Source organism: Schistocerca gregaria, chromosome 3 (assembly GCF_023897955.1).
Source record: "Schistocerca gregaria isolate iqSchGreg1 chromosome 3, iqSchGreg1.2, whole genome shotgun sequence".
NCBI classification, from domain to species: domain Eukaryota; kingdom Metazoa; phylum Arthropoda; class Insecta; order Orthoptera; family Acrididae; genus Schistocerca; species Schistocerca gregaria.
In genome coordinates this window covers 187,507-699,491 of record NC_064922.1, presented here as the reverse complement: position 1 = coordinate 699,491, position 511,985 = coordinate 187,507, and the positions used below count along the sequence as shown (strand labels likewise).

Sequence of the window (511,985 nt, the reverse complement as noted above, 5' to 3'; positions counted from 1 at the left end):
TGATCTGAGTCGCTCTTCAGCAAGTAGAGCTACATAATATGTGCTACTGTTTTTACATGAACATTAACACTAGTCATGTTTGCAATAGAAACAATAATTAGGTCCAATACATTTAAAATTTTATGCCTACAGCAAGCAACACTACAGCCAGAATGTACTGCTTGTTCAAAATGAAAATTCATCAACATACTTGCACTACACACTGAAATTCCTTACATCCATTCTCTCTTGCTGCAATAATGCTTAAACTCATAGACAAAGACAATTGTACATTGTTGTGGGGAACTAGAAGAGCTAATAAATGTAACTAAGTAATATCTGTATTCATTTGAGTTTGTTTCACCAAGATCCAGATTATGTTGTCACTTTTGTCCCCTTGTTCTTTCATTATCTGATTGTAGTTTTCAATTTTGGCCAGTTGATATAAGTCTGTCTTGTAACTCCTTCATGTTCATTGTTATTGGCAATAACTTTATTAGCTCGTATTATCTTTGATGCCAATACAAAACTTGATAAACAAGTCAATGCAATCTGTGCCAGCACTTAATTATTAAAAAAACCTCTTTCAAATTTTGTTTACATTCAGTGCTATTCATTTTGTTCTAAGGCTTGTGTTTAGTATAAATAACCAGTAGTGCAACTGTAGGCCTTATCAGTTTCAACATTAAAATGGTAATGTGTAAGTATTCAGAGCATTTGCCTCAACTTGATCCCATAGATTGCCACTTTACTGATGTGGGATTTCATAAACTAGAAAGAGCATCTCTCTTGAAATATTTACAAATGGAATACTGTTGAAACATGTATGTACATTTCGACACAGTTATACAATTGAAAATGTTGACAGATGCTCCTAAAATTTCTTTTGCAACTTGAATACTGAAACATGTTCTAGGAACTACTTTAAAATATTAAAATTCTACAAGAGGCTCTACACTGGAAGACACTCTATTTCATTTTTATATTATTGCAGAGGGGCAGGAGCAAGATGAGGTACTTCCAGGGAATGACTGGCAAGTAGAAGTAATTACCAATATTGCAGGTTCTAGTACTGACCATGGTCTTATTATCATCCAGTTGGAAACATTCACACAATGTTAGCCACAACAGAAGCACTTCCACTACAATGGTTGTGACAAGTATGCTCCTAAACCCTGTTGTTCTCATCTACTTTCACGTGGTTTACATTGTTCATTGATAAACAATAGCATCCTAGCAGACACTGTAGAAATAAACTTGGTCCAAACAAGTACAGTATAACCGATGTCAATAAAATGAGAAGTTTATTTTACTTCACACAGTCACACCAGGAATCCTCAATACACATTTATGAAAGAAATTAAGATTACAACTTATAAAACCTTGAGCTGTTATCCAAAGCCACTGAAAGAAAACTTTGTTTGAGTAGTGACAAGTTAGCAAGAACCAATACCTCATTTCTGCTTCAGAAGAATGTATCTAACAAGAAGCAAAATTTCATCCACTCATTTATTACATGGGAAAGTGTGGCTCCATATGTGTTTGCACTGTCCACTGGTCGTTTCCAAAGGGGAAACACAAGTCAGGGAGCAATTTTCCATAAGAGGTGAAATTAATGAGTTAAAGAGGCACAACATATTTTGGGGGGAAAGAAGGGAGGCTGGAGAGATGTGTTACAAGGTTATGGCAGGCCCAATGTATAACGTTTCTATTTTGATGTAGAGTTCACATCAAGATGTAATTTTTCATGAACAACACTGTGTGAACAAAGAAGAGCTCTCATGCATACTAAACATCAATGACCCGCTGCCTACTGGAATAATGAAGGTTTCTTTATGGACCGCATTTTGATCACTTGCGAGAAGCAATCACTAGTTTATTGTGGGCTGTAATGATTTCAAATGTAATATCTCATTTCACCTCATACAATTTGTAACTTTGGCATTCTGCTGTGATTACTGCATTGCTGAACAAATCAAAGAAGTCAACAACAGTGAGCCAAGATATGGGACTTCATTTTATTTATTTATTTATTTTTTTGTATAATACCCACCACTCTGCCTGTGTCATGTTAATAGAAACTGACAGTCTTAGCAACCGCAATGGTTCAATTTTCACTTTCATAAAAAGAAAACCAGACTGTCTGTGGGTTTGGTGTTTAGCAGGAGGCAAAACCTTGTTAGTGGTCTGACTGTGAGACTTGAAAGCATTCCACTCCCCACACTACATCGCTGCGTTTGTATATATTAAAAACAAAGATTCCAAGACTTACCAAGCGGGAAAGTGCCGGCAGACAGGCACATGAACAAAACACACAAACACACACACAGAATCACGAGCTTTCGCAACTGGCAGTTGCTTCGTCAGGAAAGAGGGAAGGAGAGGGAAAAATGAAAGGATGTTGGTTTTAAGGGAGAGGGTAAGGAGTCATTCCAATCCCGGGAGCGGAAAGACTTCCCTTAGGGGAAAAAAAGGACAGGTGTACACTCGCACACACACACACACATATCCATCTGCACATACACAGACACAAGCAGGGGTAAGGAGTCATTCCAATCCCGGGAGCAGAAAGACTTCCCTTAGGGGAAAAAAAGGACAGGTGTGTGTACACACACACACACACACACACACACACACACGCCTGTCTGCCGGCGCTTTCCCGCTTTGTAAGTCTTGGAATCTTTGTTTTTAATATATTTTTCCCATGTGGAAGTTTCTTTCTATTTTATATATATATAAAACATGCCCCCTCTCAATCTCTCTTTGCATCTTACCTACATTGATATCACTATATAAAATCTTGCATGATATATCTAAACCTTCTACTCTTGTTTTAAAAAGTAAAGTTCATGTACATATCAAGAGCTGCAAATATTGGAACTTCACTTTATTCAAAATTGAACATGAATGCCCAAAAATAGAGAAATAAAGTACTTACCCACACAATTTTATTGTCTCTGAGCAAAGTATATTATATCTTTATAACACGCATCAGTTGTACAGTGCATGCTGAATGCTGGTTGAGTTTAGTAATCAATTGTGTCTCATGGGCTTGACTATTGTCTAAAGTAGTGATGGAAGGAATTGACACTGTGAATGTTGCATAGAGGGCTATGTGAGTATCTTTTCTGAGTAGCACATTGCAAATCATCCCAGATATGCTCAATGTTCAAACCTGGGGAGTTTGGTGGCCAGTGGAAGTGTTTAACCTTAGAAGAGTGTTCCAGGAGCCACTCTGTAGCAATTCAGAACATGCCAAGTGTATCATTGTCTTGCTGGAATTGGCCAAGTCCATCGGAATCCCCAATGGACAGGATGCTTATGTATGTGTCAACTTTCAGGGTCATACCTAGCCATGTCACTCCAAATGCACGCCTCCTACACCATTACAGAGCCTCCACCAGCTTCAACAATCCCCTGCTGACATGCAGTGTGTGGTGTCACTGCCAGACAGCACACTTGCTAGGTGGTAGCCTTTAAATCGGCCGCGGTCTGGTAGTATACGTCGGAACCACGTGTCGCCACTATCAGTGATTGCAGACCAAGCGCCGCCACACGGCAGGTCTAGAGAGACTTCCTAGCACTTGCCCGAGTTGTACAGCCAACTTTGCTAGCGATGGTTCACTGACTTCTATGCTCCCATTTGCCGAGACGATAGTTAGCATAGCCTTCAGCTACGTTATTTGCTACGACCAAGCAAGGTGCCAGTATCCGTACTATTGATATTGTGAATCATGTACCATAAAGAGCGAAGTTCTCCATTAATGGATTAAAGTTAAGTATTCCACCAGCTACGTCCATTTTTCTCAATTCTAATTCTCTTGTCATGTTCCAGACATCATTCCAGCCTGCGTGAGCTGAGACGCGTGCATTTCGGCCTCCTTTAGGTATACGGATTGGCTCTCCTGCCAAACACAACACAGTGTCCATTCAAGAGGATGTCTCCATGCATGTACGTGTCCATCTGCACGACACACTTTGAAACGAGACTCGTCCAACCAGGCAACATGTTTCCAGTCCAGTATCGGCGTTGATGGACCCAAGTGAGGCAAAAAGCTTTGTGTCATGCAGTCATCAAGGGTACACAAGTGGACCTTCAGCTACAAAAGTTCATATCAATGATGGTTCATACTCTTACACTTGTTGGTGGCCCAACATTGAAGTATGCAGCAATTTGCAGAAGGGTTGCACTTCTGTCACTTTGAACGATTCTCTTCAGTTGTTGCTCCTGTTTTTGGAGGATATTTTTTCGGCTGTAACGATGTTGGAGATCTAATGTTTTACCAGATTCCTGATATTCACTGTATGCTCATATGGGAAAATAACCACTTCATTATTACCTTGGAGATGCTTTGTCCCATTGCTCGTACACCCACTATAACACCACATTCAAATTTACGTAAATCTTGATAAGCTGCCATTGTAGCAGCACTAAGCAATCTAGCATCTGTGCCAGACACATGTTGTCTTATATAGGCATTGCCGACTGCAGTGCCATATTCTGTATGTTTACATATCCCTGTATTTGAATACGCATGCCTGTGCCAGATTTGTTGGCAATTCAGAGTATGTACATATCCTGTGAGAAGATAATGATATATTACCAATCCACATACTATGATGGAAGAGGTACATGATAGGGAATGTGTTGTGTTGTTTGGCGGTTGATGGTATTCTGGTATCATTTCCCCCCCCAAACCCCCCCCCCCCCCCAAAAAAAAAAAAAAAAAGCCAGTTACCTTGATATGCTCTGGCTGTTACTATGACTGGCTGACTGCCGAGATACAGTCTTTTTCCAGTAATATGGTGCACTGGCACATTGGGCTCAGGCTGTGGCAGATGTTGCGGACCAGGTGTTACGAGGTATGCTGAATTGGCAGGGGTGGTCCTATTCCCTCGTGTTCTAGGCCACCAGGCATTAGAAAGGTGGGCTTGTTTCTATCAGCATATACAAAGGACAGAGTCGACCAAGCAGCTGTCAACCACATCAAAAATTTAATGAACAAAATCATTTCTGCCTTTGCCACAGGTGATGCAGATATAATGTGCTGAATGTGGATAGATCCTGATAACAGACAGGAAATTGTGCCCACCACCACTGGTGCACACATGCTGAAACTGATTAAACTCCATAAAATCTTCGTGACACCATGTCACATAAGCCAAACATGGTGTGAATACCTTAGGTCTAATTAGTTCGGATGCTGTAACTTTTGAGACAATCTGTATATCCTCTGTCCATAGCAGGTTAAAAACCTTATTGTGCTGTCAGAGCCTTTGATATGTTCTCAGAAAGAGGCAAAACCACCACACATTTCAACTCACCTACTGTCCAGTTTGTGTTGTGTTTGCTCCACTGACAACATGTACATTTTTATGCCTCAGTAGTCTTCTGCAAGGGTCCCACTGCATGCATCTTGCCATCACAATATTTGGCTGAAAACTAGTACTCATGGGTCTGCAGCGATTCCTGTTGTGTTTGAGACTGACTGTCAATGGCAACTTACAACGTTCACCTCTATGACTAACAACAAGTGTGGGTCTTAATGTGGCCACTTTTATTATTATGCCACATTATGTGGTTGCAAGTGGTACAGAATTCCTTGCAGACACGCTGGACAGTCTTAACTGACACACCAACAAATTGGGCAGCTTAATTCATTGGCACATCCAAAGACATTAGCTTTAATCTGTGGTTTCAATCCATTGTACTACACTGACTCCTTATAGTCGACTGGCACATACACATTTCTTCAATGATGTGGCTTATGTCAGCAGTGAAGGCTCAGATGACTGGCAGGTATCAGTTCCACTCCATGTACAACACTTCAAAGGGACCTGTGTCCTCTTTTAAGATGGCAAACTTATAAGGCTGTTAACACAATTTTTAAAGTACACTCTAAGGAAAGAAGAAAGTTGCACAACACAGATATTATCTAAAGGGTTGTAACGACTAGATTTGATGTTCATGTGCACAGAAACAAATGATTGCAATTTCAGAACACTTGGATGAGTTGGTCAACAGGAAGAGCATCACAAACTGAGGGAGTCATTAATGCATTGACAACCTGTAGCCCATATGAAAGCAGTAATTCGGTTTGATATTTGTTGATACAGTTGTTGGATGTGCTCCTGGGGGATATCATGCCAAATTCTGTCTAAATTGTGGACTGGAGCACTGAAATCTCAATATGTTTGCAGGGCCCTGCCCATAGCACTCCATTCTCAATTGGGCGTGGCAGGTCTCGGAAAGCATAAAGACAAGCAGTAGAAGCTCTTTTCATTACCACACTGACATGTGAACAGTTTACAGACTTAGTCTTTCCAAAATGCTTCCACCCTTTCCCTAAACGCCAATGACTGTGCACATTTCGACATCATCTTGTCTCCTACTTACAGTGACAACTGCACTCTTTTCTGTGGCTCCCAACATGCCTTATATACCCTTGACTGCTAGTGGTGCCTTCTGTGAGTGGTCACTGCATGTCGATTTTGGTCACATTAATGTGATGGACTGGACCATGTATCTACACAATAAAGAAAAACCCAGTGTAGCACATCAACTGTATTCTATCACACAATATGCAAGTTTTTTCCACAGAAACTGAAAATTTCTTGATTCATTCCCCTGTTGAAAAAGAGTGATAAGTTTAAAACAGCAAACTACAAACTTGTCTCACTTCTCCCAACTTTCTCTAAGGTTTTAGCGATACTAATGATGTATACAGTCACACATTATCTTAATTGTGGAATCTGATAAACAGTAATCAGCATGGATTTCTAGCTGGGAGAAGCGCCGAAACAGCTGTACTGGAATACACAAAAGATATAAATAGTAAATTGGAAGAGGCATAAGTGTTTTCGGGATAAATCTAGATCAGTCAAAAGCCTTTGACACTGTTGACCACAGCATACTTTTGAAACATTTGAAGCTATAAGTATCAAAGAACTGGAAAAAATGTGGCATGAGTTGTATCTGGAAAAAGAAGATGCAGGTGGTTGAAAGTACAGCACCAAAAGATGTGTATTATTCCCCTTGCTGTTCCCCATTTACATTAATTATACTCAGGTGTCAGAGAGAAAAGCTAGAATCATGTTACTTGCTGATGATACTAGTTTAATTGTTTGTTATATGAAGCAGTCATTGCACAGTACTGTGGACCATCTCCTACAAGATACACAAAAATGGCTCAGCACAAACAAGCTAACACTGAAAAAAAAAAAAAAAAAAAAAAAACACTAATTATGTGCAAAATGGAAGAATAAGTGAACATGACGACCTACATCCCACTATGGAGGGAAACAACTTGAAACAGTACAGTGTGCAAAATTCCTGGGTATGCACATTGATGAGAAGATAAACTGGAAATGCCGTGTGGTGAGCTTAGCACTAAAACTAAATTCAGCATGTTTTGTACTTAGAATTATTCTAAGAGTTTGTAGTAACGACTGCACCAGATTAGTATATTTTCAGTCAATTGTGGCCTATGGGATAGTATCCTGGGGAAAAAGAAATTGTCGCCTAAATGAGATTTTCAAATTACAAAAATGCGCTATTCAGGTAATGACCCAGAACCCACATCAAACACGTTGTAGGCCCCATTTTAAAGCATTGAAAATTTTAGCAATTCCATCATTATACATTCTGAAATGTCTGTTGGTGATCAAAAGAAAGCAGGACAAAATTAAAACCAATACAGATTACCATACACGGCAATGTAAAGATCTCCACTTACATGCTGGAACACGGACCCTAAGTCAGAAGCATGTATGTAATCAAGGCATCAAACTTTTTAATGCACTACCAAAACATATCAAAGAGCTGGAAAATTGGGATAAATTTAAAACTGTTATAAAGAACCACATGCTTGACAAATGTTATGCTGTAATAAGTGAATAGCTCTGCAAAACTGTATAAGGATTTAATTTCATGTGACAAATGAAATTTCATCAATGAATATGTCTGGCAAACCCATAAGAAGATCAATAACCACATGCTTAACAAATGTCACAACAGTATAAGTGAATAGCTCTGCTCAACTGTACAAAAATATATGATGTGACAAATGGAATCACAACATAAAGGAATAGATCTCTCCACCACATAATTTCTTGTGTTATAAAAACAGTTATTTGTTGTATATTGTATTAAACATAAGATAAATTCATATGAATGTAGCACAAACGTGATCATTGGGATTTTGTGGTCTTTAGTCCTGAGACTGGTTTGATGCAGCTCTCCATGCTGCTCTATCCTGTGCAAGCTTCATCATCTCCCAGTAACTACTGCAACCTACATCCTTCTGAATCTGCTTACTGTATTCATCTATTGGTCTCCCTCTACGTTTTTTACCTTCCATGCTGCCCTCCAATACTAAATTGGTGATCCCTTGATGCCTCAGAACATGTCTTACCAACCGATCCCATCTTCTAGTCAAGTTGTGCCACAAACTCCTCTTCTCCCTGATCCTATTCAATACCTCCTCATTAGTTATGTGATCTACCCATCTAATCTTCAGCATTCTTCTGTAGCACTACATTTCGAAAGCATCTATTCTCTTCTTGTCCAAACTATTTATTGACCATGTTTCACTTCCATACATGGCTACACCCCATACAAATACTTTCAGAAATGTCTTCCTGACACTTAAATCTATACTCGATGTGAACAAATTTCTCTCCTTCAGAAACGCTTTTCTTGCCATTGCCAGACTACACTTTATATCCTCTCTACATTGACCATCATCAGTTATTTTGCTCCCCAAATAGCAAAACTCCTTTAGTACTTTGAGGGTCTAATTCCCTCAGCATCACCCGACTTAATTCGACTACATTCCATTATCCTCGTTTTGCTTTTGTTGATGTTCATCTTATATCCTCCTTTCAAGACACTGTCCATTCCATTCAACTGCTCTTCCAAGTCCTTTGCTGTCTCTGACAGAATTACAATGTCATCGGCGAACCTCAAAGTTTTTTATTTCTTCTCCATGGCTTTTAATACCTAGTCCGAACTTTTGTTTCCTTCACTGCTTGCACAATATACAGATTGCATAACATCAGGGAGATTGTAAAACCCTGTCTCACTCCCTTCCCAACCACTGCTTCCCTTTCATGTCCCTGGACTCTTATAACTGCCATTCGCTTTCTGTACAAATTGTAAATAGCTTTTTGCTCCCTGTATTTCACCCCCCCTCCCCCACCTTCAGAATTTGAAAGAGAGTATTCTAGTCAACATTGTCAAAAGCTTTCTCTAAGTCTACAAATGCTAGAAACGTAGGTTTGCCTTTCCTTAATCTAGTTTCTTAGATAAGTCATACGGTCAGTATTGCCTCATGTGTTCCAATATTTCTACGAAATCCAAACTGATCTTCCCCGAGGTCGGCTTCTACTAGTTTTTCCGTTCATCTGTAAAGAATTTGCGTTAGTAGTTGGCAGCTGTGACTTATTAAACTGACAGTTCAGTAATTTTCACATCTGTCAACACCTACTTTCTTTGGGATTGGAATTATTCTTGAAGTCTGAGGGTATTTCGCCTGTCTCATATGTTTTGCTCACCAAATGGTAGAGTTTTGTCAGGGCTGGCTCTTACAAGGGCGTCAGTAGTTCTAATGGAATCTTGTCTACTCTGGGGGCCTTGTTTCGACTCAGGTCTTTCAGTACTCTATCAAACTCTTCACGCAGTATCGTATCTCCCATTTCATCTTCATCTACATCCTCTTCCACTTCCATAATATTGTCCTCAAGTACATCGCCCTTGTATAGACCCTCTATATACTCCTTCCACCTTTCAGCTTTCCCTTCTTTGCTTAGAACTGGGTTTCCATCTGAGCTCTTGATATTCATACAAGTGTTTCTCTTTAATTTTCCTGTAGGCAGTATCAATCTTACCCCTGGTGAGACAAGCCTCTACATCCTTACATTTGTCCTCTATCCATCCCTGCTTAGCCATTTTGCATGTCCTGTCGATCTCATTTTTTAGACATTTGTATTCCTTTTTGCCTCCTTCACTTACTGTATTTTTATATTTTCTCCTTTCATCAGTTAGGTTCAATATTTCTTCTGTTACCCAAGGATTTCTAGCAGCCCTCATCTTTTTTCCTACTTTATCCTCTGCTGCCTTCACTACTTCATTCCTCAAAGCTACCCATTCTTCTTCTACTGTATTACTTTCCCCCATTCCTGTCAATTGTTCCCTTATGCTCTCCTTGAAACTCTCTACAACCTCTGGTTGTTTCAGTTTATCCAGGTCCCATCTCCTTAAATTCCCACCTCTTTGAAGTTTCTTCAGTTTTAATCTACAGTTCATAACCAATAGATTGTGGTCAGAGTCAACATCTGTCCCTGGAAATTTCTTACAATTTAAAACCTTGTTCCTAAATCTCTGTCTTACCATTATATAATCTATCTGAAACCTGTCAGTATCTCCAGGCTTCTTTCATGTGTGCAACCTTCTTCTATGCTTATTGAACCAATTGTTAGCTATGATTAAGTTATGCTCTGTGCAAAATTCTACCAGACGGCTTCTTCTTTCATTTCTTTCCCCCGATCCATATTCACCTACCACGTTTCCTTCTCTCCCTTTTCCTACTACCGAATTGCAGTTACCAATGACTATTAAATTTTCGTCTCCTTTCACTATCTGAATAATTTCTTTTATTTCATCATACATTTCTTCATCATCTCTAGAGCTAGCTGGCATAAAAACTTCTACTACTGTGGTATGCATGGGCTTCGTGTCTATATTGGCCACAATAATGCATTCACTATGCTGTTTGTAGTAGCTTACCCCCACTCCTTTTTTTATTCATTATTAAACCTACTCCTGCGTTACCCCTATTTTATTTTGTATTTATAACCCTGTATTCGCCTGACCAAAAGTCTTGTCCCTCCTCCCACCAAACTTCACTAATTCCCACTATAACCTATCCATTTCCTTTTTTAAATTTTCTAACCTACCTGACTGATTAAGGGATCTGACATTCCACTCTTCGATCCGTAGAACGTCAGTTTTCTTTCTCCTCATAACAACATCCTCCTGATTAGTCCCCACCCGGAGATCCGAATGGGGGACTATTTTACCTCCGGAATATTTTACCCAAGAGGACGCCATCATCATTTAACCATACAGTAAAGTTGCATGCCCTCGGGAAAAATTACGGCTGTAGTTTCCCCTCACTTTCAGCCGTTTGCAGTACAAGCACAGCAGGGCCATTTTGGTTAGTAATACAAGGCCAGATCAGTCAATCATCCAGACTGTTTCCCTTGCAACTACTGAAAAAGCTGCTGCCTCTCTTCAGGATCCGCACATTTGTCTGGCCTCTCAACCGATACCCCTCCGTTGTGGTTGCACCTACGGTATGGCTATCTGTATCGCTGAGGCACGCAGGCCTCCCCACCAACGGCAAGATCCATGGTTCATGGTTTATTGGGATGAGGATAAACAAAAGTTGCAGCTGCGAGTGGATGAGTGTGTTATGCATTGCAAGGCAAAACACAGTCAACTGGGCACGGTATAGCAAGAGCCAACGCTGCAGCACACTACTGGAACAGAAACCTTTCATCATTTGCCACTATGGGAGTGTTTAAAGTACGTGAGCTTAAGTCCTAAACGAACATAGTGTGGATGTGTAAGCCCTCAGTCTCCGTGCACTAAATTCTTCTCGTCTCAGTATCACAACCTTCGCCATGGGCGTAATTGTGGAATGCAGTAAGGGGTTCGCTGTTCGAACACAAGAAACGGCAGCCTGCCCTGAGTTACAAGGGGTGTGCCCGCTTGCAGGCGGAAATTCACGGCGACCATCAGCTGCACTGTTTTGCTGCTTTACCTACAACTCAGACTGTTGTGGTCATGACATTTCTTATACCAACTAAGTGTTGCAACAATGTATTTGTATGATTTCAGCTGTTACAACTGCGACTCTTTGGCATCACGGTAATAGGGTACGGCATTTTTTCGCTTGTTTAAGTGCACAGTTTTATTTTTCGCTATCGATTTGCTGTAGTACCTTAGAACATATTCTGAGGTCAAACAGAACGACCTCAACGCCATCCAGGATGTATTTCGAGAATACAGACAGTGCAAAACCCAATTCATTTAATAAGCACAGTTTTGCTAGTGAGCGAAATGCGTTTCGGAGATGAGTAAACACCGTTTTCCCCTGTCTGCCTTGATCCGTGGTTTTCAGATTGTCGTTGGAGTCGGGTTGCACGTAATCGATGTTTTCGGAATCCATGCTGCATAGAAGAGGGGGGGGGGGGGGGTCATTCAGTCTGAGGTACCTCGTTATGCCTGAGTTCAGAATTATAAATTTTCTGCTTGACCAAGATTTCGTGCCACCGTGAAGACCAGCCTAGACTTCAGTGTGGCTCTAATGCCACTCTTGATTCCTTGTGGATGGCTTGGAAGCTAATGCTGATAATCTCTGAGAACTGTACACAGCCGTATGCGTGCATACAAGGTGCATTGATAAAAAATAAAACATTTATTAACTGTCGGCTGCTACTTAGATAATCAGCACGTGATTACCGACGCAAAAGGTAACACAGAGTTTGACAGTAAGAGTACAAAAAATATCTCGTGACCAAAGACGCTAGCGTAGTTATGGCGATTAGCTTCTTAAAAGTTTGCACAAGAACAGATGGAAATTGTGCTCGAATATGTGATAACACAAATAAAGCAATATACTGAGTTTCTGAAGCGAGTTTTACTGCTTTGTAACTGGCAACAGGATCGCGTTTACGTGTATGTTTATCTGGGCATGACAACCAATTACAATAAATCCTCCTCCTCTCCCCCCCCCCCCCCCCCATAAGCATAAAAAAGCTAATGTCGGGCTTGGTAGTCTAGCGATAATGAGCGTGCAGGAACAGTAGAAGTCGCGAGTTTGAATCTCAGTGCCTCTCTTTTTTGTATTTTTAAGTGTAGTGTGCCATGTTTTTGTCTAAATATACCACTTAAGCTTTTATAACTGGAGCTACCATATGCTCTGAAACTAATAATACTTTGTCTTTTTTTTTTTATTCCGTTCCTTAATCGGAAAAAAACAGAACCCTTGTTTTTCGTCTGTCTGTTGCACATCCTTTGCTTCAGGAACTTGGAGATGTATCAAATTGAAATTTTTTTCACATACTGAGGTTGTGTTCCCTTCACGGTGTAAAATGTACAGACCTATAGGGCACTTTCTGTTGACCTACACTAATGAAAATTGGCAAGAAGCAAGGTAAAGGAAAAGTCTGAAAACTGGCAATTTGTAATTATATCACACGGAAATTGTTATCCAACATCGAACTTGAAATTACAACAATCAGTAGTTCTGCGTTCATGTTGACTGGATCGCAATACTAAACGTCAGATATCGCGCAAGGAATGTCAGTATTGCGTTTCGGAATTTAGCCGTCATCAGATATCCATATGCGATTACTGCATGTGCATATGTCGTTCAAAGTAGCACGTGAAGCAAAAATTCGCAGAATAGACGCAATCAGCCTCAATGCTACTAATTACTCTAATAATACTACTTAAACATCTTCAACATTTCGCGGCCCTGTCAGCAACTGTATAAATATTAATTTTAATAATTAACAGTTTCAGTTGCACCGTTTATCTAGAATTTACCTATGTTTCAGTCGATATAACCCAACCTTCCTCACAATAACAGTATCTACTGTTTGTCCATAGTGGACATCGTCAAGTATTCATAAATTATCGTCAGACTGTAAAACTTATCTGGCACTGCGTCGGCCCCAGGTCGCGGCAGCCACGAGTGCTGTACTGGAACTCCACTATGGACAAACAGTAGACACTGTTATTCTGAAGAATGTTGGGTTATCCCGACTGAAACTTGGGTAAAGTCTATGTAAGCGGTGCAACTGAGGCTGTTCATTATTAAAATGAAAATAATAATACTGGTCGCCTGCTTCCTGCATGACCTTGTCATATTTACACTATTAAAATGAAAACATTCTCTCCAGACAAGTTTTAACATTTTTCTCTGACCAATTTTGAGGTATCAAGTCTAAGTGCAGACCTAAGACGTAAAAAAAAAAAGTAATGACTTCTGTATTTCTAAACGTCTGAACAAAAATCGTAAGTACTTAACATCAAAATGTTGTGTAATGAACTGCTTGTAGATGGAGAAAGGAAGCCCAGTGGCAGACATGTTTCATTAAGATCACTGATTTTATTTTCATAAAGCGAAACCCATTTGGTGACAAAAATATGCATTTTCTTGGAGTTGCGTGACACATTCCTGAAAGCAGTGATGGTATGCGTTATGTCTATTATCTACCGGTATTGTGTGATTTTTTTCTTTCAAGAAATACTTGACGTCATAGTGTACAAACTGCCTGCGATTGCCACAATTTTTTTTTCTTATCGTCCATTCTTTCAAATATATAAACTACTTTCGAAGTGCCAGAAGATACTATAATAAATAAAATTTGTATCAAACGCCGCACTGTACAATGTACTTGCTGTGAGACAGTCACGGTTCCCGAAACAAATCGCCTGGGGCCGAGGAGGGGCACCACAGTCCTAGGTCCGTGGTACTACGCCACACACACAGGCCAAGTCAGAGGACAGAGCCCGCACATTAGTGGCAAACTATTGGCTTTGGATCGGCAGGCCCGATCCGTTAGAGATGCCTGCAATTTTGGCCCGACGCGGAAGTCCAATCATGTGGCCAGCTATTCACGTGCACAGAAACCACGTCGATGAAATGAGACCGCGGTGATCACACACGCAACAGGTAACTGGAGCAAATACTCTGAGAGTAGTCAGCAACTCACCGTAAGGATGATCGCTCAGGCACATAGAAAAGACCATCACACTCTATAACTAAATTTTTGGCTGCAGCCTTTGCAGAAATCGAAAGTTACTGTGACTTTTTTTGTACCGCCAGTACATTTTTCCAGTCGCGGAAGCCGTCAGGCGCTGACGCCACCCTGCAACACACCTCTGCCAGGCGGGCTGCATTGTGCACAGCCCCTGTAAATCATTAACTGCACAGTCCAGCGAGCTAAGAAAGTTGCAGCTCGGTCCGCAGAGGTCCTTCGTGCACACGAGACACTATAGCAGGTGGTGCACACAACCGCGACAGGGTCACTGCTGCTGCGTCCACCGTGACTCGTGCGGCCACTCGAGTGTAAGTGTGCTTCCAGTCGCAGCCGACAATTGGTGCCCTCCGCTACAAACACAGAGAGAATCTTCTCCAACACAAAATCCTCATGTACAAGAAATTAAAGATGTCATTAGGTTATTACTTCTGATACTCTCCTATAACTATTTCCAGTTTAACGCTGAAATTCTTTTACGACCGGAAGCGTTTGCTGTACCCATTTGTATAACAAGTACGCTTGCTAAGAATTTTGTTAAACTTCACAAAAGGCAGTACTTTAAGAAATTGTTGTGACCTGAGCAATTTTCCAGTCTTTAGGTACGGATCTTTCTGTGAGCGGTTGTATATAATTTCTAAATATGGAGCTATTGTATCAGCATACTCAGAGGAACCTGACTGGTATCTAATCTGAACCGGAAGCCTTGCCTTTATCAAGTGATTTAAGCTACTTTGCTACACCGAGGATATTTACTTCAATGCTACTCATCTTGGCACTTTCTGTTGACTGCACTTCGGGAATAATTGCTTCGTATTCCTTGATGAAGGAGTTTCGCAAAACCATGTTTCTTAATTCTACTTTAGTGGCACTGTCATCAGTGACTTCACCGTTATTTTCGCGCAGTGAAGGTACTGACTGCATCTTGACACCGGTGTACTTTATGTATGACCAGAATCTCTTCGGGTTTTTCGCCAGATTTCGAAACAGAGTTTTGTTGCAGAAATTATTAAGAGCATCTCGCACTGAAGTAGCTGCTATATTTAGAACTTCGCCAGTCTTGCGGATTTTGGATTCTTTCAGATTTGGCATGCCTTTTCGTTGCTTCTGCAACAGCGATTTGACCCGTTTTGTCCATGGGGGATCAGTATATCACATATTAATTTATGTGGTATGTATATATATATATATATATATATATATATATATATATATATATATATATATATATATATATATATATATATATAATCGGAAGGAGTGGAGGCTGTCTCTTTAAAAAGCGTTAAGAGCGTTATTAGCTTTTTTTAAATAGATGTATTTTGAGTTTCTTTTAGATGGTTGTAGGCGTTACAGTATTCAGTGTAGCAGCAACTGCCTTGTGGTCGCCAATCCCTGTATTCGTCATGATACTACATATTCCTCCAGGAATATTTGCTGCTAAGAGGTCAAGTACGCTTTCGTAACCATTTATGCTTCGAGTGGGCTCACGAACTAATTGTTCAAAATAATTTTTTAAGAAAGCATTCAGTACAATAACAGATGACGTTTTATGCCTGCCGCCAGCTTTAAACGCATAAATTTTCCAGCATATCGAGGGTAGATTGAAATTACCACCGACTATAATTGTGTGAGTGGGCTACCTATTTGAAATGAGACTCACGTTTTCTTTGAACTGTTCTGCAACTATATCCTCTCAGTCGGGGGCCGGTAAAACGATCCAGTTTAATCCGATAGACAAGTATAGCCTCTACCCATACTATTACGCAGGAACTATCTACTTCAGTTTCACTACAAGGAAAACTACTTCTGACAGCAATAAATACTCCAGCACCATCTGTGTTTAATCTATCCCTTCTGAACGTTGTTAGGTCGTTTGAAAAAATTTTGGCTTATTTCCGGCTTTAGCCAGCTTTCCGTACCTATAACTGTTTGAGCTTCAGTGCTTTCTATTAGGGCCTGGAGATCTGGTTCTTTCCCAACACAGCTAAGATAATTTACAACACCGATCGTTTCTTCAACCACCTTACTGTGTGTTCCCTGACTCCTTTTAGACGGGAGCCATTGCTATGGTTTCCTGAGACCCTCTAACCTAAAAATGCACCCCCGCCGCCCCCGCTACCCGTGTAGTGGACTCCTCACCTATTAAGCGGAATCCGGAAACCTACCACCCTGTGGCTCAGGTCAAGGAATCTGAGGCCTACGCAGTCACATAACCGCCTGAGCCTATGATTCATACCTTCCACTCGGCTCTGCACCGAAGTTCCACAGTCGGTTCTGTCGATGGTGGTGCAGATGGTGAGCTCCGCCTTAATCTCGCAAGCGAGACTGGCAGTCTTTACCATATCCGCTAACCAAAACCAGAGAGAATCTCCTCCAATCCAAAGCGACATACGCCATTGGCACCGAGTTGGGCCACCACCTGCAGTTGGGTGCACCCTGTACTCTTCATGGCATCCGGAAGCAATCAAGAGTGACTCCCCCAGCTTGTGCACACTGCCGTCCTTCCCCTCCTTGGCAGCCATGTTACTAAGGGGGCCCAATTACGCGCCTATTATTGGAGTTCCGAACTACCGGCAAACTCACCTTCTGTGAACGCCCAGAATTTGCGTTCCAAGAATCTTCCTCTGGACGCCCTACGATCGGCCCCTCGCAAAGCCTTTGGCTGCCTGCCAGACTTTGGAATGGTCCCTCAGTCGACCACAGGTGAGGGATCAACCTCAGCGCTGTAGACCAACATAAATTTAGGCTAATGGCATCAGTGCTGCTCAGAAATCTGTAGTCTGAGAAGACAATTCCAAATGCAAGGGGAAAAGACACAAGAATGCTGTAAGTAAATATCAGAAACTTATCTATTATAAAGAACGTTCCTAGATGTTGAAAGCTACCAAAATTGTAAATTCCACTTACGATGTTTTAAAAGAATAAACTGATATGGTAAACTAAACGAAGTGTGCTTTTCTTCATGGTTACGTGACGTTACGTATATATCTGTTTTGTATTTTTATTCGTCCATGCCTTTCGTTTAAGCGCTCACTCAAGGTTAACAGGTCTCTGCTGCCAAGTCATTATCACTTCCATCGATGAAGGGTGAAAAACAAAGGAAAGAGTATTCAGTTTCTTTTGCCAGATGGCGCATTTAGGGAGTGGGGATGCATGGCAGAAGCGCATTCTTACGCAACTTTGGTAAAAATAAACGTACGTTTATACCGTAAGCGCGTTGCGTACGTTGATTAGGACTCTATAATCATACAAATATACTGAAAAGGACAACCAAATCAGCATCCACTGAAACGTGGATAATAGCACGAGAAGATTTGTTTTTACTTTTTAGACATTACTGCAGACTCTAGAAAATTCGAAGCTCAAGGGACCGTTACAATCAAGTATGCATAATTCGAAGTTCAAAGGAACTAAGAAAAAGTTCGAATAATTAAGAGAAAAAGTTCGAATAATTAATTCTATTTAACTCCACTTTATTCTAGATGAAATGAGGGAAAATCGAAATAAAATTTCGACTTTTTTTTTGTATTCCCAATTTTTCTTACATGTTATTTGCTTTAGTATTTGAAACGGAAGGCACACACAAATGTTCGAAAATACGTAAATTCAGCTTCATTCATTTTTCAATGCTGAATAAACTCAGGAATGGATGAATTTTATGAAGTAAATTTTTTATAAACGACCTTATGCCTTTGGAGCTGGCGTGTCACTCCTTATTTGTATCTGAGACTTCGGTTCCCAGACTAACCGTTAATGATTGAGCGCTCCGTTAAGCTATAACCTCTGACAAATACCTTTTGTACCCTGCATTGAGTAAGCCAATTCCATAAGCTTTCAGCAAGATGCGCGACTAGCCTCGCCGGTCTGCTTGCTTTCGCCTTTTAATACTTATCAGCAACATTATCTTTCCGCTCGATCATCGTTTGCAGCATGGATGGTGGAATCCCGAAACAATTCGTTACCTGCTACTTCTTATTGCATTTCACAGCGTCGAAACTCGTTTCTGTTTTAGGAAAGTTGAAAACTTCCCGGATGTTATTCTGACGTGAAAACGCCTACTTTCTCCTTTGTCGAAGTTTCTTCTGTGGCAAAGTGGCGTCATATTTGAATCACTAATAACAACGAGACCGACAGTGCGCAAACAAAGGTTAAGTCCACGCCGTCTGTACGTGGTTGTCGTTTATTGCCTGTGTTGTCAGCGTGCCGGTGTAGGCAAATGCGCGTCATTGTTACAAATCAGCTTTGTGTAAAGTTATAAACTGGTGTAGCTGTAAGCTAGGATTCTGATTTGGGTGTCATTGCGATGAACAGCTTAGGGAGCTGCGCTAGGATTCATAGAAAATAAAAATACTAGCGGGATATAAACGAAAATCTATATTGAATTTAAACCTACGACACAAAGGAAGAGTTCGTCTCATAGGAGTTGTAAATATGCTCTAAATTACAGAAAACGCGAGAAAAGCCCTCCCAGAAGCCTAAAAAGCGCTGAGCGAATGCGACAGCTCCCGCAGAGTCGGAAAAAAGGGAAGCAACGGCGCAACCCGATATCGTAGTCAAGGGCTATATCGTACACCGGCCACTGCAAGTGGGACCACTGTGAGTAACCGTGTGACCACTGTATTACAGATATTAATTATCAATATGTAATTTAATATGAAACACCTGTTACGATTTTATCCCGACGTTTTCACGAAAAATCTACGGTGCGGACCTGAACTGCACACATAGAAATTTATTTGCAACTGATTAATATGCTTTGGTATTTCGTGCATTGTTAAAACAAGTGATGAAACAAATAGAATTATCCGGTGTAGGCTAGGCGTTGAATTGTAATTATAGAATGTTTGTGGGTCGTTCTGCTATGACGCTCGCCTAAATTAGTGAAGAAGTTTCTTCGGTTTCCTAGAGGCATTTGGGATCAGGTTGAAACAAACGATTAACAAGCGTCTACTGCATACAGTCGCAAAGGCTGATTTCAAATGTGTTTGATAACTGTAAAGCTACTTCAGCTGGGTTAGGAGGACAGCTACCAGTCGGAGGTAAACACTTCCCCCTCAGAGCGTTCTAATGTTGCCGGTTACACTACGCCACTCAGCGTCTGATGTAATCACAGCCGATAACAGGAAGTGCTGTACTGTGACACGACCACCAGACCGAGTACAGAGCAGGAAACGGCCGGGGTCCCCGGTGGTCTCGTGGTAAGGGGTCTGGAACGTTCCAGCGCCTGGGCTGGGGCTATTCGCCCCAGCCGGGCCAGGGTTCGATCCCCGGTCGGCGCTGGAATTTTCAGACTTCCGAACACTAACCTCCACCTCTGCCCTGGCATGTGGCGCATGCCGGGCACCCCCGTAGGGTCCGTGCTTCGGATCCCACGTCGAGCTCACTCCCACACTACAAAATATACCTCATTATGCTTTTGCAATCACTTATTTAAAATTTTAATACCCACAATTTCTTCACCAGACTAATTGTCACTAAGTGTATTTTCAAAACGAACACAGGCTCTTCATTTTTTTTTTCTTCGAGTTATTCAAGTGTCAAAATGAGATTATGATGTGACACAGGTCACTAATGGGATAAACTCTTTCTTTGTATGAAAGAGGATAATTCTCCTGGTTTTATGTGAGCTGAATGCTAAATTAAACAGATACAATTTAAAATAACGAATTTCTTGACGGCTTTATTGACAGGTCTACATGTTTCATATAATATTTCTGTTGGTATTACATGACAGCCTCTCAGGCTCAGCTTTATATGAAAGTATCTTGCATGTCAGAAAAGAAATTATATTACTACCAGTACAGATTCAGTTGGTCTATTATTGTTGTACTATTGTATCATTGACGTTGCATTGCCAGAGAGAGACTGCTACTATGGCTGTTTTCTTTTGCTATTAAATTCCGTGCCATATCTCCACTCTAAGTGCTAAAAAGCGTGGATAAAACTTTTAGCAATACTATTTTCCTGTTCACCACATCGCTGCTAGGTGTCGCTACTGGTTCCCCACACAGTCAGTTGTCTGTAGCGCAGGGCTTCGCTACCAGAGGGCTCTAGCGTAGCTGGTGACGACTCACTATGCCGGGATTTGCTGCTTCACTCCTGAACGTCTACGCCAGCAGAAATAACCGCTAAATCCTTACACTAAACGAGAAGCGTAATAGCACCAATACCAAATAAGGGGTCAGTGAGAATATTGTCAAACCACCACTATGATAACTCCTAGCTGAAAATACTGATACAAACTATTTACAGAGGAATCGAGCACCTTACAGAAGCTGATCTAGAGGAAAATACATTTGGAGGGAACAGAACCCATATTTATAACATCTTTAGTTACAGAAAAAACTTTTGACAATGTTGACCAGAATATACAGTTTGAATTTAAGATGCAACCAGGAATAAAATATAGCCATCAAAACGTTACTTAGAACGCCACCAGAAACAAGACAGTAGCTGTACTAGTTGAACGACATAAAAGAAAGTAAATACGTGACAAGTGAGTGAGACAGCGTTCTAGTCCATTCCCTGGTGTTATTCATTCTATATACAGGGTGTTTCACAAGTCATTCTTCACATTACTAGGGGCTGTAGAGGGGAATTAACTGATCAATTCTTACATAGGAATCTGCTTCTGAAAACGTCATCTAGCGACACTACAGACCGTCAAAGTTATAGGCACCGGCGCCTACAAAAATAGAGGGATCCCACGAAGATGTTACAAACTTTCTAAGATGATGCAGATGGATAAATGTATAAATTTGAGATTTTGTCCTTGTACCGGAAAATTATAACAGAAAACTTTTCTGTTACCTCTTACAGTATGTACCATTATCGTTGTTGCTAAGATGTAGGACAGGAAACTTTCAGAGTGGGTGGTACGGAACGGAAGAAGCAAACTATGTGCAGTACACATAGGCTGTAAAATGCATACATCATTACCATGAGCACTTGTTCATCTTCGCTAGCGTGAAACCCATCTCCAATGTTGAACAAGTGCTTATGGCTCCAGGAGCATGTAGTTTAGAGTTCATGTTTACTGCACATTTTTTCTTGTTGTGGTCTATACTGCCGCCTCTGAAAGTTGCCTACCCTACAGTCCTAGCAACAACAGTACCAGTACTTGTATTCCACTTTCAGAAGTAGGATAACAGTTTTCACTTACAACTTTCGGTACAGGGGCTCTTACCTCAAATCGATACATTTGTCTATTTCCATCATCCTAGAAAATTTGTAACACCATCACGGATCATCCTGTATATACATACATTTACCGGAGCTGGCGCCTGTAACTTTGATGCTGCACGTCGTCGTTGCGTGACGTTTGCAGGCATGAGTTTCTACGTAAAACTGCAAGCTCAAAAAATGTGTGACATGATTTGTAAAACACCTTTATAAAGACAGCAACAAACAAAAAGGATGAGGAATTCTCGAAAGTAATGAAACGTGAAGAAGAAGAAATAGAAGTTGTTCCCTAATTGAACTCTCACTTTGCAATGGAGTGTGCTCTGATTTGAAATTTCCTGGCATTTATTCGCCCTGAAGAGGATCGCTGAAACGATGGTCGAAATGTCGGTAGTTTGGTTTTTCAGTGTTTATCATGGCATGGCCTAGTACCCAAAATGATTTTCTTCAAGTTTGTTGTAGGAACTATATCCCTTCTCTCCGATATTTTCAGAACGATAGAATAATTTTTTCCTAAAACCTCAACTGAATTAGTGCTTCAAATGATATAAATGGTATTATGCTTTATGGTATGGAGACAGAAATGGTACTTGGCTTTAATGATAACAATATACAGGAAAATTCAGTAATGTTTCTGCAAAGTGCCATAACACCGAAATCCTGAAATATAATCGGATATTTCGAATGTCGTACGACACCAGTTATACAGTTTACTGGACAGATACCAAGTTTTTTGAAATTCTAGCACTTTTAGAAGGAACTAAACGACAATATTTTTAAATTGGACCCACGTACGGAAACGTATACTCTCCGTGCTACAGTCGTTTGAATACATGCTAGCTAGGTGGGTATGCAGCAGGGTAGTCATCGTGGGAGGCGGAGGGGGTGGGGTGGGGGAGGAGCTTTCGTCGGATGTCATTCACCGTCTGTCCTGCCACTCTGACATGGCTCGTCCGTCACTCACGTGTCTCTCAGTATTAGAGCAACATTGCGGAGAGCACTTTTGCCGGATACACCGACATGATCCTTCTATATGGCGAGGCTCGTCGCCTTTATCAAGTTCATTCTCCGCAGCGTCCGGCTTCATAGCATACGCTTTTCGCCACAACTGCGCAACGACTTTGAGAAAATGGTGCGTTCACCGTCAGCAGGGGTGACTGCAGTGCTTCAAAGAGACGCAGCGCACCCGAGTTGTAAAAGTCCGTATTTTAAAGAACAGTGTTTCTGAAAACTTATCAAGTTTCCTTTTAATGAGTGGAATTGTGGCACTATTGTTGTACTGGGTCACACCTAATCACTTACTTGTACAAGTGGTCGCGTTACCAACGTGTTTTCCGATGGCTGTAGCGAGGAAACAGTGCGTTGCAGCAGATGGGCAAGAATACAGAATACGAGTAGTATGTACTCGGTCCCCCTTTACACGATAAGTCTGTAACAGGGATGTCGGAACATCCTGCATGTTTACGGTATATTGTACAGTTGTTGTCCCACGATAATTGAAATCTGCGAAAACATTTCATAATTTCTGAGAGCTCATCAGGCGTGACTACCGTTTCCGCAGTATAAAACCCAGGGGGCGTTTTGCCTACGGCGGCTCTGACGCCCACGAGAACAAATGTAGTTAGAGAGCGCAACACAGCTACTTTGATGGATATTTTCCTCTAATGCTGCCAGATGTGTATATTTTTAGAGGTATCTTGACCCGCACCAGCCTTAAGCGGAAAGCCAAATATCCCAACTTCTGGCCACTGCTAACATTCTGAAATACACTATCCGATCAAAAGTATCCAGACAGCTAGTAGTGGACTTCAATATGCGGTATGACCACTTTTTGTCATTACGAGGGGTTAACCTCTGCTGGGAACGCTTTCAGTGTCGACGATATTTTATGCACCACACATGTTGAGAGTTTCATCTGTGTGTACGTACCAGGCAATAAACTGGCCAGCAACATCGCCGCCTCTCTCCCCTATTTAGGAGCAATGCGGGCAACCCCTTACAACCACGTCTGGATTTTGTCGATGTAATGAATCAATTGAAATGAACATGGTACGACATCCGTCAGGAGGACATCCACCAACTTTATCAATCAAGGTCAAGCCGAATAGCTGATTGCTTAAGGGCCAGAGATGGACCAACGTGCTATGACTTTCTCCTGAATGAATCACCCAATTTTCCTGGAAGGGTTATCATTAGTTTGCCTCTACACGTACATCACATCTACCGATTTTATTCACACTGGGGTAATTTCTTGGTGGTACGGTTTAGAGTGTAAATATACAGGGTGTATCAAAAAGAATCAACCGATTTTTTAAAAAAAGTAACTATTATGTAATTCGACATATGTGCGTGTATGGCGTACTGCTGGAAAGAGCAAACCCTCGGGTTTCACATGGTTACCGCATGGCAGCAGCACTGTCCGTCCATTTCAGTCCTAGTAAAACTGGTGTCGCGACGACAGAACGCGTTTTGCGTTCTGCATTTTGTGCAGTGTGGGCAGTAATAAGTGTTCGGCGTGACTTTCGTACAAGGTGCTGTGCGGATCCTCCTACAGCACAGAGCATTAAACGATGGCATCAACGATTAAGAGAAACAGAATGTTTGCGGAAAGGCAAATCGCCGGGCCGTCCCCGAGTGCCTGACACAGACGTCGAACGCATCCGCCACAGTTTCACGAGGGGTCCGCAGAAATCCGTTCGCCGTGCAGCTCGGCAGCTCAGCACGCCCCCGATGTCCGTCTGGCGTCTATGCGTCGACGTTTATGCATCAGATAATATTAAAGTCAGCTACTGCGAGCTCTTCGTGATGGTGATAACATCGTGTGAAGTTCCGTAATTTCACTCTTGGCTAGGTGGAGGATGGCTATTTTCTCCCACAGTAAGTGTTTAGTGACGAGGCAACATTCCATTTATATGGAGTGGTGAACTGCCATAATGTGACAATATGAAGTACGGGACAACCACATGAAGCTGTACAACATAAAATAGACTCTCCTAAATTTAATGTGTTTTGTGCAGTTTAGAGGGAGAAGGTGTATGATTAATTTTTCTTTGCCGAAAACACGGTTACAGGAAGCATATATCTCGATATGCTTGAAAACTTTCTTTTCCCACAGTTTGATTCGAACGACTTTATTTACCAATGGGATGGGGCACCGCGAGAGTGGCATCTGGAAGTGTGGGAATTTCTAAATCAAACGATTTCTGAACGATGGGTAAGTGACACTGGACTAAATGACTCAGCCTTAGATTACTGGCCTCCAAGGTCACCGTACCCGACTATATGTGATTATATATGTACGGTTTTGTAACAGACTCTTTATGTACCTACGTTACCTCCAGAACCAACAGCAACAAATGAACTGAGACATCGGATAACAGCACCTGTGTTAACTGTTACTCCAGACAAGCTTGCTGCAGTGTTGGTACAATTTGAACACCGCATTGACACATTCCGTGCATCTCAAGGATGCATATTGAACACCAATGAAAAGGATGAAAAAACTTTTTCAGTTTCTGTTCATCAAAATCAAAATTATTTGTATATGTTTCTTAGTTTCCGAAATATAGACGGGCCAGAGTTTATTATTGTTTTTCATACACCCGATATAGATAGCGCACTTTAAAACCTCCCAATAATTAGGCCACTACCAAGACGAGAGTTGGCAAGTATTCACACATGCGTCTTTGCATGTGTTGGATAAAAAATAGTAGCACAGTGCCGTAACATGAAGGATGAGAGTCATTTGGTACGCACGCTTTCTGTTGCTGATAGATGGTGGGTTGAAGTAGTAAAGTAAGCGGCATAGGTCGTGTTTGAGTAAGTTGCTGTGTGTACTACTTCAAAGTTGGAGAGGCCAGCTCAAGTGCCTTAATAGCATGTTTGGGAAACACGAAAAACGTGCTTGGGTCAAGGCTGGAAGGACACGTGGTCGGAGCGCGCAACAATCTTTCCTTCCAGCGCTGCATTCCACCAACTTTCACGACAGTGCACGACGCCAAACGACGAGCCCTGTGCAGGAGCACCGAGTACGTGGCAGCGGGACATACTGGGACATCCACCGTATTCATCCGGCAGAGTCCCTCCAATTATGGCTTGATCGCCCAAATGAACGAAGTATTTCGTGGCACGCCTTACACCAAATGATAAGACACCATATGGCGGTTCTAGCGAGACATCATCACAGATGGATGCACTGACAGTGTATGACATCTTTCATGTGGGTGTGGAAAATGATCGAGACGCGAGACGGAAATGTAATAAAGTGAATTTTAGTCAGTGAAGTCTGACATGAATTATAACCGAACTGCCACTACTTTTCATCCACCTCCATGTATATTACCATAACCGTTTATTTTTACTCATAAAAATTTTTCAGTAATCTTGTATGAAATGTTTTCACAATTTTGGTTTGTTTTCTAGATGTATAGCAATTCGGTAAGAAAGATGGAAGAGCTTGATTTTTACTTACAATACTGCCCTGGCTGCACATTTTTCTGGGTTCGGAACTGATGCCCTTAGCGTGAATTTAGTTTGGCTTGCACCACAGCACATTTACTTGATATAAAATACGACGAAATACAGTTCTATTACCGTCTCGTAACTGTTGGACCTGGTGGTCTACCGGCATAGCGCGTGCCTGCAAATCGAGAATCGCGGGATCGAATCGCAGATGAACCAATAAATTTTTCAGTCTGCTTTTAATCCAGCCTTCACCTCTCAATGATATGAGGAGTCGGTAGAAACAACATGTGGTGCGGATTCCACGCTAAACTGCCGATTCCCTTTCCCCGGTTGGACAACTGGTGTACGTTAATGATAAGCAAGTCGCCAAAGTGCCGTCCAATTGAAATACTTAAACGAGGGCACTGAAATACGCCAAAGTTATTAGTATTATTACACTGTCCAGTCGCATTAATCTGACCATGTGTTAAAATCCCGAATAAACGCACTTTGCAGCATGAGACGTACAGGAATAGAGTGAATGAGGCAATGACAGGGATAAGAAGCCATTCCGACTCCACTACCTGTCCAGCTGCGTTAGAATTTTATCGATTGAGGATCCGTGGCACAAACTACTCGATCGAGGTGACCTCTCAGATTCTCGATTGGGTTTAAAGGCGGAAAATTTGGCGGTGAGGGCAGTACGGTAAATTAATCCTAGAGCTTTCAGAACCACGCACATACACTGCGAGCTATGTTACACGTGCATCTACTGGTGGATATGGTCCCCAGGGATAGGTGCGTACTAGGGTTGATCCATTGTGCCTTTCAGAATAACGAGATCACCCGGGGAGCGCCGCGAAAACATTGCCCACACCATAACGGTCTCTCAGGGTTGCAGGGCGTTGGCTTTCAGACGTTACACGCCGATGGAAATCTGTCCGATGGAGCATAAAATGTGATTAATATGGAGAGGCCACCTGTAGCACTCAGTGGACTTTCAGTTGTGGTACCGGCGTGCAAATGCAAGCTTTCGACGCCCATGAAGAGCAGTCAGCATGGGTGCAGGGACCATGTGCCTACTGCGGAAGCCCGTACGTTGTTGAGGAAACATTAGTGGCAGCCCTTTGTTCGCCTGGGCGGTCAGCTGCACTAAAGTGGCACGTCTGTTCGCCAGAACACACATCTACTCGACTACTTCGATGTTACACGTTCGGTATCCTACTCTATGGAGCTGAGTCATGAACTGTATCAGGCAAAAAACTCGAGGCATTTGGAAAGGGGTCGTATGGAAAAATATTAAGGATACCATCGACAGATATAGTCAAAAATATGGCGGTACGAAGACGCAGAAATTCTCAACAGCATCCAGAGAGCAAAACTCCATTATTTTGGTAGCGCAATTCCGCAACAATAAATAAAACCCGTTGAAATTAATAATTCAAGGAAACATTAATGGCCGGCCAGTGTGGACGAGCGGTCCTAGGCGCTTCAGTCTGGAAACGCGCGACCGCTATGGTCGCAGGTTCGAATCCTGCCCCGGGCATAGGTGTGTGATGTCCTTAGGTTAGTTAGGTTTAAGTAGTTCTAAGTTCGAGGGGACTGATCACCTCAGATGTTAAGTCCCGTTGTGCTCAGAGCCACTCGAACCATTTTTTTCTTTTTTTTAAAAGATTAATGGCATGCGTGACCCACGACGCACAGGATTATCCTGGCTTAATAACTCAAGCCAGCAGCTTCGGTTCAGCACTGAATCGATGTTCTGAAAAACCATGGACGGACAACAGGTCATGCTACCGATCGGCAGCAGTATTGGAGGACGAGGCAATACAGACAATGCTTAAAAATTACATAAATGCTCACCATTAAATTTACTACTCCTCCACTCATATAATGGCGCTAGCTGCAAATAAAATTAATCTGCAGTTGCCATACAGTTAAAATGTTTTAAACGTAGTGCTGTTAACAGCACTCATATCACCACTTTTTTGATCAATGTACGTATTTTCTCAGACATCCACCGTACGAGGACGCACTGAAATGTAATGTCGACAGATGTTTCATGTGAAAACTCGCAACGCTTTTTAAATAAAACAAATTTCATTAACATTCTGCATCTGTATTCTTCACGTCTATAAATTTATCTCTCAACACACTCATCCCGGGACCAGAACAATTTCCCCAACTAGATACTATTTTGTTGATACCGTCACAATATATTGTTTGACTATGTTAACAGAGCCACAACCTTACCTCTGCTTGCACCACTTGAAACAATTGAAGTGCTAGAAGTTTTTCTTAGTTTTGCACAAAGACGAAAATGGAGACTCTGTGTAGGATGATCGACGGCAGTGAACCAAGGACGTCGGTTTGCTGCAGATGTCGCAGCGCTCGTGTGTAGTTTGGCACTGCCGTGCTTAAGAAGAGTGTGTCCACATGCGGACGAAGTCTTCGAATCCGTGCTTTTAGTTTTGTGAGCTCTTTCTCACCCCCCAACATAGTCACGTCACACACCGCTATGTTACGCGGTACAAAGCAGAGGGCTGCAGATATCCATAGTAAAGATGTACAATGTTACTGACTACATCAAATAAAACAGACCGAGTTATGCTGGTGATATATGGTGACAATTCGTATTGATATTTACAATGGAAAGAGATTGACCAGTGGCCAACAGACAACTAAAACGCAAGTTGCCAGATGGATAATAACTGCAATGCCGCCCACGCTGTCACGGTAAGTAGCAGGTTTGGTCTCCCGATACATGCCTGTTTCCCGAAAGTCAAAGAGCAATTTCAAGATTTGCGAGATTACGTCGCAAGTATGACGAATTATGAGAAACACTGCACTGTGTAAGGGAAGCTACTAGAAGCCCTATAACCATGGCACTAGTTCAGGGATTCAGCTGCGCGAAGAGATTTTGAAACTGACTGAAGTTTTTTAGAAAATTGATAGTAAACCTGTTTCCGACAAATGAATCCGGGTGATCAGTTGCGAAGAAGGGGAGAAAATGTGTGAAAATAAATCTCTTCTTATGGAGGGACATTTCAGAGCAACTGTACAGCATTGCATATTGATATCTGAAGCGCGGAAGACTAGCTTTTCTACCAGGCGAAAGTCGAAATAATTGTGAAATATTTTATTCTGGACCGAGTAATGTCATAACTGGGTGGTCATTTAAAACTGCATTGGTTTACTTCGAAATGGCTGCAAATTAAGCTATGCAAACAGTGTTACCCTAGACATCTATTTCCAGTTGTAATTTTCATTTCAAGCAATGTCTCTGGAAGACATACAATAACTGGAATTAGTGGAGAAATACAGGGATGAAGAAGTAGTTCGATTGTCTTGCCGAATGTATGCTGCAGAGCACATCTTCCACCGGACTGCCTTGATGACGCATGGAAGGTAACAGCGTAGCAAATGCCCATTGGCGAAAATATCATGAATTCGTAGACTATATGGTCAGTCCATAGATGGAAAATCCTAGTACACCATCTGAAATGTGGAATTGGTGAAAACAGACAGTCAACAGAAATTGTTTCGAAATAAATTCACTCTTAACTTGGCTTCAGTTTCGTTAGGTAATACCTCGATACTTAACACAACTGTATAAAAGTTATTTGCGTTCAGAAAATTTATTTCGAAGTGATTTTGGTCAGCTATCTACTGTCATCAATTCGATGCCAAGGACCATGAATGCTGTCGAAGTTTGGCATAGCAAACGATACTCAATAAGACAAAGGTATCTGAACCTACAATTTCTGATCAATACGCTAAAGGAGAAGGTAATAAAATCAATACCTGAAATTTAAAAAAAAAATAATCCGGTGGTCAGTGAAAGAGATAAAAGATACATATGTGTTGAAAAAGAGTTTAAAGATATTTTAAGAATACATAATGACTCGGTGGATTTAACACACTTAAGATTTACGTCATTCCTACGAAAAGTTCGTAAAATAAGACAGGAAGTAATGTTCTAGAATGGAAAAGGTAAAAAAAAATAATTTTTAAAACACAGCTATGTACTATGTGCATAGACAGTCTTAAGCCTAGATAAAATGTGGAGCGGCGTTCTTATTACAGAACGACAGGCAGAGCCTCCCCATTGTCGCGGCTTCCTTTGCAGGTCGCAGAACCGGCAGCTAAAATGTATGTGGCCAGAAACACAGCGTTGACTCACGGGTCGCCGAGTCCACGGCCGCAGAAGCCCATGACACCCTTCAAGAGGCAGCGAGTCATTTCGTACAGTAGTTATTTGAGAGTGAATTTATTCCTCGCTCCTCATGAGACGTCATCAAACTGATCTTCCTGCTTCTGGAGTGTCTACAGCGACGTTACATCTTATTTTAGTTCTGCTCTCCGTTCCACACCTTCAAGGACCCACTTCTTTTCTGTGGCATTCGAACACTTGTACTTCTTCGATGTCATTTTCGCGACGGATTTATGTACTGTGCTTATGCGTTATTGAGAAAACACGGAAATTTTTCGAAGTGTATAGGGGTGAAAAGATTATCTTAATAACGGATAAAACCATTCCAGATATCGAGTATTACGTACCGGGCGACACTTCGTTACAAAACGTTTACGGGGCTATCTGTTATGCCAATCGCTTCCGTTTATGAAATGTACTGCACACAGGAGGTTTCTTCGATAAACAGAAGTTCTTACATGGGTCTTGACAACATGATCGAATCACAGAGGTTCAAATAGTCAGGTGCGACTGCGTGTAACTGCTTAGGCAGATTTTTGGTCCCTGCAAATAATTGTGACGCAACTAAGGACATTATAGCGACACGAACGTCAGCCGGGTAAATAAGCCGCACACTAAGTGGACATCCAGCGGACGCAGGTAAACACTTCCTGTTACACCACGCCACTGCTGCCTCGGTGTAAACACGGAGGACAGCAAGAAGTGCTCTACGACCACTAGCTATACTCCAGAGAAGGAAACGGCCGGGGTCCTCGGTGGTCTAGTGGACAGTCGGCCTTTGGCTGTGGAGCGGTGCGGTACGTCCCGGCCGCTCCGTGTTGCTTTTCCGGGTGTGTTGTTGTTTACCGCGCCGGCGCGCTATTGTTACGTATTGCCGTCACGTTCCTGACACACGATGGCTCTTTCGTTTCGGAAAGCCACGATCAAGCTGCAGTTCGACACTACGTACTCTAGACCCAAGGCCCACGAAGTAGAGCGTTTTTTACGCGATGTGGTACATGTTGATCCTAACGAGCTGATCGGTATCCACTTATCTATTGTCTCCAGCGTCGTATATCTTAAGTTCACTGACGACGAAGCATGTGACAAACTTCTCAGACGCTCGACGGCAGGTTATCGGTTCTGCCACTCAGACGGAAACGTGGGTGTGGTGACGCTTGAACGTGCTGGATTGGGAATCCAAAATGTGCGCGTGTTTGAGCTCCCTTTTGAAGTTCCAGCAGATTTGGTCACCCTTGCTCTTCGACCCTATGGAACAGTTCTCGGTCACACGGCCGAAAAATGGAAGACCTTCGACACCTACCCTGTCCTTAACGGGGTGCGACAAGTCCGTATTGACCTGCATCGCCATATTCCTTCGTATCTCACGATCGCTGGTTGCAGGGCAATAATTATTTACGACGGTCAGCCAAGAACCTGCTCCGGTTGTGGCCAGACGGGACACATGCGTACCGAATGCCTGCAACGCCGTCTCGTGCAGACACCCTCGACCGACCAGATTCGTCCGTCGACACCGACCTCTCTGCCGATTACGTATGTTGCGGCGGCGAGACGGGAGACGCCAGCTGTATATGACGACCCCACTGTATTGGTGCGAGCTTTGGAGGACCCTGCAGTAGCTTCTACGGAGCCCCAAGCGTCTTTCAGTGCTGATGCTACTGATGTCCTTTCGTCGGACCCCGGCGCACCGTCACAACGGCTAGCCGACGGTGCGATGGAAGTTGAAGCACAGGATGCAGCGTCCTCCCCTTGCCCTACGTCGGAAACAGAGGCGCGGCAGCGTAAGCAGAAATCACCCAAGCGTCATAAGAAGCGGCGCAAGACAACCGACGACGTAGAACAGCCCGAGGCGACACCGCTGAATGACGAGGTGCCTCAACCTCTCCACCGCACCGAGACAGGCGACCCTACCGTCTCACACAGTTCGACGTCTTCTCCCACTACCGCTGGGTCTGGACCACATGGGGATGCGGGAGATCACCGCAGCTCCGACATCGGGGATGCACCCTTGCCTCCGTCTGCCTCTCGAGATCCAGTGGTGTCAACGTCCCTGGGGGACTGGGCGCAGGAGATGGAGTTGCAGGATGCGTTTCAGAACCAAGACGATGCACCGATGCCGATGGCAGCGTCTACGCGGCCGGCGACAGACGCCTAGGGCGGCATGAGCACCTCTCGTCGCTGCCTAGCACTTCGCAAGACCGGCGCTCCACGTCACGACTACTGCCCTCCTGTCATACCATGGTCACCTCCCGAGACTTGATGGACCAGGCATACCGCCTCGCCACCATCAACGTCAATGGCATTACATCTGATGTCAAGACCCATATGCTGAAGGATACGTTACGCGCTGCGGATCTGGACGTTGTTTTCCTTCAATAAGTCCGATCAGGACTCTGTCTCGATGCCTACGGATATGACGCCTACACTATGCCTGCAGATGTGGGCGGCGGAGGTACGGCGATTCTACTGCGGGAAGGGATAATGGCCACTGATGTCTCCTATTTACCGTCGGCCCGGGGGGTCGCACTCACGATTGGTACAGTACGTCTGGTGAACTTATATGCTCCTTCAGGCACCGGCAAAAGGAGAGAACGGCGCACCTTTTTTGCCGAAGATATAGCCCCGCTCTTCCAGGGCAATACCGACCACTTGGTAGTAGGCGGCGATTTTAATTGTGTGCTCCGCCCATCCGACCAGGAGCCACACTATACCACCTGCCCGGCACTCCAGGCACTTGTACAGGACTTGGCCTTGTTGGACACCTGGATCATCCAACACACCTACTTTACTAGTCACTCCGCGAGCCGTTTGGATCGAGTCTACGTCACCCGCGGCCTACGATCGGCCGTTGTCGACGCTGTGATGTGGCCGGCAGCGTTCACGGATCACCTCGCATATGTGTGTACTCTCACCCTTCCCCGCCAGCGCGTCCGCCGAAGTAGGGGTCCGTGGCGCCTCAAAGTGGCCCTTCTTGATGAGATAAATTGCAGACGCGCAGTCGAGTCCACATGGAGCAATTGCCACCGGCGTTTACCCGCCTACCGTTCTGTACTTCAATGGTGGTTACGGTGTGCAAAACCCGCACTGTGCCGAACATTAGTCAGCTATGGACGCGACCGAGCGCGCTGGTATACTGCGACTACTGATTTTTACTATACTGCGCTCCGCGAACTGGCTGTACAACCGCCGTCGCCAGAGCGACAATCAGCAGTACAACGCGTCAAGGCACAATTGCTTCGTATCAACGCCGTACGTCTTGCGGGTGTGCGGGTGCGAGCGAGGACAACTGATGATGTTCGTGGTGAACGACCTTCCCTCCACCATATCATTCAAGAACGCCGAAGACGCAAGAGGCAGCTCATTACCGAGGTTGAGACGGAGGACGGGCGACGCACAAATGGATATCGTCCGAACGTTCACACAGTCATATTAACTTCTTTGCATGGCCGTATAGCAAACAGTATCTGTGATGACGAACAATTAGCGAGAGGCGTTTTATTAAGAATTACTCTCAGATGTGATTAAGTCGAATGGCACAGATAAAGCATTTGCCAAAGCGGTACGGCATAAGGTGGGACGAGGCAGTCTGAATTACATTTTATAGATGTATTTCTCACAAATCTAAGAGCCTCTCGCGGTCGTCGTCGTCGTCGTCGTCGTCGTCGTCGCCGCTGCTTCTGCAGAAGTAGCAAATGGCCATCGTAGCAAATGCGGCGAGGGACACCCTGCCAGCGATTCCGAATGCGCAAAGTGTGTGGTCTTGTTTTTTCTGTCTATGTTTTGTCGGTCTCGTAAGAGGTTGAATGTAACGAATGGGTGGGAAAGAGTAAGGGGCAGCGGCTGTGTGGAACGAAAACACAATTCCTCAGGGGGTGTGAGCGTTTAGAGATGAGTCGTATATAAGTTATACTTGGTCGTCAGTGACCGTGTGCCCTAATGGATAAGGCGTCGGACTTCGGATCCGAAAATTGCAGGTTCGAATCCTGTTACAGTCGTGTTTTTTACAGTTCTGAAAAAGAAACATACCGTTTTAATGTAGCAATTGTGCAGTACGAAACCGTCTGAATTTTGCTGTTGACCATTTTGTGCTTGTAGATGGTCTTGAGCTTGAAACACACACAACAAGAACGGTGTTAACTAGCGAAATGGTCGGCAGAGTGCCCTCACCGCGAGGTTTGACTGGCACTTGCACATCTAAAACAACGTCGGAAAGTAACTCGTTCGGCTTTTGAGTCACGTCAAGTATGTGTGTTAATTTTGAGGACGCTAGCTCTGCAGATTGTCATGCAATTCCTTTACCTCTCAGAAATGATTATGAAATAAAAGTTAAGTACATGACGAGTGTGATGTTAGGAAAACATTAGGCAGCATGGAGAGATTCTGTATGGAACCAACCAACCCAAACGAGTGCTGTTTCATCTGCTACCCTGCAGGTATCCAACAACGCAGCACGGCTAGCTCAGTCGGTAGAGCATGAGACTCTTAATCACAGGTTCGTGGGTTCGCGCCCTACTCTGGGCGGAACGAAATTTTTCTCCGCTGCAGATGTAGATTACCGATTTTCTGATTAACGTGATGTAATGGAAAAAGCCACTTTAAAATTTGCCTACGTCTCCATCAGTCGCAAGAAAACTGTATTTGAAGGTGAAGGTGTTTTTGTAGACATGTGTGAAAGTCATGTTCTGAAGTGCAGGTGGTTTTGTTTGGAGAGAACATCGGCTACGTGTCAGATGTGTAGCCAAGCAATAATGGGTCGCCATAGCTGCAAATATTAGTCGAAAATATGAAGTGTTGTCAGCTGAAGTCTGATGATTCAGACGACCGTACTGACGAAGTACGCAAAATTCCGCTAGGCCGCGCCTCTTTAGCTCAGTGGTAGAGCACTGGTCTAGTAAACCTGGAGTCGTGAGTTCCATCCTCACAGGAGGAAGACGAATTTTGGAAATCAGTTGCGCGTCATGGCCGTATAGCAAACAGTATCTGTGATGACGAACAATTAGCGAGAGGCGTTTTATTAAGAATTACTCTCAGATGTGATTAAGGCGAATGGCGCAGATAAAGCATTTGCCAAAGCGGTACGGCATAAGGTGGGACGATGAAGTCTGAATTACATTTTATAGATGTATTTCTCACAAATCTCTGAGCCTCTCGCGGCCGTCGTCGTCGTCGTCGTCGCCGCCGCCGCTTCTGCAGAAGTAGCAAATGGCCATCGTAGCAAATATGTTGAGGGACACCCTGCCATCGATTCCGAATGCGCAAAGTGTGTGGTCTTGTTTTCTTGTCTATTTTTGGTCGGTCTCGTAAGAGGTTGAATGTAACGAATGGGTGGGAAAGAGTAAGGGGCAGCGGCTGTGTGGAACGAAAACACAATTCCTCACGGGGTGTGAGCGTTTCGAGATGAGTCGTATATAAGTTATACTTGGTCGTCAGTGACTCTGTGGCCTAATGGATAAGGCGTCGAACTTCGGATCAGAAGATTGCAGGTTAGAATCCTGTCACGGTCGTGTTTTTCCAGTTCTGAAAAAGAAACATACCGTTTTAATGTAGCTATTGTGCAGTACGAAACCGTTGTGAATGTTGCTGTTGATCATTTTGTGCTTGGAGATGGTCTTGAGCTTGAAACACACACAACAAGAGCGGTGTTAACTAGCGAAATGGGCGGCAGAGTGCCCTCACCGCGAGGTTTGACTGGCACTTGCACATCTAAAACAACGTCGGAAAGTAACTCGTTCGGCTTTTGAGTCACGTCAAGTATGTGTTTTAATTTTTACGCCGCTAGCTCTGCAGATTGTCATGCAATTCCTTTACCTCTCAGAAATGATTATGAAATAAAAGTGAAGTACGTGACGAGTGTGACGTTAGGAAAACATTAGGCAGCATGGAGAGATTCTGTATGGGACCAACCAACCCAAACGAGTACTGCGTGATCTGCTACCCAGCATGTACAAAACGATGCAGCACGGCTAGCTTAGTCGGTAGAGCATGAGACTCTTAATCACCCGGTCGTGGGTTCGAGCCCTACGTTGGGTGGAACGGAATTTTTTTCCGCTGCTGATGTAAATTACCGATTTTCTGATTAACGTGATGTAATGGAAATAGCACCTTTAAAATTTGCCTACGTCTCTATCAGTCGGAAGAAAACTGTATTTGAAGGTGAAGGTGATTTTGTAGACATGTGTGAAAGTCATGTTCTGAAGTGCAGGTGGTTTTGTTTGGAGAGAACATCGGCTACGTGTCAAATGTGTAGCCAAGCAGTAATGGGTCGCCATAGCTGCAAATATTAGTCGAAAATATGAAGTGTTGTCAGCTGAAGTCTGATGATTCAGACGACCGTCTGGACGAAGTACGCAAAAGTTCCGCTAGGCCGCACCTCTTTAGATAAGTGGTAGAGCACTGGTCTAGTAAACCAGGAGTCGTGAGTTCCATCCTCACAGGAGGAAGACGAATTTTGGAAATCAGTTGCGCGTCATGGCCGTATAGCAAACAGTATCTCTGATGAGGAACAATTGGCGAGAGGCGTTTTATTAAGAATTACTCTCAAATGTGATTAAGGCGAATGGCGCAGATAAAGCATTTGCCAAAGCGGTACGGCATAAGGTGGGACGTGGCAGTCTGAATTACATTTTATAGATGTATTTCTCACAAATCTAAGAGCCTCTCGCGGTCGTCGTCGTCGTCGCCGCTGCTTCTGCAGAATTAGCAAATGGCCATCGTAGCAAATGTGGCGAGGGACACCCTGCCAGCGATTCCGAATGCGCAAAGTGTGTGGTCTTGTTTTCCTGTCTATGTTTTGTCGGTCTCGTAAGAGGTTGAATGTAACGAATGGGTGGGAAAGAGTAAGGGGCAGCGGCTGTGTGGAACGAAAACACAATTCCTCAGGGGGTGTGAGCGTTTAGAGATGAGTCGTATATAAGTTATACTTGGTCGTCAGAGACCGTGTGGCCTAATGGATAAGGCGTCGGACTTCGGATCCGAAAATTGCAGGTTCGAATCCTGTTACAGTCGTGTTTTTTACAGTTCTGAAAAAGAAACATACCGTTTTAATGTAGCAATTGTGCAGTACGAAACCGTCTGAATTTTGCTGTTGACCATTTTGTGCTTGGAGATGGTCTTGAGCTTGAAACACACACAACAAGAACGGTGTTAACTAGCGAAATGGTCGGCAGAGTGCCCTCACAGCGAGGTTTGACTGGCACTTGCACATCTAAAACAACGTCGGAAAGTAACTCGTTCGGCTTTTGAGTCACGTCAAGTATGTGTTTTAATTTTTACGCCGCTAGCTCTGCAGATTGTCATGCAATTCCTTTACCTCTCAGAAATGATTATGAAATAAAAGTGAAGTACGTGACGAGTGTGACGTTAGGAAAACATTAGGCAGCATGGAGAGATTCTGTATGGGACCAACCAACCCAAACGAGTACTGCGTGATCTGCTACCCAGCTGGTACAAAACGATGCAGCACGGCTAGCTTAGTCGGTAGAGCATGAGACTCTTAATCACCCGGTCGTGGGTTCGAGCCCTACGTTGGGCGGAACGGAATTTTTTTCCGCTGCAGATGTAAATTACCGATTTTCTGATTAACGTGATGTAATGGAAATAGCACCTTTAAAATTTGCCTACGTCTCAATCAGTCGGAAGAAAACTGTATTTGAAGGTGAAGGTGATTTTGTAGACATGTGTGAAAGTCATGTTCTGAAGTGCAGGTGGTTTTGTTTGGAGAGAACATCGGCTACGTGTCAAATGTGTAGCCAAGCAGTAATGGGTCGCCATAGCTGCAAATATTAGTCGAAAATATGAAGTGTTGTCAGCTGAAGTCTGATGATTCTGACGACCGTACGGTCGAAGTACGCAAAAGTTCCGCTAGGCCGCACCTCTTTAGATAAGTGGTAGAGCACTGGTCTAGTAAACCTGGAGTCGTGAGTTCCATCCTCACAGGAGGAAGACGAATTTTGGAAATCAGTTGCGCGTCATGGCCGTATAGCAAACAGTATCTCTGATGAGGAACAATTGGCGAGAGGCGTTTTATTAAGAATTACTCTCAAATGTGATTAAGGCGAATGGCGCAGATAAAGCATTTGCCAAAGCGGTACGGCATAAGGTGGGACGAGGCATTCTGAATTACATTTTATAGATGTATTTCTCACAGATCTAAGAGCCTCTCGCGGTCGTCGTCGTCGTCGTCGTCGTCGTCGTCGTCGTCGTCGCCGCTGCTTCTGCAGAAGTAGCAAATGGCCATCGTAGCAAATGCGGCGAGGGACACCCTGCCATCGATTCCGAATGCGCAAAGTGTGTGGTCTTGTTTTCCTGTCTATGTTTGGTCGGTCTCGTAAGAGGTTGAATGTAACGAATGGGTGGGAAAGAGTAAGGGGCAGCGGCTGTGTGGAACGAAAACACAATTCCTCAGGGGGTGTGAGCGTTTCGAGATGAATCGTATATAAGTTATACTTGGTCGTCAGTGACCGTGTGCCGTAATGGATAAGGCGTCCGACTTCGGATCCGAAGATTGCAGGTTCGAATCCTGTCACGGTCGTGTTTTTCCAGTTCTGAAAAGGAAACATACCGTTTTAATGTAGCTATTGTGCAGTACGAAACCGTCAGAATGTTGCTGTTGACCATTTTGTGCTTGTAGATGGTCTTGAGCTTGAAACACACACAACAAGACCGGTGTTAACTAGCGAAATGGTCGGCAGAGTGCCCTCACCGCGACGTTTGACTGGCACTTGCACATCTAAAACAACGTCGGAAAGTAACTCGTTCGGCTTTTGAGTCACGTCAAGTATGTGTGTTAATTTTGACGCCGCTAGCTCTGCAGATTGTCATGCAATTCCTTTACCTCTCAGAAATGATTATGAAATAAAAGTTAAGTACATGACGAGATTGACGTTAGGAAAACATTAGGCAGCATGGAGAGATTCTGTATGGGACCAACCAACCCAAACGAGTGCTGTTTCATCTGCTACCCAGCAGGTATCCAACAAGGCAGCACGGCTAGCTCAGTCGGTAGAGCATGAGACTCTTAATCACAGGGTCGTGGGTTCGCGCCCTACTCTGGGCGGAACGAAATTTTTCTCCGCTGCAGATGTAAATTACCGATTTCCTGATTAACGTGATGTAATGGAAATAGCAACTTTAAAATTTGCCTACGTCTCCATCAGTCGCAAGAAAACTGTATTTGAAGGTGAAGGTGATTTTGTAGACATGTGTGAAAGTCATGTTCTGAAGTGCAGGTGGTTTTGTTTGGAGAGAACATCGGCTATGTGTCAGATGTGTAGCCAAGCAGTAATGGGTCGCCATAGCTGCAAATATTAGTCGAAAATATGAAGTGTTGTCTGCTGAAGTCTGATGATTCAGACGACCGTACGGACGAAGTACGCAAAAGTTCCGCTAGGCCGCGCCTCTTTAGCTCAGTGGTAGAGCACTGGTCTAGTAACCCAGGAGTCGTGAGTTCCATCCTCACAGGAGGAAGACGAATTTTGGAAATCAGTTGCGCGTCATGGCCGTATAGCAAACAGTATCTGTGATGACGAACAATTAGCGAGAGGCATTTTATTAAGAATTACTCTCAGATGTGATTAAGGCGAATGGCGCAGGTAAAGTATTTGCCAAAGCGGTACGGCATAAGGTGGGACGAGGCAGTCTGAATTACATTTTATAGATGTATTTCTCACAAATCTCTGAGCCTCCTGCGGTCGTCGTCGTCGCCGCCGCCGCTTCTGCAGAAGTAGCAAATGGCCATCGTAGCAAATGCGGCGAGGGACACTCTGCCATCGATTCCGAATGCGCAAAGTGTGTGGTCTTGTTTTCCTGTCTATGTTTGGTCGGTCTCGTAAGAGGTCGAATGTAACGAATGGGTGGGAAGGAGTAAGGGGAAGCGGCTGTGTGGAACGAAAACACAATTCCTCAGGGGGTGTGAGCGTTTCGAGATGAGTCGTATATAAGATATAATTGGCCGTCAGTGACCGTGTGGCCTAATGGATGAGGCGTCGGACTTCGGATCCGAAGATTGCAGGTTCGAATCCTGTCATGGTCGTTTTTTTTCAGTTCTGAAAAAGAAACATACCGTTTTAATGTAGCAATTGTGCAGTACGAAACCGTCTGAATGTTGCTGTTGACCATTTTGTGCTTGTAGATGGTCTTGAGCTTGAAACACACACAACAAGACCGGTGTTAACTAGCGAAATAGTCGGCAGAGTGCCCTCACGGCGACGTTTATCTGGCACTTGCACATTTAAAACAACGTCGGAAAGTAACTCGTTCGGCTTTTGAGTCACGTCAAGTATGTGTGTTAATTTTGACGACGCTAGCTCTGCAGATTGTCGTGCAATTCCTTTACGTCTCAGAAATGATTATGAAATAAAAGTGAAGTACGTGACGAGTGTGACGTTAGGAAAACATTAGGCAGCATGGAGAGATTCTGTATGGGACCAACCAACCCAAACGAGTACTGTGTGATCTGCTACCCAGCAGGTATCCAACGAGGCAGCACGGCTAGCTCAGTCGGTAGAGCATGAGACTCTTAATCACAGGTTCGTGGGCTCGCGCCCTACGCTGGACGCAACGGAATTTTTTTCCGCTGCAAATGTAAATTACCGATTTTCTGATTAACGTGATGTAATGGAAATAGCAACTTTAAAATTTGCCTACGTCTCCATCAGTCGCAAGAAAACTGTATTTGAAGGTGAAGGTGATTTTGTAGACATGTGTGAAAGTCATGTTCTGAAGTGCAGGTGGTTTTGTTTGGAGAGAACATCGGCTACGTGTCAGATGTGTAGCCAAGCAGTAATGGGTCGCCATAGCTGCAAATATTAGTCGAAAATATGAAGTGTTGTCAGCTGAAGTCTGATGATTCAGACGACCGTACGGACGAAGTACGCAAAAGTTCCGCTAGGCCGCGCCTCTTTAGATAAGTGGTAGAGCACTGGTCTAGTAACCCAGGAGTCGTGAGTTCCATCCTCGCAGGAGGAAGACGAATTTTGGAAATCAGTTGCGCGTCATGGCCGTATAACAAACATTATCTGTGATGACGAACAATTAGCGAGAGGCGTTTTGCTAAGAATTACTCTCAGATGTGATTAAGGCGAATGGCGCAGATAAAGCATTTGCCAAAGCGGTACGGCATAAGGTGGGACGAGGCAGTCTGAATTACATTTTATAGATGTATTTCTCACAAATCTCTGAGCCTCCCGCGGTCGTCGTCGTCGTCGTCGTCATCGTCGCCGCCGCCGCCGCTTCTGCAGGAGTAGCAAATGGCCATCGTAGCAAATGCGGTGAGGGACACCCTGCCATCGATTCCGAATGCGCAAAGTGTGTGGTCTTGTTTTCTTGTCTATTTTTGGTCGGTCTCGTAAGAGGTTGAATGTAACGAATGGGTGGGAAAGAGTAAGGGGCAGCGGCTGTGTGGAACGAAAACACAATTCCTCAGGGGGTGTGAGCGTTTCGAGATGAGTCGTATATAAGATAGACTTGGTCGTCAGTGACCGTGTGGCCTAATGGATAAGGCGTCGGACTTCGGATCCGAAGATTGCAGGTTCGAATCCTGTCATGGTCGTGTTTTTCCAGTTCTGAAAAAGAAACATACCGTTTTAATGTAGCAATTGTGCAGTACGAAACCGTCTGAATGTTGCTGTTGACCATTTTGTGCTTGTAGATGGTCTTGAGCTTGAAACACACACAACAAGACCGGTGTTAACTAGCGAAATGTTCGGCAGAGTGCCCTCACCGCGACGTTTAACTGGCACTTGCACATCTAAAACAACGTCGGAAAGTAACTCGTTCGGCTTTTGAGTCACGTCAAGTATGTGTGTTAATTTTGACGACGCTAGCTCTGCAGATTGTCGTGCAATTCCTTTACGTCTCAGAAATGATTATGAAATAAAAGTGAAGTACGTTAGGAATGTGACGTTAGGAAAACATTAGGCAGCATGGAGGGATTCAGTATGGGACCAACCAACCCAAACGAGTACTGTGTGATCTGCTACCCAGCAGGTATCCAACGAGGCAGCACAGCTAGCTCAGTCGGTAGAGCATGAGACTCTTAATCACAGGGTCGTGGGTACTAGCCCTACGCTGGGCGGAACGGAATTTATCTCCGCTGCAGATGTAAATTACCGATTTTCTGATTAACGTGATGTAATGGAAATAGCAACTTTAAAATTTGCCTACGTCTCCATCAGTCGCAAGAAAACTGTATTTGAAGGTGAAGGTGATTTTGTAGACATGTGTGAAAGTCATGTTCTGAAGTGCAGGTGATTTTGTTTGGAGAGAACATCGGCTACGTGTCAGATGTGTAGCCAAGCAGTAATGGGTCGCCATAGCTGCAAATATTAGTCGAAAATATGAAGTGTTGTCAGCTGAAGTCTGATGATTCAGACGACCGTACGGACGAAGTACGCAAAAGTTCCGCTAGGCCGCGCCTCTTTAGATAAGTGGTAGAGCACTGGTCTAGTAAACCAGGAGTCGTGAGTTCAATCCTCACAGGAGGAAGACGAATTTTGGAAATCAGTTGCGCGTCATGGCCGTATAGCAAACAGTATCTGTGATGACGAACAGTTAGCGAGAGGCGTTTTATTAAGAATTACTCTCAGATGTGATTAAGGCAAATGGCGCAGATAAAGTATTTGCCAAAGCAGTACGGCATAAGTTGGGACGAGGCAGTCTGAATTACATTTTATAGATGTATTTCTCACAAATCTCTAAGCCTTCTGCGGGCGTCGTCGTCGTCGTCGCCGCCGCCGCCGCTTCTGAAGAAGTAGCAAGTGTCCATCGTAGCAAATGCGGTGAGGGACACCCTGCCATCGATTCCAAATGTGCAAAGTGTGTGGTCTTGTTTTCCTGTCTACGTTTGGTCGGTCTCGTAATAGGTTGAATGTAACGAATGGGTGGGAAAGAGTAAGGGGCAGCGGCTGTGTGGAACGAAAACACAATTCCTCAGGGGGTGTGAGCGTTTCGAGATGAGTCGTATAAAAGTTACACTTGGTCGTCAGCGACCGTGTGGCCTAATGGATAAGGCGTCGGACTTCGGATCCGAAGATTGCAGGTTCGAATCCTGTCACGGTCGTGTTTTTCCAGTTCTGAAAAAGAAACATACCGTTTTAATGTAGCAATTGTGCAGTACGAAACCGTCTGAATGTTGCTGTTGACCATTTTGTGCTTGGAGATGGTCTTGAGCTTGAAACACACACAACAAGACCGGTGTTAACTAGCGATATGGTCGGCAGAGTGCACTCACCACGAGGTTTGACTGGCACTTGCACATCTAAATCAACGTCGGAAAGTAACTCGTTCGGCTTTTGAGTCACGTCAAGTATGTGTGTTAATTTTGACGCCGTTAGCTCTGCAGATTGTCATGCAATTCCTTTACCTCTCAGAAATGATTATGAAATAAAAGTGAAGTACGTGACGAGTGTGACGTTAGGAAAACATTAGGCAGCATGGAGAGATTCTGTATGGGACCAACCAACCCAAACGAGTACTGTGTGATCTGCTACCCAGCAGGTATCCAACGAGGCAGCACGGCTAGCTCAGTCGGTAGAGCATGAGACTCTTAATCACAGGTTCGTGGGTTCGCGTCCTACGCTGGGCGCAACGGAATTTTTTTCCGCTGCAAATGTTAATTACCGATTTTCTGATTAACGTCATGTAATGGAAATAGCAACTTTAAAATTTGCCTACGCCTCCATCAGTCGCAAGAAAACTGTATTTGAAGGTGAAGGTGATTTTGTAGACATGTGTGAAAGTCATGTTCTGAAGTGCAGGTGGTTTTGTTTGGAGAGAACATCGGCTACGTGTCAGATGTGTAGCCAAGCAGTAATGGGTCGCCATAGCTGCAAATATTAGTCGAAAATATGAAGTGTTGTCAGCTGAAGTCTGATGATTCAGACGACCGTACGGACGAAGTACGCAAAAGTTCCGCTAGGCCGCGCCTCTTTAGATAAGTGGTAGAGCACTGGTCTAGTAACCCAGGAGTCGTGAGTTCCATCCTCACAGGAGGAAGACGAATTTTGGAAATCAGTTGCGCGTCATGGCCGTATAACAAACATTATCTGTGATGACGAACAATTAGCGAGAGGCGTTTTACTAAGAATTACTCTCAGATGTGATTAAGGCGAATGGCGCAGATAAAGCATTTGCCAAAGCGGTACGGCATAAGGTGGGACGAGGCAGTCTGAATTACAGTTTATAGATGTATTTCTCACAAATCTCTGAGCCTCCCGCGGTCGTCGTCATCGTCGTCGTCGTCGTCGTCGTCGTCGTCGTCGTCGCCGCTTCTGCAGATGTAGCAAATGGCCATCGTAGCAAATGCGGTGAGGGACACCCTGCCATCGATTCCGAATGCGCAAAGTGTGTGGTCTTGTTTTCTTGTCTATTTTTGGTCGGTCTCGTAAGAGGTTGAATGTAACGAATGGGTGGGAAAGAGTAAGGGGCAGCGGCTGTGTGGAACGAAAACACAATTCCTCAGGGGGTGTGAGCGTTTCGAGATGAGACGTATATAAGTTAGACCTGGTCGTCAGTGACCGTGTGGCCTAATGGATAAGGCGTCGGACTTCGGATCCGAAGATTGCAGGTTCGAATGCTGTCATGGTCGTGTTTTTCCAGTTCTGAAAAAGAAACATACCGTTTTAATGTAGCAATTGTGCAGTACGAAACCGTCTGAATGTTGCTGTTGACCATTTTGTGCTTGTAGATGGTCTTGAGCTTGAAACACACACAAGAAGACCGGTGTTAACTAGCGAAATGGTCGACAGAGTGCCCTCACCGCGAGGTTTAACTGGCACTTGCACATCTAAAACAACGTCGGAAAGTAACTCGTTCGGCTTTTGAGTCACGTCAGGTATGTGTGTTAATTTTGACGACGCTAGCTCTGCAGATTGTCGTTCAATTCCTTTACGTCTCAGAAATGATTATGAAATAAAAGTGAAGTACGTGACGAGTGTGACGTTAGGAAAACATTAGCATGGAGAGATTCTGTATGGGACCAACCAACCCAAACGAGTACTGTGTGATCTGCTACCCAGCAGGTATCCAACGAGGCAGCACGTCTAGCTCAGTCGGTAGAGCATGGGGCTCTTAATCACAGGGTCGTGGTTTCGCGCCCTACGCTGGGCGGAACGGAATATTTTTCCGCTGCAGATGTAAATTACCGATTTTCTGATTAACGTGATGTAATGGAAATAGCAACTTTAAAATTTGCCTACGTCTCCATCAGTCGCAAGAAAACTGTATTTGAAGGTGAAGGTGATTTTGTAGACATGTGTGAAAGTCATGTTCTGAAGTGCAGGTGGTTGTGTTTGGAGAGAACATCGGCTACGTGTGAGATGTGTAGCCAAGCAGTAATGGGTCGCCATAGCTGCAAATATTACTCGAAAATATGAAGTGTTGTCAGCTGAAGTCTGATGATTCAGACGACCGTACGGACGAAGTACGCAAAAGTTCCGCTAGGCCGCGCCTCTTTAGATAAGTGGTAGAGCACTGGTCTAGTAAACCAGGAGTCGTGAGTTCCATCCTCACAGGAGGAAGACGAATATTGGAAAACAGTTGCGCGTCATGGCCGTATAGCAAACAGTATCTGTGATGACGAACAGTTAGCGAGAGGCGTTTTATTAAGAATTACTCTCAGATGTGATTAAGGCGAATGGCGCAGATAAAGCTATTCCCAAAGCGGTACGGCATAAGTTGGGACGAGGCAGTCTGAATTACATTTTATAGTTGTATTTCTCACAAATCTCTAAGCCTTCTGCGGGCGTCGTCGTCGTCGCCGCCGCCGCCGCTTCTGAAGAAGTAGCAAGTGGCCATCGTAGCAAATGCGGTGAGGGACACCCTGCCATCGATTCCAAATGTGCAAAGTGTGTGGTCTTGTTTTCCTGTCTACGTTTGGTCGGTCTCCTAAGAGGTTGAATGTAACGAATGGGTGGGAAAGAGTAAGGGGCAGCGGCTGTGTGGAACGAAAACACAATTCCTCAGGGGGTGTGAGCGTTTCGAGATGAGTCGTATATAAGATAGACTTGGTCGTCAGTGACCGTGTGGCCTATTGGATAAGGCGTCGGACTTCGGATCCGAAGATTGCAGGTTCGAATGCTGTCATGGTCGTGTTTTTCCAGTTCTGAAAAAGAAACATACCGTTTTAATGTAGCAATTGTGCAGTACGAAACCGTCTGAATGTTGCTGTTGACCATTTTGTGCTTGTAGATGGTCTTGAGCTTGAAACACACACAACAAGACCGGTGTTAACTAGCGAAATGTTCGGCAGAGTGCCCTCACCGCGACGTTTAACTGGCACTTGCACATCTAAAACAACGTCGGAAAGTAACTCGTTCGGCTTTTGAGTCACGTCAAGTATGTGTGTTAATTTTGACGACGCTAGCTCTGCAGATTGTCGTGCAATTCCTTTACGTCTCAGAAATGATTATGAAATAAAAGTGAAGTACGTTAGGAATGTGACGTTAGGAAAACATTAGGCAGCATGGAGAGATTCTGTATGGGACCAACCAACCCAAACGAGTACTGTGTGATCTGCTACCCAGCAGGTATCCAACGAGGCAGCACGGCTAGCTCAGTCGGTAGAGCATGAGACTCTTAATCACAGGGTCGTGGGTTCGCGCCCTACGCTGGGCGGAACGGAATATTTTTCCGCTGCAGATGTAAATTACCGATTTTCTGATTAACGTGATGTAATGGAAATAGCAACTTTAAAATTTGCCTACTTCTCCATCAGTCGCAAGAAAACTGTATTTGAAGGTGAAGGTGATTTTGTAGACATGTGTGAAAGTCATGTTCTGAAGTGCAGGTGGTTGTGTTTGGAGAGAACATCGGCTACGTGTGAGATGTGTAGCCAAGCAGTAATGGGTCGCCATAGCTGCAAATATTACTCGAAAATATGAAGTGTTGTCAGCTGAAGTCTGATGATTCCGACGACCGTACGGACGAAGTACGCAAAAGTTCCGCTAGGCCGCGCCTCTTTAGATAAGTGGTAGAGCACTGGTCTAGTAAACCAGGAGTCGTGAGTTCCATCCTCACAGGAGGAAGACGAATATTGGAAAACAGTTGCGCGTCATGGCCGTATAGCAAACAGTATCTGTGATGACGAACAGTTAGCGAGAGGCGTTTTATTAAGAATTACTCTCAGATGTGATTAAGGCGAATGGCGCAGATAAAGCATTTGCCAAAGCGGTACGGCATAAGTTGGGACGAGGCAGTCTGAATTACACTTTATAGATGTATTTCCCACAAATCTCTAAGCCTTCTGCGGGCGTCGTCGTCGTCGTCGTCGTCGTCCTCGTCGCCGCCGCCGCCGCCGCCGCCGCCGCCGCCGCCGCCGCTTCTGAAGAAGTAGCAAGTGGCCATCGTAGCAAATGCGGTGAGGGACACCCTACCATCGATTCCAAATGTGCAAAGTGTGTGGTCTTGTTTTCCTGTCTACGTTTGGTCGGTCTCGTAAGAGGTTGAATGTAACGAATGGGTGGGAAAGAGTAAGGGGCAGCGGCTGTGTGGAACGAAAACACAATTCCTCAGGGGGTGTGAGCGTTTCTACTTCCGCTTTTCTTCTGGCTGATCTGCTTCAGCTTGGTGGTGCAGGGTTTACTTGTAAGCATTTCCTACATCTCTCTGGGGGGTAGGTTTGTGTTGAACATCTTTATTTGTTTGTGTGTCATGGGTGTGGGCGGGCATGAATCAGTTTCCATCTTGGGTGCAGATTCCGTCGTATTTCGGATTGTTTTCTTTTTACATTTTTACCTTTCAAGGATGGCAATGGGTCGCGCATAGCGTTCCCTTGGCTGAGGCGGTGCTCCAAGGTGTTGTATCAGTGGGTTGGTCGAAGTTTCAGTCCTGGCATAAAATCGTCGTGCAAGCTGCTTATGTCTCTGCGGTACCTCCAATTCTTCGGCTGCTTCATGAATGTATCGGTGAGGAAACTGCGGGGGAACGTGGAAAACACGGCGAAGTATCTTATTCTGGAGCGATTGAAGCCGCTGAAGATGTGTCTTTGCTGCATTGCCCCATACCTCACAGGCATAGTCAAAGATGGGGCGAATGTACATCCTGAATATCAACAGTCCGTTGGCTATCGATAAGTCCGAGCCTTCGTTGATGAAGGGGAAAAGTGCCCCTATCCTTCGTGACACGTTAGCGCGGACGTCGTCGATGTGGCGCTTCCATGTAAGTTGTTTGTCCATGGTCACTCCTAGGTATTTAACAGAGTCCGTCCACTGCAGTTCGGTTCCATAAAGTCGGAGGTTCCGAAGATGTCGAAGTCGGCGAGGGCCAGGTCTCCTCTTGGTGAAGATGATGGTTTGCGTCTTCTGTGGGTTGAACCGGATGCGCCACTTTCCTGCCCATTCCTCCAGGGCATAGCAGGCACTCTGCAGTCGTGGGACAAGGACTTCAAGCCATTTCTCCCTCGTGTATATCATGGTGTCATCGGCGTAAATGGCTTTGTCGACTCTTGGTGGTGTCGGAAGGTCCGATGTAAAGACGGAGTACAGGACTGGTCCGAGGACTGAGCCCTGTGGGACCCCTGCACGGATAGGTCTAGCCGTGGAAAGTGCATCCCCTACTCTGACCGCAAAGGTGCGTTGGTGGAGGTAGGCGGCAACGAGCTTGACGTACGCCCTGGGGAATCCGAAGGCGCTAAGCTTCCAAATGAGGCCCTGATGCCATACACTATCGAACGCCTTCATCACGTCCAGAAGAACAGCACCACAGAACTCTCCATTGTTGAAGGCTGACGTAATATATTCTGTTGCCCTAAGAATCTGCTGTGTCGTGGAATGACCAGATCGGAAGCCAAACTGCTCCGGTGGCAGAACTTGGAGGCGGTCCATGATGGTGTGGAGCCTCTTCAACAGGAGCCTTTCGAAGAGCTTACTGAGGTGTGGTAGCAAGCTTATCGGTCTGTAACTGGTGGGTAGTCGTCGGTTCTTCCCAGGTTTCGGGACAGCCACCACTATAGAATGTTTCCACGCTGCTGGGTACTTGCCTGTAGCAAAAATCCAATTAAAGATCGTTGCCAAGTGCACAATCGCGGTCCACAGGAGTTGTTTTAAAGTCCTTCCCGTGATGTCGTCGCAGCCAGGTGCTTTGCTGGCAGGTAAGGCCCGGATGCCAGCGTCGATTTCAGCAGGCGTTACTGGAGGGATGAGGTCGTCATCGTTGTCGGCGTCGTCGTCGGCTGCACGAAGTATGGTAGTAACTTCGTTTTCAATGTCTGCAACCCGCTGGGGGTCAACTCCGTCGTCCAGCGGTCGAAAGTTCGTTTCGAAAACGTCCGCCAGCATATTGGCCTTGTCTTCCGACTTGTACACAGTGCGGTCATCATTTGTCAACGGCGGTATCCGGCTTCGTCTATTTGTGAAGAACCTGATGGAGTTAAAGTTCATCGGGTCGGGCGTAAACGATCGCAGCTTCGCAGCCCATCGCTGGTTCCGGTGTTCAATTATGGCTGCCCGTATGTCTCGTCTAAGTTGGTTGATGCGTTGTTTCAGTGCTGCGTCGCGCGTGAGGCGCCACTCACGGCAGAGTCTATTCCTGGTGCGTATGGAGTCCAATATGTGCGGTGGCAGATCCGGTGGTGGACGATGAGGTGGCCTTGGAGGTGGTGTGGCCAGTTCCAGGGCGTCCGTGATGGAAGTGGCGAACCGTTCTACGGAGGTCTCGTCGATTTCGTCTGGGTCATGGATGACGTCAAGAGAGAAGGCAACAGAATCACGAAATTGGTCCCAGTTCGTGTGCTTCAGGTTGAGGCGTCCTGCAGAAAGTTCCGGCGCAACCTGAAGCTGGAATAATACCGGCAGATGGTCGGAGTTCAGTCCATGGATCACTTCCGCAGTCATGTATTGGGGAATTCCCTTAGTAATTGCCACATCTAAGATGTCCGGTGCGCCATTGGACGGGTAGCAAGTTGGCTCTTCAGGGCCACAGACGTGTGCCTGGGCTTCTTCAACAGCCTGCAGGAGAAGACGCCCGCTCATGTTCGTGTGTAGCGAGTTCCATGCAGCGTGCTTGGAATTCAGGTCCCCAGCTATAAGGAACTTTCCCGGCATCCGTAATAGCGTTCTGGCGTCGTCGAGGTCGAGTAGGCGACGAGGGCTGCGGTACACCGCAACAAATGTCACAGGTCCAGTCCTTGTTTCCACTACGATCGCTGTTGCTTCGATGGTCCTTGTGGTAGGCGCCTGCACTTCGTAATGTTTGATGGAGCGACGTATGTAGATGGCAGTGCCACCCCCATGGGTAAGGCGGTCCGTGCGATAGCAGCAGTAATTGGCCACGTTGCTTCTGATCCCCGGTTTAAGAAAAGTCTCATTGACAAGACAGATGTCGATATTATGATCACTGAGGAATTGCTGGAGTTCTGCGACGGCATGAGTGAGATTGTCTGCATTGTACTCGAGGATACGAAGGTCGTCGAGAGGAAGGTGTCTAGGCATGGTGGACGTTGCCTTCTCTGAGTGCCTGGATGGCTCTGCTGACCGACACTTCAACAGTGGCGGTGATGGTGGCTGGTAGTTGGGCCAGCGTCTTGGTGACCTCTGCCAGTGACGCCGCGATGGTCGTCAAAAGTGTAAATAGGTCCTTCAGCTCAGTCTGTGATGTTGATGGTGCTGGATGAGTCGGCTGGCTTGAAGGTGGCGGTGCTGCTGGTCCTGGTAGGGCAGTCGACGTGGTCGAGGGTGGTTGTGTCTGCTTCATGGCATCCGTAGCAGTCTGCTGCGAGTGAAGTCGAGCTGCCCTCCGCTCTATCAGCGAGGGCCACGCTTTGGTCACAGCAGGCGTCGGGGGTGCTGGTGGTGGCAGTTGCTGCCAGCGTCTGTGGTTCCTGGGAGGCCTCGGCGGAGCAGGTGGAAGACCTCGCTGACGTCGGCTCTCTTCTTTGTGTTTAACACAGGTGCGGTAGTTAGCTGGGTGGTTACCGCCACAAAGGCCACAGGTAGCGGGTTGTTCGCGGCTCCTGGTGCATTGTCGGCTGTCGTGGTTCCCGCCGCACTTGACGCAGAGCCAAGGCATGGTGCAGAGGCGGGCAACGTGGCGGAAGCCCTGACACCGGAAACATTGAACCGGCCCCCTTGACTTCCTGAGCTTCTCAACTTTGATGTCCAAGTCATACAGCCTGGTCAGCTCAAATATTTTCCTGTGAGCTGGCGTGTCGGGCAGGACAACGACTCTGTGTCCCGTCTTTTCATTAGTGCCCGGCATGCGATGGTGGTCAACGACTGAAGCTGCAAACCCTGCATCTTCAAGGGCGATTTTTAATTCATCATTCGGCAGCGACGGCGGAATGCGTCTGATGAGCGTCTTCAAAGTTGGAGGGCGAACAGCTTGGAACGTGTACATCGGGACGCCCCTCCTCCCAAGCTCGTCGTGGACTTTCACATAGTCATCGATTGAGTTCAGTTGCAACTTCAGCGTGTCGCCGTTTCCGGCTTGACGCACGGTGAACGGCTGTGTACACGTGGAATGGAGCCAGTTTCGGAAGTCCGTATATGATTCCTTGTAGACTAGCACAATCGGCGGGATTCGTCGCTGTGGACCAGGCGGCGGTGCGAGGCTTCCTGCATTCTGGCCCGGCGATGGCGGAGCGTCGTCCTGTTGCTGGTGCGATGCGTTGGCAGCATGCTGTTGCTCTTCCCTCTGATTCTGCTGCTCGGCGAGGGAACGGCCAGCTTCTTCTAGGGTCGCCCCCTCCCCCTGCAGAGGCTGGTAGCGGTTGCTCACGTCCAGCTCTCGCGCTACAACCGTAAGGTTTTTCGCGCGGGCTTGTTTCTTCGGCGGCGGCTGCTTGAAGCCCTCTGTAGTTGTGTCACGGCGCGTTGCGTGACGCTCTAAAGATCGGTCTCGTCGGCTTCTTCTGTACAGCGCGGACACCCTCCTTTCCACTCTGTCGTCCTCCGCTGTAGCGGCACTCGAATCCGAACCGTATTCCATATCAGCGTCCATGTATGTATCCGCGGTCGAGGTACTACTTCTTCCCTGTCCCGCGGGTTGAGTCGTCATAGATGCGCCGGCTGATGGTGGGGCGGCCGGCAGGGCAGGCCCTGCCGGACCGCGGCCGGCCGGCGCGGTTGCGGTTGCCGCATCGTTCGCGAAGCGCGCGAGCGCACTCTCCACGTCTGTTCGCTGCGACATCTCAGTCGCGACTGTGAGCGTTTCGAGATGAGTCGTATAAAAGTTAGACTTGGTCGTCAGCGACCGTGTGGCCTAATGGATAAGGCGTCGGACTTCGGATCCGAAGATTGCAGGTTCGAATCCTGTCATGGTCGTGTTTTTCCAGTTCTGAAAAAGAAACATATCGTTTTAATGTAGCAATTGTGCAGCACGAAACCGTCTGAATGTTGCTGTTGACCATTTTGTGCTTGGAGATGATCTTGAGCTTGAAACACACACAACAAGACCGGTGTTAACTAGCGAAAGGGTCGGCAGAGTGCCCTCACCGGGAGGTTTGACTGGCACTTGCACATCTAATCAACGTCGGAAAGTAACTCGTTCGGCTTTTGAGTCACGTCAAGTATGTGTGTTAATTTTGACGACGCTAGCTCTGCAGATTGTCATGCAATTCCTTTACGTCTCAGAAATGATTATGAAATAAAAGTGAAGTACGTGAGGAGTGTGACGTTAGGAAAACATTAGGCAGCATGGAGAGATTCTGTATGGGACCAACCAACCCAAACTAGTACTGTGTGATCTGCTACCCAGCAGGTATCCAACGAGGCAGCACGTCTAACTCAGTCGGTAGAGCATGAGACTCTTAATCACAGGGTCGTGGGTTCGCGCCCTACGCTGGGCGGAACGGAATATTTTTCCGCTGCAGATGTAAATTACCGATTTTCTGATTAACGTGATGTAATGGAAATAGCAACTTTAAAATTTGCCTACGTCTCCATCAGTCGCAAGAAAACTGTATTTGAAGGTGAAGGTGATTATGTAGACATGTGTGAAAGTCATGTTCTGAAGTGCAGGTGGTTTTGTTTGGAGAGAACATCGGCTACGTGTGAGATGTGTAGCCAAGCAGTAATGGGTCGCCATAGCTGCAAATATTAGTCGAAAATATGAAGTGTTGTCAGCTGAAGTCTGATGATTCAGACGACCGTACGGACGAAGTACGCAAAAGTTCCGCTAGGCCGCGCCTCTTTAGATAAGTGGTAGAGCACTGGTCTAGTAACCCAGGAGTAGTGAGTTCCATCCTCACAGGAGGAAGACGAATTTTGGAAATCAGTTGTGCGTCATGGCCGTATAACAAACATTATCTGTGATGACGAACAATTAGCGAGAAGCGTTTTACTAAGAATTACTCTCAGATGTGATTAAGGCGAATGGCGCAGATAAAGCATTTGCCAAAACGGTACGGCATAAGGTGGGACGAGGCAGTCTGAATTATATTTTATAGATGTATTTCTCACAAATCTCTGAGCCTCCCGCGGTCGTCGTCGTCTTCGCCGCCGCCGCCGCTTCTGCAGAAGTAGCAAATGGCCATCGTAGCAAATGCGGCGAGGGACACCCTGCCATCGATTCCGAATGCGCAAAGTGTGTGGTCTTGTTTTCTTGTCTATTTTTGGTCGGTCTCGTAAGAGGTTGAATGTAACGAATGGGTGGGAAAGATTAAGGGGCAGCGGCTGTGTGGAACGAAAACACAATTCCTCAGGGGGTGTGAGCGTTTCGAGATGAGTCGTATATAAGTTAGACTTGGTCGTCAGTGACTGTGTGGCCTAATGGATAAGGCGTCGGACTTCGGATCCGAAGATTGCAGGTTCGAATCCTGTCATGGTCGTGTTTTTCCAGTTCTGAAAAAGAAACATACCGTTTTAATGTAGCAATTGTGCAGTACGAAACCGTCTGAATGTTGCTGTTGACCATTTTGTGCTTGTAGATGGTCTTGAGCTTGAAACACACACAACAAGACCGGTGTTAACTAGCGAAATGGTCGGCAGGGTGCCCTCACGGCGACGTTTAACTTTCACTTGCACATCTAAAACAACGTCGGAAAGTAACTCGTTCGGCTTTTGAGTCACGTCAAGTATGTGTGTTAATTTTGACGACGCTAGCTCTGCAGATTGTCGTAGCAATTCCCTTACGTCTCAGAAATGATTATGAAATAAAAGTGAAGTACGTGAGGAGTGTGACGTTAGGAAAACATTAGGCAGCATGGAGAGATTCTGTATGGGACCAACCAACCCAAACGAGTACTGTGTGATCTGCTACTCAGCAGGTATCCAACGAGGCAGCACGTCTAGCTCAGTCGGTAGAGCATGAGACTCTTAATCACAGGGTCGTGGGTTCGCGCCCTACGCTGGGCGGAACGGAATATTTTTCCGCTGCAGATGTAAATTACCGATTTTCTGATTAACGTGATGTAATGGAAATAGCAACTTTAAAATTTGCCTACGTCTCCATCAGTCGCAAGAAAACTGTATTTGAAGGTGAAGGTGATTATGTAGACATGTGTGAAAGTCATGTTCTGAAGTGCAGGTGGTTTTGTTTGGAGAGAACATCGGCTACGTGTGAGATGTGTAGCCAAGCAGTAATGGGTCGCCATAGCTGCAAGTATTAGTCGAAAATATGAAGTGTTGTCAGCTGAAGTCTGATGATTCAGACGACCGTACGGACGAAGTACGCAAAAGTTCCGCTAGGCCGCGCCTCTTTAGATAAGTGGTAGAGCACTGGTCTAGTAACCCAGGAGTCGTGAGTTCCATCCACACAGGAGGAAGACGAATTTTGGAAATCAGTTGCGCGTCATGGCCGTATAACAAACATTATCTGCGATGACGAACAATTAGCGAGAGGCGTTTTACTAAGAATTACTCTCAGATGTGATTAAGGCGAATGGCGCAGATAAAGCATTTGCCAAAGCGGTACGGCATAAGGTGGGACGAGGCAGTCTGAATTACATTTTATAGGTGTATTTCTCACAAATCTCTGAGCCTCCCCCGGTCGTCGTCGCCGCCGCCGCTTCTGCAGAAGTAGCAAATGGCCATCGTAGCAAATGCGGTGAGGGACACCCTGCCATCGATTCCGAATGCGCAAAGTGTGTGGTCTTGTTTTCTTGTCTATTTTTGGTCGGTCTCGTAAGAGGTTGAATGTAACGAATGGGTGGGAAAGAGTAAGGGGCAGCGGCTGTGTGGTACGAAAACACAATTCCTCAGGGGGTGTGAGCGTTTCGAGATGAGTCGTATATAAGTTAGACTTGGTCGTCAGTGACCTTGTGGCCTAATGGATAAGGCGTCGGACTTCGGATCCGAAGAATGCAGGTTCGGATCCTATAATGGTCGTGTTTTTCCAGTTCTGAAAAAGAAACATACCGTCTTAAAGTAGCAATTGTGCAGTACGAAACCGTCTGAATGTTGCTGTTGACCATTTTGTGCTTGGAGATGGTCTTGAGCTTGAAACACACACAACAAGCCCGGTGTTAACTAGCGATATGGTCGGCAGAGTGCCCTCACCGCGACGTTTAACTGGCACTTGCACATCTAAAACAACGTCGGAAAGTAACTCGTTTGGCTTTTGAGTCATGTCAAGTATGTGTGTTAATTTTGCGTCGCTAGCTCTGCAGATTGTCATGCAATTCCTTTACCTCTCAGAAATGATTATGAAATAAAAGTGAAGTACGTGACGAGTGTGACGTTAGGAAACCATTAGGCAGCATGGAGAGATTCAGTATGGGACCAACCAACCCAAACGAGTACTGTGTGATCTGCTACCCAGCAGGTATCCAACGAGGAAGCACGGCTAGCTCAGTCGGTAGAGCATGAGACTCTTAATCACAGGGTCGTGGGTTCTAGCCCTACGCTGGGCGGAACGGAATTTATCTCCGCTGCAGATGTAAATTACCGATTTTCTGATTAACGTGATGTAATGGAAATAGCAACTTTAAAATTTGCCTACGTCTCCATCAGTCGCAAGAAAACTGTATTTGAAGGTGAAGGTGATTTTGTAGACATGTGTGAAAGTCATGTTCTGAAGTGCAGGTGGTTGTGTTTGGAGAGAACATCGGCTACGTGTGAGATGTGTAGCCAAGCAGTAATGGGTCGCCATAGCTGCAAATATTAGTCGAAAATATGAAGTGTTGTCAGCTGAAGTCTGATGATTCAGACGACCGTACGGACGAAGTACGCAAAAGTTCCGCTAGGCCGCGCCTCTTTAGATAAGTGGTAGAGCACTGGTCTAGTAAACCAGGAGTCGTGAGTTCCATCCTCACAGGAGGAAGACGAATTTTGGAAATCAGTTGCGCGTCATGGCCGTATAGCAAACAGTATCTGTGATGACGAACAGTTAGCAAGAGGCGTTTTATTAAGAATTACTCTCAGATGTGATTAAGGCGAATGGCGCAGATAAAGCATTTGCCAAAGCGGTACGGCATAAGTTGGGACGAGGCAGTCTGAATTACATTTTATAGATGTATTTCTCACAAACGTTCAAGCCTTCTGCGGGCGTCGTCGTCGTCGTGGTCTTCGTCGCCGCCGCCGCCGCTTCTGAAGAAGTAGCAAGTGGCCATCGTAGCAAATGCGGTGAGGGACACCCTGCCATCGATTCCGAATGCGCAAAGTGTGTGGTCTTGTTTCCTTGTCTATTTTTGGTCGGTCTCGTAAGAGGTTGAATGTAACGAATGGGTGGGAAAGAGTAAGGGGCAGCGGCTGTGTGGAACGAAAACACAATTCCTCAGGGGGTGTGAGCGTTTCGAGATGAGTCGTATATAAGTTAGACTTGGTCGTCAGTGACCGTGTGGCCTAATGGATAAGGCGTCGGACTTCGGATCCGAAGATTGCAGGTTCGAATCCTGTGATAGTCGTGTTTTTCCAGTTCTGAAAAAGAAACATACCGTTGTAATGTAGCAATTGTGCAGTACGAAACCGTCTGAATGTTGCTGTTGACCATTTTGTGCTTGTAGATGGTCTTGAGCTTGAAACACACACACAACAAGCCCGGTGTTAACTAGAGAAATGGTCGACAGAGTGCCCTCACCGCGAGGTTTAACTGGCACTTGCACATCTAAAACAACGTCGGAAAGTAACTCGTTCGGCTTTTGAGTCACGTCAAGTATGTGTGTTAATTTTGACGACGCTAGCTCTGCAGATTGTCGTGCAACTCCTTTACGTCTCAGAAATGATTATGAAATAAAAGTGAAGTACGTGACGAGTGTGACGTTAGGAAAACATTAGGCAGCATGGAGAGATTCTGTATGGGACCAACCAACCCAAACGAGTACTGTGTGATCTGCTACCCAGCAGGTATCCAACGAGGCAGCACGTCTAACTCAGTCGGTAGAGCATGAGACTCTTAATCACAGGGTCGTGGGTTCGCGCCCTACGCTGGGCGGAACGGAATATTTTTCCGCTGCAGATGTAAATTACCGATTTTCTGATTAACGTGATGTAATGGAAATAGCAACTTTAAAATTTGCCTACGTCTCCATCAGTCGCAAGAAAACTGTATTTGAAGGTGAAGGTGATTTTGTAGACATGTGTGAAAGTCATGTTCTGAAGTGCAGGTGGTTTTGTTTGGAGAGAACATCGGCTACGTGTCAGATGTGTAGCCAAGCAGTAATGGACCGCCATAGCTGCAAATATTACTCGAAAATATGAAGTGTTGTCAGCTGAAGTCTGATGATTCTGACGACCGTACGGACGAAGTTCGCAAAAGTTCCGCTAGGCCGCGACTCTTTAGCTCAGTGGTAGAGCACTGGTCTAGTAAACCAGGAGTCGTGAGTTCCATCCTCACAGGAGGAAGACGAATTTTGGAAATCAGTTGCGCGTCATGGCCGTATAGCAAACAGTATCTGTGATGACGAACAATTAGCGAGAGGCGTATTATTAAGAATTACTCTCAGATGTGATTAAGGCGAATGGCGCAGATAAAGCATTTGCCAAAGCGGTACTGGATAAGGTGGAAGAGGCAGTCTGAATTACATTTTATAGATGTATTTCTCACAAATCTCTGAGCCTCTCGCGGTCGTCGTCGTCGTTGTCGTCGTCGCCGCCGCCGCTTCTGCAGCAGTAGCAAATGGCCATCGTAGCAAATGCGGCGAAGGACACCCTGCCATCGATTCCGAATGCGCAAAGTATGTGGTCTTGTTTTCCTGTCTATGTTGGGTCGGTCTCGTAAGAGGTTGAATGTAAGGAATGGGTGGGAAAGAGTAAGGGGCAGCGGCTGTGTGGAACGAAAACACAATTCCTCAGGGGGTGTGAGCGTTTCGAGATGAGTCGTATATAAGTTATACTTGGTCGTCAGTGACCGTGTGGCCTAATAGATAAGGCGTCGGACTTCGGATCCAAAGATTGCAGGTTCGAATCCTGTCACGGTCGTGTTTTTCCAGTCCTGAAAAACAAACATACCGTTTTAATGTAGCAATTGTGTAGTACGGAACCGTCTGAATGTTGCTGTTGACCATTTTGTGCTTGGAGATGGTCTTGAGCTTGAAACACACACAACAAGACCGGTGTTAACTAGCGAAATGGTCGGCAGAGTGCCCTCACCGCGAGGTTTGTCTGGCACTTGCACATCTAAAACAACGTCGGAAAGTAACTCGTTCGGCTTTTGAGTCACGTCCAGTATGTGTGTTGATTTTGACGCCGCTAGCTCTGCAGATTGTCATGCAATTCCTTTACCTCTCAGAAATGATTATGAAATAAAAGTGAAGTACGTGACGAGTGTGACGTTAGGAAAACATTAGGCAGCATGGAGAGATTCTGTATGGGACCAACCAACCCAAACGAGTACTGTGTGATCTGCTACCCAGGAGGTACCCAACGAGGCAGCACGGCTAGCTCAGTTGGTAGAGCATGAGTCTCTTAATCACAGGGTCGTGGGTTCGAGCCCTACGCTGGGCGGAACGGAATTTATCTCCGCTGCAGATGTAAATTACCGATTTTCTGATTAACGTGATGTAATGGAAATAGCAACTTTAAAATTTGCCTACGTCTCAATCAGTCGCAAGAACACTGTATTTGAAGGTGAAGGTGATTTTGTAGACATGTGTGAAAGTCATGTTCTGAAGTGCAGGTGGTTTTGTTTGGAGAGAACATCGGCTACATGTCAGATGTGTAGCCAAGCAGTAATGGGTCGCCATAGCTGCAAATATTTGTCAAGAATATGAAGTGTTGTCAGCTGAAGTCTGATGATTCAGACGACCGTACGGACGAAGTACGCAAAAGTTCCGCTACGCCGCCCCTCTTTAGCTCAGTGGTAGAGCACTGGTCTAATAAACCAGGAGTCGTGAGTTCCATCCTCACAGGAGGAAAACGAATTTTGGAAATCAGTTGCGCGTCATGGCCGTATAGCAAACAGTATCTGTGATGACGAACAATTAGCGAGAGGCGTTTTATTAAGAATTACTCTCAGATGTGATTAAGGCGAATGGAGCTGATAAAGCATTTGCCAAAGCGGTACGGCATAAGGTGGGACGAGGCAGTGTGAATTACATTTTATAGATGTATTTCTCACAAATCTCTGAGCCTGTCGTCGTCGTCGTCGTCGTCGCTTCTGCAGAAGTAGCAAATGGCCATCGTAGCAAATGCGGCGAGGGACACCCTGCCATCGATTCCGATTGCGCAAAGTGTGTGGTCTTGTTTTCCTGTCTATGTTTGGTCGGTCTCGTAAGAGGTTAAATGTAACGAATGAGTGGGAAAGAGTAAGGGTCTGCGGCTGTGTGGAACGAAAACACAATTCCTCAGGGGGTGTGAGCGTTTCGAGATGAGTCGTATATAAGTTATACTTGGTCGTCAGTGACCGTGTGGCCTAATGGGCAGTCGGCCTTTGGCTGTGGAGCGGTGCGGTACGTCCCGGCCGCTCCGTGTCGCGTTTCCGGGTGTGTTGTTGTTTACCGAGCCGACGCGCTAGTGTTACGTATTGCCGTCACGTTCCTGACACACGATGGCCCTTTCGTATAGGAAAGCCACGATCAAGCTGCAGTTCGACACTACGTACTCTAGACCCAAGACCCACGAAGTAGAGCGTTTTTTACGCGATGTGGTACATGTTGATCCTAACGAGCTGATCGGTATCCACTTATCTATTGTCTCCAGCGTCGTATATCTTAAGTTCACTGACGACGAAGCATGTGACAAACTTCTCAGACGCTCGACGGCAGGTTATCGGTTCTGCCACTCAGACGGAAACGTGGGTGTGGTGACGCTTCAACGTGCTGGATTGGGAATCCAAAATGTGCGCGTGTTTGAGCTCCCTTTTGAAGTTCCAGCGGATTTGGTCACACTTGCTCTTCGACCCTATGGAACAGTTCTCGGCCACACGGCCGAAAAATGGACGACCTTCGACACCTACCCTGTCCTTAACGGGGTGCGACAAGTCCGTATTGACCTGCATCGCCATATTCCTTCGTATCTCACGATCGCTGGTTGCAGGGCAATAATTATTTACGACGGTCAGCCGAGAACCTGCTCCGGTTGTGGCCAGACGGGACACATGCGTACCGAATGCCTGCAACGCCGTCTCGCGCAGACACCCTCGACCGACCAGATTCGCCCGTCGACACCGACCTCTCTGCCGATTACGTACGTTGCGGCGGCGAGACGGGAGACGCCAGCTGTATATGACGACCCCACTGTATTGGTGCGAGCTTTGGAGGACCCTGCAGTAGCTTCCACGGAGCCCCAAGCGTCTTTTAGTGCTGATGCTACTGATGTCCTTTCGTCGGACCCCGGCGCACCGTCACAACGGCTCGCCGACGGTGAGATGGAAGTTGAAGCACAGGATGCAGCGTCCTCCCCTTGCCCTACGTCGGAAACAGAGGCGCGGCAGCGTAAGCAGAAATCACCCAAGAGTCATAAGAAGCGGCGCAAGACAACCGACGACGTAGAACAGCCCGAGGCGACACCGCTGGATGACGAGGTGCCTCAACCGCTCCACCGCGCAGACACAGGCGACCCTACCGTCTCACACGGTTCGACGTCTTCTCCCACTACCGCTGGGTCTGGACCACATGGGGATGCGGGAGATCACCGCAGCTCCGACACCGGGGATGCTCCCTTGCCTCCGTCTGCCTCTCGAGATCCAGTGGTGTCAACGTCCCTGGGCGACTGGGCGCAGGAGATGGAGTTGCAGGATGCGTTTCAGAACCAAGACGATGCACCGATGCCGATGGCAGCGTCTACGCGGCCGGCGACAGACGCCTAGGACGGCATGAGCACCTCTCGTCGCTGCCTAGCACTTCGCAAGAACGGCGCTCCACGTCACGACTACTGCCCTCCTGTCATACCATGGTCACCTCCCGAGACTTGATGGACCAGGCATACCGCCTCGCCACGATCAACGGCAATGGCAGTACATCTGATGTCAAGACCCGTATGCTGAAGGATACGTTACGCGCTGCGGATCTGGACGTTGTTTTCCTTCAAGAAGTCCGATCAGGACTCTGTCTCGATGCCTACGGATATGACGCCTACACTATGCCTGCAGATGTGATCGGCGGATGTACGGCGATTCTACTGCGGCAAGGGATAATGGCCACTGATGTCTCCTATTTACCGTCGGCCCGGGGGGTCGCACTCACGATTGGTACAGTACGTCTGGTGAACTTATATGCTCCTTCAGGCACCGGCAAAAGGAGAGAACGGCGCACCTTTTTTGCCGAAGATATAGCCCCTCTCTTCCAGGGCAATACCGACCACTTGGTAGTAGGCGGCGATTTTAATTGTGTGCTCCGCCCATCCGACCAGGAGCCACACTATACCACCTGCCCGGCACTCCAGGCACTTGTACAGGACTTGGCCTTGTTGGACACCTGGATCATCCAACACGGCGACCGTCGAGCACACACCTACTTTACTAGTCACTCCGCGAGCCGTTTGGATCGAGTCTACGTCACCCGCGGCCTACGATCGGCCGTTGTCGACGCTGAGATGTGGCTGGCAGAGTTCACGGATCACCTCGCATATGTGTGTACTCTCACCCTTCCCCGCCAGCGCGTCCGCCGAAGTAGGGGTCCGTGGCGCCTCAATGTGGCCCTTCTTGATGAGATAAATTGCAGACGAGCAGTCGAGTCCACATGGAGCAATTGTCACCGGCGTTTACCCGCCTACCGTTCTGTACTTCAATGGTGGTTACGGTGTGCAAAACCCACACTGTGCCGAACATTAGTCAGCTATGGACGCGACCGTTCTCGCTGGTATACTGCGACTACTGATTTTTACTATACTGCGCTACGCGAACTGGCTGTACAACCGCCGTCGCCATAGCGACTATCAGCAGTACAACGCGTCAAGGCACAATTGCTTCGTATCAACGCCGTACGTCTTGCGGGTGTGCGGGTGCGAGCGAGGACGACTGATGATGTTCGTGGTGAACGACCTTCCCTCCACCATATCATTCAAGAACGCCGAAGACGCAAGAGGCAGCTCATTACCGAGGTTGAGACGGAGGACGGGCGACGCGTTGACGCACAAATGGATATCGTCCGAGCGTTCACACAGTCATATAAACTTCTTTACGAGAGGGAGTCCCACATGAATGTAGGGGTCAGGGAAGTCCTATCTGACCTACCAGTCTCTCGGAACCTACAAGATGATGCTACGCTCTTGTCGGCGGTGACTTTGGAAGAACTGCGAGAGGCTCTGTTGCGTGGCTCTCCCAACAAAACGCCTGGCCCTGACGGCCTCCCTCTTGAATTTTACAAGCGGTTCTTTGATCTCATGGGCCCAATGTGGGTCAGGATGTACAGTGAACTCCTGGACGCCGATTTTCAGGTACCATCTGACTTTACTGAGGGTCTCTTGATCCCTGTGCCCAAACCCGGCGGAGGCCGTCGCCCTCTTGATTTTCGCCCGTTGACAATGCTAAACACTGACTATAAGCTGTTGACACGCATGCTCCGTGAGAGGCTCACACCTACGGTAATGTCGGCCATTCACACTGATCAAACCTGCCTCAGGGGCGACACTAATGTGTTTACGACTTTAAGCACCTATAGAGATGTGGTGGCGCTCATGCAAACTGGCCGCCTCCAAGGCGCTCTTGTTGCGCTGGACTTCGACCATGCTTTCGACCGCGTTAACCATGGTTTCCTGCGTACTGTTATGGAACACATCGGTGTCCCGCGTCTGACGACGTCTGTTGTGCTTCGATTGATCCATGGGGCTGTCACGAGGATTATGATCAACGGCTGTCGGTCCGCCCCCATCCGTGTTAACAGGTCCGTCCGGCAGGGTTGTCCTCTTTCTGCCATGCTCTTCGCCGTTGCCCTCGAACCAGCTCTTCACGGACTACGGCGACGCTTAGAAGGACTTACCCTCCGTTCCGTAACCTTTCGATGTGGTGCATACGCTGACGATGTGATGTTCTTAGCACGGTCTGGTGATGAAATACACACGGCGTTTTCCTGGCTCCACCAGTATGGGGCGGTGGCAGGCAGTGTGCTAAACCTTCGGAAATCACGCTACATGGAGGTAGGACGAGGAATGCCTGCAGGTCTGGCCGTACCTCTGACAAAGGTCCCGATGCTCAAGTGTTTAGGGATATCACTCCATCGACAAATACAACGCACGGCGGCTTTTACGTATCGTATGGTCTTACGACGACTCCGTTTAGAGGCTCGTCTCAATAAATTCAGATCATTGAACATTTTGCAACGCGCCCAATACGTTAATGTGTACATGGCTTCTCACCTTAACCATTACGCCCATGTACTGCCGATAACGGACACGATGGCTTCCAGGATACAGGCAGTGTTTGGACACGTGGTGAACGATGGTGCTGTTTTCAAGATCCGTTTTGTTACGCTTACTTTACCCTTCGACAAAGGCGGTGTTGGACTCACTCACGTCAAACACAGAGCGCTGGCACTGTATCTCTGTTCCATGAGGCGACTCTGGCTTTCACCAACAGCCAGTCTCCCCGGCCTAATGATTGAAGAAGTGGCCCCACGTACACTGTACCCACCGGTACCAGTTGGACATTTATCGCCCTCGCTGTCACACATTAGAACGTTTTTCGTAGAGCATAGCTATGTGTTGCGGGTTATATCGGAGACACGGAATCCGACAGCGAAGACTTATTATAGTGCTCTCCAGCACTGGACTCCGGATAACGACATTGTACGGCGCCACCCTACGGTCGACTGGCCACGAGTATGGCGAGCCATCCACGCGCCGTTCCTGTCTACTTTCGTGTGGTCGAGGTGGTATGTGGTCGTTAACGAGAAACTTCCAACCCGACAACGGCTGCATGCCATTCACCTAATTGACGACCCTGTGTGCCCCCATTGCACGACGTTAGACACGGACGAACATAGACTGAAATGTGGCCCCGCGCGTGAGTGCTGGAAACTGATCCGGCAGATCCTGGCTTTCCTGCTCCGCCGCCCCTACGTTTCGATTTTACCCCAAGAACTCTTTCATCCCAACGCTGTCTATTTCCCTATGACCCGGATGAATTCGGTTAATTGGGTACGAGGAATGGCGATACACTACATATACCGCGATGGAGACAAAGACGTCCTCGATTTATGGTACTATATGATCGACGAGTTTCTGGTCTTAACGAACAGACAGGATTACCGGAACATTTTTGCGAACTATTTGGGTTCGTCATTCATGGACCCACCACCCAGCTGGGGTGTGCCGGGTGTGAGAAGACATTAACTTGTAGATGTGATCTTTCCACGATTCCCCTATGGTAACAGAAACAGTCTCTGACAGTGTGCAGCGGCCCCGGGCGCTCCAACGATTGGTGGCTGGTGATGTCCAATGCAATGACGACCGCCCGTTCCTGGCCGCCCGCCTAGCAATGTGACCGCGGCGAGCAAGATGGCCCTTTTTAGTTCACTTTATTGGCAACTTTTTGCGCATGGCTGCCTTGTTTTTTTTATGCATTCTCAAAAAAAAAATGTAGTTAGTAGTTTGTGAAATAAGCATTGTAGGCTGTGATTATATTTTTGTTGAGCTTAATAGTTAGTGTGTGTAGAAACACTATTTTCTTTAAGTATTAGTTGACATATTTCTGTACATGGTATTTGCATAAGTGCCTTAGTACAACTTCAGTTTTGTGGCTTTGTCATGGCATTTCCATGAAAGTAACCAAAAAGATGGGAGGTTATTTTATGCACAGACTGATTTTTCTTTTCTTTTTTGTAATATTTTTATAAAAAAAAACAAGTGGTCGTTCGGTAGCGTTTTCGCTTCCCACGCCTGGGTTCCCGGATTCGATTCCCGGCGGGGTCAGGGATATTCTCAAATAAAAAAAAGTAAAAAAAAATTAAATAAAAAAAAAATGGATAAGGCGTCGGACTTCGGATCCGAAGATTGCAGGTTCAAATCCTGTCACGGTCGTGTTTTTCCAGTTCTGAGAAACAAACATACCGTTTTAATGTAGCAATTGTGCAGTACGAAACCGTCTGAATGTTGCTGTTGACCATTTTGTGCTTGGAGATGGTCTTGAGCTTGAAACACACACAACAAGACCGGTGTTAACTAGCGAAATGGTCGGCAGAGTGCCCTCACCGCGAGGTTTGACTGGCACTTGCACATCTAAAACAACGTCGGAAAGTAACTCGTTCGGCTTTTGAGTCACGTCAGGTATGTGTGTTAATTTTGGCGACGCTAGCTCTGCAGATTGTCATGCAATTCCTTTACCTCTCAGAAATGATTATGAAATAAAAGTGAAGTACGTGACGAGTGTGACGTTAGGAAAACATTAGGCAGCATGGAGAGATTCTGTATGGGACCAACCAACCCAAACGAGTACTGTGTGATCTGCTACCCAGGAGGTACCCAACGAGGCAGCACGGCTAGCTCAGTCAGTAGAGCATGAGACTATTAATCATAGGTTCGTGGGTTCGAGCCCTACGCTGGGCGGAACGGAATTTTTCTCCGCTGCAGATGTAAATTACCGATTTTCTGATTAACGTGATGTAATGGAAATAGCAACTTTAAAATTTGCCTACGTCTCAATCAGTCGCAAGAAAACTGTATTTGAAGGTGAAGGTGATTTTGTAGACATGTGAAAGTCATGTTCTGAAGTGCAGGTGATTTTGTTTGGAGAGAACATCGGCTACGTGTCAGATGTGTAGCCAAGCAGTAATGGGTCGCCATAGCTGCTAATATTAGTCAAAAATATGAAGTGTTGTCAGCTGAAGTCTGATGATTCAGACGACCGTGCGGCGAAGTACGCAAAAGTTCCGCTAGGCCGCGCCTCTTTAGCTCAGTGGTAGAGCACTGGTCTAGTAAACCAGGAGTCGTGAGTTCCATCCTTACAGGAGGAAGACGAATTTTGGAAATCAGTTGCGCGTCATGGCCGTATAGCAAACAGTATCTGTGATGGCGAACAATTAGCGAGAGGCGTTTTATTAAGAATTACTCTCAGATGTGATTAAGGCGAATGGCGCTGATAAAGCATTTGCCAAAGCGGTACGGCACATTCTTCGGCGGACCTCGGAAGAGTTCCGCCTTTCGATACCTTGCAGAGTACTGCTACGTATCGAAGTGTTAGGGCTTCGCAGAAGTCGCAGTCGCAGTCGCAGTCGCAGTCGCAGTCGCAGTTCCGGAACCGCCAGCAGCAGCAGCAGCAGCAGCAGCAGCAGCAGTTTCCAGTGCCGCCAGTTTTGCAGTAGCAGTCGTCGCCGGACCCAGCCGCAGCTTCCGGACCCAGCCGCCGCCGCCGCCGCCGCCGCCGCAGCTTCCGGCCCCCGCCGCCGCCGCCGCCGCCGCCGCCGCCGCAGCTTCCGGCCCCCGCCGCCGCCGCCGCCGCCGCCGCCGCCAGGACCCAGTGCTTCGTCTTCCTCTCCTGCTTTCGTTGTCGTCGCTTTTCTCGTCTTCGTCTTTGCCTTCATCCTTTCGCTCCTCGACGTCTCTCATCTGTCATCTGTAATCTGTTCCTGACTTTGTCCCTTGTCTGTCCCCATTCTTCTTTTCTGTGTTTCCAGTTTTCCTTACTGCCATCATGACCACCCCCACCACCACCGCCACTACCACCGCCATCGTCTATACGACGCCCTCCCTCGCTGCCACTACTCTTACTTGGTGTGCTCAGTCGCCCCCGTCCTACTATATCCCGCCCCTCCTCACCCTTCCCACCCCAGCTCCCTTTGTCGCCCCATCCCCTGCTCCTTCTCCCCAAGCCTCCACACACGACCCCTTTCCCCCACTCCCCCACACCACTCATGCGGCCCCTGCCAGGGTTGTATCTCGTCGGGCTACGACCCATGCCGCACCATCGCCGGCGCCAGCACCACCACCTGCAGCAGCGCCACAACCAGCAGCAGCACCAACAGCAGCACCAACAGCAGCACCAGCACCAGCACCGACACCGGGACCTGCCGCTTCCCGTCATCTCCCCGTCACTCCTGTGCCCCACACCTCCTCCCATCCTGTCCCCGCTGTTAAGCGTCCCAGTGGCACCCCCGCCTCCTCTGCACCCAAGAAGTCCCAGCATCTTCCCCCTCCCCCACCCCTAGATGCCATGGATGTCTCCCCTCCAGCCCCCTCTACTTCCTCTTCTAACTCCCCCTCCTACAGGTATCTCCTCTCCCGTCCTGATCCCTCTCTCCTGGAGGCCCGCAACCTGACCTTGCTCCTCCGCCAATACTTCCCTGCAGCCCCCATCTCCCTTCTTACCCCCCGTAGGGACTCTGTCTTGATCACCTCCCCAAGCCCTACCCTACACTCCGACATCCTCTCCCGAATTCCTCTCACCCGATTTGGACCTAATGCCTCCCTTGCCCCTGCTCCTTCCCCTTCCTCCCCCCGTCAACCCCAACCCCCACGTCGCCCGCCGACCCTCACCGCCGTGATCACTCGGCTTAGCCCGACGATCACGGAGGAAGAGGTGCTGGCGGAGTTGAAGGCCCACCCGTACCTGGAGGTGCGAGCTGTTCGCCGCATTTTCAACTCTGCGGGCCCCACTCGCCTTATGCGAGTTTTCTCCGAACACGCTCCCTCCATCGACCATCTCCTTAAGGAGGGTGCCCTCCTCTTCCACCGCCGGTATAAGGTTGACCCCTCCCGCTCCCCACCACAATCCATTCGCTGCCAGAGGTGTCTGCGTTATAACGCACACCCAACATCAGAGTGCCGCGAGGCCCCAGTCTGCCCGCATTGTAAGCAAGCGCACTTCCTCCGGCAGTGCCCCAACCTTCAGTCTCCTCCCTCCTGCAATACCTGCAACCTCCAACACCCTACCTACTCCCAGAAATGCAAGGCTCGACCTCCTCCATCCGCTCCTGAACTCACTGTTCCTCTCCGCCCTTTGGATGACCCCACCCCTCCTGGCAATTCCCTCCGTCCTCCCCCCACCGCAGAGGACATCATCAGGTTCGTCACAATAGTGCTCCAGAACGTCCATCCCTTTCAGCGTCCCCACACCCTCCACCAGATTTCCCTCGCTGCCCGTTCCGTGTTCCACCTCAACACCTACGCCACCTATTCCCACAACCAGGCCCATTTCACCTTCTCCCGTCTCGACACCCTCGTTTAAATTCCCATTATGGCACGACAGCACCGTATCCTGTTCAATAACATCCGCTCCCTTCCCACCAACAAGCACCTCCTTATGCATACCCTTACGACCCACCGTGTGGATGCCTTCCTTCTGAACGAAACCTTTCTTCAGCCCCACCACACCGTCCACACCTCGCCCTACCTCCTTCACCGGTCTGACAATCCACTCCAGATAGCGCGTGGCGGAGTTGCCATTGGCCACCACCGCCAGATCCCTGTCCGGCTCCAACCCCTCCTTCCTGACCCCACGGAACACTTGATCCTTAGTCTCTTCTTCCCCGGCCTTACCCTTACCTGTGCCACCATCTATGTCCGCCCCGCTGCACCTATTCCTTTCGACTTCCTTTCCCACATCGACCGTACCTTCTCCTCCTACGTGATCGCCGCCGACCTTAACATCCATAGTCGTTCTGCCGCCCAGTTACGGCGGTGGCATCGGTTCCTTGCCACCCTCCAAGGCGACGTCCTTCCAATTCCCCAACACACCCGCCCTGAATCCAATACCACTCCCGATGTCGTCCTAGCCTCCCCCACCCTGCTTGGCCGCATAGCGGTGGACGTCCTTGATCCCATTGGCAGTGACCATCTCCCTGTCCTCCTCACTGTATCAGACGGTCGTCGCCCCCGTCCCGACCCGCGCCATGACCCTCCCCCGAAATATGTCCATGACTACTCCCGTGCCAACTGGAATGCCTACCGGGACTCCCTTGCTCTCCAGATCGATAGCCACCCCCTCACCTACCACCAACCTGATGACGTTACCCGTGCTGCCTCCTTTCTCCAGCAGACCTTGTCTGAGGCCGTGGAGGCCCACGTCCCTACCATTGCCATCCATCCGCACCGCCCCACCTTACCCCCACAGGCCGTCCTTCTCCTGCGTGAATCCCGCCGGCTCTACCGTGCCTTCCTTCACACACGTGACCAGGACACACTACGACGCCACCGGCAACTACAGCGACACATCAGGAACTTACTCACGGCAAAGAAACGCCGGGACTGGCGACAGACATGCACCCGTCTTAATGCCACCTTACCTATCAACTCGTCCAAGTACTGGTCAGCCTTCCGCCGCCTTACCGGATCTAAACCCTCTCCCTACTACCCTCTCCTTCATGATGACCACCCCTTCCCTGATGCCCTTAGTAAGGCCAACCATTTCGCCTCCTACCTCTCCGATATCCTTACCATCCCTGACGATCCCCAGTTCGATTATTCCCTCTTTCCTGATGTCCGTGATCGAACTGATACCTCTGTCCCCCCGCTTGCTCCTGGCTTCCAGTACTTGGACAACATCACACACACAGAACTAAATACCCCAATCACCACTCAAGATATCATTGCTACACTTCGCCCTAAACGCAACACTGCTCCCGGTCACGATCGTGTTACTTACCGTCACCTCCGTGAAGCTCCTGCCTCCTTCCTCTCCACATTGGCCAGGCTCTACAATGTGGTCCTGTCCACCGGCTACTACCCCGACCTGTGGAAAACCTCCCGGATCCTGATGTTCCTCAAGCCCGACAAACCGCCTTCCGCTGTCTCCTCCTACCGTCCCATCAGCCTTACCTCGGTCTTCAGCAAGGTCCTGGAATCCATTCTTACCCGCCGCCTACACAAGCACCTTCACCAACACCGCCTCCTCCCCCCTACCCAATGTGGCTTTCGGCCGTCCTTCTCAGCCGATGACCTCCTCCTTCACCTCACTCACCTCCTCTCCGAACAACTCAATTCCCGTCGTTCCGCCATCTTCCTTTCCCTCGACCTCGAACGCGCATATGACCGTGTGTGGCATTCCGGTCTCCTTTTCAAGCTCCAAACCTTTGCTCTTCCTCTCAACTATGTCCGTCTGGTCGCTTCCTTCCTTTCCCACCGTCCTTCCTATGTCACCATCCACAACACTGATTCCTACACCTTCTACCCCTCCGCCGGTGTGCCCCAAGGTTCCGTCCTTTCCCCTCTTCTCTACCTCCTTTACACGGCAGACATGCCTCCACCTGCACCTCCCCTACACCTTCTCCAGTACGCCGATGACACTGCCTTCCTTGCCCTCGCTCCCACCCTGCAACGCTCCCAGCACCTTCTCCAATCCTATCTTGACCGGTTCACCACTTGGTGTAACCAGTGGTTGCTCAAGGTCAATCCTTCCAAGACCCAGGCGATCATTGTAGGCAAAACCACTCGTTCCTTCCGTCTCCTTGATTTCTATCTTACTATTTATGGCCGTCCCATCACCCTCACACCTACTCTCAAGTACCTTGGTGTCACCCTCGACCGTCGCCTCTCCTGGAACCCACATCTCCGGACGATCCAAGCCAAGGCACGCTCCCGCCTCCGCCTCCTTAAGCTCCTTTCTGGCCGTACATGGGGTCTGGACCCTTCCACCATCCTCTACACCTACAAGTCCCTCATCCGTCCTATCCTTTGCTATGCTCATCCCGCCTGGATCTCTGCCCCTCCTACCTTCTACAAGTCCATTCAGATCCTAGAACGCCATGCGCTCCGCCTCGCCTATCGCATCCGTCTCCCTTCCCCCACGCGGATCCTCTATGACCTGATTCCCTTCCCGCACCTCCTCCTTTTCCTCGAACGGTTACGGATCCTCTACACCTCCCGCAAGCTTGATCCTCCACACCCTCTTGTCTCTCCCATCCTCTCCCACCCCAACCCGCTGCCGCGCCTGCATTCCTATATCCCACCTGCTCTCCATCTTTACACCCTCCACACCCTCTCCCTCGGTGGCTTCCGTCAACTCCCCCTCCCTGATGATGCCCTCCTCCCCTCCATCTACCCCTCCTACCAACTTTGAGCCTTACCTTCCCTCTCCTCTCCTTTTCCTGTGGGCACCCTCTCTCCCTTCTCTCCCTCCCTCCCCTCCCCTTTCTCCTTGGGCTTCCACTCCCCCTACCCTCCCCCTTCTCCTCCATCCCTCTCCTCCACTGGCATCTTCCCCTCCCCCTCTCTCTCCTCTTCCCCACACCTTTTCCCCTTGGCAGGCCACGACTCTGCTGTCTTCCATCAGTTACTTTCATCGTCCTACGCCGAAGACCATCGCATGTGTTTGTGCCTCGACTCTCCTGCAGTGTGTTTGTGTTTCGTCGTTTGTGCTCCGCTGGTTCACGTGTGGCCATCTGCCATCTGCGTTTGTGCACCGTGTTTCTCCGCTTTTATCCATTGTGCTACGCACGTGACCGACTCCGTTTTAACTCTGTTTTGTCTACTGTTTGTACCCCGCCGTCTTGATTGTTTTTATATCTCACTCATCTCTGTTCTGTATACTCTGAGGCCGAAGAGCGGCATACTTGGTCCGCTGCCGGCCTACCTGTTTGTCACAGGTATTAAAATCACAATAAAGGAAAAAAAAAAAAAAAGCGGTACGGCATAAGGTGGGACGAGGCATTCTGAATTACATTTTATAGATGTATTTCTCACAAATCTCTGAGCCTCCCGCGGTCGTCGTCGTCGTCGTCGTCGTCGCCGCCGCCGCTTCTGCAGAATTAGCAAATGGCCATCGTACCAAATGCGGCGAGGGACACCCTGTCATCGATTCCGATTGCGCAAAGTGTGTGGTCTTGTTTTCCTGTCTATGTTTGGTCGGTCTCGTAAGAGGTTGAATGTAACGAATGGGTGGGAAAGAGTAAGGGGCAGCGGCTGTGTGGAACGAAAACACAATGCCTCAGGGGGTGTGAGCGTTTCGAGATGAATCGTATATAAGTTATACTTGGTCGTCAGTGACCGTGTGTCCTAATGGATAAGGCGTCGGACTTCGGATCCGAAGATTGCAGGTTCGAATCCTGTCACGGTCGTGTTTTTCCAGTTCTGAGAAACAAACATACCGTTTTAATGTAGCAATTGTGCAGTACGAAACCGTCTGAATGTTGCTGTTGACCATTTTGTGCTTGGAGATGGCCTTGAGCTTGAAACACACACAACAAGACCGGTGTTAACTAGCGAAATGGTCGGCAGAGTGCCCTCACCGCGAGGTTTGACTGGCACTTGCACATCTAAAACAACGTCGGAAAGTAACTCGTCGGCTTTTGAGTCACGTCAAGTATGTGTGTTAATTTTGACGCCGCTAGCTCTGCAGATTGTCATGCAATTCCTTTACCTCTCAGAAATGATTATGAAATAAAAGTGAAGTACGTGACAAGTGTGACGTTAGGAAAACATTAGGCAGCATGGAGAGATTCTGTATGGGACCAACCAACCCAAACGAGTACAGTGTGATCTGCTACCCAGCACGTACCCAACGAGGCAGCACGGCTAGCTCAGTCGGTAGAGCATGAGACTCTTAATCACAGGATCGTGGGTTCGAGCCCTTCGCTGGGCGGAACGGAATTTTTCTCCGCTGCAGATGTAAGTTACCGATTTTCTGATTAACGTGATGTAATGGAAATAGCAACTTTAAAATTTGCCTACGTCTCATTCAGTCGCAAGAAAACTGTATTTGAAGGTGAAGGTGATTTTGTAGACATGTGTGAAAGTCATGTTCTGAAGTGCAGGTGATTTTGTTTGGAGAGAACATCGGCTACGTGTCAGATGTGTAGCCAAGCAGTAATGGGTCGCCATAGCCGCAAATATTAGTGAAAAATATGAAGTGTTGTCAGCTGAAGTCTGAAGACTCAGACGACCGTACGGACGAAGTACGCAAAAGTTCCGCTAGGCCGCGCCTCTTTAGTTCAGTGGTAGAGCACTGGTCTAGTAAACCAGGAGTCGTGAGTTCCATCCTCACAGGAGGAAGACGAATTTTGGAAATCAGTTGCGCGTCATGGCCGTATAGCAAACAGTATCTGTGATGGCGAACAATTAGCGAGAGGCGTTTTATTAAGAATTACTCTCAGATGTGATTAAGGCGAATGGCGCTGATAAAGCATTTGCCAAAGCGGTACGGCATAAGGTGGGACGAGGCATTCTGAATTACATTTTATAGATGTATTTTTCACAAATCTCTGAGCCTCCCACGGTCGTCGTCGTCGTCGTCGCCGCCGCTTCTGCAGAATTAGCAAATGGCCATCGTAGCAAATGCGGCGAAGGACACCCTGTCATCGATTCCGATTGCGCAAAGTGTGTGGTCTTGTCTTCCTGTCTATGTTTGGTCGGTCTCGTAAGAGGTTGAATGTAACGAATGGGTGGGAAAGAGTAAGGGGCAGCGGCTGTGTGGAACGAAAACACAATTCCTCAGGGGTGTGAGCGTTTCGAGATGAATCGTATATAAGTAATGCTTGGTCGTCAGTGACCGTGTGGCCTAATGGATAAGGCGTCGGACTTCGGATCCGAAGATTGTAGGTTCGAATCCTGTCACGGTCCTGTTTTTCCAGTTCTGAGAAACAAACATGCCGATTTAATGTAGCAATTGTGCAGCACGAAACCGTCTGAATGTTGCTGTTGACCATTTTGTGCTTGTAGATGGTCTTGAGCTTGAAACACACACAACAAGACCGGAGTTAACTAGCGAAATGGTCGGCAGAGAGAACTCACCGCGAGGTTTGACTGGCACTTGCACATCTAAAACAACGTCGGAAAGTAACTCGTTCGGCTTTTGAGTCACGTCAAGTATGTGTGTTAATTTTGACGCCGCTAGCTCTGCAGATTGTCATGCAATTCCTTTACCTCTCAGAAATGATTATGAAATAAAAGTGAAGTACGTGACAAGTGTGACGTTAGGAAAACATTAGGCAGCATGGAGAGATTCTGTATGGCACCAACCAACCCAAACGAGTACTGTGTGATCTGCTACCCAGCACGTACCCAACGAGGCAGCACGGCTAGCTCAGTCGGTAGAGCATGAGATTCTTAATCACAGGGTCATGGGTTCGAGCCCTTCGCTGGGCGGAACGGAATTTTTCTCCACTCCAGATGTAAATTACCGATTTTCTGATTAACGTGATGTAATGGAAATAGCAACTTTAAAATTTGCCTACGTCTCAATCAGTCGCAAGAAAACTGTATTTGAAGGTGAAGGTGATTTTGTAGACATGTGTGAAAGTCATGTTCTCAAGTGCAGGTGATTTTGTTTGGAGAGAACATCGGCTACGTGTCAGATGTGTAGCCAAGCAGTAATGGGTCGCCATAGCTGCAAATATTAGTGAAAAATATGAAGTGTTGTCAGCTGAAGTCTGAAGATTCAGACGACCGTACGGACGAAGTACGCAAAAGTTCCGCTAGGCCGCGCCTCTTTAGCTCAGTGGTAGAGCACTGGTCTAGTAAACCAGGAGTCGTGAGTTCCATCCTCACAGGAGGAAGACGAATTTTGGAAATCAGTTGCGCGTCATGGCCGTATAGCAAACAGTATCTGTGATGGCGAACAATTAGCGTGAGGCGTTTTATTAAGAATTACTCTCAGATGTGATTAAGGCGAATGGCGCTGATAAAGCATTTGCCAAAGCGGTACGGCATCAGCATTCTTCGGCGGACCTCGGAAGAGTTCCGCCCTTCGATACCTTGCAGAGTACTGCTACGTATCGAAGTGTTAGGGCTTCGCAGAAGTCGCAGTCGCAGTCGCAGTCGCAGTCGCAGTTCCGGAACCGCCAGCAGCAGCAGCAGCAGCAGCAGCAGTTTCCAGTGCCGCCAGTTTTGCAGTAGCAGTCGTCGCCGGACCCAGCCGCAGCTTCCGGACCCAGCCGCCGCCGCCGCCGCCACCGCCGCAGCTTCCGGCCCCCGCCGCCGCCGCCGCCGCCGCCGCCGCCGCAGCTTCCGGCCCCCGCCGCCGCCGCCGCCGCCGCCGCCGCCAGGACCCAGTGCTTCGTCTTCCTCTCCTGCTTTCGTTGTCGTCGCTATTCTCGTCTTCGTCTTTGCCTTCATCCTTTCGCTCCTCGACGTCTCTCATCTGTCATCTGTAATCTGTTCCTGACTTTGTCCCTTGTCTGTCCCCATTCTTCTTTTCTGTGTATCCAGTTTTCCTTACTGCCATCATGACCACCCCCACCACCACCGCCACTACCACCGCCATCGTCTATACGACGCCCTCCCTCGCTGCCACTACTCTTACTTGGTGTGCTCAGTCGCCCCCGTCCTACTATATCCCGCCCCTCCTCACCCTTCCCACCCCAGCTCCCTTTGTCGCCCCATCCCCTGCTCCTTCTCCCCAAGCCTCCACACACGACCCCTTTCCCCCACTCCCCCACACCACTCATGCGGCCCCTGCCAGGGTTGTGTCTCGTCGGGCTACGACCCATGCCGCACCATCGCCGGCGCCAGCACCACCACCTGCAGCAGCGCCACAACCAGCAGCAGCACCAACAGCAGCACCAACAGCAGCACCAGCACCAGCACCGACACCGGGACCTGCCGCTTCCCGTCATCTCCCCGTCACTCCTGTGCCCCACACCTCCTCCCATCCTGTCCCCGCTGTTAAGCGTCCCAGTGGCACCCCCGCCTCCTCTGCACCCAAGAAGTCCCAGCATCTTCCCCCTCCCCCACCCCTAGATGCCATGGATGTCTCCCCTCCAGCCCCCTCTACTTCCTCTTCTAACTCCCCCTCCTACAAGTATCTCCTCTCCCGTCCTGATCCCTCTCTCCTGGAGGCCCGCAACCTGACCTTGCTCCTCCGCCAATACTTCCCTGCAGCCCCCATCTCCCTTCTTACCCCCCGTAGGGACTCTGTCTTGATCACCTCCCCAAGCCCTACCCTACACTCCGACATCCTCTCCCGAATTCCTCTCACCCGATTTGGACCCAATGCCTCCCTTGCCCCTGCTCCTTCCCCTTCCTCCCCCCGTCAACCCCAACCCCCACGTCGCCCGCCGACCCTCACCGCCGTGATCACTCGGCTTAGCCCGACGATCACGGAGGAAGAGGTGCTGGCGGAGTTGAAGGCCCACCCGTACCTGGAGGTGCGAGCTGTTCGCCGCATTTTCAACTCTGCGGGCCCCACTCGCCTTATGCGAGTTTTCTCCGAACACGCTCCCTCCATCGACCATCTCCTTAAGGAGGGTGCCCTCCTCTTCCACCGCCGGTATAAGGTTGACCCCTCCCGCTCCCCACCACAATCCATTCGCTGCCAGAGGTGTCTGCGTTATAACGCACACCCAACATCAGAGTGCCGCGAGGCCCCAGTCTGCCCGCATTGTAAGCAAGCGCACTTCCTCCGGCAGTGCCCCAACCTTCAGTCTCCTCCCTCCTGCAATACCTGCAACCTCCAACACCCTACCTACTCCCAGAAATGCAAGGCTCGACCTCCTCCATCCGCTCCTGAACTCACTGTTCCTCTCCGCCCTTTGGATGACCCCACCCCTCCTGGCAATTCCCTCCGTCCTCCCCCCACCGCAGAGGACATCATCAGGTTCGTCACAATAGTGCTCCAGAACGTCCATCCCTTTCAGCGTCCCCACACCCTCCACCAGATTTCCCTCGCTGCCCGTTCCGTGTTCCACCTCAACACCTACGCCACCTATTCCCACAACCAGGCCCATTTCACCTTCTCCCGTCTCGACACCCTCGTTTAAATTCCCATTATGGCACGACAGCACCGTATCCTGTTCAATAACATCCGCTCCCTTCCCACCAACAAGCACCTCCTTATGCATACCCTTACGACCCACCGTGTGGATGCCTTCCTTCTGAACGAAACCTTTCTTCAGCCCCACCACACCGTCCACACCTCGCCCTACCTCCTTCACCGGTCTGACAATCCACTCCAGATAGCGCGTGGCGGAGTTGCCATTGGCCACCACCGCCAGATCCCTGTCCGGCTCCAACCCCTCCTTCCTGACCCCACAGAACACTTGATCCTTAGTCTCTTCTTCCCCGGCCTTACCCTTACCTGTGCCACCATCTATGTCCGCCCCGCTGCACCTATTCCTTTCGACTTCCTTTCCCACATCGACCGTACCTTCTCCTCCTACGTGATCGCCGCCGACCTTAACATCCATAGTCGTTCTGCCGCCCAGTTACGGCGGTGGCATCGGTTCCTTGCCACCCTCCAAGGCGACGTCCTTCCAATTCCCCAACACACCCGCCCTGAATCCAATACCACTCCCGATGTCGTCCTAGCCTCCCCCACCCTGCTTGGCCGCATAGCGGTGGACGTCCTTGATCCCATTGGCAGTGACCATCTCCCTGTCCTCCTCACTGTATCAGACGGTCGTCGCCCCCGTCCCGACCCGCGCCATGACCCTCCCCCGAAATATGTCCATGACTACTCCCGTGCCAACTGGAATGCCTACCGGGACTCCCTTGCTCTCCAGGTCGATAGCCACCCCCTCACCTACCACCAACCTGATGACGTTACCCGTGCTGCCTCCTTTCTCCAGCAGACCTTGTCTGAGGCCGTGGAGGCCCACGTCCCTACCATTGCCATCCATCCGCACCGCCCCACCTTACCCCCACAGGCCGTCCTTCTCCTGCGTGAATCCCGCCGGCTCTACCGTGCCTTCCTTCACACACGTGACCAGGACACACTACGACGCCACCGGCAACTACAGCGACACATCAGGAACTTACTCACGGCAAAGAAACGCCGGGACTGGCGACAGACATGCACCCGTCTTAATGCCACCTTACCTATCAACTCGTCCAAGTACTGGTCAGCCTTCCGCCGCCTTACCGGATCTAAACCCTCTCCCTACTACCCTCTCCTTCATGATGACCACCCCTTCCCTGATGCCCTTAGTAAGGCCAACCATTTCGCCTCCTACCTCTCCGATATCCTTACCATCCCTGACGATCCCCAGTTCGATTATTCCCTCTTTCCTGATGTCCGTGATCGAACTGATACCTCTGTCCCCCCGCTTGCTCCTGGCTTCCAGTACTTGGACAACATCACACACACAGAACTAAATACCCCAATCACCACTCAAGATATCATTGCTACACTTCGCCCTAAACGCAACACTGCTCCCGGTCACGATCGTGTTACTTACCGTCACCTCCGTGAAGCTCCTGCCTCCTTCCTCTCCACATTGGCCAGGCTCTACAATGTGGTCCTGTCCACCGGCTACTACCCCGACCTGTGGAAAACCTCCCGGATCCTGATGTTCCTCAAGCCCGACAAACCGCCTTCCGCTGTCTCCTCCTACCGTCCCATCAGCCTTACCTCGGTCTTCAGCAAGGTCCTGGAATCCATTCTTACCCGCCGCCTACACAAGCACCTTCACCAACACCGCCTCCTCCCCCCTACCCAATGTGGCTTTCGGCCGTCCTTCTCAGCCGATGACCTCCTCCTTCACCTCACTCACCTCCTCTCCGAACAACTCAATTCCCGTCGTTCCGCCATCTTCCTTTCCCTCGACCTCGAACGCGCATATGACCGTGTGTGGCATTCCGGTCTCCTTTTCAAGCTCCAAACCTTTGCTCTTCCTCTCAACTATGTCCGTCTGGTCGCTTCCTTCCTTTCCCACCGTCCTTCCTATGTCACCATCCACAACACTGATTCCTACACCTTCTACCCCTCCGCCGGTGTGCCCCAAGGTTCCGTCCTTTCCCCTCTTCTCTACCTCCTTTACACGGCAGACATGCCTCCACCTGCACCTCCCCTACACCTTCTCCAGTACGCCGATGACACTGCCTTCCTTGCCCTCGCTCCCACCCTGCAACGCTCCCAGCACCTTCTCCAATCCTATCTTGACCGGTTCACCACTTGGTGTAACCAGTGGTTGCTCAAGGTCAATCCTTCCAAGACCCAGGCGATCATTGTAGGCAAAACCACTCGTTCCTTCCGTCTCCTTGATTTCTATCTTACTATTTATGGCCGTCCCATCACCCTCACACCTACTCTCAAGTACCTTGGTGTCACCCTCGACCGTCGCCTCTCCTGGAACCCACATCTCCGGACGATCCAAGCCAAGGCACGCTCCCGCCTCCGCCTCCTTAAGCTCCTTTCTGGCCGTACATGGGGTCTGGACCCTTCCACCATCCTCTACACCTACAAGTCCCTCATCCGTCCTATCCTTTGCTATGCTCATCCCGCCTGGATCTCTGCCCCTCCTACCTTCTACAAGTCCATTCAGATCCTAGAACGCCATGCGCTCCGCCTCGCCTATCGCATCCGTCTCCCTTCCCCCACGCGGATCCTCTATGACCTGATTCCCTTCCCGCACCTCCTCCTTTTCCTCGAACGGTTACGGATCCTCTACACCTCCCGCAAGCTTGATCCTCCACACCCTCTTGTCTCTCCCATCCTCTCCCACCCCAACCCGCTGCCGCGCCTGCATTCCTATATCCCACCTGCTCTCCATCTTTACACCCTCCACACCCTCTCCCTCGGTGGCTTCCGTCAACTCCCCCTCCCTGATGATGCCCTCCTCCCCTCCATCTACCCCTCCTACCAACTTTGAGCCTTACCTTCCCTCTCCTCTCCTTTTCCTGTGGGCACCCTCTCTCCCTTCTCTCCCTCCCTCCCCTCCCCTTTCTCCTTGGGCTTCCACTCCCCCTACCCTCCCCCTTCTCCTCCATCCCTCTCCTCCACTGGCATCTTCCCCTCCCCCTCTCTCTCCTCTTCCCCACACCTTTTCCCCTTGGCAGGCCACGACTCTGCTGTCTTCCATCAGTTACTTTCATCGTCCTACGCCGAAGACCATCGCATGTGTTTGTGCCTCGACTCTCCTGCAGTGTGTTTGTGTTTCGTCGTTTGTGCTCCGCTGGTTCACGTGTGGCCATCTGCCATCTGCGTTTGTGCACCGTGTTTCTCCGCTTTTATCCATTGTGCTACGCACGTGACCGACTCCGTTTTAACTCTGTTTTGTCTACTGTTTGTACCCCGCCGTCTTGATTGTTTTTATATCTCACTCATCTCTGTTCTGTGTATACTCTGAGGCCGAAGAGCGGCATACTTGGTCCGCTGCCGGCCTACCTGTTTGTCACAGGTATTAAAATCACAATAAAGGAAAAAAAAAAAAAAAAAAAAAAAAAAAAAGGTACGGCATAAGGTGGGACGAGGTAGTCTGAATTACATTTTATAGATGTATTTCTCACAAATCGCTGAGCCTCTCGCGGTCGTCGTCGTCGTCGTCGTTGCCGTCGCCGCTGCCGCCGCTTCTGCAGAAGTAGCAAATGGCCATCGTAGCAAATGCGGCGAGGGACACCCTGCCATCGATTCCGATTGCGCAAAGTGTGTGGTCTTGTTTTCCTGTCTATGTTTGGTCGGTCTCGTAAGAGGTTGAATGTAACGAATGGGAGGGAAAGAGTAAGGGGCAGCGGCTGTGTGGAACGAAAACACAATTCCTCAGGGGGTGTGAGCGTTTAGAGATAAGTTGTATATAATTTACACTTGGTTGTCAGTGACCGTGTGGCCTAATGGATAAGGCGTCGGACTTCGGATCCGAAGATTGCAGGTTTGAATCCTGTCACGGCCGTGTTTTTCCAGTTCTGAAAAACAAACATACCGTTTTAATGTAGCAATTGTGCAGTACGAAACCGTCTGAATGTTGCTGTTGACCATTTTGTGCTTGGAGATGGTCTTGAGCTTGAAACACACCCAAGAAGACCGGTGTTAACTAGCGAAATGGTCGGCAGAGTGCCCTCACCGCGCGGATTGACTGGCACTTGCACATCTAAAACAACGTCGGAAAGTAACTCGTTCGGCTTTTGAGTCACGTCAAGTATGTGTGTTAATTTTGACGCCGCTAGCTCTGCAGATTGTCATGCAATTCCTTTACCTCTCAGAAATGATTATGAAATAAAAGTGAAGTACGTGACGAGTGTGAGGTTAGGAAAACATTAGGCAGCATGGAGAGATTCTGTATGGGACCAACCAACCCAAACGAGTACTGTGTGATCTGCTACCCAGGAGGTACCTAACGAGGCAGCACGGCTAGCTCAGTCGGTAGAGCATGAGACTCTTAATCATAGGGTCGTGGGTTCGAGCCCTACCCTGGGCGGAACGGAATTTTTCTCCACTCCAGATGTAAATTACCGATTTTCTGATTAACGTGATGTAATGGAAATAGCAACTTTAAAATTTGCCTACGTCTCAATCAGTCGCAAGAAAACTGTATTTGAAGGTGAAGGTGATTTTGTAGACATGTGTGAAAGTCATGTTCTCAAGTGCAGGTGATTTTGTTTGGAAAGAACGTTGGCTACGTGTCAGATGTGTAGCCAAGCAGTAATGGGTCGCCATAGCTGCAAATATTAGTGAAAAATATGAAGTGTTGTCAGCTGAAGTCTGAAGATTCAGACGACCGTACGGACGAAGTACGCAAAAGTTCCGCTAGGCCGCGCCTCTTTAGCTCAGTGGTAGAGCACTGGTCTAGTAAACCAGGAGTCGTGAGTTCCATCCTCACAGGAGGAAGACGAATTTTGGAAATCAGTTGCGCGTCATGGCCGTATAGCAAACAGTATCTGTGATGGCGAACAATTAGCGTGAGGCGTTTTATTAAGAATTACTCTCAGATGTGATTAAGGCGAATGGCGCTGATAAAGCATTTGCCAAAGCGGTACGGCATAAGGTGGGACGAGGTAGTCTGAATTACATTTTATAGATGTATTTCTCACAAATCGCTGAGCCTCTCGCGGTCGTCGTCGTTGCCGTCGCCGCTGCCGCCGCTTCTGCAGAAGTAGCAAATGGCCATCGTAGCAAATGCGGCGAGGGACACCCTGCCATCGATTCCGATTGCGCAAAGTCTGTGGTCTTGTTTTCCTGTCTATGTTTGGTCGGTCTCGTAAGAGGTTGAATGTAACGAATGGGAGGGAAAGAGTAAGGGGCAGCGGCTGTGTGGAACGAAAACACAATTCCTCAGGGGGTGTGAGCGTTTCGAGATAAGTTGTATATATTTTACACCTTGTTGTCAGTGACCGTGTGGCCTAATGGATAAGGCGTCGGACTTCGGATCCGAAGATTGCAGGTTTGAATCCTGTCACGGCCGTGTTTTTCCAGTTCTGAAAAACAAACATACCGTTTTAATGTAGCAATTGTGCAGTACGAAACCGTCTGAATGTTGCTGTTGACCATTTTGTGCTTGGAGATGGTCTTGAGCTTGAAACACACCCAAGAAGACCGGTGTTAACTAGCGAAATGGTCGGCAGAGTGCCCTCACCGCGCGGATTGACTGGCACTTGCACATCTAAAACAACGTCGGAAAGTAACTCGTTCGGCTTTTGAGTCACGTCAAGTATGTGTGTTAATTTTGACGCCGCTAGCTCTGCAGATTGTCATGCAATTCCTTTACCTCTCAGAAATGATTATGAAATAAAAGTGAAGTACGTGACGAGTGTCGTTAGGAAAACATTAGGCAGCATGAAGAGATTCTGTATGGGACCAACCAACCCAAACGAGTACTGTGTGATCTGCTACCCAGGAGGTACCCAACGAGGCAGCACGGCTAGCTCAGTCGGTAGAGCATGAGACTCTTAATCACAGGGTCGTGGGTTCGAGCCCTTCGCTGGGCGGAACGGAATTTTTCTCCACTGCAGATGTAAATTACCGATTTTCTGATTAACGTGATGTAATGGAAATAGCAACTTTAAAATTTGCCTACGTCTCAATCAGTCGCAAGAAAACTGTATTTGAAGGTGAAGGTGATTTTGTAGACATGTGTGAAAGTCATGTTCTGAAGTGCAGGTGATTTTGTTTGGAGAGAACATCGGCTACGTGTCAGATGTGTAGCCAAGCAGTAATGGACCGCCATAGCTGCAAATATTAGTTAAAAATATGAAGTGTTGTCAGCTGAAGTCTGAAGATTCAGACGACCGTACGGACGAAGTACGCAAAAGTTCCGCTAGGCCGCGCCTCTTTAGCTCAGTGGTAGAGCACTGGTCTAGTAAACCAGGAGTCGTGAGTTCCATCCTCACAGGAGGAAGACGAATTTTGGAAATCAGTTGCGCGTCATGGCCGTATAGCAAACAGAATCTGTGATGGCGAACAATTAGCGTGAGGCGTTTTATTAAGAATTACTCTCAGATGTGATTAAGGCGAATGGCGCTGATAAAGCATTTGCCAAAGCGGTACGGCATAAGGTGGGACGAGGCATTCTGAATTACATTTTATAGATGTATTTCTCACAAATCTCTGAGCCTCCCGCGGTCGTCGTCGTCGTCGTCGTCGTCGTCGCCGCCGCCGCCGCTTCTGCAGAATTAGCAAATGGCCATCGTAGCAAATGCGGCGAGGAACACCCTGATATCGATTCCGATTGCGCAAAGTGTGTGGTCTTGTTTTCCTGTCTATGTTTGGTCGGTCTCGTAAGAGGTTGAATGTAACGAATGGGTGGGAAAGAGTAAGGGGCAGCGGCTGTGTGGAACGAAAACACAATTCCTCAGGGGGTGTGAGCGTTTCGAGATGAATCGTATATAAGTTATACTTGGTCGTCAGTGACCGTGTGTCCTAATGGATAAGGCGTCGGTCTTCGGATCCGAAGATTGCAGGTTCGAATCCTGTCACGGTCGTGTTTTTCCAGTTCTGAGAAACAAACATACCGTTTTAATGTAGCAATTGTGCAGTACGAAACCGTCTGAATGTTGCTGTTGACCATTTTGTGCTTGGTGATGGTCTTGAGCTTGAAACACACACAACAAGACCGGTGTTAACTAGCGAAATGGTCGGCAGAGTGCCCTCACCGCGAGGTTTGACTGGCACTTGCACATCTAAAACAACGTCGGAAAGTAACTCGTTCGGCTTTTGAGTCACGTCAAGTATGTGTGTTAATTTTGACGCCGCTAGCTCTGCAGATTGTCATGCAATTCCTTTACCTCTCAGAAATGATTATGAAATAAAAGTGAAGTACGTGACGAGTGTGACGTTAGGAAAACATTAGGCAGCATGGAGAGATTCTGTATGGCACCAACCAACCCAAACGAGTACTGTGTGATCTGCTACCCAGCACGTACCCAACGAGGCAGCACGGCTAGCTCAGTCGGTAGAGTATGAGACTCTTAATCACAGGGTCGTGGGTTTGAGCCCTTCGCTGGGCGGAACGGAATTTTTCTCCGCTGCAGATGTAAGTTACCGATTTTCTGATTAACGTGATGTAATGGAAATAGCAACTTTAAAATTTGCCTACGTCTCATTCAGTCGCAAGAAAACTGTATTTGAAGGTGAAGGTGATTTTGTAGACATGTGTGAAAGTCATGTTCTGAAGTGCGGGTGATTTTGTTTGGAGAGAACATCGGCTACGTGTCAGATGCGTAGCCAAGCAGTAATGGGTCGCCATAGCTGCAAATATTAGTGAAAAGTATGAAGTGTTGTCAGCTGAAGTCTGAAGATTCAGACGACCGTACGGACGAAGTACGCAAAAGTTCCGCTAGGCCGCGCCTCTTTAGCTCAGTGGTAGAGCACTGGTCTAGTAAACCTGGAGTCGTGAGTTCCATCCTCACAGGAGGAAGACGAATTTTGGAAATCAGTTGCGCGTCATGGCCGTATAGCAAACAGTATCTGTGATGGCAAACAATTAGCTAGAGGCGTTTTATTAAGAATTACTCTCAGATGTGATTAAGGCGAATGACGCTGATAAAGCATTTACCAAAGCGGTACGGCATAAGGTGGGACGAGGCATTCTGAATTACATTTTATAGATGTATTTCTCACAAATCTCTGAGCCTCTCGCGGTCGTCGTCGTCGTCGTCGTCGTCGCCGCCGCCGCTTCTGCAGAATTAGCAAATGGCCATCGTAGCAAATGCGGCGAGGGACACCCTGCCATCGATTCCGATTGCGCAAAGTGTGTGGTCTTGTTTTCCTGTCTATGTTTGGTCGGTCTCGTAAGAGGTTGAATGTAACGAATGGGTGGGAAAGAGTAAGGGGCAGCGGCTGTGTGGAACGAAAACACAATTCCTCAGGGGGTGTGAGCGTTTCGAGATGAATCGTATATAAGTTATACTTGGTCGTCAGTGACCGTGTGGCCTAATGGATAAGGCGTCGGACTTCGGATCCGAAAATTGCAGGTTTGAATCCTGTCACGGCCGTGTTTTTCCAGTTCTGAGAAACAAACATACCGTTTTAATGTAGCAATTGTGCAGTACGAAACCGTCTGAATGTTGCTGTTGACCATTTTGTGCTTGAAGATGGTCTTGAGCTTGAAACACACACAAGAAGACCGGTATTAACTAGCGAAATGGTCGGCAGAGTGCCCTCACCGCGAGGTTTGACTGGCACTTGCACATCTAAAACAACGTCGGAAAGTAACTCGTTCGGCTTTTGAGTCACGTCAAGTATGTGTGTTAATTTTGACGCCGCTAGCTCTGCAGATTGTCATGCAATTCCTTTACCTCTCAGAAATGATTATGACATAAAAGTGAAGTACGTGACGAGTGTCGTTAGGAAAACATTAGGCAGCATGGAGAGATTCTGTATGGGACCAACCAACCCAAACGAGTACTGTGTGATCTGCTACCCAGGAGGTACCCAACGAGGCAGCACGGCTAGCTCAGTCGGTAGAGCATGAGACTCTTAATCACAGGGTCGTGGGTTCGAGCCCTTCGCTGGGCGGAACGGAATTTTTCTCCACTGCAGATGTAAATTACCGATTTTCTGATTAACGTGATGTAATGGAAATAGCAACTTTAAAATTTGCCTACGTCTCAATCAGTCGCAAGAAAACTGTATTTGAAGGTGAAGGTGATTTTGTAGACATGTGTGAAAGTCATGTTCTGAAGTGCAGGTGATTTTGTTTGGAGAGAACATCGGCTACGTGTCAGATGTGTATCCAAGCAGTAATGGGTCGCCATAGCTGCAAATATTAGTGAAAAATATGAAGTGTTGTCAGCTGAAGTCTGAAGATTCAGACGACTGTACGGACGAAGAACGCAAAAGTTCCGCTAGGCCGCGCCTCCTTAGCTCAGTGGTAGAGCACTGGTCTAGTAAACCAGGAGTCGTGAGTTCCATCCTCACAGGAGGAAGACGAATTTTGGAAATCAGTTGCGCGTCATGGCCGTATAGCAAACAGTATCTGTGATGGCGAACAATTAGCGATAGGCGTTTTATTAAGAATTACTCTCAGATGTGATTAAGGCGAATGGCGCTGATAAAGCATTTGCCAAAGCGGTACGGCATAAGGTGGGACGAGGCATTCTGAATTACATTTTATAGATGTATTTCTCACAAATCTCTGAGCCTCCCGCGGTCGTCGTCTTCGTCGTCGTCGTCGTCGTCGTCGTCGCCGCCGCCGCTTCTGCAGAATTAGCAAATGGCCATCGTAGCAAATGCGGCGAGGGACACCCTGCCATCGATTCCGATTGCGCAAAGTGTGTGGTCTTGTTTTCCTGTCTATGTTTGGTCGGTCTCGTAAGAGGTTGAATGTAACGAATGGGTGGGAAAGAGTAAGGGGCAGCGGCTGTGTGGAACGAAAACACAATTCCTCAGGGGGTGTGAGCGTTTCGAGATGAATCGTATATAAGTTATACTTGGTCGTCAGTGACCGTGTGGCCTAATGGATAAGGCGTCGGACTTCGGATCCGAAGATTGCAGGTTCGAATCCTGTCACGGTCGTGTTTTTCTAGTTCTGAGAAACAAACATACCGTTTTAATGTAGCAATTGTGCAGTACGAAACTGTCTGAATGTTGCTGTTGACCATTTTGTGCTTGGAGATGGTCTTGAGCTTGAAACACACACAAGAAGACCGGTGTTAACTAGCGAAATGGTCGGCAGAGTGCCCTCACCGCGAGGTTTGACTGGCACTTGCACATCTAAAACAACGTCAGAAAGTAACTCGTTCGGCTTTTGAGTCACGTCAAGTATGTGTGTTAATTTTGACGCCGCTAGCTCTGCAGATTGTCATGCAATTCCTTTACCTCTCAGAAATGATTATGAAATAAAAGTGAAGTACGTGACGAGTGTCGTTAGGAAAACATTAGGCAGCATGGAGAGATTCTGTATGGGACCAACCAACCCAAACGAGTACTGTGTGATCTGCTACCCAGGAGGTACCCAACGGTGCAGCACGGGTAGCTCAGTCGGTAGAGCATGAGACTCTTAATCACAGGGTCGTGGGTTCGAGCCCTTCGCTGGGCGGAACGGAATTTTTCTCCACTGCAGATGTAAATTACCGATTTTCTGATTAACGTGATGTAATGGAAATAGCAACTTTAAAATTTGCCTACGTCTCAATCAGTCGCAAGAAAACTGTATTTGAAGGTGAAGGTGATTTTGTAGACATGTGTGAAAGTCATGTTCTGAAGTGCAGGTGATTTTGTTTGGAGAGAACATCGGCTACGTGTCAGATGTGTATCCAAGCAGTAATGGGTCGCCATAGCTGCAAATATTAGTGAAAAATATGAAGTGTTGTCAGCTGAAGTCTGAAGATTCAGACGACCGTACGGACGAAGTACGCAAAAGTTCCGCTAGGCCGCGCCTCTTTAGCTCAGTGGTAGAGCACTGGTCTAGTAAACCAGGAGTCGTGAGTTCCATCCTCACAGGAGGAAGACGAATTTTGGAAATCAGTTGCGCGTCATGGCCGTATAGCAAACAGTATCTGTGATGGCGAACAATTAGCGAGAGGCGTTTTATTAAGAATTACTCTCAGATGTGATTAAGGCGAATGGCGCTGATAAAGCATTTGCCAAAGCGGTACGGCATAAGGTGGGACGAGGCATTCTGAATTACATTTTATAGATGTATTTCTCACAAATCTCTGAGCCTCCCGCGGTCGTCGTCTTCGTCGTCGTCGTCGTCGTCGTCGTCGTCGTCGTCGCCGCCGCCGCTTCTGCAGAATTAGCAAATGGCCATCGTAGCAAATGCGGCGAGGGACACCCTGCCATCGATTCCGATTGCGCAAAGTGTGTGGTCTTGTTTTCCTGTCTATGTTTGGTCGGTCTCGTTGAATGTAACGAATGGGTGGGAAAGAGTAAGGGGCAGCGGCTGTGTGGAACGAAAACACAATTCCTCAGGGGGTGTGAGCGTTTCGAGATGAATCGTATATAAGTTATACTTGGTCGTCAGTGACCGTGTGGCCTAATGGATAAGGCGTCGGACTTAGGATCCGAAGATTGCAGGTTCGAATCCTGTCACGGTCGTGTTTTTCCAGTTCTGAGAAACAAACATACCGTTTTAATGTAGCAATTGTGCAGTACCCAAACCGTCTGAATGTTGCTGTTGACCATTTTGTGCTTGGAGATGGTCTTGAGCTTGAAACACACACAAGAAGACCGGTGTTAACTAGCGAAATGGTCGGCAGAGTGCCCTCACCGCGAGGTTTGACTGGCACTTGCACATCTAAAACAACGTCGGAAAGTAACTCGTTCGGCTTTTGAGTCACGTCAAGTATGTGTGTTAATTTTGACGCTGCTAGCTCTGCAGATTGTCATGCAATTCCTTTACCTCTCAGAAATGATTATGAAATAAAAGTGAAGTACGTGACGAGTGTCGTTAGGAAAACATTAGGCAGCATGGAGAGATTCTGTATGGGACCAACCAACCCAAACGAGTACTGTGTGATCTGCTACCCAGGAGGTACCCAACGAGGCAGCACGGCTAGCTCAGTCGGTAGAGCATTAGACTCTTAATCACAGGGTCGTGGGTTCGAGCTCTTCGCTGGGCGGAACGGAATTTTTCTCCACTGCAGATGTAAATTACCGATTTTCTGATTAACGTGATGTAATGGAAATAGCAACTTTAAAATTTGCCTACGTCTCAATCAGTCGCAAGAAAACTGTATTTGAAGGTGAAGGTGATTTTGTAGACATGTGTGAAAGTCATGTTCTGAAGTGCAGGTGATTTTGTTTGGAGAGAACATCGGCTACGTGTCAGATGTGTATCCAAGCAGTAATGGGTCGCCATAGCTGCAAATATTAGTGAAAAATATGAAGTGTTGTCAGCTGAAGTCTGAAGATTCAGACGACCGTACGGACGAAGTACGCAAAAGTTCCGCTAGGCCGCGCCTCTTTAGCTCAGTGGTAGAGCACTGGTCTAGTAAACCAGGAGTCGTGAGTTCCATCCTCACAGGAGGAAGACGGATTTTGGAAATCAGTTGCGCGTCATGGCCGTATAGCAAACAGTATCTGTGATGGCGAACAATTAGCTAGAGGCGTTTTATTAAGAATTACTCTCAGATGTGATTAAGGCGAATGGCGCTGATAAAGCATTTGCCAAAGCGGTACGGCATAAGGTGGGACGAGGCATTCTGAATTACATTTTATAGATGTATTTCTCACAAATCTCTGAGCCTCCCGCGGTCGTCGTCTTCGTCGTCGTCGTCGTCGTCGTCGCCGCCGCCGCTTCTGCAGAATTAGCAAATGGCCATCGTAGCAAATGCGGCGAGGGACACCCTGCCATCGATTCCGATTGCGCAAAGTGTGTGGTCTTGTTTTCCTGTCTATGTTTGGTCGGTCTCGTAAGAGGTTGAATGTAACGAATGGGTGGGAAAGAGTAAGGGGCAGCGGCTGTGTGGAACGAAAACACAATTCCTCAGGGGGTGTGAGCGTTTCGAGATGAATCGTATATAAGTTATACTTGGTCGTCAGTGACCGTGTGGCCTAATGGATAAGGCGTCGGACTTCGGATCCGAAGATTGCAGGTTTGAATCCTGTCACGGCCGTGTTTTTCCAGTTCTGAAAAACAAACATACCGTTTTAATGTAGCAATTGTGCAGTACGAAACCGTCTGAATGTTGCTGTTGACCATTTTGTGCTTGGAGATGGTCTTGAGCTTGAAACACACCCAAGAAGACCGGTGTTAACTAGCGAAATGGTCGGCAGAGTGCCCTCACCGCGAGGTTTGACTGGCACTTGCACATCTAAAACAACGTCGGAAAGTAACTCGTTCGGCTTTTGAGTCACGTCAAGTATGAGTGTTAATTTTGACGCCGCTAGCTCTGCAGATTGTCATGCAATTCCTTTACCTCTCAGAAATGATTATGAAATAAAAGTGAAGTACGTGACGAGTGTGACGTTAGGAAAACATTAGGCAGCATGGAGAGATTCTGTATGGCACCAACCAACCCAAACGAGTACTGTGTGATCTGCTACCCAGCACGTACCCAACGAGGCAGCACGGCTAGCTCAGTCGGTAGAGTATGAGACTCTTAATCACAGGGTCGTGGGTTTGAGCCCTTCGCTGGGCGGAACGGAATTTTTCTCCGCTGCAGATGTAAGTTACCGATTTTCTGATTAACGTGATGTAATGGAAATAGCAACTTTAAAATTTGCCTACGTCTCATTCAGTCGCAAGAAAACTGTATTTGAAGGTGAAGGTGATTTTGTAGACATGTGTGAAAGTCATGTTCTGAAGTGCAGGTGATTTTGTTTGGAGAGAACATCGGCTACGTGTCAGATGCGTAGCCAAGCAGTAATGGGTCGCCATAGCTGCAAATATTAGTGAAAAGTATGAAGTGTTGTCAGCTGAAGTCTGAAGATTCAGACGACCGTACGGACGAAGTACGCAAAAGTTCCGCTAGGCCGCGCCTCTTTAGCTCAGTGGTAGAGCACTGGTCTAGTAAACCTGGAGTCGTGAGTTCCATCCTCACAGGAGGAAGACGAATTTTGGAAATCAGTTGCGCGTCATGGCCGTATAGCAAACAGTATCTGTGATGGCAAACAATTAGCTAGAGGCGTTTTATTAAGAATTACTCTCAGATGTGATTAAGGCGAATGACGCTGATAAAGCATTTACCAAAGCGGTACGGCATAAGGTGGGACGAGGCATTCTGAATTACATTTTATAGATGTATTTCTCACAAATCTCTGAGCCTCTCGCGGTCGTCGTCGTCGTCGTCGTCGTCGTCGTCGTCGTCGTCGCCGCCGCCGCTTCTGCAGAATTAGCAAATGGCCATCGTAGCAAATGCGGCGAGGGACACCCTGCCATCGATTCCGATTGCGCAAAGTGTGTGGTCTTGTTTTCCTGTCTATGTTTGGTCGGTCTCGTAAGAGGTTGAATGTAACGAATGGGTGGGAAAGAGTAAGGGGCAGCGGCTGTGTGGAACGAAAACACAATTCCTCAGGGGGTGTGAGCGTTTCGAGATGAATCGTATATAAGTTATACTTGGTCGTCAGTGACCGTGTGGCCTAATGGATAAGGCGTCGGACTTCGGATCCGAAAATTGCAGGTTTGAATCCTGTCACGGCCGTGTTTTTCCAGTTCTGAGAAACAAACATACCGTTTTAATGTAGCAATTGTGCAGTACGAAACCGTCTGAATGTTGCTGTTGACCATTTTGTGCTTGAAGATGGTCTTGAGCTTGAAACACACACAAGAAGACCGGTATTAACTAGCGAAATGGTCGGCAGAGTGCCCTCACCGCGAGGTTTGACTGGCACTTGCACATCTAAAACAACGTCGGAAAGTAACTCGTTCGGCTTTTGAGTCACGTCAAGTATGTGTGTTAATTTTGACGCCGCTAGCTCTGCAGATTGTCATGCAATTCCTTTACCTCTCAGAAATGATTATGAAATAAAAGTGAAGTACGTGACGAGTGTCGTTAGGAAAACATTAGGCAGCATGGAGAGATTCTGTATGGGACCAACCAACCCAAACGAGTACTGTGTGATCTGCTACCCAGGAGGTACCCAACGAGGCAGCACGGCTAGCTCAGTCGGTAGAGCATGAGTCTCTTAATCACAGGGTCGTGGGTTCGAGCCCTTCGCTGGGCGGAACGGAATTTTTCTCCACTGCAGATGTAAATTACCGATTTTCTGATTAACGTGATGTAATGGAAATAGCAACTTTAAAATTTGCCTACGTCTCAATCAGTCGCAAGAAAACTGTATTTGAAGGTGAAGGTGATTTTGTAGACATGTGTGAAAGTCATGTTCTGAAGTGCAGGTGATTTTGTTTGGAGAGAACATCGGCTACGTGTCAGATGTGTATCCAAGCAGTAATGGGTCGCCATAGCTGCAAATATTAGTGAAAAATATGAAGTGTTGTCAGCTGAAGTCTGAAGATTCAGACGACTGTACGGACGAAGAACGCAAAAGTTCCGCTAGGCCGCGCCTCCTTAGCTCAGTGGTAGAGCACTGGTCTAGTAAACCAGGAGTCGTGAGTTCCATCCTCACAGGAGGAAGACGAATTTTGGAAATCAGTTGCGCGTCATGGCCGTATAGCAAACAGTATCTGTGATGGCGAACAATTAGCGATAGGCGTTTTATTAAGAATTACTCTCAGATGTGATTAAGGCGAATGGCGCTGATAAAGCATTTGCCAAAGCGGTACGGCATAAGGTGGGACGAGGCATTCTGAATTACATTTTATAGATGTATTTCTCACAAATCTCTGAGCCTCCCGCGGTCGTCGTCTTCGTCGTCGTCGTCGTCGTCGTCGTCGCCGCCGCCGCTTCTGCAGAATTAGCAAATGGCCATCGTAGCAAATGCGGCGAGGGACACCCTGCCATCGATTCCGATTGCGCAAAGTGTGTGGTCTTGTTTTCCTGTCTATGTTTGGTCGGTCTCGTAAGAGGTTGAATGTAACGAATGGGTGGGAAAGAGTAAGGGGCAGCGGCTGTGTGGAACGAAAACACAATTCCTCAGGGGGTGTGAGCGTTTCGAGATGAATCGTATATAAGTTATACTTGGTCGTCAGTGACCGTGTGGCCTAATGGATAAGGCGTCGGACTTCGGATCCGAAGATTGCAGGTTCGAATCCTGTCACGGTCGTGTTTTTCCAGTTCTGAGAAACAAACATACCGTTTTAATGTAGCAATTGTGCAGTACGAAACTGTCTGAATGTTGCTGTTGACCATTTTGTGCTTGGAGATGGTCTTGAGCTTGAAACACACACAAGAAGACCGGTGTTAACTAGCGAAATGGTCGGCAGAGTGCCCTCACCGCGAGGTTTGACTGGCACTTGCACATCTAAAACAACGTCAGAAAGTAACTCGTTCGGCTTTTGAGTCACGTCAAGTATGTGTGTTAATTTTGACGCCGCTAGCTCTGCAGATTGTCATGCAATTCCTTTACCTCTCAGAAATGATTATGAAATAAAAGTGAAGTACGTGACGAGTGTCGTTAGGAAAACATTAGGCAGCATGGAGAGATTCTGTATGGGACCAACCAACCCAAACGAGTACTGTGTGATCTGCTACCCAGGAGGTACCCAACGGTGCAGCACGGGTAGCTCAGTCGGTAGAGCATGAGACTCTTAATCACAGGGTCGTGGGTTCGAGCCCTTCGCTGGGCGGAACGGAATTTTTCTCCACTGCAGATGTAAATTACCGATTTTCTGATTAACGTGATGTAATGGAAATAGCAACTTTAAAATTTGCCTACGTCTCAATCAGTCGCAAGAAAACTGTATTTGAAGGTGAAGGTGATTTTGTAGACATGTGTGAAAGTCATGTTCTGAAGTGCAGGTGATTTTGTTTGGAGAGAACATCGGCTACGTGTCAGATGTGTATCCAAGCAGTAATGGGTCGCCATAGCTGCAAATATTAGTGAAAAATATGAAGTGTTGTCAGCTGAAGTCTGAAGATTCAGACGACCGTACGGACGAAGTACGCAAAAGTTCCGCTAGGCCGCGCCTCTTTAGCTCAGTGGTAGAGCACTGGTCTAGTAAACCAGGAGTCGTGAGTTCCATCCTCACAGGAGGAAGACGAATTTTGGAAATCAGTTGCGCGTCATGGCCGTATAGCAAACAGTATCTGTGATGGCGAACAATTAGCGAGAGGCGTTTTATTAAGAATTACTCTCAGATGTGATTAAGGCGAATGGCGCTGATAAAGCATTTGCCAAAGCGGTACGGCATAAGGTGGGACGAGGCATTCTGAATTACATTTTATAGATGTATTTCTCACAAATCTCTGAGCCTCCCGCGGTCGTCGTCTTCGTCGTCGTCGTCGTCGTCGTCGTCGTCGTCGTCGCCGCCGCCGCTTCTGCAGAATTAGCAAATGGCCATCGTAGCAAATGCGGCGAGGGACACCCTGCCATCGATTCCGATTGCGCAAAGTGTGTGGTCTTGTTTTCCTGTCTATGTTTGGTCGGTCTCGTTGAATGTAACGAATGGGTGGGAAAGAGTAAGGGGCAGCGGCTGTGTGGAACGAAAACACAATTCCTCAGGGGGTGTGAGCGTTTCGAGATGAATCGTATATAAGTTATACTTGGTCGTCAGTGACCGTGTGGCCTAATGGATAAGGCGTCGGACTTCGGATCCGAAGATTGCAGGTTCGAATCCTGTCACGGTCGTGTTTTTCCAGTTCTGAGAAACAAACATACCGTTTTAATGTAGCAATTGTGCAGTACCCAAACCGTCTGAATGTTGCTGTTGACCATTTTGTGCTTGGAGATGGTCTTGAGCTTGAAACACACACAAGAAGACCGGTGTTAACTAGCGAAATGGTCGGCAGAGTGCCCTCACCGCGAGGTTTGACTGGCACTTGCACATCTAAAACAACGTCGGAAAGTAACTCGTTCGGCTTTTGAGTCACGTCAAGTATGTGTGTTAATTTTGACGCTGCTAGCTCTGCAGATTGTCATGCAATTCCTTTACCTCTCAGAAATGATTATGAAATAAAAGTGAAGTACGTGACGAGTGTCGTTAGGAAAACATTAGGCAGCATGGAGAGATTCTGTATGGGACCAACCAACCCAAACGAGTACTGTGTGATCTGCTACCCAGGAGGTACCCAACGAGGCAGCACGGCTAGCTCAGTCGGTAGAGCATTAGACTCTTAATCACAGGGTCGTGGGTTCGAGCTCTTCGCTGGGCGGAACGGAATTTTTCTCCACTGCAGATGTAAATTACCGATTTTCTGATTAACGTGATGTAATGGAAATAGCAACTTTAAAATTTGCCTACGTCTCAATCAGTCGCAAGAAAACTGTATTTGAAGGTGAAGGTGATTTTGTAGACATGTGTGAAAGTCATGTTCTGAAGTGCAGGTGATTTTGTTTGGAGAGAACATCGGCTACGTGTCAGATGTGTATCCAAGCAGTAATGGGTCGCCATAGCTGCAAATATTAGTGAAAAATATGAAGTGTTGTCAGCTGAAGTCTGAAGATTCAGACGACCGTACGGACGAAGTACGCAAAAGTTCCGCTAGGCCGCGCCTCTTTAGCTCAGTGGTAGAGCACTGGTCTAGTAAACCAGGAGTCGTGAGTTCCATCCTCACAGGAGGAAGACGGATTTTGGAAATCAGTTGCGCGTCATGGCCGTATAGCAAACAGTATCTGTGATGGCGAACAATTAGCTAGAGGCGTTTTATTAAGAATTACTCTCAGATGTGATTAAGGCGAATGGCGCTGATAAAGCATTTGCCAAAGCGGTACGGCATAAGGTGGGACGAGGCATTCTGAATTACATTTTATAGATGTATTTCTCACAAATCTCTGAGCCTCCCGCGGTCGTCGTCTTCGTCGTCGTCGTCGTCGTCGTCGTCGCCGCCGCCGCTTCTGCAGAATTAGCAAATGGCCATCGTAGCAAATGCGGCGAGGGACACCCTGCCATCGATTCCGATTGCGCAAAGTGTGTGGTCTTGTTTTCCTGTCTATGTTTGGTCGGTCTCGTAAGAGGTTGAATGTAACGAATGGGTGGGAAAGAGTAAGGGGCAGCGGCTGTGTGGAACGAAAACACAATTCCTCAGGGGGTGTGAGCGTTTCGAGATGAATCGTATATAAGTTATACTTGGTCGTCAGTGACCGTGTGGCCTAATGGATAAGGCGTCGGACTTCGGATCCGAAGATTGCAGGTTTGAATCCTGTCACGGCCGTGTTTTTCCAGTTCTGAAAAACAAACATACCGTTTTAATGTAGCAATTGTGCAGTACGAAACCGTCTGAATGTTGCTGTTGACCATTTTGTGCTTGGAGATGGTCTTGAGCTTGAAACACACCCAAGAAGACCGGTGTTAACTAGCGAAATGGTCGGCAGAGTGCCCTCACCGCGAGGTTTGACTGGCACTTGCACATCTAAAACAACGTCGGAAAGTAACTCGTTCGGCTTTTGAGTCACGTCAAGTATGAGTGTTAATTTTGACGCCGCTAGGTCTGCAGATTGTCATGCAATTCCTTTACCTCTCAGAAATGATTATGAAATAAAAGAGAAGTACGTGACGAGTGTCGTTAGGAAAACATTAGGCAGCATGGAGAGATTCTGTATGGGACCAACCAACCCAAACGAGTACTGTGTGATCTGCTACCCAGGAGGTATGCAACGAGGCAGCACGGGTAGCTCAGTCGGTAGAGCATGAGACTCTTAATCACAGGGTCGTGGGTTCGAGCCCTTCGCTGGGCGGAACGGAATTTTTCTCCACTGCAGATGTAAATTACCGATTTTCTGATTAACGTGATGTAATGGAAATAGCAACTTTAAAATTTGCCTACGTCTCAATCAGTCGCAAGAAAACTGTATTTGAAGGTGAAGGTGATTTTGTAGACATGTGTGAAAGTCATGTTCTGAAGTGCAGGTGATTTTGTTTGGAGAGAACATCGGCTACGTGTCAGATGTGTATCCAAGCAGTAATGGGTCGCCATAGCTGCAAATATTAGTGAAAAATATGAAGTGTTGTCAGCTGAAGTCTGAAGATTCAGACGACCGTACGGACGAAGTACGCAAAAGTTCCGCTAGGCCGCGCCTCTTTAGCTCAGTGGTAGAGCACTGGTCTAGTAAACCAGGAGTCGTGAGTTCCATCCTCACAGGAGGAAGACGGATTTTGGAAATCAGTTGCGCGTCATGGCCGTATAGCAAACAGTATCTGTGATGGCGAACAATTAGCGAGAGGCGTTTTATTAAGAATTACTCTCAGATGTGATTAAGGCGAATGGCGCTGATAAAGCATTTGCCAAAGCGGTACGGCATAAGGTGGGACGAGGCATTCTGAATTACATTTTATAGATGTATTTCTCACAAATCTCTGAGCCTCCCGCGGTCGTCGTCTTCGTCGTCGTCGTCGTCGTCGTCGTCGCCGCCGCCGCTTCTGCAGAATTAGCAAATGGCCATCGTAGCAAATGCGGCGAGGGACACCCTGCCATCGATTCCGATTGCGCAAAGTGTGTGGTCTTGTTTCCCTGTCTATGTTTGGTCGGTCTCGTAAGAGGTTGAATGTAACGAATGGGTGGGAAAGAGTAAGGGGCAGCGGCTGTGTGGAACAAAAACACAATTCCTCAGGGGGTGTGAGCGTTTCGAGATGAATCGTATATAAGTTATACTTGGTCGTCAGTGACCGTGTAGCCTAATGGATAAGGCGTCGGACTTCGGATCCGAAGATTGCAGGTTCGAATCCTGTCACGGTCGTGTTTTTCCAGTTCTGAGAAACAAACATACCGTTTTAATGTAGCAATTGTGCAGTACGAAACCGTCTGAATGTTGCTGTTGACCATTTTGTGCTTGAAGATGGTCTTGAGCTTGAAACACACACAAGAAGACCGGTGTTAACTAGCGAAATGGTCGGCAGAGTGCCCTCACCGCGAGGTTTGACTGGCACTTGCACATCTAAAACAACGTCGGAAAGTAACTCGTTCGGCTTTTGAGTCACGTCAAGTATGTGTGTTAATTTTGACGCCGCTAGCTCTGCAGATTGTCATGCAATTCCTTTACCTCTCAGAAATGATTATGAAATAAAAGAGAAGTACGTGACGAGTGTCGTTAGGAAAACATTAGGCAGCATGGAGAGATTCTGTATGGGACCAACCAACCCAAACGAGTACTGTGTGATCTGCTACCCAGGAGGTACCCAACGAGGCAGCACGGCTAGCTCAGTCGGTAGAGCATGAGTCTCTTAATCACAGGGTCGTGGGTTCGAGCCCTTCGCTGGGCGGAACGGAATTTTTCTCCACTGCAGATGTAAATTACCGATTTTCTGATTAACGTGATGTAATGGAAATAGCAACTTTAAAATTTGCCTACGTCTCAATCAGTCGCAAGAAAACTGTATTTGAAGGTGAAGGTGATTTTGTAGACATGTGTGAAAGTCATGTTCTGAAGTGCAGGTGATTTTGTTTGGAGAGAACATCGGCTACGTGTCAGATGTGTAGCCAAGCAGTAATGGGTCGCCATAGCTGCAAATATTAGTGAAAAATATGAAGTGTTGTCAGCTGAAGTCTGAAGATTCAGACGACCGTACGGACGAAGTACGCAAAAGTTCCGCTAGGCCGCGCCTCTTTAGCTCAGTGGTAGAGCACTGGTCTAGTAAACCAGGAGTCGTGAGTTCCATCCTCACAGGAGGAAGACGAATTTTGGAAATCAGTTGCGCGTCATGGCCGTATAGCAAACAGTATCTGTGATGGCGAACAATTAGCGAGAGGCGTTTTATTAAGAATTACTCTCAGATGTGATTAAGGCGAATGGCGCTGATAAAGCATTTGCCAAAGCGGTACGGCATAAGGTGGGACGAGGCATTCTGAATTACATTTTATAGATGTATTTCTCACAAATCTCTGAGCCTCCCGCGGTCGTCGTCTTCGTCGTCGTCGTCGTCGTCGCCGCCGCCGCTTCTGCAGAATTAGCAAATGGCCATCGTAGCAAATGCGGCGAGGGACACCCTGCCATCGATTCCGATTGCGCAAAGTGTGTGGTCTTGTTTTCCTGTCTATGTTTGGTTGGTCTCGTAAGAGGTTGAATGTAACGAATGGGTGGGAAAGAGTAAGGGGCAGCGGCTGTGTGGAACGAAAACACAATTCCTCAGGGGGTGTGAGCGTTTCGAGATGAATCGTATATAAGTTATACTTGGTCGTCAGTGACCGTGTGGCCTAATGGATAAGGCGTCGGACTTAGGATCCGAAGATTGCAGGTTCGAATCCTGTCACGGTCGTGTTTTTCCAGTTCTGAGAAACAAACATACCGTTTTAATGTAGCAATTGTGCAGTACCCAATCCGTCTGAATGGTGCTGTTGACCATTTTGTGCTTGGAGATGGTCTTGAGCTTGAAACACACACAAGAAGACCGGTGTTAACTAGCGAAATGGTCGGCAGAGTGCCCTCACCGCGAGGTTTGACTGGCACTTGCACATCTAAAACAACGTCGGAAAGTAACTCGTTCGGCTTTTGAGTCAAGTCAAGTATGTGTGTTAATTTTGACGCCGCTAGCTCTGCAGATTGTCATGCAATTCCTTTACCTCTCAGAAATGATTATGAAATAAAAGTGAAGTACGTGACGAGTGTCGTTAGGAAAACATTAGGCAGCATGGAGAGATTCTGTATGGGACCAACCAACCCAAACGAGTACTGTGTGATCTGCTACCCAGGAGGTACCCAACGAGGCAGCACGGCTAGCTCAGTCGGTAGAGCATGAGACTCTTAATCACAGGGTCGTGGGTTCGAGCCCTTCGCTGGGCGGAACGGAATTTTTCTCCACTGCAGATGTAAATTACCGATTTTCTGATTAACGTGATGTAATGGAAATAGCAACTTTAAAATTTGCCTACGTCTCAATCAGTCGCAAGAAAACTGTATTTGAAGGTGAAGGTGATTTTGTAGACATGTGTGAAAGTCATGTTCTGAAGTGCAGGTGATTTTGTTTGGAGAGAACATCGGCTACGTGTCAGATGTGTATCCAAGCAGTAATGGGTCGCCATAGCTGCAAATATTAGTGAAAAATATGAAGTGTTGTCAGCTGAAGTCTGAAGATTCAGACGACCGTACGGACGAAGTACGCAAAAGTTCCGCTAGGCCGCGCCTCTTTAGCTCAGTGGTAGAGCACTGGTCTAGTAAACCAGGAGTCGTGAGTTCCATCCTCACAGGAGGAAGACGAATTTTGGAAATCAGTTGCGCGTCATGGCCGTATAGCAAACAGTATCTGTGATGGCGAACAATTAGCGAGAGGCTTTTTATTAAGAATTACTCTCAGATGTGATTAAGGCGAATGGCGCTGAGAAAGCATTTGCCAAAGCGGTACGGCATAAGGTGGGACCAGGCATTCTGAATTACATTTTATAGATGTATTTCTCACAAATCTCTGAGCCTCCCGCGGTCGTCGTCTTCGTCGTCGTCGTCGTCGTCGTCGTCGTCGCCGCCGCCGCCGCTTCTGCAGAATTAGCAAATGGCCATCGTAGCAAATGCGGCGAGGGACACCCTGCCATCGATTCCGATTGCGCAAAGTGTGTGGCCTTGTTTTCCTGTCTATGTTTGTTCGGTCTCGTAAGAGGTTGAATGTAACGAATGGGTGGGAAAGAGTAAGGGCAGCGGCTGTGTGGAACGAAAACACAATTCCTCAGGGGGTGTGAGCGTTTCGAGATGAATCGTATATAAGTTATACTTGGTCGTCAGTGACCGTGTGGCCTAATGGATAAGGCGTCGGACTTCGGATCCGAAGATTGCAGGTTTGAATCCTGTCACGGTCGTGTTTTTCCAGTTCTGAAAAACAAACATACCGTTTTAATGTAGCAATTGTGCAGTACGAAACCGTCTGAATGTTGCTGTTGACCATTTTGTGCTTGGAGATGGTCTTGAGCTTGAAACACACACAAGAAGACCGGTGTTAACTAGCGAAATGGTCGGCAGAGTGCCCTCACCGCGAGGTTTGACTGGCACTTGCACATCTAAAACAACGTCGGAAAGTAACTCGTTCGGCTTTTGAGTCACGTCAAGTATGAGTGTTAATTTTGACGCCGCTAGCTCTGCAGATTGTCATGCAATTCCTTTACCTCTCAGAAATGATTATGAAATAAAAGAGAAGTACGTGACGAGTGTCGTTAGGAAAACATTAGGCAGCATGGAGAGATTCTGTATGGGACCAACCAACCCAAACGAGTACTGTGTGATCTGCTACCCAGGAGGTATCCAACGAGGCAGCACGGGTAGCTCAGTCGGTAGAGCATGAGACTCTTAATCACAGGGTCGTGGGTTCGAGCCCTTCGCTGGGCGGAACGGAATTTTTCTCCACTGCAGATGTAAATTACCGATTTTCTGATTAACGTGATGTAATGGAAATAGCAACTTTAAAATTTGCCTACGTCTCAATCAGTCGCAAGAAAACTGTATTTGAAGGTGAAGGTGATTTTGTAGACATGTGTGAAAGTCATGTTCTGAAGTGCAGGTGATTTTGTTTGGAGAGAACATCGGCTACGTGTCAGATGTGTATCCAAGCAGTAATGGGTCGCCATAGCTGCAAATATTAGTCAAAAATATGAAGTGTTGTCAGCTGAAGTCTGAAGATTCAGACGACCGTACGGACGAAGTACGCAAAAGTTCCGCTAGGCCGCGCCTCTTTAGCTCAGTGGTAGAGCACTGGTCTAGTAAACCAGGAGTCGTGAGTTCCATCCTCACAGGAGGAAGACGAATTTTGGAAATCAGTTGCGCGTCATGGCCGTATAGCAAACAGTATCTGTGATGGCGAACAGTTAGCGAGAGGCGTTTTATTAAGAATTACTCTCAGATGTGATTAAGGCGAATGGCGCTGATAAAGCATTTGCCAAAGCGGTACGGCATAAGGTGGGACGAGGCATTCTGAATTACATTTTATAGATGTATTTCTCACAAATCTCTGAGCCTCCCGCGGTCGTCGTCTTCGTCGTCGTCGTCGTCGTCGCCGCCGCCGCTTCTGCAGAATTAGCAAATGGCCATCGTAGCAAATGCGGCGAGGGACACCCTGCCATCGATTCCGATTGCGCAAAGTGTGTGGTCTTGTTTTCCTGTCTATGTTTGGTCGGTCTCGTAAGAGGTTGAATGTAACGAATGGGTGGGAAAGAGTAAGGGGCAGCGGCTGTGTGGAACGAAAACACAATTCCTCAGGGGGTGTGAGCGTTTCGAGATGAATCGTATATAAGTTATACTTGGTCGTCAGTGACCGTGTGGCCTAATGGATAAGGCGTCGGACTTCGGATCCGAAGATTGCAGGTTCGAATCCTGTCACGGTCGTGTTTTTCCAGTTCTGAGAAACAAACATACCGTTTTAATGTAGCAATTGTGCAGTACGAAACCGTCTGAATGTTGCAGTTGACCATTTTGTGCTTGAAGATGGTCTTGAGCTTGAAACACACACAAGAAGACCGGTGTTAACTAGCGAAATATTCGGCAGAGTGCCCTCACCGCGAGGTTTGACTGGCACTTGCACATCTAAAACAACGTCGGAAAGTAACTCGTTCGGCTTTTGAGTCACGTCAAGTATGTGTGTTAATTTTGACGCCGCTAGCTCTGCAGATTGTCATGCAATTCCTTTACCTCTCAGAAATGATTATGAAATAAAAGTGAAGTACGTGACGAGTGTCGTTAGGAAAACATTAGGCAGCATGGAGAGATTCTGTATGGGACCAACCAACCCAAACGAGTACTGTGTGATCTGCTACCTAGGAGGTACCCAACGAGGCAGCACGGCTAGCGCAGTCGGTAGAGCATGAGACTCTTAATCACAGGGTCGTGGGTTCGAGCCCTTCGCTGGGCGGAACGGAATTTTTCTCCACTGCAGATGTAAATTACCGATTTTCTGATTAACGTGATGTAATGGAAATAGCAACTTTAAAATTTGCCTACGTCTCAATCAGTCGCAAGAAAACTGTATTTGAAGGTGAAGGTGATTTTGTAGACATGTGTGAAAGTCATGTTCTGAAGTGCAGGTGATTTTGTTTGGAGAGAACATCGGCTACGTGTCAGATGTGTATCCAAGCAGTAATGGGTCGCCATAGCTGCAAATATTAGTGAAAAATATGAAGTGTTGTCAGCTGAAGTCTGAAGATTCAGACGACCGTACGGACGAAGTACGCAAAAGTTCCGCTAGGCCGCGCCTCTTTAGCTCAGTGGTAGAGCACTGGTCTAGTAAACCAGGAGTCGTGAGTTCCATCCTCACAGGAGGAAGACGAATTTTGGAAATCAGTTGCGCGTCATGGCCGTATAGCAAACAGTATCTGTGATGGCGAACAATTAGCGAGAGGCGTTTTATTAAGAATTACTCTCAGATGTGATTAAGGCGAATGGCGCTGATAAAGCATTTGCCAAAGCGGTACAGCATAAGGTGGGACGAGGCATTCTGAATTACATTTTATAGATGTATTTCTCACAAATCTCTGAGCCTCCCGCGGTCGTCGTCTTCGTCGTCGTCGTCGTCGTCGTCGCCGCCGCCGCTTCTGCAGAATTAGCAAATGGCCATCGTAGCAAATGCGGCGAGGGACACACTGCCATCGATTCCGATTGCGCAAAGTGTGTGGTCTTGTTTTCCTGTTTGGTCGGTCTCGTAAGAGGTTGAATGTAACGAATGGGTGGGAAAGAGTAAGGGGCAGCGGCTGTGTGGAACGAAAACACAATTCCTCAGGGGGTGTGAGCGTTTCGAGATGAATCGTATATAAGTTATACTTGGTCGTCAGTGACCGGGTGGTCTAATGGATAAGGCGTCGGACTTCGGATCCGAAGATTGCAGTTGCGAATCCTGTCACGGTCGTGTTTTTCCAGTTCTGAGATACAAACATACCGTTTTAATGTAGCAATTGTGCAGTACGAAACCGTCTGAATGTTGCTGTTGACCATTTTGTGCTTGAAGATGGTCTTGAGCTTGAAACACACACAAGAAGACCGGTGTTAACTAGCGAAATGGTCTTCAGAGTGCCCTCACCGCGAGGTTTGACTGGCACTTGCACATCTAAAACAACGTCGGAAAGTAACTCGTTCGGCTTTTGAGTCACGTCAAGTATGTGTGTTAATTTTGACGCCGCTAGCTCTGCAGATTGTCATGCAATTCCTTTACCTCTCAGAAATGATTATGAAATAAAAGTGAAGTACGTGACGAGTGTCGTTAGGAAAACATTAGGCAGCATGGAGAGATTCTGTATGGGACCAACCAACCCAAACGAGTACTGTGTGATCTGCTACCCAGGAGGTACCCAACGAGGCAGCACGGCTAGCTCGGTCGGTAGAGCATGAGACTCTTAATCACAGGGTCGTGGGTTCGAGCCCTTCGCTGGGCGGAACGGAATTTTTCTCCACTGCAGATGTAAATTACCGATTTTCTGATTAACGTAATGTAATGGAAACAGCAACTTTAAAATTTGCCTACGTCTCAATCAGTCGCAAGAAAACTGTATTTGAAGGTGAAGGTGATTTTGTAGACATGTGTGAAAGTCATGTTCTGAAGTGCAGGTGATTTTGTTTGGAGAGAACATCGGCTACGTGTCAGATGTGTATCCAAGCAGTAATGGGTCGCCATAGCTGCAAATATTAGTGAAAAATATGAAGTGTTGTCAGCTGAAGTCTGAAGATTCAGACGACCGTACGGACGAAGTACGCAAAAGTTCCGCTAGGCCGCGCCTCTTTAGCTCAGTGGTAGAGCACTGGTCTAGTAAACCAGGAGTCGTGAGTTCCATCCTCACAGGAGGAAGACGAATTTTGGAAATCAGTTGCGCGTCATGGCCGTATAGCAAACAGTATCTGTGATGGCGAACAATTAGCAAGAGGCGTTTTATTAAGAATTACTCTCAGATGTGATTAAGGCGAATGGCGCTGATAAAGCATTTGCCAAAGCGGTACGGCATAAGGTGGGACGAGGCATTCTGAATTACATTTTATAGATGTATTTCTCACAAATCTCTGAGCCTCCCGCGGTCGTCGTCTTCGTCGTCGTCGTCGTCGTCGTCGCCGCCGCCGCTTCTGCAGAATTAGCAAATGGCCATCGTAGCAAATGCGGCGAGGGACACCCTGCCATCGATTCCGATTGCGCAAAGTGTGTGGTCTTGTTTTCCTGTCTATGTTTGGTCGGTCTCGTAAGAGGTTGAATGTAACGAATGGGTGGGAAAGAGTAAGGGGCAGCGGCTGTGTGGAACGAAAACACAATTCCTCAGGGGGTGTGAGCGTTTCGAGATGAATCGTATATAAGTTATACTTGGTCGTCAGTGACCGTGTGGCCTAATGGATAAGGCGTCGGACTTCGGATCCGAAGATTGCAGGTTCGAGTCCGGTCACGGTCGTGTTTTTCCAGTTCTGAGAAACAAACATACCGTTTTAATGTAGCAATTGTGCAGTACGAAACCGTCTGAATGTTGCTGTTGACCATTTTGTGCTTGAAGATGGTCTTGAGCTTGAAACACACACAAGAAGACCGGTGTTAACTAGCGAAATGGTCGGCAGAGTGCCCTCACCGCGAGGTTTGACTGGCACTTGCACATCTAAAACAACGTCGGAAAGTAACTCGTTCGGCTTTTGAGTCACGTCAAGTATGTGTGTTAATTTTGACGCCGCTAGCTCTGCAGATTGTCATGCAATTCCTTTACCTCTCAGAAATGATTATGAAATAAAGGTGAAGTACGTGACGAGTGTCGTTAGGAAAACATTAGGCAGCATGGAGAGATTCTGTATGGGACCAACCAACCCAAACGAGTACTGTGTGATCTGCTACCCAGGAGGTACCCAACGAGGCAGCACGGCTAGCTCGGTCGGTAGAGCATGAGACTCTTAATCACAGGGTCGTGGGTTCGAGCCCTTCGCTGGGCGGAACGGAATTTTTCTCCACTGCAGATGTAAATTACCGATTTTCTGATTAACGTGATGTAATGGAAATAGCAACTTTAAAATTTGCCTACGTCTCAATCAGTCGCAAGAAAACTGTATTTGAAGGTGAAGGTGATTTTGTAGACATGTGTGAAAGTCATGTTCTGAAGTGCAGGTGATTTTGTTTGGAGAGAACATCGGCTACGTGTCAGATGTGTATCCAAGCAGTAATGGGTCGCCATAGCTGCAAATATTAGTGAAAAATATGAAGTGTTGTCAGCTGAAGTCTGAAGATTCAGACGACCGTACGGACGAAGTACGCAAAAGTTCCGCTAGGCCGCGCCTCTTTAGCTCAGTGGTAGAGCACTGGTCTAGTAAACCAGGAGTCGTGAGTTCCATCCTCACAGGAGGAAGACGAATTTTGGAAATCAGTTGCGCGTCATGGCCGTATAGCAAACAGTATCTGTGATGGCGAACAATTAGCGAGAGGCGTTTTATTAAGAATTACTCTCAGATGTGATTAAGGCGAATGGCGCTGATAAAGCATTTGCCAAAGCGGTACGGCATAAGGTGGGACGAGGCATTCTGAATTACATTTTATAGATGTATTTCTCACAAATCTCTGAGCCTCCCGCGGTCGTCGTCTTCGTCGTCGTCGTCGTCGTCGTCGCCGCCGCCGCTTCTGCAGAATTAGCAAATGGCCATCGTAGCAAATGCGGCGAGGGACACCCTGCCATCGATTCCGATTGCGCAAAGTGTGTGGTCTTGTTTTCCTGTCTATGTTTGGTCGGTCTCGTAAGAGGTTGAATGTAACGAATGGGTGGGAAAGAGTAAGGGGCAGCGGCTGTGTGGAACGAAAACACAATTCCTCAGGGGGTGTGAGCGTTTCGAGATGAATCGTATATAAGTTATACTTGGTCGTCAGTGACCGTGTGGCCTAATGGATAAGGCGTCGGACTTCGGATCCGAAGATTGCAGGTTCGAGTCCGGTCACGGTCGTGTTTTTCCAGTTCTGAGAAACAAACATACCGTTTTAATGTAGCAATTGTGCAGTACGAAACCGTCTGAATGTTGCTGTTGACCATTTTGTGCTTGAAGATGGTCTTGAGCTTGAAACACACACAAGAAGACCGGTGTTAACTAGCGAAATGGTCGGCAGAGTGCCCTCACCGCGAGGTTTGACTGGCACTTGCACATCTAAAACAACGTCGGAAAGTAACTCGTTCGGCTTTTGAGTCACGTCAAGTATGTGTGTTAATTTTGACGCCGCTAGCTCTGCAGATTGTCATGCAATTCCTTTGCCTCTCAGAAATGATTATGAAATAAAGGTGAAGTACGTGACGAGTGTCGTTAGGAAAACATTAGGCAGCATGGAGAGATTCTGTATGGGACCAACCAACCCAAACGAGTACTCTGTGATCTGCTACCCAAGAGGTACCTAACGAGGCAGCACGGATAGCTCAGTCGGTAGAGCATGAGACTCTTAATCACAGGGTCGTGGGTTCGAGCCCTTCGCTGGGCGGAACGGAATTTTTCTCCACTGCAGATGTAAATTACCGATTTTCTGATTAACGTGATGTAATGGAAATAGCAACTTTAAAATTTGCCTACGTCTCAATCAGTCGCAAGAAAACTGTATTTGAAGGTGAAGGTGATTTTGTAGACATGTGTGAAAGTCATGTTCTGAAGTGCAGGTGATTTTGTTTGGAGAGAACATCGGCTACGTGTCAGATGTGTATCCAAGCAGTAATGGGTCGCCATAGCTGCAAATATTAGTGAAAAATATGAAGTGTTGTCAGCTGAAGTCTGAAGATTCAGACGACCGTACGGACGAAGTACGCAAAAGTTCCGCTAGGCCGCGCCTCTTTAGCTCAGTGGTAGAGCACTGGTCTAGTAAACCAGGAGTCGTGAGTTCCATCCTCACAGGAGGAAGACGAATTTTGGAAATCAGTTGCGCGTCATGGCCGTATAGCAAACAGTATCTGTGATGGCGAACAATTAGCGAGAGGCGTTTTATTAAGAATTACTCTCAGATGTGATTAAGGCGAATGGCGCTGATAAAGCATTTGCCAAAGCGGTACGGCATAAGGTGGGACGAGGCATTCTGAATTACATTTTATAGATGTATTTCTCACAAATCTCTGAGCCTCCCGCGGTCGTCGTCTTCGTCGTCGTCGTCGTCGTCGTCGCCGCCGCCGCTTCTGCAGAATTAGCAAATGGCCATCGTAGCAAATGCGACGAGGGACACCCTGCCATCGATTCCGATTGCGCAAAGTGTGTGGTCTTGTTTTCCTGTCTATGTTTGGTCGGTCTCGTAAGAGGTTGAATGTAACGAATGGGTGGGAAAGAGTAAGGGGCAGCGGCTGTGTGGAACGAAAACACAATTCCTCAGGGGGTGTGAGCGTTTCGAGATGAATCGTATATAAGTTATACTTGGTCGTCAGTGACCGTGTGGCCTAATGGATAAGGCGTCGGACTTCGGATCCGAAGATTGCAGGTTCGAGTCCGGTCACGGTCGTGTTTTTCCAGTTCTGAGAAACAAACATACCGTTTTAATGTAGCAATTGTGCAGTACGAAACCGTCTGAATGTTGCTGTTGACCATTTTGTGCTTGAAGATGGTCTTGAGCTTGAAACACACACAAGAAGACCGGTGTTAACTAGCGAAATGGTCGGCAGAGTGCCCTCACCGCGAGGTTTGACTGGCACTTGCACATCTAAAACAACGTCGGAAAGTAACTCGTTCGGCTTTTGAGTCACGTCAAGTATGTGTGTTAATTTTGACGCCGCTAGCTCTGCAGATTGTCATGCAATTCCTTTACCTCTCAGAAATGATTATGAAATAAAGGTGAAGTACGTGACGAGTGTCGTTAGGAAAACATTAGGCAGCATGGAGAGATTCTGTATGGGACCAACCAACCCAAACGAGTACTGTGTGATCTGCTACCCAGGAGGTACCCAACGAGGCAGCACGGCTAGCTCAGTCGGTAGAGCATGAGACTCTTAATCACAGGGTCGTGGGTTCGAGCCCTTCGCTGATCGGAACGGAATTTTTCTCCACTGCAGATGTAAATTACCGATTTTCTGATTAACGTGATGTAATGGAAATAGCAACTTTAAAATTTGCCTACGTCTCAATCAGTCGCAAGAAAACTGTATTTGAAGGTGAAGGTGATTTTGTAGACATGTGTGAAAGTCATGTTCTGAAGTGCAGGTGATTTTGTTTGGAGAGAACATCGGCTACGTGTCAGATGTGTATCCAAGCAGTAATGGGTCGCCATAGCTGCAAATATTAGTGAAAAATATGAAGTGTTGTCAGCTGAAGTCTGAAGATTCAGACGACCGTACGGACGAAGTACGCAAAAGTTCCGCTAGGCCGCGCCTCTTTAGCTCAGTGGTAGAGCACTGGTCTAGTAAACCAGGAGTCGTGAGTTCCATCCTCACAGGAGGAAGACGAATTTTGGAAATCAGTTGCGCGTCATGGCCGTATAGCAAACAGTATCTGTGATGGCGAACAATTAGCGAGAGGCGTTTTATTAAGAATTACTCTCAGATGTGATTAAGGCGAATGGCGCTGATAAAGCATTTGCCAAAGCGGTACGGCATAAGGTGGGACGAGGCATTCTGAATTACATTTTATAGATGTATTTCTCACAAATCTCTGAGCCTCCCGCGGTCGTCGTCTTCGTCGTCGTCGTCGTCGTCGTCGTCGCCGCCGCCGCTTCTGCAGAATTAGCAAATGGCCATCGTACAAATGCGGCGAGGGACACCCTGCCATCGATTCCGATTGCGCAAAGTGTGTGGTCTTGTTTTCCTGTCTATGTTTGGTCGGTCTCGTAAGAGGTTGAATGTAACGAATGGGTGGGAAAGAGTAAGGGGCAGCGGCTGTGTGGAACGAAAACACAATTCCTCAGGGGGTGTGAGCGTTTCGAGATGAATCGTATATAAGTTATACTTGGTCGTCAGTGACCGTGTGGCCTAATGGATAAGGCGTCGGACTTCGGATCCGAAGATTGCATGTTCGAGTCCTGTCACGGTCGTGTTTTTCCAGTTCTGAGAAACAAACATACCGTTTTAATGTAGCAATTGTGCAGTACGAAACCGTCTGAATGTTGCTGTTGACCATTTTGTGCTTGAAGATGGTCTTGAGCTTGAAACACACACAAGAAGACCGGTGTTAACTAGCGAAATGGTCGGCAGAGTGCCCTCACCGCGAGGTTTGACTGGCACTTGCACATCTAAAACAACGTCGGAAAGTAACTCGTTCGGCTTTTGAGTCACGTCAAGTATGTGTGTTAATTTTGACGCCGCTAGCTCTGCAGATTGTCATGCAATTCCTTTACCTCTCAGAAATGATTATGAAATAAAAGTGAAGTACGTGACGAGTGTCGTTAGGAAAACATTAGGCAGCATGGAGAGATTCTGTATGGGACCAACCAACCCAAACGAGTACTGTGTGATCTGCTACCCAAGAGGTACCCAACGAGGCAGCACGGCTAGCTCAGTCGGTAGAGCATGAGACTCTTAATCACAGGGTCGTGGGTTCGAGCCCTTCGCTGGGCGGAACGGAATTTTTCTCCACTGCAGATGTAAATTACCGATTTTCTGATTAACGTGATGTAATGGAAATAGCAACTTTAAAATTTGCCTACGTCTCAATCAGTCGCAAGAAAACTGTATTTGAAGGTGAAGGTGATTTTGTAGACATGTGTGAAAGTCATGTTCTGAAGTGCAGGTGATTTTGTTTGGAGAGAACATCGGCTACGTGTCAGATGTGTATCCAAGCAGTAATGGGTCGCCATAGCTGCAAATATTAGTGAAAAATATGAAGTGTTGTCAGCTGAAGTCTGAAGATTCAGACGACCGTACGGACGAAGTACGCAAAAGTTCCGCTAGGCCGCGCCTCTTTAGCTCAGTGGTAGAGCACTGGTCTAGTAAACCAGGAGTCGTGAGTTCCATCCTCACAGGAGGAAGACGAATTTTGGAAATCAGTTGCGCGTCATGGCCGTATAGCAAACAGTATCTGTGATGGCGAACAATTAGCGAGAGGCGTTTTATTAAGAATTACTCTCAGATGTGATTAAGGCGAATGGCGCTGATAAAGCATTTGCCAAAGCGGTACGGCACAAGGTGGGACGAGGCATTCTGAATTACATTTTATAGATGTATTTCTCACAAATCTATGAGCCTCCCGCGGTCGTCGTCTTCGTCGTCGTCGTCGTCGTCGTCGTCGTCGTCGTCGTCGCCGCCGCCGCTTCTGCAGAATTAGCAAATGGCCATCGTACAAATGCGGCGAGGGACACCCTGCCATCGATTCCGATTGCGCAAAGTGTGTGGTCTTGTTTTCCTGTCTATGTTTGGTCGGTCTCGTAAGAGGTTGAATGTAACGAATGGGTGGGAAAGAGTAAGGGGCAGCGGCTGTGTGGAACGAAAACACAATTCCTCAGGGGGTGTGAGCGTTTCGAGATGAATCGTATATAAGTTATACTTGGTCGTCAGTGACCGTGTGGCCTAATGGATAAGGCGTCGGACTTCGGATCCGAAGATTGCAGGTTCGAATCCTGTCACGGTCGTGTTTTTCCAGTTCTGAGAAACAAACATACCGTTTTAATGTAGCAATTGTGCAGTACGAAACCGTCTGAATGTTGCTGTTGACCATTTTGTGCTTGAAGATGGTCTTGAGCTTGAAACACACACAAGAAGACCGGTGTTATCTAGCGAAATGGTCGGCAGAGTGCCCTCACCGCGAGGTTTGACTGGCACTTGCACATCTAAAACAACGTCGGAAAGTAACTCGTTCGGCTTTTGAGTCACGTCAAGTATGTGTGTTAATTTTGACGCCGCTAGCTCTGCAGATTGTCATGCAATTCCTTTACCTCTCAGAAATGATTATGAAATAAAAGTGAAGTACGTGACGAGTGTCGTTAGGAAAACATTAGGCAGCATGGAGAGATTCTGTATGGGACCAACCAACCCAAACGAGTACTGTGTGATCTGCTACCCAGGAGGTACCCAACGAGGCAGCACGGCTAGCTCAGTCGGTAGAGCATGAGACTCTTAATCACAGGGTCGTGGGTTCGAGCCCTTCGCTGGGCGGAACGGAATTTTTCTCCACTGCAGATGTAAATTACCGATTTTCTGATTAACGTGATGTAATGGAAATAGCAACTTTAAAATTTGCCTACGTCTCAATCAGTCGCAAGAAAACTGTATTTGAAGGTGAAGGTGATTTTGTAGACATGTGTGAAAGTCATGTTCTGAAGTGCAGGTGATTTTGTTTGGAGAGAACATCGGCTACGTGTCAGATGTGTATCCAAGCAGTAATGGGTCGCCATAGCTGCAAATATTAGTGAAAAATATGAAGTGTTGTCTGCTGAAGTCTGAAGATTCAGACGACCGTACGGACGAAGTACGCAAAAGTTCCGCTAGGCCGCGCCTCTTTAGCTCAGTGGTAGAGCACTGGTCTAGTAAACCAGGAGTCGTGAGTTCCATCCTCACAGGAGGAAGACGAATTTTGGAAATCAGTTGCGCGTCATGGCCGTATAGCAAACAGTATCTGTGATGGCGAACAATTAGCGAGAGGCGTTTTATTAAGAATTACTCTCAGATGTGATTAAGGCGAATGGCGCTGATAAAGCATTTGCCAAAGCGGTACGGCATAAGGTGGGACGAGGCATTCTGAATTACATTTTATAGATGTATTTCTCACAAATCTCTGAGCCTCCCGCGGTCGTCGTCTTCGTCGTCGTCGTCGTCGTCGTCGTCGTCGCCACCGCCACCGCCGCTTCTGCAGAATTAGCAAATGGCCATCGTACAAATGCGGCGAGGGACACCCTGCCATCGATTCCGATTGCGCAAAGTGTGTGGTCTTGTTTTCCTGTCTATGTTTGGTCGGTCTCGTAAGAGGTTGAATGTAACGAATGGGTGGGAAAGAGTAAGGGGCAGCGGCTGTGTGGAACGAAAACACAATTCCTCAGGGGGTGTGAGCGTTTCGAGATAAATCGTATATAAGTTATACTTGGTCGTCAGTGACCGTGTGGCCTAATGGATAAGGCGTCGGACTTCGGATCCGAAGATTGCAGGTTCGAATCCTGTCACGGTCGTGTTTTTCCAGTTCTGAGAAACAAACATACCGTTTTAATGTAGCAATTGTGCAGTACGAAACCGTCTGAATGTTGCTGTTGACCATTTTGTGCTTGAAGATGGTCTTGAGCTTGAAACACACACAAGAAGACCGGTGTTAACTAGCGAAATGGTCGGCAGAGTGCCCTCACCGCGAGGTTTGACTGGCACTTGCACATCTAAAACAACGTCGGAAAGTAACTCGTTCGGCTTTTGAGTCACGTCAAGTATGTGTGTTAATTTTGACGCCGCTAGCTCTGCAGATTGTCATGCAATTCCTTTACCTCTCAGAAATGATTATGAAATAAAAGTGAAGTACGTGACGAGTGTCGTTAGGAAAACATTAGGCAGCATGGAGAGATTCTGTATGGGACCAACCAACCCAAACGAGTACTGTGTGATCTGCTACCCAGGAGGTACCCAACGAGGCAGCACGGCTAGCTCAGTCGGTAGAGCATGAGACTCTTAATCACAGGGTCGTGGGTTCGAGCCCTTCGCTGGGCGGAACGGAATTTTTCTCCACTGCAGATGTAAATTACCGATTTTCTGATTAACGTGATGTAATGGAAATAGCAACTTTAAAATTTGCCTACGTCTCAATCAGTCGCAAGAAAACTGTATTTGAAGGTGAAGGTGATTTTGTATACATGTGTGAAAGTCATGTTCTGAAGTGCAGGTGATTTTGTTTGGAGAGAACATCGGCTACGTGTCAGATGTGTATCCAAGCAGTAATGGGTCGCCATAGCTGCAAATATTAGTGAAAAATATGAAGTGTTGTCAGCTGAAGTCTGAAGATTCAGACGACCGTACGGACGAAGTACGCAAAAGTTCCGCTAGGCCGCGCCTCTTTAGCTCAGTGGTAGAGCACTGGTCTAGTAAACCAGGAGTCGTGAGTTCCATCCTCACAGGAGGAAGACGAATTTTGGAAATCAGTTGCGCGTCATGGCCGTGTAGCAAACAGTATCTGTGATGGCGAACAATTAGCGAGAGGCGTTTTATTAAGAATTACTCTCAGATGTGATTAAGGCGAATGGCGCTGATAAAGCATTTGCCAAAGCGGTACGGCATAAGGTGGGACGAGGCATTCTGAATTACATTTTATAGATGTATTTCTCACAAATCTCTGAGCCTCCCGCGGTCGTCGTCTTCGTCGTCGTCGTCGTCGTCGTCGCCGCCGCCGCTTCTGCAGAATTAGCAAATGGCCATCGTAGCAAATGCGGCGAGGGACACCCTGCCATCGATTCCGATTGCGCAAAGTGTGTGGTCTTGTTTTCCTGTCTATGTTTGGTCGGTCTCGTAAGAGGTTGAATGTAACGAATGGGTGGGAAAGAGTAAGGGGCAGCGGCTGTGTGGAACGAAAACACAATTCCTCAGGGGGTGTGAGCGTTTCGAGATGAATCGTATATAAGTTATACTTGGTCGTCAGTGACCGTGTTGCCTAATGGATAAGGCGTCGGACTTCGGATCCGAAGATTGCAGGTTCGAATCCTGTCACGGTCGTGTTTTTCCAGTTCTGAGAAACAAACATACCGTTTTAATGTAGCAATTGTGCAGTACGAAACCGTCTGAATGTTGCTGTTGACCATTTTGTGCTTGAAGATGGTCTTGAGCTTGAAACACACACAAGAAGACCGGTGTTAACTAGCGAAATGGTCGGCAGAGTGCCCTCACCGCGAGGTTTGACTGGCACTTGCACATCTAAAACAACGTCGGAAAGTAACTCGTTCGGCTTTTGAGTCACGTCAAGTATGTGTGTTAATTTTGACGCCGCTAGCTCTGCAGATTGTCATGCAATTCCTTTACCTCTCAGAAATGATTATGAAATAAAAGAGAAGTACGTGACGAGTGTCGTTAGGAAAACATTAGGCAGCATGGAGAGATTCTGTATGGGACCAACCAACCCAAACGAGTACTGTGTGATCTGCTACCCAGGAGGTACCCAACGAGGCAGCACGGGTAGCTCAGTCGGTAGAGCATGAGACTCTTAATCACAGGTTCGTGGGTTCGAGCCCTTCGCTGGGCGGAACGGAATTTTTCTCCACTGCAGATGTAAATTACCGATTTTCTGATTAACGTGATGTAATGGAAATAGCAACTTTAAAATTTGCCTACGTCTCAATCAGTCGCAAGAAAACTGTATTTGAAGGTGAAGGTGATTTTGTAGACATGTGTGAAAGTCATGTTCTGAAGTGCAGGTGATTTTGTTTGGAGAGAACATCGGCTACGTGTCAGATGTGTATCCAAGCAGTAATGGGTCGCCATAGCTGCAAATATTAGTGAAAAATATGAAGTGTTGTCAGCTGAAGTCTGAAGATTCAGACGACCGTACGGACGAAGTACGCAAAAGTTCCGCTAGGCCGCGCCTCTTTAGCTCAGTGGTAGAGCACTGGTCTAGTAAACCAGGAGTCGTGAGTTCCATCCTCACAGGAGGAAGACGAATTTTGGAAATCAGTTGCGCGTCATGGGCATATAGCAAACAGTATCTGTGATGGCGAACAATTAGCGAGAGGCGTTTTATTAAGAATTACTCTCAGATGTGATTAAGGCGAATGGCGCTGATAAAGCATTTGCCAAAGCGGTACGGCATAAGGTGGGACGAGGCATTCTGAATTACATTTTATAGATGTATTTCTCACAAATCTCTGAGCCTCCCGCGGTCGTCGTCTTCGTCGTCGTCGTCGTCGTCGTCGTCGCCGCCGCCGCTTCTGCAGAATTAGCAAATGGCCATCGTACAAATGCGGCGAGGGACACCCTGCCATCGATTCCGATTGCGCAAAGTGTGTGGTCTTGTTTTCCTGTCTATGTTTGGTCGGTCTCGTAAGAGGTTGAATGTAACGAATGGGTGGGAAAGAGTAAGGGGCAGCGGCTGTGTGGAACGAAAACACAATTCCTCAGGGGGTGTGAGCGTTTCGAGATGAATCGTATATAAGTTATACTTGGTCGTCAGTGACCGTGTGGCCTAATGGATAAGGCGTCGGACTTCGGATCCGAAGATTGCATGTTCGAGTCCTGTCACGGTCGTGTTTTTCCAGTTCTGAGAAACAAACATACCGTTTTAATGTAGCAATTGTGCAGTACGAAACCGTCTGAATGTTGCTGTTGACCATTTTGTGCTTGAAGATGGTCTTGAGCTTGAAACACACACAAGAAGACCGGTGTTAACTAGCGAAATGGTCGGCAGAGTGCCCTCACCGCGAGGTTTGACTGGCACTTGCACATCTAAAACAACGTCGGAAAGTAACTCGTTCGGCTTTTGAGTCACGTCAAGTATGTGTGTTAATTTTGACGCCGCTAGCTCTGCAGATTGTCATGCAATTCCTTTACCTCTCAGAAATGATTATGAAATAAAAGTGAAGTACGTGACGAGTGTCGTTAGGAAAACATTAGGCAGCATGGAGAGATTCTGTATGGGACCAACCAACCCAAACGAGTACTGTGTGATCTGCTACCCAAGAGGTACCCAACGAGGCAGCACGGCTAGCTCAGTCGGTAGAGCATGAGACTCTTAATCTCAGGGTCGTGGGTTCGAGCCCTTCGCTGGGCGGAACGGAATTTTTCTCCACTGCAGATGTAAATTACCGATTTTCTGATTAACGTGATGTAATGGAAATAGCAACTTTAAAATTTGCCTACGTCTCAATCAGTCGCAAGAAAACTGTATTTGAAGGTGAAGGTGATTTTGTAGACATGTGTGAAAGTCATGTTCTGAAGTGCAGGTGATTTTGTTTGGAGAGAACATCGGCTACGTGTCAGATGTGTATCCAAGCAGTAATGGGTCGCCATAGCTGCAAATATTAGTGAAAAATATGAAGTGTTGTCAGCTGAAGTCTGAAGATTCAGACGACCGTACGGACGAAGTACGCAAAAGTTCCGCTAGGCCGCGCATCTTTAGCTCAGTGGTAGAGCACTGGTCTAGTAAACCAGGAGTCGTGAGTTCCATCCTCACAGGAGGAAGACGAATTTTGGAAATCAGTTGCGCGTCATGGGCATATAGCAAACAGTATCTGTGATGGCGAACAATTAGCGAGAGGCGTTTTATTAAGAATTACTCTCAGATGTGATTAAGGCGAATGGCGCTGATAAAGCATTTGCCAAAGCGGTACGGCATAAGGTGGGACGAGGCATTCTGAATTACATTTTATAGATGTATTTCTCACAAATCTCTGAGCCTCCCGCGGTCGTCGTCTTCGTCGTCGTCGTCGTCGTCGTCGTCGCCGCCGCCGCTTCTGCAGAATTAGCAAATGGCCATCGTACAAATGCGGCGAGGGACACCCTGCCATCGATTCCGATTGCGCAAAGTGTGTGGTCTTGTTTTCCTGTCTATGTTTGGTCGGTCTCGTAAGAGGTTGAATGTAACGAATGGGTGGGAAAGAGTAAGGGGCAGCGGCTGTGTGGAACGAAAACACAATTCCTCAGGGGGTGTGAGCGTTTCGAGATGAATCGTATATAAGTTATACTTGGTCGTCAGTGACCGTGTGGCCTAATGGATAAGGCGTCGGACTTCGGATCCGAAGATTGCAGGTTCGAGTCCTGTCACGGTCGTGTTTTTCCAGTTCTGAGAAACAAACATACCGTTTTAATGTAGCAATTGTGCAGTACGAAACCGTCTGAATGTTGCTGTTGACCATTTTGTGCTTGAAGATGGTCTTGAGCTTGAAACACACACAAGAAGACCGGTGTTAACTAGCGAAATGGTCGGCAGAGTGCCCTCACCGCGAGGTTTGACTGGCACTTGCACATCTAAAACAACGTCGGAAAGTAACTCGTTCGGCTTTTGAGTCACGTCAAGTATGTGTGTTAATTTTGACGCCGCTAGCTCTGCAGATTGTCATGCAATTCCTTTACCTCTCAGAAATGATTATGAAATAAAAGTGAAGTACGTGACGAGTGTCGTTAGGAAAACATTAGGCAGCATGGAGAGATTCTGTATGGGACCAACCAACCCAAACGAGTACTGTGTGATCTGCTACCCAAGAGGTACCCAACGAGGCAGCACGGCTAGCTCAGTCGGTAGAGCATGAGACTCTTAATCACAGGGTCGTGGGTTCGAGCCCTTCGCTGGGCGGAACGGAATTTTTCTCCACTGCAGATGTAAATTACCGATTTTCTGATTAACGTGATGTAATGGAAATAGCAACTTTAAAATTTGCCTACGTCTCAATCAGTCGCAAGAAAACTGTATTTGAAGGTGAAGGTGATTTTGTAGACATGTGTGAAAGTCATGTTCTGAAGTGCAGGTGATTTTGTTTGGAGAGAACATCGGCTACGTGTCAGATGTGTATCCAAGCAGTAATGGGTCGCCATAGCTGCAAATATTAGTGAAAAATATGAAGTGTTGTCAGCTGAAGTCTGAAGATTCAGACGACCGTACGGACGAAGTACGCAAAAGTTCCGCTAGGCCGCGCCTCTTTAGCTCAGTGGTAGAGCACTGGTCTAGTAAACCAGGAGTCGTGAGTTCCATCCTCACAGGAGGAAGACGAATTTTGGAAATCAGTTGCGCGTCATGGCCGTATAGCAAACAGTATCTGTGATGGCGAACAATTAGCGAGAGGCGTTTTATTAAGAATTACTCTCAGATGTGATTAAGGCGAATGGCGCTGATAAAGCATTTGCCAAAGCGGTACGGCATAAGGTGGGACGAGGCATTCTGAATTACATTTTATAGATGTATTTCTCACAAATCTATGAGCCTCCCGCGGTCGTCGTCTTCGTCGTCGTCGTCGTCGTCGTCGTCGTCGTCGCCGCCGCCGCTTCTGCAGAATTAGCAAATGGCCATCGTACAAATGCGGCGAGGGACACCCTGCCATCGATTCCGATTGCGCAAAGTGTGTGGTCTTGTTTTCCTGTCTATGTTTGGTCGGTCTCGTAAGAGGTTGAATGTAACGAATGGGTGGGAAAGAGTAAGGGGCAGCGGCTGTGTGGAACGAAAACACAATTCCTCAGGGGGTGTGAGCGTTTCGAGATGAATCGTATATAAGTTATACTTGGTCGTCAGTGACCGTGTGGCCTAATGGATAAGGCGTCGGACTTCGGATCCGAAGATTGCAGGTTCGAATCCTGTCACGGTCGTGTTTTTCCAGTTCTGAGAAACAAACATACCGTTTTAATGTAGCAATTGTGCAGTACGAAACCGTCTGAATGTTGCTGTTGACCATTTTGTGCTTGAAGATGGTCTTGAGCTTGAAACACACACAAGAAGACCGGTGTTAACTAGCGAAATGGTCGGCAGAGTGCCCTCACCGCGAGGTTTGACTGGCACTTGCACATCTAAAACAACGTCGGAAAGTAACTCGTTCGGCTTTTGAGTCACGTCAAGTATGTGTGTTAATTTTGACGCCGCTAGCTCTGCAGATTGTCATGCAATTCCTTTACCTCTCAGAAATGATTATGAAATAAAAGTGAAGTACATGACGAGTGTCGTTAGGAAAACATTAGGCAGCATGGAGAGATTCTGTATGGGACCAACCAACCCAAACGAGTACTGTGTGATCTGCTACCCAAGAGGTACCCAACGAGGCAGCACGGCTAGCTCAGTCGGTAGAGCATGAGACTCTTAATCACAGGGTCGTGGGTTCGAGCCCTTCGCTGGGCGGAACGGAATTTTTCTCCACTGCAGATGTAAATTACCGATTTTCTGATTAACGTGATGTAATGGAAATAGCAACTTTAAAATTTGCCTACGTCTCAATCAGTCGCAAGAAAACTGTATTTGAAGGTGAAGGTGATTTTGTAGACATGTGTGAAAGTCATGTTCTGAAGTGCAGGTGATTTTGTTTGGAGAGAACATCGGCTACGTGTCAGATGTGTATCCAAGCAGTAATGGGTCGCCATAGCTGCAAATATTAGTGAAAAATATGAAGTGTTGTCAGCTGAAGTCTGAAGATTCAGACGACCGTACGGACGAAGTACGCAAAAGTTCCGCTAGGCCGCGCCTCTTTAGCTCAGTGGTAGAGCACTGGTCTAGTAAACCAGGAGTCGTGAGTTCCATCCTCACAGGAGGAAGACGAATTTTGGAAATCAGTTGCGCGTCATGGCCGTATAGCAAACAGTATCTGTGATGGCGAACAATTAGCGAGAGGCGTTTTATTAAGAATTACTCTCAGATGTGATTAAGGCGAATGGCGCTGATAAAGCATTTGCCAAAGCGGTACGGCATAAGGTGGGACGAGGCATTCTGAATTACATTTTATAGATGTATTTCTCACAAATCTATGAGCCTCCCGCGGTCGTCGTCTTCGTCGTCGTCGTCGTCGTCGCCGCCGCCGCTTCTGCAGAATTAGCAAATGGCCATCGTACAAATGCGGCGAGGGACACCCTGCCATCGATTCCGATTGCGCAAAGTGTGTGGTCTTGTTTTCCTGTCTATGTTTGGTCGGTCTCGTAAGAGGTTGAATGTAACGAATGGGTGGGAAAGAGTAAGGGGCAGCGGCTGTGTGGAACGAAAACACAATTCCTCAGGGGGTGTGAGCGTTTCGAGATGAATCGTATATAAGTTATACTTGGTCGTCAGTGACCGTGTGGCCTAATGGATAAGGCGTCGGACTTCGGATCCGAAGATTGCAGGTTCGAATCCTGTCACGGTCGTGTTTTTCCAGTTCTGAGAAACAAACATACCGTTTTAATGTAGCAATTGTGCAGTACGAAACCGTCTGAATGTTGCTGTTGACCATTTTGTGCTTGAAGATGGTCTTGAGCTTGAAACACACACAAGAAGACCGGTGTTAACTAGCGAAATGGTCGGCAGAGTGCCCTCACCGCGAGGTTTGACTGGCACTTGCACATCTAAAACAACGTCGGAAAGTAACTCGTTCGGCTTTTGAGTCACGTCAAGTATGTGTGTTAATTTTGACGCCGCTAGCTCTGCAGATTGTCATGCAATTCCTTTACCTCTCAGAAATGATTATGAAATAAAAGTGAAGTACGTGACGAGTGTCGTTAGGAAAACATTAGGCAGCATGGAGAGATTCTGTATGGGACCAACCAACCCAAACGAGTACTGTGTGATCTGCTACCCAGGAGGTACCCAACGAGGCAGCACGGCTAGCTCAGTCGGTAGAGCATGAGACTCTTAATCACAGGGTCGTGGGTTCGAGCCCTTCGCTGGGCGGAACGGAATTTTTCTCCACTGCAGATGTAAATTACCGATTTTCTGATTAACGTGATGTAATGGAAATAGCAACTTTAAAATTTGCCTACGTCTCAATCAGTCGCAAGAAAACTGTATTTGAAGGTGAAGGTGATTTTGTAGACATGTGTGAAAGTCATGTTCTGAAGTGCAGGTGATTTTGTTTGGAGAGAACATCGGCTACGTGTCAGATGTGTATCCAAGCAGTAATGGGTCGCCATAGCTGCAAATATTAGTGAAAAATATGAAGTGTTGTCTGCTGAAGTCTGAAGATTCAGACGACCGTACGGACGAAGTACGCAAAAGTTCCGCTAGGCCGCGCCTCTTTAGCTCAGTGGTAGAGCACTGGTCTAGTAAACCAGGAGTCGTGAGTTCCATCCTCACAGGAGGAAGACGAATTTTGGAAATCAGTTGCGCGTCATGGCCGTATAGCAAACAGTATCTGTGATGGCGAACAATTAGCGAGAGGCGTTTTATTAAGAATTACTCTCAGATGTGATTAAGGCGAATGGCGCTGATAAAGCATTTGCCAAAGCGGTACGGCATAAGGTGGGACGAGGCATTCTGAATTACATTTTATAGATGTATTTCTCACAAATCTCTGAGCCTCCCGCGGTCGTCGTCTTCGTCGTCGTCGTCGTCGTCGTCGTCGTCGCCACCGCCACCGCCGCTTCTGCAGAATTAGCAAATGGCCATCGTACAAATGCGGCGAGGGACACCCTGCCATCGATTCCGATTGCGCAAAGTGTGTGGTCTTGTTTTCCTGTCTATGTTTGGTCGGTCTCGTAAGAGGTTGAATGTAACGAATGGGTGGGAAAGAGTAAGGGGCAGCGGCTGTGTGGAACGAAAACACAATTCCTCAGGGGGTGTGAGCGTTTCGAGATGAATCGTATATAAGTTATACTTGGTCGTCAGTGACCGTGTGGCCTAATGGATAAGGCGTCGGACTTCGGATCCGAAGATTGCAGGTTCGAATCCTGTCACGGTCGTGTTTTTCCAGTTCTGAGAAACAAACATACCGTTTTAATGTAGCAATTGTGCAGTACGAAACCGTCTGAATGTTGCTGTTGACCATTTTGTGCTTGAAGATGGTCTTGAGCTTGAAACACACACAAGAAGACCGGTGTTAACTAGCGAAATGGTCGGCAGAGTGCCCTCACCGCGAGGTTTGACTGGCACTTGCACATCTAAAACAACGTCGGAAAGTAACTCGTTCGGCTTTTGAGTCACGTCAAGTATGTGTGTTAATTTTGACGCCGCTAGCTCTGCAGATTGTCATGCAATTCCTTTACCTCTCAGAAATGATTATGAAATAAAAGTGAAGTACGTGACGAGTGTCGTTAGGAAAACATTAGGCAGCATGGAGAGATTCTGTATGGGACCAACCAACCCAAACGAGTACTGTGTGCTCTGCTACCCAGGAGGTACCCAACGAGGCAGCACGGCTAGCTCAGTCGGTAGAGCATGAGACTCTTAATCACAGGGTCGTGGGTTCGAGCCCTTCGCTGGGCGGAACGGAATTTTTCTCCACTGCAGATGTAAATTACCGATTTTCTGATTAACGTGATGTAATGGAAATAGCAACTTTAAAATTTGCCTACGTCTCAATCAGTCGCAAGAAAACTGTATTTGAAGGTGAAGGTGATTTTGTAGACATGTGTGAAAGTCATGTTCTGAAGTGCAGGTGATTTTGTTTGGAGAGAACATCGGCTACGTGTCAGATGTGTATCCAAGCAGTAATGGGTCGCCATAGCTGCAAATATTAGTGAAAAATATGAAGTGTTGTCTGCTGAAGTCTGAAGATTCAGACGACCGTACGGACGAAGTACGCAAAAGTTCCGCTAGGCCGCGCCTCTTTAGCTCAGTGGTAGAGCACTGGTCTAGTAAACCAGGAGTCGTGAGTTCCATCCTCACAGGAGGAAGACGAATTTTGGAAATCAGTTGCGCGTCATGGCCGTATAGCAAACAGTATCTGTGATGGCGAACAATTAGCGAGAGGCGTTTTATTAAGAATTACTCTCAGATGTGATTAAGGCGAATGGCGCTGATAAAGCATTTGCCAAAGCGGTACGGCATAAGGTGGGACGAGGCATTCTGAATTACATTTTATAGATGTATTTCTCACAAATCTCTGAGCCTCCCGCGGTCGTCGTCTTCGTCGTCGTCGTCGTCGTCGTCGTCGTCGCCACCGCCACCGCCGCTTCTGCAGAATTAGCAAATGGCCATCGTACAAATGCGGCGAGGGACACCCTGCCATCGATTCCGATTGCGCAAAGTGTGTGGTCTTGTTTTCCTGTCTATGTTTGGTCGGTCTCGTAAGAGGTTGAATGTAACGAATGGGTGGGAAAGAGTAAGGGGCAGCGGCTGTGTGGAACGAAAACACAATTCCTCAGGGGGTGTGAGCGTTTCGAGATGAATCGTATATAAGTTATACTTGGTCGTCAGTGACCGTGTGGCCTAATGGATAAGGCGTCGGACTTCGGATCCGAAGATTGCAGGTTCGAATCCTGTCACGGTCGTGTTTTTCCAGTTCTGAGAAACAAACATACCGTTTTAATGTAGCAATTGTGCAGTACGAAACCGTCTGAATGTTGCTGTTGACCATTTTGTGCTTGAAGATGGTCTTGAGCTTGAAACACACACAAGAAGACCGGTGTTAACTAGCGAAATGGTCGGCAGAGTGCCCTCACCGCGAGGTTTGACTGGCACTTGCACATCTAAAACAACGTCGGAAAGTAACTCGTTCGGCTTTTGAGTCACGTCAAGTATGTGTGTTAATTTTGACGCCGCTAGCTCTGCAGATTGTCATGCAATTCCTTTACCTCTCAGAAATGATTATGAAATAAAAGTGAAGTACGTGACGAGTGTCGTTAGGAAAACATTAGGCAGCATGGAGAGATTCTGTATGGGACCAACCAACCCAAACGAGTACTGTGTGCTCTGCTACCCAGGAGGTACCCAACGAGGCAGCACGGCTAGCTCAGTCGGTAGAGCATGAGACTCTTAATCACAGGGTCGTGGGTTCGAGCCCTTCGCTGGGCGGAACGGAATTTTTCTCCACTGCAGATGTAAATTACCGATTTTCTGATTAACGTGATGTAATGGAAATAGCAACTTTAAAATTTGCCTACGTCTCAATCAGTCGCAAGAAAACTGTATTTGAAGGTGAAGGTGATTTTGTAGACATGTGTGAAAGTCATGTTCTGAAGTGCAGGTGATTTTGTTTGGAGAGAACATCGGCTACGTGTCAGATGTGTATCCAAGCAGTAATGGGTCGCCATAGCTGCAAATATTAGTGAAAAATATGAAGTGTTGTCAGCTGAAGTCTGAAGATTCAGACGACCGTACGGACGAAGTACGCAAAAGTTCCGCTAGGCCGCGCCTCTTTAGCTCAGTGGTAGAGCACTGGTCTAGTAAACCAGGAGTCGTGAGTTCCATCCTCACAGGAGGAAGACGAATTTTGGAAATCAGTTGCGCGTCATGGCCGTGTAGCAAACAGTATCTGTGATGGCGAACAATTAGCGAGAGGCGTTTTATTAAGAATTACTCTCAGATGTGATTAAGGCGAATGGCGCTGATAAAGCATTTGCCAAAGCGGTACGGCATAAGGTGGGACGAGGCATTCTGAATTACATTTTATAGATGTATTTCTCACAAATCTCTGAGCCTCCCGCGGTCGTCGTCTTCGTCGTCGTCGTCGTCGTCGCCGCCGCCGCTTCTGCAGAATTAGCAAATGGCCATCGTAGCAAATGCGGCGAGGGACACCCTGCCATCGATTCCGATTGCGCAAAGTGTGTGGTCTTGTTTTCCTGTCTATGTTTGGTCGGTCTCGTAAGAGGTTGAATGTAACGAATGGGTGGGAAAGAGTAAGGGGCAGCGGCTGTGTGGAACGAAAACACAATTCCTCAGGGGGTGTGAGCGTTTCGAGATGAATCGTATATAAGTTATACTTGGTCGTCAGTGACCGTGTTGCCTAATGGATAAGGCGTCGGACTTCGGATCCGAAGATTGCAGGTTCGAATCCTGTCACGGTCGTGTTTTTCCAGTTCTGAGAAACAAACATACCGTTTTAATGTAGCAATTGTGCAGTACGAAACCGTCTGAATGTTGCTGTTGACCATTTTGTGCTTGAAGATGGTCTTGAGCTTGAAACACACACAAGAAGACCGGTGTTAACTAGCGAAATATTCGGCAGAGTGCCCTCACCGCGAGGTTTGACTGGCACTTGCACATCTAAAACAACGTCGGAAAGTAACTCGTTCGGCTTTTGAGTCACGTCAAGTATGTGTGTTAATTTTGACGCCGCTAGCTCTGCAGATTGTCATGCAATTCCTTTACCTCTCAGAAATGATTATGAAATAAAAGTGAAGTACGTGACGAGTGTCGTTAGGAAAACATTAGGCAGCATGGAGAGATTCTGTATGGGACCAACCAACCCAAACGAGTACTGTGTGATCTGCTACCCAGGAGGTACCCAACGAGGCAGCACGGCTAGCTCAGTCGGTAGAGCATGAGACTCTTAATCACAGGGTCGTGGGTTCGAGCCCTTCGCTGGGCGGAACGGAATTTTTCTCCACTGCAGATGTAAATTACCGATTTTCTGATTAACGTGATGTAATGGAAATAGCAACTTTAAAATTTGCCTACGTCTCAATCAGTCGCAAGAAAACTGTATTTGAAGGTGAAGGTGATTTTGTAGACATGTGTGAAAGTCATGTTCTGAAGTGCAGGTGATTTTGTTTGGAGAGAACATCGGCTACGTGTCAGATGTGTATCCAAGCAGTAATGGGTCGCCATAGCTGCAAATATTAGTGAAAAATATGAAGTGTTGTCAGCTGAAGTCTGAAGATTCAGACGACCGTACGGACGAAGTACGCAAAAGTTCCGCTAGGCCGCGCCTCTTTAGCTCAGTGGTAGAGCACTGGTCTAGTAAACCAGGAGTCGTGAGTTCCATCCTCACAGGAGGAAGACGAATTTTGGAAATCAGTTGCGCGTCATGGCCGTATAGCAAACAGTATCTGTGATGGCGAACAATTAGCGAGAGGCGTTTTATTAAGAATTACTCTCAGATGTGATTAAGGCGAATGGCGCTGATAAAGCATTTGCCAAAGCGGTACAGCATAAGGTGGGACGAGGCATTCTGAATTACATTTTATAGATGTATTTCTCACAAATCTCTGAGCCTCCCGCGGTCGTCGTCTTCGTCGTCGTCGTCGTCGTCGCCACCGCCACCGCCGCTTCTGCAGAATTAGCAAATGGCCATCGTAGCAAATGCGGCGAGGGACACACTGCCATCGATTCCGATTGCGCAAAGTGTGTGGTCTTGTTTTCCTGTCTTTGTTTGGTCGGTCTCGTAAGAGGTTGAATGTAACGAATGGGTGGGAAAGAGTAAGGGGCAGCGGCTGTGTGGAACGAAAACACAATTCCTCAGGGGGTGTGAGCGTTTCGAGATGAATCGTATATAAGTTATACTTGGTCGTCAGTGACCGGGTGGTCTAATGGATAAGGCGTCGGACTTCGGATCCGAAGATTGCAGTTGCGAATCCTGTCACGGTCGTGTTTTTCCAGTTCTGAGATACAAACATACCGTTTTAATGTAGCAATTGTGCAGTACGAAACCGTCTGAATGTTGCTGTTGACCATTTTGTGCTTGAAGATGGTCTTGAGCTTGAAACACACACAAGAAGACCGGTGTTAACTAGCGAAATGGTCGGCAGAGTGCCCTCACCGCGAGGTTTGACTGGCACTTGCACATCTAAAACAACGTCGGAAAGTAACTCGTTCGGCTTTTGAGTCACGTCAAGTATGTGTGTTAATTTTGACGCCGCTAGCTCTGCAGATTGTCATGCAATTCCTTTACCTCTCAGAAATGATTATGAAATAAAAGTGAAGTACGTGACGAGTGTCGTTAGGAAAACATTAGGCAGCATGGAGAGATTCTGTATGGGACCAACCAACCCAAACGAGTACTGTGTGATCTGCTACCCAGGAGGTACCCAACGAGGCAGCACGGCTAGCTCGGTCGGTAGAGCATGAGACTCTTAATCACAGGGTCGTGGGTTCGAGCCCTTCGCTGGGCGGAACGGAATTTTTCTCCACTGCAGATGTAAATTACCGATTTTCTGATTAACGTAATGTAATGGAAACAGCAACTTTAAAATTTGCCTACGTCTCAATCAGTCGCAAGAAAACTGTATTTGAAGGTGAAGGTGATTTTGTAGACATGTGTGAAAGTCATGTTCTGAAGTGCAGGTGATTTTGTTTGGAGAGAACATCGGCTACGTGTCAGATGTGTATCCAAGCAGTAATGGGTCGCCATAGCTGCAAATATTAGTGAAAAATATGAAGTGTTGTCAGCTGAAGTCTGAAGATTCAGACGACCGTACGGACGAAGTACGCAAAAGTTCCGCTAGGCCGCGCCTCTTTAGCTCAGTGGTAGAGCACTGGTCTAGTAAACCAGGAGTCGTGAGTTCCATCCTCACAGGAGGAAGACGAATTTTGGAAATCAGTTGCGCGTCATGGCCGTATAGCAAACAGTATCTGTGATGGCGAACAATTAGCGAGAGGCGTTTTATTAAGAATTACTCTCAGATGTGATTAAGGCGAATGGCGCTGATAAAGCATTTGCCAAAGCGGTACGGCATAAGGTGGGACGAGGCATTCTGAATTACATTTTATAGATGTATTTCTCACAAATCTCTGAGCCTCCCGCGGTCGTCGTCTTCGTCGTCGTCGTCGTCGTCGTCGTCGCCGCCGCCGCTTCTGCAGAATTAGCAAATGGCCATCGTAGCAAATGCGGCGAGGGACACCCTGCCATCGATTCCGATTGCGCAAAGTGTGTGGTCTTGTTTTCCTGTCTATGTTTGGTCGGTCTCGTAAGAGGTTGAATGTAACGAATGGGTGGGAAAGAGTAAGGGGCAGCGGCTGTGTGGAACGAAAACACAATTCCTCAGGGGGTGTGAGCGTTTCGAGATGAATCGTATATAAGTTATACTTGGTCGTCAGTGACCGTGTGGCCTAATGGATAAGGCGTCGGACTTCGGATCCGAAGATTGCAGGTTCGAGTCCGGTCACGGTCGTGTTTTTCCAGTTCTGAGAAACAAACATACCGTTTTAATGTAGCAATTGTGCAGTACGAAACCGTCTGAATGTTGCTGTTGACCATTTTGTGCTTGAAGATGGTCTTGAGCTTGAAACACACACAAGAAGACCGGTGTTAACTAGCGAAATGGTCGGCAGAGTGCCCTCACCGCGAGGTTTGACTGGCACTTGCACATCTAAAACAACGTCGGAAAGTAACTCGTTCGGCTTTTGAGTCACGTCAAGTATGTGTGTTAATTTTGACGCCGCTAGCTCTGCAGATTGTCATGCAATTCCTTTACCTCTCAGAAATGATTATGAAATAAAGGTGAAGTACGTGACGAGTGTCGTTAGGAAAACATTAGGCAGCATGGAGAGATTCTGTATGGGACCAACCAACCCAAACGAGTACTGTGTGATCTGCTACCCAGGAGGTACCCAACGAGGCAGCACGGCTAGCTCGGTCGGTAGAGCATGAGACTCTTAATCACAGGGTCGTGGGTTCGAGCCCTTCGCTGGGCGGAACGGAATTTTTCGCCACTGCAGATGTAAATTACCGATTTTCTGATTAACGTGATGTAATGGAAATAGCAACTTTAAAATTTGCCTACGTCTCAATCAGTCGCAAGAAAACTGTATTTGAAGGTGAAGGTGATTTTGTAGACATGTGTGAAAGTCATGTTCTGAAGTGCAGGTGATTTTGTTTGGAGAGAACATCGGCTACGTGTCAGATGTGTATCCAAGCAGTAATGGGTCGCCATAGCTGCAAATATTAGTGAAAAATATGAAGTGTTGTCAGCTGAAGTCTGAAGATTCAGACGACCGTACGGACGAAGTACGCAAAAGTTCCGCTAGGCCGCGCCTCTTTAGCTCAGTGGTAGAGCACTGGTCTAGTAAACCAGGAGTCGTGAGTTCCATCCTCACAGGAGGAAGACGAATTTTGGAAATCAGTTGCGCGTCATGGCCGTATAGCAAACAGTATCTGTGATGGCGAACAATTAGCGAGAGGCGTTTTATTAAGAATTACTCTCAGATGTGATTAAGGCGAATGGCGCTGATAAAGCATTTGCCAAAGCGGTACGGCATAAGGTGGGACGAGGCATTCTGAATTACATTTTATAGATGTATTTCTCACAAATCTCTGAGCCTCCCGCGGTCGTCGTCTTCGTCGTCGTCGTCGTCGTCGCCGCCGCCGCTTCTGCAGAATTAGCAAATGGCCATCGTAGCAAATGCGGCGAGGGACACCCTGCCATCGATTCCGATTGCGCAAAGTGTGTGGTCTTGTTTTCCTGTCTATGTTTGGTCGGTCTCGTAAGAGGTTGAATGTAACGAATGGGTGGGAAAGAGTAAGGGGCAGCGGCTGTGTGGAACGAAAACACAATTCCTCAGGGGGTGTGAGCGTTTCGAGATGAATCGTATATAAGTTATACTTGGTCGTCAGTGACCGTGTGGCCTAATGGATAAGGCGTCGGACTTCGGATCCGAAGATTGCAGGTTCGAGTCCGGTCACGGTCGTGTTTTTCCAGTTCTGAGAAACAAACATACCGTTTTAATGTAGCAATTGTGCAGTACGAAACCGTCTGAATGTTGCTGTTGACCATTTTGTGCTTGAAGATGGTCTAGAGCTTGAAACACACACAAGAAGACCGGTGTTAACTAGCGAAATGGTCGGCAGAGTGCCCTCACCGCGAGGTTTGACTGGCACTTGCACATCTAAAACAACGTCGGAAAGTAACTCGTTCGGCTTTTGAGTCACGTCAAGTATGTGTGTTAATTTTGACGCCGCTAGCTCTGCAGATTGTCATGCAATTCCTTTGCCTCTCAGAAATGATTATGAAATAAAGGTGAAGTACGTGACGAGTGTCGTTAGGAAAACATTAGGCAGCATGGAGAGATTCTGTATGGGACCAACCAACCCAAACGAGTACTCTGTGATCTGCTACCCAGGAGGTACCCAACGAGGCAGCACGGCTAGCTCAGTCGGTAGAGCATGAGACTCTTAATCACAGGGTCGTGGGTTCGAGCCCTTCGCTGGGCGGAACGGAATTTTTCTCCACTGCAGATGTAAATTACCGATTTTCTGATTAACGTGATGTAATGGAAATAGCAACTTTAAAATTTGCCTACGTCTCAATCAGTCGCAAGAAAACTGTATTTGAAGGTGAAGGTGATTTTGTAGACATGTGTGAAAGTCATGTTCTGAAGTGCAGGTGATTTTGTTTGGAGAGAACATCGGCTACGTGTCAGATGTGTATCCAAGCAGTAATGGGTCGCCATAGCTGCAAATATTAGTGAAAAATATGAAGTGTTGTCAGCTGAAGTCTGAAGATTCAGACGACCGTACGGACGAAGTACGCAAAAGTTCCGCTAGGCCGCGCCTCTTTAGCTCAGTGGTAGAGCACTGGTCTAGTAAACCAGGAGTCGTGAGTTCCATCCTCACAGGAGGAAGACGAATTTTGGAAATCAGTTGCGCGTCATGGCCGTATAGCAAACAGTATCTGTGATGGCGAACAATTAGCGAGAGGCGTTTTATTAAGAATTACTCTCAGATGTGATTAAGGCGAATGGCGCTGATAAAGCATTTGCCAAAGCGGTACGGCATAAGGTGGGACGAGGCATTCTGAATTACATTTTATAGATGTATTTCTCACAAATCTCTGAGCCTCCCGCGGTCGTCGTCTTCGTCGTCGTCGTCGTCGTCGCCGCCGCCGCTTCTGCAGAATTAGCAAATGGCCATCGTAGCAAATGCGGCGAGGGACACCCTGCCATCGATTCCGATTGCGCAAAGTGTGTGGTCTTGTTTTCCTGTCTATGTTTGGTCGGTCTCGTAAGAGGTTGAATGTAACGAATGGGTGGGAAAGAGTAAGGGGCAGCGGCTGTGTGGAACGAAAACACAATTCCTCAGGGGGTGTGAGCGTTTCGAGATGAATCGTATATAAGTTATACTTGGTCGTCAGTGACCGTGTGGCCTAATGGATAAGGCGTCGGACTTCGGATCCGAAGATTGCAGGTTCGAGTCCGGTCACGGTCGTGTTTTTCCAGTTCTGAGAAACAAACATACCGTTTTAATGTAGCAATTGTGCAGTACGAAACCGTCTGAATGTTGCTGTTGACCATTTTGTGCTTGAAGATGGTCTTGAGCTTGAAACACACACAAGAAGACCGGTGTTAACTAGCGAAATGGTCGGCAGAGTGCCCTCACCGCGAGGTTTGACTGGCACTTGCACATCTAAAACAACGTCGGAAAGTAACTCGTTCGGCTTTTGAGTCACGTCAAGTATGTGTGTTAATTTTGACGCCGCTAGCTCTGCAGATTGTCATGCAATTCCTTTGCCTCTCAGAAATGATTATGAAATAAAGGTGAAGTACGTGACGAGTGTCGTTAGGAAAACATTAGGCAGCATGGAGAGATTCTGTATGGGACCAACCAACCCAAACGAGTACTCTGTAATCTGCTACCCAGGAGGTACCCAACGAGGCAGCACGGCTAGCTCAGTCGGTAGAGCATGAGACTCTTAATCACAGGGTCGTGGGTTCGAGCCCTTCGCTGGGCGGAACGGAATTTTTCTCCACTGCAGATGTAAATTACCGATTTTCTGATTAACGTGATGTAATGGAAATAGCAACTTTAAAATTTGCCTACGTCTCAATCAGTCGCAAGAAAACTGTATTTGAAGGTGAAGGTGATTTTGTAGACATGTGTGAAAGTCATGTTCTGAAGTGCAGGTGATTTTGTTTGGAGAGAACATCGGCTACGTGTCAGATGTGTATCCAAGCAGTAATGGGTCGCCATAGCTGCAAATATTAGTGAAAAATATGAAGTGTTGTCAGCTGAAGTCTGAAGATTCAGACGACCGTACGGACGAAGTACGCAAAAGTTCCGCTAGGCCGCGCCTCTTTAGCTCAGTGGTAGAGCACTGGTCTAGTAAACCAGGAGTCGTGAGTTCCATCCTCACAGGAGGAAGACGAATTTTGGAAATCAGTTGCGCGTCATGGCCGTATAGCAAACAGTATCTGTGATGGCGAACAATTAGCGAGAGGCGTTTTATTAAGAATTACTCTCAGATGTGATTAAGGCGAATGGCGCTGATAAAGCATTTGCCAAAGCGGTACGGCATAAGGTGGGACGAGGCATTCTGAATTACATTTTATAGATGTATTTCTCACAAATCTCTGAGCCTCCCGCGGTCGTCGTCTTCGTCGTCGTCGTCGTCGTCGTCGCCGCCGCCGCTTCTGCAGAATTAGCAAATGGCCATCGTAGCAAATGCGGCGAGGGACACCCTGCCATCGATTCCGATTGCGCAAAGTGTGTGGTCTTGTTTTCCTGTCTATGTTTGGTCGGTCTCGTAAGAGGTTGAATGTAACGAATGGGTGGGAAAGAGTAAGGGGCAGCGGCTGTGTGGAACGAAAACACAATTCCTCAGGGGGTGTGAGCGTTTCGAGATGAATCGTATATAAGTTATACTTGGTCGTCAGTGACCGTGTGGCCTAATGGATAAGGCGTCGGACTTCGGATCCGAAGATTGCAGGTTCGAGTCCGGTCACGGTCGTGTTTTTCCAGTTCTGAGAAACAAACATACCGTTTTAATGTAGCAATTGTGCAGTACGAAACCGTCTGAATGTTGCTGTTGACCATTTTGTGCTTGAAGATGGTCTTGAGCTTGAAACACACACAAGAAGACCGGTGTTAACTAGCGAAATGGTCGGCAGAGTGCCCTCACCGCGAGGTTTGACTGGCACTTGCACATCTAAAACAACGTCGGAAAGTAACTCGTTCGGCTTTTGAGTCACGTCAAGTATGTGTGTTAATTTTGACGCCGCTAGCTCTGCAGATTGTCATGCAATTCCTTTGCCTCTCAGAAATGATTATGAAATAAAGGTGAAGTACGTGACGAGTGTCGTTAGGAAAACATTAGGCAGCATGGAGAGATTCTGTATGGGACCAACCAACCCAAACGAGTACTCTGTGATCTGCTACCCAGGAGGTACCCAACGAGGCAGCACGGCTAGCTCAGTCGGTAGAGCATGAGACTCTTAATCACAGGGTCGTGGGTTCGAGCCCTTCGCTGGGCGGAACGGAATTTTTCTCCACTGCAGATGTAAATTACCGATTTTCTGATTAACGTGATGTAATGGAAATAGCAACTTTAAAATTTGCCTACGTCTAAATCAGTCGCAAGAAAACTGTATTTGAAGGTGAAGGTGATTTTGTAGACATGTGTGAAAGTCATGTTCTGAAGTGCAGGTGATTTTGTTTGGAGAGAACATCGGCTACGTGTCAGATGTGTATCCAAGCAGTAATGGGTCGCCATAGCTGCAAATATTAGTGAAAAATATGAAGTGTTGTCAGCTGAAGTCTGAAGATTCAGACGACCGTACGGACGAAGTACGCAAAAGTTCCGCTAGGCCGCGCCTCTTTAGCTCAGTGGTAGAGCACTGGTCTAGTAAACCAGGAGTCGTGAGTTCCATCCTCACAGGAGGAAGACGAATTTTGGAAATCAGTTGCGCGTCATGGCCGTATAGCAAACAGTATCTGTGATGGCGAACAATTAGCGAGAGGCGTTTTATTAAGAATTACTCTCAGATGTGATTAAGGCGAATGGCGCTGATAAAGCATTTGCCAAAGCGGTACGGCATAAGGTGGGACGAGGCATTCTGAATTACATTTTATAGATGTATTTCTCACAAATCTCTGAGCCTCCCGCGGTCGTCGTCTTCGTCGTCGTCGTCGTCGTCGTCGCCGCCGCCGCTTCTGCAGAATTAGCAAATGGCCATCGTAGCAAATGCGGCGAGGGACACCCTGCCATCGATTCCGATTGCGCAAAGTGTGTGGTCTTGTTTTCCTGTCTATGTTTGGTCGGTCTCGTAAGAGGTTGAATGTAACGAATGGGTGGGAAAGAGTAAGGGGCAGCGGCTGTGTGGAACGAAAACACAATTCCTCAGGGGGTGTGAGCGTTTCGAGATGAATCGTATATAAGTTATACTTGGTCGTCAGTGACCGTGTGGCCTAATGGATAAGGCGTCGGACTTCGGATCCGAAGATTGCAGGTTCGAGTCCGGTCACGGTCGTGTTTTTCCAGTTCTGAGAAACAAACATACCGTTTTAATGTAGCAATTGTGCAGTACGAAACCGTCTGAATGTTGCTGTTGACCATTTTGTGCTTGAAGATGGTCTTGAGCTTGAAACACACACAAGAAGACCGGTGTTAACTAGCGAAATGGTCGGCAGAGTGCCCTCACCGCGAGGTTTGACTGGCACTTGCACATCTAAAACAACGTCGGAAAGTAACTCGTTCGGCTTTTGAGTCACGTCAAGTATGTGTGTTAATTTTGACGCCGCTAGCTCTGCAGATTGTCATGCAATTCCTTTACCTCTCAGAAATGATTATGAAATAAAGGTGAAGTACGTGACGAGTGTCGTTAGGAAAACATTAGGCAGCATGGAGAGATTCTGTATGGGACCAACCAACCCAAACGAGTACTCTGTGATCTGCTACCCAGGAGGTACCCAAAGAGGCAGCACGGCTAGCTCAGTCGGTAGAGCATGAGACTCTTAATCACAGGGTCGTGGGTTCGAGCCCTTCGCTGGGCGGAACGGAATTTTTCTCCACTGCAGATGTAAATTACCGATTTTCTGATTAACGTGATGTAATGGAAATAGCAACTTTAAAATTTGCCTACGTCTCAATCAGTCGCAAGAAAACTGTATTTGAAGGTGAAGGTGATTTTGTAGACATGTGTGAAAGTCATGTTCTGAAGTGCAGGTGATTTTGTTTGGAGAGAACATCGGCTACGTGTCAGATGTGTATCCAAGCAGTAATGAGTCGCCATAGCTGCAAATATTAGTGAAAAATATGAAGTGGTGTCAGCTGAAGTCTGAAGATTCAAACGACCGTACGGACGAAGTACGCAAAAGTTCCGCTAGGCCGCGCCTCTTTAGCTCAGTGGTAGAGCACTGGTCTAGTAAACCAGGAGTCGTGAGTTCCATCCTCACAGGAGGAAGACGAATTTTGGAAATCAGTTGCGCGTCATGGCCGTATAGCAAACAGTATCTGTGATGGCGAACAATTAGCGAGAGGCGTTTTATTAAGAATTACTCTCAGATGTGATTAAGGCGAATGGCGCTGATAAAGCATTTGCCAAAGCGGTACGGCATAAGGTGGGACGAGGCATTCTGAATTACATTTTATAGATGTATTTCTCACAAATCTCTGAGCCTCCCGCGGTCGTCGTCTTCGTCGTCGTCGTCGTCGTCGTCGTTGCCGCCGCCGCTTCTGCAGAATTAGCAAAGGGCCATCGTAGCAAATGCGGCGAGGGACACCCTGCCATCGATTCCGATTGCGCAAAGTGTGTGGTCTTGTTTTCCTGTCTATGTTTGGTCGGTCTCGTAAGAGGTTGAATGTAACGAATGGGTGGGAAAGAGTAAGGGGCAGCGGCTGTGTGGAACGAAAACACAATTCCTCAGGGGGTGTGAGCGTTTCGAGATGAATCGTATATAAGTTATACTTGGTCGTCAGTGACCGTGTGGCCTAATGGATAAGGCGTCGGACTTCGGATCCGAAGATTGCATGTTCGAATCCTGTCACGGTCGTGTTTTTCCAGTTCTGAGAAACAAACATACCGTTTTAATGTAGCAATTGTGCAGTACGAAACCGTCTGAATGTTGCTGTTGACCATTTTGTGCTTGAAGATGGTCTTGAGCTTGAAACACACACAAGAAGACCGGTGTTAACTAGCGAAATGGTCGGCAGAGTGCCCTCACCGGGAGGTTTGACTGGCACTTGCACATCTAAAACAACGTCGGAAAGTAACACGTTCGGCTTTTGAGTCACGTCAAGTATGTGTGTTAATTTTGACGCCGCTAGCTCTGCAGATTGTCATGCAATTCCTTTACCTCTCAGAAATGATTATGAAATAAAAGTGAAGTACGTGACGAGTGTCGTTAGGAAAACATTAGGCAGCATGGAGAGATTCTGTATGGGACCAACCAACCCAAACGAGTACTGTGTGATCTGCTACCCAGGAGGTACCCAACGAGGCAGCACGGCTAGCTCAGTCGGTAGAGCATGAGACTCTTAATCACAGGGTTGTGGGTTCGAGCCCTTCGCTGGGCGGAACGGAATTTTTCTCCACTGCAGATGTAAATTACCGATTTTCTGATTAACGTGATGTAATGGAAATAGCAACTTTAAAATTTGCCTACGTCTCAATCAGTCGCAAGAAAACTGTATTTGAAGGTGAAGGTGATTTTGTAGACATGTGTGAAAGTCATGTTCTGAAGTGCAGGTGATTTTGTTTGGAGAGAACATCGGCTACGTGTCAGATGTGTATCCAAGCAGTAATGGGTCGCCATAGCTGCAAATATTAGTGAAAAATAAGAAGTGTTGTCAGCTGAAGTCTGAAGATTCAGACGACCGTACGGACGAAGTACGCAAAAGTTCCGCTAGGCCGCGCCTCTTTAGCTCAGTGGTAGAGCACTGGTCTAGTAAACCAGGAGTCGTGAGTTCCATCCTCACAGGAGGAAGACGAATTTTGGAAATCAGTTGCGCGTCATGGCCGTATAGCAAACAGTATCTGTGATGGCGAACAATTAGCGAGAGGCGTTTTATTAAGAATTACTCTCAGATGTGATTAAGGCGAATGACGCTGATAAAGCATTTGCTTAAGCGGTACGGCATAAGGTGGGACGACGCATTCTGAATTACATTTTATAGATGTATTTCTCACAAATCTCTGAGCCTCCCGCGGTCGTCGTCTTCGTCGTCGTCGTCGTCGTCGCCGCCGCCGCTTCTGCAGAATTAGCAAATGGCCATCGTAGCAAATGCGGCGAGGGACACCCTGCCATCGATTCCGATTGCGCAAAGTGTGTGGTCTTGTTTTCCTGTCTATGTTTGGTCGGTCTCGTAAGAGGTTGAATGTAACGAATGGGTGGGAAAGAGTAAGGGGCAGCGGCTGTGTGGAACGAAAACACAATTCCTCAGGGGGTGTGAGCGTTTCGAGATGAATCGTATATAAGTTATACTTGGTCGTCAGTGACCGTGTGGCCTAATGGATAAGGCGTCGGACTTCGGATCCGAAGATTGCAGGTTCGAATCCTGTCACGGTCGTGTTTTTCCAGTTCTGAGAAACAAACATACCGTTTTAATGTAGCAATTGTGCAGTACGAAAGCGTCTGAATGTTGCTGTTGACCATTTTGTGCTTGAAGATGGTCTTGAGCTTGAAACACACACAAGAAGACCGGTGTTAACTAGCGAAATGGTCGGCAGAGTGCCCTCATCGCGAGGTTTGACTGGCACTTGCACATCTAAAACAACGTCGGAAAGTAACTCGTTCGGCTTTTGAGTCACGTCAAGTATGTGTGTTAATTTTGACGCCGCTAGCTCTGCAGATTGTCATGCAATTCCTTTACCTCTCAGAAATGATTATGAAATAAAAGTGAAGTACGTGACGAGTGTCGTTAGGAAAACATTAGGCAGCATGGAGAGATTCTGTATGGGACCAACCAACCCAAACGAGTACTCTGTGATCTGCTACCCAGGAGGTACCCAAAGAGGCAGCACGGCTAGCTCAGTCGGTAGAGCATGAGACTCTTAATCACAGGGTCGTGGGTTCGAGCCCTTCGCTGGGCGGAACGGAATTTTTCTCCACTGCAGATGTAAATTACCGATTTTCTGATTAACGTGATGTAATGGAAATAGCAACTTTAAAATTTGCCTACGTCTCAATCAGTCGCAAGAAAACTGTATTTGAAGGTGAAGGTGATTTTGTAGACATGTGTGAAAGTCATGTTCTGAAGTGCAGGTGATTTTGTTTGGAGAGAACATCGGCTACGTGTCAGATGTGTATCCAAGCAGTAATGAGTCGCCATAGCTGCAAATATTAGTGAAAAATATGAAGTGGTGTCAGCTGAAGTCTGAAGATTCAAACGACCGTACGGACGAAGTACGCAAAAGTTCCGCTAGGCCGCGCCTCTTTAGCTCAGTGGTAGAGCACTGGTCTAGTAAACCAGGAGTCGTGAGTTCCATCCTCACAGGAGGAAGACGAATTTTGGAAATCAGTTGCGCGTCATGGCCGTATAGCAAACAGTATCTGTGATGGCGAACAATTAGCGAGAGGCGTTTTATTAAGAATTACTCTCAGATGTGATTAAGGCGAATGGCGCTGATAAAGCATTTGCCAAAGCGGTACGGCATAAGGTGGGACGAGGCATTCTGAATTACATTTTATAGATGTATTTCTCACAAATCTCTGAGCCTCCCGCGGTCGTCGTCTTCGTCGTCGTCGTCGTCGTCGTCGTTGCCGCCGCCGCTTCTGCAGAATTAGCAAAGGGCCATCGTAGCAAATGCGGCGAGGGACACCCTGCCATCGATTCCGATTGCGCAAAGTGTGTGGTCTTGTTTTCCTGTCTATGTTTGGTCGGTCTCGTAAGAGGTTGAATGTAACGAATGGGTGGGAAAGAGTAAGGGGCAGCGGCTGTGTGGAACGAAAACACAATTCCTCAGGGGGTGTGAGCGTTTCGAGATGAATCGTATATAAGTTATACTTGGTCGTCAGTGACCGTGTGGCCTAATGGATAAGGCGTCGGACTTCGGATCCGAAGATTGCATGTTCGAGTCCTGTCACGGTCGTGTTTTTCCAGTTCTGAGAAACAAACATACCGTTTTAATGTAGCAATTGTGCAGTACGAAACCGTCTGAATGTTGCTGTTGACCATTTTGTGCTTGAAGATGGTCTTGAGCTTGAAACACACACAAGAAGACCGGTGTTAACTAGCGAAATGGTCGGCAGAGTGCCCTCACCGGGAGGTTTGACTGGCACTTGCACATCTAAAACAACGTCGGAAAGTAACACGTTCGGCTTTTGAGTCACGTCAAGTATGTGTGTTAATTTTGACGCCGCTAGCTCTGCAGATTGTCATGCAATTCCTTTACCTCTCAGAAATGATTATGAAATAAAAGTGAAGTACGTGACGAGTGTCGTTAGGAAAACATTAGGCAGCATGGAGAGATTCTGTATGGGACCAACCAACCCAAACGAGTACTGTGTGATCTGCTACCCAGGAGGTACCCAACGAGGCAGCACGGCTAGCTCAGTCGGTAGAGCATGAGACTCTTAATCACAGGGTTGTGGGTTCGAGCCCTTCGCTGGGCGGAACGGAATTTTTCTCCACTGCAGATGTAAATTACCGATTTTCTGATTAACGTGATGTAATGGAAATAGCAACTTTAAAATTTGCCTACGTCTCAATCAGTCGCAAGAAAACTGTATTTGAAGGTGAAGGTGATTTTGTAGACATGTGTGAAAGTCATGTTCTGAAGTGCAGGTGATTTTGTTTGGAGAGAACATCGGCTACGTGTCAGATGTGTATCCAAGCAGTAATGGGTCGCCATAGCTGCAAATATTAGTGAAAAATAAGAAGTGTTGTCAGCTGAAGTCTGAAGATTCAGACGACCGTACGGACGAAGTACGCAAAAGTTCCGCTAGGCCGCGCCTCTTTAGCTCAGTGGTAGAGCACTGGTCTAGTAAACCAGGAGTCGTGAGTTCCATCCTCACAGGAGGAAGACGAATTTTGGAAATCAGTTGCGCGTCATGGCCGTATAGCAAACAGTATCTGTGATGGCGAACAATTAGCGAGAGGCGTTTTATTAAGAATTACTCTCAGATGTGATTAAGGCGAATGACGCTGATAAAGCATTTGCTTAAGCGGTACGGCATAAGGTGGGACGACGCATTCTGAATTACATTTTATAGATGTATTTCTCACAAATCTCTGAGCCTCCCGCGGTCGTCGTCTTCGTCGTCGTCGTCGTCGTCGCCGCCGCCGCTTCTGCAGAATTAGCAAATGGCCATCGTAGCAAATGCGGCGAGGGACACCCTGCCATCGATTCCGATTGCGCAAAGTGTGTGGTCTTGTTTTCCTGTCTATGTTTGGTCGGTCTCGTAAGAGGTTGAATGTAACGAATGGGTGGGAAAGAGTAAGGGGCAGCGGCTGTGTGGAACGAAAACACAATTCCTCAGGGGGTGTGAGCGTTTCGAGATGAATCGTATATAAGTTATACTTGGTCGTCAGTGACCGTGTGGCCTAATGGATAAGGCGTCGGACTTCGGATCCGAAGATTGCAGGTTCGAATCCTGTCACGGTCGTGTTTTTCCAGTTCTGAGAAACAAACATACCGTTTTAATGTAGCAATTGTGCAGTACGAAAGCGTCTGAATGTTGCTGTTGACCATTTTGTGCTTGAAGATGGTCTTGAGCTTGAAACACACACAAGAAGACCGGTGTTAACTAGCGAAATGGTCGGCAGAGTGCCCTCATCGCGAGGTTTGACTGGCACTTGCACATCTAAAACAACGTCGGAAAGTAACTCGTTCGGCTTTTGAGTCACGTCAAGTATGTGTGTTAATTTTGACGCCGCTAGCTCTGCAGATTGTCATGCAATTCCTTTACCTCTCAGAAATGATTATGAAATAAAAGTGAAGTACGTGACGAGTGTCGTTAGGAAAACATTAGGCAGCATGGAGAGATTCTGTATGGGACCAACCAACCCAAACGAGTACTGTGTGATCTGCTACCCAGGAGGTACCCAACGAGGCAGCACGGCTAGCTCAGTCGGTAGAGCATGAGACTCTTAATCACAGGGTCGTGGGTTCGAGCCCTTCGCTGGGCGGAACGGAATTTTTCTCCACTGCAGACGTAAATTACCGATTTTCTGATTAACTTGATGTAATGGAAATAGCAACTTTAAAATTTGCCTACGTCTCAATCAGTCGCAAGAAAACTGTATTTGAAGGTGAAGGTGATTTTGTAGACATGTGTGAAAGTCATGTTCTGAAGTGCAGGTGATTTTGTTTGGAGAGAACATCGGCTACGTGTCAGATGTGTATCCAAGCAGTAATGGGTCGCCATAGCTGCAAATATTAGTGAAAAATATGAAGTGTTGTCAGCTGAAGTCTGAAGATTCAGACGACCGTACGGACGAAGTACGCAGAAGTTCCGCTAGGCCGCGCCTCTTTAGCTCAGTGGTAGAGCACTGGTCTAGTAAACCAGGAGTCGTGAGTTCCATCCTCACAGGAGGAAGACGAATTTTGGAAATCAGTTGCGCGTCATGGCCGTATAGCAAACAGTATCTGTGATGGCGAACAATTAGCGAGAGGCGTTTTATTAAGAATTACTCTCAGATGTGATTAAGGCGAATGGCGCTGATAAAGCATTTGCCAAAGCGGTACGGCATAAGGTGGGACGAGGCATTCTGAATTACATTTTATAGATGTATTTCTCACAAATCTCTGAGCCTCCCGCGGTCGTCGTCTTCGTCGTCGTCGTCGTCGTCGTCGTCGTCGTCGCCGCCGCCGCTTCTGCAGAATTAGCAAATGGCCATCGTACAAATGCGGCGAGGGACACCCTGCCATCGATTCCGATTGCGCAAAGTGTGTGGTCTTGTTTTCCTGTCTATGTTTGGTCGGTCTCGTAAGAGGTTGAATGTAACGAATGGGTGGGAAAGAGTAAGGGGCAGCGGCTGTGTGGAACGAAAACACAATTCCTCAGGGGGTGTGAGCGTTTCGAGATGAATCGTATATAAGTTATACTTGGTCGTCAGTGACCGTGTGGCCTAATGGATAAGGCGTCGGACTTCGGATCCGAAGATTGCATGTTCGAGTCCTGTCACGGTCGTGTTTTTCCAGTTCTGAGAAACAAACATACCGTTTTAATGTAGCAATTGTGCAGTACGAAACCGTCTGAATGTTGCTGTTGACCATTTTGTGCTTGAAGATGGTCTTGAGCTTGAAACACACACAAGAAGACCGGTGTTAACTAGCGAAATGGTCGGCAGAGTGCCCTCACCGCGAGGTTTGACTGGCACTTGCACATCTAAAACAACGTCGGAAAGTAACTCGTTCGGCTTTTGAGTCACGTCAAGTATGTGTGTTAATTTTGACGCCGCTAGCTCTGCAGATTGTCATGCAATTCCTTTACCTCTCAGAAATGATTATGAAATAAAAGTGAAGTACGTGACGAGTGTCGTTAGGAAAACATTAGGCAGCATGGAGAGATTCTGTATGGGACCAACCAACCCAAACGAGTACTGTGTGATCTGCTACCCAAGAGGTACCCAACGAGGCAGCACGGCTAGCTCAGTCGGTAGAGCATGAGACTCTTAATCACAGGGTCGTGGGTTCGAGCCCTTCGCTGGGCGGAACGGAATTTTTCTCCACTGCAGATGTAAATTACCGATTTTCTGATTAACGTGATGTAATGGAAATAGCAACTTTAAAATTTGCCTACGTCTCAATCAGTCGCAAGAAAACTGTATTTGAAGGTGAAGGTGATTTTGTAGACATGTGTGAAAGTCATGTTCTGAAGTGCAGGTGATTTTGTTTGGAGAGAACATCGGCTACGTGTCAGATGTGTATCCAAGCAGTAATGGGTCGCCATAGCTGCAAATATTAGTGAAAAATATGAAGTGTTGTCAGCTGAAGTCTGAAGATTCAGACGACCGTACGGACGAAGTACGCAAAAGTTCCGCTAGGCCGCGCCTCTTTAGCTCAGTGGTAGAGCACTGGTCTAGTAAACCAGGAGTCGTGAGTTCCATCCTCACAGGAGGAAGACGAATTTTGGAAATCAGTTGCGCGTCATGGGCATATAGCAAACAGTATCTGTGATGGCGAACAATTAGCGAGAGGCGTTTTATTAAGAATTACTCTCAGATGTGATTAAGGCGAATGGCGCTGATAAAGCATTTGCCAAAGCGGTACGGCATAAGGTGGGACGAGGCATTCTGAATTACATTTTATAGATGTATTTCTCACAAATCTCTGAGCCTCCCGCGGTCGTCGTCTTCGTCGTCGTCGTCGTCGTCGTCGTCGTCGCCGCCGCCGCTTCTGCAGAATTAGCAAATGGCCATCGTACAAATGCGGCGAGGGACACCCTGCCATCGATTCCGATTGCGCAAAGTGTGTGGTCTTGTTTTCCTGTCTATGTTTGGTCGGTCTCGTAAGAGGTTGAATGTAACGAATGGGTGGGAAAGAGTAAGGGGCAGCGGCTGTGTGGAACGAAAACACAATTCCTCAGGGGGTGTGAGCGTTTCGAGATGAATCGTATATAAGTTATACTTGGTCGTCAGTGACCGTGTGGCCTAATGGATAAGGCGTCGGACTTCGGATCCGAAGATTGCAGGTTCGAGTCCTGTCACGGTCGTGTTTTTCCAGTTCTGAGAAACAAACATACCGTTTTAATGTAGCAATTGTGCAGTACGAAACCGTCTGAATGTTGCTGTTGACCATTTTGTGCTTGAAGATGGTCTTGAGCTTGAAACACACACAAGAAGACCGGTGTTAACTAGCGAAATGGTCGGCAGAGTGCCCTCACCGCGAGGTTTGACTGGCACTTGCACATCTAAAACAACGTCGGAAAGTAACTCGTTCGGCTTTTGAGTCACGTCAAGTATGTGTGTTAATTTTGACGCCGCTAGCTCTGCAGATTGTCATGCAATTCCTTTACCTCTCAGAAATGATTATGAAATAAAAGTGAAGTACGTGACGAGTGTCGTTAGGAAAACATTAGGCAGCATGGAGAGATTCTGTATGGGACCAACCAACCCAAACGAGTACTGTGTGATCTGCTACCCAAGAGGTACCCAACGAGGCAGCACGGCTAGCTCAGTCGGTAGAGCATGAGACTCTTAATCACAGGGTCGTGGGTTCGAGCCCTTCGCTGGGCGGAACGGAATTTTTCTCCACTGCAGATGTAAATTACCGATTTTCTGATTAACGTGATGTAATGGAAATAGCAACTTTAAAATTTGCCTACGTCTCAATCAGTCGCAAGAAAACTGTATTTGAAGGTGAAGGTGATTTTGTAGACATGTGTGAAAGTCATGTTCTGAAGTGCAGGTGATTTTGTTTGGAGAGAACATCGGCTACGTGTCAGATGTGTATCCAAGCAGTAATGGGTCGCCATAGCTGCAAATATTAGTGAAAAATATGAAGTGTTGTCAGCTGAAGTCTGAAGATTCAGACGACCGTACGGACGAAGTACGCAAAAGTTCCGCTAGGCCGCGCCTCTTTAGCTCAGTGGTAGAGCACTGGTCTAGTAAACCAGGAGTCGTGAGTTCCATCCTCACAGGAGGAAGACGAATTTTGGAAATCAGTTGCGCGTCATGGCCGTATAGCAAACAGTATCTGTGATGGCGAACAATTAGCGAGAGGCGTTTTATTAAGAATTACTCTCAGATGTGATTAAGGCGAATGGCGCTGATAAAGCATTTGCCAAAGCGGTACGGCATAAGGTGGGACGAGGCATTCTGAATTACATTTTATAGATGTATTTCTCACAAATCTCTGAGCCTCCCGCGGTCGTCGTCTTCGTCGTCGTCGTCGTCGTCGTCGTCGCCGCCGCCGCTTCTGCAGAATTAGCAAATGGCCATCGTACAAATGCGGCGAGGGACACCCTGCCATCGATTCCGATTGCGCAAAGTGTGTGGTCTTGTTTTCCTGTCTATGTTTGGTCGGTCTCGTAAGAGGTTGAATGTAACGAATGGGTGGGAAAGAGTAAGGGGCAGCGGCTGTGTGGAACGAAAACACAATTCCTCAGGGGGTGTGAGCGTTTCGAGATGAATCGTATATAAGTTATACTTGGTCGTCAGTGACCGTGTGGCCTAATGGATAAGGCGTCGGACTTCGGATCCGAAGATTGCAGGTTCGAATCCTGTCACGGTCGTGTTTTTCCAGTTCTGAGAAACAAACATACCGTTTTAATGTAGCAATTGTGCAGTACGAAACCGTCTGAATGTTGCTGTTGACCATTTTGTGCTTGAAGATGGTCTTGAGCTTGAAACACACACAAGAAGACCGGTGTTAACTAGCGAAATGGTCGGCAGAGTGCCCTCACCGCGAGGTTTGACTGGCACTTGCACATCTAACGTCGGAAAGTAACTCGTTCGGCTTTTGAGTCACGTCAAGTATGTGTGTTAATTTTGACGCCGCTAGCTCTGCAGATTGTCATGCAATTCCTTTACCTCTCAGAAATGATTATGAAATAAAAGTGAAGTACGTGACGAGTGTCGTTAGGAAAACATTAGTCAGCATGGAGAGATTCTGTATGGGACCAACCAACCCAAACGAGTACTGTGTGATCTGCTACCCAGGAGGTACCCAACGAGGCAGCACGGCTAGCTCAGTCGGTAGAGCATGAGACTCTTAATCACAGGGTCGTGGGTTCGAGCCCTTCGCTGGGCGGAACGGAATTTTTCTCCACTGCAGATGTAAATTACCGATTTTCTGATTAACGTGATGTAATGGAAATAGCAACTTTAAAATTTGCCTACGTCTCAATCAGTCGCAAGAAAACTGTATTTGAAGGTGAAGGTGATTTTGTAGACATGTGTGAAAGTCATGTTCTGAAGTGCAGGTGATTTTGTTTGGAGAGAACATCGGCTACGTGTCAGATGTGTATCCAAGCAGTAATGGGTCGCCATAGCTGCAAATATTAGTGAAAAATATGAAGTGTTGTCTGCTGAAGTCTGAAGATTCAGACGACCGTACGGACGAAGTACGCAAAAGTTCCGCTAGGCCGCGCCTCTTTAGCTCAGTGGTAGAGCACTGGTCTAGTAAACCAGGAGTCGTGAGTTCCATCCTCACAGGAGGAAGACGAATTTTGGAAATCAGTTGCGCGTCATGGCCGTATAGCAAACAGTATCTGTGATGGCGAACAATTAGCGAGAGGCGTTTTATTAAGAATTACTCTCAGATGTGATTAAGGCGAATGGCGCTGATAAAGCATTTGCCAAAGCGGTACGGCATAAGGTGGGACGAGGCATTCTGAATTACATTTTATAGATGTATTTCTCACAAATCTCTGAGCCTCCCGCGGTCGTCGTCTTCGTCGTCGTCGTCGTCGTCGCCGCCGCCGCTTCTGCAGAATTAGCAAATGGCCATCGTACAAATGCGGCGAGGGACACCCTGCCATCGATTCCGATTGCGCAAAGTGTGTGGTCTTGTTTTCCTGTCTATGTTTGGTCGGTCTCGTAAGAGGTTGAATGTAACGAATGGGTGGGAAAGAGTAAGGGGCAGCGGCTGTGTGGAACGAAAACACAATTCCTCAGGGGGTGTGAGCGTTTCGAGATGAATCGTATATAAGTTATACTTGGTCGTCAGTGACCGTGTGGCCTAATGGATAAGGCGTCGGACTTCGGATCCGAAGATTGCAGGTTCGAATCCTGTCACGGTCGTGTTTTTCCAGTTCTGAGAAACAAACATACCGTTTTAATGTAGCAATTGTGCAGTACGAAACCGTCTGAATGTTGCTGTTGACCATTTTGTGCTTGAAGATGGTCTTGAGCTTGAAACACACACAAGAAGACCGGTGTTAACTAGCGAAATGGTCGGCAGAGTGCCCTCACCGCGAGGTTTGACTGGCACTTGCACATCTAAAACAACGTCGGAAAGTAACTCGTTCGGCTTTTGAGTCACGTCAAGTATGTGTGTTAATTTTGACGCCGCTAGCTCTGCAGATTGTCATGCAATTCCTTTACCTCTCAGAAATGATTATGAAATAAAAGTGAAGTACGTGACGAGTGTCGTTAGGAAAACATTAGGCAGCATGGAGAGATTCTGTATGGGACCAACCAACCCAAACGAGTACTGTGTGATCTGCTACCCAGGAGGTACCCAACGAGGCAGCACGGCTAGCTCAGTCGGTAGAGCATGAGACTCTTAATCACAGGGTCGTGGGTTCGAGCCCTTCGCTGGGCGGAACGGAATTTTTCTCCACTGCAGATGTAAATTACCGATTTTCTGATTAACGTGATGTAATGGAAATAGCAACTTTAAAATTTGCCTACGTCTCAATCAGTCGCAAGAAAACTGTATTTGAAGGTGAAGGTGATTTTGTAGACATGTGTGAAAGTCATGTTCTGAAGTGCAGGTGATTTTGTTTGGAGAGAACATCGGCTACGTGTCAGATGTGTATCCAAGCAGTAATGGGTCGCCATAGCTGCAAATATTAGTGAAAAATATGAAGTGTTGTCTGCTGAAGTCTGAAGATTCAGACGACCGTACGGACGAAGTACGCAAAAGTTCCGCTAGGCCGCGCCTCTTTAGCTCAGTGGTAGAGCACTGGTCTAGTAAACCAGGAGTCGTGAGTTCCATCCTCACAGGAGGAAGACGAATTTTGGAAATCAGTTGCGCGTCATGGCCGTATAGCAAACAGTATCTGTGATGGCGAACAATTAGCGAGAGGCGTTTTATTAAGAATTACTCTCAGATGTGATTAAGGCGAATGGCGCTGATAAAGCATTTGCCAAAGCGGTACGGCATAAGGTGGGACGAGGCTTTCTGAATTACATTTTATAGATGTATTTCTCACAAATCTCTGAGCCTCCCGCGGTCGTCGTCTTCGTCGTCGTCGTCGTCGTCGCCGCCGCCGCTTCTGCAGAATTAGCAAATGGCCATCGTACAAATGCGGCGAGGGTCACCCTGCCATCGATTCCGATTGTGCAAAGTGTGTGGTCTTGTTTTCCTGTCTATGTTTGGTCGGTCTCGTAAGAGGTTGAATGTAACGAATGGGTGGGAAAGAGTAAGGGGCAGCGGCTGTGTGGAACGAAAACACAATTCCTCAGGGGGTGTGAGCGTTTCGAGATGAATCGTATATAAGTTATACTTGGTCGTCAGTGACCGTGTGGCCTAATGGATAAGGCGTCGGACTTCGGATCCGAAGATTGCAGGTTCGAATCCTGTCACGGTCGTGTTTTTCCAGTTCTGAGAAACAAACATACCGTTTTAATGTAGCAATTGTGCAGTACGAAACCGTCTGAATGTTGCTGTTGACCATTTTGTGCTTGAAGATGGTCTTGAGCTTGAAACACACACAAGAAGACCGGTGTTAACTAGCGAAATGGTCGGCAGAGTGCCCTCACCGCGAGGTTTGACTGGCACTTGCACATCTAAAACAACGTCGGAAAGTAACTCGTTCGGCTTTTGAGTCACGTCAAGTATGTGTGTTAATTTTGACGCCGCTAGCTCTGCAGATTGTCATGCAATTCCTTTACCTCTCAGAAATGATTATGAAATAAAAGTGAAGTACGTGACGAGTGTCGTTAGGAAAACATTAGGCAGCATGGAGAGATTCTGTATGGGACCAACCAACCCAAACGAGTACTGTGTGATCTGCTACCCAGGAGGTACCCAACGAGGCAGCACGGCTAGCTCAGTCGGTAGAGCATGAGACTCTTAATCACAGGGTCGTGGGTTCGAGCCCTTCGCTGGGCGGAACGGAATTTTTCTCCACTGCAGATGTAAATTACCGATTTTCTGATTAACGTGATGTAATGGAAATAGCAACTTTAAAATTTGCCTACGTCTCAATCAGTCGCAAGAAAACTGTATTTGAAGGTGAAGGTGATTTTGTAGACATGTGTGAAAGTCATGTTCTGAAGTGCAGGTGATTTTGTTTGGAGAGAACATCGGCTACGTGTCAGATGTGTATCCAAGCAGTAATGGGTCGCCATAGCTGCAAATATTAGTGAAAAATATGAAGTGTTGTCTGCTGAAGTCTGAAGATTCAGACGACCGTACGGACGAAGTACGCAAAAGTTCCGCTAGGCCGCGCCTCTTTAGCTCAGTGGTAGAGCACTGGTCTAGTAAACCAGGAGTCGTGAGTTCCATCCTCACAGGAGGAAGACGAATTTTGGAAATCAGTTGCGCGTCATGGCCGTATAGCAAACAGTATCTGTGATGGCGAACAATTAGCGAGAGGCGTTTTATTAAGAATTACTCTCAGATGTGATTAAGGCGAATGGCGCTGATAAAGCATTTGCCAAAGCGGTACGGCATAAGGTGGGACGAGGCATTCTGAATTACATTTTATAGATGTATTTCTCACAAATCTCTGAGCCTCCCGCGGTCGTCGTCGTCGTCGTCGTCGTCGTCGTCGCCACCGCCACCGCCGCTTCTGCAGAATTAGCAAATGGCCATCGTACAAATGCGGCGAGGGACACCCTGCCATCGATTCCGATTGCGCAAAGTGTGTGGTCTTGTTTTCCTGTCTATGTTTGGTCGGTCTCGTAAGAGGTTGAATGTAACGAATGGGTGGGAAAGAGTAAGGGGCAGCGGCTGTGTGGAACGAAAACACAATTCCTCAGGGGGTGTGAGCGTTTCGAGATGAATCGTATATAAGTTATACTTGCTCGTCAGTGACCGTGTGGCCTAATGGATAAGGCGTCGGACTTCGGATCCGAAGATTGCAGGTTCGAATCCTGTCACGGTCGTGCTTTTCCAGTTCTGAGAAACAAACATACCGTTTTAATGTAGCAATTGTGCAGTACGAAACCGTCTGAATGTTGCTGTTGACCATTTTGTGCTTGAAGATGGTCTTGAGCTTGAAACACACACAAGAAGACCGGTGTTAACTAGCGAAATGGTCGGCAGAGTGCCCTCACCGCGAGGTTTGACTGGCACTTGCACATCTAAAACAACGTCGGAAAGTAACTCGTTCGGCTTTTGAGTCACGTCAAGTATGTGTGTTAATTTTGACGCCGCTAGCTCTGCAGATTGTCATGCAATTCCTTTACCTCTCAGAAATGATTATGAAATAAAAGTGAAGTACGTGACGAGTGTCGTTAGGAAAACATTAGGCAGCATGGAGAGATTCTGTATGGGACCAACCAACCCAAACGAGTACTGTGTGATCTGCTACCCAGGAGGTACCCAACGAGGCAGCACGGCTAGCTCAGTCGGTAGAGCATGAGACTCTTAATCACAGGGTCGTGGGTTCGAGCCCTTCGCTGGGCGGAACGGAATTTTTCTCCACTGCAGATGTAAATTACCGATTTTCTGATTAACGTGATGTAATGGAAATAGCAACTTTAAAATTTGCCTACGTCTCAATCAGTCGCAAGAAAACTGTATTTGAAGGTGAAGGTGATTTTGTAGACATGTGTGAAAGTCATGTTCTGAAGTGCAGGTGATTTTGTTTGGAGAGAACATCGGCTACGTGTCAGATGTGTATCCAAGCAGTAATGGGTCGCCATAGCTGCAAATATTAGTGAAAAATATGAAGTGTTGTCAGCTGAAGTCTGAAGATTCAGACGACCGTACGGACGAAGTACGCAAAAGTTCCGCTAGGCCGCGCCTCTTTAGCTCAGTGGTAGAGCACTGGTCTAGTAAACCAGGAGTCGTGAGTTCCATCCTCACAGGAGGAGGACGAATTTTGGAAATCAGTTGCGCGTCATGGCCGTGTAGCAAACAGTATCTGTGATGGCGAACAATTAGCGAGAGGCGTTTTATTAAGAATTACTCTCAGATGTGATTAAGGCGAATGGCGCTGATAAAGCATTTGCCAAAGCGGTACGGCATAAGGTGGGACGAGGCATTCTGAATTACATTTTATAGATGTATTTCTCACAAATCTCTGAGCCTCCCGCGGTCGTCGTCTTCGTCGTCGTCGTCGTCGTCGCCGCCGCCGCTTCTGCAGAATTAGCAAATGGCCATCGTACAAATGCGGCGAGGGACACCATGCCATCGATTCCGATTGCGCAAAGTGTGTGGTCTTGTTTTCCTGTCTATGTTTGGTCGGTCTCGTAAGAGGTTGAATGTAACGAATGGGTGGGAAAGAGTAAGGGGCAGCGGCTGTGTGGAACGAAAACACAATTCCTCAGGGGGTGTGAGCGTTTCGAGATGAATCGTATATAAGTTATACTTGGTCGTCAGTGACCGTGTGGCCTAATTGATAAGGCGTGTAGGACTTCGGATCCGAAGATTGCAGGTTCGAATCCTGTCACGGTCGTGTTTTTCCAGTTCTGAGAAACAAACATACCGTTTTAATGTAGCAATTGTGCAGTACGAAACCGTCTGAATGTTGCTGTTGACCATTTTGTGCTTGAAGATGGTCTTGAGCTTGAAACACACACAAGAAGACCGGTGTTAACTAGCGAAATGGTCGGCAGAGTGCCCTCACCGCGAGGTTTGACTGGCACTTGCACATCTAAAACAACGTCGGAAAGTAACTCGTTCGGCTTTTGAGTCACGTCAAGTATGTGTGTTAATTTTGACGCCGCTAGCTCTGCAGATTGTCATGCAATTCGTTTTCCTCTCAGAAATGATTATGAAATAAAAGTGAAGTACGTGACGAGTGTCGTTAGGAAAACATTAGGCAGCATGGAGAGATTCTGTATGGGACCAACCAACCCAAACGAGTACTGTGTGATCTGCTACCCAGGAGGTACCCAACGAGGCAGCACGGCTAGCTCAGTCGGTAGAGCATGAGACTCTTAATCACAGGGTCGTGGGTTCGAGCCCTTCGCTGGGCGGAACGGAATTTTTCTCCACTGCAGATGTAAATTACCGATTTTCTGATTAACGTGATGTAACGGAAATAGCAACTTTTAAATTTGCCTACGTCTCAATCAGTCGCAAGAAAACTGTATTTGAAGGTGAAGGTGATTTTGTAGACATGTGTGAAAGTCATGTTCTGAAGTGCAGGTGATTTTGTTTGGAGAGAACATCAGCTACGTGTCAGATGTGTATCCAAGCAGTAATGGGTCGCCATAGCTGCAAATATTAGTGAAAAATATGAAGTGTTGTCAGCTGAAGTCTGAAGATTCAGACGACCGTACGGACGAAGTACGCAAAAGTTCCGCTAGGCCGCGCCTCTTTAGCTCAGTGGTAGAGCACTGGTCTAGTAAACCAGGAGTCGTGAGTTCCATCCTCACAGGAGGAAGACGAATTTTGGAAATCAGTTGCGCGTCATGGCCGTATAGCAAACAGTATCTGTGATGGCGAACAATTAGCGAGAGGCGTTTTATTAAGAATTACTCTCAGATGTGATTAAGGCGAATGGCGCTGATAAAGCATTTGCCAAAGCGGTACGGCATAAGGTGGGACGAGGCATTCTGAATTACATTTTATAGATGTATTTCTCACAAATCTCTGAGCCTCCCGCGGTCGTCGTCGTCTTCGTCGTCGTCGTCGTCGTCGCCGCCGCCGCTTCTGCAGAATTAGCAAATGGCCATCGTAGCAAATGCGGCGAGGGACACCCTGCCATCGATTCCGATTGCGCAAAGTGTGTGGTCTTGTTTTCCTGTCTATGTTTGGTCGGTCTCGTAAGAGGTTGAATGTAACGAATGGGTGGGAAAGAGTAAGGGGCAGCGGCTGTGTGGAACGAAAACACAATTCCTCAGGGGGTGTGAGCGTTTCGAGATGAATCGTATATAAGTTATACTTGGTCGTCAGTGACCGTGTGGCCTAATGGATAAGGCGTCGGACTTCGGATCCGAAGATTGCAGGTTCGAGTCCGGTCACGGTCGTGTTTTTCCAGTTCTGAGAAACAAACATACCGTTTTAATGTAGCAATTGTGCAGTACGAAACCGTCTAAATGTTGCTGTTGACCATTTTGTGCTTGAAGATGGTCTTGAGCTTGAAACACACACAAGAAGACCGGTGTTAACTAGCGAAATGGTCGGCAGAGTGCCCTCACCGCGAGGTTTGACTGGCACTTGCACATCTAAAACAACGTCGGAAAGTAACTCGTTCGGCTTTTGAGTCACGTCAAGTATGTGTGTTAATTTTGACGCCGCTAGCTCTGCAGATTGTCATGCAATTCCTTTACCTCTCAGAAATGATTATGAAATAAAAGTGAAGTACGTGACGAGTGTCGTTAGGAAAACATTAGGCAGCATGGAGAGATTCTGTATGGGACCAACCAACCCAAACGAGTACTGTGTGATCTGCTACCCAGGAGGTACCCAACGAGGCAGCACGGCTAGCTCAGTCGGTAGAGCATGAGACTCTTAATCACAGGGTCGTGGGTTCGAGCCCTTCGCTGGGCGGAACGGAATTTTTCTCCACTGCAGATGTAAATTACCGATTTTCTGATTAACGTGATGTAATGGAAATAGCAACTTTAAAATTTGCCTACGTCTCAATCAGTCGCAAGAAAACTGTATTTGAAGGTGAAGGTGATTTTGTAGACATGTGTGAAAGTCATGTTCTGAAGTGCAGGTGATTTTGTTTGGAGAGAACATCGGCTACGTGTCAGATGTGTATCCAAGCAGTAATGGGTCGCCATAGCTGCAAATATTAGTGAAAAATATGAAGTGTTGTCAGCTGAAGTCTGAAGATTCAGACGACCGTACGGACGAAGTACGCAAAAGTTCCGCTAGGCCGCGCCTCTTTAGCTCAGTGGTAGAGCACTGGTCTAGTAAACCAGGAGTCGTGAGTTCCATCCTCACAGGAGGAAGACGAATTTTGGAAATCAGTTGCGCGTCATGGCCGTATAGCAAACAGTATCTGTGATGGCGAACAATTAGCGAGAGGCGTTTTATTAAGAATTACTCCCAGATGTGATTAAGGCGAATGGCGCTGATAAAGCATTTGCCAAAGCGGTACGGCATAAGGTGGGACGAGGCATTCTGAATTACATTTTATAGATGTATTTCTCACAAATCTCTGAGCCTCCCGCGGTCGTCGTCTTCGTCGTCGTCGTCGTCGTCGTCGTCGTCGTCGTCGCCGCCGCCGCTTCTGCAGAATTAGCAAATGGCCATCGTAGCAAATGCGGCGAGGGACACCCTGCCATCGATTCCGATTGCGCAAAGTGTGTGGTCTTGTTTTCCTGTCTATGTTTGGTCGGTCGCGTAAGAGCTTGAATGTAACGAATGAGTGGGAAAGAGTAAGGGGCAGCGGCTGTGTGGAACGAAAACACAATTCCTCAGGGGGTGTGAGCGTTTCGAGATGAATCGTATATAAGTTATACTTGGTCGTCAGTGACCGTGTGGCCTAATGGATAAGGCGTCGGACTTTGGATCCGAAGATTGCAGGTGCGAATCCTGTCACGGTCGTGTTTTTCCAGTTCTGAGAAACAAACATACCGTTTTAATGTAGCAATTGTGCAGTACGAAACCGTCTGAATGTTGCTGTTGACCATTTTGTGCTTGAAGATGGTCTTGAGCTTGAACCACACACAAGAAGACCGGTGTTAACTAGCGAAATGGTCGGCAGAGTGCCCTCACCGCGAGGTTTGACTGGCACTTGCACATCTAAAACAACGTCGGAAAGTAACTCGTTCGGCTTTTGAGTCACGTCAAGTATGTGTGTTAATTTTGACGCCGCTAGCTCTGCAGATTGTCATGCAATTCCTTTACCTCTCAGAAATGATTATGAAATAAAAGTGAAGTACGTGACGAGTGTCGTTAGGAAAACATTAGGCAGCATGGAGAGATTCTGTATGGGACCAACCAACCCAAACGAGTACTGTGTGATCTGCTACCCAGGAGGTACCCAACGAGGCAGCACGGCTAGCTCAGTCGGTAGAGCATGAGACTCTTAATCACAGGGTCGTGGGTTCGAGCCCTTCGCTGGGCGGAACGGAATTTTTCTCCACTGCAGATGTAAATTACCGATTTTCTGATTAACGTGATGTAATGGAAATAGCAACTTTAAAATTTGCCTACGTCTCAATCAGTCGCAAGAAAACTGTATTTGAAGGTGAAGGTGATTTTGTAGACATGTGTGAAAGTCATGTTCTGAAGTGCAGGTGATTTTGTTTGGAGAGAACATCGGCTACGTGTCAGATGTGTATCCAAGCAGTAATGGGTCGCCATAGCTGCAAATATTAGTGAAAAATATGAAGTGTTGTCAGCTGAAGTCTGAAGATTCAGACGACCGTACGGACGAAGAACGCAAAAGTTCCGCTAGGCCGCGCCTCTTTAGCTCAGTGGTAGAGCACTGGTCTAGTAAACCAGGAGTCGTGAGTTCCATCCTCACAGGAGGAAGACGAATTTTGGAAATCAGTTGCGCGTCATGGCCGTATAGCAAACAGTATCTGTGATGGCGAACAATTAGCGAGAGGCGTTTTATTAAGAATTACTCTCAGATGTGATTAAGGCGAATGGCGCTGATAAAGCATTTGCCAAAGCGGTACGGCATAGGGTGGGACGAGGCATTCTGAATTACATTTTATAGATGTATTTCTCACAAATCTCTGAGCCTCCCGCGGTCGTCGTCTTCGTCGTCGTCGTCGTCGTCGTCGCCGCCGCCGCTTCTGCAGAATTAGCAAATGGCCATCGTAGCAAATGCGGCGAGGGACACCCTGCCATCGATTCCGATTGCGCAAAGTGTGTGGTCTTGTTTTCCTGTCTATGTTTGGTCGGTCTCGTAAGAGGTTGAATGTAACGAATGGGTGGGAAAGAGTAAGGGGCAGCGGCTGTGTGGAACGAAAACACAATTCCTCAGGGGGTGTGAGCGTTTCGAGATGAATCGTATATAAGTTATACTTGGTCGTCAGTGACCGTGTGCCCTAATGGATAAGGCGTCGGACTTCGGATCCGAAGATTGCAGGTTCGAATCCTGTCACGGTCGTGTTTTTCCAGTTCTGAGAAACAAACATACCGTTTTAATGTAGCAATTGTGCAGTACGAAACCGTCTGAATGTTGCTGTTGACCATTTTGTGCTTGAAGATGGTCTTGAGCTTGAACCACACACAAGAAGACCGGTGTTAACTAGCGAAATGGTCGGCAGAGTGCCCTCACCGCGAGGTTTGACTGGCACTTGCACATCTAAAACAACGTCGGAAAGTAACTCGTTCGGCTTTTGAGTCACGTCAAGTATGTGTGTTAATTTTGACGCCGCTAGCTCTGCAGATTGTCATGCAATTCCTTTACCTCTCAGAAATGATTATGAAATAAAAGTGAAGTACGTGACGAGTGTCGTTAGGAAAACATTAGGCAGCATGGAGAGATTCTGTATGGGACCAACCAACCCAAACGAGTACTGTGTGATCTGCTACCCAGGAGATACCCAACGAGGCAGCACGGCTAGCTCAGTCGGTAGAGCATGAGACTCTTAATCACAGGGTCGTGGGTTCGAGCCCTTCGCTGGGCGGAACGGAATTTTTCTCCACTGCAGATGTAAATTACCGATTTTCTGATTAACGTGATGTAATGGAAATAGCAACTTTAAAATTTGCCTACGTCTCAATCAGTCGCAAGAAAACTGTATTTGAAGGTGAAGGTGATTTTGTAGACATGTGTGAAAGTCATGTTCTGAAGTGCAGGTGATTTTGTTTGGAGAGAACATCGGCTACGTGTCAGATGTGTATCCAAGCAGTAATGGGTCGCCATAGCTGCAAATATTAGTGAATAATATGAAGTGTTGTCAGCTGAAGTCTGAAGATTCAGACGACCGTACGGACGAAGAACGCAAAAGTTCCGCTAGGCCGCGCCTCTTTAGCTCAGTGGTAGAGCACTGGTCTAGTAAACCAGGAGTCGTGAGTTCCATCCTCACAGGAGGAAGACGAATTTTGGAAATCAGTTGCGCGTCATGGCCGTATAGCAAACAGTATCTGTGATGGCGAACAATTAGCGAGAGGCGTTTTATTAAGAATTACTCTCAGATGTGATTAAGGCGAATGGCGCTGATAAAGCATTTGCCAAAGCGGTACGGCATAAGGTGGGACGAGGCATTCTGAATTACATTTTATAGATGTATTTCTCACAAATCTCTGAGCCTCCCGCGGTCGTCGTCTTCGTCGTCGTCGTCGTCGTCGTCGCCGCCGCCGCTTCTGCAGAATTAGCAAATGGCCATCGTAGCAAATGCGGCGAGGGACACCCTGCCATCGATTCCGATTGCGCAAAGTGTGTGGTCTTGTTTTCCTGTCTATGTTTGGTCGGTCTCGTAAGAGGTTGAATGTAACGAATGGGTGGGAAAGAGTAAGGGGCAGCGGCTGTGTGGAACGAAAACACAATTCCTCAGGGGGTGTGAGCGTTTCGAGATGAATCGTATATAAGTTATACTTGGTCGTCAGTGACCGTGTGGCCTAATGGATAAGGCGTCGGACTTCGGATCCGAAGATTGCAGGTTCGAATCCTGTCACGGTCGTGTTTTTCCAGTTCTGAGAAACAAACATACCGTTTTAATGTAGCAATTGTGCAGTACGAAACCGTCTGAATGTTGCTGTTGACCATTTTGTGCTTGAAGATGGTCTTGAGCTTGAACCACACACAAGAAGACCGGTGTTAACTAGCGAAATGGTCGGCAGAGTGCCCTCACCGCGAGGTTTGACTGGCACTTGCACATCTAAAACAACGTCGGAAAGTAACTCGTTCGGCTTTTGAGTCACGTCAAGTATGTGTGTTAATTTTGACGCCGCTAGCTCTGCAGATTGTCATGCAATTCCTTTACCTCTCAGAAATGATTATGAAATAAAAGTGAAGTACGTGACGAGTGTCGTTAGGAAAACATTAGGCAGCATGGAGAGATTCTGTATGGGACCAACCAACCCAAACGAGTACTGTGTGATCTGCTACCCAGGAGGTACCCAACGAGGCAGCACGGCTAGCTCAGTCGGTAGAGCATGAGACTCTTAATCACAGGGTCGTGTGTTCGAGCCCTTCGCTGGGCGGAACGGAATTTTTCTCCACTGCAGATGTAAATTACCGATTTTCTGATTAACGTGATGTAATGGAAATAGCAACTTTAAAATTTGCCTACGTCTCAATCAGTCGCAAGAAAACTGTATTTGAAGGTGAAGGTGATTTTGTAGACATGTGTGAAAGTCATGTTCTGAAGTGCAGGTGATTTTGTTTGGAGAGAACATCGGCTACGTGTCAGATGTGTATCCAAGCAGTAATGGGTCGCCATAGCTGCAAATATTAGTGAAAAATATGAAGTGTTGTCAGCTGAAGTCTGAAGATTCAGACGACCGTACGGACGAAGAACGCAAAAGTTCCGCTAGGCCGCGCCTCTTTAGCTCAGTGGTAGAGCACTGGTCTAGTAAACCAGGAGTCGTGAGTTCCATCCTCACAGGAGGAAGACGAATTTTGGAAATCAGTTGCGCGTCATGGCCGTATAGCAAACAGTATCTGTGATGGCGAACAATTAGCGAGAGGCGTTTTATTAAGAATTACTCTCAGATGTGATTAAGGCGAATGGCGCTGATAAAGCATTTGCCAAAGCGGTACGGCATAAGGTGGGACGAGGCATTCTGAATTACATTTTATAGATGTATTTCTCACAAATCTCTGAGCCTCCCGCGGTCGTCGTCTTCGTCGTCGTCGTCGTCGTCGTCGCCGCCGCCGCTTCTGCAGAATTAGCAAATGGCCATCGTAGCAAATGCGGCGAGGGACACCCTGCCATCGATTCCGATTGCGCAAAGTGTGTGGTCTTGTTTTCCTGTCTATGTTTGGTCGGTCTCGTAAGAGGTTGAATGTAACGAATGGGTGGGAAAGAGTAAGGGGCAGCGGCTGTGTGGAACGAAAACACAATTCCTCAGGGGGTGTGAGCGTTTCGAGATGAATCGTATATAAGTTATACTTGGTCGTCAGTGACCGTGTGCCCTAATGGATAAGGCGTCGGACTTCGGATCCGAAGATTGCAGGTTCGAATCCTGTCACGGTCGTGTTTTTCCAGTTCTGAGAAACAAACATACCGTTTTAATGTAGCAATTGTGCAGTACGAAACCGTCTGAATGTTGCTGTTGACCATTTTGTGCTTGAAGATGGTCTTGAGCTTGAACCACACACAAGAAGACCGGTGTTAACTAGCGAAATGGTCGGCAGAGTGCCCTCACCGCGAGGTTTGACTGGCACTTGCACATCTAAAACAACGTCGGAAAGTAACTCGTTCGGCTTTTGAGTCACGTCAAGTATGTGTGTTAATTTTGACGCCGCTAGCTCTGCAGATTGTCATGCAATTCCTTTACCTCTCAGAAATGATTATGAAATAAAAGTGAAGTACGTGACGAGTGTCGTTAGGAAAACATTAGGCAGCATGGAGAGATTCTGTATGGGACCAACCAACCCAAACGAGTACTGTGTGATCTGCTACCCAGGAGGTACCCAACGAGGCAGCACGGCTAGCTCAGTCGGTAGAGCATGAGACTCTTAATCACAGGGTCGTGGGTTCGAGCCCTTCGCTGGGCGGAACGGAATTTTTCTCCACTGCAGATGTAAATTACCGATTTTCTGATTAACGTGATGTAATGGAAATAGCAACTTTAAAATTTGCCTACGTCTCAATCAGTCGCAAGAAAACTGTATTTGAAGGTGAAGGTGATTTTGTAGACATGTGTGAAAGTCATGTTCTGAAGTGCAGGTGATTTTGTTTGGAGAGAACATCGGCTACGTGTCAGATGTGTATCCAAGCAGTAATGGGTCGCCATAGCTGCAAATATTAGTGAAAAATATGAAGTGTTGTCAGCTGAAGTCTGAAGATTCAGACGACCGTACGGACGAAGTACACAAAAGTTCCGCTAGGCCGCGCCTCTTTAGCTCAGTGGTAGAGCACTGGTCTAGTAAACCAGGAGTCGTGAGTTCCATCCTCACAGGAGGAAGACGAATTTTGGAAATCAGTTGCGCGTCATGGCCGTATAGCAAACAGTATCTGTGATGGCGAACAATTAGCGAGAGGCGTTTTATTAAGAATTACTCTCAGATGTGATTAAGGCGAATGGCGCTGATAAAGCATTTGCCAAAGCGGTACGGCATAAGGTGGGACGAGGCATTCTGAATTACATTTTATAGATGTATTTCTCACAAATCTCTGAGCCTCCCGCGGTCGTCGTCTTCGTCGTCGTCGTCGTCGTCGTCGTCGCCGCTTCTGCAGAATTAGCAAATGGCCATCGTACAAATGCGGCGAGGGACACCCTGCCATCGATTCCGATTGCGCAAAGTGTGTGGTCTTGTTTTCCTGTCTATGTTTGGTCGGTCTCGTAAGAGGTTGAATGTAACGAATGGGTGGGAAAGAGTAAGGGGCAGCGGCTGTGTGGAACGAAAACACAATTCCTCAGGGGGTGTGAGCGTTTCGAGATGAATCGTATATAAGTTATACTTGGTCGTCAGTGACCGTGTGGCCTAATGGATAAGGCGTCGGACTTCGGATCCGAAGATTGCAGGTTCGAATCCTGTCACGGTCGTGTTTTTCCAGTTCTGAGAAACAAACATACCGTTTTAATGTAGCAATTGTGCAGTACGAAACCGTCTGAATGTTGCTGTTGACCATTTTGTGCTTGAAGATGGTCTTGAGCTTGAAACACACACAAGAAGACCGGTGTTAACTAGCGAAATGGTCGGCAGAGTGCCCTCACCGCGAGGTTTGACTGGCACTTGCACATCTAAAACAACGTCGGAAAGTAACTCGTTCGTCTTTTTAGTCACGTCAAGTATGTGTGTTAATTTTGACGCCGCTAGCTCTGCAGATTGTCATGCAATTCCTTTTCCTCTCAGAAATGATTATGAAATAAAAGTGAAGTACGTGACGAGTGTCGTTAGGAAAACATTAGGCAGCATGGAGAGATTCTGTATGGGACCAACCAACCCAAACGAGTACTGTGTGATCTGCTACCCAGGAGGTACCCAACGAGGCAGCACGGCTAGCTCGGTCGGTAGAGCATGAGACTCTTAATCACAGGGTCGTGGGTTCGAGCCCTTCGCTGGGCGGAACGGAATTTTTCTCCACTGCAGATGTAAATTACCGATTTTCTGATTAACGTGATGTAATGGAAATAGCAACTTTAAAATTTGCCTACGTCTCAATCAGTCGCAAGAAAACTGTATTTGAAGGTGAAGGTGATTTTGTAGACATGTGTGAAAGTCATGTTCTGAAGTGCAGGTGATTTTGTTTGGAGAGAACATCGGCTACGTGTCAGATGTGTATCCAAGCAGTAATGGGTCGCCATAGCTGCAAATATTAGTGAAAAATATGAAGTGTTGTCAGCTGAAGTCTGAAGATTCAGACGACCGTACGGACGAAGTACGCAAAAGTTCCGCTAGGCCACGCGTCTTTAGCTCAGTGGTAGAGCACTGGTCTAGTAAACCAGGAGTCGTGAGTTCCATCCCCACAGGAGGAAGACGAATTTTGGAAATCAGTTGCGCGTCATGGCCATATAGCAAACAGTATCTGTGATGGCGAACAATTAGCGAGAGGCGTTTTATTAAGAATTACTCTCAGATGTGATTAAGGCGAATGGCGCTGATAAAGCATTTGCCAAAGCGGTACGGCATAAGGTGGGACGAGGCATTCTGAATTACATTTTATAGATGTATTTCTCACAAATCTCTGAGCCTCCCGCGGTCGTCGTCTTCGTCGTCGTCGTCGTCGCCGCCGCCGCTTCTGCAGAATTAGCAAATGGCCATCGTAGCAAATGCGGCGAGGGACACCCTGCCATCGATTCCGATTGCGCAAAGTGTGTGGTCTTGTTTTCCTGTCTATGTTTGGTCGGTCTCGTAAGAGGTTGAATGTAACGAATGTGTGGGAAAGAGTAAGGGGCAGCGGCTGTGTGGAACGAAAACACAATTCCTCAGGGGGTGTGAGCGTTTCGAGATGAATCGTATATAAGTTATACTTGGTCGTCAGTGACCGTGTGGCCTAATGGATAAGGCGTCGGACTTCGGATCCGAAGATTGCAGGTTCGAATCCTGTCACGGTCGTGTTTTTCCAGTTCTGAGAAACAAACATACCGTTTTAATGTAGCAATTGTGCAGTACGAAACCGTCTGAATGTTGCTGTTGACCATTTTGTGCTTGAAGATGGTCTTGAGCTTGAACCACACACAAGAAGACCGGTGTTAACTAGCGAAATGGTCTGCAGAGTGCCCTCACCGCGAGGTTTGACTGGCACTTGCACATCTAAAACAACGTCGGAAAGTAACTCGTTCGGCTTTTGAGTCACGTCAAGTATGTGTGTTAATTTTGACGCCGCTAGCTCTGCAGATTGTCATGCAATTCCTTTACCTCTCAGAAATGATTATGAAATAAAAGTGAAGTACGTGACGAGTGTCGTTAGGAAAACATTAGGCAGCATGGAGAGATTCTGTATGGGACCAACCAACCCAAACGAGTACTGTGTGATCTGCTACCCAGGAGGTACCCAACGAGGCAGCACGGCTAGCTCAGTCGGTAGAGCATGAGACTCTTAATCACAGGGTCGTGGGTTCGAGCCCTTCGCTGGGCGGAACGGAATTTTTCTCCACTGCAGATGTAAATTACCGATTTTCTGATTAACGTGATGTAATGGAAATAGCAACTTTAAAATTTGCCTACGTCTCAATCAGTCGCAAGAAAACTGTATTTGAAGGTGAAGGTGATTTTGTAGACATGTGTGAAAGTCATGTTCTGAAGTGCAGGTGATTTTGTTTGGAGAGAACATCGGCTACGTGTCAGATGTGTATCCAAGCAGTAATGGGTCGCCATAGCTGCAAATATTAGTGAAAAATATGAAGTGTTGTCAGCTGAAGTCTGAAGATTCAGACGACCGTACGGACGAAGAACGCAAAAGATCCGCTAGGCCGCGCCTCTTTAGCTCAGTGGTATTGCACTGGTCTAGTAAACCAGGAGTCGTGAGTTCCATCCTCACAGGAGGAAGACGAATTTTGGAAATCAGTTGCGCGTCATGGCCGTATAGCAAACAGTATCTGTGATGGCGAACAATTAGCGAGAGGCGTTTTATTAAGAATTACTCTCAGATGTGATTAAGGCGAATGGCGCTGATAAAGCATTTGCCAAAGCGGTACGGCATAAGGTGGGACGAGGCATTCTGAATTACATTTTATAGATGTATTTCTCACAAATCTCTGAGCCTCCCGCGGTCGTCGTCTTCGTCGTCGTCGTCGTCGCCGCCGCCGCTTCTGCAGAATTAGCAAATGGCCATCGTAGCAAATGCGGCGAGGGACACCCTGCCATCGATTCCGATTGCGCAAAGTGTGTGGTCTTGTTTTCCTGTCTATGTTTGGTCGGTCTCGTAAGAGGTTGAATGTAACGAATGGGTGGGAAAGAGTAAGGGGCAGCGGCTGTGTGGAACGAAAACACAATTCCTCAGGGGGTGTGAGCGTTTCGAGATGAATCGTATATAAGTTATACTTGGTCGTCAGTGATCGTGTGGCCTAATGGATAAGGCGTCGGACTTCGGATCCGAAGATTGCAGGTTCGAATCCTGTCACGGTCGTGTTTTTCCAGTTCTGAGAAACAAACATACCGTTTTAATGTAGCAATTGTGCAGTACGAAACCGTCTGAATGTTGCTGTTGACCATTTTGTGCTTGAAGATGGTCTTGAGCTTGAAACACACACAAGAAGACCGGTGTTAACTAGCGAAATGGTCGGCAGAGTGCCCTCACCGCGAGGTTTGACTGGCACTTGCACATCTAAAACAACGTCGGAAAGTAACTCGTTCGGCTTTTGAGTCACGTCAAGTATGTGTGTTAATTTTGACGCCGCTAGCTCTGCAGATTGTCATGCAATTCCTTTACCTCTCAGAAATGATTATGAAATAAAAGTGAAGTACGTGACGAGTGTCGTTAGGAAAACATTAGGCAGCATGGAGAGATTCTGTATGGGACCAACCAACCCAAACGAGTACTGTGTGATCTGCTACCCAGGAGGTACCCAACGAGGCAGCACGGCTAGCTCAGTCGGTAGAGCATGAGACTCTTAATCACAGGGTCGTGGGTTCGAGCCCTTCGCTGGGCGGAACGGAATTTTTCTCCACTGCAGATGTAAATTACCGATTTTCTGATTAACGTGATGTAATGGAAATAGCAACTTTAAAATTTGCCTACGTCTCAATCAGTCGCAAGAAAACTGTATTTGAAGGTGAAGGTGATTTTGTAGACATGTGTGAAAGTCATGTTCTGAAGTGCAGGTGATTTTGTTTGGAGAGAACATCGGCTACGTGTCAGATGTGTATCCAAGCAGTAATGGGTCGCCATAGCTGCAAATATTAGTGAAAAATATGAAGTGTTGTCAGCTGAAGTCTGAAGATTCAGACGACCGTACGGACGAAGTACGCAAAAGATCCGCTAGGCCGCGCCTCTTTAGCTCAGTGGTAGGGCACTGGTCTAGTAAACCAGGAGTCGTGAGTTCCATCCTCACAGGAGGAAGACGAATTTTGGAAATCAGTTGCGCGTCATGGCCGTATAGCAAACAGTATCTGTGATGGCGAACAATTAGCGAGAGGCGTTTTATTAAGAATTACTCTCAGATGTGATTAAGGCGAATGGCGCTGATAAAGCATTTGCCAAAGCGGTACGGCATAAGGTGGGACGAGGCATTCTGAATTACATTTTATAGATGTATTTCTCACAAATCTCTGAGCCTCCCGCGGTCGTCGTCTTCTTCGTCGTCGTCGTCGCCGCCGCCGCTTCTGCAGAATTAGCAAATGGCCATCGTAGCAAATGCGGCGAGGGACACCCTGCCATCGATTCCGATTGCGCAAAGTGTGTGGCCTTGTTTTCCTGTCTATGTTTGGTCGGTCTCGTAAGAGGTTGAATGTAACGAATGGGTGGGAAAGAGTAAGGGGCAGCGGCTGTGTGGAACGAAAACACAATTCCTCAGGGGGTGTGAGCGTTTCGAGATGAATCGTATTAAGTTATACTTGGTCGTCAGTGACCGTGTGGCCTAATGGATAAGGCGTCGGACTTCGGATCCGAAGATTGCAGGTTCGAATCCTGTCACGGTCGTGTTTTTCCAGTTCTGAGAAACAAACATACCGTTTTAATGTAGCAATTGTGCAGTACGAAACCGTCTGAATGTTGCTGTTGACCATTTTGTGCTTGAAGATGGTCTTGAGCTTGAAACACACACAAGAAGACCGGTGTTAACTAGCGAAATGGTCGGCAGAGTGCCCTCACCGCGAGGTTTGACTGGCACTTGCACATCTAAAACAACGTCGGAAAGTAACTCGTTCGGCTTTTGAGTCACGTCAAGTATGTGTGTTAATTTTGACGCCGCTAGCTCTGCAGATTGTCATGCAATTCCTTTACCTCTCAGAAATGATTATGAAATAAAAGTGAAGTACGTGACGAGTGTCGTTAGGAAAACATTAGGCAGCATGGAGAGATTCTGTATGGGACCAACCAACCCAAACGAGTACTGTGTGATCAGCTACCCAGGAGGTACCCAACGAGGCAGCACGGCTAGCTCAGTCGGTAGAGCATGAGACTCTTAATCACAGGGTCGTGGGTTCGAGCCCTTCGCTGGGCGGAACGGAATTTTTCTCCACTGCATATGTAAATTACCGATTTTCTGATTAACGTGATGTAATGGAAATAGCAACTTTAAAATTTGCCTACGTCTCAATCAGTCGCAAGAAAACTGTATTTGAAGGTGAAGGTGATTTTGTAGACATGTGTGAAAGTCATGTTCTGAAGTGCAGGTGATTTTGTTTGGAGAGAACATCGGCTACGTGTCAGATGTGTATCCAAGCAGTAATGGGTCGCCATAGCTGCAAATATTAGTGAAAAATATGAAGTGTTGTCAGCTGAAGTCTGAAGATTCAGACGACCGTACGGACGAAGTACGCAAAAGTTCCGCTAGGCCGCGCCTCTTTAGCTCAGTGGTAGAGCACTGGTCTAGTAAACCAGGAGTCGTGAGTTCCATCCTCACAGGAGGAAGACGAATTTTGGAAATCAGTTGCGCGTCATGGCCGTATAGCAAACAGTATCTGTGATGGCGAACAATTAGCGAGAGGCGTTTTATTAAGAATTACTCTCAGATGTGATTAAGGCGAATGGCGCTGATAAAGCATTTGCCAAAGCGGTACGGCATAAGGTGGGACGAGGCATTCTGAATTACATTTTATAGATGTATTTCTCACAAATCTCTGAGCCTCCCGCGGTCGTCGTCTTCGTCGTCGTCGTCGTCGTCGTCGCCGCCGCCGCTTCTGCAGAATTAGCAAATGGCCATCGTAGCAAATGCGGCGAGGGACACCCTGCCATCGATTCCGATTGCGCAAAGTGTGTGGCCTTGTTTTCCTGTCTATGTTTGGTCGGTCTCGTAAGAGGTTGAATGTAACGAATGGGTGGGAAAGAGTAAGGGGCAGCGGCTGTGTGGAACGAAAACACAATTCCTCAGGGGGTGTGAGCGTTTCGAGATGAATCGTATATAAGTTATACTTGGTCGTCAGTGACCGTGTGGCCTAATGGATAAGGCGTCGGACTTCGGATCCGAAGATTGCAGGTTCGAATCCTGTCACGGTCGTGTTTTTCCAGTTCTGAGAAACAAACATACCGTTTTAATGTAGCAATTGTGCAGTACGAAACCGTCTGAATGTTGCTGTTGACCATTTTGTGCTTGAAGATGGTCTTGAGCTTGAAACACACACAAGAAGACCGGTGTTAACTAGCGAAATGGTCGGCAGAGTGCCCTCACCGCGAGGTTTGACTGGCACTTACACATCTAAAACAACGTCGGAAAGTAACTCGTTCGGCTTTTGAGTCACGTCAAGTATGTGTGTTAATTTTGACGCCGCTAGCTCTGCAGATTGTCATGCAATTCCTTTTCCTCTCAGAAATGATTATGAAATAAAAGTGAAGTACGTGACGAGTGTCGTTAGGAAAACATTAGGCAGCATGGAGAGATTCTGTATGGGACCAACCAACCCAAACGAGTACTGTGTGATCTGCTACCCAGGAGGTACCCAACGAGGCAGCACGGCTAGCTCAGTCGGTAGAGCATGAGACTCTTAATCACAGGGTCGTGGGTTCGAGCCCTTCGCTGGGCGGAACGGAATTTTTCTCCACTGCAGATGTAAATTACCGATTTTCTGATTAACGTGATGTAATGGAAATAGCAACTTTAAAATTTGCCTACGTCTCAATCAGTCGCAAGAAAACTGTATTTGAAGGTGAAGGTGATTTTGTAGACATGTGTGAAAGTCATGTTCTGAAGTGCAGGTGATTTTGTTTGGAGAGAACATCGGCTACGTGTCAGATGTGTATCCAAGCAGTAATGGGTCGCCATAGCTGCAAATATTAGTGAAATATATGAAGTGTTGTCAGCTGAAGTCTGAAGATTCAGACGACCGTACGGACGAAGTACGCAAAAGTTCCGCTAGGCCGCGCCTCTTTAGCTCAGTGGTAGAGCACTGGTCTAGTAAACCAGGAGTCGTGAGTTCCATCCTCACAGGAGGAAGACGAATTTTGGAAATCAGTTGCGCGTCATGGCCGTATAGCAAACAGTATCTGTGATGGCGAACAATTAGCGAGAGGCGTTTTATTAAGAATTACTCTCAGATGTGATTAAGGCGAATGGCGCTGATAAAGCATTTGCCAAAGCGGTACGGCATAAGGTGGGACGAGGCATTCTGAATTACATTTTATAGATGTATTTCTCACAAATCTCTGAGCCTCTCGCGGTCGTCGTCTTCGTCGTCGTCGTCGTCGTCGCCGCCGCCGCTTCTGCAGAATTAGCAAATGGCCATCGTAGCAAATGCGGCGAGGGACACCCTGCCATCGATTCCGATTGCGCAAAGTGTGTGCCCTTGTTTTCCTGTCTATGTTTGGTCGGTCTCGTAAGAGGTTGAATGTAACGAATGGGTGGGAAAGAGTAAGGGGCAGCGGCTGTGTGGAACGAAAACACAATTCCTCAGGGGGTGTGAGCGTTTCGAGATGAATCGTATATAAGTTATACTTGGTCGTCAGTGACCGTGTGGCCTAATGTATATTTTTCTGGCTTTAGCCGTCGCCGCGGTCGGACGTGCTTGTTGTTTACTCCGCGTACGTTAGCGCTATCGCCGGTGTTTTGGTGTTTACGTGAATTTAGCTGTACATTTTCGCTGTTATTTTTTGAGTGGTGTCTCTGATAAGTGTTTTTATAGTGCTTTCGTCCGTTCCACGTTTCGTGCTTCGCCGCAATTTCGGTTGTTGCCGGAATTTCGTCGGAACCGACGACCATGTCTGACACCGTCAGGAAGAATACTTTAGTCTTCTCGTTCGAGAAAGAAACACGGCCGGTCCAACCCACTGCGCTGGAAATCCACGATTGGCTGACTGAGGTAATCGGTATAAATTCTGACTCTGTTCATACCACGCAATTAGATGCTGAAAAATACTGTGTTTTTGTTAAATTTCTGAACTCAGTGACAGTCGATAAGTTGCTTGCAAAATGGGGTAATTCCGTCGAATTTGTTCACCGAGACGGTTCAAAAAGTAATGTCTCTGTACGAAAAGCTGATATCATGTACACCAATGTCAGGATTTTGAATGTTCCAATTGAAATTGATAATCAGTTGATCAAGGACGCTCTATCTAAATATGGCGAAGTTAAATCTATCTATAACGAAAGATGGTCGAAGCTATACAAGATACAGTGTTTTAATGGCATTAGATCCGTTGAAATGGAGGTGAAAGCCAACATTCCGTCCCATATATCCGTTGCAGGCCATAAAGCACATGTTGTGTATTCTGGTCAGGAGCGCACGTGCAATATTTGCAATGAGACAGGTCATTTCCGACAAGATTGTCCGCGCCGTGTTTTTGTTCTTCGGAACAATCTAACACAGCGTCAAAAACTGACCCTCAGCGATGTCTTACCAAATAGCACTTCCCTTCTTTCGGTTAACGACAGTGGTGCATGTACTTCTGCAGTGCCCGCCATAACTACTACGGAGTTCCCTCCCCTGAGCGTCATTACATCACACCCTTCTGTTCCCGATTGCGATCTCCAGAATAAGAAGCGACCGTTGGAAACGACCGATGACGGCTCGGACGGCGAGTCCGCCCGTAATTCGCCTTCCACCCGCAAGCAGAAGCAGTGTAATGCGGATGTGCTCGAGGAAACAAACAGTACATGTATTGACGTGCCGACAGCCGCTGAGGCAACCCGGCCGCTGTCGGCGGCTGAACAGGTACAAACGGTCCACGGAGGGGACGCAGTAACGATTGTCGCGGAGACGGATGAGGCGCACTCCGAAGCACAGGAGGTGACGGAGCGGAACCCAACTCAAGAACTTACAGACCCCCAAACCGCCGACTCAGTCAGTGCTCTGGAGCTAGTGACGGAAGAACAAGGAAATGGCACTCGTAAAAAGGACGCTGTTGAGGCAGCTTCGGTCACAACGGTGGTAAAGATAGACAATCCGACTGACGGCGCGTTGAACCAAGATGTCCGAAGACGCCGACTCAAACCGTAACCTACTCTCAAAGCTTCCCGTAACCAAAGCAAACAACAACCAGCACAAGAGGAAGCGACGGCCAAGAACGTCTTGTATGAAATCATCACGGAAAGACCTAAGGAGGTACCTTCAAGTGACATTAGTGATGCAAAGCCCCTCGGTAAAACTAAAACCCGAGATGTTCGGAATCCTGCACCAAAATGAGGCTGTAAGATGAAAAAAAAAGGATTTTGTTGAACCAATTTCATTTCTAATTGTACTACTGTCTTAGTCATATTTCAGAGGAACCAGATGAAGTGTTTACCGAGCTTCAAATACTGACTATTCTTTTAGATGTTTGTTTAAGCGGAGTCGTTTCTCCCTTCTAGAAGCTGCACATCTCTTTTCTTTTTTTTTTTTTTTATTAATATTTTGTTATCTTTTTAATCACTTATTTACTTTTTATGCAAACTAAATGTCCCAGGCATATACAATTACGACTATCAATATTAACAGGATTACATCCGTGACTAAAGTTACAGCGCTCAAGGATTATTTATATGAGTCAGGGACGGACATTGCTTTCCTACAGGAAGTAGTGCTGACTAATCTTACAGTGCCTGGATATTTGGCGATTTTAAATGTCTCACTTGACACCAACGTCGGTACAGCAATTTTAGTCAGGGAGGGGATTCCTGTCTCGGATATCGAGAGGTTGGACTCCGGCAGAGCGATAGGTATAAAAGTCTTTGGTTGTACCCTTATCAATCTGTATGCCCCTTCTGGCACATCCAATAGAATGGACAGAGCACAGTTCTATAAAGAAGAAATCATTTATTTATTACGGAAAAACCCAAAAGATCTTATAATAGGCGGTGATTTTAATTGTGTGATAAATAAGAAAGACCAGGTTCCGAATTTTAATAACTGCACTGAACTGAAGCGTTTCGTCACTGTTTTACAGCTTAAAGATGCTTGGGAAATAATGTATCCCACATTTGTGGCATTTACATTCCTAGGTCCTCACTCACGTAGCAGGATCGACAGACTCTACATATCGCAAAGTCTAGTTAGCTCCTTCATTAAAGCAGAGACGATTCCAGTTTACTTTTCTGATCATAGCTCCGTGCTAGCTTCCATCAACCTTACTGCGCAACCCACTCGCCGTTTTAGAAGTTCATGGCACCTTAATACGTCACTGATGCAGGACGACGGATTAGAAGAAAGTTTGACAGAAGCGTGGGCATTGTGCCTCCGCTCTGCAGATAGACACGTCTCAGTACTAGACTGGTGGTGCAACAGGGCAAAGCCTAAACTGAGAAAAGTTCTCATCCAGTATAGTGTACAACGATCGAAAGACTTGAAAAATTCCATCGAATTTTATTATACCATGCTGCGAAATTTATATGAGCAGGCAAACACTTCCAACGTCCGTCTGGCAGATATCAAGCAAACTAAGGCCAAATTGCTCAGTCTTAAAAGACAGCAGATGGAGGGTCTGAAATTAAAATCCAAGGCTAAGACAGTCGTGGAGGATGAACATGCTTCCTTGTACCATCTACTGAAGCACGAAAGAAACAGGAGACGCACCTTCATTGATGGACTTCAGTCTGAAACTGGCGAGACACTCACGACTCAGAGAGACATCGTCAATGCAGTGCACAAATATTACGAAGACCTATACACTGCCAACCCGGTATGTGAAGAGTCCTTCGATGAGTTCCTTAGTTACATAGCTCCACAGGTCTCGGACGAGGAAAACGAAGACCTTCTCGTTGAGTGTACTAACGAAGATATCCACAGAATCATCTGCAAATCTCCTCTGAGGAAATCGCCGGGACCGGATGGTTTGCCTGTTGAATTTTATAAACGATACTGGCCACTGATTGGTGACATGTTTACCCGAATGACGAACGAGGTGCTTCAGGGAAAGCATTTACCTGCTGTTTTTAAAGAGAGCACAATAGTACTAATCCCAAAAAATGCTGCAAAAAGAAACCTCAACAACTTTCGTCCTATCTCCCTGTTAAACTCCGATTATAAAATCATCGGCAGAATTTTAAACAACAGACCCTCACAGTTGGCCAAAAAGATAGTAAGTCCATACCAGTCCTGTGTGCCTACCAAGAGCATTTTCAAAAGCATAGCTGAATATAGAGATATAATTGCAATCACTGCTGTGACCACCATAAAATGTGCTATCATGTTTATTGACTTCCAGAAAGCATTTGATCGTGTGGATCATAGATTCCTTAGTGCCACACTGAACAAAATAGGTTTTAATGAGCGAGTCGTAAGTGTGATCAGAAATGTTGCAACAGGCATCAGCGCTTGTATATCAGTTAACTGCCAGAGGACAAAGCAGATTCAGATCAGGCGCGGCGTTCCTCAAGGAAGCCCCCTCTCCATGTTCCTATTCGTGCTTTCATTAGAACCTTTCCTCCGCAGTGTTCATGCCACTCTAACTGGCATCACATTATCTGGTCACCGAACAGTCATAAACGCCTATGCCGATGATGTCGGAGTCGTCCTGCGAAATCCCGACGACATTTTGAAATTGGAAACGCTAATTAAAAAGTACTGTAGCGTCTCCGGAGCAGGTGTCAACGCAAACAAAAGCAAACTCCTAAACCTGCGGGGTTTTCAACATACCACCTTAGCCTGGGCCACAATGGTCACCCGATGCAAAGCACTAGGAATAACACTGACACCTTGTCCGTTAAAAATGGCAGCTATCAATTGGAGAAATACGTCGGGACAACTTCTTGGAACAACAAGAGAAAACCTCCATCGTAACATGAACCAAGTTCAGAGGGTGATTTTCATTAACCACTGCATTCTCTCCAGGAGTTACTTTATAGCACAGATCTTCCCACTACCGAAAATGATTGGAAAAAAGATAATGTCTACCATTGCCAGCTATCTTTGGAGAGGGGATATATTCAGAGTCGACGCACGAACTGCGACCTTAGATCCCAGGAATGGAGGTTTGGGGTTAGTTGACATCAGAAATAAGGCGTCTGCGCTTTTTATAAAAAGGACCGCCACTATCCTTAGCGACCACGCTGATAGCATTACAACTAAATTATTTGAAGTTGTCAGGCCTGCCAGTTTACAGGCGCCGGTGAATGTGCAAAAAATAAATAACCGGCTCCAGTACGTTCGTGTATATTTTGTGGAATTCAGCTATCTCGGCGGTGTCATCATCAACTCACGACGGATCACGGCCCGCGATATTCTGTGCCATCGAAAGAAAACGGAGGGGAGAAACAAATTGGAAAGTAAATACCCACACACTGATTGGGACGCCATATGGAAAAATATTAATATGCGTGGTCTACCATCGGACGTCAAGTCAGCGTGGTATAAAACAGTGAATGAGACCGTAAGCACCAATGAAAGGTTACATGCAATCGGCGTTAGCGACACGAACCTATGTCTCAAATGTAAATTGATCGACACGTTAGTGCACAGATTCACGTGCGGTGGCAATCTACAACTCTGTAATTGGATTAGGGAACAACTGGCTTTTCTTACGAGATCTTCGGTGGAAAATTTTCCCCCTGTTACATTCCTCAGGCCTCAGACTTGCTATTTTCCAGCAGCAAAAAACAACTCGGTCCATTGGTTAATGGGACACTATGTGAATTACGTAATTAATCACCTGGGAAATGACAATTCCACTGATTTTTACATGTACTTGAAGTGTGCTTTTTATAACGCCCTGAAATATAAAGACCACAAGAAAAACTACGGCAATATGCTTAAAATTGTATTCGAGCGACTGGGCATTGGTTGACAAGCCAACGAGATAAACAAAAATCGTTTATTTAAGCGAAACGACGCTTAAACAAAAACAATTGGGGAGAAGTACAATTTTACAGTTTCATATTACAATCACTTATCCTCTGCTGGCAAAGAAGGCTATTTTGTTTATTGCACAGAAGAAGCCGAAGCCGAAAGCCAGTATCGCAGGGTTAAAGATAAATTGTTTTCTTATACATTCATTTTATGACTGAGAAGGAAGTCTCATTTGTTTCCATGGAAGGGAACATACTTTTTTATTATTATTATTATTAATCTCAAGAAGGAAAGGAGGCTATGGAATTAGTGCCTTAACATAAAATTCCTTCTTCACATTCCATGAAGATTTTTCTTTTACAATAAAAAAATAACAAACAAACAAAAATAATAATAATAACAATAAAAAAACTAAACAGAAATAAAAAAAAAATAATATACAGGTTCAGGGTCCACTACTTCCTACAACTTTATTATATATTACAAAGAAGTATGCTAGGTTGCCGAGAAGCAGTGGATGAAAAAAAAAAAAAAAAAAAAAAGCACTAAAGCTATAACCTTCAATCTCTATTGCCTCGGCATGACATAAATTTTTTGTTTCAAATGCAGCATCTTTTGGTTCAGGATTTCGAAGGCAAAACAGCATATATCTACGTATACACAAGATGTAAAATTTCTTATTGAAAACTATGATAAAGACACGCCTCAGCAACAGGACTGGGTGGAGACATCGCGGCCAGGCCTCGAGATTTTGACCCCTGCCCGCTTTGCCTCCGCCTGCCTCATGCTGCCAAATATAAAAAAAAAAAAAAAAAATGGATAAGGCGTCGGACTTCGGATCAATCGTCTAAAAAAACATTCAAAAAAAAAAAATGGATAAGGCGTCGGACTTCGGATCCGAAGATTGCAGGTTCGAATCCTGTCACGGTCGTGTTTTTCCAGTTCTGAGAAACAAACATACCGTTTTAATGTAGCAATTGTGCAGTACGAAACCGTCTGAATGTTGCTGTTGACCATTTTGTGCTTGAAGATGGTCTTGAGCTTGAAACACACACAAGAAGACCGGTGTTAACTAGCGAAATGGTCGGCAGAGTGCCCTCACCGCGAGGTTTGACTGGCACTTGCACATCTAAAACAACGTCGGAAAGTAACTCGTTCGGCTTTTGAGTCACGTCAAGTATGTGTGTTAATTTTGACGCCGCTAGCTCTGCAGATTGTCATGCAATTCCTTTTCCTCTCAGAAATGATTATGAAATAAAAGTGAAGTACGTGACGAGTGTCGTTAGGAAAACATTAGGCAGCATGGAGAGATTCTGTATGGGACCAACCAACCCAAACGAGTACTGTGTGATCTGCTACCCAGGAGGTACCCAACGAGGCAGCACGGCTAGCTCAGTCGGTAGAGCATGAGACTCTTAATCACAGGGTCGTGGGTTCGAGCCCTTCGCTGGGCGGAACGGAATTTTTCTCCACTGCAGATGTAAATTACCGATTTTCTGATTAACGTGATGTAATGGAAATAGCAACTTTAAAATTTGCCTACGTCTCAATCAGTCGCAAGAAAACTGTATTTGAAGGTGAAGGTGATTTTGTAGACATGTGTGAAAGTCATGTTCTGAAGTGCAGGTGATTTTGTTTGGAGAGAACATCGGCTACGTGTCAGATGTGTATCCAAGCAGTAATGGGTCGCCATAGCTGCAAATATTAGTGAAAAATATGAAGTGTTGTCAGCTGAAGTCTGAAGATTCAGACGACCGTACGGACGAAGTACGCAAAAGTTCCGTTAGGCCGCGCCTCTTTAGCTCAGTGGTAGAGCACTGGTCTAGTAAACCAGGAGTCGTGAGTTCCATCCTCACAGGAGGAAGACGAATTTTGGAAATCAGTTGCGCGTCATGGCCGTATAGCAAACAGTATCTGTGATGGCGAACAATTAGCGAGAGGCGTTTTATTAAGAATTACTCTCAGATGTGATTAAGGCGAATGGCGCTGATAAAGCATTTGCCAAAGCGGTACGGCATAAGGTGGGACGAGGCATTCTGAATTACATTTTATAGATGTATTTCTCACAAATCTCTGAGCCTCCCGCGGTCGTCGTCTTCGTCGTCGTCGTCGTCGTCGTCGCCGCCGCCGCTTCTGCAGAATTAGCAAATGGCCATCGTAGCAAATGCGGCGAGGGACACCCTGCCATCGATTCCGATTGCGCAAAGTGTGTGGTCTTGTTTTCCTGTCTATGTTTGGTCGGTCTCGTAAGAGGTTGAATGTAACGAATGGGTGGGAAAGAGTAAGGGGCAGCGGCTGTGTGGAACGAAAACACAATTCCTCAGGGGGTGTGAGCGTTTCGAGATGAATCGTATATAAGTTATACTTGGTCGTCAGTGACCGTGTGGCCTAATGGATAAGGCGTCGGACTTCGGATCCGAAGATTGCAGGTTCGAATCCTGTCACGGTCGTGTTTTTCCAGTTCTGAGAAACAAACATACCGTTTTAATGTAGCAATTGTGCAGTACGAAACCGTCTGAATGTTGCTGTTGACCATTTTGTGCTTGAAGATGGTCTTGAGCTTGAAACACACACAAGAAGACCGGTGTTAACTAGCGAAATGGTCGGCAGAGTGCCCTCACCGCGAGGTTTGACTGGCACTTGCACATCTAAAACAACGTCGGAAAGTAACTCGTTCGGCTTTTGAGTCACGTCAAGTATGTGTGTTAATTTTGACGCCGCTAGCTCTGCAGATTGTCATGCAATTCCTTTTCCTCTCAGAAATGATTATGAAATAAAAGTGAAGTACGTGACGAGTGTCGTTAGGAAAACATTAGGCAGCATGGAGAGATTCTGTATGGGACCAACCAACCCAAACGAGTACTGTGTGATCTGCTACCCAGGAGGTACCCAACGAGGCAGCACGGCTAGCTCAGTCGGTAGAGCATGAGACTCTTAATCACAGGGTCGTGGGTTCGAGCCCTTCGCTGGGCGGAACGGAATTTTTCTCCACTGCAGATGTAAATTACCGATTTTCTGATTAACGTGATGTAATGGAAATAGCAACTTTAAAATTTGCCTACGTCTCAATCAGTCGCAAGAAAACTGTATTTGAAGGTGAAGGTGATTTTGTAGACATGTGTGAAAGTCATGTTCTGAAGTGCAGGTGATTTTGTTTGGAGAGAACATCGGCTACGTGTCAGATGTGTATCCAAGCAGTAATGGGTCGCCATAGCTGCAAATATTAGTGAAATATATGAAGTGTTGTCAGCTGAAGTCTGAAGATTCAGACGACCGTACGGACGAAGTACGCAAAAGTTCCGCTAGGCCGCGCCTCTTTAGCTCAGTGGTAGAGCACTGGTCTAGTAAACCAGGAGTCGTGAGTTCCATCCTCACAGGAGGAAGACGAATTTTGGAAATCAGTTGCGCGTCATGGCCGTATAGCAAACAGTATCTGTGATGGCGAACAATTAGCGAGAGGCGTTTTATTAAGAATTACTCTCAGATGTGATTAAGGCGAATGGCGCTGATAAAGCATTTGCCAAAGCGGTACGGCATAAGGTGGGACGAGGCATTCTGAATTACATTTTATAGATGTATTTCTCACAAATCTCTGAGCCTCCCGCGGTCGTCGTCTTCGTCGTCTTCGTCGTCGTCGTCGTCGTCGTCGCCGCCGCCGCTTCTGCAGAATTAGCAAATGGCCATCGTAGCAAATGCGGCGAGGGACACCCTGCCATCGATTCCGATTGCGCAAAGTGTGTGGTCTTGTTTTCCTGTCTATGTTTGGTCGGTCTCGTAAGAGGTTGAATGTAACGAATGGGTGGGAAAGAGTAAGGGGCAGCGGCTGTGTGGAACGAAAACACAATTCCTCAGGGGGTGTGAGCGTTTCGAGATGAATCGTATATAAGTTATACTTGGTCGTCAGTGACCGTGTGGCCTAATGGATAAGGCGTCGGACTTCGGATCCGAAGATTGCAGGTTCGAATCCTGTCACGGTCGTGTTTCTCCAGTTCTGAGAAACAAACATACCGTTTTAATGTAGCAATTGTGCAGTACGAAACCGTCTGAATGTTGCTGTTGACCATTTTGTGCTTGAAGATGGTCTTGAGCTTGAAACACACACAAGAAGACCGGTGTTAACTAGCGAAATGGTCGGCAGAGTGCCCTCACCGCGAGGTTTGACTGGCACTTGCACATCTAAAACAACGTCGGAAAGTAACTCGTTCGGCTTTTGAGTCACGTCAAGTATGTGTGTTAATTTTGACGCCGCTAGCTCTGCAGATTGTCATGCAATTCCTTTACCTCTCAGAAATGATTATGAAATAAAAGTGAAGTACGTGACGAGTGTCGTTAGGAAAACATTAGGCAGCATGGAGAGATTCTGTATGGGACCAACCAACCCAAACGAGTACTGTGTGATCTGCTACCCAGGAGGTACCCAACGAGGCAGCACGGCTAGCTCAGTCGGTAGAGCATGAGACTCTTAATCACAGGGTCGTGGGTTCGAGCCCTTCGCTGGGCGGAACGGAATTTTTCTCCACTGCAGATGTAAATTACCGATTTTCTGATTAACGTGATGTAATGGAAATAGCAACTTTAAAATTTGCCTACGTCTCAATCAGTCGCAAGAAAACTGTATTTGAAGGTGAAGGTGATTTTGTAGACATGTGTGAAAGTCATGTTCTGAAGTGCAGGTGATTTTGTTTGGAGAGAACATCGGCTACGTGTCAGATGTGTATCCAAGCAGTAATGGGTCGCCATAGCTGCAAATATTAGTGAAAAATATGAAGTGTTGTCAGCTGAAGTCTGAAGATTCAGACGACCGTACGGACGAAGTACGCAAAAGTTCCGCTATGCCGCGCCTCTTTAGCTCAGTGGTAGAGCACTGGTCTAGTAAACCAGGAGTCGTGAGTTCAATCCTCACAGGAGGAAGACGAATTTTGGAAATCAGTTGCGCGTCTTGGCCGTATAGCAAACAGTATCTGTGATGGCGAACAATTAGCGAGAGGCGTTTTATTAAGAATTACTCTCAGATGTGATTAAGGCGAATGGCGCTGATAAAGCATTTGCCAAAGCGGTACGGCATAAGGTGGGACGAGGCATTCTGAATTACATTTTATAGATGTATTTCTCACAAATCTCTGAGCCTCCCGCGGTCGTCGTCGTCGTCGTCGTCGCCGCCGCTTCTGCAGAATTAGCAAATGGCCATCGTAGCAAATGCGGCGAGGGACACCCTGCCATCGATTCCCATTGCGCAAAGTGTGTGGTCTTGTTTTCCTGTCTATGTTTGGTCGGTCTCGTAAGAGGTTGAATGTAACGAATGGGTGGGAAAGAGTAAGGGGCAGCGGCTGTGTGGAACGAAAACACAATTCCTCAGGGGGTGTGAGCGTTTCGAGATGAATCGTATATAAGTTATACTTGGTCGTCAGTGACCGTGTGGCCTAATGGATAAGGCGTCGGACTTCGGATCCGAAGATTGCAGGTTCGAATCCTGTCACGGTCGTGTTTTTCCAGTTCTGAGAAACAAACATACCGTTATAATGTAGCAATTGTGCAGTACGAAACCGTCTGAATGTTGCTGTTGACCATTTTGTGCTTGAAGATGGTCTTGAGCTTGAACCACACACAAGAAGACCGGTGTTAACTAGCGAAATGGTCTGCAGAGTGCCCTCACCGCGAGGTTTGACTGGCACTTGCACATCTAAAACAACGTCGGAAAGTAACTCGTTCGGCTTTTGAGTCACGTCAAGTATGTGTGTTAATTTTGACGCCGCTAGCTCTGCAGATTGTCATGCAATTCCTTTACCTCTCAGAAATGATTATGAAATAAAAGTGAAGTACGTGACGAGTGTCGTTAGGAAAACATTAGGCAGCATGGAGAGATTCTGTATGGGACCAACCAACCCAAACGAGTACTGTGTGATCTGCTACCCAGGAGGTACCCAACGAGGCAGCACGGCTAGCTCAGTCGGTAGAGCATGAGACTCTTAATCACAGGGTCGTGGGTTCGAGCCCTTCGCTGGGCGGAACGGAATTTTTCTCCACTGCAGATGTAAATTACCGATTTTCTGATTAACGTGATGTAATGGAAATAGCAACTTTAAAATTTGCCTACATCTCAATCAGTCGCAAGAAAACTGTATTTGAAGGTGAAGGTGATTTTGTAGACATGTGTGAAAGTCATGTTCTGAAGTGCAGGTGATTTTGTTTGGAGAGAACATCGGCTACGTGTCAGATGTGTATCCAAGCAGTAATGGGTCGCCATAGCTGCAAATATTAGTGAAAAATATGAAGTGTTGTCAGCTGAAGTCTGAAGATTCAGACGACCGTACGGAGGAAGAACGCAAAAGATCCGCTAGGCCGCGCCTCTTTAGCTCAGTGGTAGAGCACTGGTCTAGTAAACCAGGAGTCGTGAGTTCCATCCTCACAGGAGGAAGACGAATTTTGGAAATCAGTTGCGCGTCATGGCCGTATAGCAAACAGTATCTGTGATGGCGAACAATTAGCGAGAGGCGTTTTATTAAGAATTACTCTCAGATGTGATTAAGGCGAATGGCGCTGATAAAGCATTTGCCAAAGCGGTACGGCATAAGGTGGGACGAGGCATTCTGAATTACATTTTATAGATGTATTTCTCACAAATCTCTGAGCCTCCCGCGGTCGTCGTCTTCGTCGTCGTCGTCGTCGTCGCCGCCGCCGCTTCTGCAGAATTAGCAAATGGCCATCGTAGCAAATGCGGCGAGGGACACCCTGCCATCGATTCCGATTGCGCAAAGTGTGTGGTCTTGTTTTCCTGTCTATGTTTGGTCGGTCTCGTAAGAGGTTGAATGTAACGAATGGGTGGGAAAGAGTAAGGGGCAGCGGCTGTGTGGAACGAAAACACAATTCCTCAGGGGGTGTGAGCGTTTCGAGATGAATCGTATATAAGTTATACTTGGTCGTCAGTGACCGTGTGGCCTAATGGATAAGGCGTCGGACTTCGGATCCGAAGATTGCAGGTTCGAATCCTGTCACGGTCGTGTTTTTCCAGTTCTGAGAAACAAACATACCGTTTTAATGTAGCAATTGTGCAGTACGAAACCGTCTGAATGTTGCTGTTGACCATTTTGTGCTTGAAGATGGTCTTGAGCTTGAAACACACACAAGAAGACCGGTGTTAACTAGCGAAATGGTCGGCAGAGTGCCCTCACCGCGAGGTTTGACTGGCACTTACACATCTAAAACAACGTCGGAAAGTTACTCGTTCGGCTTTTGAGTCACGTCAAGTATGTGTGTTAATTTTGACGCCGCTAGCTCTGCAGATTGTCATGCAATTCCTTTTCCTCTCAGAAATGATTATGAAATAAAAGTGAAGTACGTGACGAGTGTCGTTAGGAAAACATTAGGCAGCATGGAGAGATTCCGTATGGGACCAACCAACCCAAACGAGTACTGTGTGATCTGCTACCCAGGAGGTACACAACGAGGCAGCACGGCTAGCTCAGTCGGTAGAGCATGAGACTCTTAATCACAGGGTCGTGGGTTCGAGCCCTTCGCTGGGCGGAACGGAATTTTTCTCCACTGCAGATGTAAATTACCGATTTTCTGATTAACGTGATGTAATGGAAATAGCAACTTTAAAATTTGCCTACGTCTCAATCAGTCGCAAGAAAACTGTATTTGAAGGTGAAGGTGATTTTGTAGACATGTGTGAAAGTCATGTTCTGAAGTGCAGGTGATTTTGTTTGGAGAGAACATCGGCTACGTGTCAGATGTGTATCCAAGCAGTAATGGGTCGCCATAGCTGCAAATATTAGTGAAAAATATGAAGTGTTGTCAGCTGAAGTCTGAAGATTCAGACGACCGTACGGACGAAGTACGCAAAAGTTCCGCTAGGCCGCGCCTCTTTAGCTCAGTGGTAGAGCACTGGTCTAGTAAACCAGGAGTCGTGAGTTCCATCCTCACAGGAGGAAGACGAATTTTGGAAATCAGTTGCGCGTCATGGCCGTATAGCAAACAGTATCTGTGATGGCGAACAATTAGGGAGAGGCGTTTTATTAAGAATTACTCTCAGATGTGATTAAGGCGAATGGCGCTGATAAAGCATTTGCCAAAGCGGTACGGCATAAGGTGGGACGAGGCATTCTGAATTACATTTTATAGATGTATTTCTCACAATCTCTGAGCCTCTCGCGGTCGTCGTCGTCGTCGTCGTCGTCGTCGTCGCCGCCGCTTCTGCAGAATTAGCAAACGGCCATCGTAGCAAATGCGGCGAGGGACATCCTGCCATCGATACCGATTGCGCAAAGTGTGTGGTCTTGTTTTCCTGTCTATGTTTGGTCGGTCTCGTAAGAGGTTGAATGTAACGAATGGGTGGGAAAGAGTAAGGGGCAGCGGCTGTGTGGAACGAAAACACAATTCCTCAGGGGGTGTGGGCGTTTCGAGATGAATCGTATATAAGTTATACTTGGTCGTCAGTGACCGTGTGGCCTAATGGATAAGGCGTCGGACTTCGGATCCGAAGATTGCAGGTTCGAATCCTGTCACGGTCGTGTTTTTCCAGTTCTGAGAAACAAACATACCGTTTTAATGTAGCAATTGTGCAGTACGAAACCGTCTGAATGTTGCTGTTGACCATTTTGTGCTTGAAGATGGTCTTGAGCTTGAAACACACACAAGAAGACCGGTGTTAACTAGCGAAATGGTCGGCAGAGTGCCCTCACCGCGAGGTTTGACTGGCACTTACACATCTAAAACAACGTCGGAAAGTAACTCGTTCGGCTTTTGAGTCACGTCAAGTATGTGTGTTAATTTTGACGCCGCTAGCTCTGCAGATTGTCATGCAATTCCTTTTCCTCTCAGAAATGATTATGAAATAAAAGTGAAGTATGTGACGAGTGTCGTTAGGAAAACATTAGGCAGCATGGAGAGATTCTGTATGGGACCAACCAACCCAAACGAGTACTGTGTGATCTGCTACCCAGGAGGTACCCAACGAGGCAGCACGGCTAGCTCAGTCGGTAGAGCATGAGACTCTTAATCACAGGGTCGTGGGTTCGAGCCCTTCGCTGGGCGGAACGGAATTTTTCTCCACTGCAGATGTAAATTACCGATTTTCTGATTAACGTGACGTAATGGAAATAGCAACTTTAAAATTTGCCTACGTCTCAATCAGTCGCAAGAAAACTGAAGGTGAAGGTGATTTTGTAGACATGTGAAAGTCATGTTCTGAAGTGCAGGTGGTTTTGTTTGGAGAGAACATCGGCTACGTGTCAGATGTGTATCCAAGCAGTAATGGGCCGCCATAGCTGCAAATATTAGTGAAAAATATGAAGTGTTGTCAGCTGAAGTCTGAAGATTCAGACGACCGTACGGACGAAGTACGCAAAAGTTCCGCTAGGCCGCGCCTCTTTAGCTCAGTGGTAGAGCACTGGTCTAGTAAACCAGGAGTCGTGAGTTCCATCCTCACAGGAGGAAGACGAATTTTGGAAATCAGTTGCGCGTCATGGCCGTATAGCAAACAGTATCTGTGATGGCGAACAATTAGCGAGAGGCGTTTTATTAAGAATTACTCTCAGATGTGATTAAGGCGAATGGCGCTGATAAAGCATTTGCCAAAGCGGTACGGCATAAGGTGGGACGAGGCATTCTGAATTACATTTTATAGATGTATTTCTCACAAATCTCTGAGCCTCTCGCGGTCGTCGTCGTCGTCGTCGTCGTCGTCGTCGTCGTCGCCGCCGCCGCTTCTGCAGAATTAGCATACGGCCATCGTAGCAAATGCGGCGAGGGACATCCTGCCATCGATTCCGATTGCGCAAAGTGTGTGGTCTTGTTTTCCTGTCTATGTTTGGTCGGTCTCGTAAGAGGTTGAATGTAACGAATGGGTGGGAAAGAGTAAGGGGCAGCGGCTGTGTGGAACGAAAACACAATTCCTCAGGGGGTGTGAGCGTTTCGAGATGAATCGTATATAAGTTATACTTGGTCGTCAGTGACCGTGTGGCCTAATGGATAAGGCGTCGGACTTCGGATCCGAAGATTGCAGGTTCGAATCCTGTCACGGTCGTGTTTTTCCAGTTCTGAGAAACAAACATACCGTTTTAATGTAGCAATTGTGCAGTACGAAACCGTCTGAATGTTGCTGTTGACCATTTTGTGCTTGGAGGTGGTCTTGAGCTTGAAACACACACAAGAAGACCGGTGTTAACTAGCGAAATGGTCGGCAGAGTGCCCTCACCGCGAGGTTTGACTGGCACTTGCACATCTAAAACAACGTCGGAAAGTAACTCGTTCGGCTTTTGAGTCACGTCAAGTATGTGTGTTAATTTTGACGCCGCTAGCTCTGCAGATTGTCATGCAATTCCTTTACCTCTCAGAAATGATTATGAAATAAAATTGAAGTACGTGACGAGTGTCGTTAGGAAAACATTAGGCAGCATGGAGAGATTCTGTATGGGACCAACCAACCCAAACGAGTACTGTGTGATCTGCTACCCAGGAGGTACCCAACGAGGCAGCACGGCTAGCTCGGTCGGTAGAGCATGAGACTCTTAATCACAGGGTCGTGGGTTCGAGCCCTTCGCTGGGCGGAACTGAATTTTTCTCCACTGCAGATGTAAATTACCGATTTTCTGATTAACGTGATGTAATGGAAATAGCAACTTTAAAATTTGCCTACGTCTCAATCAGTCGCAAGAAAACTGTATTTGAAGGTGAAGGTGATTTTGTAGACATGTGAAAGTCATGTTCTGAAGTGCAGGTGGTTTTGTTTGGAGAGAACATCGGCTACGTGTCAGATGTGTAGCCAAGCAGTAATGGGTCGCCATAGCTGCTAATATTAGTCAAAAATATGAAGTGTTGTCAGCTGAAGTCTGAAGATTCAGACGACCGTGCGGCGAAGTACGCAAAAGTTCCGCTAGGCCGCGCCTCTTTAGCTCAGTGGTAGAGCACTGGTCTAGTAAACCAGGAGTCGTGAGTTCCATCCTCACAGGAGGAAGACGAATTTTGGAAATCAGTTGCGCGTCATGGTCGTATAGCAAACAGTATCTGTGATGGCGAACAATTAGCGAGAGGCGTTTTATTAAGAATTACTCTCAGATGTGATTAAGGCGAATGGCGCTGATAAAGCATTTGCCAAAGCGGTACGGCATAAGGTGGGACGAGGCATTCTGAATTACATTTTATAGATGTATTTCTCACAAATCTCTGAGCCTCCCGCGGTCGACGTCTTCGTCGTCGCCGCCGCCGCTTCTGCAGAATTAGCAAATGGCCATCGTAGCAAATGCGGCGAGGGACACCCTGCCATCGATTCCGATTGCGCAAAGTGTGTGGTCTTGTTTTCCTGTCTATGTTTGGTCGGTCTCGTAAGAGGTTGAATGTAACGAATGGGTGGGAAAGAGTAAGGGGCAGCGGCTGTGTGGAACGAAAACACAATTCCTCAGGGGGTGTGAGCGTTTCGAGATGAATCGTATATAAGTAATACTTGGTCGTCAGTGACCGTGTGGCCTAATGGATAAGGCGTCGGACTTCGGATCCGAAGATTGCAGGTTCGAATCCTGTCACGGTCGTGTTTTTCCAGTTCTGAGAAACAAACATACCGTTTTAATGTAGCAATTGTGCAGTACGAAACCGTCTGAATGTTGCTGTTGACCATTTTGTGCTTGAAGATGGTCTTGAGCTTGAAACACACACAAGAAGACCGGTGTTAACTAGCGAAATGGTCGGCAGAGTGCCCTCACCGCGAGGTTTGACTGGCACTTGCACATCTAAAACAACGTCGGAAAGTAACTCGTTCGGCTTTTGAGTCACGTCAAGTATGTGTGTTAATTTTGACGCCGCTAGCTCTGCAGATTGTCATGCAATTCCTTTACCTCTCAGAAATGATTATGAAATAAAAGTGAAGTACGTGACGAGTGTCGTTAGGAAAACATTAGGCAGCATGGAGAGATTCTGTATGGGACCAACCAACCCAAACGAGTACTGTGTGATCTGCTACCCAGGAGGTACCCAACGAGGCAGCACGGCTAGCTCAGTCGGTAGAGCATGAGACTCTTAATCACAGGGTCGTGGGTTCGAGCCCTTCGCTGGGCGGAACGGAATTTTTCTCCACTGCAGATGTAAATTACCGATTTTCTGATTAACGTGATGTAATGGAAATAGCAACTTTAAAATTTGCCTACGTCTCAATCAGTCGCAAGAAAACTGTATTTGAAGGTGAAGGTGATTTTGTAGACATGTGTGAAAGTCATGTTCTAAAGTGCAGGTGATTTTGTTTGGAGAGAACATCGGCTACGTGTCAGATGTGTAGCCAAGCAGTAATGGGTCGCCATAGCTGCAAATATTAGTGAAAAATATGAAGTGTTGTCAGCTGAAGTCTGAAGATTCAGACGACCGTACGGACGAAGTACGCAAAAGTTCCGCTAGGCCGCGCCTCTTTAGCTCAGTGGTAGAGCACTGGTCTAATAAACCAGGAGTCGTGAGTTCCATCCTCACAGGAGGAAGACGAATTTTGGAAATCAGTTGCGCGTCATGGCCGTATAGCAAACAGTATCTGTGATGGCGAACAATTAGCGAGAGGCGTTTTATTAAGAATTACTCTCAGATGTGATTAAGGCGAATGGCGCTGATAAAGCATTTGCCAAAGCGGTACGGCATAAGGTGGGACGAGGCATTCTGAATTACATTTTATAGATGTATTTCTCACAAATCTCTGAGCCTCCCGCGGTCGTCGTCTTCGTCGTCGTCGTCGTCGTCGCCGCCGCCGCTTCTGCAGAATTAGCAAACGGCCATCGTAGCAAATGCGGCGAGGGACATCCTGCCATCGATTCCGATTGCGCAAAGTGTGTGGTCTTGTTTTCCTGTCTATGTTTGGTCGGTCTCGTAAGAGGTTGAATGTAACGAATGGGTGGGAAAGAGTAAGGGGCAGCGGCTGTGTGGAACGAAAACACAATTCCTCAGGGGGTGTGAGCGTTTCGAGATGAATCGTATATAAGTTATACTTGGTCGTCAGTGACCGTGTGGCCTAATGGATAAGGCGTCGGACTTCGGATCCGAAGATTGCAGGTTCGAATCCTGTCACGGTCGTGTTTTTCCAGTTCTGAGAAACAAACATACCGTTTTAATGTAGCAATTGTGCAGTACGAAACCGTCTGAATGTTGCTGTTGACCATTTTGTGCTTGGAGGTGGTCTTGAGCTTGAACCACACACAAGAAGACCGGTGTTAACTAGCGAAATGGTCGGCAGAGTGCCCTCACCGCGAGGTTTGACTGGCACTTGCACATCTAAAACAACGTCGGAAAGTAACTCGTTCGGCTTTTGAGTCACGTCAAGTATGTGTGTTAATTTTGACGCCGCTAGCTCTGCAGATTGTCATGCAATTCCTTTACCTCTCAGAAATGATTATGAAATAAAAGTGAAGTACGTGACGAGTGTCGTTAGGAAAACATTAGGCAGCATGGAGAGATTCTGTATGGGACCAACCAACCCAAACGAGTACTGTGTGATCTGCTACCCAGGAAGTACCCAACGAGGCAGCACGGCTAGCTCAGTCGGTAGAGCATGAGACTCTTAATCACAGGGTCGTGGGTTCGAGCCCTTCGCTGGGCGGAACTGAATTTTTCTCCACTGCAGATGTAAATTACCGATTTTCTGATTAACGTGATGTAATGGAAATAGCAACTTTAAAATTTGCCTACGTCTCAATCAGTCGCAAGAAAACTGTATTTGAAGGTGAAGGTGATTTTGTAGACATGTGAAAGTCATGTTCTGAAGTGCAGGTGGTTTTGTTTGGAGAGAACATCGGCTACGTGTCAGATGTGTAGCCAAGCAGTAATGGGTCGCCATAGCTGCTAATATTAGTCAAAAATATGAAGTGTTGTCAGCTGAAGTCTGAAGATTCAGACGACCGTGCGGCGAAGTACGCAAAAGTTCCGCTAGGCCGCGCCTCTTTAGCTCAGTGGTAGAGCACTGGTCTAGTAAACCAGGAGTCGTGAGTTCCATCCTCACAGGAGGAAGACGAATTTTGGAAATCAGTTGCGCGTCATGGCCGTATAGCAAACAGTATCTGTGATGGCGAACAATTAGCGAGAGGCGTTTTATTAAGAATTACTCTCAGATGTGATTAAGGCGAATGGCGCTGATAAAGCATTTGCCAAAGCGGTACGGCATAAGGTGGGACGAGGCATTCTGAATTACATTTTATAAATGTATTTCTCACAAATCTCTGAGCCTCCCGCGGTCGACGTCTTCGTCGTCGCCGCCGCCGCTTCTGCAGAATTAGCAAATGGCCATCGTAGCAAATGCGGCGAGGGACACCCTGCCATCGATTCCGATTGCGCAAAGTGTGTGGTCTTGTTTTCCTGTCTATGTTTGGTCGGTCTCGTAAGAGGTTGAATGTAACGAATGGGTGGGAAAGAGTAAGGGGCAGCGGCTGTGTGGAACGAAAACACAATTCCTCAGGGGGTGTGAGCGTTTCGAGATGAATCGTATATAAGTAATACTTGGTCGTCAGTGACCGTGTGGCCTAATGGATAAGGCGTCGGACTTCGTATCCGAAGATTGCAGGTTCGAATCCTGTCACGGTCGTGTTTTTCCAGTTCTGAGAAACAAACATACCGTTTTAATGTAGCAATTGTGCAGTACGAAACCGTCTGAATGTTGCTGTTGACCATTTTGTGCTTGAAGATGGTCTTGAGCTTGAAACACACACAAGAAGACCGGTGTTAACTAGCGAAATGGTCGGCAGAGTGCCCTCACCGCGAGGTTTGACTGGCACTTGCACATCTAAAACAACGTCGGAAAGTAACTCGTTCGGCTTTTGAGTCACGTCAAGTATGTGTGTTAATTTTGACGCCGCTAGCTCTGCAGATTGTCATGCAATTCCTTTACCTCTCAGAAATGATTATGAAATAAAAGTGAAGTACGTGACGAGTGTCGTTAGGAAAACATTAGGCAGCATGGAGAGATTCTGTATGGGACCAACCAACCCAAACGAGTACTGTGTGATCTGCTACCCAGGAGGTACCCAACGAGGCAGCACGGCTAGCTCAGTCGGTAGAGCATGAGACTCTTAATCACAGGGTCGTGGGTTCGAGCCCTTCGCTGGGCGGAACGGAATTTTTCTCCACTGCAGATGTAAATTACCGATTTTCTGATTAACGTGATGTAATGGAAATAGCAACTTTAAAATTTGCCTACGTCTCAATCAGTCGCAAGAAAACTGTATTTGAAGGTGAAGGTGATTTTGTAGACATGTGTGAAAGTCATGTTCTGAAGTGCAGGTGATTTTGTTTGGAGAGAACATCGGCTACGTGTCAGATGTGTAGCCAAGCAGTAATGGGTCGCCATAGCTGCAAATATTAGTGAAAAATATGAAGTGTTGTCAGCTGAAGTCTGAAGATTCAGACGACCGTACGGACGAAGTACGCAAAAGTTCCGCTAGGCCGCGCCTCTTTAGCTCAGTGGTAGAGCACTGGTCTAGTAAACCAGGAGTCGTGAGTTCCATCCTCACAGGAGGAAGACGAATTTTGGAAATCAGTTGCGCGTCATGGCCGTATAGCAAACAGTATCTGTGATGGCGAACAATTAGCGAGAGGCGTTTTATTAAGAATTACTCTCAGATGTGATTAAGGCGAATGGCGCTGATAAAGCATTTGCCAAAGCGGTACGGCATAAGGTGGGACGAGGCATTCTGAATTACATTTTATAGATGTATTTCTCACAAATCTCTGAGCCTCTCGCGGTCGTCGTCGTCGTCGTCGTCGTCGTCGTCGCCGCCGCTTCTGCAGAATTAGCAAACGGCCATCGTAGCAAATGCGGCGAGGGACATCCTGCCATCGATTCCGATTGCGCAAAGTGTGTGGTCTTGTTTTCCTGTCTATGTTTGGTCGGTCTCGTAAGAGGTTGAATGTAACGAATGGGTGGGAAAGAGTAAGGGGCAGCGGCTGTGTGGAACGAAAACACAATTCCTCAGGGGGTGTGAGCGTTTCGAGATGAATCGTATATAAGTTATACTTGGTCGTCAGTGACCGTGTGGCCTAATGGATAAGGTGTCGGACTTCGGATCCGAAGATTGCAGGTTCGAATCCTGTCACGGTCGTGTTTTTCCAGTTCTGAGAAACAAACATACCGTTTTAATGTAGCAATTGTGCAGTACGAAACCGTCTGAATGTTGCTGTTGACCATTTTGTGCTTGGAGGTGGTCTTGAGCTTGAAACACACACAAGAAGACCGGTGTTAACTAGCGAAATGGTCGGCAGAGTGCCCTCACCGCGAGGTTTGACTGGCACTTGCACATCTAAAACAACGTCGGAAAGTAACTCGTTCGGCTTTTGAGTCACGTCAAGTATGTGTGTTAATTTTGACGCCGCTAGCTCTGCAGATTGTCATGCAATTCCTTTACCTCTCAGAAATGATTATGAAATAAAAGTGAAGTACGTGACGAGTGTCGTTAGGAAAACATTAGGCAGCATGGAGAGATTCTGTATGGGACCAACCAACCCAAACGAGTACTGTGTGATCTGCTACCCAGGAGGTACCCAACGAGGCAGCACGGCTAGCTCAGTCATCAGTTGCGAGTCAGCCGCCGAGCGGGACGGACGTGTGGCGGAGCTGGACGTCTGGCTGTAGTAAACACAGGCTGAGTCGCTGCGTTTGAGGTTAGTGGTGCTGCTAAGCCGCTATTCGTGTTGCACTTGTATTCATGAAGTTCTAGAATGAATAGGTCGAATTATTTGAGGAAAGACACAATCAAGTTTACTTTCGATCGAAATTTCGTTCGACCTAAAGCATTTGAAATTAAAGCATGGTTTATCGAAAAAGTATTGATTAACGGTGATGATGTTGTCGGAGTTTATCTCTCGTTTGTGACAAATGCTGTGTATCTGAAGATGAAAAGTCCAGAATTATGTAGTTCCATTGTGGATCGTTGCGGAGGTAGCGTGAAGTTTAATCATTCTGATGGGAATGTGAGTGACGTTGCTGTTAGTCATGCTGGGTACGGGATTCGTACGATCAGAGTGTTTGAGCTCCCTTTTGAAATTCCGCCCGAAGAACTTAATGTTGCCCTTCGACCTTATGGCAGAATTATTTCCAATGTGGCAGAAAGGTGGTCTGAAGCTCATATGTTTCCTGTCTTGAACGGCGTAAGGCAAATTAAGATTGAATTACAGAAGCATGTCCCCTCTTACCTTAATATTTGTGGGTATCGTGCTTTGATTATCTATGATGGGCAACCGCGGACTTGCGCTTTATGCAATTCCACGGAACACATTCGTGCAGAATGTTCACGGAGGCGTGTCCCGCAGTTACCGCGTGACGAGATGCAGAGTTCCGGCCCTGTTGTTGGCATGAAGTTGTCATACGCTGCCGCTGCTGACTTCCGCAGCCGAGGCGAGTCGGTGCCGCCTGTGCGCGGGGAGCCTGCTGCCTCGCGGGCGGTTGTCGATGATACTCCGGCTTCAAGCTCTAGATTTGCGGATGGTCTGCCGATCAGCTCCGCGCCCCTCGAATCTATGCCGACGCCAACTTTTTCCAACTCTCCCACTGTGGTTGCTCGTTCTTCCGCGGACTCGGCCGAAGATCCCCCAATACCCGCAACGGAGGTTTCCTTGCGTCGTCAGGATTCCCACCAACGTGAGGATATTGCCACTAGCTTCCGAGGAGTGGACGCTCCAGGCATCCACTCTGCGGGAACTATGAACGAAGATAGCAATCTGGACATTGGTTTCACGTTGGCGCCCACAGAAGACACTTGCGTCAAGGAAACCACAACGAGCGATAGTGTAGAATTGGAGACTGGGTTGCTACCAGTGGGAGCCATGGAAAAAGATGCGCCTCCTTCTGCCGTTGTGGAATGCGATACGCGGACTTTTGTCCGAAAAAAGGAACAGGCGACGTCAGACGTATCATCCGGTACTTCTCCTGACAGGTCGCAAACTTCATCTCCTGTTAGATCGCCGAAGAGATCTTCGAAGAAAGGCAAGAAGAGGAGATTGGCACACAAAGCAGCAGAGAGTTTAGCTCCTGCATTGCGGGAAAAGTTAAAACATTTAAGGGATAATGAACGACTACGAGAACAATGCCCAGTAGCACGAGTTAACGAGTGTACTGAAACGGAGATGAGTCGTGCCGATGCAGATGATCTTCAACAACAACCTCGCGCACCGCTTGGCGTCGCAGGTTTGCAGACCGGCACTACTATGGATTTAGACCGAACTGTCTCAGGAAAAGGACTTGATTGGGCCGATGCCCAAGAAGATCGCACCGACCACGGAATGGAGATGGACCTGACACATGCTAGTGGCATTTAATTTTTTTTTTTTTTTTAATGTCTATTTTTCTTTCTGACAGATAGAATGGAATGGTACAGACGTGACTCTGCATGGGGTATACTTCATTAGCCAATTTCTTTTACCTGCACCTATGCCAACGGAACTGACATATAATGTGACCACGATCAATATAAATCGGATTCGCAGTGAAACGAAAGTCGCTTCTTTAAAAGATTTCCTTTACCAGTCGGATACTGATATAGCCCTCCTACAGGAATTTAATGTCCACAACTTTTATGTCCCAGGTTTTCAAGAGATTTTAAATATTGCACCGGAAGCCACATGTGGGACTGCGATCCTTGTCAAAGATGGTATTGATGTGAAGGATATCTGTCTGTTAGAAAATGGGAGGGGCATCAGTTGTAAAATTTTTACTACTACTGTTTTAAATGTATATGTCCCCTCTGGTAACAACGCTAGAGATGATAGGGCTAATTTTTTTAAGAACGATATGGTCTATTTACTTAAGGGGAATCCGGCGGAAGCTTTAATCGGTGGTGACTTTAATTGTGTACTTCACAAAAAGGATCAGCGACCAAATTTTAACTTCTCCAGGGAACTGGCGGCTTTGGTGACAAACATGAAGTGGACAGACGTGTGGGAAAGCAAATACCCCACGTTAGTCAAATTTACGTACATCAGTAGTCGCTCGCAAAGCAGAATAGACAGAATATACGTCACAGCAAACCTGGAAAATAAAATCAGTAGTATCGAAGTAATTCCCACTACCTTTTCGGACCATCTCGCAGTGAAATGCAGCATTCGGTTTCAGAAGCAAGGAACGTATTGGGGTCGCCCCTTATGGAAGCTGAATACCCATATGTTGTTCGAGGGTGCCCTATCAAGAACAGTAGCGGAGGTATGGCAGGCTGCTCTACGTATGCGCCATAAATACAGCTCTCGCCTTGCGTGGTGGACCTCATGTGCTAAAAAGAAATTGAGATCATCCCTAATAGCTTACGGGAGGGAGCGAGCGATGTGGTCTCGCAATACCGTTGAATTTTACTATACATGCTTAAGGGAACTATCAGCTCAGCAGATGACTGATGAGGTTTTCATTGAAATAAAGAAGATCAAGGCTCACCTCATAAGTCTCAAGCGACAACAGCTGGAGGGTTTAAAAATTAAATCTCGTGTCCCGACAACGGTGGAGGACGAAAACGCATCGCTGTACCACTTACTCGAACATGAAAGAAATAGAAGACGAGCGTTTATTGCTTGTCTTAGAGTGGGCGATAACCGGGTGCTGACGGAACACTCTGACATTTTAAATGCAGTTTATGGATTTTATCGTACGTTATATACTGATACCCGGTATAATCTAGACTGTGCGAACGATTTGCTACGAACTACAGGTATCGACAACGTTATCAATGACGAGGACAATGTGTCCCTTACCACTGCGATCACATGTGAGGAGGTGTTTGATATACTTAAATATTCGCCTACCCGTAAGTCCCCAGGGCCTGATGGCTTGCCTGTAGAGTTTTATTGTAAATTTTGGCCTCTCATCGGTAATCAATTCACAGAAGTGATAAATGAAGTGTTGCAAGGTGTTACTGTTCCACGCGAGTTCAAAGAAAGCGTAACTGTGCTAATACCAAAGGGAAGGAACGCGACAGTTAAAGATCTCAATCAATTGAGACCAATATGTTTGATGAACTCGGATTATAAAATAATTGCACGTGTACTGAAGGAAAGACTGAGACCTCTAATGGAGAAGATCATAGGTGACCACCAAACCTGTCTCTCGGGGCGGAATATTTTTAAAACTGTTTGTGAATATAGGGATGTCTCTGCAATTTTTGCAACATCATCCTCACCAGGAGGCCTTGCCTTTATCGACTTCTCAAAGGCTTTTGACAGGGTCAACCACTTATTTTTGTTCAGAACGTTGACCTATGTGGGTTTTAGTCAACATTTTGTGCAAGTTTTAATTAACATTGTTGAAGGCATCCAAACACAAGTGTCTGTAAATGGGCATTTCACTCCACCCATTGAAATTCGCAACGGCGTCCCGCAGGGAAGTCCTTTGTCAATGCTCCTGTATGTTGTTGCACTGGAGCCTTTACTAAGGAGACTCGATGTCGATCTTGAGGGCATCACGATATCTGGCGTTAACAACGTCACCAATGCATATGCTGATGACGTTGGAGTGGTTATTCGTAGTAACGAAGATTTAGAGAAATTAACTACGAATATTCAGATCTTTTGTGAAGCTACAGGCGCTAGGGTTAACGAGGTGAAGAGTTCGTTTTTAAATCTTAAAGGTCTTCAAGATGTCCGTTTGGAATGGGCACGCTCCGTCGATCGTCACACCGCTCTGGGTGTCACCTTTTACCGATGTCCGCTTCAGACCATGACCTACAATTGGAAGAAAGTACTGGATACAATCAGAGGAGCCACAATACTCAATCAGACCAGACATCTGAACATTAAACAACGAATCAGAATAATTAACTGGTCCATTTTATCAAAAGCTATATATATAGGTCAAATATTGCCAGTTTCGAAACCCATTGCCAAACGTATAATGAGTATCATTTGCCGATTTATATGGACAGGGCATATTTTTAGAGTAGCAGTCGGTACAGTTACGTTACCTTCCGCTGAAGGTGGCCTAGGTTTAACAGATATATGGCGGAAGACTACGGCGTTATATATAAAGAGGACCCTACAAATTATAGAAAAACATCCACATAGTATTACAGCCAGGCTGTATCGACTCCTACAGCCAGAAAATTTACGTCCACCCATAAATATAGGCGGAATTAATTATAAATTGAAATATATTCGCCAGTTCTTTTTAGAGATTAGCTATATGGACAGTATTGTCACGAATCCACAATCAAGGAATTGCAGGAAATTAATGGAACTTTTAACAACGAAAGAACATGTCAACAAAATGGAGTGCAGATATCCCGACAAAGACTGGAAAAGAATTTGGAAAAATATTAGTAATCGTGAACTGTCTTCCGACATTCAGGCAACCTGGTACCGAGTTGTTAATAACGTAGTTTCCACTAACGAAAAGTTGCACTCCATTGGTCTTAGTGACACGATTGTGTGCACCCGATGTGACGCAGTTGACACATTGATCCACCGCTTTCTCTGTGGCGGATACGCCGAAATATGGAGGGGACTCCAACGGCGGGTAGCCTTTATAACCAGAACTGTTAGTACTGAGATCAATGTTGAAAAATTACTCTTCCCCGATGGTGTTTTCTTCCCTGTCCAGAAAACCAATGCTGTGTTGTGGTTGTTTGGCAATTATGTACATTACGTTATATCTGAACACGGCAATGACCGTGTTTTAGAATACGAATTATACGAACGAGCAAAATATTATCAGATATGTACGCGCAGGGACCACAAAAAAACTTTTAGTAACATGTTACACATTCTGTTTCAGAGACAAGGGATTGGATAAACATCTTAATAGCCCTCGTCTACGAAAAATGTAGTCACAGGCCAAAGTAGGGGATCGCTGTTGAGGGTGAAGTACGGTGGGGACTTCGTGTGCCCCAGGGCCGCTACGGTAGCCGTGAAGGCCTCGGACAGAACCCCGAAACGGCACTGCGGCTTCACATTTACTGCTGGATGAACCCCATATCTCCAGCAACTACTTTCATCTATGATGATTTTCCAGGATCTCGGTAATATCGGAAGGTGGTTTCGTTGCACACAATGCAGTGGAAGCTTCTTGCACGTGTTCCTCAGTTAAAATCTTTCTATTTTTGTTTAATTTTTTCAGTATGAAGCAAGAGTGACAATTTATTAATTCCCAAGAAGCCTTAATTTTTCAATTTTCAGTTCTACGGAGGAGAAGCCTCACATGGCGAAGAAGCCAAACATCATTTCATTTCCCTAACTGTCACAGTTAATTTGAAAAAAAAAATCAGTCGATATAGCATAGAAGCTCGCCGAAGAAGGCATAAAAGGAGAGCGAATGGATGGGCTGTGTGGGGAGAAGGGAGGCCCTAAATAAAAAAAAAAAAAAAAAAAAAAGTCGGTAGAGCATGAGACTCTTAATCACAGGGTCGTGGGTTCGAGCCCTTCGCTGGGCGGAACAGAATTTTTCTCCACTGCAGATGTAAATTACCGATTTTCTGATTAACGTGATGTAATGGAAATAGCAACTTTAAAATTTGCCTACGTCTCAATCAGTCGCAAGAAAACTGTATTTGAAGGTGAAGGTGATTTTGTAGACATGTGTGAAAGTCATGTTCTGAAGTGCAGGTGATTTTGTTTGGAGAGAACATCGGCTACGTGTCAGATGTGTAGCCAAGCAGTAATGGGTCGCCATAGCTGCAAATATTAGTGAAAAATATGAAGTGTTGTCAGCTGAAGTCTGAAGATTCAGACGACCGTACGGACGAAGTACGCAAAAGTTCCGCTAGGCCGCGCCTCTTTAGCTCAGTGGTAGAGCACTGGTCTAGTAAACCAGGAGTCGTGAGTTCCATCCTCACAGGAGGAAGACGAATTTTGGAAATCAGTTGCGCGTCATGGCCGTATAGCAAACAGTATCTGTGATGGCGAACAATTAGCGAGAGGCGTTTTATTAAGAATTACTGTCAGATGTGATTAAGGCGAATGGCGCTGATAAAGCATTTGCCAAAGCGGTACGGCATAAGGTGGGACGAGGCATTCTGAATTACATTTTATAGATGTATTTCTCACAAATCTCTGAGGCTCTCGCCGTCGTCGTCGTCGTCGTCGTCGTCGTCGTCGCCACCGCCGCTTCTGCAGAATTAGCAAACGGCCATCGTAGCAAATGCGGCGAGGGACATCCTGCCATCGATTCCGATTGCGCAAAGTGTGTGGTCTTGTTTTCCTGTCTATGTTTGGTCGGTCTCGTAAGAGGTTGAATGTAACGAATGGGTGGGAAAGAGTAAGGGGCAGCGGCTGTGTGGAACGAAAACACAATTCCTCAGGGGGTGTGAGCGTTTCGAGATGAATCGTATATAAGTTATACTTGGTCGTCAGTGACCGTGTGGCCTAATGGATAAGGCGTCGGACTTAGGATCCGAAGATTGCAGGTTCGAATCCTGTCACGGTCGTGTTTTTCCAGTTCTGAGAAACAAACATACCGTTTTAATGTAGCAATTGTGCAGTACGAATCCGTCTGAATGTTGCTGTTGACCATTTTGTGCTTGGAGGTGGTCTTGAGCTTGAAACACACACAAGAAGACCGGTGTTAACTAGCGAAATGGTCGGCAGAGTGCCCTCACCGCGAGGTTTGACTGGCACTTGCACATCTAAAACAACGTCGGAAAGTAACTCGTTCGGCTTTTGAGTCACGTCAAGTATGTGTGTTAATTTTGACGCCGCTAGCTCTGCAGATTGTCATGCAATTCCTTTACCTCTCAGAAATGATTATGAAATAAAAGTGAAGTACGTGACGAGTGTCGTTAGGAAAACATTAGGCAGCATGGAGAGATTCTGTATGGGACCAACCAACCCAAACGAGTACTGTGTGATCTGCTACCCAGGAGGTACCCAACGAGGCAGCACGGCTAGCTCGGTCGGTAGAGCATGAGACTGTTAATCACAGGGTCGTGGGTTCGAGCCCTTCGCTGGGCGGAACGGAATTTTTCTCCACTGCAGATGTAAATTACCGATTTTCTGATTAACGTGATGTAATGGAAATAGCAACTTTAAAATTTGCCTACGTCTCAATCAGTCGCAAGAAAACTGTATTTGAAGGTGAAGGTGATTTTGTGGACATGTGTGAAAGTCATGTTCTGAAGTGCAGGTGATTTTGTTTGGAGAGAACATCGGCTACGTGTCAGATGTGTATCCAAGCAGTAATGGGTCGCCATAGCTGCAAATATTAGTGAAAAATATGAAGTGTTGTCAGCTGAAGTCTGAAGATTCAGACGACCGTACGGACGAAGTACGCAAAAGTTCCGCTAGGCCGCGCCTCTTTAGCTCAGTGGTAGAGCACTGGTCTAGTAAACCAGGAATCGTGAGTTCCATCCTCACAGGAGGAAGACGAATTTTGGAAATCAGTTGCGCGTCATGGCCGTATAGCAAACAGTATCTGTGATGGCGAACAATTAGCGAGAGGCGTTTTATTAAGAATTACTCTCAGATGTGATTAAGGCGAATGGCGCTGATAAAGCATTTGCCAAAGCGGTACGGCATAAGGTGGGACGAGGCATTCTGAATTACATTTTATAGATGTATTTCTCACAAATCTCTGAGCCTCCCGCGGTCGTCGTCTTCGTCGTCGTCGTCGTCGTCGTCGCCGCCGCTTCTGCAGAATTAGCAAACGGCCATCGTAGCAAATGCGGCGAGGGACATCCTGCCATCGATTCCGATTGCGCAAAGTGTGTGGTCTTGTTTTCCTGTCTATGTTTGGTCGGTCTCGTAAGAGGTTGAATGTAACGAATGGGTGGGAAAGAGTAAGGGGCAGCGGCTGTGTGGAACGAAAACACAATTCCTCAGGGGGTGTGAGCGTTTCGAGATGAATCGTATATAAGTTATACTTGGTCGTCAGGGACCGTGTGGCCTAATGGATAAGGTGTCGGACTTCGGATCCGAAGATTGCAGGTTCGAATCCTGTCACGGTCGTGTTTTTCCAGTTCTGAGAAACAAACATACCGTTTTAATGTAGCAATTGTGCAGTACGAAACCGTCTGAATGTTGCTGTTGACCATTTTGTGCTTGGAGGTGGTCTTGAGCTTGAAACACACACAAGAAGACCGGTGTTAACTAGCGAAATGGTCGGCAGAGTGCCCTCACCGCGAGGTTTGACTGGCACTTGCACATCTAAAACAACGTCGGAAAGTAACTCGTTCGGCTTTTGAGTCACGTCAAGTATGTGTGTTAATTTTGACGCCGCTAGCTCTGCAGATTGTCATGCAATTCCTTTACCTCTCAGAAATGATTATGAAATAAAAGTGAAGTACGTGACGAGTGTCGTTAGGAAAACATTAGGCAGCATGGAGAGATTCTGTATGGGACCAACCAACCCAAACGAGTACTGTGTGATCTGCTACCCAGGAGGTACCCAACGAGGCAGCACGGCTAGCTCAGTCGGTAGAGCATGAGACTCTTAATCACAGGGTCGTGGGTTCGAGCCCTTCGCTGGGCGGAATGGAATTTTTCTCCACTGCAGATGTAAATTACCGATTTTCTGATTAACGTGATGTAATGGAAATAGCAACTTTAAAATTTGCCTACGTCTCAATCAGTCGCAAGAAAACTGTATTTGAAGGTGAAGGTGATTTTGTAGACATGTGAAAGTCATGTTCTGAAGTGCAGGTGGTTTTGTTTGGAGAGAACATCGGCTACGTGTCAGATGTGTAGCCAAGCAGTAATGGGTCGCCATAGCTGCTAATATTAGTCAAAAATATGAAGTGTTGTCAGCTGAAGTCTGAAGATTCAGACGACCGTACGGACGAAGTACGCAAAAGTTCCGCTAGGCCGCGCCTCTTTAGCTCAGTGGTAGAGCACTGGTCTAGTAAACCAGGAGTCGTGAGTTCCATCCTCACAGGAGGAAGACGAATTTTGGAAATCAGTTGCGCGTCATGGCCGTATAGCAAACAGTATCTGTGATGGCGAACAATTAGCGAGAGGCGTTTTATTAAGAATTACTCTCAGATGTGATTAAGGCGAATGGCGCTGATAAAGCATTTGCCAAAGCGGTACGGCATAAGGTTGGACGAGGCATTCTGAATTACATTTTATAGATGTATTTCTCACAAATCTCTGAGCCTCCCGCGGTCGTCGTCTTCGTCGTCGTCGTCGTCGTCGTCGCCGCCGCCGCTTCTGCAGAATTAGCAAATGGCATTCGTAGCAAATGCGGCGAGGGACACCCTGCCATCGATTCCGATTGCGCAAAGTGTGTGGTCTTGTTTTCCTGTCTATGTTTGGTCGGTCTCGTAAGAGGTTGAATGTAACGAATGGGTGGGAAAGAGTAAGGGGCAGCGGCTGTGTGGAACGAAAACACAATTCCTCAGGGGGTGTGAGCGTTTCGAGATGAATCGTATATAAGTTATACTTGGTCGTCAGTGACCGTGTGCCCTAATGGATAAGGCGTCGGACTTCGGATCCGAAGATTGCAGGTTCGAATCCTGTCACGGTCGTGTTTTTCCAGTTCTGAGAAACAAACATACCGTTTTAATGTAGCAATTGTGCAGTACGAAACCGTCTGAATGTTGCTGTTGACCATTTTGTGCTTGGAGATGGTCTTGAGCTTGAAACACACACAAGAAGACCGGTGTTAACTAGCGAAATGGTCGGCAGAGTGCCCTCACCGCGAGGTTTGACTGGCACTTGCACATCTAAAACAACGTCGGAAAGTAACTCGTTCGGCTTTTGAGTCACGTCAAGTATGTGTGTTAATTTTGACGCCGCTAGCTCTGCAGATTGTCATGCAATTCCTTTACCTCTCAGAAATGATTATGAAATAAAAGTGAAGTACGTGACGAGTGTCGTTAGGAAAACATTAGGCAGCATGGAGAGATTCTGTATGGGACCAACCAACCCAAACGAGTACTGTGTGATCTGCTACCCAGGAGGTACCCAACGAGGCAGCACGGCTAGCTCAGTCGGTAGAGCATGAGACTCTTAATCACAGGGTCGTGGGTTCGAGCCCTTCGCTGGGCGGAACGGAATTTTTCTGCACTGCAGATGTAAATTACCGATTTTCTGATTAACGTGATGTAATGGAAATAGCAACTTTAAAATTTGCCTACGTCTCAATCAGTCGCAAGAAAACTGTATTTGAAGGTGAAGGTGATTTTGTAGACATGTGTGAAAGTCATGTTCTGAAGTGCAGGTGATTTTGTTTGGAGAGAACATCGGCTACGTGTCAGATGTGTAGCCAAGCAGTAATGGGTCGCCATAGCTGCAAATATTAGTGAAAAATATGAAGTGTTGTCAGCTGAAGTCTGAAGATTCAGACGACCGTACGGACGAAGTACGCAAAAGTTCCGCTAGGCCGCGCCTCTTTAGCTCAGTGGTAGAGCACTGGTCTAGTAAACCAGGAGTCGTGAGTTCCATCCTCACAGGAGGAAGACGAATTATGGAAATCAGTTGCGCGTCATGGCCGTATAGCAAACAGTATCTGTGATGGCGAACAATTAGCGAGAGGCGTTTTATTAAGAATTACTCTCAGATGTGATTAAGGCGAATGGCGCTGATAAAGCATTTGCCAAAGCGGTACGGCATAAGGTGGGACGAGGCATTCTGAATTACATTTTATAGATGTATTTCTCACAAATCTCTGAGCCTCTCGCGGTCGTCGTCGTCGTCGTCGTCGTCGTCGTCGTCGCCGCCGCCGCTTCTGCAGAATTAGCAAACGGCCATCGTAGCAAATGCGGCGAGGGACATCCTGCCATCGATTCCGATTGCGCAAAGTGTGTGGTCTTGTTTTCCTGTCTATGTTTGGTCGGTCTCGTAAGAGGTTGAATGTAACGAATGGGTGGGAAAGAGTAAGGGGCAGCGGCTGTGTGGAACGAAAACACAATTCCTCAGGGGGTGTGAGCGTTTCGAGATGAATCGTATATAAGTTATACTTGGTCGTCAGTGACCGTGTGGCCTAATGGATAAGGCGTCGGACTTCGGATCCGAAGATTGCAGGTTCGAATCCTGTCACGGTCGTGTTTTTCCAGTTCTGAGAAACAAACATACCGTTTTAATGTAGCAATTGTGCAGTACGAAACCGTCTGAATGTTGCTGTTGACCATTTTGTGCTTGGAGGTGGTCTTCAGCTTGAAACACACACAAGAAGACCGGTGTTAACTAGCGAAATGGTCGGCAGAGTGCCCTCACCGCGAGGTTTGACTGGCACTTGCACATCTAAAACAACGTCGGAAAGTAACTCGTTCGGCTTTTGAGTCACGTCAAGTATGTGTGTTAATTTTGACGCCGCTAGCTCTGCAGATTGTCATGCAATTCCTTTACCTCTCAGAAATGATTATGAAATAAAAGTGAAGTACGTGACGAGTGTCGTTAGGAAAACATTAGGCAGCATGGAGAGATTCTGTATGGGACCAACCAACCCAAACGAGTACTGTGTGATCTGCTACCCAGGAGGTACCCAACGAGGCAGCACGGCTAGCTCGGTCGGTAGAGCATGAGACTGTTAATCACAGGGTCGTGGGTTCGAGCCCTTCGCTGGGCGGAACGGAATTTTTCTCCACTGCAGATGTAAATTACCGATTTTCTGATTAACGTGATGTAATGGAAATAGCAACTTTAAAATTTGCCTACGTCTCAATCAGTCGCAAGAAAACTGTATTTGAAGGTGAAGGTGATTTTGTGGACATGTGTGAAAGTCATGTTCTGAAGTGCAGGTGATTTTGTTTGGAGAGAACATCGGCTACGTGTCAGATGTGTAGCCAAGCAGTAATGGGTCGCCATAGCTGCAAATATTAGTGAAAAATATGAAGTGTTGTCAGCTGAAGTCTGAAGATTCAGACGACCGTACGGACGAAGTACGCAAAAGTTCCGCTAGGCCGCGCCTCTTTAGCTCAGTGGTAGAGCACTGGTCTAGTAAACCAGGAATCGTGAGTTCCATCCTCACAGGAGGAAGACGAATTTTGGAAATCAGTTGCGCGTCATGGCCGTATAGCAAACAGTATCTGTGATGGCGAACAATTAGCGAGAGGCGTTTTATTAAGAATTACTCTCAGATGTGATTAAGGCGAATGGCGCTGATAAAGCATTTGCCAAAGCGGTGCGGCATAAGGTGGGACGAGGCATTCTGAATTACATTTTATAGATGTATTTCTCACAAATCTCTGAGCCTCCCGCGGTCGTCGTCTTCGTCGTCGTCGTCGCCGCCGCTTCTGCAGAATTAGCAAACGGCCATCGTAGCAAATGCGGCGAGGGACATCCTGCCATCGATTCCGATTGCGCAAAGTGTGTGGTCTTGTTTTCCTGTCTATGTTTGGTCGGTCTCGTAAGAGGTTGAATGTAACGAATGGGTGGGAAAGAGTAAGGGGCAGCGGCTGTGTGGAACGAAAACACAATTCCTCAGGGGGTGTGAGCGTTTCGAGATGAATCGTATATAAGTTATACTTGGTCGTCAGTGACCATGTGGCCTAATGGATAAGGTGTCGGACTTCGGATCCGAAGATTGCAGGTTCGAATCCTGTCACGGTCGTGTTTTTCCAGTTCTGAGAAACAAACATACCGTTTTAATGTAGCAATTGTGCAGTACGAAACCGTCTGAATGTTGCTGTTGACCATTTTGTGCTTGGAGGTGGTCTTGAGCTTGAAACACACACAAGAAGACCGGTGTTAACTAGCGAAATGGTCGGCAGAGTGCCCTCACCGCGAGGTTTGACTGGCACTTGCACATCTAAAACAACGTCGGAAAGTAACTCGTTCGGCTTTTGAGTCACGTCAAGTATGTGTGTTAATTTTGACGCCGCTAGCTCTGCAGATTGTCATGCAATTCCTTTACCTCTCAGAAATGATTATGAAATAAAAGTGAAGTACGTGACGAGTGTCGTTAGGAAAACATTAGGCAGCATGGAGAGATTCTGTATGGGACCAACCAACCCAAACGAGTACTGTGTGATCTGCTACCCAGGAGGTACCCAACGAGGCAGCACGGCTAGCTCAGTCGGTAGAGCATGAGACTCTTAATCACAGGGTCGTGGGTCCGAGCCCTTCGCTGGGCGGAATGGAATTTTTCTCCACTGCAGATGTAAATTACCGATTTTCTGATTAACGTGATGTAATGGAAATAGCAACTTTAAAATTTGCCTACGTCTCAATCAGTCGCAAGAAAACTGTATTTGAAGGTGAAGGTGATTTTGTAGACATGTGAAAGTCATGTTCTGAAGTGCAGGTGGTTTTGTTTGGAGAGAACATCGGCTACGTGTCAGATGTGTAGCCAAGCAGTAATGGGTCGCCATAGCTGCTAATATTAGTCAAAAATATGAAGTGTTGTCAGCTGAAGTCTGAAGATTCAGACGACCGTACGGACGAAGTACGCAAAAGTTCCGCTAGGCCGCGCCTCTTTAGCTCAGTGGTAGAGCACTGGTCTAGTAAACCAGGAGTCGTGAGTTCCATCCTCACAGGAGGAAGACGAATTTTGGAAATCAGTTGCGCGTCATGGCCGTATAGCAAACAGTATCTGTGATGGCGAACAATTAGCGAGAGGCGTTTTATTAAGAATTACTCTCAGATGTGATTAAGGCGAATGGCGCTGATAAAGCATTTGCCAAAGCGGTACGGCATAAGGTGGGACGAGGCATTCTGAATTACATTTTATAGATGTATTTCTCACAAATCTCTGAGCCTCCCGCGGTCGTCGTCTTCGTCGTCGTCGTCGTCGTCGTCGCCGCCGCCGCTTCTGCAGAATTAGCAAATGGCCATCGTAGCAAATGCGGCGAGGGACACCCTGCCATCGATTCCGATTGCGCAAAGTGTGTGGTCTTGTTTTCCTGTCTATGTTTGGTCGGTCTCGTAAGAGGTTGAATGTAACGAATGGGTGGGAAAGAGTAAGGGGCAGCGGCTGTGTGGAACGAAAACACAATTCCTCAGGGGGTGTGAGCGTTTCGAGATAAATCGTATATAAGTTATACTTGGTCGTCAGTGACCGTGTGGCCTAATGGATAAGGCGTCGGACTTCGGATCCGAAGATTGCAGGTTCGAATCCTGTCACGGTCGTGTTTTTCCAGTTCTGAGAAACAAACATACCGTTTTAATGTAGCAATTGTGCAGTACGAAACCGTCTGAATGTTGCTGTTGACCATTTTGTGCTTGGAGATGGTCTTGAGCTTGAAACACACACAAGAAGACCGGTGTTAACTAGCGAAATGGTCGGCAGAGTGCCCTCACCGCGAGGTTTGACTGGCACTTGCACATCTAAAACAACGTCGGAAAGTAACTCGTTCGGCTTTTGAGTCACGTCAAGTATGTGTGTTAATTTTGACGCCGCTAGCTCTGCAGATTGTCATGCAATTCCTTTACCTCTCAGAAATGATTATGAAATAAAAGTGAAGTACGTGACGAGTGTCGTTAGGAAAACATTAGGCAGCATGGAGAGATTCTGTATGGGACCAACCAACCCAAACGAGTACTGTGTGATCTGCTACCCAGGAGGTACCCAACGAGGCAGCACGGCTAGCTCAGTCGGTAGAGCATGAGACTCTTAATCACAGGGTCGTGGGTTCGAGCCCTTCGCTGGGCGGAACGGAATTTTTCTCCACTGCAGATGTAAATTACCGATTTTCTGATTAACGTGATGTAATGGAAATAGCAACTTTAAAATTTGCCTACGTCTCAATCAGTCGCAAGAAAACTGTATTTGAAGGTGAAGGTGATTTTGTAGACATGTGTGAAAGTCATGTTCTGAAGTGCAGGTGATTTTGTTTGGAGAGAACATCGGCTACGTGTCAGATGTGTAGCCAAGCAGTAATGGGTCGCCATAGCTGCAAATATTAGTGAAAAATATGAAGTGTTGTCAGCTGAAGTCTGAAGATTCAGACGACCGTACGGACGAAGTACGCAAAAGTTCCGCTAGGCCGCGCCTCTTTAGCTCAGTGGTAGAGCACTGGTCTAGTAAACCAGGAGTCGTGAGTTCCATCCTCACAGGAGGAAGACGAATTTTGGAAATCAGTTGCGCGTCATGGCCGTATAGCAAACAGTATCTGTGATGGCGAACAATTAGCGAGAGGCGTTTTATTAAGAATTACTCTCAGATGTGATTAAGGCGAATGGCGCTGATAAAGCATTTGCCAAAGCGGTACGGCATAAGGTGGGACGAGGCATTCTGAATTACATTTTATAGATGTATTTCTCACAAATCTCTGAGCCTCTCGCGGTCGTCGTCGTCGTCGTCGTCGTCGTCGTCGTCGCCGCCGCCGCTTCTGCAGAATTAGCAAACGGCCATCGTAGCAAATGCGGCGAGGGACATCCTGCCATCGATTCCGATTGCGCAAAGTGTGTGGTCTTGTTTTCCTGTCTATGTTTGGTCGGTCTCGTAAGAGGTTGAATGTAACGAATGGGTGGGAAAGAGTAAGGGGCAGCGGCTGTGTGGAACGAAAACACAATTCCTCAGGGGGTGTGAGCGTTTCGAGATGAATCGTATATAAGTTATACTTGGTCGTCAGTGACCGTGTGGCCTAATGGATAAGGCGTCGGACTTCGGATCCGAAGATTGCAGGTTCGAATCCTGTCACGGTCGTGTTTTTCCAGTTCTGAGAAACAAACATACCGTTTTAATGTAGCAATTGTGCAGTACGAAACCGTCTGAATGTTGCTGTTGACCATTTTGTGCTTGGAGGTGGTCTTCAGCTTGAAACACACACAAGAAGACCGGTGTTAACTAGCGAAATGGTCGGCAGAGTGCCCTCACCGCGAGGTTTGACTGGCACTTGCACATCTAAAACAACGTCGGAAAGTAACTCGTTCGGCTTTTGAGTCACGTCAAGTATGTGTGTTAATTTTGACGCCGCTAGCTCTGCAGATTGTCATGCAATTCCTTTACCTCTCAGAAATGATTATGAAATAAAAGTGAAGCACGTGACGAGTGTCGTTAGGAAAACATTAGGCAGCATGGAGAGATTCTGTATGGGACCAACCAACCCAAACGAGTTCTGTGTGATCTGCTACCCAGGAGGTACCCAACGAGGCAGCACGGCTAGCTCAGTCGGTAGAGCATGAGACTCTTAATCACAGGGTCGTGGGTTCGAGCCCTTCGCTGGGCGGAACGGAATTTTTCTCCACTGCAGATGTAAATTACCGATTTTCTGATTAACGTGATGTAATGGAAATAGCAACTTTAAAATTTGCCTACGTCTCAATCAGTCGCAAGAAAACTGTATTTGAAGGTGAAGGTGATTTTGTAGACATGTGTGAAAGTCATGTTCTGAAGTGCAGGTGATTTTGTTTGGAGAGAACATCGGCTACGTGTCAGATGTGTAGCCAAGCAGTAATGGGTCGCCATAGCTGCAAATATTAGTGAAAAATATGAAGTGTTGTCAGCTGAAGTCTGAAGATTCAGACGACCGTACGGACGAAGTACGCAAAAGTTCCGCTAGGCCGCGCCTCTTTAGCTCAGTGGTAGAGCACTGGTCTAGTAAACCAGGAGTCGTGAGTTCCATCCTCACAGGAGGAAGACGAATTTTGGAAATCAGTTGCGCGTCATGTTCGTATAGCAAACAGTATCTGTGATGGCGAACAATTAGCGAGAGGCGTTTTATTAAGAATTACTCTCAGATGTGATTAAGGCGAATGGCGCTGATAAAGCATTTGCCAAAGCGGTACGGCATAAGGTGGGACGAGGCATTCTGAATTACATTTTATAGATGTATTTCTCACAAATCTCTGAGCCTCTCGCGGTCGTCGTCGTCGTCGTCGTCGCCGCCGCCGCTTCTGCAGAATTAGCAAACGGCCATCGTAGCAAATGCGGCGAGGGACATCCTGCCATCGATTCCGATTGCGCAAAGTGTGTGGTCTTGTTTTCCTGTCTATGTTTGGTCGGTCTCGTAAGAGGTTGAATGTAACGAATGGGTGGGAAAGAGTAAGGGGCAGCGGCTGTGTGGAACGAAAACACAATTCCTCAGGGGGTGTGAGCGTTTCGAGATGAATCGTATATAAGTTATACTTGGTCGTCAGTGACCGTGTGGCCTAATGGATAAGGCGTCGGACTTCGGATCCGAAGATTGCAGGTTCGAATCCTGTCACGGTCGTGTTTTTCCAGTTCTGAGAAACAAACATACCGTTTTAATGTAGCAATTGTGCAGTACGAAACCGTCTGAATGTTGCTGTTGACCATTTTGTGCTTGGAGATGGTCTTGAGCTTGAAACACACACAAGAAGACCGGTTTTAACTAGCGAAATGGTCGGCAGAGTGCCCTCACCGCGAGGTTTGACTGGCACTTGCACATCTAAAACAACGTCGGAAAGTAACTCGTTCGGCTTTTGAGTCACGTCAAGTATGTGTGTTAATTTTGACGCCGCTAGCTCTGCAGATTGTCATGCAATTCCTTTACCTCTCAGAAATAATTATGAAATAAAAGTGAAGTACGTGACGAGTGTCGTTAGGAAAACATTAGGCAGCATGGAGAGATTCTGTATGGGACCAACCAACCCAAACGAGTACTGTGTGATCTGCTACCCAGGAGGTACCCAACGAGGCAGCACGGCTAGCTCAGTCGGTAGAGCATGAGACTCTTAATCACAGGGTCGTGGGTTCGAGCCCTTCGCTGGGCGGAACGGAATTTTTCTCCACTGCAGATATAAATTACCGATTTTCTGATGAACGTGATGTAATGGAAATAGCAACTTTAAAATTTGCCTACGTCTCAATCAGTCGCAAGAAAACTGTATTTGAAGGTGAAGGTGATTTTGTTGACATGTGAAAAACATGTTCTGAAGTGCAGGTGATTTTGTTTGGAGAGAACATCGGCTACGTGTCAGATGTGTATCCAAGCAGTAATGGGTCGCCATAGCTGCAAATATTAGTGAAAAATATGAAGTGTTGTCAGCTGAAGTCGGAAGATTCAGACGACCGTACGGACGAAGTACGCAAAAGTTCCGCTAGGCCGCGCCTCTTTAGCTCAGTGGTAGAGCACTGGTCTAGTAAACCAGGAGTCGTGAGTTCCATTCTCACAGGAGGAAGACGAATTTTGGAAATCAGTTGCGCGTCATGGCCGTATAGCAAACAGTATCTGTGATGGCGAACAATTAGCGAGAGGCGTTTTATTAAGAATTACTCTCAGATGTGATTAAGGCGAATGGCGCTGATAAAGCATTTGCCAAAGTGGTACGGCATAAGGTGGGACGAGGCATTCTGAATTACATTTTATAGATGTATTTCTCACAAATCTCTGAGCCTCCCGCGGTCGTCGTCTTCGTCGTCGTCGTCGTCGTCGCCGCCGCCGCTTCTGCAGAATTAGCAAATGGCCATCGTAGCAAATGCGGCGAGGGACACCCTGCCATCGATTCCGATTGCGCAAAGTGTGTGGTCTTGTTTTCCTGTCTATGTTTGGTCGGTCTCGTAAGAGGTTGAATGTAACGAATGGGTGGGAAAGAGTAAGGGGCAGCGGCTGTGTGGAACGAAAACACAATTCCTCAGGCTGTGTGAGCGTTTCGAGATGAATCGTATATAAGTAATACTTGGTCGTCAGTGACCGTGTGGCCTAATGGATAAGGCGTCGGACTTCGGGTCCGAAGATTGCAGGTTCGAATCCTGTCACGGTCGTGTTTTTCCAGTTCTGAGAAACAAACATACCGTTTTAATGTAGCAATTGTGCAGTACGAAACCGTCTGAATGTTGCTGTTGACCATTTTGTGCTTGGAGATGGTCTTGAGCTTGAAACACACACAAGAAGACCGGTGTTAACTAGCGAAATGGTCGGCAGAGTGCCCTCACCGCGAGGTTTGACTGGCACTTGCACATCTAAAACAACGTCGGAAACTAACTCGTTCGGCTTTTGAGTCACGTCAAGTATGTGTGTTAATTTTGACGCCGCTAGCTCTGCAGATTGTCATGCAATTCCTTTACCTCTCAGAAATGATTATGAAATAAAAGTGAAGTATGTGACGAGTGTCGTTAGGAAAACATTAGGCAGCATGGAGAGATTCTGTATGGGACCAACCAACCCAAACGAGTACTGTGTGATCTGCTACCCAGGAGGTACCCAACGAGGCAGCACGGCTAGGTCAGTCGGTAGAGCATGAGACTCTTAATCGCAGGGTCTTGGGTTCGAGCCCTTCGCTGGGCGGAACGGAATTTTTCTCCACTGCAGATGTAAATTACCGATTTTCTTATTAACGTGATGTAATGGAAATAGCAACTTTAAAATTTGCCTACGTCTCAATCAGTCGCAAGGAAACTGTATTTGAAGGTGAAGGTGATTTTGTAGACATGTGAAAGTCATGTTCTGAAGTGCAGGTGGTTTTGTTCGGAGAGAACATCGGCTACGTGTCAGATGTGTAGCCAAGCAGTAATGGGTCGCCATAGCTGCTAATATTAGTCAAAAATATGAAGTGTTGTCAGCTGAAGTCTGAAGATTCAGACGACCGTGCGGCGAAGTACGCAAAAGTGCCGCTAGGCGGCACCTGTTTAGCTCAGTGGTAGAGCATTGGTCTAGTAAACCAGGGGTCGTGAGTTCCATCCTCACAGGAGGAAGACGAATTTTGGAAATCAGTTGCGCGTCATGGCCGTATAGCAAACAGTATCTGTGATGGCGAACAATTAGCGAGAGGCGTTTTATTAAGAATTACTCTCAGATGTGATTAAGGCGAATGGCGCTGATAAAGCATTTGCCAAAGCGGTACGGCATAAGGTGGGACGAGGCATTCTGAATTACATTTTATAGATGTATTTCTCACAAATCTCTGAGCCTCCCGCGGTCGTCGTCTTCGTCGTCGTCGTCGTCGCCGCCGCCGCCGCTTCTGCAGAATTAGCAAAAGGCCATCGTAGCAAATGCGGCGAGGGACACCCTGCCATCGATTCCGATTGCGCAAAGTGTGTGGTCTTGTTTTCCTGTCTATGTTTGGTCGGTCTCGTAAGAGGTTGAATGTAACGAATGGGTGGGAAAGAGTAAGGGGCAGCGGCTGTGTGGAACGAAAACACAATTCCTCAGGGGGTGTGAGCGTTTCGAGATGAATCGTATATAAGTTATACTTGGTCGTCAGTGACCGTGTGGCCTAATGGATAAGGCGTCGGACTTCGGATCCGAAGATTGCAGGTTCGAATCCTGTCACGGTCGTGTTTTTCCAGTTCTGAGAAACAAACATACCGTTTTAATGTAGCAATTGTGCAGTACGAAACCGTCTGAATGTTGCTGTTGACCATTTTGTGCTTGGAGATGGTCTTGAGCTTGAAACACACACAAGAAGACCGGTTTTAACTAGCGAAATGGTCGGCAGAGTGCCCTCACCGCGAGGTTTGACTGGCACTTGCACATCTAAAACAACGTCGGAAAGTAACTCGTTCGGCTTTTGAGTCACGTCAAGTATGTGTGTTAATTTTGACGCCGCTAGCTCTGCAGATTGTCATGCAATTCCTTTACCGCTCAGAAATGATTATGAAATAAAAGTGAAGTACGTGACGAGTGTCGTTAGGAAAACATTAGGCAGCATGGAAAGATTCTGTATGGGACCAACCAACCCAAACGAGTACTGTGTGATCTGCTACCCAGGAGGTACCCAACGAGGCAGCACGGCTAGCTCAGTCGGTAGAGCATGAGACTCTTAATCACAGGGTCGTGGGTTCGAGCCCTTCGCTGGGCGGAACGGAATTTTTCTCCACTGCAGATGTAAATTACCGATTTTCTGATTAACGTGATGTAATGGAAATAGCAACTTTAAAATTTGCCTACGTCTCAATCAGTCGCAAGAAAACTGTATTTGAAGGTGAAGGTGATTTTGTAGACATGTGAAAGTCATGTTCTGAAGTGCAGGTGGTTTTGTTTGGAGAGAACATCGGCTACGTGTCAGATGTGTAGCCAAGCAGTAATGGGTCGCCATAGCTGCTAATATTAGTCAAAAATATGAAGTGTTGTCAGCTGAAGTCTGAAGATTCAGACGACCGTACGGACGAAGTACGCAAAAGTGCCGCTAGGCGGCGCCTGTTTTGCTCAGTGGTAGAGCATTGGTCTAGTAAACCAGGGGTCGTGAGTTCCATCCTCACAGGAGGAAGACGAATTTTGGAAATCAGTTGCGCGTCATGGCCGTATAGCAAACAGTATCTGTGATGGCGAACAATTAGCGAGAGGCGTTTTATTAAGAATTACTCTCAGATGTGATTAAGGCGAATGGCGCTGATAAAGCATTTGCCAAAGCGGTACGGCATAAGGTGGGACGAGGCATTCTGAATTACATTTTATAGATGTATTTCTCACAAATCTCTGAGCCTCCCGCGGTCGTCGTCTTCGTCGTCGTCGTCGTCGTCGTCGTCGCCGCCGCCGCTTCTGCAGAATTAGCAAATGGCCATCGTACAAATGCGGCGAGGGACACCCTGCCATCGATTCCGATTGCGCAAAGTGTGTGGTCTTGTTTTCCTGTCTATGTTTGGTCGGTCTCGTAAGAGGTTGAATGTAACGAATGGGTGGGAAAGAGTAAGGGGCAGCGGCTGTGTGGAACGAAAACACAATTCCTCAGGGGGTGTGAGCGTTTCGAGATGAATCGTATATAAGTTATACTTGGTCGTCAGTGACCGTGTGGCCTAATGGATAAGGCGTCGGACTTCGGATCCGAAGATTGCAGGTTCGAATCCTGTCACGGTCGTGTTTTTCCAGTTCTGAGAAACAAACATACCGTTTTAATGTAGCAATTGTGCAGTACGAAACCGTCTGAATGTTGCTGTTGACCATTTTGTGCTTGGAGATGGTCTTGAGCTTGAAACACACACAAGAAGACCGGTGTTAACTAGCGAAATGGTCGGCAGAGTGCCCTTACCGCGAGGTTTGACTGGCACTTGCACATCTAAAACAACGTCGGAAAGTAACTCGTTCGGCTTTTGAGTCACGTCAAGTATGTGTGTTAATTTTGACGCCGCTAGCTCTGCAGATTGTCATGCAATTCCTTTACCTCTCAGAAATGATTATGAAATAAAAGTGAAGTACGTGACGAGTGTCGTTAGGAAAACATTAGGCAGCATGGAGAGATTCTGTATGGGACCAACCAACCCAAACGAGTACTGTGTGATCTGCTACCCAGGAGGTACCCAACGAGGCAGCACGGCTAGCTCAGTCGGTAGAGCATGAGACTCTTAATCACAGGGTAGTGGGTTCGAGCCCTTCGCTGGGCGGAACGGAATTTTTCTCCACTGCAGATGTAAATTACCGATTTCCTGATTAACGTGATGTAATGGAAATAGCAACTTTAAAATTTGCCTACGTCTCAATCAGTCGCAAGAAAACTGTATTTGAAGGTGAAGGTGATTTTGTAGACATGTGAAAGTCATGTTCTGAAGTGCAGGTGGTTTTGTTTGGAGAGAACATCGGCTACGTGTCAGATGTGTAGCCAAGCAGTAATGGGTCGCCATAGCTGCTAATATTAGTCAAAAATATGAAGTGTTGTCAGCTGAAGTCTGAAGATTCAGACGACCGTACGGACGAAGTACGCAAAAGTGCCGCTAGGCGGCGCCTGTTTTGCTCAGTGGTAGAGCATTGGTCTAGTAAACCAGGGGTCGTGAGTTCCATCCTCACAGGAGGAAGACGAATTTTGGAAATCAGTTGCGCGTCATGGCCGTATAGCAAACAGTATCTGTGATGGCGAACAATTAGCGAGAGGCGTTTTATTAAGAATTACTCTCAGATGTGATTAAGGCGAATGGCGCTGATAAAGCATTTGCCAAAGCGGTACGGCATAAGGTGGGACGGGGCATTCTGAATTACATTTTATAGAGGAATTTCTCACAAATCTCTGAGCCTCTCGCGGTCGTCGTCGTCGTCGTCGTCGTCGTCGCCGCCGCCGCTTCTGCAGAATTAGCAAACGGCCATCGATTCCGATTGCGCAAAGTGTGTGGTCTTGTTTTCCTGTCTATGTTTGGTCGGTCTCGTAAGAGGTTGAATGTAACGAATGGGTGGGAAAGAGTAAGGGGCAGCGGCTGTGTGGAACGAAAACACAATTCCTCAGGGGGTGTGAGCGTTTCGAGATGAATCGTATATAAGTTATACTTGGTCGTCAGTGACCGTGTGGCCTAATGGATAAGGCGTCGGACTTCGGATCCGAAGATTGCAGGTTCGAATCCTGTCACGGTCGTGTTTTTCCAGTTCTGAGAAACAAACATACCGTTTTAATGTAGCAATTGTGCAGTACGAAACCGTCTGAATGTTGCTGTTGACCATTTTGTGCTTGGAGATGGTCTTGAGCTTGAAACACACACAAGAAGACCGGTGTTAACTAGCGAAATGGTCGGCAGAGTGCCCTTACCGCGAGGTTTGACTGGCACTTGCACATCTAAAACAACGTCGGAAAGTAACTCGTTCGGCTTTTGAGTCACGTCAAGTATGTGTGTTAATTTTGACGCCGCTAGCTCTGCAGATTGTCATGCAATTCCTTTACCTCTCAGAAATGATTATGAAATAAAAGTGAAGTACGTGACGAGTGTCGTTAGGAAAACATTAGGCAGCATGGAGAGATTCTGTATGGGACCAACCAACCCAAACGAGTACTGTGTGATCTGCTACCCAGGAGGTACCCAACGAGGCAGCACGGCTAGCTCAGTCGGTAGAGCATGAGACTCTTAATCACAGGGTAGTGGGTTCGAGCCCTTCGCTGGGCGGAACGGAATTTTTCTCCACTGCAGATGTAAATTACCGATTTCCTGATTAACGTGATGTAATGGAAATAGCAACTTTAAAATTTGCCTACGTCTCAATCAGTCGCAAGAAAACTGTATTTGAAGGTGAAGGTGATTTTGTAGACATGTGAAAGTCATGTTCTGAAGTGCAGGTGGTTTTGTTTAGAGAACATCGGCTACGTGTCAGATGTGTAGCCAAGCAGTAATGGGTCGCCATAGCTGCTAATATTAGTCAAAAATATGAAGTGTTGTCAGCTGAAGTCTGATGATTCAGACGACCGTGCGGCCAAGTACGCAAAAGTGCCGCTAGGCGGCACCTGTTTAGCTCAGTGGTAGAGCACTGGTCTAGTAAACCAGGAGTCGTGAGTTCCATCCTTACAGGAGGAAGACGAATTTTGGAAATCAGTTGCGCGTCATGGCCGTATAGCAAACAGTATCTGTGGTGGCGAACAATTAGCGAGAGGCGTTTTATTAAGAATTACTCTCAGATGTGATTAAGGGGAATGGCGCTGATAAAGCATTTGCCAAAGCGGTACGGCATAAGGTGGGACGAGGCATTCTGAATTACATTTTATAGATGTATTTCTCACAAATCTCTGAGCCTCTCGCGGTCGTCGTCGTCGTCGTCGCCGCCGCCGCTTCTGCAGAATTAGCAAACGGCCATCGATTCCGATTGCGCAAAGTGTGTGGTCTTGTTTTCCTGTCTATGTTTGGTCGGTCTCGTAAGAGGTTGAATGTAACGAATGGGTGGGAAAGAGTAAGGGGCAGCGGCTGTGTGGAACGAAAACACAATTCCTCAGGGGGTGTGAGCGTTTCGAGATGAATCGTATATAAGTTATACTTGGTCGTCAGTGACCGTGTGGCCTAATGGATAAGGCGTCGGACTTCGGATCCGAAGATTGCAGGTTCGAATCCTGTCACGGTCGTGTTTTTCCAGTTCTGAGAAACAAACATACCGTTTTAATGTAGCAATTGTGCAGTACGAAACCGTCTGAATGTTGCTGTTGACCATTTTGTGCTTGGAGATGGTCTTGAGCTTGAAACACACACAAGAAGACCGGTGTTAACTAGCGAAATGGTCGGCAGAGTGCCCTTACCGCGAGGTTTGACTGGCACTTGCACATCTAAAACAACGTCGGAAAGTAACTCGTTCGGCTTTTGAGTCACGTCAAGTATGTGTGTTAATTTTGACGCCGCTAGCTCTGCAGATTGTCATGCAATTCCTTTACCTCTCAGAAATGATTATGAAATAAAAGTGAAGTACGTGACGAGTGTCGTTAGGAAAACATTAGGCAGCATGGAGAGATTCTGTATGGGACCAACCAACCCAAACGAGTACTGTGTGATCTGCTACCCAGGAGGTACCCAACGAGGCAGCACGGCTAGCTCAGTCGGTAGAGCATGAGACTCTTAATCACAGGGTAGTGGGTTCGAGCCCTTCGCTGGGCGGAACGGAATTTTTCTCCACTGCAGATGTAAATTACCGATTTCCTGATTAACGTGATGTAATGGAAATAGCAACTTTAAAATTTGCCTACGTCTCAATCAGTCGCAAGAAAACTGTATTTGAAGGTGAAGGTGATTTTGTAGACATGTGAAAGTCATGTTCTGAAGTGCAGGTGGTTTTGTTTAGAGAACATCGGCTACGTGTCAGATGTGTAGCCAAGCAGTAATGGGTCGCCATAGCTGCTAATATTAGTCAAAAATATGAAGTGTTGTCAGCTGAAGTCTGATGATTCAGACGACCGTGCGGCCAAGTACGCAAAAGTGCCGCTAGGCGGCACCTGTTTAGCTCAGTGGTAGAGCACTGGTCTAGTAAACCAGGAGTCGTGAGTTCCATCCTTACAGGAGGAAGACGAATTTTGGAAATCAGTTGCGCGTCATGGCCGTATAGCAAACAGTATCTGTGGTGGCGAACAATTAGCGAGAGGCGTTTTATTAAGAATTACTCTCAGATGTGATTAAGGGGAATGGCGCTGATAAAGCATTTGCCAAAGCGGTACGGCATAAGGTGGGACGAGGCATTCTGAATTACATTTTATAGATGTATTTCTCACAAATCTCTGAGCCTCTCGCGGTCGTCGTCGTCGTCGTCGTCGCCGCCGCCGCTTCTGCAGAATTAGCAAACGGCCATCGTAGCAAATGCGGCGAGGGACATCCTGCCATCGATTCCGATTGCGCAAAGTGTGTGGTCTTGTTTTCCTGTCTATGTTTGGTCGGTCTCGTAAGAGGATGAACGTAACGAATGGGTGGGAAAGAGTAAGGGGCAGCGGCTGTGTGGAACGAAAACACAATTCCTCAGGGGGTGTGAGCGTTTCGAGATGAATCGTATATAAGTTATACTTGGTCGTCAGTGACCGTGTGGCCTAATGGATAAGGCGTCGGATGTCGGATCCGAAGATTGCAGGTTCGAATCCTGTCACGGTCGTGTTTTTCCAGTTCTGAGAAACAAACATACCGTTTTAATGTAGCAATTGTGCAGTACGAAACCGTCTGAATGTTGCTGTTGACCATTTTGTGCTTGGAGATGGTCTTGAGCTTGTAACACACACAAGAAGACCGGTTTTAACTAGCGAAATGGTCGGCAGAGTGCCCTCACCGCGAGGTTTGACTGGCACTTGCACATCTAAAACAACGTCGGAAAGTAACTCGTTCGGCTTTTGAGTCACGTCAAGTATGTGTGTTAATTTTGACGCCGCTAGCTCTGCAGATTGTCATGCAATTCCTTTACCTCTCAGAAATGATTATGAAATAAAAGTGAAGTACGTGACGAGTGTCGTTAGGAAAACATTAGGCAGCATGGAAAGATTCTGTATGGGACCAACCAACCCAAACGAGTACTGTGTGATCTGCTACCCAGGAGGTACCCAACGAGGCAGCACGGCTAGCTCAGTCGGTAGAGCATGAGACTTAATCACAGGGTCGTGGGTTCGAGCCCTTCGCTGGGCGGAACGGAATTTTTCTCCACTGCAGATGTAAATTACCGATTTTCTGATTAACGTGATGTAATGGAAATAGCAACTTTAAAATTTGCCTACGTCTCAATCAGTCGCAAGAAAACTGTATTTGAAGGTGAAGGTGATTTTGTAGACATGTGAAATTCATGTTCTGAAGTGCAGGTGGTTTTGTTTGGAGAGAACATCGGCTACGTGTCAGATGTGTAGCCAAGCAGTAATGGGTCGCCATAGCTGCTAATATTAGTCAAAAATATGAAGTGTTGTCAGCTGAAGTCTGAAGATTCAGACGACCGTACGGACGAAGTACGCAAAAGTGCCGCTAGGCGGCGCCTGTTTTGCTCAGTGGTAGAGCATTGGTCTAGTAAACCAGGGGTCGTGAGTTCCATCCTCACAGGAGGAAGACGAATTTTGGAAATCAGTTGCGCGTCATGGCCGTATAGCAAACAGTATCTGTGATGGCGAACAATTAGCGAGAGGCGTTTTATTAAGAATTACTCTCAGATGTGATTAAGGCGAATGGAGCTGATAAAGCATTTGCCAAAGCGGTACGGCATAAGGTGGGACGGGGCAGTCTGAATTACATTTTATAGAGGAATTTCTCACAAATCTCTGAGCCTCTCGCGGTCGTCGTCGTCGTCGTCGTCGCCGCCGCCGCTTCTGCAGAATTAGCAAACGGCCATCGATTCCGATTGCGCAAAGTGTGTGGTCTTGTTTTCCTGTCTATGTTTGGTCGGTCTCGTAAGAGGTTGAATGTAACGAATGGGTGGGAAAGAGTAAGGGGCAGCGGCTGTGTGGAACGAAAACACAATTCCTCAGGGGGTGTGAGCGTTTCGAGATGAATCGTATATAAGTTATACTTGGTCGTCAGTGACCGTGTGGCCTAATGGATAAGGCGTCGGACTTCGGATCCGAAGATTGCAGGTTCGAATCCTGTCACGGTCGTGTTTTTCCAGTTCTGAGAAACAAACATACCGTTTTAATGTAGCAATTGTGCAGTACGAAACCGTCTGAATGTTGCTGTTGACCATTTTGTGCTTGGAGATGGTCTTGAGCTTGAAACACACACAAGAAGACCGGTTTTAACTAGCGAAATGGTCGGCAGAGTGCCCTCACCGCGAGGTTTGACTGGCACTTGCACATCTAAAACAACGTCGGAAAGTAACTCGTTCGGCTTTTGAGTCACGTCAAGTATGTGTGTTAATTTTGACGCCGCTAGCTCTGCAGATTGTCATGCAATTCCTTTACCTCTCAGAAATGATTATGAAATAAAAGTGAAGTACGTGACGAGTGTCGTTAGGAAAACATTAGGCAGCATGGAGAGATTCTGTATGGGACCAACCAACCCAAACGAGTACTGTGTGATCTGCTACCCAGGAGGTACCCCACGAGGCAGCACGGCTAGCTCAGTCGGTAGAGCATGAGACTCTTAATCGCAGGGTCTTGGGTTCGAGCCCTTTGCTGGGCGGAACGGAATTTTTCTCCACTGCAGATGTAAATTACCGATTTTCTGATTAACGTGATGTAATGGAAATAGCAACTTTAAAATTTGCCTACGTCTCAATCAGTCGCAAGAAAACTGTATTTGAAGGTGAAGGTGATTTTGTAGACATGTGTGAAAGTCATGTTCTGAAGTGCAGGTGATTTTGTTTGGAGAGAACATCGGCTACGTGTCAGATGTGTATCCAAGCAGTAATGGGTCGCCATAGCTGCAAATATTAGTGAAAAATATGAAGTGTTGTCAGCTGAAGTCTGAAGATTCAGACGACCGTACGGACGAAGTACGCAAAAGTTCCGCTAGGCCGCGCCTCTTTGGCTCAGTGGTAGAGCACTGGTCTAGTAAACCAGGAGTCGTGAGTTCCATCCTCACAGGAGGAAGACGAATTTTGGAAATCAGTTGCGCGTCATGGCCGTATAGCAAACAGTATCTGTGATGGCGAACAATTAGCGAGAGGCGTTTTATTAAGAATTACTGTCAGATGTGATTAAGGCGAATGGCGCTGATAAAGCATTTGCCAAAGCGGTACGGCATAAGGTGGGACGAGGCATTCTGAATTACATTTTATAGATGTATTTCTCACAAATCTCTGAGCCTCCCGCGGTCGTCGTCTTCGTCGTCGTCGTCGTCGTCGCCGCCTCCGCCGCTTCTGCAGAATTAGCAAAAGGCCATCGTAGCAAATGCGGCGAGGGACACCCTGCCATCGATTCCGATTGCGCAAAGTGTGTGGTCTTGTTTTCCTGTCTATGTTTGGTCGGTCTCGTAAGAGGTTGAATGTAACGAATGGGTGGGAAAGAGTAAGGGGCAGCGGCTGTGTGGAACGAAAACACAATTCCTCAGGGGGTGTGAGCGTTTCGAGATGAATCGTATATAAGTTATACTTGGTCGTCAGTGACCGTGTGGCCTAATGGATAAGGCGTCGGACTTCGGATCCGAAGATTGCAGGTTCGAATCCTGTCACGGTCGTGTTTTTCCAGTTCTGAGAAACAAACATACCGTTTTAATGTAGCAATTGTGCAGTACGAAACCGTCTGAATGTTGCTGTTGACCATTTTGTGCTTGGAGATGGTCTTGAGCTTGAAACACACACAAGAAGACCGGTTTTAACTAGCGAAATGGTCGGCAGAGTGCCCTCACCGCGAGGTTTGACTGGCACTTGCACATCTAAAACAACGTCGGAAAGTAACTCGTTCGGCTTTTGAGTCACGTCAAGTATGTGTGTTAATTTTGACGCCGCTAGCTCTGCAGATTGTCATGCAATTCCTTTACCTCTCAGAAATGATTATGAAATAAAAGTGAAGTACGTGACGAGTGTCGTTAGGAAAACATTAGGCAGCATGGAGAGATTCTGTATGGGACCAACCAACCCAAACGAGTACTGTGTGATCTGCTACCCAGGAGGTACCCAACGAGGCAGCACGGCTAGGTCAGACGGTAGAGCATGAGACTCTTAATTGCAGGGTCTTGGGTTCGAGCCCTTTGCTGGGCGTAACGGAATTTTTCTCCACTGCAGATGTAAATTACCGATTTTCTGATTAACGTGATGTAATGGAAATAGCAACTTTAAAATTTGCCTACGTCTCAATCAGTCGCAAGAAAACTGTATATGAAGGTGAAGGTGATTTTGTAGACATGTGAAAGTCATGTTCTGAAGTGCAGGTGGTTTTGTTTGGAGAGAACATCGGCTACGTGTCAGATGTGTAGCCAAGCAGTAATGGGTCGCCATAGCTGCTAATATTAGTCAAAAATATGAAGTGTTGTCAGCTGAAGTCTGAAGATTCAGACGACCGTACGGACGAAGTACGCAAAAGTGCCGCTAGGCGGCGCCTGTTTTGCTCAGTGGTAGAGCATTGGTCTAGTAAACCAGGGGTCGTGAGTTCCATCCTCACAGGAGGAAGACGAATTTTGGAAATCAGTTGCGCGTCATGGCCGTATAGCAAACAGTATCTGTGATGGCGAACAATTAGCGAGAGGCGTTTTATTAAGAATTACTCTCAGATGTGATTAAGGCGAAAGGCGCTGATAAAGCATTTGCCAAAGCGGTACGGCATAAGGTGGGACGAGGCATTCTGAATTACATTTTATAGATGTATTTCTCACAAATCTCTGAGCCTCTCGCGGTCGTCGTCGTCGTCGTCGCCGCCGCCGCTTCTGCAGAATTAGCAAATGGCCATCGTAGCAAATGCGGCGAGGGACACCCTGCCATCGATTCCGATTGCGCAAAGTGTGTGGTCTTGTTTTCCTGTCTATGTTTGGTCGGTCTCGTAAGAGGTTGAATGTAACGAATGGGTGGGAAAGAGTAAGGGGCAGCGGCTGTGTGGAACGAAAACACAATTCCTCAGGGGGTGTGAGCGTTTCGAGATGAATCGTATATAAGTAATACTTGGTCGTCAGTGACCGTGTGGCCTAATTGATAAGGCGTCGGACTCCGGATCCGAAGATTGCAGGTTCGAATCCTGTCACGGTCGTGTTTTTCCAGTTCTGAGAAACAAACATACCGTTTTAATGTAGCAATTGTGCAGTACGAAACCGTCTGAATGTTGCTGTTGACCATTTTGTGCTTGGAGATGGTCTTGAGCTTGAAACACACACAAGAAGACCGGTGTTAACTAGCGAAATGGTCGGCAGAGTGCCCTCACCGCGAGGTTTGACTGGCACTTGCACATCTAAAACAACGTCGGAAAGTAACTCGTTCGGCTTTTGAGTCACGTCAAGTATGTGTGTTAATTTTGACGCCGCTAGCTCTGCAGATTGTCATGCAATTCCTTTACCTCTCAGAAATGATTATGAAATAAAAGTGAAGTACGTGACGAGTGTCGTTAGGAAAACATTAGGCAGCATGGAGAGATTCTGTATGGGACCAACCAACCCAAACGAGTACTGTGTGATCTGCTACCCAGGAGGTACCCAACGAGGCAGCACGGCTAGCTCAGTCGGTAGAGCATGAGACTCTTAATCACAGGGTCGTGGGTTCGAGCCCTTCGCTGGGCGGAACGGAATTTTTCTCCACTGCAGATGTAAATTACCGATTTTCTGATTAACGTGATGTAATGGAAATAGCAACTTTAAAATTTGCCTACGTCTCAATCAGTCGCAAGAAAACTGTATTTGAAGGTGAAGGTGATTTTGTAGACATGTGAAACTCATGTTCTCAAGTGCAGGTGGTTTTGTTTAGAGAACATCGGCTACGTGTCAGATGTGTAGCCAAGCAGTAATGGGTCGCCATAGCTGCAAATATTAGTGAAAAATATGAAGTGTTGTCAGCTGAAGTCTGAAGATTCAGACGACCGTACGGACGAAGTACGCAAAAGTGCCGCTAGGCGGCGCCTGTTTTGCTCAGTGGTAGAGCACTGGTCTAGTAAACCAGGAGTCGTGAGTTCCATCCTTACAGGAGGAAGACGAATTTTGGAAATCAGTTGCGCGTCATGGCCGTATAGCAAACAGTATCTGTGATGGCGAACAATTAGCGAGAGGCGTTTTATTAAGAATTACTCTCAGATGTGATTAAGGCGAATGGCGCTGATAAAGCATTTGCCAAAGTGGTACGGCATAAGGTGGGACGAGGCAGTCTGAATTACATTTTATAGATGTATTTCTCACAAATCTCTGAGCCTCCCGCGGTCGTCGTCTTCGTCGTCGTCGTCGTCGTCGTCGTCGCCGCTTCTGCAGAATTAGCAAATGGCCATCGTAGCAAATGCGGCGAGGGACACCCTGCCATCGATTCCAATTGCGCAAAGTGTGTGGTCTTGTTTTCCTGTCTATGTTTGGTCGGTCTCGTAAGAGGTTGAATGTAACGAATGGGTGGGAAAGAGTAAGGGGCAGCGGCTGTGTGGAACGAAAACACAATTCCTCAGGGGGTGTGAGCGTTTCGAGATGAATCGTATATAAGTTATACTTGGTCGTCAGTGACCGTGTGGCCTAATGGATAAGGCGTCGGACTTCGGATCCGAAGATTGCAGGTTCGAATCCTGTCACGGTCGTGTTTTTCCAGTTCTGAGAAACAAACATACCGTTTTAATGTAGCAATTGTGCAGTACGAAACCGTCTGAATGTTGCTGTTGACCATTTTGTGCTTGAAGATGGTCTTGAGCTTGAAACACACACAAGAAGACCGGTGTTAACTAGCGAAATGGTCGGCAGAGTGCCCTCACCGCGAGGTTTGACTGGCACTTGCACATCTAAAACAACGTCGGAAAGTAACTCGTTCGGCTTTTGAGTCACGTCAAGTATGTGTGTTAATTTTGACGCCGCTAGCTCTGCAGATTGTCATGCAATTCCTTTACCTCTCAGAAATGATTATGAAATAAAAGTGAAGTACGTGACGAGTGTCGTTAGGAAAACATTAGGCAGCATGGAGAGATTCTGTATGGGACCAACCAACCCAAACGAGTACTGTGTGATCTGCTACCCAGGAGGTACCCAACGAGGCAGCACGGCTAGCTCAGTCGGTAGAGCATGAGACTCTTAATCACAGGGTCGTGGGTTCGAGCCCTTCGCTGGGCGGAACGGAATTTTTCTCCACTGCAGATGTAAATTACCGATTTTCTGATTAACGTGATGTAATGGAAATAGCAACTTTAAAATTTGCCTATGTCTCAATCAGTCGCAAGAAAACTGTATTTGAAGGTGAAGGTGATTTTGTAGACATGTGTGAAAGTCATGTTCTGAAGTGCAGGTTATATTGTTTGGAGAGAACATCGGCTACGTGTCAGATGTGTATCCAAGCAGTAATGGGTCGCCATAGCTGCAAATATTAGTGAAAAATATGAAGTGTTGTCAGCTGAAGTCTGAAGATTCAGACGACCGTACGGACGAAGTACGCAAAAGTGCCGCTAGGTGGCGCCTGTTTTGCTCAGTGGTAGAGCACTGGTCTAGTAAACCAGGAGTCGTGAGTTCCATCCTTACAGGAGGAAGACGAATTTTGGAAATCAGTTGCGCGTCATGGCCGTATAGCAAACAGTATCTGTGATGGCGAACAATTAGCGAGAGGCGTTTTATTAAGAATTACTCTCAGATGTGATTAAGGCGAATGGCGCTGATAAAGCATTTGCCAAAGTGGTACGGCATAAGGTGGGACGAGGCAGTCTGAATTACATTTTATAGATGTATTTCTCACAAATCTCTGAGCCTCCCGCGGTCGTCGTCTTCGTCGTCGTCGTCGTCGTCGCCGCCGCCGCCGCTTCTGCAGAATTAGCAAATGGCCATCGTAGCAAATGCGGCGAGGGACACCCTGCCATCGATTCCAATTGCGCAAAGTGTGTGGTCTTGTTTTCCTGTCTATGTTTGGTCGGTCTCGTAAGAGGTTGAATGTAACGAATGGGTGGGAAAGAGTAAGGGGCAGCGGCTGTGTGGAACGAAAACACAATTCCTCAGGGGGTGTGAGCGTTTCGAGATGAATCGTATATAAGTTATACTTGCTCGTCAGTGACCGTGTGGCCTAATGGATAAGGCGTCGGACTTCGGATCCGAAGATTGCAGGTTCGAATCCTGTCACGGTCGTGCTTTTCCAGTTCTGAGAAACAAACATACCGTTTTAATGTAGCAATTGTGCAGTACGAAACCGTCTGAATGTTGCTGTTGACCATTTTGTGCTTGGAGATGGTCTTGAGCTTGAAACACACACAAGAAGACCGGTTTTAACTAGCGAAATGGTCGGAAGAGTGCCCTCACCGCGAGGTTTGACTGGCACTTGCACATCTAAAACAACGTCGGAAAGTAACTCGTTCGGCTTTTGAGTCACGTCAAGTATGTGTGTTAATTTTGACGCCGCTAGCTCTGCAGATTGTCATGCAATTCCTTTACCTCTCAGAAATGATTATGAAATAAAAGTGAAGTACGTGACGAGTGTCGTTAGGAAAACATTAGGCAGCATGGAGAGGTTCTGTATGGGACCAACCAACCCAAACGAGTACTGTGTGATCTGCTACCCAGGAGGTACCCAACGAGGCAGCACGGCTAGCTCAGTCGGTAGAGCATGAGACTCTTAATCACAGGGTCGTGGGTTCGAGCCCTTTGCTGGGCGGAACGGAATTTTTCTCCACTGCAGATGTAAATTACCGATTTTCTGATTAACGTGATGTAATGGAAATAGCAACTTTAAAATTTGCCTACGTCTCAATCAGTCGCAAGAAAACTGTATTTGAAGGTGAAGGTGATTTTGTAGACATGTGTGAAAGTCATGTTCTGAAGTGCAGGTGATTTTGTTTGGAGAGAACATCGGCTACGTGTCAGATGTGTATCCAAGCAGTAATGGGTCGCCATAGCTGCAAATATTAGTGAAAAATATGAAGTGTTGTCAGCTGAAGTCTGAAGATTCAGACGACCGTACGGACGAAGTACGCAAAAGTTCCGCTAGGCCGCGCCTCTTTAGCTCAGTGGTAGAGCACTGGTCTAGTAAACCAGGAGTCGTGAGTTCCATCCTCACAGGAGGAAGACGAATTTTGGAAATCAGTTGCGCGTCATGGCCGTATAGCAAACAGTATCTGTGATGGCGAACAATTAGCGAGAGGCGTTTTATTAAGAATTACTCTCAGATGTGATTAAGGCGAATGGCGCTGATAAAGCATTTGCCAAAGCGGTACGGCATAAGGTGGGACGGGGCATTCTGAATTACATTTTATAGATGTATTTCTCACAAATCTCTGAGCCTCCCGCGGTCGTCGTCTTCGTCGTCGTCGTCGTCGTCGCCGCCGCCGCCGCTTCTGCAGAATTAGCAAATGGCCATCGTAGCAAATGCGGCGAGGGATACCCTGCCATCGATTCCGATTGCGCAAAGTGTGTGGTCTTGTTTTCCTGTCTATGTTTGGTCGGTCTCGTAAGAGGTTGAATGTAACGAATGGGTGGGAAAGAGTAAGGGGCAGCGGCTGTGTGGAACGAAAACACAATTCCTCAGGGGGTGTGAGCGTTTCGAGATGAATCGTATATAGGTTATACTTGGTCGTCAGTGACCGTGTGGCCTAATGGGTAAGGCGTCGGACTTCGGATCCGAAGATTGCAGGTTCGAATCCTGTCACGGTCGTGTTTTTCCAGTTCTGAGAAACAAACATACCGTTTTAATGTAGCAATTGTGCAGTACGAAACCGTCTGAATGTTGCTGTTGACCATTTTGTGCTTGAAGATGGTCTTGAGCTTGAAACACACACAAGAAGACCGGTGTTAACTAGCGAAATGGTCGGCAGAGTGCCCTCACCGCGAGGTTTGACTGGCACTTGCACATCTAAAACAACGTCGGAAAGTAACTCGTTCGGCTTTTGAGTCACGTCAAGTATGTGTGTTAATTTTGACGCCGCTAGCTCTGCAGATTGTCATGCAATTCCTTTACCTCTCAGAAATGATTATGAAATAAAAGTGAAGTACGTGACGAGTGTCGTTAGGAAAACATTAGGCAGCATGGAGAGATTCTGTATGGGACCAACCAACCCAAACGAGTACTGTGTGATCTGCTACCCAGGAGGTACCCAACGAGGCAGCACGGGTAGCTCAGTCGGTAGAGCATGAGACTCTTAATCACAGGGTCGTGGGTTCGAGCCGTTCGCTGGGCGGAACGGAATTTTTCTCTACTGCAGATGTAAATTACCGATTTTCTGATTAACGTGATGTAATGGAAATAGCAACTTTAAAATTTGCCTACGTCTCAATCAGTAGCAAGAAAACTGTATTTGAAGGTGAAGGTGATTTTGTAGACATGTGTGAATGTCATGTTCTGAAGTGCAGGTGATTTTGTTTGGAGAGAACATCGGCTACGTGTCAGATCTGTATCCAAGCAGTAATGGGTCGCCATAGCTGCAAATATTAGTGATAAATATGAAGTGTTGTCAGCTGAAGTCTGAAGATTCAGACGACCGTACGGACGAAGTACGCAAAAGTTCCGCTAGGCCGCGCCTCTTTAGCTCAGTGGTAGAGCACTGGTCTAGTAAACCAGGAGTCGTGAGTTCCATCCTCACAGGAGGAAGACGAATTTTGGAAATCAGTTGCGCGTCATGGCCGTATAGCAAACAGTATCTGTGATGGCGAACAATTAGCGAGAGGCGTTTTATTAAGAATTACTCTCAGATGTGATTAAGGCGAATGGCGCTGATAAAGCATTTGCCAAAGCGGTACGGCATAAGGTGGGACGGGGCATTCTGAATTACATTTTATAGATGTATTTCTCACAAATCTCTGAGCCTCCCGCGGTCGTCGTCTTCGTCGTCGTCGTCGTCGTCGCCGCCGCCGCTTCTGCAGAATTAGCAAATGGCCATCGTAGCAAATGCGGCGAGGGATACCCTGCCATCGATTCCGATTGCGCAAAGTGTGTGGTCTTGTTTTCCTGTCTATGTTTGGTCGGTCTCGTAAGAGGTTGAATGTAACGAATGGGTGGGAAAGAGTAAGGGGCAGCGGCTGTGTGGAACGAAAACACAATTCCTCAGGGGGTGTGAGCGTTTCGAGATGAATCGTATATAGGTTATACTTGGTCGTCAGTGACCGTGTGGCCTAATGGGTAAGGCGTCGGACTTCGGATCCGAAGATTGCAGGTTCGAATCCTGTCACGGTCGTGTTTTTCCAGTTCTGAGAAACAAACATACCGTTTTAATGTAGCAATTGTGCAGTACGAAACCGTCTGAATGTTGCTGTTGACCATTTTGTGCTTGAAGATGGTCTTGAGCTTGAAACACACACAAGAAGACCGGTGTTAACTAGCGAAATGGTCGGCAGAGTGCCCTCACCGCGAGGTTTGACTGGCACTTGCACATCTAAAACAACGTCGGAAAGTAACTCGTTCGGCTTTTGAGTCACGTCAAGTATGTGTGTTAATTTTGACGCCGCTAGCTCTGCAGATTGTCATGCAATTCCTTTACCTCTCAGAAATGATTATGAAATAAAAGTGAAGTACGTGACGAGTGTCGTTAGGAAAACATTAGGCAGCATGGAGAGATTCTGTATGGGACCAACCAACCCAAACGAGTACTGTGTGATCTGCTACCCAGGAGGTACCCAACGAGGCAGCACGGGTAGCTCAGTCGGTAGAGCATGAGACTCTTAATCACAGGGTCGTGGGTTCGAGCCGTTCGCTGGGCGGAACGGAATTTTTCTCCACTGCAGATGTAAATTACCGATTTTCTGATTAACGTGATGTAATGGAAATAGCAACTTTAAAATTTGCCTACGTCTCAATCAGTCGCAAGAAAACTGTATTTGAAGGTGAAGGTGATTTTGTAGACATGTGTGAAAGTCATGTTCTGAAGTGCAGGTGATTTTGTTTGGAGAGAACATCGGCTACGTGTCAGATGTGTATCCAAGCAGTAATGGGTCGCCATAGCTGCAAATATTAGTGAAAAATATGAAGTGTTGTCAGCTGAAGTCTGAAGATTCAGACGACCGTACGGACGAAGTACGCAAAAGTTCCGCTAGGCCGCGCCTCTTTAGCTCAGTGGTAGAGCACTGGTCTAGTAAACCAGGAGTCGTGAGTTCCATCCTCACAGGAGGAAGACGAATTTTGGAAATCAGTTGCGCGTCATGGCCGTATAGCAAACAGTATCTGTGCTGGCGAACAATTAGCGAGAGGCGTTTTATTAAGAATTACTCTCAGATGTGATTAAGGCGAATGGCGCTGATAAAGCATTTGCCAAAGCGGTACGGCATAAGGTGGGACGAGGCATTCTGAATTACATTCTATAGATGTATTTCTCACAAATCTCTGAGCCTCCCGCGTCGTCGTCGTCGTCGTCGTCGTCGCCGCCGCCGCTTCTGCAGAATTAGCAAATGGCCATCGTAGCAAATGCGGCGAGGGACACCCTGCCATCGATTCCGATTGCGCAAAGTGTGTGGCCTTGTTTTCCTGTCTATGTTTGGTCGGTCTCGTAAGAGGTTGAATGTAACGAATGGGTGGGAAAGAGTAAGGGGCAGCGGCTGTGTGGAACGAAAACACAATTCCTCAGGGGGTGTGAGCGTTTCGAGATGAATCGTATATAAGTTATACTTCGTCGTCAGTGACCGTGTGGCCTAATGGATAAGGCGTCGGACTTCGGATCCGAAGATTGCAGTTTCGAATCCTGTCACGGTCGTGTTTTTTCAGTTCTGAGAAACAAACATACCGTTTTAATGTAGCAATTGTGCAGTACGAAACCGTCTGAATGTTGCTGTTGACCATTTTGTGCTTGAAGATGGTCTTGAGCTTGAAACACACACAAGAAGACCGGTGTTAACTAGCGAAATGGTCGGCAGAGTGCCCTCACCGCGAGGTTTGACTGGCACTTGCACATCTAAAACAACGTCGGAAAGTAACTCGTTCGGCTTTTGAGTCACGTCAAGTATGTGTGTTAATTTTGACGCCGCTAGCTCTGCAGATTGTCATGCAATTCCTTTACCTCTCAGAAATGATTATGAAATAAAAGTGAAGTACGTGACGAGTGTCGTTAGGAAAACATTAGGCAGCATGGAGAGATTCTGTATGGGACCAACCAACCCAAACGAGTACTGTGTGATCTGCTACCCAGGAGGTACCCAACGAGGCAGCACGGCTAGCTCAGTCGGTAGAGCATGAGACTCTTAATCACAGGGTCGTGGGTTCGAGCCGTTCGCTGGGCGGAACGGAATTTTTCTCCACTGCAGATGTAAATTACCGATTTTCTGATTAACGTGATGTAATGGAAATAGCAACTTTAAAATTCGCCTACGTCTCAATCAGTCGCAAGAAAACTGTATTTGAAGGTGAAGGTGATTTTGTAGACATGTGTGAAAGTCATGTTCTGAAGTGCAGGTGATTTTGTTTGGAGAGAACATCGGCTACGTGTCAGATGTGTAGCCAAGCAGTAATGGGTCGCCATAGCTGCAAATATTAGTGAAAAATATGAAGTGTTGTCAGCTGAAGTCTGAAGATTCAGACGACCGTACGGACGAAGTACGCAAAAGTTCCGCTAGGCCGCGTCTCTTTAGCTCAGTGGTAGAGCACTGGTCTAGTAAACCAGGAGTCGTGAGTTCCATTCTCACAGGAGGAAGACGAATTTTGGAAATCAGTTGCGCGTCATGGCCGTATAGCAAACAGTATCTGTGATGGCGAACAATTAGCAGAGAGGCGTTTTATTAAGAATTACTCTCAGATGTGATTAAGGCGAATGGCGCTGATAAAGCATTTGCCAAAGCGGTACGGCATAAGGTGGGACGAGGCATTCTGAATTACATTTTATAGATGTATTTCTCACAAATCTCTGAGCCTCCCGCGGTCGTCGTCTTCGTCGTCGTCGTCGTCGTCGTCGTCGTCGTCGCCGCCGCCGCTTCTGCAGAATTAGCAAATGGCCATCGTAGCAAATGCGGCGAGGGCACCCTGCCATCGATTCCGATTGCGCAAAGTGTGTGGCCTTGTTTTCCTGTCTATGTTTGGTCGGTCTCGTAAGAGGTTGAATGTAACGAATGGGTGGGAAAGAGTAAGGGGCAGCGGCTGTGTGGAACGAAAACACAATTCCTCAGGGGGTGTGAGCGTTTCGAGATGAATCGTATATAAGTTATACTTCGTCGTCAGTGACCGTGTGGCCTAATGGATAAGGCGTCGGACTTCGGATCCGAAGATTGCAGTTTCGAATCCTGTCACGGTCGTGTTTTTTCAGTTCTGAGAAACAAACATACCGTTTTAATGTAGCAATTGTGCAGTACGAAACCGTCTGAATGTTGCTGTTGACCATTTTGTGCTTGAAGATGGTCTTGAGCTTGAAACACACACAAGAAGACCGGTGTTAACTAGCGAAATGGTCGGCAGAGTGCCCTCACCGCGAGGTTTGACTGGCACTTGCACATCTAAAACAACGTCGGAAAGTAACTCGTTCGGCTTTTGAGTCACGTCAAGTATGTGTGTTAATTTTGACGCCGCTAGCTCTGCAGATTGTCATGCAATTCCTTTACCTCTCAGAAATGATTATGAAATAAAAGTGAAGTACGTGACGAGTGTCGTTAGGAAAACATTAGGCAGCATGGAGAGATTCTGTATGGGACCAACCAACCCAAACGAGTACTGTGTGATCTGCTACCCAGGAGGTACCCAACGAGGCAGCACGGCTAGCTCAGTCGGTAGAATATGAGGCTCTTAATCACAGGGTCGTGGGTTCGAGCCCTCTGCTGGGCGGAACGGAATTTTTCTCCACTGCAGATGTAAATTACCGATTTTCTGATTAACGTGATGTAATGGAAATAGCAACTTTAAAATTTGCTTACGTCTCAATCAGTCGCAAGAAAACTGTATTTGAAGGTGAAGGTGATTTTGTAGACATGTGAAAGTCATGTTCTGAAGTGCAGGTGGTTTTGTTTGGAGAGAACATCGGCTACGTGTCAGATGTGTAGCCAAGCAGTAATGGGTCGCCATAGCTGCTAATATTAGTCAAAAATATGAAGTGTTGTCAGCTGAAGTCTGAAGATTCAGACGACCGTACGGACGAAGTACGCAAAAGTTCCGCTAGGCCGCGCCTCTTTAGCTCAGTGGTAGAGCACTGGTCTAGTAAACCAGGAGTCGTGAGTTCCATCCTCACATGAGGACGACGAATTTTGGAAATCAATTGCGCGTCATGGCCGTATAGCAAACAGTATCTGTGATGGCGAACAATTAGCGAGAGGCGTTTTATTAAGAATTACTCTCAGATGTGATTAAGGCGAATGGCGCTGATAAAGCATTTGCCAAAGCGGTACGGCATAAGGTGGGACGAGGCATTCTGAATTACATTCTATAGATGTATTTCTCACAAATCTCTGGGCCTCCCGCGGTCTTCGTCTTCGTCGTCGTCGTCGTCGTCGCCGCCGCCGCTTCTGCAGAATTAGCAAATGGCCATCGTAGCAAATGCGGCGAGGGACACCCTGCCATCGATTCCGATTGCGCAAAGTGTGTGGTCTTGTTTTCCTGTCTATGTTTGGTCGGTCTCGTAAGAGGTTGAATGTAACGAATGGGTGGGAAAGAGTAAGGGGCAGCGGCTGTGTGGAACGAAAACACAATTCCTCAGGGGGTGTGAGCGTTTCGAGAAGAATCGTATATAAGTTATACTTGGTCGTCAGTGACCGTGTGGCCTAATGGATAAGGCGTCGGACTTCGGATCCGAAGATTGCAGGTTCGAATCCTGTCACGGTCGTGTTTTTCCAGTTCTGAGAAACAAACATACCGTTTTAATGTAGCAATTGTGCAGTACGAAACCGTCTGAATGTTGCTGTTGACCATTTTGTGCTTGGAGATGGTCTTGAGCTTGAAAGACACACAAGAAGACCGGTGTTAACTAGCGAAATGGTCGGCAGAGTGCCCTCACCGCGAGGTTTGACTGGCACTTGCACATCTAAAACAACGTCGGAAAGTAACTCGTTCGGCTTTTGAGTCACGTCAAGTATGTGTGTTAATTTTGACGCCGCTAGCTCTGCAGATTGTCATGCAATTCCTTTACCTCTCAGAAATGATTATGAAATAAAAGTGAAGTACGTGACGAGTGTCGTTAGGAAAACATTAGGCAGCATGGAGAGATTCTGTATGGGACCAACCAACCCAAACGAGTACTGTGTGATCTGCTACCCAGGAGGTACCCAACGAGGCAGCACGGCTAGCTCAGTCGGTAGAGCATGAGACTCTTAATCACAGGGTCGTGGGTTCGAGCCCTTCGCTGGGCGGAACGGAATTTTTCTCCACTGCAGATGTAAATTACCGATTTTCTGATTAACGTGATGTAATGGAAATAGCAACTTTAAAATTTGCCTACGTCTCAATCAGTAGCAAGAAAACTGTATTTGAAGGTGAAGGTGATTTTGTAGATATGTGAAAGTCATGTTCTGAAGTGCAGGTGGTTTTGTTTGGAGAGAACATCGGCTACGTGTCAGATGTGTAGCCAAGCAGTAATGGGTCGCCATAGCTGCTAATATTAGTGAAAAATATGAAGTGTTGTCAGCTGAAGTCTGAAGATTCAGACGACCGTACGGACGAAGTACGCAAAAGTTCCGCTAGGCCGCGTCTCTTTAGCTCAGTGGTAGAGCACTGGTCTAGTAAACCAGGAGTCGTGAGTTCCATCCTCACAGGAGGAAGACGAATTTTGGAAATCAGTTGCGCCTCATGGCCGTATAGCAAACAGTATCTGTGATGGCGAACAATTAGCGAGAGGCGTTTTATTAAGAATTACTCTCAGATGTGATTAAGGCGAATGGCGCTGATAAAGCATTTGCCAAAGCGGTACGGCATAAGGTGGGACGAGGCATTCTGAATTACATTCTATAGATGTATTTCTCACAAATCTCTGAACCTCCCGCGGTCGTCGTCTTCGTCGTCGTCGTCGTCGTCGTCGCCGCCGCCGCCGCTTCTGCAGAATTAGCAAAAGGCCATCGTAGCAAATGCGGCGAGGGACACCCTGCCATCGATTCCGATTGCGCAAAGTGTGTGGTCTTGTTTTCCTGTCTATGTTTGGTCGGTCTCGTAAGAGGTTGAATGTAACGAATGGGTGGGAAAGAGTAAGGGGCAGCGGCTGTGTGGAACGAAAACACAATTCCTCAGGGGGTGTGAGCGTTTCGAGATGAATCGTATATAAGTTATACTTGGTCGTCAGTGACCGTGTGGCCTAATGGATAAGGCGTCGGACTTCGGATCCGAAGATTGCAGGTTCGAATCCTGTCACGGTCGTGCTTTTCCAGTTCTGAGAAACAAACATACCGTTTTAATGTAGCAATTGTGCAGTACGAAACCGTCTGAATGTTGCTGTTGACCATTTTGTGCTTGGAGATGGTCTTGAGCTTGAAACACACACAAGAAGACCGGTTTTAACTAGCGAAATGGTCGGCAGAGTGCCCTCACCGCGAGGTTTGACTGGCACTTGCACATCTAAAACAACGTCGGAAAGTAACTCGTTCGGCTTTTGAGTCACGTCAAGTATGTGTGTTAATTTTGACGCCGCTAGCTCTGCAGATTGTCATGCAATTCCTTTACCTCTCAGAAATGATTATGAAATAAAAGTGAAGTACGTGACGAGTGTCGTTAGGAAAACATTAGGCAGCATGGAGAGATTCTGTATGGGACCAACCAACCCAAACGAGTACTGTGTGATCTGCTACCCAGGAGGTACCCAACGAGGCAGCACGGCTAGCTCAGTCGGTAGAGCATGAGACTCTTAATCACAGGGTCGTGGGTTCGAGCCCTTCCAGGGCGGAACGGAATTTTTCTCCACTGCAGATGTAAATTACCGATTTTCTGATTAACGTGATGTAATGGAAATAGCAACTTTAAAATTTGCCTACGTCTCAATCAGTAGCAAGAAAACTGTATTTGAAGGTGAAGGTGATTTTGTAGACATGTGTGAATGTCATGTTCTGAAGTGCAGGTGATTTTGTTTGGAGAGAACATCGGCTACGTGTCAGATCTGTATCCAAGCAGTAATGGGTCGCCATAGCTGCAAATATTAGTGATAAATATGAAGTGTTGTCAGCTGAAGTCTGAAGATTCAGACGACCGTACGGACGAAGTACGCAAAAGTTCCGCTAGGCCGCGCCTCTTTAGCTCAGTGGTAGAGCACTGGTCTAGTAAACCAGGAGTCGTGAGTTCCATCCTCACAGGAGGAAGACGAATTTTGGAAATCAGTTGCGCGTCATGGCCGTATAGCAAACAGTATCTGTGATGGCGAAGAATTAGCGAGAGGCGTTTTATTAAGAATTACTCTCAGATGTGATTAAGGCGAATGGCGCTGATAAAGCATTTGCCAAAGCGGTACGGCATAAGGTGGGACGAGGCATTCTGAATTACATTTTATAGATGTATTTCTCACAAATCTCTGAGCCTCCCGCGGTCGTCGTCTTCGTCGACGCTGCCGCTTCTGCAGAATTAGCAAACGGCCATCGTAGCAAATGCGGCGAGGGACACCCTGCCATCGATTCCGATTGCGCAAAGTGTGTGGTCTTGTTTTCCTGTCTATGTTTGGTCGGTCTCGTAAGAGGTTGAATGTAACGAATGGGTGGGAAAGAGTAAGGGGCAGCGGCTGTGTGGAACGAAAACACAATTCCTCAGGGGGTGTGAGCGTTTCGAGATGAATCGTATATAAGTTATACTTGGTCGTCAGTGACCGTGTGGCCTAATGGATAAGGCGTCGGACTTCGGATCCGAAGATTGCAGGTTCGAATCCTGTCACGGTCGTGCTTTTCCAGTTCTGAGAAACAAACATACCGTTTTAATGTAGCAATTGTGCAGTACGAAACCGTCAGAATGTTGCTGTTGACCATTTTGTGCTTGGAGATGGTCTTGAGCTTGAAACACACACAAGAAGACCGGTTTTAACTAGCGAAATGGTCGGCAGAGTGCCCTCACCGCGAGGTTTGACTGGCACTTGCACATCTAAAACAATGTCGGAAAGTAACTCGTTCGGCTTTTGAGTCACGTCAAGTATGTGTGTTAATTTTGACGCCGCTAGCTCTGCAGATTGTCATGCAATTCCTTTACCTCTCAGAAATGATTATGAAATAAAAGTGAAGTACGTGACGAGTGTCGTTAGGTAAACATTAGGCAGCATGGAGAGATTCTGTATGGGACCAACCAACCCAAACGAGTACTGTGTGATCTGCTACCCAGGAGGTACCCAACGAGGCAGCACGGCTAGCTCAGTCGGTAGATCTTGAGACTATTAATCACAGGGTCGTGGGTTCGAGCCGTTCGCTGGGCGGAACGGAATTTTTCTCCACTGCAGATGTAAATTACCGATTTTCTGATTAACGTGATGTAATGGAAATAGCAACTTTAAAATTTGCCTACGTCTCAATCAGTAGCAAGAAAACTGTATTTGAAGGTGAAGGTGATTTTGTAGACATGTGTGAAAGTCATGTTCTGAAGTGCAGGTGATTTTGTTTGGAGAGAACATCGGCTACGTGTCAGATCTGTATCCAAGCAGTAATGGGTCGCCATAGCTGCAAATATTAGTGAAAAATATGAAGTGTTGTCAGCTGAAGTCTGAAGATTCAGACGACCGTACGGACGAAGTACACAAAAGTTCCGCTAGGCCGCGCCTCTTTAGCTCAGTGGTAGAGCACTGGTCTAGTAAACCAGGAGTCGTGAGTTCCATCCTCACAGGAGGAAGACGAATTTTGGAAATCAGTTGCGCGTCATGGCCGTATAGCAAACAGTATCTGTGATGGCGAAGAATTAGCGAGAGGCGTTTTATTAAGAATTACTCTCAGATGTGATTAAGGCGAATGGCGCTGATAAAGCATTTGCCAAAGCGGTACGGCATAAGGTGGGACGAGGCATTCTGAATTACATTTTATAGATGTATTTCTCACAAATCTCTGAGCCTCCCGCGGTCGTCGTCTTCGTCGACGCCGCCGCTTCTGCAGAATTAGCAAACGGCCATCGTAGCAAATGCGGCGAGGGACACCCTGCCATCGATTCCGATTGCGCAAAGTGTGTGGTCTTGTTTTCCTGTCTATGTTTGGTCGGTCTCGTAAGAGGTTGAATGTAACGAATGGGTGGGAAAGAGTAAGGGGCAGCGGCTGTGTGGAACGAAAACACAATTCCTCAGGGGGTGTGAGCGTTTCGAGATGAATCGTATATAAGTTATACTTGGTCGTCAGTGACCGTGTGGCCTAATGTATAAGGCGTCGGACTTCGGATCCGAAGATTGCAGGTTCGAATCCTGTCACGGTCGTGCTTTTCCAGTTCTGAGAAACAAACATACCGTTTTAATGTAGCAATTGTGCAGTACGAAACCGTCTGAATGTTGCTGTTGACCATTTTGTGCTTGAAGATGGTCTTGAGCTTGAAACACACACAAGAAGACCGGTGTTAACTAGCGAAATGGTCGGCAGAGTGCCCTCACCGCGAGGTTTGACTGGCACTTGCACATCTAAAACAACGTCGGAAAGTAACTCGTTCGGCTTTTGAGTCACGTCAAGTATGTGTGTTAATTTTGACGCCGCTAGCTCTGCAGATTGTCATGCAATTCCTTTACCTCTCAGAAATGATTATGAAATAAAAGTGAAGTACGTGACGAGTGTCGTTAGGAAAACATTAGGCAGCATGGAGAGATTCTGTATGGGACCAACCAACCCAAACGAGTACTGTGTGATCTGCCACCCAGGAAGTACCCAACGAGGCAGCACGGCTAGCTCAGTCGGTAGAGCATGAGACTCTTAATCACAGGGTCGTGGGTTCGAGCCCTTCGCTGGGCGGAACGGAATTTTTCTCCACTGCAGATGTAAATTACCGATTTTCTGATTAACGTGATGTAATGGAAATAGCAACTTTAAAATTTGCCTACGTCTCAATCAGTCGCAAGAAAACTGTATTTGAAGGTGAAGCTGATTTTGTAGACATGTGTGAAAGTCATGTTCTGAAGTGCAGGTGATTTTGTTTGGAGAGAACATCGGCTACGTGTCAGATCTGTATCCAAGCAGTAATGGGTCGCCATAGCTGCAAATATTAGTGATAAATATGAAGTGTTGTCAGCTGAAGTCTGAAGATTCAGACGACCGTACGGACGAAGTACGCAAAAGTTCCGCTAGGCCGCGCCTCTTTAGCTCAGTGGTAGAGCACTGGTCTAGTAAACCAGGAGTCGTGAGTTCCATCCTCACAGGAGGAAGACGAATTTTGGAAATCAGTTGCGCGTCATGGCCGTATAGCAAACAGTATCTGTGATGGCGAAGAATTAGCGAGAGGCGTTTTATTAAGAATTACTCTCAGATGTGATTAAGGCGAATGGCGCTGATAAAGCATTTGCCAAAGCGGTACGGCATAAGGTGGGACGAGGCATTCTGAATTACATTTTATAGATGTATTTCTCACAAATCTCTGAGCCTCCCGCGGTCGTCGTCTTCGTCGACGCTGCCGCTTCTGCAGAATTAGCAAACGGCCATCGTAGCAAATGCGGCGAGGGACACCCTGCCATCGATTCCGATTGCGCAAAGTGTGTGGTCTTGTTTTCCTGTCTATGTTTGGTCGGTCTCGTAAGAGGTTGAATGTAACGAATGGGTGGGAAAGAGTAAGGGGCAGCGGCTGTGTGGAACGAAAACACAATTCCTCAGGGGGTGTGAGCGTTTCGAGATGAATCGTATATAAGTTATACTTGGTCGTCAGTGACCGTGTGGCCTAATGGATAAGGCGTCGGACTTCGGATCCGAAGATTGCAGGTTCGAATCCTGTCACGGTCGTGCTTTTCCAGTTCTGAGAAACAAACATACCGTTTTAATGTAGCACTTGTGCAGTACGAAACCGTCTGAATGTTGCTGTTGACCATTTTGTGCTTGGAGATGGTCTTGAGCTTGAAACACACACAAGAAGACCGGTTTTAACTAGCGAAATGGTCGGCAGAGTGCCCTCACCGCGAGGTTTGACTGGCACTTGCACATCTAAAACAATGTCGGAAAGTAACTCGTTCGGCTTTTGAGTCACGTCAAGTATGTGTGTTAATTTTGACGCCGCTAGCTCTGCAGATTGTCATGCAATTCCTTTACCTCTCAGAAATGATTATGAAATAAAAGTGAAGTACGTGACGAGTGTCGTTAGGAAAACATTAGGCAGCATGGAGAGATTCTGTATGGGACCAACCAACCCAAACGAGTACTGTGTGATCTGCTACCCAGGAGGTACCCAACGAGGCAGCACGGCTAGCTCAGTCGGTAGAGCAAGAGACTCTTAATCACAGGGTCGTGGGTTCGAGCCGTTCGCTGGGCGGAACGGAATTTTTCTCCACTGCAGATGTAAATTACCGATTTTCTGATTAACGTGATGTAATGGAAATAGCAACTTTAAAATTTGCCTACGTCTCAATCAGTAGCAAGAAAACTGTATTTGAAGGTGAAGGTGATTTTGTAGACATGTGTGAAAGTCATGTTCTGAAGTGCAGGTGATTTTGTTTGGAGAGAACATCGGCTACGTGTCAGATCTGTATCCAAGCAGTAATGGGTCGCCATAGCTGCAAATATTAGTGAAAAATATGAAGTGTTGTCAGCTGAAGTCTGAAGATTCAGACGACCGTACGGACGAAGTACACAAAAGTTCCGCTAGGCCGCGCCTCTTTAGCTCAGTGGTAGAGCACTGGTCTAGTAAACCAGGAGTCGTGAGTTCCATCCTCACAGGAGGAAGACGAATTTTGGAAATCAGTTGCGCGTCATGGCCGTATAGCAAACAGTATCTGTGATGGCGAAGAATTAGCGAGAGGCGTTTTATTAAGAATTACTCTCAGATGTGATTAAGGCGAATGGCGCTGATAAAGCATTTGCCAAAGCGGTACGGCATAAGGTGGGACGAGGCATTCTGAATTACATTTTATAGATGTATTTCTCACAAATCTCTGAGCCTCCCGCGGTCGTCGTCTTCGTCGACGCCGCCGCTTCTGCAGAATTAGCAAACGGCCATCGTAGCAAATGCGGCGAGGGACACCCTGCCATCGATTCCGATTGCGCAAAGTGTGTGGTCTTGTTTTCCTGTCTATGTTTGGTCGGTCTCGTAAGAGGTTGAATGTAACGAATGGGTGGGAAAGAGTAAGGGGCAGCGGCTGTGTGGAACGAAAACACAATTCCTCAGGGGGTGTGAGCGTTTCGAGATGAATCGTATATAAGTTATACTTGGTCGTCAGTGACCGTGTGGCCTAATGTATAAGGCGTCGGACTTCGGATCCGAAGATTGCAGGTTCGAATCCTGTCACGGTCGTGCTTTTCCAGTTCTGAGAAACAAACATACCGTTTTAATGTAGCAATTGTGCAGTACGAAACCGTCTGAATGTTGCTGTTGACCATTTTGTGCTTGGAGATGGTCTTGAGCTTGAAACACACACAAGAAGACCGGTTTTAACTAGCGAAATGGTCGGCAGAGTGCCCTCACCGCGAGGTTTGACTGGCACTTGCACATCTAAAACAATGTCGGAAAGTAACTCGTTCGGCTTTTGAGTCACGTCAAGTATGTGTGTTAATTTTGACGCCGCTAGCTCTGCAGATTGTCATGCAATTCCTTTACCTCTCAGAAATGATTATGAAATAAAAGTGAAGTACGTGACGAGTGTCGTTAGGAAAACATTAGGCAGCATGGAGAGATTCTGTATGGGACCAACCAACCCAAACGAGTACTGTGTGATCTGCTACCCAGGAGGTACCCAACGAGGCAGCACGGCTAGCTCAGTCGGTAGAGCATGAGACTCTTAATCACAGGGTCGTGGGTTCGAGCCTTTCGCTGGGCGGAACGGAATTTTTCTCCACTGCAGATGTAAATTACCGATTTTCTGATTAACGTGATGTAATGGAAATAGCAACTTTAAAATTTGCCTACGTCTCAATCAGTAGCAAGAAAACTGTATTTGAAGGTGAAGGTGATTTTGTAGACATGTGTGAAAGTCATGTTCTGAAGTGCAGGTGATTTTGTTTGGAGAGAACATCGGCTACGTGTCAGATCTGTATCCAAGCAGTAATGGGTCGCCATAGCTGCAAATATTAGTGAAAAATATGAAGTGTTGTCAGCTGAAGTCTGAAGATTCAGACGACCGTACGGACGAAGTACACAAAAGTTCCGCTAGGCCGCGCCTCTTTAGCTCAGTGGTAGAGCACTGGTCTAGTAAACCAGGAGTCGTGAGTTCCATCCTCACAGGAGGAAGACGAATTTTGGAAATCAGTTGCGCGTCATGGCCGTATAGCAAACAGTATCTGTGATGGCGAAGAATTAGCGAGAGGCGTTTTATTAAGAATTACTCTCAGATGTGATTAAGGCGAATGGCGCTGATAAAGCATTTGCCAAAGCGGTACGGCATAAGGTGGGACGAGGCATTCTGAATTACATTTTATAGATGTATTTCTCACAAATCTCTGAGCCTCCCGCGGTCGTCGTCTTCGTCGACGCCGCCGCTTCTGCAGAATTAGCAAACGGCCATCGTAGCAAATGCGGCGAGGGACACCCTGCCATCGATTCCGATTGCGCAAAGTGTGTGGTCTTGTTTTCCTGTCTATGTTTGGTCGGTCTCGTAAGAGGTTGAATGTAACGAATGGGTGGGAAAGAGTAAGGGGCAGCGGCTGTGTGGAACGAAAACACAATTCCTCAGGGGGTGTGAGCGTTTCGAGATGAATCGTATATAAGTTATACTTGGTCGTCAGTGACCGTGTGGCCTAATGTATAAGGCGTCGGACTTCGGATCCGAAGATTGCAGGTTCGAATCCTGTCACGGTCGTGCTTTTCCAGTTCTGAGAAACAAACATACCGTTTTAATGTAGCAATTGTGCAGTACGAAACCGTCTGAATGTTGCTGTTGACCATTTTGTGCTTGGAGATGGTCTTGAGCTTGAAACACACACAAGAAGACCGGTTTTAACTAGCGAAATGGTCGGCAGAGTGCCCTCACCGCGAGGTTTGACTGGCACTTGCACATCTAAATGTCGGAAAGTAACTCGTTCGGCTTTTGAGTCACGTCAAGTATGTGTGTTAATTTTGACGCCGCTAGCTCTGCAGATTGTCATGCAATTCCTTTACCTCTCAGAAATGATTATGAAATAAAAGTGAAGTACGTGACGAGTGTCGTTAGGAAAACATTAGGCAGCATGGAGAGATTCTGTATGGGACCAACCAACCCAAACGAGTACTGTGTGATCTGCTACCCAGGAGGTACCCAACGAGGCAGCACGGCTAGCTCAGTCGGTAGAGCATGAGACTCTTAATCACAGGGTCGTGGGTTCGAGCCTTACGCTGGGCGGAACGGAATTTTTCTCCACTGCAGATGTAAATTACCGATTTTCTGATTAACGTGATGTAATGGAAATAGCAACTTTAAAATTTGCCTACGTCTCAATCAGTAGCAAGAAAACTGTATTTGAAGGTGAAGGTGATTTTGTAGACATGTGTGAAAGTCATGTTCTGAAGTGCAGGTGATTTTGTTTGGAGAGAACATCGGCTACGTGTCAGATCTGTATCCAAGCAGTAATGGGTCGCCATAGCTGCAAATATTAGTGAAAAATATGAAGTGTTGTCAGCTGAAGTCTGAAGATTCAGACGACCGTACGGACGAAGTACGCAAAAGTTCCGCTAGGCCGCGCCTCTTTAGCTCAGTGGTAGAGCACTGGTCTAGTAAACCAGGAGTCGTGAGTTCCATCCTCACAGGAGGAAGACGAATTTTGGAAATCAGTTGCGCGTCATGGCCGTATAGCAAACAGTATCTGTGATGGCGAAGAATTAGCGAGAGGCGTTTTATTAAGAATTACTCTCAAATGTGATTAAGGCGAATGGCGCTGATAAAGCATTTGCCAAAGCGGTACGGCATAAGGTGGGACGAGGCATTCTGAATTACATTTTATAGATGTATTTCTCACAAATCTCTGATCCTCCCGCGGTCGTCGTCTTCGTCGACGCCGCCGCTTCTGCAGAATTAGCAAACGGCCATCGTAGCAAATGCGGCGAGGGACACCCTGCCATCGATTCCGATTGCGCAAAGTGTGTGGTCTTGTTTTCCTGTCTATGTTTGGTCGGTCTCGTAAGAGGTTGAATGTAACGAATGGGTGGGAAAGAGTAAGGGGCAGCGGCTGTGTGGAACGAAAACACAATTCCTCAGGGGGTGTGAGCGTTTCGAGATGAATCGTATATAAGTTATACTTGGTCGTCAGTGACCGTGTGGCCTAATGGATAAGGCGTCGGACTTCGGATCCGAAGATTGCAGGTTCGAATCCTGTCACGGTCGTGTTTTTCCAGTTCTGAGAAACAAACATACCGTTTTAATGTAGCAATTGTGCAGTACGAAACCGTCTGAATGTTGCTGTTGACCATTTTGTGCTTGAAGATGGTCTTGAGCTTGAAACACACACAAGAAGACCGGTGTTAACTAGCGAAATGGTCGGCAGAGTGCCCTCACCGCGAGGTTTGACTGGCACTTGCACATCTAAAACAACGTCGGAAAGTAACTCGTTCGGCTTTTGAGTCACGTCAAGTATGTGTGTTAATTTTGACGCCGCTAGCTCTGCAGATTGTCATGCAATTCCTTTACCTCTCAGAAATGATTATGAAATAAAAGTGAAGTACGTGACGAGTGTCGTTAGGAAAACATTAGGCAGCATGGAGAGATTCTGTATGGGACCAACCAACCCAAACGAGTACTGTGTGATCTGCTACCCAGGAAGTACCCAACGAGGCAGCGCGGCTAGCTCAGTCGGTAGAGCATGAGACTCTTAATCACAGGGTCGTGGGTTCGAGCCCTTCGCTGGGCGGAACGGAATTTTTCTCCACTGCAGATGTAAATTACCGATTTTCTGATTAACGTGATGTAATGGAAATAGCAACTTTAAAATTTGCCTACGTCTCAATCAGTCGCAAGAAAACTGTATTTGAAGGTGAAGCTGATTTTGTAGACATGTGTGAAAGTCATGTTCTGAAGTGCAGGTGATTTTGTTTGGAGAGAACATCGGCTACGTGTCAGATGTGTATCCAAGCAGTAATGGGTCGCCATAGCTGCTAATATTAGTCAAAAATATGAAGTGTTGTCAGCTGAAGTCTGATGATTCAGACGACCGTACGGACGAAGTACGCAAATGTTCCGCTAGGCCGCGCCTCTTTAGCTCAGTGGTAGAGCACTGGTCTAGTAAACCAGGAGTCGTGAGTTCCATCCTCACAGGAGGAAGACGAATTTTGGAAATCAGTTGCGCGTCATGGCCGTATAGCAAACAGTATCTGTGATGGCGAACAATTAGCGAGAGGCGTTTTATTAAGAATTACTCTCAGATGTGATTAAGGCGAATGGCGCTGATAAAGCATTTGCCAAAGCGGTACGGCATAAGGTGGGACGAGGCATTCTGAATTACATTCTATAGATGTATTTCTCACAAATCTCTGAGCCTCCCGCGGTCGTCGTCGTCGCCGCCGCCGCTTCTGCAGAATTAGCAAACGGCCATCGTAGCAAATGCGGCGAGGGACATCCTGCCATCGATTCCGATTGCGCAAAGTGTGTGGTCTTGTTTTCCTGTCTATGTTTGGTCGGTCTCGTAAGAGGTTGAATGTAACGAATGGGTGGGAAAGAGTAAGGGGCAGCGGCTGTGTGGAACGAAAACACAATTCCTCAGGGGGTGTGAGCGTTTCGAGATGAATCGTATATAAGTTATACTTGGTCGTCAGTGACCGTGTGGCCTAATGGATAAGGCGTCGGACTTCGGATCCGAAGATTGCAGGTTCGAATCCTGTCACGGTCGTGCTTTTCCAGTTCTGAGAAACAAACATACCGTTTTAATGTAGCAATTGTGCAGTACGAAACCGTCTGAATGTTGCTGTTGACCATTTTGTGCTTGGAGATGGTCTTGAGCTTGAAACACACACAAGAAGACCGGTTTTAACTAGCGAAATGGTCGGCAGAGTGCCCTCACCGCGAGGTTTGACTGGCACTTGCACATCTAAAACAATGTCGGAAAGTAACTCGTTCGGCTTTTGAGTCACGTCAAGTATGTGTGTTAATTTTGACGCCGCTAGCTCTGCAGATTGTCATGCAATTCCTTTACCTCTCAGAAATGATTATGAAATAAAAGTGAAGTACGTGACGAGTGTCGTTAGGAAAACATTAGGCAGCATGGAGAGATTCTGTATGGGACCAACCAACCCAAACGAGTACTGTGTGATCTGCTACCCAGGAGGTACCCAACGAGGCAGCACGGCTAGCTCAGTCGGTAGAGCATGAGACTCTTAATCACAGGGTCGTGGGTTCGAGCCGTTCGCTGGGCGGAACGGAATTTTTCTCCACTGCAGATGTAAATTACCGATTTTCTGATTAACGTGATGTAATGGAAATAGCAACTTTAAAATTTGCCTACGTCTCAATCAGTAGCAAGAAAACTGTATTTGAAGGTGAAGGTGATTTTGTAGACATGTGTGAAAGTCATGTTCTGAAGTGTAGGTGATTTTGTTTGGAGAGAACATCGGCTACGTGTCAGATCTGTATCCAAGCAGTAATGGGTCGCCATAGCTGCAAATATTAGTGAAAAATATGAAGTGTTGTCAGCTGAAGTCTGAAGATTCAGACGACCGTACGGACGAAGTACGCAAAAGTTCCGCTAGGCCGCGCCTCTTTAGCTCAGTGGTAGAGCACTGGTCTAGTAAACCAGGAGTCGTGAGTTCCATCCTCACAGGAGGAAGACGAATTTTGGAAATCAGTTGCGCGTCATGGCCGTCTAGCAAACAGTATCTGTGATGGCGAAGAATTAGCGAGAGGCGTTTTATTAAGAATTACTCTCAGATGTGATTAAGGCGAATGGCGCTGATAAAGCATTTGCCAAAGCGGTACGGCATAAGGTGGGACGAGGCATTCTGAATTACATTCTATAGATGTATTTCTCACAAATCTCTGAGCCTCCCGCGGTCGTCGTCGTCGTCGTCGCCGCCGCCGCTTCTGCAGAATTAGCAAATGGCCATCGTAGCAAATGCGGCGAGGGACACCCTGCCATCGATTCCGATTGCGCAAAGTGTGTGGTCTTGTTTTCCTGTCTATGTTTGGTCGGTCTCGTAAGAGGTTGAATGTAACGAATGGGTGGGAAAGAGTAAGGGGCAGCGGCTGTGTGGAACGAAAACACAATTCCTCAGGGGGTGTGAGCGTTTCGAGATGAATCGTATATAAGTTATACTTGGTCGTCAATGACCGTGTGGCCTAATGGATAAGGCGTCGCACTTCGGATCCGAAGATTGCAGGTTCGAATCTTGTCACGGTCGTGTTTTTCCAGTTCTGAGAAACAAACATACCGTTTTAATGTAGCAATTGTGCAGTACGAAACCGTCTGAATGTTGCTGTTGACCATTTTGTGCTTGAAGATGGTCTTGAGCTTGAAACACACACAAGAAGACCGGTTTTAACTAGCGAAATGGTCGGCAGAGTGCCCTCACCGCGAGGTTTGACTGGCACTTGCACATCTAAAACAACGTCGGAAAGTAACTCGTTCGGCTTTTGAGTCACATCAAGTATGTGTGTTAATTTTGACGCCGCTAGCTCTGCAGATTGTCATGCAATTCCTTTACCTCTCAGAAATGATTATGAAATAAAAGTGAAGTACGTGACGAGTGTCGTTAGGAAAACATTAGGCAGCATGGAGAGATTCTGTATGGGACCAACCAACCCAAACGAGTACTGTGTGATCTGCTACCCAGGAGGTACCCAACGAGGCAGCACGGCTAGCTCAGTCGGTAGAGCATGAGACTCTTAATCACAGGGTCGTGGGATCGAGCCCTTCGCTGGGCGGAACGGAATTTTTCTCCACTGCAGATGTAAATTACCGATTTTCTGATTAACGTGATGTAATGGAAATAGCAACTTTAAAATTTGCCTACGTCTCAATCAGTCGCAAGAAAACTGTATTTGAAGGTGAAGGTGATTTTGTAGACATGTGTGAAAGTCATGTTCTGAAGTGCAGGTGACTTTGTTTGGAGAGAACATCGGCTACGTGTCAGATGTGTATCCAAGCAGTAATGGGTCGCCATAGCTGCAAATATTAGTGAAAAATATGAAGTGTTGTCAGCTGAAGTCTGAAGATTCAGACGACCGTACGGACGAAGTACGCAAAAGTTCCGCTAGGCCGCGCCTCTTTAGCTCAGTGGTAGAGCACTGGTCTAGTAAACCTGGAGTCGTGATTTCCATCCTCACAGGAGGAAGACGAATTTTGGAAATCAGTTGCGCGTCATGGCCGTATAGCAAACAGTATCTGTGATGGCGAACAATTAGCGAGAGGCGTTTTATTAAGAATTACTCTCAGATGTGATTAAGGCGAATGGCGCTGATAAAGCATTTGCAAAGCGGTACGGCATAAGGTGGGACGAGGCATTCTGAATTACATTCTATAGATGTATTTCTCACAAATCTCTGAGCCTCCCGCGGTCGTCGTCTTCGTCGTCGTCGTCGCCGCCGCCGCTTCTGCAGAATTAGCAAATGGCCATCGTAGCAAATGCGGCGAGGGACACCCTGCCATCGATTCCGATTGCGCAAAGTGTGAGGTTTTGTTTTCCTGTCTATGTTTGGTCGGTCTCGTAAGAGGTTGAATGTAACGAATGGGTGGGAAAGAGTAAGGGGCAGCGGCTGTGTGGAACGAAAACACAATTCCTCAGGGGGTGTGAGCGTTTCGAGATGAATCGTATATAAGTTATACTTGGTCGTCAGCGACCGTGAGGCCTAATGGATAAGGCGTCGGGCTTCGGATCCGAAGATTGCAGGTTCGAATCCTGTCACGGTCGTGTTTTTCCATTTCTGAGAAACAAACATACCGTTTTAATGTAGCAATTGTGCAGTACGAAACCGTCTGAATGTTGCTGTTGACCATTTTGTGCTTGAAGATGGTCTTGAGCTTGAAACACACACAAGAAGACCGGTGTTAACTAGCGAAATGGTCGGCAGAGTGCCCTCACCGCGAGGTTTGACTGGCACTTGCACATCTAAAACAACGTCGGAAAGTAACTCGTTCGGCTTTTGAGTCACGTCAAGTATGTGTGTTAATTTTGACGCCGCTAGCTCTGCAGATTGTCATGCAATTCCTTTACCTCTCAGAAATGATTATGAAATAAAAGTGAAGTACGTGACGAGTGTCGTTAGGAAAACATTAGGCAGCATGGAGAGATTCTGTATGGGACCAACCAACCCAAACGAGTACTGTGTGATCTGCTACCCAGGAGGTACCCAACGAGGCAGCACGGGTAGCTCAGTCGGTAGAGCATGAGACTCTTAATCACAGGGTCGTGGGTTCGAGCCGTTCGCTGGGCAGAACGGAATTTTTCTCCACTGCAGATGTAAATTACCGATTTTCTGATTAACGTGATGTAATGGAAATAGCAACTTTAAAATTTGCCTACGTCTCAATCAGTCGCAAGAAAACTGTATTTGAAGGTGAAGGTGATTTTGTAGACATGTGTGAAAGTCATGTTCTGAAGTGCAGGTGATTTTGTTTGGAGAGAACATCGGCTACGTGTCAGATGTGTATCCAAGCAGTAATGGGTCGCCATAGCTGCAAATATTAGTGAAAAATATGAAGTGTTGTCAGCTGAAGTCTGAAGATTCAGACGACCGTACGGACGAAGTACGCAAAAGTTCCGCTAGGCCGCGCCTCTTTAGCTCAGTGGTAGAGCACTGGTCTAGTAAACCAGGAGTCGTGAGTTCCATCCTCACAGGAGGAAGACGAATTTTGGAAATCAGTTGCGCGTCATGGCCGTCTAGCAAACAGTATCTGTGATGGCGAAGAATTAGCGAGAGGCGTTTTATTAAGAATTACTCTCAGATGTGATTAAGGCGAATGGCGCTGATAAAGCATTTGCCAAAGCGGTACGGCATAAGGTGGGACGAGGCATTCTGAATTACATTCTATAGATGTATTTCTCACAAATCTCTGAGCCTCCCGCGGTCGTCGTCTTCGTCGTCGTCGTCGCCGCCGCCGCTTCTGCAGAATTAGCAAATGGCCATCGTAGCAAATGCGGCGAGGGACACCCTGCCATCGATTCCGATTGCGCAAAGTGTGTGGTCTTGTTTTCCTGTCTATGTTTGGTCGGTCTCGTAAGAGGTTGAATGTAACGAATGGGTGGGAAAGAGTAAGGGGCAGCGGCTGTGTGGAACGAAAACACAATTCCTCAGGGGGTGTGAGCGTTTCGAGATGAATCGTATATAAGTTATACTTGGTCGTCAGTGACCGTGTGGCCTAATGGATAAGGCGTCGGACTTCGGATCCGAAGATTGCAGGTTCGAATCTTGTCACGGTCGTGTTTTTCCAGTTCTGAGAAACAAACATACCGTTTTAATGTAGCAATTGTGCAGTACGAAACCGTCTGAATGTTGCTGTTGACCATTTTGTGCTTGAAGATGGTCTTGAGCTTGAAACACACACAAGAAGACCGGTTTTAACTAGCGAAATGGTCGGCAGAGTGCCCTCACCGCGAGGTTTGACTGGCACTTGCACATCTAAAACAACGTCGGAAAGTAACTCGTTCGGCTTTTGAGTCACATCAAGTATGTGTGTTAATTTTGACGCCGCTAGCTCTGCAGATTGTCATGCAATTCCTTTACCTCTCAGAAATGATTATGAAATAAAAGTGAAGTACGTGACGAGTGTCGTTAGGAAAACATTAGGCAGCATGGAGAGATTCTGTATGGGACCAACCAACCCAAACGAGTACTGTGTGATCTGCTACCCAGGAGGTACCCAACGAGGCAGCACGGCTAGCTCAGTCGGTAGAGCATGAGACTCTTAATCACAGGGTCGTGGGATCGAGCCCTTCGCTGGGCGGAATGGAATTTTTCTCCACTGCAGATGTAAATTACCGATTTTCTGATTAACGTGATGTAATGGAAATAGCAACTTTAAAATTTGCCTACGTCTCAATCAGTCGCAAGAAAACTGTATTTGAAGGTGAAGGTGATTTTGTAGACATGTGTGAAAGTCATGTTCTGAAGTGCAGGTGACTTTGTTTGGAGAGAACATCGGCTACGTGTCAGATGTGTATCCAAGCAGTAATGGGTCGCCATAGCTGCAAATATTAGTGAAAAATATGAAGTGTTGTCAGCTGAAGTCTGAAGATTCAGACGACCGTACGGACGAAGTACGCAAAAGTTCCGCTAGGCCGCGCCTCTTTAGCTCAGTGGTAGAGCACTGGTCTAGTAAACCTGGAGTCGTGATTTCCATCCTCACAGGAGGAAGACGAATTTTGGAAATCAGTTGCGCGTCATGGCCGTATAGCAAACAGTATCTGTGATGGCGAACAATTAGCGAGAGGCGTTTTATTAAGAATTACTCTCAGATGTGATTAAGGCGAATGGCGCTGATAAAGCATTTGCCAAAGCGGTACGGCATAAGGTGGGACGAGGCATTCTGAATTACATTCTATAGATGTATTTCTCACAAATCTCTGAGCCTCCCGCGGTCGTCGTCTTCGTCGTCGTCGTCGCCGCCGCCGCTTCTGCAGAATTAGCAAATGGCCATCGTAGCAAATGCGGCGAGGGACACCGTGCCATCGATTCCGATTGCGCAAAGTGTGAGGTTTTGTTTTCCTGTCTATGTTTGGTCGGTCTCGTAAGAGGTTGAATGTAACGAATGGGTGGGAAAGAGTAAGGGGCAGCGGCTGTGTGGAACGAAAGCACAATTCCTCAGGGGGTGTGAGCGTTTCGAGATGAATCGTATATAAGTTATACTTGGTCGTCAGTGACCGTGAGGCCTAATGGATAAGGCGTCGGACTTCGGATCCGAAGATTGCAGGTTCGAATCCTGTCACGGTCGTGTTTTTCCATTTCTGAGAAACAAACATACCGTTTTAATGTAGCAATTGTGCAGTACGAAACCGTCTGAATGTTGCTGTTGACCATTTTGTGCTTGAAGATGGTCTTGAGCTTGAAACACACACAAGAAGACCGGTGTTAACTAGCGAAATGGTCGGCAGAGTGCCCTCACCGCGAGGTTTGACTGGCACTTGCACATCTAAAACAACGTCGGAAAGTAACTCGTTCGGCTTTTGAGTCACGTCAAGTATGTGTGTTAATTTTGACGCCGCTAGCTCTGCAGATTGTCATGCAATTCCTTTACCTCTCAGAAATGATTATGAAATAAAAGTGAAGTACGTGACGAGTGTCGTTAGGAAAACATTAGGCAGCATGGAGAGATTCTGTATGGGACCAACCAACCCAAACGAGTACTGTGTGATCTGCTACCCAGGACGTACCCAACGAGGCAGCACGGCTAGCTCAGTCGGTAGAGCATGAGACTCTTAATCACAGGGTCGTGGGTTCGAGCCCTTCGCTGGGCGGAACGGAATTTTTCTCCACTGCAGATGTAAATTACCGATTTTCTGATTAACGTGATGTAATGGAAATAGCAACTTTAAAATTTGCCTACGTCTCAATCAGTCGCAAGAAAACTGTATTTGAAGGTGAAGGTGATTTTGTAGACATGTGTGAAAGTCATGTTCTGAAGTGCAGGTGACTTTGTTTGGAGAGAACATCGGCTACGTGTCAGATGTGTATCCAAGCAGTAATGGGTCGCCATAGCTGCAAATATTAGTGAAAAATATGAAGTGTTGTCAGCTGAAGTCTGAAGATTCAGACGACCGTACGGACGAAGTACGCAAAAGTTCCGCTAGGCCGCGCCTCTTTAGCTCAGTGGTAGAGCACTGGTCTAGTAAACCTGGAGTCGTGATTTCCATCCTCACAGGAGGAAGACGAATTTTGGAAATCAGTTGCGCGTCATGGCCGTATAGCAAACAGTATCTGTGATGGCGAACAATTAGCGAGAGGCGTTTTATTAAGAATTACTCTCAGATGTGATTAAGGCGAATGGCGCTGATAAAGCATTTGCCAAAGCGGTACGGCATAAGGTGGGACGAGGCATTCTGAATTACATTCTATAGATGTATTTCTCACAAATCTCTGAGCCTCCCGCGGTCGTCGTCTTCGTCGTCGTCGTCGCCGCCGCCGCTTCTGCAGAATTAGCAAATGGCCATCGTAGCAAATGCGGCGAGGGACACCCTGCCATCGATTCCGATTGCGCAAAGTGTGAGGTTTTGTTTTCCTGTCTATGTTTGGTCGGTCTCGTAAGAGGTTGAATGTAACGAATGGGTGGGAAAGAGTAAGGGGCAGCGGCTGTGTGGAACGAAAACACAATTCCTCAGGGGGTGTGAGCGTTTCGAGATGAATCGTATATAAGTTATACTTGGTCGTCAGTGACCGTGAGGCCTAATGGATAAGGCGTCGGACTTCGGATCCGAAGATTGCAGGTTCGAATCCTGTCACGGTCGTGTTTTTCCATTTCTGAGAAACAAACATACCGTTTTAATGTAGCAATTGTGCAGTACGAAACCGTCTGAATGTTGCTGTTGACCATTTTGTGCTTGAAGATGGTCTTGAGCTTGAAACACACACAAGAAGACCGGTGTTAACTAGCGAAATGGTCGGCAGAGTGCCCTCACCGCGAGGTTTGACTGGCACTTGCACATCTAAAACAACGTCGGAAAGTAACTCGTTCGGCTTTTGAGTCACGTCAAGTATGTGTGTTAATTTTGACGCCGCTAGCTCTGCAGATTGTCATGCAATTCCTTTACCTCTCAGAAATGATTATGAAATAAAAGTGAAGTACGTGACGAGTGTCGTTAGGAAAACATTAGGCAGCATGGAGAGATTCTGTATGGGACCAACCAACCCAAACGAGTACTGTGTGATCTGCTACCCAGGACGTACCCAACGAGGCAGCACGGCTAGCTCAGTCGGTAGAGCATGAGACTCTTAATCACAGTGTCGTGGGTTCGAGCCCTTCGCTGGGCGGAACGGAATTTTTCTCCACTGCAGATGTAAATTACCGATTTTCTGATTAACGTGATGTAATGGAAATAGCAACTTTAAAATTTGCCTACGTCTCAATCAGTCGCAAGAAAACTGTATTTGAAGGTGAAGGTGATTTTGTAGACATGTGTGAAAGTCATGTTCTGAAGTGCAGGTGACTTTGTTTGGAGAGAACATCGGCTACGTGTCAGATGTGTATCCAAGCAGTAATGGGTGGCCATAGCTGCAAATATTAGTGAAAAATATGAAGTGTTGTCAGCTGAAGTCTGAAGATTCAGACGACCGTACGGACGAAGTACGCAAAAGTTCCGCTAGGCCGCGCCTCTTTAGCTCAGTGGTAGAGCACTGGTCTAGTAAACCAGGAGTCGTGAGTTCCATCCTCACAGGAGGAAGACGAATTTTGGAAATCAGTTGCGCGTCATGGCCGTATAGCAAACAGTATCTGTGATGGCGAACAATTAGCGAGAGGCGTTTTATTAAGAATTACTCTCAGATGTGATTAAGGCGAATGGCGCTGATAAAGCATTTGCCAAAGCGGTACGGCATAAGGTGGGACGAGGCATTCTGAATTACATTTTATAGATGTATTTCTCACAAATCTCTGAGCCTCCCGCGGTCGTCGTCTTCGTCGTCGTCGTCGTCGTCGTCGTCGCCGCCGCCGCTTCTGCAGAATTAGCAAATGGCCATCGTAGCAAATGCGGCGAGGGACACCCTGCCATCGATTCCGATTGCGCAAAGTGTGTGGTCTTGTTTTCCTGTCTATGTTTGGTCGGTCTCGTAAGAGGGTGAATGTAACGAATGGGTGGGAAAGAGTAAGGGGCAGCGGCTGTGTGGAACGAAAACACAATTCCTCAGGGGGTGTGAGCGTTTCGAGATGAATCGTATATAAGTTATACTTGGTCGTCAGTGACCGTGTGGCCTAATGGATAAGGCGTCGGACTTCGGATCCGAAGATTGCAGGTACGAATCCTGTCACGGTCGTGTTTTTCCAGTTCTGAGAAACAAACATACCGTTTTAATGTAGCAATTGTGCAGTACGAAACCGTCTGAATGTTGCTGTTGACCATTTTGTGCTTGGAGATGGTCTTGAGCTTGAAAGACACACAAGAAGACCGGTGTTAACTAGCGAAATGGTCGGCAGAGTGCCCTCACCGCGAGGTTTGACTGGCACTTGCACATCTAAAACAACGTCGGAAAGTAACTCGTTCGGCTTTTGAGTCACGTCAAGTATGTGTGTTAATTTTGACGCCGCTAGCTCTGCAGATTGTCATGCAATTCCTTTACCTCTCAGAAATGATTATGAGATAAAAGTGAAGTACGTGGAGTGTCGTTAGGAAAACATTAGGCAGCATGGAGAGATTCTGTATGGGACCAACCAACCCAAACGAGTACTGTGTGATCTGCTACCCAGGAGGTACCCAACGAGGCAGCACCGCTAGCTCAGTCGGTAGAGCATGAGACTCTTAATCACAGGGTGGTGGGTTCGAGCCCTTCGCTGGGCAGAACGGAATTTTTCTCCACTGCAGATGTAAATTACCGATTTTCTGATTAACGTGATGTAATGGAAATAGCAACTTTAAAATTTGCCTACGTCTCAATCAGTCGCAAGAAAACTGTATTTGAAGGTGAAGGTGATTTTGTAGACATGTGAAAGTCATGTTCTGAAGTGCAGGTGGTTTTGTTTGGAGAGAACATCGGCTACGTGTCAGATGTGTAGCCAAGCAGTAATGGGTCGCCATAGCTGCTAATAATAGTCAAAAATATGAAGTGTTGTCACCTGAAGTCTGAAGATTCAGACGACCGTGCGGCGAAGTACGCTAAAGTTCCGCTAGGCCGCGCCTCTTTAGCTCAGTGGTAGAGCACTGGTCTAGTAAACCAGGAGTCGTGAGTTCCATCCTCACAGGAGGAAGACGAATTTTGGAAATCAGTTGCGCGTCATGGCCGTATAGCAAACAGTATCTGTGATGGCGAACAATTAGCGAGAGGCGTTTTATTAAGAATTACTCTCAGATGTGATTAAGGCGAATGGCGCTGATAAAGCATTTGCCAAAGCGGTACGGCATAAGGTGGGACGAGGCATTCTGAATTACATTTTATAGATGTATTTCTCACAAATCTCTGAGCCTCTCGCGGTCGTCGTCGTCGTCGTCGTCGCCGCCGCCGCCGCTTCTGCAGAATTAGCAAACGGCCATCGTAGCAAATGCGGCGAGGGACACCCTGCCATCGATTTCGATTGCGCAAAGTGTGTGGTCGGTCTCGTAAGAGGTTGAATGTAACGAATGGGTGGGAAAGAGTAAGGGGCAGCGGCTGTGTGGAACGAAAACACAATTCCTCAGGGGGTGTGAGCGTTTCGAGATGAATCGTATATAAGTTATACTTGGTCGTCAGTGACCGTGTTGCCTAATGGATAAGGCGTCGGATTTCGGATCCGAAGATTGCAGGTTCGAATCCTGTCACGGTCGTGTTTTTCCAGTTCTGAGAAACAAACATACCGTTTTAATGTAGCAATTGTGCAGTACGAAACCGTCTGAATGTTGCTGTTGACCATTTTGTGCTTGGAGATGGTCTTGAGCTTGAAACACACACAAGAAGACCGGTTTTAACTAGCGAAATGGTCGGCAGAGTGCCCTCACCGCGAGGTTTGACTGGCACTTGCACATCTAAAACAACGTCGGAAAGTAACTCGTTCGGCTTTTGAGTCACGTCAAGTATGTGTGTTAATTTTGACGCCGCTAGCTCTGCAGATTGTCATGCAATTCCTTTACCTCTCAGAAATGATTATGAAATAAAAGTGAAGTACGTGACGAGTGTCGTTAGGAAAACATTAGGCAGCATGGAGAGATTCTGTATGGGACCAACCAACCCAAACGAGTACTGTGTGATATGCTACCCAGGACGTACCCAACGAGGCAGCACGGCTAGCTCAGTCGGTAGAGCATGAGACTCTTAATCACAGGGTCGTGGGTTCGAGCCCTTCGCTGGGCGGAACGGAATTTTTCTCCACTGCAGATGTAAATTACCGATTTTCTGATTAACGTGATGTAATGGAAATAGCAACTTTAAAATTTGCCTACGTCTCAATCAGTCGCAAGAAAACTGTATTTGAAGGTGAAGGTGATTTTGTAGACATGTGTGAAAGTCATGTTCTGAAGTGCAGGTGACTTTGTTTGGAGAGAACATCGGCTACGTGTCAGATGTGTATCCAAGCAGTAATGGGTCGCCATAGCTGCAAGTATTAGTGAAAAATATGAAGTGTTGTCAGCTGAAGTCTGAAGATTCAGACGACCGTACGGACGAAGTACGCAAAAGCTCCGCTAGGCCGCGCCTCTTTAGCTCAGTGGTAGAGCACTGGTCTAGTAAACCAGGAGTCGTGAGTTCCATCCTCATAGGAGGAAGACGAATTTTGGAAATCAGTTGCGCGTCATGGCCGTCTAGCAAACAGTATCTGTGATGGCGAAGAATTAGCGAGAGGCGTTTTATTAAGAATTACTCTCAGATGTGATTAAGGCGAATGGCGCTGATAAAGCATTTGCCAAAGCGGTACGGCATAAGGTGGGACGAGGCATTCTGAATTACATTTTATAGATGTATTTCTCACAAATCTCTGAGCCTCCCGCGGTCGTCGTCGTCGTCGTCGTCGTCGTCGTCGTCGCCGCCGCCGCTTCTGCAGAATTAGCAAATGGCCATCGTAGCAAATGCGGCGAGGGACACCCTGCCATCGATTCCGATTGCGCAAAGTGTGTGGTCTTGTTTTCCTGTCTATGTTTGGTCGGTCTCGTAAGAGGTTGAATGTAACGAATGGGTGGGAAAGAGTAAGGGGCAGCGGCTGTGTGGAACGAAAACACAATTCCTCAGGGGGTGTGAGCGTTTCGAGATGAATCGTATATAAGTTATACTTGGTCGTCAGTGACCGTGTGGCCTAATGGATAAGGCGTCGGACTTCGGATCCGAAGATTGCAGGTTCGAATCCTGTCACGGTCGTGTTTTTCCAGTTCTGAGAAACAAACATACCGTTTTAATGTAGCAATTGTGCAGTACGAAACCGTCTGAATGTTGCTGTTGACCATTTTGTGCTTGGAGATGGTCTTGAGCTTGAAACACACACAAGAAGACCGGTTTTAACTAGCGAAATGGTCGGCAGAGTGCCCTCACCGCGAGGTTTGACTGGCACTTGCACATCTAAAACAACGTCGGAAAGTAACTCGTTCGGCTTTTGAGTCACGTCAAGTATGTGTGTTAATTTTGACGCCGCTAGCTCTGCAGATTGTCATGCAATTCCTTTACCTCTCAGAAATGATTATGAAATAAAAGTGAAGTACGTGACGAGTGTCGTTAGGAAAACATTAGGCAGCATGGAGAGATTCTGTATGGGACCAACCAACCCAAACGAGTACTGTGTGATCTGCTACCCAGGAGGTACCCAACGAGGCAGCACGGCTAGCTCAGTCGGTAGAGCATGAGACTCTTAATCACAGGGTCGTGGGTTCGAGCCCTTCGCTGGGCGGAACGGAATTTTTCTCCACTGCAGATGTAAATTACCGATTTTCTGATTAACCTGATGTAATGGAAATAGCAACTTTAAAATTTGCCTACGTCTCAATCAGTCGCAAGAAAACTGTATTTGAAGGTGAAGGTGATTTTGTAGATATGTGTGAAAGTCATGTTCTGAAGTGCAGGTGATTTTGTTTGGAGAGAACATCGGCTACGTGTCAGATGTGTATCCAAGCAGTAATGGGTCGCCATAGCTGCAAATATTAGTGAAAAATATGAAGTGTTGTCAGCTGAAGTCTGAAGATTCAGACGACCGTACGGACGAAGTACGCAAAAGTTCCGCTAGGCCGCGCCTCTTTAGCTCAGTGGTAGAGCACTGGTCTAGTAAACCAGGAGTCGTGAGTTCCATCCTCACAGGAGGAAGACGAATTTTGGAAATCAGTTGCGCGTCATGGCCGTATAGCAAACAGTATCTGTGATGGCGAACAATTAGCGAGAGGCGTTTTATTAAGAATTACTCTCAGATGTGTAATGGCGCTGATAAAGCATTTTTTTTTAAAAAAAAAAAACTTTATTTATTTCAACTACAATAATAGTTATACTTAATAACCCACTCCCTTAGTTGATTAGTGGGCCTGTATTTTATACAATGATTGTTACAAGTATGCAGCTCTTAATTCTAACTTGTAAGTGAGCTACAGGTGTTACACCATGATGGGCACCACTAATATTATTGTCTATACCTACAATTAAATACTACTTCTTATTTCTAAGTTCTAACATCTGCAGCGTCACATATATGCCAGCAGAGAGTATAAACCTACTGATAATTGCCTTGCTCTTCGAGCTAAACCCGAAGAGCATGCCCCTGGCACTGGGCAGGCCAAGATGTTATTACGCTGCAGTTTCCTAAATGTAAATATCCTAGTCTAATTCCTACAAACTAGGCTTATCCTAAGTCAAATCCGGTGCTTTACATTTTTGTAAAGGTGACCCCTACTCCCCTTATTCCTGCACGCGGCGGATCCCAACTATGGTGGAAAGTCGGCCAGTCCGCGCCCAGGCGGTATGGGAACAGGCATCCAGACGAAATCGGTGTATATTTCTGAGTTTATGTTAATTCATGTCCCTCAGATATTCCATCAACACCTTACGTGATACCTCGTTTGCCAGAGTGTTAAGCAGTTGAAAGGTATCTTCGCGTCTCAGAAGTTGGTATGTGTCTTGGTTTGGTAGTCTATCTCGGAGTGTGGCTGCAACATCATTGAAGAGAGGACACTCGTAGATCACATGTTCAGGAGTACCTTCCGGGACGCCACAGTCACACGCGGGCGTTGCCTTCTTCCCAAACCGACATAGGTATGTCGGGTAGGGTCCATGTCCAGTGAGAAAGTGGAACAATCCCCTTGTTGGCTCAAAATACTTCATTTGCAAGCGTTCCCTCACGTCCGGAATGAACTGAAAAGTTCTACGTCCGGTTTCCTCCGTTTCCCAAGTCCCCTGCCATAATTCTTCTCCCCTTTTCATAATTTCCCTCTTATTTGCCACCCTCACCCCCATAATCTCTTCAATTTTACCTAGATTCCCCTTTTTTGCCCAATACCAGGCTGCTTGCTCCCTTATCTTTATATCTAGTGGGCAGAGCCCCATTATGACTAACAGGGCCCCCCCTGGAGACGTTCTATAAGCCCCCACAGATCGTAATATCATACTTCTTGCACCCTTCTCACTGCCATGGCAGGCACAACCCTCGTGAGTCTATGCGCCCAGACTCCCGAGCCGTAACCCACCACTGAGGTTAAGATACTATTATGATATAGTTTAATGAGGTGTGGAGGGAGGTGAAATCTTTTATGTCCTATGGAAATGAGGTTATTTAGAATTTGTAGGGCCTTTTGGGTTACGGTTTCAATGTGCCTCCCGAAGTTCCATTTCTCATCAATGATGACTCCTAAGTATCGTGTGTCACGTCTTCGTAATACTGGTGAACCGTCGATCCTGACTGTCGGGTTCCTGGTTAGTTGTCCTTTCAGCAGTAAGTAAGTTGACTTACTTGGTGAGACTGTCATTTTGGTGGTGTGGCACCACTGTTGAAGTTTGTCTATGGCCCTTTCTATCTTAGGTTCAATGTCTTCTCGGCTCCGGCCACCGACCAACAGGAGGAGGTCATCTGCGTAGGCTATCACCTCTAGCACATCCTCGCATTGTTGTAGATTGTCCAATAAAGGCTCCATATGGATGTCCCAAAAAAGCGGTCCAAGGACCGATCCCTGGGGACATCCTTTCGTGATCACTTTACTAACTCTCTCGCTAGAGGATGATAGCCAGACCTCTCGTTCCTCGCAATAGCTCCTCAGGCAACCATATAGCGGCCCTGGACACTCTTTCTCCCGCAAGCAGGAGAAGAGCGAAGGCCACCACAGGTTGTCAAAGGCGCCACTGATGTCCACCATGATGCCCACCACGTATTTATGCGGGGTTGAGCCGCAGACCTCGGCTGCTAGGGCGATTGCATCAGATGCCGATCGCCCCGGCCTGAAACCGAATTGCCTGCTGCTCATCCCGCACAAAACTCTGTGTGCCGCCAGTCTGTCAGCCAGCAACTTCTCAAATAATTTACCAAGCAAGTCCAACAGGCAGATTGGCCTGTATGACTTCACTTCCGCTGGATCTTTATCTTGTCCTTTCTTTATAATGACAACATTTGCCTTTTTCCATCTCCTAGGGAACTGTTGTTGCCTTAGGCATTCATTGTATAAATGCGTTAATGGCGCAACCAGCTGGGGGGCCAGGAATTGCACCACCTCCGCCACAATGCCATCTGGCCCAGGAGCTTTCCCTCTTTTGAGAGATTTTATGTGGGCCGCCACCTCCTCTTCCGAGAAGGGGTAGACCGCTGCATCGTTGTTATATTGCACTTGATCCTCCTCTCGCAGTTGCCGCTGTGCTTCAGTTTCCCCGTCCGCATAGCCATCAGGCAACAGGGACTGGAGGAGGACCCCAGCAGTTTCCTGCCAGGACTCCGTCATCCCGCCCCCGTGCCTAACAGTTGATAGCTCCATAGGAGAGCGGATCTTTTCCCTCACTAACTTGTAGGGAAGTCCCCATGGATCCAGCACAAGTTGACTGAGCACATAGCGTTCCCAGCTCCGTGTCCTGACCTCGCGTAGTTCCTTTTGGAACTGTTGCTTGGCCTCCCTATACCGCAACTGCCATCTTTGTTTCTCTTGCCAGACGACACTGCGCTGGTAGTACCTCCTTAGCCTTCTGACAGACTGACGCAATTCCTCTAGTTCAGGCGTCCATGGTGACGGAGAGGCCGCCATGGCCCTCCTCCTGGTTGGTACAGCAGCCCTCACCGCTCTAGTTATGGCGGTCACTATGTCGTCAGTTCTGTCGTTTACGTCTATATCTTGTTGTGCGTCCCCTCCCGGTATTGGAGGAATGTCGCACTCCCTCGCTAGCCGCTCCCAATCTGCTCTATTAAAGTTATATTGCAATTCCCACCCCATGGCCCAGCGGCACTCTCTATCCCCTATGGTGAAAGTTATTAAATTATGGTCGCTTGTGGTTGCATTCCCTATTACCTTCCAATTTTGGAGTATGTTTGTAACATTCGGTGTTGTTAGAGTTATGTCAATATTTGTCCCTTGTCTTCCTCCCGCCGTGTAGGTAGGAGGATTGCCCGGCCTATTAGCCACCACAAGTTGGGTTGCCATAATAAATTCTTCTACCTTCTCCCCATTTGCATCTCGTGTGCCACTGTACCACAGGGGGGATTTGGCATTTATGTCAGCTGTAATTATCAACTTTCTCCCCCGCAACGCCGTGGTCACTCTCGTTAGGTGAGCTAAGTGTGTTTCAATATTATCACTGTACTGAAAGTACATGTTTATTATGAAGACGATTCCGGTTGGGGATTGCAACTCCACGACGTTGCAGTGGGTAGTTGTGAATTGAGAGAGCGTGGTGACTCTCAGGAGCTTATTTGTTATTATTATCGCCGCTTTCGGGACTTCTCCTTTACTAATTACCTGCCACGTTGCGGCAGCAAAAGCGACCTTTCCAGCTTGGGAGTACGGCTCCTGTAGACAGAGCACATCCAATCTCCTCTCCTCCACCTCCCTTCGGAGTTCCTGCATTACGAGTCGGCTGTTATGTGTATTTAGTTGTCCTATGTTAAGCTTTGTCATCAAGGGAAGTATGTATGTATGCGGTCATTTGGCCAGGTTTTAGACCAGTCAAATGCAATTCTTCCATTGGCTAGAACTGCCTGCTCGTAAATGTCGTCTAAGTTGAATTTCTCCCCTCTCCTTTCGAAGACTTTTCGTAGCAGGTCCCACAGGGCTCCGAAGTCGGTGGGGAGATTCACTGATTTTAGTTGGATTCTGTCAACAGCCTCCATCACCGAGAAGGTTACAATTCTTCCTTCTTCATGTCCTACACGAACCACATGTCTCAGGGCTGTGGTCAGGGTAGCCGGCTGTTCAAGTCTTGCTAGCTGCATAGTATATTCTAAATTAGGGTAGACCCTCACAGGATCCACAGGTGTCAATCTGACCACTGGAGTACTCTGTTCAGTGGAATTTATGCTGGAGCTAGTTACTTCATTTTCTTGAATCGGTTTCTCATGCTTGTTCTGTTGCTTTTCAGAGACTGTTATGGCCGCAGGATGCCCTTGCCGTTTCTGATGTTTTATCGGCTCTGCTCCCCGGCTTTCAGAGGAGGGAGCTGCTGCTATAGGGAGATCTGTTTGTATTGCTATGTTCACCCATTGGGGCTCAGTTTGAATGGCTATATCTGTTGTTTCAGGTTTTCCGGCGCCCGTAAGCGACCTCAGAAATAACTTGAATTTACTTGCCCTCATAGCGTCCCTCCTCCTCTTGCTCGGGGATTTGCGCTTCGGCATCCTGTTCGGTATGCCGAGTTTAGCCATAATCAGTTCTGGAGATTAATCTTTGTTCCAACATTCTGTATGTTGGGCAATTCCGACCTACAGCTCCGCAAGACTTCTTCCCTCTGCTTTTGCATGGTATGCAGATTTGTGTACCTTTACAGTCCTTACGATTATGGCCACTTTCTCCGCACTTGGTGCACGCCGGCTCCCTGGTGCACAGCCTGAGAATGTGGTCCAGGTCACCACAGTTGTGGCAACGAGGTACCACGACATAGTCTCTGGTGTTGATGGCATGGAAGCCAACATAGATCCTGCCCATTGTTGTGATGTTCTTCCACATCTGTGCTGTCACTTCAGCGACATGATGTACAACATCACGACCTCGTGGACCCGTTTTAAATCTAAGTTTAAAACAATTATTAAATTCTTCAGCGCTTAGATGCTCAAAATTTTGTGCCCTGATTGTCTCTGACAGCTCTTCATTCGTCATAATAGATGGCACGTCATAAAGTATGACGAGAGGATTTCTTTTTCTTGGTGGCTCACATTTCACCACTGAGTTCAGCTTTTGGTTCTTCAGCAGCTTTTCTTTATCCTCTTCCGAGGCAACTTCTACGATGACTGAGTTCCTACTCGGTTTGATTCTCTTTATCTTTATTTTATCCTTCACAGGGTCCACGGTTTTCGTGAATAACTCCTGTATTTTCTTTATGCTTGTGTCTTCTCCAGGAAGTGTTCTCAAAAAGACTGCCGTATCTGGCCTCTTAGTTACCTTATTTATTGTCTCTCTGGTGGTGTTGGGCTTGGTGGGAGCTTGCGCTGCCACTGCCGCCCAAGTTTTCACTGGCTGCTTTCTTAGTCTATTGTTTTCTTTTACTAATTCTTCTAGCCTACCTTCTAGTTTTGCATGGACAATGGCCCAAGCTGCCAATTCATTTTTAATGGCTGACATTCCGGCTTGGCTGATCTTGCCATTTTTTACAGATTGCTCCATGAGCGTAGTTATTCTGGCAAGTCTTTGCATAACTGACTCATTCTCGACCTGTCCCAGCTCGTCCTGAGGAGAGGGATCAGGCGCAGTAGACGCACGTTGAGGCGCACTCGAATCACTCGTATCTGTCGTCGCCATGATTTACGAGTGATATAAAAAAGGTGGGAGCCCGTCTCTTACCCCGGACCGGCTCCTCTGGCATGGGGGGGGGACTTCTTGCAGCTCGCCCACCGACCTCGCCCCAAGGTCAAGGGCCCTCTCGAACTGCCGGGTTCAGCGCGCCGTTGCCAGCGCACTGGTCCCCATCGATGGCTCCGTCATCGGCGATTTCACGCGACGCTCCTCGGCAACTACACCCCGCACTCCGGAGAGGCGGATGCACCTCTCGCCCTTCGCCGCCTACTAGCCCAAGTTTCCACCCTTCGGCCAAGGACCCACTCCTACTCAGGTGGCGGGCCGGTCCCCCAGACGTTCGGCGGTCTGGACCCAGTTAACCTGGCCCAGGCAGTGTCACCACCTCCTGGGTTTGGCAGAACACGCCCCGGTTACCCAGGGGCGCGGCGAAGCGCCCTTGCCGACTCGCGCCGCGATCCCACGCCGACGAACGAAGTCGCCGGCATGCAGGGCTCCTGCTGGTCTGGGCCCTGCGAACAGAAAGAGACAGCTGTTCGTCCCTCGACACAGCTCGCCCTGTGCCACGCACCCTTCGCTTTCGCATCGGGTTGGGTCGCAGCTCTTCCTTTTGTCGCAAGGCACACCCGGGCAGGCCCGAGAAATGCCGAGCTTAACGTCCGGCACCACTTGAAGGCGGAAAGAGCCACTTGAGAAGGAGAGGCTATATATGACGCATCACTTCCCCTGTGGGCACGACCGACTGGAAGCGACACGCCCCAGTGCGAACCCCTGTGCCTTACGGTGCGCCGGCGCGGACTGGCCCACGCCAAAAGGCGCACCGCGAGACAACAGGTCCCACGCCAGCCAAAGCGGTACGGCATAAGGTGGGACGAGGCATTCCGAATTACATTTTATAGATCTATTTCTCACAAATCTCTGAGCCTCTCGCGGTCGTCGTCGTCGTCGCCGCCGCCGCTTCTGCAGAATTAGCAAATGGCCATCGTAGCAAATGCGGCGAGGGACACCCTGCCATCGATTCCGATTGCGCAAAGTGTGTGGTCTTGTTTTCCTGTCTATGTTTGGTCGGTCTCGTAAGAGGTTGAATGTAACGAATGGGTGGGAAAGAGTAAGGGGCAGCGGCTGTGTGGAACGAAAACACAATTCCTCAGGGGGTGTGAGCGTTTCGAGATGAATCGTATATAAGTTATACTTGGTCGTCAGTGACCGTGTGGCCTAATGGATAAGGCGTCGGACTTCGGATCCGAAGATTGCAGGTTCGAATCCTGTCGCGGTCGTGTTTTTCCAGTTCTGAGAAACAAACATACCGTTTTAATGTAGCAATTGTGCAGTACGAAACCGTCTGAATGTTGCTGTTGACCATTTTGTGCTTGGAGATGGTCTTGAGCTTGAAACACACACAAGAAGACCGGTTTTAACTAGAGAAATGGTCGGCAGAGTGCCCTCACCGCGAGGTTTGACTGGCACTTGCACATCTAAAACAACGTCGGAAAGTAACTTGTTCGGCTTTTGAGTCACGTCAAGTATGTGTGTTAATTTTGACGCCGCTAGCTCTGCAGATTGTCATGCAATTCCTTTACCTCTCAGAAATGATTATGAAATAAAAGTGAAGTACGTGACGAGTGTGACGTTAGGAAAACATTAGGCAGCATGGAGAGATTCTGTATGGGACCAACCAACCCAAACGAGTACTGTGTGATCTGCTACCCAGCAGGTACCCAACGAGGCAGCACGGCTAGCTCAGTCGGTAGAGCATGAGACTCTTAATCATAGGGTCGTGGGTTCGAGCCCTACCCTGGGCGTAACGGAATTTTTCTCCGCTGCAGATGTAAATTACCGATTTTCTGATTAACGTGATGTAATGGAAATAGCAACTTTAAAATTTGCCTACGTCTCAATCAGTCGCAAGAAAACTGTATTTGAAGGTGAAGGTGATTTTGTAGACATGTGTGAAAGTCATGTTCTGAAGTGCAGGTGGTTTTGTTTGGAGAGAACATCGGCTACGTGTCAGATGTGTAGCCAAGCAGTAATGGGTCGCCATAGCTGCTAATATTAGTCAAAAATATGAAGTGTTGTCAGCTGAAGTCTGAAGATTCAGACGACCGTGCGGCGAAGTACGCAAAAGTTCCGCTAGGCCGCGCCTCTTTAGCTCAGTGGTAGAGCACTGGTCTAGTAAACCAGGAGTCGTGAGTTCCATCCTCACAGGAGGAAGACGAATTTTGGAAATCAGTTGCGCGTCATGGCCGTATAGCAAACAGTATCTGTGATGGCGAACAATTAGCGAGAGGCGTTTTATTAAGAATTACTCTCAGATGTGATTAAGGCGAATGGCGCTGATAAAGCATTTGCCAAAGCGGTACGGCATAAGGTGGGACGAGGCATTCTGAATTACATTTTATAGATGTATTTCTCACAAATCTCTGAGCCTCTCGCGGTCGTCGTCGTCGGCGTCGTCGTCGTCGTCGTCGTCGTCGTCGTCGTCGTCGTCGCCGCCGCCGCTTCTGCAGAATTAGCAAATGGCCATCTTAGAAAATGCGGCGAGGGACACCCTGCCATCGATTCCGATTGCGCAAAGTGTGTGGTCTTGTTTTCCTGTCTATGTTTGGTCGGTCTCGTAAGAGGTTGAATGTAACGAATGGGTGGGAAAGAGTAAGGGGCAGCGGCTGTGTGGAACGAAAACACAATTCCTCAGGGGGTGTGAGCGTTTCGAGATGAATCGTATATAAGTTATACTTGGTCGTCAGTGACCGTGTGGCCTAATGGATAAGGCGTCGGACTTCGGATCCGAAGATTGCAGGTTCGAATCCTGTCACGGTCGTGTTTTTCCAGTTCTGAGAAACAAACATACCGTTTTAATGTAGCAATTGTGCAGTACGAAACCGTCTGAATGTTGCTGTTGACCATTTTGTGCTTGGAGATGGTCTTGAGCTTGAAACACACACAAGAAGACCGGTGTTAACTAGCGAAATGGTCGGCAGAGTGCCCTCACCGCGAGGTTTGACTGGCACTTGCACATCTAAAACAACGTCGGAAAGTAACTCGTTCGGCTTTTGAGTCACGTCAAGTATGTGTGTTAATTTTGACGCCGCTAGCTCTGCAGATTGTCATGCAATTCCTTTACCTCTCAGAAATGATTATGAAATAAAAGTGAAGTACGTGACGAGTGTCGTTAGGAAAACATTAGGCAGCATGGAGAGATTTTGTATGGGACCAACCAACCCAAACGAGTACTGTGTGATCTGCTACCCAGGAGGTACCCAACGAGGCAGCACGGCTAGCTCAGTCGGTAGAGCATGAAACTCTTATCACAGGGTCGTGGGTTCGAGCCCTTCGCTGGGCGGAACGGAATTTGTCTCCACTGCAGATGTAAATTACCGATTTTCTGATTAACGTGATGTAATGGAAATAGCAACTTTAAAATTTGCCTACGTCTCAATCATCGCAAGAAAACTGTATTTGAAGGTGAAGGTGATTTTGTAGACATGTGAAAGTCATGTTCTGAAGTGCAGGTGGTTTTGTTTGGAGAGAACATCGGCTACGTGTCAGATGTGTATCCAAGCAGTAATGGGTCGCCATAGCTGCTAATATTAGTCAAAAATATGAAGTGTTGTCAGCTGAAGTCTGAAGATTCAGACGACCGTGCGGCGAAGTACGCAAAAGTTCCGCAAGGCCGCGCCTCTTTAGCTCAGTGGTAGAGCACTGGTCTAGTAAACCAGGAGTCGTGAGTTCCATCCTTACAGGAGGAAGACGAATTCAGTTGCGCGTCATGGCCGTATAGCAAACAGTATCTGTGATGGCGAACAATTAGCGAGAGGCGTTTTATTAAGAATTACTCTCAGATGTGATTAAGGCGAATGGCGCTGATAAAGCATTTGCCAAAGCGGTACGGCATAAGGTGGGACGAGGCATTCTGAATTACATTTTATAGATGTATTTCTCACAAATCTCTGAGCCTCTCGCGGTCGTCGTCGTCGTCGTCGTCGTCGCCGCCGCCGCTTCTGCAGAATTAGCAAATGGCCATCGTAGCAAATGCGGCGAGGGACACCCTGCCATCGATTCCGATTGCGCAAAGTGTGTGGTCTTGTTTTCCTGTCTATGTTTGGTCGGTCTCGTAAGAGGTTGAATGTAACGAATGGGTGGGAAAGAGTAAGGGGCAGCGGCTGTGTGGAACGAAAACACAATTCCTCAGGGGGTGTGAGCGTTTCGAGATGAATCGTATATAAGTTATACTCGGTCGTCAGTGACCGTGTGGCCTAATGGATAAGGCGTCGGACTTAGGATCCGAAGATTGCAGGTTCGAATCCTGTCACGGTCGTGTTTTTCCAGTTCTGAGAAACAAACATACCGTTTTAATGTAGCAATTGTGCAGTACGAAACCGTCTGAATGTTGCTGTTGAACATTTTGTGCTCGGAGATGGTCTTGAGCTTGAAACACACACAAGAAGACCGGTTTTAACTAGCGAAATGGTCGGCAGAGTGCCCTCACCGCGAGGTTTGACTGGCACTTGCACATCTAAAACAACGTCGTAAAGTAACTCGTTCGGCTTTTGAGTCACGTCAAGTATGTGTGTTAATTTTGACGCCGCTAGCTCTGCAGATTGTCATGCAATTCCTTTACCTCTCAGAAATGATTATGAAATAAAAGTGAAGTACGTGACGAGTGTCGTTAGGAAAACATTAGGCAGCATGGAGAGATTCTGTATGGGACCAACCAACCCAAACGAGTACTGTGTGATCTGCTACCCAGGAGGTACCCAACGAGGCAGCACGGCTAGCTCAGTCGGTAGAGCATGAGACTCTTAATCACAGGGCCGTGGGTTCGAGCCCTTCACTGGGCGGAACGGAATTTTTCTCCACTGCAGATGTATATTACCGATTTTCTGATTAACGTGATGTAATGGAAATAGCAACTTTAAAATTTGCCTACGTCTCAATCAGTCGCAAGAAAACTGTATTTGAAGGTGAAGGTGATTTTGTAGACATGTGAAAGTCATGTTCTGAAGTGCAGGTGGTTTTGTTTGGAGAGAACATCGGCTACGTGTCAGATGTGTATCCAAGCAGTAATGGGTCGCCATAGCTGCTAATATTAGTCAAAAATATGAAGTGTTGTCAGCTGAAGTCTGAAGATTCAGACGACCGTGCGGCGAAGTACGCAAAAGTTCCGCTAGGCCGCGCCTCTTTAGCTCAGTGGTAGAGCACTGGTCTAGTAATCCAGGAGTCGTGAGTTCCATCCTTACAGGAGGAAGACGAATTCAGTTGCGCGTCATGGCCGTATAGCAAACAGTATCTGTGATGGCGAACAATTAGCGAGAGGCGTTTTATTAAGAATTACTCTCAGATGTGATTAAGGCGAATGGCGCTGATAAAGCATTTGCCAAAGCGGTACGGCATAAGGTGGGACGAGGCATTCTGAATTACATTTCATAGATGTATTTCTCACAAATCTCTGAGCCTCCCGCGGTCGTCGTCGTCGTCGTCGTCGTCGCCGCCGCCGCTTCTGCAGAATTAGATAATGGCCATCGTAGCAAATGCGGCGAGGGACACCCTGCCATCGATTCCGATTGCGCAAAGTGTGTGGTCTTGTTTTCCTGTCTATGTTTGGTCGGTCTCGTAAGAGGTTGAATGTAACGAATGGGTGGGAAAGAGTAAGGGGCAGCGGCTGTGTGGAACGAAAACACAATTCCTCAGGGGGTGTGAGCGTTTCGAGATGAATCGTATATAAGTTATACTTGGTCGTCAGTGACCGTGTGGCCTAATGGATAAGGCGTCGGACTTCGGATCCGAAGATTGCAGGTTCGAATCCTGTCACGGTCGTGTTTTTCCAGTTCTGAGAAACAAACATACCGTTTTAATGTAGCAATTGTGCAGTACGAAACCGTCTGAATGTTGCTGTTGACCATTTTGTGCTCGGAGATGGTCTTGAGCTTGAAACACACACAAGAAGACCGGTTTTAACTAGCGAAATGGTCGGCAGAGTGCCCTCACCGCGAGGTTTGACTGGCACTTGCACATCTAAAACAACGTCGGAAAGTAACTCGTTCGGCTTTTGAGTCACGTCAAGTATGTGTGTTAATTTTGACGCCGCTAGCTCTGCAGATTGTCATGCAATTCCTTTACCTCTCAGAAATGATTATGAAATAAAAGTGAAGTACGTGACGAGTGTCGTTAGGAAAACATTAGGCAGCATGGAGAGATTCTGTATGGGACCAACCAACCCAAACGAGTACTGTGTGATCTGCTACCCAGGAGGTACCCAACGAGGCAGCACGGCTAGCTCAGTCGGTAGAGCATGAGACTCTTAATCACAGGGCCGTGGGTTCGAGCCCTTCGCTGGGCGGAACGGAATTTTTCTCCACTGCAGATGTAAATTACCGATTTTCTGATTAACGTGATGTAATGGAAATAGCAACTTTAAAATTTGCCTACGTCTCAATCAGTCGCAAGAAAACTGTATTTGAAGGTGAAGGTGATTTTGTAGACATGTGAAAGTCATGTTCTGAAGTGCAGGTGGTTTTGTTTGGAGAGAACATCGGCTACGTGTCAGATGTGTATCCAAGCAGTAATGGGTCGCCATAGCTGCAAATATTAGTGAAAAATATGAAGTGTTGTCAGCTGAAGTCTGAAGATTCAGACGACCGTACGGACGAAGTACGCAAAAGTTCCGCTAGGCCGCGCCCCTTTAGCTCAGTGGTAGAGCACTGGTCTAGTAAACCAGGAGTCGTGAGTTCCATCCTCACAGGAGGAAGACGAATTTTGGAAATCAGTTGCGCGTCATGGCCGTATAGCAAACAGTATCTGTGATGGCGAACAATTAGCGAGAGGCGTTTTATTAAGAATTACTCTCAGATGTGATTAAGGCGAATGGCGCTGATAAAGCATTTGCCAAAGCGGTACGGCATAAGGTGGGACGAGGCATTCTGAATTACATTTTATAGATGTATTTCTCACAAATCTCTGAGCCTTTCGCGGTCGTCGTCGTCGGCGTCGTCGCCGCCGCCGCTTCTGCAGAATTAGCAAATGGCCATCGTAGCAAATGCGGCGAGGGACACCCTGCCATCGATTCCGATTGCGCAAAGTGTGTGGTCTTGTTTTCCTGTCTATGTTTGGTCGGTCTCGTAAGAGGTTGAATGTAACGAATGGGTGGGAAAGAGTAAGGGGCAGCGGCTGTGTGGAACGAAAACACAATTCCTCAGGGGGTGTGAGCGTTTCGAGATGAATCGTATATAAGTTATACTTGGTCGTCAGTGACCGTGTGGCCTAATGGATAAGGCGTCGGACTTCGGATACGAAGATTGCAGGTTCGAATCCTGTCACGGTCGTGTTTTTCCAGTTCTGAGAAACAAACATACCGTTTTAATGTAGCAATTGTGCAGTACGAAACCGTCTGAATGTTGCTGTTGACCATTTTGTGCTTAGAGATGGTCTTGAGCTTGAAACACACACAAGAAGACCGGTGTTAACTAGCGAAATGGTCGGCAGAGTGCCCTCACCGCGAGGTTTGACTGGCACTTGCACATCTAAAACAACGTCGGAAAGTAACTCGTTCGGCTTTTGAGTCACGTCAAGTATGTGTGTTAATTTTGACGCCGCTAGCTCTGCAGATTGTCATACAATTCCTTTACCTCTCAGAAATGATTATGAAATAAAAGTGAAGTACGTGACGAGTGTCGTTAGGAAAACATTAGGCAGCATGGAGAGATTCTGTATGGGACCAACCAACCCAAACGAGTACTGTGTGATCTGCTACCCAGCAGGTACCCAACGAGGCAGCACGGCTAGCTCAGTCGGTAGAGCATGAGACTTTTAATCATAGGGTCGTGGGTTCGAGCCCTACCCTGGGCGGAACGGAATTTTTCTCCGCTGCAGATGTAAATTACCGATTTTCTGATTAACGTGATGTAATGGAAATAGCAACTTTAAAATTTGCCTACGTCTCAATCAGTCGCAAGAAAACTGAAGGTGAAGGTGATTTTGTAGACATGTGAAAGTCATGTTCTGAAGTGCAGGTGGTTTTGTTTGGAGAGAACATCGGCTACGTGTCAGATGTGTATCCAAGCAGTAATGGGTCGCCATAGCTGCAAATATTAGTGAAAAATATGAAGTGTTGTCAGCTGAAGTCTGAAGATTCAGACGACCGTACGGACGAAGTACGCAAAAGTTCCGCTAGGCCGCGCCTCTTTAGCTCAGTGGTAGAGCACTGGTCTAGTAAACCAGGAGTCGTGAGTTCCATCCTCACAGGAGGAAGACGAATTTTGGAAATCAGTTGCGCGTCATGGCCGTATAGCAAACAGTATCTGTGATGGCGAACAATTAGCGAGAGGCGTTTTATTAAGAATTACTCTCAGATGTGATTAAGGCGAATGGCGCTGATAAAGCATTTGCCAAAGCGGTACGGCATAAGGTGGGACGAGGCATTCTGAATTACATTTTATAGATGTATTTCTCATAAATCTCTGAGCCTCTCGCGGTCGTCGTCGTCGTCGTCGTCGTCGTCGTCGTCGTCGACGTCGCCGCCGCCGCTTCTGCAGAATTAGCAAATGGCCATCGTAGCAAATGCGGCGAGGGACACCCTGCCATCGATTCCGATTGCGCAAAGTGTGTGGTCTTGTTTTCCTGTCTATGTTTGGTCGGTCTCGTAAGAGGTTGAATGTAACGAATGGGTGGGAAAGAGTAAGGGGCAGCGGCTGTGTGGAACGAAAACACAATTCCTCAGGGGGTGTGAGCGTTTCGAGATGAATCGTATATAAGTTATACTTGGTCGTCAGTGACCGTGTGGCCTAATGGATAAGGCGTCGGACTTCGGATCCGAAGATTGCAGGTTCGAATCCTGTCACGGTCGTGTTTTTCCAGTTCTGAGAAACAAACATACCGTTTTAATGTAGCAATTGTGCAGTACGAAACCGTCTGAATGTTGCTGTTGACCATTTTGTGCTTGAAGATGGTCTTGAGCTTGAAACACACACAAGAAGACCGGTGTTAACTAGCGAAATGGTCGGCAGAGTGCCCTCACCGCGAAGTTTGACTGGCACTTGCACATCTAAAACAACGTCGGAAAGTAACTCGTTCGGCTTTTGAGTCACGTCAAGTATGTGTGTTAATTTTGACGCCGCTAGCTCTGCAGATTGTCATGCAATTCCTTTACCTCTCAGAAATGATTATGAAATAAAAGTGAAGTACGTGACGAGTGTCGTTAGGAAAATATTAGGCAGCATGGAGAGATTCTGTATGGGACCAACCAACCCAAACGAGTACTGTGTGATCTGCTACCCAGCAGGTACCCAACGAGGCAGCACGGCTAGCTCAGTAGGTAGAGCATGAGACTCTTAATCACAGGGTCGTGGGTTCGAGCCCTTCGCTGGGCGGAACGGAATTTTTCTCCGCTGCAGATGTAAATTACCGATTTTCTGATTAACGTGATGTAATGGAAATAGCAACTTTAAAATTTGCCTACGACTCAATCAGTCGCAAGAAAACTGTATTTGAAGGTGAAGGTGATTTTGTAGACATGTGTGAAAGTCATGTTCTGAAGTGCAGGTGATTTTGTTTGGAGAGAACATCGGCTACGTGTCAGATGTGTATCCAAGCAGTAATGGGTCGCCATAGCTGCTAATATTAGTCAAAAATATGAAGTGTTGTCAGCTGAAGTCTGATGATTCAGACGACCGTGCGGCGAAGTACGCAAAAGTTCCGCTAGGCCGCGCCTCTTTAGCTCAGTGGTAGAGCACTGGTCTAGTAAACCAGGAGTCGTGAGTTCCATCCTCACAGGAGGAAGACGAATTTTGGAAATCAGTTGCGCGTCATGGCCGTATAGCAAACAGTATCTGTGATGGCGAACAATTAGCGAGAGGCGTTTTATTAAGAATTACTCTCAGATGTGATTAAGGCGAATGGCGCTGATAAAGCATTTGCCAAAGCGGTACGGCATAAGGTGGGACGAGGCATTCTGAATTACATTTTATAGATGTATTTCTCACAAATCTCTGAGCCTCTCGCGGTCGTCGTCGTCGTCGTCGTCGTCGCCGCCGCCGCTTCTGCAGAATTGGCAAATGGCCATCGTAGCAAATGCGGCGAGGGACACCCTGCCATCGATTCCGATTGCGCAAAGTGTGTGGTCTTGTTTTCCTGTCTATGTTTGGTCGGTCTCGTAAGAGGTTGAATGTAACGAATGGGTGGGAAAGAGTAAGGGGCAGCGGCTGTGTGGAACGAAAACACAATTCCTCAGGCGGTGTGAGCGTTTCGAGATGAATCGTATATAAGTTATACTTGGTCGTCAGTGACCGTGTGGCCTAATGGATAAGGCGTCGGACTTCGGATCCGAAGATTGCAGGTTCGAATCCTGTCACGGTCGTGTTTTTCCAGTTCTGAGAAACAAACATACCGTTTTAATGAAGCAATTGTGCAGTACGAAACCGTCTGAATGTTGCTGTTGACCATTTTGTGCTTGGAGATGGTCTTGAGCTTGAAACACACACAAGAAGACCGGTGTTAACTAGCGAAATGGTCGGCAGAGTGCCCTCACCGCGAGGTTTGACTGGCACTTGCACATCTAAAACAACGTCGGAAAGTAACTCGTTCGGCTTTTGAGTCACGTCAAGTATGTGTGTTAATTTTGACGCCGCTAGCTCTGCAGATTGTCATGCAATTCCTTTACCTCTCAGAAATGATTATGAAATAAAAGTGAAGTACGTGACGAGTGTCGTTAGGAAAACATTAGGCAGCATGGAGAGCTTCTGTATGGGACCAACCAACCCAAACGAGTACTGTGTGATCTGCTACCCAGGAGGTACCCAACGAGGCAGCACGGCTAGCTCAGTCGGTAGAGCATGAGACTCTTAATCACAGGGTCGTGGGTTCGAGCCTTTCGCTGGGCAGAACGGAATTTTTCTCCACTGCAGATGTAAATTACCGATTTTCTGATTAACGTGATGTAATGGAAATAGCAACTTTAAAATTTGCCTACGTCTCAATCAGTCGCAAGAAAACTGTATTTGAAGGTGAAGGTGATTTTGTAGACACGTGAAAGTCATGTTCTGAAGTGCAGGTGGTTTTGTTTGGAGAGAACATCGGCTACGTGTCAGATGTGTAGCCAAGCAGTAATGGGTCGCCATAGCTGCTAATATTAGTCAAAAATATGAAGTGTTGTCAGCTGAAGTCTGATGATTCAGACGACCGTGCGGCGAAGTACGCAAAAGTTCCGCTAGGCCGCGCCTCTTTAGCTCAGTGGTAGAGCACTGGTCTAGTAAACCAGGAGTCGTGAGTTCCATCCTCACAGGAGGAAGACGAATTTTGGAAATCAGTTGCGCGTCATGGCCGTATAGCAAACAGTATCTGTGATGGCGAACAATTAGCGAGAGGCGTTTTATTAAGAATTACTCTCAGATGTGATTAAGGCGAATGGCGCTGATAAAGCATTTGCCAAAGCGGTACGGCATAAGGTGGGACGAGGCATTCTGAATTACATTTTATAGATGTGTTTCTCACAAATCTCTGAGCCTCTCGCGGTCGTCGTCGTCGTCGTCGTCGCCGCCGCCGCTTCTGCAGAATTAGCAAATGGCCATCGTAGCAAATGCGGCGAGGGACACCCTGCCATCGATTCCGATTGCGCAAAGTGTGTGGTCTTGTTTTCCTGTCTATGTTTGGTCGGTCTCGTAAGAGGTTGAATGTAACGAATGGGTGGGAAAGAGTAAGGGGCAGCGGCTGTGTGGAACGAAAACACAATTCCTCAGGGGGTGTGAGCGTTTCGAGATGAATCGTATATAAGTTATACTTGGTCGTCAGTGACCGTGTGGCCTAATGGATAAGGCGTCGGACTTCGGATCCGAAGATTGCAGGTTCGAATCCTGTCACGGTCGTGTTTTTCCAGTTCTGAGAAACAAACATACCGTTTTAATGTAGCAATTGTGCAGTACGAAACCGTCTGAATGTTGCTGTTGACCATTTTGTGCTTGGAGATGGTCTTGAGCTTGAAACACACACAAGAAGACCGGTGTTAACTAGCGAAATGGTCGGCAGAGTGCCCTCACCGCGAGGTTTGACTGGCACTTGCACATCTAAAACAACGTCGGAAAGTAACTCGTTCGACTTTTGAGTCACGTCAAGTATGTGTGTTAATTTTGACGCCGCTAGCTCTGCAGATTGTCATGCAATTCCTTTACCTCTCAGAAATGATTATGAAATAAAAGTGAAGTACGTGACGAGTGTGACGTTAGGAAAACATTAGGCAGCATGGAGAGATTCTGTATGGGACCAACCAACCCAAACGAGTACTGTGTGATCTGCTACCCAGCAGGTACCCAACGAGGCAGCACGGCTAGCTCAGTCGGTAGAGCATGAGACTCTTAATCACAGGGTCGTGGGTTCGAGCCCTTCGCTGGGCGGAACGGAATTTTTCTCCACTGCAGATGTAAATTACCGATTTTCTGATTAACGTGATGTAATGGAAATAGCAACTTTAAAATTTGCCTACGTCTCAATCAGTCGCAAGAAAACTGTATTTGAAGGTGAAGGTGATTTTGTAGACACGTGAAAGTCATGTTCTGAAGTGCAGGTGGTTTTGTTTGGAGAGAACATCGGCTACGTGTCAGATGTGTAGCCAAGCAGTAATGGGTCGCCATAGCTGCTAATATTAGTCAAAAATATGAAGTGTTGTCAGCTGAAGTCTGATGATTCAGACGACCGTGCGGCGAAGTACGCAAAAGTTCCGCTAGGCCGCGCCTCTTTAGCTCAGTGGTAGAGCACTGGTCTAGTAAACCAGGAGTCGTGAGTTCCATCCTCACAGGAGGAAGACGAATTTTGGAAATCAGTTGCGCGTCATGGCCGTATAGCAAACAGTATCTGTGATGGCGAACAATTAGCGAGAGGCGTTTTATTAAGAATTACTCTCAGATGTGATTAAGGCGAATGGCGCTGATAAAGCATTTGCCAAAGCGGTACGGCATAAGGTGGGACGAGGCATTCTGAATTACATTTTATAGATGTGTTTCTCACAAATCTCTGAGCCTCTCGCGGTCGTCGTCGTCGTCGTCGCCGCCGCCGCTTCTGCAGAATTAGCAAATGGCCATCGTAGCAAATGCGGCGAGGGACACCCTGCCATCGATTCCGATTGCGCAAAGTGTGTGGTCTTGTTTTCCTGTCTATGTTTGGTCGGTCTCGTAAGAGGTTGAATGTAACGAATGGGTGGGAAAGAGTAAGGGGCAGCGGCTGTGTGGAACGAAAACACAATTCCTCAGGGGGTGTGAGCGTTTCGAGATGAATCGTATATAAGTTATACTTGGTCGTCAGTGACCGTGTGGCCTAATGGATAAGGCGTCGGACTTCGGATCCGAAGATTGCAGGTTCGAATCCTGTCACGGTCGTGTTTTTCCAGTTCTGAGAAACAAACATACCGTTTTAATGTAGCAATTGTGCAGTACGAAACCGTCTGAATGTTGCTGTTGACCATTTTGTGCTTGGAGATGGTCTTGAGCTTGAAACACACACAAGAAGACCGGTGTTAACTAGCGAAATGGTCGGCAGAGTGCCCTCACCGCGAGGTTTGACTGGCACTTGCACATCTAAAACAACGTCGGAAAGTAACTCGTTCGACTTTTGAGTCACGTCAAGTATGTGTGTTAATTTTGACGCCGCTAGCTCTGCAGATTGTCATGCAATTCCTTTACCTCTCAGAAATGATTATGAAATAAAAGTGAAGTACGTGACGAGTGTGACGTTAGGAAAACATTAGGCAGCATGGAGAGATTCTGTATGGGACCAACCAACCCAAACGAGTACTGTGTGATCTGCTACCCAGCAGGTACCCAACGAGGCAGCACGGCTAGCTCAGTCGGTATAGCATGAGACTCTCAATCATAGGGTTGTGGGTTCGAGCCCTACCCTGGGCGGAACGGAATTTTTCTCCGCTGCAGATGTAAATTACCGATTTTCTGATTAACGTGATGTAATGGAAATAGCAACTTTAAAATTTGCCTACGTCTCAATCAGTCGCAAGAAAACTGAAGGTGAAGGTGATTTTGTAGACATGTGAAAGTCATGTTCTGAAGTGCAGGTGGTTTTGTTTGGAGAGAACATCGGCTACGTGTCAGATGTGTATCCAAGCAGTAATGGGTCGCCATAGCTGCAAATATTAGTGAAAAATATGAAGTGTTGTCAGCTGAAGTCTGAAGATTCAGACGACCGTACGGACGAAGTACGCAAAAGTTCCGCTAGGCCGCGCCCCTTTAGCTCAGTGGTAGAGCACTGGTCTAGTAAACCAGGAGTCGTGAGTTCCATCCTCACAGGAGGAAGACGAATTTTGGAAATCAGTTGCGCGTCATGGCCGTATAGCAAACAGTATCTGTGATGGCGAACAATTAGCGAGCGGCGTTTTATTAAGAATTACTCTCAGATGTGATTAAGGCGAATGGCGCTGATAAAGCATTTGCCAAAGCGGTACGGCATAAGGTGGGACGAGGCATTCTGGATTACATTTTATAGATGTATTTCTCACAAATCTCTGAGCCTCTCGCGGTCGTCGTCGTCGTCGACGTCGCCGCCGCCGCTTCTGCAGAATTAGCAAATGGCCATCGTAGCAAATGCGGCGAGGGACACCCTGCCATCGATTCCGATTGCGCAAAGTGTGTGGTCTTGTTTTCCTGTCTATGTTTGGTCGGTCTCGTAAGAGGTTGAATGTAACGAATGGGTGGGAAAGAGTAAGGGGCAGCGGCTGTGTGGAACGAAAACACAATTCCTCAGGGGGTGTGAGCGTTTCGAGATGAATCGTATATAAGTTATACTTGGTCGTCAGTGACTGTGTGGCCTAATGGATAAGGCGTCGGACTTCGGATCCGAAGATTGCAGGTTCGAGTCCGGTCACGGTCGTGTTTTTCCAGTTCTGAGAAACAAACATACCGTTTTAATGTAGCAATTGTGCAGTACGAAACCGTCTGAATGTTGCTGTTGACCATTTTGTGCTTGGAGATGGTCTTGAGCTTGAAACACACACAAGAAGACCGGTGTTAACTAGCGAAATGGTCGGCAGAGTGCCCTCACCGCGAGGTTTGACTGGCACTTGCACATCTAAAACAACGTCGGAAAGTAACTCGTTCGGCTTTTGAGTCACGTCAAGTATGTGTGTTAATTTTGACGCCGCTAGCTCTGCAGATTGTCATGCAATTCCTTTACCTCTCAGAAATGATTATGAAATAAAAGTGAAGTACGTGACGAGTGTCGTTAGGAAAACATTAGGCAGCATGGAGAGCTTCTGTATGGGACCAACCAACCCAAACGAGTACTGTGTGATCTGCTACCCAGGAGGTACCCTACGAGGCAGCACGGCTAGCTCAGTCGGTAGAGCATGAGACTCATAATCACAGGGTCGTGGGTTCGAGCCCTTCGCTGGGCGGAACGGAATTTTTCTCCACTGCAGATGTAAATTACCGATTTTCTGATTAACGTGATGTAATGGAAATAGCAACTTTAAAATTTGCCTACGTCTCAATCAGTCGCAAGAAAACTGTATTTGAAGGTGAAGGTGATTTTGTAGACACGTGAAAGTCATGTTCTGAAGTGCAGGTGGTTTTGTTTGGAGAGAACATCGGCTACGTGTCAGATGTGTAGCCAAGCAGTAATGGGTCGCCATAGCTGCTAATATTAGTCAAAAATATGAAGTGTTGTCAGCTGAAGTCTGATGATTCAGACGACCGTGCGGCGAAGTACGCAAAAGTTCCGCTAGGCCGCGCCTCTTTAGCTCAGTGGTAGAGCACTGGTCTAGTAAACCAGGAGTCGTGAGTTCCATCCTCACAGGAGGAAGACGAATTTTGGAAATCAGTTGCGCGTCATGGCCGTATAGCAAACAGTATCTGTGATGGCGAACAATTAGCGAGAGGCGTTTTATTAAGAATTACTCTCAGATGTGATTAAGGCGAATGGCGCTGATAAAGCATTTGCCAAAGCGGTACGGCATAAGGTGGGACGAGGCATTCTGAATTACATTTTATAGATGTATTTCTCACAAATCTCTGAGCCTCTCGCGGGCGTCGTCGTCGTCGTCGTCGCCGCCGCCGCTTCTGCAGAATTAGCAAATGGCCATCGTAGCAAATGCGGCGAGGGACACCCTGCCATCGATTCCGATTGCGCAAAGTGTGTGGTCTTGTTTTCCTGTCTATGTTTGGTCGGTCTCGTAAGAGGTTGAATGTAACGAATGGGTGGGAAAGAGTAAGGGGCAGCGGCTGTGTGGAACGAAAACACAATTCCTCAGGGGGTGTGAGCGTTTCGAGATGAATCGTATATAAGTTATACTTGGTCGTCAGTGACCGTGTGGCCTAATGGATAAGGCGTCGGACTTCGGATCCGAAGATTGCAGGTTCGAATCCTGTCACGGTCGTGTTTTTCCAGTTCTGAGAAACAAACATACCGTTTTAATGTAGCAATTGTGCAGTACGAAACCGTCTGAATGTTGCTGTTGACCATTTTGTGCTTGGAGATGGTCTTGAGCTTGAAACACACACAAGAAGACCGGTGTCAACTAGCGAAATGGTCGGCAGAGTGCCCTCACCGCGAGGTTTGACTGGAACTTGCACATCTAAAACAACGTCGGAAAGTAACTCGTTCGGCTTTTCAGTCACGTCAAGTATGTGTGTTAATTTTGACGCCGCTAGCTCTGCAGATTGTCATGCTATTCCTTTACCTCTCAGAAATGATTATGAAATAAAAGTGAAGTACGTGACGAGTGTCGTTAGGAAAACATTAGGCAGCATGGAGAGATTCTGTATGGGACCAACCAACCCAAACGAGTACTGTGTGATCTGCTACCCAGGAGGTACCCAACGAGGCAGCACGGCTAGCTCAGTCGGTAGAGCATGAGACTCTTAATCACAGGGTCGTGGGTTCGAGCCCTTCGCTGGGCGGAACGGAATTTTTCTCCACTGCAGATGTAGATTACCGATTTTCTGATTAACGTGATGTAATGGAAATAGCAACTTTAAAATTTGCCTACGTCTCAATCAGTCGCAAGATAACTGTAATTGAAGGTGAAGGTGATTTTGTAGACATGTGAAAGTCATGTTCTGAAGTGGAGGTGGTTTTGTTTGGAGAGAACATCGGCTACGTGTCAGATGTGTAGCCAAGCAGTAATGGGTCGCCATAGCTGCTAATATTAGTCAAAAATATGAAGTGTTGTCAGCTGAAGTCTGATGATTCAGACGACCGTGCGGCGAAGTACGCAAAAGTTCCGCAATGCCGCGCCTCTTTAGCTCAGTGGTAGAGCACTGGTCTAGTAAACCAGGAGTCGTGAGTTCCATCCTTACAGGAGGAAGACGAATTTTGGAAATCAGTTGCGCGTCATGGCCGTATAGCAAACAGTATCTGTGATGGCGGATAATTAGCGAGAGGCGTTTTATTAAGAATTACTCTCAGATGTGATTAAGGCGAATGGCGCTGATAAAGCATTTGCCAAAGCGGTACGGCATAAGGTGGGGCAAGGCATTCTGAATTACATTTTATAGATGTATTTCTCACAAATCTCTGAGCCTCTCGCGGTCGTCGTCGTCGTCGTCGTCGTCGCCGCCGCCGCTTCTGCAGAATTAGCAAATGGCCATCGTAGCAAATGCGGCGAGGGACACCCTGCCATCGATTCCGATTGCGCAAAGTGTGTGGTCTTGTTTTCCTGTCTATGTTTGGTCGGTCTCGTAAGAGGTTGAATGTAACGAATGGGTGGGAAAGAGTAAGGGGCAGCGGCTGTGTGGAACGAAAACACAATTCCTCAGGGGGTGTGAGCGTTTCCAGATGAATCGTATATAAGTTATACTTGGTCGTCAGTGACCGTGTGGCCTAATGGATAAGGCGTCGGACTTCGGATCCGAAGATTGCAGGTTCGAATCCTGTCACGGTCGTGTTTTTCCAGTTCTGAGAAACAAACATACCGTTTTAATGAAGCAATTGTGCAGTACGAAACCGTCTGAATGTTGCTGTTGACCATTTTGTGCTTGGAGATGGTCTTGAGCTTGAAACACACACAAGAAGACCGGTGTTAACTAGCGAAATGGTCGGCAGAGTGCCCTCACCGCGAGGTTTGACTGGCACTTGCACATCTAAAACAACGTTGGAAAGTAACTCGTTCGGCTTTTGAGTCACGTCAAGTATGTGTGTTAATTTTGACGCCGCTAGCTCTGCAGATTGTCATGCAATTCCTTTACCTCTCAGAAATGATTATGAAATAAAAGTGAAGTACGTGACGAGTGTCGTTAGGAAAACATTAGGCAGCATGGAGAGATTCTGTATGGGACCAACCAACCCAAACGAGTACTGTGTGATCTGCTACCCAGGAGGTACCCAACGAGGCAGCACGGCTAGCTCAGTCGGTAGAGCATGAGACTCTTAATCACAGGGTCGTGGGTTCGAGCCCTTCGCTGGGCGGAACGGAGTTTTTCTCCACTGCAGATGTAAATTACCGATTTTCTGATTAACGTGATGTAATGGAAATAGCAACTTTAAAATTTGCCTACGTCTCAATCAGTCGCAAGAAAACTGAAGGTGAAGGTGATTTTGTAGACATGTGAAAGTCATGTTCTGAAGTGCAGGTGGTTTTGTTTGGAGAGAACATCGGCTACGTGTCAGATGTGTATCCAAGCAGTAATGGGTCGCCATAGCTGCAAATATTAGTGAAAAATATGAAGTGTTGTCAGCTGAAGTCTGAAGATTCAGACGACCGTACGGACGAAGTACGCAAAAGTTCCGCTAGGCCGCGCCCCATTAGCTCAGTGGTAGAGCACTGGTCTAGTAAACCAGGAGTCGTGAGTTCCATCCTCACAGGAGGAAGACGAATTTTGGAAATCAGTTGCGCGTCATGGCCGTATAGCAAACAGTATCTGTGATGGCGAACAATTAGCGACAGGCGTTTTATTAAGAATTACTCTCAGATGTGATTAAGGCGAATGGCGCTGATAAAGCATTTGCCAAAGCGGTACGGCATAAGGTGGGACGAGGCATTCTGAATTACATTTTATAGATGTATTTCTCATAAATCTCTGAGCCTCTCGCGGTCGTCGTCGTCGTCGACGTCGCCGCCGCCGCTTCTGCAGAATTAGCAAATGGCCATCGTAGCAAATGCGGCGAGGGACACCCTGCCATCGATTCCGATTGCGCAAAGTGTGTGGTCTTGTTTTCCTGTCTATGTTTGGTCGGTCTCGTAAGAGGTTGAATGTAACGAATGGGTGGGAAAGAGTAAGGGGCAGCGGCTGTGTGGAACGAAAACACAATTCCTCAGGGGGTGTGAGCGTTTCCAGATGAATCGTATATAAGTTATACTTGGTCGTCAGTGACCGTGTGGCCTAATGGATAAGGCGTCGGACTTCGGATCCGAAGATTGCAGGTTCGAATCCTGTCACGGTCGTGTTTTTCCAGTTCTGAGAAACAAACATACCGTTTTAATGAAGCAATTGTGCAGTACGAAACCGTCTGAATGTTGCTGTTGACCATTTTGTGCTTGGAGATGGTCTTGAGCTTGAAACACACACAAGAAGACCGGTGTTAACTAGCGAAATGGTCGGCAGAGTGCCCTCACCGCGAGGTTTGACTGGCACTTGCACATCTAAAACAACGTTGGAAAGTAACTCGTTCGGCTTTTGAGTCACGTCAAGTATGTGTGTTAATTTTGACGCCGCTAGCTCTGCAGATTGTCATGCAATTCCTTTACCTCTCAGAAATGATTATGAAATAAAAGTGAAGTACGTGACGAGTGTCGTTAGGAAAACATTAGGCAGCATGGAGAGATTCTGTATGGGACCAACCAACCCAAACGAGTACTGTGTGATCTGCTACCCAGGAGGTACCCAACGAGGCAGCACGGCTAGCTCAGTCGGTAGAGCATGAGACTCTTAATCACAGGGTCGTGGGTTCGAGCCCTTCGCTGGGCGGAATGGAGTTTTTCTCCACTGCAGATGTAAATTACCGATTTTCTGATTAACGTGATGTAATGGAAATAGCAACTTTAAAATTTGCCTACGTCTCAATCAGTCGCAAGAAAACTGTATTTGAAGGTGAAGGTGATTTTGTAGACATGTGTGAAAGTCATGTTCTGAAGTGCAGGTGATTTTGTTTGGAGAGAACATCGGCTACGTGTCAGATGTGTATCCAAGCAGTAATGGGTCGCCATAGCTGCAAATATTAGTGAAAAATATGAAGTGTTGTCAGCTGAAGTCTGAAGATTCAGACGACCGTACGGACGAAGTACGCAAAAGTTCCGCTAGGCCGCGCCTCTTAAGCTCAGTGGTAGAGCACTGGTCTAGTAAACCAGGAGTCGTGAGTTCCATCCTCACAGGAGGAAGACGAATTTTGGAAATCAGTTGCGCGTCATGGCCGTATAGCAAACAGTATCTGTGATGGCGAAGAATTAGCGAGAGGCGTTTTATTAAGAATTACTCTCAGATGTGATTAAGGCGAATGGCGCTGATAAAGCATTTGCCAAAGCGGTACGGCATAAGGTGGGACGAGGCACTCTGAATTACATTTTATAGATGTATTTCTCACAAATCTCTGAGCCTCCCGCGGTCGACGTCTTCGTCGTCGCCGCCGCCGCTTCTGCAGAATTAGCAAATGGCCATCGTAGCAAATGCGGCGAGGGACACCCTGCCATCGATTCCGATTGCGCAAAGTGTGTGGTCTTGTTTTCCTGTCTATGTTTGGTCGGTCTCGTAAGAGGTTGAATGTAACGAATGGGTGGGAAAGAGTAAGGGGCAGCGGCTGTGTGGAACGAAAACACAATTCCTCAGGGGGTGTGAGCGTTTCGAGATGAATCGTATATAAGTTATACTTGGTCGTCAGTGACCGTGTGGCCTAATGGATAAGGCGTCGGACTTCGGATCCGAAGATTGCAGGTTCGAATCCTGTCACGGTCGTGTTTTTCCAGTTCTGAGAAACAAACATACCGTTTTAATGTAGCAATTGTGCAGTACGAAACCGTCTGAATGTTGCTGTTGACCATTTAGTGCTTGGAGATGGTCTTGAGCTTGAAACACACACAAGAAGACCGTTGTTAACTAGCGAAATGGTCGGCAGAGTGCCCTCACCGCGAGGTTTGACTGGCACTTGCACATCTAAAACAACGTTGGAAAGTAACTCGTTCGGCTTTTGAGTCACGTCAAGTATGTGTGTTAATTTTGACGCCGCTAGCTCTGCAGATTGTCATGCAATTCCTTTACCTCTCAGAAATGATTATGAAATAAAAGTGAAGTACGTGACGAGTGTCGTTAGAAAAACATTAGGCAGCATGGAGAGATTCTGTATGGGACCAACCAACCCAAACGAGTACTGTGTGATCTGCTACCCAGGAGGTACCCAACGAGGCAGCACGGCTAGCTCAGTCTTTAGAGCATGAGACTCTTAATCACAGGGTCGTGGGTTCGAGCCCTTCGCTGGGCGGAACGGAATTTTTCTCCACTGCAGATGTAAATTACCGATTTTCTGATTAACGTGATGTAATGGAAATAGCAACTTTAAAATTTGCCTACGTCTCAATCAGTCGCAAGAAAACTGTAATTGAAGGTGAAGGTGATTTTGTAGACATGTGAAAGTCATGTTCTGAAGTGGAGGTGGTTTTGTTTGGAGAGAACATCGGCTACGTGTCAGATGTGTATCCAAGCAGTAATGGGTCGCCATAGCTGCAAATATTAGTGAAAAATATGAAGTGTTGTCAGCTGAAGTCTGAAGATTCAGACGACCGTACGGACGAAGTACGCAAAAGTTCCGCTAGGCCGCGCCCCTTTAGCTCAGTGGTAGAGCACTGGTCTAGTAAACCAGGAGTCGTGAGTTCCATCCTCACAGGAGGAAGACGAATTTTGGAAATCAGTTGCGCGTCATGGCCGTATAGCAAACAGTATCTGTGATGGCGAACAATTAGCGAGAGGCGTTTTATTAAGAATTACTCTCAGATGTGATTAAGGCGAATGGCGCTGATAAAGCATTTGCCAAAGCGGTACGGCATAAGGTGGGACGAGGCATTCTGAATTACATTTTATAGATGTATTTCTCATAAATCTCTGAGTCTCTCGCGGTCGTCGTCGTCGTCGTCGTCGACGTCGCCGCCGCCGCTTCTGCAGAATTAGCAAATGGCCATCGTAGCAAATGCGGCGAGGGACACCCTGCCATCGATTCCGATTGCGCAAAGTGTGTGGTCTTGTTTTCCTGTCTATGTTTGGTCGGTCTCGTAAGAGGTTGAATGTAACGAATGGGTGGGAAAGAGTAAGGGGCAGCGGCTGTGTGGAACGAAAACACAATTCCTCAGGGGGTGTGAGCGTTTCGAGATGAATCGTATATAAGTTATACTTGGTCGTCAATGACCGTGTGGCCTAATGGATAAGGCGTCGGACTTCGGATCCGAAGATTGCAGGTTCGAATCCTGTCACGGTCGTGTTTTTCCAGTTCTGAGAAACAAACATACCGTTTTAATGTAGCAATTGTGCAGTACGAAACCGTCTGAATGTTGCTGTTGACCATTTTGTGCTTGAAGATGGTCTTGAGCTTGAAACACACACAAGAAGACCGGTGTTAACTAGCGAAATGGTCGGCAGAGTGCCCTCACCGCGAAGTTTGACTGGCACTTGCACATCTAAAACAACGTCGGAAAGTAACTCGTTCGGCTTTTGAGTCACGTCAAGTATGTGTGTTAATTTTGACGCCGCTAGCTCTGCAGATTGTCATGCAATTCCTTTACCTCTCAGAAATGATTATGAAATAAAAGTGAAGTACGTGACGAGTGTCGTTAGGAAAATATTAGGCAGCATGGAGAGATTCTGTATGGGACCAACCAACCCAAACGAGTACTGTGTGATCTGCTACCCAGCAGGTACCCAACGAGGCAGCACGGCTAGCTCAGTCGGTAGAGCATGAGACTCTTAATCACAGGGTCGTGGGTTCGAGCCCTTCGCTGGGCGGAACGGAATTTTTCTCCACTGCAGATGTAAATTACCGATTTTCTGATTAACGTGATGTAATGGAAATAGCAACTTTAAAATTTGCCTACGACTCAATCAGTCGCAAGAAAACTGTATTTGAAGGTGAAGGTGATTTTGTAGACATGTGTGAAAGTCATGTTCTGAAGTGCAGGTGATTTTGTTTGGAGAGAACATCGGCTACGTGTCAGATGTGTATCCAAGCAGTAATGGGTCGCCATAGCTGCAAATATTAGTGAAAAATATGAAGTGTTGTCAGCTGAAGTCTGAAGATTCAGACGACCGTACGGACGAAGTACGCAAAAGTTCCGCTAGGCCGCGCCTCTTTAGCTCAGTGGTAGAGCACTGGTCTAGTAAACCAGGAGTCGTGAGTTCCATCCTCACAGGAGGAAGACGAATTTTGGAAATCAGTTGCGCGTCATGGCCGTATAGCAAACAGTATCTGTGATGGCGAACAATTAGCGAGAGGCGTTTTATTAAGAATTACTCTCAGATGTGATTAAGGCGAATGGCGCTGATAAAGCATTTGCCAAAGCGGTACGGCATAAGGTGGGACGAGGCATTCTGAATTACATTTTATAGATGTATTTCTCACAAATCTCTGAGCCTCCCGCGGTCGTCGTCTTCGTCGTCGTCGTTGTCGTCGTCATCGTCGCCGCCGCCGCTTCTGCAGAATTAGCAAATGGCCATCGTAGCAAATGCGGCGAGGGACACCCTGCCATCGATTCCGATTGCGCAAAGTGTGTGGTCTTGTTTTCCTGTCTATGTTTGGTCGGTCTCGTAAGAGGTTGAATGTAACGAATGGGTGGGAAAGAGTAAGGGGCAGCGGCTGTGTGGAACGAAAACACAATTCCTCAGGGGGTGTGAGCGTTTCGAGATGAATCGTATATAAGTTATACTTGGTCGTCAGTGACCGTGTGGCCTAATGGATAAGGCGTCGGACTTCGGATCCGAAGATTGCAGGTTCGAATCCTGTCACGGTCGTGTTTTTCCAGTTCTGAGAAACAAACATACCGTTTTAATGTAGCAATTGTGCAGTACGAAACCGTCTGAATGTTGCTGTTGACCATTTTGTGCTTGAAGATGGTCTTGAGCTTGAAACACACACAAGAAGACCGGTGTTAACTAGCGAAATGGTCGGCAGAGTGCCCTCACCGCGAGGTTTGACTGGCACTTGCACATCTAAAACAACGTCGGAAAGTAACTCGTTCGGCTTTTGAGTCACGTCAAGTATGTGTGTTAATTTTGACGCCGCTAGCTCTGCAGATTGTCATGCAATTCCTTTACCTCTCAGAAATGATTATGAAATAAAAGTGAAGTACGTGACGAGTGTCGTTAGGAAAACATTAGGCAGCATGGAGAGATTCTGTATGGGACCAACCAACCCAAACGAGTACTGTGTGATCTGCTACCCAGGAGGTACCCAACGAGGCAGCACGGCTAGCTCAGTCGGTAGAGCATGAGACTCTTAATCACAGGGTCGTGGATTCGAGCCCTTCGCTGGGCGGAACGGAATTTTTCTCCACTGCAGATGTAAATTACCGATTTTCTGATTAACGTGATGTAATGGAAATAGCAACTTTAAAATTTGCCTACGTCTCAATCAGTCGCAAGAAAACTGTATTTGAAGGTGAAGGTGATTTTGTAGACATGTGTGAAAGTCATGTTCTGAAGTGCAGGTGATTTTGTTTGGAGAGAACGTCGGCTACGTGTCAGATGTGTATCCAAGCAGTAATGGGTCGCCATAGCTGCAAATATTAGTGAAAAATATGAAGTGTTGTCAGCTGAAGTCTGAAGATTCAGACGATCGTACGGACGAAGTACGCAAAAGTTCCGCTAGGCCGCGCCTCTTTAGCTCAGTGGTAGAGCACTGGTCTAGTAAACCAGGAGTCGTGAGTTCCATCCTCACAGGAGGAAGACGAATTTTGGAAATCAGTTGCGCGTCATGGCCGTATAGCAAACAGTATCTGTGATGGCGAACAATTAGCGAGAGGCGTTTTATTAAGAATTACTCTCAGATGTGATTAAGGCGAATGGCGCTGATAAAGCATTTGCCAAAGCGGTACGGCATAAGGTGGGACGAGGCATTCTGAATTACATTTTATAGATGTATTTCTCACAAATCTCTGAGCCTCTCGCGGTCGTCGTTGTCGTCGCCGCCGCCGCTTCTGCAGAATTAGCAAAACGGCCATCGTAGCAAATGCGGCGAGGGACACCCTGCCATCGATTCCGATTGCGCAAAGTGTGTGGTCTTGTTTTCCTGTCTATGTTTGGTCGGTCTCGTAAGAGGTTGAATGTAACGAATGGGTGGGAAAGAGTAAGGGGCAGCGGCTGTGTGGAACGAAAACACTATTCCTCAGGGGGTGTGAGCGTTTCGAGATGAATCGTATATAAGTTACACTTGGTCGTCAGTGACCGTGTGGCCTAATGGATAAGGCATCGGACTTCGGATCCGAAGATTGCAGGTTCGAATCCTGTCACGGTCGTGTTTTTCCAGTTCTGAGAAACAAACATACCGTTTTAGTGTAGCAATTGTGCAGTACGAAACCGTCTGAATGTTGCTGTTGACCATTTTGTGCTTGGAGATGGTCTTGAGCTTGAAACACACACAAGAAGACCGGTGTTAACTAGCGAAATGGTCGGCAGAGTGCCCTCACCGCGAGGTTTGACTGGCACTTGCACATCTAAAACAACGTCGGAAAGTAACTCGTTCGGCTTTTGAGTCACGTCAAGTATGTGTGTTAATTTTGACGCCGCTAGCTCTGCAGATTGTCATGCAATTCCTTTACCTCTCAGAAATGATTATGAAATAAAAGTGAAGTACGTGACGAGTGTCGTTAGGAAAACATTAGGCAGCATGGAGAGATTCTGTATGGGACCAACCAACCCAAACGAGTACTGTGTGATCTGCTACCCAGGAGGTACCCAACGAGGCAGCACGGCTAGCTCAGTCGGTAGAGCATGAGCCTCTTAATCACAGAGTCGTGGGTTCGAGCCCTTCGCTGGGCGGAACGGAATTTTTCTCCACTGCAGATGTAAATTACCGATTTTCTGATTAACGTGATGTAATGGAAATAGCAACTTTAAAATTTGCCTACGTCTCAATCAGTCGCAAGAAAACTGTATTTGAAGGTGAAGGTGATTTTGTAGACATGTGTGAAAGTCATGTTCTGAAGTGCAGGTGATTTTGTTTGGAGAGAACATCGGCTACGTGTCAGATGTGTATCCAAGCAGTAATGGGTCGCCATAGCTGCAAATATTAGTGAAAAATATGAAGTGTTGTCAGCTGAAGTCTGAAGATTCAGACGACCGTACGGACGAAGTACGCAAATGTTCCGCTAGGCCGCGCCTCTTAAGCTCAGTGGTAGAGCACTGGTCTAGTAAACCAGGAGTCGTGAGTTCCATCCTCACAGGAGGAAGACGAATTTTGGAAATCAGTTGCGCGTCATGGCCGTATAGCAAACAGTATCTGTGATGGCGAACAATTAGCGAGAGGCGTTTTATTAAGAATTACTCTCAGATGTGATTAAGGCGAATGGCGCTGATAAAGCATTTGCCAAAGCGGTACGGCATAAGGTGGGACGAGGCATTCTGAATTACATTTTATAGATGTATTTCTCACAAATCTCTGAGCCTCTCGCGGTCGTCGTTGTCGTCGCCGCCGCCGCTTCTGCAGAATTAGCAAAACGGCCATCGTAGCAAATGCGGCGAGGGACACCCTGCCATCGATTCCGATTGCGCAAAGTGTGTGGTCTTGTTTTCCTGTCTGTGTTTGGTCGGTCTCGTAAGAGGTTGAATGTAACGAATGGGTGGGAAAGAGTAAGGGGCAGCGGCTGTGTGGAACGAAAACACAATTCCTCAGGGGGTGTGAGCGTTTCGAGATGAATCGTATATAAGTTACACTTGGTCGTCAGTGACCGTGTGGCCTAATGGATAAGGCGTCGGACTTCGGATCCGAAGATTGCAGGTTCGAATCCTGTCACGGTCGTGTTTTTCCAGTTCTGAGAAACAAACATACCGTTTTAATGTAGCAATTGTGCAGTACGAAACCGTCTGAATGTTGCTGTTGACCATTTTGTGCTTGGAGATGGTCTTGAGCTTGAAACACACACAAGAAGACCGGTGTTAACTAGCGAAATGGTCGGCAGAGTGCCTCACCGCGAGGTTTGACTGGCACTTGCACATCTAAAACAACGTCGGAAAGTAACACGTTCGGCTTTTGAGTCACGTCAAGTATGTGTGTTAATTTTGACGCCGCTAGCTCTGCAGATTGTCATGCAATTCCTTTACCTCTCAGAAATGATTATGAAATAAAAGTGAAGTACGTGACGAGTGTCGTTAGGAAAACATTAGGCAGCATGGAGAGATTCTGTATGGGACCAACCAACCCAAACGAGTACTGTGTGATCTGCTACCCAGGAGGTACCCAACGAGGCAGCACGGCTAGCTCAGTCGGTAGAGCATGAGACTCTTAATCACAGGGTCGTGGATTCGAGCCCTTCGCTGGGCGGAACGGAATTTTTCTCCACTGCAGATGTAAATTACCGATTTTCTGATTAACGTGATGTAATGGAAATAGCAACTTTAAAATTTGCCTACGTCTCAATCAGTCGCAAGAAAACTGTATTTGAAGGTGAAGGTGATTTTGTAGACATGTGTGAAAGTCATGTTCTGAAGTGCAGGTGATTTTGTTTGGAGAGAACATCGGCTACGTGTCAGATGTGTATCCAAGCAGTAATGGGTCGCCATAGCTGCAAATATTAGTGAAAAATATGAAGTGTTGTCAGCTGAAGTCTGAAGATTCAGACGACCGTACGGACGAAGTACGCAAAAGTTCCGCTAGGCCGCGCCTCTTTAGCTCAGTGGTAGAGCACTGGTCTAGTAAACCAGGAGTCGTGAGTTCCATCCTCACAGGAGGAAGACGAATTTTGGAAATCAGTTGCGCGTCATGGCCGTATAGCAAACAGTATCTGTGATGGCGAACAATTAGCGAGAGGCGTTTTATTAAGAATTACTCTCAGATGTGATTAAGGCGAATGGCGCTGATAAAGCATTTGCCAAAGCGGTACGGCATAAGGTGGGACGAGGCATTCTGAATTACATTTTATAGATGTATTTCTCACAAATCTCTGAGCCTCCCGCGGTCGACGTCTTCGTCGTCGTCGTCGCCGCCGCCGCTTCTGCAGAATTAGCAAATGGCCATCGTAGCAAATGCGGCGAGGGACACCCTGCCATCGATTCCGATTGCGCAAAGTGTGTGGTCTTGTTTTCCTGTCTATGTTTGGTCGGTCTCGTAAGAGGTTGAATGTAACGAATGGGTGGGAAAGAGTAAGGGGCAGCGGCTGTGTGGAACGAAAACACAATTCCTCAGGGGGTGTGAGCGTTTCGAGATGAATCGTATATAAGTTATACTTGCTCGTCAGTGACCGTGTGGCCTAATGGATAAGGCGTCGGACTTCGGATCCGAAGATTGCAGGTTCGAATCCTGTCACGGTCGTGTTTTTCCAGTTCTGAGAAACAAACATACCGTTTTAATGTAGCAATTGTGCAGTACGAAACCGTCTGAATGTTGCTGTTGACCATTTTGTGCTTGGAGATGGTCTTGAGCTTGAAACACACACAAGAAGACCGGTGTTAACTAGCGAAATGGTCGGCAGAGTGCCCTCACCCGCGAGGTTTGACTGGCACTTGCACATCTAAAACAACGTCGGAAAGTAACTCGTTCGGCTTTTGAGTCACGTCAAGTATGTGTGTTAATTTTGACGCCGCTAGCTCTGCAGATTGTCACGCAATTCCTTTACCTCTCAGAAATGATTATGAAATAAAAGTGAAGTACGTGACAGGTGTCGTTAGGAAAACATTAGGCAGCATGGAGATATTCTGTATGGGACCAACCAACCCAAACGAGTACTGTGTGATCTGCTACCCAGGAGGTACCCAACGAGGCAGCACGGCTAGCTCAGTCGGTAGAGCATGAGACTCTTAATCACAGGGTCATGGGTTCGAGCCCTTCGCTGGGCGGAACGGAATTTTTCTCCACTGCAGATGTAAATTACCGATTTTCTGATTAACGTGATGTAATGGAAATAGCAACTTTAAAATTTGCCTACGTCTCAATCAGTCGCAAGAAAACTGTATTTGAAGGTGAAGGTGATTTTGTAGACATGTGAAAGTCATGTTCTGAAGTGCAGGTGGTTTTGTTTGGAGAGAACATCGGCTACGTGTCAGATGTGTAGCCAAGCAGTAATGGGTCGCCATAGCTGCTAATATTAGTCAAAAATATGAAGTGTTGTCAGCTGAAGTCTGATGATTCAGACGACCGTGCGGCGAAGTACGCAAAAGTTCCGCTAGGCCGCGCCTCTTTAGCTCAGTGGTAGAGCACTGGTGTAGTAAACCAGGAGTCGTGAGTTCCATCCTCACAGGAGGAAGACGAATTTTGGAAATCAGTTGCGCGTCATGGCCGTATAGCAAACAGTATCTGTGATGGCGAACAATTAGCGAGAGGCGTTTTATTAAGAATTACTCTCAGATGTGATTAAGGCGAATGGCGCTGATAAAGCATTTGCCAAAGCGGTACGGCATAAGGTGGGACGAGGCATTCTGAATTACATTTTATAGATGTATTTCTCACAAATCTCTGAGCCTCTCGCGGTCGTCGTCGTCGTCGCCGCCGCCGCTTCTGCAGAATTAGCAAATGGCCATCGTAGCAAATGCGGCGAGGGACACCCTGCCATCGATTCCGATTGCGCAAAGTGTGTGGTCTTGTTTTCCTGTCTATGTTTGGTCGGTCTCGTAAGAGGTTGAATGTAACGAATGGGTGGGAAAGAGTAAGGGGCAGCGGCTGTGTGGAACGAAAACACAATTCCTCAGGGGGTGTGAGCGTTTCGAGATGAATCGTATATAAGTTACACTTGGTCGTCAGTGACCGTGTGGCCTAATGGATAAGGCGTCGGACTTCGGATCCGAAGATTGCAGGTTCGAATCCTGTCACGGTCGTGTTTTTCCAGTTCTGAGAAACAAACATACCGTTTTAATGTAGCAATTGTGCAGTACGAAACCGTCTGAATGTTGCTGTTGACCATTTTGTGCTTGAAGATGGTCTTGAGCTTGAAACACACACAAGAAGACCGGTGTTAACTAGCGAAATGGTCGGCAGAGTGCCCTCACCGCGAGGTTTGACTGGCACTTGCACATCTAAAACAACGTCGGAAAGTAACTCGTTCGGCTTTTGAGTCACGTCAAGTATGTGTGTTAATTTTGACGCCGCTAGCTCTGCAGATTGTCATGCAATTCCTTTACCTCTCAGAAATGATTATGAAATAAAAGTGAAGTACGTGACGAGTGTCGTTAGGAAAACATTAGGCAGCATGGAGAGATTCTGTATGGGACCAACCAACCCAAACGAGTACTGTGTGATCTGCTACCCAGGAGGTACCCAACGAGGCAGCACGGCTAGCTCAGTCGGTAGAGCATGAGACTCTTAATCACAGGGTCGTGGGTTCGAGCCCTTCGCTGGGCGGAACGGAATTTTTCTCCACTGCAGATGTAAATTACCGATTTTCTGATTAACGTGATGTAATGGAAATAGCAACTTTAAAATTTGCCTACGTCTCAATCAGTCGCAAGAAAACTGTATTTGAAGGTGAAGGTGATTTTGTAGACATGTGTGAAAGTCATGTTCTGAAGTGCAGGTGATTTTGTTTGGAGAGAACATCGGCTACGTGTCAGATGTGTATCCAAGCAGTAATGGGTCGCCATAGCTGCAAATATTACTGAAAAATATGAAGTGTTGTCAGCTGAAGTCTGAAGATTCAGACGACCGTACGGACGAAGTACGCAAAAGTTCCGCTATGCCGCGCCTCTTTAGCTCAGTGGTAGAGCACTGGTCTAGTAAACCAGGAGTCGTGAGTTCCATCCTCACAGGAGGAAGACGAATTTTGGAAATCAGTTGCGCGTCATGGCCGTATAGCAAACAGTATCTGTGATGGCGAACAATTAGCGAGAGGCGTTTTATTAAGAATTACTCTCAGATGTGATTAAGGCGAATGGCGCTGATAAAGCATTTGCCAAAGCGGTACGGCATAAGGTGGGACGAGGCATTCTGAATTACATTTTATAGATGTATTTCTCACAAATCTCTGAGCCTCTCGCGGTCGTCGTCGTCGTCGCCGCCGCCGCTTCTGCAGAATTAGCAAAACGGCCATCGTAGCAAATGCGGCGAGGGACACCCTGCCATCGATTCCGATTGCGCAAAGTGTGTGGTCTTGTTTTCCTGTCTATGTTTGGTCGGTCTCGTAAGAGGTTGAATGTAACGAATGGGTGGGAAAGAGTAAGGGGCAGCGGCTGTGTGGATCGAAAACACAATTCCTCAGGGGGTGTGAGCGTTTCGAGATGAATCGTATATAAGTTACACTTGGTCGTCAGTGACCGTGTGGCCTAATGGATAAGGCGTCGGACTTCGGATCCGAAGATTGCAGGTTCGAATCCTGTCACGGTCGTGTTTTTCCAGTTCTGAGAAACAAACATACCGTTTTAATGTAGCAATTGTGCAGTACGAAACCGTCTGAATGTTGCTGTTGACCATTTTGTGCTTGAAGATGGTCTTGAGCTTGAAACACACACAAGAAGACCGGTGTTAACTAGCGAAATGGTCGGCAGAGTGCCCTCACCGCGAGGTTTGACTGGCACTTGCACATCTAAAACAACGTCGGAAAGTAACTCGTTCGGCTTTTGAGTCACGTCAAGTATGTGTGTTAATTTTGACGCCGCTAGCTCTGCAGATTGTCATGCAATTCCTTTACCTCTCAGAAATGATTATGAAATAAAAGTGAAGTACGTGACGAGTGTCGTTAGGAAAACATTAGGCAGCATGGAGAGATTCTGTATGGGACCAACCAACCCAAACGAGTACTGTGTGATCTGCTACCCAGGAGGTACCCAACGAGGCAGCACGGCTAGCTCAGTCGGTAGAGCATGAGACTCTTAATGACAGGGTCGTGGGTTCGAGCCCTTCGCTGGGCGGAACGGAATTTTTCTCCACTGCAGATGTAAATTACCGATTTTCTGATTAACGTGATGTAATGGAAATAGCAACTTTAAAATTTGCCTACGTCTCAATCAGTCGCAAGAAAACTGTATTTGAAGGTGAAGGTGATTTTGTAGACATGTGTGAAAGTCATGTTCTGAAGTGCAGGTGATTTTGTTTGGAGAGAACATCGGCTACGTGTCAGATGTGTATCCAAGCAGTAATGGGTCGCCATAGCTGCAAATATTAGTGAAAAATATGAAGTGTTGTCAGCTGAAGTCTGAAGATTCAGACGACCGTACGGACGAAGTACGCAAAAGTTCCGCTATGCCGCGCCTCTTTAGCTCAGTGGTAGAGCACTGGTCTAGTAAACCAGGAGTCGTGAGTTCCATCCTCACAGGAGGAAGACGAATTTTGGAAATCAGTTGCGCGTCATGGCCGTATAGCAAACAGTATCTGTGATGGCGAACAATTAGCGAGAGGCGTTTTATTAAGAATTACTCTCAGATGTGATTAAGGCGAATGGCGCTGATAAAGCATTTGCCAAAGCGGTACGGCATAAGGTGGGACGAGGCATTCTGAATTACATTTTATAGATGTATTTCTCACAAATCTCTGAGCCTCTCGCGGTCGTCGTCGTCGTCGTCGTCGTCGCCGCCGCCGCTTCTGCAGAATTAGCAAAACGGCCATCGTAGCAAATGCGGCGAGGGACACCCTGCCATCGATTCCGATTGCGCAAAGTGTGTGGTCTTGTTTTCCTGTCTATGTTTGGTCGGTCTCGTAAGAGGTTGAATGTAACGAATGGGTGGGAAAGAGTAAGGGGCAGCGGCTGTGTGGAACGAAAACACAATTCCTCAGGGGGTGTGAGCGTTTCGAGATGAATCGTATATAAGTTACACTTGGTCGTCAGTGACCGTGTGGCCTAATGGATAAGGCGTCGGACTTCGGATCCGAATATTGCAGGTTCGAATCCTGTCACGGTCGTGTTTTTCCAGTTCTGAGAAACAAACATACCGTTTTAATGTAGCAATTGTGCAGTACGAAACCGTCTGAATGTTGCTGTTGACCATTTTGTGCTTGAAGATGGTCTTGAGCTTGAAACACACACAAGAAGACCGGTGTTAACTAGCGAAATGGTCGGCAGAGTGCCCTCACCGCGAGGTTTGACTGGCACTTGCACATCTAAAACAACGTCGGAAAGTAACTCGTTCGGCTTTTGAGTCACGTCAAGTATGTGTGTTAATTTTGACGCCGCTAGCTCTGCAGATTGTCATGCAATTCCTTTACCTCTCAGAAATGATTATGAAATAAAAGTGAAGTACGTGACGAGTGTCGTTAGGAAAACATTAGGCAGCATGGAGAGATTCTGTATGGGACCAACCAACCCAAACGAGTACTGTGTGATCTGCTACCCAGGAGGTACCCAACGAGGCAGCACGGCTAGCTCAGTCGGTAGAGCATGAGACTCTTAATCACAGGGTCGTGGGTTCGAGCCCTTCGCTGGGCGGAACGGAATTTTTCTCCACTGCAGATGTAAATTACCGATTTTCTGATTAACGTGATGTAATGGAAATAGCAACTTTAAAATTTGCCTACGTCTCAATCAGTCGCAAGAAAACTGTATTTGAAGGTGAAGGTGATTTTGTAGACATGTGTGAAAGTCATGTTCTGAAGTGCAGGTGATTTTGTTTGGAGAGAACATCGGCTACGTGTCAGATGTGTATCCAAGCAGTAATGGGTCGCCATAGCTGCAAATATTAGTGAAAAATATGAAGTGTTGTCAGCTGAAGTCTGAAGATTCAGACGACCGTACGGACGAAGTACGCAAATGTTCCGCTAGGCCGCGCCTCTTAAGCTCAGTGGTAGAGCACTGGTCTAGTAAACCAGGAGTCGTGAGTTCCATCCTCACAGGAGGAAGACGAATTTTGGAAATCAGTTGCGCGTCATGGCCGTATAGCAAACAGTATCTGTGATGGCGAACAATTAGCGAGAGGCGTTTTATTAAGAATTACTCTCAGATGTGATTAAGGCGAATGGCGCTGATAAAGCATTTGCCAAAGCGGTACGGCATAAGGTGGGACGAGGCATTCTGAATTACATTTTATAGATGTATTTCTCACAAATCTCTGAGCCTCTCGCGGTCGTCGTTGTCGTCGCCGCCGCCGCTTCTGCAGAATTAGCAAAACGGCCATCGTAGCAAATGCGGCGAGGGACACCCTGCCATCGATTCCGATTGCGCAAAGTGTGTGGTCTTGTTTTCCTGTCTATGTTTGGTCGGTCTCGTAAGAGGTTGAATGTAACGAATGGGTGGGAAAGAGTAAGGGGCAGCGGCTGTGTGGAACGAAAACACAATTCCTCAGGGGGTGTGAGCGTTTCGAGATGAATCGTATATAAGTTACACTTGGTCGTCAGTGACCGTGTGGCCTAATGGATAAGGCGTCGGACTTCGGATCCGAAGATTGCAGGTTCGAATCCTGTCACGGTCGTGTTTTTCCAGTTCTGAGAAACAAACATACCGTTTTAATGTAGCAATTGTGCAGTACGAAACCGTCTGAATGTTGCTGTTGACCATTTTGTGCTTGGAGATGGTCTTGAGCTTGAAACACACACAAGAAGACCGGTGTTAACTAGCGAAATGGTCGGCAGAGTGCCTCACCGCGAGGTTTGACTGGCACTTGCACATCTAAAACAACGTCGGAAAGTAACACGTTCGGCTTTTGAGTCACGTCAAGTATGTGTGTTAATTTTGACGCCGCTAGCTCTGCAGATTGTCATGCAATTCCTTTACCTCTCAGAAATGATTATGAAATAAAAGTGAAGTACGTGACGAGTGTCGTTAGGAAAACATTAGGCAGCATGGAGAGATTCTGTATGGGACCAACCAACCCAAACGAGTACTGTGTGATCTGCTACCCAGGAGGTACCCAACGAGGCAGCACGGCTAGCTCAGTCGGTAGAGCATGAGACTCTTAATCACAGGGTCGTGGATTCGAGCCCTTCGCTGGGCGGAACGGAATTTTTCTCCACTGCAGATGTAAATTACCGATTTTCTGATTAACGTGATGTAATGGAAATAGCAACTTTAAAATTTGCCTACGTCTCAATCAGTCGCAAGAAAACTGTATTTGAAGGTGAAGGTGATTTTGTAGACATGTGTGAAAGTCATGTTCTGAAGTGCAGGTGATTTTGTTTGGAGAGAACATCGGCTACGTGTCAGATGTGTATCCAAGCAGTAATGGGTCGCCATAGCTGCAAATATTAGTGAAAAATATGAAGTGTTGTCAGCTGAAGTCTGAAGATTCAGACGACCGTACGGACGAAGTACGCAAAAGTTCCGCTAGGCCGCGCCTCTTTAGCTCAGTGGTAGAGCACTGGTCTAGTAAACCAGGAGTCGTGAGTTCCATCCTCACAGGAGGAAGACGAATTTTGGAAATCAGTTGCGCGTCATGGCCGTATAGCAAACAGTATCTGTGATGGCGAACAATTAGCGAGAGGCGTTTTATTAAGAATTACTCTCAGATGTGATTAAGGCGAATGGCGCTGATAAAGCATTTGCCAAAGCGGTACGGCATAAGGTGGGACGAGGCATTCTGAATTACATTTTATAGATGTATTTCTCACAAATCTCTGAGCCTCCCGCGGTCGACGTCTTCGTCGTCGTCGTCGCCGCCGCCGCTTCTGCAGAATTAGCAAATGGCCATCGTAGCAAATGCGGCGAGGGACACCCTGCCATCGATTCCGATTGCGCAAAGTGTGTGGTCTTGTTTTCCTGTCTATGTTTGGTCGGTCTCGTAAGAGGTTGAATGTAACGAATGGGTGGGAAAGAGTAAGGGGCAGCGGCTGTGTGGAACGAAAACACAATTCCTCAGGGGGTGTGAGCGTTTCGAGATGAATCGTATATAAGTTATACTTGCTCGTCAGTGACCGTGTGGCCTAATGGATAAGGCGTCGGACTTCGGATCCGAAGATTGCAGGTTCGAATCCTGTCACGGTCGTGTTTTTCCAGTTCTGAGAAACAAACATACCGTTTTAATGTAGCAATTGTGCAGTACGAAACCGTCTGAATGTTGCTGTTGACCATTTTGTGCTTGGAGATGGTCTTGAGCTTGAAACACACACAAGAAGACCGGTGTTAACTAGCGAAATGGTCGGCAGAGTGCCCTCACCCGCGAGGTTTGACTGGCACTTGCACATCTAAAACAACGTCGGAAAGTAACTCGTTCGGCTTTTGAGTCACGTCAAGTATGTGTGTTAATTTTGACGCCGCTAGCTCTGCAGATTGTCACGCAATTCCTTTACCTCTCAGAAATGATTATGAAATAAAAGTGAAGTACGTGACAGGTGTCGTTAGGAAAACATTAGGCAGCATGGAGATATTCTGTATGGGACCAACCAACCCAAACGAGTACTGTGTGATCTGCTACCCAGGAGGTACCCAACGAGGCAGCACGGCTAGCTCAGTCGGTAGAGCATGAGACTCTTAATCACAGGGTCATGGGTTCGAGCCCTTCGCTGGGCGGAACGGAATTTTTCTCCACTGCAGATGTAAATTACCGATTTTCTGATTAACGTGATGTAATGGAAATAGCAACTTTAAAATTTGCCTACGTCTCAATCAGTCGCAAGAAAACTGTATTTGAAGGTGAAGGTGATTTTGTAGACATGTGAAAGTCATGTTCTGAAGTGCAGGTGGTTTTGTTTGGAGAGAACATCGGCTACGTGTCAGATGTGTAGCCAAGCAGTAATGGGTCGCCATAGCTGCTAATATTAGTCAAAAATATGAAGTGTTGTCAGCTGAAGTCTGATGATTCAGACGACCGTGCGGCGAAGTACGCAAAAGTTCCGCTAGGCCGCGCCTCTTTAGCTCAGTGGTAGAGCACTGGTGTAGTAAACCAGGAGTCGTGAGTTCCATCCTCACAGGAGGAAGACGAATTTTGGAAATCAGTTGCGCGTCATGGCCGTATAGCAAACAGTATCTGTGATGGCGAACAATTAGCGAGAGGCGTTTTATTAAGAATTACTCTCAGATGTGATTAAGGCGAATGGCGCTGATAAAGCATTTGCCAAAGCGGTACGGCATAAGGTGGGACGAGGCATTCTGAATTACATTTTATAGATGTATTTCTCACAAATCTCTGAGCCTCTCGCGGTCGTCGTCGTCGTCGCCGCCGCCGCTTCTGCAGAATTAGCAAATGGCCATCGTAGCAAATGCGGCGAGGGACACCCTGCCATCGATTCCGATTGCGCAAAGTGTGTGGTCTTGTTTTCCTGTCTATGTTTGGTCGGTCTCGTAAGAGGTTGAATGTAACGAATGGGTGGGAAAGAGTAAGGGGCAGCGGCTGTGTGGAACGAAAACACAATTCCTCAGGGGGTGTGAGCGTTTCGAGATGAATCGTATATAAGTTACACTTGGTCGTCAGTGACCGTGTGGCCTAATGGATAAGGCGTCGGACTTCGGATCCGAAGATTGCAGGTTCGAATCCTGTCACGGTCGTGTTTTTCCAGTTCTGAGAAACAAACATACCGTTTTAATGTAGCAATTGTGCAGTACGAAACCGTCTGAATGTTGCTGTTGACCATTTTGTGCTTGAAGATGGTCTTGAGCTTGAAACACACACAAGAAGACCGGTGTTAACTAGCGAAATGGTCGGCAGAGTGCCCTCACCGCGAGGTTTGACTGGCACTTGCACATCTAAAACAACGTCGGAAAGTAACTCGTTCGGCTTTTGAGTCACGTCAAGTATGTGTGTTAATTTTGACGCCGCTAGCTCTGCAGATTGTCATGCAATTCCTTTACCTCTCAGAAATGATTATGAAATAAAAGTGAAGTACGTGACGAGTGTCGTTAGGAAAACATTAGGCAGCATGGAGAGATTCTGTATGGGACCAACCAACCCAAACGAGTACTGTGTGATCTGCTACCCAGGAGGTACCCAACGAGGCAGCACGGCTAGCTCAGTCGGTAGAGCATGAGACTCTTAATCACAGGGTCGTGGGTTCGAGCCCTTCGCTGGGCGGAACGGAATTTTTCTCCACTGCAGATGTAAATTACCGATTTTCTGATTAACGTGATGTAATGGAAATAGCAACTTTAAAATTTGCCTACGTCTCAATCAGTCGCAAGAAAACTGTATTTGAAGGTGAAGGTGATTTTGTAGACATGTGTGAAAGTCATGTTCTGAAGTGCAGGTGATTTTGTTTGGAGAGAACATCGGCTACGTGTCAGATGTGTATCCAAGCAGTAATGGGTCGCCATAGCTGCAAATATTAGTGAAAAATATGAAGTGTTGTCAGCTGAAGTCTGAAGATTCAGACGACCGTACGGACGAAGTACGCAAAAGTTCCGCTATGCCGCGCCTCTTTAGCTCAGTGGTAGAGCACTGGTCTAGTAAACCAGGAGTCGTGAGTTCCATCCTCACAGGAGGAAGACGAATTTTGGAAATCAGTTGCGCGTCATGGCCGTATAGCAAACAGTATCTGTGATGGCGAACAATTAGCGAGAGGCGTTTTATTAAGAATTACTCTCAGATGTGATTAAGGCGAATGGCGCTGATAAAGCATTTGCCAAAGCGGTACGGCATAAGGTGGGACGAGGCATTCTGAATTACATTTTATAGATGTATTTCTCACAAATCTCTGAGCCTCTCGCGGTCGTCGTCGTCGTCGCCGCCGCCGCTTCTGCAGAATTAGCAAAACGGCCATCGTAGCAAATGCGGCGAGGGACACCCTGCCATCGATTCCGATTGCGCAAAGTGTGTGGTCTTGTTTTCCTGTCTATGTTTGGTCGGTCTCGTAAGAGGTTGAATGTAACGAATGGGTGGGAAAGAGTAAGGGGCAGCGGCTGTGTGGATCGAAAACACAATTCCTCAGGGGGTGTGAGCGTTTCGAGATGAATCGTATATAAGTTACACTTGGTCGTCAGTGACCGTGTGGCCTAATGGATAAGGCGTCGGACTTCGGATCCGAAGATTGCAGGTTCGAATCCTGTCACGGTCGTGTTTTTCCAGTTCTGAGAAACAAACATACCGTTTTAATGTAGCAATTGTGCAGTACGAAACCGTCTGAATGTTGCTGTTGACCATTTTGTGCTTGAAGATGGTCTTGAGCTTGAACCACACACAAGAAGACCGGTGTTAACTAGCGAAATGGTCGGCAGAGTGCCCTCACCGCGAGGTTTGACTGGCACTTGCACATCTAAAACAACGTCGGAAAGTAACTCGTTCGGCTTTTGAGTCACGTCAAGTATGTGTGTTAATTTTGACGCCGCTAGCTCTGCAGATTGTCATGCAATTCCTTTACCTCTCAGAAATGATTATGAAATAAAAGTGAAGTACGTGACGAGTGTCGTTAGGAAAACATTAGGCAGCATGGAGAGATTCTGTATGGGACCAACCAACCCAAACGAGTACTGTGTGATCTGCTACCCAGGAGGTACCCAACGAGGCAGCACGGCTAGCTCAGTCGGTAGAGCATGAGACTCTTAATCACAGGGTCGTGGGTTCGAGCCCTTCGCTGGGCGGAACGGAATTTTTCTCCACTGCAGATGTAAATTACCGATTTTCTGATTAACGTGATGTAATGGAAATAGCAACTTTAAAATTTGCCTACGTCTCAATCAGTCGCAAGAAAACTGTATTTGAAGGTGAAGGTGATTTTGTAGACATGTGTGAAAGTCATGTTCTGAAGTGCAGGTGATTTTGTTTGGAGAGAACATCGGCTACGTGTCAGATGTGTATCCAAGCAGTAATGGGTCGCCATAGCTGCAAATATTAGTGAAAAATATGAAGTGTTGTCAGCTGAAGTCTGAAGATTCAGACGACCGTACGGACGAAGAACGCAAAAGTTCCGCTAGGCCGCGCCTCTTTAGCTCAGTGGTAGAGCACTGGTCTAGTAAACCAGGAGTCGTGAGTTCCATCCTCACAGGAGGAAGACGAATTTTGGAAATCAGTTGCGCGTCATGGCCGTATAGCAAACAGTATCTGTGATGGCGAACAATTAGCGAGAGGCGTTTTATTAAGAATTACTCTCAGATGTGATTAAGGCGAATGGCGCTGATAAAGCATTTGCCAAAGCGGTACGGCATAAGGTGGGACGAGGCATTCTGAATTACATTTTATAGATGTATTTCTCACAAATCTCTGAGCCTCTCGCGGTCGTCGTCGTCGTCGTCGTCGTCGCCGCCGCCGCTTCTGCAGAATTAGCAAAACGGCCATCGTAGCAAATGCGGCGAGGGACACCCTGCCATCGATTCCGATTGCGCAAAGTGTGTGGTCTTGTTTTCCTGTCTATGTTTGGTCGGTCTCGTAAGAGGTTGAATGTAACGAATGGGTGGGAAAGAGTAAGGGGCAGCGGCTGTGTGGAACGAAAACACAATTCCTCAGGGGGTGTGAGCGTTTCGAGATGAATCGTATATAAGTTACACTTGGTCGTCAGTGACCGTGTGGCCTAATGGATAAGGCGTCGGACTTCGGATCCGAATATTGCAGGTTCGAATCCTGTCACGGTCGTGTTTTTCCAGTTCTGAGAAACAAACATACCGTTTTAATGTAGCAATTGTGCAGTACGAAACCGTCTGAATGTTGCTGTTGACCATTTTGTGCTTGAAGATGGTCTTGAGCTTGAAACACACACAAGAAGACCGGTGTTAACTAGCGAAATGGTCGGCAGAGTGCCCTCACCGCGAGGTTTGACTGGCACTTGCACATCTAAAACAACGTCGGAAAGTAACTCGTTCGGCTTTTGAGTCACGTCAAGTATGTGTGTTAATTTTGACGCCGCTAGCTCTGCAGATTGTCATGCAATTCCTTTACCTCTCAGAAATGATTATGAAATAAAAGTGAAGTACGTGACGAGTGTCGTTAGGAAAACATTAGGCAGCATGGAGAGATTCTGTATGGGACCAACCAACCCAAACGAGTACTGTGTGATCTGCTACCCAGGAGGTACCCAACGAGGCAGCACGGCTAGCTCAGTCGGTAGAGCATGAGACTCTTAATCACAGGGTCGTGGGTTCGAGCCCTTCGCTGGGCGGAACGGAATTTTTCTCCACTGCAGATGTAAATTACCGATTTTCTGATTAACGTGATGTAATGGAAATAGCAACTTTAAAATTTGCCTACGTCTCAATCAGTCGCAAGAAAACTGTATTTGAAGGTGAAGGTGATTTTGTAGACATGTGTGAAAGTCATGTTCTGAAGTGCAGGTGATTTTGTTTGGAGAGAACATCGGCTACGTGTCAGATGTGTATCCAAGCAGTAATGGGTCGCCATAGCTGCAAATATTAGTGAAAAATATGAAGTGTTGTCAGCTGAAGTCTGAAGATTCAGACGACCTTACGGACGAAGTACGCAAAAGTTCCGCTAGGCCGCGCCTCTTTAGCTCAGTGGTAGAGCACTGGTCTAGTAAACCAGGAGTCGTGAGTTCCATCCTCACAGGAGGAAGACGAATTTTGGAAATCAGTTGCGCGTCATGGCCGTATAGCAAACAGTATCTGTGATGGCGAACAATTAGCGAGAGGCGTTTTATTAAGAATTACTCTCAGATGTGATTAAGGCGAATGGCGCTGATAAAGCATTTGCCAAAGCGGTACGGCATAAGGTGGGACGAGGCATTCTGAATTACATTTTATAGATGTATTTCTCACAAATCTATGAGCCTCCCGCGGTCGTCGTCTTCGTCGTCGTCGTCGTCGTCGTCGTCGTCGTCGTCGCCGCCGCCGCTTCTGCAGAATTAGCAAATGGCCATCGTACAAATGCGGCGAGGGACACCCTGCCATCGATTCCGATTGCGCAAAGTGTGTGGTCTTGTTTTCCTGTCTATGTTTGGTCGGTCTCGTAAGAGGTTGAATGTAACGAATGGGTGGGAAAGAGTAAGGGGCAGCGGCTGTGTGGAACGAAAACACAATTCCTCAGGGGGTGTGAGCGTTTCGAGATGAATCGTATATAAGTTACACTTGGTCGTCAGTGACCGTGTGGCCTAATGGATAAGGCGTCGGACTTCGGATCCGAAGATTGCAGGTTCGAATCCTGTCACGGTCGTGTTTTTCCAGTTCTGAGAAACAAACATACCGTTTTAATGTAGCAATTGTGCAGTACGAAACCGTCTGAATGTTGCTGTTGACCATTTTGTGCTTGAAGATGGTCTTGAGCTTGAAACACACACAAGAAGACCGGTGTTAACTAGCGAAATGGTCGGCAGAGTGCCCTCACCGCGAGGTTTGACTGGCACTTGCACATCTAAAACAACGTCGGAAAGTAACTCGTTCGGCTTTTGAGTCACGTCAAGTATGTGTGTTAATTTTGACGCCGCTAGCTCTGCAGATTGTCATGCAATTCCTTTACCTCTCAGAAATGATTATGAAATAAAAGTGAAGTACGTGACGAGTGTCGTTAGGAAAACATTAGGCAGCATGGAGAGATTCTGTATGGGACCAACCAACCCAAACGAGTACTGTGTGATCTGCTACCCAGGAGGTACCCAACGAGGCAGCACGGCTAGCTCAGTCGGTAGAGCATGAGACTCTTAATCACAGGGTCGTGGGTTCGAGCCCTTCGCTGGGTGGAACGGAATTTTTCTCCACTGCAGATGTAAATTACCGATTTTCTGATTAACGTGATGTAATGGAAATAGCAACTTTAAAATTTGCCTACGTCTCAATCAGTCGCAAGAAAACTGTATTTGAAGGTGAAGGTGATTTTGTAGACATGTGTGAAAGTCATGTTCTGAAGTGCAGGTGATTTTGTTTGGAGAGAACATCGGCTACGTGTCAGATGTGTATCCAAGCAGTAATGGGTCGCCATAGCTGCAAATATTAGTGAAAAATATGAAGTGTTGTCAGCTGAAGTCTGAAGATTCAGACGACCGTACGGACGAAGTACGCAAAAGTTCCGCTAGGCCGCGCCTCTTTAGCTCAGTGGTAGAGCACTGGTCTAGTAAACCAGGAGTCGTGAGTTCCATCCTCACAGGAGGAAGACGAATTTTGGAAATCAGTTGCGCGTCATGGCCGTATAGCAAACAGTATCTGTGATGGCGAACAATTAGCGAGAGGCGTTTTATTAAGAATTACTCTCAGATGTGATTAAGGCGAATGGCGCTGATAAAGCATTTGCCAAAGCGGTACGGCATAAGGTGGGACGAGGCATTCTGAATTACATTTTATAGATGTATTTCTCACAAATCTCTGAGCCTCCCGCGGTCGACGTCTTCGTCGTCGTCGTCGCCGCCGCCGCTTCTGCAGAATTAGCAAATGGCCATCGTAGCAAATGCGGCGAGGGACACCCTGCCATCGATTCCGATTGCGCAAAGTGTGTGGTCTTGTTTTCCTGTCTATGTTTGGTCGGTCTCGTAAGAGGTTGAATGTAACGAATGGGTGGGAAAGAGTAAGGGGCAGCGGCTGTGTGGAACGAAAACACAATTCCTCAGGGGGTGTGAGTGTTTCGAGATGAATCGTATATAAGTTACACTTGGTCGTCAGTGACCGTGTGGCCTAATGGATAAGGCGTCGGACTTCGGATCCGAAGATTGCAGGTTCGAATCCTGTCACGGTCGTGTTTTTCCAGTTCTGAGAAACAAACATACCGTTTTAATGTAGCAATTGTGCAGTACGAAACCGTCTGAATGTTGCTGTTGACCATTTTGTGCTTGAAGATGGTCTTGAGCTTGAAACACACACAAGAAGACCGGTGTTAACTAGCGAAATGGTCGGCAGAGTGCCCTCACCGCGAGGTTTGACTGGCACTTGCACATCTAAAACAACGTCGGAAAGTAACTCGTTCGGCTTTTGAGTCACGTCAAGTATGTGTGTTAATTTTGACGCCGCTAGCTCTGCAGATTGTCATGCAATTCCTTTACCTCTCAGAAATGATTATGAAATAAAAGTGAAGTACGTGACGAGTGTCGTTAGGAAAACATTAGGCAGCATGGAGAGATTCTGTATGGGACCAACCAACCCAAACGAGTACTGTGTGATCTGCTACCCAGGAGGTACCCAACGAGGCAGCACGGCTAGCTCAGTCGGTAGAGCATGAGACTCTTAATCACAGGGTCGTGGGTTCGAGCCCTTCGCTGGGCGGAACGGAATTTTTCTCCACTGCAGATGTAAATTACCGATTTTCTGATTAACGTGATGTAATGGAAATAGCAACTTTAAAATTTGCCTACGTCTCAATCAGTCGCAAGAAAACTGTATTTGAAGGTGAAGGTGATTTTGTAGACATGTGTGAAAGTCATGTTCTGAAGTGCAGGTGATTTTGTTTGGAGAGAACATCGGCTACGTGTCAGATGTGTATCCAAGCAGTAATGGGTCGCCATAGCTGCAAATATTAGTGAAAAATATGAAGTGTTGTCAGCTGAAGTCTGAAGATTCAGACGACCGTACGGACGAAGTACGCAAAAGTTCCGCTAGGCCGCGCCTCTTAAGCTCAGTGGTAGAGCACTGGTCTAGTAAACCAGGAGTCGTGAGTTCCATCCTCACAGGAGGAAGACGAATTTTGGAAATCAGTTGCGCGTCATGGCCGTATAGCAAACAGTATCTGTGATGGCGAACAATTAGCGAGAGGCGTTTTATTAAGAATTACTCTCAGATGTGATTAAGGCGAATGGCGCTGATAAAGCATTTGCCAAAGCGGTACGGCATAAGGTGGGACGAGGCATTCTGAATTACATTTTATAGATGTATTTCTCACAAATCTCTGAGCCTCTCGCGGTCGTCGTCGTCGTCGCCGCCGCCGCTTCTGCAGAATTAGCAAAACGGCCATCGTAGCAAATGCGGCGAGGGACACCCTGCCATCGATTCCGATTGCGCAAAGTGTGTGGTCTTGTTTTCCTGTCTATGTTTGGTCGGTCTCGTAAGAGGTTGAATGTAACGAATGGGTGGGAAAGAGTAAGGGGCAGCGGCTGTGTGGAACGAAAACACAATTCCTCAGGGGGTGTGAGCGTTTCGAGATGAATCGTATATAAGTTACACTCGGTCGTCAGTGACCGTGTGGCCTAATGGATAAGGCGTCGGACTTCGGATCCGAAGATTGCAGGTTCGAATCCTGTCACGGTCGTGTTTTTCCAGTTCTGAGAAACAAACATACCGTATTAATGTAGCAATTGTGCAGTACGAAACCGTCTGAATGTTGCTGTTGACCATTTTGTGCTTGAAGATGGTCTTGAGCTTGAAACACACACAAGAAGACCGGTGTTAACTAGCGAAATGGTCGGCAGAGTGCCCTCACCGCGAGGTTTGACTGGCACTTGCACATCTAAAACAACGTCGGAAAGTAACTCGTTCGGCTTTTGAGTCACGTCAAGTATGTGTGTTAATTTTGACGCCGCTAGCTCTGCAGATTGTCATGCAATTCCTTTACCTCTCAGAAATGATTATGAAATAAAAGTGAAGTACGTGACGAGTGTCGTTAGGAAAACATTAGGCAGCATGGAGAGATTCTGTATGGGACCAACCAACCCAAACGAGTACTGTGTGATCTGCTACCCAGGAGGTACCCAACGAGGCAGCACGGCTAGCTCAGTCGGTAGAGCATGAGACTCTTAATCACAGGGTCGTGGGTTCGAGCCCTTCGCTGGGCGGAACGGAATTTTTCTCCACTGCAGATGTAAATTACCGATTTTCTGATTAACGTGATGTAATGGAAATAGCAACTTTAAAATTTGCCTACGTCTCAATCAGTCGCAAGAAAACTGTATTTGAAGGTGAAGGTGATTTTGTAGACATGTGTGAAAGTCATGTTCTGAAGTGCAGGTGATTTTGTTTGGAGAGAACATCGGCTACGTGTCAGATGTGTATCCAAGCAGTAATGGGTCGCCATAGCTGCAAATATTAGTGAAAAATATGAAGTGTTGTCAGCTGAAGTCTGAAGATTCAGACGACCGTACGGACGAAGTACGCAAAAGTTCCGCTAGGCCGCGCCTCTTAAGCTCAGTGGTAGAGCACTGGTCTAGTAAACCAGGAGTCGTGAGTTCTATCCTCACAGGAGGAAGACGAATTTTGGAAATCAGTTGCGCGTCATGGCCGTATAGCAAACAGTATCTGTGATGGCGAACAATTAGCGAGAGGCGTTTTATTAAGAATTACTCTCAGATGTGATTAAGGCGAATGGCGCTGATAAAGCATTTGCCAAAGCGGTACGGCATAAGGTGGGACGAGGCATTCTGAATTACATTTTATAGATGTATTTCTCACAAATCTCTGAGCCTCTCGCGGTCGTCGTCGTCGTCGTCGTCGTCGTCGCCGCCGCCGCTTCTGCAGAATTAGCAAAACGGCCATCGTAGCAAATGCGGCGAGGGACACCCTGCCATCGATTCCGATTGCGCAAAGTGTGTGGTCTTGTTTTCCTGTCTATGTTTGGTCGGTCTCGTAAGAGGTTGAATGTAACGAATGGGTGGGAAAGAGTAAGGGGCAGCGGCTGTGTGGAACGAAAACACAATTCCTCAGGGGGTGTGAGCGTTTCGAGATGAATCGTATATAAGTTACACTTGGTCGTCAGTGACCGTGTGGCCTAATGGATAAGGCGTCGGACTTCGGATCCGAAGATTGCAGGTTCGAATCCTGTCATGGTCGTGTTTTTCCAGTTCTGAGAAACAAACATACCGTTTTAATGTAGCAATTGTGCAGTACGAAACCGTCTGAATGTTGCTGTTGACCATTTTGTGCTTGAAGATGGTCTTGAGCTTGAAACACACACAAGAAGACCGGTGTTAACTAGCGAAATGGTCGGCAGAGTGCCCTCACCGCGAGGTTTGACTGGCACTTGCACATCTAAAACAACGTCGGAAAGTAACTCGTTCGGCTTTTGAGTCACGTCAAGTATGTGTGTTAATTTTGACGCCGCTAGCTCTGCAGATTGTCATGCAATTCCTTTACCTCTCAGAAATGATTATGAAATAAAAGTGAAGTACGTGACGAGTGTCGTTAGGAAAACATTAGGCAGCATGGAGAGATTCTGTATGGGACCAACCAACCCAAACGAGTACTGTGTGATCTGCTACCCAGGAGGTACCCAACGAGGCAGCACGGCTAGCTCAGTCGGTAGAGCATGAGACTCTTAATCACAGGGTCGTGGGTTCGAGCCCTTCGCTGGGCGGAACGGAATTTTTCTCCACTGCAGATGTAAATTACCGATTTTCTGATTAACGTGATGTAATGGAAATAGCAACTTTAAAATTTGCCTACGTCTCAATCAGTCGCAAGAAAACTGTATTTGAAGGTGAAGGTGATTTTGTAGACATGTGTGAAAGTCATGTTCTGAAGTGCAGGTGATTTTGTTTGGAGAGAACATCGGCTACGTGTCAGATGTGTATCCAAGCAGTAATGGGTCGCCATAGCTGCAAATATTAGTGAAAAATATGAAGTGTTGTCAGCTGAAGTCTGAAGATTCAGACGACCGTACGGACGAAGTACGCAAAAGTTCCGCTATGCCGCGCCTCTTTAGCTCAGTGGTAGAGCACTGGTCTAGTAAACCAGGAGTCGTGAGTTCCATCCTCACAGGAGGAAGACGAATTTTGGAAATCAGTTGCGCGTCATGGCCGTATAGCAAACAGTATCTGTGATGGCGAACAATTAGCGAGAGGCGTTTTATTAAGAATTACTCTCAGATGTGATTAAGGCGAATGGCGCTGATAAAGCATTTGCCAAAGCGGTACGGCATAAGGTGGGACGAGGCATTCTGAATTACATTTTATAGATGTATTTCTCACAAATCTCTGAGCCTCTCGCGGTCGTCGTCGTCGTCGCCGCCGCCGCTTCTGCAGAATTAGCAAAACGGCCATCGTAGCAAATGCGGCGAGGGACACCCTGCCATCGATTCCGATTGCGCAAAGTGTGTGGTCTTGTTTTCCTGTCTATGTTTGGTCGGTCTCGTAAGAGGTTGAATGTAACGAATGGGTGGGAAAGAGTAAGGGGCAGCGGCTGTGTGGAACGAAAACACAATTCCTCAGGGGGTGTGAGCGTTTCGAGATGAATCGTATATAAGTTATACTTGGTCGTCAGTGACCGTGTGGCCTAATGGATAAGGCGTCGGACTTCGGATCCGAAGATTGCATGTTCGAGTCCTGTCACGGTCGTGTTTTTCCAGTTCTGAGAAACAAACATACCGTTTTAATGTAGCAATTGTGCAGTACGAAACCGTCTGAATATTGCTGTTGACCATTTTGTGCTTGAAGATGGTCTTGAGCTTGAAACACACACAAGAAGACCGGTGTTAACTAGCGAAATGGTCGGCAGAGTGCCCTCACCGCGAGGTTTGACTGGCACTTGCACATCTAAAACAACGTCGGAAAGTAACTCGTTCGGCTTTTGAGTCACGTCAAGTATGTGTGTTAATTTTGACGCCGCTAGCTCTGCAGATTGTCATGCAATTCCTTTACCTCTCAGAAATGATTATGAAATAAAAGTGAAGTACGTGACGAGTGTCGTTAGGAAAACATTAGGCAGCATGGAGAGATTCTGTATGGGACCAACCAACCCAAACGAGTACTGTGTGATCTGCTACCCAAGAGGTACCCAACGAGGCAGCACGGCTAGCTCAGTCGGTAGAGCATGAGACTCTTAATCACAGGGTCGTGGGTTCGAGCCCTTCGCTGGGCGGAACGGAATTTTTCTCCACTGCAGATGTAAATTACCGATTTTCTGATTAACGTGATGTAATGGAAATAGCAACTTTAAAATTTGCCTACGTCTCAATCAGTCGCAAGAAAACTGTATTTGAAGGTGAAGGTGATTTTGTAGACATGTGTGAAAGTCATGTTCTGAAGTGCAGGTGATTTTGTTTGGAGAGAACATCGGCTACGTGTCAGATGTGTATCCAAGCAGTAATGGGTCGCCATAGCTGCAAATATTAGTGAAAAATATGAAGTGTTGTCAGCTGAAGTCTGAAGATTCAGACGACCGTACGGACGAAGTACGCAATAGTTCCGCTAGGCCGCGCCTCTTTAGCTCAGTGGTAGAGCACTGGTCTAGTAAACCAGGAGTCGTGAGTTCCATCCTCACAGGAGGAAGACGAATTTTGGAAATCAGTTGCGCGTCATGGCCGTATAGCAAACAGTATCTGTGATGGCGAACAATTAGCGAGAGGCGTTTTATTAAGAATTACTCTCAGATGTGATTAAGGCGAATGGCGCTGATAAAGCATTTGCCAAAGCGGTACGGCATAAGGTGGGACGAGGCATTCTGAATTACATTTTATAGATGTATTTCTCACAAATCTCTGAGCCTCCCGCGGTCGTCGTCTTCGTCGTCGTCGTCGTCGTCGCCGCCGCCGCTTCTGCAGAATTAGCAAATGGCCATCGTACAAATGCGGCGAGGGACACCCTGCCATCGATTCCGATTGCGCAAAGTGTGTGGTCTTGTTTTCCTGTCTATGTTTGGTCGGTCTCGTAAGAGGTTGAATGTAACGAATGGGTGGGAAAGAGTAAGGGGCAGCGGCTGTGTGGAACGAAAACACAATTCCTCAGGGGGTGTGAGCGTTTCGAGATGAATCGTATATAAGTTACACTTGGTCGTCAGTGACCGTGTGGCCTAATGGATAAGGCGTCGGACTTCGGATCCGAAGATTGCAGGTTCGAATCCTGTCACGGTCGTGTTTTTCCAGTTCTGAGAAACAAACATACCGTTTTAATGTAGCAATTGTGCAGTACGAAACCGTCTGAATGTTGCTGTTGACCATTTTGTGCTTGAAGATGCTCTTGAGCTTGAAACACACACAAGAAGACCGGTGTTAACTAGCGAAATGGTCGGCAGAGTGCCCTCACCGCGAGGTTTGACTGGCACTTGCACATCTAAAACAACGTCGGAAAGTAACTCGTTCGGCTTTTGAGTCACGTCAAGTATGTGTGTTAATTTTGACGCCGCTAGCTCTGCAGATTGTCATGCAATTCCTTTACCTCTCAGAAATGATTATGAAATAAAAGTGAAGTACGTGACGAGTGTCGTTAGGAAAACATTAGGCAGCATGGAGAGATTCTGTATGGGACCAACCAACCCAAACGAGTACTGTGTGATCTGCTACCCAGGAGGTACCCAACGAGGCAGCACGGCTAGCTCAGTCGGTAGAGCATGAGACTCTTAATCACAGGGTCGTGGGTTCGAGCATTTCGCTGGGTGGAACGGAATTTTTCTCCACTGCAGATGTAAATTACCGATTTTCTGATTAACGTGATGTAATGGAAATAGCAACTTTAAAATTTGCCTACGTCTCAATCAGTCGCAAGAAAACTGTATTTGAAGGTGAAGGTGATTTTGTAGACATGTGTGAAAGTCATGTTCTGAAGTGCAGGTGATTTTGTTTGGAGAGAACATCGGCTACGTGTCAGATGTGTATCCAAGCAGTAATGGGTCGCCATAGCTGCAAATATTAGTGAAAAATATGAAGTGTTGTCAGCTGAAGTCTGAAGATTCAGACGACCGTACGGACGAAGTACGCAAAAGTTCCGCTAGGCCGCGCCTCTTTAGCTCAGTGGTAGAGCACTGGTCTAGTAAACCAGGAGTCGTGAGTTCCATCCTCACAGGAGGAAGACGAATTTTGGAAATCAGTTGCGCGTCATGGCCGTATAGCAAACAGTATCTGTGATGGCGAACAATTAGCGAGAGGCGTTTTATTAAGAATTACTCTCAGATGTGATTAAGGCGAATGGCGCTGATAAAGCATTTGCCAAAGCGGTACGGCATAAGGTGGGACGAGGCATTCTGAATTACATTTTATAGATGTATTTCTCACAAATCTCTGAGCCTCCCGCGGTCGACGTCTTCGTCGTCGTCGTCGTCGCCGCCGCCGCTTCTGCAGAATTAGCAAATGGCCATCGTAGCAAATGCGGCGAGGGACACCCTGCCATCGATTCCGATTGCGCAAAGTGTGTGGTCTTGTTTTCCTGTCTATGTTTGGTCGGTCTCGTAAGAGGTTGAATGTAACGAATGGGTGGGAAAGAGTAAGGGGCAGCGGCTGTGTGGAACGAAAACACAATTCCTCAGGGGGTGTGAGCGTTTCGAGATGAATCGTATATAAGTTACACTTGGTCGTCAGTGACCGTGTGGCCTAATGGATAAGGCGTCGGACTTCTGATCCGAAGATTGCAGGTTCGAATCCTGTCACGGTCGTGTTTTTCCAGTTCTGAGAAACAAACATACCGTTTTAATGTAGCAATTGTGCAGTACGAAACCGTCTGAATGTTGCTGTTGACCATTTTGTGCTTGAAGATGGTCTTGAGCTTGAAACACACACAAGAAGACCGGTGTTAACTAGCGAAATGGTCGGCAGAGTGCCCTCACCGCGAGGTTTGACTGGCACTTGCACATCTAAAACAACGTCGGAAAGTAACTCGTTCGGCTTTTGAGTCACGTCAAGTATGTGTGTTAATTTTGACGCCGCTAGCTCTGCAGATTGTCATGCAATTCCTTTACCTCTCAGAAATGATTATGAAATAAAAGTGAAGTACGTGACGAGTGTCGTTAGGAAAACATTAGGCAGCATGGAGAGATTCTGTATGGGACCAACCAACCCAAACGAGTACTGTGTGATCTGCTACCCAGGAGGTACCCAACGAGGCAGCACGGCTAGCTCAGTCGGTAGAGCATGAGACTCTTAATCACAGGGTCGTGGGTTCGAGCCCTTCGCTGGGCGGAACGGAATTTTTCTCCACTGCAGATGTAAATTACCGATTTTCTGATTAACGTGATGTAATGGAAATAGCAACTTTAAAATTTGCCTACGTCTCAATCAGTCGCAAGAAAACTGTATTTGAAGGTGAAGGTGATTTTGTAGACATGTGTGAAAGTCATGTTCTGAAGTGCAGGTGATTTTGTTTGGAGAGAACATCGGCTACGTGTCAGATGTGTATCCAAGCAGTAATGGGTCGCCATAGCTGCAAATATTAGTGAAAAATATGAAGTGTTGTCAGCTGAAGTCTGAAGATTCAGACGACCGTACGGACGAAGTACGCAAAAGTTCCGCTAGGCCGCGCCTCTTAAGCTCAGTGGTAGAGCACTGGTCTAGTAAACCAGGAGTCGTGAGTTCCATCCTCACAGGAGGAAGACGAATTTTGGAAATCAGTTGCGCGTCATGGCCGTATAGCAAACAGTATCTGTGATGGCGAACAATTAGCGAGAGGCGTTTTATTAAGAATTACTCTCAGATGTGATTAAGGCGAATGGCGCTGATAAAGCATTTGCCAAAGCGGTACGGCATAAGGTGGGACGAGGCATTCTGAATTACATTTTATAGATGTATTTCTCACAAATCTCTGAGCCTCTCGCGGTCGTCGTCGTCGTCGTCGCCGCCGCCGCTTCTGCAGAATTAGCAAAACGGCCATCGTAGCAAATGCGGCGAGGGACACCCTGCCATCGATTCCGATTGCGCAAAGTGTGTGGTCTTGTTTTCCTGTCTATGTTTGGTCGGTCTCGTAAGAGGTTGAATGTAACGAATGGGTGGGAAAGAGTAAGGGGCAGCGGCTGTGTGGAACGAAAACACAATTCCTCAGGGGGTGTGAGCGTTTCGAGATGAATCGTATATAAGTTACACTCGGTCGTCAGTGACCGTGTGGCCTAATGGATAAGGCGTCGGACTTCGGATCCGAAGATTGCAGGTTCGAATCCTGTCACTGTCGTGTTTTTCCAGTTCTGAGAAACAAACATACCGTTTTAATGTAGCAATTGTGCAGTACGAAACCGTCTGAATGTTGCTGTTGACCATTTTGTGCTTGAAGATGGTCTTGAGCTTGAAACACACACAAGAAGACCGGTGTTAACTAGCGAAATGGTCGGCAGAGTGCCCTCACCGCGAGGTTTGACTGGCACTTGCACATCTAAAACAACGTCGGAAAGTAACTCGTTCGGCTTTTGAGTCACGTCAAGTATGTGTGTTAATTTTGACGCCGCTAGCTCTGCAGATTGTCATGCAATTCCTTTACCTCTCAGAAATGATTATGAAATAAAAGTGAAGTACGTGACGAGTGTCGTTAGGAAAACATTAGGCAGCATGGAGAGATTCTGTATGGGACCAACCAACCCAAACGAGTACTGTGTGATCTGCTACCCAGGAGGTACCCAACGAGGCAGCACGGCTAGCTCAGTCGGTAGAGCATGAGACTCTTAATCACAGGGTCGTGGGTTCGAGCCCTTCGCTGGGCGGAACGGAATTTTTCTCCACTGCAGATGTAAATTACCGATTTTCTGATTAACGTGATGTAATGGAAATAGCAACTTTAAAATTTGCCTACGTCTCAATCAGTCGCAAGAAAACTGTATTTGAAGGTGAAGGTGATTTTGTAGACATGTGTGAAAGTCATGTTCTGAAGTGCAGGTGATTTTGTTTGGAGAGAACATCGGCTACGTGTCAGATGTGTATCCAAGCAGTAATGGGTCGCCATAGCTGCAAATATTAGTGAAAAATATGAAGTGTTGTCAGCTGAAGTCTGAAGATTCAGACGACCGTACGGACGAAGTACGCAAAAGTTCCGCTAGGCCGCGCCTCTTTAGCTCAGTGGTAGAGCACTGGTCTAGTAAACCAGGAGTCGTGAGTTCCATCCTCACAGGAGGAAGACGAATTTTGGAAATCAGTTGCGCGTCATGGCCGTATAGCAAACAGTATCTGTGATGGCGAACAATTAGCGAGAGGCGTTTTATTAAGAATTACTCTCAGATGTGATTAAGGCGAATGGCGCTGATAAAGCATTTGCCAAAGCGGTACGGCATAAGGTGGGACGAGGCATTCTGAATTACATTTTATAGATGTATTTCTCACAAATCTCTGAGCCTCCCGCGGTCGACGTCTTCGTCGTCGTCGTCGCCGCCGCCGCTTCTGCAGAATTAGCAAATGGCCATCGTAGCAAATGCGGCGAGGGACACCCTGCCATCGATTCCGATTGCGCAAAGTGTGTGGTCTTGTTTTCCTGTCTATGTTTGGTCGGTCTCGTAAGAGGTTGAATGTAACGAATGGGTGGGAAAGAGTAAGGGGCAGCGGCTGTGTGGAACGAAAACACAATTCCTCAGGGGGTGTGAGCGTTTCGAGATGAATCGTATATAAGTTACACTTGGTCGTCAGTGACCGTGTGGCCTAATGGATAAGGCGTCGGACTTCGGATCCGAAGATTGCAGGTTCGAATCCTGTCATGGTCGTGTTTTTCCAGTTCTGAGAAACAAACATACCGTTTTAATGTAGCAATTGTGCAGTACGAAACCGTCTGAATGTTGCTGTTGACCATTTTGTGCTTGAAGATGGTCTTGAGCTTGAAACACACACAAGAAGACCGGTGTTAACTAGCGAAATGGTCGGCAGAGTGCCCTCACCGCGAGGTTTGACTGGCACTTGCACATCTAAAACAACGTCGGAAAGTAACTCGTTCGGCTTTTGAGTCACGTCAAGTATGTGTGTTAATTTTGACGCCGCTAGCTCTGCAGATTGTCATGCAATTCCTTTACCTCTCAGAAATGATTATGAAATAAAAGTGAAGTACGTGACGAGTGTCGTTAGGAAAACATTAGGCAGCATGGAGAGATTCTGTATGGGACCAACCAACCCAAACGAGTACTGTGTGATCTGCTACCCAGGAGGTACCCAACGAGGCAGCACGGCTAGCTCAGTCGGTAGAGCATGAGACTCTTAATCACAGGGTCGTGGGTTCGAGCCCTTCGCTGGGCGGAACGGAATTTTTCTCCACTGCAGATGTAAATTACCGATTTTCTGATTAACGTGATGTAATGGAAATAGCAACTTTAAAATTTGCCTACGTCTCAATCAGTCGCAAGAAAACTGTATTTGAAGGTGAAGGTGATTTTGTAGACATGTGTGAAAGTCATGTTCTGAAGTGCAGGTGATTTTGTTTGGAGAGAACATCGGCTACGTGTCAGATGTGTATCCAAGCAGTAATGGGTCGCCATAGCTGCAAATATTAGTGAAAAATATGAAGTGTTGTCAGCTGAAGTCTGAAGATTCAGACGACCGTACGGACGAAGTACGCAAAAGTTCCGCTATGCCGCGCCTCTTTAGCTCAGTGGTAGAGCACTGGTCTAGTAAACCAGGAGTCGTGAGTTCCATCCTCACAGGAGGAAGACGAATTTTGGAAATCAGTTGCGCGTCATGGCCGTATAGCAAACAGTATCTGTGATGGCGAACAATTAGCGAGAGGCGTTTTATTAAGAATTACTCTCAGATGTGATTAAGGCGAATGGCGCTGATAAAGCATTTGCCAAAGCGGTACGGCATAAGGTGGGACGAGGCATTCTGAATTACATTTTATAGATGTATTTCTCACAAATCTCTGAGCCTCTCGCGGTCGTCGTCGTCGTCGCCGCCGCCGCTTCTGCAGAATTAGCAAAACGGCCATCGTAGCAAATGCGGCGAGGGACACCCTGCCATCGATTCCGATTGCGCAAAGTGTGTGGTCTTGTTTTCCTGTCTATGTTTGGTCGGTCTCGTAAGAGGTTGAATGTAACGAATGGGTGGGAAAGAGTAAGGGGCAGCGGCTGTGTGGAACGAAAACACAATTCCTCAGGGGGTGTGAGCGTTTCGAGATGAATCGTATATAAGTTACACTTGGTCGTCAGTGACCGTGTGGCCTAATGGATAAGGCGTCGGACTTCGGATCCGAAGATTGCAGGTTCGAATCCTGTCACGGTCGTGTTTTTCCAGTTCTGAGAAACAAACATACCGTTTTAATGTAGCAATTGTGCAGTACGAAACCGTCTGAATGTTGCTGTTGACCATTTTGTGCTTGAAGATGGTCTTGAGCTTGAAACACACACAAGAAGACCGGTGTTAACTAGCGAAATGGTCGGCAGAGTGCCCTCACCGCGAGGTTTGACTGGCACTTGCACATCTAAAACAACGTCGGAAAGTAACTCGTTCGGCTTTTGAGTCACGTCAAGTATGTGTGTTAATTTTGACGCCGCTAGCTCTGCAGATTGTCATGCAATTCCTTTACCTCTCAGAAATGATTATGAAATAAAAGTGAAGTACGTGACGAGTGTCGTTAGGAAAACATTAGGCAGCATGGAGAGATTCTGTATGGGACCAACCAACCCAAACGAGTACTGTGTGATCTGCTACCCAGGAGGTACCCAACGAGGCAGCACGGCTAGCTCAGTCGGTAGAGCATGAGACTCTTAATCACAGGGTCGTGGGTTCGAGCCCTTCGCTGGGCGGAACGGAATTTTTCTCCACTGCAGATGTAAATTACCGATTTTCTGATTAACGTGATGTAATGGAAATAGCAACTTTAAAATTTGCCTACGTCTCAATCAGTCGCAAGAAAACTGTATTTGAAGGTGAAGGTGATTTTGTAGACATGTGTGAAAGTCATGTTCTGAAGTGCAGGTGATTTTGTTTGGAGAGAACATCGGCTACGTGTCAGATGTGTAGCCAAGCAGTAATGGGTCGCCATAGCTGCTAATATTAGTCAAAAATATGAAGTGTTGTCAGCTGAAGTCTGATGATTCAGACGACCGTGCGGCGAAGTACGCAAAAGTTCCGCTAGGCCGCGCCTCTTTAGCTCAGTGGTAGAGCACTGGTCTAGTAAACCAGGAGTCGTGAGTTCCATCCTCACAGGAGGAAGACGAATATTGGAAATCAGTTGCGCGTCATGGCCGTATAGCAAACAGTATCTGCGATGGCGAACAATTAGCGAGAGGCGTTTTATTAAGAATTACTCTCAGATGTGATTAAGGCGAATGGCGCTGATAAAGCATTTGCCAAAGCGGTACGGCATAAGGTGGGACGAGGCATTCTGAATTACATTTTATAGATGTATTTCTCACAAATCTCTGAGCCTCTCGCGGTCGTCGTCGTCGTCGGCGTCGTCGTCGTCGTCGTCGTCGCCGCCGCCGCTTCTGCAGAATTAGCAAATGGCCATCGTAGCAAATGCGGCGAGGGACACCCTGCCATCGATTCCGATTGCGCAAAGTGTGTGGTCTTGTTTTCCTGTCTATGTTTGGTCGGTCTCGTAAGAGGTTGAATGTAACGAATGGGTGGGAAAGAGTAAGGGGCAGCGGCTGTGTGGAACGAAAACACAATTCCTCAGGGGGTGTGAGCGTTTCGAGATGAATCGTATATAAGTTACACTCGGTCGTCAGTGACCGTGTGGCCTAATGGATAAGGCGTCGGACTTCGGATCCGAAGATTGCAGGTTCGAATCCTGTCACGGTCGTGTTTTTCCAGTTCTGAGAAACAAACATACCGTTTTAATGTAGCAATTGTGCAGTACGAAACCGTCTGAATGTTGCTGTTGACCATTTTGTGCTTGAAGATGGTCTTGAGCTTGAAACACACACAAGAAGACCGGTGTTAACTAGCGAAATGGTCGGCAGAGTGCCCTCACCGCGAGGTTTGACTGGCACTTGCACATCTAAAACAACGTCGGAAAGTAACTCGTTCGGCTTTTGAGTCACGTCAAGTATGTGTGTTAATTTTGACGCCGCTAGCTCTGCAGATTGTCATGCAATTCCTTTACCTCTCAGAAATGATTATGAAATAAAAGTGAAGTACGTGACGAGTGTCGTTAGGAAAACATTAGGCAGCATGGAGAGATTCTGTATGGGACCAACCAACCCAAACGAGTACTGTGTGATCTGCTACCCAGGAGGTACCCAACGAGGCAGCACGGCTAGCTCAGTCGGTAGAGCATGAGACTCTTAATCACAGGGTCGTGGGTTCGAGCCCTTCGCTGGGCGGAACGGAATTTTTCTCCACTGCAGATGTAAATTACCGATTTTCTGATTAACGTGATGTAATGGAAATAGCAACTTTAAAATTTGCCTACGTCTCAATCAGTCGCAAGAAAACTGTATTTGAAGGTGAAGGTGATTTTGTAGACATGTGTGAAAGTCATGTTCTGAAGTGCAGGTGATTTTGTTTGGAGAGAACATCGGCTACGTGTCAGATGTGTATCCAAGCAGTAATGGGTCGCCATAGCTGCAAATATTAGTGAAAAATATGAAGTGTTGTCAGCTGAAGTCTGAAGATTCAGACGACCGTACGGACGAAGTACGCAAAAGTTCCGCTAGGCCGCGCCTCTTAAGCTCAGTGGTAGAGCACTGGTCTAGTAAACCAGGAGTCGTGAGTTCCATCCTCACAGGAGGAAGACGAATTTTGGAAATCAGTTGCGCGTCATGGCCGTATAGCAAACAGTATCTGTGATGGCGAACAATTAGCGAGAGGCGTTTTATTAAGAATTACTCTCAGATGTGATTAAGGCGAATGGCGCTGATAAAGCATTTGCCAAAGCGGTACGGCATAAGGTGGGACGAGGCATTCTGAATTACATTTTATAGATGTATTTCTCACAAATCTCTGAGCCTCTCGCGGTCGTCGTCGTCGTCGTCGTCGCCGCCGCCGCTTCTGCAGAATTAGCAAAACGGCCATCGTAGCAAATGCGGCGAGGGACACCCTGCCATCGATTCCGATTGCGCAAAGTGTGTGGTCTTGTTTTCCTGTCTATGTTTGGTCGGTCTCGTAAGAGGTTGAATGTAACGAATGGGTGGGAAAGAGTAAGGGGCAGCGGCTGTGTGGAACGAAAACACAATTCCTCAGGGGGTGTGAGCGTTTCGAGATGAATCGTATATAAGTTACACTTGGTCGTCAGTGACCGTGTGGCCTAATGGATAAGGCGTCGGACTTCGGATCCGAAGATTGCAGGTTCGAATCCTGTCATGGTCGTGTTTTTCCAGTTCTGAGAAACAAACATACCGTTTTAATGTAGCAATTGTGCAGTACGAAACCGTCTGAATGTTGCTGTTGACCATTTTGTGCTTGAAGATGGTCTTGAGCTTGAAACACACACAAGAAGACCGGTGTTAACTAGCGAAATGGTCGGCAGAGTGCCCTCACCGCGAGGTTTGACTGGCACTTGCACATCTAAAACAACGTCGGAAAGTAACTCGTTCGGCTTTTGAGTCACGTCAAGTATGTGTGTTAATTTTGACGCCGCTAGCTCTGCAGATTGTCATGCAATTCCTTTACCTCTCAGAAATGATTATGAAATAAAAGTGAAGTACGTGACGAGTGTCGTTAGGAAAACATTAGGCAGCATGGAGAGATTCTGTATGGGACCAACCAACCCAAACGAGTACTGTGTGATCTGCTACCCAGGAGGTACCCAACGAGGCAGCACGGCTAGCTCAGTCGGTAGAGCATGAGACTCTTAATCACAGGGTCGTGGGTTCGAGCCCTTCGCTGGGCGGAACGGAATTTTTCTCCACTGCAGATGTAAATTACCGATTTTCTGATTAACGTGATGTAATGGAAATAGCAACTTTAAAATTTGCCTACGTCTCAATCAGTCGCAAGAAAACTGTATTTGAAGGTGAAGGTGATTTTGTAGACATGTGTGAAAGTCATGTTCTGAAGTGCAGGTGATTTTGTTTGGAGAGAACATCGGCTACGTGTCAGATGTGTAGCCAAGCAGTAATGGGTCGCCATAGCTGCAAATATTAGTGAAAAATATGAAGTGTTGTCAGCTGAAGTCTGAAGATTCAGACGACCGTACGGACGAAGTACGCAAAAGTTCCGCTATGCCGCGCCTCTTTAGCTCAGTGGTAGAGCACTGGTCTAGTAAACCAGGAGTCGTGAGTTCCATCCTCACAGGAGGAAGACGAATTTTGGAAATCAGTTGCGCGTCATGGCCGTATAGCAAACAGTATCTGTGATGGCGAACAATTAGCGAGAGGCGTTTTATTAAGAATTACTCTCAGATGTGATTAAGGCGAATGGCGCTGATAAAGCATTTGCCAAAGCGGTACGGCATAAGGTGGGACGAGGCATTCTGAATTACATTTTATAGATGTATTTCTCACAAATCTCTGAGCCTCTCGCGGTCGTCGTCGTCGTCGCCGCCGCCGCTTCTGCAGAATTAGCAAAACGGCCATCGTAGCAAATGCGGCGAGGGACACCCTGCCATCGATTCCGATTGCGCAAAGTGTGTGGTCTTGTTTTCCTGTCTATGTTTGGTCGGTCTCGTAAGAGGTTGAATGTAACGAATGGGTGGGAAAGAGTAAGGGGCAGCGGCTGTGTGGAACGAAAACACAATTCCTCAGGGGGTGTGAGCGTTTCGAGATGAATCGTATATAAGTTACACTTGGTCGTCAGTGACCGTGTGGCCTAATGGATAAGGCGTCGGACTTCGGATCCGAAGATTGCAGGTTCGAATCCTGTCACGGTCGTGTTTTTCCAGTTCTGAGAAACAAACATACCGTTTTAATGTAGCAATTGTGCAGTACGAAACCGTCTGAATGTTGCTGTTGACCATTTTGTGCTTGAAGATGGTCTTGAGCTTGAAACACACACAAGAAGACCGGTGTTAACTAGCGAAATGGTCGGCAGAGTGCCCTCACCGCGAGGTTTGACTGGCACTTGCACATCTAAAACAACGTCGGAAAGTAACTCGTTCGGCTTTTGAGTCACGTCAAGTATGTGTGTTAATTTTGACGCCGCTAGCTCTGCAGATTGTCATGCAATTCCTTTACCTCTCAGAAATGATTATGAAATAAAAGTGAAGTACGTGACGAGTGTCGTTAGGAAAACATTAGGCAGCATGGAGAGATTCTGTATGGGACCAACCAACCCAAACGAGTACTGTGTGATCTGCTACCCAGGAGGTACCCAACGAGGCAGCACGGCTAGCTCAGTCGGTAGAGCATGAGACTCTTAATCACAGGGTCGTGGGTTCGAGCCCTTCGCTGGGCGGAACGGAATTTTTCTCCACTGCAGATGTAAATTACCGATTTTCTGATTAACGTGATGTAATGGAAATAGCAACTTTAAAATTTGCCTACGTCTCAATCAGTCGCAAGAAAACTGTATTTGAAGGTGAAGGTGATTTTGTAGACATGTGTGAAAGTCATGTTCTGAAGTGCAGGTGATTTTGTTTGGAGAGAACATCGGCTACGTGTCAGATGTGTAGCCAAGCAGTAATGGGTCGCCATAGCTGCTAATATTAGTCAAAAATATGAAGTGTTGTCAGCTGAAGTCTGATGATTCAGACGACCGTGCGGCGAAGTACGCAAAAGTTCCGCTAGGCCGCGCCTCTTTAGCTCAGTGGTAGAGCACTGGTCTAGTAAACCAGGAGTCGTGAGTTCCATCCTCACAGGAGGAAGACGAATATTGGAAATCAGTTGCGCGTCATGGCCGTATAGCAAACAGTATCTGCGATGGCGAACAATTAGCGAGAGGCGTTTTATTAAGAATTACTCTCAGATGTGATTAAGGCGAATGGCGCTGATAAATCATTTGCCAAAGCGGTACGGCATAAGGTGGGACGAGGCATTCTGAATTACATTTTATAGATGTATTTCTCACAAATCTCTGAGCCTCTCGCGGTCGTCGTCGTCGTCGTCGGCGTCGTCGTCGTCGTCGTCGTCGTCGCCGCCGCCGCTTCTGCAGAATTAGCAAATGGCCATCGTAGCAAATGCGGCGAGGGACACCCTGCCATCGATTCCGATTGCGCAAAGTGTGTGGTCTTGTTTTCCTGTCTATGTTTGGTCGGTCTCGTAAGAGGTTGAATGTAACGAATGGGTGGGAAAGAGTAAGGGGCAGCGGCTGTGTGGAACGAAAACACAATTCCTCAGGGGGTGTGAGCGTTTCGAGATGAATCGTATATAAGTTATACTTGGTCGTCAGTGACCGTGTGGCCTAATGGATAAGGCGTCGGACTTCGGATCCGAAGATTGCAGGTTCGAATCCTGTCACGGTCGTGTTTTTCCAGTTCTGAGAAACAAACATACCGTTTTAATGTAGCAATTGTGCAGTACGAAACCGTCTGAATGTTGCTGTTGACCATTTTGTGCTTGGAGATGGTCTTGAGCTTGAAACACACACAAGAAGACCGGTGTTAACTAGCGAAATGGTCGGCAGAGTGCCCTCACCGCGAGGTTTGACTGGCACTTGCACATCTAAAACAACGTCGGAAAGTAACTCGTTCGGCTTTTGAGTCACGTCAAGTATGTGTGTTAATTTTGACGCCGCTAGCTCTGCAGATTGTCATGCAATTCCTTTACCTCTCAGAAATGATTATGAAATAAAAGTGAAGTACGTGACAGGTGTCGTTAGGAAAACATTAGGCAGCATGGAGAGATTCTGTATGGGACCAACCAACCCAAACGAGTACTGTGTGATCTGCTACCCAGGAGGTACCCAACGAGGCAGCACGGCTAGCTCAGTCGGTAGAGCATGAGACTCTTAATCACAGGGTCATGGGTTCGAGCCCTTCGCTGGGCGGAACGGAATTTTTCTCCACTGCAGATGTAAATTACCGATTTTCTGATTAACGTGATGTAATGGAAATAGCAACTTTAAAATTTGCCTACGTCTCAATCAGTCGCAAGAAAACTGTATTTGAAGGTGAAGGTGATTTTGTAGACATGTGAAAGTCATGTTCTGAAGTGCAGGTGGTTTTGTTTGGAGAGAACATCGGCTACGTGTCAGATGTGTAGCCAAGCAGTAATGGGTCGCCATAGCTGCTAATATTAGTCAAAAATATGAAGTGTTGTCAGCTGAAGTCTGATGATTCAGACGACCGTGCGGCGAAGTACGCAAAAGTTCCGCTAGGCCGCGCCTCTTTAGCTCAGTGGTAGAGCACTGGTGTAGTAAACCAGGAGTCGTGAGTTCCATCCTCACAGGAGGAAGACGAATTTTGGAAATCAGTTGCGCGTCATGGCCGTATAGCAAACAGTATCTGTGATGGCGAACAATTAGCGAGAGGCGTTTTATTAAGAATTACTCTCAGATGTGATTAAGGCGAATGGCGCTGATAAAGCATTTGCCAAAGCGGTACGGCATAAGGTGGGACGAGGCATTCTGAATTACATTTTATAGATGTATTTCTCACAAATCTCTGAGCCTCTCGCGGTCGTCGTCGTCGTCGTCGTCGTCGCCGCCGCCGCTTCTGCAGAATTAGCAAAACGGCCATGGTAGCAAATGCGGCGAGGGACACCCTGCCATCGATTCCGATTGCGCAAAGTGTGTGGTCTTGTTTTCCTGTCTATGTTTGGTCGGTCTCGTAAGAGGTTGAATGTAACGAATGGGTGGGAAAGAGTAAGGGGCAGCGGCTGTGTGGAACGAAAACACAATTCCTCAGGGGGTGTGAGCGTTTCGAGATGAATCGTATATAAGTTACACTTGGTCGTCAGTGACCGTGTGGCCTAATGGATAAGGCGTCGGACTTCGGATCCGAAGATTGCAGGTTCGAATCCTGTCACGGTCGTGTTTTTCCAGTTCTGAGAAACAAACATACCGTTTTAATGTAGCAATTGTGCAGTACGAAACCGTCTGAATGTTGCTGTTGACCATTTTGTGCTTGAAGATGGTCTTGAGCTTGAAACACACACAAGAAGACCGGTGTTAACTAGCGAAATGGTCGGCAGAGTGCCCTCACCGCGAGCTTTGACTGGCACTTGCACATCTAAAACAACGTCGGAAAGTAACTCGTTCGGCTTTTGAGTCACGTCAAGTATGTGTGTTAATTTTGACGCCGCTAGCTCTGCAGATTGTCATGCAATTCCTTTACCTCTCAGAAATGATTATGAAATAAAAGTGAAGTACGTGACGGGTGTCGTTAGGAAAACATTAGGCAGCATGGAGAGATTCTGTATGGGACCAACCAACCCAAACGAGTACTGTGTGATCTGCTACCCAGGAGGTACCCAACGAGGCAGCACGGCTAGCTCAGTCGGTAGAGCATGAGACTCTTAATCACAGGGTCGTGGGTTCGAGCCCTTCGCTGGGCGGAACGGAATTTTTCTCCACTGCAGATGTAAATTACCGATTTTCTGATTAACGTGATGTAATGGAAATAGCAACTTTAAAATTTGCCTACGTCTCAATCAGTCGCAAGAAAACTGTATTTGAAGGTGAAGGTGATTTTGTAGACATGTGTGAAAGTCATGTTCTGAAGTGCAGGTGATTTTGTTTGGAGAGAACATCGGCTACGTGTCAGATGTGTATCCAAGCAGTAATGTTTCGCCATAGCTGCAAATATTAGTGAAAAATATGAAGTGTTGTCAGCTGAAGTCTGAAGATTCAGACGACCGTACGGACGAAGTACGCAAAAGTTCCGCTATGCCGCGCCTCTTTAGCTCAGTGGTAGAGCACTGGTCTAGTAAACCAGGAGTCGTGAGTTCCATCCTCACAGGAGGAAGACGAATTTTGGAAATCAGTTGCGCGTCATGGCCGTATAGCAAACAGTATCTGTGATGGCGAACAATTAGCGAGAGGCGTTTTATTAAGAATTACTCTCAGATGTGATTAAGGCGAATGGCGCTGATAAAGCATTTGCCAAAGCGGTACGGCATAAGGTGGGACGAGGCATTCTGAATTACATTTTATAGATGTATTTCTCACAAATCTCTGAGCCTCCCGCGGTCGTCGTCTTCGTCGTCGTCGTCTTCGTCGTCGTCGTCGTCGTCGCCGCCGCCGCTTCTGCTGAATTAGCAAATGGCCATCGTAGCAAATGCGGCGAGGGACACCCTGCCATCGATTCCGATTGCGCAAAGTGTGTGGTCTTGTTTTCCTGTCTATGTTTGGTCGGTCTCGTAAGAGGTAGAATGTAACGAATGGGTGGGAAAGAGTAAGGGGCAGAGGCTGTGTGGAACGAAAGCACAATTCCTCAGGGGGTGTGAGCGTTTCGAGATGAATCGTATATAAGTTATACTTGGTCGTCAGTGACCGTGTGGCCTAATGGATAAGGCGTCGGACTTCGGATCCGAAGATTGCAGGTTCGAATCCTGTCACGGTCGTGTTTTTCCAGTTCTGAGAAACAAACATACCGTTTTAATGTAGCAATTGTGCAGTACGAAACCGTCTGAATGTTGCTGTTGACCATTTTGTGCTTGAAGATGGTCTTGAGCTTGAAACACACACAAGAAGACCGGTGTTAACTAGCGAAATGGTCGGCAGAGTGCCCTCACCGCGAGGTTTGACTGGCACTTGCACATCTAAAACAACGTCGGAAAGTAACTCGTTCGGCTTTTGAGTCACGTCAAGTATGTGTGTTAATTTTGACGCCGCTAGCTCTGCAGATTGTCATGCAATTCCTTTACCTCTCAGAAATGATTATGAAATAAAAGTGAAGTACGTGACGAGTGTCGTTAGGAAAACATTAGGCAGCATGGAGAGATTCTGTATGGGACCAACCAACCCAAACGAGTACTGTGTGATCTGCTACCCAGGAGGTACCCAACGAGGCAGCACGGCTAGCTCAGTCGGTAGAGCATGAGACTCTTAATCACAGGGTCGTGGGTTCGAGCCCTTCGCTGGGCGGAACGGAATTTTTCTCCACTGCAGATGTAAATTACCGATTTTCTGATTAACGTGATGTAATGGAAATAGCAACTTTAAAATTTGCCTACGTCTCAATCAGTCGCAAGAAAACTGTATTTGAAGGTGAAGGTGATTTTGTAGACATGTGTGAAAGTCATGTTCTGAAGTGCAGGTGATTTTGTTTGGAGAGAACATCGGCTACGTGTCAGATGTGTATCCAAGCAGTAATGGGTCGCCATAGCTGCAAATATTAGTGAAAAATATGAAGTGTTGTCAGCTGAAGTCTGAAGATTCAGACGACCGTACGGACGAAGTACGCAAAAGTTCCGCTATGCCGCGCCTCTTTAGCTCAGTGGTAGAGCACTGGTCTAGTAAACCAGGAGTCGTGAGTTCCATCCTCACAGGAGGAAGACGAATTTTGGAAATCAGTTGCGCGTCATGGCCGTATAGCAAACAGTATCTGTGATGGCGAACAATTAGCGAGAGGCGTTTTATTAAGAATTACTCTCAGATGTGATTAAGGCGAATGGCGCTGATAAAGCATTTGCCAAAGCGGTACGGCATAAGGTGGGACGAGGCATTCTGAATTACATTTTATAGATGTATTTCTCACAAATCTCTGAGCCTCCCGCGGTCGTCGTCTTCGTCGTCGTCGTCGTCTTCGTCGTCGTCGTCGTCGTCGCCGCCGCCGCTTCTGCTGAATTAGCAAATGGCCATCGTAGCAATTGCGGCGAGGGACACCCTGCCATCGATTCCGATTGCGCAAAGTGTGTGGTCTTGTTTTCCTGTCTATGTTTGGTCGGTCTCGTAAGAGGTTGAATGTAACGAATGGGTGGGAAAGAGTAAGGGGCAGCGGCTGTGTGGAACGAAAACACAATTCCTCAGGGGGTGTGAGCGTTTCGAGATGAATCGTATATAAGTTACACTTGGTCGTCAGTGACCGTGTGGCCTAATGGATAAGGCGTCGGACTTCGGATCCGAAGATTGCAGGTTCGAATCCTGTCACGGTCGTGTTTTTCCAGTTCTGAGAAACAAACATACCGTTTTAATGTAGCAATTGTGCAGTACGAAACCGTCTGAATGTTGCTGTTGACCATTTTGTGCTTGAAGATGGTCTTGAGCTTGAAACACACACAAGAAGACCGGTGTTAACTAGCGAAATGGTCGGCAGAGTGCCCTCACCGCGAGCTTTGACTGGCACTTGCACATCTAAAACAACGTCGGAAAGTAACTCGTTCGGCTTTTGAGTCACGTCAAGTATGTGTGTTAATTTTGACGCCGCTAGCTCTGCAGATTGTCATGCAATTCCTTTACCTCTCAGAAATGATTATGAAATAAAAGTGAAGTACGTGACGGGTGTCGTTAGGAAAACATTAGGCAGCATGGAGAGATTCTGTATGGGACCAACCAACCCAAACGAGTACTGTGTGATCTGCTACCCAGGAGGTACCCAACGAGGCAGCACGGCTAGCTCAGTCGGTAGAGCATGAGACTCTTAATCACAGGGTCGTGGGTTCGAGCCCTTCGCTGGGCGGAACGGAATTTTTCTCCACTGCAGATGTAAATTACCGATTTTCTGATTAACGTGATGTAATGGAAATAGCAACTTTAAAATTTGCCTACGTCTCAATCAGTCGCAAGAAAACTGTATTTGAAGGTGAAGGTGATTTTGTAGACATGTGTGAAAGTCATGTTCTGAAGTGCAGGTGATTTTGTTTGGAGAGAACATCGGCTACGTGTCAGATGTGTATCCAAGCAGTAATGTTTCGCCATAGCTGCAAATATTAGTGAAAAATATGAAGTGTTGTCAGCTGAAGTCTGAAGATTCAGACGACCGTACGGACGAAGTACGCAAAAGTTCCGCTATGCCGCGCCTCTTTAGCTCAGTGGTAGAGCACTGGTCTAGTAAACCAGGAGTCGTGAGTTCCATCCTCACAGGAGGAAGACGAATTTTGGAAATCAGTTGCGCGTCATGGCCGTATAGCAAACAGTATCTGTGATGGCGAACAATTAGCGAGAGGCGTTTTATTAAGAATTACTCTCAGATGTGATTAAGGCGAATGGCGCTGATAAAGCATTTGCCAAAGCGGTACGGCATAAGGTGGGACGAGGCATTCTGAATTACATTTTATAGATGTATTTCTCACAAATCTCTGAGCCTCCCGCGGTCGTCGTCTTCGTCGTCGTCGTCTTCGTCGTCGTCGTCGTCGTCGCCGCCGCCGCTTCTGCTGAATTAGCAAATGGCCATCGTAGCAAATGCGGCGAGGGACACCCTGCCATCGATTCCGATTGCGCAAAGTGTGTGGTCTTGTTTTCCTGTCTATGTTTGGTCGGTCTCGTAAGAGGTAGAATGTAACGAATGGGTGGGAAAGAGTAAGGGGCAGAGGCTGTGTGGAACGAAAGCACAATTCCTCAGGGGGTGTGAGCGTTTCGAGATGAATCGTATATAAGTTATACTTGGTCGTCAGTGACCGTGTGGCCTAATGGATAAGGCGTCGGACTTCGGATCCGAAGATTGCAGGTTCGAATCCTGTCACGGTCGTGTTTTTCCAGTTCTGAGAAACAAACATACCGTTTTAATGTAGCAATTGTGCAGTACGAAACCGTCTGAATGTTGCTGTTGACCATTTTGTGCTTGAAGATGGTCTTGAGCTTGAAACACACACAAGAAGACCGGTGTTAACTAGCGAAATGGTCGGCAGAGTGCCCTCACCGCGAGGTTTGACTGGCACTTGCACATCTAAAACAACGTCGGAAAGTAACTCGTTCGGCTTTTGAGTCACGTCAAGTATGTGTGTTAATTTTGACGCCGCTAGCTCTGCAGATTGTCATGCAATTCCTTTACCTCTCAGAAATGATTATGAAATAAAAGTGAAGTACGTGACGAGTGTCGTTAGGAAAACATTAGGCAGCATGGAGAGATTCTGTATGGGACCAACCAACCCAAACGAGTACTGTGTGATCTGCTACCCAGGAGGTACCCAACGAGGCAGCACGGCTAGCTCAGTCGGTAGAGCATGAGACTCTTAATCACAGGGTCGTGGGTTCGAGCCCTTCGCTGGGCGGAACGGAATTTTTCTCCACTGCAGATGTAAATTACCGATTTTCTGATTAACGTGATGTAATGGAAATAGCAACTTTAAAATTTGCCTACGTCTCAATCAGTCGCAAGAAAACTGTATTTGAAGGTGAAGGTGATTTTGTAGACATGTGTGAAAGTCATGTTCTGAAGTGCAGGTGATTTTGTTTGGAGAGAACATCGGCTACGTGTCAGATGTGTATCCAAGCAGTAATGGGTCATGATTATGAAATAAAAGTGAAGTACGTGACGGGTGTCGTTAGGAAAACATTAGGCAGCATGGAGAGATTCTGTATGGGACCAACCAACCCAAACGAGTACTGTGTGATCTGCTACCCAGGAGGTACCCAACGAGGCAGCACGGCTAGCTCAGTCGGTAGAGCATGAGACTCTTAATCACAGGGTCGTGGGTTCGAGCCCTTCGCTGGGCGGAACGGAATTTTTCTCCACTGCAGATGTAAATTACCGATTTTCTGATTAACGTGATGTAATGGAAATAGCAACTTTAAAATTTGCCTACGTCTCAATCAGTCGCAAGAAAACTGTATTTGAAGGTGAAGGTGATTTTGTAGACATGTGTGAAAGTCATGTTCTGAAGTGCAGGTGATTTTGTTTGGAGAGAACATCGGCTACGTGTCAGATGTGTATCCAAGCAGTAATGTTTCGCCATAGCTGCAAATATTAGTGAAAAATATGAAGTGTTGTCAGCTGAAGTCTGAAGATTCAGACGACCGTACGGACGAAGTACGCAAAAGTTCCGCTAGGCCGCGCCTCTTTAGCTCAGTGGTAGAGCACTGGTCTAGTAAACCAGGAGTCGTGAGTTCCATCCTCACAGGAGGAAGACGAATTTTGGAAATCAGTTGCGCGTCATGGCCGTATAGCAAACAGTATCTGTGATGGCGAACAATTAGCGAGAGGCGTTTTATTAAGAATTACTCTCAGATGTGATTAAGGCGAATGGCGCTGATAAAGCATTTGCCAAAGCGGTACGGCATAAGGTGGGACGAGGCATTCTGAATTACATTTTATAGATGTATTTCTCACAAATCTCTGAGCCTCCCGCGGTCGTCGTCTTCGTCGTCGTCGTCGTCGTCGCCGCCGCCGCTTCTGCTGAATTAGCAAATGGCCATCGTAGCAAATGCGGCGAGGGACACCCTGCCATCGATTCCGATTGCGCAAAGTGTGTGGTCTTGTTTTCCTGTCTATGTTTGGTCGGTCTCGTAAGAGGTAGAATGTAACGAATGGGTGGGAAAGAGTAAGGGGCAGAGGCTGTGTGGAACGAAAGCACAATTCCTCAGGGGGTGTGAGCGTTTCGAGATGAATCGTATATAAGTTATACTTGGTCGTCAGTGACCGTGTGGCCTAATGGATAAGGCGTCGGACTTCGGATCCGAAGATTGCAGGTTCGAATCCTGTCACGGTCGTGTTTTTCCAGTTCTGAGAAACAAACATACCGTTTTAATGTAGCAATTGTGCAGTACGAAACCGTCTGAATGTTGCTGTTGACCATTTTGTGCTTGAAGATGGTCTTGAGCTTGAAACACACACAAGAAGACCGGTGTTAACTAGCGAAATGGTCGGCAGAGTGCCCTCACCGCGAGGTTTGACTGGCACTTGCACATCTAAAACAACGTCGGAAAGTAACTCGTTCGGCTTTTGAGTCACGTCAAGTATGTGTGTTAATTTTGACGCCGCTAGCTCTGCAGATTGTCATGCAATTCCTTTACCTCTCAGAAATGTTTATGAAATAAAAGTGAAGTACGTGACGAGTGTCGTTAGGAAAACATTAGGCAGCATGGAGAGATTCTGTATGGGACCAACCAACCCAAACGAGTACTGTGTGATCTGCTACCCAGGAGGTACCCAACGAGGCAGCACGGCTAGCTCAGTCGGTAGAGCATGAGACTCTTAATCACAGGGTCGTGGGTTCGAGCCCTTCGCTGGGCGGAACGGAATTTTTCTCCACTGCAGATGTAAATTACCGATTTTCTGATTAACGTGATGTAATGGAAATAGCAACTTTAAAATTTGCCTACGTCTCAATCAGTCGCAAGAAAACTGTATTTGAAGGTGAAGGTGATTTTGTAGACATGTGTGAAAGTCATGTTCTGAAGTGCAGGTGATTTTGTTTGGAGAGAACATCGGCTACGTGTCAGATGTGTATCCAAGCAGTAATGGGTCGCCATAGCTGCAAATATTAGTGAAAAATATGAAGTGTTGTCAGCTGAAGTCTGAAGATTCAGACGACCGTACGGACGAAGTACGCAAAAGTTCCGCTATGCCGCGCCTCTTTAGCTCAGTGGTAGAGCACTGGTCTAGTAAACCAGGAGTCGTGAGTTCCATCCTCACAGGAGGAAGACGAATTTTGGAAATCAGTTGCGCGTCATGGCCGTATAGCAAACAGTATCTGTGATGGCGAACAATTAGCGAGAGGCGTTTTATTAAGAATTACTCTCAGATGTGATTAAGGCGAATGGCGCTGATAAAGCATTTGCCAAAGCGGTACGGCATAAGGTGGGACGAGGCATTCTGAATTACATTTTATAGATGTATTTCTCACAAATCTCTGAGCCTCCCGCGGTCGTCGTCTTCGTCGTCGTCGTCATCTTCGTCGTCGTCGTCGTCGTCGCCGCCGCCGCTTCTGCTGAATTAGCAAATGGCCATCGTAGCAATTGCGGCGAGGGACACCCTGCCATCGATTCCGATTGCGCAAAGTGTGTGGTCTTGTTTTCCTGTCTATGTTTGGTCGGTCTCGTAAGAGGTTGAATGTAACGAATGGGTGGGAAAGAGTAAGGGGCAGCGGCTGTGTGGAACGAAAGCACAATTCCTCAGGGGGTGTGAGCGTTTCGAGACGAATCGTATATAAGTTATACTTGGTCGTCAGTGACCGTGTGGCCTAATGGATAAGGCGTCGGACTTCGGATCCGAAGATTGCAGGTTCGAATCCTGTCACGGTCGTGTTTTTCCAGTTCTGAGAAACAAACATACCGTTTTAATGTAGCAATTGTGCAGTACGAAACCGTCAGAATGTTGCTGTTGACCATTTTGTGCTTGAAGATGGTCTTGAGCTTGAAACACACACAAGAAGACCGGTGTTAACTAGCGAAATGGTCGGCAGAGTGCCCTCACCGCGAGGTTTGACTGGCACTTGCACATCTAAAACAACGTCGGAAAGTAACTCGTTCGGCTTTTGAGTCACGTCAAGTATGTGTGTTAATTTTGACGCCGCTAGCTCTGCAGATTGTCATGCAATTCCTTTACCTCTCAGAAATGATTATGAAATAAAAGTGAAGTACGTGACGAGTGTCGTTAGGAAAACATTAGGCAGCATGGAGAGATTCTGTATGGGACCAACCAACCCAAACGAGTACTGTGTGATCTGCTACCCAGGAGGTACCCAACGAGGCAGCATGGCTAGCTCAGTCGGTAGAGCATGAGACTCTTAATCACAGGGTCGTGGGTTCGAGCCCTTCGCTGGGCGGAATGGAATTTTTCTCCACTGCAGATGTAAATTACCGATTTTCTGATTAACGTGATGTAATGGAAATAGCAACTTTAAAATTTGCCTACGTCTCAATCAGTCGCAAGAAAACTGTATTTGAAGGTGAAGGTGATTTTGTAGACATGTGTGAAAGTCATGTTCTGAAGTGCAGGTGATTTTGTTTGGAGAGAACATCGGCTACGTGTCAGATGTGTATCCAAGCAGTAATGGGTCGCCATAGCTGCAAATATTAGTGAAAAATATGAAGTGTTGTCAGCTGAAGTCTGAAGATTCAGACGACCGTACGGACGAAGTACGCAAAAGTTCCGCTATGCCGCGCCTCTTTAGCTCAGTGGTAGAGCACTGGTCTAGTAAACCAGGAGTCGTGAGTTCCATCCTCACAGGAGGAAGACGAATTTTGGAAATCAGTTGCGCGTCATGGCCGTATAGCAAACAGTATCTGTGATGGCGAACAATTAGCGAGAGGCGTTTTATTAAGAATTACTCTCAGATGTGATTAAGGCGAATGGCGCTGATAAAGCATTTGCCAAAGCGGTACGGCATAAGGTGGGACGAGGCATTCTGAATTACATTTTATAGATGTATTTCTCACAAATCTCTGAGCCTCCCGCGGTCGTCGTCTTCGTCGTCGTCGTCTTCGTCGTCGTCGTCGTCGTCGCCGCCGCCGCTTCTGCTGAATTAGCAAATGGCCATCGTAGCAATTGCGGCGAGGGACACCCTGCCATCGATTCCGATTGCGCAAAGTGTGTGGTCTTGTTTTCCTGTCTATGTTTGGTCGGTCTCGTAAGAGGTTGAATGTAACGAATGGGTGGGAAAGAGTAAGGGGCAGCGGCTGTGTGGAACGAAAGCACAATTCCTCAGGGGGTGTGAGCGTTTCGAGATGAATCGTATATAAGTTATACTTGGTCGTCAGTGACCGTGTGGCCTAATGGATAAGGCGTCGGACTTCGGATCCGAAGATTGCAGGTTCGAATCCTGTCACGGTCGTGTTTTTCCAGTTCTGAGAAACAAACATACCGTTTTAATGTAGCAATTGTGCAGTACGAAACCGTCAGAATGTTGCTGTTGACCATTTTGTGCTTGAAGATGGTCTTGAGCTTGAAACACACACAAGAAGACCGGTGTTAACTAGCGAAATGGTCGGCAGAGTGCCCTCACCGCGAGGTTTGACTGGCACTTGCACATCTAAAACAACGTCGGAAAGTAACTCGTTCGGCTTTTGAGTCACGTCAAGTATGTGTGTTAATTTTGACGCCGCTAGCTCTGCAGATTGTCATGCAATTCCTTTACCTCTCAGAAATGATTATGAAATAAAAGTGAAGTACGTGACGAGTGTCGTTAGGAAAACATTAGGCAGCATGGAGAGATTCTGTATGGGACCAACCAAGCGTTTCGAGATGAATCGTATATAAGTTATACTTGGTCGTCAGTGACCGTGTGGCCTAATGGATAAGGCGTCGGACTTCGGATCCGAAGATTGCAGGTTCGAATCCTGTCACGGTCGTGTTTTTCCAGTTCTGAGAAACAAACATACCGTTTTAATGTAGCAATTGTGCAGTACGAAACCGTCAGAATGTTGCTGTTGACCATTTTGTGCTTGAAGATGGTCTTGAGCTTGAAACACACACAAGAAGACCGGTGTTAACTAGCGAAATGGTCGGCAGAGTGCCCTCACCGCGAGGTTTGACTGGCACTTGCACATCTAAAACAACGTCGGAAAGTAACTCGTTCGGCTTTTGAGTCACGTCAAGTATGTGTGTTAATTTTGACGCCGCTAGCTCTGCAGATTGTCATGCAATTCCTTTACCTCTCAGAAATGATTATGAAATAAAAGTGAAGTACGTGACGAGTGTCGTTAGGAAAACATTAGGCAGCATGGAGAGATTCTGTATGGGACCAACCAACCCAAACGAGTACTGTGTGATCTGCTACCCAGGAGGTACCCAACGAGGCAGCATGGCTAGCTCAGTCGGTAGAGCATGAGACTCTTAATCACAGGGTCGTGGGTTCGAGCCCTTCGCTGGGCGGAATGGAATTTTTCTCCACTGCAGATGTAAATTACCGATTTTCTGATTAACGTGATGTAATGGAAATAGCAACTTTAAAATTTGCCTACGTCTCAATCAGTCGCAAGAAAACTGTATTTGAAGGTGAAGGTGATTTTGTAGACATGTGTGAAAGTCATGTTCTGAAGTGCAGGTGATTTTGTTTGGAGAGAACATCGGCTACGTGTCAGATGTGTATCCAAGCAGTAATGGGTCGCCATAGCTGCAAATATTAGTGTAAAATATGAAGTGTTGTCAGCTGAAGTCTGAAGATTCAGACGACCGTACGGACGAAGTACGCAAAAGTTCCGCTAGGCCGCGCCTCTTTAGCTCAGTGGTAGAGCACTGGTCTAGTAAACCAGCAGTCGTGAGTTCCATCCTCACAGGAGGAAGACGAATTTTGGAAATCAGTTGCGCGTCATGGCCGTATAGCAAACAGTATCTGTGATGGCGAACAATTAGCGAGAGGCGTTTTATTAAGAATTACTCTCAGATGTGATTAAGGCGAATGGCGCTGATAAAGCATTTGCCAAAGCGGTAGGGCATAAGGTGGGACGAGGCATTCTGAATTACATTTTATAGATGTATTTCTCACAAATCTCTGAGCCTCCCGCGGTCGACGTCTTCGTCGTCGTCGTCGTCGTCGCCGCCGCCGCTTCTGCAGAATTAGCAAAACGGCCATCGTAGCAAATGCGGCGATGGACACCCTGCCATCGATTCCGATTGCGCAAAGTGTGTGGTCTTGTTTTCCTGTCTATGTTTGGTCGGTCTCGTAAGAGGTTGAATGTAACGAATGGGTGGGAAAGAGTAAGGGGCAGCGGCTGTGTGGAACGAAAACACAATTCCTCAGGGGGTGTGAGCGTTTCGAGATGAATCGTATATAAGTTATACTTGGTCGTCAGTGACCGTGTGGCCTAATGGATAAGGCGTCGGACTTCGGATCCGAAGATTGCAGGTTCGAATCCTGTCACGGTCGTGTTTTTCCAGTTCTGAGAAACAAACATACCGTTTTAATGTAGCAATTGTGCAGTACGAAACCGTCAGAATGTTGCTGTTGACCATTTTGTGCTTGAAGATGGTCTTGAGCTTGAAACACACACAAGAAGACCGGTGTTAACTAGCGAAATGGTCGGCAGAGTGCCCTCACCGCGAGGTTTGACTGGCACTTGCACATCTAAAACAACGTCGGAAAGTAACTCGTTCGGCTTTTGAGTCACGTCAAGTATGTGTGTTAATTTTGACGCCGCTAGCTCTGCAGATTGTCATGCAATTCCTTTACCTCTCAGAAATGATTATGAAATAAAAGTGAAGTACGTGACGAGTGTCGTTAGGAAAACATTAGGCAGCATGGAGAGATTCTGTATGGGACCAACCAACCCAAACGAGTACTGTGTGATCTGCTACCCAGGAGGTACCCAACGAGGCAGCATGGCTAGCTCAGTCGGTAGAGCATGAGACTCTTAATCACAGGGTCGTGGGTTCGAGCCCTTCGCTGGGCGGAATGGAATTTTTCTCCACTGCAGATGTAAATTACCGATTTTCTGATTAACGTGATGTAATGGAAATAGCAACTTTAAAATTTGCCTACGTCTCAATCAGTCGCAAGAAAACTGTATTTGAAGGTGAAGGTGATTTTGTAGACATGTGTGAAAGTCATGTTCTGAAGTGCAGGTGATTTTGTTTGGAGAGAACATCGGCTACGTGTCAGATGTGTATCCAAGCAGTAATGGGTCGCCATAGCTGCAAATATTAGTGAAAAATATGAAGTGTTGTCAGCTGAAGTCTGAAGATTCAGACGACCGTACGGACGAAGTACGCAAAAGTTCCGCTAGGCCGCGCCTCTTTAGCTCAGTGGTAGAGCACTGGTCTAGTAAACCAGGAGTCGTGAGTTCCATCCTCACAGGAGGAAGACGAATTTTGGAAATCAGTTGCGCGTCATGGCCGTATAGCAAACAGTATCTGTGATGGCGAACAATTAGCGAGAGGCGTTTTATTAAGAATTACTCTCAGATGTGATTAAGGCGAATGGCGCTGATAAAGCATTTGCCAAAGCGGTAGGGCATAAGGTGGGACGAGGCATTCTGAATTACATTTTATAGATGTATTTCTCACAAATCTCTGAGCCTCCCGCGGTCGACGTCTTCGTCGTCGTCGTCGTCGCCGCCGCCGCTTCTGCAGAATTAGCAAAACGGCCATCGTAGCAAATGCGGCGAGGGACACCCTGCCATCGATTCCGATTGCGCAAAGTGTGTGGTCTTGTTTTCCTGTCTATGTTTGGTCGGTCTCGTAAGAGGTTGAATGTAACGAATGGGTGGGAAAGAGTAAGGGGCAGCGGCTGTGTGGAACGAAAACACAATTCCTCAGGGGGTGTGAGCGTTTCGAGATGAATCGTATATAAGTTATACTTGGTCGTCAGTGACCGTGTGGCCTAATGGATAAGGCGTCGGACTTCGGATCCGAAGATTGCAGGTTCGAATCCTGTCACGGTCGTGTTTTTCCAGTTCTGAGAAACAAACATACCGTTTTAATGTAGCAATTGTGCAGTACGAAACCGTCTGAATGTTGCTGTTGACCATTTTGTGCTTGAAGATGGTCTTGAGCTTGAAACACACACAAGAAGACCGGTGTTAACTAGCGAAATGGTCGGCAGAGTGCCCTCACCGCGAGGTTTGACTGGCACTTGCACATCTAAAACAACGTCGGAAAGTAACTCGTTCGGCTTTTGAGTCACGTCAAGTATGTGTGTTAATTTTGACGCCGCTAGCTCTGCAGATTGTCATGCAATTCCTTTACCTCTCAGAAATGATTATGAAATAAAAGTGAAGTACGTGACAGGTGTCGTTAGGAAAACATTAGGCAGCATGGAGAGATTCTGTATGGGACCAACCAACCCAAACGAGTACTGTGTGATCTGCTACCCAGGAGGTATCCAACGAGGCAGCACGGCTAGCTCAGTCGGTAGAGCATGAGACTCTTAATCACAGGGTCATGGGTTCGAGCCCTTCGCTTGGCGGAACGGAATTTTTCTCCACTGCAGATGTAAATTACCGATTTTCTGATTAACGTGATGTAATGGAAATAGCAACTTTAAAATTTGCCTACGTCTCAATCAGTCGCAAGAAAACTGTATTTGAAGGTGAAGGTGATTTTGTAGACATGTGAAAGTCATGTTCTGAAGTGCAGGTGGTTTTGTTTGGAGAGAACATCGGCTACGTGTCAGATGTGTAGCCAAGCAGTAATGGGTCGCCATAGCTGCTAATATTAGTCAAAAATATGAAGTGTTGTCAGCTGAAGTCTGATGATTCAGACGACCGTGCGGCGAAGTACGCAAAAGTTCCGCTAGGCCGCGCCTCTTTAGCTCAGTGGTAGAGCACTGGTGTAGTAAACCAGGAGTCGTGAGTTCCATCCTCACAGGAGGAAGACGAATTTTGGAAATCAGTTGCGCGTCATGGCCGTATAGCAAACAGTATCTGTGATGGCGAACAATTAGCGAGAGGCGTTTTATTAAGAATTACTCTCAGATGTGATTAAGGCGAATGGCGCTGATAAAGCATTTGCCAAAGCGGTACGGCATAAGGTGGGACGAGGCATTCTGAATTACATTTTATAGATGTATTTCTCACAAATCTCTGAGCCTCTCGCGGTCGTCGTCGTCGTCGCCGCCGCCGCTTCTGCAGAATTATCAAAACGGCCATCGTAGCAAATGCGGCGAGGGACACCCTGCCATCGATTCCGATTGCGCAAAGTGTGTGGTCTTGTTTTCCTGTCTATGTTTGGTCGGTCTCGTAAGAGGTTGAATGTAACGAATGGGTGGGAAAGAGTAAGGGGCAGCGGCTGTGTGGAACGAAAACACAATTCCTCAGGGGGTGTGAGCGTTTCGAGATGAATCGTATATAAGTTATTCTTGGTCGTCAGTGACCGTGTGGCCTAATGGATAAGGCGTCGGACTTCGGATCCGAAGATTGCAGGTTCGAATCCTGTCACGGTCGTGTTTTTCCCGTTCTGAGAAACAAACATACCGTTTTAATGTAGCAATTGTGCAGTACGAAACCGTCAGAATGTTGCTGTTGACCATTTTGTGCTTGAAGATGGTCTTGAGCTTGAAACACACACAAGAAGACCGGTGTTAACTAGCGAAATGGTCGGCAGAGTGCCCTCACCTCGAGGTTTGACTGGCACTTGCACATCTAAAACAACGTCGGAAAGTAACTCGTTCGGCTTTTGAGTCACGTCAAGTATGTGTGTTAATTTTGACGCCGCTAGCTCTGCAGATTGTCATGCAATTCCTTTACCTCTCAGAAATGATTATGAAATAAAAGTGAAGTACGTGACGAGTGTCGTTAGGAAAACATTAGGCAGCATGGAGAGATTCTGTATGGGACCAACCAACCCAAACGAGTACTGTGTGATCTGCTACCCAGGAGGTACCCAACGAGGCAGCACGGCTAGCTCAGTCGGTAGAGCATGAGACTCTTAATCACAGGGTCGTGGGTTCGAGCCCTTCGCTGGGCGGAACGGAATTTTTCTCCACTGCAGATGTAAATTACCGATTTTCTGATTAACGTGATGTAATGGAAATAGCAACTTTAAAATTTGCCTACGTCTCAATCAGTCGCAAGAAAACTGTATTTGAAGGTGAAGGTGATTTTGTAGACATGTGTGAAAGTCATGTTCTGAAGTGCAGGTGATTTTGTTTGGAGAGAACATCGGCTACGTGTCAGATGTGTATCCAAGCAGTAATGGGTCGCCATAGCTGCAAATATTAGTGAAAAATATGAAGTGTTGTCAGCTGAAGTCTGAAGATTCAGACGACCGTACGGACGAAGTACGCAAAAGTTCCGCTAGGCCGCGCCTCTTTAGCTCAGTGGTAGAGCACTGGTCTAGTAAACCAGGAGTCGTGAGTTCCATCCTCACAGGAGGAAGACGAATTTTGGAAATCAGTTGCGCGTCATGGCTGTATAGCAAACAGTATCTGTGATGGCGAACAATTAGCGAGAGGCGTTTTATTAAGAATTACTCTCAGATGTGATTAAGGCGAATGGCGCTGATAAAGCATTTGCCAAAGCGGTAGGGCATAAGGTGGGACGAGGCATTCTGAATTACATTTTATAGATGTATTTCTCACAAATCTCTGAGCCTCTCGCGGTCGTCGTCGTCGTCGTCGTCGCCGCCGCCGCTTCTGCAGAATTAGCAAAACGGCCATCGTAGCAAATGCGGCGAGGGACACCCTGCCATCGATTCCGATTGCGCAAAGTGTGTGGTCTTGTTTTCCTGTCTATGTTTGGTCGGTCTCGTAAGAGGTTGAATGTAACGAATGGGTGGGAAAGAGTAAGGGGCAGCGGCTGTGTGGAACGAAAACACAATTCCTCAGGGGGTGTGAGCGTTTCGAGATGAATCGTATATAAGTTATACTTGGTCGTCAGTGACCGTGTGGCCTAATGGATAAAGCGTCGGACTTCGGATCCGAACATTGCAGGTTCGAATCCTGTCACGGTCGTGTTTTTCCAGTTCTGAGAAACAAACATACCGTTTTAATGTAGCAATTGTGCAGTACGAAACCGTCAGAATGTTGCTGTTGACCATTTTGTGCTTGAAGATGGTCTTGAGCTTGAAACACACACAAGAAGACCGGTGTTAACTAGCGAAATGGTCGGCAGAGTGCCCTCACCTCGAGGTTTGACTGGCACTTGCACATCTAAAACAACGTCGGAAAGTAACTCGTTCGGCTTTTGAGTCACGTCAAGTATGTGTGTTAATTTTGACGCCGCTAGCTCTGCAGATTGTCATGCAATTCCTTTACCTCTCAGAAATGATTATGAAATAAAAGTGAAGTACGTGACGAGTGTCGTTAGGAAAACATTAGGCAGCATGGAGAGATTCTGTATGGGACCAACCAACCCAAACGAGTACTGTGTGATCTGCTACCCAGGAGGTACCCAACGAGGCAGCACGGCTAGCTCAGTCGGTAGAGCATGAGACTCTTAATCACAGGGTCGTGGGTTCGAGCCCTTCGCTGGGCGGAACGGAATTTTTCTCCACTGCAGATGTAAATTACCGATTTTCTGATTAACGTGATGTAATGGAAATAGCAACTTTAAAATTTGCCTACGTCTCAATCAGTCGCAAGAAAACTGTATTTGAAGGTGAAGGTGATTTTGTAGACATGTGAAAGTCATGTTCCGAAGTGCAGGTGGTTTTGTTTGGAGAGAACATCGGCTACGTGTCAGATGTGTAGCCAAGCAGTAATGGGTCGCCATAGCTGCTAATATTAGTCAAAAATATGAAGTGTTGTCAGCTGAAGTCTGATGATTCAGACGACCGTGCGGCGAAGTACGCAAAAGTTCCGCTAGGCCGCGCCTCTTTAGCTCAGTGGTAGAGCACTGGTGTAGTAAACCAGGAGTCGTGAGTTCCATCCTCACAGGAGGAAGACGAATTTTGGAAATCAGTTGCGCGTCATGGCCGTATAGCAAACAGTATCTGTGATGGCGAACAATGAGCGAGAGGCGTTTTATTAAGAATTACTCTCAGATGTGATTAAGGCGAATGGCGCTGATAAAGCATTTGCCAAAGCGGTACGGCATAAGGTGGGACGAGGCATTCTGAATTACATTTTATAGATGTATTTCTCACAAATCTCTGAGCCTCTCGCGGTCGTCGTCGTCGTCGCCGCCGCCGCTTCTGCAGAATTAGCAAAACGGCCATCGTAGCAAATGCGGCGAGGGACACCCTGCCATCGATTCCGATTGCGCAAAGTGTGTGGTCTTGTTTTCCTGTCTATGTTTGGTCGGTCTCGTAAGAGGTTGAATGTAACGAATGGGTGGGAAAGAGTAAGGGGCAGCGGCTGTGTGGAACGAAAACACAATTCCTCAGGGGGTGTGAGCGTTTCGAGATGAATCGTATATAAGTTATACTTGGTCGTCAGTGACCGTGTGGCCTAATGGATAAGGCGTCGGACTTCGGATCCGAAGATTGCAGGTTCGAATCCTGTCACGGTCGTGTTTTTCCAGTTCTGAGAAACAAACATACCGTTTTAATGTAGCAATTGTGCAGTACGAAACCGTCAGAATGTTGCTGTTGACCATTTTGTGCTTGAAGATGGTCTTGAGCTTGAAACACACACAAGAAGACCGGTGTTAACTAGCGAAATGGTCGGCAGAGTGCCCTCACCTCGAGGTTTGACTGGCACTTGCACATCTAAAACAACGTCGGAAAGTAACTCGTTCGGCTTTTGAGTCACGTCAAGTATGTGTGTTAATTTTGACGCCGCTAGCTCTGCAGATTGTCATGCAATTCCTTTACCTCTCAGAAATGATTATGAAATAAAAGTGAAGTACGTGACGAGTGTCGTTAGGAAAACATTAGGCAGCATGGAGAGATTCTGTATGGGACCAACCAACCCAAACGAGTACTGTGTGATCTGCTAACCAGGAGGTACCCAACGAGGCAGCACGGCTAGCTCAGTCGGTAGAGCATGAGACTCTTAATCACAGGGTCGTGGGTTCGAGCCCTTCGCTGGGCGGAACGGAATTTTTCTCCACTGCAGATGTAAATTACCGATTTTCTGATTAACGTGATGTAATGGAAATAGCAACTTTAAAATTTGCCTACGTCTCAATCAGTCGCAAGAAAACTGTATTTGAAGGTGAAGTTGATTTTGTAGACATGTGTGAAAGTCATGTTCTGAAGTGCAGGTGATTTTGTTTGGAGAGAACATCGGCTACGTGTCAGATGAGTATCCAAGCAGTAATGGGTCGCCATAGCTGCAAATATTAGTGTAAAATATGAAGTGTTGTCAGCTGAAGTCTGAAGATTCAGACGACCGTACGGACGAAGTACGCAAAAGTTCCGCTAGGCCGCGCCTCTTTAGCTCAGTGGTAGAGCACTGGTCTAGTAAACCAGCAGTCGTGAGTTCCATCCTCACAGGAGGAAGACGAATTTTGGAAATCAGTTGCGCGTCATGGCCGTATAGCAAACAGTATCTGTGATGGCGAACAATTAGCGAGAGGCGTTTTATTAAGAATTACTCTCAGATGTGATTAAGGCGAATGGCGCTGATAAAGCATTTGCCAAAGCGGTACGGCATAAGGTGGGACGAGGCATTCTGAATTATATTTTATAGATGTATTTCTCACAAATCTCTGAGCCTCCCGCGGTCGTCGTCTTCGTCGTCGTCGTCGCCGCCGCCGCCGCTTCTGCAGAATTAGCAAATGGCCATCGTAGCAAATGCGGCGAGGGACACCCTGCCATCGATTCCGATTGCGCAAAGTGTGTGGTCTTGTTTTCCTGTCTATGTTTGTTCGGTCTCGTAAGAGGTTGAATGTAACGAATGGGTGGGAAAGAGTAAGGGGCAGCGGCTGTGTGGAACGAAAACACAATTCCTCAGGGGGGTGTGAGCGTTTCGAGATGAATCGTATATAAGTTATACTTGGTCGTCAGTGACCGTGTGGCCTAATGGATAAGGCGTCGGACTTCGGATCCGAAGATTGCAGGTTCGAATCCTGTCACGGTCGTGTTTTTCCAGTTCTGAGAAACAAACATACCGTTTTAATGTAGCAATTGTGCAGTACGAAACCGTCTGAATGTTGCTGTTGACCATTTTGTGCTTGAAGATGGTCTTGAGCTTGAAACACACACAAGAAGACCGGTGTTAACTAGCGAAATGGTCGGCAGAGTGCCCTCACCGCGAGGTTTGACTGGCACTTGCACATCTAAAACAACGTCGGAAAGTAACTCGTTCGGCTTTTGAGTCACGTCAAGTATGTGTGTTAATTTTGACGCCGCTAGCTCTGCAGATTGTCATGCAATTCCTTTACCTCTCAGAAATGATTATGAAATAAAAGTGAAGTACGTGACAGGTGTCGTTAGGAAAACATTAGGCAGCATGGAGAGATTCTGTATGGGACCAACCAACCCAAACGAGTACTGTGTGATCTGCTACCCAGGAGGTACCCAACGAGGCAGCACGGCTAGCTCAGTCGGTAGAGCATGAGACTCTTAATCACAGGGTCATGGATTCGAGCCCTTCGCTGGGCGGAACGGAATTTTTCTCCACTGCAGATGTAAATTACCGATTTTCTGATTAACGTGATGTAATGGAAATAGCAACTTTAAAATTTGCCTACGTCTCAATCAGTCGCAAGAAAACTGTATTTGAAGGTGAAGGTGATTTTGTAGACATGTGAAAGTCATGTTCTGAAGTGCAGGTGGTTTTGTTTGGAGAGAACATCGGCTACGTGTCAGATGTGTAGCCAAGCAGTAATGGGTCGCCATAGCTGCTAATATTAGTCAAAAATATGAAGTGTTGTCAGCTGAAGTCTGATGATTCAGACGACCGTGCGGCGAAGTACGCAAAAGTTCCGCTAGGCCGCGCCTCTTTAGCTCAGTGGTAGAGCACTGGTGTAGTAAACCAGGAGTCGTGAGTTCCATCCTCACAGGAGGAAGACGAATTTTGGAAATCAGTTGCGCGTCATGGCCGTATAGCAAACAGTATCTGTGATGGCGAACAATTAGCGAGAGGCGTTTTATTAAGAATTACTCTCAGATGTGATTAAGGCGAATGGCGCTGATAAAGCATTTGCCAAAGCGGTACGGCATAAGGTGGGACGAGGCATTCTGAATTACATTTTATAGATGTATTTCTCACAAATCTCTGAGCCTCTCGCGGTCGTCGTCGTCGTCGCCGCCGCCGCTTCTGCAGAATTAGCAAAACGGCCATCGTAGCAAATGCGGCGAGGGACACCCTGCCATCGATTCCGATTGCGCAAAGTGTGTGGTCTTGTTTTCCTGTCTATGTTTGGTCGGTCTCGTAAGAGGTTGAATGTAACGAATGGGTGGGAAAGAGTAAGGGGCAGCGGCTGTGTGGAACGAAAACACAATTCCTCAGGGGGTGTGAGCGTTTCGAGATGAATCGTATATAAGTTATACTTGGTCGTCAGTGACCGTGTGGCCTAATGGATAAGGCGTCGGACTTCGGATCCGAAGATTGCAGGTTCGAATCCTGTCACGGTCGTGTTTTTCCAGTTCTGAGAAACAAACATACCGTTTTAATGTAGCAATTGTGCAGTACGAAACCGTCAGAATGTTGCTGTTGACCATTTTGTGCTTGAAGATGGTCTTGAGCTTGAAACACACACAAGAAGACCGGTGTTAACTAGCGAAATGGTCGGCAGAGTGCCCTCACCTCGAGGTTTGACTGGCACTTGCACATCTAAAACAACGTCGGAAAGTAACTCGTTCGGCTTTTGAGTCACGTCAAGTATGTGTGTTAATTTTGACGCCGCTAGCTCTGCAGATTGTCATGCAATTCCTTTACCTCTCAGAAATGATTATGAAATAAAAGTGAAGTACGTGACGAGTGTCGTTAGGAAAACATTAGGCAGCATGGAGAGATTCTGTATGGGACCAACCAACCCAAACGAGTACTGTGTGATCTGCTAACCAGGAGGTACCCAACGAGGCAGCACGGCTAGCCCAGTCGGTAGAGCATGAGACTCTTAATCACAGGGTCGTGGGTTCGAGCCCTTCGCTGGGCGGAACGGAATTTTTCTCCACTGCAGATGTAAATTACCGATTTTCTGATTAACGTGATGTAATGGAAATAGCAACTTTAAAATTTGCCTACGTCTCAATCAGTCGCAAGAAAACTGTATTTGAAGGTGAAGTTGATTTTGTAGACATGTGTGAAAGTCATGTTCTGAAGTGCAGGTGATTTTGTTTGGAGAGAACATCGGCTACGTGTCAGATGAGTATCCAAGCAGTAATGGGTCGCCATAGCTGCAAATATTAGTGTAAAATATGAAGTGTTGTCAGCTGAAGTCTGAAGATTCAGACGACCGTACGGACGAAGTACGCAAAAGTTCCGCTAGGCCGCGCCTCTTTAGCTCAGTGGTAGAGCACTGGTCTAGTAAACCAGCAGTCGTGAGTTCCATCCTCACAGGAGGAAGACGAATTTTGGAAATCAGTTGCGCGTCATGGCCGTATAGCAAACAGTATCTGTGATGGCGAACAATTAGCGAGAGGCGTTTTATTAAGAATTACTCTCAGATGTGATTAAGGCGAATGGCGCTGATAAAGCATTTGCCAAAGCGGTACGGCATAAGGTGGGACGAGGCATTCTGAATTATATTTTATAGATGTATTTCTCACAAATCTCTGAGCCTCCCGCGGTCGTCGTCTTCGTCGTCGTCGTCGCCGCCGCCGCCGCTTCTGCAGAATTAGCAAATGGCCATCGTAGCAAATGCGGCGAGGGACACCCTGCCATCGATTCCGATTGCGCAAAGTGTGTGGTCTTGTTTTCCTGTCTATGTTTGGTCGGTCTCGTAAGAGGTTGAATGTAACGAATGGGTGGGAAAGAGTAAGGGGCAGCGGCTGTGTGGAACGAAAACACAATTCCTCAGGGGGGTGTGAGCGTTTCGAGATGAATCGTATATAAGTTATACTTGGTCGTCAGTGACCGTGTGGCCTAATGGATAAGGCGTCGGACTTCGGATCCGAAGATTGCAGGTTCGAATCCTGTCACGGTCGTGTTTTTCCAGTTCTGAGAAACAAACATACCGTTTTAATGTAGCAATTGTGCAGTACGAAACCGTCTGAATGTTGCTGTTGACCATTTTGTGCTTGAAGATGGTCTTGAGCTTGAAACACACACAAGAAGACCGGTGTTAACTAGCGAAATGGTCGGCAGAGTGCCCTCACCGCGAGGTTTGACTGGCACTTGCACATCTAAAACAACGTCGGAAAGTAACTCGTTCGGCTTTTGAGTCACGTCAAGTATGTGTGTTAATTTTGACGCCGCTAGCTCTGCAGATTGTCATGCAATTCCTTTACCTCTCAGAAATGATTATGAAATAAAAGTGAAGTACGTGACAGGTGTCGTTAGGAAAACATTAGGCAGCATGGAGAGATTCTGTATGGGACCAACCAACCCAAACGAGTACTGTGTGATCTGCTACCCAGGAGGTACCCAACGAGGCAGCACGGCTAGCTCAGTCGGTAGAGCATGAGACTCTTAATCACAGGGTCATGGATTCGAGCCCTTCGCTGGGCGGAACGGAATTTTTCTCCACTGCAGATGTAAATTACCGATTTTCTGATTAACGTGATGTAATGGAAATAGCAACTTTAAAATTTGCCTACGTCTCAATCAGTCGCAAGAAAACTGTATTTGAAGGTGAAGGTGATTTTGTAGACATGTGAAAGTCATGTTCTGAAGTGCAGGTGGTTTTGTTTGGAGAGAACATCGGCTACGTGTCAGATGTGTAGCCAAGCAGTAATGGGTCGACATAGCTGCTAATATTAGTCAAAAATATGAAGTGTTGTCAGCTGAAGTCTGATGATTCAGACGACCGTGCGGCGAAGTACGCAAAAGTTCCGCTAGGCCGCGCCTCTTTAGCTCAGTGGTAGAGCACTGGTGTAGTAAACCAGGAGTCGTGAGTTCAATCCTCACAGGAGGAAGACGAATTTTGGAAATCAGTTGCGCGTCATGGCCGTATAGCAAACAGTATCTGTGATGGCGAACAATTAGCGAGAGGCGTTTTATTAAGAATTACTCTCAGATGTGATTAAGGCGAATGGCGCTGATAAAGCATTTGCCAAAGCGGTACGGCATAAGGTGGGACGAGGCATTCTGAATTACATTTTATAGATGTATTTCTCACAAATCTCTGAGCCTCTCGCGGTCGTCGTCGTCGTCGCCGCCGCCGCTTCTGCAGAATTAGCAAAACGGCCATCGTAGCAAATGCGGCGAGGGACACCCTGCCATCGATTCCGATTGCGCAAAGTGTGTGGTCTTGTTTTCCTGTCTATGTTTGGTCGGTCTCGTAAGAGGTTGAATGTAACGAATGGGTGGGAAAGAGTAAGGGGCAGCGGCTGTGTGGAACGAAAACACAATTCCTCAGGGGGTGTGAGCGTTTCGAGATGAATCGTATATAAGTTATACTTGGTCGTCAGTGACCGTGTGGCCTAATGGATAAGGCGTCGGACTTCGGATCCGAAGATTGCAGGTTCGAATCCTGTCACGGTCGTGTTTTTCCAGTTCTGAGAAACAAACATACCGTTTTAATGTAGCAATTGTGCAGTACGAAACCGTCAGAATGTTGCTGTTGACCATTTTGTGCTTGAAGATGGTCTTGAGCTTGAAACACACACAAGAAGACCGGTGTTAACTAGCGAAATGGTCGGCAGAGTGCCCTCACCTCGAGGTTTGACTGGCACTTGCACATCTAAAACAACGTCGGAAAGTAACTCGTTCGGCTTTTGAGTCACGTCAAGTATGTGTGTTAATTTTGACGCCGCTAGCTCTGCAGATTGTCATGCAATTCCTTTACCTCTCAGAAATGATTATGAAATAAAAGTGAAGTACGTGACGAGTGTCGTTAGGAAAACATTAGGCAGCATGGAGAGATTCTGTATGGGACCAACCAACCCAAACGAGTACTGTGTGATCTGCTAACCAGGAGGTACCCAACGAGGCAGCACGGCTAGCTCAGTCGGTAGAGCATGAGACTCTTAATCACAGGGTCGTGGGTTCGAGCCCTTCGCTGGGCGGAACGGAATTTTTCTCCACTGCAGATGTAAATTACCGATTTTCTGATTAACGTGATGTAATGGAAATAGCAACTTTAAAATTTGCCTACGTCTCAATCAGTCGCAAGAAAACTGTATTTGAAGGTGAAGTTGATTTTGTAGACATGTGTGAAAGTCATGTTCTGAAGTGCAGGTGATTTTGTTTGGAGAGAACATCGGCTACGTGTCAGATGAGTATCCAAGCAGTAATGGGTCGCCATAGCTGCAAATATTAGTGTAAAATATGAAGTGTTGTCAGCTGAAGTCTGAAGATTCAGACGACCGTACGGACGAAGTACGCAAAAGTTCCGCTAGGCCGCGCCTCTTTAGCTCAGTGGTAGAGCACTGGTCTAGTAAACCAGCAGTCGTGAGTTCCATCCTCACAGGAGGAAGACGAATTTTGGAAATCAGTTGCGCGTCATGGCCGTATAGCAAACAGTATCTGTGATGGCGAACAATTAGCGAGAGGCGTTTTATTAAGAATTACTCTCAGATGTGATTAAGGCGAATGGCGCTGATAAAGCATTTGCCAAAGCGGTACGGCATAAGGTGGGACGAGGCATTCTGAATTATATTTTATAGATGTATTTCTCACAAATCTCTGAGCCTCCCGCGGTCGTCGTCTTCGTCGTCGTCGTCGCCGCCGCCGCCGCTTCTGCAGAATTAGCAAATGGCCATCGTAGCAAATGCGGCGAGGGACACCCTGCCATCGATTCCGATTGCGCAAAGTGTGTGGTCTTGTTTTCCTGTCTATGTTTGGTCGGTCTCGTAAGAGGTTGAATGTAACGAATGGGTGGGAAAGAGTAAGGGGCAGCGGCTGTGTGGAACGAAAACACAATTCCTCAGGGGGGTGTGAGCGTTTCGAGATGAATCGTATATAAGTTATACTTGGTCGTCAGTGACCGTGTGGCCTAATGGATAAGGCGTCGGACTTCGGATCCGAAGATTGCAGGTTCGAATCCTGTCACGGTCGTGTTTCTCCAGTTCTGAGAAACAAACATACCGTTTTAATGTAGCAATTGTGCAGTACGAAACCGTCTGAATGTTGCTGTTGACCATTTTGTGCTTGAAGATGGTCTTGAGCTTGAAACACACACAAGAAGACCGGTGTTAACTAGCGAAATGGTCGGCAGAGTGCCCTCACCGCGAGGTTTGACTGGCACTTGCACATCTAAAACAACGTCGGAAAGTAACTCGTTCGGCTTTTGAGTCACGTCAAGTATGTGTGTTAATTTTGACGCCGCTAGCTCTGCAGATTGTCATGCAATTCCTTTACCTCTCAGAAATGATTATGAAATAAAAGTGAAGTACGTGACGAGTGTCGTTAGGAAAACATTAGGCAGCATGGAGAGATTCTGTATGGGACCAACCAACCCAAACGAGTACTGTGTGATCTGCTAACCAGGAGGTACCCAACGAGGCAGCACGGCTAGTGGCATTCTGGCTTTAGCCGTCGCCGCGGTCGGACGTGCTTGTTGTTTACTCCGCGTACGTTAGCGCTATCGCCGGTGTTTGGTGTCTACGTGAAGTTAGCTGTACATTTTCGCTGTTATTTTTTGAGTGGTGTCTCTGATAAGTGTTTTTATAGTGCTTTCGTCCTTTCCACGTCTCGTGCTTCGCCGCAATTTCGGTTGTTGCCGGAATTTCGTCGGAACCGACGACCATGTCTGACACCGTCAGGAAGAATACTTTAGTCTTCTCGTTCGAGAAAGAAACACGGCCGGTCCAACCCACTGCGCTGGAAATCCACGATTGGCTGACTGAGGTAATCGGTATAAATTCTGACTCTGTTCATACCACGCAATTAGATGCTGAAAAATACTGTGTTTTTGTTAAATTTCTGAACTCAGTGACAGTCGATAAGTTGCTTGCAAAATGGGGTAATTCCGTCGAATTTGTTCATCGAGACGGTTCAAAAAGTAATGTATCTGTACGAAAAGCTGATATCATGTACACCAATGTCAGGATTTTGAATGTTCCAATTGAAATTGATAATCAGTTGATCAAGGACGCTCTATCTAAATATGGCGAAGTTAAATCTATCTATAACGAAAGATGGTCGAAGCTATACAAGATACAGTGTTTTAATGGCATTAGATCCGTTGAAATGGAGGTGAAAGCCAACATTCCGTCCCATATATCCGTTGCAGGCCATAAAGCACATGTTGTGTATTCTGGTCAGGAGCGCACGTGCAATATTTGCAATGAGACAGGTCATTTCCGACAAGATTGTCCGCGCCGTGTTTTTGTTCTTCGGAACAATCTAACACAGCGTCAAAAACTGACCCTCAGCGATGTCTTACCAAATAGCACTTCCCTTCTTTCGGTTAACGACAGTGGTGCATGTACTTCTGCAGTGCCCGCCATAACTACTACGGAGTTCCCTCCCCTGAGCGTCATTACATCACACCCTTCTGTTCCCGGTTGCGATCTCCAGAATAAGAAGCGACCGTTGGAAATGACCGATGACGGCTCGGACGGCGAGTCCGCCCGTAATTCGCCTTCCACCCGCAAGCAGAAGCAGTGTAATGCGGATGTGCTCGAGGAAACAAACAGTACATGTATTGACGTGACGACAGCCGCTGAGGCAACCCGGCCGCTGTCGGCGGCTGAACAGGTACAAACGGTCCACGGAGGGGACGCAGTAACGATTGTCGCGGAGACGGAAGAGGCGCACTCCGAAGCACAAGAGGTGACGGAGCGGAACCCAACTCAAGAATTTACAGACCCACAAACCGCCGACTCAGTCAGTGCTCTGGAGCTAGTGACGGAAGAACAAGGAAATGGCACTCGTAAAAAGGACGCTGTTGAGGCAGCTTCGGTCACAACGGTGGTAAAGATAGACAATCCGAATGACGGCGCGTTGAACCAAGATGTCCGAAGACGCCGACCCAAACCGCAACCTAATCTCAAAGCTTCCCGTAACCAAAGCAAACAACAACCAGCACAAGAGGAAGCGACGGCCAAGAACGTCTTGTATGAAATCATCACGGAAAGACCTAAGGAGGTACCTTCAAGTGACATTAGTGATGCAAAGCCCCTCGGTAAAACTAAAACCCGAGATGTTCGGAATCCTGCACCAAAATGAGGCTGTAAGATGAAAAAAAAAAAAGGATTTTGTTGAACCAGTTTCATTTCTAATTGTACTACTGTCTTAGTCATATTTCAGAGGAACCAGATGAAGTGTTTACCGAGCTTCAAATACTGACTATTCTTTTAGATGTTTGTTTAAGCAGAGTCGTTTCTCCCTTCTAGGAGCTGCACATCTCTTTTTTTTTATTAATATTTTGTTATCTTTTTAATCACTTATTTACTTTCTATGCAAACTAAATGTCCCAGGCATATACAATTACGACTATCAATATTAACAGGATTACATCCGTGACTAAAGTTACAGCGCTCAAGGATTATTTATATGAGTCAGGGACGGACATTGCTTTCCTACAGGAAGTAGTGCTGACTAATCTTACAGTGCCTGGATATTTGGCGATTTTAAATGTCTCACTTGACACCAACGTCGGTACAGCAATTTTAGTCAGGGAGGGGATTCCTGTCTCGGATATCGAGAGGTTGGACTCCGGCAGAGCGATAGGTATAAAAGTCTTTGGTTCTACCCTTATCAATCTGTACGCCCCTTCTGGCACATCCAATAGAATGGAAAGAGCACAGTACTATAAAGAAGAAATCATTTATTTATTACGGAAAAACCCAAAAGATCTTATAATAGGCGGTGATTTTAATTGTGTGATAAATAAGAAAGACCAGGTTCCGAATTTTAATACCTGCAATGAACTGAAGCGTTTCGTCACTGTTTTACAGCTTAAAGATGCTTGGGAAATAATGTATCCCACATTTGTGGCATTTACATTCCTAGGTCCTCACTCACGTAGCAGGATCGACAGACTCTACATATCGCAAAGTCTAGTTAGCTCCTTCATTAAAGCAGAGACGATTCCAGTTTACTTTTCTGATCATAGCTCCGTGCTAGCTTCCATCAACCTTACTGCGCAACCCACTCGCCGTTTTAGAAGTTCATGGCACCTTAATACGTCACTGATGCAGGACAACGGATTAGAAGAAAGTTTGACAGAAGCGTGGGCATTGTGCCTCCGCTCTGCAGATAGACACGTCTCAGTACTAGACTCGTGGTGCAACAGGGCAAAGCCTAAACTGAGAAAAGTTCTCATCCAGTATAGTGTACAACGATCGAAAGACATGAAAAATTCCATAGAATTTTATTATACCATGCTGCGCAATTTATATGAGCAGGCAAACACTTCCAACGTCCGTCTGGCAGATATCAAGCAAACTAAGGCCAAATTGCTCAGTCTTAAAAGACAGCAGATGGAGGGTCTGAAATTAAAATCCAAGGCTAAGACAGTCGTGGAGGATGAACATGCTTCCTTGTACCATCTACTGAAGCACGAAAGAAACAGGAGACGCACCTTCATTGACGGACTTCAGTCTGAAACTGGCGAGACACTCACGACTCAGAGAGACATCGTCAATGCAGTGCACAAATATTACGAAGACCTATACACTGCCAACCCGGTATGTGAAGAGTCCTTCGATGAGTTCCTTAGTTACATAGCTCCACAGGTCTCGGACGAGGAAAACGAAGACCTTCTCGTTGAGTGTACTAACGAAGATATCCACAGAATCATCTGCAAATCTCCTCTGAGGAAATCGCCGGGACCGGATGGTTTGCCTGTTGAATTTTATAAACGATACTGGCCACTGATTGGTGACATGTTTACCCGAATGACGAACGAGGTGCTTCAGGGAAAGCATTTACCTGCTGTTTTTAAAGAGAGCACAATAGTACTAATCCCAAAAAATGCTGCAAAAAGAAACCTCAACAACTTTCGTCCTATCTCCCTGTTAAACTCCGATTATAAAATCATCGGCAGAATTTTAAACAACAGACTCTCACAGTTGGCCAAAAAGATAGTAAGTCCATACCAGTCCTGTGTGCCTACCAAGAGCATTTTCAAAAGCATAGCTGAATATAGAGATATAATTGCAATCACTGCTGTGACCACCATAAAATGTGCTATCATGTTTATTGACTTCCAGAAAGCATTTGATCGTGTGGATCATAGATTCCTTAGTGCCACACTGAACAAAATAGGTTTTAATGAGCGAGTCGTAAGTGTGATCAGAAATGTTGCAACAGGCATCAGCGCTTGTATATCAGTTAACTGCCAGAGGACAAAGCAGATTCAGATCAGGCGCGGCGTTCCTCAAGGAAGCCCCCTTTCCATGTTCCTATTCGTGCTTTCATTAGAACCTTTCCTCCGCAGTGTTCATGCCACTCTAACTGGCATCACATTATCTGGTCACCGAACAGTCATAAACGCCAATGCCGATGATGTCGGAGTCGTCCTGCGAAATCCCGACGACATTTTGAAATTGGAAACGCTAATTAAAAAGTACTGTAGAGTCTCCGGAGCAGGTGTCAACGCAAACAAAAGCAAACTCCTAAACCTGCGGGGTTTTCAACATACCACCTTAGCCTGGGCCACAATGGTCACCCAATGCAAAGCACTAGGAATAACACTGACACCTTGTCCGTTAAAAATGGCAGCTATCAATTGGAGAAATACGTCGGGACAACTTCTTGGAACAACAAGGGAAAACCTCCACCGTAACATGAACCAAGTTCAGAGGGTGATTTTCATTAACCACTGCATTCTCTCCAGGAGTTACTTTATAGCACAGATCTTCCCACTGCCGAAAATGATTGGAAAAAAGATAATGTCTACCATTGCCAGCTATCTTTGGAGAGGGGATATATTCAGAGTCGACGCAAAAACTGCGACCTTAGATCCCAGGAATGGAGGTTTGGGGTTAGTTGACATCAGACATAAGGCGTCTGCGCTTTTTATAAAAAGGACCGCCACTATCCTTAGCGACCACGCTGATAGCATTACAACTAAATTATTTGAAGTTGTCAGGCCTGCCAGTTTACAGGCGCCGGTGAATGTGCAAAAAATAAATAACCGGCTCCAGTACGTTCGTGTATATTTTGTGGAATTCAGCTATCTCGGCGGTGTCATCATCAACTCACGACGGATCACGGCCCGCGATATTCTGTGCCATCGAAAGAAAATGGAGGGGAGAAACAAATTGGAAAGTAAATACCCACACACTGATTGGGACGCCATATGGAAAAATATTAATATGCGTGGTCTACCATCGGACGTCAAGTCAGCGTGGTATAAAACAGTGAATGAGACCGTAAGCACCAATGAAAGGTTACATGCAATCGGCGTTAGCGACACGAACCTATGTCTCAAATGTAAATTGATCGACACGTTAGTGCACCGATTCACATGCGGTGGCAATCTACAACTCTGTAATTGGATTAGGGAACAACTGGCTTTTCTTACGAGATCTTCGGTGGAAAATTTTCCCCCTGTTACATTCCTCAGGCCTCAGACTTGCTATTTTCCAGCAGCAAAAAACAACTCGGTCCATTGGTTAATGGGACACTATGTGAATTACGTAATTAATCACCTGGGAAATGACAATTCCACTGATTTTTACATGTACTTGAAGTGTGCTTTTTATAACGCCCTGAAATATAAAGACCACAAGAAAAACTACGGCAATATGCTTAAAATTGTATTCGAGCGACTGGGCATTGGTTGACAAGCCAACGAGATAAACAAAAATCGTTTATTTAAGCGAAACGACGCTTAAACAAAAACAATTGGGGAGAAGTACAATTTTACAGTTTCATATTACAATCACTTATCCTCTGCTGGCAAAGAAGGCTATTTTGTTTATTGCACAGAAGAAGCCGAAGCCGAAAGCCAGTATCGCAGGGTTAAAGATAAATTGTTTTCTTATACATTCATTTTATGACTGAGAAGGAAGTCTCATTTGTTTCCATGGAAGGGAACATACTTTTTTATTATTATTATTAATTTCAAGAAGGAAAGGAGGCTATGGAATTAGTGCCTTAACATAAAATTCCTTCTTCACATTCCATGAAGATTTTTCTTTTACATTAAAAAAAATAACAAACAAACAAAAATAATAATAATAACAATAAAAAAACTAAACAGAAATTAAAAAAATAATATACAGGTTCAGTGTCCACTACTTCCTACAACTTTATTATATATTACAAAGAAGTATGCTAGGTTGCCGAGAAGCAGTGGATGAAAAAAAAAAAAAAAAAAAAAAAAAAAAAGCACTAAAGCTATAACCTTCAATCTCTATTGCCTCGGCATGACATAAATTTTTTGTTTCAAGTGAAGCATCTTTTGGTTCAGGATTTCGAAGGCAAAACAGCATATATCTACTTATACACAAGATGTAAAATTTCTTATTGACAACTATGATAAAGACACGCCTCAGCAACAGGACTGGGTGGAGACATCGCGGCCAGGCCTCGAGATTTTGACCCATCAAAAAAAAAAAAAAAAAAAAAAGTGGTTAAGGCGTCTGACTCGAAATCAGATTCCCTCTGGGAGCGAAAAAAAAAAAAAAAAAAAAAAAAGCTCAGTCGGTAGAGCATGAGACTCTTAATCACAGGGTCGTGGGTTCGAGCCCTTCGCTGGGCGGAACGGAATTTTTCTCCACTGCAGATATAAATTACCGATTTTCTGATTAACGTGATGTAATGGAAATAGCAACTTTAAAATTTGCCTACGTCTCAATCAGTCGCAAGAAAACTGTATTTGAAGGTGAAGTTGATTTTGTAGACATGTGTGAAAGTCATGTTCTGAAGTGCAGGTGATTTTGTTTGGAGAGAACATCGGCTACGTGTCAGATGAGTATCCAAGCAGTAATGGGTCGCCATAGCTGCAAATATTAGTGTAAAATATGAAGTGTTGTCAGCTGAAGTCTGAAGATTCAGACGACCGTACGGACGAAGTACGCAAAAGTTCCGCTAGGCCGCGCCTCTTTAGCTCAGTGGTAGAGCACTGGTCTAGTAAACCAGCAGTCGTGAGTTCCATCCTCACAGGAGGAAGACGAATTTCGGAAATCAGTTGCGCGTCATGGCCGTATAGCAAACAGTATCTGTGATGGCGAACAATTAGCGAGAGGCGTTTTATTAAGAATTACTCTCAGATGTGATTAAGGCGAATGGCGCTGATAAAGCATTTGCCAAAGCGGTACGGCATAAGGTGGGACGAGGCATTCTGAATTATATTTTATAGATGTATTTCTCACAAATCTCTGAGCCTCCCGCGGTCGTCGTCTTCGTCGTCGTCGTCGCCGCCGCCGCCGCTTCTGCAGAATTAGCAAATGGCCATCGTAGCAAATGCGGCGAGGGACACCCTGCCATCGATTCCGATTGCGCAAAGTGTGTGGTCTTGTTTTCCTGTCTATGTTTGGTCGGTCTCGTAAGAGGTTGAATGTAACGAATGGGTGGGAAAGAGTAAGGGGCAGCGGCTGTGTGGAACGAAAACACAATTCCTCAGGGGGTGTGAGCGTTTCGAGATGAATCGTATATAAGTTATTCTTGGTCGTCAGTGACCGTGTGGCCTAATGGATAAGGCGTCGGACTTCGGATCCGAAGATTGCAGGTTCGAATCCTGTCACGGTCGTGTTTTTCCAGTTCTGAGAAACAAACATACCGTTTTAATGTAGCAATTGTGCAGTACGAAACCGTCAGAATGTTGCTGTTGACCATTTTGTGCTTGAAGATGGTCTTGAGCTTGAAACACACACAAGAAGACCGGTGTTAACTAGCGAAATGGTCGGCAGAGTGCCCTCACCTCGAGGTTTGACTGGCACTTGCACATCTAAAACAACGTCGGAAAGTAACTCGTTCGGCTTTTGAGTCACGTCAAGTATGTGTGTTAATTTTGACGCCGCTAGCTCTGCAGATTGTCATGCAATTCCTTTACCTCTCAGAAATGATTATGAAATAAAAGTGAAGTACGTGACGAGTGTCGTTAGGAAAACATTAGGCAGCATGGAGAGATTCTGTATGGGACCAACCAACCCAAACGAGTACTGTGTGATCTGCTAACCAGGAGGTACCCAACGAGGCAGCACGGCTAGCTCAGTCGGTAGAGCATGAGACTCTTAATCACAGGGTCGTGGGTTCGAGCCCTTCGCTGGGCGGAACGGAATTTTTCTCCACTGCAGATGTAAATTACCGATTTTCTGATTAACGTGATGTAATGGAAATAGCAACTTTAAAATTTGCCTACGTCTCAATCAGTCGCAAGAAAACTGTATTTGAAGGTGAAGTTGATTTTGTAGACATGTGTGAAAGTCATGTTCTGAAGTGCAGGTGATTTTGTTTGGAGAGAACATCGGCTACGTGTCAGATGAGTATCCAAGCAGTAATGGGTCGCCATAGCTGCAAATATTAGTGTAAAATATGAAGTGTTGTCAGCTGAAGTCTGAAGATTCAGACGACCGTACGGACGAAGTACGCAAAAGTTCCGCTAGGCCGCGCCTCTTTAGCTCAGTGGTAGAGCACTGGTCTAGTAAACCAGCAGTCGTGAGTTCCATCCTCACAGGAGGAAGACGAATTTTGGAAATCAGTTGCGCGTCATGGCCGTATAGCAAACAGTATCTGTGATGGCGAACAATTAGCGAGAGGCGTTTTATTAAGAATTACTCTCAGATGTGATTAAGGCGAATGGCGCTGATAAAGCATTTGCCAAAGCGGTACGGCATAAGGTGGGACGAGGCATTCTGAATTATATTTTATAGATGTATTTCTCACAAATCTCTGAGCCTCCCGCGGTCGTCGTCTTCGTCGTCGTCGTCGCCGCCGCCGCCGCTTCTGCAGAATTAGCAAATGGCCATCGTAGCAAATGCGGCGAGGGACACCCTGCCATCGATTCCGATTGCGCAAAGTGTGTGGTCTTGTTTTCCTGTCTATGTTTGGTCGGTCTCGTAAGAGGTTGAATGTAACGAATGGGTGGGAAAGAGTAAGGGGCAGCGGCTGTGTGGAACGAAAACACAATTCCTCAGGGGGGTGTGAGCGTTTCGAGATGAATCGTATATAAGTTATACTTGGTCGTCAGTGACCGTGTGGCCTAATGGATAAGGCGTCGGACTTCGGATCCGAAGATTGCAGGTTCGAATCCTGTCACGGTCGTGTTTTTCCAGTTCTGAGAAACAAACATACCGTTTTAATGTAGCAATTGTGCAGTACGAAACCGTCTGAATGTTGCTGTTGACCATTTTGTGCTTGAAGATGGTCTTGAGCTTGAAACACACACAAGAAGACCGGTGTTAACTAGCGAAATGGTCGGCAGAGTGCCCTCACCGCGAGGTTTGACTGGCACTTGCACATCTAAAACAACGTCGGAAAGTAACTCGTTCGGCTTTTGAGTCACGTCAAGTATGTGTGTTAATTTTGACGCCGCTAGCTCTGCAGATTGTCATGCAATTCCTTTACCTCTCAGAAATGATTATGAAATAAAAGTGAAGTACGTGACGAGTGTCGTTAGGAAAACATTAGGCAGCATGGAGAGATTCTGTATGGGACCAACCAACCCAAACGAGTACTGTGTGATCTGCTAACCAGGAGGTACCCAACGAGGCAGCACGGCTAGTGGCATTCTGGCTTTAGCCGTCGCCGCGGTCGGACGTGCTTGTTGTTTACTCCGCGTACGTTAGCGCTATCGCCGGTGTTTGGTGTCTACGTGAAGTTAGCTGTACATTTTCGCTGTTATTTTTTGAGTGGTGTCTCTGATAAGTGTTTTTATAGTGCTTTCGTCCGTTCCACGTCTCGTGCTTCGCCGCAATTTCGGTTGTTGCCGGAATTTCGTCGGAACCGACGACCATGTCTGACACCGTCAGGAAGAATACTTTAGTCTTCTCGTTCGAGAAAGAAACACGGCCGGTCCAACCCACTGCGCTGGAAATCCACGATTGGCTGACTGAGGTAATCGGTATAAATTCTGACTCTGTTCATACCACGCAATTAGATGCTGAAAAATACTGTGTTTTTGTTAAATTTCTGAACTCAGTGACAGTCGATAAGTTGCTTGCAAAATGGGGTAATTCCGTCGAATTTGTTCATCGAGACGGTTCAAAAAGTAATGTATCTGTACGAAAAGCTGATATCATGTACACCAATGTCAGGATTTTGAATGTTCCAATTGAAATTGATAATCAGTTGATCAAGGACGCTCTATCTAAATATGGCGAAGTTAAATCTATCTATAACGAAAGATGGTCGAAGCTATACAAGATACAGTGTTTTAATGGCATTAGATCCGTTGAAATGGAGGTGAAAGCCAACATTCCGTCCCATATATCCGTTGCAGGCCATAAAGCACATGTTGTGTATTCTGGTCAGGAGCGCACGTGCAATATTTGCAATGAGACAGGTCATTTCCGACAAGATTGTCCGCGCCGTGTTTTTGTTCTTCGGAACAATCTAACACAGCGTCAAAAACTGACCCTCAGCGATGTCTTACCAAATAGCACTTCCCTTCTTTCGGTTAACGACAGTGGTGCATGTACTTCTGCAGTGCCCGCCATAACTACTACGGAGTTCCCTCCACTGAGCGTCATTACATCACACCCTTCTGTTCCCGGTTGCGATCTCCAGAATAAGAAGCGACCGTTGGAAATGACCGATGACGGCTCGGACGGCGAGTCCGCCCGTAATTCGCCTTCCACCCGCAAGCAGAAGCAGTGTAATGCGGATGTGCTCGAGGAAACAAACAGTACATGTATTGACGTGACGACAGCCGCTGAGGCAACCCGGCCGCTGTCGGCGGCTGAACAGGTACAAACGGTCCACGGAGGGGACGCAGTAACGATTGTCGCGGAGACGGAAGAGGCGCACTCCGAAGCACAAGAGGTGACGGAGCGGAACCCAACTCAAGAATTTACAGACCCACAAACCGCCGACTCAGTCAGTGCTCTGGAGCTAGTGACGGAAGAACAAGGAAATGGCACTCGTAAAAAGGACGCTGTTGAGGCAGCTTCGGTCACAACGGTGGTAAAGATAGACAATCCGAATGACGGCGCGTTGAACCAAGATGTCCGAAGACGCCGACCCAAACCGCAACCTAATCTCAAAGCTTCCCGTAACCAAAGCAAACAACAACCAGCACAAGAGGAAGCGACGGCCAAGAACGTCTTGTATGAAATCATCACGGAAAGACCTAAGGAGGTACCTTCAAGTGACATTAGTGATGCAAAGCCCCTCGGTAAAACTAAAACCCGAGATGTTCGGAATCCTGCACCAAAATGAGGCTGTAAGATGAAAAAAAAAAAGGATTTTGTTGAACCAGTTTCATTTCTAATTGTACTACTGTCTTAGTCATATTTCAGAGGAACCAGATGAAGTGTTTACCGAGCTTCAAATACTGACTATTCTTTTAGATGTTTGTTTAAGCAGAGTCGTTTCTCCCTTCTAGGAGCTGCACATCTCTTTTTTTTTATTAATATTTTGTTATCTTTTTAATCACTTATTTACTTTCTATGCAAACTAAATGTCCCAGGCATATACAATTACGACTATCAATATTAACAGGATTACATCCGTGACTAAAGTTACAGCGCTCAAGGATTATTTATATGAGTCAGGGACGGACATTGCTTTCCTACAGGAAGTAGTGCTGACTAATCTTACAGTGCCTGGATATTTGGCGATTTTAAATGTCTCACTTGACACCAACGTCGGTACAGCAATTTTAGTCAGGGAGGGGATTCCTGTCTCGGATATCGAGAGGTTGGACTCCGGCAGAGCGATAGGTATAAAAGTCTTTGGTTCTACCCTTATCAATCTGTACGCCCCTTCTGGCACATCCAATAGAATGGAAAGAGCACAGTACTATAAAGAAGAAATCATTTATTTATTACGGAAAAACCCAAAAGATCTTATAATAGGCGGTGATTTTAATTGTGTGATAAATAAGAAAGACCAGGTTCCGAATTTTAATACCTGCAATGAACTGAAGCGTTTCGTCACTGTTTTACAGCTTAAAGATGCTTGGGAAATAATGTATCCCACATTTGTGGCATTTACATTCCTAGGTCCTCACTCACGTAGCAGGATCGACAGACTCTACATATCGCAAAGTCTAGTTAGCTCCTTCATTAAAGCAGAGACGATTCCAGTTTACTTTTCTGATCATAGCTCCGTGCTAGCTTCCATCAACCTTACTGCGCAACCCACTCGCCGTTTTAGAAGTTCATGGCACCTTAATACGTCACTGATGCAGGACAACGGATTAGAAGAAAGTTTGACAGAAGCGTGGGCATTGTGCCTCCGCTCTGCAGATAGACACGTCTCAGTACTAGACTCGTGGTGCAACAGGGCAAAGCCTAAACTGAGAAAAGTTCTCATCCAGTATAGTGTACAACGATCGAAAGACTTGAAAAATTCCATAGAATTTTATTATACCATGCTGCGCAATTTATATGAGCAGGCAAACACTTCCAACGTCCGTCTGGCAGATATCAAGCAAACTAAGGCCAAATTGCTCAGTCTTAAAAGACAGCAGATGGAGGGTCTGAAATTAAAATCCAAGGCTAAGACAGTCGTGGAGGATGAACATGCTTCCTTGTACCATCTACTGAAGCACGAAAGAAACAGGAGACGCACCTTCATTGACGGACTTCAGTCTGAAACTGGCGAGACACTCACGACTCAGAGAGACATCGTCAATGCAGTGCACAAATATTACGAAGACCTATACACTGCCAACCCGGTATGTGAAGAGTCCTTCGATGAGTTCCTTAGTTACATAGCTCCACAGGTCTCGGACGAGGAAAACGAAGACCTTCTCGTTGAGTGTACTAACGAAGATATCCACAGAATCATCTGCAAATCTCCTCTGAGGAAATCGCCGGGACCGGATGGTTTGCCTGTTGAATTTTATAAACGATACTGGCCACTGATTGGTGACATGTTTACCCGAATGACGAACGAGGTGCTTCAGGGAAAGCATTTACCTGCTGTTTTTAAAGAGAGCACAATAGTACTAATCCCAAAAAATGCTGCAAAAAGAAACCTCAACAACTTTCGTCCTATCTCCCTGTTAAACTCCGATTATAAAATCATCGGCAGAATTTTAAACAACAGACTCTCACAGTTGGCCAAAAAGATAGTAAGTCCATACCAGTCCTGTGTGCCTACCAAGAGCATTTTCAAAAGCATAGCTGAATATAGAGATATAATTGCAATCACTGCTGTGACCACCATAAAATGTGCTATCATGTTTATTGACTTCCAGAAAGCATTTGATCGTGTGGATCATAGATTCCTTAGTGCCACACTGAACAAAATAGGTTTTAATGAGCGAGTCGTAAGTGTGATCAGAAATGTTGCAACAGGCATCAGCGCTTGTATATCAGTTAACTGCCAGAGGACAAAGCAGATTCAGATCAGGCGCGGCGTTCCTCAAGGAAGCCCCCTTTCCATGTTCCTATTCGTGCTTTCATTAGAACCTTTCCTCCGCAGTGTTCATGCCACTCTAACTGGCATCACATTATCTGGTCACCGAACAGTCATAAACGCCTATGCCGATGATGTCGGAGTCGTCCTGCGAAATCCCGACGACATTTTGAAATTGGAAACGCTAATTAAAAAGTACTGTAGAGTCTCCGGAGCAGGTGTCAACGCAAACAAAAGCAAACTCCTAAACCTGCGGGGTTTTCAACATACCACCTTAGCCTGGGCCACAATGGTCACCCAATGCAAAGCACTAGGAATAACACTGACACCTTGTCCGTTAAAAATGGCAGCTATCAATTGGAGAAATACGTCGGGACAACTTCTTGGAACAACAAGGGAAAACCTCCACCGTAACATGAACCAAGTTCAGAGGGTGATTTTCATTAACCACTGCATTCTCTCCAGGAGTTACTTTATAGCACAGATCTTCCCACTGCCGAAAATGATTGGAAAAAAGATAATGTCTACCATTGCCAGCTATCTTTGGAGAGGGGATATATTCAGAGTCGACGCAAAAACTGCGACCTTAGATCCCAGGAATGGAGGTTTGGGGTTAGTTGACATCAGACATAAGGCGTCTGCGCTTTTTATAAAAAGGACCGCCACTATCCTTAGCGACCACGCTGATAGCATTACAACTAAATTATTTGAAGTTGTCAGGCCTGCCAGTTTACAGGCGCCGGTGAATGTGCAAAAAATAAATAACCGGCTCCAGTACGTTCGTGTATATTTTGTGGAATTCAGCTATCTCGGCGGTGTCATCATCAACTCACGACGGATCACGGCCCGCGATATTCTGTGCCATCGAAAGAAAATGGAGGGGAGAAACAAATTGGAAAGTAAATACCCACACACTGATTGGGACGCCATATGGAAAAATATTAATATGCGTGGTCTACCATCGGACGTCAAGTCAGCGTGGTATAAAACAGTGAATGAGACCGTAAGCACCAATGAAAGGTTACATGCAATCGGCGTTAGCGACACGAACCTATGTCTCAAATGTAAATTGATCGACACGTTAGTGCACCGATTCACATGCGGTGGCAATCTACAACTCTGTAATTGGATTAGGGAACAACTGGCTTTTCTTACGAGATCTTCGGTGGAAAATTTTCCCCCTGTTACATTCCTCAGGCCTCAGACTTGCTATTTTCCAGCAGCAAAAAACAACTCGGTCCATTGGTTAATGGGACACTATGTGAATTACGTAATTAATCACCTGGGAAATGACAATTCCACTGATTTTTACATGTACTTGAAGTGTGCTTTTTATAACGCCCTGAAATATAAAGACCACAAGAAAAACTACGGCAATATGCTTAAAATTGTATTCGAGCGACTGGGCATTGGTTGACAAGCCAACGAGATAAACAAAAATCGTTTATTTAAGCGAAACGACGCTTAAACAAAAACAATTGGGGAGAAGTACAATTTTACAGTTTCATATTACAATCACTTATCCTCTGCTGGCAAAGAAGGCTATTTTGTTTATTGCACAGAAGAAGCCGAAGCCGAAAGCCAGTATCGCAGGGTTAAAGATAAATTGTTTTCTTATACATTCATTTTATGACTGAGAAGGAAGTCTCATTTGTTTCCATGGAAGGGAACATACTTTTTTATTATTATTATTAATTTCAAGAAGGAAAGGAGGCTATGGAATTAGTGCCTTAACATAAAATTCCTTCTTCACATTCCATGAAGATTTTTCTTTTACATTAAAAAAAATAACAAACAAACAAAAATAATAATAATAACAATAAAAAAACTAAACAGAAATTAAAAAAATAATATACAGGTTCAGGGTCCACTACTTCCTACAACTTTATTATATATTACAAAGAAGTATGCTAGGTTGCCGAGAAGCAGTGGATGAAAAAAAAAAAAAAAAAAAAAAAAAAAAAGCACTAAAGCTATAACCTTCAATCTCTATTGCCTCGGCATGACATAAATTTTTTGTTTCAAGTGAAGCATCTTTTGGTTCAGGATTTCGAAGGCAAAACAGCATATATCTACTTATACACAAGATGTAAAATTTCTTATTGACAACTATGATAAAGACACGCCTCAGCAACAGGACTGGGTGGAGACATCGCGGCCAGGCCTCGAGATTTTGACCCCTAAAAAAAAAAAAAAAAAAAGTGGTTATGGCGTCTGACTCGAAATCAGATTCCCTCTGGGAGCGAAAAAAAAAAAAAAAAAAAAAAAAAAAAAAAAAAAAAAAAAAAAGCTCAGTCGGTAGAGCATGAGACTCTTAATCACAGGGTCGTGGGTTCGAGCCCTTCGCTGGGCGGAACGGAATTTTTCTCCACAGCAGATGTAAATTACCGATTTTCTGATTAACGTGATGTAATGGAAATAGCAACTTTAAAATTTGCCTACGTCTCAATCAGTCGCAAGAAAACTGTATTTGAAGGTGAAGTTGATTTTGTAGACATGTGTGAAAGTCATGTTCTGAAGTGCAGGTGATTTTGTTTGGAGAGAACATCGGCTACGTGTCAGATGAGTATCCAAGCAGTAATGGGTCGCCATAGCTGCAAATATTAGTGTAAAATATGAAGTGTTGTCAGCTGAAGTCTGAAGATTCAGACGACCGTACGGACGAAGTACGCAAAAGTTCCGCTAGGCCGCGCCTCTTTAGCTCAGTGGTAGAGCACTGGTCTAGTAAACCAGCAGTCGTGAGTTCCATCCTCACAGGAGGAAGACGAATTTTGGAAATCAGTTGCGCGTCATGGCCGTATAGCAAACAGTATCTGTGATGGCGAACAATTAGCGAGAGGCGTTTTATTAAGAATTACTCTCAGATGTGATTAAGGCGAATGGCGCTGATAAAGCATTTGCCAAAGCGGTACGGCATAAGGTGAGACGAGGCATTCTGAATTATATTTTATAGATGTATTTCTCACAAATCTCTGAGCCTCCCGCGGTCGTCGTCTTCGTCGTCGTCGTCGCCGCCGCCGCCGCTTCTGCAGAATTAGCAAATGGCCATCGTAGCAAATGCGGCGAGGGACACCCTGCCATCGATTCCGATTGCGCAAAGTGTGTGGTCTTGTTTTCCTGTCTATGTTTGGTCGGTCTCGTAAGAGGTTGAATGTAACGAATGGGTGGGAAAGAGTAAGGGGCAGCGGCTGTGTGGAACGAAAACACAATTCCTCAGGGGGTGTGAGCGTTTCGAGATGAATCGTATATAAGTTATACTTGGTCGTCAGTGACCGTGTGGCCTAATGGATAAGGCGTCGGACTTCGGATCCGAAGATTGCAGGTTCGAATCCTGTCACGGTCGTGTTTTTCCAGTTCTGAGAAACAAACATACCGTTTTAATGTAGCAATTGTGCAGTACGAAACCGTCAGAATGTTGCTGTTGACCATTTTGTGCTTGAAGATGGTCTTGAGCTTGAAACACACACAAGAAGACCGGTGTTAACTAGCGAAATGGTCGGCAGAGTGCCCTCACCGCGAGGTTTGACTGGCACTTGCACATCTAAAACAACGTCGGAAAGTAACTCGTTCGGCTTTTGAGTCACGTCAAGTATGTGTGTTAATTTTGACGCCGCTAGCTCTGCAGATTGTCATGCAATTCCTTTACCTCTCAGAAATGATTATGAAATAAAAGTGAAGTACGTGACGAGTGTCGTTAGGAAAACATTAGGCAGCATGGAGAGATTCTGTATGGGACCAACCAACCCAAACGAGTACTGTGTGATCTGCTACCCAGGAGGTACCCAACGAGGCAGCACGGCTAGCTCAGGCGGTAGAGCATGAGACTCATAATCACAGGGTCGTGGGTTCGAGCCCTTCGCTGGGCGGAACGGAATTTTTCTCCACTGCAGATGTAAATTACCGATTTTCTGATTAACGTGATGTAATGGAAATAGCAACTTTAAAATTTGCCTACGTCTCAATCAGTCGCAAGAAAACTGTATTTGAAGGTGAAGTTGATTTTGTAGACATGTGTGAAAGTCATGTTCTGAAGTGCAGGTGATTTTGTTTGGAGAGAACATCGGCTACGTGTCAGATGAGTATCCAAGCAGTAATGGGTCGCCATAGCTGCAAATATTAGTGAAAAATATGAAGTGTTGTCAGCTGAAGTCTGAAGATTCAGACGACCGTACGGACGAAGTACGCAAAAGTTCCGCTAGGCCGCGCCTCTTTAGCTCAGTGGTAGAGCACTGGTCTAGTAAACCAGCAGTCGTGAGTTCCATCCTCACAGGAGGAAGACGAATTTTGGAAATCGGTTGCGCGTCATGGCCGTATAGCAAACAGTATCTGTGATGGCGAACAATTAGCGAGAGGCGTTTTATTAAGAATTACTCTCAGATGTGATTAAGGCGAATGGCGCTGATAAAGCATTTGCCAAAGCGGTACGGCATAAGGTGGGACGAGGCATTCTGAATTACATTTTATAGATGTATTTCTCACAAATCTCTGAGCCTCCCGCGGTCGTCGTCTTCGTCGTCGTCGTCGCCGCCGCCGCCGCTTCTGCAGAATTAGCAAATGGCCATCGTAGCAAATGCGGCGAGGGACACCCTGCCATCGATTCCGATTGCGCAAAGTGTGTGGTCTTGTTTTCCAGTCTATGTTTGGTCGGTCTCGTAAGAGGTTGAATGTAACGAATGGGTGGGAAAGAGTAAGGGGCAGCGGCTGTGTGGAACGAAAACACAATTCCTCAGGGGGTGTGAGCGTTTCGAGATGAATCGTATATAAGTTATACTTGGTCGTCAGTGACCGTGTGGCCTAATGGATAAGGCGTCGGACTTCGGATCCGAAGATTGCAGGTTCGAATCCTGTCACGGTCGTGTTTTTCCAGTTCTGAGAAACAAACATACCGTTTTAATGTAGCAATTGTGCAGTACGAAACCGTCTGAATGTTGCTGTTGACCATTTTGTGCTTGAAGATGGTCTTGAGCTTGAAACACACACAAGAAGACCGGTGTTAACTAGCGAAATGGTCGGCAGAGTGCCCTCACCGCGAGGTTTGACTGGCACTTGCACATCTAAAACAACGTCGGAAAGTAACTCGTTCGGCTTTTGAGTCACGTCAAGTATGTGTGTTAATTTTGACGCCGCTAGCTCTGCAAATTGTCATGCAATTCCTTTACCTCTCAGAAATGATTATGAAATAAAAGTGAAGTACGTGACGAGTGTCGTTAGGAAAACATTAGGCAGCATGGAGAGATTCTGTATGGGACCAACCAACCCAAACGAGTACTGTGTGATCTGCTACCCAGGAGGTATCCAACGAGGCAGCACGGCTAGCTCAGTCGGTAGAGCATGAGACTCTTAATCACAGGGTCGTGGGTTCGAGCCCTTCGCTGGGCGGAACGGAATTTTTCTCCACTGCAGATGTAAATTACCGATTTTCTGATTAACGTGATGTAATGGAAATAGCAACTTTAAAATTTGCCTACGTCTCAATCAGTCGCAAGAAAACTGTATTTGAAGGTGAAGGTGATTTTGTAGACATGTGAAAGTCATGTTCTGAAGTGCAGGTGGTTTTGTTTGGAGAGAACATCGGCTACGTGTCAGATGTGTAGCCAAGCAGTAATGGGTCGCCATAGCTGCTAATATTAGTCAAAAATATGAAGTGTTGTCAGCTGAAGTCTGATGATTCAGACGACCGTGCGGCGAAGTACGCAAAAGTTCCGCTAGGCCGCGCCTCTTTAGCTCAGTGGTAGAGCACTGGTGTAGTAAACCAGGAGTCGTGAGTTCCATCCTCACAGGAGGAAGACGAATTTTGGAAATCAGTTGCGCGTCATGGCCGTATAGCAAACAGTATCTGTGATGGCGAACAATTAGCGAGAGGCGTTTTATTAAGAATTACTCTCAGATGTGATTAAGGCGAATGGCGCTGATAAAGCATTTGCCAAAGCGGTACGGCATAAGGTGGGACGAGGCATTCTGAATTACATTTTATAGATGTATTTCTCACAAATCTCTGAGCCTCTCGCGGTCGTCGTCGTCGTCGTCGCCGCCGCCGCTTCTGCAGAATTAGCAAATGGCCATCGTAGCAAATGCGGCGCGGGACACCCTGCCATCGATTCCGATGCGCAAAGTGTGTGGTCTTGTTTTCCTGTCTATGTTTGGTCGGTCTCGTAAGAGGTTGAATGTAACGAATGGGTGGGAAAGAGTAAGGGGCAGCGGCTGTGTGGAACGAAAACACAATTCCTCAGGGGGTGTGAGCGTTTCGAGATGAATCGTATATAAGTTATACTTGGTCGTCAGTGACCGTGTGGCCTAATGGATAAGGCGTCGGACTTCGGATCCGAAGATTGCAGGTTCGAATCCTGTCACGGTCGTGTTTTTCCAGTTCTGAGAAACAAACATACCGTTTTAATGTAGCAATTGTGCAGTACGAAACCGTCAGAATGTTGCTGTTGACCATTTTGTGCTTGAAGATGGTCTTGAGCTTGAAACACACACAAGAAGACCGGTGTTAACTAGCGAAATGGTCGGCAGAGTGCCCTCACCGCGAGGTTTGACTGGCACTTGCACATCTAAAACAACGTCGGAAAGTAACTCGTTCGGCTTTTGAGTCACGTCAAGTATGTGTGTTAATTTTGACGCCGCTAGCTCTGCAGATTGTCATGCAATTCCTTTACCTCTCAGAAATGATTATGAAATAAAAGTGAAGTACGTGACGAGTGTCGTTAGGAAAACATTAGGCAGCATGGAGAGATTCTGTATGGGACCAACCAACCCAAACGAGTACTGTGTGATCTGCTACCCAGGAGGTACCCAACGAGGCAGCACGGCTAGCTCAGGCGGTAGAGCATGAGACTCATAATCACAGGGTCGTGGGTTCGAGCCCTTCGCTGGGCGGAACGGAATTTTTCTCCACTGCAGATGTAAATTACCGATTTTCTGATTAACGTGATGTAATGGAAATAGCAACTTTAAAATTTGCCTACGTCTCAATCAGTCGCAAGAAAACTGTATTTGAAGGTGAAGTTGATTTTGTAGACATTTGTGAAAGTCATGTTCTGAAGTGCAGGTGATTTTGTTTGGAGAGAACATCGGCTACGTGTCAGATGAGTATCCAAGCAGTAATGGGTCGCCATAGCTGCAAATATTAGTGAAAAATATGAAGTGTTGTCAGCTGAAGTCTGAAGATTCAGACGACCGTACGGACGAAGTACGCAAAAGTTCCGCTAGGCCGCGCCTCTTTAGCTCAGTGGTAGAGCACTGGTCTAGTAAACCAGCAGTCGTGAGTTCCATCCTCACAGGAGGAAGACGAATTTTGGAAATCGGTTGCGCGTCATGGCCGTATAGCAAACAGTATCTGTGATGGCGAACAATTAGCGAGAGGCGTTTTATTAAGAATTACTCTCAGATGTGATTAAGGCGAATGGCGCTGATAAAGCATTTGCCAAAGCGGTACGGCATAAGGTGGGACGAGGCATTCTGAATTACATTTTATAGATGTATTTCTCACAAATCTCTGAGCCTCCCGCGGTCGTCGTCTTCGTCGTCGTCGTCGCCGCCGCCGCCGCTTCTGCAGAATTAGCAAATGGCCATCGTAGCAAATGCGGCGAGGGACACCCTGCCATCGATTCCGATTGCGCAAAGTGTGTGGTCTTGTTTTCCAGTCTATGTTTGGTCGGTCTCGTAAGAGGTTGAATGTAACGAATGGGTGGGAAAGAGTAAGGGGCAGCGGCTGTGTGGAACGAAAACACAATTCCTCAGGGGGTGTGAGCGTTTCGAGATGAATCGTATATAAGTTATACTTGGTCGTCAGTGACCGTGTGGCCTAATGGATAAGGCGTCGGACTTCGGATCCGAAGATTGCAGGTTCGAATCCTGTCACGGTCGTGTTTTTCCAGTTCTGAGAAACAAACATACCGTTTTAATGTAGCAATTGTGCAGTACGAAACCGTCTGAATGTTGCTGTTGACCATTTTGTGCTTGAAGATGGTCTTGAGCTTGAAACACACACAAGAAGACCGGTGTTAACTAGCGAAATGGTCGGCAGAGTGCCCTCACCGCGAGGTTTGACTGGCACTTGCACATCTAAAACAACGTCGGAAAGTAACTCGTTCGGCTTTTGAGTCACGTCAAGTATGTGTGTTAATTTTGACGCCGCTAGCTCTGCAAATTGTCATGCAATTCCTTTACCTCTCAGAAATGATTATGAAATAAAAGTGAAGTACGTGACGAGTGTCGTTAGGAAAACATTAGGCAGCATGGAGAGATTCTGTATGGGACCAACCAACCCAAACGAGTACTGTGTGATCTGCTACCCAGGAGGTATCCAACGAGGCAGCACGGCTAGCTCAGTCGGTAGAGCATGAGACTCTTAATCACAGGGTCGTGGGTTCGAGCCCTTCGCTGGGCGGAACGGAATTTTTCTCCACTGCAGATGTAAATTACCGATTTTCTGATTAACGTGATGTAATGGAAATAGCAACTTTAAAATTTGCCTACGTCTCAATCAGTCGCAAGAAAACTGTATTTGAAGGTGAAGGTGATTTTGTAGACATGTGAAAGTCATGTTCTGAAGTGCAGGTGGTTTTGTTTGGAGAGAACATCGGCTACGTGTCAGATGTGTAGCCAAGCAGTAATGGGTCGCCATAGCTGCTAATATTAGTCAAAAATATGAAGTGTTGTCAGCTGAAGTCTGATGATTCAGACGACCGTGCGGCGAAGTACGCAAAAGTTCCGCTAGGCCGCGCCTCTTTAGCTCAGTGGTAGAGCACTGGTGTAGTAAACCAGGAGTCGTGAGTTCCATCCTCACAGGAGGAAGACGAATTTTGGAAATCAGTTGCGCGTCATGGCCGTATAGCAAACAGTATCTGTGATGGCGAACAATTAGCGAGAGGCGTTTTATTAAGAATTACTCTCAGATGTGATTAAGGCGAATGGCGCTGATAAAGCATTTGCCAAAGCGGTACGGCATAAGGTGGGACGAGGCATTCTGAATTACATTTTATAGATGTATTTCTCACAAATCTCTGAGCCTCTCGCGGTCGTCGTCGTCGTCGTCGTCGCCGCCGCCGCTTCTGCAGAATTAGCAAATGGCCATCGTAGCAAATGCGGCGCGGGACACCCTGCCATCGATTCCGATGCGCAAAGTGTGTGGTCTTGTTTTCCTGTCTATGTTTGGTCGGTCTCGTAAGAGGTTGAATGTAACGAATGGGTGGGAAAGAGTAAGGGGCAGCGGCTGTGTGGAACGAAAACACAATTCCTCAGGGGGGTGTGAGAGTTTCGAGATGAATCGTATATAAGTTATACTTGGTCGTCAGTGACCGTGTGGCCTAATGGATAAGGCGTCGGACTTCGGATCCGAAGATTGCAGGTTCGAGTCCTGTCACGGTCGTGTTTTTCCAGTTCTGAGAAACAAACATACCGTTTTAATGTAGCAATTGTGCAGTACGAAACCGTCTGAATGTTGCTGTTGACCATTTTGTGCTTGAAGATGGTCTTGAGCTTGAAACACACACAAGAAGACCGGTGTTAACTAGCGAAATGGTCGGCAGAGTGCCCTCACCGCGAGGTTTGACTGGCACTTGCACATCTAAAACAACGTCGGAAAGTAACTCGTTCGGCTTTTGAGTCACGTCAAGTATGTGTGTTAATTTTGACGCCGCTAGCTCTGCAGATTGTCATGCAATTCCTTTACCTCTCAGAAATGATTATGAAATAAAAGTGAAGTACGTGACGAGTGTCGTTAGGAAAACATTACGCAGCATGGAGAGATTCTGTATGGGACCAACCAACCCAAACGAGTACTGTGTGATCTGCTACCCAGGAGGTATCCAACGAGGCAGCACGGCTAGCTCAGTCGGTAGAGCATGAGACTCTTAATCACAGGGTCGTGGGTTCGAGCCCTTCGCTGGGCGGAACGGAATTTTTCTCCACTGCAGATGTAAATTACCGATTTTCTGATTAACGTGATGTAATGGAAATAGCAACTTTAAAATTTGCCTACGTCTCAATCAGTCGCAAGAAAACTGTATTTGAAGGTGAAGGTGATTTTGTAGACATGTGAAAGTCATGTTCTGAAGTGCAGGTGGTTTTGTTTGGAGAGAACATCGGCTACGTGTCAGATGTGTAGCCAAGCAGTAATGGGTCGCCATAGCTGCTAATATTAGTCAAAAATATGAAGTGTTGTCAGCTGAAGTCTGATGATTCAGACGATCGTGCGGCGAAGTACGCAAAAGTTCCGCTAGGCCGCGCCTCTTTAGCTCAGTGGTAGAGCACTGGTGTAGTAAACCAGGAGTCGTGAGTTCCATCCTCACAGGAGGAAGACGAATTTTGGAAATCAGTTGCGCGTCATGGCCGTATAGCAAACAGTATCTGTGATGGCGAACAATTAGCGAGAGGCGTTTTATTAAGAATTACTCTCAGATGTGATTAAGGCGAATGGCGCTGATAAAGCATTTGCCAAAGCGGTACGGCATAAGGTGGGACGAGGCATTCTGAATTACATTTTATAGATGTATTTCTCACAAATCTCTGAGCCTCTCGCGGTCGTCGTCGTCGTCGCCGCCGCCGCTTCTGCAGAATTAGCAAATGGCCATCGTAGCAAATGCGGCGAGGGACACCCTGCCATCGATTCCGATGCGCAAAGTGTGTGGTCTTGTTTTCCTGTCTATGTTTGGTCGGTCTCGTAAGAGGTTGAATGTAACGAATGGGTGGGAAAGAGTAAGGGGCAGCGGCTGTGTGGAACGAAAACACAATTCCTCAGGGGGGTGTGAGAGTTTCGAGATGAATCGTATATAAGTTATACTTGGTCGTCAGTGACCGTGTGGCCTAATGGATAAGGCGTCGGACTTCGGATCCGAAGATTGCAGGTTCGAATCCTGTCACGGTCGTGTTTTTCCAGTTCTGAGAAACAAACATACCGTTTTAATGTAGCAATTGTGCAGTACGAAACCGTCTGAATGTTGCTGTTGACCATTTTGTGCTTGAAGATGGTCTTGAGCTTGAAACACACACAAGAAGACCGGTGTTAACTAGCGAAATGGTCGGCAGAGTGCCCTCACCGCGAGGTTTGACTGGCACTTGCACATCTAAAACAACGTCGGAAAGTAACTCGTTCGGCTTTTGAGTCACGTCAAGTATGTGTGTTAATTTTGACGCCGCTAGCTATGCAGATTGTCATGCAATTCCTTTACCTCTCAGAAATGATTATGAAATAAAAGTGAAGTACGTGACGAGTGTCGTTAGGAAAACATTAGGCAGCATGGAGAGATTCTGTATGGGACCAACCAACCCAAACGAGTACTGTGTGATCTGCTACCCAGGAGGTATCCAACGAGGCAGCACGGCTAGCTCAGTCGGTAGAGCATGAGACTCTTAATCACAGGGTCGTGGGTTCGAGCCCTTCGCTGGGCGGAACGGAATTTTTCTCCACTGCAGATGTAAATTACCGATTTTCTGATTAACGTGATGTAATGGAAATAGCAACTTTAAAATTTGCCTACGTCTCAATCAGTCGCAAGAAAACTGTATTTGAAGGTGAAGGTGATTTTGTAGACATGTGAAAGTCATGTTCTGAAGTGCAGGTGGTTTTGTTTGGAGAGAACATCGGCTACGTGTCAGATGTGTAGCCAAGCAGTAATGGGTCGCCATAGCTGCTAATATTAGTCAAAAATATGAAGTGTTGTCAGCTGAAGTCTGATGATTCAGACGACCGTGCGGCGAAGTACGCAAAAGTTCCGCTGGGCCGCGCCTCTTTAGCTCAGTGGTAGAGCACTGGTCTAGTAAACCAGGAGTCGTGAGTTCCATCCTCACAGGAGGAAGACGAATTTTGGAAATCAGTTGCGCGTCATGGCCGTATAGCAAACAGTATCTGTGATGGCGAACAATTAGCGAGAGGCGTTTTATTAAGAATTACTCTCAGATGTGATTAAGGCGAATGGCGCTGATAAAGCATTTGCCAAAGCGGTACGGCATAAGGTGGGACGAGGCATTCTGAATTACATTTTATAGATGTATTTCTCACAAATCTCTGAGCCTCCCGCGGTCGTCGTCTTCGTCTTCGTCGTCGTCGTCGTCAATTAGCAAATGGCCATCGTAGCAAATGCGGCGAGGGACACCCTGCCATCGATTCCGATTGCGCAAAGTGTGTGGTCTTGTTTTCCTGTCTATGTTTGGTCGGTCTCGTAAGAGGTTGAATGTAACGAATGGGTGGGAAAGAGTAAGGGGCAGCGGCTGTGTGGAACGAAAACACAATTCCTCAGGGGGTGTGAGCGTTTCGAGATGAATCGTATATAAGTTATACTTGGTCGTCAGTGACCGTGTGGCCTAATGGATAAGGCGTCGGACTTCGGATCCGAAGATTGCAGGTTCGAATCCTGTCACGGTCGTGTTTTTCCAGTTCTGAGAAACAAACATACCGTTTTAATGTAGCAATTGTGCAGTACGAAACCGTCTGAATGTTGCTGTTGACCATTTTGTGCTTGGAGATGGTCTTGAGCTTGAAACACACACGAGAAGACCGGTTTTAACTAGCGAAATGGTCGGCAGAGTGCCCTCACCGCGAGGTTTGACTGGCACTTGCACATCTAAAACAACGTCGGAAAGTAACTCGTTCGGCTTTTGAGTCACGTCAAGTATGTGTGTTAATTTTGACGCCGCTAGCTCTGCAGATTGTCATGCAATTCCTTTACCTCTCAGAAATGATTATGAAATAAAAGTGAAGTACGTGACGAGTGTCGTTAGGAAAACATTAGGCAGCATGGAGAGATTCTGTATGGGACCAACCAACCCAAACGAGTACTGTGTGATCTGCTACCGAGGAGGTACCCAACGAGGCAGCACGGCTAGCTCAGTCGGTAGAGCATGAGACAGGGTCGTGGGTTCGAGCCCTTCGCTGGGCGGAATGGAATTTTTCTCCACTGCAGATGTAAATTACCGATTTTCTGATTAACGTGATGTAATGGAAATAGCAACTTTAAAATTTGCCTACGTCTCAATCAGTCGCAAGAAAACTGTATTTGAAGGTGAAGTTGATTTTGTAGACATGTGTGAAAGTCATGTTCTGAAGTGCAGGTGATTTTGTTTGGAGAGAACATCGGCTACGTGTCAGATGTGTATCCAAGCAGTAATGGGTCGCCATAGCTGCAAATATTAGTGAAAAATATGAAGTGTTGTCAGCTGAAGTCTGAAGATTCAGACGACCGTATGGACGAAGTACGCAAAAGTTCCGCTAGGCCGCGCCTCTTTAGCTCAGTGGTAGAGCACTGGTCTAGTAAACCAGGACTCGTGAGTTCCATCCTCACAGGAGGAAGACGAATTTTGGAAATCAGTTGCGCGTCATGGCCGTATAGCAAACAGTATCTGTGATGGCGAACAATTAGCGAGAGGCGTTTTATTAAGAAATACTCTCAGATGTGATTAAGGCGAATGGCGCTGATAAAGCATTTTTTTTTTTTAAAAAAAAAAAAAAAAAAAAACCTTTATTCATCATTAATAATAATAATTATACAATATTAACCCACTTCCTTAATAGCATTAGTGGGTCGTAATATTAATACATTTATTATTGTTTCATGCAGCATGCTACAAATAATGATGTGCTACAGGTTACTACAACAATGGGCATTATACTATATATCCCTTCTACTTAAGAAACTATTACTATCACTAATTTCTAATTTCTACACCTGCAGCGTCACATATGTGCCAGTAGAATATATAAACCTACTTTGCAAGCCTTGCTCTTCGGGCTAACCCCAAAGAGCTTGCCCCCGGCCCTGGGCTGGCCAAGATGTTAACTCGCTGCAGTTCCATAACCTAACATAATATCCTATTCTAAGTCCTACGGAGCTAACTTATCCTAAGTCAAATCTGGTGCATCTCTAAGTCGGTGTGATTAACCCCTCCTCCCCCTAATCCTGCGCGCGGCGGATCCCAACTGTGATGTGAAGTCGGCCAGTCCGCGCGCTGGCGGTATGGGAAAAGTATCTAGACAATATCGGTGTTCATTTTCAAATTCTTAGTTAATCTCCCTCAGATATTCATTTAACACTTTCCGTGATACCTCGTTGGCCAGAGTATTAATCATCTGAAAAGTGTCTTCACGTCTGAGGAGTTGATACGTGTCATGGTTCGGTAGTCCGTCTCGAAGTGTAGTCGCTACATCATTGAAGAGAGGGCACTCGTAAATCACATGATCCGGAGTGCCTTCCGGCGCGCCACAGTCACACGCTGGCGTAGCCCTCTTCCCAAACCGACATAAGTATGTCGGGTAGGGTCCATGACCAGTGAGAAAATGGATCAGTCCCCGTGTTGGCTGAAAGTACTTCATTTCTAAGCGCTCCCTCACGTTCGGCAAGAACTGAAAGGTTCTGCGACCGGTTTCTTCTGTCTCCCAGGACCCCTGCCAAAGTTCTTCCCCCCTTCTTCTAATCCCCCTTTTGTCCTCTACCCTCACACCCATGATTTCTTCTATTTTCCCCTGGTTCCCTTTTTTTGCCCAATACCAGGCTGCTTGCTCCCTAATCTTGATGTCAAGTGGGCAGAGCCCCATTATGACTAATAGGGCCCCTCCTGGAGATGTTCTATAAGCGCCCACAGATCTTAGAACCATGCTTCTCTGAACCCTTCTCACTGCCATGGCGGGCACAACCCTCGTGAGTCTGTGCGCCCAGACCCCGGAGCCGTAACCCACTACTGAAGTTAGGATACTATTGTGATAGAGTTTAATGAGATGTGGAGGTAGGTGAAATCTTTTATGTCCTATGGAAATGAGGTTGTTTAATATTTGCAGAGCTTTTTGGGTTACAGTTTCAATGTGTTTTCCGAAGTTCCATTTCTCATCAATGATGACTCCTAGGTAACATTTGCCAAAGCGGTACGGCGTAAGGTGGGACGAGGCATTCTGAATTACATTTTATAGATGTATTTCTCACAAATCTCTGAGCCTCCCGCGGTCGACGTCTTCGTCGTCGTCGTCGTCGTCGCCGCCGCCGCTTCTGCAGAATTAGCAAATGGCCATCGTAGCAAATGCGGCGAGGGACACCCTGCCATCGATTCCGATTGCGCAAAGTGTGTGGTCTTGTTTTCCTGTCTATGTTTGGTCGGTCTCGTAAGAGGTTGAATGTAACGAATGGGTGGGAAAGAGTAAGGGGCAGCGGCTGTGTGGAACGAAAACACAATTCCTCAGGGGGTGTGAGCGTTTCGAGATGAATCGTATATAAGTTATACTTGGTCGTCAGTGACCGTGTGGCCTAATGGATAAGGCGTCGGACTTCGGATCCGAAGATTCCAGGTTCGAATCCTGTCACGGTCGTGTTTTTCCAGTTCTGAGAAACAAACATACCGTTTTAATGTAGCAATTGTGCAGTACGAAACCGTCTGAATGTTGCTGTTGACCATTTTGTGCTTGGAGATGGTCTTGAGCTTGAAACACACACAAGAAGACCGGTTTTAACTAGCGAAATGGTCGGCAGAGTGCCCTCACCGCGAGGTTTGACTGGCACTTGCACATCTAAAACAACGTCGGAAAGTAACTCGTTCGGCTTTTGAGTCACGTCAAGTATGTGTGTTAATTTTGACGCCGCTAGCTCTGCAGATTGTCATGCAATTCCTTTACCTCTCAGAAATGATTATGAAATAAAAGTGAAGTACGTGACGAGTGTCGTTAGGAAAACATTAGGCAGCATGGAGAGATTCTGTATGGGACCAACCAACCCAAACGAGTACTGTGTGATCTGCTACCCAGGAGGTACCCAACGAGGCAGCACGGCTAGCTCAGTCGGTAGAGCATGAGACAGGGTCGTGGGTTCGAGCCCTTCGCTGGGCGGAATGGAATTTTTCTCCACTGCAGATGTAAATTACCGATTTTCTGATTAACGTGATGTAATGGAAATAGCAACTTTAAAATTTGCCTACGTCTCAATCAGTCGCAAGAAAACTGTATTTGAAGGTGAAGTTGATTTTGTAGACATGTGTGAAAGTCATGTTCTGAAGTGCAGGTGATTTTGTTTGGAGAGAACATCGGCTACGTGTCAGATGTGTATCCAAGCAGTAATGGGTCGCCATAGCTGCAAATATTAGTGAAAAATATGAAGTGTTGTCAGCTGAAGTCTGAAGATTCAGACGACCGTACGGACGAAGTACGCAAAAGTTCCACTAGGCCGCGCCTCTTTAGCTCAGTGGTAGAGCACTGGTCTAGTAAACCAGGACTCGTGAGTTCCATCCTCACAGGAGGAAGACGAATTTTGGAAATCAGTTGCGCGTCATGGCCGTATAGCAAACAGTATCTGTGATGGCGAACAATTAGCGAGAGGCGTTTTATTAAGAAATACTCTCAGATGTGATTAAGGCGAATGGCGCTGATAAAGCATTTGCCAAAGCGGTACGGCGTAAGGTGGGACGAGGCATTCTGAATTACATTTTATAGATGTATTTCTCACAAATCTCTGAGCCTCCCGCGGTCGTCGTCTTCGTCTTCGTCGTCGTCGTCGTCAATTAGCAAATGGCCATCGTAGCAAATGCGGCGAGGGACACCCTGCCATCGATTCCGATTGCGCAAAGTGTGTGGTCTTGTTTTCCTGTCTATGTTTGGTCGGTCTCGTAAGAGGTTGAATGTAACGAATGGGTGGGAAAGAGTAAGGGGCAGCGGCTGTGTGGAACGAAAACACAATTCCTCAGGGGGTGTGAGCGTTTCGAGATGAATCGTATATAAGTTATACTTGGTCGTCAGTGACCGTGTGGCCTAATGGATAAGGCGTCGGACTTCGGATCCGAAGATTGCAGGTTCGAATCCTGTCACGGTCGTGTTTTTCCAGTTCTGAGAAACAAACATACCGTTTTAATGTAGCAATTGTGCAGTACGAAACCGTCTGAATGTTGCTGTTGACCATTTTGTGCTTGGAGATGGTCTTGAGCTTGAAACACACACGAGAAGACCGGTTTTAACTAGCGAAATGGTCGGCAGAGTGCCCTCACCGCGAGGTTTGACTGGCACTTGCACATCTAAAACAACGTCGGAAAGTAACTCGTTCGGCTTTTGAGTCACGTCAAGTATGTGTGTTAATTTTGACGCCGCTAGCTCTGCAGATTGTCATGCAATTCCTTTACCTCTCAGAAATGATTATGAAATAAAAGTGAAGTACGTGACGAGTGTCGTTAGGAAAACATTAGGCAGCATGGAGAGATTCTGTATGGGACCAACCAACCCAAACGAGTACTGTGTGATCTGCTACCCAGGAGGTACCCAACGAGGCAGCACGGCTAGCTCAGTCGGTAGAGCATGAGACAGGGTCGTGGGTTCGAGCCCTTCGCTGGGCGGAATGGAATTTTTCTCCACTGCAGATGTAAATTACCGATTTTCTGATTAACGTGATGTAATGGAAATAGCAACTTTAAAATTTGCCTACGTCTCAATCAGTCGCAAGAAAACTGTATTTGAAGGTGAAGTTGATTTTGTAGACATGTGTGAAAGTCATGTTCTGAAGTGCAGGTGATTTTGTTTGGAGAGAACATCGGCTACGTGTCAGATGTGTATCCAAGCAGTAATGGGTCGCCATAGCTGCAAATATTAGTGAAAAATATGAAGTGTTGTCAGCTGAAGTCTGAAGATTCAGACGACCGTACGGACGAAGTACGCAAAAGTTCCGCTAGGCCGCGCCTCTTTAGCTCAGTGGTAGAGCACTGGTCTAGTAAACCAGGACTCGTGAGTTCCATCCTCACAGGAGGAAGACGAATTTTGGAAATCAGTTGCGCGTCATGGCCGTATAGCAAACAGTATCTGTGATGGCGAACAATTAGCGAGAGGCGTTTTATTAAGAAATACTCTCAGATGTGATTAAGGCGAATGGCGCTGATAAATCATTTGCCAAAGCGGTACGGCATAAGGTGGGACGAGGCATTCTGAATTACATTTTATGTATTTCTCACAAATCTCTGAGCCTCTCGCGGTCGTCGTCGTCGTCGTCGTCGTCGTCGTCGCCGCCGCCGCCGCTTCTGCAGAAGTAGCAAATGGCCATCGTAGCAAATGCGGCGAGGGACACCCTGCCATCGATTCCGATTGCGCAAAGTGTGTGGTCTTGTTTTCCTGTCTATGTTTGGTCGGTCTCGTAAGAGGTTGAATGTAACGAATGGGTGGGAAAGAGTAAGGGGCAGCGGCTGTGTGGAACGAAAACACAATTCCTCTGGGGGTGTGAGCGTTTCGAGATGAATCGTATATAAGTTATACTTGGTCGTCAGTGACCGTGTGGCCTAATGGATAAGGCGTCGGACTTCGGATCCGAAGATTGCAGGTTCGAATCCTGTCACGGTCGTGTTTTTCCAGTTCTGAGAAACAAACATACCGTTTTAATGTAGCAATTGTGCAGTACGAAACCGTCTGAATGTTGCTGTTGACCATTTTGTGCTTGGAGATGGTCTTGAGCTTGAAACACACACAACAAGACCGGTGTTAACTAGCGAAATGGTCGGCAGAGTGCCCTCACCTCGAGGTTTGACTGGCACTTGCACATCTAAAACAACGTCGGAAAGTAACTCGTTCGGCTTTTGAGTCACGTCAAGTACGTGTGTTAATTTTGACGCCGCTAGCTCTGCAGATTGTCATGCAATTCCTTTACCTCTCAGAAATGATTATGAAATAAAAGTGAAGTACGTGACAGGTGTCGTTAGGAAAACATTAGGCAGCATGGAGAGATTCTGTATGGGACCAACCAACCCAAACGAGTACTGTGTGATCTGCTACCCAGGAGGTACCCAACGAGGCAGCACGGCTAGCTCAGTCGGTAGAGCATGAGACTCTTAATCACAGGGTCATGGGTTCGAGCCCTTCGCTGGGCGGAACGGAATTTTTCTCCACTGCAGATGTAAATTACCGATTTTCTGATTAACGTGATGTAATGGAAATAGGAACTTTAAAATTTGCCTACGTCTCAATCAGTCGCAAGAAAACTGTATTTGAAGGTGAAGGTGATTTTGTAGACATGTGTGAAAGTCATGTTCTGAAGTGCAGGTGATTTTGTTTGGAGAGAACATCGGCTACGTGTCAGATGTGTATCCAAGCAGTAATGGGTCGCCATAGCTGCAAATATTAGTGAAAAATATGAAGTGTTGTCAGCTGAAGTCTGATGATTCAGACGACCGTACGGACGAAGTACGCAAAAGTTCCGCTAGGCCGCGCCTCTTTAGCTCAGTGGTAGAGCACTGGTCTAGTAAACCAGGAGTCGTGAGTTCCATCCTCACAGGAGGAAGACGAATTTTGGAAATCAGTTGCGCGTCATGGCCGTATTGCAAACAGTATCTGTGATGGCGAACAATTAGCGAGAGGCGTTTTATTAAGAATTACTCTCAGATGTGATTAAGGCGAATGGCGCTGATAAAGCATTTGCCAAAGCGGTACGGCATAAGGTGGGACGAGGCATTCTGAATTACATTTTATAGATGTATTTCTCACAAATCTCTGAGCCTCCCGCGGTCGACGTCTTCGTCGTCGTCGTCGTCGTCGTCGCCGCCGCCGCTTCTGCAGAATTAGCAAATGGCCATCGTAGCAAATGCGGCGAGGGACACCCTGCCATCGATTCCGATTGCGCAAAGTGTGTGGTCTTGTTTTCCTGTCTATGTTTGGTCGGTCTCGTAAGAGGTTGAATGTAACGAATGGGTGGGAAAGAGTAAGGGGCAGCGGCTGTGTGGAACGAAAACACAATTCCTCAGGGGGTGTGAGCGTTTCGAGATGAATCGTATATAAGTTATACTTGGTCGTCAGTGACCCTGTGGCCTAATGGATAAGGCGTCGGACTTCGGATCCGAAGATTGCAGGTTCGAATCCTGTCACGGTCGTGTTTTTCCAGTTCTGAGAAACAAACATACCGTTTTAATGTAGCAATTGTGCAGTACGAAACCGTCTGAATGTTGCTGTTGACCATTTTGTGCTTGGAGATGGTCTTGAGCTTGAAACACACACAAGAAGACCGGTTTTAACTAGCGAAATGGTCGGCAGAGTGCCCTCACCGCGAGGTTTGACTGGCACTTGCACATCTAAAACAACGTCGGAAAGTAACTCGTTCGGCTTTTGAGTCACGTCAAGTATGTGTGTTAATTTTGACGCCGCTAGCTCTGCAGATTGTCATGCAATTCCTTTACCTCTCAGAAATGATTATGAAGTAAAAGTGAAGTACGTGACGAGTGTCGTTAGGAAAACATTAGGCAGCATGGAGAGATTCTGTATGGGACCAACCAACCCAAACGAGTACTGTGTGATCTGCTACCCAGGAGGTACCCAACGAGGCAGCACGGCTAGCTCAGTCGGTAGAGCATGAGACTCTTAATCACAGGGTCGTGGGTTCGAGCCCTTCGCTGGGCGGAACGGAATTTTTCTCCACTGCAGATGTAAATTACCGATTTTCTGATTAACGTGATGTAATGGAAATAGCAACTTTAAAATTTGCCTACGTCTCAATCAGTCGCAAGAAAACTGTATTTGAAGGTGAAGGTGATTTTGTAGACATGTGTGAAAGTCATGTTCTGAAGTGCAGGTGATTTTGTTTGGAGAGAACATCGGCTACGTGTCAGATGTGTATCCAAGCAGTAATGGGTCGCCATAGCTGCAAATATTAGTGAAAAATATGAAGTGTTGTCAGCTGAAGTCTGAAGATTCAGACGACCGTACGGACGAAGTACGCAAAAGTTCCGCTAGGCCGCGCCTCTTTAGCTCAGTGGTAGAGCACTGGTCTAGTAAACCAGGAGTCGTGAGTTCCATCCTCACAGGAGGAAAACGAATTTTGGAAATCAGTTGCGCGTCATGGCCGTATAGCAAACAGTATCTGTGATGGCGAACAATTAGCGAGAGGCGTTTTATTAAAAAATACTCTCAGATGTGATTAAGGCGAATGGCGCTGATAAATCATTTGCCAAAGCGGTACGGCATAAGGTGGGACGAGGCATTCTGAATTACATTTTATGTATTTCTCACAAATCTCTGAGCCTCTCGCGGTCGTCGTCGTCGTCGTCGTCGTCGTCGTCGTCGTCGTCGTCGTCGCCGCTTCTGCAGAAGTAGCAAATGGCCATCGTAGCAAATGCGGCGAGGGACACCCTGCCATCGATTCCGATTGCGCAAAGTGTGTGGTCTTGTTTTCCTGTCTATGTTTGGTCGGTCTCGTAAGAGGTTGAATGTAACGAATGGGTGGGAAAGAGTAAGGGGCAGCGGCTGTGTGGAACGAAAACACAATTCCTCTGGGGGTGTGAGCGTTTCGAGATGAATCGTATATAAGTTATACTTGGTCGTCAGTGACCGTGTGGCCTAATGGATAAGGCGTCGGACTTCGGATCCGAAGATTGCAGGTTCGAATCCTGTCACGGTCGTGTTTTTCCAGTTCTGAGAAACAAACATACCGTTTTAATGTAGCAATTGTGCAGTACGAAACCGTCTGAATGTTGCTGTTGACCATTTTGTGCTTGGAGATGGTCTTGAGCTTGAAACACACACAAGAAGACCGGTGTTAACTAGCGAAATGGTCGGCAGAGTGCCCTCACCGCGAGGTTTGACTGGCACTTGCACATCTAAAACAACGTCGGAAAGTAACTCGTTCGGCTTTTGAGTCACGTCAAGTATGTGTGTTAATTTTGACGCCGCTAGCTCTGCAGATTGTCATGCAATTCCTTTACCTCTCAGAAATGATTATGAAATAAAAGTGAAGTACGTGACAGGTGTCGTTAGGAAAACATTAGGCAGCATGGAGAGATTCTGTATGGGACCAACCAACCCAAACGAGTACTGTGTGATCTGCTACCCAGGAGGTACCCAACGAGGCAGCACGGCTAGCTCAGTCGGTAGAGCATGAGACTCTTAATCACAGGGTCATGGGTTCGAGCCCTTCGCTGGGCGGAACGGAATTTTTCTCCACTGCAGATGTAAATTACCGATTTTCTGATTAACGTGATGTAATGGAAATAGCAACTTTAAAATTTGCCTACGTCTCAATCAGTCGCAAGAAAACTGTATTTGAAGGTGAAGGTGATTTTGTAGACATGTGTGAAAGTCATGTTCTGAAGTGCAGGTGATTTTGTTTGGAGAGAACATCGGCTACGTGTCAGATGTGTATCCAAGCAGTAATGGGTCGCCATAGCTGCAAATATTAGTGAAAAATATGAAGTGTTGTCAGCTGAAGTCTGATGATTCAGACGACCGTACGGACGAAGTACGCAAAAGTTCCGCTAGGCCGCGCCTCTTTAGCTCAGTGGTAGAGCACTGGTCTAGTAAACCAGGAGTCGTGAGTTCCATCCTCACAGGAGGAAGACGAATTTTGGAAATCAGTTGCGCGTCATGGCCGTATAGCAAACAGTATCTGTGATGGCGAACAATTAGCGAGAGGCGTTTTATTAAGAATTACTCTCAGATGTGATTAAGGCGAATGGCGCTGATAAAGCATTTGCCAAAGCGGTACGGCATAAGGTGGGACGAGGCATTCTGAATTACATTTTATAGATGTATTTCTCACAAATCTCTGAGCCTCCCGCGGTCGACGTCTTCGTCGTCGTCGTCGTCGTCGTCGTCGTCGCCGCCGCCGCTTCTGCAGAATTAGCAAATGGCCATCGTAGCAAATGCGGCGAGGGACACCCTGCCATCGATTCCGATTGCGCAAAGTGTGTGGTCTTGTTTTCCTGTCTATGTTTGGTCGGTCTCGTAAGAGGTTGAATGTAACGAATGGGTGGGAAAGAGTAAGGGGCAGCGGCTGTGTGGAACGAAAACACAATTCCTCAGGGGGTGTGAGCGTTTCGAGATGAATCGTATATAAGTTATACTTGGTCGTCAGTGACCGTGTGGCCTAATGGATAAGGCGTCGGACTTCGGATCCGAAGATTGCAGGTTCGAATCCTGTCACGGTCGTGTTTTTCCAGTTCTGAGAAACAAACATACCGTTTTAATGTAGCAATTGTGCAGTACGAAACCGTCTGAATGTTGCTGTTGACCATTTTGTGCTTGGAGATGGTCTTGAGCTTGAAACACACACAAGAAGACCGGTTTTAACTAGCGAAATGGTCGGCAGAGTGCCCTCACCGCGAGGTTTGACTGGCACTTGCACATCTAAAACAACGTCGGAAAGTAACTCGTTCGGCTTTTGAGTCACGTCAAGTATGTGTGTTAATTTTGACGCCGCTAGCTCTGCAGATTGTCATGCAATTCCTTTACCTCTCAGAAATGATTATGAAGTAAAAGTGAAGTACGTGACGAGTGTCGTTAGGAAAACATTAGGCAGCATGGAGAGATTCTGTATGGGACCAACCAACCCAAACGAGTACTGTGTGATCTGCTACCCAGGAGGTACCCAACGAGGCAGCACGGCTAGCTCAGTCGGTAGAGCATGAGACTCTTAATCACAGGGTCGTGGGTTCGAGCCCTTCGCTGGGCGGAACGGAATTTTTCTCCACTGCAGATGTAAATTACCGATTTTCTGATTAACGTGATGTAATGGAAATAGCAACTTTAAAATTTGCCTACGTCTCAATCAGTCGCAAGAAAACTGTATTTGAAGGTGAAGGTGATTTTGTAGACATGTGTGAAAGTCATGTTCTGAAGTGCAGGTGATTTTGTTTGGAGAGAACATCGGCTACGTGTCAGATGTGTATCCAAGCAGTAATGGGTCGCCATAGCTGCAAATATTAGTGAAAAATATGAAGTGTTGTCAGCTGAAGTCTGAAGATTCAGACGACCGTACGGACGAAGTACGCAAAAGTTCCGCTAGGCCGCGCCTCTTTAGCTCAGTGGTAGAGCACTGGTCTAGTAAACCAGGAGTCGTGAGTTCCATCCTCACAGGAGGAAGACGAATTTTGGAAATCAGTTGCGCGTCATGGCCGTATAGCAAACAGTATCTGTGATGGCGAACAATTAGCGAGAGGCGTTTTATTAAGAATTACTCTCAGATGTGATTAAGGCGAATGGCGCTGATAAAGCATTTGCCAAAGCGGTACGGCATAAGGTGGGACGAGGCATTCTGAATTACATTTTATAGATGTATTTCTCACAAATCTCTGAGCCTCCCGCGGTCGTCGTCTTCGTCTTCGTCGTCGTCGGCGTCAATTAGCAAATGGCCATCGTAGCAAATGCGGCGAGGGACACCCTGCCATCGATTCCGATTGCGCAAAGTGTGTGGTCTTGTTTTCCTGTCTATGTTTGGTCGGTCTCGTAAGAGGTTGAATGTAACGAATGGGTGGGAAAGAGTAAGGGGCAGCGGCTGTGTGGAACGAAAACACAATTCCTCAGGGGGTGTGAGCGTTTCGAGATGAATCGTATATAAGTTATACTTGGTCGTCAGTGACCGTGTGGCCTAATGGATAAGGCGTCGGACTTCGGATCCGAAGATTGCAGGTTCGAATCCTGTCACGATCGTGTTTTTCCAGTTCTGAGAAACAAACATACCGTTTTAATGTAGCAATTGTGCAGTACGAAACCGTCTGAATGTTGCTGTTGACCATTTTGTGCTTGAAGATGGTCTTGAGCTTGAAACACACACAAGAAGACCGGTGTTAACTAGCGAAATGGTCGGCAGAGTGCCCTCACCGCGAGGTTTGACTGGCACTTGCACATCTAAAACAACGTCGGAAAGTAACTCGTTCGGCTTTTGAGTCACGTCAAGTATGTGTGTTAATTTTGACGCCGCTAGCTCTGCAGATTGTCATGCAATTCCTTTACCTCTCAGAAATGATTATGAAATAAAAGTGAAGTACGTGACGAGTGTCGTTAGGAAAACATTAGGCAGCATGGAGAGATTCTGTATGGGACCAACCAACCCAAACGAGTACTGTGTGATCTGCTACCCAGGAGGTATCCAACGAGGCAGCACCGCTAGCTCAGTCGGTAGAGCATGAGACTCTTAATCACAGGGTCGTGGGTTCGAGCCCTTCGCTGGGCGGAACGGAATTCTTCTCCACTGCAGATGTAAATTACCGATTTTCTGATTAACGTGATGTAATGGAAATAGCAACTTTAAAATTTGCCTACGTCTCAATCAGTCGCAAGAAAACTGTATTTGAAGGTGAAGGTGATTTTGTAGACATGTGTGAAAGTCATGTTCTGAAGTGCAGGTGATTTTGTTTGGAGAGAACATCGGCTACGTGTCAGATGTGTATCCAAGCAATAATGGGTCGCCATAGCTGCAAATATTAGTGAGAAATATGAAGTGTTGTCAGCTGAAGTCTGATGATTCAGACGACCGTACGGACGAAGTACGCAAAAGTTCCGCTAGGCCGCGCCTCTTTAGCTCAGTGGTAGAGCACTGGTCTAGTAAACCAGGAGTCGTGAGTTCCATCCTCACAGGAGGAAGACGAATTTTGGAAATCAGTTGCGCGTCATGGCCGTATAGCAAACAGTATCTGTGATGGCGAACAATTAGCGAGCGGCGTTTTATTAAGAATTACTCTCAGATGTGATTAAGGCGAATGGCGCTGATAAAGCATTTGCCAAAGCGGTACGGCATAAGGTGGGACGAGGCATTCTGAATTACATTTTATAGATGTATTTCTCACAAATCTCTGAGCCTCCCGAGGTCGACGTCTTCGTCGTCGTCGTCGCCGCCGCCGCCGCTTCTGCAGAATTAGCAAATGGCCATCGTAGCAAATGCGGCGAGGGACACCCTGCCATCGATTCCGATTGCGCAAAGTGTGTGGTCTTGTTTTCCTGTCTATGTTTGGTCGGTCTCGTAAGAGGTTGAATGTAACGAATGGGTGGGAAAGAGTAAGGGGCAGCGGCTGTGTGGAACGAAAACACAATTCCTCAGGGGGTGTGAGCGTTTCGAGATGAATCGTATATAAGTTATACTTGGTCGTCAGTGACCGTGTGGCCTAATGGATAAGGCGTCGGACTTCGGATCCGAAGATTGCAGGTTCGAATCCTGTCACGGTCGTTTTTTTCCAGTTCTGAGAAACAAACATACCGTTTTAATGTAGCAATTGTGCAGTACGAAACCGTCTGAATGTTGCTGTTGACCATTTTGTGCTTGGAGATGGTCTTGAGCTTTAAACACACACAAGAAGACCGGTTTTAAGTAGCGAAATGGTCGGCAGAGTGCCCTCACCGCGAGGTTTGACTGGCACTTGCACATCTAAAACAACGTCGGAAAGTAACTCGTTCGGCTTTTGAGTCACGTCAAGTATGTGTGTTAATTTTGACGCCGCTAGCTCTGCAGATTGTCATGCAATTCCTTTACCTCTCAGAAATGATTATGAAATAAAAGTGAAGTACGTGACGAGTGTCGTTAGGAAAACATTAGGCAGCATGGAGAGATTCTGTATGGGACCAACCAACCCAAACGAGTACTGTGTGATCTGCTACCCAGGAGGTACCCAACGAGGCAGCACGGCTAGCTCAGTCGGTAGAGCATGAGACTCTTAATCACAGGGTCGTGGGTTCGAGCCCTTCGCTGGGCGGAACGGAATTTTTCTCCACTGCAGATGTAAATTACCGATTTTCTGATTAACGTGTTGTAATGGAAATAGCAACTTTAAAATTTGCCTACGTCTCAATCAGTCGCAAGAAAACTGTATTTGAAGGTGAAGTTGATTTTGTAGACATGTGTGAAAGTCATGTTCTGAAGTGCAGGTGATTTTGTTTGGAGAGAACATCGGCTACGTGTCAGATGTGTATCCAAGCAGTAATGGGTCGCCATAGCTGCAAATATTAGTGAAAAATATGAAGTGTTGTCAGCTGAAGTCTGAAGATTCAGACGACCGTACGGACGAAGTACGCAAAAGTTCCACTAGGCCGCGCCTCTTTAGCTCAGTGGTAGAGCACTGGTCTAGTAAACCAGGAGTCGTGAGTTCCATCCTCACAGGAGGAAGACGAATTTTGGAAATCAGTTGCGCGTCATGGCCGTATAGCAAACAGTATCTGTGATGGCGAACAATTAGCGAGAGGCGTTTTATTAAGAATTACTCTCAGATGTGATTAAGGCGAATGGCGCTGATAAAGCATTTGCCAAAGCGGTACGGCATAAGGTGGGACGAGGCATTCTGAATTACATTTTATAGATGTATTTCTCACAAATCTCTGAGCCTCCCGCGGTCGTCGTCTTCGTCTTCGTCGTCGTCGTCGTCAATTAGCAAATGGCCATCGTAGCAAATGCGGCGAGGGACACCCTGCCATCGATTCCGATTGCGCAAAGTGTGTGGTCTTGTTTTCCTGTCTATGTTTGGTCGGTCTCGTAAGAGGTTGAATGTAACGAATGGGTGGGAAAGAGTAAGGGGCAGCGGCTGTGTGGAACGAAAACACAATTCCTCAGGGGGTGTGAGCGTTTCGAGATGAATCGTATATAAGTTATACTTGGTCGTCAGTGACCGTGTGGCCTAATGGATAAGGCGTCGGACTTCGGATCCGAAGATTGCAGGTTCGAATCCTGTCACGGTCGTGTTTTTCCAGTTCTGAGAAACAAACATACCGTTTTAATGTAGCAATTGTGCAGTACGAAACCGTCTGAATGTTGCTGTTGACCATTTTGTGCTTGAAGATGGTCTTGAGCTTGAAACACACACAAGAAGACCGGTGTTAACTAGCGAAATGGTCGGCAGAGTGCCCTCACCGCGAGGTTTGACTGGCACTTGCACATCTAAAACAACGTCGGAAAGTAACTCGTTCGGCTTTTGAGTCACGTCAAGTATGTGTGTTAATTTTGACGCCGCTAGCTCTGCAGATTGTCATGCAATTCCTTTACCTCTCAGAAATGATTATGAAATAAAAGTGAAGTACGTGACGAGTGTCGTTAGGAAAACATTAGGCAGCATGGAGAGATTCTGTATGGGACCAACCAACCCAAACGAGTACTGTGTGATCTGCTACCCAGGAGGTATCCAACGAGGCAGCACCGCTAGCTCAGTCGGTAGAGCATGAGACTCTTAATCACAGGGTCGTGGGTTCGAGCCCTTCGCTGGGCGGAACGGAATTCTTCTCCACTGCAGATGTAAATTACCGATTTTCTGATTAACGTGATGTAATGGAAATAGCAACTTTAAAATTTGCCTACGTCTCAATCAGTCGCAAGAAAACTGTATTTGAAGGTGAAGGTGATTTTGTAGACATGTGTGAAAGTCATGTTCTGAAGTGCAGGTGATTTTGTTTGGAGAGAACATCGGCTACGTGTCAGATGTGTAGCCAAGCAGTAATGGGTCGCCATAGCTGCAAATATTAGTGAAAAATATGAAGTGTTGTCAGCTGAAGTCTGATGATTCAGACGACCGTACGGACGAAGTACGCAAAAGTTCCGCTAGGCCGCGCCTCTTTAGCTCAGTGGTAGAGCACTGGTCTAGTAAACCAGGAGTCGTGAGTTCCATTCTCACAGGAGGAAGACGAATTTTGGAAATCAGTTGCGCGTCATGGCCGTATAGCAAACAGTATCTGTGATGGCGAACAATTAGCGAGCGGCGTTTTATTAAGAATTACTCTCAGATGTGATTAAGGCGAATGGCGCTGATAAAGCATTTGCCAAAGCGGTACGGCATAAGGTGGGACGAGCATTCTGAATTACATTTTATAGATGTATTTCTCACAAATCTCTGAGCCTCCCAAGGTCGACGTCTTCGTCGTCGTCGTCGCCGCCGCCGCCGCTTCTGCAGAATTAGCAAATGGCCATCGTAGCAAATGCGGCGAGGGACACCCTGCCATCGATTCCGATTGCGCAAAGTGTGTGGTCTTGTTTTCCTGTCTATGTTTGGTCGGTCTCGTAAGAGGTTGAATGTAACGAATGGGTGGGAAAGAGTAAGGGGCAGCGGCTGTGTGGAACGAAAACACAATTCCTCAGGGGGTGTGAGCGTTTCGAGATGAATCGTATATAAGTTATACTTGGTCGTCAGTGACCGTGTGGCCTAATGGATAAGGCGTCGGACTTCGGATCCGAAGATTGCAGGTTCGAATCCTGTCACGGTCGTTTTTTTCCAGTTCTGAGAAACAAACATACCGTTTTAATGTAGCAATTGTGCAGTACGAAACCGTCTGAATGTTGCTGTTGACCATTTTGTGCTTGGAGATGGTCTTGAGCTTGAAACACACACAAGAAGACCGGTTTTAAGTAGCGAAATGGTCGGCAGAGTGCCCTCACCGCGAGGTTTGACTGGCACTTGCACATCTAAAACAACGTCGGAAAGTAACTCGTTCGGCTTTTGAGTCACGTCAAGTATGTGTGTTAATTTTGACGCCGCTAGCTCTGCAGATTGTCATGCAATTCCTTTACCTCTCAGAAATGATTATGAAATAAAAGTGAAGTACGTGACGAGTGTCGTTAGGAAAACATTAGGCAGCATGGAGAGATTCTGTATGGGACCAACCAACCCAAACGAGTACTGTGTGATCTGCTACCCAGGAGGTACCCAACGAGGCAGCACGGCTAGCTCAGTCGGTAGAGCATGAGACTCTTAATCACAGGGTCGTGGGTTCGAGCCCTTCGCTGGGCGGAACGGAATTTTTCTCCACTGCAGATGTAAATTACCGATTTTCTGATTAACGTGTTGTAATGGAAATAGCAACTTTAAAATTTGCCTACGTCTCAATCAGTCGCAAGAAAACTGTATTTGAAGGTGAAGTTGATTTTGTAGACATGTGTGAAAGTCATGTTCTGAAGTGCAGGTGATTTTGTTTGGAGAGAACATCGGCTACGTGTCAGATGTGTATCCAAGCAGTAATGGGTCGCCATAGCTGCAAATATTAGTGAAAAATATGAAGTGTTGTCAGCTGAAGTCTGAAGATTCAGACGACCGTACGGACGAAGTACGCAAAAGTTCCACTAGGCCGCGCCTCTTTAGCTCAGTGGTAGAGCACTGGTCTAGTAAACCAGGAGTCGTGAGTTCCATCCTCACAGGAGGAAGACGAATTTTGGAAATCAGTTGCGCGTCATGGCCGTATAGCAAACAGTATCTGTGATGGCGAACAATTAGCGAGAGGCGTTTTATTAAGAATTACTCTCAGATGTGATTAAGGCGAATGGCGCTGATAAAGCATTTGCCAAAGCGGTACGGCATAAGGTGGGACGAGGCATTCTGAATTACATTTTATAGATGTATTTCTCACAAATCTCTGAGCCTCCCGCGGTCGTCGTCTTCGTCTTCGTCGTCGTCGTCGTCAATTAGCAAATGGCCATCGTAGCAAATGCGGCGAGGGACACCCTGCCATCGATTCCGATTGCGCAAAGTGTGTGGTCTTGTTTTCCTGTCTATGTTTGGTCGGTCTCGTAAGAGGTTGAATGTAACGAATGGGTGGGAAAGAGTAAGGGGCAGCGGCTGTGTGGAACGAAAACACAATTCCTCAGGGGGTGTGAGCGTTTCGAGATGAATCGTATATAAGTTATACTTGGTCGTCAGTGACCGTGTGGCCTAATGGATAAGGCGTCGGACTTCGGATCCGAAGATTGCAGGTTCGAATCCTGTCACGGTCGTGTTTTTCCAGTTCTGAGAAACAAACATACCGTTTTAATGTAGCAATTGTGCAGTACGAAACCGTCTGAATGTTGCTGTTGACCATTTTGTGCTTGAAGATGGTCTTGAGCTTGAAACACACACAAGAAGACCGGTGTTAACTAGCGAAATGGTCGGCAGAGTGCCCTCACCGCGAGGTTTGACTGGCACTTGCACATCTAAAACAACGTCGGAAAGTAACTCGTTCGGCTTTTGAGTCACGTCAAGTATGTGTGTTAATTTTGACGCCGCTAGCTCTGCAGATTGTCATGCAATTCCTTTACCTCTCAGAAATGATTATGAAATAAAAGTGAAGTACGTGACGAGTGTCGTTAGGAAAACATTAGGCAGCATGGAGAGATTCTGTATGGGACCAACCAACCCAAACGAGTACTGTGTGATCTGCTACCCAGGAGGTATCCAACGAGGCAGCACCGCTAGCTCAGTCGGTAGAGCATGAGACTCTTAATCACAGGGTCGTGGGTTCGAGCCCTTCGCTGGGCGGAACGGAATTCTTCTCCACTGCAGATGTAAATTACCGATTTTCTGATTAACGTGATGTAATGGAAATAGCAACTTTAAAATTTGCCTACGTCTCAATCAGTCGCAAGAAAACTGTATTTGAAGGTGAAGGTGATTTTGTAGACATGTGTGAAAGTCATGTTCTGAAGTGCAGGTGATTTTGTTTGGAGAGAACATCGGCTACGTGTCAGATGTGTAGCCAAGCAGTAATGGGTCGCCATAGCTGCTAATATTAGTCAAAAATATGAAGTGTTGTCAGCTGAAGTCTGATGATTCAGACGACCGTACGGACGAAGTACGCAAAAGTTCCGCTAGGCCGCGCCTCTTTAGCTCAGTGGTAGAGCACTGGTCTAGTAAACCAGGAGTCGTGAGTTCCATTCTCACAGGAGGAAGACGAATTTTGGAAATCAGTTGCGCGTCATGGCCGTATAGCAAACAGTATCTGTGATGGCGAACAATTAGCGAGCGGCGTTTTATTAAGAATTACTCTCAGATGTGATTAAGGCGAATGGCGCTGATAAAGCATTTGCCAAAGCGGTACGGCATAAGGTGGGACGAGCATTCTGAATTACATTTTATAGATGTATTTCTCACAAATCTCTGAGCCTCCCAAGGTCGACGTCTTCGTCGTCGTCGTCGCCGCCGCCGCCGCTTCTGCAGAATTAGCAAATGGCCATCGTAGCAAATGCGGCGAGGGACACCCTGCCATCGATTCCGATTGCGCAAAGTGTGTGGTCTTGTTTTCCTGTCTATGTTTGGTCGGTCTCGTAAGAGGTTGAATGTAACGAATGGGTGGGAAAGAGTAAGGGGCAGCGGCTGTGTGGAACGAAAACACAATTCCTCAGGGGGTGTGAGCGTTTCGAGAAGAATCGTATATAAGTTATACTTGGTCGTCAGTGACCGTGTGGCCTAATGGATAAGGCGTCGGACTTCGGATCCGAAGATTGCAGGTTCGAATCCTGTCACGGTCGTTTTTTTCCAGTTCTGAGAAACAAACATACCGTTTTAATGTAGCAATTGTGCAGTACGAAACCGTCTGAATGTTGCTGTTGACCATTTTGTGCTTGGAGATGGTCTTGAGCTTGAAACACACACAAGAAGACCGGTTTTAAGTAGCGAAATGGTCGGCAGAGTGCCCTCACCGCGAGGTTTGACTGGCACTTGCACATCTAAAACAACGTCGGAAAGTAACTCGTTCGGCTTTTGAGTCACGTCAAGTATGTGTGTTAATTTTGACGCCGCTAGCTCTGCAGATTGTCATGCAATTCCTTTACCTCTCAGAAATGATTATGAAATAAAAGTGAAGTACGTGACGAGTGTCGTTAGGAAAACATTAGGCAGCATGGAGAGATTCTGTATGGGACCAACCAACCCAAACGAGTACTGTGTGATCTGCTACCCAGGAGGTACCCAACGAGGCAGCACGGCTAGCTCAGTCGGTAGAGCATGAGACTCTTAATCACAGGGTCGTGGGTTCGAGCCCTTCGCTGGGCGGAACGGAATTTTTCTCCACTGCAGATGTAAATTACCGATTTTCTGATTAACGTGTTGTAATGGAAATAGCAACTTTAAAATTTGCCTACGTCTCAATCAGTCGCAAGAAAACTGTATTTGAAGGTGAAGTTGATTTTGTAGACATGTGTGAAAGTCATGTTCTGAAGTGCAGGTGATTTTGTTTGGAGAGAACATCGGCTACGTGTCAGATGTGTATCCAAGCAGTAATGGGTCGCCATAGCTGCAAATATTAGTGAAAAATATGAAGTGTTGTCAGCTGAAGTCTGAAGGTTCAGACGACCGTACGGACGAAGTACGCAAAAGTTCCACTAGGCCGCGCCTCTTTAGCTCAGTGGTAGAGCACTGGTCTAGTAAACCAGGAGTCGTGAGTTCCATCCTCACAGGAGGAAGACGAATTTTGGAAATCAGTTGCGCGTCATGGCCGTATAGCAAACAGTATCTGTGATGGCGAACAATTAGCGAGAGGCGTTTTATTAAGAATTACTCTCAGATGTGATTAAGGCGAATGGCGCTGATAAAGCATTTGCCAAAGCGGTACGGCATAAGGTGGGACGAGGCATTCTGAATTACATTTTATAGATGTATTTCTCACAAATCTCTGAGCCTCCCGCGGTCGTCGTCTTCGTCTTCGTCGTCGTCGTCGTCAATTAGCAAATGGCCATCGTAGCAAATGCGGCGAGGGACACCCTGCCATCGATTCCGATTGCGCAAAGTGTGTGGTCTTGTTTTCCTGTCTATGTTTGGTCGGTCTCGTAAGAGGTTGAATGTAACGAATGGGTGGGAAAGAGTAAGGGGCAGCGGCTGTGTGGAACGAAAACACAATTCCTCAGGGGGTGTGAGCGTTTCGAGATGAATCGTATATAAGTTATACTTGGTCGTCAGTGACCGTGTGGCCTAATGGATAAGGCGTCGGACTTCGGATCCGAAGATTGCAGGTTCGAATCCTGTCACGGTCGTGTTTTTCCAGTTCTGAGAAACAAACATACCGTTTTAATGTAGCAATTGTGCAGTACGAAACCGTCTGAATGTTGCTGTTGACCATTTTGTGCTTGGAGATGGTCTTGAGCTTGAAACACACACGAGAAGACCGGTTTTAACTAGCGAAATGGTCGGCAGAGTGCCCTCACCGCGAGGTTTGACTGGCACTTGCACATCTAAAACAACGTCGGAAAGTAACTCGTTCGGCTTTTGAGTCACGTCAAGTATGTGTGTTAATTTTGACGCCGCTAGCTCTGCAGATTGTCATGCAATTCCTTTACCTCTCAGAAATGATTATGAAATAAAAGTGAAGTACGTGACGAGTGTCGTTAGGAAAACATTAGGCAGCATGGAGAGATTCTGTATGGGACCAACCAACCCAAACGAGTACTGTGTGATCTGCTACCCAGGAGGTACCCAACGAGGCAGCACGGCTAGCTCAGTCGGTAGAGCATGAGACTCTTAATCACAGGGTCGTGGGTTCGAGCCCTTCGCTGGGCGGAACGGAATTCTTCTCCACTGCAGATGTAAATTACCGATTTTCTGATTAACGTGATGTAATGGAAATAGCAACTTTAAAATTTGCCTACGTCTCAATCAGTCGCAAGAAAACTGTATTTGAAGGTGAAGGTGATTTTGTAGACATGTGTGAAAGTCATGTTCTGAAGTGCAGGTGATTTTGTTTGGAGAGAACATCGGCTACGTGTCAGATGTGTATCCAAGCAATAATGGGTCGCCATAGCTGCAAATATTAGTGAGAAATATGAAGTGTTGTCAGCTGAAGTCTGATGATTCAGACGACCGTACGGACGAAGTACGCAAAAGTTCCGCTAGGCCGCGCCTCTTTAGCTCAGTGGTAGAGCACTGGTCTAGTAAACCAGGAGTCGTGAGTTCCATCCTCACAGGAGGAAGACGAATTTTGGAAATCAGTTGCGCGTCATGGCCGTATAGCAAACAGTATCTGTGATGGCGAACAATTAGCGAGCGGCGTTTTATTAAGAATTACTCTCAGATGTGATTAAGGCGAATGGCGCTGATAAAGCATTTGCCAAAGCGGTACGGCATAAGGTGGGACGAGGCATTCTGAATTACATTTTATAGATGTATTTCTCACAAATCTCTGAGCCTCCCGAGGTCGACGTCTTCGTCGTCGTCGTCGCCGCCGCCGCCGCTTCTGCAGAATTAGCAAATGGCCATCGTAGCAAATGCGGCGAGGGACACCCTGCCATCGATTCCGATTGCGCAAAGTGTGTGGTCTTGTTTTCCTGTCTATGTTTGGTCGGTCTCGTAAGAGGTTGAATGTAACGAATGGGTGGGAAAGAGTAAGGGGCAGCGGCTGTGTGGAACGAAAACACAATTCCTCAGGGGGTGTGAGCGTTTCGAGATGAATCGTATATAAGTTATACTTGGTCGTCAGTGACCGTGTGGCCTAATGGATAAGGCGTCGGACTTCGGATCCGAAGATTGCAGGTTCGAATCCTGTCACGGTCGTTTTTTTCCAGTTCTGAGAAACAAACATACCGTTTTAATGTAGCAATTGTGCAGTACGAAACCGTCTGAATGTTGCTGTTGACCATTTTGTGCTTGGAGATGGTCTTGAGCTTGAAACACACACAAGAAGACCGGTTTTAAGTAGCGAAATGGTCGGCAGAGTGCCCTCACCGCGAGGTTTGACTGGCACTTGCACATCTAAAACAACGTCGGAAAGTAACTCGTTCGGCTTTTGAGTCACGTCAAGTATGTGTGTTAATTTTGACGCCGCTAGCTCTGCAGATTGTCATGCAATTCCTTTACCTCTCAGAAATGATTATGAAATAAAAGTGAAGTACGTGACGAGTGTCGTTAGGAAAACATTAGGCAGCATGGAGAGATTCTGTATGGGACCAACCAACCCAAACGAGTACTGTGTGATCTGCTACCCAGGAGGTACCCAACGAGGCAGCACGGCTAGCTCAGTCGGTAGAGCATGAGACTCTTAATCACAGGGTCGTGGGTTCGAGCCCTTCGCTGGGCGGAACGGAATTTTTCTCCACTGCAGATGTAAATTACCGATTTTCTGATTAACGTGTTGTAATGGAAATAGCAACTTTAAAATTTGCCTACGTCTCAATCAGTCGCAAGAAAACTGTATTTGAAGGTGAAGTTGATTTTGTAGACATGTGTGAAAGTCATGTTCTGAAGTGCAGGTGATTTTGTTTGGAGAGAACATCGGCTACGTGTCAGATGTGTATCCAAGCAGTAATGGGTCGCCATAGCTGCAAATATTAGTGAAAAATATGAAGTGTTGTCAGCTGAAGTCTGAAGATTCAGACGACCGTACGGACGAAGTACGCAAAAGTTCCACTAGGCCGCGCCTCTTTAGCTCAGTGGTAGAGCACTGGTCTAGTAAACCAGGAGTCGTGAGTTCCATCCTCACAGGAGGAAGACGAATTTTGGAAATCAGTTGCGCGTCATGGCCGTATAGCAAACAGTATCTGTGATGGCGAACAATTAGCGAGAGGCGTTTTATTAAGAATTACTCTCAGATGTGATTAAGGCGAATGGCGCTGATAAAGCATTTGCCAAAGCGGTACGGCATAAGGTGGGACGAGGCATTCTGAATTACATTTTATAGATGTATTTCTCACAAATCTCTGAGCCTCCCGCGGTCGTCGTCTTCGTCTTCGTCGTCGTCGTCGTCAATTAGCAAATGGCCATCGTAGCAAATGCGGCGAGGGACACCCTGCCATCGATTCCGATTGCGCAAAGTGTGTGGTCTTGTTTTCCTGTCTATGTTTGGTCGGTCTCGTAAGAGGTTGAATGTAACGAATGGGTGGGAAAGAGTAAGGGGCAGCGGCTGTGTGGAACGAAAACACAATTCCTCAGGGGGTGTGAGCGTTTCGAGATGAATCGTATATAAGTTATACTTGGTCGTCAGTGACCGTGTGGCCTAATGGATAAGGCGTCGGACTTCGGATCCGAAGATTGCAGGTTCGAATCCTGTCACGGTCGTGTTTTTCCAGTTCTGAGAAACAAACATACCGTTTTAATGTAGCAATTGTGCAGTACGAAACCGTCTGAATGTTGCTGTTGACCATTTTGTGCTTGGAGATGGTCTTGAGCTTGAAACACACACGAGAAGACCGGTTTTAACTAGCGAAATGGTCGGCAGAGTGCCCTCACCGCGAGGTTTGACTGGCACTTGCACATCTAAAACAACGTCGGAAAGTAACTCGTTCGGCTTTTGAGTCACGTCAAGTATGTGTGTTAATTTTGACGCCGCTAGCTCTGCAGATTGTCATGCAATTCCTTTACCTCTCAGAAATGATTATGAAATAAAAGTGAAGTACGTGACGAGTGTCGTTAGGAAAACATTAGGCAGCATGGAGAGATTCTGTATGGGACCAACCAACCCAAACGAGTACTGTGTGATCTGCTACCCAGGAGGTACCCAACGAGGCAGCACGGCTAGCTCAGTCGGTAGAGCATGAGACTCTTAATCACAGGGTCGTGGGTTCGTGCCCTTCGCTGGGCGGAATGGAATTTTTCTCCACTGCAGATGTAAATTACCGATTTTCTGATTAACGTGATGTAATGGAAATAGCAACTTTAAAATTTGCCTACGTCTCAATCAGTCGCAAGAAAACTGTATTTGAAGGTGAAGTTGATTTTGTAGACATGTGTGAAAGTCATGTTCTGAAGTGCAGGTGATTTTGTTTGGAGAGAACATCGGCTACGTGTCAGATGTGTATCCAAGCAGTAATGGGTCGCCATAGCTGCAAATATTAGTGAAAAATATGAAGTGTTGTCAGCTGAAGTCTGAAGATTCAGACGACCGTACGGACGAAGTACGCAAAAGTTCCGCTAGGCCGCGCCTCTTTAGCTCAGTGGTAGAGCACTGGTCTAGTAAACCAGGACTCGTGAGTTCCATCCTTACAGGAGGAAGACGAATTTTGGAAATCAGTTGCGCGTCATGGCCGTATAGCAAACAGTATCTGTGATGGCGAACAATTAGCGAGAGGCGTTTTATTAAGAAATACTCTCAGATGTGATTAAGGCGAATGGCGCTGATAAAGCATTTGCCAAAGCGGTACGGCGTAAGGTGGGACGAGGCATTCTGAATTACATTTTATAGATGTATTTCTCACAAATCTCTGAGCCTCCCGCGGTCGACGTCTTCGTCGTCGTCGTCGTCGTCGCCGCCGCCGCTTCTGCAGAATTAGCAAATGGCCATCGTAGCAAATGCGGCGAGGGACACCCTGCCATCGATTCCGATTGCGCAAAGTGTGTGGTCTTGTTTTCCTGTCTATGTTTGGTCGGTCTCGTAAGAGGTTGAATGTAACGAATGGGTGGGAAAGAGTAAGGGGCAGCGGCTGTGTGGAACGAAAACACAATTCCTCAGGGGGTGTGAGCGTTTCGAGATGAATCGTATATAAGTTACACTTGGTCGTCAGTGACCGTGTGGCCTAATGGATAAGGCGTCGGACTTCGGATCCGAAGATTGCAGGTTCGAATCCTGTCACGGTCGTGTTTTTCCAGTTCTGAGAAACAAACATACCGTTTTAATGTAGCAATTGTGCAGTACGAAACCGTCTGAATGTTGCTGTTGACCATTTTGTGCTTGGAGATGGTCTTGAGCTTGAAACACACACAAGAAGACCGGTATTAACTAGCGAAATGGTCGGCAGAGTGCCCTCACCGCGAGGTTTGACTGGCACTTGCACATCTAAAACAACGTCAGAAAGTAACTCGTTTGGCTTTTGAGTCACGTCAAGTATGTGTGTTAATTTTGACGCCGCTAGCTCTGCAGATTGTCATGCAATTCCTTTACCTCTCAGAAATGATTATGAAATAAAAGTGAAGTACGTGACGAGTGTCGTTAGGAAAACATTAGGCAGCATGGAGAGATTCTGTATGGGACCAACCAACCCAAACGAGTACTGTGTGATCTGCTACCCAGGAGGTACCCAACGAGGCAGCACGGCTAGCTCAGTCGGTAGAGCATGAGACTCTTAATCACAGAGTCATGGGTTCGAGCCCTTCGCTGGGCGGAACGGAATTTTTCTCCACTGCAGATGTAAATTACCGATTTTCTGATTAACGTGATGTAATGGAAAGAGCAACTTTAAAATTTGCCTACGTCTCAATCAGTCGCAAGAAAACTGAAGGTGAAGGTGATTTTGTAGACATGTGAAAGTCTTGTTCTGAAGTGCAGGTGGTTTTGTTTGGAGAGAACATCGGCTACGTGTCAGATGTGTAGCCAAGCAGTAATGGGTCGCCATAGCTGCTAATATTAGTCAAAAATATGAAGTGTTGTCAGCTGAAGTCTGATGATTCAGACGACCGTGCGGCGAAGTACGCAACAGTTCCGCTAGGCCGCGCCTCTTTAGCTCAGTGGTAGAGCACTGGTCTAGTAAACCAGGAGTCGTGAGTTCCATCCTCACAGGAGGAAGACGAATATTGGAAATCAGTTGCGCGTCATGGCCGTATAGCAAACAGTATCTGTGATGGCGAACAATTAGCGAGAGGCGTTTTATTAAGAATTACTCTCAGATGTGATTAAGGCGAATGGCGCTGATAAATCATTTGCCAAAGCGGTACGCCATAAGGTGGGACGAGGCATTCTGAATTACATTTTATAGATGTATTTCTCACAAATCTCTGAGCCTCTCGTCGTCGTCGTCGTCGTCGTCGTCGTCGTCGTCGTCGTCGTCGTCGTCGCCGCCGCCGCTTCTGCAGAAGTAGCAAATGGCCATCGTAGCAAATGCGGCGAGGGACACCCTGCCATCGATTCCGATTGCGCAAAGTGTGTGGTCTTGTTTTCCTGTCTATGTTTGGTCGGTCTCGTAAGAGGTTGAATGTAACGAATGGGTGGGAAAGAGTAAGGGGCAGCGGCTGTGTGGAACGAAAACACAATTCCTCAGGGGGTGTGAGCGTTTCGAGATGAATCGTATATAAGTGATACTTGGTCGTCCGTGACCGTGTGGCCTAATGGATAAGGCGTCGGACTTCGGATCCGAAGATTGCAGGTTCGAATCCTGTCACGGTCGTGTTTTTCCAGTTCTGAGAAACAAACATACCGTTTTAATGTAGCAATTGTGCAGTACGAAACCGTCTGAATGTTGCTGTTGACCATTTTGTGCTTGAAGATGGTCTTGAGCTTGAAACACACACAAGAAGACCGGTGTTAACTAGCGAAATGGTCGGCAGAGTGCCCTCACCGCGAGGTTTGACTGGCACTTGCACATCTAAAACAACGTCGGAAAGTAACTCGTTCGGCTTTTGAGTCACGTCAAGTATGTGTGTTAATTTTGACGCCGCTAGCTCTGCAGATTGTCATGCAATTCCTTTACCTCTCAGAAATGATTATGAAATAAAAGTGAAGTACGTGACGAGTGTGACGTCAGGAAAACATTAGGCAGCATGGAGAGATTCTGTATGGGACCAACCAACCCAAACGAGTACTGTGTGATCTGCTACCCAGCAGGTACCCAACGAGGCAGCACGGCTAGCTCAGTCGGTAGAGCATGAGACTCTTAATCATAGGGTCGTGGGTTCGAGCCCTACCCTGGGCGGAACGGAATTTTTCTCCGCTGCAGATGTAAATTACCGATTTTCTGATTAACGTGATGTAATGGAAAGAGCAACTTTAAAATTTGCCTACGTCTCAATCAGTCGCAAGAAAACTGAAGGTGAAGGTGATTTTGTAGACATGTGAAAGTCTTGTTCTGAAGTGCAGGTGGTTTTGTTTGGAGAGAACATCGGCTACGTGTCAGATGTGTAGCCAAGCAGTAATGGGTCGCCATAGCTGCTAATATTAGTCAAAAATATGAAGTGTTGTCAGCTGAAGTCTGATGATTCAGACTACCGTGCGGCGAAGTACGCAAAAGTTCCGCTAGGCCGCGCCTCTTTAGCTCAGTGGTAGAGCACTGGTCTAGTAAACCAGGAGTCGTGAGTTCCATCCTCACAGGAGGAAGACGAATATTGGAAATCAGTTGCGCGTCATGGCCGTATAGCAAACAGTATCTGCGATGGCGAACAATTAGCGAGAGGCGTTTTATTAAGAATTACTCTCAGATGTGATTAAGGCGAATGGCGCTGATAAATCATTTGCCAAAGCGGTACGGCATAAGGTGGGACGAGGCATTCTGAATTACATTTTATAGATGTATTTCTCACAAATCTCTGAGCCTCTCGCGGTCGTCGTCGTCGTCGGCGTCGTCGTCGTCGTCGTCGTCGCCGCCGCCGCTTCTGCAGAATTAGCAAATGGCCATCGTAGCAAATGCGGCGAGGGACACCCTGCCATCGATTCCGATTGCGCAAAGTGTGTGGTCTTGTTTTCCTGTCTATGTTTGGTCGGTCTCGTAAGAGGTTGAATGTAACGAATGGGTGGGAAAGAGTAAGGGGCAGCGGCTGTGTGGAACGAAAACACAATTCCTCAGGGGGTGTGAGCGTTTCGAGATGAATCGTATATAAGTTATACTTGGTCGTCAGTGACCGTGTGGCCTAATGGATAAGGCGTCGGACTTCGGATCCGAAGATTGCAGGTTCGAATCCTGTCACGGTCGTGTTTTTCCAGTTCTGAGAAACAAACATACCGTTTTAATGTAACAATTGTGCAGTACGAAACCGTCTGGATGTTGCTGTTGACCATTTTGTGCTTGAAGATGGTCTTGAGCTTGAAACACACACAAGAAGACCGGTGTTAACTAGCGAAATGGTCGGCAGAGTGCCCTCACCGCGAAGTTTGACTGGCACTTGCACATCTAAAACAACGTCGGAAAGTAACTCGTTCGGCTTTTGAGTCACGTCAAGTATGTGTGTTAATTTTGACGCCGCTAGCTCTGCAGATTGTCATGCAATTCCTTTACCTCTCAGAAATGATTATGAAATAAAAGTGAAGTACGTGACGGGTGTCGTTAGGAAAATATTAGGCAGCATGGAGAGATTCTGTATGGGACCAACCAACCCAAACGAGTACTGTGTGATCTGGTACCCAGCAGGTACCCAACGAGGCAGCACGGCTAGCTCAGTCGGTAGACCATGAGACTCTTAATCACAGGGTCGTGGGTTCGAGCCCTTCGCTGGGCGGAACGGAATTTTTCTCCACTGCAGATGTAAATTACCGATTTTCTGATTAACGTGATGTAATGGAAATAGCAACTTTAAAATTTGCCTACGACTCAATCAGTCGCAAGAAAACTGTATTTGAAGGTGAAGGTGATTTTGTAGACATGTGTGAAAGTCATGTTCTGAAGTGCAGGTGATTTTGTTTGGAGAGAACATCGGCTACGTGTCAGATGTGTATCCAAGCAGTAATGGGTCGCCATAGCTGCAAATATTAGTGAAAAATATGAAGTGTTGTCAGCTGAAGTCTGAAGATTCAGACGACCGTACGGACGAAGTACGCAAAAGTTCCGCTAGGCCGCGCCTCTTTAGCTCAGTGGTAGAGCACTGGTCTAGTAAACCAGGAGTCGTGATTTCCATCCTCACAGGAGGAAGACGAATTTTGGAAATCAGTTGCGCGTCATGGCCGTATAGCAAACAGTATCTGCGATGGCGAACAATTAGCGAGAGGCGTTTTATTAGAAATTACTCTCAGATGTGATTAAGGCGAATGGCGCTGATAAAGCATTTGCCAAAGCGGTACGGCATAAGGTGGGACGAGGCATTCTGAATTACATTTTATAGATGTATTTCTCACAAATCTCTGAGCCTCCCGCGGTCGTCGTCGTCGTCGTCGTCGTCGTCGCCGCCGCCGCTTCTGCAGAATTAGCAAATGGCCATCTTAGCAAATGCGGCGAGGGACACCCTGCCATCGATTCCGATTGCGCAAAGTGTGTGGTCTTGTTTTCCTGTCTATGTTTGGTCGGTCTCGTAAGAGGTTGAATGTAACGAATGGGTGGGAAAGAGTAAGGGGCAGCGGCTGTGTGGAACGAAAACACAATTCCTCAGGGGGTGTGAGCGTTTCGAGATGAATCGTATATAAGTTATACTTGGTCGTCAGTGACCGTGTGGCCTAATGGATAAGGCGTCGGACTTCGGATCCGAAGATTGCAGGTTCGAATCCTGTCACGGTCGTGTTTTTCCAGTTCTGAGAAACAAACATACCGTTTTAATGTAACAATTGTGCAGTACGAAACCGTCTGGATGTTGCTGTTGACCATTTTGTGCTTGAAGATGGTCTTGAGCTTGAAACACACACAAGAAGACCGGTGTTAACTAGCGAAATGGTCGGCAGAGTGCCCTCACCGCGAAGTTTGACTGGCACTTGCACATCTAAAACAACGTCGGAAAGTAACTCGTTCGGCTTTTGAGTCACGTCAAGTATGTGTGTTAATTTTGACGCCGCTAGCTCTGCAGATTGTCATGCAATTCCTTTACCTCTCAGAAATGATTATGAAATAAAAGTGAAGTACGTGACGGGTGTCGTTAGGAAAATATTAGGCAGCATGGAGAGATTCTGTATGGGACCAACCAACCCAAACGAGTACTGTGTGATCTGGTACCCAGCAGGTACCCAACGAGGCAGCACGGCTAGCTCAGTCGGTAGACCATGAGACTCTTAATCACAGGGTCGTGGGTTCGAGCCCTTCGCTGGGCGGAACGGAATTTTTCTCCACTGCAGATGTAAATTACCGATTTTCTGATTAACGTGATGTAATGGAAATAGCAACTTTAAAATTTGCCTACGACTCAATCAGTCGCAAGAAAACTGTATTTGAAGGTGAAGGTGATTTTGTAGACATGTGTGAAAGTCATGTTCTGAAGTGCAGGTGATTTTGTTTGGAGAGAACATCGGCTACGTGTCAGATGTGTATCCAAGCAGTAATGGGTCGCCATAGCTGCAAATATTAGTGAAAAATATGAAGTGTTGTCAGCTGAAGTCTGAAGATTCAGACGACCGTACGGACGAAGTACGCAAAAGTTCCGCTAGGCCGCGCCTCTTTAGCTCAGTGGTAGAGCACTGGTCTAGTAAACCAGGAGTCGTGATTTCCATCCTCACAGGAGGAAGACGAATTTTGGAAATCAGTTGCGCGTCATGGCCGTATAGCAAACAGTATCTGCGATGGCGAACAATTAGCGAGAGGCGTTTTATTAGAAATTACTCTCAGATGTGATTAAGGCGAATGGCGCTGATAAAGCATTTGCCAAAGCGGTACGGCATAAGGTGGGACGAGGCATTCTGAATTACATTTTATAGATGTATTTCTCACAAATCTCTGAGCCTCCCGCGGTCGTCGTCGTCGTCGTCGTCGTCGTCGCCGCCGCCGCTTCTGCAGAATTAGCAAATGGCCATCTTAGCAAATGCGGCGAGGGACACCCTGCCATCGATTCCGATTGCGCAAAGTGTGTGGTCTTGTTTTCCTGTCTATGTTTGGTCGGTCTCGTAAGAGGTTGAATGTAACGAATGGGTGGGAAAGAGTAAGGGGCAGCGGCTGTGTGGAACGAAAACACAATTCCTCAGGGGGTGTGAGCGTTTCGAGATGAATCGTATATAAGTTATACTTGGTCGTCAGTGACCGTGTGGCCTAATGGATAAGGCGTCGGACTTCGGATCCGAAGATTGCAGGTTCGAATCCTGTCACGGTCGTGTTTTTCCAGTTCTGAGAAACAAACATGCCGTTTTAATGTAGCAATTGTGCAGTACGGAACCGTCTGAATGTTGCTGTTGACCATTTTGTGCTTGGAGATGGTCTTGAGCTTGAAACACACACAAGAAGACCGGTTTTAACTAGCGAAATGGTCGGCAGAGTGCCCTCACCGCGAGGTTTGACTGGCACTTGCACATCTAAAACAACGTCGGAAAGTAACTCGTTCGGCTTTTGAGTCACGTCAAGTATGTGTGTTAATTTTGACGCCGCTAGCTCTGCAGATTGTCATGCAATTCCTTTACCTCTCAGAAATGATTATGAAATAAAAGTGAAGTACGTGACGAGTGTCGTTAGGAAAACATTAGGCAGCATGGAGAGATTCTGTATGGGACCAACCAACCCAAACGAGTACTGTGTGATCTGCTACCCAGGAGGTACCCAACGAGGCAGCACGGCTAGCTCAGTCGGTAGAGCATGAGACTCTTAATCATAGGGTCGTGGGTTCGAGCCCTACCCTGGGCGGAACGGAATTTTTCTCCACTGCAGATGTAAATTACCGATTTTCTGATTAACGTGATGTAATGGAAGGAGCAACTTTAAAATTTGCCTACGTCTCAATCAGTCACAAGAAAACTGAAGGTGAAGGTGATTTTGTAGACATGTGAAAGTCTTGTTCTGAAGTGCAGGTGGTTTTGTTTGGAGAGAACATCGGCTATGTGTCAGATGTGTAGCCAAGCAGTAATGGGTCGCCATAGCTGCTAATATTAGTCAAAAATATGAAGTGTTGTCAGCTGAAGTCTGATGATTCAGACGACCGTGCGGCGAAGTACGCAAAAGTTCCGCTAGGCCGCGCCTCTTTAGCTCAGTGGTAGAGCACTGGTCTAGTAAACCTGGAGTCGTGAGTTTCATCCTTACAGGAGGAAGACGAATTTTGGAAATCAGTTGCGCGTCATGGCCGTATAGCAAACAGTATCTGTGATGGCGAACAATTAGCGAGAGGCGTTTTATTAAGAATTACTCTCAGATGTGATTAAGGCGAATGGCGCTGATAAAGCATTTGCCAAAGCGGTACGGCATAAGGTGGGACGAGGCATTCTGAATTACATTTTATAGATGTATTTCTCACAAATCTCTGAGCCTCTCGCGGTCGTCGTCGTCGTCGTCGTCGTCGTCGCCGCCGCCGCTTCTGCAGAATTAGCAAATGGCCATCTTAGCAAATGCGGCGAGGGACACCCTGCCATCGATTCCGATTGCGCAAAGTGTGTGGTCTTGTTTTCCTGTCTATGTTTGGTCGGTCTCGTAAGAGGTTGAATGTAACGAATGGGTGGGAAAGAGTAAGGGGCAGCGGCTGTGTGGAACGAAAACACAATTCCTCAGGGGGTGTGAGCGTTTCGAGATGAATCGTATATAAGTTATACTTGGTCGTCAGTGACCGTGTGGCCTAATGGATAAGGCGTCGGACTTCGGATCCGAAGATTGCAGGTTCGAATCCTGTCACGGTCGTGTTTTTCCAGTTCTGAGAAACAAACATACCGTTTTAATGTAGCAATTGTGCAGTACGGAACCGTCTGAATGTTGCTGTTGACCATTTTGTGCTTGGAGATGGTCTTGAGCTTGAAACACACACAAGAAGACCGGTTTTAACTAGCGAAATGGTCGGCAGAGTGCCCTCACCGCGAGGTTTGACTGGCACTTGCACATCTAAAACAACGTCGGAAAGTAACTCGTTCGGCTTTTGAGTCACGTCAAGTATGTGTGTTAATTTTGACGCCGCTAGCTCTGCAGATTGTCATGCAATTCCTTTACCTCTCAGAAATGATTATGAAATAAAAGTGAAGTACGTGACGAGTGTCGTTAGGAAAACATTAGGCAGCATGGAGAGATTCTGTATGGGACCAACCAACCCAAACGAGTACTGTGTGATCTGCTACCCAGGAGGTACCCAACGAGGCAGCACGGCTAGCTCAGTCGGTAGAGCATGAGACTCTTAATCATAGGGTCGTGGGTTCGAGCCCTACCCTGGGCGGAACGGAATTTTTCTCCACTGCAGATGTAAATTACCGATTTTCTGATTAACGTGATGTAATGGAAAGAGCAACTTTAAAATTTGCCTACGTCTCAATCAGTCACAAGAAAACTGAAGGTGAAGGTGATTTTGTAGACATGTGAAAGTCTTGTTCTGAAGTGCAGGTGGTTTTGTTTGGAGAGAACATCGGCTATGTGTCAGATGTGTAGCCAAGCAGTAATGGGTCGCCATAGCTGCTAATATTAGTCAAAAATATGAAGTGTTGTCAGCTGAAGTCTGATGATTCAGACGACCGTGCGGCGAAGTACGCAAAAGTTCCGCTAGGCCGCGCCTCTTTAGCTCAGTGGTAGAGCACTGGTCTAGTAAACCTGGAGTCGTGAGTTTCATCCTTACAGGAGGAAGACGAATTTTGGAAATCAGTTGCGCGTCATGGCCGTATAGCAAACAGTATCTGTGATGGCGAACAATTAGCGAGAGGCGTTTTATTAAGAATTACTCTCAGATGTGATTAAGGCGAATGGCGCTGATAAAGCATTTGCCAAAGCGGTACGGCATAAGGTGGGACGAGGCATTCTGAATTACATTTTATAGATGTATTTCTCACAAATCTCTGAGCCTCTCGCGGTCGTCGTCGTCGTCGTCGTCGTCGCCGCCGCCGCCGCTTCTGCAGAATTAGCAAATGGCCATCGTAGCAAATGCGGCGAGGGACACCCTGCCATCGATTCCGATTGCGCAAAGTGTGTGGTCTTGTTTTCCTGTCTATGTTTGGTCGGTCTCGTAAGAGGTTGAATGTAACGAATGGGTGGGAAAGAGTAAGGGGCAGCGGCTGTGTGGAACGAAAACACAATTCCTCAGGGGGTGTGAGCGTTTCGAGATGAATCGTATATAAGTTATACTTGGTCGTCAGTGACCGTGTGGCCTAATGGATAAGGCGTCGGACATCGGATCCGAAGATTGCAGGTTCGAATCCTGTCACGGTCGTGTTTCTCCAGTTCTGAGAAACAAACATACCGTTTTAATGTAGCAATTGTGCAGTACGAAACCATCTGAATGTTGCTGTTGACCATTTTGTGCTTGGAGATGGTCTTGAGCTTGAAACACACACAAGAAGACCGGTGTTAACTAGCGAAATGGTCGGCAGAGTGCCCTCACCGCGAGGTTTGACTGGCACTTGCACATCTAAAACAACGTCGGAAAGTAACTCGTTCGGCTTTTGAGTCACGTCAAGTATGTGTGTTAATTTTGACGCCGCTAGCTCTGCAGATTGTCATGCAATTCCTTTACCTCTCAGAAATGATTATGAAATAAAAGTGAAGTACGTGACGAGTGTGACGTTAGGAAAACATTAGGCAGCATGGAGAGATTCTGTATGGGACCAACCAACCCAAACGAGTACTGTGTGATCTGCTACCCAGCAGGTACCCAACGAGGCAGCACGGCTAGCTCAGTCGGTAGAGCATGAGACTCTTAATCATAGGGTTGTGGGTTCGAGCCCTACCCTGGGCGGAACGGAATTTTTCTCCGCTGCAGATGTAAATTACCGATTTTCTGATTAACGTGATGTAATGGAAATAGCAACTTTAAAATTTGCCTACGACTCAATCAGTCGCAAGAAAACTGTATTTGAAGGTGAAGGTGATTTTGTAGACATGTGAAAGTCATGTTCTGAAGTGCAGGTGGTTTTGTTTGGAGAGAACATCGGCTACGTGTCAGATGTGTATCCAAGCAGTAATGGGTCGCCATAGCTGCAAATATTAGTGAAAAATATGAAGTGTTGTCAGCTGAAGTCTGAAGATTCAGACGACCGTACGGACGAAGTAAGCAAAAGTTCCGCTAGGCCGCGCCTCTTTAGCTCAGTGGTAGAGCACTGGTCTAGTAAACCAGGAGTCGTGAATTCCATCCTCACAGGAAGAAGACGAATTTTGGAAATCAGTTGCGCGTCATGGCCGTATAGCAAACAGTATCTGTGATGGCGAACAATTAGCGTGAGGAGTTTTACTAAGAATTACTCTCAAATGTGATTAAGGCGAATGGCGCTGATAAAGCATTTGCCAAAGCGGTACGGCATAAGGTGGGACAAGGCAGTGTGAATTACATTTTATAGATATATTTCTCACAAATCGCTGAGCCTCTCGCGGTCGTCGTCGTCGTCGTCGTCGTCGTCGTCGCCGCCGCCGCTTCTGCAGAATTAGCAAATAGCCATCGTAGCAAATGCGGCGAGGGACACCCTGCCATCGATTTCGATTGCGCAAAGTGTGTGGTCTTGTTTTCCTGTCTATGTTTGGTCGGTCTCGTAAGAGGTTGAATGTAACGAATGGGTGGGAAAGAGTAAGGGGCAGCGGCTGTGTGGAACGAAAACACAATTCCTCAGGGGGTGTGAGAGTTTCGAGATGAATCGTATATAAGTTATACTTGGTCGTCAGTGACCGTGTGGCCTAATGGATAAGGCGTCGGACTTCGGATCCGAAGATTGCAGGTTCGAATCCTGTCACGGTCGTGTTTTTCCAGTTCTGAGAAACAAACATACCGTTTTAATGTAGCAATTGTGCAGTACGAAACCGTCTGAATGTTGCTGTTGACCATTTTGTGCTTGGAGATGGTCTTGAGCTTGAAACACACACAAGAAGACCGGTTTTAACTAGCGAAATGGTCGGCAGAGTGCCCTCACCGCGAGGTTTGACTGGCACTTGCACATCTAAAACAACGTCGGAAAGTAACTCGTTCGGCTTTTGAGTCACGTCAAGTATGTGTGTTAATTTTGACGCCGCTAGCTCTGCAGATTGTCATGCAATTCCTTTACCTCTCAGAAATGATTATGAAATAAAAGTGAAGTACGTGACGAGTGTCGTTAGGAAAACATTAGGCAGCATGGAGAGATTCTGTATGGGACCAACCAACCCAAACGAGTACTGTGTGATCTGCTACCCAGGAGGTACCCAACGAGGCAGCACGGCTAGCTCAGTCGGTAGAGCATGAGACTCTTAATCATAGGGTCGTGGGTTCGAGCCCTACCCTGGGCGGAACGGAATTTTTCTCCGCTGCAGATGTAAATTACCGATTTTCTGATTAACGTGATGTAATGGAAAGAGCAACTTTAAAATTTGCCTACGTCTCAATCAGTCACAAGAAAACTGAAGGTGAAGGTGATTTTGTAGACATGTGAAAGTCTTGTTCTGAAGTGCAGGTGGTTTTGTTTGGAGAGAACATCGGCTATGTGTCAGATGTGTAGCCAAGCAGTAATGGGTCGCCATAGCTGCTAATATTAGTCAAAAATATGAAGTGTTGTCAGCTGAAGTCTGATGATTCAGACGACCGTGCGGCGAAGTACGCAAAAGTTCCGCTAGGCCGCGCCTCTTTAGCTCAGTGGTAGAGCACTGGTCTAGTAAACCTGGAGTCGTGAGTTTCATCCTTACAGGAGGAAGACGAATTTTGGAAATCAGTTGCGCGTCATGGCCGTATAGCAAACAGTATCTGTGATGGCGAACAATTAGCGAGAGGCGTTTTATTAAGAATTACTCTCAGATGTGATTAAGGCGAATGGCGCTGATAAAGCATTTGCCAAAGCGGTACGGCATAAGGTGGGACGAGGCATTCTGAATTACATTTTATAGATGTATTTCTCACAAATCTCTGAGCCTCTCGCGGTCGTCGTCGTCGTCGTCGTCGTCGTCGTCGTCGCCGCTTCTGCAGAATTAGCAAATGGCCATCGTAGCAAATGCGGCGAGGGACACCCTGCCATCGATTCCGATTGCGCAAAGTGTGTGGTCTTGTTTTCCTGTTTATGTTTGGTCGGTCTCGTAAGAGGTTGAATGTAACGAATGGGTGGGAAAGAGTAAGGGGCAGCGGCTGTGTGGAACGAAAACACAATTCCTCAGGGGGTGTGAGCGTTTCGAGATGAATCGTATATAAGTTATACTTGGTCGTCAGTGACCGTGTGGCCTAATGGATAAGGCGTCGGACATCGGATCCGAAGATTGCAGGTTCGAATCCTGTCACGGTCGTGTTTCTCCAGTTCTGAGAAACAAACATACCGTTTTAATGTAGCAATTGTGCAGTACGAAACCATCTGAATGTTGCTGTTGACCATTTTGTGCTTGGAGATGGTCTTGAGCTTGAAACACACACAAGAAGACCGGTGTTAACTAGCGAAATGGTCGGCAGAGTGCCCTCACCGCGAGGTTTGACTGGCACTTGCACATCTAAAACAACGTCGGAAAGTAACTCGTTCGGCTTTTGAGTCACGTCAAGTATGTGTGTTAATTTTGACGCCGCTAGCTCTGCAGATTGTCATGCAATTCCTTTACCTCTCAGAAATGATTATGAAATAAAAGTGAAGTACGTGACGAGTGTGACGTTAGGAAAACATTAGGCAGCATGGAGAGATTCTGTATGGGACCAACCAACCCAAACGAGTACTGTGTGATCTGCTACCCAGCAGGTACCCAACGAGGCAGCACGGCTAGCTCAGTCGGTAGAGCATGAGACTCTTAATCATAGGGTTGTGGGTTCGAGCCCTACCCTGGGCGGAATGGAATTTTTCTCCGCTGCAGATGTAAATTACCGATTTTCTGATTAACGTGATGTAATGGAAATAGCAACTTTAAAATTTGCCTACGACTCAATCAGTCGCAAGAAAACTGTATTTGAAGGTGAAGGTGATTTTGTAGACATGTGAAAGTCATGTTCTGAAGTGCAGGTGGTTTTGTTTGGAGAGAACATCGGCTACGTGTCAGATGTGTATCCAAGCAGTAATGGGTCGCCATAGCTGCAAATATTAGTGAAAAATATGAAGTGTTGTCAGCTGAAGTCTGAAGATTCAGACGACCGTACGGACGAAGTAAGCAAAAGTTCCGCTAGGCCGCGCCTCTTTAGCTCAGTGGTAGAGCACTGGTCTAGTAAACCAGGAGTCGTGAATTCCATCCTCACAGGAAGAAGACGAATTTTGGAAATCAGTTGCGCGTCATGGCCGTATAGCAAACAGTATCTGTGATGGCGAACAATTAGCGTGAGGAGTTTTACTAAGAATTACTCTCAAATGTGATTAAGGCGAATGGCGCTGATAAAGCATTTGCCAAAGCGGTACGGCATAAGGTGGGACAAGGCAGTGTGAATTACATTTTATAGATATATTTCTCACAAATCGCTGAGCCTCTCGCGGTCGTCGTCGTCGTCGTCGTCGTCGTCGCCGCCGCCGCTTCTGCAGAATTAGCAAATAGCCATCGTAGCAAATGCGGCGAGGGACACCCTGCCATCGATTTCGATTGCGCAAAGTGTGTGGTCTTGTTTTCCTGTCTATGTTTGGTCGGTCTCGTAAGAGGTTGAATGTAACGAATGGGTGGGAAAGAGTAAGGGGCAGCGGCTGTGTGGAACGAAAACACAATTCCTCAGGGGGTGTGAGAGTTTCGAGATGAATCGTATATAAGTTATACTTGGTCGTCAGTGACAGTGTGGCCTAATGGATAAGGCGTCGGACTTCGGATCCGAAGATTGCAGGTTCGAATCCTGTCACGGTCGTGTTTTTCCAGTTCTGAGAAACAAACATACCGTTTTAATGTAGCAATTGTGCAGTACGAAACCGTCTGAATGTTGCTGTTGACCATTTTGTGCTTGGAGATGGTCTTGAGCTTGAAACACACACAAGAAGACCGGTTTTAACTAGCGAAATGGTCGGCAGAGTGCCCTCACCGCGAGGTTTGACTGGCACTTGCACATCTAAAACAACGTCGGAAAGTAACTCGTTCGGCTTTTGAGTCACGTCAAGTATGTGTGTTAATTTTGACGCCGCTAGCTCTGCAGATTGTCATGCAATTCCTTTACCTCTCAGAAATGATTATGAAATAAAAGTGAAGTACGTGACGAGTGTCGTTAGGAAAACATTAGGCAGCATGGAGAGATTCTGTATGGGACCAACCAACCCAAACGAGTACTGTGTGATCTGCTACCCAGGAGGTACCCAACGAGGCAGCACGGCTAGCTCAGTCGGTAGAGCATGAGACTCTTAATCATAGGGTCGTGGGTTCGAGCCCTACCCTGGGCGGAACGGAATTTTTCTCCACTGCAGATGTAAATTACCGATTTTCTGATTAACGTGATGTAATGGAAATAGCAACTTTAAAATTTGCCTACGTCTCAATCAGTCGCAAGAAAACTGTATTTGAAGGTGAAGGTGATTTTGTAGACGTGTGAAAGTCATGTTCTGAAGTGCAGGTGGTTTTGTTTGGAGAGAACATCGGCTACGTGTCAGATGTGTAGCCAAGCAGTAATGGGTCGCCATGGCTGCTAATATTAGTCAAAAATACGAAGTGTTGTCAGCTGAAGTCTGATGATTCAGACGACCGTGCGGCGAAGTAAGCAAAAGTTCCGCTAGGCCGCGCCCCTTTAGCTCAGTGGTAGAGCACTGGTCTAGTAAACCAGGAGTCGTGAGTTCCATCCTCACAGGAAGAAGACGAATTTTGGAAATCAGTTGCGCGTCATGGCCGTATAGCAAACAGTATCTGTGATGGCGAACAATTAGCGTGAGGAGTTTTACTAAGAATTACTCTCAAATGTGATTAAGGCGAATGGCGCTGATAAAGCATTTGCCAAAGCGGTACGGCATAAGGTGGGACGAGGCAGTGTGAATTACATTTTATAGATATATTTCTCACAAATCGCTGAGCCTCTCGCGGTCGTCGTCGTCGTCGTCGTCGTCGTCGTCGCCGCCGCCGCTTCTGCAGAATTAGCAAATAGCCATCGTAGCAAATGCGGCGAGGGACACCCTGCCATCGATTCCGATTGCGCAAAGTGTGTGGTCTTGTTTTCCTGTCTATGTTTGGTCGGTCTCGTAAGAGGTTGAATGTAACGAATGGGTGGGAAAGAGTAAGGGGCAGCGGCTGTGTGGAACGAAAACACAATTCCTCAGGGGGTGTGAGAGTTTCGAGATGAATCGTATATAAGTTATACTTGGTCGTCAGTGACCGTGTGGCCTAATGGATAAGGCGTCGGACTTCGGATCCGAAGATTGCAGGTTCGAATCCTGTCACGGTCGTGTTTTTCCAGTTCTGAGAAACAAACATACCGTTTTAATGTAGCAATTGTGCAGTACGAAACCGTCTGAATGTTGCTGTTGACCATTTTGTGCTTGGAGATGGTCTTGAGCTTGAAACACACACAAGAAGACCGGTGTTAACTAGCGAAATGGTCGGCAGAGTGCCCTCACCGCGAGGTTTGACTGGCACTTGCACATCTAAAACAACGTCGGAAAGTAACTCGTTCGGCTTTTGAGTCACGTCAAGTATGTGTGTTAATTTTGACGCCGCTAGCTCTGCAGATTGTCATGCAATTCCTTTACCTCTCAGAAATGATTATGAAATAAAAGTGAAGTACGTGACGAGTGTGACGTTAGGAAAACATTAGGCAGCATGGAGAGATTCTGTATGGGACCAACCAACCCAAACGAGTACTGTGTGATCTGCTACCCAGCAGGTACCCAACGAGGCAGCACGGCTAGCTCAGTCGGTAGAGCATGAGACTCTTAATCGTAGGGTCGTGGGTTCGAGCCCTACCCTGGGCGGAACGGAATTTTTCTCCGCTGCAGATGTAAATTACCGATTTTCTGATTAACGTGATGTAATGGAAATAGCAACTTTAAAATTTGCCTACGTCTCAATCAGTCGCAAGAAAACTGTATTTGAAGGTGAAGGTGATTTTGTAGACGTGTGAAAGTCATGTTCTGAAGTGCAGGTGGTTTTGTTTGGAGAGAACATCGGCTACGTGTCAGATGTGTATCCAAGCAGTAATGGGTCGCCATAGCTGCAAATATTAGTGAAAAATATGAAGTGTTGTCAGCTGAAGTCTGAAGATTTAGACGACCGTACGGACGAAGTAAGCAAAAGTTCCGCTAGGCCGCGCCTCTTTAGCTCAGTGGTAGAGCACTGGTCTAGTAAACCAGGAGTCGTGAGTTCCATCCTCACAGGAAGAAGACGAATTTTGGAAATCAGTTGCGCGTCATGGCCGTATAGCAAACAGTATCTGTGATGGCGAACAATTAGCGTGAGGAGTTTTACTAAGAATTACTCTCAGATGTGATTAAGGCGAATGGCGCTGATAAAGCATTTGCCAAAGCGGTACGGCATAAGGTGGGACGAGGCATTCTGAATTACATTTTATAGATGTATTTCTCACAAATCTCTGAGCCTCTCGCGGTCGTCGTCGTCGTCGTCGTCGTCGCCGCCGCCGCTTCTGCAGAATTAGCAAATGGCCATCGTAGCAAATGCGGCGAGGGACACCCTGCCATCGATTCCGATTGCGCAAAGTGTGTGGTCTTGTTTTCCTGTCTATGTTTGGTCGGTCTCGTAAGAGGTTGAATGTAACGAATGGGTGGGAAAGAGTAAGGGGCAGCGGCTGTGTGGAACGAAAACACAATTCCTCAGGGGGTGTGAGCGTTTCGAGATGAATCGTATATAAGTTATACTTGGTCGTCAGTGACCGTGTGGCCTAATGGATAAGGCGTCGGACTTCGGATCCGAAGATTGCAGGTTCGAATCCTGTCACGGTCCTGTTTTTTGAGTTCTGAGAAACAAACGTACCGTTTTAATGTAGCAATTGTGCAGTACAAAACCGTCTGAATGTTGCTGTTGACCATTTTGTGCTTGGAGATGGTCTTGAGCTTGAAACACACACAAGAAGACCGGTGTTAACTAGCGAAATGGTCGGCAGAGTGCCTTCACCGCGAGGTTTGACTGGCACTTGCACATCTAAAACAACGTCGGAAAGTAACTCGTTCGGCTTTTGAGTCACGTCAAGTATGTGTGTTAATTTTGACGACGCTAGCTCTGCAGATTGTCATGCAAATTCCTTTACCTCTCAGAAATGATTATGAAATAAAAGTGAAGTACGTGACGAGTGTGACGTTAGGAAAACATTAGGCAGCATGGAGAGATTCTGTATGGGACCAACCAACCCAAACGAGTACTGTGTGATCTGCTACCCAGCACGTACCCAACGAGGCAGCACGGCTAGCTCAGTCGGTAGAGCATGAGACTCTTAATCATAGGGTCGTGGGTTCGAGCCCTACCCTGGGCGGAACGGAATTTTTCTCCGCTGCAGATGTAAATTACCGATTTTCTGATTAACGTGATGTAATGGAAATAGCAACTTTAAAATTTCCCTACGTCTCAATCAGTCGCAAGAAAACTGTATTTGAAGGTGAAGGTGATTTTGTAGACATGTGAAAGTCATGTTCTGAAGTGCAGGTGGTTTTGTTTGGAGAGAACATCGGCTACGTGTCAGATGTGTAGCCAAGCAGTAATGGGTCGCCATAGCTGCTAATATTAGTCAAAAATATGAAGTGTTGTCAGCTGAAGTCTGATGATTCAGACGACCGTGTGGCGAAGTACGCAAAAGTTCCGCTAGGCCGCGCCTCTTTAGCTCAGTGGTAGAGCACTGGTCTAGTAAACCAGGAGTCGTGAGTTCCATCCTTACAGGAGGAAGACGAATTTTGGAAATCAGTTGCGCGTCATGGCCGTATAGCAAACAGTATCTGTGATGGCGAACAATTAGCGAGAGGCGTTTTATTAAGAATTACTCTCAGATGTGATTAAGGCGAATGGCGCTGATAAAGCATTTGCCAAAGCGGTACGGCATAAGGTGGGACGAGGCATTCTGAATTACATTTTATAGATGTATTTCTCACAAATCTCTGAGCCTCTCGCGGTCGTCGTCGTCGTCGTCGTCGTCGTCGCCGCCGCCGCTTCTGCAGAATTAGCAAATGGCCATCGTAGCAAATGCGGCGAGGGACACCCTGCCATCGATTCCGATTGCGCAAAGTGTGTGGTCTTGTTTTCCTGTCTATGTTTGGTCGGTCTCGTAAGAGGTTGAATGTAACGAATGGGTGGGAAAGAGTAAGGGGCAGCGGCTGTGTGGAACGAAAACACAATTCCTCAGGGGGTGTGAGCGTTTCGAGATGAATCGTATATAAGTTATACTTGGTCGTCAGTGACCGTGTGGCCTAATGCATTCTGGCTTTAGCCGTCGCCGCGGTCGGACGTGCTTGTTGTTTACTCCGCGTACGTTAGCGCTATCGCCGGTGTTTGGTGTTTACGTGAAGTTAGCTGTACATTTTCGCTGTTATTTTTTGAGTGGTGTCTCTGATAAGTGTTTTTATAGTGCTTTCGTCCGTTCCACGTTTCGTGCTTCGCCGCAATTTCGGTTGTTGCCGGAATTTCGTCGGAACCGACGACCATGTCTGACACCGTCAGGAAGAATACTTTAGTCTTCTCGTTCGAGAAAGGAACACGGCCGGTCCAACCCACTGCGCTGGAAATCCACGTTTGGCTGACTGAGGTAATCGGTATAAATTCTGACTCTGTTCATACCACGCAATTAGATGCTGAAAAATACTGTGTTTTTGTTAAATTTCTGAACTCAGTGACAGTCGATAAGTTGCTTGCAAAATGGGGTAATTCCGTTGAATTTGTTTATCGAGACGGTTCAAAAAGTAATGTCTCTGTACGAAAAGCTGATATCATGTACACCAATGTCAGGATTTTGAATGTTCCAATTGAAATTGATAATCAGTTGATCAAGGACGCTCTATCTAAATATGGCGAAGTTAAATCTATCTATAACGAAAGATGGTCGAAGCTATACAAGATACAGTGTTTTAATGGCATTAGATCCGTTGAAATGGAGGTGAAAGCCAACATTCCGTCCCATATATCCGTTGCAGGCCATAAAGCACATGTTGTGTATTCTGGTCAGGAGCGCACGTGCAATATTTGCAATGAGACAGGTCATTTCCGACAAGATTGTCCGCGCCGTGTTTTTGTTCTTCGGAACAATCTAACACAGCGTCAAAAACTGACCCTCAGCGATGTCTTACCAAATAGCACTTCCCTTCTTTCGGTTAACGACAGTGGTGCATGTACTTCTGCAGTGCCCGCCATAACTACTACGGAGTTCCCTCCCCTGAGCGTCATTACATCACACCCTTCTGTTCCCGGTTGCGATCTCCAGAATAAGAAGCGACCGTTGGAAACGACCGATGACGGCTCGGACGGCGAGTCCGCCCGTAATTCGCCTTCCACCCGCAAGCAGAAGCAGTGTAATGCGGATGTGCTCGAGGAAACAAACAGTACATGTATTGACGTGACGACAGCCGCTGAGGCAACCCGGCCGCTGTCGGCGGCTGAACAGGTACAAACGGTCCACGGAGGGGACGCAGTAACGATTGTCGCGGAGGCGGAAGAGGCGCACTCCGAAGCACAAGAGGTGACGGAGCGGAACCCAACTCAAGAACTTACAGACCCACAAACCGCCGACTCAGTCAGTGCTCTGGAGCTAGTGACGGAAGAACAAGGAAATGGCACTCGTAAAAAGGACGCTGTTGAGGCAGCTTCGGTCACAACGGTGGTAAAGATAGACAATCCGAATGACGGCGCGTTGAACCAAGATGTCCGAAGACGCCGACTCAAACCGCTACCTACTCTCAAAGCTTCCCGTAACCAAGGCAAACATCAACCAGCACAAGAGGAAGCGACGGCCAAGAACGTCTTGTATGAAATCATCACGGAAAGACCTAAGGAGGCACCTTCAAGTGACATTAGTGATGCAAAGCCCCTCGGTAAAACTAAAACCCGAGATGTTCGGAATCCTGCACCAAAATGAGGCTGTAAGATGAAAAAAAAAAAGGGGATTTTGTTGAACCAGTTTCATTTCTAATTGTACTACTGTCTTAGTCATATTTCAGAGGAACCAGATGAAGTGTTTACCGAGCTTCAAATACTGACTATTCTTTTAGATGTTTGTTTAAGCGGAGTCGTTTCTCTCTTCTAGAAGCTGCACATCTCTTTTCTTTTTTTTTATTAACATTTTGTTATCTTTTTAATCACTTATTTACTTTTTATGCAAACTAAATGTCCCAGGCATATACAATTACGACTATCAATATTAACAGGATTACATCCGTGACTAAAGTTACAGCGCTCAAGGATTATTTATATGAGTCAGGGACGGACATTGCTTTCCTACAGGAAGTAGTGCTGACTAATCTTACAGTGCCTGGATATTTGGCGATTTTAAATGTCTCACTTGACACCAACGTCGGTACAGCAATTTTAGTCAGGGAGGGGATTCCTGTCTCGGATATCGAGAGGTTGGACTCCGGCAGAGCGATAGGTATAAAAGTCTTTGGTTCTACCCTTATCAATCTGTATGCCCCTTCTGGCACATCCAATAGAATGGAAAGAGCACAGTTCTATAAAGAAGAAATCATTTATTTATTACGGAAAAACCCAAAAGATCTTATAATAGGCGGTGATTATAATTGTGTGATAAATAAGAAAGACCAGGTTCCGAATTTTAATAACTGCAGTGAACTGAAGCGTTTCGTCACTGTTTTACAGCTTAAAGATGCTTGGCAAATAATGTATCCCACTTTTGTGGCATTTACATTCCTAGGTCCTCACTCACGTAGCAGGATCGACAGACTCTACATATCGCAAAGTCTAGTTAGCTCCTTCATTAAAGCAGAGACGATTCCAGTTTACTTTTCTGATCATAGCTCCGTGCTAGCTTCCATCAACCTTACTGCGCAACCCACTCGCCGTTTTAGAAGTTCATGGCACCTTAATACGTCACTGATGCAGGACGACGGATTAGAAGAAAGTTTGACAGAAGCGTGGGCATTGTGCCTCCGCTCTGCAGATAGACACGTCTCAGTACTAGACTGGTGGTGCAACAGGGCAAAGCCTAAACTGAGAAAAGTTCTCATCCAGTATAGTGTACAACGATCGAAAGACTTGAAAAATTCCATCGAATTTTATTATACCATGCTGCGAAATTTATATGAGCAGGCAAACACTTCCAACGTCCGTCTGGCAGATATCAAGCAAACTAAGGCCAAATTGCTCAGTCTTAAAAGACAGCAGATGGAGGGTCTGAAATTAAAATCCAAGGCTAAGACAGTCGTGGAGGATGAACATGCTTCCTTGTACCATCTACTGAAGCACGAAAGAAACAGGAGACGCACCTTCATTGATGGACTTCAGTCTGAAACTGGCGAGACACTCACGACTCAGAGAGACATCGTCAATGCAGTGCACAAATATTACGAAGACCTATACACTGCCAACCCGGTATGTGAAGAGTCCTTCGATGAGTTCCTTAGTTACATAGCTCCACAGGTCTCGGACGAGGAAAACGAAGACCTTCTCGTTGAGTGTACTAACGAAGATATCCACAGAATCATCTGCAAATCTCCTCTGAGGAAATCGCCGGGACCGGATGGTTTGCCTGTTGAATTTTATAAACGATACTGGCCACTGATTGGTGACATGTTTACCCGAATGACGAACGAGGTGCTTCAGGGAAAGCATTTACCTGCTGTTTTTAAAGAGAGCACAATAGTACTAATCCCAAAAAATGCTGCAAAAAGAAACCTCAACAACTTTCGTCCTATCTCCCTGTTAAACTCCGATTATAAAATCATCGGCAGAATTTTAAACAACAGACTCTCACAGTTGGCCAAAAAGATAGTAAGTCCATACCAGTCCTGTGTGCCTACCAAGAGCATTTTCAAAAGCATAGCTGAATATAGAGATATAATTGCAATCACTGCTGTGACCACCATAAAATGTGCTATCATGTTTATTGACTTCCAGAAAGCATTTGATCGTGTGGATCATAGATTCCTTAGTGCCACACTGAACAAAATAGGTTTTAATGAGCGAGTCGTAAGTGTGATCAGAAATGTTGCAACAGGCATCAGCGCTTGTATATCAGTTAACTGCCAGAGGACAAAGCAGATTCAGATCAGGCGCGGCGTTCCTCAAGGAAGCCCCCTTTCCATGTTCCTATTCGTGCTTTCATTAGAACCTTTCCTCCGCAGTGTTCATGCCACTCTAACTGGCATCACATTATCTGGTCACCGAACAGTCATAAACGCCTATGCCGATGATGTCGGAGTCGTCCTGCGAAATCCCGACGACATTTTGAAATTGGAAACGCTAATTAAAAAGTACTGTAGAGTCTCCGGAGCAGGTGTCAACGCAAACAAAAGCAAACTCCTAAACCTGCGGGGTTTTCAACATACCACCGTAGCCTGGGCCACAATGGTCACCCAATGCAAAGCACTAGGAATAACACTGACACCTTGTCCGTTAAAAATGGCAGCTATCAATTGGAGAAATACGTCGGGACAACTTCTTGGAACAACAAGAGAAAACCTCCACCGTAACTTGAACCAAGTTCAGAGGGTGATTTTCATTAACCACTGCATTCTCTCCAGGAGTTACTTTATAGCACAGATCTTCCCACTACCGAAAATGATTGGAAAAAAGATAATGTCTACCATTGCCAGCTATCTTTGGAGAGGGGATATATTCAGAGTCGACGCAAAAACTGCGACCTTAGATCCCAGGAATGGAGGTTTGGGGTTAGTTGACATCAGAAATAAGGCGTCTGCGCTTTTTATAAAAAGGACCGCCACTATCCTTAGCGACCACGCTGATAGCATTACAACTAAATTATTTGAAGTTGTCAGGCCTGCCAGTTTACAGGCGCCGGTGAATGTGCAAAAAATAAATAACCGGCTCCAGTACGTTCGTGTATATTTTGTGGAATTCAGCTATCTCGGCGGTGTCATCATCAACTCACGACGGATCACGGCCCGCTATATTCTGTCCCATCGAAAGAAAATGGAGGGGAGAAACAAATTGGAAAGTAAATACCCACACACTGATTGGGACGCCATATGGAAAAATATTAATATGCGTGGTCTACCATCGGACGTCAAGTCAGCGTGGTATAAAACAGTGAATGAGACCGTAAGCACCAATGAAAGGTTACATGCAATCGGCGTTAGCGACACGAACCTATGTCTCAAATGTAAATTGATCGACACGTTAGTGCACAGATTCACGTGCGGTGGCAATCTACAAATCTGTAATTGGATTAGGGAACAACTGGCTTTTCTTACGAGATCTTCGGTGGAAAATTTTCCCCCTGTTACATTCCTCAGGCCTCAGACTTGCTATTTTCCAGCAGCAAAAAACAACTCGGTCCATTGGTTAATGGGACACTATGTGAATTACGTAATTAATCACCTGGGAAATGACAATTCCACTGATTTTTACATGTACTTGAAGTGTGCTTTTTATAACGCCCTGAAATATAAAGACCACAAGAAAAACTACGGCAATATGCTTAAAATTGTATTCGAGCGACTGGGCATTGGTTGACAAGCCAACGAGATAAACAAAAATCGTTTATTTAAGCGAAACGACGCTTAAACAAAAACAATTGGGGAGAAGTACACTTTTACAGTTTCATATTACAATCACTTATCTTCTGCTGGCAAAGAAGGCTATTTTGTTTATTGCACAGAAGAAGCCGAAGCCGAAAGCCAGTATCGCAGGGTTAAAGATAAATTGTTTTCTTATACATTCATTTTATGACTGAGAAGGAAGTCTCATTTGTTTCCATGGAAGGGAACATACTTTTTTATTATTATTATTAATCTCAAGAAGGAAAGGAGGCTATGGAATTAGTGCCTTAACATAAAATTCCTTCTTCACATTCCATGAAGATTTTTCTTTTACAATAAAAAAAATAACAAACAAACAAAAATAATAATAATAACAATAAAAAAACTAAACAGAAATTAAAAAAAAATAATATACAGGTTCAGGGTCCACTACTTCCTCCAACTTTATTATATATTACAAAGAAGTATGCTAGGTTGCCGAGAAGCAGTGGATGAGAAAAAAAAAAAAAAAAAAAAAAAAAAAAAAAGCACTAAAGCTATAACCTTCAATCTCTATTGCCTCGGCATGACATAAAATTTTTGTTTCAAATGAAGCATCTTTTGAAAAAAAAAAAAAAAAAAAAAAAAGTAGTTAAAAAAAAAAAAATTGGATAAGGCGTCGGACTTCAGATCCGAAGATGGCAGGTTCGAATCCTGTCACGGTCCTGTTTTTCCAGTTCTGAGAAACAAACATACCGTTTTAATGTAGCAATTGTGCAGTACAAAACCGTCTGAATGTTGCTGTTGACCATTTTGTGCTTGGAGATGGTCTTGAGCTTGAAACACACACAAGAAGACCGGTGTTAACTAGCGAAATGGTCGGCAGAGTGCCCTCACCGCGAGGTTTGACTGGCACTTGCACATCTAAAACAACGTCGGAAAGTAACTCGTTCGGCTTTTGAGTCACGTCAAGTATGTGTGTTAATTTTGACGCCGCTAGCTCTGCAGATTGTCATGCAATTCCTTTACCTCTCAGAAATGATTATGAAATAAAAGTGAAGTACGTGACGAGTGTGACGTTAGGAAAACATTAGGCAGCATGGAGAGATTCTGTATGGGACCAACCAACCCAAACGAGTACTGTGTGATCTGCTACCCAGCAGGTACCCAACGAGGCAGCACGGCTAGCTCAGTCGGTAGAGCATGAGACTCTTAATCACAGGGTCGTGGGTTCGAGCCCTTCGCTGGGCGGAACGGAATTTTTTTCCACTGCAGATGTATATTACCGATTTTCTGATTAACGTGATGTAATGGAAATAGCAACTTTAAAATTTGCCTACGTCTCAATCAGTCGCAAGAAAACTGTATCTGAAGGTGAAGGTGATTTTGTAGACATGTGTGAAAGTCATGTTCTGAAGTGCAGGTGATTTTGTTTGGAGAGAACATCGGCTACGTGTCAGATGTGTATCCAAGCAGTAATGGGTCGCCATAGCTGCTAATATTAGTCAAAAATATGAAGTGTTGTCAGCTGAAGTCTGAAGATTCAGACGACCGTACGGACGAAGTACGCAAAAGTTCCGCTAGGCCGCGCCTCTTTAGCTCAGTGGTAGAGCACTGGTCTAGTAAACCAGGAGTCGTGAGTTCCATCCTCACAGGAGGAAGACGAATTTTGGAAATCAGTTGCGCGTCATGGCCATATAGCAAACAGTATCTGTGATGGCGAACAATTAGCGTGAGGAGTTTTATTAAGAATTACTCTCAGATGTGATTAAGGCGAATGGCGCTGATAAAGCATTTGCCAAAGCGGTACGGCATAAGGTGGGACGAGGCAGTGTGAATTACATTTTATAGATGTATTTCTCACAAATCGCTGAGCCTCTCGCGGTCGTCGTCGTCGTCGTCGTCGTCGTCGTCGCCGCCGCCGCTTCTGCAGAATTAGCAAATGGCCATCGTAGCAAATGCGGCGAGAGACACCCTGCCATCGATTCCGATTGCGCAAAGTGTGTGGTCTTGTTTTCCTGTCTATGTTTGGTCGGTCTCGTAAGAGGTTGAATGTAACGAATGGGTGGGAAAGAGTAAGGGGCAGCGGCTGTGTGGAACGAAAACACAATTCCTCAGGGGGTGTGAGCGTTTCGAGATGAATCGTATATAAGTTATACTTGGTCGTCAGTGACCGTGTGGCCTAATGGATAAGGCGTCGGACTTCGGATCCGAAGATTGCAGGTTCGAATCCTGTCACGGTCCTGTTTTTTGAGTTCTGAGAAACAAACATACCGTTTTAATGTAGCAATTGTGCAGTACAAAACCGTCTGAATGTTGCTGTTGACCATTTTGTGCTTGGAGATGGTCTTGAGCTTGAAACACACACAAGAAGACCGGTGTTAACTAGCGAAATGGTCGGCAGAGTGCCCTCACCGCGAGGTTTGACTGGCACTTGCACATCTAAAACAACGTCGGAAAGTAACTCGTTCGGCTTTTGAGTCACGTCAAGTATGTGTGTTAATTTTGACGCCGCTAGCTCTGCAGATTGTCATGCAATTCCTTTACCTCTCAGAAATGATTATGAAATAAAAGTGAAGTACGTGACGAGTGTGACGTTAGGAAAACATTAGGCAGCATGGAGAGATTCTGTATGGGACCAACCAACCCAAACGAGTACTGTGTGATCTGCTACCCAGCAGGTACCCAACGAGGCAGCACGGCTAGCTCAGTCGGTAGAGCATGAGACTCTTAATCATAGGGTCGTGGGTTCGAGCCCTTCGCTGGGCGGAACGGAATTTTTCTCCGCTGCAGATGTAAATTACCGATTTTCTGATTAACGTGATGTAATGGAAATAGCAACTTTAAAATTTGCCTACGTCTCAATCAGTCGCAAGAAAACTGTATTTGAAGGTGAAGGTGATTTTGTAGACATGTGAAAGTCATGTTCTGAAGTGCAGGTGGTTTTGTTTGGAGAGAACATCGGCTACGTGTCAGATGTGTAGCCAAGCAGTAATGGGTCGCCATAGCTGCTAATATTAGTCAAAAATATGAAGTGTTGTCAGCTGAAGTCTGATAATTCAGACGACCGTGCGGCGAAGTACGCAAAAGTTCCGCTAGGCCGCGCCTCTATAGCTCAGTGGTAGAGCACTGGTCTAGTAAACCAGGAGTCGTGAGTTCCATCCTTACAGGAGGAAGACGAATTTTGGAAATCAGTTGCGCGTCATGGCCGTATAGCAAACAGTATCTGTGATGGCGAACAATTAGCGAGAGGCGTTTTATTAAGAATTACTCTCAGATGTGATTAAGGCGAATGGCGCTGATAAAGCATTTGCCAAAGCGGTACGGCATAAGGTGGGACGAGGCATTCTGAATTACATTTTATAGATGTATTTCTCACAAATGTCTGAGCCTCTCGCGGTCGTCGTCATCGTCGTCGTCGTCGTCGCCGCCGCCGCCGCTTCTGCAGAATTAGCAAATGGCCATCGTAGCAAATGCGGCGAGGGACACCCTGCCATCGATTCCGATTGCGCAAAGTGTGTGGTCTTGTTTTCCTGTCTATGTTTGGTGGGTCTCGTAAGAGGTTGAATGTAACGAATGGGTGGGAAAGAGTAAGGGGCAGCGGCTGTGTGGAACGAAAACACAATTCCTCAGGGGGTGTGAGCGTTTCGAGATGAATCGTATATAAGTTATACTTGGTCGTCAGTGACCGTGTGGCCTAATGGATAAGGCGTCGGACTTCGGATCCGAAGATTGCAGGTTCGAATCCTGTCACGGTCCTGTTTTTCCAGTTCTGAGAAACAAACATACCGTTTTAATGTAGCAATTGTGCAGTACAAAACCGTCTGAATGTTGCTGTTGACCATTTTGTGCTTGGAGATGGTCTTGAGCTTGAAACACACACAAGAAGACCGGTGTTAACTAGCGAAATGGTCGGCAGAGTGCCCTCACCGCGAGGTTTGACTGGCACTTGCACATCTAAAACAACGTCGGAAAGTAACTCGTTCGGCTTTTGAGTCACGTCAAGTATGTGTGTTAATTTTGACGCCGCTAGCTCTGCAGATTGTCATGCAAATTCCTTTACCTCTCAGAAATGATTATGAAATAAAAGTGAAGTACGTGACGAGTGTGACGTTAGGAAAACATTAGGCAGCATGGAGAGATTCTGTATGGGACCAACCAACCCAAACGAGTACTGTGTGATCTGCTACCCAGCAGGTACCCAACGAGGCAGCACGGCTAGCTCAGTCGGTAGAGCATGAGACTCTTAATCATAGGGTCGTGGGTTCGAGCCCTTCGCTGGGCGGAACGGAATTTTTCTCCGCTGCAGATGTAAATTACCGATTTTCTGATTAACGTGATGTAATGGAAATAGCAACTTTAAAATTTCCCTACGTCTCAATCAGTCGCAAGAAATCTGTATTTGAAGGTGAAGGTGATTTTGTAGACATGTGAAAGTCATGTTCTGAAGTGCAGGTGGTTTTGTTTGGAGAGAACATCGGCTACGTGTCAGATGTGTATCCAAGCAGTAATGGGTCGCCATAGCTGCTAATATTAGTCAAAAATATGAAGTGTTGTCAGCTGAAGTCTGATAATTCAGACGACCGTGCGGCGAAGTACGCAAAAGTTCCGCTAGGCCGCGCCTCTATAGCTCAGTGGTAGAGCACTGGTCTAGTAAACCAGGAGTCGTGAGTTCCATCCTTACAGGAGGAAGACGAATTTTGGAAATCAGTTGCGCGTCATGGCCGTATAGCAAACAGTATCTGTGATGGCGAACAATTAGCGAGAGGCGTTTTATTAAGAATTACTCTCAGATGTGATTAAGGCGAATGGCGCTGATAAAGCATTTGCCAAAGCGGTACGGCATAAGGTGGGACGAGGCATTCTGAATTACATTTTATAGATGTATTTCTCACAAATCTCTGAGCCTCTCGCGGTCGTCGTCGTCGTCGCCGCCGCCGCTTCTGCAGAATTAGCAAATGGCCATCGTAGCAAATGCGGCGAGGGACACCCTGCCATCGATTCCGATTGCGCAGAGTGTGTGGTCTTGTTTTCCTGTCTATGTTTGGTCGGTCTCGTAAGAGGTTGAATGTAACGAATGGGTGGGAAAGAGTAAGGGGCAGCGGCTGTGTGGAACGAAAACACAATTCCTCAGGGGGTGTGAGCGTTTCGAGATGAATCGTATATAAGTTATACTTGGTCGTCAGTGACCGTGTGGCCTAATGGATAAGGCGTCGGACTTCGGATCCGAAGATTGCAGGTTCGAATCCTGTCACGGTCGTGTTTTTCCAGTTCTGAGAAACAAACATACCGTTTTAATGTAGCAATTGTGCAGTACAAAACCGTCTGAATGTTGCTGTTGACCATTTTGTGCTTGGAGATGGCCTTGAGCTTGAAACACACACAAGAAGACCGGTGTTAACTAGCGAAATGGTCGGCAGAGTGCCCTCACCGCGAGGTTTGACTGGCACTTGCACATCTAAAACAACGTCGGAAAGTAACTCGTTCGGCTTTTGAGTCACGTCAAGTATGTGTGTTAATTTTGACGCCGCTAGCTCTGCAGATTGTCATGCAATTCCTTTACCTCTCAGAAATGATTATGAAATAAAAGTGAAGTACGTGACGAGTGTGACGTTAGGAAAACATTAGGCAGCATGGAGAGATTCTGTATGGGACCAACCAACCCAAACGAGTACTGTGTGATCTGCTACCCAGCACGTACCCAACGAGGCAGCACGGCTAGCTCAGTCGGTAGAGCATGAGACTCTTAATCATAGGGTCGTGGGTTCGAGCCCTACCCTGGGCGGAACGGAATTTTTCTCCGCTGCAGATGTAAATTACCGATTTTCTGATTAACGTGATGTAATGGAAATAGCAACTTTAAAATTTCCCTACGTCTCAATCAGTCGCAAGAAAACTGTATTTGAAGGTGAAGGTGATTTTTTAGACATGTGAAAGTCATGTTCTGAAGTGCAGGTGGTTTTGTTTGGAGAGAACATCGGCTACGTGTCAGATGTGTAGCCAAGCAGTAATGGGTCGCCATAGCTGCTAATATTAGTCAAAAATATGAAGTGTTGTCAGCTGAAGTCTGATAATTCAGACGACCGTGCGGCGAAGTACGCAAAAGTTCCGCTAGGCCGCGCCTCTATAGCTCAGTGGTAGAGCACTGGTCTAGTAAACCAGGAGTCGTGAGTTCCATCCTTACAGGAGGAAGACGAATTTTGGAAATCATTTGCGCGTCATGGCCGTATAGCAAACAGTATCTGTGATGGCGAACAATTAGCGAGAGGCGTTTTATTAAGAATTACTCTCAGATGTGATTAAGGCGAATGGCGCTGATAAAGCATTTGCCAAAGCGGTACGGCATAAGGTGGGACGAGGCATTCTGAATTACATTTTATAGATGTATTTCTCACAAATGTCTGAGCCTCTCGCGGTCGTCGCCGCCGCCGCCGCTTCTGCAGAATTAGCAAATGGCCATCGTAGCAAATGCGGCGAGGGACACCCTGCCATCGATTCCGATTGCGCAAAGTGTGTGGTCTTGTTTTCCTGTCTATGTTTGGTCGGTCTGGTAAGAGGTTGAATGTAACGAATGGGTGGGAAAGAGTAAGGGGCAGCGGCTGTGTGGAACGAAAACACAATTCCTCAGGGGGTGTGAGCGTTTCGAGATGAATCGTATATAAGTTATACTTGGTCGTCAGTGACCGTGTGGCCTAATGGATAAGGCGTCGGACTTCGGATCCGAAGATTGCAGGTTCGAATCCTGTCACGGTCGTGTTTTTCCAGTTCTGAGAAACAAACATACCGTTTTAATGTAGCAATTGTGCAGTACAAAACCGTCTGAATGTTGCTGTTGACCATTTTGTGCTTGGAGATGGTCTTGAGCTTGAAACACACACAAGAAGACCGGTGTTAACTAGCGAAATGGTCGGCAGAGTGCCCTCACCGCGAGGTTTGACTGGCACTTGCACATCTAAAACAACGTCGGAAAGTAACCCGTTCGGCTTTTGAGTCACGTCAAGTATGTGTGTTAATTTTGACGCCGCTAGCTCTGCAGATTGTCATGCAATTCCTTTACCTCTCAGAAATGATTATGAAATAAAAGTGAAGTACGTGACGAGTGTGACGTTAGGAAAACATTAGGCAGCATGGAGAGATTCTGTATGGGACCAACCAACCCAAACGAGTACTGTGTGATCTGCTACCCAGCAGGTACCCAACGAGGCAGCACGGCTAGCTCAGTCGGTAGAGCATGAGACTCTTAATCATAGGGTCGTGGGTTCGAGCCCCACCCTGGGCGGAACGGAATTTTTCTCCGCTGCAGATGTAAATTACCGATTTTCTGATTAACGTGATGTAATGGAAATAGCAACTTTAAAATTTGCCTACGTCTCAATCAGTCTCAAGAAAACTGTATTTGAAGGTGAAGGTGATTTTGTAGACATGTGAAAGTCATGTTCTGAAGTGCAGGTGGTTTTGTTTGGAGAGAACATCGGCTACGTGTCAGATGTGTAGCCAAGCAGTAATGGGTCGCCATAGCTGCTAATATTAGTGAAAAATATGAAGTGTTGTCAGCTGAAGTCTGATGATTCAGACGACCGTGCGGCGAAGTACGCAAAAGTTCCGCTAGGCCGCGCCTCTTTAGCTCAGTGGTAGAGCACTGGTCTAGTAAACCAGGAGTCGTGAGTTCCATCCTTACAGGAGGAAGACGAATTTTGGAAATCAGTTGCGCGTCATGGCCGTATAGCAAACAGTATCTGTGATGGCGAACAATTAGCGAGAGGCGTTTTATTAAGAATTACTCTCAGATGTGATTAAGCTGAATGGCGCTGATAAAGCATTTGCCAAAGCGGTACGGCATAAGGTGGGACGAGGCATTCTGAATTACATTTTATAGATGTATTTCTCACAAATCTCTGAGCCTCTCGCGGTCGTCGTCGTCGTCGTCGCCGCCGCCGCTTCTGCAGAATTAGCAAATGGCCATCGTAGCAAATGCGGCGAGGGACACCCTGCCATCGATTCCGATTGCGCAAAGTGTGTGGTCTTGTTTTCCTGTCTATGTTTGGTCGGTCTCGTAAGAGGTTGAATGTAACGAATGGGTGGGAAAGAGTAAGGGGCAGCGGCTGTGTGGAACGAAAACACAATTCCTCAGGGGGTGTGAGCGTTTCGAGATGAATCGTATATAAGTTATACTTGGTCGTCAGTGACCGTGTGGCCTAATGGATAAGGCGTCGGACTTCGGATCCGAAGTTTGCAGGTTCGAATCCTGTCACGGTCGTGTTTTTCCAGTTCTGAGAAACAAACATACCGTTTTAATGTAGCAATTGTGCAGTACGAAACCGTCTGAATGTTGCTGTTGACCATTTTGTGCTTGGAGATGGTCTTGAGCTTGAAACACACACAAGAAGACCGGTGTTAACTAGCGAAATGGTCGGCAGAGTGCCCTCACCGCGAGGTTTGACTGGCACTTGCACATCTAAAACAACGTCGGAAAGTAACCCGTTCGGCTTTTGAGTCACGTCAAGTATGTGTGTTAATTTTGACGCCGCTAGCTCTGCAGATTGTCATGCAATTCCTTTACCTCTCAGAAATGATTATGAAATAAAAGTGAAGTACGTGACGAGTGTGACGTTAGGAAAACATTAGGCAGCATGGAGAGATTCTGTATGGGACCAACCAACCCAAACGAGTACTGTGTGATCTGCTACCCAGCACGTACCCAACGAGGCAGCACGGCTAGCTCAGTGGGTAGAGCATGAGACTCTTAATCATAGGGTCGTGGGTTCGAGCCCTACCCTGGGCGGAACGGAATTTTTCTCCGCTGCAGATGTAAATTACCGATTTTCTGATTAACGTGATGTAATGGAAATAGCAACTTTAAAATTTGCCTACGTCTCAATCAGTCGCAAGAAAACTGTATTTGAAGGTGAAGGTGATTTTTTAGACATGTGAAAGTCATGTTCTGAAGTGCAGGTGGTTTTGTTTGGAGAGAACATCGGCTACGTGTCAGATGTGTAGCCAAGCAGTAACGGGTCGCCATAGCTGCTAATATTAGTGAAAAATATGAAGTGTTGTCAGCTGAAGTCTGATAATTCAGACGACCGTGCGGCGAAGTACGCAAAAGTTCCGCTAGGCCGCGCCTCTTTAGCTCAGTGGTAGAGCACTGGTCTAGTAAACCAGGAGTCGTGAGTTCCATCCTTACAGGAGGAAGACGAATTTTGGAAATCAGTTGCGCGTCATGGCCGTATAGCAAACAGTATCTGTGATGGCGAACAATTAGCGAGAGGCGTTTTATTAAGAATTACTCTCAGATGTGATTAAGGCGAATGGCGCTGATAAAGCATTTGCCAAAGCGGTACGGCATAAGGTGGGACGAGGCATTCTGAATTACATTTTATAGATGTATTTCTCACAAATCTCTGAGCCTCTCGCGGTCGTCGTCGTCGTCGTCGTCGTCGTCGCCGCCGCCGCTTCTGCAGAATTAGCAAATGGCCATCGTAGCAAATGCGGCGAGGGACACCCTGCCATCGATTCCGATTGCGCAAAGTGTGTGGTCTTGTTTTCCTGTCTATGTTTGGTCGGTCTCGTAAGAGGTTGAATGTAACGAATGGGTGGGAAAGAGTAAGGGGCAGCGGCTGTGTGGAACGAAAACACAATTCCTCAGGGGGTGTGAGCGTTTCGAGATGAATCGTATATAAGTTATACTTGGTCGTCAGTGACCGTGTGGCCTAATGGATAAGGCGTCGGACTTCGGATCCGAAGATTGCAGGTTCGAATCCTGTCACGGTCCTGTTTTTCCAGTTCTGAGAAACAAACATACCGTTTTAATGTAGCAATTGTGCAGTACAAAACCATCTGAATGTTGCTGTTGACCATTTTGTGCTTGGAGATGGTCTTGAGCTTGAAACACACACAAGAAGACCGGTGTTAACTAGCGAAATGGTCGGCAGAGTGCCCTCACCGCGAGGTTTGACTGGCACTTGCACATCTAAAACAACGTCGGAAAGTAACTCGTTCGGCTTTTGAGTCACGTCAAGTATGTGTGTTAATTTTGACGCCGCTAGCTCTGCAGATTGTCATGCAATTCCTTTACCTCTCAGAAATGATTATGAAATAAAAGTGAAGTACGTGACGAGTGTGACGTTAGGAAAACATTAGGCAGCATGGAGAGATTCTGTATGGGACCAACCAACCCAAACGAGTACTGTGTGATCTGCTACCCAGCACGTACCCAACGAGGCAGCACGGCTAGCTCAGTCGGTAGAGCATGAGACTCTTAATCATAGGGTCGTGGGTTCGAGCCCTACCCTGGGCGGAACGGAATTTTTCTCCGCTGCAGATATAAATTACCGATTTTCTGATTAACGTGATGTAATGGAAATAGCAACTTTAAAATTTCCCTACGTCTCAATCAGTCGCAAGAAAACTGTATTTGAAGGTGAAGGTGATTTTGTAGACATGTGAAAGTCATGTTCTGAAGTGCAGGTGGTTTTGTTTGGAGAGAACATCGGCTACGTGTCAGATGTGTAGCCAAGCAGTAATGGGTCGCCATAGCTGCTAATATTAGTGAAAAATATGAAGTGTTGTCAGCTGAAGTCTGATGATTCAGACGACCGTGCGGCGAAGTACGCAAAAGTTCCGCTAGGCCGCGCCTCTTTAGTCTAGTAAACCAGGAGTCGTGAGTTCCATCCTTACAGGAGGAAGACGAATTTTGGAAATCAGTTGCGCGTCATGGCCGTATAGCAAACAGTATCTGTGATGGCGAACAATTAGCGAGAGGCGTTTTATTATGAATTACTCTCAGATGTGATTAAGGCGAATGGCGCTGATAAAGCATTTGCCAAAGCGGTACGGCATAAGGTGGGACGAGGCATTCTGAATTACATTTTATAGATGTATTTCTCACAAATCTCTGAGCCTCTCGCGGTCGTCGTCGTCGTCGTCGTCGTCGTCGTCGTCGTCGCCGCTTCTGCAGAATTAGCAAATGGCCATCGTAGCAAATGCGGCGAGGGACACCCTGCCATCGATTCCGATTGCGCAAAGTGTGTGGTCTTGTTTTCCTGTCTATGTTTGGTCGGTCTCGTAAGAGGTTGAATGTAACGAATGGGTGGGAAAGAGTAAGGGGCTGCGGCTGTGTGGAACGAAAACACAATTCCTCAGGGGGTGTTTGCGTTTCGAGATGAATCGTATATAAGTTATACTTGGTCGTCAGTGACCGTGTGGCCTAATGGATAAGGCGTCGGACTTCGGATCCGAAGATTGCAGGTTCGAATCCTGTCACGGTCCTGTTTTTCCAGTTCTGAGAAACAAACATACCGTTTTGATGTAGCAATTGTGCAGTACAAAACCATCTGAATGTTGCTGTTGACCATTTTGTGCTTGGAGATGGTCTTGAGCTTGAAACACACACAAGAAGACCGGTGTTAACTAGCGAAATGGTCGGCAGAGTGCCCTCACCGCGAGGTTTGACTGGCACTTGCACATCTAAAATAACGTCGGAAAGTAACTCGTACGTCAAGTATGTGTGTTAATTTTGACGCCGCTAGCTCTGCAGATTGTCATGCAAATTCCTTTACCTCTCAGAAATGATTATGAAATAAAAGTGAAGTACGTGACGAGTGTGACGTTAGGAAAACATTAGGCAGCATGGAGAGATTCTGTATGGGACCAACCAACCCAAACGAGTACTGTGTGATCTGCTACCCAGCAGGTACCCAACGAGTCAGCACGGCTAGCTCAGTCGGTAGAGCATGAGACTCTTAATCAAAGGGTCGTGGGTTCGAGCCCTACCCTGGGCGGATCGGAATTTTTCTCCGCTGCAGATGTAAATTACCGATTTTCTGATTAACGTGATGTAATGGAAATAGCAACTTTAAAATTTGCCTACGTCTCAATCAGTCGCAAGAAAACTGTATTTGAAGGTGAAAGTCATGTTCTGAAGTGCAGGTGGTTTTGTTTGGAGAGAACATCGGCTACGTGTCAGATGTGTAGCCAAGCAGTAATGGGTCGCCATAGCTGCTAATATTAGTCAAAAATATGAAGTGTTGTCAGCTGAAGTCTGATGATTCAGACGACCGTGCGGCGAAGTACGCAAAAGTTCCGCTAGGCCGCGCCTCTTTAGCTCAGTGGTAGAGCACTGGTCTAGTAAACCAGGAGTCGTGAGTTCCATCCTTACAGGAGGAAGACGAATTTTGGAAATCAGTTGCGCGTCATGGCCGTATAGCAAACAGTATCTGTGATGGCGAACAATTAGCGAGAGGCGTTTTATTAAGAATTACTCTCAGATGTGATTAAGGCGAATGGCGCTGATAAAGCATTTGCCAAAGCGGTACGGCATAAGGTGGGACGAGGCATTCTGAATTACATTTTATAGATGTATTTCTCACAAATCGCTGAGCCTCTCGCGGTCGTCGTCGTCGTCGTCGTCGTCGTCGTCGCCGCCGCTTCTGCAGAAGTAGCAAATGGCCATCGTAGCAAATGCGGCGAGGGACACCCTGCCATCGATTCCGATTGCGCAAAGTGTGTGGTCTTGTTTTCCTGTCTATGTTTGGTCGGTCTCGTAAGAGGTTGAATGTAACGAATGGGTGGGAAAGAGTAAGGGGCAGCGGCTGTGTGGAACGAAAACACAATTCCTCAGGGGGTGTGAGCGTTTCGAGATGAATCGTATATAAGTTATACTTGGTCGTCAGTGTCCGTGTGGCTTAATGGATAAGGCGTCGGACTTCGGATCCGAAGATTGCAGGTTCGAATCCTGTCACGGTCCTGTTTTTCCAGTTCTGAGAAACAAACATACCGTTTTAATGTAGCAATTGTGCAGTACAAAACCAACTGAATGTTGCTGTTGACCATTTTGTGCTTGGAGATGGTCTTGAGCTTGAAACACACACAAGAAGACCGGTGTTAACTAGCGAAATGGTCGGCAGAGTGCCCTCACCGCGAGGTTTGACTGGCACTTGCACATCTAAAATAACGTCGGAAAGTAACTCGTTTTGCTTTTGAGTCACGTCAAGTATGTGTGTTAATTTTGACGCCGCTAGCTCTGCAGATTGTCATGCAAATTCCTTTACCTCTCAGAAATGATTATGAAATAAAAGTGAAGTACGTGACGAGTGTGACGTTAGGAAAACATTAGGCAGCATGGAGAGATTCTGTATGGGACCAACCAACCCAAACGAGTACTGTGTGATCTGCTACCCAGCACGTACCCAACGAGGCAGCGCGGCTAGCTCAGTCGGTAGAGCATGAGACTCTTAATCATAGGGTCGTGGGTTCGAGTCCTACCCTGGGCGGAACGGAATTTTTCTCCGCTGCAGATGTAAATTACCGATTTTCTGATTAACGTGATGTAATGGAAATAGCAACTTTAAAATTTCCCTACGTCTCAATCAGTCGCAAGAAAACTGTATTTGAAGGTGAAGGTGATTTTGTAGACATGTGAAAGTCATGTTCTGAAGTGCAGGTGGTTTTGTTTGGAGAGAACATCGGCTACGTGTCAGATGTGTAGCCAAGCAGTAATGGGTCGCCATAGCTGCTAATATTAGTCAAAAATATGAAGTGTTGTCAGCTGAAGTCTGATGATTCAGACGACCGTGCGGCGAAGTACGCAAAAGTTCCGCTAGGCCGCGCCTCTTTAGCTCAGTGGTAGAGCACTGGTCTAGTAAACCAGGAGTCGTGAGTTCCATCCTTACAGGAGGAAGACGAATTTTGGAAATCAGTTGCGCGTCATGGCCGTATAGCAAACAGTATCTGTGATGGCGAACAATTAGCGAGAGGCGTTTTATTAAGAATTACTCTCAGATATGATTAAGGCGAATGGCGCTGATAAAGCATTTGCCAAAGCGGTACGGCATAAGGTGGGACGAGGCATTCTGAATTACATTTTATAGATGTATTTCTCACAAATCTCTGAGCCTCTCGCGGTCGTCGTCGTCGTCGTCGTCGTCGTCGCCGCCGCCGCTTCTGCAGAATTAGCAAATGGCCATCGTAGCAAATGCGGCGAGGGACACCCTGCCATCGATTCCGATTGCGCAAAGTGTGTGGTCTTGTTTTCCTGTCTATGTTTGGTCGGTCTCGTAAGAGGTTGAATGTAACGAATGGGTGGGAAAGAGTAAGGGGCAGCGGCTGTGTGGAACGAAAACACAATTCCTCAGGGGGTGTGAGCGTTTCGAGATGAATCGTATATAAGTTATACTTGGTCGTCAGTGACCGTGTGGCCCCCAGTCTGCCTGCAGCGGCGGTGGCGAGCGGTTCGTCGTGCTGTGCTTCGCTCTGCGGCTGGCTTTGTTTACATCCGCTGTGTAAGTCTGTGCGTTTTCGCCGGCGCTTCGCAGTAGTTAGATATTCTGTCAACGTTCGAAAATGCAGTAATGGCTCAACTTAGTAGAAAGGACACTCTGAAATTTACCTTTGATCGACGTTTTGCTCGACCTAAATCTTTCGAAATTGAGGATTGGTTAGAGGAAGTTGTTCAAGTTCCGTTTGAAGATACTGTTGGTTTTCACTTGTCAATTGTGAGTAGTGTGATGTACTTGAAGCTGAAAAACCCTGAGTTATGCGAACGAGTTGTCAATAATACCGGTGGTAAGCTTAAGTTTAAACACAGTGATGGAAATATTGGCGAAGTTACTGTCGATCATGTGGGACTTGGTATTCGAACAATTCGAATTTTTGAGCTACCCTTTGAAGTTCCTACAGATGCGATCAATCTTGTTATTGCACCCTTTGGGAAGGTCCTCAGTAATTTTGCAGAAAAATGGTCCGGTGCTCACAAATATCCGGTTTTGAACGGTGTCAGGCAGTTGAAGGTGGACTTATTACGACATATTCCGTCTTACATTAACGTTTGCGGTTATCGAGGTATCGTCATTTATGATGGTCAACCACGAACGTGTGCAGTTTGCAATTCTCCAGGTCATATACGTTCTGAATGTATTCAAAGACGTGTTGTGCAGCTGCCGACAGGTGAACCGGTGAAGTCCGCGGAGATGACTATTTTGTCCACCACTTACGCTTCGGTGGCTCGCGACCAACCGACCGACCAACTGCCCATGGATACCGAAGTAGACATTCGCCCCCAACCAACCCTTCCTCCAACGGCCGAGCAACTTGTTGACATTTCTGAGCGACAAGAGCAACACCTGAGTGTGAGTGACGTGTTTGATTCCGTAGCGCAGTCCCCGACTCTGTCAACAGAACAAAATTCCACCTCCTCAGAGACGCAGGTCAGGACTGTGACTGCTGAATGTCGTTCCCCACAACCCCCCCATGAAATCTCGGATTCCGATGAGCGTTGTCCACCTGCTAAATCCCCGCGGAAGAACAAGAAACGCAGAATCGCCCGCCAGGGTGCGGAAGAGGCGGCGGCGTCGTTGCGGGGAAAGGTGCAGCAAATCATGGACAAAGTCAGTGCAAAATCACCAGAATCCTCCCGACAACAGGCGCTAACTTCTGCACACCTGCGGGATGAAGATCGTGCAATCACGCTAACTGAGCCCTCTCGCGATGCTACCGGCCAGGTGTCTCCCATGTGCAGTGACGATGTTGATCATTGTTTAAAAGAACAACGACAACATCATCCTCTTGCGTCCAAGAACCCCAGCACTATAGACTGGGCGGCGGAACCAGAGGTCGAACACATGGACGCTGATGCAACTGATATTCCAGTCACTTCCCGATTTCCCGAACAGCCTTCTACGGCAGTAGAACCGGCACATGATGATAAGTTACTGGATCCACGGCAGGCAAACAAAGAAGAGGACTCTGACTTCTTTTAAAACGGCGCCGATTCCTTCTTACTCTCGTAAGAGCGTGAATGACTGATCAGCAGGCGTATAAAATTGGTACATTAAATATAAATAAAATCCGCAGTTCCCTCAAACTCGACAACATCGTAGACCTCTTATACGCCGCCGACATTGATATCCTCTTGCTTCAGGAGGTCGCCGACATTGCTTTGAACCACATTCCCGGTTATAATGTGACGGCCAATCCGGGACACGGTTCCGATTTAGGCACCGCTATTCTCACGAAAGAAGGAATTATCGTCCAGAATGTAGAACGACTCATAAGTTGTAGGGGAATTGGCGTGACTATCAATAATGTTAGACTCCTAAATCTGTATGCACCATCCGGCTCAACTAATAGGCGACGCCGAGCGGACTTTTTCAAGGAAGAAATACTTCCGCTTTTTGCAACACAATATGACCACCTAATATTGGCGGGAGATTTTAACTGTGTACTTAACGCCAAAGATCAGACGCCGCATTTCAATAAATCGATTGAATTAGAACAGATCGTCAAGGATTTACGTTTAGTCGATACGTGGGAGCACAAGTTTGGTACAACACCTGGTTTTACTCACGTCACGAATCATTCAGCGAGTAGATTGGACCGCATTTACGTATCGGACACTCTCAGACAGCGAATTTTACAAACTGAGGTCTGGCCAACCAGTTTCTCCGACCATGCGGCTTATATTTGCACGCTGAATTTGGGGAAACAGGAAACCTACCGAGGCAAAGGACTATGGAAACTAAATGTTGCACATTTAGACGATCCTGAATGCAGAGAAGCCTTCACTCGAGCGTGGAATGAAAGTGAAGCCAAATTCAGTACGTACGGCTCGGCATTGCAATGGTGGCTCGAATGCGCTAAACCGAAAATTCGTAAATCCATGATACAATATTCCCGGAATAAGAACTGGTGGTTTAAGAGAACGATGGAGTTTTATTATCAATGTCTTCGAGACTTATATACTCTTGATGCCACTGTGATTGACAACTACCCCCGCATTAAAAGACTGCAAGCAAAAATATTACTTTTGAAACGAAAACAGATGGAAGGTTACAAAATTAGAGGTCGGGTTTCGACTATGGCAAAAGGCGAACAGCCATCCATTTATCACCTGATACGTGAAACTAAACGAGCACGGACAAAGATCTTAACTGAACTACAATCCGAAGACGGCACGATTCTAACTCGGCAACACGATATCAGAGACGCCGTTCAAACTTATTACACTGACTTGATGTCCAATAAACCTACCGACGACGAAGCCCTTGCAGAGTTCCGGAGCAGCTTAACGCACAGGCTTCGCCCTGCGGATGTAGCCGAACTCGTCACCGATGTAACGGAAGATGAACTGGAAGATGTGGTGTTCCACAGTCCAAAAAACAAATCTCCCGGATGTGACGGTCTCCCGGTGGAACTTTATCAAGTCTTCTGGCCACAACTGAAGACAAAGCTGACGGTGCTCTGCAACGAACTTCTCCAACCGGACATGCCCATTCCTCCGCCATTCAGTGAAGGACTTGTGGTCTTACTCCCGAAACGGACGAGCAATAACACCGTCGCAACTTTGCGACCCATTACGTTGCTCAACAGCGACTACAAAATTTTTGCTCGCATTCTCGCAACGAGAATGAAAACTGTGATGCATACCGTCATTGGATCACATCAAACGAGTGTTGGAAAGGACAGAGCTATATATCAGACATTATCAGACTATCGAGATGTGATTTCTGTTGCGGACGCTTGCAAAATCCGATGTGCTATCGTAACTTTAGATTTCGCACAGGCTTTCGACAGAGTGAACCATCCTTACCTTTTCCAGATAATGCAGACTCTGGGTTTTCCTCCGCAGTTCATCAGCATCATACAGAAATTGTTACGGAATAGTACATCCAAACTTGTCGTTAACGGTCAGCCAAGTCGCGCCGTCCCGATAAACAGTTCTGTTAGGCAGGGCTGCCCTATGTCGATGGCGCTGTTTGCCATTGCGATCGAACCGCTGCTAGTCACCTTGACGGAACGTTTACAAGGACTCCACATACACGGGCAGAAGATAGTGTGCCGAGCTTACGCTGATGATGTTACCTTCCTAGCTATGAATGTCAATGAGGTCGAGAGGGGTCTCCTGATCATCTCACAATATGAAAAGGCATCTGGTGCGAAACTGCATTGGACGAAATCAGGGATCATGAACGTTGGGCAAGGCATAGGCGCGATCGGTCATGGCCAGCTTAAAGAGATCACTAGGATGACGTGTCTCGGTGTCGATTTTCGGAACACCATCCGCCACACCATTGCCGCCAATTATAAGCAATTGCTCAACAAAATTCGTGCTTGTGCGAAGTTACATAGCGTCAGGAAATTGGACGAGCTTCAAAAGGTTGAATTGGCCAATATTTATATCACTGCCAAAATCAATTATGTGGCTCAAGTTTTGCCCATCCCCACCGATATAGCCAAATGCATGCTGTCCGCGCTTGGACACTTTGTATGTCGTGGCCAGATCTTTAAAGTTCGATATGACACCTTGACACTCCCAACGCGAGATGGCGGACTCAGTCTCACCGATGTACACAAAAAAGCGAAAGCTCTTTATTTCTGCAAAACTTACAAGCTATGGAAACAGTCACCGACCAGTCTGACCGCTCTTGTCCTGAATGAAATCGCACCGACTGATCTTCAACCGCCAATTGATGTGCACCATATACCGACTGCGCTCTACCACTTCAAGAGTTTTCTCTTAGAGTATAGTTATGTCCATACAACAGTCTCTGAAAAGAATTTGACGACAGTTAAGGCAATCTACAACTCCTTTGTGGCAACTAAATCACGGAATGTTATCGAACAAAAATTTCCAAACTACAACTGGGACGCGACGTGGCAAAACATCCACAGCCCCTACTTACCTTCGCAAGTAAAGGCGACGTGGTACGCTGCCGTCAATAGAAAAATCCCGACGCAGTCCAGGCTTCATGCAATTCATTTGCAGGACTCGCCAATGTGTGTCACGTGTAATCTCATAGACAGCGAAGAACACCGTTTCGTCTGTGGTACCACGAAAGATATATGGGGTTACGCCCGACAGAAACTGTCGAGCATCAAGAGGTCCTCACCATCTGCGATAACGCCAGCTGACTTTCTCAACCCTGAAGCAATCCCATTTCCCAGGACAAAGCGGAATGCTGTCAACTGGATAATAGGTCACACAGTGCACTATATTTTTAGTACTGGCGATAAGAACAAAGACGATTTCGTTCTATACCTGACCCTGCAGCACAGCATGATCGCACGCGAACGTAACTACAAGGCGACCTTTGCCAACTTTTTAAGCAAGACCATTGTGTGATATGCGATTCGACACTCGACCCGTCAGTCTTGCCATGACGGGGAACGTAATATTTAAAGAACGCCCGAAACTATACCACGAGACATGAATGCATGTTTAACCTTCTTTCGAAGTAAGGCGAAACCGACTATTCGCTACATCATTGAGGAGCAGCAGAGGACAATAACAGACGAAAGATGTGAAGACAACACTAGAGAAAAAAACAAACACTTTTCGTTTTCTTATATTTTGCACCAACAAAGGAGAAGATTCCTTTTTAATCACTTATTTCTTATTTATTTATTTATTAATCCTAACCAGAAAAGGTACTTTAGTTCGACACTGCTTAACATAGTTGATAGTGTCATCATTTTTTTTTTTTTTGCCGTTAACGCCTCACTCACCTAGAAGAAATGGATTGAGTTCTGGTGGAAGAATGGATCCCTTCTGGAAGATCCTCATAAAAAAAAAAAAAAAAAAAAAAAAAAAAAAAAAGAGGAAAAAAAAAGTGGTTCAAACAAAATTATAAATAAAAAATAAAAAAATTAAAAAAAAAAAAAAAAAAAAAAATGGATAAGGCGTCGGACTTCGGATCCGAAGATTGCAGGTTCGAATCCTGTCACGGTCGTGTTTTTCCAGTTCTGAGAAACAAACATACCGTTTTAATGTAGCAATTGTGCAGTACGAAACCGTCTGAATGTTGCTGTTGACCATTTTGTGCTTGGAGATGGTCTTGAGCTTGAAACACACACAAGAAGACCGGTGTTAACTAGCGAAATGGTCGGCAGAGTGCCCTCACCGCGAGGTTTGACTGGCACTTGCACATCTAAAACAACGTCGGAAAGTAACTCGTTCGGCTTTTGAGTCACGTCAAGTATGTGTGTTAATTTTGACGCCGCTAGCTCTGCAGATTGTCATGCAATTCCTTTACCTCTCAGAAATGATTATGAAATAAAAGTGAAGTACGTGACGAGTGTGACGTTAGGAAAACATTAGGCAGCATGCAGAGATTCTGTATGGGACTAACCTACCCAAACGAGTACTGTGTGATCTGCTACCCAGCAGGTACCCAACGAGGCAGCACGGCTAGCTCAGTCGGTAGAGTATGAGACTCTTAATCATAGGGTCGTGGGTTCGAGCCCTACCCTGGGCGGAACGGAATTTTTCTCCGCTGCAGATGTAAATTACCGATTTTCTGATTAACGTGATGTAATGGAAATAGCAACTTTAAAATTTGCCTACGTCTCAATCAGTCTCAAGAAAACTGTATTTGAAGGTGAAGGTGATTTTGTAGACATGTGAAAGTCATGTTCTGAAGTGCAGGTGGTTTTGTTTGGAGAGAACATCGGCTACGTGTCAGATGTGTAGCCAAGCAGTAATGGGTCGCCATAGCTGCTAATATTAGTCAAAAATATGAAGTGTTGTCAGCTGAAGTCTGATGATTCAGACGACCGTGCGGCGAAGTACGCAAAAGTTCCGCTAGGCCGCGCCTCTTTAGCTCAGTGGTAGAGCACTGGTCTAGTAAACCAGGAGTCGTGAGTTCCTTCCTTACAGGAGGAAAACGAATTTTGGAAATCAGTTGCGCGTCATGGCCGTATAGCAAACAGTATCTGTGATGGCGAACAATTAGCGAGAGGCGTTTTATTAAGAATTACTCTCAGATGTGATTAAGGCGAATGGCGCTGATAAAGCATTTGCCAAAGCGGTACGGCATAAAGTGGGACGAGGCATTCTGAATTACATTTTATAGATGTATTTCTCACAAATCTCTGAGCCTCTCGCGGTCGTCGTCGTCGTCGTCGTCGTCGTCGTCGTCGTCGCCGCCGCCGCTTCTGCAGAATTAGCAAATGGCCATCGTAGCAAATGCGGCGAGGGATACCCTGCCATCGATTCCGATTGCGCAAAGTGTGTGGTCTTGTTTTCCTGTCTATGTTTGGTCGGTCTCGTAAGAGGTTGAATGTAACGAATGGGTGGGAAAGAGTAAGGGGCAGCGGCTGTGTGGAACGAAAACACAATTCCTCAGGGGGTGTGAGCGTTCCGAGATGAATCGTATATAAGTTATACTTGGTCGTCAGTGACCGTGTGGCCTAATGGATAAGGCGTCGGACTTCGGATCCGAAGATTGCAGGTTCGAATCCTGTCACGGTCGTGTTTTTCCAGTTTTGAAAAACAAACATACCGTTTTAATGTAGCAATTGTGCAGTACGAAACCGTCTGAATGTTGCTGTTGACCATTTTGTGCTTGGAGATGGTCTTGAGCTTGAAACACACACAACAAGACCGGTGTTAACTAGCGAAATGGTCGGCAGAGTGCCCTCACCGCGAGGTTTGACTGGCACTTGCACATCTAAACAACGTCGGAAAGTAACTCGTTCGGCTTTTGAGTCACGTCAAGTATGTGTGTTAATTTTGACGCCGCTAGCTCTGCAGATTGTCATGCAATTCCTTTACCTCTCAGAAATGATTATGAAATAAAAGTGAAGTACGTGACGAGTGTGACGTTAGGAAAACATTAGGCAGCATGGAGAGATTCTGTATGGGACCAACCAACCCAAACGAGTACTGTGTGATCTGCTACCCCACACGTTCCCAACGAGGCAGCACGGCTAGCTCAGTCGGTAGAGCATGAGACTCTTAATCATAGGGTCGTGGGTTCGAGCCCTACCCTGGGCGGAACGGAATTTTTCTCCTTTGCAGATGTAAATTACCGATTTTCTGATTAACGTGATGTAATGGAAATAGCAACTTTAAAATTTGCCTACGTCTCAATCAGTCGCAAGAAAACTGTATTTGAAGGTGAAGGTGATTTTGTAGACATGTGTGAAAGTCATGTTCTGAAGTGCAGGTGATTTTGTTTGGAGAGAACATCGGCTACGTGTCAGATGTGTATCCAAGCAGTAATGGGTCGCCATAGCTGCAAATATTAGTGAAAAATATGAAGTGTTGTCAGCTGAAGTCTGATGATTCAGACGACCGTGCGGCGAAGTACGCAAAAGTTCCGCTAGGCCGCGCCTCTTTAGCTCAGTGGTAGAGCACTGGTCTAGTAAACCAAGAGTCGTAAGTTCCATCCTCACAGGAGGAAGACGAATTTTGGAAATCAGTTGCGCGTCATGGCCGTATAGCAAACAGTATCTGTGATGGCGAACAATTAGCGTGAGGAGTTTTATTAAGAATTACTCTCAGATGTGATTAAGGCGAATGGCGCTGATAAAGCATTTGCCAAAGCGGTACGGCATAAGGTGGGACGAGGCAGTGTGAATTACATTTTATAGATGTATTTCTCACAAATCGCTGAGCCTCTCGCGGTCGTCGTCGTCGTCGTCGCCGCCGCTTCTGCAGAAGTAGCAAATGGCCATCGTAGCAAATGCGGCGAGGGACACCCTGCCATCGATTCCGATTGCGCAAAGTGTGTGGTCTTGTTTTCCTGTCTATGTTTGGTCGGTCTCGTAAGAGGTTGAATGTAACGAATGGGTGGGAAAAAGTAAGGGGCAGCGGCTGTGTGGAACGAAAACACAATTCCTCAGGGGGTGTGAGCGTTTCGAGATGAATCGTATATAAGTAGTACTTGGTCGTCAGTGACCGGGTGGCCTAATGGATAAGGCGTCGGACTTCGGATACGAAGATTGCAGGTTCGAATCCTGTCACGGTCGTGTTTTTCCAGTTCTGAGAAACAAACATACCGTTTTAATGTAGCAATTGTGCAGTACGAAACCGTCTGAATGTTGCTGTTGACCATTTTGTGCTTGGAGATGGTCTTGAGCTTGAAACACACACAAGAAGACCGGTGTTAACTAGCGAAATGGTCGGCAGAGTGCCCTCACCGCGAGGTTTGACTGGCACTTGCACATCTAAAACAACGTCGGAAAGTAACTCGTTCGGCTTTTGAGTCACATCAAGAATGTGTGTTAATTTTGACGCCGCTAGCTCTGCAGATTGTCATGCAATTCCTTTACCTCTCAGAAATGATTATGAAATAAAAGTGAAGTACGTGACGAGTGTGACGTTAGGAAAACATTAGGCAGCATGGAGAGATTCTGTATGGGACCAACCAACCCAAACGAGTACTGTGTGATCTGCTACCCAGCAGGTACCGAACGAGGCAGCACGGCAAGCTCAGTCGGTAGAGCATGAGACTCTTAATCATAGGGTCGTGGGTTCGAGCCCTACCCTGGGCGGAACGGAATTTTTCTCCGCTGCAGATGTAAATTACCGATTTTCTGATTAACGTGATGTAATGGAAATAGCAACTTTAAAATTTGCCTACGTCTCAATCAGTCGCAAGAAAACTGTATTTGAAGGTGAAGGTGATTTTGTAGACATGTGAAAGTCATGTTCTGAAGTGCAGGTGGTTTTGTTTGGAGAGAACATCGGCTACGTGTCAGATGTGTAGCCAAGCAGTAATGGGTCGCCATAGCTGCTAGTATTAGTCAAAAATATGAAGTGTTGTCAGCTGAAGTCTGAAGATTCAGACGACCGTGCGGCGAAGTACGCAACAGTTCCGCTAGGCCGCGCCTCTTTAGCTCAGTGGTAGAGCACTGGTCTAGTAAACCAGGAGTCGTGAGTTCCATCCTTACAGGAGGAAGACGAATTTTGGAAATCAGTTGCGCGTCATGGCCGTATAGCAAACAGTATCTGTGATGGCAAACAATTAGCGAGAGGCGTTTTATTAAGAATTACTCTCAGATGTGATTAAGGCGAATGGCGCTGATAAAGCATTTGCCAAAGCGGTACGGCATAAGGTGGGACGAGGCATTCTGAATTACATTTTATAGATGTATTTCTCACAAATCTCTGAGCCTCTCGCGGTCGTCGTCGTCGTCGTCGTCGTCGTCGTCGTCGTCGTCGTCGTCGCCGCCGCCGCCGCCGCTTCTGCAGAATTAGCAAATGGCCATCGTAGCAAATGCGGCGAGGGACACCCTGCCATCGATTCCGATTGCGCAAAGTGTGTGGTCTTGTTTTCCTGTCTATGTTTGGTCGGTCTCGTAAGAGGTTGAATGTAACGAATGGGTGGGAAAGAGTAAGGGGCAGCGGCTGTGTGGAACGAAAACACAATTCCTCAGGGGGTGTGAGCGTTTCTAGATGAATCGTATATAAGTAATACTTGGTCGTCAGTGACGGTGTGGCCTAATGGATAAGGCGTCGGACTTCGGATCCGAAGATTGCAGGTTCGAATCCTGTCACGGTCGTGTTTTTCCAGTTCTGAGAAACAAACATACCGTTTTAATGTAGCAATTGTGCAGTACGAAACCGTCTGAATGTTGCTGTTGACCATTTTGTGCTTGGAGATGGTCTTGAGCTTGAAACACACACAAGAAGACCGGTGTTAACTAGCGAAATGGTCGGCAGAGTGCCCTCACCGCGAGGTTTGACTGGCACTTGCACATCTAAAACAACGTCGGAAAGTAACTCGTTCGGCTTTTGAGTCACGTCAAGTATGTGTGTTAATTTTGACGCCGCTAGCTCTGCAGATTGTCATGCATTTCCTTTACCTCTCAGAAATGATTATGAAATAAAAGTGAAGTACGTGACGAGTGTGACGTTAGGAAAACATTAGGCAGCATGGAGAGATTCTGTATGGGACCAACCAACCCAAACGAGTACTGTGTGATCTGCTACCCAGCAGGTACCCAACAAGGCGGCGCGGCTAGCTCAGTCGGTAGAGCATGAGACTCTTAATCATGGGGTCGTGGGTTCGAGCCCTACCCTGGGCGGAACGGATTTTTTCTCCTTTGCAGATGTAAATTACCGATTTTCTGATTAACGTGATGTAATGGAAATAGCAACTTTAAAATTTGCCTACGTCTCCATCAGTCGCAAGAAAACTGTATTTGAAGGTGAAGGTGATTAGGTAGCCATGTGTGAAAGTCATGTTCTGAAGTGCAGGTGATTTTGTTTGGAGAGAACATCGGCTACGTGTCAGATGTGTATCCAAGCAGTAATGGGTCGCCATAGCTGCAAATATTAGTGAAAAATATGAAGTGTTGTCAGCTGAAGTCTGAAGATTCAGACGACCGTACGGACGAAGTACGCCAAAGTTCCGCTAGGCCGCGCCTCTTTAGCTCAGTGGTAGAGCACTGGTCTAGTAAACCAGGAGTCGTGAGTTCCATCCTCACAGGAGGAAGACGAATTTTGGAAATCAGTTGCGCGTCATGGACGTATAGCAAACAGTATCTGTGATGGCGAACAATTAGCGTGAGGAGTTTTATTAAGAATTACTCTCAGATGTGATTAAGGCGAATGGCGCTGATAAAGCATTTGCCAAAGCGGTACGGCATAAGGTGGGACGAGGCATTCTGAATTACATTTTATAGATGTATTTCTCACAAATCGCTGAGCCTCTCGCGGTCGTCGTCGCCGTCGCCGCCGCCGCTTCTGCAGAAGTAGCAAATGGCCATCGTAGCAAATGCGGCGAGGGACACCCTGCCATCGATTCCGATTGCGCAATGTGTGTGGTCTTGTTTTCCTGTCTATGTTTGGTCGGTCTCGTAAGAGGTTGAATGTAACGAATGGGTGGGAAAGAGTAAGAGGCAGCGGCTGTGTGGAACGAAAACACAATTCCTCAGGGGGTGTGAGCGTTTCGAGATGAATCGTATATAAGTAATTCTTGGTCGTCAGTGACCGTGTGGCCTAATGGATAAGGCGTCGGACTTCGGATCCGAAGATTGCAGGTTCGAATCCTGTCACGGTCGTGTTTTTCCAGTTCTGAGAAACAAACTTACCGTTTTAATGTAGCAATTGTGCAGTACGAAACCGTCTGAATGTTGCTGTTGGCCATTTTGTGCTTGGAGATGGTCTTGAGCTTGAAACACACACAAGAAGACCGGTGTTAACTAGCGAAATGGTCGGCAGAGTGCCCTCACCGCGAGGTTTGACTGGCACTTGCACATCTAAAACAACGTCGGAAAGTAACTCGTTCGGCTTTTGAGTCACGTCAAGTATGTGTGTTAATTTTGACGCCGCTAGCTCTGCAGATTGTCATGCAATTCCCTTTACCTCTCAGAAATGATTATGAAATAAAAGTGAAGTACGTAACGAGTGTGACGTTGGGAAAACATTAGGCAGCATGGAGAGATTCTGTATGGGACCAACCAACCCAAACGAGTACTGTGTGATCTGCTACCCAGCACGTACCCAACGAGGCAGCACGGCTAGCTCAGTCGGTAGAGCATGAGACTCTTAATCACAGGGTCGTGGGTTCGACCCCTTCGCTGGGCGGAACGGAATTTTTTTCCACTGCAGATGTAAATTACCGATTTTCTGATTAACGTGATGTAATGGAAATAGCAACTTTAAAATTTGCCTACGTCTCAATCAGTCGCAAGAAAACTGTATTTGAAGGTGAAGGTGATTTTGTAGACATGTGAAAGTCATGTTCTGAAGTGCAGGTGGTTTTGTTTGGAGAGAACATCGGCTACGTGTCAGATGTGTAGCCAAGCAGTAATGGGTCGCCATAGCTGCTAATATTAGTCAAAAATATGAAGTGTTGTCAGCTGAAGTCTGAAGATTCAGACGACCGTGCGGCGAAGTACGCAAAAGTTCCGCTAGGCCGCGCCTCTTTAGCTCAGTGGTAGAGCACTGGTCTAGTAAACCAGGAGTCGTGAGTTCCATCCTTACAGGAGGAAGACGAATTTTGGAAATCAGTTGCGCGTCATGGCCGTATAGCAAACAGTATCTGTGATGGCGAACAATTAGCGGGAGGCGTTTTATTAAGAATTACTCTCAGATGTGATTAAGGCGAATGGCGCTGATAAAGCATTTGCCAAAGCGGTACGGCATAAGGTGGGACGAGGCAGTGTGAATTACATTTTATAGATGTATTTCTCACAAATCGCTGAGCCTCTCGCGGTCGTCGTCGCCGTCGCCGCCGCCGCTTCTGCAGAAGTAGCAAATGGCCATCGTAGCAAATGCGGCGAGGGACACCCTGCCATCGATTCCGATTGCGCAAAGTGTGTGGTCTTGTTTTCCTGTCTATGTTTGGTCGGTCTCGTAAGAGGTTGAATGTAACGAATGGGTGGGAAAGAGTAAGAGGCAGCGGCTGTGTGGAACGAAAACACAATTCCTCAGGGGGTGTGAGTGTTTCGAGATGAATCGTATATAAGTAATACTTGGTCGTCAGTGACCGTGTGGCCTAATGGATAAGGCGTCGGACTTCGGATCCGAAGATTGCAGGTTCGAATCCTGTCACGGTCGTGTTTTTCCAGTTCTGAGAAACAAACTTACCGTTTTAATGTAGCAATTGTGCAGTACGAAACCGTCTGAATGTTGCTGTTGACCATTTTGGAAATAGCAACTTTAAAATTTGCCTACGTCTCCATCAGTCGCAAGAAAACTGTATTTGAAGGTGAAGGTGATTTTGTAGCCATGTGTGAAAGTCATGTTCTGAAGTGCAGGTGATTTTGTTTGGAGAGAACATCGGCTACGTGTCAGATGTGTATCCAAGCAGTAATGGGTCGCCATAGCTGCAAATATTAGTGAAAAATATGAAGTGTTGTCAGCTGAAGTCTGAAGATTCAGACGACCGTACGGACGAAGTACGCCAAAGTTCCGCTAGGCCGCGCCTCTTTAGCTCAGTGGTAGAGCACTGGTCTAGTAAACCAGGAGTCGTGAGTTCCATCCTCACAGGAGGAAGACGAATTTTGGAAATCAGTTGCGCGTCACGGCCGTATAGCAAACAGTATCTGTGATGGCGAACAATTAGCGTGAGGAGTTTTATTAAGAATTACTCTCAGATGTGATTAAGGCGAATGGCGCTGATAAAGCATTTGCCAAAGCGGTACGGCATAAGGTGGGACGAGGCAGTGTGAATTACATTTTATAGATGTATTTCTCACAAATCGCTGAGCCTCTCGCGGTCGTCGTCGTCGTCGTCGTCGTCGTCGTCGTCGTCGTCGCCGCCGCCGCTTCTGCAGAAGTAGCAAATGGCCATCGTAGCAAATGCGGCGAGGGACACCCTGCCATCGATTCCGATTGCGCAAAGTGTGTGGTCTTGTTTTCCTGTCTATGTTTGGTCGGTCTCGTAAGAGGTTGAATGTAACGAATGGGTGGGAAAGAGTAAGGGGCAGCGGCTGTGTGGAACGAAAACACAATTCCTCAGGGGGTGTGAGCGTTTCGAGATGAATCGTATATAAGTAATACTTGGTCGTCAGTGACCGTGTGGCCTAATGGATAAGGCGTCGGACTTCGGATCCGAAGATTGCAGGTTCGAATCCTGTCACGGTCGTGTTTTTCCAGTTCTGAGAAACAAACATACCGTTTTAATGTAGCAATTGTGCAGTACGAAACCGTCTGAATGTTGCTGTTGACCATTTTGTGCTTGGAGATGGTCTTGAGCTTGAAACACACACAAGAAGACCGGTGTTAACTAGCGAAATGGTCGGCAGAGTGCCCTCACCGCGAGGTTTGACTGGCACTTGCACATCTAAAACAACGTCGGAAAGTAACTCGTTCGGCTTTTGAGTCACGTCAAGTATGTGTGTTAATTTTGACGCCGCTAGCTCTGCAGATTGTCATGCAATTCCTTTACCTCTCAGAAATGATTATGAAATAAAAGTGAAGTACGTGACGAGTGTGACGTTAGGAAAACATTAGGCAGCATGGAGAGATTCTGTATGGGACCAACCAACCCAAACGAGTACTGTGTGATCTGCTACCCAGCAGGTACCCAACGAGGCAGCACGGCTAGCTCAGTCGGTAGAGCATGAGACTCTTAATCACAGGGTCGTGGGTTCGACCCCTTCGCTGGGCGGAACGGAATTTTTTTCCACTGCAGATGTAAATTACCGATTTTCTGATTAACGTGATGTAATGGAAATAGCAACTTTAAAATTTGCCTACGTCTCAATCAGTCGCAAGAAAACTGTATCTGAAGGTGAAGGTGATTTTGTAGACATGTGTGAAAGTCATGTTCTGAAGTGCAGGTGATTTTGTTTGGAGAGAACATCGGCTACGTGTCAGATGTGTATCCAAGCAGTAATGGGTCGCCATAGCTGCTAATATTAGTCAAAAATATGAAGTGTTGTCAGCTGAAGTCTGAAGATTCAGACGACCGTACGGACGAAGTACGCAACAGTTCCGCTAGGCCGCGCCTCTTTAGCTCAGTGGTAGAGCACTGGTCTAGTAAACCAGGAGTCGTGAGTTCCATCCTCACAGGAGGAAGACGAATTTTGGAAATCAGTTGCGCGTCATGGCCGTATAGCAAACAGTATCTGTGATGGCGAACAATTAGCGTGAGGAGTTTTATTAAGAATTACTCTCAGATGTGATTAAGGCGAATGGCGCTGATAAAGCATTTGCCAAAGCGGTACGGCATAAGGTGGGACGAGGCATTCTGAATTACATTTTATTGATGTATTTCTCACAAATCTCTGAGCCTCTCGCGGTCGTCGTCGTCGTCGTCGTCGTCGTCGCCGCCGCCGCTTCTGCAGAATTAGCAAATGGCCATCGTAGCAAATGCGGCGAGGGACACCCTGCCATCGATTCCGATTGCGCAAAGTGTGTGGTCTTGTTTTCCTGTCTATGTTTGGTCGGTCTCGTAAGAGGTTGAATGTAAAGAATGGGTGGGAAAGAGTAAGGGACAGCGGCTGTGTGGAACGAAAACACAATTCCTCAGGTGGTGTGAGCGTTTCGAGATGAATCGTATATAAGTTATACTTGGTCGTCAGTGACCGTGTGGCCTATTGGATAAGGCGTCGGACTTCGGATCCGAAGATTGCAGGTTCGGATCCTGTCACGTGCGTGTTTTTCCAGTTCTGAGAAACAAACATACCGTTTTAATGTAGCAATTGTGCAGTACGAAACCGTCTGAATGTTGCTGTTGACCATTTTGTGCTTGGAGATGGTCTTGAGCTTGAAACACACACAAGAAGACCGGTGTTAACTAGCGAAATGGTCGGCAGAGTGCCCTCACCGCGAGGTTTGACTGGCACTTGCACATCTATAACAACGTCGGAAAGTAACTCGTTCGGCTTTTGAGTCACGTCAAGTATGTGTGTTAGTTTTGACGGCGCTAGCTCTGCAGATTGTCATGCATTTCCTTTACCTCTCAGAAATGATTATGAAATAAAAGTGAAGTACGTGACGAGTGTGACGTTAGGAAAACATTAGGCAGCATGGAGAGATTCTGTATGGGACCAACCAACCCAAACTAGTACTAAGTGATCTGCTACCCAGCAGGTACCCAACGAGGCGGCACGGCTAGCTCAGTCGGTAGAGCATGAGACTCTTAATCATGGGGTCGTGGGTTCGAGCCCTACCCTGGGCGGAACGGAATTTTTCTCCTTTGCAGATGTAAATTACCGATTTTCTGATTAACGTGATGTAATGGAAATAGCAACTTTAAAATTTGCCTACGTCTCCATCAGTCGCAAGAAAACTGTATTTGAAGGTGAAGGTGATTTTGTAGCCATGTGTGAAAGTAATGTTCTGAAGTGCAGGTGATTTTGTTTGGAGAGAACATCGGCTACGTGTCAGATGTGTATCCAAGCAGTAATGGGTCGCCATAGCTGCAAATATTAGTGAAAAATATGAAGTGTTGTCAGCTGAAGTCTGAAGATTCAGACGACCGTACGGACGAAGTACGCCAAAGTTCCACTAGGCCGCGCCTCTTTAGCTCAGTGGTAGAGCACTGGTCTAGTAAACCAGGAGTCGTGAGTTCCATCCTCACAGGAGGAACACGAATTTTGGAAATCAGTTGCCTCTCGCGGTCGTCGTCGCCGTCGCCGCCGCCGCTTCTGCAGAAGTAGCAAATGGCCATAGTAGCAAATGCGGCGAGGGACACCCTGACATCGATTCCGAATGCGCAAAGTGTGTGGTCTTGTTTTCCTGTCTATGTTGGTCGGTCTCGTAAGAGGTTGAATGTAACGAATGGGTGGGAAAGAGGAAGGGGCAGCGGCTGTGTGGAACAAAAACACAATTCCTCAGGGGGTGTGAGCGTTTCGAGATGAGTCGTATATAAGTTATACTTGGTCGTCAGTGACCGTGTGGCCTAATGGATAAGCGTCGGACTTCGGATCCGAAGATTGCAGGTTCTAATCCTGTCACGGTCGTGTTTTTCCAGTTCTGAAAAACAAACATACCGTTTTAATGTAGCAATTGTGCAGTACGAAACCGTCTGAATGTTGCTGTTGACCATTTTGTGCTTGGAGATGGTCTTGAGCTTGAAACACACACAACAAGACCGGTGTTAACTAGCGAAATGGTCGGCAGAGTGCCCTCACCGCGAGGTTTGACTGGCACTTGCACATCTAAAACAACGTCGGAAAGTAACTCGTTCGGCTTTTGAGTCACGTCAAGTATGTGTGTTAATTTTGACGCCGCTAGCTCTGCAGATTGTCATGCAATTCCTTTACCTCTCAGAAATGATTATGAAATGAAAGTGAAGTACGTGACGAGTGTGACGTTAGGAAAACATTAGGCAGCATGGAGAGATTCTGTATGGGACCAACCAACCCAAACGAGTACTGTGTGATCTGCTACCCAGCAGATAGCCAGCGAGGCAGCACGGCTAGCTCAGTCGGTAGAGCGTGACACTCTTAATCACAGGGTCGTCGGTTCGAGCCCTACGCTGGGCGGAACGGAATTTTTCTCCGCTGCAGATGTAAATTACCGATTTTCTGATTAACGTGATGGAATGGAAATAGCAACTTTAAAATTTGCCTACGTCTCAATCAGTCGCAAGGAAACTGTATTTGAAGGTGAAGGTGATTTTGTAGACATGTGTGAAAGTCATGTTCTGAAGTGCAGGTGGTTTTGTTTGGAGAGAACATCGGCTACGTGTCAGATGTGTAGCCAAGCAGTAATGGGTCGCCATAGCTGCAAATATTAGTCAAAAATACGAAGTGTTGTGAGCTGAAGTCTGATGATTCAGACGACCGTACTGTCGAAGTACGCAAAAGTTCTGCTACGCCGCGCCTCTTTAGCTCAGTGGTAGAGCACTGGTCTAGTAAACCAGGAGTCGTGAGTTCCATCCTCAGAGGAGGAAGACGAATTTTGGAAATCAGTTGCGCGTCATGGCCGTATAGCAAACGGTATCTGTGATGACGAACAATTAGCGAGAGGCGTTTTATTAAGAATTACTTTCAGATGTGATTAAGGCGAATGGCGCTGATAAAGCATTTGTCAAAGCGGTACGGCATAAGGTGGTACGAGTCAGTCTGAATTACATTTTATAGATGTATTTCTCACAAATCTCTTAGCCAGTCGTCGCTTCTGCAGAAGTAGCAAATGGCCATCGTAGCAAATGCGGCGAGGGACACCCCGCCAACGATTCCGATTGCGCAAAGTGTGTGGTCTTGTTTTCCTGTCTATGTTTGGTCGGTCTCGTAAGAGGTTTGAATGTAACGAATGGGTGGGAAAGAGTAAGGGGCAGCGGCTGTGTGTAACGAAAACACAATTCCTCAGGGGGTGTGAGCGTTTCGAGATGAGTCGTATATAAGTTATACTAGGTCGTCAGTGACCGTGTGGCCTAATGGATAAAAAAAAAAAAAAAATGGATAAGGCGTCGGGCTTCGGATCCGAAGATTGCAGGTTCGAATCCTGTCACGGTCGTGTTTTTCCAGTTCTGAAAAACAAACATACCGTTTTAATGTAGCAATTGTGCAGTACGAAACCGTCTGAATGTTGCTGTTGACCATTTTGTGCTTGGAGATGGTCTTGAGCTTGAAACACACACAACAAGACCGGTGTTAACTAGCGAAATGGTCGGCAGAGTGCCCTCACCGCGAGGTTTGACTGGCACTTGCACATCTAAAACAACGTCGGAAAGTAACTCGTTCGGCTTTTGAGTCACGCCAAGTATGTGTGTTAATTTTGACGCCGCTAGCTCTGCAGATTGTCATGCAATTCCATTACATCTCAGAAATGATTATGAAATGAAAGTGAAGTAAGTGGCGAGTGTGACGTTAGGAAAACATTAGGCAGCATGGAGAGATTCTGTATGGGACCAACCAACCCAAACGAGTACTAACTGATCTGCTACCCAGCAGGTACCGAACGAGGCGGCACGGCTAGCTCAGTCGGTAGAGCATGAGACTCTTAATCATGGGGTCGTGGGTTCGAGCCCTACCCTGGGCGGAACGGAATTTTTCTCCTTTGCAGATGTAAATTACCGATTTTCTGATTAACGTGATGTAATGGAAATAGCAACTTTAAAATTTGCCTACGTCTCCATCAGTCGCAAGAAAACTGTATTTGAAGGTGAAGGTGATTTTGTAGCCATGTGTGAAAGTAATGTTCTGAAGTGCAGGTGATTTTGTTTGGAGAGAACATCGGCTACGTGTCAGATGTGTATCCAAGCAGTAATGGGTCGCCATAGCTGCAAATATTAGTGAAAAATATGAAGTGTTGTCAGCTGAAGTCTGAAGATTCAGACGACCGTACGGACGAAGTACGCCAAAGTTCCGCTAGGCCGCGCCTCTTTAGCTCAGTGGTAGAGCACTGGTCTAGTAAACCAGGAGTCGTGAGTTCCATCCTCACAGGAGGAAGACGAATTTTGGAAATCAGTTGCGCGTCACGGCCGTATAGCAAACAGTATCTGTGATGGCGAACAATTAGCGTGAGGAGTTTTAATAAGAATTACTCTCAGATGTGATTAAGGCGAATGGCGCTGATAAAGCATTTGCCAAAGCGGTACGGCATAAGGTGGGACGAGGCAGTGTGAATTACATTTTATAGATGTATTTCTCACAAATCGCTGAGCCTCTCGCGGTCGTCGTCGTCGTCGTCGTCGTCGTCGTCGTCGTCGTCGTCGTCGCCGCCGCCGCTTCTGCAGAAGTAGCAAATGGCCATCGTAGCAAATGCGGCGAGGGACACCCTGCCATCGATTCCGATTGCGCAAAGTGTGTGGTCTTGTTTTCCTGTCTATGTTTGGTCGGTCTCGTAAGAGGTTGAATGTAACGAATGGGTGGGAAAGAGTAAGGGGCAGCGGCTGTGTGGAACGAAAACACAATTCCTCAGGGGGTGTGAGCGTTTCGAGATGAATCGTATATAAGTAACACTTGGTCGTCAGTGACCGTGTGGCCTAATGGATAAGGCGTCGGACTTCGGATCCGAAGATTGCAGGTTCGAATCCTGTCACGGTCGTGTTTTTCCAGTTCTGAGAAACAAACTTACCGTTTTAATGTAGCAATTGTGCAGTACGAAACCGTCTGAATGTTGCTGTTGACCATTTTGTGCTTGGAGATGGTCTTGAGCTTGAAACACACACAAGAAGACCGGTGTTAACTAGCGAAATGGTCGGCAGAGTGCCCTCACCGCGAGGTTTGACTGGCACTTGCACATCTAAAACAACGTCGGAAAGTAACTCGTTCGGCTTTTGAGTCACGTCAAGTATGTGTGTTAATTTTGACGCCGCTAGCTCTGCAGATTGTCATGCAATTCCTTTACCTCTCAGAAATGATTATGAAATAAAAGTGAAGTACGTGACGAGTGTGACGTTAGGAAAACATTAGGCAGCATGGAGAGATTCTGTATGGGACCAACCAACCCAAACGAGTACTGTGTGATCTGCTACCCAGCAGGTACCCAACGAGGCGGCACGGCTAGCTCAGTCGGTAGAGCATGAGACTCTTAATCATGGGGTCGTGGGTTCGACCCCTTCGCTGGGCGGAACGGAATTTTTTTCCACTGCAGATGTAAATTACCGATTTTCTGATTAACGTGATGTAATGGAAATAGCAACTTTAAAATTTGCCTACGTCTCAATCAGTCGCAAGAAAACTGTATTTGAAGGTGAAGGTGATTTTGTAGCCATGTGTGAAAGTAATGTTCTGAAGTGCAGGTGATTTTGTTTGGAGAGAACATCGGCTACGTGTCAGATGTGTAGCCAAGCAGTAATGGGTCGCCATAGCTGCTAATATTAGTCAAAAATATGAAGTGTTGTCAGCTGAAGTCTGAAGATTCAGACGACCGTACGGACGAAGTACGCCAAAGTTCCGCTAGGCCGCGCCTCTTTAGCTCAGTGGTAGAGCACTGGTCTAGTAAACCAGGAGTCGTGAGTTCCATCCTCACAGGAGGAACACGAATTTTGGAAATCAGTTGCCTCTCGCGGTCGTCGTCGCCGTCGCCGCCGCCGCTTCTGCAGAAGTAGCAAATGGCCATCGTAGCAAATGCGGCGAGGGACACCCTGACATCGATTCCGAATGCGCAAAGTGTGTGGTCTTGTTTTCCTGTCTATGTTGGTCGGTCTCGTAAGAGGTTGAATGTAACGAATGGGTGGGAAAGAGGAAGGGGCAGCGGCTGTGTGGAACAAAAACACAATTCCTCAGGGGGTGTGAGCGTTTCGAGATGAGTCGTATATAAGTTATACTTGGTCGTCAGTGACCGTGTGGCCTAATGGATAAGCGTCGGACTTCGGATCCGAAGATTGCAGGTTCTAATCCTGTCACGGTCGTGTTTTTCCAGTTCTGAAAAACAAACATACCGTTTTAATGTAGCAATTGTGCAGTACGAAACCGTCTGAATGTTGCTGTTGACCATTTTGTCCTTGGAGATGGTCTCGAGCTTGAAACACACACAACAAGACCGGTGTTAACTAGCGAAATGGTCGGCAGAGTGCCCTCACCGCGAGGTTTGACTGGCACTTGCACATCTAAAACAACGTCGGAAAGTAACTCGTTCGGCTTTTGAGTCACGTCAAGTATGTGTGTTAATTTTGACGCCGCTAGCTCTGCAGATTGTCATGCAATTCCTTTACCTCTCAGAAATGATTATGAAATAAAAGTGAAGTACGTGACGAGTGTGACGTTAGGAAAACATTAGGCAGCATGGAGAGATTCTGTATGGGACCAACCAACCCAAACGAGTACTGTGTGATCTGCTACCCAGCAGGTACCCAACGAGGCAGCACGGCTAGCTCAGTCGGTAGAGCATGAGACTCTTAATCACAGGGTCGTGGGTTCGACCCCTTCGCTGGGCGGAACGGAATTTTTTTCCACTGCAGATGTAAATTACCGATTTTCTGATTAACGTGATGTAATGGAAATAGCAACTTTAAAATTTGCCTACGTCTCAATCAGTCGCAAGAAAACTGTATCTGAAGGTGAAGGTGATTTTGTAGACATGTGTGAAAGTCATGTTCTGAAGTGCAGGTGATTTTGTTTGGAGAGAACATCGGCTACGTGTCAGATGTGTATCCAAGCAGTAATGGGTCGCCATAGCTGCTAATATTAGTCAAAAATATGAAGTGTTGTCAGCTGAAGTCTGAAGATTCAGACGACCGTACGGACGAAGTACGCAAAAGTTCCGCTAGGCCGCGCCTCTTTAGCTCAGTGGTAGAGCACTGGTCTAGTAAACCAGGAGTCGTGAGTTCCATCCTCACAGGAGGAAGACGAATTTTGGAAATCAGTTGCGCGTCATGGCCGTATAGCAAACAGTATCTGTGATGGCGAACAATTAGCGTGAGGAGTTTTATTAAGAATTACTCTCAGATGTGATTAAGGCGAATGGCGCTGATAAAGCATTTGCCAAAGCGGTACGGCATAAGGTGGGACGAGGCATTCTGAATTACATTTTATTGATGTATTTCTCACAAATCTCTGAGCCTCTCGCGGTCGTCGTCGTCGTCGTCGTCGTCGCCGCCGCCGCTTCTGCAGAATTAGCAAATGGCCATCGTAGCAAATGCGGCGAGGGACACCCTGCCATCGATTCCGATTGCGCAAAGTGTGTGGTCTTGTTTTCCTGTCTATGTTTGGTCGGTCTCGTAAGAGGTTGAATGTAAAGAATGGGTGGGAAAGAGTAAGGGACAGCGGCTGTGTGGAACGAAAACACAATTCCTCAGGTGGTGTGAGCGTTTCGAGATGAATCGTATATAAGTTATACTTGGTCGTCAGTGACCGTGTGGCCTATTGGATAAGGCGTCGGACTTCGGATCCGAAGATTGCAGGTTCGGATCCTGTCACGTGCGTGTTTTTCCAGTTCTGAGAAACAAACATACCGTTTTAATGTAGCAATTGTGCAGTACGAAACCGTCTGAATGTTGCTGTTGACCATTTTGTGCTTGGAGATGGTCTTGAGCTTGAAACACACACAAGAAGACCGGTGTTAACTAGCGAAATGGTCGGCAGAGTGCCCTCACCGCGAGGTTTGACTGGCACTTGCACATCTAAAACAACGTCGGAAAGTAACTCGTTCGGCTTTTGAGTCACGTCAAGTATGTGTGTTAGTTTTGACGGCGCTAGCTCTGCAGATTGTCATGCATTTCCTTTACCTCTCAGAAATGATTATGAAATAAAAGTGAAGTACGTGACGAGTGTGACGTTAGGAAAACATTAGGCAGCATGGAGAGATTCTGTATGGGACCAACCAACCCAAACTAGTACTAAGTGATCTGCTACCCAGCAGGTACCCAACGAGGCGGCACGGCTAGCTCAGTCGGTAGAGCATGAGACTCTTAATCATGGGGTCGTGGGTTCGAGCCCTACCCTGGGCGGAACGGAATTTTTCTCCTTTGCAGATGTAAATTACCGATTTTCTGATTAACGTGATGTAATGGAAATAGCAACTTTAAAATTTGCCTACGTCTCCATCAGTCGCAAGAAAACTGTATTTGAAGGTGAAGGTGATTTTGTAGCCATGTGTGAAAGTAATGTTCTGAAGTGCAGGTGATTTTGTTTGGAGAGAACATCGGCTACGTGTCAGATGTGTATCCAAGCAGTAATGGGTCGCCATAGCTGCAAATATTAGTGAAAAATATGAAGTGTTGTCAGCTGAAGTCTGAAGATTCAGACGACCGTACGGACGAAGTACGCCAAAGTTCCGCTAGGCCGCGCCTCTTTAGCTCAGTGGTAGAGCACTGGTCTAGTAAACCAGGAGTCGTGAGTTCCATCCTCACAGGAGGAACACGAATTTTGGAAATCAGTTGCCTCTCGCGGTCGTCGTCGCCGTCGCCGCCGCCGCTTCTGCAGAAGTAGCAAATGGCCATCGTAGCAAATGCGGCGAGGGACACCCTGACATCGATTCCGAATGCGCAAAGTGTGTGGTCTTGTTTTCCTGTCTATGTTGGTCGGTCTCGTAAGAGGTTGAATGTAACGAATGGGTGGGAAAGAGGAAGGGGCAGCGGCTGTGTGGAACAAAAACACAATTCCTCAGGGGGTGTGAGCGTTTCGAGATGAGTCGTATATAAGTTATACTTGGTCGTCAGTGACCGTGTGGCCTAATGGATAAGCGTCGGACTTCGGATCCGAAGATTGCAGGTTCTAATCCTGTCACGGTCGTGTTTTTCCAGTTCTGAAAAACAAACATACCGTTTTAATGTAGCAATTGTGCAGTACGAAACCGTCTGAATGTTGCTGTTGACCATTTTGTGCTTGGAGATGGTCTTGAGCTTGAAACACACACAACAAGACCGGTGTTAACTAGCGAAATGGTCGGCAGAGTGCCCTCACCGCGAGGTTTGACTGGCACTTGCACATCTAAAACAACGTCGGAAAGTAACTCGTTCGGCTTTTGAGTCACGTCAAGTATGTGTGTTAATTTTGACGCCGCTAGCTCTGCAGATTGTCATGCAATTCCTTTACCTCTCAGAAATGATTATGAAATGAAAGTGAAGTACGTGACGAGTGTGACGTTAGGAAAACATTAGGCAGCATGGAGAGATTCTGTATGGGACCAACCAACCCAAACGAGTACTGTGTGATCTGCTACCCAGCAGATAGCCAGCGAGGCAGCACGGCTAGCTCAGTCGGTAGAGCGTGACACTCTTAATCACAGGGTCGTCGGTTCGAGCCCTACGCTGGGCGGAACGGAATTTTTCTCCGCTGCAGATGTAAATTACCGATTTTCTGATTAACGTGATGGAATGGAAATAGCAACTTTAAAATTTGCCTACGTCTCAATCAGTCGCAAGGAAACTGTATTTGAAGGTGAAGGTGATTTTGTAGACATGTGTGAAAGTCATGTTCTGAAGTGCAGGTGGTTTTGTTTGGAGAGAACATCGGCTACGTGTCAGATGTGTAGCCAAGCAGTAATGGGTCGCCATAGCTGCAAATATTAGTCAAAAATACGAAGTGTTGTGAGCTGAAGTCTGATGATTCAGACGACCGTACTGTCGAAGTACGCAAAAGTTCCGCTACGCCGCGCCTCTTTAGCTCAGTGGTAGAGCACTGGTCTAGTAAACCAGGAGTCGTGAGTTCCATCCTCAGAGGAGGAAGACGAATTTTGGAAATCAGTTGCGCGTCATGGCCGTATAGCAAACGGTATCTGTGATGACGAACAATTAGCGAGAGGCGTTTTATTAAGGATTACTTTCAGATGTGATTAAGGCGAATGGCGCTGATAAAGCATTTGTCAAAGCGGTACGGCATAAGGTGGTACGAGTCAGTCTGAATTACATTTTATAGATGTATTTCTCACAAATCTCTTAGCCAGTCGTCGCTTCTGCAGAAGTAGCAAATGGCCATCGTAGCAAATGCGGCGAGGGACACCCCGCCAACGATTCCGATTGCGCAAAGTGTGTGGTCTTGTTTTCCTGTCTATGTTTGGTCGGTCTCGTAAGAGGTTTGAATGTAACGAATGGGTGGGAAAGAGTAAGGGGCAGCGGCTGTGTGTAACGAAAACACAATTCCTCAGGGGGTGTGAGCGTTTCGAGATGAGTCGTATATAAGTTATACTAGGTCGTCAGTGACCGTGTGGCCTAATGGATAAAAAAAAAAAAAAAAATGGATAAGGCGTCGGGCTTCGGATCCGAAGATTGCAGGTTCGAATCCTGTCACGGTCGTGTTTTTCCAGTTCTGAAAAACAAACATACCGTTTTAATGTAGCAATTGTGCAGTACGAAACCGTCTGAATGTTGCTGTTGACCATTTTGTGCTTGGAGATGGTCTTGAGCTTGAAACACACACAACAAGACCGGTGTTAACTAGCGAAATGGTCGGCAGAGTGCCCTCACCGCGAGGTTTGACTGGCACTTGCACATCTAAAACAACGTCGGAAAGTAACTCGTTCGGCTTTTGAGTCACGCCAAGTATGTGTGTTAATTTTGACGCCGCTAGCTCTGCAGATTGTCATGCAATTCCATTACATCTCAGAAATGATTATGAAATGAAAGTGAAGTAAGTGGCGAGTGTGACGTTAGGAAAACATTAGGCAGCATGGAGAGATTCTGTATGGGACCAACCAACCCTAACGAGTACTGTGTGATCTGCTACCCAGCAGGTACCCAACGAGGCAGCACGGCTAGCTCAGTTGGTAGAGCATGAGAGTCTTAATCACATTTCGTGGGTTCGAGCCCTACGCTGGGCGGAACGGAATTTTTCTCCGCTGCAGATATAAATTACCGATTTTCTGATTAACGTGATGTAATGGAAATAGCAACTTTAAAATTTGCCTACGTCTCAATCAGGCGCAAGAAAACTGTATTTGAAGGTGAAGATGATTTTGTAGACATGTGTGAAAGTCATGTTCTGAAGTGCAGGTGGTTTTGTTTGGAGAGAACATCGGCTACGTGTCAGATGTGTAGCCAAGCAGTAATGGGTCGCCATAGCTGCAAATATTAGTCAAAAATATGAAGTGTTCTCAGCTGAAGTCTGATGATTCAGACGACCGTACTGTCGAAGTACGCAAACGTTCCGCTAGGCCGCACCTCTTTAGCTCAGTGGTAGAGCGCTGGTCTAGTAAACCAGGAGTCGTGAGTTCCATCCTCACTGGAGGAAGACGAATTTTGGAAATCAGTTTCGCGTCATGGCCGTATAGCAAACTGTATCTGTGATGACGAACAGTTAGCGAGAGGCGTTTTATTAAGAATTACTCTCAGATGTGATTAAGGCGAATGGCGCTGATAAAGCATTTGCCAAAGCGGTACGGCATAAGGTGGGACGAGGCAGTCTGAATTACATTTTATAGATGTATTTCTCACAAATCTCTGAGCCTCTCGCGGTCGTCGTCGTCGTCATCGTCGTCGTCGCCGCCGCCGCCGTCGCTTCTGCAGAAGTAGCAAATGGCCATCGTAGCAAATGCGGCGAGGGACACCCTGCCATCGATTCCGATTGCGCAAAGTGTGTGGTCTTGTTTTCCTGTCTATGTTTGGTCGGTCTCGTAAGAGGTTGAATGTAACGAATGGGTGGGAAAGAGTAAGGGGCAGCGGCTGTGTGGAACGAAAAATCAATTCCTCAGGGGGTGTGAGCGTTTCGAGATGAGTCGTATATAAGTTATACTTGGTCGTCAGTGACCGTGTGGCCTAATGGATAAGGCGTCGGACTTCGGATCCGAAGATTGCAGGTTCGAATCCTGTCACGGTAGTGTTTTTCCAGTTCTGAAAAACAAACATAACGTTTTAATGTAGCAATTGTGCAGTACGAAACCGTCTGAATGTTGCTGTTGACCATTTTGTGCTTGGAGATGGTCTTGAGCTTGAATCACACACAACAAGACCGGTGTTAACTAGCGAAATGGTCGGCAGAGTGCCCTCACCGCGAGGTTTGACTGGCACTTGCACATCTAAAACAACGTCGGAAAGTAACTCGTTCGGCTTTTGAGTCACGTCAAGTATGTGTGTTAATTTTGACGCCGCTAGCTCTGCAGATTGTCATGCAATTCCTTTACCTCTCAGAAATGATTATGAAATAAAAGTGAAGTACGTGACGAGTGTGACGTTAGGAAAACATTAGGCAGCATGGAGAGATTCTGTATGGGACCAACCAACCCAAACGAGTACTGTGTGATCTGCTACCCAGCAGGTACCCAACGAGACAGCACGGCTAGCTCAGTCGCTAGAGCATTAGACTCTTAATCACGGGGTCGTGAGTTCGAGACCTACGCTGGGCGGAACGGAATTTTTCTCCGCTGCAGATGTAATTTACCGATTTTCTGATTAACGTGATGTAATGGAAATAGCAACTTTAAAATTTGCCTACGTCTCAATCAGTCGCAAGAAAACTGTATTTGAAGGTGAAGGTGATTTTGTAGACATGTGTGAAAGTCATGTTCTGAAGTGCAGGTGGTTTTGTTTGGAGAGAACATCGGCTACGTGTCAGATGTGTAGCCAAGCAGTAATGGGTCGCCATAGCTGCAAATATTAGTCAAAAATGTGAAGTGTTGTCAGCTGAAGTCTGATGATTCAGACGACCGTACGGACGAAGTACGCAAAAGTTCCGCTAGGCCGCGCGTCTTTAGCTAAGTGGTAGAGCACTGATCTAGTAAACCAGGAGTCGTGAGTTCCATCCTCACAGGAGGAAGACGAATTTTGGAAATCAGTTGCGCGTCATGGCCGTATAGCAAACAGTATCTGTGATGACGAACAATTAGCGAGAGGCGTTTTATTAAGAATTACTCTCAGATGGGATTAAGGCGAATGGCGCAGATAAAGCATTTGCCAAAGCGGTACGGCATAAGGTGGGACGAGGCAGTCTGAATTACATTTTATAGATGTATTTCTCACAAATCTCTGAGCCTCTCGCGGTCGTCGTCGTCGTCGTCGTCGTCCCCGCCGATTCTGCAGAAGTAGCAAATGGCCATCGTAGCAAATGCGGCGAGGGACACCCTGCCATCGATTCCGAATGCGCAATGTGAGTAGTCTTGTTTTCCTATTTTTGGTCGGTCTCGTAAGAGGTTGAATGTAACGAATGGGTGGGAAAGAGTAAGGGGCAGCGGCTGTGTGGAACGAAAACCCAATTCCTAAGGGGGTGTGAGCGTTTCGAGATGAGTCGTATATCAGTTATACTTGGTCGTCAGTGACCGTGTGGCCTAATGGATAAGGCGTCGGACTTCGGATCCGAAGATTGCAGGTTCGAATCCTGTCACGGTTGTGTTTTTCCAGTTCTGAAAAACAAACATACCGTTTTTATGTAGCAATTGTGCAGTACGAAACCGTCTGAATGTTGCTGTTGACCATTTTGTGCTTGGAGATGGTCTTGAGCTTGAATCACACACAACAAGACCGGTGTTAACTAGCGAAATGGTCGACAGAGTGCCCTCACCGCGAGGTTTGACTGGCACTTGCACATCTAAAACAACGTCGGAAAGTAACTCGTTCGGCTTTTGAGTCACGTCAAGTATGTGTGTTAATTTTGACGCCGCTAGCTCTGCAGATTGTCATGCAATTCCTTTACCTCTCAGAAATGGTTATGAAATAAAAGTGAAGTACGTGACGAGTGTGACGTTAGGAAAACATTAGGCAGCATGCAGAGATTCTGTATGGGACCAACCAACCCAAACGAGTACTGTGTGATCTGCTACCCAGCAGGTATCCAACGAGGCAGCACGGCTAGCTCAGTCGGTAGAGCATGAGACTCTTAATCACATGTTCGTGGGTTCGAGCCCTACGCTGGGCGGAACGGAGTTTTAATCCGCTGCAGATGTAAATTACCGATTTTCTGATTAACGTGATGTAATGGAAATAGCAACTTTAAAATTTGCCTACGTCTCAATCAGTCGCAAGAAAACTGTATTTGAAGGTGAAGGTGATTTTGTAGACATGTGTGAAAGTCATGTTCTGAAGTGCAGGTGGTTTTGTTTGGAGAGAACATCGGCTACGTGTCAGATGTGTAGCCAAGCAGTAATGGGTCGCCATAGCTGCAAATATTAGTCGAAAATATGAAGTGTTGTCAGCTGAAGTCTGATGATTCAGACGACCGTACTGACGAAGTACGCAAAAGTTCCGCTAGGCCGCGCCTCTTTAGCTCAGTGGTAGAGCACTGGTGTAGTAAACCAGGAGTCGTGAGTTCCATCCTCACAGGAGGAAGACGAATTTTGGAAATCAGTTGCGCGTCATGGCCGTATAGCAAACAGTATCTGTGATGACGAACAATTAGCGAGAGGCGTTTTATTAAGAATTACTCTCAGATGTGATTAAGGCGAATGGCGCAGATAAAGCATTTGCCAAAGCGGTACGGCATAAGGTGGGACGAGGCAGTCTGAATTACATTTTATAGATGTATTTCTCACAAATCTCTGAGCCTGTCGTCGTCGTCGTCGTCGTCGTCACCGCCGTCGCCGCCGCCGCCGCCGCTTCTGCAGAAGTAGCAAATGGCCATCGTAGCAAATGCGACGAGGGACACCCTGCCATCGATTCCGAATGCGCAATGTGTGTGGTCTTGTTTTCCTGTCTATGTTTGGTCGGTCTCGTAAGAGGTTGAATGTAACGAATGGGTGGGAAAGAGTAAGGGGCAGCGGCTGTGTGGAACGAAAACACAATTACTCAGGGGGTGTGAACGTTTCGAGATGAGTCGTATACAAGTTATACTTGGTCGTTAGTGACTGTGTGGCCTAATGGATAAGGCGTCGGACTTTGGATCCGAAGATTGCAGGTTCGAATCTTCTCACGGTTGTGTTTTTCCAGTTCTGAAAAACAAACATACAGTTTTAATGTAGCAATTGTGCAGTACGAAACCGTCTGAATGTTGCTGTTGACCATTTTGTTTTTGGAGATGGACTTGAGCTTGAAACACACACAACAAGACCGGTGTTAACTAGCGAAATGGTCGGCAGAGTGCCCTCACCGCGATGTTTGACTGGCACTTGCACATCTAAAACAACGTCGGAAAGTAACTCGTTCGGCTTTTGAGTCACGTCAAGTATGTGTGTTAATTTTGACGCCGCTAGCTCTGCAGATTGTCATGCAATTCCTTTACCTCTCAGAAATGGTTATGAAATAAAAGTGAATTACGTGACGAGTGTGACGTTAGGAAAACATTAGGCAGCATGGAGAGATTCTGTATGGGACCAACCAACCCAAACGAGTACTGTGTGATCTGCTACCCAGCAGGTACCCAACGAGGCAGCACGGCTAGCTCAGTTGGTAGAGCATGAGACTCTTAATCACTGGGTCGTGGGTTCGAGCCCTACACTGAGCGGAACGGAATTTTTCTCCTCTGCAGATGTAAATTACCGATTTTCTGATTAAGTGATGTAATGGAAATAGCAACTTTAAAATTTGCCTACGTCTCAATCAGTCGCAAGAAAACTGTATTTGAAGGTGAAGGTGATTTTGTAGACATGTGTGAAAGTCATGTTCTGAAGTGCAGGTGGTTTTGTTTGGAGAGAACATCGGCTACGTGTCAGATGTGTAGCCAAGCAGTAATGGGTCGCCATAGCTGCAAATATTAGTCGAAAATATGAAGTGTTGTCAGCTGAAGTCTGATGATTCAGACGACCGTACTGACGAAGTACGCAAAAGTTCCGCTATTCCGCGGCTCTTTAGATCAGTGGTAGAGCACTGATCTAGTAAACCAGGAGTCGTGAGTTCCATCCTCACAGGAGGAAGACGAATTTTGGAAATCAGTTGCGCGTCATGGCCGTATAGCAAACAGTATCTGTGATGACGAACAATTAGCGAGAGGCGTTTTATTAAGAATTACTCTCAGATGTGATTAAGGCGAATGGCGCAGATAAAGCATTTGCCAAAGCGGTACGGCATAAGGTGGGACGAGGCAGTCTGAATTACATTTTATAGATGTATTTCTCACAAATCTCTGAGCCTCTCGCGGTCGTCGTCGTCGTCGTCACCGCCGTCGCCGCCGCCGCCGCTTCTGCAGAAGTAGCAAATGGCCATCGTAGCAAATGCGACGAGGGACACCCTGCCATCGATTCCGAATGCGCAATGTGTGTGGTCTTGTTTTCCTGTCTATGTTTGGTCGGTCTCGTAAGAGGTTGAATGTAACGAATGGGTGGGAAAGAGTAAGGGGCAGCGGCTGTGTGGAACGAAAACACAATTACTCAGGGGGTGTGAACGTTTCGAGATGAGTCGTATACAAGTTATACTTGGTCGTTAGTGACTGTGTGGCCTAATGGATAAGGCGTCGGACTTTGGATCCGAAGATTGCAGGTTCGAATCTTGTCACGGTTGTGTTTTTCCAGTTCTGAAAAACAAACATACCGTTTTAATGTAGCAATTGTGCAGTACGAAACCGTCTGAATGTTGCTGTTGACCATTTTGTTTTTGGAGATGGACTTGAGCTTGAAACACACACAACAAGACCGGTGTTAACTAGCGAAATGGTTGGCAGAGTGCCCTCACCGCGAGGTTTGACTGGCACTTGCACATCTAAAACAACGTCGGAAAGTAACTCGTTCGGCTTTTGAGTCACGTCAAGTATGTGTGTTAATTTTGACGCCGCTAGCTCTGCAGATTGTCATGCAATTCCTTTACCTCTCAGAAATGGTTATGAAATAAAAGTGAAGTACGTGACGAGTGTGACGTTAGGAAAACATTAGGCAGCATGGAGAGATTTTGTATGGGACCAACCAACCCAAACGAGTACTGTGTGATCTGCTACCCAGCAGGTACCCAACGAGGCAGCACGGCTAGCTCAGTCGGTAGAGCATGAGACTCTTAATCACTGGGTCGTGGGTTCGAGCCCTACACTGAGCGGAACGGAATTTTTCTCCTCTGCAGATGTAAATTACCGATTTTCTGATTAACGTGATGTAATTGAAATAGCAACTTTAAAATTTGCCTACGTCTCAATCAGTCGCAAGAAAACTGTATTTGAAGGTGAAGGTGATTTTGTAGACATGTGTGAAAGTCATGTTCTGAAGTGCAGGTGGTTTTGTTTGGAGAGAACATCGGCTACGTGTCAGATGTGTAGCCAAGCAGTAATGGGTCGCCATAGCTGCAAATATTAGTCGAAAATATGAAGTGTTGTCAGCTGAAGTCTGATGATTCAGACGACCGTACTGACGAAGTACGCAAAAGTTCCGCTATTCCGCGGCTCTTTAGATCAGTGGTAGAGCACTGATCTAGTAAACCAGGAGTCGTGAGTTCCATCCTCACAGGAGGAAGACGAATTTTGGAAATCAGTTGCGCGTCATGGCCGTATAGCAAACAGTATCTGTGATGACGAACAATTAGCGAGAGGCGTTTTATTAAGAATTACTCTCAGATGTGATTAAGGCGAATGGCGCTGATAAAGCATTTGCCAAAGCGGTACGGCATAAGGTGGGACGAGGCAGTCTGAATTACATTTTATAGATGTATTTCTCACAAATCTCTGAGCCTCTCGAGGTCGTCGTCGTCGTCGTCGTCGTCGTCGTCGTCTTCGTCGCCGTCGTCGCCGCCGCCGCTTCTGCCGAAGTAGCAAATGCGGCGAGGGACACCCTGCCATCGATTCCGATTGCGCAAAGTGTGTGGTCTTGTTTTCCTGTCTATGTTTGGTCGGTCTCGTAAGAGGTTGAATGTAACGAATGGGTGGGAAAGAGTAAGGGGCAGCGGCTGTGTGGAACGAAAACACAATTCCTCAGGGGGTGTGAGCGTTTCGAGATGAGTCGTATATCAGTTATACTTGGTCGACAATGACCGTGTGGCCTAATGGATAAGGCGTCGGACTTCGGTTCCGAAGATTGCAGGTTCGAATCCTGTCACGGTCGTGTTTTTCCAGTTCTGAAAAACAAACATACCGTTTTAATGTAGCAATTGTGCAGTACGAGACCGTCTGAATGTTGCTGTTGAACATTTTGTGCTTGGAGATGGTCTTGAGCTTCAAACACACACAACAAGACCGGTGTTAACTAGCGAAATGGTCGGCAGAGTGCCCTCACCGCGATGTTTGACTGGCACTTGCACATCTAAAACAACGTCGGAAAGTAACTCGTTCGGCTTTTGAGTCACGTCAAGTATGTGTGTTAATTTTGACGCCGCTAGCTCTGCAGATTGTCATGCAATTCCTTTACCTCTCAGAAATGATTATGAAATAAAAGTGAAGTACGTGACGAGTGTGACGTTAGGAAAACATTAGGCAGCATGGAGAGATTCTGTATGGGACCAACCAACCCAAACGAGTACTGTGTGATCTGCTACCCAGCAGGTACCCAACGAGGCAGCACGGCTAGCTCAGTCGGTAGAGCATGAGACTCTTAATCACTGGGTCATGCGTTCGACCTCTACACTGGGCGGAACGGAATTTTTCTCCTCTGCAGATGTAAATTACCGATTTTCTGATTAACGTGATGTAATGGAAATAGCAACTTTAAAATTTGCCTACGTCTCAATCAGTCGCAAGAAAACTGTATTTGAAGGTGAAGGTGATTTTGTAGACATGTGTGAAAGTCATGTTCTGAAGTGCAGGTGGTTTTGTTTGGAGAGAACATCGGCTACGTGTCAGATGTGTAGCCAAGCAGTAATGGGTCGCCATAGCTGCAAATATTAGTCGAAAATATGAAGTGTTGTCAGCTGAAGTCTGATGATTCAGACGACCGTACGGACGAAGTACGCAAAAGTTCCGCTAGGCCGCGCCTCTTTAGCTCAGTGGTAGAGCACTGGTCTAGTAAACCAGGAGTCGTGAGTTCCATCCTCACAGGAGGAAGACGAATTTTGGAAATCAGTTGCGCGTCATGGCCGTATAGCAAACAGTATCTGTGATGACGAACAATTAGCGAGAGGCGTTTTATTAAGAATTACTCTCAGATGTGATTAAGGCGAATGGCGCAGATAAAGCATTTGCCAAAGCGGTACGGCATAAGGTGGGACGAGGCAGTCTGAATTACATTTTATAGATGTATTTCTCACAAATCTCTGAGCCTCTCGCGGTCGTCGTCGTCGTCGTCGTCGTCGTCGTCGCCGCCGCCGCTTCTGCAGAAGTAGCAAATGGCCATCGTAGCAAATGCGACGAGGGACACCCTGCCATCGATTCCGAATGCGCAATGTGTGTGGTCTTGTTTTCCTGTCTATGTTTGGTCGGTCTCGTAAGAGGTTGAATGTAACGAATGGGTGGGAAAGAGTATGGGGCAGCGGCTGTGTGGAACGAAAACACAATTACTCAGGGGGTGTGAACGTTTCGAGATGAGTCGTATACAAGTTATACTTGGTCGTTAGTGACTGTTTGGCCTAATGGATAAGGCGTCGGACTTCGGATCCGAAGATTGCAGGTTCGAATCCTGTCACGGTCGTGTTTTTCCAGTTCTGAAAAACAAACATACCGTTTTAATGTAGCAATTGTGCAGTACGAAACCGTCTGAATGTTGCTGTTGACCATTTTGTTTTTGGAGATGGACTTGAGCTTGAAACACACACAACAAGACCGGTGTTAACTAGCGAAATGGTCGGCAGAGTGCCCTCACCGCGAGGTTTGACTGGCACTTGCACATCTAAAACAACGTCGGAAAGTAACTCGTTCGGCTTTTGAGTCACGTCAAGTATGTGTGTTAATTTTGACGCCGCTAGCTCTGCAGATTGTCATGCAATTCCTTTACCTCTCAGAAATGGTTATGAAATAAAAGTGAAGTACGTGACGAGTGTGACGTTAGGAAAACATTAGGCAGCATGGAGAGATTCTGTATGGGACCAACCAACCCAAACGAGTACTGTGTGATCTGCTACCCAGCAGTTACCCAACGAGGCAGCACGGCTAGCTCAGTCGGTAGAGCATGAGACTCTTAATCACTGGGTCGTGGGTTCGAGCCCTACACTGAGCGGAACGGAATTTTTCTCCTCTGCAGATGTAAATTACCGATTTTCTGATTAAGTGATGTAATGGAAATAGCAACTTTAAAATTTGCCTACGTCTCAATCAGTCGCAAGAAAACTGTATTTGAAGGTGAAGGTGATTTTGTAGACATGTGTGAAAGTCATGTTCTGAAGTGCAGGTGGTTTTGTTTGGAGAGAACATCGGCTAGGTGTCAGATGTGTAGCCAAGCAGTAATGGGTCGCCATAGCTGCAAATATTAGTCGAAAATATGAAGTGTTGTCAGCTGAAGTCTGATGATTCAGACGACCGTACGGACGCAGTACACAAAATTGCCGCTAGGACGCGCCTCTTTAGCTCAGTGCGTCAGCCAGCGGCTGCGCTGGAGGTCGGACGTGCCGTGCTGTGTGCTGTGCTGCGTTAGCTCCGCGTGGTAAGTCTCTGCTCTTGCTGCAACGCGTCGCTGTCTATAGTATTTGTGTAGACATGAAAAAGAATTAAGAGATGTCGCAACCGCAACGAAAAGATACTTTGAAATTCACGTTTGATCGCAACTTTGTCCGACCGAGGTCATTTGATGTTGAACAGTGGTTAGAGAATGATGTTAAAATAGGACTTGATGATATTATCGGCATACATTTCTCGATTATGAACAGTGTGGTTTTCGTGAAACTTGCCAGTCCAGAATTGTGTGAAAGGATAGTTCGATCTTGTGGTGGCATTCTGAAATTTAAACATGCTGACGGAAATGTTGGGGAGGTTACCGTTGCCCATGCTGGTCTAGGTATTCGGACCGTGCGAGTCTTTGAACTTCCCTTTGAAATTACAAGTGACCAGATAAATGCTGTTATTGCTCCATACGGGAAAGTTTTGAGTAATATTGCCGAACGGTGGTCTGCTGCACACAAATTCCCTGTTTTGAATGGTGTGCGCCAATTAAAAGTCGAATTGCAGAAGCACATTCCGTCGTTTATAAACGTCTGCGGATATAGAGCTGTTGTGATGTATGATGACCAACCGAAAACGTGTGCTGTCTGCAATTTACCAGGCCACGTTCGTGCAGAATGTGTTCAAAGGCGAGTGGCGCAACTGCCTGCCGGCGATGCCGTCAGACCCCCTGCTATGTCAACGCTGCCCGTGACATATGTCGCCGTAGCGCGCGGTTTTGCAAGTGCCACTGCGCCCCCCGAAGTTACTACGAATACCGACCCACAAGCGACCGACCAACCGACCGACTCAGGTGTAGCATCTGTAGACACTCAACCCTCCTGCGAAGACATATCTGCTCCTGCCCTTGTCGCCGTGGAATCGCCCAATGAGGCAATGGATACGGACGCGACCTCAGTCGCTTCGGGTAGTGCTCCTCTGCATCCTGGAGCTTCTTTAGGAGGTATCAAAAGCGTATCAGGTGCACAGAAAACGGACTCGCAACCAGCCGTTTCTAGTGGTGCTCCTCCGAATCCTGCAGCTGCCTTAGGCACTGACCACAGCCCGTCAAGTGCAATGAAATCAGACCTGGCGTCAATCACTTCGAGTAGTGCTACTTTGCAACCTGAGGCTTCTTCAGGTACCGTCCAAAGTCCACCACGAGACGCATCTCCCAAGAAATCTAAAAAACGGAGGATCGCGCGTCAAGGTGCAGAGCAGACTGCACCACAACTGCGTGAACAGGCGAAGCAAATAGGGGGCAAAATACGTCAATCTGCATCTGAGAACTTGCAGTGCAATCAGCAGTCATCTAACGAAGACCCTGTGTCCTTGGATAGTACCTCCGGTTCTGCCAGTTTGCCCTCCGATGACGTAGCAATTACCCGAACCGAAGATAAAAATCACCAGCAAACACCTGAATATAGTGCACCACTTAATGACGAACCGATGACAGGGCTGTCGAATCCGTGGGCAGACGATGTCGACGACACTACAAAGGAGGACGAAATTATGGACACCACAGGAACCGTTACAGTCACCACGATGGCCACACCACGCGATGACGTCGTCTTGAATGTCATCGCCGCGACGGATACTGTCCCAGACACGGAGAAGCCGACTGATCCCTTCCCAAGTCATGAATATTTCTAGTCTGAACGGTTTTACTGACTTGTGTCCACATGTCTCTCGGGTCAGATTTCTTAATGTTTTTTCGAAATGATATGTTGCCAGAGTTTTTCCTAATTACACTCCCGTCTTGGCTAACGTAGTTCCGTTGCAGGCCTATAAGATCGCTACGCTGAACATCAATAAAATTTGTAGCCCATTTAATTTACAAAATTTAAAAGATTTCCTGTATGCAGCTGATGTGGACATTTTGTTTTTACAAGAAGTAACAAACATCGAACTTGACTTCATACAGGGGTATAATGCTATAGTCAATCCTGGAATTGGATGTGATTTGGGTACCGCATTTCTTTTCAAAGAGGGCGTCGTCATTACAGACGTAACAAAACTGCCTAACGGCAGAGGCATTGCCGGCACGCTTTATAACACCAGGATTATTAATGTCTATGCCCCATCTGGTTCTACCAATCGGTGCCAACGAGCACAGTTTTTTAAGGAGGGAATTGTTCCTTTGTTTGGTGTACACTGCACCCATACCATCCTTGGAGGCGACTTTAACAGTGTCATACATGCCAAAGACCAAACTCCGAACTACAACAAATCGCCGGACCTGGAACGTATCGTCACCGACCTCCGTTTAACTGATTCGTGGGAGCAAAAGCACGGCGCGGCACCCGGCTTTACCCACCTCACTAATCATTCAGCGAGCCGGTTGGATCGAATATATGTCTCGCCCAATCTGAAACACCGCATCCTGCAGTCTGAAGTTTGGCCAACCGTTTTTTCGGACCACGCTGCATATATCTGCACATTAAATTTGGAACGACAAGGAACCTGTCGATATAAAGGGCCATGGAAACTTAATGTTTCACACTTAAAAGATCCTGCCTGTCGAGAAGCCTTTCTCACCACTTGGAGAGCCTGCGAGACCAAACTCAGCTCTTACCACTCGACCTTGGATTGGTGGCTCAAATGCGCCAAACCTCAGATCCGGAGATGTTTCATCAACTACTCCCGGGAGAAGAGCTTTTGGCGGAAAAGAACGAATGAATTTTACTTTCATTGTCTCCGAGAACTCTACCTGCAAGGTGCTACAGCTATTGGGAACCATGGGAGAATTAAAAAATTCCAGGCAAAAATACTGACATTAAGGCGAGAACAGCTTGAAGGATACCAAATAAGATCAAGAGCAGAGACTGTGGCGCAAAAAGAAGCCACTTCGATATATCATGTGATTCGTGAAACTAAACGAGGATTCCGCAAAATACTGACGGAGCTTAAAACTGATAATGGAACCACCTTGACAATGCACAACGACATAAAAGCAGAAATACTAACCCATTTCGACAACTTGTTTTCACATAAAGAGGTAGACGAAAAAGCACAGGACGATTTACTGACCCACCTGCAAGGACGCGTTGGTAACGCGTACGCGGAAGCTCTAATAGCGGAGGCGACCGAAGACGATGTACACTATGCTGTCTATCAAAGTGCAAAAAATAAATCCCCTGGAGCTGACGGCATACCAGCAGAATTTTATCAAGTCTTCTGGGAACATATAAAACATAGAATTACATGCATCTGTAATGAACTTCTGAACCTCAATAAGGAGATACCGAAAGATTTTCGTGAAGGTATGATAGTGTTAATCGCAAAAAAATCGGCTGGCAAGAAAATTGGAAATTTGAGACCAATCACTCTGCTGAACAGTGACTATAAAATTTTTTCGCGGCTCTTAGCCCACAGACTTAAAAATGTAATGGCCAGCGTCACCGGCCCATATCAGTCTAGCGTGGGCAAAGATAGGAAAATTCAGCAGACGCTGTCCGACTACCGCGACATAATTTCAATAGCAGAAGTATGTCGACTAAAATGTGCCATCGTGTCGTTAGATTTCGATAAAGCCTTCGACAGGATCAGCCACTCCTACCTCCTGAAAACGATGGGCGCAATGGGTTTTCCGCCGAGATTCGTCGACCTCATACGACGTTTGGTAACGAATAACTCCTCCAGAATCATCATAAATGGACAGCCTAGCCGGCCAGTCGAGATCGCATGTTCCGTCAGGCAAGGTTGTCCGTTGTCCATGGCACTTTTTGCCATGGCCATCGAACCTTTGCTCGCTACCTTGACTCAGCGGTTACAAGGATTGCAAATACGAGGAAACAAAATAATATGTAAAGCTTATGCGGACGATGTTGGGTTTCTCGTTATGAATGTAGCGGAAGTCGAGACGGCAATGCACATAATAGAAAAATACGAACGAGCGTCAGCCGCGAGGTTAAACAAAACCAAGTCCGGCATATTCAATATCGGATGTGGCATTGGCATGCGCACACACGGTCAGTTACGTGAGCTAACAGCCTTGAAGTGTCTCGGCATTGATTTCCGAAAAAATATACGTCAAACTATTGCGGCCAACTATAGACAAGTACTAACTACCATACGAGCTAGTGTACGGACACATAGTATTCGACAATTAAATGAAATTCAGAGAGTGTCTTTAGCGAACGTCTCTATTACTTCCAAAGTCAATTATGTCGCCCAGATACTGCCAATACCCGCCGGCAACGCCAAACAAATTATGTCAGCAATAGGCTATTTTGTGAGCCGTGGCCACATATTTAAAATCCAGTATGACACTCTGACGCTCGCCACTAATAATGGCGGCTTAAACTTAACGAATGTTACTAAAAAGTCGCAGGCTCTGTACATCTCCAATACATTTCAACAATGGAGACAATCCGGCAGCTGTATCGCCGCGCACTTGCTATCTGAAATAGCTCCATATGACCTCTCTCCACCCATTAATGTGCAGCACATACCGAGCGGACTTTACCATTTACGATGGTTTTTAATAGAATATAGCTACCTACGTTCAAGAATTCCGGAAAAAGACATGACAAACGTAAAAGAAATATATGGCAAATTGATGGGAGAAAAGAAGAACAACAAAATAGAACAAAACTATCCATGTTCTAACTGGAAAGTAATATGGGCAAATATTCATAACCGTAACTTAGCTACTCATCTGAAAGCAACATGGTACTTTGTTGTAAATAGGAAAGTTGCAACAAACTCGAAACTTCATTCGATCCACTTAGCGGATTCGCCTTTGTGTGCAACGTGTAGTTTAATTGATAACGAAGAACATCGTTTCGTGTGCGACAAGGTTAAAGATATCTGGCTGAATGTCCGACGAAAGCTGGCACTCATCCTTCGAACGTCACCTAACGCTATAACGCCTGCGGACTTTTTGACACCGGATGATGTACCCTTTCCTAACACGAAACGCAACGCAGTCAATTGGCTGAAAGCGGCAACGGTCCATTACCTCTTCACGAAGGAAGAGAAAAGCCAAGAGGATTTTTGGATCTCTCTGCTAACTGAGCATCACATGTTACTGAAGACTAGTAAATATAAAGAAACATACGCAAATTTTTTAATCAAGACCTTGATGTAAAAGAATTAACAAGAAATATCTGCGGACACAGAAGACAAACGTAAGAGAGTGTTCACCACTACTAACTTACTTAACAATCGTGAAAAAAAAAAAAAAAAAAAAAAAAAAAAAAAATTATTTTAGTTTTTACCGGAATTGCCGTTCTTTGAGTTCAACGTTTATTAATTTATTTCTCAAGAAGCCATTATAAATAGTTGCTTCTCACCGAATATGGTTTGTTTTTTAAGCATTTTCAGAGAGAAGAGGCAGTTTCGAAATGACCTCTGACGTTTCTTTGTCATGGAAGACTATTTGCTTTAGGTGTGACAACAAAACACAGCGATGAAGAAGGAAACAAACTGAACATAACTTCTGTTTCTACCTACTGAAGACTTCATTCTTTTTTCACATTATCAATAAGCCCAAAGAAGGGGTACATTAGTTTCTCCACGATAAAGGTATTAACTTCGTCTCATCAGTTTATGGTAATGTACATGGCGTGAGAAGCCGACGCCGATGAAGGCGAATTATGGAGAGCGCAAGGATGGGCTAAAAGGGGTGATGGGAGGCAAAAAAAAAAATAAAAAAAAATAAAAAAAAAAATGGATAAGGCGTCGGACTTCGGATCTGAAGATTGCAGGTTCGAATCCTGTCACGGTCGTGTTTTTCCAGTTCTGAAAAACAAACCTACCGTTTTAATGTAGCAATTGTGCAGTACGAAACCGTCTGAATGTTGCTGTTGAACATTTTGTGCTTGGAGATGGTCTTGAGCTTCAAACACACACAACAAGACCGGTGTTAACTAGCGAAATGGTCGGCAGAGTGCCCTCACCGCGATGTTTGACTGGCACTTGCACATCTAAAACAACGTCGGAAAGTAACTCGTTCGGCTTTTGAGTCACGTCAAGTATGTGTGTTAATTTTGACGCCGCTAGCTCTGCAGATTGTCATGCAATTCCTCTACCTCTCAGAAATGATTATGAAATAAAAGTGAAGTACGTGACGAGTGTGACGTTAGGAAAACATTAGGCAGCATGGAGAGATTCTGTATGGGACCAACCAACCCAAACGAGGACTGTGTGATCTGCTACCCAGCAGGTACCCAACGAGGCAGCACGGCTAGCTCAGTCGGTAGGGCATGAGACTCTTAATCACAGAGTCGTGGGTTCGAGCCCTACGCTGGGCGGAACGGAATTTTTCTACGCTGCAGATGTAAATTACCGATTTTCTGATTAACGTGATGTAATGGAAATAGCAACTTTAAAATTTGCCTACGTCTCAATCAGTCGCAAGAAAACTGTATTTGAAGGTGAACGTGATTTAGTAGACATGTGTGAAAGTCATGTTCTGAACTGCAGGTGGTTTTGTTTGGAGAGAACATCGGCTACGTGTCAGTTGTGTAGCCAAGCAGTAATGGGTCGCCATAGCTGCAAATATTAGTCGAAAATATGAAGTGTTGTCAGCTGAAGTCGGATGATTCAGACGACCGTACGGAAGAAGTACGCAAAAGTTCCGCTAGGCCGCGCCTCTTTAGCTCAGTGGTAGAGCACTGGTCTAGTAAACCAGGAGTCGTGAGTTCCTTCCTCACTGGAGGAAGACGAATTTTGGAAATCAGTTGCGCGTCATGGCCGTATAGCAAACAGTATCTGTGATGACGAACAATTAGCGAGAGGCGTTTTATTAAGAATTACTCTCAGATGTGATTAAGGCGAATGGCGCAGATAAAGCATTTGCCAAAGCGGTACGGCATAAGGTGGGACGAGGCAGTCTGAATTACATTTTATAGATGTATTTCTCACAAATCTCTGAGCCTCTCGAGGTCGTCGTCGTCGCCGCCGCTTCTGCAGAAGTATCAAATGGCCATCGTAGCAAATGCGGCGAGGGACACCCTGCCATCGATTCCGAATGCGCAAAGTGTGTGGTCTTGTTTTCCTGTCTATGTTTGGTCGGTCTCGTAAGAGGTTGAATGTAACGAATCGGTGGGAAAGAGTAAGGGGCACAGGCTGTGTGGAACGAAGACACAATTCCTCAGGGGGTGTGAGCGTTTCGAGATGAGTCGTATATCAGTTATACTTGGTCGTCAGTGACTGTGTGGCCTAATGGATAAGGCGTCGGACTTCGGATCCGAAGATTGCAGGTTCGAATCCTGTCACGGTCGTGTTTTTCCAGTTCTGAAAAACAAACATACCGTTTTAATGTAGCAATTGTGCAGTACGAAACCGTCTGAATGTTGCTGTTGACCATTTTGTGCTTGGAGATGGTCTTGAGCTTGAATCACACACAACAAGACCGGTGTTAACTAGCGAAATGGTCGACAGAGTGCCCTCACCGCGAGGTTGGACTGGCACTTGCACATCTAAAACAACGTCGGAAAGTAACTCGTTCGGCTTTTGAGTCACGTCAAGTATATGTGTTAATTTTGACGCCGCTAGCTCTGCAGATTGTCATGCAATTCCTTTACCTCTCAGAAATGATTATGAAATAAAAGTGAAGTACGTGACGAGTGTGACGTTAGGAAAACATTAGGCAGCATGGAGAGATTCTGTATGGGACCAACCAACCCAAACGAGTACTGTGTGATCTGCTACCCAGCAGGTATCCAACGAGGCAGCACGGCTAGCTCAGTCGGTAGAGCATGAGACTCTTAATCACAGGGTCGTGGGTTCGAGCCCTACGCTGGGCGGAACGGAGTTTTTCTCCGCTGCAGAGGTAAATTACCGATTTTCTGATTAACGTGATGTAATGGAAATAGCAACTTTAAAATTTGCCTACGTCTCAATCAGTCGCAAGAAAACTGTATTTGAAGGTGAAGGTGATTTTGTAGACATGTGTGAAAGTCATGTTCTGAAGTGCAGGTGGTTTTGTTTGGAGAGAACATCGGCTACATGTCAGATGTGTAGCCAAGCAGAAATGGGTCGCCATAGCTGCAAATATTAGTCGAAAATATGAAGTGTTGTCAGCTGAAGTCTGATGATTCAGACGACCGTACGGACGAAGTACGCAAAAGTTCCGCTAGGCCGCGCCTCTTTTGCTCAGTGGCAGAGCACTGGTCTAGTAAACCAGGAGTCGTGAGTTCCATCCTCACAGGAGGAAGACGAATTTTGGAAATCAGTTGCGCGTCATGGCCACCACCCACGCCACACCATCATCATCGTCATCACCATCACCATCACCATCGCCCTCGCCATCGCCAGTGCCAACCATTGCCACTGCATCTTCTGTGGCGCCAGCTCCAGCCCCAGCGCCAGCACCAGCACCACCACCAGTGCCTGCACCGCCGGTGGGACCTGCCATCTCCCGCCATCTCCCGGTCGTCGCCATCCCCCACACCTCTTCCCGTCCCTCTCCCGCTGTGAAACGTCCCAGCGGCACCCCAGCCTCTTCTGCTCCCAAGAAGTCGCAGACTCTCCCCCCTCCAACCCCCCAGGATGCCATGGACACCACCTCACCTTCCCTATCTACTCCCTCCTCTACCTCCCCCTCCTACAGGTACCTCCTTTCTCACCCTGATCCCTCTCTCCTGGAGGCCCGCAATCTTACCCTTCTCCTCCGCCAGCACTTCCCCGAAGCCCCGATCTCCCTTCTCACCCCCCGTCGGGACTCCGTCCTGATCACATCCCCCAGCCCCACCCTCCACTCCGACATCCTCTCCCGCATTCCCCTCACCCGGTTTGGTCCCCATGCCTCCCTTGCCCCTGCTCCCCCCCCCTCCTCATCCCGACAACCCCAGCCTCCCCGTCGCCCACCGACCCTCACTGCCATGATCACTCGGCTTAGCCCGATGATCACGGAGGAGGAGGTGTTGGCGGAGCTGAAGGCCCATCCCTATCTAGAGGTTCGAGCTGTCCGCCGGATTCACAATCCAGCCGGCCCCACCCGCCTCATGCGGGTGTTCTCCGAGCATGCTCCCTCCATAGACCTCCTCCTCAAGGAGGGTGCCCTCCTTTTCAACCGCCGTTATAAGGTCGACCCCTCCCGCTCCCTTCCACAGTCCATCCGCTGCCAGAGGTGCTTGCGCTATAATGCACATCCTACATCTGAGTGCCGCGAGGCCCCCGTCTGCCCGCACTGCAATAGAAGCACACTTCCTCCGGCAGTGCCCCAACCTTCAGTCCCCCCCCTCCTGTAACACCTGCAACCTCCAACACCCAACCTACTCCCAAAAGTGCAAGGCCCGACCCCCTCCCTCCGCTCCTGAACTCACTGTCCCTGTCCGCCCCTTGGATGCCCCCACCCCTCCCGGCAATTCCCTCCGTCCCCCCCCCACAGCTGAGGACATCATCCGCTTTGTAACCGTTGTCCTTCAGAACATCCACCCCTTTCAGCTCCCCCACACCCTCCAGCAGATATCCCTTACCGCCCATTCCGTCTTCCAGCTCAACACTTACGCCACCTACTCCCATAACCAGGCCCATTTTACCTTCTCCCGTCTCGACACCCTCGTCTAAATTCCCACTATGGCGCGACAGCAACGTATCCTGTTTAACAACATCCGTTCCCTTCCTGTCAACAAGAATCTCCTTATGCATACCCTCACCACCCACTGCGTGGATGCCTTCCTCCTAAACGAAACATTTCTCCAGCCCCACCATACTGTCCATACCTCGCCCTACCTCCTTCACCGCTCTGACAACCCCCTCCCGATAGCGCGTGGCGGAGTTGCCATTGGCCACCATCGCCAGATCCCTGTTCGGCTCCAACCCCTCCTTCCCAACCCCACGGAACACCTGATCCTTAGTCTATTCTTCCCCGGCCTCACCGTTACCTGCGCCACCATCTATGTCCGTCCCTCTGCCCCTATTCCTTTTGACTTCCTTTCCCACATCGACCGTACCTTCTCCTCCTACGTGATTGCCGCAGATCTCAATATCCATAGTCGCTCCGCCACCCAGTTACGGCGGTGGCATCGGTTCCTCGCCACCATCCAAGGAGATGTCCTTCCTCTTCCCCAACACACCCGCCCTGAATCCAATACCACACCCGATGTCGTCCTAGCCTCCCCCAACCTCCTTGGCCGCATAGCGGTGGACGTCCTCGACCCTATTGGCAGTGACCATCTCCCTGTCCTTCTTACCATATCAGACGGTCGTCGCCCCCATCCCGATCCTCGCCTTGACCCTCCCCCCAAGTATGTCCATGATTACTCCCGTACCGACTGGAATGCATACCGGGATACCCTTACTACCCGAGTCGATAGCCATCCCCTCACCTACCACCGCCCACATGACATAACCCATGCCGCATCCTTTCTCCAGCAGACCTTGTCTGAGGCCATGGAGGCCCACATCCCTACCGTCACCATCCACCCGCACCGTCCCACTTTACCCCCACAGGCCGTCCTCCTCCTTCGAGAATCCCGTCGTCTCTACCGTGCCTTCCTCCACACGCGTGACCGGGACACACTACAACGCCACAGGCAACTCCAGAGACACATCCGGAACTTGCTCGCGGCTAAGAAACGCCGGGACTGGCGACAGACATGCACCCGTCTTAATGCTACACTACCTATTAACTCGTCCAAATACTGGTCAGCCTTCCGCCGCCTTACTGGATCAAAACCCCCCCCTTACTCCGCACCAAACGCAACACTGCTCCTGGTCACGACCGTGTTACTTACCGTCACCTCCGTGAAGCTCCCGCCCCCTTCCTCTCCACCCTGGCCAGGCTGTATAATGTGGTCTTGTCCACCGGCTTCTACCCCGACCTGTGGAAAACCTCCCGGATCCTGATGTTCCTTAAACCCGATAAACCACCTTCCGCTGTCTCCTCCTACCGTCCTATAAGCCTTACCTCGGTCTTCAGCAAGGTCCTGGAATCCGTTCTAACCCGCCGCATCCACCAACATCTCCACCGGCACCGCTTCCTTCCCTCCACCCAATGTGGCTTTCGACCGTCCTTCTCTGCCGATGACCTTCTCCTTCACCTCACTCACCTCCTCTCCGAACAACTCAACTCCCGTCGCTCCGCCATATTCCTCTCCCTTGACCTTGAACGCGCCTATGACCGAGTGTGGCATTCTGGTCTCCTCTTCAAGCTCCAAACCTTTGCTCTTCCTATTAACTACGTCCGTCTGATCGCCTCCTTCATTTCCCACCGCCCTTCCTATGTCACTATCCACAACACTGATTCCTACACCTTCTACCCCTCTGCCGGTGTGCCCCAAGGTTCCGTCCTTTCCCCTCTTCTTTACCTTCTTTATACGGCGGACATGCCTCCACCTGCACCCCCCCTTCACCTTCTCCAGTACGCCGATGACACCGCCTTCCTTGCCCTTGCCCCCACCCTGCAACGCTCCCAACACCTTCTCCAATCCCATCTTGACCGGTTCACCTCTTGGTGTAACCAGTGGTTGCTCTAGGTCAATCCTTCCAAGACCCAGGCAATCATCGTAGGCAAAACCACCCCTTCCTTCCGTCTCCTTGATTTCTATCTTACCATTTATGGCCGTCCTATTAACCTCACACCCACCCTCAAGTACCTTGGCGTCACCCTTGACCGTCGCCTCTCCTGGACCCCTCAGCTCCGGACAATCCAAGCCAAGGCACGCTCCCGACTCCACCTCCTGAAGCTCCTTTCTGGCCGCACATGGGGTCTGGACCCCTCCACCGTCCTCCACACCTATAAATCTCTCATCCGCCCTATCCTCTGTTATGCCCATCCCGCCTGGATCTCTGCCCCGCCTACCTTTTACCAATCCCTTCAAATCCTTGAACGGCATGCACTCCGCCTCGCCTATCGCATCCGCCTCCCTTCCCCCACGCGGCTCCTCTATGACCTCATCCCCTTCCCACACCTCCTCCTCTTCCTCCAACGGATACGGATCCTCTACACCTCCCGCAAGCTTGATCCTCCCCACCCGCTTGTCTCTTCCATCCTCTCCCACCCCAACCCACTGCCGCGCCTGTACTCCTGTATCCCACCTGCTCTCCATCTTCACACTCTCCACACCCTCTCCCAAGGTGGCTTCCGCCGACTCCCCCTCCCGGATGATGCCCTCCTCCCCTCCATCTACCCCTCCTACCAACTTTGAGCCTTGCCTTCCCCTCTCCTCTCATTTTCCTGTGGGCACCCTCTCTCCCTTCTATCCCTCCTTCTCTCCCTCCTTCCATCCTTACCTCCCCTCCCCCTCTCCCTGGGCTTCCACCCCCCTCTTTTCGTTTTCTCCCCTCCTCCTCCCTGGCATCCTATCTCCCCCTCCCTCCTTCCCTCCCCCTGTTTTTTCCCTTGGCAGGCCCCCAGCTTTTCGGTGTGGACAGTGCCCCTGCAAGCGCCGAAGCCCATCTCCGCAGTGTCCGTGTCTTTCGTCCCGTCTGTGCCTCGAGTGTTTCTTCGTTTTCTGCTCCACCGTTCACCTGTGCTAGTGTTCTCTGTTCCGTGCTGTGCTGCCCGTTTTTTTAAAACTGAAACAGTGCTGCGTCGGTGAACGACTTCAATTCTTTTTATTCTCTGTTGTCTTCTGATTTTTGTCCTCCATGTCTGTGTTTTGAGATTATGTCTTCCTGTTTTTATCTCTTGCATGTTTCTTGTGGCCGAAGAGCGGCATATTAGGCCGCTGCCGGCCTACCTTTGTAGGTATAAAATGACAATAAAGGAAAAAAAAAAAGGTACGGCATAAGGTGGGACGAGGCAGTCTGAATTACATTTTATAGGTGTATTTCTCACAAATCTCTGAGCCTCTCGTGATCGTCGTCGTCGTCGTCGTCGTCGTCGTCGTCGTCGCCGCCGCCGCCGCCTACGCTTCTGCAGAAGTAGCAAATGGCCATCGATCCCGAATGCGCAATGTGTGTGGTCTTGTTTTCCTGTCTATGTTTGGTCGGTCTCGTAAGAGGTTGAATGTAACGAATGGGTGGGAAAGAATAAGGAGCAGCGGCTGTGTGGAACGAAAAAACAATTCCTCAGGGGTTGTGAGCGTTTCGAGATGAGTTGTATATAAGTTAGACTTGGCCCTCAGTGACCGTGTGGCCTAATGGATAAGGCGTCGGACTTCGGATCCGAAAATTGCAGGTTCGAATCCTGTCACGGTCGTGTTTTTCCAGTTCTGAAAAAGAAACATACCGTTTTAATGTAGCAATTGTGCAGTACGAAACCGTCTGAATATTGCTGTTGACCATTATGTGCTTGGAGATGGTCTTGAGTTTGAAACACACACAACAAGACCGGTGTTAACTAGCGAAATGGTCGGCAGAGTGCCCTCACCGCGAGGTTTGACTGGCACTTGCACATCTAAAAGAACGTCGGAAAGTAACTCGTTCGGCTTTTGAGTCACGTCAACTATATGTGTTAATTTTGACGCCGCTTTCTCTGCAGATTGTCATGCAATTCCTTAACCTCTCAGAAATGATTATGAAATAAAAAAGAAGTACGTGACGAGTGTGGTGTTAGGAAAACATTAGGAAACATGGAGAGATTCTGTATGGGACCAACCAACCCAAACGAGTACTGTGTGATCTGCTACCGAGCAGGTACCCAGCGAGGCAGCACGGCTAGCTCAGTCGGTAGAGCATGATATTCTTAATCACAGTGTCGTGGGTTCGATCCCTACGCTGGGCGGAACGGAATTTTTTTCCGCTGCAGATGTAAATTACCGATTTTCTGATTAACGTGATGTAATGGAAATAGCAACTTTAAAATTTTCCTACGTCTCCATCAGTCGGAAGAAAACTGTACTTGAAGGTGAAGGTGATTTTGTAGACATGTGTGAAAGTCATGTTCTGAAGTGCAGGTGGTTTTGTTTGGAGAGAACATCGGCTACGTGTCAGATGTGTAGCCAAGCAGTAATGGGTGGCCATAGCTGCAAATATTATTCGAAAATATGAAGTGTTCTCAGCTGAAGTCTGATGATTCAGACGAACGTACGGACGAAGTACGCAAAAGTGCCGCCAGGCGGCGCCTGTTTAGCTCAGTGGTAGAGCACGGGTCCAGTAAACCAGGGGTCGTGAGTTCCATCCTCACAGGAGGAAGACGAATTTTGGAAATCAGTTGCGCGTCATGGCCGTATAGCAAACCGTATCTGTGATTACGAACAATTAGTGACAGACGTTTTATTAAGAATTACTCTCAGATGTGATTAAGGCGAATGGCGCAGATAAAGCATTTGCCAAAGCGTTACAGCATAAGGTGGGACGAGGCAGTCTGAATTACATTTTATAGATGTATTTCTCACAAATCTCAAAGCCTCTCGCGGTCGTCGTCGTCGTCGTCGTCGTCGCCACCGCTTCTGCAGAAGTAGCAAATGCGGCGAGGGACACCCTGCCATCGATTCCGAATGCGCAAAGTGTGTGGTCTTGTTTTCCTCTTTATGTTTGGTAGGTCTCGTAAGAGGTTGAATGTAACGAATGGGTGGGAAAGAGTAAGGGGCAGCGGCTGTGTGGAACGAAAACACAATTCCTCAGGGGGTGTGAGCGTTTCGAGATGAGTCGTATATAAGTTTTGCTTGGTCGTCAGTCACAGTGTGGCCTAATGGATAAGGCGTCGGACTTCGGATCCGAAGATTGCAGGTTCGAATCCTGTCACGGTCGTGTTTTTCCAGTTCTGAAAAACAAACATACCGTTTTATAGTAGCAATTGTGCAGTACGAAACCGTCTGAATGTTGCTGTTGACCATTTTGTGCTTAGAGATGGTCTTGAGCTTGAATCACACACAACAAGACCGGTGTTAACTAGCGAAATGGTCGGCAGAGTGCCCTCACCGCGAGATTTGACTGGCACTTGCACATCTAAAACCACGTCGGAATGTAACTCGTTCGGCTTTTGAGTCACTTCAAGTATATGTGTTAATTTTGACGCCGCTATCTCAGCAGATTGTCATGCAATTCCTTTACCTCTCAGAAATGATTATGAAATAAAAGTGAAGTACGTGACGAGTGTGACGTTAGGAAAACATTAGGCAGCATGGAGAGATTCTGTATGGGACCACCCAACCCAAACGAGTACAGTGTGATCTGCTACCCAGCACGTATCCAACGAGGCAGCACGGCTAGCTCAGTCGGTAGAGCATGAGACTCTTCATCACAGGGTCGTGGGTTCGAGCCCTACGCTGGGCGGATCGGAAGTTTTTTCCGCTGCAGATGTAGATTACCGATTTTCTGATTAACGTTATGTAATGGAAATAGCAACTTTAAAATTTTCCTACGTCTCCAACACTCGCAAGAAAACTGTATTTGAAGGTGAAGGTGATTTTGTAGACATGTGTGAAAGTCATGTTCTGAAGTGCAGGTGGTTTTGTTTGGAGAGAACATCGGCTACGTGTCAGATGTGTAGCCAAGCAGTAATGGGTCGCCATAGCTGCAAATATTTGTCGAAAATATGAAGTGTTGTCAGCTGAAGTCTGATGATTCAGACGACCGTACGGACGAAGTACGCAAAAGTGCCGCTAGGCGGCGCCTGTTTAGCTCAGTGGTAGAGCATTGGTCTAGTAAACCAGGGTTTGTGAGTTCCATCCTCACAGGAGGAAGACGAATCTAGGAAATCAGTTGCGCATCGTGGCCGTATAGCAAACAGTATGTGTGATGAGGAACAATTAGCGACAGTCGTATCATTAAGAATTACTCTCAGATGTGATTAAGGCGAATGGCGCAGATAAAGCATTTGCCAAAGCAGTACGGCATAAGGTGGGACGAGGCAGTCTGAATTACATTTTTTAGATGTATTTCTCACAAATCTCAGAGCCTGTCGTCGTCGTCGCCGCCGCTTCTGCAGAAGTAGCAAATGGCCATCGTAGCAAATGCGGCGAGGGACACCCTGCCATCGATTCCGAATGCGCAAAGTGTGTGGTCTTGTTTTCCTGTCTATGTTTGGTAGGTCTCGTAAGAGGTTGAATGTAACGAATGGGTGGGAAAGACTAAGGGGCAGCGGCTGTGTGGAACGAAAACACAATTACTCAGGGGGTGTGAGCGTTTCGAGATGAGTCGTATATAAGTTGTACTTGGTCGTCAGTGACCGTGTGGCCTAATGGATAAGGCGTCGGACATCGGAATCGAAGATTGCAGGTTTGAATCCTGTCACGCTCGTGTTTTTCCAGTTCTGAAAAAGAAACATACCGCTTTAATGTAGCAATTGAGCAGTACGAAACCGTCTGAATGTTGCTGTTGACCATTTTGTGCTTGGAGATGGTCTTGAACCTGAAACACACACAAGTCCGGTGTTAAATAGCGAAATGGTCGGCAGAGTGCCCTCACCGCGAGTTTTGGCTGGCACTTGCACATCTAAAACAACGTCGGAAAGTAACTCGTTCGGCTTTTGAGTCACGTAAAGTATATGTGTTAATTTTGACGCCGCTAGCTCTTCAGATTGTCATGCAATTCCTTTACCTCTCAGAAATGATTATGAAATAAAAGTGAAGTACGTGACGAGTGTGACGTTAGGAAAACATTAGGCAGCATGGAGAGATTCTGTATGGGACCACCCAACCCAAACGAGTACAGTGTGATCTGCTACCCAGCAGGTATCCAACGAGGCAGCACGGCTAGATCAGTCGGTAGAGCATGAGACTCTTATTCACACAGTCTTGGGTTCGAGCTCTACGCTGGGCTGAACGGAATTTTTTTCCGCTGCAGATGTAAATTACCGATTTTCTGATTAACGTGATGTAATGGAAATAGCAACTTTAAAATTTGCCTACGTCTCCATCAGTCGCAAGAAAACTGTATTTGAAGGTGAAGGTGATTTTGTAGACATGTGTGAAAGTCATGTTCTGAAGTGCAAGTTGTTTTGTGTTGGAGAGAACACGGCTACGTGTCAGATGTGTAGCCAAGCAGTAATGGGTCGCCATAGCTGCAAATATTAGTCGAAAATATGAAGTGTTGTCAGCTGAAGTCTGATGATTCAGACGACCGTACGGACGAAGTACGCAAAAGTGCCGCTAGGCAGCGCCTGTTTAGCTCAGTGGTAGAGCATTGGTCTAGTAAACCAGGGTTCGTGAGTTCCATCCTCACAGGAGGAAGACGAATCTTGGAAATCAGTTGCGTATCGTGGCCGTATAGCAAACAGTATCTGCGATGAGGAACAATTAGCGACAGGCGCATTTTTAAGAATTACTCTCAGATGTGACTAATGCGAATGGCGCAGATAAAGTATTTGCCAAAGCAGTATGGCATAGGGTGGGACGAGGCAGTCTGAATTACATTTTATAGATGTATTTCTCACAAATCTCAGAGCCTCTCGCGTTCGTCGTCGTCGTCGTCATCGTCGTCGTCGTCGTCGTCGCTTCTGAAGGAAGTAGCAAATTGCCATTGTAGCAAATGCGGCGACTGACACCCTGCCATCGATTCCGAATGCGCAAACTGTGTTGTCTTGTTTTCCTGTCTATGTTTGGTCGGTCTCGTAAGAGGTTGAATGTAACGAATGGGTGGGAAAGAATAAGGAGCAGCGGCTGTGTGGAACGAAAACACAATTCCTCAGGGGGTGTGAACGTTTCGAGATGAGTCGTATATAAGTTACACTTGGTCGTCAGTGACCGTGTGGCCTAATGGATAAGGCGTCGGACTTCGGATCCGAAGATTGCAGGTTCGAATCCTGTCACAGTCGTGTTTTTCAGGTTCTGAAAAAGAAACATACCGTTTTAATGTAGCAATTGAGCAGTACGAAACCGTCTGAATGTTGCCGTTGACCATTCTGTGCTTGGAGATGGTCTTGAGCCTGAAACACACAAAACAAGACCGGTGTTAACTAGCGAAATGGTCGGCAGAGTGCCCTCACCGCGAGTTTTGACTGGCACTTGCACATCTAAAACAACGTTGGAAAGTAACTCGTTTGGCTTTTGAGTCACATCAAGTATGTGTGTTAATTTTGACGCCGCTAGCTCTGCAGATTGTCATGCAATTCCTTTACCTCTCAGAAATGATTATGAAATGAAAGTGAAGTACGTGACGAGTGTGACGTTAGGAAAACATTAGGCAGAATGGAGAGATTCTGTATGGGAGCCCCCCCCCCCCCCCATCCCAAACGTGTACAGTGTGATCTGCTACCCAGCAAGTATCCAACGAGGCAGCACGGCTAGCTCAGTCGGTAGAGCATGAGACTCTTATTCACAGTGTTGTGGGTTCGAGCCCCACGCTGGGTGGAACGGAATTTTTTTCCGCTGCAGATGTAAATTACCGATTTTCTGATTAACGTGATGTAATGAAAATAGCAACTTTAAAATTTGCCTACGTCTCCATCAGTCGCAAGAAAACTGTATTTGAAGGTGAAGGTGATTTTGTAGACATGTGTGAAAGTCATGTTCTGAAGTGCAGGTGGTTTTGTTTGGAGAGAACATCGGCTACGTGTCAGATGTGTAGCCAAGAAGTAATGGGGCGCCATAGCTGCAAATATTAGTGGAAAATATGAAGTGTTGTCAGCTGAAGTCTGATGATTCAGACGACCGTACGGACGAAGTACGCAAAAGTGCCGCTAGGCGGCGCCTGTTTAGCTCAGTGGTAGAGCATTGGTCTAGTAAACCAGGGTTTGTGAGTTCCATCCTCACAGGAGGAAGACGAATCTTGGAAATCAGTTGCGCATCGTGGCCGTATAGCAAACAGTATCTGTGATGAAGAACAATTAGCGACAGTCGTATCATTAAGAATTACTCTCAGATGTGATTAAGGCGAATGGCGCAGATAAAGCATTTGCCAAAGCAGTACGGCATCATCTTCGGCGTAACTCGAGAGGGTTGCGCGCTTCGATATTATTGTCGTTAATATCGAAGTGCTAGGAGTTTCAGTGATCGCTGCAGCTGCCGTTGTCCCGAGCCTTTGCCGCTGTTGGTCCCAGCCGCCGCCGCCGCCGCCGCCGGCGCCGGTCTCCCGCCGACGCCGGTTGCCGCCATCGTATCCGGTTCCTGCCGCTGCTGCTGTTGCCGACCGCCGCCGACGCCGCCGCCGCCGCCGCCGCCGCTCCCTGCCCGTCTTTCGTTCTGTCGTCTCTGCTTACGTCTTACCCTTCCTCTTCGTCAGTCTCTTTTCCTTGTCCTTTGACTGTCCCCTGTTATTTTCCCTCTTTTCCCCTCTCCCACTTATCCTCTCACCATGACAACCCCCACAACTACCGCCACTACCACTGCAATCGTGTACACGTCCCCCTCACTTGCTGCCACCACCATCACGTGGTGTGCTCAATCGCCGCCTCCCCCATATATTCCCCCCCTCCTCACTCTTCCCACCCCCGCTCCTTTTGTCGCTCCCTCCCCTGTTCCTACCCCCCATGCCTCACGTGACCCATTCCCTCCCCTCCCACATGTAACTCATGCCACCCCCGCCAGGGTTGTTGCCACCCACGCCACACCATCATCATCGTCATCACCATCACCATCACCATCGCCCTCGCCATCGCCAGTGCCAACCACTGCCACTGCATCTTCTGTGGCGCCAGCTCCAGCGCCAACACCAGCACCACCACCAGTGCCTGCACCGCCGGTGGGACCTGCCATCTCCCGCCATCTCCCGGTCGTCCCCATCCCCCACACCTCTTCCCATCCCTCTCCCGCTGTGAAACGTCCCAGCGGCACCCCAGCCTCTTCTGCTCCCAAGAAGTCGCAGACTCTCCCCCCTCCAACCCCCCAGGATGCCATGGATACCAACCCACCTGCCCTATCTACTCCCTCCTCTACCTCCCCCTCCTACAGGTACCTCCTTTCTCACCCTGATCCCTCTCTCCTGGAGGCCCGCAATCTTACCCTTCTCCTCCGCCAGCACTTCCCCGGAGCCCCGATCTCCCTTCTCACCCCCCGTTGGGACTCCGTCCTGATCACATCCCCCAGCCCCACCCTCCACTCCGACATCCTCTCCCGCATTCCCCTCACCCGGTTTGGTCCCCATGCCTCCCTTGCCCCTGCTCCCTCCCACTCCTCATTCCGACAACCCCGGCCGCCCCGTCGCCCACCGACCCTCACTGCCGTGATCACTCGGCTTAGCCCGATGATCACGGAGGAGGAGGTGTTGGCGGAGCTGAAGGCCCATCCCTATCTAGAGGTTCGAGCTGTCCGCCGGATTCACAATCCAGCCGGCCCCACCCGCCTCATGCGGGTGTTCTCCGAGCATGCTCCCTCCATAGACCTCCTCCTCAAGGAGGGTGCCCTCCTTTTCAAACGCCGTTATAAGGTCGACCCCTCCCACTCCCTTCCACAGTCCATCCGCTGCCAGAGGTGCTTGCGCTACAATGCACATCCTACATCTGAGTGCCGCGAGGCCCCCGTCTGCCCGCACTGCAATAGAAGCACACTTCCTCCGGCAGTGCCCCAACCTTCGGTCCCCCCCCCCCTCCTGTAACACCTGTAACCTCCAACACCCAACCTACTCCCAAAAGTGCAAGGCCCGACCCCCTCCCTCCGCCCCTGAACTTACTGTCCCTGTCCGCCCCTTGGATGCCCCCACCCCTCCCGGCAATTCCCTCCGTCCCCCCCCCCACAGCTGAGGACATCATCCGCTTTGTAACCGTTGTCCTTCAGAACATCCACCCCTTTCAGCGCCCCCACACCCTCCAGCAGATATCCCTTGCCGCCCGTTCCGTCTTCCAGCTCAACACTTACGCCACCTACTCCCATAACCAGGCCCATTTTACCTTCTCCCGTCTCGACACCCTCGTCTAAATTCCCACTATGGCGCGACAGCAACGTATCCTGTTTAACAACATCTGTTCCCTTCCTGTCAACAAGAATCTCCTTACGCATACCCTCACCACCCACCGCGTGGATGCCTTCCTCCTAAACGAAACATTTCTCCAGCCCCACCATACTGTCCATACCTCGCCCTACCTCCTTCACCGCTCTGACAACCCCCTCCCGATAGCGCGTGGCGGAGTTGCCATTGGCCACCATCGCCAGATCCCTGTTCGGCTCCAACCCCTCCTTCCCAACCCCACGGAACACCTGATCCTTAGTCGATTCTTCCCCGGCCTCACCATTACCTGCGCCACCATCTATGTCCGCCCCTCTGCCCCTATTCCTTTTGACTTCCTTTCCCACATCGACCGTACCTTCTCCTCCTACATGATTGCCGCAGATCTCAATATCCATAGTCGCTCCGCCACCCAGTTACGGCGGTGGCATCGGTTCCTCGCCACCATCCAAGGAGATGTCCTTCCTTTTCCCCAACACACCCGCCCTGAATCCAATACCACACCCGATGTCGTCCTAGCCTCCCCCAACCTCCTTGGCCGCATAGCGGTGGACGTCCTCGACCCTATTGGCAGTGACCATCTCCCTGTCCTTCTTACCATATCAGACGGTCGTCGCCCCCGTCCCGATCCTCGCCTTGACCCTCCCCCCAAGTATGTCCATGATTACTCCCGTGCCGACTGGAATGCATACCGGGATACCCTTACTACCCGAGTCGATAGCCACCCCCTCACCTACCACCGCCCACATGACATAACCCATGCCGCATCCTTTCTCTAGCAGACCTAGTCTGAGGCCGTGGAGGCCCACATCCCTACCGTCGCCATCCACCCGCACCGTCCCACTTTACCCCCACAGGCCGTCCTCCTCCTTCGAGAATCCCGTCGTCTCTACCGTGCCTTCCTCCACACGCGTGACTGGGACACACTACAACGCCACCGGCAACTCCAGAGACACATCCGGAACTTGCTCGCGGCTAAGAAACGCCGGGACTGGCGACAGACATGCACCCGTCTTACTGCTACCCTACCTATTAACTCGTCCAAATACTGGTCAGCCTTCCGCCGCCTTACTGGATCAAAACCCCCCCCCCCCTTACTATCCCCTCCTTCATAATGACAATCCCTTTCCTGACAACCTTAGTAAGGCCAACCATTTTGCCTCCTACCTCACCGATGTCTTTACCATCCCTGACGATCCCCAGTTCGATTATTCCCTCTTCCCCGATGTCCGCGATCGAACTGACACCTCTATCCCTCCACTAGCTCCTGGCTTCCAGTATTTGGACAACATTACACACACTGAACTCAATAACACTATAACTACTCAAGACATCATCGATATACTCCGCACCAAACGCAACACTGCTCCTGGTCACGACCGTGTTACTTACCATCACCTCCGTGAAGCTCCTGCCCCTTTCCTCTCCACCCTGGCCAGGCTGTACAATGTGGTCTTGTCCACCGGCTTCTACCCCGACCTGTGGAAACCCTCCCGGATCCTGATGTTCCTCAAACCCGATAAACCACCTTCCGCTGTCTCCTCCTACCGTCCTATAAGCCTTACCTCGGTCTTCAGCAAGGTCCTGGAATCCATTCTAACCCGCCGCATCCACCAGCATCTCCACCGGCACCGCTTCCTTCCCTCCACCCAATGTGGCTTTCGACCATCCTTCTCTGCCGATGACCTTCTCCTTCACCTCACTCACCTCCTCTCCGAACAACTCAACTCCCGTCGCTCCGCCATATTCCTCTCCCTTGACCTTGAACGCGCCTATGACCGTGTGTGGCATTCTGGTCTCCTCTTCAAGCTCCAAACCTTTGCTCTTCCTATTAACTACGTCCGTCTGATCGCCTCCTTCATTTCCCACCGCCCTTCCTATGTCACTATCCACAACACTGATTCCTACACCTTCTACCCCTCTGCCGGTGTGCCCCAAGGTTCCGTCCTTTCCCCTCTTCTTTACCTTCTTTATACGGCGGACATGCCTCCACCTGCACCCCCCCTTCACCTTCTCCAGTACGCCGATGACACCGCCTTCCTTGCCCTTGCCCCCACCCTGCAACGCTCCCAACACCTTCTCCAATCCCATCTGGACCGGTTCACCTCTTGGTGTAACCAGTGGTTGCTTAAGGTCAATCCTTCCAAGACCCAGGCAATCATCGTAGGCAAAACCACCCCTTCCTTCCGTCTCTTTGATTTCTATCTTACCATTTATGGCCGTCCTATTAACCTCACACCCACCCTCAAGTACCTTGGCGTCACCCTTGACCGTCGCCTCTCCTGGACCCCTCATCTCCGGACAATCCAAGCCAAGGCACCCTCCCGACTCCACCTCCTGAAGCTCCTTTCTGGCCGCACATGGGGTCTGGACCCCTCCACCGTCCTCCACACCTATAAATCTCTCATCCGCCCTATCCTCTGTTATGCCCATCCCGCCTGGATCTCTGCCCCGCCTACCTTTTACCAATCCCTTCAAATCCTTGAACGGCATGCACTCCGCCTCGCCTATCGCATCCGCCTCCCTTCCCCCACGCGGCTCCTCTATGACCTCATCCCCTTCCCACACCTCCTCCTCTTCCTCCAATGGATACGGATCCTCTACACCTCCTGCAAGCTTGATCCTCCCCACCCGCTTGTCTCTTCCATCCTCTCCCACCCCAACCCCCTGCCGCGCCTGTACTCCTGTATCCCACCTGCTCTCCATCTTCACACTCTCCACACCCTCTCCCAAGGTGGCTTCCGCCGACTCCCCCTCCCGGATGATGCCCTCCTCCCCTCCATCTACCCCTCCTACCAACTTTGAGCCTTGCCTTCCCCTCTCCTCTCATTTTCCTGTGAGCACCCTCTCTCCCTTCTCTCCCTCCCTCTCTCCCTCCTTCCATCCTTACCTCCCCTCCCCCTCTCCCTGGGCTTCCACCCCCCTCTTTTCGTTTTCTCCCCTCCTCCTCCCTGGCATCCTATCTCCCCCGCCCTCCTTCCCTCCCCCTGTTTTTTCCCTTGGCAGGCCCCCAGCTTTTCGGTGTGGACAGTGCCCCTGCAAGCGCTGAAGCCCATCTCCGCAGTGTCCGTGTATTTCGTCCGGTCTGTGCCTCGAGTGTTTCTTCGTTTTCTGCTCCACCGTTCACCTGTGCTAGTGTTCTCTGTTCCGTGCTGTGCTGCCCGTTTTTTTTTTTTTTTTTTTTTTTTTTTTTTTAAACTGAAACAGTGCTGCGTCGGTGAACGACTTCAATTCTTTTTATTCTCTGTTGTCTTCTGATTTTTGTCCTCCATGTCTGTGTTTTGAGATTATGTCTTCCTGTTTTTATCTCTTGTATGTTTCTTGTGGCCGAAGAGCGGCATATTAGGCCGCTGCCGGCCTACCTTTGTAGGTATAAAATGACAATAAAGGAAAAAAAAAAGTTACAGCATAAGGGGGGACGAGGCAGTCTGAATTACATTTTATAGATGTATTTCTCACAAATCTCAGAGCCTCTCGCGGTCGTCGTCGCCGCCGCTTCTGCAGAAGTAGCAAATGCGGCGACTGACACCCTGCCATCGATTCCGAAAGCGCAAAGTGTGTGGTCTTGTTTTCCTGTCTATGTTTGGTCGGTCTCGTAAGAGGTTGAATGTAACGATTGGGTGGGAAAGAGTAAGGGGCAGCGGCTGTGTGGAACGAAAACACAATTCCTCAGGGGCGTGAGCGTTTCGAGATGAGTCGTATATAAGTTGTACTTGGTCGTCAGTGACCGTGTGGCCTAATGGATAAGGCGTCGGACTTCGGATCCGAAGATTGCAGGTTCGAATCCTGTCACGGTCGTGTTTTTCCAGTTCTGAAAAAGAAACATACCGTTTTAATGTAGCAATTGAGCAGTACAAAACCGTCTGAATGTTGCTGTTGACCATTCTGTGCTTGGAGATGGTCTTGAGCCTGAAACACACACAACAAGACCGGTGTTAACTAGCGAAATGGTCGGCAGAGTGCCCTCACCGCGATTTTTGACTGGCACTTTCACATCTAAAACAATGTCCGAAAGTAACTCGTTCGGCTTTTGTGTTACATCAAGTATGTGTGTTAATTTTGACGCCGCTAGCTCTGCAGATTTCATGCAATTCCTTTAATTCTCAGAAATGATTATGAAATAAAAGTGAAGTACGTGACGAGTGTGACGTTAGGAAAACATTAGGAAGCATGGAGAGATTCTGTATGGAACCACCCAACTCAAAGGAGTACAGTGTGATCGGCTACCCAGCAGATATCCAACGAGGCAGCACGGCTAGCTGAGACGGTAGAGCATGAGACTCTTATTCACACGGTCGTGGGTTCGAGCCCTACGCTGGGCGGAACGGAATTTTTTTCCGCTGCAGATGTAAATTACCGATTTTCTGATTAACGTGATGTAATGGAAATAGCAACTTTAAAATTTGCCTACGTCTCCATCAGTCGCAAGAAAACTGTATTTGAAGGTGAAGGTGATTTTGCAGACATGTGTGAAAGTCATGTTCTGAAGTGCAAGTTGTTTTGGGTTGGAGAGAACACGGCTACGTGTCAGATGTGTAGCCAAGCAGTAATGGGTCGCCATAGCTGCAAATGTTAGTCGAAAATATGAAGTGTTGTCAGCTGAAGTCTGATGATTCAGACGACCGTAAGGACGAAGTACGCAAAAGTGCCGCTAGGCGGCGCCTGTTTAGCTCAGTGGTAGAGCATTGGTCTAGTAAACCAGGGTTCGTGAGTTCCATCCTCACAGGTGGAAGACGAATCTTGGAAATCAGTTGCGTATCGTGGCCGTATAGCAAACAGTATCTGCGATGAGGAACAATTAACGACAGGCGCATTATTAAGAATTACTCTCAGATGTGACTAAGGCGAATGGCGCAGATAAAGTATTTGCCAAAGCAGTATGGCATAAGGTGGGACGAGGCAGTCTGAATTACATTTTATAGATGTATTTCTCACAAATCTCAGAGCCTCTCGCGGTCGCCGTCGCCGCTTCTGAAGGAAGTAGCAAATGGCCATTGTAGCAAATGCGGCGAGGGACACTCTGCCATCGATTCCGAATGCGCAAAGTGTGTGGTCTTGTTTTCCTGTCTATGTTTGGTCGGTCTCGTAAGAGGTTGAATGTAACGAATGGGTGGGAATGACTAAGGGGCAGCGGGTGTGTGGAACGAAAACACAATTCCTCAGGGGCGTGAGCGTTTCGAGATGAGTCGTATATAAGTTGTACTTGGTCGTCAGTGACCGTGTGGCCTAATGGATAAGGCGTCGGACTTCGGATCCGAAGATTGCAGGTTCGAATCCTGTCACGGTCGTGTTTTTCCAGTTCTGAAAAAGAAACATACCGTTTTAATGTAGCAATTGAGCAGTACGAAACCGTCTGAATGTTGCTGTTGACCATTCTGTGCTTGGAGATGGTCTTGAGCCTGAAACACACACAACAAGACCGGTGTTAACTAGCGAAATGGTCGGCAGAGTGCCCTCACCGCGAGTTTTGACTGGCACTTTCACATCTAAAACAACGTCGGAAAGTAACTCGTTCGACTTTTGTGTCACATCAAGTATGTGTGTTAATTTTGACGCCGCTGGCTCTGCAGATTGTCATTCAAGTCCTTTAATTCGCAGAAATGATTATGAAATGAAAGTGAAGTACGTGACGAGTGTGACGTTAGGAAAACATTAGGAAGCATGGAGAGATTCTGTATGGGACCACCCAACCCAAACGAGTACAGTGTGATCTGCTACCCAGCAGGTATCCAACGAGGCAGCACGGCTAGCTCAGTCAGTAGAGCATGAGACTCTTATTCACACGGTCGTGGGTTAGAGCCCTACGCTGGGCGGAACGGAAGTTTTTTCCGCTGCAGATGTAAATTACCGATTTTCTGATTAACGTGATGTAATGGAAATAGCAACTTTAAAATTTGCCTACGTCTCCATCAGTCGCAAGAAAACTGTATTTGAAGGTGAAGGTGATTTTGTAGACATGTGTGTAAGTCATGTTCTGAAGTGCAAGTTGTTTTGGGTTGGAGAGAACACGGCTACGTGTCAGATGTGTAGCCAAGCAGTAATGGGTCGCCATAGCTGCAAATATTAGTCGAAAATATGAAGTGTTGTCAGCTGAAGTCTGATGAGTCAGACGACCGTACGGACGAAGTACGCAAAAGTGCCGCTAGGCGGCGCCTGTTTAGCTCAGTGGTAGAGCACTGGTCTAGTAAACCAGCGTTCTTGAGTTCAATCCTCAGAGGAGGAAGACGAATCTTGGAAATCAGTTGCGTATCGTGGCCGTATAGCAAACAGTATCTGCGATGAGGAACAATTAGCGGCAGGCGCTTTATTAAGAATTACTCTCAGATGTGACTAAGGCGAATGGCGCAGATAAAGTATTTGCCAAAGCAGTATGGCATAAGGTGGGACGAGGCAGTCTGAATTACATTTTATAGATGTATTTCTCACTAATCTCAGAGCCTCTCGCGGTTGTCGTCGTCGTCGTCGTCGTCGTCGCCGCCACCGCTTCTGAAGGAAGTAGCAAATGGCCATTGTAGCAAATACGGCGAGGGACACCCTGCCATCGATTCCGAATGCGCAAAGTGTGTGGTCTTGTTTTCCTGTCTATGTTTGGTCGGTCTCGTAAGAGGTTGAATGTAACGAATGGGTGGGAAAGAGTAAGGGGCAGCGGCTGTGTGGAACGAAAACACAATTCCTCAGGGGCGTGAGCGTTTCGAGATGAGTCATATATAAGTTGTACTTTGTCGTCAGTGACCGTGTGGCCTAATGGATAAGGCGTCGGACTTCGGATCCGAAGAATGCAGGTTCCAATCCTGTCACGGTCGTGTTTTTCAGGTTCTGAAAAAGAAACATACCGTTTTAATGTAGCAATTGAGCAGTACAAAACCGTCTGAATGTTGCTGTTGACCATTCTGTGCTTGGAGATGGTCTTGAGCCTGAAACACACACAACAAGGTCGGTGTTAACTAGCGAAATGGTCGGCAGAGTGCCCTCACCGCGAGTTTTCACTGGCACTTGCACATGTAAAACAACGTCGGAAAGTAACTCGTTCGGCTTTTGTGTCACATCAAGTATGTGTGTTAATTTTGACGCCGCTAGCTCTGAAGATTGTCATGCAATTCCTTTAATTCTCAGAAATGATTATGAAATAAAAGTGAAGTACGTGACGAGTGTGACGTTAGGAAAACAATAGGCAGCATGGAGAGATTCTGTATGGGACCAACCAACCCAAACGAGTACTGTGTGATCTGCTACCCAGCAGGTATCCAACGAGGCAGCACGGCTAGCTCAGTCGGTAGAGCCTGAGACTGTTATTCACAGGGTCGTGGGGTCGAGCCCTACGCTCGGCGGAACGGAGTTTTTTTCCGCTGCAGATGTAAATTACCGATTTTCTGATTAACGTCATGTAACGGAAGTAGCAACTTTAAAACTTGCCTACGTCTCAATCAGTCGCAAGGAAACTGTATTTGAAGGTGAAGGTGATTTTGTAGACATGTGTGAAAGTCATGTTCTGAAGTGCAGGTGGTTTTGTTTGGAGAGAACATCGGCTACGTGTCAGATTTGTAGCCAAGCAGTAATGGGTCGCCACAGCTGCAAATATTAGTCGAAAATATGAAGTGTTGTCAGCTGAAGTCTGATGATTCAGACGACCGTACGGACGAAGTACGCAAAAGTTCCGGTAGGCCGCGCCTCTTTAGCTCAGTGATGTCTGTGCTCAGCGCTGTGGCTGGCTTGTTTACTTCTGCGGGGTAAGTCGCTCGCTAGCAGCGGTTATTCTTGCGTGTGAGTAATGATGTTGATGAATCAGTGATGACACAAGCTATGAGGATAGATACTTTGAAGTTAACTTTCGGTAATTCATTTGCTCGACCAACCTCTTTCGAAATCGAGGATTTAATCGAAGACGTGATGAAAATTGGAATCGATCAGATTATTGGTATACATTTGTCGATTTTGTCTAGCATAGTTTATATCAAGATGAGAGATGCCGATTTTTGTGACAAAATAGTTGACTCCTTCAGTTCCGGTTTGAAGTTTAAGCATATTGATGGCAATGTGGGTGTAGTTACTGTTTCCCACGCAGGGCTTGGACTTCGAACAATTCGCATTTTTGAACTACCCTTTGAGGTACCAGCCGATCAGATAAATGTTGCGATATCGCCATGTGGCAAAGTTTTGAGTAACTTTGCTGAACGTTGGTCTCCGGCTCATAAATATCCGGTGTTGAATGGCGTCAGGCAGCTTAAAGTAGACTTGCAACGACATTTTCCGTCGTACGTCACGGTTTGTGGGTACCGTGCAGTCGTAATGTATGATGGCCAACCTAGGACATGTGCTAGATGTTTACAGCGTCGTGTAGTTCAACTTCCAACCGGAGAGAGTGTTCGCCCTCCCGCAATGTCAACATTACCGGCATCGTACGTGTCGGTTGCTCACGGTGAGCCGGCAATACAACCGATTCGTGATCCACCTGCCGGACCCAGTCTCGCAGTTAATGTAGCATCACCGGACACTCCAGTCACGTCCGGGATGGCTGTTTCTGAAACCCATGACACTAACAGGACCAGTGATATGGTGGTAGAACAACCCATACAGGGTGCTGAGTTAACGGAGATGTCCCTGGCTCCTGCTACCATGTCCGAACAAGTGACTGAAACGATGCCGAACTCTGACGCAGTAATACGCGGTAATAGATCTCCGAAGAAAAATAAAAAAACGAAGGATGGCTCATCAAGGTGCGGAAGATACAGCACCGAGCTTGCGCGGAAAGGCAAAATTAATCGGCCAGAATTTAAAAGAAGGACCAGCTGACGCTGTCGCCTCGACTTCGCGCTCACGTAACGCACCACGATCTGACAACACCGTGTCGGAGCCGCCCGCGACGTCCGACAGCAGAGAAGATGAGATGCCGATTCAGAACACTGAGCCACCGCATACGAATCCACCGTTTCCTGAACCAGTAGGCACCCTTTCCTCTCCTAATTGGGCAGACGAGTGTGAAACGAATAAAGATGATGTAGAGATGCAGGAGGATTCAACACCCGCGACTGGCTCCTTGCCCCCTCTCTCAGTAGTTGATGGAAGCAAAGTCCACGTTGCCATGGCTACTCAAACGACCGAAACTGTCAGCGCCTCCAATTGACAGCTAGCTGACGTATCCTAACGTCTACTCCTTTCGTACTGAACATCAATGACCACCTTGCAGGCCTACAAGATCATGACTCTCAATATCAGTAAGATACGTAGCGATTTGAATCTGAAAATCTTACAAGACTTGTTATACGCAGCTGACATAGATACAGCAATGCTTCAGGAAGTGAGTGATATCGAGTTAGACCACATAGCCGGGTATAACGCGTTCATAAACCCTGGCAACGGTTTCGAACTTGGAACAGCATTACTCTTAAAAGAAGGGATCATTGCCAATTGTGAGGCAAAACTTGTGACCGGCAGAGGGATAGCAGTAACTGTCATTAACATCAGACTGATTAATATTTACGCACCTTCTGGGTCCAGTAATAGGCAACGCCGTGCAGAATTTTTCCGCCACGAGATCCTTCCCCTCTTCGGGACCAACTACACTGATGTCATTTTTGGCGGAGATTTCAATTGTGTGCTTAGTCAAATAGATCAAACTCCGCACTTTGATCGGTGTGTTGAATTAGAACAGATCATTCAAGAACTCCGCTTAACTGACACCTGGACGTCTACGCACGGAATGGCAGTGGGTTTTACACATTTTACCAGTCATTCGGCAAGTAGGTTAGATAGAATTTACATATCGTGTAATTTAAAGCAACACCTGCTACAGACCGAAATATGGCCTACTGTATTTTCCGACCATGCTGCCTATATCTGTTCCGTCAACATGAAACAACAGGAAACCTACCGGAGTCGAGGGTTATGGAAGTTCAACATTGCACATTTGCAAGATACTGAATGTTGAGAAGCCTTCCTGTCCACTTGGACGGTCTGTGAACGTAAATTCAATTCCTACAACTCCGCGATCGAGTGGTGGCTCCAATGCGCCAAACCTCAAATTAGGAAAACTTTAATGATTTACTCCCGTCAGAAAAATCAGTGGCACAAACGGACGATGGAATTTTATTTTCAGTGTCTTCGGGAGTTACATAAATTTGACGCGACCGATATCCGCAATTTTGCACAGATCAAAAGAATTCAGGCAAAAATTTTAACGCTGCAACGGAAACAGTTGGAAAGTTTTCAAGTTCGTGCGCGAGTTCCTACGACGGTGCAAGAAGAAGAGGCTGCCATGTATCACATGTTACGTGAAAGTCGACGAGGCCGTCGGAAAATCCTTACACAGATCCGAACCAGCACCGGTGCCATAGTTACTAAACAAAGTGCAATCTTGAGTGCGATTGAAGAGTACTATCGAGACCTGATGTCCAATAAAATAACAGATGATACCGTGTTTGTGGATTTTAAGACAAATTTATCACGGAGACTCGGCCCCACAGAGGCTAATCAGCTTATTACAGAGGTGACAGAAGATGAATTAACAGACATTATCCTACGGAGTCCGAAAAATAAATCTCCAGGTTCGGACGGCCTACCTGCAGAAGTATATCAAACCTTCTGGCCGCAGATGAAATCGAAGCTACTTGCCATATGTAACGAACTCATGAACCCATGTAACGTTATTCCGCAGGAATTTCGACAGGGAATTGTTGTTTTACTGCCCAAGAACCCGTGCAGTGACAACCCAACAAACTTGAGACCTCTCACGTTGTTAAATAGTGATTATAAACTATTCGCCCGTGTCCTCAGCCAACGGCTCAAAATGTCATGTCCACAATCACAGGACAGTATCAAACGAGTGTTGGTAGAAATAGATCTATTTACCACACGCTCACGGATTACAGAGTTGTGATAGCCGTAGCGGAGGCCTGCAAATTAAAATGCGCCCTCTTAATGATAGACTTTGAAAAAGCATTCGACAGAGTGAGCCACCGATTCCTTTTCCACGTCATGCGAGAATTGGGATTTCCGCACCAGTTCACGCAAGTAATCGACAATATGATCCGTAATAGTACTTCGCGAATCCAAATTAATGGTCGCCTCAGTGGTGCGATTGATATCGCGTGTTCGGTGAGGCAAGGCTGTCCGATGTCGATGGCTCTCTTTGCCATCGCCATAGAACCTCTGCTTGCTACGCTAACTGAACGTTTGCAGGGATTGGAAATCAATAGACAGAAGATTGTGTGCCGTGCGTACGCAGATGATGTCGGCTTTCTTGTCGTGAACGCGCAAGAAGTGAGGACCTCACTTGAAATACTTCAACGATATGCGGTGGCATCAGGGGCGAAGGTGAACTGGCAAAAATCTGGAATCATGAATGTCGGACGGGGAATATATTTCCCCAACCATGCCCGATTACGAGAACTTACCAGTATACAGTGCTTAGGACTTGAGTTTCGCCGGAAGATACAGAATACCATTGCTGTAAATTATAGAGATTTTTTCACAAGGTCAGGGCATGTGTACAACAGCATAGTATTAGGCAACTGAATGCTCTCCAAAAAGTTGAACTGGTCAACACCTATATCGTCTCGAAGATCAACTATGTAGCCAAAGTGTTGCCTCTTCCCAGTGGCATTGCGAATAGAATGCTGTCCACTCTTGGCCATTTCGTGACCAGAGGCAATATCTTCAAAGTTAAATTTGTTACGTTGACGCTCCCTACTCGGAAGGGCGGATTAAACCTCACTGATGTTTATAAGAAGGCACAGGCGCTCTATCTAAGCAGTATGTATAAGGTGTGGACAAAATCTCCTCATTGTCTCACTGCTCACCTGCTCAACGAAATATCACCAGCGGACCTCAACCCCCCGATTGATGTACATCATATTCCACACAACCTTTACCATTTAAAATACTTCCTTTTGGAATATAGTTATGCTCGACAAAGAATTCCGGAGAAGGAAATAACGGTGGTGAAGCAATTGTATAAGACTTTGATACAGTCCACGTCCCGGAATACCATCGAAGAGAAATATCCAGCTCACAATTGGCGGGTCATTTGGGATAATATTCATTCACGACATTTACCGTCTCACGTGCGAGCGTCTTGGTATCTAACGGTGAACCGTAAAACAGCAACCAATGCCAGGCTCCATTCCATTCATCTGGCCGATTCACCCTTATGCAACATATGCCGGGTACAAGATAGCGAGGAACACAGATTTGTCTGCGAAACAGTGCGAGATGTTTGGACGCTCATCAGACAGTTGTTGGCAAGCATCACTAGAACATGCCCTGCCACCATAACGCCAGCCGACTTCCTCACTCCGGAGGTGGTGCCTTACCCGCAGACCAAACGAAATTCAGTAAACTGGCTTAAAGGCCACACAGTTTACTATCTTTTCAATGTGAACGAAACGAGTAAAGAAGACTTTCTTCTGTATTTAATGATACAGCACCATCGACTGCAGAAGACTAACAGCTACAAAGCTAATTTTGCAAACTTTTTAAGCCACACAATCATTTCACAGCCAATATAGGATGGAGTGCTTACAGCCATTTTCCGACATGGTGGATTCCACTCTCCTATCGGCCGCCCAGAGTGAAGACAAAAGACGTTAGTGCGGGGACGACTTTACGAGTGTGTCATCTTGATAATTCGTCGGATTCAGAAAATAACAGCTCGTTTGATGTAGCGCGTTACGTCTCATTGGCGGATGCCTTCCACGAAACTGTATTTCCTAGTTTTTTTTTTATTAGAACAGAAGATACGATAGAGAGAACAACAGTAGAAGAATTTTAATTTATTTTGTTCATCAATTATTAACATTGATTGAGGAGCGAGATGCAATCATGCGGTGCAAAATGCACGGATTTCCCTACTCTCCTGCATAAATATGAAATGGACATAATTAATTCACACTGCGTTTGGAAGCACCATTTCGTCTTCGGATTATTTTCTGTTTTTCTGTTACCGGCGGCGGAGTCAAGCCCCAGTTTTTTCTTTATTTCGCAGTAGAGGTAGGGTGACATGGTGACAGTTATGGTGGGAGACATTGTGGCCAGGCCTCGGATTGCACGACCACTGCCCACTTTGCCTCTCCCTGATTGTTTACCGCATTTTACTAAACAGAAGAAAAAAAATGGATCAGAAAAAAAATTAAAAAAAAAAGAAAAAAAATGTGGCTACGATACCGGGCTCTCACCCAGGAAGCCCGGGTTCGATTCCCGGTACCGGAAGTGCTCGTTTAAAAAAAAAATAAAATAAAAAAGGGGTAGAGCACTGGTATAGTAAACCAGGGGTCGTTGTTATCTAAAAAAAATTGGTTAAGGTGTAAAAGAAATGGAAAAAATATGGAAAAAAATGGATAAGGCCTCGGACTTCGGATCCGAAGATTACAGGTAAAAAAAGAAAAAAAAGAAAAAAGTGGTAGAGCACTGGTCTAGTAAACCAGGAGTCGTGAGTTCCATCCTCACAGGAGGAAGACGAATTTTGGAAATGAGTTGCGCGTCATGGCCGTATAGCAAACAGTATCTGTGATGACGAACAATTAGCGAGAGGCGTTTTATTAAGAATTACTCTCAGATGTGATTAAGGCGAATGGCGCAGATAAAGCATTTGCCAAAGCGGTACGGCATAAGGTGGGACGAGGCAGTCTGAATTACATTTTATAGATGAATTTCTCACAAATCTCTGAGCCCCTCGCGGTCGTCGTCGTCGTCGTCGTCGTCGTCGCCGCCGCCGCCACCGCCTCTGCAGAAGTAGCAAATGGCCATCGTAGCAAATGCTTCGAGGGACATCCTGCCATCGATTCCGAATGCGCAAAGTGTGTGGTCTTGTTTTCCTGTCTATGTTTGGTCGGTCTCGTAAGAGGTTGAATGTAACGAATGGGTGGGAAAGAGTAAGGGGCAGCGGCTGTGTGGAACGAAAACACAATTCCTGAGGGGCGTGAGCGTTTCGAGATGAGTCGTATATAAGTTATACTTGGTCGTTAGTGACCGTGTTGCCTAATGGATAAGGCGTCGGACTTCGGATCCGAAGATTGCAGGTTCGAATCCTGTCACGCTCGTGTTTTTCCAGTTCTGAAAAAGAAACATACCGTTTTAATGTAGCAATTGTGCAGTACGAAACCGTCTGAATGTTGCTGTTGACCATTTTGTGCTTGGAGATGGTCTTGAGCTTGAAACACACACAACAAGACCGGTGTTAACTAGCGAAATGGTCGGCAGAGTGCCCTCACCGCGAGGTTTGACTGGCACTTGCACATCTAAAACAACGTCGGAAAGTAACTCGTTCGGCTTTTGAGTCACGTCAAGTATGTGTGTTAATTTTGACGCCGCTAGCTCTGCAGATTGTCGTGCAATTCCTTTACCTCTCAAAAACGATTATGAAATAAAAGTGAAGTACGTGACGAGTGTGACGTTAGGAAAACATTAGGCAGCATGGAGAGATTCTGTAAGGGGACCAACCAACCCAAACGAGTACAGTGTGATCTGCTACCCAGCAGGTATCCAACGAGGCAGCACGGCTAGCTCAGTCGGTAGAGAATGAGGCTGTTAATCATAGGGTCGTGGGTTCGAGCCCTACGCTGGGCGGAACGGAGTTTCTTTCCGCTGCAGATGTAAATTACCGATTTTCTGATTAACGTGATGTAATGGAAGTAGCAACTTTAAAATTTGCCTACGTCTCAATCAGTCGCAAGAAAACTGTATTTGAAGGTGAAGGTGATTTTGTAGATATGTGTGAAAGTCATGTTCTGAAGTGCAGGTGGTTTTGTTTGGAGAGAACACGGCTACGTGTCAGATGTGTAGCCAAGCAGTAATGGGTCGCCATAGCTGCAAATATTAGTCGAAAATATGAAGTGTTGTCAGCTGAAGTCTGATGATTCAGACGACCGTACGCACGAAGAACGCAAAAGTTCCGCTAGGCCGCGCCTGTTTAGCTCAGTGGTAGAGCACTGATCTAGTAAACCAGGGCTCGTGAGTTCCATCCTCACAGGAGGAAGACGAATTTTGGGAATCAGTGGCGTTTATTCTGGCTCTATCTGCCGACGCGTACGGACGTGCCTCCTTTTGCTGCGTGTAGTCAGTGTTTCGCCAGTGTTTACTTTTGCGTTTCGGTGTTTTTGAGTTTTGTGATTTTATTCGTGTGTAACTTGTGATTCTTCTGCCTCCTGTGTGATCTGTTTTTTTGTTTTCTATCGACGATTATTTGTCGTTTGTGGAGTTTTCGGTAATTACCGGAATCTCCCCTTGATTACTGCATACCATGGCTACAACTGATAGGAAGAATACGCTGGTTTTTGCCTTTGCTAAGGAAACACGACGTGTTCAGCCGACTGCTCTGGAAATTCATGATTGGCTTGATCAGGTACTTGGCATAAATTCTGATAAGGTGCATACCACTCAGCTAGATACTGACAACTACTGTGTTTTCGTAAAGTTTTTGGATCCCGTTTCGGTCGATAAAATTATTGGAAAATTCGGGTATTATGTCGAATTTTTGCATAGAGACGGCACTACAAGTAAAGTGGCTATCAGGAGAGCTGATGCTCTTTATAGATCTGTGCGGGTGTTAAATTTACCTATCGAGATAGATAATGAGAAAATCAAGGTTGCCCTGTCTCAATATGGTGAGGTAAAGGATATAGTTAACGAACGTTGGTCGAAGCAATTTAAAATTCAGAGCTTCAATGGTATTCGTTCGGTAGAGATGGAAGTAAAGACGAATATCCCATCTCATATAACTGTTGACGGGCATAAAGCACACGTGATTTATACTGGTCAAACCCCTACGTGCCATATATGCAATGAATCGGGTCATTTAAGGCATGACTGTCCGCGTCGTGTCTTTGTACTAAAAACAAATTTAGTCCAACGCCGCAAGATGACCTTGAGCGAAGTTTTGGCAACCGATAACACAGCCAAACAGGGTGACGGTTCGGATCCTGTACCTAGTTCTGGAACTATTGCAGTTGATGGCAGTGATTTTCCACCCCTGGTAACACGCTTCAATTGTGATTCCTCTGCCCGTGAGTTAGACGTACTAACCAAGAAACGACCACTTGAACATACAGATGATCATTCTGATGATGACACCTCCCGACAATCTCCTGCTGTACGTAAACAGAAAGCTGGCGATGAAAATCTGCATGTGCCCCAAGACGGAATGCAAGTGGATTTAATTGCAGTTTCTGATACATCTCGCTCACTGCCAGAAAATGCAACGGCAGCTGCCGACAGCGAGAAAGTAGAAGTCCCCCAAGCAGTGACAACTTGCCCAGCTGAAAACAGCAATAATCAGCTGTTTACCGACGGGAACTTCGCGAAAGCGGTAGAACAACAACACCACGACACCGCAACAGCACAGCAACCGGCACCAGAGTGTAAACAAGAGAAAGTGTTTACTCCTGAACCGGAAAATAAGCAAACACCGTCGCAAGCATCAGAACAAACGAAGGTAGCATGTAAACAGCAGACAGTGTTTACAAACCAGGTCTCTCTAGACACTGCTGCTGAAGCGGCCGCGTCGAGTGTTGCCACAACAAAATCAGGTCAGGGTTTTCAGGGCGTCCACCTTACTGTTTCTCGCACCCAAGCCAAACAAAAAGCGGAAATGTCAGACGTAAAATCACAGAAAAAAATACGATATGAAATTGTCAGAGAAGGTGCTTCAGATGAGCCTCCTGACACACTCAATGTCGAACAGCCCCTCAGTACTA

The 511,985-nt window shown here is 46.8% G+C and overlaps 521 non-coding genes across 521 annotated transcripts; all 521 read left to right on the top strand.

The window, feature by feature from the left end:
- Nucleotides 1-37,584: 37,584 nt before the first annotated feature.
- Nucleotides 37,585-37,657, top strand: Trnar-ucg (transfer RNA arginine (anticodon UCG)). The gene has a single exon. It is a non-coding gene; the product is annotated as a tRNA-Arg (tRNA).
- A 2,952-nt stretch (nt 37,658-40,609) lies between these two features.
- On the top strand, nt 40,610-40,682 carry Trnar-ucg (transfer RNA arginine (anticodon UCG)). The gene has a single exon. It is a non-coding gene; the product is annotated as a tRNA-Arg (tRNA).
- Nucleotides 40,683-42,127: 1,445 nt separating this feature from the next.
- Nucleotides 42,128-42,200, top strand: Trnar-ucg (transfer RNA arginine (anticodon UCG)). Its single transcript has one exon. It is a non-coding gene; the product is annotated as a tRNA-Arg (tRNA).
- A 1,436-nt stretch (nt 42,201-43,636) lies between these two features.
- On the top strand, nt 43,637-43,709 carry Trnar-ucg (transfer RNA arginine (anticodon UCG)). Its single transcript has one exon. It is a non-coding gene; the product is annotated as a tRNA-Arg (tRNA).
- Nucleotides 43,710-45,163: 1,454 nt separating this feature from the next.
- Trnar-ucg (transfer RNA arginine (anticodon UCG)) lies at nt 45,164-45,236 on the top strand. Its single transcript has one exon. It is a non-coding gene; the product is annotated as a tRNA-Arg (tRNA).
- A 1,429-nt stretch (nt 45,237-46,665) lies between these two features.
- Trnar-ucg (transfer RNA arginine (anticodon UCG)) lies at nt 46,666-46,738 on the top strand. The gene has a single exon. It is a non-coding gene; the product is annotated as a tRNA-Arg (tRNA).
- A 452-nt stretch (nt 46,739-47,190) lies between these two features.
- Trnak-cuu (transfer RNA lysine (anticodon CUU)) lies at nt 47,191-47,263 on the top strand. Its single transcript has one exon. It is a non-coding gene; the product is annotated as a tRNA-Lys (tRNA).
- Nucleotides 47,264-52,832: 5,569 nt separating this feature from the next.
- Trnar-ucg (transfer RNA arginine (anticodon UCG)) lies at nt 52,833-52,905 on the top strand. Its single transcript has one exon. It is a non-coding gene; the product is annotated as a tRNA-Arg (tRNA).
- A 1,432-nt stretch (nt 52,906-54,337) lies between these two features.
- Trnar-ucg (transfer RNA arginine (anticodon UCG)) lies at nt 54,338-54,410 on the top strand. Its single transcript has one exon. It is a non-coding gene; the product is annotated as a tRNA-Arg (tRNA).
- A 1,949-nt stretch (nt 54,411-56,359) lies between these two features.
- On the top strand, nt 56,360-56,432 carry Trnak-cuu (transfer RNA lysine (anticodon CUU)). The gene has a single exon. It is a non-coding gene; the product is annotated as a tRNA-Lys (tRNA).
- A 920-nt stretch (nt 56,433-57,352) lies between these two features.
- Trnar-ucg (transfer RNA arginine (anticodon UCG)) lies at nt 57,353-57,425 on the top strand. Its single transcript has one exon. It is a non-coding gene; the product is annotated as a tRNA-Arg (tRNA).
- Nucleotides 57,426-58,865: 1,440 nt separating this feature from the next.
- On the top strand, nt 58,866-58,938 carry Trnar-ucg (transfer RNA arginine (anticodon UCG)). The gene has a single exon. It is a non-coding gene; the product is annotated as a tRNA-Arg (tRNA).
- Nucleotides 58,939-59,390: 452 nt separating this feature from the next.
- Nucleotides 59,391-59,463, top strand: Trnak-cuu (transfer RNA lysine (anticodon CUU)). Its single transcript has one exon. It is a non-coding gene; the product is annotated as a tRNA-Lys (tRNA).
- Nucleotides 59,464-59,801: 338 nt separating this feature from the next.
- On the top strand, nt 59,802-59,873 carry Trnai-aau (transfer RNA isoleucine (anticodon AAU)). The gene has a single exon. It is a non-coding gene; the product is annotated as a tRNA-Ile (tRNA).
- Nucleotides 59,874-72,808: 12,935 nt separating this feature from the next.
- Trnar-ucg (transfer RNA arginine (anticodon UCG)) lies at nt 72,809-72,881 on the top strand. The gene has a single exon. It is a non-coding gene; the product is annotated as a tRNA-Arg (tRNA).
- Nucleotides 72,882-73,332: 451 nt separating this feature from the next.
- Trnak-cuu (transfer RNA lysine (anticodon CUU)) lies at nt 73,333-73,405 on the top strand. The gene has a single exon. It is a non-coding gene; the product is annotated as a tRNA-Lys (tRNA).
- A 904-nt stretch (nt 73,406-74,309) lies between these two features.
- Trnar-ucg (transfer RNA arginine (anticodon UCG)) lies at nt 74,310-74,382 on the top strand. The gene has a single exon. It is a non-coding gene; the product is annotated as a tRNA-Arg (tRNA).
- An 863-nt stretch (nt 74,383-75,245) lies between these two features.
- Trnat-agu (transfer RNA threonine (anticodon AGU)) lies at nt 75,246-75,317 on the top strand. The gene has a single exon. It is a non-coding gene; the product is annotated as a tRNA-Thr (tRNA).
- A 5,975-nt stretch (nt 75,318-81,292) lies between these two features.
- On the top strand, nt 81,293-81,365 carry Trnar-ucg (transfer RNA arginine (anticodon UCG)). Its single transcript has one exon. It is a non-coding gene; the product is annotated as a tRNA-Arg (tRNA).
- Nucleotides 81,366-82,228: 863 nt separating this feature from the next.
- Trnat-agu (transfer RNA threonine (anticodon AGU)) lies at nt 82,229-82,300 on the top strand. Its single transcript has one exon. It is a non-coding gene; the product is annotated as a tRNA-Thr (tRNA).
- Nucleotides 82,301-82,801: 501 nt separating this feature from the next.
- Trnar-ucg (transfer RNA arginine (anticodon UCG)) lies at nt 82,802-82,874 on the top strand. The gene has a single exon. It is a non-coding gene; the product is annotated as a tRNA-Arg (tRNA).
- Nucleotides 82,875-83,324: 450 nt separating this feature from the next.
- Trnak-cuu (transfer RNA lysine (anticodon CUU)) lies at nt 83,325-83,397 on the top strand. The gene has a single exon. It is a non-coding gene; the product is annotated as a tRNA-Lys (tRNA).
- A 338-nt stretch (nt 83,398-83,735) lies between these two features.
- Trnat-agu (transfer RNA threonine (anticodon AGU)) lies at nt 83,736-83,807 on the top strand. Its single transcript has one exon. It is a non-coding gene; the product is annotated as a tRNA-Thr (tRNA).
- A 510-nt stretch (nt 83,808-84,317) lies between these two features.
- On the top strand, nt 84,318-84,390 carry Trnar-ucg (transfer RNA arginine (anticodon UCG)). The gene has a single exon. It is a non-coding gene; the product is annotated as a tRNA-Arg (tRNA).
- Nucleotides 84,391-86,352: 1,962 nt separating this feature from the next.
- Nucleotides 86,353-86,425, top strand: Trnak-cuu (transfer RNA lysine (anticodon CUU)). Its single transcript has one exon. It is a non-coding gene; the product is annotated as a tRNA-Lys (tRNA).
- A 338-nt stretch (nt 86,426-86,763) lies between these two features.
- On the top strand, nt 86,764-86,835 carry Trnat-agu (transfer RNA threonine (anticodon AGU)). Its single transcript has one exon. It is a non-coding gene; the product is annotated as a tRNA-Thr (tRNA).
- Nucleotides 86,836-87,351: 516 nt separating this feature from the next.
- Trnar-ucg (transfer RNA arginine (anticodon UCG)) lies at nt 87,352-87,424 on the top strand. Its single transcript has one exon. It is a non-coding gene; the product is annotated as a tRNA-Arg (tRNA).
- A 450-nt stretch (nt 87,425-87,874) lies between these two features.
- Trnak-cuu (transfer RNA lysine (anticodon CUU)) lies at nt 87,875-87,947 on the top strand. The gene has a single exon. It is a non-coding gene; the product is annotated as a tRNA-Lys (tRNA).
- Nucleotides 87,948-88,285: 338 nt separating this feature from the next.
- Trnat-agu (transfer RNA threonine (anticodon AGU)) lies at nt 88,286-88,357 on the top strand. The gene has a single exon. It is a non-coding gene; the product is annotated as a tRNA-Thr (tRNA).
- Nucleotides 88,358-88,875: 518 nt separating this feature from the next.
- On the top strand, nt 88,876-88,948 carry Trnal-uag (transfer RNA leucine (anticodon UAG)). Its single transcript has one exon. It is a non-coding gene; the product is annotated as a tRNA-Leu (tRNA).
- Nucleotides 88,949-89,810: 862 nt separating this feature from the next.
- On the top strand, nt 89,811-89,882 carry Trnat-agu (transfer RNA threonine (anticodon AGU)). Its single transcript has one exon. It is a non-coding gene; the product is annotated as a tRNA-Thr (tRNA).
- Nucleotides 89,883-90,395: 513 nt separating this feature from the next.
- Nucleotides 90,396-90,468, top strand: Trnar-ucg (transfer RNA arginine (anticodon UCG)). Its single transcript has one exon. It is a non-coding gene; the product is annotated as a tRNA-Arg (tRNA).
- A 2,388-nt stretch (nt 90,469-92,856) lies between these two features.
- Trnat-agu (transfer RNA threonine (anticodon AGU)) lies at nt 92,857-92,928 on the top strand. Its single transcript has one exon. It is a non-coding gene; the product is annotated as a tRNA-Thr (tRNA).
- A 516-nt stretch (nt 92,929-93,444) lies between these two features.
- Nucleotides 93,445-93,517, top strand: Trnar-ucg (transfer RNA arginine (anticodon UCG)). Its single transcript has one exon. It is a non-coding gene; the product is annotated as a tRNA-Arg (tRNA).
- A 450-nt stretch (nt 93,518-93,967) lies between these two features.
- Trnak-cuu (transfer RNA lysine (anticodon CUU)) lies at nt 93,968-94,040 on the top strand. Its single transcript has one exon. It is a non-coding gene; the product is annotated as a tRNA-Lys (tRNA).
- Nucleotides 94,041-94,378: 338 nt separating this feature from the next.
- Trnat-agu (transfer RNA threonine (anticodon AGU)) lies at nt 94,379-94,450 on the top strand. The gene has a single exon. It is a non-coding gene; the product is annotated as a tRNA-Thr (tRNA).
- Nucleotides 94,451-94,968: 518 nt separating this feature from the next.
- Nucleotides 94,969-95,041, top strand: Trnar-ucg (transfer RNA arginine (anticodon UCG)). Its single transcript has one exon. It is a non-coding gene; the product is annotated as a tRNA-Arg (tRNA).
- Nucleotides 95,042-95,903: 862 nt separating this feature from the next.
- Nucleotides 95,904-95,975, top strand: Trnat-agu (transfer RNA threonine (anticodon AGU)). Its single transcript has one exon. It is a non-coding gene; the product is annotated as a tRNA-Thr (tRNA).
- A 516-nt stretch (nt 95,976-96,491) lies between these two features.
- On the top strand, nt 96,492-96,564 carry Trnar-ucg (transfer RNA arginine (anticodon UCG)). Its single transcript has one exon. It is a non-coding gene; the product is annotated as a tRNA-Arg (tRNA).
- Nucleotides 96,565-97,014: 450 nt separating this feature from the next.
- Trnak-cuu (transfer RNA lysine (anticodon CUU)) lies at nt 97,015-97,087 on the top strand. Its single transcript has one exon. It is a non-coding gene; the product is annotated as a tRNA-Lys (tRNA).
- Nucleotides 97,088-97,425: 338 nt separating this feature from the next.
- On the top strand, nt 97,426-97,497 carry Trnat-agu (transfer RNA threonine (anticodon AGU)). The gene has a single exon. It is a non-coding gene; the product is annotated as a tRNA-Thr (tRNA).
- Nucleotides 97,498-98,013: 516 nt separating this feature from the next.
- Trnar-ucg (transfer RNA arginine (anticodon UCG)) lies at nt 98,014-98,086 on the top strand. Its single transcript has one exon. It is a non-coding gene; the product is annotated as a tRNA-Arg (tRNA).
- Nucleotides 98,087-98,947: 861 nt separating this feature from the next.
- On the top strand, nt 98,948-99,019 carry Trnat-agu (transfer RNA threonine (anticodon AGU)). The gene has a single exon. It is a non-coding gene; the product is annotated as a tRNA-Thr (tRNA).
- A 510-nt stretch (nt 99,020-99,529) lies between these two features.
- On the top strand, nt 99,530-99,602 carry Trnal-uag (transfer RNA leucine (anticodon UAG)). Its single transcript has one exon. It is a non-coding gene; the product is annotated as a tRNA-Leu (tRNA).
- A 451-nt stretch (nt 99,603-100,053) lies between these two features.
- On the top strand, nt 100,054-100,126 carry Trnak-cuu (transfer RNA lysine (anticodon CUU)). Its single transcript has one exon. It is a non-coding gene; the product is annotated as a tRNA-Lys (tRNA).
- Nucleotides 100,127-100,464: 338 nt separating this feature from the next.
- On the top strand, nt 100,465-100,536 carry Trnat-agu (transfer RNA threonine (anticodon AGU)). The gene has a single exon. It is a non-coding gene; the product is annotated as a tRNA-Thr (tRNA).
- Nucleotides 100,537-101,057: 521 nt separating this feature from the next.
- Trnar-ucg (transfer RNA arginine (anticodon UCG)) lies at nt 101,058-101,130 on the top strand. The gene has a single exon. It is a non-coding gene; the product is annotated as a tRNA-Arg (tRNA).
- Nucleotides 101,131-101,580: 450 nt separating this feature from the next.
- Trnak-cuu (transfer RNA lysine (anticodon CUU)) lies at nt 101,581-101,653 on the top strand. The gene has a single exon. It is a non-coding gene; the product is annotated as a tRNA-Lys (tRNA).
- Nucleotides 101,654-101,991: 338 nt separating this feature from the next.
- On the top strand, nt 101,992-102,063 carry Trnat-agu (transfer RNA threonine (anticodon AGU)). The gene has a single exon. It is a non-coding gene; the product is annotated as a tRNA-Thr (tRNA).
- Nucleotides 102,064-102,573: 510 nt separating this feature from the next.
- Trnar-ucg (transfer RNA arginine (anticodon UCG)) lies at nt 102,574-102,646 on the top strand. Its single transcript has one exon. It is a non-coding gene; the product is annotated as a tRNA-Arg (tRNA).
- An 861-nt stretch (nt 102,647-103,507) lies between these two features.
- Nucleotides 103,508-103,579, top strand: Trnat-agu (transfer RNA threonine (anticodon AGU)). The gene has a single exon. It is a non-coding gene; the product is annotated as a tRNA-Thr (tRNA).
- A 1,441-nt stretch (nt 103,580-105,020) lies between these two features.
- Nucleotides 105,021-105,092, top strand: Trnat-agu (transfer RNA threonine (anticodon AGU)). Its single transcript has one exon. It is a non-coding gene; the product is annotated as a tRNA-Thr (tRNA).
- A 513-nt stretch (nt 105,093-105,605) lies between these two features.
- Trnar-ucg (transfer RNA arginine (anticodon UCG)) lies at nt 105,606-105,678 on the top strand. Its single transcript has one exon. It is a non-coding gene; the product is annotated as a tRNA-Arg (tRNA).
- Nucleotides 105,679-106,539: 861 nt separating this feature from the next.
- Trnat-agu (transfer RNA threonine (anticodon AGU)) lies at nt 106,540-106,611 on the top strand. The gene has a single exon. It is a non-coding gene; the product is annotated as a tRNA-Thr (tRNA).
- A 513-nt stretch (nt 106,612-107,124) lies between these two features.
- On the top strand, nt 107,125-107,197 carry Trnar-ucg (transfer RNA arginine (anticodon UCG)). The gene has a single exon. It is a non-coding gene; the product is annotated as a tRNA-Arg (tRNA).
- An 861-nt stretch (nt 107,198-108,058) lies between these two features.
- On the top strand, nt 108,059-108,130 carry Trnat-agu (transfer RNA threonine (anticodon AGU)). The gene has a single exon. It is a non-coding gene; the product is annotated as a tRNA-Thr (tRNA).
- Nucleotides 108,131-108,643: 513 nt separating this feature from the next.
- Trnar-ucg (transfer RNA arginine (anticodon UCG)) lies at nt 108,644-108,716 on the top strand. Its single transcript has one exon. It is a non-coding gene; the product is annotated as a tRNA-Arg (tRNA).
- Nucleotides 108,717-109,577: 861 nt separating this feature from the next.
- Nucleotides 109,578-109,649, top strand: Trnat-agu (transfer RNA threonine (anticodon AGU)). The gene has a single exon. It is a non-coding gene; the product is annotated as a tRNA-Thr (tRNA).
- A 515-nt stretch (nt 109,650-110,164) lies between these two features.
- Nucleotides 110,165-110,237, top strand: Trnar-ucg (transfer RNA arginine (anticodon UCG)). Its single transcript has one exon. It is a non-coding gene; the product is annotated as a tRNA-Arg (tRNA).
- Nucleotides 110,238-110,687: 450 nt separating this feature from the next.
- Trnak-cuu (transfer RNA lysine (anticodon CUU)) lies at nt 110,688-110,760 on the top strand. Its single transcript has one exon. It is a non-coding gene; the product is annotated as a tRNA-Lys (tRNA).
- Nucleotides 110,761-111,098: 338 nt separating this feature from the next.
- Nucleotides 111,099-111,170, top strand: Trnat-agu (transfer RNA threonine (anticodon AGU)). The gene has a single exon. It is a non-coding gene; the product is annotated as a tRNA-Thr (tRNA).
- Nucleotides 111,171-111,697: 527 nt separating this feature from the next.
- Trnar-ucg (transfer RNA arginine (anticodon UCG)) lies at nt 111,698-111,770 on the top strand. The gene has a single exon. It is a non-coding gene; the product is annotated as a tRNA-Arg (tRNA).
- A 450-nt stretch (nt 111,771-112,220) lies between these two features.
- Nucleotides 112,221-112,293, top strand: Trnak-cuu (transfer RNA lysine (anticodon CUU)). Its single transcript has one exon. It is a non-coding gene; the product is annotated as a tRNA-Lys (tRNA).
- Nucleotides 112,294-112,631: 338 nt separating this feature from the next.
- On the top strand, nt 112,632-112,703 carry Trnat-agu (transfer RNA threonine (anticodon AGU)). The gene has a single exon. It is a non-coding gene; the product is annotated as a tRNA-Thr (tRNA).
- Nucleotides 112,704-113,227: 524 nt separating this feature from the next.
- Trnar-ucg (transfer RNA arginine (anticodon UCG)) lies at nt 113,228-113,300 on the top strand. The gene has a single exon. It is a non-coding gene; the product is annotated as a tRNA-Arg (tRNA).
- A 450-nt stretch (nt 113,301-113,750) lies between these two features.
- Nucleotides 113,751-113,823, top strand: Trnak-cuu (transfer RNA lysine (anticodon CUU)). Its single transcript has one exon. It is a non-coding gene; the product is annotated as a tRNA-Lys (tRNA).
- A 338-nt stretch (nt 113,824-114,161) lies between these two features.
- Trnat-agu (transfer RNA threonine (anticodon AGU)) lies at nt 114,162-114,233 on the top strand. Its single transcript has one exon. It is a non-coding gene; the product is annotated as a tRNA-Thr (tRNA).
- Nucleotides 114,234-114,746: 513 nt separating this feature from the next.
- Trnar-ucg (transfer RNA arginine (anticodon UCG)) lies at nt 114,747-114,819 on the top strand. Its single transcript has one exon. It is a non-coding gene; the product is annotated as a tRNA-Arg (tRNA).
- An 861-nt stretch (nt 114,820-115,680) lies between these two features.
- Trnat-agu (transfer RNA threonine (anticodon AGU)) lies at nt 115,681-115,752 on the top strand. The gene has a single exon. It is a non-coding gene; the product is annotated as a tRNA-Thr (tRNA).
- A 515-nt stretch (nt 115,753-116,267) lies between these two features.
- On the top strand, nt 116,268-116,340 carry Trnar-ucg (transfer RNA arginine (anticodon UCG)). Its single transcript has one exon. It is a non-coding gene; the product is annotated as a tRNA-Arg (tRNA).
- Nucleotides 116,341-116,790: 450 nt separating this feature from the next.
- Trnak-cuu (transfer RNA lysine (anticodon CUU)) lies at nt 116,791-116,863 on the top strand. Its single transcript has one exon. It is a non-coding gene; the product is annotated as a tRNA-Lys (tRNA).
- Nucleotides 116,864-117,788: 925 nt separating this feature from the next.
- On the top strand, nt 117,789-117,861 carry Trnar-ucg (transfer RNA arginine (anticodon UCG)). Its single transcript has one exon. It is a non-coding gene; the product is annotated as a tRNA-Arg (tRNA).
- A 450-nt stretch (nt 117,862-118,311) lies between these two features.
- Nucleotides 118,312-118,384, top strand: Trnak-cuu (transfer RNA lysine (anticodon CUU)). Its single transcript has one exon. It is a non-coding gene; the product is annotated as a tRNA-Lys (tRNA).
- A 338-nt stretch (nt 118,385-118,722) lies between these two features.
- Trnat-agu (transfer RNA threonine (anticodon AGU)) lies at nt 118,723-118,794 on the top strand. Its single transcript has one exon. It is a non-coding gene; the product is annotated as a tRNA-Thr (tRNA).
- A 521-nt stretch (nt 118,795-119,315) lies between these two features.
- On the top strand, nt 119,316-119,388 carry Trnar-ucg (transfer RNA arginine (anticodon UCG)). Its single transcript has one exon. It is a non-coding gene; the product is annotated as a tRNA-Arg (tRNA).
- Nucleotides 119,389-119,838: 450 nt separating this feature from the next.
- Trnak-cuu (transfer RNA lysine (anticodon CUU)) lies at nt 119,839-119,911 on the top strand. The gene has a single exon. It is a non-coding gene; the product is annotated as a tRNA-Lys (tRNA).
- A 338-nt stretch (nt 119,912-120,249) lies between these two features.
- Trnat-agu (transfer RNA threonine (anticodon AGU)) lies at nt 120,250-120,321 on the top strand. The gene has a single exon. It is a non-coding gene; the product is annotated as a tRNA-Thr (tRNA).
- Nucleotides 120,322-120,830: 509 nt separating this feature from the next.
- Nucleotides 120,831-120,903, top strand: Trnar-ucg (transfer RNA arginine (anticodon UCG)). Its single transcript has one exon. It is a non-coding gene; the product is annotated as a tRNA-Arg (tRNA).
- Nucleotides 120,904-121,353: 450 nt separating this feature from the next.
- Nucleotides 121,354-121,426, top strand: Trnak-cuu (transfer RNA lysine (anticodon CUU)). Its single transcript has one exon. It is a non-coding gene; the product is annotated as a tRNA-Lys (tRNA).
- Nucleotides 121,427-121,764: 338 nt separating this feature from the next.
- Nucleotides 121,765-121,836, top strand: Trnat-agu (transfer RNA threonine (anticodon AGU)). The gene has a single exon. It is a non-coding gene; the product is annotated as a tRNA-Thr (tRNA).
- Nucleotides 121,837-122,360: 524 nt separating this feature from the next.
- On the top strand, nt 122,361-122,433 carry Trnar-ucg (transfer RNA arginine (anticodon UCG)). Its single transcript has one exon. It is a non-coding gene; the product is annotated as a tRNA-Arg (tRNA).
- Nucleotides 122,434-122,883: 450 nt separating this feature from the next.
- Nucleotides 122,884-122,956, top strand: Trnak-cuu (transfer RNA lysine (anticodon CUU)). The gene has a single exon. It is a non-coding gene; the product is annotated as a tRNA-Lys (tRNA).
- A 338-nt stretch (nt 122,957-123,294) lies between these two features.
- On the top strand, nt 123,295-123,366 carry Trnat-agu (transfer RNA threonine (anticodon AGU)). The gene has a single exon. It is a non-coding gene; the product is annotated as a tRNA-Thr (tRNA).
- A 524-nt stretch (nt 123,367-123,890) lies between these two features.
- On the top strand, nt 123,891-123,963 carry Trnar-ucg (transfer RNA arginine (anticodon UCG)). Its single transcript has one exon. It is a non-coding gene; the product is annotated as a tRNA-Arg (tRNA).
- A 450-nt stretch (nt 123,964-124,413) lies between these two features.
- Nucleotides 124,414-124,486, top strand: Trnak-cuu (transfer RNA lysine (anticodon CUU)). Its single transcript has one exon. It is a non-coding gene; the product is annotated as a tRNA-Lys (tRNA).
- Nucleotides 124,487-124,824: 338 nt separating this feature from the next.
- Trnat-agu (transfer RNA threonine (anticodon AGU)) lies at nt 124,825-124,896 on the top strand. Its single transcript has one exon. It is a non-coding gene; the product is annotated as a tRNA-Thr (tRNA).
- A 510-nt stretch (nt 124,897-125,406) lies between these two features.
- On the top strand, nt 125,407-125,479 carry Trnar-ucg (transfer RNA arginine (anticodon UCG)). The gene has a single exon. It is a non-coding gene; the product is annotated as a tRNA-Arg (tRNA).
- Nucleotides 125,480-125,929: 450 nt separating this feature from the next.
- On the top strand, nt 125,930-126,002 carry Trnak-cuu (transfer RNA lysine (anticodon CUU)). Its single transcript has one exon. It is a non-coding gene; the product is annotated as a tRNA-Lys (tRNA).
- Nucleotides 126,003-126,340: 338 nt separating this feature from the next.
- Trnat-agu (transfer RNA threonine (anticodon AGU)) lies at nt 126,341-126,412 on the top strand. Its single transcript has one exon. It is a non-coding gene; the product is annotated as a tRNA-Thr (tRNA).
- Nucleotides 126,413-127,862: 1,450 nt separating this feature from the next.
- On the top strand, nt 127,863-127,934 carry Trnat-agu (transfer RNA threonine (anticodon AGU)). Its single transcript has one exon. It is a non-coding gene; the product is annotated as a tRNA-Thr (tRNA).
- Nucleotides 127,935-128,450: 516 nt separating this feature from the next.
- Nucleotides 128,451-128,523, top strand: Trnar-ucg (transfer RNA arginine (anticodon UCG)). The gene has a single exon. It is a non-coding gene; the product is annotated as a tRNA-Arg (tRNA).
- Nucleotides 128,524-129,384: 861 nt separating this feature from the next.
- Nucleotides 129,385-129,456, top strand: Trnat-agu (transfer RNA threonine (anticodon AGU)). Its single transcript has one exon. It is a non-coding gene; the product is annotated as a tRNA-Thr (tRNA).
- A 510-nt stretch (nt 129,457-129,966) lies between these two features.
- On the top strand, nt 129,967-130,039 carry Trnar-ucg (transfer RNA arginine (anticodon UCG)). The gene has a single exon. It is a non-coding gene; the product is annotated as a tRNA-Arg (tRNA).
- Nucleotides 130,040-130,489: 450 nt separating this feature from the next.
- Nucleotides 130,490-130,562, top strand: Trnak-cuu (transfer RNA lysine (anticodon CUU)). Its single transcript has one exon. It is a non-coding gene; the product is annotated as a tRNA-Lys (tRNA).
- A 338-nt stretch (nt 130,563-130,900) lies between these two features.
- On the top strand, nt 130,901-130,972 carry Trnat-agu (transfer RNA threonine (anticodon AGU)). The gene has a single exon. It is a non-coding gene; the product is annotated as a tRNA-Thr (tRNA).
- Nucleotides 130,973-131,482: 510 nt separating this feature from the next.
- Trnar-ucg (transfer RNA arginine (anticodon UCG)) lies at nt 131,483-131,555 on the top strand. Its single transcript has one exon. It is a non-coding gene; the product is annotated as a tRNA-Arg (tRNA).
- Nucleotides 131,556-132,005: 450 nt separating this feature from the next.
- Nucleotides 132,006-132,078, top strand: Trnak-cuu (transfer RNA lysine (anticodon CUU)). The gene has a single exon. It is a non-coding gene; the product is annotated as a tRNA-Lys (tRNA).
- Nucleotides 132,079-132,416: 338 nt separating this feature from the next.
- Nucleotides 132,417-132,488, top strand: Trnat-agu (transfer RNA threonine (anticodon AGU)). The gene has a single exon. It is a non-coding gene; the product is annotated as a tRNA-Thr (tRNA).
- Nucleotides 132,489-133,001: 513 nt separating this feature from the next.
- Nucleotides 133,002-133,074, top strand: Trnar-ucg (transfer RNA arginine (anticodon UCG)). Its single transcript has one exon. It is a non-coding gene; the product is annotated as a tRNA-Arg (tRNA).
- A 450-nt stretch (nt 133,075-133,524) lies between these two features.
- On the top strand, nt 133,525-133,597 carry Trnak-cuu (transfer RNA lysine (anticodon CUU)). Its single transcript has one exon. It is a non-coding gene; the product is annotated as a tRNA-Lys (tRNA).
- A 338-nt stretch (nt 133,598-133,935) lies between these two features.
- Trnat-agu (transfer RNA threonine (anticodon AGU)) lies at nt 133,936-134,007 on the top strand. Its single transcript has one exon. It is a non-coding gene; the product is annotated as a tRNA-Thr (tRNA).
- Nucleotides 134,008-134,520: 513 nt separating this feature from the next.
- Nucleotides 134,521-134,593, top strand: Trnar-ucg (transfer RNA arginine (anticodon UCG)). The gene has a single exon. It is a non-coding gene; the product is annotated as a tRNA-Arg (tRNA).
- Nucleotides 134,594-135,043: 450 nt separating this feature from the next.
- Trnak-cuu (transfer RNA lysine (anticodon CUU)) lies at nt 135,044-135,116 on the top strand. The gene has a single exon. It is a non-coding gene; the product is annotated as a tRNA-Lys (tRNA).
- A 338-nt stretch (nt 135,117-135,454) lies between these two features.
- Nucleotides 135,455-135,526, top strand: Trnat-agu (transfer RNA threonine (anticodon AGU)). Its single transcript has one exon. It is a non-coding gene; the product is annotated as a tRNA-Thr (tRNA).
- A 516-nt stretch (nt 135,527-136,042) lies between these two features.
- Trnar-ucg (transfer RNA arginine (anticodon UCG)) lies at nt 136,043-136,115 on the top strand. The gene has a single exon. It is a non-coding gene; the product is annotated as a tRNA-Arg (tRNA).
- A 450-nt stretch (nt 136,116-136,565) lies between these two features.
- Trnak-cuu (transfer RNA lysine (anticodon CUU)) lies at nt 136,566-136,638 on the top strand. The gene has a single exon. It is a non-coding gene; the product is annotated as a tRNA-Lys (tRNA).
- A 338-nt stretch (nt 136,639-136,976) lies between these two features.
- Trnat-agu (transfer RNA threonine (anticodon AGU)) lies at nt 136,977-137,048 on the top strand. The gene has a single exon. It is a non-coding gene; the product is annotated as a tRNA-Thr (tRNA).
- A 510-nt stretch (nt 137,049-137,558) lies between these two features.
- Nucleotides 137,559-137,631, top strand: Trnar-ucg (transfer RNA arginine (anticodon UCG)). Its single transcript has one exon. It is a non-coding gene; the product is annotated as a tRNA-Arg (tRNA).
- A 450-nt stretch (nt 137,632-138,081) lies between these two features.
- Nucleotides 138,082-138,154, top strand: Trnak-cuu (transfer RNA lysine (anticodon CUU)). The gene has a single exon. It is a non-coding gene; the product is annotated as a tRNA-Lys (tRNA).
- Nucleotides 138,155-138,492: 338 nt separating this feature from the next.
- On the top strand, nt 138,493-138,564 carry Trnat-agu (transfer RNA threonine (anticodon AGU)). The gene has a single exon. It is a non-coding gene; the product is annotated as a tRNA-Thr (tRNA).
- Nucleotides 138,565-139,080: 516 nt separating this feature from the next.
- Trnar-ucg (transfer RNA arginine (anticodon UCG)) lies at nt 139,081-139,153 on the top strand. Its single transcript has one exon. It is a non-coding gene; the product is annotated as a tRNA-Arg (tRNA).
- Nucleotides 139,154-139,603: 450 nt separating this feature from the next.
- Trnak-cuu (transfer RNA lysine (anticodon CUU)) lies at nt 139,604-139,676 on the top strand. Its single transcript has one exon. It is a non-coding gene; the product is annotated as a tRNA-Lys (tRNA).
- A 338-nt stretch (nt 139,677-140,014) lies between these two features.
- Trnat-agu (transfer RNA threonine (anticodon AGU)) lies at nt 140,015-140,086 on the top strand. Its single transcript has one exon. It is a non-coding gene; the product is annotated as a tRNA-Thr (tRNA).
- A 510-nt stretch (nt 140,087-140,596) lies between these two features.
- Nucleotides 140,597-140,669, top strand: Trnar-ucg (transfer RNA arginine (anticodon UCG)). The gene has a single exon. It is a non-coding gene; the product is annotated as a tRNA-Arg (tRNA).
- Nucleotides 140,670-141,119: 450 nt separating this feature from the next.
- On the top strand, nt 141,120-141,192 carry Trnak-cuu (transfer RNA lysine (anticodon CUU)). The gene has a single exon. It is a non-coding gene; the product is annotated as a tRNA-Lys (tRNA).
- A 338-nt stretch (nt 141,193-141,530) lies between these two features.
- Nucleotides 141,531-141,602, top strand: Trnat-agu (transfer RNA threonine (anticodon AGU)). The gene has a single exon. It is a non-coding gene; the product is annotated as a tRNA-Thr (tRNA).
- A 521-nt stretch (nt 141,603-142,123) lies between these two features.
- On the top strand, nt 142,124-142,196 carry Trnar-ucg (transfer RNA arginine (anticodon UCG)). Its single transcript has one exon. It is a non-coding gene; the product is annotated as a tRNA-Arg (tRNA).
- Nucleotides 142,197-142,646: 450 nt separating this feature from the next.
- Nucleotides 142,647-142,719, top strand: Trnak-cuu (transfer RNA lysine (anticodon CUU)). The gene has a single exon. It is a non-coding gene; the product is annotated as a tRNA-Lys (tRNA).
- Nucleotides 142,720-143,057: 338 nt separating this feature from the next.
- On the top strand, nt 143,058-143,129 carry Trnat-agu (transfer RNA threonine (anticodon AGU)). Its single transcript has one exon. It is a non-coding gene; the product is annotated as a tRNA-Thr (tRNA).
- Nucleotides 143,130-143,647: 518 nt separating this feature from the next.
- Nucleotides 143,648-143,720, top strand: Trnar-ucg (transfer RNA arginine (anticodon UCG)). Its single transcript has one exon. It is a non-coding gene; the product is annotated as a tRNA-Arg (tRNA).
- A 450-nt stretch (nt 143,721-144,170) lies between these two features.
- Nucleotides 144,171-144,243, top strand: Trnak-cuu (transfer RNA lysine (anticodon CUU)). Its single transcript has one exon. It is a non-coding gene; the product is annotated as a tRNA-Lys (tRNA).
- Nucleotides 144,244-144,581: 338 nt separating this feature from the next.
- Nucleotides 144,582-144,653, top strand: Trnat-agu (transfer RNA threonine (anticodon AGU)). Its single transcript has one exon. It is a non-coding gene; the product is annotated as a tRNA-Thr (tRNA).
- Nucleotides 144,654-145,168: 515 nt separating this feature from the next.
- On the top strand, nt 145,169-145,241 carry Trnar-ucg (transfer RNA arginine (anticodon UCG)). The gene has a single exon. It is a non-coding gene; the product is annotated as a tRNA-Arg (tRNA).
- A 445-nt stretch (nt 145,242-145,686) lies between these two features.
- On the top strand, nt 145,687-145,759 carry Trnak-cuu (transfer RNA lysine (anticodon CUU)). The gene has a single exon. It is a non-coding gene; the product is annotated as a tRNA-Lys (tRNA).
- A 338-nt stretch (nt 145,760-146,097) lies between these two features.
- Nucleotides 146,098-146,169, top strand: Trnat-agu (transfer RNA threonine (anticodon AGU)). Its single transcript has one exon. It is a non-coding gene; the product is annotated as a tRNA-Thr (tRNA).
- Nucleotides 146,170-146,678: 509 nt separating this feature from the next.
- On the top strand, nt 146,679-146,751 carry Trnar-ucg (transfer RNA arginine (anticodon UCG)). Its single transcript has one exon. It is a non-coding gene; the product is annotated as a tRNA-Arg (tRNA).
- A 450-nt stretch (nt 146,752-147,201) lies between these two features.
- On the top strand, nt 147,202-147,274 carry Trnak-cuu (transfer RNA lysine (anticodon CUU)). Its single transcript has one exon. It is a non-coding gene; the product is annotated as a tRNA-Lys (tRNA).
- A 338-nt stretch (nt 147,275-147,612) lies between these two features.
- Nucleotides 147,613-147,684, top strand: Trnat-agu (transfer RNA threonine (anticodon AGU)). The gene has a single exon. It is a non-coding gene; the product is annotated as a tRNA-Thr (tRNA).
- A 509-nt stretch (nt 147,685-148,193) lies between these two features.
- On the top strand, nt 148,194-148,266 carry Trnar-ucg (transfer RNA arginine (anticodon UCG)). The gene has a single exon. It is a non-coding gene; the product is annotated as a tRNA-Arg (tRNA).
- A 450-nt stretch (nt 148,267-148,716) lies between these two features.
- On the top strand, nt 148,717-148,789 carry Trnak-cuu (transfer RNA lysine (anticodon CUU)). The gene has a single exon. It is a non-coding gene; the product is annotated as a tRNA-Lys (tRNA).
- A 338-nt stretch (nt 148,790-149,127) lies between these two features.
- Nucleotides 149,128-149,199, top strand: Trnat-agu (transfer RNA threonine (anticodon AGU)). Its single transcript has one exon. It is a non-coding gene; the product is annotated as a tRNA-Thr (tRNA).
- Nucleotides 149,200-149,714: 515 nt separating this feature from the next.
- Nucleotides 149,715-149,787, top strand: Trnar-ucg (transfer RNA arginine (anticodon UCG)). The gene has a single exon. It is a non-coding gene; the product is annotated as a tRNA-Arg (tRNA).
- A 450-nt stretch (nt 149,788-150,237) lies between these two features.
- Trnak-cuu (transfer RNA lysine (anticodon CUU)) lies at nt 150,238-150,310 on the top strand. The gene has a single exon. It is a non-coding gene; the product is annotated as a tRNA-Lys (tRNA).
- Nucleotides 150,311-150,648: 338 nt separating this feature from the next.
- On the top strand, nt 150,649-150,720 carry Trnat-agu (transfer RNA threonine (anticodon AGU)). Its single transcript has one exon. It is a non-coding gene; the product is annotated as a tRNA-Thr (tRNA).
- A 1,034-nt stretch (nt 150,721-151,754) lies between these two features.
- Trnak-cuu (transfer RNA lysine (anticodon CUU)) lies at nt 151,755-151,827 on the top strand. Its single transcript has one exon. It is a non-coding gene; the product is annotated as a tRNA-Lys (tRNA).
- Nucleotides 151,828-152,165: 338 nt separating this feature from the next.
- On the top strand, nt 152,166-152,237 carry Trnat-agu (transfer RNA threonine (anticodon AGU)). The gene has a single exon. It is a non-coding gene; the product is annotated as a tRNA-Thr (tRNA).
- A 513-nt stretch (nt 152,238-152,750) lies between these two features.
- Trnar-ucg (transfer RNA arginine (anticodon UCG)) lies at nt 152,751-152,823 on the top strand. The gene has a single exon. It is a non-coding gene; the product is annotated as a tRNA-Arg (tRNA).
- Nucleotides 152,824-153,273: 450 nt separating this feature from the next.
- Nucleotides 153,274-153,346, top strand: Trnak-cuu (transfer RNA lysine (anticodon CUU)). The gene has a single exon. It is a non-coding gene; the product is annotated as a tRNA-Lys (tRNA).
- A 338-nt stretch (nt 153,347-153,684) lies between these two features.
- Nucleotides 153,685-153,756, top strand: Trnat-agu (transfer RNA threonine (anticodon AGU)). Its single transcript has one exon. It is a non-coding gene; the product is annotated as a tRNA-Thr (tRNA).
- A 525-nt stretch (nt 153,757-154,281) lies between these two features.
- Trnaq-uug (transfer RNA glutamine (anticodon UUG)) lies at nt 154,282-154,354 on the top strand. The gene has a single exon. It is a non-coding gene; the product is annotated as a tRNA-Gln (tRNA).
- Nucleotides 154,355-154,804: 450 nt separating this feature from the next.
- Trnak-cuu (transfer RNA lysine (anticodon CUU)) lies at nt 154,805-154,877 on the top strand. Its single transcript has one exon. It is a non-coding gene; the product is annotated as a tRNA-Lys (tRNA).
- A 338-nt stretch (nt 154,878-155,215) lies between these two features.
- On the top strand, nt 155,216-155,287 carry Trnat-agu (transfer RNA threonine (anticodon AGU)). Its single transcript has one exon. It is a non-coding gene; the product is annotated as a tRNA-Thr (tRNA).
- Nucleotides 155,288-155,800: 513 nt separating this feature from the next.
- Trnar-ucg (transfer RNA arginine (anticodon UCG)) lies at nt 155,801-155,873 on the top strand. The gene has a single exon. It is a non-coding gene; the product is annotated as a tRNA-Arg (tRNA).
- Nucleotides 155,874-156,323: 450 nt separating this feature from the next.
- Trnak-cuu (transfer RNA lysine (anticodon CUU)) lies at nt 156,324-156,396 on the top strand. The gene has a single exon. It is a non-coding gene; the product is annotated as a tRNA-Lys (tRNA).
- Nucleotides 156,397-156,734: 338 nt separating this feature from the next.
- Trnat-agu (transfer RNA threonine (anticodon AGU)) lies at nt 156,735-156,806 on the top strand. The gene has a single exon. It is a non-coding gene; the product is annotated as a tRNA-Thr (tRNA).
- Nucleotides 156,807-157,319: 513 nt separating this feature from the next.
- Nucleotides 157,320-157,392, top strand: Trnar-ucg (transfer RNA arginine (anticodon UCG)). The gene has a single exon. It is a non-coding gene; the product is annotated as a tRNA-Arg (tRNA).
- An 861-nt stretch (nt 157,393-158,253) lies between these two features.
- Nucleotides 158,254-158,325, top strand: Trnat-agu (transfer RNA threonine (anticodon AGU)). Its single transcript has one exon. It is a non-coding gene; the product is annotated as a tRNA-Thr (tRNA).
- A 513-nt stretch (nt 158,326-158,838) lies between these two features.
- Nucleotides 158,839-158,911, top strand: Trnar-ucg (transfer RNA arginine (anticodon UCG)). Its single transcript has one exon. It is a non-coding gene; the product is annotated as a tRNA-Arg (tRNA).
- Nucleotides 158,912-159,361: 450 nt separating this feature from the next.
- On the top strand, nt 159,362-159,434 carry Trnak-cuu (transfer RNA lysine (anticodon CUU)). Its single transcript has one exon. It is a non-coding gene; the product is annotated as a tRNA-Lys (tRNA).
- A 338-nt stretch (nt 159,435-159,772) lies between these two features.
- On the top strand, nt 159,773-159,844 carry Trnat-agu (transfer RNA threonine (anticodon AGU)). Its single transcript has one exon. It is a non-coding gene; the product is annotated as a tRNA-Thr (tRNA).
- Nucleotides 159,845-160,353: 509 nt separating this feature from the next.
- Trnar-ucg (transfer RNA arginine (anticodon UCG)) lies at nt 160,354-160,426 on the top strand. Its single transcript has one exon. It is a non-coding gene; the product is annotated as a tRNA-Arg (tRNA).
- A 1,440-nt stretch (nt 160,427-161,866) lies between these two features.
- On the top strand, nt 161,867-161,939 carry Trnar-ucg (transfer RNA arginine (anticodon UCG)). The gene has a single exon. It is a non-coding gene; the product is annotated as a tRNA-Arg (tRNA).
- A 450-nt stretch (nt 161,940-162,389) lies between these two features.
- Nucleotides 162,390-162,462, top strand: Trnak-cuu (transfer RNA lysine (anticodon CUU)). Its single transcript has one exon. It is a non-coding gene; the product is annotated as a tRNA-Lys (tRNA).
- Nucleotides 162,463-163,379: 917 nt separating this feature from the next.
- Trnar-ucg (transfer RNA arginine (anticodon UCG)) lies at nt 163,380-163,452 on the top strand. The gene has a single exon. It is a non-coding gene; the product is annotated as a tRNA-Arg (tRNA).
- Nucleotides 163,453-163,902: 450 nt separating this feature from the next.
- Trnak-cuu (transfer RNA lysine (anticodon CUU)) lies at nt 163,903-163,975 on the top strand. The gene has a single exon. It is a non-coding gene; the product is annotated as a tRNA-Lys (tRNA).
- A 916-nt stretch (nt 163,976-164,891) lies between these two features.
- On the top strand, nt 164,892-164,964 carry Trnar-ucg (transfer RNA arginine (anticodon UCG)). Its single transcript has one exon. It is a non-coding gene; the product is annotated as a tRNA-Arg (tRNA).
- A 450-nt stretch (nt 164,965-165,414) lies between these two features.
- Trnak-cuu (transfer RNA lysine (anticodon CUU)) lies at nt 165,415-165,487 on the top strand. The gene has a single exon. It is a non-coding gene; the product is annotated as a tRNA-Lys (tRNA).
- A 338-nt stretch (nt 165,488-165,825) lies between these two features.
- On the top strand, nt 165,826-165,897 carry Trnat-agu (transfer RNA threonine (anticodon AGU)). Its single transcript has one exon. It is a non-coding gene; the product is annotated as a tRNA-Thr (tRNA).
- Nucleotides 165,898-166,410: 513 nt separating this feature from the next.
- On the top strand, nt 166,411-166,483 carry Trnar-ucg (transfer RNA arginine (anticodon UCG)). The gene has a single exon. It is a non-coding gene; the product is annotated as a tRNA-Arg (tRNA).
- Nucleotides 166,484-166,933: 450 nt separating this feature from the next.
- Nucleotides 166,934-167,006, top strand: Trnak-cuu (transfer RNA lysine (anticodon CUU)). Its single transcript has one exon. It is a non-coding gene; the product is annotated as a tRNA-Lys (tRNA).
- A 338-nt stretch (nt 167,007-167,344) lies between these two features.
- Nucleotides 167,345-167,416, top strand: Trnat-agu (transfer RNA threonine (anticodon AGU)). Its single transcript has one exon. It is a non-coding gene; the product is annotated as a tRNA-Thr (tRNA).
- Nucleotides 167,417-174,558: 7,142 nt separating this feature from the next.
- Trnak-cuu (transfer RNA lysine (anticodon CUU)) lies at nt 174,559-174,631 on the top strand. Its single transcript has one exon. It is a non-coding gene; the product is annotated as a tRNA-Lys (tRNA).
- Nucleotides 174,632-174,969: 338 nt separating this feature from the next.
- Trnat-agu (transfer RNA threonine (anticodon AGU)) lies at nt 174,970-175,041 on the top strand. Its single transcript has one exon. It is a non-coding gene; the product is annotated as a tRNA-Thr (tRNA).
- A 513-nt stretch (nt 175,042-175,554) lies between these two features.
- On the top strand, nt 175,555-175,627 carry Trnar-ucg (transfer RNA arginine (anticodon UCG)). Its single transcript has one exon. It is a non-coding gene; the product is annotated as a tRNA-Arg (tRNA).
- A 450-nt stretch (nt 175,628-176,077) lies between these two features.
- On the top strand, nt 176,078-176,150 carry Trnak-cuu (transfer RNA lysine (anticodon CUU)). Its single transcript has one exon. It is a non-coding gene; the product is annotated as a tRNA-Lys (tRNA).
- A 338-nt stretch (nt 176,151-176,488) lies between these two features.
- Nucleotides 176,489-176,560, top strand: Trnat-agu (transfer RNA threonine (anticodon AGU)). Its single transcript has one exon. It is a non-coding gene; the product is annotated as a tRNA-Thr (tRNA).
- Nucleotides 176,561-177,082: 522 nt separating this feature from the next.
- Nucleotides 177,083-177,155, top strand: Trnar-ucg (transfer RNA arginine (anticodon UCG)). Its single transcript has one exon. It is a non-coding gene; the product is annotated as a tRNA-Arg (tRNA).
- A 450-nt stretch (nt 177,156-177,605) lies between these two features.
- Trnak-cuu (transfer RNA lysine (anticodon CUU)) lies at nt 177,606-177,678 on the top strand. Its single transcript has one exon. It is a non-coding gene; the product is annotated as a tRNA-Lys (tRNA).
- Nucleotides 177,679-178,016: 338 nt separating this feature from the next.
- Nucleotides 178,017-178,088, top strand: Trnat-agu (transfer RNA threonine (anticodon AGU)). The gene has a single exon. It is a non-coding gene; the product is annotated as a tRNA-Thr (tRNA).
- A 498-nt stretch (nt 178,089-178,586) lies between these two features.
- Trnar-ucg (transfer RNA arginine (anticodon UCG)) lies at nt 178,587-178,659 on the top strand. Its single transcript has one exon. It is a non-coding gene; the product is annotated as a tRNA-Arg (tRNA).
- Nucleotides 178,660-179,109: 450 nt separating this feature from the next.
- On the top strand, nt 179,110-179,182 carry Trnak-cuu (transfer RNA lysine (anticodon CUU)). Its single transcript has one exon. It is a non-coding gene; the product is annotated as a tRNA-Lys (tRNA).
- Nucleotides 179,183-179,520: 338 nt separating this feature from the next.
- Trnat-agu (transfer RNA threonine (anticodon AGU)) lies at nt 179,521-179,592 on the top strand. The gene has a single exon. It is a non-coding gene; the product is annotated as a tRNA-Thr (tRNA).
- A 510-nt stretch (nt 179,593-180,102) lies between these two features.
- On the top strand, nt 180,103-180,175 carry Trnar-ucg (transfer RNA arginine (anticodon UCG)). The gene has a single exon. It is a non-coding gene; the product is annotated as a tRNA-Arg (tRNA).
- Nucleotides 180,176-180,625: 450 nt separating this feature from the next.
- Nucleotides 180,626-180,698, top strand: Trnak-cuu (transfer RNA lysine (anticodon CUU)). Its single transcript has one exon. It is a non-coding gene; the product is annotated as a tRNA-Lys (tRNA).
- A 338-nt stretch (nt 180,699-181,036) lies between these two features.
- Nucleotides 181,037-181,108, top strand: Trnat-agu (transfer RNA threonine (anticodon AGU)). The gene has a single exon. It is a non-coding gene; the product is annotated as a tRNA-Thr (tRNA).
- Nucleotides 181,109-181,614: 506 nt separating this feature from the next.
- Trnar-ucg (transfer RNA arginine (anticodon UCG)) lies at nt 181,615-181,687 on the top strand. Its single transcript has one exon. It is a non-coding gene; the product is annotated as a tRNA-Arg (tRNA).
- A 450-nt stretch (nt 181,688-182,137) lies between these two features.
- On the top strand, nt 182,138-182,210 carry Trnak-cuu (transfer RNA lysine (anticodon CUU)). The gene has a single exon. It is a non-coding gene; the product is annotated as a tRNA-Lys (tRNA).
- Nucleotides 182,211-182,540: 330 nt separating this feature from the next.
- Nucleotides 182,541-182,612, top strand: Trnat-agu (transfer RNA threonine (anticodon AGU)). Its single transcript has one exon. It is a non-coding gene; the product is annotated as a tRNA-Thr (tRNA).
- A 516-nt stretch (nt 182,613-183,128) lies between these two features.
- Trnar-ucg (transfer RNA arginine (anticodon UCG)) lies at nt 183,129-183,201 on the top strand. The gene has a single exon. It is a non-coding gene; the product is annotated as a tRNA-Arg (tRNA).
- An 858-nt stretch (nt 183,202-184,059) lies between these two features.
- Trnat-agu (transfer RNA threonine (anticodon AGU)) lies at nt 184,060-184,131 on the top strand. Its single transcript has one exon. It is a non-coding gene; the product is annotated as a tRNA-Thr (tRNA).
- A 498-nt stretch (nt 184,132-184,629) lies between these two features.
- On the top strand, nt 184,630-184,702 carry Trnar-ucg (transfer RNA arginine (anticodon UCG)). Its single transcript has one exon. It is a non-coding gene; the product is annotated as a tRNA-Arg (tRNA).
- Nucleotides 184,703-185,152: 450 nt separating this feature from the next.
- Trnak-cuu (transfer RNA lysine (anticodon CUU)) lies at nt 185,153-185,225 on the top strand. Its single transcript has one exon. It is a non-coding gene; the product is annotated as a tRNA-Lys (tRNA).
- Nucleotides 185,226-185,563: 338 nt separating this feature from the next.
- Trnai-aau (transfer RNA isoleucine (anticodon AAU)) lies at nt 185,564-185,635 on the top strand. Its single transcript has one exon. It is a non-coding gene; the product is annotated as a tRNA-Ile (tRNA).
- Nucleotides 185,636-186,145: 510 nt separating this feature from the next.
- Trnar-ucg (transfer RNA arginine (anticodon UCG)) lies at nt 186,146-186,218 on the top strand. Its single transcript has one exon. It is a non-coding gene; the product is annotated as a tRNA-Arg (tRNA).
- A 450-nt stretch (nt 186,219-186,668) lies between these two features.
- On the top strand, nt 186,669-186,741 carry Trnak-cuu (transfer RNA lysine (anticodon CUU)). The gene has a single exon. It is a non-coding gene; the product is annotated as a tRNA-Lys (tRNA).
- Nucleotides 186,742-187,076: 335 nt separating this feature from the next.
- Trnat-agu (transfer RNA threonine (anticodon AGU)) lies at nt 187,077-187,148 on the top strand. The gene has a single exon. It is a non-coding gene; the product is annotated as a tRNA-Thr (tRNA).
- A 498-nt stretch (nt 187,149-187,646) lies between these two features.
- Trnar-ucg (transfer RNA arginine (anticodon UCG)) lies at nt 187,647-187,719 on the top strand. Its single transcript has one exon. It is a non-coding gene; the product is annotated as a tRNA-Arg (tRNA).
- Nucleotides 187,720-188,169: 450 nt separating this feature from the next.
- Nucleotides 188,170-188,242, top strand: Trnak-cuu (transfer RNA lysine (anticodon CUU)). Its single transcript has one exon. It is a non-coding gene; the product is annotated as a tRNA-Lys (tRNA).
- Nucleotides 188,243-188,580: 338 nt separating this feature from the next.
- Nucleotides 188,581-188,652, top strand: Trnat-agu (transfer RNA threonine (anticodon AGU)). Its single transcript has one exon. It is a non-coding gene; the product is annotated as a tRNA-Thr (tRNA).
- Nucleotides 188,653-189,159: 507 nt separating this feature from the next.
- On the top strand, nt 189,160-189,232 carry Trnar-ucg (transfer RNA arginine (anticodon UCG)). The gene has a single exon. It is a non-coding gene; the product is annotated as a tRNA-Arg (tRNA).
- Nucleotides 189,233-195,870: 6,638 nt separating this feature from the next.
- Nucleotides 195,871-195,942, top strand: Trnat-agu (transfer RNA threonine (anticodon AGU)). The gene has a single exon. It is a non-coding gene; the product is annotated as a tRNA-Thr (tRNA).
- A 510-nt stretch (nt 195,943-196,452) lies between these two features.
- Nucleotides 196,453-196,525, top strand: Trnal-uag (transfer RNA leucine (anticodon UAG)). The gene has a single exon. It is a non-coding gene; the product is annotated as a tRNA-Leu (tRNA).
- Nucleotides 196,526-197,968: 1,443 nt separating this feature from the next.
- On the top strand, nt 197,969-198,041 carry Trnar-ucg (transfer RNA arginine (anticodon UCG)). Its single transcript has one exon. It is a non-coding gene; the product is annotated as a tRNA-Arg (tRNA).
- Nucleotides 198,042-198,491: 450 nt separating this feature from the next.
- On the top strand, nt 198,492-198,564 carry Trnak-cuu (transfer RNA lysine (anticodon CUU)). Its single transcript has one exon. It is a non-coding gene; the product is annotated as a tRNA-Lys (tRNA).
- Nucleotides 198,565-198,900: 336 nt separating this feature from the next.
- On the top strand, nt 198,901-198,972 carry Trnat-agu (transfer RNA threonine (anticodon AGU)). Its single transcript has one exon. It is a non-coding gene; the product is annotated as a tRNA-Thr (tRNA).
- Nucleotides 198,973-199,485: 513 nt separating this feature from the next.
- On the top strand, nt 199,486-199,558 carry Trnar-ucg (transfer RNA arginine (anticodon UCG)). Its single transcript has one exon. It is a non-coding gene; the product is annotated as a tRNA-Arg (tRNA).
- A 450-nt stretch (nt 199,559-200,008) lies between these two features.
- Trnak-cuu (transfer RNA lysine (anticodon CUU)) lies at nt 200,009-200,081 on the top strand. Its single transcript has one exon. It is a non-coding gene; the product is annotated as a tRNA-Lys (tRNA).
- Nucleotides 200,082-200,419: 338 nt separating this feature from the next.
- On the top strand, nt 200,420-200,491 carry Trnat-agu (transfer RNA threonine (anticodon AGU)). The gene has a single exon. It is a non-coding gene; the product is annotated as a tRNA-Thr (tRNA).
- Nucleotides 200,492-201,004: 513 nt separating this feature from the next.
- On the top strand, nt 201,005-201,077 carry Trnar-ucg (transfer RNA arginine (anticodon UCG)). The gene has a single exon. It is a non-coding gene; the product is annotated as a tRNA-Arg (tRNA).
- Nucleotides 201,078-202,511: 1,434 nt separating this feature from the next.
- Trnar-ucg (transfer RNA arginine (anticodon UCG)) lies at nt 202,512-202,584 on the top strand. Its single transcript has one exon. It is a non-coding gene; the product is annotated as a tRNA-Arg (tRNA).
- Nucleotides 202,585-203,443: 859 nt separating this feature from the next.
- Nucleotides 203,444-203,515, top strand: Trnat-agu (transfer RNA threonine (anticodon AGU)). The gene has a single exon. It is a non-coding gene; the product is annotated as a tRNA-Thr (tRNA).
- A 513-nt stretch (nt 203,516-204,028) lies between these two features.
- Trnar-ucg (transfer RNA arginine (anticodon UCG)) lies at nt 204,029-204,101 on the top strand. The gene has a single exon. It is a non-coding gene; the product is annotated as a tRNA-Arg (tRNA).
- A 450-nt stretch (nt 204,102-204,551) lies between these two features.
- On the top strand, nt 204,552-204,624 carry Trnak-cuu (transfer RNA lysine (anticodon CUU)). Its single transcript has one exon. It is a non-coding gene; the product is annotated as a tRNA-Lys (tRNA).
- Nucleotides 204,625-204,962: 338 nt separating this feature from the next.
- Trnat-agu (transfer RNA threonine (anticodon AGU)) lies at nt 204,963-205,034 on the top strand. The gene has a single exon. It is a non-coding gene; the product is annotated as a tRNA-Thr (tRNA).
- Nucleotides 205,035-205,547: 513 nt separating this feature from the next.
- Trnar-ucg (transfer RNA arginine (anticodon UCG)) lies at nt 205,548-205,620 on the top strand. Its single transcript has one exon. It is a non-coding gene; the product is annotated as a tRNA-Arg (tRNA).
- A 450-nt stretch (nt 205,621-206,070) lies between these two features.
- Trnak-cuu (transfer RNA lysine (anticodon CUU)) lies at nt 206,071-206,143 on the top strand. Its single transcript has one exon. It is a non-coding gene; the product is annotated as a tRNA-Lys (tRNA).
- A 338-nt stretch (nt 206,144-206,481) lies between these two features.
- Nucleotides 206,482-206,553, top strand: Trnat-agu (transfer RNA threonine (anticodon AGU)). Its single transcript has one exon. It is a non-coding gene; the product is annotated as a tRNA-Thr (tRNA).
- Nucleotides 206,554-207,054: 501 nt separating this feature from the next.
- Trnar-ucg (transfer RNA arginine (anticodon UCG)) lies at nt 207,055-207,127 on the top strand. The gene has a single exon. It is a non-coding gene; the product is annotated as a tRNA-Arg (tRNA).
- Nucleotides 207,128-207,577: 450 nt separating this feature from the next.
- Trnak-cuu (transfer RNA lysine (anticodon CUU)) lies at nt 207,578-207,650 on the top strand. The gene has a single exon. It is a non-coding gene; the product is annotated as a tRNA-Lys (tRNA).
- A 336-nt stretch (nt 207,651-207,986) lies between these two features.
- On the top strand, nt 207,987-208,058 carry Trnat-agu (transfer RNA threonine (anticodon AGU)). The gene has a single exon. It is a non-coding gene; the product is annotated as a tRNA-Thr (tRNA).
- Nucleotides 208,059-208,568: 510 nt separating this feature from the next.
- Trnar-ucg (transfer RNA arginine (anticodon UCG)) lies at nt 208,569-208,641 on the top strand. Its single transcript has one exon. It is a non-coding gene; the product is annotated as a tRNA-Arg (tRNA).
- A 1,440-nt stretch (nt 208,642-210,081) lies between these two features.
- Nucleotides 210,082-210,154, top strand: Trnar-ucg (transfer RNA arginine (anticodon UCG)). The gene has a single exon. It is a non-coding gene; the product is annotated as a tRNA-Arg (tRNA).
- A 450-nt stretch (nt 210,155-210,604) lies between these two features.
- Trnak-cuu (transfer RNA lysine (anticodon CUU)) lies at nt 210,605-210,677 on the top strand. Its single transcript has one exon. It is a non-coding gene; the product is annotated as a tRNA-Lys (tRNA).
- Nucleotides 210,678-211,600: 923 nt separating this feature from the next.
- Trnar-ucg (transfer RNA arginine (anticodon UCG)) lies at nt 211,601-211,673 on the top strand. Its single transcript has one exon. It is a non-coding gene; the product is annotated as a tRNA-Arg (tRNA).
- Nucleotides 211,674-213,079: 1,406 nt separating this feature from the next.
- Nucleotides 213,080-213,152, top strand: Trnar-ucg (transfer RNA arginine (anticodon UCG)). The gene has a single exon. It is a non-coding gene; the product is annotated as a tRNA-Arg (tRNA).
- A 1,394-nt stretch (nt 213,153-214,546) lies between these two features.
- On the top strand, nt 214,547-214,619 carry Trnar-ucg (transfer RNA arginine (anticodon UCG)). Its single transcript has one exon. It is a non-coding gene; the product is annotated as a tRNA-Arg (tRNA).
- Nucleotides 214,620-216,048: 1,429 nt separating this feature from the next.
- Trnar-ucg (transfer RNA arginine (anticodon UCG)) lies at nt 216,049-216,121 on the top strand. The gene has a single exon. It is a non-coding gene; the product is annotated as a tRNA-Arg (tRNA).
- Nucleotides 216,122-217,519: 1,398 nt separating this feature from the next.
- Trnar-ucg (transfer RNA arginine (anticodon UCG)) lies at nt 217,520-217,592 on the top strand. The gene has a single exon. It is a non-coding gene; the product is annotated as a tRNA-Arg (tRNA).
- Nucleotides 217,593-218,453: 861 nt separating this feature from the next.
- Nucleotides 218,454-218,525, top strand: Trnat-agu (transfer RNA threonine (anticodon AGU)). The gene has a single exon. It is a non-coding gene; the product is annotated as a tRNA-Thr (tRNA).
- Nucleotides 218,526-219,038: 513 nt separating this feature from the next.
- Nucleotides 219,039-219,111, top strand: Trnar-ucg (transfer RNA arginine (anticodon UCG)). The gene has a single exon. It is a non-coding gene; the product is annotated as a tRNA-Arg (tRNA).
- Nucleotides 219,112-220,540: 1,429 nt separating this feature from the next.
- On the top strand, nt 220,541-220,613 carry Trnar-ccg (transfer RNA arginine (anticodon CCG)). Its single transcript has one exon. It is a non-coding gene; the product is annotated as a tRNA-Arg (tRNA).
- Nucleotides 220,614-221,063: 450 nt separating this feature from the next.
- Trnak-cuu (transfer RNA lysine (anticodon CUU)) lies at nt 221,064-221,136 on the top strand. Its single transcript has one exon. It is a non-coding gene; the product is annotated as a tRNA-Lys (tRNA).
- Nucleotides 221,137-222,052: 916 nt separating this feature from the next.
- Nucleotides 222,053-222,125, top strand: Trnar-ucg (transfer RNA arginine (anticodon UCG)). The gene has a single exon. It is a non-coding gene; the product is annotated as a tRNA-Arg (tRNA).
- A 450-nt stretch (nt 222,126-222,575) lies between these two features.
- Nucleotides 222,576-222,648, top strand: Trnak-cuu (transfer RNA lysine (anticodon CUU)). The gene has a single exon. It is a non-coding gene; the product is annotated as a tRNA-Lys (tRNA).
- A 923-nt stretch (nt 222,649-223,571) lies between these two features.
- Trnar-ucg (transfer RNA arginine (anticodon UCG)) lies at nt 223,572-223,644 on the top strand. Its single transcript has one exon. It is a non-coding gene; the product is annotated as a tRNA-Arg (tRNA).
- A 450-nt stretch (nt 223,645-224,094) lies between these two features.
- On the top strand, nt 224,095-224,167 carry Trnak-cuu (transfer RNA lysine (anticodon CUU)). Its single transcript has one exon. It is a non-coding gene; the product is annotated as a tRNA-Lys (tRNA).
- Nucleotides 224,168-224,505: 338 nt separating this feature from the next.
- On the top strand, nt 224,506-224,577 carry Trnat-agu (transfer RNA threonine (anticodon AGU)). The gene has a single exon. It is a non-coding gene; the product is annotated as a tRNA-Thr (tRNA).
- A 513-nt stretch (nt 224,578-225,090) lies between these two features.
- Trnar-ucg (transfer RNA arginine (anticodon UCG)) lies at nt 225,091-225,163 on the top strand. Its single transcript has one exon. It is a non-coding gene; the product is annotated as a tRNA-Arg (tRNA).
- An 861-nt stretch (nt 225,164-226,024) lies between these two features.
- On the top strand, nt 226,025-226,096 carry Trnat-agu (transfer RNA threonine (anticodon AGU)). The gene has a single exon. It is a non-coding gene; the product is annotated as a tRNA-Thr (tRNA).
- A 510-nt stretch (nt 226,097-226,606) lies between these two features.
- On the top strand, nt 226,607-226,679 carry Trnar-ucg (transfer RNA arginine (anticodon UCG)). Its single transcript has one exon. It is a non-coding gene; the product is annotated as a tRNA-Arg (tRNA).
- Nucleotides 226,680-227,540: 861 nt separating this feature from the next.
- Trnat-agu (transfer RNA threonine (anticodon AGU)) lies at nt 227,541-227,612 on the top strand. The gene has a single exon. It is a non-coding gene; the product is annotated as a tRNA-Thr (tRNA).
- Nucleotides 227,613-228,115: 503 nt separating this feature from the next.
- Trnar-ucg (transfer RNA arginine (anticodon UCG)) lies at nt 228,116-228,188 on the top strand. Its single transcript has one exon. It is a non-coding gene; the product is annotated as a tRNA-Arg (tRNA).
- A 1,455-nt stretch (nt 228,189-229,643) lies between these two features.
- Nucleotides 229,644-229,716, top strand: Trnar-ucg (transfer RNA arginine (anticodon UCG)). Its single transcript has one exon. It is a non-coding gene; the product is annotated as a tRNA-Arg (tRNA).
- Nucleotides 229,717-230,575: 859 nt separating this feature from the next.
- Trnat-agu (transfer RNA threonine (anticodon AGU)) lies at nt 230,576-230,648 on the top strand. The gene has a single exon. It is a non-coding gene; the product is annotated as a tRNA-Thr (tRNA).
- Nucleotides 230,649-231,157: 509 nt separating this feature from the next.
- Trnar-ucg (transfer RNA arginine (anticodon UCG)) lies at nt 231,158-231,230 on the top strand. The gene has a single exon. It is a non-coding gene; the product is annotated as a tRNA-Arg (tRNA).
- Nucleotides 231,231-231,680: 450 nt separating this feature from the next.
- Trnak-cuu (transfer RNA lysine (anticodon CUU)) lies at nt 231,681-231,753 on the top strand. Its single transcript has one exon. It is a non-coding gene; the product is annotated as a tRNA-Lys (tRNA).
- Nucleotides 231,754-232,677: 924 nt separating this feature from the next.
- Trnar-ucg (transfer RNA arginine (anticodon UCG)) lies at nt 232,678-232,750 on the top strand. Its single transcript has one exon. It is a non-coding gene; the product is annotated as a tRNA-Arg (tRNA).
- Nucleotides 232,751-233,610: 860 nt separating this feature from the next.
- Trnat-agu (transfer RNA threonine (anticodon AGU)) lies at nt 233,611-233,682 on the top strand. The gene has a single exon. It is a non-coding gene; the product is annotated as a tRNA-Thr (tRNA).
- A 495-nt stretch (nt 233,683-234,177) lies between these two features.
- On the top strand, nt 234,178-234,250 carry Trnar-ucg (transfer RNA arginine (anticodon UCG)). The gene has a single exon. It is a non-coding gene; the product is annotated as a tRNA-Arg (tRNA).
- An 861-nt stretch (nt 234,251-235,111) lies between these two features.
- On the top strand, nt 235,112-235,183 carry Trnat-agu (transfer RNA threonine (anticodon AGU)). The gene has a single exon. It is a non-coding gene; the product is annotated as a tRNA-Thr (tRNA).
- A 495-nt stretch (nt 235,184-235,678) lies between these two features.
- Trnar-ucg (transfer RNA arginine (anticodon UCG)) lies at nt 235,679-235,751 on the top strand. Its single transcript has one exon. It is a non-coding gene; the product is annotated as a tRNA-Arg (tRNA).
- A 450-nt stretch (nt 235,752-236,201) lies between these two features.
- Trnak-cuu (transfer RNA lysine (anticodon CUU)) lies at nt 236,202-236,274 on the top strand. Its single transcript has one exon. It is a non-coding gene; the product is annotated as a tRNA-Lys (tRNA).
- A 338-nt stretch (nt 236,275-236,612) lies between these two features.
- Trnat-agu (transfer RNA threonine (anticodon AGU)) lies at nt 236,613-236,684 on the top strand. Its single transcript has one exon. It is a non-coding gene; the product is annotated as a tRNA-Thr (tRNA).
- Nucleotides 236,685-237,179: 495 nt separating this feature from the next.
- Nucleotides 237,180-237,252, top strand: Trnar-ucg (transfer RNA arginine (anticodon UCG)). The gene has a single exon. It is a non-coding gene; the product is annotated as a tRNA-Arg (tRNA).
- Nucleotides 237,253-238,113: 861 nt separating this feature from the next.
- On the top strand, nt 238,114-238,185 carry Trnat-agu (transfer RNA threonine (anticodon AGU)). Its single transcript has one exon. It is a non-coding gene; the product is annotated as a tRNA-Thr (tRNA).
- Nucleotides 238,186-238,680: 495 nt separating this feature from the next.
- Nucleotides 238,681-238,753, top strand: Trnar-ucg (transfer RNA arginine (anticodon UCG)). The gene has a single exon. It is a non-coding gene; the product is annotated as a tRNA-Arg (tRNA).
- An 861-nt stretch (nt 238,754-239,614) lies between these two features.
- On the top strand, nt 239,615-239,686 carry Trnat-agu (transfer RNA threonine (anticodon AGU)). The gene has a single exon. It is a non-coding gene; the product is annotated as a tRNA-Thr (tRNA).
- Nucleotides 239,687-240,181: 495 nt separating this feature from the next.
- Trnar-ucg (transfer RNA arginine (anticodon UCG)) lies at nt 240,182-240,254 on the top strand. Its single transcript has one exon. It is a non-coding gene; the product is annotated as a tRNA-Arg (tRNA).
- Nucleotides 240,255-240,700: 446 nt separating this feature from the next.
- On the top strand, nt 240,701-240,773 carry Trnak-cuu (transfer RNA lysine (anticodon CUU)). The gene has a single exon. It is a non-coding gene; the product is annotated as a tRNA-Lys (tRNA).
- Nucleotides 240,774-241,111: 338 nt separating this feature from the next.
- Nucleotides 241,112-241,183, top strand: Trnat-agu (transfer RNA threonine (anticodon AGU)). Its single transcript has one exon. It is a non-coding gene; the product is annotated as a tRNA-Thr (tRNA).
- Nucleotides 241,184-241,678: 495 nt separating this feature from the next.
- Trnar-ucg (transfer RNA arginine (anticodon UCG)) lies at nt 241,679-241,751 on the top strand. The gene has a single exon. It is a non-coding gene; the product is annotated as a tRNA-Arg (tRNA).
- A 450-nt stretch (nt 241,752-242,201) lies between these two features.
- Trnak-cuu (transfer RNA lysine (anticodon CUU)) lies at nt 242,202-242,274 on the top strand. The gene has a single exon. It is a non-coding gene; the product is annotated as a tRNA-Lys (tRNA).
- Nucleotides 242,275-242,612: 338 nt separating this feature from the next.
- On the top strand, nt 242,613-242,684 carry Trnat-agu (transfer RNA threonine (anticodon AGU)). Its single transcript has one exon. It is a non-coding gene; the product is annotated as a tRNA-Thr (tRNA).
- A 492-nt stretch (nt 242,685-243,176) lies between these two features.
- Nucleotides 243,177-243,249, top strand: Trnar-ucg (transfer RNA arginine (anticodon UCG)). The gene has a single exon. It is a non-coding gene; the product is annotated as a tRNA-Arg (tRNA).
- An 861-nt stretch (nt 243,250-244,110) lies between these two features.
- Trnat-agu (transfer RNA threonine (anticodon AGU)) lies at nt 244,111-244,182 on the top strand. Its single transcript has one exon. It is a non-coding gene; the product is annotated as a tRNA-Thr (tRNA).
- Nucleotides 244,183-246,189: 2,007 nt separating this feature from the next.
- Nucleotides 246,190-246,262, top strand: Trnar-ucg (transfer RNA arginine (anticodon UCG)). The gene has a single exon. It is a non-coding gene; the product is annotated as a tRNA-Arg (tRNA).
- Nucleotides 246,263-247,123: 861 nt separating this feature from the next.
- On the top strand, nt 247,124-247,195 carry Trnat-agu (transfer RNA threonine (anticodon AGU)). The gene has a single exon. It is a non-coding gene; the product is annotated as a tRNA-Thr (tRNA).
- Nucleotides 247,196-247,699: 504 nt separating this feature from the next.
- On the top strand, nt 247,700-247,772 carry Trnar-ucg (transfer RNA arginine (anticodon UCG)). The gene has a single exon. It is a non-coding gene; the product is annotated as a tRNA-Arg (tRNA).
- A 1,437-nt stretch (nt 247,773-249,209) lies between these two features.
- Trnar-ucg (transfer RNA arginine (anticodon UCG)) lies at nt 249,210-249,282 on the top strand. Its single transcript has one exon. It is a non-coding gene; the product is annotated as a tRNA-Arg (tRNA).
- A 450-nt stretch (nt 249,283-249,732) lies between these two features.
- Trnak-cuu (transfer RNA lysine (anticodon CUU)) lies at nt 249,733-249,805 on the top strand. The gene has a single exon. It is a non-coding gene; the product is annotated as a tRNA-Lys (tRNA).
- Nucleotides 249,806-250,719: 914 nt separating this feature from the next.
- Nucleotides 250,720-250,792, top strand: Trnar-ucg (transfer RNA arginine (anticodon UCG)). Its single transcript has one exon. It is a non-coding gene; the product is annotated as a tRNA-Arg (tRNA).
- A 450-nt stretch (nt 250,793-251,242) lies between these two features.
- Nucleotides 251,243-251,315, top strand: Trnak-cuu (transfer RNA lysine (anticodon CUU)). Its single transcript has one exon. It is a non-coding gene; the product is annotated as a tRNA-Lys (tRNA).
- A 338-nt stretch (nt 251,316-251,653) lies between these two features.
- Trnat-agu (transfer RNA threonine (anticodon AGU)) lies at nt 251,654-251,725 on the top strand. The gene has a single exon. It is a non-coding gene; the product is annotated as a tRNA-Thr (tRNA).
- Nucleotides 251,726-252,241: 516 nt separating this feature from the next.
- On the top strand, nt 252,242-252,314 carry Trnar-ucg (transfer RNA arginine (anticodon UCG)). The gene has a single exon. It is a non-coding gene; the product is annotated as a tRNA-Arg (tRNA).
- Nucleotides 252,315-253,170: 856 nt separating this feature from the next.
- Trnat-agu (transfer RNA threonine (anticodon AGU)) lies at nt 253,171-253,242 on the top strand. The gene has a single exon. It is a non-coding gene; the product is annotated as a tRNA-Thr (tRNA).
- Nucleotides 253,243-253,722: 480 nt separating this feature from the next.
- Nucleotides 253,723-253,795, top strand: Trnar-ucg (transfer RNA arginine (anticodon UCG)). Its single transcript has one exon. It is a non-coding gene; the product is annotated as a tRNA-Arg (tRNA).
- A 450-nt stretch (nt 253,796-254,245) lies between these two features.
- On the top strand, nt 254,246-254,318 carry Trnak-cuu (transfer RNA lysine (anticodon CUU)). Its single transcript has one exon. It is a non-coding gene; the product is annotated as a tRNA-Lys (tRNA).
- A 923-nt stretch (nt 254,319-255,241) lies between these two features.
- On the top strand, nt 255,242-255,314 carry Trnar-ucg (transfer RNA arginine (anticodon UCG)). The gene has a single exon. It is a non-coding gene; the product is annotated as a tRNA-Arg (tRNA).
- A 450-nt stretch (nt 255,315-255,764) lies between these two features.
- Trnak-cuu (transfer RNA lysine (anticodon CUU)) lies at nt 255,765-255,837 on the top strand. The gene has a single exon. It is a non-coding gene; the product is annotated as a tRNA-Lys (tRNA).
- Nucleotides 255,838-256,175: 338 nt separating this feature from the next.
- Nucleotides 256,176-256,247, top strand: Trnat-agu (transfer RNA threonine (anticodon AGU)). The gene has a single exon. It is a non-coding gene; the product is annotated as a tRNA-Thr (tRNA).
- Nucleotides 256,248-263,048: 6,801 nt separating this feature from the next.
- Nucleotides 263,049-263,121, top strand: Trnar-ucg (transfer RNA arginine (anticodon UCG)). The gene has a single exon. It is a non-coding gene; the product is annotated as a tRNA-Arg (tRNA).
- Nucleotides 263,122-263,983: 862 nt separating this feature from the next.
- Nucleotides 263,984-264,055, top strand: Trnat-agu (transfer RNA threonine (anticodon AGU)). The gene has a single exon. It is a non-coding gene; the product is annotated as a tRNA-Thr (tRNA).
- Nucleotides 264,056-264,589: 534 nt separating this feature from the next.
- On the top strand, nt 264,590-264,662 carry Trnar-ucg (transfer RNA arginine (anticodon UCG)). The gene has a single exon. It is a non-coding gene; the product is annotated as a tRNA-Arg (tRNA).
- Nucleotides 264,663-266,086: 1,424 nt separating this feature from the next.
- On the top strand, nt 266,087-266,159 carry Trnal-uag (transfer RNA leucine (anticodon UAG)). Its single transcript has one exon. It is a non-coding gene; the product is annotated as a tRNA-Leu (tRNA).
- A 1,426-nt stretch (nt 266,160-267,585) lies between these two features.
- Trnar-ucg (transfer RNA arginine (anticodon UCG)) lies at nt 267,586-267,658 on the top strand. Its single transcript has one exon. It is a non-coding gene; the product is annotated as a tRNA-Arg (tRNA).
- Nucleotides 267,659-268,108: 450 nt separating this feature from the next.
- Trnak-cuu (transfer RNA lysine (anticodon CUU)) lies at nt 268,109-268,181 on the top strand. The gene has a single exon. It is a non-coding gene; the product is annotated as a tRNA-Lys (tRNA).
- A 909-nt stretch (nt 268,182-269,090) lies between these two features.
- Nucleotides 269,091-269,163, top strand: Trnar-ucg (transfer RNA arginine (anticodon UCG)). Its single transcript has one exon. It is a non-coding gene; the product is annotated as a tRNA-Arg (tRNA).
- Nucleotides 269,164-270,016: 853 nt separating this feature from the next.
- Trnat-agu (transfer RNA threonine (anticodon AGU)) lies at nt 270,017-270,088 on the top strand. The gene has a single exon. It is a non-coding gene; the product is annotated as a tRNA-Thr (tRNA).
- A 522-nt stretch (nt 270,089-270,610) lies between these two features.
- Nucleotides 270,611-270,683, top strand: Trnar-ucg (transfer RNA arginine (anticodon UCG)). Its single transcript has one exon. It is a non-coding gene; the product is annotated as a tRNA-Arg (tRNA).
- Nucleotides 270,684-271,133: 450 nt separating this feature from the next.
- Nucleotides 271,134-271,206, top strand: Trnak-cuu (transfer RNA lysine (anticodon CUU)). Its single transcript has one exon. It is a non-coding gene; the product is annotated as a tRNA-Lys (tRNA).
- Nucleotides 271,207-271,543: 337 nt separating this feature from the next.
- On the top strand, nt 271,544-271,615 carry Trnat-agu (transfer RNA threonine (anticodon AGU)). Its single transcript has one exon. It is a non-coding gene; the product is annotated as a tRNA-Thr (tRNA).
- A 504-nt stretch (nt 271,616-272,119) lies between these two features.
- Nucleotides 272,120-272,192, top strand: Trnar-ucg (transfer RNA arginine (anticodon UCG)). Its single transcript has one exon. It is a non-coding gene; the product is annotated as a tRNA-Arg (tRNA).
- An 858-nt stretch (nt 272,193-273,050) lies between these two features.
- Trnat-agu (transfer RNA threonine (anticodon AGU)) lies at nt 273,051-273,122 on the top strand. Its single transcript has one exon. It is a non-coding gene; the product is annotated as a tRNA-Thr (tRNA).
- A 501-nt stretch (nt 273,123-273,623) lies between these two features.
- On the top strand, nt 273,624-273,696 carry Trnar-ucg (transfer RNA arginine (anticodon UCG)). The gene has a single exon. It is a non-coding gene; the product is annotated as a tRNA-Arg (tRNA).
- Nucleotides 273,697-274,148: 452 nt separating this feature from the next.
- Trnak-cuu (transfer RNA lysine (anticodon CUU)) lies at nt 274,149-274,221 on the top strand. The gene has a single exon. It is a non-coding gene; the product is annotated as a tRNA-Lys (tRNA).
- A 335-nt stretch (nt 274,222-274,556) lies between these two features.
- Trnat-agu (transfer RNA threonine (anticodon AGU)) lies at nt 274,557-274,628 on the top strand. Its single transcript has one exon. It is a non-coding gene; the product is annotated as a tRNA-Thr (tRNA).
- A 498-nt stretch (nt 274,629-275,126) lies between these two features.
- On the top strand, nt 275,127-275,199 carry Trnar-ucg (transfer RNA arginine (anticodon UCG)). The gene has a single exon. It is a non-coding gene; the product is annotated as a tRNA-Arg (tRNA).
- Nucleotides 275,200-276,627: 1,428 nt separating this feature from the next.
- On the top strand, nt 276,628-276,700 carry Trnar-ucg (transfer RNA arginine (anticodon UCG)). The gene has a single exon. It is a non-coding gene; the product is annotated as a tRNA-Arg (tRNA).
- Nucleotides 276,701-277,150: 450 nt separating this feature from the next.
- Nucleotides 277,151-277,223, top strand: Trnam-cau (transfer RNA methionine (anticodon CAU)). The gene has a single exon. It is a non-coding gene; the product is annotated as a tRNA-Met (tRNA).
- Nucleotides 277,224-277,558: 335 nt separating this feature from the next.
- Trnat-agu (transfer RNA threonine (anticodon AGU)) lies at nt 277,559-277,630 on the top strand. Its single transcript has one exon. It is a non-coding gene; the product is annotated as a tRNA-Thr (tRNA).
- Nucleotides 277,631-278,131: 501 nt separating this feature from the next.
- Nucleotides 278,132-278,204, top strand: Trnar-ucg (transfer RNA arginine (anticodon UCG)). Its single transcript has one exon. It is a non-coding gene; the product is annotated as a tRNA-Arg (tRNA).
- Nucleotides 278,205-278,654: 450 nt separating this feature from the next.
- Trnak-cuu (transfer RNA lysine (anticodon CUU)) lies at nt 278,655-278,727 on the top strand. Its single transcript has one exon. It is a non-coding gene; the product is annotated as a tRNA-Lys (tRNA).
- Nucleotides 278,728-279,638: 911 nt separating this feature from the next.
- Nucleotides 279,639-279,711, top strand: Trnar-ucg (transfer RNA arginine (anticodon UCG)). Its single transcript has one exon. It is a non-coding gene; the product is annotated as a tRNA-Arg (tRNA).
- A 450-nt stretch (nt 279,712-280,161) lies between these two features.
- On the top strand, nt 280,162-280,234 carry Trnak-cuu (transfer RNA lysine (anticodon CUU)). Its single transcript has one exon. It is a non-coding gene; the product is annotated as a tRNA-Lys (tRNA).
- Nucleotides 280,235-281,137: 903 nt separating this feature from the next.
- On the top strand, nt 281,138-281,210 carry Trnar-ucg (transfer RNA arginine (anticodon UCG)). The gene has a single exon. It is a non-coding gene; the product is annotated as a tRNA-Arg (tRNA).
- A 450-nt stretch (nt 281,211-281,660) lies between these two features.
- On the top strand, nt 281,661-281,733 carry Trnak-cuu (transfer RNA lysine (anticodon CUU)). Its single transcript has one exon. It is a non-coding gene; the product is annotated as a tRNA-Lys (tRNA).
- Nucleotides 281,734-282,641: 908 nt separating this feature from the next.
- Trnar-ucg (transfer RNA arginine (anticodon UCG)) lies at nt 282,642-282,714 on the top strand. Its single transcript has one exon. It is a non-coding gene; the product is annotated as a tRNA-Arg (tRNA).
- A 1,438-nt stretch (nt 282,715-284,152) lies between these two features.
- Trnar-ucg (transfer RNA arginine (anticodon UCG)) lies at nt 284,153-284,225 on the top strand. Its single transcript has one exon. It is a non-coding gene; the product is annotated as a tRNA-Arg (tRNA).
- A 450-nt stretch (nt 284,226-284,675) lies between these two features.
- On the top strand, nt 284,676-284,748 carry Trnak-cuu (transfer RNA lysine (anticodon CUU)). Its single transcript has one exon. It is a non-coding gene; the product is annotated as a tRNA-Lys (tRNA).
- A 338-nt stretch (nt 284,749-285,086) lies between these two features.
- On the top strand, nt 285,087-285,158 carry Trnat-agu (transfer RNA threonine (anticodon AGU)). Its single transcript has one exon. It is a non-coding gene; the product is annotated as a tRNA-Thr (tRNA).
- A 519-nt stretch (nt 285,159-285,677) lies between these two features.
- Trnar-ucg (transfer RNA arginine (anticodon UCG)) lies at nt 285,678-285,750 on the top strand. Its single transcript has one exon. It is a non-coding gene; the product is annotated as a tRNA-Arg (tRNA).
- Nucleotides 285,751-286,611: 861 nt separating this feature from the next.
- Nucleotides 286,612-286,683, top strand: Trnat-agu (transfer RNA threonine (anticodon AGU)). Its single transcript has one exon. It is a non-coding gene; the product is annotated as a tRNA-Thr (tRNA).
- A 496-nt stretch (nt 286,684-287,179) lies between these two features.
- Nucleotides 287,180-287,252, top strand: Trnar-ucg (transfer RNA arginine (anticodon UCG)). The gene has a single exon. It is a non-coding gene; the product is annotated as a tRNA-Arg (tRNA).
- A 1,429-nt stretch (nt 287,253-288,681) lies between these two features.
- Trnar-ucg (transfer RNA arginine (anticodon UCG)) lies at nt 288,682-288,754 on the top strand. Its single transcript has one exon. It is a non-coding gene; the product is annotated as a tRNA-Arg (tRNA).
- Nucleotides 288,755-289,614: 860 nt separating this feature from the next.
- Trnat-agu (transfer RNA threonine (anticodon AGU)) lies at nt 289,615-289,686 on the top strand. The gene has a single exon. It is a non-coding gene; the product is annotated as a tRNA-Thr (tRNA).
- Nucleotides 289,687-290,190: 504 nt separating this feature from the next.
- On the top strand, nt 290,191-290,263 carry Trnar-ucg (transfer RNA arginine (anticodon UCG)). The gene has a single exon. It is a non-coding gene; the product is annotated as a tRNA-Arg (tRNA).
- Nucleotides 290,264-291,689: 1,426 nt separating this feature from the next.
- Nucleotides 291,690-291,762, top strand: Trnar-ucg (transfer RNA arginine (anticodon UCG)). Its single transcript has one exon. It is a non-coding gene; the product is annotated as a tRNA-Arg (tRNA).
- Nucleotides 291,763-292,212: 450 nt separating this feature from the next.
- Nucleotides 292,213-292,285, top strand: Trnak-cuu (transfer RNA lysine (anticodon CUU)). Its single transcript has one exon. It is a non-coding gene; the product is annotated as a tRNA-Lys (tRNA).
- A 338-nt stretch (nt 292,286-292,623) lies between these two features.
- Nucleotides 292,624-292,695, top strand: Trnat-agu (transfer RNA threonine (anticodon AGU)). Its single transcript has one exon. It is a non-coding gene; the product is annotated as a tRNA-Thr (tRNA).
- Nucleotides 292,696-293,191: 496 nt separating this feature from the next.
- Nucleotides 293,192-293,264, top strand: Trnar-ucg (transfer RNA arginine (anticodon UCG)). The gene has a single exon. It is a non-coding gene; the product is annotated as a tRNA-Arg (tRNA).
- Nucleotides 293,265-294,125: 861 nt separating this feature from the next.
- Nucleotides 294,126-294,197, top strand: Trnat-agu (transfer RNA threonine (anticodon AGU)). Its single transcript has one exon. It is a non-coding gene; the product is annotated as a tRNA-Thr (tRNA).
- Nucleotides 294,198-294,702: 505 nt separating this feature from the next.
- Trnar-ucg (transfer RNA arginine (anticodon UCG)) lies at nt 294,703-294,775 on the top strand. Its single transcript has one exon. It is a non-coding gene; the product is annotated as a tRNA-Arg (tRNA).
- A 450-nt stretch (nt 294,776-295,225) lies between these two features.
- On the top strand, nt 295,226-295,298 carry Trnak-cuu (transfer RNA lysine (anticodon CUU)). The gene has a single exon. It is a non-coding gene; the product is annotated as a tRNA-Lys (tRNA).
- A 906-nt stretch (nt 295,299-296,204) lies between these two features.
- On the top strand, nt 296,205-296,277 carry Trnar-ucg (transfer RNA arginine (anticodon UCG)). Its single transcript has one exon. It is a non-coding gene; the product is annotated as a tRNA-Arg (tRNA).
- An 860-nt stretch (nt 296,278-297,137) lies between these two features.
- Trnat-agu (transfer RNA threonine (anticodon AGU)) lies at nt 297,138-297,209 on the top strand. Its single transcript has one exon. It is a non-coding gene; the product is annotated as a tRNA-Thr (tRNA).
- A 504-nt stretch (nt 297,210-297,713) lies between these two features.
- Nucleotides 297,714-297,786, top strand: Trnar-ucg (transfer RNA arginine (anticodon UCG)). Its single transcript has one exon. It is a non-coding gene; the product is annotated as a tRNA-Arg (tRNA).
- A 1,426-nt stretch (nt 297,787-299,212) lies between these two features.
- On the top strand, nt 299,213-299,285 carry Trnar-ucg (transfer RNA arginine (anticodon UCG)). The gene has a single exon. It is a non-coding gene; the product is annotated as a tRNA-Arg (tRNA).
- A 450-nt stretch (nt 299,286-299,735) lies between these two features.
- Trnak-cuu (transfer RNA lysine (anticodon CUU)) lies at nt 299,736-299,808 on the top strand. The gene has a single exon. It is a non-coding gene; the product is annotated as a tRNA-Lys (tRNA).
- A 338-nt stretch (nt 299,809-300,146) lies between these two features.
- Trnat-agu (transfer RNA threonine (anticodon AGU)) lies at nt 300,147-300,218 on the top strand. The gene has a single exon. It is a non-coding gene; the product is annotated as a tRNA-Thr (tRNA).
- Nucleotides 300,219-300,714: 496 nt separating this feature from the next.
- Trnar-ucg (transfer RNA arginine (anticodon UCG)) lies at nt 300,715-300,787 on the top strand. Its single transcript has one exon. It is a non-coding gene; the product is annotated as a tRNA-Arg (tRNA).
- A 450-nt stretch (nt 300,788-301,237) lies between these two features.
- On the top strand, nt 301,238-301,310 carry Trnak-cuu (transfer RNA lysine (anticodon CUU)). The gene has a single exon. It is a non-coding gene; the product is annotated as a tRNA-Lys (tRNA).
- A 338-nt stretch (nt 301,311-301,648) lies between these two features.
- Nucleotides 301,649-301,720, top strand: Trnat-agu (transfer RNA threonine (anticodon AGU)). Its single transcript has one exon. It is a non-coding gene; the product is annotated as a tRNA-Thr (tRNA).
- Nucleotides 301,721-302,225: 505 nt separating this feature from the next.
- On the top strand, nt 302,226-302,298 carry Trnar-ucg (transfer RNA arginine (anticodon UCG)). The gene has a single exon. It is a non-coding gene; the product is annotated as a tRNA-Arg (tRNA).
- Nucleotides 302,299-302,748: 450 nt separating this feature from the next.
- Trnak-cuu (transfer RNA lysine (anticodon CUU)) lies at nt 302,749-302,821 on the top strand. The gene has a single exon. It is a non-coding gene; the product is annotated as a tRNA-Lys (tRNA).
- Nucleotides 302,822-303,159: 338 nt separating this feature from the next.
- Nucleotides 303,160-303,231, top strand: Trnat-agu (transfer RNA threonine (anticodon AGU)). Its single transcript has one exon. It is a non-coding gene; the product is annotated as a tRNA-Thr (tRNA).
- Nucleotides 303,232-303,755: 524 nt separating this feature from the next.
- On the top strand, nt 303,756-303,828 carry Trnar-ucg (transfer RNA arginine (anticodon UCG)). The gene has a single exon. It is a non-coding gene; the product is annotated as a tRNA-Arg (tRNA).
- Nucleotides 303,829-304,278: 450 nt separating this feature from the next.
- Nucleotides 304,279-304,351, top strand: Trnak-cuu (transfer RNA lysine (anticodon CUU)). Its single transcript has one exon. It is a non-coding gene; the product is annotated as a tRNA-Lys (tRNA).
- A 338-nt stretch (nt 304,352-304,689) lies between these two features.
- Nucleotides 304,690-304,761, top strand: Trnat-agu (transfer RNA threonine (anticodon AGU)). The gene has a single exon. It is a non-coding gene; the product is annotated as a tRNA-Thr (tRNA).
- Nucleotides 304,762-305,265: 504 nt separating this feature from the next.
- Trnar-ucg (transfer RNA arginine (anticodon UCG)) lies at nt 305,266-305,338 on the top strand. Its single transcript has one exon. It is a non-coding gene; the product is annotated as a tRNA-Arg (tRNA).
- A 450-nt stretch (nt 305,339-305,788) lies between these two features.
- Trnak-cuu (transfer RNA lysine (anticodon CUU)) lies at nt 305,789-305,861 on the top strand. Its single transcript has one exon. It is a non-coding gene; the product is annotated as a tRNA-Lys (tRNA).
- A 906-nt stretch (nt 305,862-306,767) lies between these two features.
- Trnar-ucg (transfer RNA arginine (anticodon UCG)) lies at nt 306,768-306,840 on the top strand. Its single transcript has one exon. It is a non-coding gene; the product is annotated as a tRNA-Arg (tRNA).
- Nucleotides 306,841-307,290: 450 nt separating this feature from the next.
- On the top strand, nt 307,291-307,363 carry Trnak-cuu (transfer RNA lysine (anticodon CUU)). The gene has a single exon. It is a non-coding gene; the product is annotated as a tRNA-Lys (tRNA).
- Nucleotides 307,364-308,281: 918 nt separating this feature from the next.
- On the top strand, nt 308,282-308,354 carry Trnar-ucg (transfer RNA arginine (anticodon UCG)). Its single transcript has one exon. It is a non-coding gene; the product is annotated as a tRNA-Arg (tRNA).
- Nucleotides 308,355-308,804: 450 nt separating this feature from the next.
- Trnak-cuu (transfer RNA lysine (anticodon CUU)) lies at nt 308,805-308,877 on the top strand. Its single transcript has one exon. It is a non-coding gene; the product is annotated as a tRNA-Lys (tRNA).
- A 338-nt stretch (nt 308,878-309,215) lies between these two features.
- Nucleotides 309,216-309,287, top strand: Trnat-agu (transfer RNA threonine (anticodon AGU)). Its single transcript has one exon. It is a non-coding gene; the product is annotated as a tRNA-Thr (tRNA).
- Nucleotides 309,288-309,783: 496 nt separating this feature from the next.
- On the top strand, nt 309,784-309,856 carry Trnar-ucg (transfer RNA arginine (anticodon UCG)). Its single transcript has one exon. It is a non-coding gene; the product is annotated as a tRNA-Arg (tRNA).
- Nucleotides 309,857-310,306: 450 nt separating this feature from the next.
- Trnak-cuu (transfer RNA lysine (anticodon CUU)) lies at nt 310,307-310,379 on the top strand. The gene has a single exon. It is a non-coding gene; the product is annotated as a tRNA-Lys (tRNA).
- Nucleotides 310,380-310,717: 338 nt separating this feature from the next.
- Nucleotides 310,718-310,789, top strand: Trnat-agu (transfer RNA threonine (anticodon AGU)). Its single transcript has one exon. It is a non-coding gene; the product is annotated as a tRNA-Thr (tRNA).
- Nucleotides 310,790-311,298: 509 nt separating this feature from the next.
- Nucleotides 311,299-311,371, top strand: Trnar-ucg (transfer RNA arginine (anticodon UCG)). The gene has a single exon. It is a non-coding gene; the product is annotated as a tRNA-Arg (tRNA).
- An 861-nt stretch (nt 311,372-312,232) lies between these two features.
- Nucleotides 312,233-312,304, top strand: Trnat-agu (transfer RNA threonine (anticodon AGU)). Its single transcript has one exon. It is a non-coding gene; the product is annotated as a tRNA-Thr (tRNA).
- A 507-nt stretch (nt 312,305-312,811) lies between these two features.
- On the top strand, nt 312,812-312,884 carry Trnar-ucu (transfer RNA arginine (anticodon UCU)). Its single transcript has one exon. It is a non-coding gene; the product is annotated as a tRNA-Arg (tRNA).
- Nucleotides 312,885-313,334: 450 nt separating this feature from the next.
- On the top strand, nt 313,335-313,407 carry Trnak-cuu (transfer RNA lysine (anticodon CUU)). The gene has a single exon. It is a non-coding gene; the product is annotated as a tRNA-Lys (tRNA).
- A 909-nt stretch (nt 313,408-314,316) lies between these two features.
- On the top strand, nt 314,317-314,389 carry Trnar-ucg (transfer RNA arginine (anticodon UCG)). Its single transcript has one exon. It is a non-coding gene; the product is annotated as a tRNA-Arg (tRNA).
- A 450-nt stretch (nt 314,390-314,839) lies between these two features.
- Nucleotides 314,840-314,912, top strand: Trnak-cuu (transfer RNA lysine (anticodon CUU)). The gene has a single exon. It is a non-coding gene; the product is annotated as a tRNA-Lys (tRNA).
- A 338-nt stretch (nt 314,913-315,250) lies between these two features.
- Nucleotides 315,251-315,322, top strand: Trnat-agu (transfer RNA threonine (anticodon AGU)). The gene has a single exon. It is a non-coding gene; the product is annotated as a tRNA-Thr (tRNA).
- A 504-nt stretch (nt 315,323-315,826) lies between these two features.
- On the top strand, nt 315,827-315,899 carry Trnar-ucg (transfer RNA arginine (anticodon UCG)). The gene has a single exon. It is a non-coding gene; the product is annotated as a tRNA-Arg (tRNA).
- Nucleotides 315,900-316,349: 450 nt separating this feature from the next.
- Nucleotides 316,350-316,422, top strand: Trnak-cuu (transfer RNA lysine (anticodon CUU)). Its single transcript has one exon. It is a non-coding gene; the product is annotated as a tRNA-Lys (tRNA).
- A 338-nt stretch (nt 316,423-316,760) lies between these two features.
- Nucleotides 316,761-316,832, top strand: Trnat-agu (transfer RNA threonine (anticodon AGU)). The gene has a single exon. It is a non-coding gene; the product is annotated as a tRNA-Thr (tRNA).
- Nucleotides 316,833-317,328: 496 nt separating this feature from the next.
- On the top strand, nt 317,329-317,401 carry Trnar-ucg (transfer RNA arginine (anticodon UCG)). Its single transcript has one exon. It is a non-coding gene; the product is annotated as a tRNA-Arg (tRNA).
- Nucleotides 317,402-317,851: 450 nt separating this feature from the next.
- Nucleotides 317,852-317,924, top strand: Trnak-cuu (transfer RNA lysine (anticodon CUU)). Its single transcript has one exon. It is a non-coding gene; the product is annotated as a tRNA-Lys (tRNA).
- A 337-nt stretch (nt 317,925-318,261) lies between these two features.
- On the top strand, nt 318,262-318,333 carry Trnat-agu (transfer RNA threonine (anticodon AGU)). Its single transcript has one exon. It is a non-coding gene; the product is annotated as a tRNA-Thr (tRNA).
- Nucleotides 318,334-318,852: 519 nt separating this feature from the next.
- On the top strand, nt 318,853-318,925 carry Trnar-ucg (transfer RNA arginine (anticodon UCG)). Its single transcript has one exon. It is a non-coding gene; the product is annotated as a tRNA-Arg (tRNA).
- Nucleotides 318,926-319,375: 450 nt separating this feature from the next.
- Trnak-cuu (transfer RNA lysine (anticodon CUU)) lies at nt 319,376-319,448 on the top strand. Its single transcript has one exon. It is a non-coding gene; the product is annotated as a tRNA-Lys (tRNA).
- Nucleotides 319,449-320,360: 912 nt separating this feature from the next.
- On the top strand, nt 320,361-320,433 carry Trnar-ucg (transfer RNA arginine (anticodon UCG)). The gene has a single exon. It is a non-coding gene; the product is annotated as a tRNA-Arg (tRNA).
- Nucleotides 320,434-320,883: 450 nt separating this feature from the next.
- Trnak-cuu (transfer RNA lysine (anticodon CUU)) lies at nt 320,884-320,956 on the top strand. Its single transcript has one exon. It is a non-coding gene; the product is annotated as a tRNA-Lys (tRNA).
- Nucleotides 320,957-321,294: 338 nt separating this feature from the next.
- Trnat-agu (transfer RNA threonine (anticodon AGU)) lies at nt 321,295-321,366 on the top strand. Its single transcript has one exon. It is a non-coding gene; the product is annotated as a tRNA-Thr (tRNA).
- A 496-nt stretch (nt 321,367-321,862) lies between these two features.
- Nucleotides 321,863-321,935, top strand: Trnar-ucg (transfer RNA arginine (anticodon UCG)). The gene has a single exon. It is a non-coding gene; the product is annotated as a tRNA-Arg (tRNA).
- Nucleotides 321,936-322,385: 450 nt separating this feature from the next.
- Nucleotides 322,386-322,458, top strand: Trnak-cuu (transfer RNA lysine (anticodon CUU)). The gene has a single exon. It is a non-coding gene; the product is annotated as a tRNA-Lys (tRNA).
- A 337-nt stretch (nt 322,459-322,795) lies between these two features.
- Nucleotides 322,796-322,867, top strand: Trnat-agu (transfer RNA threonine (anticodon AGU)). The gene has a single exon. It is a non-coding gene; the product is annotated as a tRNA-Thr (tRNA).
- Nucleotides 322,868-323,392: 525 nt separating this feature from the next.
- On the top strand, nt 323,393-323,465 carry Trnar-ucg (transfer RNA arginine (anticodon UCG)). The gene has a single exon. It is a non-coding gene; the product is annotated as a tRNA-Arg (tRNA).
- A 1,435-nt stretch (nt 323,466-324,900) lies between these two features.
- Nucleotides 324,901-324,973, top strand: Trnar-ucg (transfer RNA arginine (anticodon UCG)). The gene has a single exon. It is a non-coding gene; the product is annotated as a tRNA-Arg (tRNA).
- Nucleotides 324,974-325,423: 450 nt separating this feature from the next.
- On the top strand, nt 325,424-325,496 carry Trnak-cuu (transfer RNA lysine (anticodon CUU)). Its single transcript has one exon. It is a non-coding gene; the product is annotated as a tRNA-Lys (tRNA).
- Nucleotides 325,497-325,834: 338 nt separating this feature from the next.
- On the top strand, nt 325,835-325,906 carry Trnat-agu (transfer RNA threonine (anticodon AGU)). The gene has a single exon. It is a non-coding gene; the product is annotated as a tRNA-Thr (tRNA).
- Nucleotides 325,907-326,431: 525 nt separating this feature from the next.
- On the top strand, nt 326,432-326,504 carry Trnar-ucg (transfer RNA arginine (anticodon UCG)). Its single transcript has one exon. It is a non-coding gene; the product is annotated as a tRNA-Arg (tRNA).
- Nucleotides 326,505-326,954: 450 nt separating this feature from the next.
- Trnak-cuu (transfer RNA lysine (anticodon CUU)) lies at nt 326,955-327,027 on the top strand. Its single transcript has one exon. It is a non-coding gene; the product is annotated as a tRNA-Lys (tRNA).
- Nucleotides 327,028-327,365: 338 nt separating this feature from the next.
- On the top strand, nt 327,366-327,437 carry Trnat-agu (transfer RNA threonine (anticodon AGU)). Its single transcript has one exon. It is a non-coding gene; the product is annotated as a tRNA-Thr (tRNA).
- A 528-nt stretch (nt 327,438-327,965) lies between these two features.
- On the top strand, nt 327,966-328,038 carry Trnar-ucg (transfer RNA arginine (anticodon UCG)). Its single transcript has one exon. It is a non-coding gene; the product is annotated as a tRNA-Arg (tRNA).
- A 450-nt stretch (nt 328,039-328,488) lies between these two features.
- Nucleotides 328,489-328,561, top strand: Trnak-cuu (transfer RNA lysine (anticodon CUU)). The gene has a single exon. It is a non-coding gene; the product is annotated as a tRNA-Lys (tRNA).
- A 338-nt stretch (nt 328,562-328,899) lies between these two features.
- On the top strand, nt 328,900-328,971 carry Trnat-agu (transfer RNA threonine (anticodon AGU)). The gene has a single exon. It is a non-coding gene; the product is annotated as a tRNA-Thr (tRNA).
- A 525-nt stretch (nt 328,972-329,496) lies between these two features.
- Nucleotides 329,497-329,569, top strand: Trnar-ucg (transfer RNA arginine (anticodon UCG)). Its single transcript has one exon. It is a non-coding gene; the product is annotated as a tRNA-Arg (tRNA).
- Nucleotides 329,570-330,019: 450 nt separating this feature from the next.
- On the top strand, nt 330,020-330,092 carry Trnak-cuu (transfer RNA lysine (anticodon CUU)). The gene has a single exon. It is a non-coding gene; the product is annotated as a tRNA-Lys (tRNA).
- A 372-nt stretch (nt 330,093-330,464) lies between these two features.
- On the top strand, nt 330,465-330,537 carry Trnak-cuu (transfer RNA lysine (anticodon CUU)). Its single transcript has one exon. It is a non-coding gene; the product is annotated as a tRNA-Lys (tRNA).
- Nucleotides 330,538-330,875: 338 nt separating this feature from the next.
- Trnat-agu (transfer RNA threonine (anticodon AGU)) lies at nt 330,876-330,947 on the top strand. Its single transcript has one exon. It is a non-coding gene; the product is annotated as a tRNA-Thr (tRNA).
- A 510-nt stretch (nt 330,948-331,457) lies between these two features.
- On the top strand, nt 331,458-331,530 carry Trnar-ucg (transfer RNA arginine (anticodon UCG)). Its single transcript has one exon. It is a non-coding gene; the product is annotated as a tRNA-Arg (tRNA).
- Nucleotides 331,531-331,980: 450 nt separating this feature from the next.
- Nucleotides 331,981-332,053, top strand: Trnak-cuu (transfer RNA lysine (anticodon CUU)). Its single transcript has one exon. It is a non-coding gene; the product is annotated as a tRNA-Lys (tRNA).
- A 338-nt stretch (nt 332,054-332,391) lies between these two features.
- Nucleotides 332,392-332,463, top strand: Trnat-agu (transfer RNA threonine (anticodon AGU)). The gene has a single exon. It is a non-coding gene; the product is annotated as a tRNA-Thr (tRNA).
- Nucleotides 332,464-332,991: 528 nt separating this feature from the next.
- Nucleotides 332,992-333,064, top strand: Trnar-ucg (transfer RNA arginine (anticodon UCG)). Its single transcript has one exon. It is a non-coding gene; the product is annotated as a tRNA-Arg (tRNA).
- Nucleotides 333,065-333,514: 450 nt separating this feature from the next.
- Trnak-cuu (transfer RNA lysine (anticodon CUU)) lies at nt 333,515-333,587 on the top strand. The gene has a single exon. It is a non-coding gene; the product is annotated as a tRNA-Lys (tRNA).
- Nucleotides 333,588-333,925: 338 nt separating this feature from the next.
- Nucleotides 333,926-333,997, top strand: Trnat-agu (transfer RNA threonine (anticodon AGU)). The gene has a single exon. It is a non-coding gene; the product is annotated as a tRNA-Thr (tRNA).
- A 525-nt stretch (nt 333,998-334,522) lies between these two features.
- Trnar-ucg (transfer RNA arginine (anticodon UCG)) lies at nt 334,523-334,595 on the top strand. The gene has a single exon. It is a non-coding gene; the product is annotated as a tRNA-Arg (tRNA).
- Nucleotides 334,596-335,039: 444 nt separating this feature from the next.
- Trnar-ucg (transfer RNA arginine (anticodon UCG)) lies at nt 335,040-335,112 on the top strand. The gene has a single exon. It is a non-coding gene; the product is annotated as a tRNA-Arg (tRNA).
- Nucleotides 335,113-335,562: 450 nt separating this feature from the next.
- Trnak-cuu (transfer RNA lysine (anticodon CUU)) lies at nt 335,563-335,635 on the top strand. Its single transcript has one exon. It is a non-coding gene; the product is annotated as a tRNA-Lys (tRNA).
- Nucleotides 335,636-335,973: 338 nt separating this feature from the next.
- Trnat-agu (transfer RNA threonine (anticodon AGU)) lies at nt 335,974-336,045 on the top strand. The gene has a single exon. It is a non-coding gene; the product is annotated as a tRNA-Thr (tRNA).
- A 511-nt stretch (nt 336,046-336,556) lies between these two features.
- On the top strand, nt 336,557-336,629 carry Trnar-ucg (transfer RNA arginine (anticodon UCG)). The gene has a single exon. It is a non-coding gene; the product is annotated as a tRNA-Arg (tRNA).
- A 450-nt stretch (nt 336,630-337,079) lies between these two features.
- Trnak-cuu (transfer RNA lysine (anticodon CUU)) lies at nt 337,080-337,152 on the top strand. Its single transcript has one exon. It is a non-coding gene; the product is annotated as a tRNA-Lys (tRNA).
- A 338-nt stretch (nt 337,153-337,490) lies between these two features.
- On the top strand, nt 337,491-337,562 carry Trnat-agu (transfer RNA threonine (anticodon AGU)). The gene has a single exon. It is a non-coding gene; the product is annotated as a tRNA-Thr (tRNA).
- Nucleotides 337,563-338,070: 508 nt separating this feature from the next.
- On the top strand, nt 338,071-338,143 carry Trnar-ucg (transfer RNA arginine (anticodon UCG)). Its single transcript has one exon. It is a non-coding gene; the product is annotated as a tRNA-Arg (tRNA).
- Nucleotides 338,144-339,569: 1,426 nt separating this feature from the next.
- On the top strand, nt 339,570-339,642 carry Trnar-ucg (transfer RNA arginine (anticodon UCG)). Its single transcript has one exon. It is a non-coding gene; the product is annotated as a tRNA-Arg (tRNA).
- A 450-nt stretch (nt 339,643-340,092) lies between these two features.
- On the top strand, nt 340,093-340,165 carry Trnak-cuu (transfer RNA lysine (anticodon CUU)). The gene has a single exon. It is a non-coding gene; the product is annotated as a tRNA-Lys (tRNA).
- Nucleotides 340,166-340,503: 338 nt separating this feature from the next.
- Trnat-agu (transfer RNA threonine (anticodon AGU)) lies at nt 340,504-340,575 on the top strand. The gene has a single exon. It is a non-coding gene; the product is annotated as a tRNA-Thr (tRNA).
- Nucleotides 340,576-341,077: 502 nt separating this feature from the next.
- Trnar-ucg (transfer RNA arginine (anticodon UCG)) lies at nt 341,078-341,150 on the top strand. Its single transcript has one exon. It is a non-coding gene; the product is annotated as a tRNA-Arg (tRNA).
- A 450-nt stretch (nt 341,151-341,600) lies between these two features.
- Trnak-cuu (transfer RNA lysine (anticodon CUU)) lies at nt 341,601-341,673 on the top strand. The gene has a single exon. It is a non-coding gene; the product is annotated as a tRNA-Lys (tRNA).
- Nucleotides 341,674-342,576: 903 nt separating this feature from the next.
- Trnar-ucg (transfer RNA arginine (anticodon UCG)) lies at nt 342,577-342,649 on the top strand. Its single transcript has one exon. It is a non-coding gene; the product is annotated as a tRNA-Arg (tRNA).
- A 450-nt stretch (nt 342,650-343,099) lies between these two features.
- Nucleotides 343,100-343,172, top strand: Trnak-cuu (transfer RNA lysine (anticodon CUU)). Its single transcript has one exon. It is a non-coding gene; the product is annotated as a tRNA-Lys (tRNA).
- Nucleotides 343,173-343,510: 338 nt separating this feature from the next.
- Trnat-agu (transfer RNA threonine (anticodon AGU)) lies at nt 343,511-343,582 on the top strand. The gene has a single exon. It is a non-coding gene; the product is annotated as a tRNA-Thr (tRNA).
- A 508-nt stretch (nt 343,583-344,090) lies between these two features.
- Nucleotides 344,091-344,163, top strand: Trnar-ucg (transfer RNA arginine (anticodon UCG)). Its single transcript has one exon. It is a non-coding gene; the product is annotated as a tRNA-Arg (tRNA).
- A 1,426-nt stretch (nt 344,164-345,589) lies between these two features.
- Nucleotides 345,590-345,662, top strand: Trnar-ucg (transfer RNA arginine (anticodon UCG)). The gene has a single exon. It is a non-coding gene; the product is annotated as a tRNA-Arg (tRNA).
- Nucleotides 345,663-346,523: 861 nt separating this feature from the next.
- On the top strand, nt 346,524-346,595 carry Trnat-agu (transfer RNA threonine (anticodon AGU)). The gene has a single exon. It is a non-coding gene; the product is annotated as a tRNA-Thr (tRNA).
- A 508-nt stretch (nt 346,596-347,103) lies between these two features.
- On the top strand, nt 347,104-347,176 carry Trnar-ucg (transfer RNA arginine (anticodon UCG)). Its single transcript has one exon. It is a non-coding gene; the product is annotated as a tRNA-Arg (tRNA).
- An 858-nt stretch (nt 347,177-348,034) lies between these two features.
- Nucleotides 348,035-348,106, top strand: Trnat-agu (transfer RNA threonine (anticodon AGU)). The gene has a single exon. It is a non-coding gene; the product is annotated as a tRNA-Thr (tRNA).
- Nucleotides 348,107-348,602: 496 nt separating this feature from the next.
- Trnar-ucg (transfer RNA arginine (anticodon UCG)) lies at nt 348,603-348,675 on the top strand. The gene has a single exon. It is a non-coding gene; the product is annotated as a tRNA-Arg (tRNA).
- Nucleotides 348,676-349,125: 450 nt separating this feature from the next.
- On the top strand, nt 349,126-349,198 carry Trnak-cuu (transfer RNA lysine (anticodon CUU)). The gene has a single exon. It is a non-coding gene; the product is annotated as a tRNA-Lys (tRNA).
- A 338-nt stretch (nt 349,199-349,536) lies between these two features.
- On the top strand, nt 349,537-349,608 carry Trnat-agu (transfer RNA threonine (anticodon AGU)). The gene has a single exon. It is a non-coding gene; the product is annotated as a tRNA-Thr (tRNA).
- A 508-nt stretch (nt 349,609-350,116) lies between these two features.
- Trnar-ucg (transfer RNA arginine (anticodon UCG)) lies at nt 350,117-350,189 on the top strand. The gene has a single exon. It is a non-coding gene; the product is annotated as a tRNA-Arg (tRNA).
- Nucleotides 350,190-357,128: 6,939 nt separating this feature from the next.
- On the top strand, nt 357,129-357,200 carry Trnat-agu (transfer RNA threonine (anticodon AGU)). Its single transcript has one exon. It is a non-coding gene; the product is annotated as a tRNA-Thr (tRNA).
- Nucleotides 357,201-357,707: 507 nt separating this feature from the next.
- On the top strand, nt 357,708-357,780 carry Trnar-ucg (transfer RNA arginine (anticodon UCG)). The gene has a single exon. It is a non-coding gene; the product is annotated as a tRNA-Arg (tRNA).
- A 450-nt stretch (nt 357,781-358,230) lies between these two features.
- Nucleotides 358,231-358,303, top strand: Trnak-cuu (transfer RNA lysine (anticodon CUU)). The gene has a single exon. It is a non-coding gene; the product is annotated as a tRNA-Lys (tRNA).
- Nucleotides 358,304-358,641: 338 nt separating this feature from the next.
- Trnat-agu (transfer RNA threonine (anticodon AGU)) lies at nt 358,642-358,713 on the top strand. The gene has a single exon. It is a non-coding gene; the product is annotated as a tRNA-Thr (tRNA).
- Nucleotides 358,714-359,221: 508 nt separating this feature from the next.
- On the top strand, nt 359,222-359,294 carry Trnar-ucg (transfer RNA arginine (anticodon UCG)). The gene has a single exon. It is a non-coding gene; the product is annotated as a tRNA-Arg (tRNA).
- Nucleotides 359,295-366,248: 6,954 nt separating this feature from the next.
- Trnat-agu (transfer RNA threonine (anticodon AGU)) lies at nt 366,249-366,320 on the top strand. The gene has a single exon. It is a non-coding gene; the product is annotated as a tRNA-Thr (tRNA).
- A 507-nt stretch (nt 366,321-366,827) lies between these two features.
- Nucleotides 366,828-366,900, top strand: Trnar-ucg (transfer RNA arginine (anticodon UCG)). Its single transcript has one exon. It is a non-coding gene; the product is annotated as a tRNA-Arg (tRNA).
- Nucleotides 366,901-367,350: 450 nt separating this feature from the next.
- Nucleotides 367,351-367,423, top strand: Trnam-cau (transfer RNA methionine (anticodon CAU)). Its single transcript has one exon. It is a non-coding gene; the product is annotated as a tRNA-Met (tRNA).
- Nucleotides 367,424-367,761: 338 nt separating this feature from the next.
- On the top strand, nt 367,762-367,833 carry Trnat-agu (transfer RNA threonine (anticodon AGU)). Its single transcript has one exon. It is a non-coding gene; the product is annotated as a tRNA-Thr (tRNA).
- A 507-nt stretch (nt 367,834-368,340) lies between these two features.
- On the top strand, nt 368,341-368,413 carry Trnar-ucg (transfer RNA arginine (anticodon UCG)). Its single transcript has one exon. It is a non-coding gene; the product is annotated as a tRNA-Arg (tRNA).
- Nucleotides 368,414-368,863: 450 nt separating this feature from the next.
- Trnak-cuu (transfer RNA lysine (anticodon CUU)) lies at nt 368,864-368,936 on the top strand. Its single transcript has one exon. It is a non-coding gene; the product is annotated as a tRNA-Lys (tRNA).
- A 904-nt stretch (nt 368,937-369,840) lies between these two features.
- Nucleotides 369,841-369,913, top strand: Trnar-ucg (transfer RNA arginine (anticodon UCG)). Its single transcript has one exon. It is a non-coding gene; the product is annotated as a tRNA-Arg (tRNA).
- Nucleotides 369,914-370,363: 450 nt separating this feature from the next.
- On the top strand, nt 370,364-370,436 carry Trnam-cau (transfer RNA methionine (anticodon CAU)). The gene has a single exon. It is a non-coding gene; the product is annotated as a tRNA-Met (tRNA).
- A 338-nt stretch (nt 370,437-370,774) lies between these two features.
- Trnat-agu (transfer RNA threonine (anticodon AGU)) lies at nt 370,775-370,846 on the top strand. Its single transcript has one exon. It is a non-coding gene; the product is annotated as a tRNA-Thr (tRNA).
- A 507-nt stretch (nt 370,847-371,353) lies between these two features.
- Trnar-ucg (transfer RNA arginine (anticodon UCG)) lies at nt 371,354-371,426 on the top strand. Its single transcript has one exon. It is a non-coding gene; the product is annotated as a tRNA-Arg (tRNA).
- Nucleotides 371,427-371,876: 450 nt separating this feature from the next.
- Trnak-cuu (transfer RNA lysine (anticodon CUU)) lies at nt 371,877-371,949 on the top strand. The gene has a single exon. It is a non-coding gene; the product is annotated as a tRNA-Lys (tRNA).
- A 908-nt stretch (nt 371,950-372,857) lies between these two features.
- On the top strand, nt 372,858-372,930 carry Trnar-ucg (transfer RNA arginine (anticodon UCG)). The gene has a single exon. It is a non-coding gene; the product is annotated as a tRNA-Arg (tRNA).
- A 450-nt stretch (nt 372,931-373,380) lies between these two features.
- Nucleotides 373,381-373,453, top strand: Trnak-cuu (transfer RNA lysine (anticodon CUU)). The gene has a single exon. It is a non-coding gene; the product is annotated as a tRNA-Lys (tRNA).
- A 902-nt stretch (nt 373,454-374,355) lies between these two features.
- Nucleotides 374,356-374,428, top strand: Trnar-ucg (transfer RNA arginine (anticodon UCG)). Its single transcript has one exon. It is a non-coding gene; the product is annotated as a tRNA-Arg (tRNA).
- A 450-nt stretch (nt 374,429-374,878) lies between these two features.
- Nucleotides 374,879-374,951, top strand: Trnak-cuu (transfer RNA lysine (anticodon CUU)). Its single transcript has one exon. It is a non-coding gene; the product is annotated as a tRNA-Lys (tRNA).
- Nucleotides 374,952-375,286: 335 nt separating this feature from the next.
- Nucleotides 375,287-375,358, top strand: Trnat-agu (transfer RNA threonine (anticodon AGU)). Its single transcript has one exon. It is a non-coding gene; the product is annotated as a tRNA-Thr (tRNA).
- Nucleotides 375,359-375,852: 494 nt separating this feature from the next.
- On the top strand, nt 375,853-375,925 carry Trnar-ucg (transfer RNA arginine (anticodon UCG)). Its single transcript has one exon. It is a non-coding gene; the product is annotated as a tRNA-Arg (tRNA).
- A 2,854-nt stretch (nt 375,926-378,779) lies between these two features.
- On the top strand, nt 378,780-378,852 carry Trnar-ucg (transfer RNA arginine (anticodon UCG)). The gene has a single exon. It is a non-coding gene; the product is annotated as a tRNA-Arg (tRNA).
- A 1,417-nt stretch (nt 378,853-380,269) lies between these two features.
- Nucleotides 380,270-380,342, top strand: Trnar-ucg (transfer RNA arginine (anticodon UCG)). Its single transcript has one exon. It is a non-coding gene; the product is annotated as a tRNA-Arg (tRNA).
- A 1,432-nt stretch (nt 380,343-381,774) lies between these two features.
- Nucleotides 381,775-381,847, top strand: Trnar-ucg (transfer RNA arginine (anticodon UCG)). Its single transcript has one exon. It is a non-coding gene; the product is annotated as a tRNA-Arg (tRNA).
- An 861-nt stretch (nt 381,848-382,708) lies between these two features.
- Nucleotides 382,709-382,780, top strand: Trnat-agu (transfer RNA threonine (anticodon AGU)). The gene has a single exon. It is a non-coding gene; the product is annotated as a tRNA-Thr (tRNA).
- Nucleotides 382,781-383,293: 513 nt separating this feature from the next.
- Nucleotides 383,294-383,366, top strand: Trnar-ucg (transfer RNA arginine (anticodon UCG)). The gene has a single exon. It is a non-coding gene; the product is annotated as a tRNA-Arg (tRNA).
- A 450-nt stretch (nt 383,367-383,816) lies between these two features.
- Nucleotides 383,817-383,889, top strand: Trnak-cuu (transfer RNA lysine (anticodon CUU)). The gene has a single exon. It is a non-coding gene; the product is annotated as a tRNA-Lys (tRNA).
- A 338-nt stretch (nt 383,890-384,227) lies between these two features.
- Trnat-agu (transfer RNA threonine (anticodon AGU)) lies at nt 384,228-384,299 on the top strand. The gene has a single exon. It is a non-coding gene; the product is annotated as a tRNA-Thr (tRNA).
- A 515-nt stretch (nt 384,300-384,814) lies between these two features.
- On the top strand, nt 384,815-384,887 carry Trnar-ucg (transfer RNA arginine (anticodon UCG)). The gene has a single exon. It is a non-coding gene; the product is annotated as a tRNA-Arg (tRNA).
- An 861-nt stretch (nt 384,888-385,748) lies between these two features.
- Nucleotides 385,749-385,820, top strand: Trnat-agu (transfer RNA threonine (anticodon AGU)). Its single transcript has one exon. It is a non-coding gene; the product is annotated as a tRNA-Thr (tRNA).
- Nucleotides 385,821-386,339: 519 nt separating this feature from the next.
- On the top strand, nt 386,340-386,412 carry Trnar-ucg (transfer RNA arginine (anticodon UCG)). Its single transcript has one exon. It is a non-coding gene; the product is annotated as a tRNA-Arg (tRNA).
- Nucleotides 386,413-386,862: 450 nt separating this feature from the next.
- Nucleotides 386,863-386,935, top strand: Trnak-cuu (transfer RNA lysine (anticodon CUU)). Its single transcript has one exon. It is a non-coding gene; the product is annotated as a tRNA-Lys (tRNA).
- Nucleotides 386,936-387,273: 338 nt separating this feature from the next.
- Trnat-agu (transfer RNA threonine (anticodon AGU)) lies at nt 387,274-387,345 on the top strand. The gene has a single exon. It is a non-coding gene; the product is annotated as a tRNA-Thr (tRNA).
- A 494-nt stretch (nt 387,346-387,839) lies between these two features.
- Nucleotides 387,840-387,912, top strand: Trnar-ucg (transfer RNA arginine (anticodon UCG)). Its single transcript has one exon. It is a non-coding gene; the product is annotated as a tRNA-Arg (tRNA).
- An 861-nt stretch (nt 387,913-388,773) lies between these two features.
- Nucleotides 388,774-388,845, top strand: Trnat-agu (transfer RNA threonine (anticodon AGU)). Its single transcript has one exon. It is a non-coding gene; the product is annotated as a tRNA-Thr (tRNA).
- A 507-nt stretch (nt 388,846-389,352) lies between these two features.
- Nucleotides 389,353-389,425, top strand: Trnar-ucg (transfer RNA arginine (anticodon UCG)). The gene has a single exon. It is a non-coding gene; the product is annotated as a tRNA-Arg (tRNA).
- Nucleotides 389,426-389,875: 450 nt separating this feature from the next.
- Nucleotides 389,876-389,948, top strand: Trnak-cuu (transfer RNA lysine (anticodon CUU)). The gene has a single exon. It is a non-coding gene; the product is annotated as a tRNA-Lys (tRNA).
- A 338-nt stretch (nt 389,949-390,286) lies between these two features.
- Nucleotides 390,287-390,358, top strand: Trnat-agu (transfer RNA threonine (anticodon AGU)). Its single transcript has one exon. It is a non-coding gene; the product is annotated as a tRNA-Thr (tRNA).
- A 494-nt stretch (nt 390,359-390,852) lies between these two features.
- Trnar-ucg (transfer RNA arginine (anticodon UCG)) lies at nt 390,853-390,925 on the top strand. Its single transcript has one exon. It is a non-coding gene; the product is annotated as a tRNA-Arg (tRNA).
- An 861-nt stretch (nt 390,926-391,786) lies between these two features.
- Nucleotides 391,787-391,858, top strand: Trnat-agu (transfer RNA threonine (anticodon AGU)). The gene has a single exon. It is a non-coding gene; the product is annotated as a tRNA-Thr (tRNA).
- Nucleotides 391,859-392,364: 506 nt separating this feature from the next.
- Trnar-ucg (transfer RNA arginine (anticodon UCG)) lies at nt 392,365-392,437 on the top strand. Its single transcript has one exon. It is a non-coding gene; the product is annotated as a tRNA-Arg (tRNA).
- Nucleotides 392,438-392,887: 450 nt separating this feature from the next.
- Trnak-cuu (transfer RNA lysine (anticodon CUU)) lies at nt 392,888-392,960 on the top strand. The gene has a single exon. It is a non-coding gene; the product is annotated as a tRNA-Lys (tRNA).
- Nucleotides 392,961-393,298: 338 nt separating this feature from the next.
- Nucleotides 393,299-393,370, top strand: Trnat-agu (transfer RNA threonine (anticodon AGU)). Its single transcript has one exon. It is a non-coding gene; the product is annotated as a tRNA-Thr (tRNA).
- A 494-nt stretch (nt 393,371-393,864) lies between these two features.
- Nucleotides 393,865-393,937, top strand: Trnar-ucg (transfer RNA arginine (anticodon UCG)). The gene has a single exon. It is a non-coding gene; the product is annotated as a tRNA-Arg (tRNA).
- Nucleotides 393,938-394,798: 861 nt separating this feature from the next.
- Nucleotides 394,799-394,870, top strand: Trnat-agu (transfer RNA threonine (anticodon AGU)). Its single transcript has one exon. It is a non-coding gene; the product is annotated as a tRNA-Thr (tRNA).
- A 506-nt stretch (nt 394,871-395,376) lies between these two features.
- Trnar-ucg (transfer RNA arginine (anticodon UCG)) lies at nt 395,377-395,449 on the top strand. The gene has a single exon. It is a non-coding gene; the product is annotated as a tRNA-Arg (tRNA).
- A 450-nt stretch (nt 395,450-395,899) lies between these two features.
- On the top strand, nt 395,900-395,972 carry Trnak-cuu (transfer RNA lysine (anticodon CUU)). Its single transcript has one exon. It is a non-coding gene; the product is annotated as a tRNA-Lys (tRNA).
- Nucleotides 395,973-396,310: 338 nt separating this feature from the next.
- Nucleotides 396,311-396,382, top strand: Trnat-agu (transfer RNA threonine (anticodon AGU)). Its single transcript has one exon. It is a non-coding gene; the product is annotated as a tRNA-Thr (tRNA).
- Nucleotides 396,383-396,876: 494 nt separating this feature from the next.
- Trnar-ucg (transfer RNA arginine (anticodon UCG)) lies at nt 396,877-396,949 on the top strand. The gene has a single exon. It is a non-coding gene; the product is annotated as a tRNA-Arg (tRNA).
- A 450-nt stretch (nt 396,950-397,399) lies between these two features.
- On the top strand, nt 397,400-397,472 carry Trnak-cuu (transfer RNA lysine (anticodon CUU)). Its single transcript has one exon. It is a non-coding gene; the product is annotated as a tRNA-Lys (tRNA).
- Nucleotides 397,473-397,810: 338 nt separating this feature from the next.
- Nucleotides 397,811-397,882, top strand: Trnat-agu (transfer RNA threonine (anticodon AGU)). The gene has a single exon. It is a non-coding gene; the product is annotated as a tRNA-Thr (tRNA).
- A 507-nt stretch (nt 397,883-398,389) lies between these two features.
- On the top strand, nt 398,390-398,462 carry Trnar-ucg (transfer RNA arginine (anticodon UCG)). Its single transcript has one exon. It is a non-coding gene; the product is annotated as a tRNA-Arg (tRNA).
- Nucleotides 398,463-398,912: 450 nt separating this feature from the next.
- Nucleotides 398,913-398,985, top strand: Trnak-cuu (transfer RNA lysine (anticodon CUU)). Its single transcript has one exon. It is a non-coding gene; the product is annotated as a tRNA-Lys (tRNA).
- Nucleotides 398,986-399,323: 338 nt separating this feature from the next.
- Nucleotides 399,324-399,395, top strand: Trnat-agu (transfer RNA threonine (anticodon AGU)). The gene has a single exon. It is a non-coding gene; the product is annotated as a tRNA-Thr (tRNA).
- A 494-nt stretch (nt 399,396-399,889) lies between these two features.
- Trnar-ucg (transfer RNA arginine (anticodon UCG)) lies at nt 399,890-399,962 on the top strand. Its single transcript has one exon. It is a non-coding gene; the product is annotated as a tRNA-Arg (tRNA).
- Nucleotides 399,963-401,405: 1,443 nt separating this feature from the next.
- On the top strand, nt 401,406-401,478 carry Trnar-ucg (transfer RNA arginine (anticodon UCG)). Its single transcript has one exon. It is a non-coding gene; the product is annotated as a tRNA-Arg (tRNA).
- An 852-nt stretch (nt 401,479-402,330) lies between these two features.
- Nucleotides 402,331-402,402, top strand: Trnat-agu (transfer RNA threonine (anticodon AGU)). The gene has a single exon. It is a non-coding gene; the product is annotated as a tRNA-Thr (tRNA).
- Nucleotides 402,403-402,927: 525 nt separating this feature from the next.
- On the top strand, nt 402,928-403,000 carry Trnar-ucg (transfer RNA arginine (anticodon UCG)). The gene has a single exon. It is a non-coding gene; the product is annotated as a tRNA-Arg (tRNA).
- An 854-nt stretch (nt 403,001-403,854) lies between these two features.
- Trnat-agu (transfer RNA threonine (anticodon AGU)) lies at nt 403,855-403,926 on the top strand. Its single transcript has one exon. It is a non-coding gene; the product is annotated as a tRNA-Thr (tRNA).
- Nucleotides 403,927-404,445: 519 nt separating this feature from the next.
- Trnar-ucg (transfer RNA arginine (anticodon UCG)) lies at nt 404,446-404,518 on the top strand. Its single transcript has one exon. It is a non-coding gene; the product is annotated as a tRNA-Arg (tRNA).
- A 1,440-nt stretch (nt 404,519-405,958) lies between these two features.
- Trnar-ucg (transfer RNA arginine (anticodon UCG)) lies at nt 405,959-406,031 on the top strand. Its single transcript has one exon. It is a non-coding gene; the product is annotated as a tRNA-Arg (tRNA).
- A 1,440-nt stretch (nt 406,032-407,471) lies between these two features.
- Nucleotides 407,472-407,544, top strand: Trnar-ucg (transfer RNA arginine (anticodon UCG)). The gene has a single exon. It is a non-coding gene; the product is annotated as a tRNA-Arg (tRNA).
- Nucleotides 407,545-408,975: 1,431 nt separating this feature from the next.
- On the top strand, nt 408,976-409,048 carry Trnar-ucg (transfer RNA arginine (anticodon UCG)). Its single transcript has one exon. It is a non-coding gene; the product is annotated as a tRNA-Arg (tRNA).
- A 1,431-nt stretch (nt 409,049-410,479) lies between these two features.
- Nucleotides 410,480-410,552, top strand: Trnar-ucg (transfer RNA arginine (anticodon UCG)). Its single transcript has one exon. It is a non-coding gene; the product is annotated as a tRNA-Arg (tRNA).
- Nucleotides 410,553-411,995: 1,443 nt separating this feature from the next.
- On the top strand, nt 411,996-412,068 carry Trnar-ucg (transfer RNA arginine (anticodon UCG)). Its single transcript has one exon. It is a non-coding gene; the product is annotated as a tRNA-Arg (tRNA).
- A 1,431-nt stretch (nt 412,069-413,499) lies between these two features.
- On the top strand, nt 413,500-413,572 carry Trnar-ucg (transfer RNA arginine (anticodon UCG)). The gene has a single exon. It is a non-coding gene; the product is annotated as a tRNA-Arg (tRNA).
- Nucleotides 413,573-415,012: 1,440 nt separating this feature from the next.
- On the top strand, nt 415,013-415,085 carry Trnar-ucg (transfer RNA arginine (anticodon UCG)). The gene has a single exon. It is a non-coding gene; the product is annotated as a tRNA-Arg (tRNA).
- A 1,440-nt stretch (nt 415,086-416,525) lies between these two features.
- Nucleotides 416,526-416,598, top strand: Trnar-ucg (transfer RNA arginine (anticodon UCG)). Its single transcript has one exon. It is a non-coding gene; the product is annotated as a tRNA-Arg (tRNA).
- A 1,437-nt stretch (nt 416,599-418,035) lies between these two features.
- Trnar-ucg (transfer RNA arginine (anticodon UCG)) lies at nt 418,036-418,108 on the top strand. Its single transcript has one exon. It is a non-coding gene; the product is annotated as a tRNA-Arg (tRNA).
- Nucleotides 418,109-425,972: 7,864 nt separating this feature from the next.
- Nucleotides 425,973-426,045, top strand: Trnak-cuu (transfer RNA lysine (anticodon CUU)). The gene has a single exon. It is a non-coding gene; the product is annotated as a tRNA-Lys (tRNA).
- Nucleotides 426,046-426,383: 338 nt separating this feature from the next.
- Trnat-agu (transfer RNA threonine (anticodon AGU)) lies at nt 426,384-426,455 on the top strand. Its single transcript has one exon. It is a non-coding gene; the product is annotated as a tRNA-Thr (tRNA).
- A 510-nt stretch (nt 426,456-426,965) lies between these two features.
- On the top strand, nt 426,966-427,038 carry Trnar-ucg (transfer RNA arginine (anticodon UCG)). Its single transcript has one exon. It is a non-coding gene; the product is annotated as a tRNA-Arg (tRNA).
- A 1,442-nt stretch (nt 427,039-428,480) lies between these two features.
- On the top strand, nt 428,481-428,553 carry Trnar-ucg (transfer RNA arginine (anticodon UCG)). Its single transcript has one exon. It is a non-coding gene; the product is annotated as a tRNA-Arg (tRNA).
- A 1,428-nt stretch (nt 428,554-429,981) lies between these two features.
- On the top strand, nt 429,982-430,054 carry Trnar-ucg (transfer RNA arginine (anticodon UCG)). The gene has a single exon. It is a non-coding gene; the product is annotated as a tRNA-Arg (tRNA).
- Nucleotides 430,055-431,475: 1,421 nt separating this feature from the next.
- Trnar-ucg (transfer RNA arginine (anticodon UCG)) lies at nt 431,476-431,548 on the top strand. The gene has a single exon. It is a non-coding gene; the product is annotated as a tRNA-Arg (tRNA).
- Nucleotides 431,549-432,000: 452 nt separating this feature from the next.
- On the top strand, nt 432,001-432,073 carry Trnak-cuu (transfer RNA lysine (anticodon CUU)). The gene has a single exon. It is a non-coding gene; the product is annotated as a tRNA-Lys (tRNA).
- Nucleotides 432,074-432,978: 905 nt separating this feature from the next.
- On the top strand, nt 432,979-433,051 carry Trnar-ucg (transfer RNA arginine (anticodon UCG)). Its single transcript has one exon. It is a non-coding gene; the product is annotated as a tRNA-Arg (tRNA).
- Nucleotides 433,052-434,490: 1,439 nt separating this feature from the next.
- Nucleotides 434,491-434,563, top strand: Trnar-ucg (transfer RNA arginine (anticodon UCG)). The gene has a single exon. It is a non-coding gene; the product is annotated as a tRNA-Arg (tRNA).
- Nucleotides 434,564-435,986: 1,423 nt separating this feature from the next.
- Nucleotides 435,987-436,059, top strand: Trnar-ucg (transfer RNA arginine (anticodon UCG)). Its single transcript has one exon. It is a non-coding gene; the product is annotated as a tRNA-Arg (tRNA).
- A 1,404-nt stretch (nt 436,060-437,463) lies between these two features.
- Trnar-ucg (transfer RNA arginine (anticodon UCG)) lies at nt 437,464-437,536 on the top strand. Its single transcript has one exon. It is a non-coding gene; the product is annotated as a tRNA-Arg (tRNA).
- A 453-nt stretch (nt 437,537-437,989) lies between these two features.
- Trnak-cuu (transfer RNA lysine (anticodon CUU)) lies at nt 437,990-438,062 on the top strand. The gene has a single exon. It is a non-coding gene; the product is annotated as a tRNA-Lys (tRNA).
- A 7,901-nt stretch (nt 438,063-445,963) lies between these two features.
- On the top strand, nt 445,964-446,036 carry Trnar-ucg (transfer RNA arginine (anticodon UCG)). Its single transcript has one exon. It is a non-coding gene; the product is annotated as a tRNA-Arg (tRNA).
- A 2,964-nt stretch (nt 446,037-449,000) lies between these two features.
- On the top strand, nt 449,001-449,073 carry Trnar-ucg (transfer RNA arginine (anticodon UCG)). Its single transcript has one exon. It is a non-coding gene; the product is annotated as a tRNA-Arg (tRNA).
- Nucleotides 449,074-449,936: 863 nt separating this feature from the next.
- Trnat-agu (transfer RNA threonine (anticodon AGU)) lies at nt 449,937-450,008 on the top strand. Its single transcript has one exon. It is a non-coding gene; the product is annotated as a tRNA-Thr (tRNA).
- Nucleotides 450,009-450,503: 495 nt separating this feature from the next.
- Nucleotides 450,504-450,576, top strand: Trnar-ucg (transfer RNA arginine (anticodon UCG)). The gene has a single exon. It is a non-coding gene; the product is annotated as a tRNA-Arg (tRNA).
- A 453-nt stretch (nt 450,577-451,029) lies between these two features.
- On the top strand, nt 451,030-451,102 carry Trnak-cuu (transfer RNA lysine (anticodon CUU)). The gene has a single exon. It is a non-coding gene; the product is annotated as a tRNA-Lys (tRNA).
- Nucleotides 451,103-452,004: 902 nt separating this feature from the next.
- Trnar-ucg (transfer RNA arginine (anticodon UCG)) lies at nt 452,005-452,077 on the top strand. Its single transcript has one exon. It is a non-coding gene; the product is annotated as a tRNA-Arg (tRNA).
- A 366-nt stretch (nt 452,078-452,443) lies between these two features.
- Nucleotides 452,444-452,515, top strand: Trnat-agu (transfer RNA threonine (anticodon AGU)). The gene has a single exon. It is a non-coding gene; the product is annotated as a tRNA-Thr (tRNA).
- Nucleotides 452,516-453,034: 519 nt separating this feature from the next.
- Nucleotides 453,035-453,107, top strand: Trnar-ucg (transfer RNA arginine (anticodon UCG)). Its single transcript has one exon. It is a non-coding gene; the product is annotated as a tRNA-Arg (tRNA).
- Nucleotides 453,108-453,559: 452 nt separating this feature from the next.
- On the top strand, nt 453,560-453,632 carry Trnak-cuu (transfer RNA lysine (anticodon CUU)). The gene has a single exon. It is a non-coding gene; the product is annotated as a tRNA-Lys (tRNA).
- A 338-nt stretch (nt 453,633-453,970) lies between these two features.
- On the top strand, nt 453,971-454,042 carry Trnat-agu (transfer RNA threonine (anticodon AGU)). Its single transcript has one exon. It is a non-coding gene; the product is annotated as a tRNA-Thr (tRNA).
- A 1,443-nt stretch (nt 454,043-455,485) lies between these two features.
- Nucleotides 455,486-455,559, top strand: Trnat-agu (transfer RNA threonine (anticodon AGU)). Its single transcript has one exon. It is a non-coding gene; the product is annotated as a tRNA-Thr (tRNA).
- A 2,736-nt stretch (nt 455,560-458,295) lies between these two features.
- On the top strand, nt 458,296-458,367 carry Trnat-agu (transfer RNA threonine (anticodon AGU)). Its single transcript has one exon. It is a non-coding gene; the product is annotated as a tRNA-Thr (tRNA).
- Nucleotides 458,368-458,892: 525 nt separating this feature from the next.
- Trnar-ucg (transfer RNA arginine (anticodon UCG)) lies at nt 458,893-458,965 on the top strand. Its single transcript has one exon. It is a non-coding gene; the product is annotated as a tRNA-Arg (tRNA).
- An 863-nt stretch (nt 458,966-459,828) lies between these two features.
- Nucleotides 459,829-459,902, top strand: Trnat-agu (transfer RNA threonine (anticodon AGU)). The gene has a single exon. It is a non-coding gene; the product is annotated as a tRNA-Thr (tRNA).
- Nucleotides 459,903-460,726: 824 nt separating this feature from the next.
- On the top strand, nt 460,727-460,799 carry Trnak-cuu (transfer RNA lysine (anticodon CUU)). Its single transcript has one exon. It is a non-coding gene; the product is annotated as a tRNA-Lys (tRNA).
- A 338-nt stretch (nt 460,800-461,137) lies between these two features.
- Trnat-agu (transfer RNA threonine (anticodon AGU)) lies at nt 461,138-461,209 on the top strand. The gene has a single exon. It is a non-coding gene; the product is annotated as a tRNA-Thr (tRNA).
- Nucleotides 461,210-462,649: 1,440 nt separating this feature from the next.
- On the top strand, nt 462,650-462,723 carry Trnat-agu (transfer RNA threonine (anticodon AGU)). Its single transcript has one exon. It is a non-coding gene; the product is annotated as a tRNA-Thr (tRNA).
- A 3,321-nt stretch (nt 462,724-466,044) lies between these two features.
- Nucleotides 466,045-466,117, top strand: Trnar-ucg (transfer RNA arginine (anticodon UCG)). The gene has a single exon. It is a non-coding gene; the product is annotated as a tRNA-Arg (tRNA).
- Nucleotides 466,118-467,549: 1,432 nt separating this feature from the next.
- On the top strand, nt 467,550-467,622 carry Trnar-ucg (transfer RNA arginine (anticodon UCG)). Its single transcript has one exon. It is a non-coding gene; the product is annotated as a tRNA-Arg (tRNA).
- Nucleotides 467,623-468,074: 452 nt separating this feature from the next.
- On the top strand, nt 468,075-468,147 carry Trnak-cuu (transfer RNA lysine (anticodon CUU)). Its single transcript has one exon. It is a non-coding gene; the product is annotated as a tRNA-Lys (tRNA).
- Nucleotides 468,148-470,587: 2,440 nt separating this feature from the next.
- On the top strand, nt 470,588-470,660 carry Trnaq-uug (transfer RNA glutamine (anticodon UUG)). The gene has a single exon. It is a non-coding gene; the product is annotated as a tRNA-Gln (tRNA).
- Nucleotides 470,661-472,107: 1,447 nt separating this feature from the next.
- Trnar-ucg (transfer RNA arginine (anticodon UCG)) lies at nt 472,108-472,180 on the top strand. The gene has a single exon. It is a non-coding gene; the product is annotated as a tRNA-Arg (tRNA).
- Nucleotides 472,181-473,043: 863 nt separating this feature from the next.
- On the top strand, nt 473,044-473,115 carry Trnat-agu (transfer RNA threonine (anticodon AGU)). Its single transcript has one exon. It is a non-coding gene; the product is annotated as a tRNA-Thr (tRNA).
- Nucleotides 473,116-473,625: 510 nt separating this feature from the next.
- On the top strand, nt 473,626-473,698 carry Trnar-ucg (transfer RNA arginine (anticodon UCG)). Its single transcript has one exon. It is a non-coding gene; the product is annotated as a tRNA-Arg (tRNA).
- A 7,125-nt stretch (nt 473,699-480,823) lies between these two features.
- Trnak-cuu (transfer RNA lysine (anticodon CUU)) lies at nt 480,824-480,896 on the top strand. Its single transcript has one exon. It is a non-coding gene; the product is annotated as a tRNA-Lys (tRNA).
- An 899-nt stretch (nt 480,897-481,795) lies between these two features.
- Nucleotides 481,796-481,868, top strand: Trnar-ucg (transfer RNA arginine (anticodon UCG)). The gene has a single exon. It is a non-coding gene; the product is annotated as a tRNA-Arg (tRNA).
- A 452-nt stretch (nt 481,869-482,320) lies between these two features.
- On the top strand, nt 482,321-482,393 carry Trnak-cuu (transfer RNA lysine (anticodon CUU)). Its single transcript has one exon. It is a non-coding gene; the product is annotated as a tRNA-Lys (tRNA).
- Nucleotides 482,394-487,662: 5,269 nt separating this feature from the next.
- On the top strand, nt 487,663-487,735 carry Trnar-ucg (transfer RNA arginine (anticodon UCG)). Its single transcript has one exon. It is a non-coding gene; the product is annotated as a tRNA-Arg (tRNA).
- A 1,420-nt stretch (nt 487,736-489,155) lies between these two features.
- Nucleotides 489,156-489,231, top strand: Trnar-ucg (transfer RNA arginine (anticodon UCG)). The gene has a single exon. It is a non-coding gene; the product is annotated as a tRNA-Arg (tRNA).
- A 449-nt stretch (nt 489,232-489,680) lies between these two features.
- Nucleotides 489,681-489,753, top strand: Trnak-cuu (transfer RNA lysine (anticodon CUU)). Its single transcript has one exon. It is a non-coding gene; the product is annotated as a tRNA-Lys (tRNA).
- Nucleotides 489,754-492,162: 2,409 nt separating this feature from the next.
- Trnar-ucg (transfer RNA arginine (anticodon UCG)) lies at nt 492,163-492,235 on the top strand. The gene has a single exon. It is a non-coding gene; the product is annotated as a tRNA-Arg (tRNA).
- Nucleotides 492,236-492,697: 462 nt separating this feature from the next.
- Nucleotides 492,698-492,770, top strand: Trnak-cuu (transfer RNA lysine (anticodon CUU)). Its single transcript has one exon. It is a non-coding gene; the product is annotated as a tRNA-Lys (tRNA).
- A 6,255-nt stretch (nt 492,771-499,025) lies between these two features.
- Trnar-ucg (transfer RNA arginine (anticodon UCG)) lies at nt 499,026-499,098 on the top strand. Its single transcript has one exon. It is a non-coding gene; the product is annotated as a tRNA-Arg (tRNA).
- A 1,417-nt stretch (nt 499,099-500,515) lies between these two features.
- Nucleotides 500,516-500,588, top strand: Trnar-ucg (transfer RNA arginine (anticodon UCG)). Its single transcript has one exon. It is a non-coding gene; the product is annotated as a tRNA-Arg (tRNA).
- Nucleotides 500,589-502,030: 1,442 nt separating this feature from the next.
- On the top strand, nt 502,031-502,103 carry Trnar-ucg (transfer RNA arginine (anticodon UCG)). Its single transcript has one exon. It is a non-coding gene; the product is annotated as a tRNA-Arg (tRNA).
- Nucleotides 502,104-511,985: the final 9,882 nt, after the last annotated feature.